The sequence below is a fragment of the Lepidochelys kempii genome, chromosome 2, assembly GCF_965140285.1.
Source record: "Lepidochelys kempii isolate rLepKem1 chromosome 2, rLepKem1.hap1, whole genome shotgun sequence".
Taxonomy (NCBI): Eukaryota; Metazoa; Chordata; order Testudines; family Cheloniidae; genus Lepidochelys; species Lepidochelys kempii.
The window spans coordinates 202,878,884-203,455,599 of record NC_136381.1 but is presented as its reverse complement, the minus strand read 5'-3'; the positions used below and the strand labels follow the sequence as shown (position 1 = coordinate 203,455,599).

The 576,716-nt window shown below is 41.6% G+C and overlaps 1 protein-coding gene across 1 annotated transcript; it reads left to right on the top strand.

The window, feature by feature from the left end:
* The first annotated feature begins 147,116 nt into the window (after window positions 1-147,116).
* KCNH8 (potassium voltage-gated channel subfamily H member 8) lies at window positions 147,117-541,255 on the top strand. Its single transcript, XM_073333523.2, has 16 exons — window positions 147,117-147,452; window positions 274,072-274,305; window positions 295,007-295,138; window positions 331,790-331,917; window positions 352,374-352,614; window positions 395,233-395,390; window positions 406,880-407,087; window positions 449,396-449,593; window positions 474,279-474,478; window positions 476,596-476,845; window positions 480,446-480,660; window positions 512,023-512,061; window positions 513,899-514,257; window positions 523,603-523,709; window positions 524,747-524,823; window positions 539,512-541,255. Exons 1-16 carry the CDS (start codon window positions 147,377-147,379, stop codon window positions 540,217-540,219), a joined length of 3,330 nt encoding a protein of 1,109 aa, XP_073189624.1. The 5' UTR covers window positions 147,117-147,376; the 3' UTR covers window positions 540,220-541,255.
* Window positions 541,256-576,716: the final 35,461 nt, after the last annotated feature.

The window sequence follows — 576,716 nt, the reverse complement described above, 5'->3', positions numbered from 1 at the left end:
GTTACTCTGAAACTTATGAACCCTTGTGAGTTTGGGATCCAGAGCTTCAGACTGGGGCTCAGCCTTATTTATTTTCAGTATAGCAATTTCCTAATATCTGTGTGTTTGCTCAGCAAAGTCAGTTAGCTCCTATACGCAGACTACACACACTGCAAAAATAATGGGGTGTAGTTTGGCAGGTTATTGTTGTGGTGAAGATATGGAAAAAATAACTTTTCCCTGTATCTCTGTGAGAAGGTTCAGAAGCAGATCCCCTTGGGAGACCACTAGCAGCTAACAGTTAAAAGTCTGGATCCAGTGTCCTGGCTGAGTTGTGCTTGGTACAGGGCTGGGAGCGGAGGCAAAGGTGGCTGTTTTTGTGCTTCCCCAACAATGAGAACAATAAGGACTGAAAGACACAGTTTAAAAGCCAAAGTCAGCTCAAGACAATCTGCCACCCTAGGCAAAGCTTGAGAATGCCATCCCCCTCCAAACGCCTAGAACAGAAGTTCTCAATTTGGCAGGGGGGAGGGTTGGCATTGCCTTAGCCTTCTGATGGTTCACACCGGCACTCACACAGGTTTGATGTGGCCAGCCCTCCATCATGGTAAAGGGGGAGGGAGACGGATGGCTGGGCCAAATTTAAGTGGGTGATATTGCGACCTGGCATAGAGCCAGGCAAATCTGCTGCTCTAGGAAGCTGCCTAGTTTGCCGATAGTTAGAGCAGCCTTGAGGCCATTTCAGCTGTCCATTCCCCCTGCACTGGGTGCTTAGGGTGGTTGGTGTAGAGATAGTATAGCCCTACACTACCTAGTGATTGTCTCCAGGTTGAGGGAATGATCAGTGTAATAATTAATCCAACTTCATGGCCTCTTTGCATGGCTAGAGCAAAGGTGCCAAGAATCTGGTCCAATGTCTTCTGCTTGACAAGAAAAGTTATTCAAATGGTTTTCCTCTTATCGTGCAAAACAGCTGTGGATGGGTAAAAGGACACCCCTGCATTGCCCCCGAGTGTTGGGCTCCTCCAGCTCTAGTATGCTTTTGACTGACACCTGGCTGGGCTAGTTATAATGTACTTTTGAGTGACAAGTGAACTCATGTTTGATTAAGGAGTTTGTATGTTTGCAGTGGAGTTGAGAGATCGGGAGAAGTGAGAAGCAGCAGTCAGAGCAAAAGTTTGCTTGGGACTGGAATATGGAACTATATTTTGCTGGAGTCCTGAAATGAAGCTACCCATGTCAGCTTTGCTACTTTTGTTGTTAATGCATTCAACTTTTTCTCTTAGTACCTAGGACACACTGAAAAATGGATTGCAAGCCCTATTCTTCAAAAATTATCATTAGATAGAGAGCTTTCTTGATTTATATATTTATTTGTACATGTGTCCAACATTTAATAGTGAAGTTGATAAATAGAAAAAAAAATTGCAAAGGCAAGCAGGTAAAATGGTCATTTAGGACATACCAACAAATATAGTCCTACATTTTCATAAATGAATTGCAAATCTTAAATGATCAACATAATCACAAAATCTGCTACAATGAGCCATAAATAATTAAATGAAAAATTGTGTACATTGGGTTGCAATGGCATTCACACTCCACAGCTTTTTGTAAACTTTTAAACAGATTACAGAACTGTTTTTCATTCTAAAAAAAAAGGAAAAGAGTAACCATACGCAGATGAGTAGTGCTTCACAGGGGGCAGTGACAAAGCATCAAGTATAAGCATAACATTTTAATATAGTGTTAAAAAATCTTTGTAGAGTAAAAAAAGGTGTTTTTCTGTATACCTTTCTATGTATATTAGGTAATCTTCTCTCTTTATCCCGTAAATGCATCCCCATTTCTGGGTACTGTGTGGTGCAGAATAACGGGTTACAAAATGTTCTTCTGCAAGGACAGAAACCTTTGTGATCTCAGCAAATAAACTGTGGACTAACAGAAAGTACATCATGAGCTACAGGGAAGACAAAGCAGTAACTGTCAAACATTCATTAAATGTCCTTTGGGCAAGATGTACTGAGGGCAAAAGTGTGAGGCAACAACTGTCACAGAAGTTTGCAGTTTTCTCACAGGCCTACTTTTAAAGAGAAAGAATAATATTTTTTGATGGTGAGTGTACTTAACCCATAGTTGCTTATACCTCTGGCTGTCCACCAAACAAATGGGCCAGTCTCCCTCCACTCCCATTGCCAAATCCTTCCTCTACCACTTGGCAAACATCTCAGCCCCCCAACAATAAGTTCCCTAACACCAAATACCAAAGCCATTCTTAGCACCATCACCAGGCATATGCCCTACCCAATTTGACATTTGACACTTTATATACTTACACACATGTGCTCCATTCAACCGGCATGTTACCTCTGTTTTTCCAGACATGCATTCCTATTAACTCTTCCAATTCAACTTCCTTTCCCTGTCCAAAAGGGATTGGCCAACTTGGTCAGATACGATAAGGAAGACGAGGAAGAATGGTCCATTGGTTAGGATGCTCACCTGGGTCTCAAAAGTGCTGAGTTCAGTGCCCTGCTTCACCACAGACTTCCTGTGTGACTACAGGCAAGTCACTTATTCTCTCTGTGCCTCAGTTCCCCATCTGTAAAATGGGGATAATAGCACCTTTGTCCTTCACAGGGTTGTTTTAAGGATAGATACGTTAAAGATTGTGAGGTGCTTAGATTCTACTACTACTACTACTATGTAGCTGGGTCTAAATAATACCTGAGAGAGAGAATAAAAACTCTCCTGTAAATAGTATTCTTAGAGGCTGTTTTGCAGTATTTCCATCTTGAGTAGAAATGGAAAATACTGGAAATCTAGCAAGAAAACTTGTGCTCAGTACTACCAGTGTAATTTTGCAGACTTAAGAGGTTTGAGTAGTTCCACTTAGGTCTGAATAAGTACACAAGTGGCAATTTGTTTTAGTTCATTTAGTTGAGGTTTGCAATCCTTCCACTACCCCTTCATGTTACCACTGAAGCTTTCCCTTGACTTCCAGATGCACCTTTGCCATAGGACAGAATTTCTTGTCCCCATGTGCACATTTGATTTTTGACCCCTGCACCAGAAAATATCCAGTGGGGTTACAATAACTGCCGCCTGATTAGTGAACAGGAGGAAGTGGTCTTCACTAGACTCCTTTGGTGCTTCTTCCCTATCGTTACTGAGACAGTAGTTACTTTCTTTTCTCTTCCCTACCTGGGGGTCTTGGCCCAACCACAAAACTGGGTTTCCATCTATGGGCAAAAAGAAAAGGAGTACTTGTGGCACCTTAGAGACTAACCAATTTATTTGAGCATGAGCTTTCGTGACTCACGAAAGCTCATGCTCAAATAAATTGGTTAGTCTCTAAGGTGCCACAAGTACTCCTTTTCTTTTTGCGAATACAGACTAACACGGCTGTTACCCAGAAACCTGTCATCTATGGACAGTCTCTCTTTTTATATGTCCTCCACATCCACATTGCAAATATACTGTGGCCTGAGCCCCTGACAGAGTTCCTCAGGGCTCTTCCCTCTTCTTCTTGGTGCCCTGCAAACCCCTTCATAAATTTAACTGTGACATCCAGATGAACTGGCTGGTGCTGCCTCACCCATACTTGGGTATTCTCAGGGAGACTTTGAAGAAAGTGTTCCAGAATCACAGAGCCCATAATCATCCCCACAGTTCAAGGATCTGGCCTTACCCAGTGAGAGGTCCAATCTGTTGATTTCTGTGCAAATGCATGGGGCCATATTCCTGCAGGCCATCTTGCTGCTCTAAATTTCTGGCATTATATTTCTGGACAGGCCCATCTGGTCCAGGATGGCTACCTTAACCACAACACTGGGGGCTAGGTCTACACTGGGGGTTAGGTCGGCTTAACTATGCCACTCAGGGGTGTGGATTTTACACATCTCTGAGCAATGTAGTTAAGCCAACTTAATTTTCTAGTGTAGATCAGGCCTTCCTGAGCACTCCTTTCTGTGCCATTTGTACAACACTTCCCCGTTAATGGGCTAATTGGCTCATTGACTCACTAGCCCCAATCTGTCCTAGTAATCAGTTACACCTCTGCCAATTAGGCCTTCTCCTTGGGAACCTAATTAATACTAACAGTGACCTGAATGCTGGCTCAAGTGCTAGCCCTGAGCATTCTGTCACAGATTCCAATATGAGTTGGATCTGGTACATTATTTTCTTTCTTGTATGTGATTTTTCAAATGCTCATAATTTGATGAAATCAAAATCAGTTCCTTCCAGAACAAGGCTATGCATTGCTTCTCTTTGGGGACTATTTCCATGCTAAATTGAAGCTTTCAAACCTTAGCCCTTTTGGCTATAGGACTCTTTGAAGAAGAATCACAAGAATTTTACTAAAATCAGAAAAGCATTTTTAGTCTCTTCTGAAAGGCTGAACTATTTTTACTAAAACTTTAGGCAGAAAATTGCACAAACAATTTCTGTCCAAAAGGTGAATCTTTCACAAAGTTCTGGTGGTCTGCAAATAGGATTTTTTGTGAAATAGTTTCCATCTCAACTAACTACAGTGTTCGCTGCTACTGCTTTTCCACTATAATAATAGTCTTCAGTGAGTTTGTAGCCAGTCTATTTCACCATTATAATAGAGGTTACATCATAACAGACATACTTACAGTCAGCACACTGTTGAGTAGTGCATTCTCTTCATATACAATGGGATTTTTTTTGCCTGGAAGATTTTCTTAACCACCTTTTGAAAAATTGCAATCTAGCTGCAGAAAATGAGTGTTGGAGAAGTTACAAAGCTATTTTGCTGCATTCCTTCTGCCACCTGCTTGTACATGTTTCTCTGAGAGTCTTATTTATCACCTCGTCTGTCTGCCTGGACCTAAATTTTAAGTCCATATATTGCTTTTGTTTTAAACTCAAATTTCAAATTATTTGTTTTGTTTTCATTTCCTAAAAGTGCAATCCATTTTCAGGACATACTATTGCACACTTCAATTTTCTTCAGAACAAAGCACTCTTGGGTCTTTTTTTGTATCACAAACACACAGTAAGAATACCACAAATGAGGCAGCATTGGCTAGGTTTTAAATTTTTTGTTGCCATTGTGAAAACAGTAAATTACTCAATGTCATCTTGGCCTTTTCCATAATGCTGACAACCTACAATTTCCTCTTCCCCTTTTAAGTATCAAATTTTTTTTACAGTAGTCTATAAACTACCTCGTTAATCAGATAGTGTAAAATCCAATTAGAGACATTAGAATCCAGAAATACAGAAGTGTTAAGGAATTTATTTCTTGATTGACAAGAAAGCCAAATAGACTCATCTATTTAGAATCTTAGCAACAATTAGCTGCCTTAGTTTCATTTATTGTGACATAAAAAATCTGGTTTATTGAGAGCTCTATTGAATAAGATTTCTATGATATGCACCATGAGAAAATATCTTCAAACTAAAATGATTGTTTTGCTGTAATAAATTGAACCATATGTACACTATGTTATTCAATCTTTTTTCTTCAAGGCATAAATTGATATTAAAGAACATTTAAGTCATAACACATGGTTATCCAGGCATGAACGAGGCAATAACCCATATAAGTTGTCAAGGTGAAGCCAAAGCATTTATTAGAGGTTTGTGTTGTTTTTGAAAAGTGCACGGTTGGATAAACATGGATTAGTGCTATTATGCTGCTACGATGACTCAAGTGTGTTTTTACAGTGTCAGTAATTTTTATGTTTAAAAATCACTGGTGCAGTATATTAGCTATAATTTATGTTTATCATCTTGTGTACTCTAATAGGTTTCAACAAACCATTTAACACTTCAGCTTGTGCATATACATTACTTAATAGGTATTTATCTTAAAAAAGAGATACTTAAATGGGACTTCCAAGGCTTGCAACTGAATGCTAAGAGCAAATACTGCAGTGAGGCACATTAACTTTTTTTTTTCCAGTCGGCATTTAACTTTGAATAGTGTGACCATGCAATTGCTTTGTACACTTTGTTCCCAAGTGGCGCAAGAAAGATAGATATATCATCTTCAAAGCCTGGCAGCATGAATGACATCAAAATCCCTGACATGGAGTGTCCGTCACACTTACTAAGTAGAGTGGATGTGATAAAGCCAACACAGCTGAAAATATCAATAACTTCCTGTCATCAGAGGTTGCCCTTTGAAGAGGGCGTAGCGCTTCATGTTTTCCTGATGAAGGGATATTATCGATAGCAGCCACAAATATTTATATTTCTTGTCATTATTATTTTTTCAGTGCTTTGGGTCTCCTGTTTTTAATAACCCCTCCCAGCCCCAAACACCCAACACTTTTTTTGAGGAACAAGCTTTCCCACAAACAAAAGAGACAGAAATGGAGAGGAGGGGCAGTCAGGGAAGGAGCTCAATTAGAAGTGCCTAGCCACATTAGCCTTTTTTTGGTAATGTATGAGTAAGGCTTAATTTATTGTGATACTATTGATTCTTTCAAGCAACACATTGCTTACTGAATGGGCTGTGCACATGATATATTTCTGTTCTGGACAGGCTTGGTATATATTACGAGTGTTTAGTACTTTCATAAAGGAGATTGATGCTAATTTAAAAATCATCACAAACTGGTCTCTCTTTCTCTCTCTCTCTCTCTCTCTCTCTCTCTCTCTCTCTCTCTCTCTCTCTTTTAAGCTATTACTCTGGAACTTGGGGGAAACCACTAGACAAATATAAATGTAACTTCTGGTTATCAACCTGAAAAAATACCAGATTCATTTGCCAGTGAGGTCTTTTTGGAGGAGTAAAAAGAGTTTGTTTAGAATCCTAAGATTATGGCCATGCTGATCTCCTCTGTAATAGATTTTTTCACAAAGAAGCTATCAATTCTCTTGACTTGATCAAGCATATCAGTTGGCTGAGTTGGCAAATAGAGAGGATTTATTACTCATAAGGGAAAAATTGACCAAGATGGACTACTTCATATTGCAAACTACCTTTTTCATATAACCTCTTTCTTAAACATAATTAAAGAAACATTGGTATAACTTGGAAATTATTTTTAATTTCCAAACAAAGGTATTTATTTTCTCAAATTTTGTTATTTTTCATATGTGAGCAGGGAAAATATTTTAAGAGTTTGGATTTTGATCAATATACTTATCAAACTATAGATACATACAAATACCCTTTCTTTTATGTTGAGCCACTTCTAACACCTCTATTTCTACAAGATACACCTAAGGCTTCCCTGCAGTAAACACAGCTGGCCAGTTTCAGTGCTTACAGTAAGTCAGTGGATTCAGCTCCAGTAACTTCAGTGGCGTTGTCCTGCTCATACTAGTTCTGAATTTTCCCTTGCTTGGCTCACTGTGCAAAGTACATCCGATTCACACTTGTAACAGTAATAGTGTTCAGTCCTCTTCAGATGTAACATGTTTACTTGGAGTATTAACGGGACCCCAATGTTCAGGAGCTATAAAAACATAGAATAAGAGACAGTCCCTGACCCAGAGAGCTTATAGTCTAAAATTATGCAGCCACTAGATGTCTGTGTGCCATATAGAATTCTAGACGGTCTGTGGTCCTTGGCAAACAAGGATAACAAAGCTGGAACTTGATCTGAGTGGAAGACTATTTTTGTGTCTATATTTCATAGTTGTTTTTGTTAATAAATGCCCCCAGTTTAAGGAGGATTGATTTTACATGTCATGACATCAGGAAAAGGGGGCATTGGAGCAATGCTAGTATCACCACCTTTATGCCAACAGTGCTCTTCAGTTTCTGCAACAGCACTCTGCTGTCCTTGTCCCTTGCTGCCAACAGGCCCTTTCTCCAACGTGCTCCTATTCTCTGAAGCAATACTGAACTCTTTCCCCTGTCTTGAGGCAGGATACCTGAGCCACTTTCTCTGCTTTCAGCCTCACTCTGCTCTCCATGCTTCCCTTGAAATGTATGCTATCACTGTCTATTAATTTTTTCCCTACAAGGACTCAAAGACCTTACAATCCCCTCCATCACTGGGCTGGACACTAAGAAAAATAGGGTTTCTGGTGTCTCCTCTTCCTTCTTTCTTTCTTGATGTTAATATTTGTCACTCAGACTTTCAACATCAGTGAGATTGGTAGAAACCATATTATTGCTATTGGACTTGTTGGCAGCATTCAGTACAATCAGATACAAAGTACTGCTAACTCAGATGCTTTAAGATGCATCCACTTCTTGATATTAACTTGAGTATGGGGAATTAAGATGATTGTGTATTGTAGCCTTGGCTGGGGCACACTGTAGGTTACTTCCTTACTTGAAGTCAGTGGGAGCAGTGGGTACTCAGTATTTTTGAAGATCAGGACCGCTTGAGGAAGATCCCTAACTTTAGTAAAGCCATAGTAAGCCATTAAAAGATTTCTCCATAAGTTACCCTGGTGGCTCTCAATCAGATAGAGCAGACACAGCATGGGCCATGTTTTCAAACAATTTGTGCATATAAATGTGTGCTCATTTAATTTGTGTGTGCTGTTGCCATAATTGTGCATACAAAACTGGTTACTGGATATAGAAATGGCTAATGGGCACATTTTAATGCATAATTATCCAATTTGTGTGCACAATTCTAAGCTTAAATTAGGTGTTTGGAATTGGTATATCCTTTGGGGCATGTTCTTTGTGTCTTTTTACTTCCAAATTTCTCTCCCTCATCTTCTTTGAAGTTCAGTATTAGAAAATGCCCTGTCTGGCAACTACAGGGGTCCAACCCTGCTGAGATTTCTTTCAGGAAAGTTATATTTACCAGTACTTCATCTGGAAAGGTTTTCTCATGCATGGCACTTAAGAGATATTAGCATCTATTGTTTTACTTTAAATCATATCCATACCAGAGAGATCTTTAATAATCCTTAGAGACTAACAAATTTATTTGAGCATAAGCTACAGCTCACAAAAGCTTATGCTCAAATAAATTTGTTTGCCTATAAGGTGCCACAAGTACTCCTTTTCTTTTTGCGGATACAGAATAACACGGCCACTACTCTGAAACGTTTAATAATCCTGAGAGCCTCCATAAAGTTAGCTTGGTTAGGGTGACTAAAATTATTCTAATCTGTTAGTCCTCAAGAAGTATAATGCCACTAAAGTCAATGGGACTGCTCATACGAGCAAGGTGGTTAAGACCTTTCCATTATCAGGATCTTTTTTTTTCCAGGCAATGCCTATATATTTATAAGTAGAACTGGTTGAAAAACGTTGAAAAAGATTAATCAACTATTTTTTTTAACTGAAATTTGAACCAAACATTTCATTGACAAATCAAATTTTAGAACGTTTTGACCAGCTTTAGGTATTTGGATTTATTTATTGTGCCAGTTCTGGGCAGATAGATCCCTGAAAGATTAACAACTTTTCAGTAGGTTATTGGCCCTTATCTTTGAAAACTCATGGCAATCGGGGCAAGTCCTGGACGACTGGAAAAAGGCTAATGTAGTGCCCATCTTTAAAAAAGGGAAGAAGGTGGATCCTGGGAACTACAGGCCAGTCAGCCTCACCTCAGTCCCTGGAAAAATCATAGAGCAGGTCCTCAAGGAATCAATTCTGAAGCACTTAGAGGAGAGGAAAGTGATCAGGAACAGTCAGCATGGATTCACCAAGGGCAAGTCATGCCTGACTAATCTAATTGCCTTCTATGATGAGATAACTGGCTCTGTGGATGAGGGGAAAGGGGTGGACGTGTTGTTCCTTGACCTTAGCAAAGCTTTTGACACAGTCTGCCACAGTATTCTTGCCAGCAAGTTAAAGAGGTATGGGCTGGATGAATGGTCTATAAGGTGGATAGAAAGTTGGCTAGATTGTCAGGCTCAACGGGTAGTGATCAATGGCTCCATATCATGGCCGGTATCAAGTGGTTGGCTCAAGGGTCGGTCCTGGGGCCGGTTTTGTTCAATATCTTCATAAATGATCTGGAGGATGGTGTGGATTGCACCCTCAGGAAGTTTGCAGATGACACTAAACTGGGAGGAGAGATAGATACGCTGGAGGGTAGGGATAGGATACAGAGGGCCCTAGACAAATTAGAGGATTGGGCCAAAAGAAATCTGATGAGGTTCAACAAGGACAAGTGCAGAGTCCTGCACTTAGGACTGAAGACTCCCATGCACCGCTACAGACTAGGGACCGAATGGCTAGGCAGCAGTTCTGCAGAAAAGGACCTAGGGGTTACAGTGGACGAGAAGTTGGATATGAGTCAACAGTGTGCCCTTGTTGCCAAGAAGGCCAATGGCATTTTGGGATGTATATGTAGGGGCATTGCCAGCAGAGGGTCAGGCCTCATCTGGAGTACTGTGTCCAGTTTTGGGCCCCACACGACAAGAAGGATGTGGAAAAATTGGAAAGAGTCCAGCGGAGGGCAACAAAAATGATTAGGGGACTGGAACACATGACTTATGAGGAGAGGCTGAGGGAACTGGGATTGTTTAGTCTGTGGAAGAGAAGAATGAGGGGGGATTTGATATATGCTTTCAACTACCTGAAAGGGGGTTCCAAAGAGGACGGCTCTAGACTGTTCTCAGTGGTAGCAGATGACAGAACAAGGAGTAATGGTCTCAAGTTGCAGTGGGGGAGGTTTAGGTTAGATATTAGGAAAAACTTTTTCACTAGGAGGGTGGTGAAACACTGGAATGCGTTACCTAGGGAGGTGGTGGCATCTCCTTCCTTAGAAGTTTTTAAGGTCAGGCTTGACAAAGCCCTGGCAGGGATGATTTAGTTGCGGATTGGTCCTGCTTTGAGCAGGGGGTTGGACTAGATGACCTCCTGAGGTCCCTTCCAACCCTGATATTCTATGATTCTTCTCATGTGGCAAGAGATTTGTCATCCCTTATCAAAGATTTGTGTGTGTTTGTTCACCACTCTCAGTGAGATAGCAATAATATTTCTACAGAAACAAAATAAAAAACCAATAGAGAGAGTTGTCTCAAGTAAAGCCAGCTTTTTAATAACAATTCTACAAGAAATGAATACCATATTCTGTTACTGTTGATGGGGCAAAAGTGAGAGTTATAAAAGAGGAGACAAAACAGCATTCTAATGAGCAGAACTGCCCAAGGAGAGTACTTTTACACTAAATTTTATCGTCACTAAATGATTATTTATAATTAGTATTTTGGTGGAGGTTTGGGGCACAGGTAAAGATCAGTGGTTCAGGATTGGGGACCCATTGTTTTAGATGCTGTACAAATACACAAGACACTGTCTTTGCCCTGAAGAACTTATTATTGGCCCTGAAACAAGATTAAAAAAATGTGTGACAATGACAGACAAACAAGAAGGGAGAGGGACAAGGTAATGAAGATAAAATTGTGTGCCTATATAGGTTAGCTACATAGTTATAATTTGATAGATCCTGATGGTTCCGAATGATCCTAAAGTTTTTAAGTATCAGCTATTCCTGGCTACATGTATCTGTACACTAGATTATGACAAAAGTCTGTGAAATTGCATTTTTTATATAATAACACAAACATTTTGCTTCAAATAGTTTGGCTTATTTAGCAATTTCTTCTCCAGTTTCTAACACCTGTACTTATTTATCACACTTGGCTATTGTATTTCTCAATAAAGTGAAAATGTAAGCACTTACAATATCTAGTGTAATGTGCCCTGTGGGGCCTAGTTCTGAATTCCTCACTGAGGGCCAGATTCTGACACCCTTACTCTCGTTGAAGAGTACCTTACTCCATGAGGAGTGCCTCTGAAATCAAAGGGCTGGATTCTCCAATCATTTATATTGGTGTAAATCAGGAGCAGCTCCCCTGTGAAATAAGTGTAAGGTTGAAGATTCTCAGTTCAAAAATATTTTGAAAATTGTACATTGGTATTTACATTTCTTATAAAGCAAAAAGTGATAGCCCATTCCCATATATAAAACAATAACTTCAATGTGTTGTACCATGAGCAAATCCTTTCTTATAGGATATTGAAAGGGCAAAATGCTAGGCAGCCAAGGAGAAGATAATAGGTATCAGACAAGGTATATTTGTGTTAATTAAAATTGAAAACAGGCAAATTTTCCCCATGGATCACTTTTGAGGATTGAGGCCTGTGTACAGTCATTCTACATTCAGAATTTAGAATATTTTTTAAACAAACACTTAGAATAAACTCTACTAAGTAAGGAACTATCAGCATTAACAGAAGCAATCCTGACAAACAATTATTTTCATTTTAGCACTGACAATTATGTAAATGTGTCTGGAACAGCAATGGGCACCTAATTATGACACCTAATTATGCCAATTTATTTATACACCACCTTGAACAACATTTTATTTATAACTCTCCCACTCATTCAAAGACAAGATAAAGTAAGGGAGAATTTCGTAGATGATTGCTTCATCATTGAAACACAAAACACAATATGAACTATTTGAACTTGTACATCCATATGCACACCATGTCCACATTGTATTTTGTTTTCTTCCTTTTGCAGGTTGTGAAGGAAGACAATTCATGATGTCTTCACATTTGATATAAATACTACTTTGACTGGCAAATAGCAGGTTCCCCCTTTCAAAATTACCTCTCAAATGTTCTTTTTGTTGAGGGAACACACTGACTGTGGTCCCAAAATTACTTACATTACACTCAAGTTTGATGTCATCTTATTCTTATTGTTGAAAATTATTTACATCAGAAATAAAGAGTCATGAAAGTGAGGTATCAGAGAGAATTACTTATACTAAAGGCACATAGCCCACAGAATTTTAAGTTCTCTGCATGAATACATTTTGTGTCCCTCATCTTGGGTTTTTATCACGTTACGTTCTACATTTGTGCATTGGCAAGTTGAAAGTATGTTTTCACAAACAAAATAGCTGAGGTAATTTCAGCAGCAGACGTTGGTGTAAATGAACTTAATCAAAATGAAGTTTTCTCAAAAAGAGCGTTTCCTCAATGTTTTTCAGGAACATTAACATCACTGTGTAGATGCCAAAATCTGCAAAACTTCAACAAGACTAGATGGATAATAACAGTTTTCATAAAGGGTAACTATTCCTTGGTTTCTTTGTGGAAAAAAAAAGGGGGGATGAATAATGAGTAAATAGCCTTTTAGGCACTGTTCTTCACTATGCAGTTCAGCAAAGAGCTGGGAGAAGGTCAACTATGATTGTAGTGATCACATCAAGGCTAATGATGGGGAAGTCTTAGGCAGTTCAGGGGTTGGGTTTGGTGAATCATTGAAAAATTTGGATGTCATTTCAAAGTTTCTTATCTACTTCTCTGGTTTGGATTAGGTTGGGATTCTAGAATTTTAAATTAAAATTTCTTAGAAAATTCCCAGTATTTCCCTCCTACAGCAGGTTGAAATTTCCAGAATTTTGTGATTTTGAAGAATTTTTTTATCAGAAATTAAATTTTTTACCTCCCCATGAAAATGTTTTATGAAAAATTTCATCAGAAAATTCATAGCTGGATGAAATTTTTCAACAACTAAAAAAATTTAATATTTGATCAAATTTTTGAAAATGTCCTGCAAATGTTTGCTTTCACCAACTCTATTCTTAGCAGTATCCAGGATCCCAACAGACCAGGCATCTCAAACACGCAGGCCACATGCAGCCCGCAGAGTTATTTCCTGCGGACCGGCAGCCAAGCTCCCCTCCCACGCCCCCCCCAAGTGTGCCACGTCCCCACTCCTCCGCCTACCTCCCAGTGCTTCCCACTGCCAAACAGCTGTTTGGCAGTGCTTAGGACTTTCCAGGAGGGAGGGGGAGGAATGGGGGTCTGGCGCGCTCAGGGCAGGAGGAGGAGGAGAAGAGGAAGGGGTTGGAATAGGGGCAGGGAGGGGGCGGAGTTGGGGCGGGGACTTTGGGAAAGGGGTTGGAATGCGGGCAGGGAAGGGGTGGAAGGAGGCTGGGCAGGGGCGGGGCCTCATGGACTAGACGAGCAGTCTGAGGTATGAAGTTCAGCATTTATGATTCTTTGCTGTGAGTAGTTGGGAAGAATGTTTGTTAAAAGTGGCAATGTATTTTGTATGAATAGTTACTTTTAAAAGTTCCTACCATTACAGCTATGTTGATAGACTGTTAGTGTAGATCATCATCAGTGTTACTGACCACATAAGGAATAGTTACAGGTGTTTATATTTTATTAAAATCCCTCTTTGCATTACAGTTTTAAAAAAGTTAATATATTGCCTTTTAATAGCATACTATATTACTCTTCATTTTTTTCATTTTTGACTATACTTTTGTATCATTGTATGAAAATGTTTCAGAGATGTGGCCCTCAGTACTCATGTGGCCCTCGTGGTGATTTGAGTTTGAGATCCCTGGGTTAAAATATGGCTTATACATAAGGAGATGTATAAAAAGAAAGAAGCAAATGACTTCAATACAGTACTGTGATTCTCAACAAAAACTAGAGGGTAATATCCTACAAGTGCCATGCATTCAGAACCCCTCACTGATGTGTCTGAGAGTATACTTACTTTCCAATGGGGAGGTGTATTTCCCAGCTCAGGTGGATGTACATGCACTAGCTTTGCTTGAGCTAGCATGCTAAAAATAGCACTGTGACCCTGGTAGCATGGGTGGAAGCAAAGGCTATCTCCCCCAGGTACATACCTAGGCTCTCTAGTGGTGGTATACTTGGGGCAGCTAGCCTGAGCCACTGCCCATGCTGCTGTGACCACACAGCTATTTTTAGCACCCTAGCCTGATCAACTCAAGCTGGGAAGTGCACATCCCCACAGCAGTGAAGATGTACCCTGATTCCCACACAACAAAGAAATGTAGAATATACCCAATAATTTCTGCTCTAGAGCTGATATTTTCATAGCTGCCTATGGGGATTGGATGCCGGTGGAAATTGGGTAAACATAACAGGCTTTGGAAAATTCAGCCTATTATTCTAGCCTTATATCCTTTGTCTCACTGAAATATTTATTATTCATTTCACTGATCTGAAAAGGAAAAGACAAATAAAAACAAAATCGCTATCTCCGCTTTAGGAATTCCTTCAGCAACAAGGAATTTTTAAATGTGCATTCATTTGGCTGTGGCATTATCTTAAGACGATTATACAGAGTATGAATGTTTATTGTCTGACTTTAAGATGCACAATGTAAGATTAACAATCACTGTTTTTTCTATAAATGCTTTATTTCTGCTATTGTGTTTGTGGAAACAGCTAGATAATAATTGATTCTGTGACAGGGATTGGCTAATTTGCCGACACTATAGTATAAAACACATTTATACAGTCAATTACTCCCAAGTGCATGGCCTATTTGCTTTATAATTTCATAAACTTGCCAGCAATTTAAATAAAAAAGTTCCATTAAATTATCATATCATGTGATGGAATGATATTGCCAAGTATATTAAACCATGTGTGTTCAGCCAGAATTAATTAAATATTATTACTTTTTTCTTATTAACACATTGAACCTACCCTTCCTACTCGCAACTAGAAATAGAAGGCTATTAGTGAACAAAGTAAACTTAAGGGCAAAGTTTAAACATTTTCCTGAGGGTGTTTCATTAAGATCTCTAGTTCTTTTGTTTAAACATTTGCTCATGGTAAATGTACTTGTATTGTGAAAATATTTTATGTTCCTAGATATGAATACTGGAAAAGTTTAAGGAATAGTTTTAATCATATTATTCAGACATTTAAAACAGATCATATTTTATCTCATTTTTAACCCATCTAGACAATGCATTATTGAAATAATCCAAAATATATTCAGATTCAGTGTTTGTTTCAGTCTACAGGTTTATCTGTGATCATGATTTGATAGCCTTGTGTGCCCTTGTAGGAAAAAGTAAATATTGAAGATATTGGTATGGCAGCTATCTTAAATGTTCCCTCCCTCCACTGCCAAATAAAATAAAGCAAAGCAGGGGAAATACTGTATATACTCAATCATAAGCTGGTTCATTTATAGGCTGACCCCCCCAAGATGGATAAGTAAAAATGGAAAAATTTTATGACCCATTCATAAGCCGACCCTATAATTCAGGGGTCGGCAAACTTTGGCTCCTGGGCCATCAGGATAAGCCACTGGTGGGCCAGGATGGTTTGTTTACCTTGAGCGTCTGCAGGCACGGAGGTAAACCTAAGTAAACAAAGTGTCTTGGCGTGCCAGCTGCTTACCCTGATGGGCTGGGACAGCAACTGGTGGGGAAATTTTTTGTGGGGGGAGAAGCTGGGGGTCAGGGGAGTAACCCCTGTGACCACCCCCCACATGACCCCACCACTAGCCTGGGACCCCCACACTCTCCCCATCCCATCCCTTCCCACCTTCTCTGGGGAGCGCCAGGGAAGGATGTCTCTCGCCTGGCTGGAGCTGCGTGGCGACAGCCTGCTCCGGTGGGCCAGACCAGGCAGTACAGCCTCAGCATGTTCCAGTAGGCTGAGCCAGGTGGCACGGCTGCTCTGGGGGTGGGGGGGCGAGCAGCGCGGCTACAGCCTGCCAGCCCCAGAGCTGCAGCTGCTTAGGAGGCTGTGGGGAGAGCAGCGTGGCCAGAAGGGGTGAGACTCTGGCCCTGCCTGTTCCCTTCTGGTTCTGCTGGCTGTGCTGCCTCTCCTTGCCCCCTCCGTTGGTGGGAGGGGCTGTGTCCCACCTCTCCCTCTCTATACCCGTTCATAAGCCAACCCCCTTCTCTGTTGCTTCCCTTTTTTACTAAAAAAATTCGGCTTATGAATGAGTATATACGGTACCTGTTTCATATTGAATAAATTAACAAGATTATCTCATGGGAATTTACTTTAATAATATGGCACTGAACAATAGGCATTAGCCTTTTTTATGGCACCTGTTTCATCTCCTGCAAGGCAGCACATAATGAGGTCAACTGGTTTGCCATCTGCCCACTTATTGAATAACAATATAACAGAAAAAACCCACTACCACACACAAAACTTCTTCTCTTCAGGTGTTATGATTTCACATATTGTCTGCACTCTTGTGGCTTGTAATCACAAGGGATCATTTTAGGGAAAGCTTTATCTTCTCCTTATTTTTGTAAAGACTTTTAGAAAACCCCAAATTTAAAACATGCAGCTTTATAATTCCTAGAGTGCATTTAGTTTAATAAGATAGTGTGTTTGAAAGTGGATAAGCATATCTTTAACAGCAGTCTACCAGGAATCAGCAGAAATAATTACCATCAAGATTTAATTATGTCAGACAAGAGTATCTGTCCTGAATAACAGTGTAGACAGTAGAAATTGGCATTGCTGTACATTCTTAGTTGATCCCTGTATACGTCTTTTGAATATAGCGTTAGTTATTCTGCTGTGACTGACTTTAAATTAATGTAACTGAACACATCAAACCAATGAAGAGAATTATATGTGATAGAGAAAGGAGGAAATATGATGGAACAGAAACTTTTAGACGAATTGGACTTCATTCTTCTCTCAGTACAAAGGTGTAAATCAGGAGAAACTTTCACGGAAGTCAGTGGAGCTATCTTAGTGGAAAAAATGGAGTAAGTGAGATCAGAATAAGGCCCACTTCATCTGGATATAACCATATCTTCCTTCCCTCTTCACCTTTTTAGTTTTCGTCATGAGATCATCTTTGAGAGTCACTTTTTAAACAATTTAGGTTGTGATGAGATTTTCCCCTTTTAGTAAAACTTTCTCCAAAGCATCTCCACACTCTGGGAATCACTCTAGCTTGTGTAGATGCCAAACTGAAAAATGTGAGGTTTTTGATTATTCAAGTGACTGGTGTTTTTGAGAGAGGCAAATCTGTAATCTGAGTAAATATTACACACTATTATTAAAAAGGGGAGGAACAAAACAAAATTGTGCTGGAGTTAATTAAGGCTTCAAGAAAAGCTTGCTTTTATTGGCAATTTTAAATTTATTTACTTTTTTACAACAAGAAAACTAAAAATTAAGAGGATGGTTGGCAGCAATATTGATATGCTAATGGATAAACATGCTAATTTAGAAAAAAAACTAATCAGCAAAGACATTACTAATGGAAATGTACTGGAAAATGGCTAATGCTGTATGCAAACCTGGTATCTGCAGAATTAAGAACTCCTCATTTTGTATTTATAATTGTAACTTGAAAGCTAAGCTTTGATCTTCTCTCTGTTTTGCTTCAGTTAAGCTTTAGAGACATTTCAACTGACCTGGCCTGGTACCATGAAACCTGCTCAGTCACTATATAATTACACAACTTAAATTAGTCAATGTTCTGTTGACTAATATAAGAACTAAAATCTTACATGTTTTCTGTTTAATTTACCAATATCTGCAGACAAAGAAGAGCCCCTTCAAATTAAAAATTGTACATGAGAAAGGCGGAAGTCTACTTACCTAATTTAGGGTGTGGTGGAATTTCTCTGTTAAATTCATGTTCTATATCTCAATATTTGAAAGTATGATGAAGCAACATGTGAGCATTAGGGGAATGATGTTCAGAAACACTCAATATTGGCCTGATTCTGCTCCATTGAAGTCAATGGATTTCATTGGGAGCAGTGTTAGGCCAACACGAAACTTTTGAAAATCATACCCCACAGTTGTATTGCATTCTTTTCTAAGGATGACATGAGACTACCCTGCAAACCCTTGGACATCTGATGAACAACACTGAAGTGCCTCCCCTCCTGTAGTGAGGGTGGGGTTAACCACTATTCTGTTGACACAACATGAATAACTCCATGTCCTCCTTGGTGGTTGTATTTTCCAGGGAAGCTGCTACTTTATCCTCCTTCATCTCTCTCCTTTAGACTCAACTCTGTTACAGTTCCAACAAAGCATTACCAGCTGACAGTTAGTGAGTGAAGATTTATGTATGATAATTTACTTGCTTTACTGTTACACTGTCCTTCCTCTCCTTCCCTTCCACCCCCATTTGTTTGTCTCATCCAGTGGTGGTATCCTGTCACAACCTGCATGGTTAACTCTTCTCTTTTCACTGTATATCTGTACAATACCTATTAGTGGGGACCTGAGCCTTGACTGGTGCCCCTACATTCTAATGCAATAGTAGCAATAATAAATGCTGATTCTCCAGGACTGGAACATCACTCTGGAGATAGCATACTCTGGAATTGTGGGGGGGGGGGGAGGATGTTTCAGCTAGTGAAACTGGTGAAGTAAAGGGCAAAGCTCAAACAATCAAGGTTTAGTTCAAGTAATGCCACCAAAGTCTATATACTTGTATACCAATCTGAAATTCATCTGAGCTTGGAAATCTTTTCTCCTCTTCCCCAGTACTCCTCCAAACCAAACTATTTCTCTTCCCTACCTCAGTTACCTAACTGCACCATCTCTCCCAGTAATCTCCTCTTCTCTACATCCAGTGACACCCATCCTATCCCTTTTCATTCTTTTCTTTCCTCCTTCAATTTCCAGGAGTTCTGCCTTTCTTTGCTGAATGTCCTGCTTTAACTTCATGGAATACTTCATATAAATTCAGTGCTCTATGACTATATAGGTCTTCATGGTTAACACCAGATAGAGAACTCTGGATTTCTTCTCCAAAAGCGGAGTTCACTGCCACTTGAGCTAAAGGAGTTGAAAATTTTAATACTACCTGGATTTCAGAGTTTTAAGGCAAATAGAAGACTATACAGTTGCAAAGTATTTGACTAGGTGTGGTATTATGTCTAGTATGGTACACATACTTATTACAGTACCAAATATCCTGCAGGGTCTCAGTGAGTCTAGGCTGGCTGCTGCCATCTTCTGAACACAACAACCCAAGAAATGAGTAGTAGGTCTTGTCCAACACCAGTTTCTTAAATGATCTTTCAAGAGATTTATAGAACAATATTCAGTGCTTGGAGATGTGCAAACTTGTAGGGCTCTGTTCACAATGATGTTCAAAATGAAACCCTGTGATTTTGTTTGTGAGGTGTTGACATTGAAACAACCTTTATGTTCACTAAAAAGGTCTGATTTCTGTGATCCTCAGACTGCAAGGGAACATCCTAATTCCACTTTCTCTGAACCATCTGGTACTATTACCATCTTTAGTGGTCTCCTCCCTGCTCTTCTGCTTCATCAGCCTTTGGGGGTGGGTGGGTGCCAGGTGGACATTTCCATCTTTCCTTCAGAGTTTTCCAAGCAGTGCAACTGCACTCCTCAATCCAAAGAGCATGAGGAAGGCTACCACTATGCATCCAGGCATGTAACCTCATGAGAAGGAAATCCTTCCTCTCCCATTGCAACCAGCATGTCTCTAAAGGGATGCCTACATGAGAGGTTAAAATTTGCAGCACTCAGGTTAAATGTAGTTAAATTGGTGCATAGCTCTGTGTGGACATTTTTATTTTAGAGTGAATGTGAGATGAAATTCCCATTGTTGTCCCAAAGAGCTATTTCAGCACTAAGAGAGGGTTACAATAGTAATAGACAATTAATATAATAATAATTGACAGTAAAATAATTACAATAATAATCAAATTAAAATAATCATGTATTTGGACATCCCCAAACAAGGTGATTCCTGCCCATCCTGTATTAATTTAACTCAATGTATGATTTATTAAAAGATGAGCAACACATAAAATCTCCCGTAAACACATGTATACTGTAGTAAATCTGTGGACTAAACTGTTCTTTAAGTTTTCTGCTTATCATTTTACCAACACACAACTTTATTCAGTTTAACTTATTCAAACTTTCCTGACTAAAATGGTTTTTGAGACAGACCATTAATCAAACTTGCATCTAGTAGATTAACTGATTTAATATTTTACCAAAGAACATCATATTTCATTTACTGTAATATTATAATAAATTACCCAAATGGTGTGTGGAAAAGTTTTACATTTGGGGGATGAAAACCTCTGCAATGACTATACATAACATTAGAGTTTCTAACTTCTAGATTATTCCTTAACAAGAGCATTTTAAAGAAATCAGTACCTTTTGTCCTTATTATAGAGGGATTACCGTGGTCTAGTTTACAGAGAGCTCTTTTTGTATATTATGTAAATAGACACACAATCACAGTTGTAGCTAATGTAGAAGTAGTTTTAAAGCATTACCTTTTCTTTCAGAAAGTAGTCCTAATTAAGAACTGTATGAGTAGATCTTCAGGTGGTATGGACCTATATTATTTACTCTAGTTGAGGAATTGGTTCTGTGAGTTCTATATAACACCTATTCGTTCCTGACTCAGGTTTTGAAAATTCCCATATTGACCAAATGAACCATGAAAGAGACTAAATGCAATGCTTTAATTCTATAATGCTCTGATTATACTACACCACCTTGGTAAGTGTTTTCCCCATAGAATAGAAGGGAATTGAGGCAGAGAGAGGAAACTTGTTTTTAAAAAATCACCACTTGGTATGGTAAAATTCACCACTCTTCATTGAGGCACAGGAAATCACAACCACTATGACAGTGGATGATGTTACAATAGGAAGACCTTACGCAGGTGAAGGCAAGGGGATGGAACTAGTTGGTGAAAGGATGGTATCAGTAAGTTCTGGTATGGGGAGCTGGTTGAATTTATTGGGCCAGAGTTTCAAATGGTGGAAATTGGCACAGTTCCATTGAAGTGGCACTGTTGCAATTTACACCAGTTGCGGGCCTGGTCCACTAGCTTACAAGAGTTGGATATTGAACTGTGCTTTTAAAAAGAATAGAGTTAGTGAGCCAGTGGGAGGAAAGTAGGCTTCTTCAGCTGGTTTGCCAACAAGTACTGTGAGAGAGGAGAGAAAGTATTTAGAGGAGGTCCTACTGATGCTTGCAGGTGTCTGATGTCATAGTCTGTTATAAGGGAAGGTTAGAGACTGCTGTTTCAACTTGTCCTTTAGCCCTAAAATGTTCCATATTTGATCTCTGCTCAGAGGTGATGTTTTTTTGTTTCCTCTCTCTGCTTCAGTTTCTCATTTTTAAAATGAAGAGGGTCCTTGTTCTAACAGGGAGGTAGAGAGGAATGTGAGGATAAATTCATTAATGTTTGTGGGGTGCTCCTGTGTAACTGTCTCCATTTAACTCTTGGAATAATGGAGTCAGAAAACAATGCACATAATTATCCCTTTGTTTGACCTGCTTTAGGTGTTATGCAGCTTGCTGTGGTTGAACTTGCACAGACTTTCCTAACATTAAAATATTCTAGGAAGCCTGGTACCACACACTGGGGAGAGGAGAACCAACATCCAAAGAGACCACATGATCTAGAGGGTTTAGTTCAAAGAAGGGAGAAATAAACTTCTAATTTTATTGCCATCTCTGCTGGTGACTGGCCTTAATACTTTCCACTTTAGGCAAGTACTCATACAATCCTCAGTTGCCCTTATGGGCAAATACTATCTCAGTGTAATAGAAGGAGGCACTGAAACACAAAGAACTTAACTTAAGACTTGCTCAAGTTCACACAGGAATTAAATCTAACCAGGGTGAGAACCCCTCTGCAAGTCTGTGCATCATCTAGTATCTCACAATTCCACCTTCACCAAAACAACTACTTAACTTCTTTTTATTTTAGTTATCCAGTCTGTAAAATGGGCATATAGTAATGATGTATAAAGTAAGGGTTGCAAATAAAATACTTACAGGGGCAATAATCAGATTTACGCTCACAAATGCTTTTTCCAGGTGAAAAATGTGAGCACAAACTAATGAAAGCCACACTAACTTGTGCTTCATGAGAATGCTGCTCTTCTCCTCTTCACTTCTCACTTCCAGGGTCCCCAGTGTGAGTCTTACTTGTCCCCATGCTCTCCCTATACAATACTACAGTTCCATGATAGTCTCCTCACCCTGTTTTTTTCATGATGGACCAGGGGATCTGAAGAAGGTGAGCAGGGCTATTAGGGAAGTCTGGTGTGAATGGGTCATGAGGAGGAGGCTAGGGGAAGAGGATTTTGGTTGGGAAGGTGCATAGATGGGGAGGGAGCCAGAGCTGTGTAGACAGTGTGGGGTGTTAGAGATACTTGTGTCTCTGCACAAAGGTGTTAGTGCTCTAAGGTCTCTCCTGATGCTGCTGGCTCTGCTGCTGAATGCACTGAGGCAACAGCCCCATGGGGAGGCCTTGATGGACCAGTGCTTCAGTGCAGAGAGACTTGGCTATCCCACTGCTTGTACCTGGTGTGATGGAAAAGCAAGGTTGAGAATCTTTGTGATGAGGCACTAGTGCTTGAAGAACTACATATGGCACTTCTGTTTCAGCACTGGGGAGCCCTTTCAGGCATTAGTGTCTCAGGGCAGAGATGCTGGAGTCCCACCGCCCCTGTCAGGTTTTCCTTCCACAGCTGCAATTCCCACCCCACCATCTGCACACAAGCATCTTCCTCTCCTTGCTACCTTGCTTATCTCCCTGCTCAACCCTAAATCTCCCAGCCATTCTGTTTCCCACCCCCACGCCACCCCCACATCTCTGATCACCACTCCGTGGCATCCCAGAACTCATCTCTTTATTCCTGCTACGACAAGTGTGTGCACAGCATGGTCCTGGGTCAGGAAGGCAGGCAAGCAAAACAGGAATATGGACATAGCTGACAAATCTGAGCAATCCCATCAGCTAATCTTGGCAAAATTCAAAGAGAGTATCCTGAACAGGGGGGAATAATGCTATGTGTTTAATTTTAAAAGTTCAGAAGTGTCCTGTGACTGAGATATTGTAAGAGAGAGAGAGAGTGAGCAAGAATTTGGAATTTGTGGGGACTGTGGTGGTTAAGCTGCAAGAAATGTAATATAAACAGTGCAACATGCCAAAAGAGGATCATTTCAAATGTTTCCTATGCAAAGGTCAGTAAAGATTTCAATGAAAATAATTAAATAGGAAATTTAGTTGTCCTCTAAAGAGTTATTGTGCCAAGTTTGGAGACGAAATTTCTTTAAAATGTGAGACAGAGGGATTTTATTTTAAGTATTAAGTTTTTATTTTATTTTATGTACAAATCTCAGCACAAACTTAACTGTGGAATTACTACTACTGTTTCCATAACAAATTTCAGTGACATTATAAGGAGAATGATTAAAGAATGAATGGCAGCTAAATGATTGTTAAAGGATTGTTTAACCTAATCAGAGAAAATGAGCATTAGTGTAATAAAGAGTGTTTATAAACAAGCAAAATATCACCCACAAAAATGTTTTCTCAACTCCCTGACACATTTCTGAAGGCTGAGATGACATGGGGCCTGCTCTTGCTCCCACCTGAAAACAGATTTTTGCCATTGGCATCTATGGAATCAGTATTGTGCTCCAGGTTCGGAGTTATGAATTATGACATCTTTCAATGGTATGCTTTTTACAAAACTCTGAGGATCATTTCAGCTGAAAAGATGCTTTCGACTTTATCTCATACTTCGTAAGAGCTGGAAAATGATCAAAGTAATGAGTTATATACCACCTCTTTAAAATGTTAAGAGCGCATGGCTCTCTCTCTAGTCGTATGAGTATTTTAAATAAACATTGCTCTACTCCTTTTTTGGGAGGTAGATTTTCATACGTATAGACATATATCGCTAAAATATATGAAGTACAAATAGCTGTAAGATGTTTATGACTTTTACACTATATTAGGTGTTCTAACTTTTTAGAAAATGGATATAATTTGAGGAAAAAGTGTGCATGGAGTGTTTAGTGTTACATTAATTACAGAGAAGGCTCTCTTTCATTCCTCCTTTGGAGACATTCTTTGAAGATTTGTGTGAGATGATGCATATAGTATTGTGGCAATAATGAACTTTATATAACTGGAAACTCTGAGAAGATAGTTTCAGAATTTCAAACACAAACAACACTAGAAAATCATTTGTATGCTTGTTTCTTTGTCTCACATATACTGAAAACATTTTTTCCTTGCCGCTAAGTGGCACTGTGTTATTTGCATTATGCTGTTCAGGTCATATTAAAAGTCCATTGGGCCAAATTTATCCCTAATATAGCTCCAGCAAAGTCAGTGAAGTCGCATGTGAAATAAATTTGTCCCAGAGTTTTACAGGTACCTAAATTCTACAGCATTGTTGTAAATTTCCATTGTGTGGGCCAGCATAAAATAAGAATCAGTTAATGTTTAATCTTGCAAGCAGCTGACCCTTTCATCTTGTATTTAACTGTTTCATTATGATTTTTTCCTACCAAATTAACCTCTATTTAAAAAGGATCATCTTATCTATTTCAGTAGGTCCCTCAGTAAATTCTGATTTAGAAATGGAAGAGCTGTGTGTTCAGCATTTGTTCCCATTATTAAAAGAGAAAAAGGGTGGGGGGGAAGAAGAAAAACAACACTACTGTCTGCAATAAGGAATTTGAATTTAAAAAGAAGTGCAAGACAATTGGTGTTTTAAAAATGTTTGAGTTATTCCGGCAAAAATTGTAGACTTGTAAAAAAAATTTCAAAATGTTCATTTTGTCCGGTATCATTGATCAATTATGCCTCGTTTCCCTGCAGTGATAGGAGTTTAAACAAGCGCAGTAGAACTTTAAAACAGCATTAGTCACTTTTATCTCTGACTCAAACACCTGCAGCCCAAAGCACAGAAATGTTTCTAGTTCTGCAATTACCATGTGCCTTTAAATAGAGCTATCTAGACCAGAGACATAAGGCAACCCTTTCCCTCCTCACATACATATAAAAATGATCACTCAGTTGGATGTTAAAAGAAAACTGCAGCTTGTTTCTGAGCATTTGGAAATTAACGTAGAAAGAAGCATCTTTCAATCCTGTATATGTAAACTGTGAGATTTATCTGAAAATAAAGGGCCAAATTCTGCCTGCAGATCCATGTGCATATCTCTCATTGACTTCTCTGGGATTTAGGCACATGTACATAGGGTCAGAATTAGGCCCAGAAGTTGTTAAGGTAGTTAGGATGACCGTGGCTAAAAGCACTAGCCTGGAAATCAGGAGACCTAAGTCCTATTTTTAGTTATACAAAGGAGGCAAGTCACCTAATCTCTGTTCTTTCCATAAAAACAAAATAACAGCAACCAACACTCAACAATATTCTATAATAATAGGCATTGCCACTGAAGTGTCACAATGATTAGCCATAGTGTTTTGGACCAATATTGTATTTTTTTAAAATACGCATCTGTTTCTATCAGTAAAATGGGGATAACTACTTTCTTGCTGCCCACAGATGTTGTGATGCTTAATTTATTAATGCTTATAAAGTGCTTTGAGATCTTTGGATTATTGATACTGTGGAGATGCAATGTCTTATTATAGTTAGCATCCCTCACTTTCCTGATGATGATTGTTATATTACTAAATAATTAATTTTTCATTAAAGTTTCTAGTCTCCGCCATGGAGTCCTAAATGGCTGATGCCAGAAATGATATCTCCTTAAAAAATAAAAGGTATAATAGTAACTGCTGGAGTCAGTGGATACTGACACTTGTCATGTGATGGGTGTGTATATATTTAGTTTTGTAATACTGACTTAGGTCATGTGATTAACCCACTAACTAATATCTTCCTGGAACTCTGGAATGTTTCCTCTGTGCCAAACACTTATTACAAGTTGCTGCAAACATAAGACTACCAGTTTTAATGATTTTTTCCCAAATATTTTTCAAAACTCACATATGAAATGTACTCCCTATGGAATTAACATTCAGAATGCTCTGATAAAAGAGGGGTCACCATTTTTTAATTATTCAGTTATAACTCCAGTAGGGTGAATGGAGGCTGGAGGTAAATGGTGTTTTTAAAAAAAATTTCTGAATGTAGTGCTTCTGAAGAATGCCAAATTGAATCCCTGAAAATGTCTCTTTTGAGCCATAGAACAGATACAGCATAGACAGTGTGGAGTTTTCACACACTACCCCTCCATTGTACCTTTAACTTGGACACACCAACTTTCGGAATAAGTTCGGTTTCTAGGCCTATTCATACCTGAGCCTCACTGTTGAGAATCACGAAAGAAGTCTTTTAGTATCAATCATGGTGTGGTGTGTTTGGGTTTTTTTTTTTTGGTGATTTATGTATATGTCCATTGGGAACTAGCCTGAGACCACCAAACAAACCACCAACAAAGGATAGTGTTTTTCATTACCAACCTGAGCTGGATTTGAATTGTCAATCAAAATGGGGAAGGCTTTGTAAGTTATTACCATTTCTCTGAGCCCCCAGGCCCCCAAATATTATTATTGCATGTAAGGGTCAAATTCTGCCCAAACATATATACACACAACTCCTATTGATTTCAAACAGAGTTGCATGGTGATATATCATCAAGAAAAAATTGACTGTAGGCATGATAATAGATGAATTAAAGAGTTTCTGAACCAATTTCCAAGAGCCTTGTCTTTTAGTACTATTAGTAGGTAATAATTTTCAGATGTGGATGCCCAGAATTAGGCATCTAAGTCTAAGTTTAAGCATCTGAATGAAAGCAGCCTGAGTTTTAGAAGTACTCTTCAGCCAAGCATGAACATTTTGGCCATAAAATATTAAACTTAATATAATATTGCAAATAGTAAGGGAACAATTAAGTGGCAGGAGCCTAAAGATGACAGTTCACTTTAGAAACACCTTGAAAAAAATTGTTTTTGGTCACTTGGGACATATGGCTTAGCAGCTAAAAGTTGTTCTCAGTTGCATCTGAACAACCCTATGTAAATTTGTTTAGGAGATTTGCTGGTAGAGGGCGAGTTTCATGAAGAATCTTGGTGTCACTTTTGACTGTGCTCTCTCCACGGAAAACCATATGTCAAATGGGGTATGAAAATGTTGTGCTATCTCCAGATGCTGCATCATCATTTACCCCAGGACAACTTTGCAAGAGTAACAGCTCCCTTCATGACCAAGCGGCTCAATTATTGTAATTCTTTCCGCTCAAAGTCTTTCTAGGGTTGCTCCATCACTTACAGCTTGTTCAGAGTGCAGAAGCATATTTGTTCACTGGCTTGAGTTACTGAAATCTTATTATGCCCATCCAGCATTCTTTACATTAGCTGCCTGTATACAGGAACACTGACTCAGAAATTGCACTATAGGGTTTTTAAGTCATTACTAGTGATAGTTGTGCTACATTTTAGACCTGCTCCTTAAGCTTGGAACTGACTGACATCTGTGTTCACACACCACCTGCTATTTAAAGATCCCACCATTGCATATGACATTTTCAGTTGATAACCTGTTTGCTGTGGTGAGCCAAAAAAGTAAGGCTCTCTCTTCCCACTGAAGTCTTTCTCTTTTTTGTGCCTTCCCCCTTGTTAAAACACCTTAAGGTTGGTTGGTCTTAAAGTTGCTGCTAAAATGACCATGATTTATTGCCTTCCCTTCCACTCTCTTTCCCGTTTTAAAATTGTAACCCCTCATTTGTATTTGTGATTAAATTTTAGGAGACTGTATTTGCTCTTATTGTGTAGTACAGAACCCCACACTTGCCTGAAAAAGGAATGAGTGTAAGGACTCCTGGGTTTGGTCCAATAACTTTGTATACTGCTCCCAGCTAAAGACCTTGGGGAGCTGCACAGCAGAACAAAAGTAAATGCAATATAAATAAATGCCATTCTCTTAAAATACTAGCATACAAATGATATAACTTGTCATACATCCCAGCATAGAAATTGTATTATTTTTTCCAGCCTGCCCTCAATATAGCTTCTTAGCTTTGTACTCTCAACTGCAGTGAAAGCAATATCTTTCAGCTTCCATGTGTAAGGACTCTGTAAAAACTGAGAAAGGACCTCTGGATTTGGTCCTTTATTATTATAAATAGTAGCAATAATTGTTAAATAAAAGCAAAATTTGGCTGCTTTACTCCAGACTATACATTTATGCCCATTCACCTAATCACATTTTGCCTTCAGATGCATATATAGGACTGAAGTCATTGGGAGCCATGAGCTTATATCTAGGAGCAAATTTAAATTATTCTAATCAAAAGTCATATAGACAGTACAATGGGGTAAAATGATGGGCCAGATCCTCAGCTTGTGTAAATAAACATAACTCAAAATACTTGAGTTTACACCAGGCGAGGATCTGACCCCATGTGCGAAAAAATAATTCCCATATGTAATTTTTGATAGTTTTTTTAAGAGAAGAAATGTTTCAGCACACAATTGCCGTCATCTTGCAGACAGGAGATGATGCAAGGTATTACTCGAGTTTGTTGAGTGGTAGAGGGTGAACTGGCACACCACACTATCTTCAACATTACATCGTATTTAAAACAAAGAACTTATCCCTCATTGCTTACAGTATTCTGACATGACTGCGTGCCATAGGCATTATCTCACATCTGCGGTACAACATGCACTTATCCCACTGGTTATATGTGGTAACAAGAGTCTTACAGAGAATACATTACTTGTTTGCTGAGATTATATATCTCGGAGTGCAGAACGCTAGGTTGCACCAGGCCTGTGAGGACGCTTGGAGTTATACTCGTGATTTACGCAGACTGCAGCCTACACACACCTACAGCTCACCCATACTTACAGAGATCACAGAAACCTAAGTAGATAGCGTGGTAACCTAAATATGCAACACCTGGGGTTTTTGCAAGTTTTCTCAAGCCTTTTTTAACCGTGCTGCTATACTTTTTTTCTTCACTTGACAGGTTGGCTGACCAACGTATACATACAACTGCTAGACATATGCTTATCATTTGCATCAGGGCCAATACCTCCTACACACCCCTACATAACCAGCAATGACCTACATAAATCCCCACACATGTTGCTTTTGAATAATCTGTGTCAGTCTGCAGGTGCTTGTGCACTAGTCAATAAAGCCTGGGTTCTTGACAAAACTCATTGTGTTTCAGATCCTTTTAATTTACAAAGCTTGATGAAAAACAGATTTCTCTATATATTCTTGCAGGTACTGAGATCCACTTATACTAGGGGCTGCAGAGAATGTGCACGCTCCTGGTCATTAACGGGACTCACTAACTACTTCTGAAACAAAATTAGGGCAGGTCTTTGCTACCAGGAGTGATCCGCTACTAGAGCTTTTCACTACAGTTGGTAGTAGAAAGCTAAGAAGCCATATGCTCGGGTTGTTGAAAAAATAATACATTTCTATACAGAGATGTTTTTCTTTTTTTAAAAAAAACCCCTATTATACAGTTTTGTTAAAATGCTAAGACTTTCTTGCGTACTGAGGATTTTACAGCAATTTTTTAAAAAAATTGTTGTCTAAACTAGTGTTTCACAAAAACATAGGAAGCTATTCACATTGGGCCTGATCCATGTCTGGTGTGAACAGGCATAGCACCACTGATTATCAATGGAGTTGTATCATTTAAACCAAATATCGGACCCAAACAAGACAGAACATTTCTTTCAGTAAAGAAGAAACAACTATCAATGAACCTTTGCAGCTGTTATAACTGCAGCAATTACATTTGGTTATATGATCTAAATTTTCTCTCTCTCTCTCTCTCTCTCTCTGTTTAACCATACTGATTTATCCAGCCCTACTTCTCTAACCACGGTCACTACTAGCGTAGGTCAGATATAATTACTCTGTCACTTCTGGGCCTGTGCTTAGAAGGAAGCCCAGACAGTTTCCACTGCTCTCAGTAGATCCCTCAGTGCTAATGGGCTTAATTTTCAGAGCTGCTGACCGTCCAAAGCTCCACTAACTTCAAGTGGACTTACAGATGAAAAGCACCTATGAAAATCAGGTCTTATACAAATACTTCATCGCTCCGTGTAGAGGAGAACCAACAGGGGGTGAACTGCTGCATGGTTGCAATGGAGATATAGTGTGGCTGGTGGGGCATGCTGAAGCCAGCAACAGTGAGAGAGGTACCTACCGTTTCTTTCAGCAGCAGCCTTTGGAGTTGGTGAAGCGAAATCATGGAGAAGTGAGGGTGCATAGACAAAATGAAGAAACATCTTTCTTAGTGGGAAAATGTCTTCTTTCAGGCAAGAAATTGTACTCACTCTGGCTATACTAGCAGATTAGACATCCTCTGCATGTTTTATTATTTGAACTTTTCTCAGAGGCTAAATGAAAAATGAATAAAAAACAATTGTCCAACAGGAGCATAATTTTCACGTGTGCAGAGCTTCATACACAGAAAAAGTGTCAATGACCAAAATATCCCACCACCCATTGGCAGGGCTGAAAATGTTCTAGCCAACGTTCTTTCAGGTGTGCTAGTTAAAAGTGAAAATACAGCAGACTTCATTGCTGTTCCCTTAGGCTGATCTTGAATATCAATGAATTCATGTGCTGTCGTCAAGTTCACTTTATAAAAAAGATTTTTATGATAGGCTCTAGTGGGATTGAGAAACAGAATACAGTTGCCTGGTGCCAAATAATAAGCAAAGAACTTAAAAATGAAAACATACATTATTTCAAAAAGAACATTGTTAAGCACAAATTCTTAGCTTCCTGCTCAACAAAAATAAAAAAAAACAAAAAACTGACAGCTAGGGCCAAACCCTGCTCCCACTAGAGTTAATGGGAGTTTGGACCCTATCCTGAATTTCAGCTGTCATATTGCATTTTGTATTGTGTAAGAGATATGGTAAAATAATCTCTGAGTAACCACTAGTAAAATGGAATTATTTTTCTTGTGCACTGAATATTCCCTTATTTAAAATATGTGCTCCATTTTTGTGCTTTAAGATGTCACCCCCTTCATTGTTTCTGTGTCAAACTGTATATACTCAGAGAGCCTTCATCTGATGGACTCTGTGCATTACAGGGAACATATAAAAATGTATCACTTGGCTGTAAATTTGCACATTTTCAGTGACCAATCTCCTCTCTCTACAAATATATTGCATTTTCCCTTACAATAAATACGTTTTATAATGGCAATATGGTGCTGTAACTCAAGAAGGTGGTGTTGCTCAGCTTCTCTTTGTCATGCAACTTGCACTGTATTCTAACGGCATATGTTACATCTCTATCATGAATTATTGTTTGAGTATGGCACATTTGTGTCTATATTTAGAAAACAACCCTCTGCTTTTGCACAGACCCAAGAGCCATGCTAGAATGACCATACTGGATAATGGTTTCTGTATTATGAAACAGTTCCTTATGGTGCTTCATACTTGGGTTTTGCTTCCTAAATTCTTAATTACCAATCCTTAACTTATATTGGTGTCTGAGGAATAGTGCCTCGTTGTGTTGAAATAACTCTTCAAGCTGTTTCAGTCCATAAGGAAAATATTTTAGGTTGAAAATATACAATTCCAGAAAAAAGAATATACAATTCCCCAAACTCCACAAATGGGGAACAGGTGTATGTAAGAATAGGGGACTGTGTACATTTTTAGATTGGCTTTATACAAATCCAATAAAAATATTAAATAAGGAGGAATGAAATAATATACTTGGGACAAAGGAACCCTCAATTTTTTTGACTTCGTTATGTGTTGAATATACTTCTGAAACTCTGACACCTTTTTCTGTGTTATGCACTTTTAAAGAACTCTGCCAGTATGCATAGACAGCAGGCATTTTCTTTTCAGAATTGCTGTAGCCTGTGCCAAAAAACAAATGCACTGTGCTCTCTCTCGTGGAGACTTTATTTTTGTTCTTTCCTAATCTAAAATGAGATTGGAAGTAGGTAATTGCTCTTTCTTTGTGGGGTAAAAACCATAATTTATAGCTTAAATCTTGAACGACATCAATGCTACAACTTTATCTAGACTCAAAAAGTTTATATTAATACCTTGTCACCCTCTCAGCAGGACTCTTATCCTTATCCTTGACCAGTGCATATTTTCAGGTTGAAAGTTCTTCTGTGCATTGACTGCATCTTTACTTTTGTGTCTGAATAGTTCTAAGCATTTTGATATGAAGCAAATAATAATTTGAGGTCTCCATAAGCTGGGGTCCCTTAGCCAGCTGCTTGCTGTCTTCAAATATAATAAATTATGGAGCTTCCCTGGACTCTTGGTTAGTGGCATGCATTCTGGAGCATCTCTGATATGGAAGATGTAGAACTCCTGAGAACTGAAGAAACGATGTGCTCAGAACCTAGCGGAGCAAATGAGAGACCGGAGACCTTCCCAATGCAATACTACCAAAAATAAGATTGCCTATTGGCAAAAAGAAATCAAGGATCAGTTTGGATACAGGGAGGTCTGGGACATGTTGGGGTTTGTGAAGTTTGAATTGGATTGGAAGATTGGATCAGGAAAGAGTAAAAACATCCAGTTGGGTTGGAAGGGATTCTGGGGAAACAGGAAATTTTTATAAGACCCAGACTTTATAGGATGTACCAGAACTGAACCTTTGTGAGGTTCAACATTCACTGAGTATTAAATTCTTTTAAAATCATTCTGAAGTTGAATGAGTTCACCACTCATAGCAATTAAAACCAAAGAATGCAAAAGACTTTGAGCAATAATAATTAATTTCTGAGATACATGGCTAGAGAAAAGATTTTACAACTGGCAAGAAAGAAAATGGTTCCCATTCTAAGTATGGAAATTAGCTATAAATGCTCTGTGTACTAATGAAACTCATCAGTGTGTTCAAAGAAAAGGACACACAATACCCAGGTCAATTAAAGGTTGCCTTTGATAACAAAACAGAAATATTTACAGATTCAAAGAAGCTGGAGAAGTTTATTAAGACTCTGGATAAAATCAGAATAAGCAATGAAAAAAATCCGCTGACAGATGAAATCAGGGAATTATGAAAATTAGCTGAAATAACTGATTTTACACAATGTTGAAAAAATGCTGAGGAATCCAACTGGCTGAATTTGGACTTGGCTCAATGGTTGGAAATAAGAAAGCAGAACTAAAATTCAGAAGCTTTAAGTGCACCGATTATCATAAATTTGGATGGTATCTAAAAGGAGCAAGTCTTTATTGTATACATGGAATTCCAGGAACTTTGAGGTACATGTGAAAGGAATGTTCACCCTCATTCTTTCAAGTGATGGGTGAAGAGCAGGTGTTGGGTGAAGAGAAGGTCATTTTGCTTCATGAGCAATACAGTAAGGCTTTAAGAAACATCAGTCTTTGTAAACACAGATACAAAACACAGTGATACAAAAGAAATCCCAGAGACATTGGGTTATGTTTTCAGATATAATATAGTGCAGTGTGTACAATACATGTGAAAAAGATAGTTAAACCTTGATATTTGTTGTTGGGAAGCCCTATACTGAATTATTTATTTCTTCATGGGCTTTTCCATGGCACTCATCATGGCATCATATGAGTGCTTTGGTACATTAATGGATTTATCCTCACAAAACCCCTATGAGCTAAAGTGGTACTGTTATTCCCATTTTAACAGATGAACGACTGAGGCAAAGAGAAGTTAACGTCCAAAGCGAACACTAATTTTGAGTTCCCAATTTGAGATGCCTATAATCTGTTTTTTTTTCAGAGAACTCAACGTTTTATTGCACTTTATTTGTTCAGAGCACAGCTCCTGTTGACTTCAGTTACAGCTGTGAGTGCTTAACACTTTTTAAAATCGGACTCCAGGTGTGTTACCTAGCAGCTCTGTGCTCTTGGGGAACCAGAGCCCAGTACCCAGCCTGTCTGAGTCACAAAAGACTTCCCCCCCCCCAGCCTCTGCTTGAACCAAAGACTTACAAAAAAACAATGAAAAGGCAGAGGGGGAGACACCTAATCCCCTGGGATAAGGGTGACAAAATTAAGGAAACTCCCCTAACTTCATTTGCATTGAAGATGGGACAGTGAGGCATCTCCATTAGCATACAGAATGGAGAACAGAGATTCCAAGGCAAGAACCACACAGAACTCTGGGACCAGAAAAACAGGGAAGCACTGCATGATGGGGGATTTCTGCTCCAGATGTTAGTGAACCCATGCCTGCACACACCCAGCTCAGTAGTTATCAGACCAATTTTAGTAATAAATCCTTTATTGGTATCCAAAATAGTGAAGCTCCCTAATTGCATTGTGAGCTCCCTCCAAGGAACACTGCCCATAGCTGGTCATTCCTGGCTATTGTCTAGCCTGAACAAAACAACTTTGTTATACTCCCTTGAGCCATCACATAAACAAAATCTAATGTTCTCCCTTGAACCATTGTTATTTCTCAAAAAAAACCCTACCCATTCTCAAGTGTTCTGATGACTGGATCCAAAATCTGCATCAATTCCATTGGGACTTCATCTTCCCCTGACTGATCATGCTGGGGGCTCTGCCTGTCTGCAGCACTCTGGATCCTCAGCTACCACCACCACCTGGGACCCCCGATTGATTCAAGCTTCATGAAGTGGTGAGACCCCAGCTCACTCTCTCTCTAGATATAGCTTTCTGACCCTGACTTGTGTGATCAGTTATAGTTTTCTAAACCTGACCTTTATCGTCAAATTTAAGTTAGATTTAATATTATAACTGTTTTGTTTGTTTGGCTCCCCTATGGTTATTACCTGGCAATAAAAAACTTTCATGGTTAAGCTGGTTGCTTCTCTCTCTCTCTCTATCCCTCCTTTCCTCCTCCTCCCAACCCCCCGGTGTGTGTGTGTGTGTGTGTGTTTTGGTTTCCTCATTCGTTCTGCAGCAACGCTCCTTGTACCTAAGATAAAAGATCCCTGCAGTGCCCAAAAATCCAGTGGGGTTTGCTCATCAAGTGGGTTACTACCAGAACAATTGTAATGTGAAAGTGGGGATAGAGATGTGCTGAACCTGGGACATATAAGGGTGACAGATTGAAAGTGCTGCTCAACCCAGCCTGCTCATGCGTATTCTATCCCAGTGTGGTGTCCATGGCATATGAGGGTGACAGCTTGGAAAGGCTGCTCGACCAGCCTACCAAGTCTAGGGACAATATAAGGGGTCAGCTTGGGAGTGCTGAACCCAGCCCTGGGGAACCTCGGTCCTGCAGAACAGTGCCATTGGGAGGAAACTTGCAGCAAGGAGAAGTAGAGCTCTGTATGAGAACACAAGTGACACAAGCAGTACATTGATAGAATTACAGAACCCCTGTCCCCAGAAGAGTAACCCTAATAAATGAGCATACCCCAAAGTAACGGGCAAATCTGGTGACAGGTGTTTCAAGTTGGGTACCCAGAATCACCACATAGGAATGCTGACAGAGGCAGGGGTAGAATCCAGTTCTTCAAGGCAGCATTCAATTACCTTAACCATGAGACTATCCTTTCTCTTCCTGAAATCCTGTGTGTTATTCACTACACACCTTCCAGCTTCTGCAACAAATGCTCCATTAGCTCTGATACAGTCCCTGACTATAGTCCATCCTGTGCCCAGAATGAGGCATGGGTCCTGTGGAAGGAATAATATGTGATTATGATTTAAAGACTGTATCAGAGTGCACAAAGGCAATCTTAATTCTGAACTCAAAGGTTTTGAGTGCTTGCCTTGCAATCTTAATATTCTTTTAATGTAGTTTTTGTAATTTCCTAGTTTGTTTTTTTAAAAAGCAAATTAAAAAAACAAACACAGAGAAATTTCATATTGACTCCCAGGGTTCCTCAGCAGGTTTGGAGCCTTTAGGTCCACTGTACAGACCTCTATCACCTGAGCTAACAGAGTAACAGGAGTAATAGGTTAGCACCGTCTATGTGGAAAAGCCACTAGAAGGATACAAGACAAGCATTTTGCCAGTGGGTTTCCACAGCTATTTGCTGACAGCAGAAGGATGTTGAGACTCAGGAATCCAAGGGTCTATTCTAGGTTCTATGAGGTGGTTGTTCTCGTGGTAACAGACACTCCTGCCCCTGGTGCTTCCAGCTTGTCTTCATCCCAGTCCCAGTCCCTCCTTTCCCCACTCCTCTCCCAGTCTTAGTCTCTGTTCCTCATCCCAGTCGTCTAAAGCCATCCCCATTGACCATAACATACCTATAACATTTTAAGTACATTGTGGCACCCATGTGGTCTTGAATGAGCTTATGGAACTACTGTGCTTTGGGCTGGTCTTCACTACAGGGAGATCGATGCTGCTGCAATTGATGATGCAGTAGGGATCGATTTAGCAAGTCTAGTGAAGACCTGCTAAATCTACTCCAGTTGACCCCTGTACTCCACCTCTCCGAGAAGAATAAGGGAAGTCAACCGGAGAGTGTCTCCCACAACGCAGTGCAGTGAAGACACCGGGCTAAGTCGACCTAAGCTATGTTGACTCCAGCTACATTATTCATGTAACTTAGGTCAATTTACCCCCATAGTGAATACAAGCTCCAAGATTCCAGCCCTTAAAATATGTCACCTTTAGAAGATAAATAGCGGTGAGATGAGAACAGACTTCTTTTTAATATTACATTTACTATTTAGATGGCTTTGGCAGATGACTGCTTCATGACAGTCAAATATAGTTTTTCTTTTGTTTAAGTAACAATGTAACCTTGAATAAATCATTAAAGTGATACTATTTAAAATACAGCCATTTTACAGGGTGTCATTATTAGCTGACAGAACTCCACCTTTTGCGGTGGCCATACCTGCCTTCAGCATGTTTCTTAGGAAACATTTGATATGAGAAAACTGAGGACCACTGATAACCCTCATTTCTCCACAGTGGAGGCCTCAGAAGTCTTAATATCTATATAAAAGGCCTGAATGTCTGTGGGGCACTTGTAAATTTGTAAGCTTTTATATAAAAGTATTTGAGGTCCTTTTGGTGACCTTTGGTAGAGAGGTCACATTTCTAAATTGAGACATTTTTGTACTCAGCAACCCATAGTGAATGAGTATTTTTAGCTATTTCAGAACCAGAACTAAATGTAGTTTAAAGTGCTGTAGTCTTTGTGTGAACATTTACTTTTAATTAACAAAGCAAAGTTGTGTGCTACCAGAAGTTATAGTCTAAGCTAGCAGAAACAGGTAACAATTGTTATTGTATTCTTGTATTCCTAGTTAAGTTTCCAAGACACATGGTAACTTTATACCCTGATGCAGAGACAAATTTATTTTATTTGGTTTCAAATGATAAAAGCTCATAAATTTATGTAAAGTGTAATAAAAAGGAAAAGTTGTTGCCATTATCATTAGAAGTAGATTTAACACATTGAGATGAACTGATTGCTTTTGACAGCCCAGAAGATATTTATACTTTCACTGAACTTTTTATGTCAATTTTTCATCACTAAACTATTTACTCTCTGTGGTTCAGCTAGATTTTGACTCCCTTGATTGTTCATATGGGAAGCAGATGATGATGTTCTATTTAATTTTCACTACTCCTGTGTGTGTGGTATATATTTTTGAGTTGCTTGCCAAGACGTATTCTGCTCATATCATATTATTTTAATTCTCTCTTATCCTTAAGTCTGTATTTATTTTTATTAAAAGTAAGAAGCCTTCCCTGAAATACTAAGAACATGGCAGCACAAAAGAAATTCCCTAAAAAAAATAATAATAATAAAAAAAAAAACCCCACACACACACTGTAAGAAACAAAGACCTGGATAAGTGAAGATTGTCTCTCCTGCACTGCTTAGTGATTTTAAGGCTTGATCCAGCACTCAAAACTCCCACTGTCTTCTGTGGAGTTCCATAGCATACTGAAGCTCAGACTAAGGAATGTCAAATTGCACACACCTGCCAAATAGACCTGGGAGAATACTGCAGTACATTTTTAGCAAATGTTTGAATTTTTAAATTAATCTGTTTCAGACATCCTTGTGTCTCTTTTGTTTGTTTTCCCACAAAATGAAAAATATTGAGTTTTACCAGCACTAATATTTATAGAAAGAAAATTTCAAAGTGGTGTGAATGCATATTTGCAGAAATCAAATTCTAAAATTGCGCACACAAGTATTTGTGCTAGAAGGGCTTTTATATTCATCCAGACAGGGAGTTCAAACAAAACCACATGATTTTACATGACAATCACAACTAAGCTGGTGGAACACAGGGAGCCTAATGGAACCGCAGAGGTATCAGAAGGCTCTGAGAGGGAGTACTGTGTCTTCCAGCTGACCCCACTATTAGCAGTCAGGTGGGATATTTTGAGGATGCTTTGTCCATAACTATTGTTATAGTAGCTCCTAAATACACTCTTCATAAGCATTGTTGTCACAGGTTACTATGATTTACAGATGACTTGCAAAATAATGAAATGAAATGGAAGACAACCTAGAACAGTAGTGGCAGAAGTCCTGATCTGAGTCCAGTTAATAGTCTTGTTGATTGTGTGGCCATCACAGCATCTGCAAAGCCATGCATGGCAGAAATGCTCTAGGTAGCATGTATCTTAGATACTTTGAGCTGTCTCCACTTGGAGATGGAGACTAGTTTTCTTGCTGTGTGTGATTTGTAGGGGGTTACTTTGCAGATAAAATCATTCAGTCAGACAGAGTTTGAGTCTGTTGGTTCAGTTCTATCAAAAAAAATCTGAATAACCAGAGGCATTATTTGTAACAAAAAGGGTTTTTCTGCTTGCCATTTGGCCTGTGTTGTTCGCTGGGGTTCTGGAAGTGCTGTGGATGCTTTGTTCTACTCCTCATGAACTGGACCCAAGTCCATCCTGGCTGAGACTAGCAGAGACAGAGTGAACCCTTTACTGACAGAGATTGACTGCACCGCACCTTTAAGCGGGGTGTGTGTGTGTGGGGGGGAATTTGGCTGGCCTACAGAATGAAGGGAACAGTGCTTTACTGAGGGGAGAGGCCAAACTGCTGCAAAAGGGGACAAGGAGTCAGTGTGGTGTGCTGACTCATCACCTGGGAACTAGAAGGGCAGAAGGGTTTAAAAGGGGCAACCCCATGCGGTGAAGCCACCTTTTACACGAAGCGAGAATGAACTAATTGATAGAACTGGTCAGGAATTTTTCATCTGATTGTTTTTTCACTGAAAAATGCCAACTCACTGAAACCAAAACTGTTTGCAGTAAAGAGTCAATTTGGACAAATTTCCCAACTCAAAAAAAAAAAAAAAGTGAGGAAAAAAAAGTTTCAAAATTGTCAAAAGGGGAAATTTCAACATTTTCAAAACAAAATATTTTGTTTGTTTGAAAAGTCTTATTTCAAAATTTAACTTAATTTATACAAATAAGTTGTTTTTTTTAAATGAAATGTTTCAAGACTATTGAAACAAAATGTTTTGATTGACCTGAACCAATTTTTTTTCTGCTTAGTTAGATTTTGACTTTTTGTCCTGAGTTGGAATGGGGAAAATTTTCCAAATCTCAAAAATCATCGTAACAGGAAAACCATTTCCAGACCAGCCGTCATTGTGACTTTATTGGGGATGGTGCAAAGGTGGTGCACAGTGTCCTTTGGAAATGCAAGAGAACATGGCCACATATGGAGGTGACATAAAATCATCTTCTCTCTGCATCTGGCTAGCTACGTTGGCTGTTTCAGAAGGGATGCAGGACCATAGTCTTACCCTCTTGCCAACTACTGTAGAGATAAGAGTCTTGTGTAGGCCACAGGGGAGTTCCTTTCTCTTCACTCCTCTGCACATTTTATGCTGGGCCAGGCAGTCTTACCCACCCTGAACAGAGATGTGCTGAATTACCCTATTGAAAATAATGAGCCAGATTTTGATCTCAGGTATAACAGCTTCAATGGAATTACTACAGATTTACACTGGTAGAAGTGGTACCAGTATCTGGCTCACTGATGTTTTACGATGTCTGAAGGTATGTCTGAAGTAATAGAAATGCATCAACCGTTGACCAAGGAGTGGTTTATTCAACCTGAATTTTCTTTAGAGTATATCCCCTGTTTCTGTTTAAAGAAAGCAAAGTCTAAACTTATGTCATGCAGAAAGCTTCCAGATTAATGAGAAGAATGACATTTAGATATGATTATATTTAGTAGTGTTTTAGTGTGTAAATGATGTTCCAGTTCGTTTATTTTTCTGCTTGTGAATTTTAACAAAAAATCTGGTGATAGTTTTCGAGTCCATGGTACCTATAGAAATTGGGCACAGGTGATCATAGTATTAGAGGTTTCAGAGTAGCAGCCGTATTAGTCTGTATTCGCAAAAAGAAAAGGGGTACTTGTGGCACCTTAGAGACTAACCAATTTATTTGAGCATAAGCTTTCGTGAGCTACAGCTCACTTCATCGGATGCATTCAGTGAGCTGTAGCTCACGAAAGCTTATGCTCAAATAAATTGGTTAGTCGCTAAGGTGCCACAAGTACTCCTTTTCTTTTTGCATAGTATTAGAGTTTAGTATTTGAGGTAGTGTTTTTCTACTAACATAAAAGTTGCAAATATCACTATAATTTTTCATTAAAATGTGATAGCAAATAACCAGTGAAGAAGAATGCAATTTATTTGTTAGAGCACCACAAATGATAGCTGTTTCCAGTATTACCAACCCCAAACATTCAAAAATCATGATTCCACCTTCCCCCCTCCAAAAAACCCCATGAGATTGGCTTAAAAATCAGTTATGATATTTTTAAAAATATCATAAATGTTGGTACCTTTTTATTTGCTTATGGATTTTGAGCCTTTAGGCTGCACTTCCTTCTCATTTTCAAGCTTTTCTTTATGCATATGAGGGATAGAAACATTTTTATTTTAAAGGATTTTAAAGCTGAGATTTACAAACAATATAATTATTCCAGTGTTTTCCTAAAGCCCCAGATGTTGGAAGTCATGAGACATGCAGTAAAATCACTAGAGTTGTCAGCATTGGTCTCCCTAAACAAAGTCCACTGCACTTCTGGAGCCTGTTGCCGGGCGCAATGTCACTATAAAAACAGACCTGGGCCATTACAGGTCTACTCTGTCATGGCCCCTTTAAAACCTGACTGAGGGAGGTTATGTGATGAAAGGACTATAAAAGAGTTGCCCTGTGGCTCATCTTCCTGAGTCTCTCCTTGGTGGTCCACAGAAGAGGTGTGGGAAGAGACTTATAAGGACAGCTGAAAAGCTGGAGAGAGTACCTCAAGGAATGGTGGTGTTTGGCTAAAAAGACAGCAAGAGTGTATGGAAGAAACCCAAGATAAAAGATTATTTGAGTCTTTAGGGCAAAGGGGAGTGAGCTCCATGTCAAGAGGTCAAGGGTTGTTATTTCAGATATAAGCAGATTCAGGATGAGCTCCACCATGACATCTGGTGGTGAGGTGCGGCAAGTTGTGGAAAAGAACTTCAGGGGCTGATCTCATTTGCATAGACACACCCACCCTGCCTAGAATGAGCCCATAGCTGTCCAAATGGTCACTTTGGCTGCTGTAGGATCCCCAGTGTTTCTGTTATTGGGGCAGGAAGAATAAATTGTTATTATCCTGATTATGGGAATCAAGGACAGTGGAACTGTACTTGGCCTTTTGTTATGATGGAGGGACTCGCCATCAAATAAGTAGCACTCGCTAGGCAAGGGACATGGGTTCCAAAACTCTGAATTGAGAGAGGCTAGAGATGGGTACTAGTATCTGGTGGTGTGGGCCCCTTTGTGAGGGCCTGAAACATCAATTGCACCTCTGTCTCTCTCCACTGTGGAACATCAGAGCTAATTTTGGGTCTATTAGGAGTCTAGCTACAGGTGCTGAGCTGAATTCACTTTGGCCTTTTGGTGCACCAGCACTGAGGCCCCCACTACTACAAGCTGAAATCACAGGGAAATTATGTGTTAAGTAGTGGGGAGCCTGAAGATCTACAGCGGAGTGGAGCAGTTTGTGGGACGGCGGGAGCTGCTTGCGGAGTGGAGCGGAGCAGCTCATGGGGCAGATCGGAGTGAAGCCCTATGGAGCTGCAGGGCTTCAGATTATGTAAGGTGCCCCTTACCTCTACCCCTCCCCCCCACACAAACATTTTCACCCAGACTGGGGAGTAACACTCTGCAGATGAACTTTTGAACTCTGTGGCTGGACTTTTGGTTGTTGGACTTCTTGGACTTTGGGTGATTTTTGGGCTGCTGGACTCAAGAGACGTTTGGGTTGTTGGACTCAAGAACCCGAGGGAAAGGACATGGCCCAATTTTCTGGGGTGGGTCTTTGCTCATGGTTTGGTTGATGAACCCTAGTTGTGGTGTTTTCCCAATTTAATGCTGATGTCGTTTACCTCATGTTATTAAAGACTCTCTGCTACACCGAGACTCTGTGCTTGCGAGAGGGGAAGTATTGCCTCTTTGAGGCGCCCAGGGGTGTGTGTAAGATTTTCCCAGGTTACTGGGTGGGGGCTCGAGCCAGATTTGCATTTGATTTGATGAGAGGGAACCCCTGTGTACTGAACCCAGCCCTTGCTGCTATCAACTCGGCCTGGCAGAAGGGGTACACAGGTAAAGACTTAAGGCTGTGGGGAACAGGAGGAGGACTGTTTGGCCTAGGACTGGTGGCCTAGGACAGGTGGTGTTAGCATTAGACCTGGTGAGTACCACTTCTCAATGTTGCCAACTTTTGAAATTTTAATGAAAGTCATGTGATATCTTGCGTAAAAGTTCAACTTCTGTAGACAAGTGTTTGTGTGAAAAGCTCATCTTTCTTTTTTTAAGTAATTTTCAAACCCTCATAATTGCAGAAAAAAGCTTGAAAATGTGACTGGAGTGTAACCTAAAAATTCAAAAACCAGAAGGCAAATAAAAAATTCCCAAAGATGTTATTTTTATATCTTGTGATGTTTAAGACAATATCTTGATTTTTCAAATTTTATTTAAGGTTCCAAGCTAGAAATTCTTGAAAGTGTGGGAAGCAGCCACCTTTGACTCCCTGTGTCAATGAGGGAAATGAGGTCAGACAAGGGGAGAAAGACAATATTGTCTGGGAAGGCATTGAATCCAGTACCTATGGGGCTGTGTAGGGTTGAAGCAAGTAACCCTTTATAATAGGGAGTAGCCCCAGAGTTGTTTGCCTTTGAAAGCTAATGGAGAATGCAAGGTCCAATAACTATGGAGATAAGCTTGGGTTGGCTAAGGTCCTTAGACTGGGTTTTTAAGGTCAAACTTTTTCCTGACTGGACCCAGTCAGCTGGCATCAGCAGAAGGGGGTGAATATGCAGAAATGAGGCTAAATGTCCTCTACTTATTTACAAAAGAAAAAACTGGTAACAGAATAAAGTAAAATCCTCTTTACTTAATGTGAATCTCTGTCTCTGGTGATCAAGTCCTCTGTGTCCAAAGATAATTAGCACTTTATAATGCTAATTATTATAATTATGTCTGTGAAAAAAATCATTAGGGGGTAGGTCTGTTCAATGATTTTCAATTGCCCCCGCTACTCAGAAATCAGGTCACTTTTCGATTAACTTGCTGTAGGAGCTCAAAGATGAAAACATACTTACAGACAATCGTTGATTGTTTATGCTCTCATTTCTAACATCCTGGAAATTATCTGAAAAGCCAAATAAAGAAAAATAAAATATTAATGTAAGAAAATTACATGAAAACTTTCAGGTTCCAGGGCACTGAGATTAAAGAAATCATTGCATGCTTTGCCATTTCCGCACTTTATGCCAAAATAGTATTAGAAAGCTCCCTTATAGATTTTCTTCTGTCTCGTTTTTATTCATATTACCACAACCAATTGGGAAGGAAGGGTTGAGATAAATTTACAAGCAACTGTAAAAAATATAAATGTGGGCCAGTAATAAAAAATTACAAATGGTGTCACCATACTGACTGGAAATTATCAGTTGTATAGTAATTTCCTTTTTCCTCCATATCACTAGCATGTCTACAAAGGCTGGTTTAGCAGTCCAAATCCTTTCCACATTGACTTGAAATTGTTTTGCAAATTATATTGTGACCAGTTTACAGGTTCTTATATTCTCACATTTGAAATAATTCAGTTTTCACCTGGTCAAATCTTGTGCATTCAGGCTTTAGGGAAACTGAGAAGAGAATCTGGAGTGAGGGAAATTAGATCAGTTTGGTCAGGAACCAGGGAACTGAGGGTAGGGTGTTGCCCCAGGGGTAGAGTTGAGAGGCCATTAGATGAGAAAGTGGGGGAGATTAGAATAGGTGAGCTGGGTTACAGGAGAAGTGGAGGAGAAACTTACTTGGGGAACCCAAGTTTGATCATTTTGGCCTAAATGACCTGCAGAAGGCCACACAAGAAGTTAGAGACATAGCCAGGAGTTCCTCAATGCTCAATCTATTAGACAAAGCTGTCTCTCCAAAATAGACAATTTTTTAAACTATCTGGAGATTTTATTGAAGCCTATATTATGTTACTGCTTACAGTCAGACACATAGGGGTTAGAAGAAATTTTTTTTCCTGACTTTATAAGCTAGATCAGAGAATTCAACTAAAACACAGCTCCTCTTTTAAAGAAACAAAATGAATGTTTCTTTTTAAGCTCAGCTGACTGTCCTGGTCAGATGAGATAGGCGCAGCCAATCAAGGACATAAGAGAAATTCCATAGATTTCTGCCATATGACTTAACTCTTGTTTTATAGTCTCATGAACCAGGCGTGACATAAAATATACCACAAGCAATAGCCTGACAAATAAACATACAGTAAAAAAAGAGCACAGAAAGTTTTTGTTGACAGTTCTCAAGCATGTACACATTGGAGCAAACAAGAACAGGTTTGCAGAAGCAATTTGAATTAAGGCTGATTGAGTACTTTTGCAGCTTGATTCAAAAAGTTCCTACAGCTCAAGAAGCTGGCATAAATAAAGAAAAGTTATTGAAGAAGAAAACATTGCCTTCCCAAGGTTGTGAAGAAAGATCCTCAATGATAAGGTCTCCATATGGAAATTAGCCCTTCACACGAAATTTGACATCTTAAAAGGAAAAGCTTCCCAGGAGAAAGCAAGATCACTGTTACATAGTTTGAGCTCTTCGAAAGGGAAAGACTTTAGTGAATTTTGAGAAGATGGCTATTTCTATGAATTTTCAAAAGATTATATTTCTTTCTCAGAAAGTGTCAATCAAAAATCTTAATGAAATATCTTTGAAGGCCCTCCTTCCAAGAACGTACACCACTGTTTGGTAAAATGTTGTAGTAAAATATGTTGAAACCCAAATATTTATGTTGAAGGGAAAAAAAGTCAGAAGAATGCCAGTCTAGCAGCCATTTCAGAAAACAGTTTAATTGTCTAAGGTCAGGCTAACCAAGACACAGGATTAACATTACTATACTTCCTTCCTTGTGAATTGGAGGAGGTGGACTGATTTAATTTTGTATTGAGGCCTGTAATAGATTGGGCCTATTTTATAGCACCCTCCTCCTATCAGATCAAGCTTTATTATGCCAGTCCGCTCACTCCCTGAGGCAACCCTCATCTGTGCTTCTCAAGGAATCAGGGAAACTATCTTCAGCTGGGGCAGTTTGTTTAATTGCATCTTCTTAACAAACACAATCCTGCCCCCTACAGACTCTTACTTCCAAGTCTGTGCAAGCATATCAGTCCCTTACCCAAGTCAGTCTCACACACCACACCATAACACCATGTAATTCCCATAACAAGATTGCTTGGCTAAGAGCCTCAGTCCCCAAGTGCTCCCCAAACAGTCTCCCCTCATGTATGTTTGGTTTTCTTGAGCAGTTCTTTTCAGCAGTAACTCCAGTAGCAGCTCCTTGGGAGCACCACCAAGGAACTTCTGCTTCCTGGAGGAAGTTGTAGTCCCCTCCTGCTTATTCATTCTGCCGTCTTTTATAAAGGACAGCTAATTAAGTTCCAACTCTTTCCTCAGGTTTCATTGCAGTAAAGCACATTAGTATGTGCTTAATTTTAAACAACATTGATGGCAATGGAATTACTCATCTGCTTAAAGTTAAGCATATATTTAAGTGCTTTGTTGGATCAGAAGCCATTCACCTAGGGCAAGTCAAATGACTCTCCTGCAGTACAAATTAGTTGCAATTCCTCACACTATTATCCTGTCGATATTGAGGTCAGAAAGTGATGTAAGTGCATCAGGCAGTCAGCCATTTAAAATTGCCTTGAGCAACCCTGCGATCCGATTCTGCCTTATTTTTAAACAGCAGAAGGAAGCAAAAGTCAGAGGGCTGCTTTTCTGCTTTTTTAAAAAAATGTCTTTTGTAGCTTTGACTAGAGTGAAGTAGCTTGGCTAAGCTAGTCTCTCAGTACAATGGAGTTGATGAACATGAAAATCATTTGTGTTGTCAATCACAAACATAAATTTGTTAAACATGGTATCACATTTAAGCCATGGAACGGAGAGTGTGATTAAAAGAGTACTATCCCTTTAAAGGACAGGCTGGAGCCTGCAACCTGGGGATAATCAAGGAGTTTTGTTCTACTCTACCCTGGGGGCTAAGTCATATAAACAAGAGCAGAAGTGGAGCGGGAGAGAGGAGTAATAGTCAGGTGATCTGCAGTGGGTGGCAGTTGCTCTCTTGGGGACCTGCAGCTGCAGACAATCCTAAACTGACTTAGAGAGTTGGATATGGACTGTAAATTTAGGAATCCTGAACCAGGGTCACGATGACCTGTTTGTTATAATTATTCCTGTCCTGGAAACCTGATTAAAAAGGGACATGGCATTATGTTAAAAATGTGCTGTCTTCTTCTTATTTATTGTTGGCCTACCTGGAGAAATGAAGTTGTTGGTTGGTGGCCTACCTGGAGAAATGAAGATGGGGTGCAGTGCCACACTGGGCCACAAGGGGAGCACTCAGGGGTGCCTGCATCTTTACAAGTCACCATGGTTTCCAGCTAAAGATGTCTTGGTTCAGCTGGCTCAGCGCCATTTTTGTCTGCTGAAATGATTCTGCTTTTAAGTTCCTGATTCAGAGGAACAAAATGACCAAGACTTCTGTATCTTTCCAATAACTGACAGAAATCTCTATGGCTGTCCTAAGCATAGACAATTTGTTCCTCTATATATAGGTTTTTACTATGTAGTCCCTTACGAAAGCAAATTCTTAACAGACCGAAATCTTCGCATCCTTAAGGAAAATGAGCATTCAAAAGTATACTTTCTGATAATGAAATGTAATAGACTGTGGGATTCTCATCCTAGAGAATTGACAGGAGCTCAACTGTGATGATTTGGGGAATCTATGTATAGCTTATGAATCCTGTCTGATACTGGGGGCCTTTTATGTGTATCTGTGTCCGACTCAGACTCCATTCTGAATGTGGATCTTGGTGCTTTCTCTGACCTTTTATCTCCATGTCAGACTGAAATCAAGGAATGGTGGCATTAGGCTAACAATAGAGTCATTAAACCAGGATGCTGATCTATTCAAATAGAGGCACCCTTGGACAAAGAGTTATCTGCCATCCAGAAGAACCAATCTGTTCAGGTAGGCTGACAGCTAAACAATGGATCAGATGCTGATGGATTTTGATCACCTGATGAGGCTGTACAGAGGTGTCAAGTATCAGGGGGTAGCCGTGTTAGTCTGTATCCCCAAAAACAACAAAGAGTCCGGTGGAAGCTTAAAGATTAACAGATTTATGTGGGTATAAGCTTTTGTGGGTAAAAAACCACTTCTTCAGATGCATGGAGTGAAAATTACAGATGCAGGCATTATATAATGACACATGAAGAGAAGGGAGTTACCTCACAATTGGAGAACCGGTGTTGACTGGGCCAATTCGATCAGGGTGGATGTAGTCCACTTCCAATCTCTGTAGCAAACCTCGTTGCCTACTCTGTCCCCACATCTACTCTAGCGACACCATCAGAGGACCCAACCACATCAGCCACACCATCAGAGGCTCATTCACCTGCATGTCTACTAATGTTATATATGCCATCATGTGCCAGCAGGGCCTCTCTGCTATGTACATTGGCCAAACCTGGACAATCCCTACATAAAAGAATAAATGGACACAAATCGGACATCAGGAATGGTAACTACAAAAGCCAGTAGGAGAACCCTTCAATTTTCTTGGACATTCTATAACAGATTTAAAAGTAGCTACTTGAACAAAAAAAGGCAGTAACAAAATTTAAAGAGAAACAGCAGAACTAAAATTCATTTGCAAATTTAACACTATTAATTTGGGCTTGAATAGGGACTGGGAGTGGCTGGCTCACTACAAAAGCAGCTTTGCCTCTCCTGGAATTGACACCACCTCATCTATTATTGGGAGTGGACTACATCCACCCTGATCAAATTGGCCCTGTCAACACCGGTTCTCCACTTGTGACGTAACTCCCTTCTCTTCATGTGTCATTATATAATGCCTGCATCTGTAATTTTCACTCCATGCACTTGAAGAAGTAGTTTTTTACCCACGAAAGCTTATGCCCACATAAATCTGTTCGTCTTTAAGGTGCCACCGGACTCCTTGTTGTTGCTGCTGTACAGATGGTTACCTGACAAAGGAGATGGAGATGGGAGATTATAAAAGAAAGGGTTTATCTCCAGACATTTGGAGAAGAGACAAGAAGCTTGAGCAGGGGAATAGAAGGGCACTGATTCCAGAGGTCAGAATCCATGAGAGAGTCTACAGTACTACTCAGAGGACTCTGTCCTTGCCCAGAGAACTTTCCAGAGTGGTGAGGAAATGCATATAGGTATATTCATGGAGACCTGGGAGAAGGATTGGAATTTGGGGGGAGCATGGGCTGTTATAGCAGGGATAAAGGAGAGACAAGACAGAACCTACCTAGGGAGGAATCAAATCAATATCTTAGATGTCTGTATACTAATGCAAGAAGGATGGGGAATAAGCGGGAAGAATTAAAAATGCTCGTAAATAAACACAACTGTGACATAATTGGCATCACAGAGACTTGGTGGGATAATACACATGACTGGAATATTGGTATAGAAGGGTACCGCTTGCTCAGGAAAGTCAGGCAGGGAAAAAAGGGAGGAGGTGTTGCCTTATATATTAAAAATATATACACTTGGATTGAGGTTGAGATGGAAATAGGAGACAGATTTGTTGAAAGTCTCTGGGTAAGGATAAAAGGGGGTAAAAAACAAGTGTGATGTCATGGTAGGGGTCTACTACAGACCACCTAACCAGGAAGAAGAGGTCGATGAGGCTTTTTTTAAACCACTAACAAAATCATCCAAAGCACAGGACTTGGTGGTGATGGGGGACTTCAACTACTCAAACATCGGTTGGGAAAATAACACAGCAGGGCACAGACTATCCAATGAGTTCTTGGAATGTATTGGAGACCATTTTTTATTTCAGAAGGTGGAGAAAGCTACTAGGGGAGAGGCTGTTCTAGACATCATTTTGACAAATAGGAAGGAACTAGTTGAGAATTTGAAAGTGGAAGGCAGCTTGGGTGAAAGTGATCATGAAATGCTAGAGTTCATGATTCTCAAGAATGGTAGGAGGGAGAACAGCAAAATAAAGACAATGGATTTCAAGGAGGCAAACTTTAGCAAACTCATGGAGTTGGTAAGATCCCATGGGAAGCAAGTCTAAGGGGAAAAATCATTGAAGACAGTTGGCAGTTTTTCAAAGACACATTATTTAGGGTACAAGAGCAACGTATCCCATTGCGTAGGAAAGATAGGAAGTATGGGAAGAGACCAGTCCCTGGCTTAACCAGGAGATCTTCAATGATCTAAAAATCAAAAAAGAGTCCTACAAAAAGTGGATAAACAAACTAGGGAAATGCAACCTAGATGGAGCTGCTATAAGGTGGGTGCAAAACTGTTTGGAAAACCATTCCCAGAGAGTAGTTATCAGTGGTTCATGGTCATGCTGGAAGGGCATAACGAGTAGGGTCCCGCAAGGGTCAGTTCTGGGTCCAGTTTTTTCAATATCTTCATCGATGATTTAGATAATGGTATAGAGAGTACACTTATAAAGTTTGCAGCTGATACCAAGCTGCAAGGGGTTACAAGTGCTTTGGAGGATAGGATTAAAATTCAAAATGGTCTGGACAAACTGGAGAAATGGTCTGAAGTAAATAGGATGAAATTCAATAAGGACAAATTCAAAGTACTCCATTTAGGAAGGAACAATTAGTTGCACAAATACAAAATGGGAAATGACTCCCTAGGAAGAAGTACTGCGGAAAGGAATCTGGGGGTCATAGTAGACCATAAGCTAAATATGAGTCAACAGTGTAACACTGTTTCAAAAAAAGCGAATATCATTCTGGGATGTATTAGCAGGAGTGTTGCAACTAAGGCATGAGAAGACTGGACTAAATGACCTCTCGAGGTCCCTTCCAGTCCTATCATTCTGTAATTATTTTGCCTAGATCTGTGCATTTTCCATGCTATACAGATAGCATAGAAGTAATTGTGTTTAGAATCCTGTGCAAAGTCTACATGTGTGTCTGTTTGCTTTCACTATGGCATATCCCTGAAGAGTTAAACTATAATCACTGAGCACCTATATGTCTGGAGATCTGGGAAGGGGTGTGCTTAACTTATAATGGAGTCAGCATTAGTCCCCAGGGCTAGGCAGTTGGACCATAGAGTCTCCACTCTCGGAAGGAGGTGCAAGACAGTGGAGCTGCACCCTGAGAGTGTGACTAGAGATCTCAGCCAGGGGAAGAGCCTGGATTCTGTTAAGACTCGAGACTTAAAGCACATCACATCCAGTCAGGTGGGCCCCAAACACAATAGCCTGGGGAGTGTCTGGCCAGGGGGAGCTCTACTAGGGCTGTGTGTGTGTGTGTAACACCATCAGTTCAGATATAGACAAAGCATTAGAAAACATACAGTTGATTCAGAACCAATCTTCCTTTATAAGGAGTGTGAACTAGATAATGTGATAAGTCATTTTCATTTCTAACAGATATGGAGGAGCATGAGGTTTGGACAGAAACATCCCGCAGGAGAGGATCTATTCACTGGGATTCTCTATATCCTAGTAAAGAGGAAAGGATAGAAGTTGATAAAGTATAGGTTGGAACTGAAGAGAAACAGTCAAATGAAAAAGAGTCCCATTCAATTACATCACATGAAGGCAGATAACTAAAAAGTGACAAATTTTATAAGTGCTTGTCTACAAATGTGAGAAGTCTAAATACTATGATGGGTGAACTTGAGTGCCTGGTATTAAATGAGGATATTGATATAATAGGCATCACTGAAACTTGGTTGAATGATGACAATCAATTGGACTCTGTAATACCAAGGTACAAAATATATAGGAATGACAGATCATGCTTGTGTGGGAGTGGCACTATGTGTGAAAGAAAGCATAGAGTCAAACATGGTAAAAATCTTAAAGGAATCAAACTGTACCATAGAATTGCTATGGATAGAAATTCTATGCTTGAACAATAATAGTTTAGCAGTAGGACTATACTACTGACCACCTGGTGGTCAGTGATGGTGATTGTGAAATGCTTAAGGAGATTAGAGAAACTATAAAAATAGAAAAAGAAAAGGAGTACTTGTGGCACCTTAGAGACTAACCAATTTATTTGAGCATAAGCTTTCGTGAGCTACAGCTCACTTCATCGTGAACTGTAGCTCACGGAAGCTTATGCTCAAATAAATTGGTTAGTCTCTAAGGTGCCACAAGTACTCCTTTTCTTTTTGAAAATACAGACTAACACAGCTGTTACTCTGAAACCTATAAAAATAGAAGACTCAATAATAATGGGGGATTTCAAGAATCCCCATGTTAATTGGGTTCATGTCACCTCAGGTTGGGATACAGAAATAAAGTTTCTGTTTACCATTAGTGACTGCTTTTTTGAGCAGCTAATCCTGGAACCCACAAGGGGAGAGGCAATTCTTGCTTTAGACCTAAAGGGAGCACGGGATCTGGCCCAAGAGGTGAATATAGCTGAACCACTCGGAAATAGTGACCATACTGTAATTAAATTTAACATCCTTCTGGAGGAAGGAAATACCAAAGAAACCCAGCACAGTAGCATTTAACTTCAAAAAGGGGGACTACACAATGAGGAAGCTAGTTAAATGGAAATTAAAAGAAACAATCACAAGAGTGAAACACCTGCAAGCTGCATGGAAACTTTTTGAAAAACACTATATTAGAGGCTCAAATTAAATATATTTGATTTAAATTAAAAAGAATTGTAAGAGGACCAAAACAATGCTACCGTGGCTAAACAGAGTAAAAAAAGTGGCTACAGGCAAAAAGGCCTCCTTTAAAAATTGGAAGCAAATACTACTAAGAAGAATAGAAAGTAGCATAAACTCTGGCAAGCCAAGTGTAAAAGTATAATTAGGCAGGCCAAAAAAGAACTTGATAAGAGGGAAGGTCCTCTCGTAGATCTGTAACTGGTTAAAAGACAGGAAACAAAGGGTAGGAATAAATGGTCAGTTTTCAGAATGGTGAGGGGTAAATAGCTGTGTCCCCCAGGGGTCTGTATTAGGACCACTGCTGTTCAACATATTCAAAAATGATCTGGAGAAAGGAGTAAACAGTGAGGAAGCAAAGCTTGCAGATGATATAAAATTACTCAAGATATTTAAATCCAAAGCTGGACTTCTAAGAGTTATAAAGGGATCTCACAAAACTGGGTGACTGGGCAACAAAATGGCAGATGAAATTCAATGTTGATAGATGCATGCATATTGGAAAACATAATCTCAACTACACATATAAAATGATGGGGTCTAAATTAGCTATTACCATTCAAGAAAGACATTTTGGAATAATTGTGGTTAGGTCTCTGAAAATATCCTCTCAACCCACAGCGGCAGTCAGAAAAGCTAACAGAATGTTAGAAACCATTACAAAAGATTAGATAATAAGAGTAAATATCATACTGCCACTATTTAAATCCATGGTATGCCCACACCTTGAATACTGCATGCAGATCTGGTCATCCCATCTCAAAAAAGATCAATTAGAAATGGAAAAGGTACAGAGAATGTCAACAAAAATGATTAAGGGTACAGAACATCTCCCATGTGAGGAGAGATTAAAGAGATTGGACTGTTCAGCTTGGAAAAGAGACAACCAAGGGGGGGCAGTATGATAGAGGTCTATAAAATCATGACTGGTGTGGAGAAAGTAAATAAGGAACTGTTATTTACCCCCTTCACATAACACAAGAACCAGGGGTCATCCAATGAAATTAAGAGGCAGCAGGTTTAAAACAAACAAAAGGAAGTACTTCTTCATACAACACAGTCAACCTGTGGAACTCATTGACGGGGTTGTTGTGAAGGCAAAAAAAAAACTATAAGTGGCTATTAGCCAAGATGGTCAGGAATGCAGTCTATGCTCTGGGTGTCCCTAACTTTTGACTGCCAGATGTTGTGACTGGATGACAGGGGATGGATCACTTAATGATTGCCTGATTCTATTGATTCCCTTTGAAGCATTGGCTTTGGCATTGGCCACTGTCTACTGGGCTAGATGGACCATTGGTCTGACCCAGTATGGCCATTCTTATATTCTTATGTTTTTAAGTTCGGTTGGCCAAATTGGTTCCCATCAACATCAAAAGGATCTATAGTGCTCAGCATCACTTAGCAGCTGGCCCTTAAGTTCTGAGTATGTGGTTCTAAAAGTTATGGCTCTGATGACACACAAACAAATATGACACAAGACTGTGAGCTGTCTTGTGGTAAGCCTTATATTGGTGCACAGTTTAAGACATGGGGAACAAGGAGCAGTGGCTATCCAAAATCTCAGTTCTTGTAGTCACTTCATGCAAGTAGTGGAAACATTTAGCAACTGTAGCAACCCAAGAGGGATTGGTTAAGTGTGGGATAGGAACAGGTCCCCACCTTATTCCACACTCACCAGAATTGCTGAGCCAGCATTGGGGAAGGAGATAGGAAGTGTATACCGCCTCAGTTACTGCAACTCCCTTTGTGTGCTTCCCTTCCACTTTGAAGAATATACATGTGTCAAGGTTCCTTCCCCACTCTGAACTCCAGGGTACAGATGTGGGGACCTGCATGAAAACCTCCTAAGCTTACTTTTACCAGCTTAGGTTAAAACTTCCCCAAGGTACAAATTATTTTACCCTTTGCCCTTGGATTTCCACTGCCACCACCAAACTTTATCTGGGTTTGTGAAAAAAAAAAACGTAGTTTGGACACGTCTTTCCCCCCAAAATCCTCCCAACCCTTGCACTCCACTTCCTGGGGAAGGTTTGGTAAAAATCCTCACCAATTTGCATAGGTGACCACAGACCCAAACCCTTGGATCTTAGGAAAAGCATTCCGTTTTCTTACAAGAAGACTTTTAATAGAAGTAAAAAGAAATCACCTCTGTAAAATCAGGATGGTAGATACCTTGCAGAGTAATTAGATTCAAACATAGAGAATCCCTCCAGGCAAAACCTTAAGTTACAAAAAAGACACACAGACAGGAATATCCATTCTATTCAGCACAGCTATTTTCTCAGCCATTTAAAGAAATCATAATCTAACACATACCTAGCTAGATTACTTACTAAGTTCTAAGACTCCATTCCTGTTCTGTCCCTGGCAAAAGCATCATACAGACAGACACAGACCCTTTGTTTTTCTCCCCCCTCCCAGCTTTTGAAAGTATCTTGTCTCCTCATTGGTCATTTTGGTCAGGTGCCAGCGAGGTTACCTTTAGCTTCTTAACCCTTTACAGGTGAGAGGATTTTTCCTCTGGCCAGGAGGGATTTTAAAGGGGTTTACCCTTCCCTTTATATTTATGACAACATGCATCAGGTACGATGCCTTTGGGAGCAGATGCTGGGAAAACAGAAGCACCCTTGTGCCTTCCACCACAGCATGTGGATAGTGTATCAAAGTAAAATAACTCTAAATGATGAGGTAAAACTTCTAGTGAAGGCAGATTGTAACCAATCTAAAGAAAGAATTGCTTTTTCTATTCTCATTTGCTTCATTGAATGATTCTGCTGTTTCAGACTGGGTGTCCGTAGTTCAGGGAATGGACTCACTGCACATGAAAATAATGAGGTATTTGTTTTGTTTATATTTTCCTTAAAATGGAAGGAAAGTTGAAATTAGGCAATAATGCTCTTGTTGTTGCTCTAACTTCTTAAAACTTCCTTGTACTAATCTGTTAGTTAAATTAATCTCTTGGTTCCAGTGGTGCAAGATGGGTGGTTCCCAGGTGCAAGATGTGAGACTTCTAGCCCAAGAAATTAATAAATCTGCTAATTGTGTCATGCCTGTGATTTAGATTGGAATATATTTTGCAATTTGTTTAATAAACGTGTGTGCCTAAATACCATGTGTTTGTGGGATGGTCCCCTGAGATTCATCTTGAAGGTTGCCCAAATGTATCTCCTCTTCAACAGTGACCTACGTAGGAAGTGACATGAGACGTGTGGTGGTTTAATTAGAAAAATGTTGGCATCAGATTAATAATGTAGAATACCCTTTTCTTCAGCTTCTGTTTCATATAAATATCCCTCTTCAGAGCTCTAGTTCCATATGGCAATTAGAAATACTTGTTCACATGCTGAACCAGTTCTGCAGCTTTGTGAACAGTGAAAATGTTTTTTCTATGAGCCTGTAAGAATTAGCGATGGATAAACTTCTTCAGATAAAATACTACTTGCCCTACCCACCCAAGAATGTTCATCTATTTTTAGACCCAAACTGAGATAAAACTTTTTTGAAGTTCTGACATTTTTGTATAGCTTTGTATTTTTAATTCCAGTTTTTGTGAGCCTGTAAACATCTGGATACATGCCGGGAATGGAAGTGGCAATGGCCTGAAAAATCTCACGGGGTGTGCAGCCAACTTTGGCAGATTCAGTAAATCTAGATAATTTGAATGATAGTATTTAAAAGAATAGCAAATGATTTACAGTAAATTATTTATTCAACAAAATAATCTCTTTTGTCTGCTGTTGGAACATCCACAACCAAATAGTGATTTCCTTGAATTTTCTTATTGTTCAGAGAATTTTTGAGTGAGTTTTTGTTACTCAGTAGATTGATTGCAAACAATTGACAGTATTTGATACTCCAGTATTCAAAATGTTAGCTATATTGATTGGTCATGATTGGTCACATAAATCACACTGAGAACAGGATAGTTAATATGTTGGTGGCCTTTACGTGAGCACTAAGTGTTGCTACGTAAGGCTGGTGAACCTGCAAGGGTGGAAACTTTTTAATTCTACATCAGGATTGCCTACATTGTTAACATGGGGCATCTTTACAGGATCTTCCTGCTTTGCCAAAAACAAGTTATTCAGCCTATTTAAGTGGAAAAAATATATGGATGTCACCTCCCTATACAGCAACATCCCTCACAATGATGGTATAGTTGCCTGCCTCTCGTATTTACAAGACAATGGAAAATCTTCAGATATCCACCCCAAATACATAGCCAAACTCCTCCATTTCATCCTCACCCATAACAACTTTACATTCAATAACATACACTTTGTCCAAACCATGGGAACAGCCAGGGGTAATAGGATGGCTGTCCAATACTCCAACCTCTTCAAGGTGGCAATGAAGAATAATTTCTGGACAAATGCACCATGAAACCAATAACATACCTGAGATACATTGATGATATTTTCATCCTCTGGATAGATGACTTATACTCCCTGTCATGGATCCACAGGGCCAGTGTTCTTGAATAGCTCTGGAACAGTCCAGTGTGTCAACTCCCTTAGGGTCACACTGTTTCAGTGGGGTTGGTTTCACAACCTCCTGGGACCAAACCTCAGTGCCTTCAGCACTTCTGCTTCACACCATGAGCTCCTTTCCAACCAGCTCTAGTTGCAACCTTATCATCTAGCCCAGAACAGTTCAAGGTGTAGCTAATCATAGAATATCAGGGTTAGAAGGGACCTTAGGAGGTCATCTAGTCCAACCCCCTGCTCAAAGCAGAACCAATCCCCAATTTTTGCCCCAGATCCCTAAATGGCCCCTCAAGGATTGAACTCACAATCCTGGGTTTAGCAGGCCAATGCTCAAACCACTGAGCTATCCCTCCTTGAGCAAGTCCACTTGAATTGGACACCTGAGAGACTTACACACCCAAAAGAAGCAATGCACCACCACGTATTCACAGAAGCCACAGCATCTTTTCCATTTCCTTGGCAGTTGTTCTACCAGACACTTCCAAGATTCCTTTAGTACTCTTGCTAATCCATCACACGTACAGTTTACAGTACACAGTTCAGAGCAGTTTCACACACTCCCTTAGGTCTGGGCAGTTCAATTAAACTAGTGGGGTGCACATGGGGCATTCTCGTATGGCTCCCACGCCCTTTTGCCACCCCAAAACTTTTGGTTTTGAAACTGAGATGGGGTCCTACTACTACCTCCTTCTCCTCCTCATCTTCCAGGGAGTGAGGAGGGTAGTGAGCTCACATTTCTCCATGTGTCAACTGTCTTGACTGCAATCTGGGGTTGTGATTTGGGCTGTCTTGGTGAAGAGAACCCACCATGGTCATCCTCTGTCTAGGTGACTCTGATACCAGCAACATCTTTCCAGCTGCTTCCCCTTTCCCGGGGGCCTTTCTCACCTCTGGACAAGTAAGTCATCCTGTCCTGCCTATGTCTACCCATGCTCAGCTGAGTTCTCAGCTACCACCATGCTCAGCTCTGCCTTTGCTTTGCCAGTGAGGGTAGACAGTGAGCTCACTGCTTCGGTCATAGCATCAGGGCCAGTGTGATTCACATCTCACATATGGAGATGTGTGGGGGCCATCCCTCTGTCCCACTCAGCTACAGGGGTCTCATTACAGATAGGCAAGTATCTTGAGCGTAGCAGCTCTTCCTCTGTGTTACTAGTCAGGGAAAATCCCCTCCTTCCTGCTAGCCAAGCTATTGCCTGTTCTCTGACACCTGCATTCTCAGCCTTCTGGCTCCCTGGATTCAAATCTTTGGCCATTACAGAAGCAGGGACTGGATCCTGTCTTAAAGAGATACAGTCATTTCCCAAAAGGACCCCAACTACCAGCCACCCCAATCCCTCCTGTTTCTGCACAGCGATCTGAGTTGTAGGCAGGGTGAATGACTTCATATTCACCCAAGTTACACAGCCCTTCAGCATTTGATGAGGTTGCACCACACAGGGTCTGACAAAGATTCTCTCTGTTCCAGAGTCTCTCCACCACCATAAATGTCTTACCATTAACTACCACCTTCCTCTCCTACTGGGGATCAGATGTGTCTGAGCCCCATAGAATACAAGGGGACATGCACACTGGGGCCTGGAGTGGGAGCCCATCTGCCCCAACCCCATGTTCCCTGGAGGAGCTGGCTGTGTGACTGCTTTCCTCTGAAAAGTCAGTCGCACATTTCACTCTCTGATCCTGAGTTACAGGCTGCCTTCATGGGTGGACAGAGGCTGGGTTAGCTCCCCTGTCCTGGGCATTCACCAAATTAACTCTTCAAGGATTCTATTTGGCCACCCTTTCCTTGATTTTGGGGCATTGTGCTCACTTGTGCCTTTTTTTCCTGCAGGTCTGTGCCCCATCGGCCCCTCCCCCAACTCTGGATATAGCTGAATCCCACTTCTTGGATGCCTCCATGGGTTCCCTTTCCCCAGACCCATACTTAGGCCAGTCCCCTTTGGGTCTCTTTTCATACCCTGTCCACAAACTCATTGACCAACCTGCCTGCACTCCACAGGTCTTTAGGCGTCCGATCCACTAACCACATTTTCAGGTTCTGAGGACAGATCTCATACAGGTGCTCCAACCCAACCAGATTATACATATACTCCAGTGTAGTGACCCCTGCACCCTTACCCCATTTGCAGAGATACTCTCCCATTAGGATGGTGACTTACATGTAGATGACACCTAGGGTCTTTTGTACATCCTGAAATCTTGTCCTATACACCTCAGGGGTCAATTTGAACTTGAGCTCCAAAGTTTTTTTTGAACAGTTCATAGTCATGAGTATCCACTCCATCTGGCTGTATGCCTCTAAGGTTTTGGGTCCAAGTAAGAAGTGATGACACAGTGGAGGCAATCCACAGGATCAACCTGGTTCAAATCACAAGTCTTTTCAAAGTCAGTGAGGTATGCATCAATATTTCTTCCCTCTTTCCTTAAACTGGGGCAATTATTTGGTATCTAGCTTCCCTGTGGAATTGGCATCCCAGGGCCTTTCCCCACTTACCTCCCAGTGAGTCCTCTTTCCCCTCAGCTTCTCTATCTCCAGTTCATGTTTTTGCTGGTTCTCCAGTTGTTCTGACTCATGCTTTTGCTGCTCCACAGTCAGCTCATTCCCTCTCCCAGTCCTCTGTCTATCTCCTTTGCTGTCTATCAATGGGGAACCAGGTCGTAAAGACCCGCTTCTGCATTGTGAACCAGATGTGGTGAACACCCTGCTGCTGCACCATCTGCTGCCTCTGCTATTCCCAGACTCTCTAGAAGCCCCATGTGGGTCTCAAATCTGCTTCCTGGACTGGTCGTCCTTCTCCAGATATGTGATCAACTGCTCCTTGTTGAGCTTCCCAACACCTAACCCTCTCTCTCTGCACAGGTTTGCAATGTTATACACCACTTCCTTGCTGTTTCCTTTATCTTCCCTTGTTTTACCACTGCCAGTCACTTATTGTAAGGCACTTCTGGTACCTTCACTACCCACCCTCTGCTACCACCTATCATGGGCTGCTGCTCCCTAACATAATAGTACCTGGGGGCACCCCTTCAGTGTGCAACCCTCTTTGGGTCAAACTATTTCAGAGGAGTAAGTACCTTGGCTTCACCACCTCCTGGGACTGAAAGTAGGAGCCCTCAGCACCCCTCCTTCATGCCATGAGCTCCCCTCAATGAGTCCACTTGAATTGGACACCTGGGGAAGACTTACACACCCAAAGGGAGCAATGTATCCCCGGCTTCCTGACTCTGGAGTGACTCTCAGCCAGCCTTGTAAAAAGAGAAGGGTTTATTAGATGTCTAGCACACAGTGTAGAAAGTCCTTAGTTAACACAGAGAAATAGAAAGTTACAGCAAAATCCATCTGGGTCGGCCCCGAGCCCAGTCTCTGATGCCAGTCCAGTAGCGTCTCCTCTTCCACGAGCCCACAGTAACAACTTCCAGGGGCCTCTCCTTAGTCCTTTGTCCTTGTTCCCAGGAAATATGGTCACCTGGCCATCTTCCTTAGTCCTTTTGTTTGCCAGCTGGTTTCCTGCAGAGAGTGGGCTCCTTGGTGGTTAGTTGCTAGGTACCCAATGTACAGGCAGTTATCTGGCCCCAGGCCCCAGACATCTAGGCATCAATCATGCCTGGACCTCTAGGTCTCTGCAAAGAATAAACAGCCTTTTCCCACCAGCTAGCTAACCATGCACCACATAGAGGAAACTGAGGCATGCACAATATTCACCTAAAATATTATGAAAAATTCCCACTTTGTCTCACTCCCTCATAGATTTTCACCACAACTTCACCAACCACCACCCACTCATTAACCTCTCTCTGGAACACTTCCAAACCAGCATCAGATTCCTGGACACCACAGTCAGCTTCAACGTTGGAACCCTGCAGACAACTACATACAAGAAACCCATGGATCACCACACCTACCTTCCTAAACCATCCCAAACACACCAAGAAATCTGTTATCGATACCCAGGCACTCAGATACCATGGTATGAGGAGAAAATCCATGATATATCCCTTCACACACTCAAAACCACCTTCACCAAACAAGGACACTCCACTAGAGAAGAAGATTGCACCATGGAATGGGCCGCCCAAATACCCTGATAGAACCTGCTTCAATACAGAAATAAATCCCACTCCGACTGTACTCACTTAGTTATCACATATCCCCTCACACTGGAACCCATATGGGGTATCATCAAACAACTACAACCCATGTTCGATGGGGACGCCATCCTGAAAGAAATCTTTCCTGAACTCACACTGCAGGCCTTCAAACACCGTCCCCCGCATCATCAGGGCCATCCCTAGCTATTTTGGTGCCCTATGCAGCCCCCCAGGGGGAGCAGTGTGGAGTCCCAGGCCTCCATGGGGCGGGGGGGCTGTGTTTGGGGTTGGCCCCAGGCCTCCGTGAGGGATGGGGGCTGGCCACGTGGTGCGGGAAGTGGAATGACTGAGCCCCAGCCTGCTCCACTCCCCTGGCTCCCAGCCGTGCCACCAGTGAGTGCTGGGGGGCTGTTCCCCCCTCCCACCAAGCCTGGGAGCCAGGAGAGCGGAGCAGGCTGCCGGGTCACTCCACTTACCACGCGGTGAGTACAGGGTCAGGCCTGGCTGCAATTTTCAAGGGAGTGGGGTGGGGCTGGGGATGGAGCAGGGTCGGGAAAGACGCAGGGCTGCGGAAGAACCAGAGCAGGGACTGGAGCAGCATGGGGCTGGAGCAGCATGCAGCTGCGCGGGGCATCAGGAAATTTGCTGCCCCAAATTTCCTGGTGCCCTACCTAGCTGCATACTTTGCATATGGGTAAGGACAGCCCTGCCCATCATCTATAAGCTCATCTTCAGAAGTAAGCTCCCCACAGACCAGGACGAACCAGCTCAAAATGGCACCAGACTCTGCCAAAACAACAGTTGCAAAACCTGCAAGGATGTCTCCACTGCTACAATGATCTACACGCCCCACAACAAACTCTTTCAAGATCCAGGCATTCTACATGTCCATATCACAACGTGTAACAAACCTTCCGCCCCTGCTGCTTTTTCCTCCCTATGACTGGAGGTATTAATGGTCCACTTCACCTTGAAGGGTCCCTTGAAATGTGTTAAACAATCTGTTCCACCTTGTATTTAGCAGTGACGCTTTGGGTTAGTTTCCCAGACCTGAAGAAGAGCTCTGTGTAAGCTTGAAAGCTTGTCTTTCTCACCAACAGGAGTTGATCCCCTAAAAGATATTACCTCACCCACTTTGTCTCTGGAAAAATATAGTCATATGCAGTATAACCTTAACAAAATCTGGCAGGGTAAAGGGCAATGAAGGTGAAACTGTGATGACATTCTTCATCTCTCATTAGGCTAGAGGTAAAGTTTGGGAGTATTCCAATTCTCAGTCCATTAAGCTTTAAATTTTCCTTTGCTCTTGCTTTTGTTCAGAATATGCTTTTATCATTTTTTTACTCATTCACATGGGCAAAGAACAGTTCTGAGGTTTCTTCAAGCCTCTTCCAAAGAGGAATGCTCTTGGTAGAATGAATTGTATAGGTTTGTGGAGACACTTCACTGCATTTCGCTGCTGAGGCTGCCATGAATTGGCTTGTCAAGCTCTGCATCCATTAAGAAGTGGGGACATGTATTCCATATCCCTCCTAAAGTCACCTGCTGAGAAATGCTGTGATACCTTCCTCACTCTGTTTGAGAATTTTTAGTGTTCATGAGCAAACTCTTGATTCTTGCATGATTCTCAAGTGAATAAACCTTGCTTAATTTTGCTTTGTATTGCTTCAGGACTTCATTTGAGAATTAAGCTCTATCTTTGAATTTTCAACCTCAGTAACCCTGATTATCGATCAGAACTTATTTAGTTTGAGAGTTTCCCTTCAATTTTTTTGTTAAAGAAGTTAAATGTCTCTTGTAGAGTTTCAGATATGGTTCTCTTGTAGCATTCCACATATGGTTTAACTGCCATTTTGAAATCCATAACTATTGCCTGTAATGAAGCTGTTTCACCCTGCAGGGAGCTGCTCTCAAGAGGGGGAGAAAGATGGCAGCCTGCTGTCAGTGTTTATCAGTGTGCACAATTTAGAGAAAGTACCCCACAAAGGATTTTCTGTAGGTTGTTTGGGCATCTGTAAACACCTTGTAGTATTTGCAGCATCTTGAAAAGTTTGTGCAACAGGATCAGGTCTCATTCTAAAGTAAAAAACCATTAACTCTAACAGCAACAGAGCTGCAGGAATAGATCTTGCAGAAAACAGTCAGTTAGCTGATTCATAATTGTGAGTCCATAAATGGACATTTAAAATATTGTTGTGTACATTTAATATGGGGCATAGTAAAGGGCCACTAGCTCCATATTAATATGGTCAAGCCCGGGGCAGGTTTCCATATGACAGGTTCTGCACCTTAGTCCTGACCTGCTGCATCTTTGTTAAACCAGTGTTGGGCCTCTTGAACAGAGGCTGTCACACATCCTGAACTGTATGTATCAAGTGGCACCAAACCATTGTTGTCATGTGGGAAGAAGAGAACACTAAGAAAGTAGGAAAGTCATTTCTTGTTACCATAAATCCATGCTCAAACCCATCTTTCAGGAGCTGAAAGGTTAGTAACTTGATCCTTTTAATCAGATTTGCATGAGCAGACCTTTGTGCCCAAACTGAGTTCTGTTGACATCGATGGGGCTGGCTATGCACAAGCATGAAGATGTACCTCTATAGATCTGATAGCAGAATCAGGGCCTGGGGGTATTAATGCATTTGTCCCTTTAGTTTCTCTCCTTATATTAAAAATGACAACAGAAAGCACCTTTTCTGCTTTATCCTAGCCACTAGTCTCAAAATCCTGGTACCTTTTTAAATAGATAAAGAGGGAAAAAAACTGGGATTCATTCTAACTCAGCTTTATGACTGAATGAATAGGAATTCAACTAATGTATAATCTTCTTTCTGGAAAGTGAGAAATATTTACAGTATATAATGAGATTTCATGTCAAAATGATGGTGTTGTGTTTTAATAAAGGCAGATTTGAAAATATTAGTTTTATTAAACAAAAAACAACATATTGTTAAAAATATTTCCATTTTCATATTTGCTTTTTCTATGGAGACCTTATATGAAAAGGCAGATTTTGAGCTAACTGTATTACTATGGAAATCAGTTCCAGCAGAGTAGAAATAGTACAAAATAATGAAAACATTAATACATCTTTACACATTGTATTATTCATCTATCAATTACTTTCCTTCTTGTGGTGTTCGCCATCCCAGGCTCACTTGTTATGATAGTCAGAAGGTTCCCTTCCCCCATCTTTACTCACTATTTCTTTTCTTGAGCTGAATGCCCCAGAATTAGGAATGAAAGAACATTTAAAAAGTTGTGTCATGCTTTCCAGAACAAATCTGGAGGTTAACGGTTTTGCTGCTGAACTTTGTCATGTATAAATAAATGTTGCATAAAGTACTATGGTTCTCATCTGGGAAACTTTCTTTATAAATAAGTCTCATTGTCTAGAAAGAGTCTCTGTTCTCCACTTTCAGTGTTCCGTCTGGTCTTCAGTAACTTCCAAACTGACTGACATAACTCCCATTATGGAATCAGCTAAGACTACAAAAGTCATCTTTCTTAGTGCCTTAAGAGAGATTTTACTCAGGATCTCAATATGCAAATGTTAAGTGCTGGAAAACATCTCAGCGGTTCATTCTATTTGTATCAAACATTTGATCACTCAATGCCTTCATTAGAAAAGGAAGTGGGCAGTCAGAGTTGCTTTTAAAAAGGCTAGAAACTCTAGGTGGACTCCAAACAATCCCCATATTTAGCTTCCCCAGGTTTTTGTGACTCTCAGAACCTTTCTGGCTGGCTATTTCGTCCCTTGTTAGGCAACCTTATTCACGATGTTGATGAACAGTTTTTATTTTTTTTAAATTAATAATTAAAAACAAAAAAATTCTGTCAAAGAAAAAAAGGAGAGAGTGAGCTATGAAGTCAGTCAACCTGGCACTCACAAAGTAATAAATAGGTGGTGTGCATATGTATACTATTTTCTTTAGTTCAACATTTTTTTTGCTGCAGGCAGTCAGATAGAAACTGCTTATAGGACCCCTTTCATTGGCATGAAGCCAATCTTGTTCATTTTCTGCAGCTGGCATGAAAATAAACTCATTTTTTCAGAAGTGACCCCCATTATTTCAATTTTGTTAGCTCCCAACTAGTTGATGAGCTATAATACAAAGCAATGTAATTAATTTTTATATGGCATCTTTGTTAGATGGGTAATGGTGATCAGTGGTTGGGGAGGAGGAGTCAGTCATAAGCTAATGATGAAATAAAGATTTTCTGGAGAATAAATGGGGAAAGGAAATGGCTTCTGCTAGAGGGTATGTATCGTGCAGTAGGATACGGGAAAGAAAGAATGGCCCTAAACTGTGGCGAATCATGGGCCAAAATTGGAAGAGCAAAGTGAGTGAGAAAAGGAAGAGGTGTCTATGAAATCTGTGAGGTAGTGTAGCTCAAGCCAGTGGAGAATCTGGAAAAGAGAGAGTTCTTCTAAATGAGATGCAGAAATGTGCAAAAGGTGGTGAAGGGGATGGGTGTGAAAGGGTGCCATTTCTGGAGTGAGAAGGTGAGAAATTTTACTGTAGTATGCTGAATCCCCTGACGCTTAGCACAGGTATTGAGGGAGAAATGATTTAAGGAGACCGTTAAAGAGGAATTTGTAGAAGTCAAGATGAGATGATTAAGGCCTGCATGTTCCTCTCCACTAATGCAAAGAGTGGAAGCTGGCAGAACTAGGCTGTGGTTGTGGAAAATAGTTCCCTGGTTCAGCGGAAACCCCATTGCCTTAAGTCCATAGTTGGGGGTTACCCAGAGGGCATGTGCAGAAAGGGGAGAGCCAGGGGAAGTAGTGATATTTCATTACATAGTCCCCATCTAATATCACAATTCAAACACCTATCTGCATAGGAGTTAACCCTGCTTCAAACAGAACTAACTTCCACTCTGTACTCCTGTGCAGAGGGATTTGTGCAGGGGTGGAAAAAAGGGCCACTTCACTCTTGATGACTTAGAGATCTATGAGTGCTAAGCACTTCTGAAACTCAGGCCATTTATTAACTGCCTAATTTTAGGTGTCCAAGTTTGGAAATGTTGGCTTTATTATTTTTATGAAACACTGAAAATTAACTTAAAATCTGCAAAATTAGGGTTTTTTAAAATAGAAAATGATCTTTCTGTGTCTGCTGATACTTCTGAAAGTTGACAAGTTGACAGACCTAGTGAATAATGTCCTTTCGTTATCTCCGGAACAGGTAGCAATACAAACTTCCCACACTGCCTCACAAATATATCTCAAACTTGATCCAGCTGTAGGAGGGAAGGTCGGTAGTTTGGTCTCTGGGCATGTTCAAGCAGTGGCCTCTCTGAGACTGGTGATTGTTAACAGATATGGCTCTCTATTCTGCTATCAGTTCTCCATGTACTGATGTATGTAACTTGCAGTGCTGCAGAAACAGAAATGATCAAAGCAAGGAGAATTCCAATAACAACACCAAACTTATGAAGGTGAACCATATAAGCATCAAGCGAGTGATCTCCACTCCGTCTTGGGTCCTTATCATAACATAGGAACAAACACTGGTTTGAACTACAGACACAGACAAAAAGACTGACCTGTGACAGAAACAATCATTCAATCAATCATTCATTCTTCCCTGATGTCATAGAGTGCATCAGGGAATGACCTCTAAACAGAATGAAGAGAAGGAGAGAAGAGAAGCAACAGTACTGAAAGCAACAACTATTAGGGAGAATACCCATAACAGATGGAGAGGTAAGCTGGGTGACTGTCCCTTTGATGTGATTCCTCTAGAAATTTTGGCCATGTCCTTCAACCTGAAAGTCAAAAGGAGAAGAACCCCTCTTTAGCGTGCGGTATGAACTCTTAAGAAAAAGAGCACTCATTAGAGTCATTCCATTTAATACTAATATAGCATGATAGAGGTATATGGCACTTCATAAAGTTATTAAAGTCAGAGTTCCTGCCTCAGGGACTTACAATGTAAGGCCCTGATCCTGAAAATATTTATTCAGAAGAGTAACTTCATGCATATGAGTAGTCCCAATGAAATCTTTCACAAGAGTGAAGTTAGCTATATGCTTAAGTGTTTGCAGGCCAGGACCTAAGTTAGAATAGCACAACAAGAGGACATGACAACACAGGGATAAGTGTTGAAGAGGTAGAATTAGGATGAAGGCAGTATCAAATATGGTTGCCAACCTCTAAGATTGTCCTGGAGTCTCCAGGAATTAAAGATTAATCTTTAATTAAAGATTATGTCATGTGATGAAATCTCCACGATTATGTCCAACCAAAATTGCCAACCTTAGTATGAAAATGTGCTCACTTAAGGGAGTGAAGCATGCATCTTGAGGGTTACGCTGTATGTAATATAAGATAAATTAATATCTACTGATCCTTGTGACATCCTGATTGTCACAGTCCTAAAAGAAGACCACATTTTGAAGAGACAACACAGACAAAAACAGCCTAAATAAATTTTTCGTAAACTCTCCAAAATATTTCCACGATAGATTTTCTGTAATTTATATGGCAAATGTATAATGGCATTCATCGGGTGATGTAAAGGTTTATTGAAACTTGTTTGTATATATTACTTTGCTACTCATAAATAATGAATCCATCCCAAACTCAGGTGGAAAAGTTATGAGTGAGTCATGGAAGCAACCCAAATTATAAAGCCTTTACATTACCAATGAGGTAGGTGGCCTAGCCTCCCGTATTATTACAGTGAGTTTTGTTTACCATGTTATCAGTACAAGATTTACCACCAGATTAGATCATTGATCCACCAAGTATATAATCTTTTACCTGTGGGAATAGCTAATACCTGATATATCAGACGTTAAAACCAAACTTACCAAACAAAAATCCATAATGCATTTAGTAATGTTGTATGTGGTGATTCTGTCCTGACCTCTCCTGGTCATCTTATCTTAGTATGGATAGCTACATGGTTTAGGCCTGATTTTGATCTCACGTTGGTGTAAATCATGAGTAAATTCTATTCAAGTCCCTGGAATTACACTGGTGTAAAATTAGTGTGAGTGAGAACAAAATAAGAGCCTAGATAGATATAGATCTAGAACAAAAGTCTCAGCTGATGTAGATAACTATTCATCAGAATCAAACCCCCAAGACAGGAAAAGAGGCAGAAAGTGATGAAAAGAGGGAGGCCAAAATTATGCAGGACAGAAACGCACAAAAATCCCCTTCCCCTATCACTGATTACAAATTATTATACAAGCTGAGTCCCATATTGTATACTTCATTTACAATAATTGTACAACAGCTGTGTAATAGGTGTAGTTTAGGTATGAGTGTTGCTCAGAGTGTAGCTTAAATGTCCACAGTGAGATGTTAATATGAATATGAATAGTCCTGACTGCATGGTAATTGGTAGCATTACCAGAGTGAATGGGAAAGCTACATATGGATGAATGGGTGGGGCGAGGAAAGGGTGCTGCACAAGAGACTAATGGTAGATTTTATTTTCGTATATAGATGCCTTTTTCTTTAAATAATTAGCTAGCGGCAGTAAAAGCAAATGGAAAAGAGGAAAGAGGAAGACCAGTTTCACACAATGAAGCTATATACTCATTGTATTAAATCATTCCAATTTCCCTCTATCCACCCCTATCTATCGATTCACCCCTATTCTATTTATAACATGAACAATAAAAAGTTCCTATCAGAGTTAAAGATAAGGATTAAGGAATATCATAAAAATAAGACATGATTATACAAAATGCAGAGATATCAGTCAGAGATATCCATACTAACTCTTCTTTTGCATGCACATTTCTGGTATGTGTGTTTGCAGTTAAGGTGTAACAAAATAGAAGGTGACAGCTCCCATGAGGAAATAATTTGTTAGGACTCCAGAGTCAGGACAATTGCATCTTAGACTTTCTCTGTTTTATTCTTCAGTTACAGTAATATATGGAAATTTTTCTTTTCTGTTCCTTATTTATCTGACTTTTATATATGCTCACGTACACAATAATCGGTCCATTCTGTAAAGTTGGATGTATAGTTATTAGAAAAATGATGGGGTCTAGATTACTTGTGTGCTTTGTATAATTTGTAAGTGAAAAAGCATGAATCAAACTTCAGGGAAGCAAAATGACTTAAAAAGCATTGAGAATAAATTGTAGAATGTTGTAATCAAACAATTGCATTGACACTTCATGCAGACTAAGAGCCTGATCGTGTAAATTCTTGCGCTTGTGAATAACTTTACTTCAGTAGAATTACTTAGATGAGTAAAGATACCAACATCCATCAGTGTTTGTAAGGTCAGGCCCTAAGTCATGATAATCACCTGATGTTGCTTTACTCCGTGCAGTTTACTTCTCTGCACTAGAAAGTGGCAAAAGATAAAACTGACCACCTACAACATTTAAACAATTATATTTGGTGTGAGTTACTTGGATGTACCTTATTTTATGTGTATCAAAATCTTTGTGTATCATGTTCATTGTCATTTCTTGTTTTACGAGAGATAATTTTCTATAGTACACACTTAAAATAACAAGCAGAATATACCAACATCATGTATCTATTTATAAATTCTAAGGAATAAATGCAGCAAAATCAATTACAATTATTCATGTTCTTGAAAATGACAGTATATGACAAGAAAAAGGGGTCACTACTTACTCACTCTCCTTTTCTAAGACAGTCTTTGTTTACCTAGTCCCCAAGTGTTAAGAGATTGCATGGTACATTTGCATAGGATAACTAACATATACCACACCATTTGCACGTCTGCAAGTACACGTGAGTAACCGTAATTACACGTGACACCAATTACTCTATTACTTTGTATTAAATTATAATGGAAAATTCCACTAGAGAATTGAAGCCTAATTGCATCTTAATTTGCATAATTTTGCATATTAATTACATCTCAGATGAATAATAAATTTCAGCAGATTTTTAATTTATGCATAGACACAAAAACAAGTGAAGAAATAATTTAGAAAAAAAATAGCAACTATTACTTAGGGCATTCAACTAATTTTGCTTAGTTTAGCAAAACAAAACTTGGTTTGTTTAATATAGCATCTTTAGGCTGATTGCTGTTTATTGCACAATATGTCAGTCTTTAAGCAAAGAGAGAAGCCAAGCCTTTTCTTAATAATAATAAAAAAATGTTAATTCACAGCATTTTAAGTTTAGGGATTTTAAATTTTGAACAAAATGTTTCGAGGACAATGCTATTTAGCTAATTTGAGAATGTGTGTGAGAATTGTGGTAGATTTTTTTTTTTTACTTACTAAGCATCTTATTTCAGTTGCAGTTTTAAAATATGAAGGATTAAAAACAATATTAGAGAAAAATCTCGTAGAGGAGGTTTCTCTGTTAATCAAATGCAAAATGTTTTCTTATTTAGAGACCGGGGTTAAGCAACTGCAATTTTTGTGACTATTAATTTGAGACAAAGGGCACAATTAAGGCCAGGAAATGTGTGGGTTTTTAAAACAACATATATTTAAATAATTGTAGCGGCATTGTGTAGATTCTAGAACAGTTTTATTGGCTAGACAAATATCTACATAATCAAGCCTGCAAAACACATGCAAACTATACCCCCAATCCTGGAAAAAATATTACATTCAGTGGGACTACTCATTTGTCAAGTTAAGCATATGAGTAAGTGTTTGTGGAGTCAGTGACTATATGCCCCATTTTTTGGCTATCCGTTTCCACGCCCACATTAGCTTTTTTTTTTTTCTTAAATTAATTTTTAAAATTGTACTGTAGCAGTATAGGTGAAAAAGCCTACATATTTGGTTTACTTAATAAAACCATTACAGTCCATGGATATTTCACACTGACAAAATTGCTCCCATGAACTGAAGTCATAATTATCAGTCCACTTATTGTTCTTCAACCTAGTCTATGAAACTAAAGTCCCATTTCACTGTTAATTCACCTAAAACCCTAATCTAGTATTATTCCTTTTATACCTGCTGCCACAGTCAATCTGAAACTGCCTGCACCAAGGATAATTCTATTGAACACTTGCCAAATTATACAAAAGGAGTGGATATCAACACTCTAATAAATCAGGAGAGTGTCAAGATCAATAAATGTATTCCTCATCTCTATTGCTTAAAAAGGAGGCGGGGGGAACTACAAGAAGCATATATTTACCAACTCGTGTAGTTCTGTCAGTGAAACTGCTGGACAGAATCCAGAAGGAAGCTGTGTAATCTCCAAGAGGCCATTCTATATATCTTTTATCACATTAGTCTGGATTTTGCCAATTGTAATGGTCCAGGAGGTTGTAAACAAGAACACTTCATAGCATATGTTTCTGCTGCTCTTGTTACAGATCATCATTTTTACTTGCTAGGAAACAATTTGATCTGATGACTACTGGGCTGTTTTTATTTTACAGTAAAATGTTTTAAATTGATGTCTCTCTGGAAAGTTCTCCTTGTCTTTAGAAAGTACTAAACACAGTGAATGCTTTCTTTTGTGTTGTCCACTGCTATCGTGTCTGGTTCTGGTATCAGGCTTCTGTCACTTGGCTCCATCCATACATCACACTAAATCCCATTAGTAGCACCGTCTTTAGTACCCTTCTTGTTAAAAGTTGAAACAGTTTAGCTTTCAAAAATAGCATTCTAATGAGGATTGAGACTGTCCTTTTACTTTCTGAACATCCCATTTGGCAGGGTTCAGATAAGCAGGGGGAAATTGCATTGAATGAACTGAATTGTGGAAACAAATCCTCAACTGTGAAACAATGATTCCCTCTCATGGCCGTTGCTAGCTACTGCAATTTGGGGAATTAATCTGACAGTTTTGAGATACTTTAAAAGAAAAATCGTTCATCATTCTTCATACCAAACAATATATAAATATATGCTATGTAATTCTAACTGAAACTTTCCCAAATCCCTTTGCAATGGATTTTAATCATATTGTGGGCATTTCTTGCTTGCTTGCTTGCTCAAAAAAAAGTGTTTAAACTTGAGATTTATTTAATCATACAGTTTTCAGAGCATTGTGTATTGATTAAAATACTCACCTTCACTTCAAGATGCATGTTCCAACTGAAATTCCTAATGTTTTATTAGTTTGGGGGATACATTAAGATAAGTAAATTGGGCAAATAAGATTGACAAGATTCTCCTTTCCTTTGTAGCTTTACTCATTCCTGGCCTTAGGGTTCTAGTGATTGTGTTTGATCCTGCAAGATGGAAAAAGACAACTTAAATTTCTGGGATTTGAAGTGGAAATTAGGCTGCACCCACAGTATAGAAATAGTAATAAATATGGACAATTTTAACAATTTCAATTAATTTAAATAAATTAAAACCTCCATATTTGACAAGCAGTTTTCAAGCTGCTAAAAATCCAGTCTAATAACTACTGCTGGTCACAAAATGTGGAGGGAAAACTCTATTACAATTATTGCAGCATGTTTTTTTTTAATTGTCTGACCATCTGGAAAAAGGAAAAAGTCTGTGAAAGATTTCATGATTTTTTTTTAGGAATTTGTAATGAAAATGTTAAAATGATCCACCCTGCTCTACCAATAAGATTATGGGTAAAATGTTCTTTAAAAATAAAAAAAAAAGTTAAAGTGAAAATTTATTGCATATGGAAAATGTGAAATTAACATTCCAAGACCCCAGTCCTGCAAATTACCTCACTATTGCTCTACACATGTGTGAGGATTTGCATGCTACAACTTACTGGCTCAGAGATCTAGAGAGTATTTTCTACAGTTTGTCCACAGTACACAACAGCAGGTGTAAGTGCTTCTCAGACTGCCCTAGCAGTGTGCCTTATCTTTGTTCTGGAGGTACCACAACAAGGGATGAGTCAGTAGTTAATTCATGGCCCCTGTGCAAAGAGTGACATTACAAGTATCAATTACTATCAGTTCTGACGGTGCTTTTGTGATGAAGATGCCTAGCTACCCAGAAATGGGCTGGCCTGCCAACTCATTTCACATAAGCAAATCATGCTTAGTAGTGGATTATAATTTCCCTCTCTTTATATCGTAGTTCATTGGCTCTATTTCATTGTAGTACAAACCGTTATATCACAAACTATACAAGATAGACAGTCTCCAATATTACAGTAATGTTCTTTTTTACCATATTAAAACCATACTGAGACCATCATGTCTGTTGCCTCCTAGTGAAAAAGCCCCAAGATTAGTCAAAAACTTGATTCGATTATGCTTCAGTTGGGACATGATCTTACTGCCATAAATTGACTTCAGTTAGACTTTTAGTTGGGGATTTGTCTGTTTTGTTTTGTTTTTAAGCTGTTACGTTGCTCTTCTCTCAATACCATTAGACTCCAAAAACAGGGTTAGTCAGTGAGATTTGCCATGCATGTCATAACTTCCCTTGAAAGGTAGTATTTAAATGTATTATTTAAAGCACTGTATAGTGTTTACAACATAGTGTTTCATAAATGCTAGAGAAGCAGTGCGTGAAGTACAGAGACAAGGAGTTAGATGCCCTACAAAACAGTAAACAGTAGTGTAACTACAGGTATGGGGAATGAAAGCCGTGACCTGATATTCAAAAGATGCTAGTTGGCAGTCTGAAGAAAAGGAGTTCGTTTCTTATGTGGCGCTCGTAGAGTTTAGCTGTGCTGTAGTCTTTTTCTGACTTATGTAAAACCATTTTTGTTTCCCTTGTTTTAGCCATTGCACAAGAAATCTTGGAAATAAAAGTGGGCAGAAGAAGAAGAGCTGTTGACTAAAAATGTATTTGTTCATTTTTTCTTACCAGGCCAACTGAACTACTTCTCCAGGTTGCAGATTTGGAGAACCTAATCTATGACTTGAAACAATTAGCATAGTCACCGTATATTTTTCCTTTACTCTGTTTCACTTATTTTGACATTACAACCCTTACCTAACATTTAGTTCTGCCACATTTATTTATAAAATGGAAAGGACATACAATATATCAGTAGGATCATATGCATATCTCTTGGCTGGCTGGATGTTTCTGTATATCTCCAGAGACCCTATAGGGTTAAGTTAACATAGTGAGACAAATTGGTCCACTGCTCTTATTTAAAGCAGTCCATGATTACTAATTCATGAGTGTGCTGTTTTCCAAGCCTATTTCTGCTTTCCAATCTCTGCTTTGGACTGGCAAGATTTGCTGAGTAAGTCAACTGAACTGAACTGAATAGGTATTCTCATTTTTCTTCTACCTTCTTTTTAATATATAGCAACCCTGAATGTCAATCAAGAAGGTAAAGTATTGGGGCGGGAGGGGGAACCCTGGCCTTCATGAGACCAGCAAAGAAGCATTCGCCATAGAAAAGTGAGAACACCACAAGCTGATTCATAACTAGCAAAAATATTGTCTGGGATACTAAGCTGCTCGCTAGACTCTTTGTCTCCCATCTTGTAGAAAAAGAGAGTTTAAAATCTGTGCTAAATTTTCAAAAACACCTTTAAAAGATTCCATTACTTAAAGTGATTTGGATAATTGTGTTCAGTGTTAGCCATTATTTAAAAAATATAATTAGTTGCTGAACTCAGAGAAGGAGGGAAATTTCTGCAGGTGTTTCTCATTATTTGCTATGCATACAAAATATCTGCATAAATTACCATTATTATTCCAATGTATACTAAGAGACAATAAAGCATTAGCAAGCAAAGAAAAATGTTGTTGACCCACAATCTGTGATAGCAGCGTGGATGTACAGTAGTTTTGGCCTTCAGTGCTTTTGATGCACATGTGCAATTGCATTCAAGATTAAAATTATAGTTTTGCACCTGTAACAATATTAAGCATGTAACAAAAGGTGCATCTGAAAGATACTGAAAATGCAGAAGACAATGTGAGAAAGATATCAGTATTTGCCTGAAAATGTTTTATGTGCCTGTATGCATAAATAGTAATGGTAGTCAGAGCTTTCCTTTTTTGTTTGGTGTTTTATCCAAAGTAAGCTTCCCCCTTCACGTCCCAGCCCACTCCCCCATCTGCCTTTTACCGTGATGGAAATATCCAAGTTTCTTCCTTTTAATATCCCTCTGATGTAAGGGAAAGGTCTGGGCACTATTTACATGCATCAGACTCAGAGCCAGAAGTTCCTGAGGTCTAGTTCTGGTTTAGAGAATGAATTGCTCTGGAGCCTTGGGCAATTTTCTATTTCTAAGTCTGTAAGTGGGGATAATAATAATAATCAGAAGTGAGCAAACAGAGGTAAACTCCAATTATCTATATATTTTGCAGGCATTCAGATAATCCATTTCAGATAAATGAATTTTGGTTCCACCATGAATATCAAATATGAGGTTCAGAAACTATTTTCAGACAACCTGAAATTTTCATGAAAACTCAACCAAATAAAAAACTCTGAGGTTGTTCATTGCATTTTAAATTTCTTTTCCCATAAACACTCATACAAATGATAATTTGTTTGCTAGAATATTTGTAGAAAGAGAACTCATAAGAATTCAGCGTATATATTGTGCAATGAGAAATTTCTGTTATGAATCTCTTTGATTTCCCTCCTCAAGTTTGCAAAAGTTTATCAATCAGAGGGGTGAAACAATAGCATGTGACTTATGTAGTGAATAATGAAAAATAAATAGTCAAAGAACAGTTGAACACTAAGCCAGGTGGAAATATGTCTGCATAGGGTGTTCGCACAATTTTAACTAATGAACAAATTATTAAATATCCTAGTTTTTGTGATTAATTTGTGAACAATAAAAGGGCAAGATTTTGCAGATTTTTTTGTAAATACGTGATTTATTTATACAAGCACCTCACCCCTCTCTCTTCATACTTACTTGCTTACTGACTTCACAGGGTGAGGATTAATAAATGTTTGTAAATCAGTTCAAAGTTGCCAAATAGCAAATTAAAAAAGACAAAAGTAGTTGTGTTTATATAAGGGCCAAGAATCAAGACTTTAAAAATTGGAGACTAAGGCTAGGTTCCTAAATCCATATGTGAATATCTAAATAATAATAGTTAATGTCATCATCATCTCTTTTCATCTTTAGACCTGAATGTGCTTCACAAGGGAGGTCAGTATCATTATTCCCATTTTACAGATGGGGAAACTGAGGCATAGGGTGAGGAAGTGACTTGCCAAAAGTCAGCCAGCAGCCTATTGGTGAGCTGGGAATTGAACCCAGGTGTCCTCAGTCCCAGTCCACTATTCCATATGCTTATAATGCCTCCATGGGTGATTGGCATTGTGGTCGGTTGTGGCCACCGAGGGGGCAGACCTCCTTGCAGAGCCCCTGCCACACAACCCCCATCTTTGTGTGCAGGTGGTGGAGTCCCCCTCGGTGCACCGGAGGCTTGTCCTGGTAGAAAGCACAATAACCAGACACCTTCTGGACTATGACAGGGGACTGGGTGGATCCCAAAGCGTTCGGCCAGCACATGGGACTCTCCACCCTTCATACCTCTCTGCGCGTACTCCAGGAGGTGAGGGCAGCCTTGTCGCCCACCCTCTTGGGTTTTCCTTGAGCAGGTCTACAAGAGGTTGTTCCCTGCCCACCCCCCATCCCAAATGCCCCCCCCCTTCAACAACCCGAGCCGGCTGCGTGCTCTGCAGCCGGTTCGCTTCCAAACCGCATCAAGGGAACAACTGTACATGCTCATGCTCCACATATTTCACTTCCTCACCCTCGTGTCCTGCCCCGATACCAAGTGGCGGGACTATCTACCACCAGTAGAGGGTGAGGCACCCCAGTGGGTCTGCCTCTATTCCACCCTGGTCCCACAGCCCACCAAAGATGTTGGTTGGCAGCTCCTTCATAGAGCCATGAGCACGGGCGTGTACCTGGCGTGAGTCACCCCCATCCCTGACACCAGCCTCTTTCACGGCGACTTGGTGCATGCCTATCTCCAATGCGCCAGGTTGCAGTCCCTATTCCGGCTCCTCCAGAATCTCCTGTTGAGGTTCTGGCTGCACTTTTTCCCACACGTGTTTATATGCTCATACCCTGTCCGTGGCCTCACGAAGTCACGAGACCTCCTTGTCAACCTCCTCCTGGCACTGGCCAAAGTGGCCATCTACAACACCAGGAGGAGGAGGATGGACAAGGGGGTGCTCTGCGACTGTGGGGCCTATTTCCGTTCTTCTCTTGTCTCACGCATCTGGGCAGAGTTCCTCTGGGCAGCGTCTTCTGGCTCCCTAGACAGCTTTGAGGAGCAGTGGGTGCTGTCCAGGGTTCTCTGCTTGGTGTCCCTCTCCAGATCCCTAGTTTTGAACCTCTGACCTCCACTCCCGTCCCTGTTATTTCTTAGTTGTCCACTGTGTTTAGTTAGATCCCAGATCCAGTTACTTAGATCCACTGTGCCTGCCCGCCTCCTGGACATTCAATAACGCCCTGGGTGCCTGGCACTTTTGAAATAAAATCACTTATTTAGGCTCCTATAAAGATGAAGACACCCCCTACTTTTTGTCCTACATTTTTGAAAATCCTCGCCAAGATTTTAAAAAAACAAGTGGCTAAACTTAGCTTGGTATATTCTTATTTAGACCTCTAAATAAATGGACTGGTTTTTATAAGTGTTGAGTATCCAGCAGCTTTCATTAACGCAGGCAGGAGGGTACATGTTAGGTGAAAGGACTGAGCAAATCTACACCTAGATTATCCACTTCAAGTTTGTTCATTCTTAAGAGGTTTACAATAACGTGCTTGGCGTTCAAACAATACCATACACTTGATGTTTGTATATTGGGCCAAATCATAGCTGTTGGTAGATAACTTCTGTTACAACCACATGAAAATCACAGAGCTCACAAAAGATCTAAACCTTTCATTCACTGTTCACTAACATCTCCTTTGGCCATTGTGTCCCTTTCTCTTGACTTTAACCTGATAGAAGGGAATGAATAATTATTTCTTGAAAGCAAGCAGTTACTCAGAACAAAGACAGGTTTCAGAGGAACAGCCGTGTTAGTCTGCATTCGCAAAAAGAAAAGGAGTACTTGTGGCACCTTAGAGACTAACCAATTTATTTGAGCATGAGCTTTCGTGAGCTACAGCTCACTTCATCAGATGTTTACCGTGGAAACTGCAGCAGACTTTATATACACACAGAAATCATGAAACAATACCTCCTCCCACCCCACTGTCCTGCTGGTAATAGCTTATCTAAAGTGATCAACAGGTGGGCCATTTCCAGCACAAATCCAGGTTTTCTCACCCTCCACTGGAAAGGAAGATGATGTCTGTCTGTATCTGGATTTGTGCTGGAAATGGCCCACCTGTTGATCACTTTAGATAAGCTATTACCAGCAGGACAGTGGGGTGGGAGGAGGTATTGTTTCATGATTTCTGTGTGTATATAAAGTCTGCTGCAGTTTCCACGGTAAACATCTGATGAAGTGAGCTGTAGCTCACGAAAGCTCATGCTCAAATAAATTGGTTAGTCTCTAAGGTGCCACAAGTACTCCTTTTCTTTTTCAGAACAAAGAGTTACTCATGTCTGTTCACTTCTTATGTTACATTCCTATTCAGTTCATTGTTTCTTACACACACCCACTCACGTAAATGCACAGCTTATGATGTAGGAACAACCCCCTCCCCCCCCCAAATAGAAGGGAGCTCTTTTAGGTCTCAAAATTCAAAATAAGAAGAACAATTGGTTAAATACTGGAATTTATCCTGATTTGACAGTCAGACATGGAAGAGAGCTGCACAGATAGGACAACAGCATTTTAAAATTAGGTATATTTTTGTTTTGTTTTCCAGTTTTTAGCTTTCATGTGTCCGAGACTACTGTGCCTACTAATTGATGCAAAAACACCTCACTCTACTGTTACCTTGACCTCTCTTTTCTCTGCCCCATTTGCCTGTTTATTCACGTGGGTCTTGATCCAAAGCCAACTGATGTAAATGAAAAGACTCCCATTGACTTCAGTATTATATGTGCTATATAATCAAAAGCTGTCTCTTTTTGCAGTGAGTTCAGTCGAAGGTGCTAAATTAGCAGTTCTGGTGACTGAAGTCCTTTATCCACAGAATAGGAATGGCACAGACAAAGGCATACAGTCTTTTTCGTGCTGTAATGTGGCTTAGCCTGGAGATAGAAAGACTGCCTATGGGGGTAGGAAATTAGTTCATTCTCCAAGACCATCCTATTTGCATTGTTACAGTGGCTTTTCACTACTTTACATATGTTCATTGGGAACTGGACTGAGACCAAGAATGTCTTTCATTCAGGTCAGTCATATACTTATCAGATGTAAACATTTTTTATGATTGCTAGTATAGGTCAAATTCAGATCAGTGATCTAAAAGAGAGAGGGTCCATATCAATTTACCAGTACCTGGAGCTATCATAGAATATCAGGGTTGGAAGGGACCTCAGGAGGTCATCTAGTCCACCCCCTGCTCAAAGCAGGACCAATCCCCAACTAAATCATCCCAGCCAGGGCCTTGTCAAGCCTGACCTTGAAAACGTCTAAGGAAGGAGATTCCACCACCTCCCTAGATAACCCATTCCAGTGCCTATCCAAACAAGGCACTTGTGGTTTCCAAGGTTGCTAATTTCCTACAGTTTCCTATTAGAAGAGTACAAAAGTCTACTCACTGTCTTAAAACCAGTATTAAAATAAAAGTAAACATCATAATGAATCTTTATCATAGGAACACAGGAATTGTTATACTGGATCAGAATTAAGATCCACCTAGGTCATCATCCTGCCTCCAACAGTGGCCAGTACCAGATACTTCAGAGGAAGGTGTAAGAACTAGAACTGGGCAAAATGGTTTCACCAGAATTTTTTTCAATGAAACATGCCAATTTACACTGACTGAAACATTTTTCAAATTTGTGTCAAAATGTTTTGACTTTTTCATTCAAAATTTGAAAATTTTCTTTAATTTAATTTTATTTAAAATACTTTTTAAAAGCTTCAAATCTAGATGAAACATTTAGTTTCAGATCAAACCAAATGTTTTGTTCAACCTGAAAATATATACAGCAAAAATTTCTAAAAATTTAGTTTTCAGGCTAACCTGAAATTAAAACCCTCTTTTCTCCACCCCTCCGCCCCCACTATTATTAGCAATCCAAAAATCCATTATTTATATAGACAAATGTGGGATAATCTGCTGACCACATTAGATCTTTGCTCATCTAATAATTACAGATTGGTTTAAGCCCTGAAGCATGAGGTTTAATATCTCTTCCAAAATTGTTATAATTAAGTATAACAGCTCTGGATATTCTTGTTATCCATATAAATGAGAACAGGCAAGAAAGCAAGGAGAAAAGAGTTTATTCAAACTCCAGGGGAAAAAATATATCTTTCTTTCACCAACGCTTTTCCTAGTTCATTTATTTCTGTTTCTACATTTAAGGTAGACATTTGTCTTTCAGCGTTCTCTGACATCACTCTGGTTATCCATTGAAACATAATTTACTCCATTCAAAACCAGGCAAACTTTAGCTAAACACAGTGCTCCTGCTTCTACTCCCAAGTGGGCAAATTTCTTAAAGCATTTAATTTGCATATTTGGGCTTTATGGCCTGAGATACATCCAGAAACATTATAAACTACTTTTCAAATGGAAAATCTGTATTTCATTTTTCATGTCTAGAAAGACAGGGTTCCAATTCTGGACTGAGGAAAATGATATTATAATGAGCTCTCTGATCTGCATTCAGAGGAGTCAGTTCATTTTTAATTTGTCATGTGCATTTAGTTTGTTTAAAGTTTTTTTAATTGACAGTCCTAGTACAGCAAAGGCACTGAAAACATCAGCATACCCATCTCTGGTGGTGAGGGAACAGGTTTGACTCCTTAGCCTTTCAGTCCTTGGTCTCTTTGCTAACAAGGAGTCCAATTAGATGTGTCAACACAGCAATTAAAAGCCCATGGATGGCCTGTGTTAGCTGATTCAGACTCATGGGGCTCAGGCTGCGGGGCTGTTTCATTGTAGTGTAGACTTCCATGCTCAAGCTGCAGCCCAAGCTCTGGAACCCTTCTATCTTGTAGGGTTCTAGAGCCAGGGTTGCAGCCACATAGTTTTATGGAGGTTTAATAGAATGTTAATTAAGTATAATAGAATGTTAAGATACGGTATTCATCTTTAATTTTGTGTTCTGAAATAAATGTGCCGTAGGGATGCGGGGGGCTATAATCTGATTATATGTAGGAACTTCATCTAATCTCAGGAAGTGCTTGATGAGAGAGAACAGTGTGTGTGGAGGAAGGAATAAAGCTTGAATGCTGCACGGTCTTGGCTCTCGCTTTTTATGCTCTTCCATGCAGGGCTACTATCCCATAAAACCTGAAAATATTCTCAGGGAGCCAGCAAGTGACCTGATCTTCCCCTTTTGCAACAGCTCCTGATTAAATTACAAGGTCAGGAAGTGCCCCCAGATACATGGCATAGAAGCTAGAGGTCCCTAGATAGGGGATGCTTAGAGGAGAAGGGTAAGGGCGAAATTTGGTCCCTCCAAGGCAGCAGTGATGTGGGTCTATTGTAATCTGGTCCTGAGGGGTCAGTATGAGACTATTAGTTTAAACCTAATCCTTCAAGGTTCATACTATATTAATTACAAGGTGCCATGATGTAACCTGCCCGGGGACTCCATGTTGCAGCCCAGTGACTCAGCAAGAGGGGAGACCAAGTGGGCTGGTAGTGGTGTTTTACATCTGCATACCAACTACACACTGACAGTCGGGGCTAAAGAAAAGAGGATCAGTTTAGAAATGGAGAGGAAGAAAAGTGTTGGGGAAAGAGCAAAATAAGCTAAACAAAATCCGTATCTCACTCTAGCCCTGAACAATCTTTATCCAACACCACACAAATCTCCCTCAAGCCCCTGGCAGAAATGTGGCAGGTCTGCACTTTTGCCATTCCTATCCTTGCTGACAGAACGAGAAGCGGTCATCAGAACCCTCTTTGCCCGCAGAACTCCTGAGGCTCTGCTTTATTGTTGTACAGCACGTGAAGCAACATGCCAAAAAAGCCTGATCCGGTGCCAGTGAAGTCACTGTCAAAATCTTTCCATTGACATTAATGAGCACTTCTTCAGGACCAAGGTGCGCAGCTACGCACGTCCGCAACATTCTTCTACATTCTAAAATATATGGAATTCCTTTAAAAGGAAATGAGAGAGGGTGACATTTTTTATATTAGTTGAGTAGTGACACTGTTACATTTGATGTGAAAATATTCTGGATGCAGCAGGTTTATGAATGGTACAATTTTCCTACACTTCTAGATCTACTTATGATGTTTAGAATGTAATACTACCAAAGAAGCATGAATGTAATTGCTATATTTTCCCTCTTACTTATTAGTGGAATACCTCAGACCAGTACATGGTATTTGGTATAGGTGACATTTATTTTGAGGGCTTCACTGGGATTTAAGTGATTCATCAGGCTTCTGCTGGCCAACTGCACAGGAGTAAATTTCACCCCAAATTCATCCTTGTGCTACTTATGTATGGACTGATGGGAAGTGACTTGCACCTCTCCAGTTCTGGGTTTGCCAGGGGGCAGTACAAAGTGGCCTCAGCAGGGTGAATTATTGGAGCTGGTACAAAGGCTATTGAAGCTGGTGGAAAGATTCCCTTTGACTTTAATGGGCTTTGTATCCACTCCAAAAGGAATAATGTAAATATTCCACCATGTGATTCAAAGCATTTTGCTTATAAAAAGCTGCATTAGAAAAAGAACAGTTAAGCTATATGAAACTGAGTTAAAAGAATCAGTCATATTAGAAAATAATAAGTCATTTAAATGGTCACCTTTAAATAATTTGGGCCAGATCCTCAGCAGGTGTAAATGACCATAGCTTCACTGACTTCTGTGTCCCCTGGAACTACCCTGATTTATATCAGCTGAGGATCTGGCCCCATGTTTTTTTTCTAACCTGCCTTTATTAAATGTAAAATATTTTCAGTTACGGTTTTGGAGGGTTGAGTTGCCCCCCCCCCCAGAAAACTTTAAGAAGTTTCCTATTATCAAGTAAATTATATACATTTTTTAAAAAGTACAATCTTAGTAGGATTTAAATATGGAGGGCCAGATCTTCAGACTGCAGTGGGGGGTTTGAGCTGCTTTGGCAAAGCCAAGCAGCCATAATGCTGGCTTAACCAGCTGGTGGAAGAATCCTCCTGTGTGGGAGAATCCCAGATGGTATATTACTGCTGTAGCTGAGGGTGCACATAGGAGGACAGTGGGCATAACTCTGTTCCATGGTCCCTCAGTGTTAAAGATAGAATGCACATTGTGCTCTCCAAACTAGTTGTCTAGAAAAGGACTTTGTTTAAAGTATTGTGATTAACAAAAGAAATATTTGTCCTCTTCAAAAGAAAAAAATCCTTATCGTTTAAATTTGTATGTGGTATTTTAATCCTTGAGTAGTTCAAACATCATAGCTTGATGGCAGCATTGAAATCTATAATCTATAAAGAAATCTATAAATCTATAAAGAAATTGTGATCTTCTGAGTATTTTGGTGGCTTATCAGAGAACATAGAAGAACTGGTGTATTTATTCTTTCTTCTGAGATTAAATGTAATTGGTTTAAAAAGATAATCATTCTTTTGTTTGAGTTTTATGCATTTCTTATGAAGAGCTAACATATTTTCCTGTAGGCTGACAAAGTGTACAGTCTTTTATCCTCATTTCCCAGTGGATATATACTTTATTAATTAACAAAGTATTATACTAGCACTTATTGTCTGCATTTAACTGTAGAAGGATTTTCTTCAGATTATGTTAATAGATTGTCTGCTTTATTTTTTTTTTTTGCATTAATTACAAACTTTTCTGTGGTGTTGTCATAAGAGAATTGTTGCTATGAGTACAGGGGCCTTTTCGGGATTATTTTTTGTTTGACTGTTCTGAAATAATGTTGGCAATGTATTGTTACATACTATATATTAGACCTGGACTGAATTATTTACTGAGAATTATATTAGTTGCAAATTCAGTCATTATTCCTGCTTCCTAACTGTTAGCAAACTTAACCTAATATGGATGAATCTACTCATTATTTATAAATACTCACTAAATAGTGCAAATCAGTTATCAGATCATTGCTTGTGAACTGTTCTGAGTTGCTATTTGCTGCTCATTATTTGTGATTTTTAATTGCCCACCTATGCCACAGAGTATCGTTATTGTTCCTGGACAAGATGACTGACTTTTTAAAAAAGAAGGTTGACAAATGGAGAAATAACTGTATATTAATTATGCAAGTCAGATTGCAGAAAATTGCATTTGTGAATTAAATAATTATATTTAACTATACAGTTACGGGTCAATAACTGTACAGCATTACTGAATTATTATTGGCTGAGACAACTCTATTTCAGTGTAACTTCTAGTGAAGTGAGGATTTTTGTTAATTTTCTCATGTAATGATTTATTTGTTATATATCGTCTGGGGTAGAAGGGAGGGTTATGTTCATTATTTTGCTGCAATCCCCCATACTTAGTATCTGGAGAGGTGTATGAAGGTGTTTAATTTTTGGCCAAACTTCCTTTGTAACAGGAAATAACTGACCTTGCCACTTCCTGACAGAGTGCATTCTATTCATTATTATTTTTGTGTACAGATAGATATAGTGAATGATCAGGTACTAATAGAGGCACCAGTCCTGCATGAGGAATCTCATTGGCTTCTATGGGACTCTGGTTGTATCAGTGTGTGCAGATCAGGATCCAGGATTAGAGCTAAAATAATAATGGAATTGAATTTTAAAACAAAACTTGTCTATTGCAACATTTCACTTTTAGGTTCAATTCATATCCACATCCCAATTTTTCCCTTGTCTTTCCTTTACAAAAACATAGCAGAAATGTAAATATTGGAACTGAACAAACAGTTGGGTTTTTTAGACTAACATTCTGAATCCAACATCTTGTGTATTTTCAACTAAAAATGTTATCTAAAAGCACAGGTTTTTTTTTAAACTTATCAAGAGCAGTGGCAGCTATATACCTCATAAAATAGATCTTTGCTTGGATCAAGATATATTAGTAGGCTGTTAAAATAAATCTTTCTTACATACCTCAGAGGGCAAAAAATTACTGAAGGAGTGTTGTTCCACCACCATGGACTGCTATCCTTCCAAATACCTCTCTGTGACCTCTTCTTTTTTTTATTGCTTCAATTTCCATTTTTCCTGAATTATAAACATGCTAACAATGCACTTCAGGGCTGTCAGTCTATACAGAATGAGCTGCTAATGGAGCATTGCTCTGAGTAGCCCTAATTGTGTCACATAATGAAAACATCATAGACCAGTTAGCAATTTCTGATGAAGAGATGTCCAATGCTGGGATAGCTGAGGTGTTGGATGTCAGAATTGAGGTGTACGGGCACAGCTGTCTGGAAAAGCTTGTATAGCACTTGCCCACAGTAGGCCTGGCTCTCGTTGGTGCTATCTGTTTCTCCTTTTTCTATGCATTCATTTAATGCACACAGAAAAATATGGTGAAAATGGGAAAAATATGGATACACTGGCAACCATATGCACTATATAAACCAAAGTATTCCAGCTAAAGTATATTCAAATATAATGGTCCTTATTTGGTTTTTAGTGTCCTCATTCAGGCAAAACTCCCATTGAGTTCAGTGGATGTTGTTCTTCAGTAAAGCCAGTATAAATTAAGTCTCAAAATATCCTCTCTTGTGTGTATGTAAATGATCTCTCTCTCTCTCTCTCTCTCTCTCTGTGTGTGTATGGAGGTGATCTCTCTCCCTCTTTCTTTCTCTCTTTCTCTGTATGGGTGGATTTCACTCAGACCATGTGCCAGTGTGGAAGACAGAGGAAATTATTATATCACTATGTATATAACCATTTTGTATCCTGTTGAATCCTGATACAGTTTGTGTCACCTAAAAAAATTAAATTTATAAAGAAGCTTCCCGAGAGAGCAAACCAAGGGATCCACAAACTTTAAGCATTTTAACTGGTAAGGACACCAACAGTCCAGCCTAATGGAAGGTCAAGATTACAAAATAATCACTTGAGGACAATGAACCCTTCTTCCTCCTGGAGATTAGCAGGCCTTAAGGGAATGGAATATATGATGGATCCCTTGGAATCCAGGAGATGCAGTTTGGCATGTAAGACCACACATTCTCGCCCCGAAGATATCTCTTTAGAGAGTGATGGAAAGAGATGTGCCAAGTCACCAACTGAAAACACCATGTAAGGGAGAAAGTGGGATTGGCCCTACCAGACTGTTCTCTGAAGAAACTAGAAGCGGGGCCTTGCTAGCCCAGAGGACAATGCAGCCTGGGCCTCGGGCAAAGTGATTGTGAAAATGCATTTTTTTAAAGCAAAAATACCTGGGATATTAAAAAAGCACTCATTGTTGGCTTAACTTTTTTCTACTGCATGCATCCGATGAAGTGAGCTATAGCTCACGAAAGCTTATGCTCAAATAAATTTGTTAGTCTCTAAGATGCCACAAGTACTCCTTTTCTTTCTGCTTTCATTGTAAGTCATTGAGAGTTTTACAGTTGACTTCAAAGGAAGGAAAGTTAAGGCAACTTTCAGCACTTTTGCAAATTGCACCCAGAAAAGAGTAATTGTGATTAACTTCTTCAGTCCTGATTTTTTTAATGAGTGGAGAGGAAGAGATAAGTATTAGTTGGACCTTGTTGAAGTTAAGGGTTAGGTGGATACTTTGGGGCGCAGAAGTGTAGGGCAGGACAGGAAATGCAGGCAAGAGAGGATAGGCACTTACAAGAATGGATGTCAAACTCAAGAAACAACTGATCAGAGTTCTTCTACAGGAGGTAATTAGTGTATGAAAGTGGTGAGTAATGGCAACAATTTTCTCAAGTTTGTGTTTTATAAAAGAGATTTGTGTTTAAAGGAAAAATACTAACACTACAAAGAAGGAAAGAACCTAGATAAGGATGCCTGATGGATTTTGGTTTTGTTCTTAAACAAAAACCCAGAAAAAAAATTTTTTTAGTTTGTTTCCCATTCTGAAATTTTAGAGTAAGTAATAGACCACGATTAGCATCTGACCTGCCTCTAAATAACCAGAAACCTTTGTCACACAACATATCTAAAATTTAGTCCAGGCAATCCTTTAATAGGGAAGATTTGACTGTATAAGCCTCTTAGTATTGTGACAGCACACTGTTGTCATTTAGTTAAAGAACGGTGATGTAATGTGACTGGACTTTCTGAGCAAAACTGCAGATACTATTATTATCTATGGATAGCCTTTATAAAAATAGATTTGGAGGCATTCCAGTTCATGTTGTCAGTATAGACATAAGATGGGCAGTACCAGTTGACTGTTTTTGATAATGCAGTTTAATAGTTTGTTTGAAAGGCCCTCGGCAATTTGATTAGTGCCATTTGATGCTGCAGTGTCATCAGCATGAAGTGGAACAGTTCTGCCTGTAAGTGTCTGGCAGGAGATCCGAATTTCTGTGCATCAGATGGGCATAAGCATCAAACAGCATGCTATTGTACATTCCAGTTTAGATTTTTTTTTATAGCTTAAGAAAATTAATAATGCATGAGCATCCAATAGGCTTCCATAAGACTTTGCCTTCAAAATAAAAATACAAAATACAATTTGTAATAGTTTAAAAGTCTCTTCTGCATATTTCCGGGCATGTTTTCTGTTTCTTGAGGTGATAAGAGCCTGGAATGTAATCTTGGCCCCTTTGAAGACAGAACTCCACTTGACTTCTCTGGGGCCCCCATTTCACCTGTTCTTTGTAGGATGAAAAGTTGTAATGATGTTACTAGTCCGGACGTTTCATAAGGTGCTGCTGGTAGATGGCATAGATTGTTGTGGTAAAAGAAGTTCTTTCTCTCCCTCAGGTTTTCTTCTGTTCCAAACATTAGGGATATAGTTCAGGTGGCTGTGGATTTATGAGACTTCAGTATCAGGTACACTGTTTATCATAAATAAAGACTTCTGTTATTCCATGGTCAGATATTATTATTACACTTATTTGTTGCTTCTGAAGAACAAGCTGATTGCGTGCATAAGCAGGATCTGAATGAGCTCTCCTTGGACATCCAGTGATGAGCTAGGGAAGAGGACATCAGGAACTGACCTTGTTTTCATGGGCACACCCACTCTGCATAGGTGCTCAGCATGATGGGACTGCTTTGCCAAAATGATCACTTTTGGCTGGTGTTGGATCACAAGTCTCTTTTATTGGGGCAGAGGTAATAAAGGGTTGTTATCCTTGTTGTATGAATGAAGGGCAGCAGAACTGTGCTTAGCATGCCCTGATTGAGGGACTCACCCTCAACTAAACTGCACTCACTCGGCTGGGGACATGGGTGCCAAAGCCCAGTGAGCTGAAATCACTGAGAGCTGTGTTAAATGGTGGGACTTGAAAGCAGAGCAGTGAGTGGCTGGCAGGGTGGCCAGCAGATAGGAGCAGCGAGTGGACAGCAGGGAAGCTGGCAGAAAGGAGCAGCCAGCGGAGATGAGAAGCAAGCAAGCACCCGGACAGTGGAGCAAGCAAGGTGCCTTCTTGCCTCCCCAGCCTGGGTGGGAGGTGAACTCTCCTTTGCACCTCTGAATTCGGGGTCTGCACTGACCAAGGACAACAACTGTGAGTGGGATGTGGAGAAGGAAGGGGCACATTAAAGGAACTTTTTTTGTTGGATTTAAGAACCTGAGGTAAAAGAACACTGCCCAACATACTCTGGGGTGGGTCTTTTGCTCATGGTTTTATGTTTATCAATCCTGCTTGCGGCATTTTCCCAAATTAATGTTGGGTTACTTCCCTCCTTTTATTACAAATTTCTTTTCTACACTCAGACTCTGTGCTTGTGAGAGGGGAAGTATTGCCTCTTAGAGGTGCCCAGGGGGTGGTATGTAATTGTCCCAGGTTACTGGGTGAGGGCTCGAGCCAGTCTTGTGATGTATTGTTGAAAAGAAACCCCTAGATCTTGAACCATGAACCTCTCCACATTTTCACCTTGCAATCACTATGCTGTGGCTGATCTGGGGTCAGTGCCACAAACCTAACCCTATGAGTGACCAACTTTAAGTTGGGAGCGAGGGAGAAGAAACGATTCCTTCTCATGGATGATCACAGAGCTTTGTTTGAGTATAAAGAGTGAACCTAAAGACTGTGCCTTGAAAAACATATAATAATAGATTCATAGATTTTAAGGCCAGCAGGGGCCATTATGATAATCTAGTCTGATCTCCTTTTTAACACAGGCCATAGCATTTCACCAAGTGTATCATGCATCAAGCCCAAAATGTGTGGCTGAGTGACAGCATATATTTTAAAAAGATGTACAGGCTTGATTTAAAGACTTCAAATGATGGAGAATCTACAGTCCCTTTGTAAGTTAAAATGTTTAATTACCTTCACTGTTAAAAATCTGCACCATATTTCTGGGTTGAATTTGTCTAGCTTCCACTTCCAGACATTGGATAATATTAAATGCAGTAATTGTCCTCCTGGAAGTTTGGACTTCAGAATGGTCCTGTCAGGAGAGGATCTCTCAGGGTAGAGATCATCTTCATATAAGGAGCTGTGTAGGTGGACTTCTTAAACCTGACATAATTACAACAGTGGGTAGGTGGAACTAAGACTCTCTGATAGAGTGAGGGTAGTAGTGCTAGGTTGACATTGTCCCATATAATCAAATTCAGATAAAATATTGCATTAATATTTATGGAAACAGATTCAGTCTATGTGGTTGCACAACCAAGGAAATGTGGGGAGATTGTCTTCTAGTGAGTTAGAGCCCTTCATAGGTAATACACTTATTACCAGCTGTGAGATACCAGGGTACAGTCCACACTAATGAGGAGCTGTGTCACCCCTGCCCTCTAACCTGCTGTGCCCTTTATACTGCTTTGCTGCTGTAGCCTCCAGCCTGAACTGCTCACAAAAAGCCTCCCGTTGTGTCTGTGTGTGTGTGTCAGCCAGCCAGCCCAATCTTGGTCCTTACTAGTCTCAGTTATACTGAAGGGTGACCCCAACACACTTCCAGTCTTACATTCTCCCCCAGAAATGAGTATCCTGTACTGCCCAGAAGTCTCCTGAACAATACAAGTTTCACATAAAGTCTATTATTTCTTTAATAGAAATAATATGCACACAACATGCCATCTTAAATGGAATTTCCCAAACACTTCCATTTAAACACACTGGATTAGACAAAACAATGAAAGAAGTCTATTAACTACACAGAGATAGATTATAAGAGAGTTTAAGCAATGAGGCATAAAAGTCAGAAATGTCTACAAGAAAGATAAAATGTAACCGGTGCCTAACTTAACAAACTACATTAAATTCAAAGCAAAGTTTTCTCACCACATGCTTTCAGAAGTCTTACTGACTGGGTCAAGACGCCTTCCTCCAGAATCCAACTTGTCGTGTTAAGTGCCATGAGAGAGAGAGAGTGGGGTGCCTTGGAGTGTTTGTCCTTCATTTTTATTGTTTCAGTGCCCTTCTGGAAAAGCACTTCTAGCTGGGTACCAAGAGACAAAAAGTCTATGGGGAAAGATGTTCCCTGCTGCTTTTTTTTCACCTATTTGAGCTTCCTTTGTTTCCTTCCTGCTTGATGACTCTGTTTACTACTTAAATGCAAATTTCAGCAGAGCACATATTGCTGTTTGAGATAGACCGGTGTCATAAATATAAAGGGAAGAGTAAACCCCTTTGAAATCCCTCCTGGCCAGGGGAAAGCTCCTCTCACCTGTAAAGGGTTAAGAAGCTAAAGGTAACCTCGCTGGCACCTGACCAAAATGACCAATGAGGAGACAAGATACTTTCAAAAGCTGGGAGGAGGGAGAGAAACAAAGGGTCTCTGTCTGTCTATATGCTGTTTCTGCCGGGGATAGACCAGGAATGGAGTCTTAGAACTTTTAGTAAGTAATCTAGCTAGGTACGTGTTAGATTATGATTTCTTTAAATGGCTGAGAAAAGAATTGTGCTGAATAGAATAACTATTTCTGTCTGTGTATCTTTTTTGTAACTTAAGCTTTTGCCTAGAGGGGTTCTCTATGTTTTGAATCTAATTACCCTGTAAGGTATCTACCATCCTGATTTTACAGAGGTGATTTCTTTACTTCTATTTACTTCTATTTCTATTAAAAGTCTTCTTGTAAGAAAACTGAATGCTTTTTCATTGTTCTCAGATCCAAGGGTTTGGGTCTGTAGTCACCTATGCAAATTGGTGAGGCTTTTTATCCAACATTTCCTAGGAAACGGGGGGTGCAAGTGTTGGGAGGATTGTTCATTGTTCTTAAGATCCAAGGGTCTGGGTCTGTAGTCACCTAGGCAAATTGGTGAGGCTTTTTACCAAACCTTGTCCAGGAAGTGGGGTGCAAGGTTTTGGGAAGTATTTTGGGAGGAAAGACGTTTCCAAACAGCTCTTCCCCAGTAACCAGTATTTGTTTGGTGGTGGTAGCGGCCAATCCAAGGACAAAGGGTGGAATATTTTGTACCTTGGGGAAGTTTTGACCTAAGCTGGTAAAGATAAGCTTAGGAGGTTTTTCATGCAGGTCCCCAAATCTGTACCCTAGCGTTCAGAGTGGGGAAGGAACTTGACAACCTGTTTGCCAACCTCAGTTTGGAACATGTGTTAATAACACCATTCAGTGGAATCTTATAACTTATATGAGGTTGCCACACATTTTATCAGGACAATACTGACCAGCAAATTATGAATTTTCAAATGATACTTTATAAGTGTAGTACTGTATTGTACAAAGATTATTACAATAGTGTGTGGGGTATGGACACAAGGGTACATTCTGTCACACCTGCATACTGTGGGCAGGGAGCTTAGCTAGCACAAGCAGGAAGGGGAGAAATAGAGAATCAGAATAAAACAGTGAGTGTAAAATGTGAGTAATATATTTTCTGGGGAAAGAAGCTGGAAATTTATGTGACTGATAAGGTAGCTAATTCCTAGCTTATAGGTTTATTAGTATCAATACTACTTATAAAATAAAAATATAAAAATATTTTTAATATTAAACATAGTAATTTTATTGCTCTTTTGGATTGTTTTCAAAAATACAGACAGGACACCAGAGTAGCTGGAATTTAGGAATCTATAAATATAACCTGTAGATCTAACCTGGAAGTATTTAGCCAGCAGTTATTCCTCTTGTTTGGCATGTTCCAGTGTAATAGTGAGGAGGAGTTAATAAAGTGATCACTTTGTCCCTAAATTGTAATGTCAGTTTGTGGATTGGGTAAAAGTGTTATGTTGTTCTAGTGGATAATTTATAATTTCTCTCTATAAATAACTGAAGAAGCAGTTTTGAGTCAATATGTAGATCTGCCAGGGTTTCATTGATTTAGATTACTTAAAAAATTAACCCCAAGCAAGATTAAAAATATCAGGGACAATGCAGAGCAGAGTGCCTTACAAAAAGGCTGCCTTTATAGCTCATCAGTGTAAATTTCTTATCAAAAAGCTCCCTGAGCTAAGTAAAGCTTACTTATTCATATGAACACCTGACTTATAAAATCAATCAAGCCCTGATATCAAAGATGTCTGGTTCTTGCATCTATTCAGGTTGATGCTTCCATTAACTGAACTTCATATCCTAAAAAGGTATTTCATTTTTAAATCTGCTATGCATAACTCATTAACATCATAGCCCCTCACAATAATTGCCTGAAACTGAGTCAAGAAAATTGAGAAAGATGAAGAGCTGAATTAGCACTTAATGAAAGGAAAAAAGACAGACTATTTAAATTGGCTCCCTGGCTGCCATGCAGCAGCTATTCCCTGCTTTATGGAAAATGTACATTAAAAGTGTTTCTAGTTTCTAGGTGGTATTTACAGTTTGTAGAGAAGCTTTTATAGTGGGATGTCAAAAAGTGAAAAGCAGTGTTAAACATTTGTTTTAAACTGCAGTGCACAATATGCTACAAGCATAAAGAAAATTATCTAAGAAATATACATGTTGGCAATCATCTAATATCATGCAAGATGTTTTTAAAAGTTTTCAAATATTTCTAGAGGACAGAACAGTAGCTCTTGGTAACTATTATTAACTATAGAGTTAACCTCCCAATTTTCTGAAGGTTTGAGATACCAAAAGACTTCTGAAGGTTTCCTAGAAGCAGAAGTGCAATGCATAGCTTACATTGCCTGACTGGACTTCAGTTAATGTGGAGTGTCAATTAGTTCAAGGTTGGAATAATTAAGATAATATTATATTAACCTTTGTTCTTACTTTTTCTGGATTTCACTTGCAGTATGAGGGTGGGACCAGATCCTCAGCTGATGTAAGTCAGTGTAGCTCCATTGAAAGTAACGGAGCTTTGGAGATATATACCAGGTGAGGATCTGGTCTGGTGTGTTTAGAGAGATCATTTGGGAAACAGACTAATAAAAGCTAAAAATCTTTTAACATTGTCATAAATATAAAGGGAAGGGTAAACCCCTTTGAAATCCCTCCTGGCCAGGGGAAAGCTCCTCTCACCTGTAAAGGGTTAAGAAGCTAAAGGTAACCTCGCTGGCACCTGACCAAAATGACCAATGAGGAGACAAGATACTTTCAAAAGCTGGGAGGAGGGAGAGAAACAAAGGGCCTGTGTGTCTGTCTATATGCTGGTCTTTGTCGGGGATAGACCAGGAATGGAGTCTTAGAACTTTTAGTAAGTAATCTAGCTAGGTATGTGTTAGATTATGATTTCTTTAAATGGCTGAGAAAAGAATTGTGCTGAATAGAATAACTATTTCTGTCTGTGTATCTTTTTTGTAACTTAAGCTTTTGCCTAGAGGGGTTCTCTATGTTTTTGAAGCTAATTACCCTGTAAGATATCTACCATCCTGATTTTACAGGGGGGATTTCTTCATTTCTATTTACTTCTATTTTTACTAAAAGTCTTCTTGTAAGAAACTGAATGCTTTTTCATTGTTCCCAGATCCAAGGGTTTGGGTCGGTGGTCACCTATGCAAATTGGTGAGGCTTTTTATCCAACATTTCCCAGGAAAGGGGGGGTGCAAGTGTTGGGAGGATTGTTCATTGTTCTTAAGATCCAAGGGTCTGGGTCTGTAGTCACCTAGGCAAATTGGTGAGGCTTTTTACCAAACCTTGTCCAGGAAGTGGGGTGCAAGGTTTTGGGAAGTATTTTGGGGGGAAGGACGCGTCCAAACAGCTCTTCCCCAGTAACCAGTATTAGTTTGGTGGTGGTAGCAGCCAGTCCAAGGACAACGGGTGGAATATTTTGTACCTTGGGGAAGTTTTGACCTAAGCTGGTAAAGATAAGCTTAGGAGGTTTTTTCATGCAGGTCCCCACATCTGTACCCTAGAGTTCAGAGTGGGGGAGGAACCTTGACAAACATCGTGGGGAAAAGTGAAGGTGAGGAAAAGTTTTCTTCAGTATTACAAGATAAATGGGCCACTCCACAGGCATGGCTAAGCAAGAGGGTGCCCATTGGGAGCTAGTGGAAACTGTATGTGAAAGGCTTTATGAAAAACATTAGGTCATGTATGAGGTACAGCTACATCAGGATCATAAAGCTGTTTTTTGTCATGTATAATAAAGGCCTGAAAGGTTTTTTATTATTTAGAAGTTCAAGGCTTGTCTAGGCAGGAATACTCCATGATCACTGGAGATCTAGACTGAGATCCTCATCTCTGCTCCAACTCCTGTATAGCCACAAAATGGGCTCAAGTGGCATGAAGGAGGCCCTCCTTTTAGAGCCCCTTTATGCCACTTGGGTACAGGAACTGTGGAAGGCAGACCATAAGCACCCTGGAGCAAAACAAGACCAGAAGGGTGCAAAGGTGATTTAAAACCACGATAGCCTTCCTTCCCTAGGTAGAGGCACATCTTTGAATCTCACTATTCGTCAAATATGATGTCACACTAACAATGGTGATGTCACACTAACAAATTTTGGAAAATTGGAGAAATTCTAAGAGACTGGAGGACTGCCAAGATAGTTCCAATATTTAAAAAGCATGACTCAGGGAGCTAGAGACAGGTTAGCCTGGCATCAGCCCTGGTAAAATAATGGAACGGTTAATTTGATATCCACCAACAAAAAATTTTAGGCTAAAAATATAATTAATGCCAGTCAAAATATCCTATTTCTTTAAGAAGATTGCAGGTCTAGTTGGTATAGTATACTGTACTTGGATTTCTCCAAGGCATGTGACTTAGAACCGTATAACAGCTATGAAGGATTCATGCAGGATTCATGCACTTGGCAACATTCAGGGCACACCCTGAGTGTTGTGGAGGAGCAGTGCACACATGGCTCCTCTCAAGGGCATGAACCTTGGAAACTCGCCCAGAGGACGTGAACCATGGGAAGCCTCCCAGGACTGGGCTCAAGGCCCGAGAGCAAGGAATGTGGTAGATAGAAATTGGTAAATAAGAATATTAAACAAAGCCAGTGTATTCCTTTTATGTGTTAGAGTATGTAATGCGCAGGAGGAGGGAGAGAATAAAAGAGAGGGTGGAAAGCTGACAAGGCAGATCAGCCTGCTTGCTTGCTTAAAGCCTTGTTCTGTCTTGTATTTGGACCGCAACAACTGGCGCCCAACGTGGGGGCCTCAGCACTCACCTCACCCGGCAAGGGTTTCAGACGCGTCACTCATCCGCTTCGCGGATCCCGGTGAGTATTTTTCATCATGGTAAGTATGGGAAGCTCCCTCTCTGCTTTGCAAGTGCAGCACCGCAATGAGCTACAATATTTGCTGCGTAAGGCTCAGCATGATTTCCCCACTCGAGAACTCACTCTCCTGCTACAGGAGGTGAGTGCCCAATGCCCGTGGTACCCTGAAGCCGGAACCCTTAAGTTAGCGGACTGGGAGCAGTTGGGCCAGACATTGCACAAAGAGCCTCAGGCGCCTGTGCAGGCTTTACATGCCTGGCACCTCTGTTGCGACGCGATATAGCATGTCGCCTCGGAAAGACCCTCTCCCGCGCCAATAGAGGGGCTGCCGATCTCGCCACCCCCGTCCGCTCCTACAGCCATCCCTCCCCCTGCTTCGCCCCCAGTGCCTCAATTACTGCCGCCTCCTTTGTCTTCCCCTCTGGAGCCGGTGAATGGTCACCATCCCCCTGTGGGGCCCCATGCTCTGGGGCCCCCCGGCAGGTCATCCGCGTCTGCTCAGGGGCTTTCACTGGTGCAACAAATGGTTCACGCAGTGAAGACTCGCCCAGATCTTACAGCAGAGGAATTAGCTGATCTGGTCTGTTTGCCCGGTGACCTGGCAGGATGATGGCCAGGGCAACCAGCTTGCAAACTGGGTCAGTTTGCCTTACTCGGTGATCAGAGAGGTAAAGAAAGCGATTCGCGAGTTCGGCCTCACTAGCACATATGTACGTGGTCTCCTTGAAGGGCTAGGTACTGGGTACACCCTGGTCCCTGAAGATTGGAAGGTGCTGTTGCGCATGATGCTGACGCCCAGTCAGTATGTTATTTGGCTTAGTGAGTATTGGCAGATGGCGGAACGCCAAGCCCAGGTATATATAGCGCAAGGTGTCACTTATGAGCAGTTAGCAGGGGAGGGCCCATTTGCTACCGTTCAGATGCAGTCTCAACTCCAGCAGGCTGTCTTCCCCATTATTTCTGCCTGCGCCCAGCATGCTTTCCGGAAGGTCCCGGATTCAGGCAAGCCTACCAAAAGCTTTGCCAGTATCCGTCAGGGTGCATCAGAGTCCTTTATGGATTTTACCAACAGATTGCAGGAGGCTATCCTCCGACAGGTGGATAACCCTACGGCAGCTCAGGAGATTCTATTAAAAATGGCGGTTGAAAATGCGAACGAGGATTGCCGCCGTGCTCTCCAGGCGGCACAAGCCTCTGGAATTCTAGAGCTGTCGGACATGCTGCGGGCGTGCCAAAACATCGGCACACAAGCACATAAAGCTGGGGTTCTGGCCGCCGCCCTGCGGAAAAGCGGGAAGGAGGGGAAGCGTTGTTATCGCTGTGGTGAGGAGGGTCACTTTCAGCGGGAGTGCCGCTTATCGACGGCGCCTGTCCGCCCCTCAAAGAAGTGCCCCAAGTGTCGGAAGGGCTATCACTGGGCTAATCAGTGTCGTAGCGGGTCAGGAAATCGCACAACGGGTCCCCCCCGAACCCAAGGCCAAACGGGGGTGTTCCCCACTCAGACAACTGTTCCTCTGCCTTAAAATCCATAGACTCCATGAGGGCGGCGACTGCCGGAAGTGCAGGGCTTGATTTGATTATGCAGGAGGACGCTGATTTTCAGTTGCCGGGGGAGGTTTGTGCCATACCTACACAGGTGACGGGACCTCTCCCTGCCGGATTTGTGGGTCTGGTTCTCCCTCGCTCACACACTGGGAAACAGGGTTTTTTTGTCATCCCAGGGGTCATTGACGCCGATTACACCGACGTTATTAAGGTTCAGGTGTGGACCCATCTTCCGCAGTCGTTCCCGCGTGGATGGTCAATTGCACAATTGATTTTAGTCCCCTATCAGGTGTCAGCTGCAGAGGATCGAGCCCGGGGCAGAGGCGGCTTTGGATCGACGCTGTCTCAGTCGCCGCCTCACGACACGTCCTCTCAATTTGTTGCTCTAACAATGTTGCTCCGCCCCTTGAAACCTCAGTTAACACTTCTCTTAAATAATGTCCCTTTTACAGGGCTGGTGGACACTGGAGCTGACGTTACAGTGATTCGTGATCCGGAGTGGCCGGTCGGTTGGCCAACAGTTCCTTCTAAAGAGTTGTGGGGGATCGGGGGTAGCAAACCCAGGCGCCAAAGTTTGTCTTGGGTCACGGTCTCTAAACCAGGAGGCCATGCCCTTGCTACAATCCGCCCTTTTGTACTCCCTGTCCACCTCAATATTTGGGGCCGTGACTTACTTGTAAAGCTGGACACCACCCTCTATTAATATATAATGGCCCAAAATCCTCCCTCACCCACCTTGCCATCCGCATTACCATTGGTATGGCAATCCTTAGAGCCCGTATGGATTGACCAGTGGCCCCTCCCCCTAGAAAAGCTGAAAGTGCTTCATTCACTTGTACAACAACATTTGCATGCACAGCACTTGGAGAGCTCCACTAGTCCTTGGAACTAGCTGCTGTTATTTTGGCCTTTCAATTTTTTGCTGATTGTCCCTTTAATTTGATTGTGGACATGCGTTATGTTTATCAGGTAATCGATCATTTACCCCTTGCCCTCATTACCCCTCAGATTGATGCGGACCTCCTCCGCCTGTTTTTGTCCTTACAATATCTCCTCACCACTCATAATTTCCCTTATTTTGTTGCTCATATTCGCAGTCATACCCCTCTGCCTGGGCTACTCACTGAAGGCAATGCGCGCGCTGATCGCGCGTTACATGGTCAGGTAAATTCCCTTTTTTCTGACCCCATCGATAGCCATTCCTTTTTTCATCAGTCTGCCTCTGTTTTGGCCCGACAGTTTTACATTCCTGCTGATCATGCACGTTCTATTGTTTGTTCCTGCCCCCACTGTGCCGCTGCTGCCCCTACCTTTTCTTATGCCGTTAACCCCAGAGGTACCGCAGCGAATCAGCTGTGGCAAATGGATGTCACTCACGTGCCACAATTCCACCTCTATTCGTTTTTACATGTTTCCATTGATACCTATTCGGGATTCCTCTGGGCCACCCCACAGCGTGGGGAAGCCACTCCCAAAGTTATTCACCATTTGCTAGCCTGTTTTGCTGTTATGGGTCGCCCGAGCCAGATAAAAACGGATAATGCCCCAGCCTATTGCTCCACAGCCCTCTCCACCTTTTGTGCCCAATGGGACATCCGTCTCAAACACGGGATCCCTTATAATTCCACAGGCCAAGCTATTGTTGAATGTGCAAATCGCACGCTAAAAACTTTGCTTGACACACAATTAAAACAAGGGGAGCTGCATCTCCGAACTTTAGGAGACATTCAGCAATAATTGCATGTCCTTTTGTTTACTTTAAATAATTTAACACTGAATACAGATCAGCAGACCCCCACGGATTGGCATTTTCATAAGTCCGAGGTACTGGAAAGACCGCGTGTCTATTACCGTCAGCTGCCCGATCCGCAATGGTTGGGCCCAGTACCTTCAATTACTTGGGGTCGGGATATGCTGCTGCGTCTCTCCCTGCAGGACCGTTGCGGGTTCCGGCCCGGTGTGTGCGACCGGCACTGAAACAGCATGGCATGGCACCAGGGGCTGTCGAACCCCTTACCGGAGTTTCAGCTGACTTTGGAGGAGAATGCAGTGCCTCCCGGGTCGACAATGGCGGGACGGAGACGGAGGAGACGTAGCGTCCCAAGCCAGCCCGTGACATGGGGAGCAGTGAAAGCATTGGTCGCCGCGGCTCAACGAAGATTGGCAGCAAACCAACAGCCAGAGACTCCTGAGGCTCTGTTTGTGGCCATTGACATATAACCTATGGGAAAGATTGGCTTCAATAGCAAATGTTACCCACTTTTGTTTATCTGATTTTGTAGCAGCTGAAGAATTGTTAGGTACGTGCCTTGTTCCAGTATGTCATCACCCTGAGGAAATAGGGAATGAGACAATGCTCGCTGCTTATGTGAAACTCTCTTCCCAGTACTCTAGCATGGCTAATTGGGGCCCGGCCAACTACACTTTACCTTCTTGGGCTTATTTTTTGCAGTTGCTGTGTGCAATGTATTTCGTTTTTGTTAAGGCTTTGTCGAGACCCACCCTGGCAGGCTCCACGAGTTATGACCTTGTCTGTCCGGGAGTTAATGGCTTGTAAAAGCAAATTGATGGCTACCATGAGATGGCCGAGCACAAATAAACAAAAAAGGAGGGGATGAAGGATTCATACAGGGTTCATGCACTTGGCAACATTCAGGGCACACCCTGAGTGTTGTGGAGGAGCAGTGCACACACAGCTCCTCTCAAGGGCATGAACCTTGGAAACTCGCCCAGAGGACATGAACCATGGGAAGCCTCCCAGGACTGGGCTCAAGGCCCGAGAGCAAGGAATGCGGTAGACATAAATTGGTAAATAAGAATATTAAACAAAGCCAGTGTATTCCTTTTATGTGTTGGAGTATGTAATGCGCAGGAGGAGGGAGAGAATAAAAGAGAGGATGGAAAGCTGACAAGGCAGACCAGCCTGCTTGCTTGCTTAAAGCCTTGTTCTGTCTTGTATTTGGACCGCAACACAGCTAGATTAATATATTTACGTAATATGTAATTCACAGGACACACATTAGATGGATTAAAAACTACGTTACTTACACACAGCTCTCAAAATGTACTTGGCAATGGGGAGATATCAATGGGTGTTTTGAGCAGTATTCCCCATGGATGTTGGTCCAAAGATATTCAATATTTTTATTAAGTTAGATGATGATATAAAATCTTTGCTGGCACAGTGTGCAGATAACACAAAGATTGGTGGGGTAGTAAATAATGAGGAGGACAGGATACAGAAACAGACTAATCTGAATCAGCTGGTTAAATGGTCACAATCCAACAAAAAGAAAAGGAGTACTAGTGGCACCTTAGAGACTAACCAATTTATTTGAGCATAAGCTTTCATGAGCTACAGCTCACTTCATCAGATGTAGCTCATGAAGGCTTATGCTCAAATAAATTGATTAGTCTCTAAGGTGCCACTAGTACTCCTTTTCTTTTTACGAATACAGACTAACATGGCTTCTACTCTGAATCCAACAAAAGACTTTTTTAAGATAGCCAAATGCAAGGTAGTACATCTGGAAACCAAGAATACATGTTATACCTACAGGATGGGAGAGATTGTCTTGGAAAGCAGTGAATCAAAAAAGGATTTAGAGGTCACTGCAGATAACCGCAGTGTAGTACTGTGGCTAAAGGGGCTAATGCGATTCTTGGGTGTTCAAAAAGGGGAGTGCCACATAGAAGTAGGGAAGTAATCTTGCCTCTGTACACAGCATTGGTAAGACTGCTACTAGAATATTGTGTACAGCTGTGGTGTCCACACTTCAAGAAGAATGCAGAAATAATGGAGATAGTTCAAAGGAGAGCCACAAAAATGATCCACCCTCTGAAAAACCAGCCTCATCATATGATGCTGAGGGAACTCAGTCTATTCTGCTTATTGAAGAGAAGGATGAGAGATGACTTGATCACTGTGTCTAGGTACTTACACATGGAAAAGATGCCAGAGGTCCTCAGAGAAAGCCAGGAAAGCACAAACTTGAAATCCTGATGTTTCTAGGGTAGAAAAAAAACAAGCAAAATGTTTATTTAAAAATCATTTCAGACTTCTTTATAATCATAAATGAGGTAAAATGAGCACAAGCTCAATTTTTAAAAAATCCTGTACAGGTCACCTGTAAAGCAGCTGCCATTAAAATCTTTGTAGTGAGAGAGAGCATTTGAAATACTGCCAAACAGCTAAACAAAAAATATGAGGTCCTGAACATACGTGCATATGAGCAAACCCGAGCCCAATTATTTCTCACAAAAAGGGAGAAAATAGCCCTGATTCTGATCTTACTTCATCAATGACTTTCCATTTATTTCAGTGGAATTACTTCTGATTTACACCAGTGTGAAATCCTTTATGTTATGAATTATATAAAAATAATTATATTATTTTCAAGCCAGGTAAGTTTGCTACATTTCTTACTCAGATTGTATTCTTGTGCTGGAAACTAATGTGCTGAGTTAATAAATGGTGTAGATTTGCCAAGGTCTGCTTAAAAACAAATATAATCTAGACCATTGCATAGTCCAGGTAGGTATAATATCTAAATATTTAAAAGTATATGTGTGTAAAGTATTAATGAAGTCTGTGTAGAGGAAAGCTGCTGCAGAAATAATGAAGTGAGCAAACATTCATGTGTGACCTGCGGCTGTAGTTTGGCTTAGGTACAGTGAACTAATAGTATTGGGTTTATTTTAAAATACTTAGTGTTATTTGTGAGCCAGAGAGACTCTGACAAATTTGATCACAAATGTGCCTTATTACATCTGAGTACTAGCAAACAGAAGTCCCATGGCTGAAGTGTTTAAAGAGCTTCTCTTCTCCCTGAATCTTTTGCAGGCTCCCATCCAGTGCTTCCAAAGGCTATTTCAGATAACACTTGATAACGCTTCAGACTTTTTTTTATTTCTCTTAGGTAAACTGAATTATGAGCTTTGGCCATCACTATCACTGACCAGAGCTGTGAAAAGCTCCTGGAAAAATCAGCAACATAAACAATTTTTTAAAAATTTTTGGTGAAAGCTGCCTTCACAACTTAGCAATGAACCATGAGGCCTAGGTATTCTTCTGTTCTATTCAGATTAGTATACTGTACCTATCACCATGGTACCTGAGTGCCTTCCGACAGCAAAATAAGCATCGTGACTAATATTTGTTGCATGTGGTTCTCTCACTCTTATTTTCTCCAGGGCAAATACTGCCTATACATATTTTTTTCTTTAAAAATATGTGTATGCTAACAATATACAATGTACTTTCATAAGGGAAGGCAAGACAAGATCAATGAAGTTCACCTTGCACTTGAAATGGAATGTTGGCTAGGCTTTCTGTGGTTCTTTGATCCTGCAGTTCATTCCACAGTTTTGAATCAGCCCCTGAAAGTGCTCCGTCTCCTGCATGGACATGTTTTACCCTTGTCACAGCCAGTTCCATTGCACACAAGAGCAGTTTTTGGTCATTCTGGAGCTTCAGACAATCTTCTAGGCAATCCTGGACCCAGATAATTAAGTATCTTGAAGACAACTGAGGTCTTGAAGTTGTCACCTTCTGTGAGGAGCCAGTGTAGCGCGCAAAGGATAGGTTGGGTGTGCTTATGGTAACCCATGCTGCTGGGTCTTGGAGTAGTTTCAGTTTTGAGAGCCTATGGTTTCGTGCCTGGGTAGATTGCATTGCTGTAGTTCATTCAGGAGGCAGGTCAGGCCAGGCCATCCTCTGCCAAGATGGGATGCAGTTTCCTAGCCAGACAAAGATGGTAAAATGTGATGCTTGTGGATGGTATGTGGAAGCTCAGTGACATCAAGGAATCCAAGTGCACTCCTAAACTATGTTCCGACTTGACCAGTCCTGAGTATGCATCTTCAACCAGTAAAGATTACACCATGGCTGAGACCTCATCAAAAGTTTTTCCTCTGACAGCCTGCATAACCTCCACCTTACTCAGGTTTAGCTTTAACTGGCTGTTCTTCAGCTATGAACTGATCTCAGACGAGCATCGGGCTAGCTTGGTGATGGTAGGTTGTGAAAGATAAATAGTGCTGTTTGTCTTCTGCATATTTTTGGCAATTCAATCCATGACGTCTGACCAGCTTTCTTAGAGGTTGCATGTAAATGTTAAATATACTAGAGTGACTTGATCATTGTATGATTCCAACAGTATGGTGAGGAAGTCACATTTCCCATCACTAATCATTGGGTGAGTCCCTCCAGGAAAGACTCAAGACATTCTGCTTCATCTGCTGGACTCCTGACACCTTCCTCAGACCGCACAGCAATATTTTTTTTATCATCTATGTTGAGTGCTGTAGAGAGGTTCAGGAATGTAAGGATGGATGTCTGTCCATCATCCATCAGCACCACTCATGCTGTTTCTGTTCCTTGTCCTGGACAGACTCCAGATTGTCCAGAGGTTAGACAATTGGCTTTAGCTAGTTGAACATGAAAGAGGCTTTTTGATAGTGTCCCAGTGAGGAATGGAAGGCTTGATACTGAGTGTCAGTTAGCTAGGTCTGACACACCCAGGATGGGTTTTGTCAGTTTTGGTCTCACTGTGTTTTTGAAGAAGCAAGGGAAGATTACTTCCCTGAGTGAGGCATTTCTTGTCCTGTGGACCTTTTGGAACCCAAGCCCAGAGAAATTACATAAAAATTCCTTAGATTATATTTTGTTCTTCCTTCCTGGACCATATTTGATTTTCTGAAATTCCCAATTCACTTGTTGCCCCACATGTCTTCTCAGCGAGTGATCTGCCAAGATGGAGTTGTAGCATGACTCATAGCAGACATTGAAACCAATTATGACAATTTTTCAAAGGCTGATTCTTAAATTTCACCCATACAATGAATACTTTTCTCTGTAAATACCCATTTTGCAGTTCAGTGAGTAAATTTGTGTCTAAAAATTTTGAGGATGCAACTTAAATGCCTGCTCTGAAAATATGCCCCTTTAATTTTTGTTAAGACACAATGGATTTCTTCATGGAGAAAAAGAAAAGCCCAAACTGAATGTAACTGAACAAACTAAGCAGTTTTTTGGAGTGGATAAAATATTGCCAAATAATTTTAAAAAAATTTGGAGCTTTGATTTCTTGAATCCCATATGAATCTCCATTAATACTAAATAAAATTGTGGACCCCAAATGTAAGTTACGGCTACTGTTTAGGGGGTCCCTGGGTTGGAACCCAGAGTAGTGGGTGGGACTGGATTCTCCCACTGGCAAAGTGGCCTAATCCCCAAGAAGGGGACAAGGCTCCTTTAGAAGCCCAAGCAAAAGGCTTAGATTTAAAGGGCCCCGAGATGGGGCTGAAGACCCTAATGAGGACAGACAGTTTGTTGAACTCTTTGCTACCCTGGAAGGGGTTTATTTTTCCCCTGTGTGACTTGGCTGGAGGGCTAAGCCATTCAAGACCTGCCTAGTGAGGTTGGCAACTACAGGGGGTGCCAGGAGTAGGGGAAATAATTGCAGTGACAGACCCAGCTGCGAGGAGGCACTCAGGAGGTGAGTGCCCCATTGCACTACCTCAGAGAGCTTACAGTTGAAGTATAAGGTGTGACCACATGCAATACAGCAGGCCAAGCTAAGCCTAGCTAATGATGAGACAACGTGGTCAGCATGATAAGCAATGGTCGTAGCACACCAGCTGCTTAACCACTGAGTTTTTTGTAGGCCACACATCAGAAGGAGAGGCTTGAAGGGGACAAAGAGCCTATCCCTAGGCTTGGAGGATATATTTGAGACCTTCTTCCATGCATAATGGCAGAGTGGAAGGAAGCAGTGTCCCAGAAAGGGCCATTGCAGATGAGTGTCAATGAGAACAGGCTGTGGGTCTGCTTTATCTTATACCAGGAACTTCTCTGTTCCCTGACCACCTGCAGATCTGGCAACAGCCTTTGCCCAACACTTCCTGGCTCCTATGTTGAGCTCAGGTCATTTGGCACTGAGAACTGGGGCCATGGTTTTCAGTTTTGCCCATTTTCAGTTTAGAGCAAGATATTAAGGAGGAGATGTCAGAGACAGGCTGAAATATAGGCTTGAAAGGCTCCAGACAAATTAAGATGGGAAAAGCTGACATACAAATCAGCATAAAGATGTTAATTGAAGCCATATTCTAGTTCTGTGTCAAAATTATGCAGCTTTCTCCTGTGTCCTGAACTTGATAAAGCAGGAGATTAAAATAGCTTTCCTTTCCCTGTGTAATCTTTGTTGTCCTCTTTGTAATGATGCATATGTATATGTGGTGTGATATCAGCATATCTTAGATGTATATGGAGGCATGAAAGGTTTTATGAAGAACTGGCTCCTTAACTCAGTCTGATTACCAAACTGAGATTCATTACTCTGAGTGATCCTGAAAGAAGGACTTTCCACAAGGTACCCCTCACCCTCAAAATAGTTAAACCACACTGGTCTTCTGATTGTTTGGACCCTAAGCACACAAGGTTGTGATAAGAGTGGTGTGTACGTGTGCATGCGAAAAGAGAGAATTAAACCTATATGAGTGGCAGCAAAATTAAACTGAAATGCACATGCATTATGAAAACTATTATCATGTCCCCTCTTAGACATCTCTTCTCCAGACTAAACAAAACCAGTTTTTTCTAGTCTTCCCTCATAGGTCATGTTTTCTAGACCTTTAATCATTTTTGTTGCTCTTCTCTGAACTTTCTCCAGTTTGTCCACATCTGTCCTGAAATGTGGCACCCAGAGCTGGACACAATACTCCAGTTGAGGCCTAATCAGCATGGAGTAGAACAGAAGATTTACTTCTCATGTCTTGCTTACGATACTCCTGCTAACACATCCCAGAAAGATGTTCACTTTTTTTGCAACAGTGTTACACTATTGACTCATATTTAGCTTATGGTCCACTGTGACCCCCAGATCCCTTTCTGCAGGACTTTTCCCTACGTAGCCATTTCCCATTTTGTATGTATGCAACTGATTGTTCCTTCCTAAATGGAGTATTTTGCATTTATCCTACTGAATTTCATCCTATTTACTTCAGACCATTTCTCCAGTTTGGTCAGATCATTTTGAATTTTAATCCTATCCTACAAAGCATTTGCAACCCTTCCCAGCTTGGTATCATCCACAAACTTTATTAGTGCAGTGACAGACCCAGACCAGTGGGGTGCAGGAGTCTGGTCGAAGGCAAATATACTGGCCACTAGATGAACAGTTTTCTGTTCCCTGAGTGACCGGAGCAGGGGCTGCACTAGAGCAATCAAGAACCTGCTAGAATCAATTAAGACAGGGAAGTTAATTAAGACCCCTGAACCAATTAAGAACATACTAGAATCAATTATGGCAGGCAGACTAATCAGGACACTTGGTTTAAAAAGGACGTCCCATCAGTTAGGGGTGTGTGTGTGTGCAAGGAGCAGGGAGTGAGAAGGCATGCTGCTGGAGGACTGAGGAGTACAAGTGTGATCAGGCTTCAGGAGGAAGATCCTGCGGTGAGGGTAAAGAAAGTGTTGGGAGGAGGCCCTGGGGAAGTAGCCCAGGGAGTTGTAGCTATCACACAGCTGTTACAAGAGACACTGTAGACAGTTGTAATCCACAAGACCCTGGGCTGGAATGCAGAGTAGAGAGCGGGCCCAGGTTCCCCCCATCCCCCTCAACTCCCTATTTGAGACAAGAGAAGGTGTCCTGGACTGTGGGTCCCACCAGAGGGGAAGGTCCCTTGCCTATCCCCTGACCCACTAGGGGGGTCAGCAGAGACTGTGGGGATTGTTCTCTTCCCTTTCCCCATGCTGGCCAGTGATGAGGTTAGCTGAGTGAATGGCAGGTTTGAGCCACTAGCAAAAGTGGCCAAACTGAGGGCAGCCATGAGTCTCTGAGGCAAGCAAATCCACCAATAAGCGCAGGACCCACCAAGGCAGAGGAGGAACTTCGTCACAGTGCATTCTCTATACCATTATCTACATCATTGAAGAAGATATTAAACAGAACCAGACCCAGAACTGATCCCTGCGGGACCACTGATAACTACTCTCTGGGAATGGTTTTCCAACCAGTTTTGAACCCCCCTGATAGTAGCTTCATTTAGGTTGCATTTCCCTAGTATGTGGGTGTACACATCAGGAAGTGATCACTCCATATCAGATTTCTCAGTTCTTGTCCTCAAAGAAAACCTGTCCAACACCTTCAAAAGACAAGCCTGGGAACTTAAATTAATAACTCTTCTAGACACAAAAAATCATGGGCTCAACTGAGATATTGTTTATGTTTATGGCTTATTACAACAATCTGTAACCTACTAACACTTATCTGCCCTATGACTGCAGAAGTGTTAACCGCCCACTACATTTTTAACTGGACTCCTGCAATACGTGTTAACTCTTTTATGCTTAACCCTCTGTCCCACCTTGTATTTTGTTTTATAACTCTGATTTCCTTTTCCAGACCTGAAGAAGAGCTCTGCGTAGCTCAAAATCTTGTCTCTTTCAGTTCATCCAATAGAAGATATTACCGCTCTTACATATGTGTATGGGATTTAGCAAGGGGAACACACATGCTTCAGTTTTTTTCTAGACTTCACATAGACCATGTCTATACTAGAGAGTTTACAGTAGCACAGCTGTACGGATGCTTTGTAAGTGCCTCTGTAAGATCTCCCATGTAGCTGCTCTATGCTGAGGAGAGAGAGCTCCCCCATTGACATAATTGTTGACTCTCCCCAAAGAGTAGTGGTAGCTATGATGGCAGGAGAGCATCTTCTGCGAACATAGTGCTGTCCACACCGGCACTTCTGTCAGTTTAACTTATGTCACGCAGAGGAGAGTTTTTTCACAGCCCTGAGTGGCATAAATTATACTGACAAAAGTGCTGGTGTAGACATAGTCACAGAAAAAGGGTAGGGAAGCTGGTGTAATGTAGAAATTGGAGTTATTTACCCATGAGAGAGGTTTGCCTTTTTTCACATAAAAGAAAAACCTGTCAGTATGCCAGTTTGTAAAGTGCTGTAGTGAGCTAAGTTTTCAACGTTGATACTACAGGTCCTGGGTGTAATGTAGTATAAGGCACACTAGATGGTGTTCTTGCCACATCAGTGTCCAGCTAAGGAAAATGTTTTATCTAATATGCTGTGGAAAATCCCATTTTGAAAATAGCACTTCATTTTGTTCATGAAAGAAGTATGACAAACATAATGTACTGAAAATCTTCACTGTGGGCTGGAAGAACAATGCATTCCATTTTTGTAATTACAAATCTGCAGTAGGGTTGTCAACACTCCAGGATTGTCCTGGAGTCTCCAGGAATTAAAGATTAATCTTTAATTAAAGATTATGTCATGAGATGAAACCTCCAGGAATACATCCAACCAAAAGTGGCCACCCTAATCTACAAGCAGTTGATTTTCCTGAACCTCATAAATCTTACTTAAATGGCAATCATTACAGCAATTTGTTCTTCTCTGTTTTCCTGTTTTTCTAACAATGTGTTTTAGGTGTGAGAGGCGGAGTTAATAATGGCTTCCTAGTTGAAATACATGACTCGCATTTTTCAGATGGAACATTTACATTTGTATTATATTGAGCAACTCTTGTTTCACATCTTGCCTGTCTTTACTGGTTTGTTTACACTGCACTTTCATTGCCATGATAAGACCATGCAGGGATGCTGCACATTATTCAAAATTTAAAACCAGTTGTGGGCACAGATAATGCCTAGTTAAGACCACTGTTGCATAATCCTTGTTTCAGACATGATGCTTGCACTTTTCCAAATATCAATATTTCTGTAAAGAGTGTGTCTGTGTGTGTACACAGATATGCCCCTTTAAAAAAAGTCTCTACAGGAGTTCCTGGTAATTACAGGCCAGTGAGTCTAACTTCAGTACCAGGCAAATTGGTTGGTTGAAACTATAGCAAAGAACAGGATTATCAGGTGCATAGAATAACACTATTTGTTGGGGAAGTCAGCACAGCGTTTATAAAGGGAAATCATGTCTCACAAATCTATTAGAATTCTTGGGGGCGGGGGGGGGGGGGTTAACAAACCCATGTGGACAAGGGCAATTCAGTGGATACAGTGTTCTTGGACTTTCAAAAGCCTTTGACAAGGTCTCTCACCAAAGACTCTTAAGCAAACTAAGCTGTGATGGGATAAGGGGGAAGGTCCTCTAATGGTCAGTAACTGGTAAATAAATAAAGAGGAAAAAAAGTGTACGAATAGCTGGTCGATTTTCAGAATGGAGAGAGGTAAAAAGTGGCATCCCCATGGATCTATGTGGGACCAGTGCTATTCAACATATTCATAAATGATCTAGAAAAGGAGTAAACAGGGAGGTCGCAAAGTTTGCAGATGATACAAAATTGCTCAAGATAATTAAGTCCAAAGCAGATTGTGAAGAATTACAAAAGGATCTTACAAAACTGAATGGCAGAGCAACCATTCAAAGCAAAATAGCAGAAGAAATTCAATGTTGATAAATTAAAAGTAATGCACATTGGCAAACATAATCACAACTACACATACAAAAAGATGGGGTCTAAATTAGCTGTTCCCCCCTCCAGAAAGAGATCTTGGGGTCATTGTGGATAGTTCTCTGAAAATATCCGCTTAATGTGCAGCAGCAGTCAAAAAAGCTAGCAGAATGTTAGGAACCATTAGGAAATGGGTAAATAAGAAGACAGTCAATATCATAATGCTGCTATATAAATCCATGATATATCTGTACCTTGAATATTGTGTGCAGCTCTGGTTGCCCCATTTCAAAGATATATTAGAATTGGAAAAGGTATAGAGAAGGGCAGCAAAAATGGTTAAGGGTATGCAACAGTTTCCATAGGAAGAGAGATAAATAAGACTGGGACTTTTCAGCTTAGAAAAGAGACAACTAAGGGAGGATATGATAGAAGTCTATAAAATCATGAATGGTTTGGAGAAAGTGAATAAGGACGTGTTATGTACCCATTCACATAACACAAAAAACAGGGGTCACCCAATGAAATGAATAGGCAGCAGGTTTAAAACAAATAAAAGGAAGTACTGCTTCACACAATGCACAGTCAACCTATGGAAGTGGTTGCCAGCGAATGTTGTGAAGGACTGAACTATAACTGGGTTCAAGAAAGAATTAGACAAGTTCATGGAGGATAGGTCCATCAATGGTGACTAGGCCAGATAGTCAAGGACACAACCTCATGATCTGGGTGTCCCTAAGCCTTTGACAGCCAGATGTGGGACTGGACAACAGGGAATGGATCACTTGATAATTGCCCTGTTCTGTTCATTCTCTTTGAAGAATTTGGCACTGCTCACAGTCAAAAGACAAGATACTGGTCTAGATGGACCATTGGTCTGGCCCAGTATGGCCATTTGTATGGGTGTGTATATGTACATAGATAAGAATGGCCGTGTGTGTGTGTGTGTGTGTGTGTTTATGTAAATGCTTATGTAAATACTTGTAGGTATACCATCAGATATATACCCACAAATATTTGAAAGCAAAGAACAAAACAATCATAGCAGCAATCTAGAGATGTTCCTGCTCCAGCAACCTAGCTCCAAGCTTTGCTGTACTTTGGGGAAGTTTAAATTCACACTTCACAGCTGGGCCTTATCTCTAGAATGGTTGAAACCAAAACCCTGGATCTGAATACCCCCATACTTGGGGAAGTTCAGATCCAGATTTAGATATGAAGTCTGGTATATAGGGCCACCTCCATTCCTTCACTGAGAAGCAAACGTGAAACATTTTAATAAGTAAAAATAGAAAAAAAGCAAATGAAAAGAAAAAGAATGGAGGAAAGGATTGATATTTGTCTCAACTGCACACACCTGAGAGACAGGCGGCAAGAGGGTTAAGAGAGAGATTTTTCAAAGGCACAAATGGCAGTTAAGTACCCAACTGCCACTGACAGTCAGTTCCTTTGAAAATCTCTTCCCATACCCCTTATTAAGTGATGATGACCAAGAGAGCTAAAGATCAGAGCCCCACCCCCTGTAAAGGCGGAGATCATGTCGTATCATTGATGGAGATACTGGGAAATATTAACTTAAGTCCATGTGAGTTAGAGACTTTAATGAGAAGAAGGTATGAAGATCCTTCTGTAGAGCAATTCAAGGATGCTTAAACCACTCCAACACCCACTAGAGTATGTGTATATGTGTGTGTCTCTTTGTGTGTTACTGGTTGTTCCCCCAAGTAGACTACACCCTTTAAGTATATTGTTAAAACAGTGAGGGATCCCAGGGTTAAATCAGTGTCGTTCTAAAGCTGCTATAAATTTGGAGTTTTAGAAATCATTTTGTGTTTGTGCCAGACTGTCAGAAAACTACAGGTATTTTGTAAAGTGGGGAGGAAAATATATTTGACAAATCAAGCTTAATGCAATCTTCGTGAACAGCAAAGCTTAATGGGAGAAAGGTAGCCAAAAAGAAGCTCCCAGGAAATTGTACTGGGGGTTGTCTTCCTTAAAATCAAGATGAAGTAATAGCTGTTGCTTTCAGCAGACTTTGAGTTAAATTAGTCAAGTTAATAAAGGAAAAGGGATTCTCCCATCAATCTTTCCATAAAACCTTAGGAAAGATTATTTTTCTTAACTTACTCAATATGATTTAATTTCCAGTTATGGTAATTGGTGATTCAGATAAATCAAACCATTGATTATTGATTTGTATTCCAACTGTAATATTAATTAGATCATTGTAATGTACTCTTGTAAATTAAGTCAAGAGAAAGTTCACCTAGCTAACAGTATATTTCACTTAAACCTATATTCGTTTTATAACTCCTTGCTTAATCTTTTAATACATTTATAAAACACACACTGAACTGGTTTATTTTCCAAATCTTCAATGGAAACAAAGTAACTTATGTAGGAGAAAAAAAGGTATATTCCTTAACAGTCATTTCTGAGCTCATTCTATATTTCAGGACCATAAAATATAGCCCTATTATTCCTATAACGTGTATACAGACCAATGTGAGAACTGCAAACATGTGGGACAGACAAGATTGTCTAGACCTTTGCTGACTGTTGTATCCTTGCTTATGTTTTTTACATAAGGTTTTAAAGTGCTTGGCTTCAAAGTGGCTAACAGTGACAGGACAAATGTGCCACCACCTTGCTCTGTCATGGGCTGTTGCTTCCTAGTTGCTGGAGTCAATCTGATGTGCTTTCAAGTTTGACTTCAGTGCATCTTCATATTGTTTTTACTGGCCAGCATGAGAATGGGTGCCTTGCATTAGCTGACCATAGAATACGGTCTTGGGTATCCCCAAGTTGGTCATATAAAAGAGATGCCCAGACCATTACAGCTGAATTTTTTATTACCATGCTTTAAATGCCAGATATCTGACAATGATTAAGGATTTTGATATGGGGAATCTTGTCCCACCATTTTACCCTGCAAACAGACCACAAACAGTGCATAAGGATCTGATCAAGTTTGCTGCTGTGACAGCAATATTGTCCATGTTTTAGAACCATATAGAAGCCTTGTGAGCACAACTGCCAAATAGATATTGAGCTTAGTGTTTAGTCTGACACCCCTGTCATTCCACAAGCAGTGTGAGAGCTTTCCAAATTTAGAGCTGGCCTTGGCTATCTGATGGGTAATTTGATCATCAATTGTGGCATTGTGTCATAGCATACTCTCTAGGTAGAAAAAATTCTCTCCAGGCTTGAGAGGAACATTGTTGATTTTAATAATTGGGTTGACAGGTGTGTCCCCAGCACAGGTTGGCACAGAGCTTCCCTTTTTTTTTAGGCTGATTGTGAAATCAAAATGATTGACTGCACAGTCAAAGCGAGCAGTTATACACTGAATGTCATCAATCGAGTGAGCAACCAGTGCAGTCATCAGCAAAAAAAAAAAAAAAAAGCTCCTTCCTGAGTAAATCTGCCACTTTCATGCTAGCACTTTCATGCTAGCATGCTAGTTGCTTGTTGAATAACTTCACATCATGCAGAACTGGATAAATGCTACTCTATGAATGCCATGAAATGCATCCATAAGCATATGGAAAATGCAAAAAAGGATGGAAAAGAGTGTTGGGTGCCACTGGAAACAAGAAAGGGGTCTGATATCTCACCATTTTCCACCACTGTGGCCATCATCCTGTCATGGAAGGACTGAATAACAGACCTAACTTTTCAGGGCATTCAAAGATGAACAAAAGTTTCCAGCATCCCTCATGATTTACAGAGTCAAAAGCTTAAACTTAGTTGACAAACACCATATAAAGACTACAGTTTGCTCCTGGCACCTTTCCTGAAGCTGACAGGCTGTGATAATCATGTCTTGAGTGCCCCATCTAGACCAAAATCTACACTGAGACTCAGGGAGGATGGTTTCAATAAGGCAGATGTTAAGTTCAGTGTGACCAGTGCAATAATTTCCCCAGCAATAGAGAGTAGTGAAATGTTGTGGTGATTATCACAGTTTGCCCTCTCACCCTGATGTTTACAAAGGTGGACAATGTTGGCATCACTGAAATTCTGTGGCACTGACTCTTCCTCCCATATGAGGTACCTCGAAGTGTGTGTAGTACACACCCTGCTTATAGCTCTTTGGTGGAATGCCACCTAGTCCAGAAGTTGTCCCTTGTGACGTTTGCTTGCTTGCTGTCATCTCAGGATGAGCATTAGTGCAAGTTCTTCTTTTAATGGGCTTTGTGGAAAAGCATTAATTACTTCCTCAGAAATGTCGGAAGGGTGGTTGAGAAGTGAACTGGAATATTCCATCCATCGGTCAAGTATTTCTTTTTTCAATCAGTTACATTATAAATGGAAGGTAGGTCTATAAATTTTCCAGTACGTGCATTACATTTAGCCATGTACAGAAAGGTGTTAATTAGAGCTATATATCTGTAATGTTTTTTTCAATTAAAATGGTTATTCTGAGGCCATGAAGAGTTCATGCAGAGGAAGCAAATCTTTAAATATTCCAGATTTTTTGAAAAAATCTTGAGGGAAAAAAATCTCTGCTATGAGAAGAAGGCTTCATTTCTTGTTTGAGAGTGAACATTTCACACTGTATAGAGTGTTTTGTATTACAGATCTGAGCGATTGGGATTGGATGCACAAGCCACATGGTTATGTTTCTGTTCCCTTATTAGATGAGCATAACTCTCCAGTGCAAATACTCACAAATTCAGAATTCTTCCTACAATATTCTCTTAAAATTCACCATTTTGGTAAGCACTTCCAATATTCTGCTCACTTGCTAAAGTATTTGTGGAAAGCTAATGCACAGGTGGCATACACAAAGTTGAAGTTAATTTAAAATCTGTAATGAATATTTGCAGAAACATCTTTGCCATTTTTGAGCAGTTCTAACTTACATATATATATAGTTTGTGGCAAGGCTGGTTCACAGTGTTCTTTAACATATAGGATACATCCGCACTGCATAATCCTTATGGAGGTGTGCTGGAGGGGCATAGAGTATATGTACTCTACACGGCCCACTAGCATGCGTATAATTAGCAATGTAGATGTTGATGCCCTGCTTAGATTAGTGGAGAAAAGACATGCCTGAAGCTTTAGGGTACATACCCTAATCCCTGCATGGCTCTCTACATGCCCACTCTGTGCCTCCCATGTCTACACTACACTTTTTAGCAGTGTAGTGTCCTGCTACCTCCCTAGTGCCGGAGACTTTTCCTGCTTCAGTGAAGACTTGGGCAGTGGGGAAAGGCTCCAGCTGCAGGGAACTGCTGGAGCCTTTCTCTGCTGCCTCCCCCCTGCCAGAGCCTTTCATTGAAGCATGTAGCGACACATTGAAGTGTGTACACAACCTGCTTTTCACTGCAGTGTGTAACTACTTATACCCTACACACTGCTGCCAGTGGTGTGCAGTGTAGCCATAGATTGGCTATATCAATACTGGCCTTTATGCATGTTGTTGTTGTTTTGGTTTTGTTTTAAAATAATTAAATTTCCCCTTGAAGTCACATCGCAAGAATAAGTAATACTTTGGATGGACTTCTGAGGAAACTCTGATGGCCTGGTGGGAAATTGGCTGATTTGCGTATCTGTAGCCTGATCTGAAAAACTACTGAGCAATCTGCCCCCATTCTAGCAAAGCACTTAAGCTAGTTCTGAAATTTAAACATGAGTAGTCCCATTGACCTGTGAATAGTCTCATCATGGTTAAAATTAATCATGTGTTTAAATACTGCCTGGGTGCGGGCAGATCGCTCACTCAGCACCTTGCAGGATCAAGTCTTACGTTTTCAACCTCTGATTTGCTTCCCCCCTTCTGGCTGGCCATAATTCTAATTTGAGATCATGCATGTACTTTACTGAAAAATGCAGACCCTGTGGTGGATCCTCTGTCACTGCTGGAAGTAGAACCTGAGTATGGACATTCCAGGCCAGTTACATCCCTACTTGATGTGGTTGGGACAGCAAGAGTGTCTGTTTACACTACATAAATGTGTGTGTGACTTTCTGTTTTAAGTATTGCTCTAACCCTCCTTGTCTCTCTTCCCATTAGTCAGAATTTCAAAAGATGGTTGCTATTACAATATCACTGACATTTGAATATGCAAAATGTGAATTTGTGATATTTTTGAGCCATTCCAGAAGGGAACTCCACAAGCCAATCTGCAGGGAAAAAATGGATCCTTGAAATTTCACAGGAAACAAAATCTTGAGGCGTGGTAAACTACCCAAAATGAACTGGCTAAATATTCTTAATGTGAAATTTGATCAGTTTTCAACCAGTCCTAGTATTACTCCATGTTTCAATGCATGAAATGGCTTCACTTTTCAAAGAATTTAATGTTGATTTTTCAATAAATCTTGGAGCACGGGGGAAGTTCCAGAAGACTGGAAGAAAGCTAATGTTGTGCCAGTTTTTAAAAACGGGTAAACAGGATGACCCAGGTAATTATAGCCTGATGTCAGTGTCAGACAAAATGAAGGAGCAGCTGATAGGGTACTCAATAATAAAGAACTAAAGGAGGGTAATGTAATTAATGCAAATCAACATGGTTTTAAGGGAAATCCTATCAAACTAACTTAATATCTTTTGAAGAGATTACAAGTTTGGTTGATAAAGATAATAGTGTTGACATAATAGACTTCTGTAAGGCATTTGACTTGGCACTACTTGACATTTAAATTATAAAATTAACATGGCACACATTACGTGGATTAAAAACTGACTAACTGATAGGTCTCAAAATTTGATTGTAAACAGGGAATCCTCATTGGACAGGTCTGTTTCCAGTGGGGCCGTACAGGCAGGGGTGAAAGTAAAATGGAGTTCTTACTGGTATGGGGCCACCTCTGTTCCCCCCCCCCCCCGGATGGGGCGGGGCCTCAGGAGGAAGGGGCAGGGCTGGGGTCAGCATCCCCCAGCCAGTCCATCTGTGCTGGCTGACCCGCACCGCCCAGGGTTCCAGCGGCAATTTAAAGGACTCGGTGCTCTGGCTGCTGCTGCCACAGTAGCAGCCCTTTTAAATTGCAGTCCCGGGGCAATTACTTCTTTTGCCCACCCCTCCCCCACCCCCGTCGGCGGCCGGGGGGGCACAAAAGGAGCAACAACATTAAAGTGCTGCTGAGGCAATGCTTTAAGGACCCTGCTTAAAGCGCTGCCACGGCAGCACTTTAACGTTGCTGCCCCTTTTGTGCCTCCCCATCGGCGGCCCTGCTGGTAGGGACCTGGCAGGGCCACTGATGGAGGGCGCAAAAGGGGCAGCGACGTGGCAGTGTTTTAAAGTCAGCAGTATGGGCCGGTACTGGTGGCTACATTTTACCAGTGCACCGTACTGGCCCGTACCGCCTTACTTTCACCCTTGCCTGCAGGGATTGTTTCTTGGCCCTGTGCTATTTAACATCTTTATTAGTGAGCTGGAAGACAACATAAAATCATCACTGATAATTTTTGCAGATGATACAAACATAATGAAGAGAAGAGGCCACTGATTCAGAGCAATCTGGATTGCTGGGTAAACTGGGCATAAGCAAACAATATGTGTTTCAACATGGCTAAATGTAAATGTATACATCCAGGAACAAAGAATGTAGGCCATACTTACAGGATGGAGGACTCTATCCTGGGAAGTAGTGACTCTGAAAAAGATTTAGGAGTCATGGTGGATAATCAACTGATCAGAGCTCCCAGTGTGAGACTATGGCCAAAAGAACCAATGGGATCCTGGGATGCATAAATAGGGGAATCTTAAGTAGGAGTGTAGAGGTTTTTTACCTCTGTGTTTGGCACTGGGATGACTGTTGCTGGAATACTGTGTCCAGTTCTGCAGCCCACGATTTGAGAAGGATACTTATAAATTGGAGACAGTTCAGAGAAGAGCCACTAGAATGATTCAAGGATTTGAAAACATGCCTGATAGTGATAGACTCCAGGAGCTCAATCTATTTAGCATAATAAATAGAAAGGTAAGGGGTGACTTGATTACAGTCTATAAGTACCCACATTTGGTAAACAAATAATGGGCTCTTCAATCTAGTAGAGAAAGGTATAACATGATCCAATGGCTGGAAGTTGAAGCTAGACAAACTGAGACCTCAAATAAGGCATAACTTTATAACGGTGAGGGTAGTTAACCACTGGAACATTTTTTACCAAGGGTCGTGGTGGATTCTCCATCACTGACCATTTTTAAATCAAGATTGGATGTTTTTCTCTGGGAATTATTTCTGGGGACATTCTATGGCCTGTGTTATACAGGTGGTCAAATTAGATGATCACAATGGTCCTTTCTGGATTTATAGTATATGAATCTATGAAAAACTGTTCTCTTATCACTGTGACACTTCCCAGAGGAATGGAGGGTTGTGAAGCACTTTGTTACCCCTGGCCATTAGCGTGAGTGTCTGTGCCAGCTGTGTATCAGCTTCCTGATTCCATCAGTTTCTGGCAACACAGGCGCTATAGAATCATAGAATCATAGAATATCAGGGTTGGAAGGGACCCCAGGAGGTCATCTAGTCCAACCCCCTGCTCGAAGCAGGACCAATTCCCAGTTAAATCATCCCAGCCAGGGCTTTGTCAAGCCTGACCTTAAAAACCTCTAAGGAAGGAGATTCTACCACCTCCCTAGGTAACCCATTCCAGTGTTTCACCACCCTCATAGTGAAAAAGTTTTTCCTAATATCCAACCTAAACCTCCCCCACTGCAACTTGAGACCATTACTCCTTGTCCTGTCCTCTTCTACCACTGAGAACAGTCTAGAACCATCCTCTTTGGAACCCCCTTTCAGGTAGTTGAAAGCAGCTATCAAATCCCCCCTCATTCTTCTCTTCTGCAGACTAAACAATCCCAGTTCCCTCAGCCTCTCCTCATAAGTCATGTGTTCCAGACCCCTAATCATTTTTGTTGCCCTTCGCTGGACTCTCTCCAATTTATCCACATCCTTCTTGTAGTGTGGGGCCCAAAACTGGACACAGTACTCCAGATGAGGCCTCACCACTGTCGAATAGAGGGGAACGATCATGTCCCTCGATCTGCTCGCTATGCCCCTACTTATACATCCCAAAATGCCATTGGCCTTCTTGGCAACAAGGGCACACTGCTGACTCATATCCAGCTTCTCGTCCACTGTCACCCCTAGGTCCTTTTCCGCAGAACTGCTGCCTAGCCATTCGGCCCCTAGTCTGTAGCGGTACATTGGATTCTTTCGTCCTAAGTGCAGGACACTATCTTTCAGGCCTCCACAGACCTCACTTTCTCTGTACAGGTTAGTAATAGGTACACACCAAACCTGAATCCTCCAAGTATCCCTCTGGAGCGCTCAGCCCCTGATCTACTGAACACTCTCACAGAACTCTCTGATCCTCTGTACCCAAAGGACCCCCACCACTCCCACACAAACACCCACAGCAGTTTACAAGAATCATCTCAGGATCACCACTCGACTGAAAACACGGCACACAGGTATATTTATAGTGAAAATGAGAATGTTTATTATCAAAGAACAGAGATTCAAGTGACAGTAAGAAAGAACATTGGAAACAAATAGTTACATATAAAACTAAATCATGACACACTTTCTAAAGCCTAATCCTAACACACAAAATATTCCCCTGTTTCTTACAAGATACCTTACTCCAAGTCCTTTTCCCAGCATTTTCAGATAGGATGGCTGGGATCCCCCTTTCATTAGATCGAGCCTCCTGGTAGCTTTTCTTCACAGATTGAAGGATGCCAGAGCAATTCTCTCCATCCCCAAGTATAGCAGAACAGACATTTGATCAACACGTGAAAAGAGGATTCCTTCCTGCCACTGTTTCCCTCTTTTTGTTAATTTCCTTCTGAAGTCTCCATAAGCTCTTCATTAGCCTCAGTATGATAATAGATTCTATTCTGAGATACACAATGGTCTACCACGGAGAGAAATATCTCCCGCCTGCTGTCTCAAGGCATGCTACCTTTGATTGACCTGGGTTTAGTTACAAGCCCTAGAGAACACAATTTTCTGCATATATACATACATTTTGCAATGATTATGATGTGATTAGAAGTGTGACAGGCTTTCATTAGAGACCTTACATAATATCTTTTGGTGAACCCAGGGGATCCCCTGTGCCCTCTGCTACTTGGCATCCAGAGATCCTTGGTTCACAAGTATCCCTTATAGTTCTTAAACAAATGACATCCTCTCCCTTGGTTAGTGTAAGGTGAATATTTTGTTGATTTATGGCAAGAGATTTTTTTTAAGGTATCTTTACTTTTTCATATTAGAGCTAATATAAAGCAGGTTGTACTCTAAATGTTATTTAATATTTAAGGGAAATTAAGGAAGTGTTCTGACTTTATGATCATTATATTCATCCTATTATGATTATGAATCCAAAGCCCCTTGAAGTCAAAGGCAAAATCCCATTTTTTAAACTCTAATAAAAGGAATGTACGAAATCTTGAAAAGTAGTACCAGAATGATTTAAGATTTCAAGTGGCAGTGTGGACTAGTGGATAGAGCACTGGAATGGGACTCAAAAGACCTGCATTCTATTCCCAGCTCTGTCCCTGGCCTGCTTAGGTAAATCTGTTCAGCTCTCTGTGCCTCAGTTTCCCCATGTGCCGAGTGGAGATAATGCTATTGACTTCTTTTGTAAAGCACTTTGAGCTCTATTGATGAAAAGTGCTATATAAAAGCTAGGTATCATTATTATGATCTCATTTGCCCTTCTAATCTGAACATCCTTTTTTTTTTCTGTAGATGGTCAAGAAACCTGACAAATCATACATATATTGTGCAATAAAACCTACAGAAAAAAATCAGAAATGGAAATATGTCAGTCTAAAATGCATTCCATATGCATTCTGGTTAACTCTGGACTCTCATGTGGCAGACGCAGAGTAATTGTGCCCATGTTCAATTAGGTTCAAAGAGTCTTTGTCTTCCCTTGGAGAAGTGATCAAGTTTAGCTAACATGTGATAGACTACTTTTCCTACAAAACTTTAGACCTTATGCTCACTTTTCATCTGTAGAAAATAGATTTTTTTGCAAGACAATTATTGATGAAAAAGGAAATTTGAAGAGCGAAGTTACAAAGTTAAAGACTGAGGGAATATTGTGCAGTAAGTATGTTTAACGCATGTTCATGCAAACGACCAGAAATACAGTATCACGTAGCTAAGTTTTGAAGCTTACAGAGCAGGTAGTTTAGACTGAGGTGTGAATTTTCCTGGCTTCTTCATCTTAATCGTATGGGATTTATAAACATCATTGACTTTCTGTAAGGGTCTGATATAAAACCTGTTGAAGTCAATGGTTGTGTTTCCACTTGAGTGAGCTTTGGATCTGGCCCTAGATTTGCAATAGTCTCGGGTCTAAACTTTGCTCACTTTGTCACAAGATAAAGATGCTCTCCACCAGGATGATAGGCAAACAAAACATAACTTTTTGGGGACTTGTAGAATTTTAAGAATACATTCATTTCATAATAAAACCCATGAATTTCTCATTTTTAACTTGTTTATACTGGATATTTTTGACCTCCGATGAGGAACTGCGCTAGTGTAACAATATGTTAGATTCTCTAGTCTGGGTTTAATTTTAGATTTATATGCTTAAAGTTCTTTGCTGATCTGATGTGTGTTTTAAACAGTAGGTGGCGCTTACCCTTTACATTAACATTAAATTGTAGGCTTGTTAGCATGTGCTATTGTTCCTGTAGGAAGTTCTTGGAGTTTTTTTCAGCCTGTGTGCATAACAATGATGTGCAATATTATCAAGGAATATTTTTTTCAAATTAGAAAAGTATATGTGAGGAGTACAGAACATTGTTTTTAAAACGTCTGAGTGCTGTATAATAAAAATATTAGAAAGAATCTGTGGGATTTGGAATTTGTCCCATAAGATTGAAAGCAGAACTCATGAATCAGGAAGGTTAAGTGAAATTAAATTATGGAGGCCTTTCCTTCAGAGTTGGATTTGTTCCAGATCTCTCAGACGGTCATTATGTGTTCTGTGTACAGTACCATGGGGAAGCAAAAATAATTAAACCTGAAAATTAGATTTAAATACTGTTAAAGGTATGACTCAAACCAATAAAAGCAGGGAAAGTCAAAGTTAAAATTGACACACCATCCTTAAATTGTCCTGTTCAATATCACAAAGTGTAAGGCTATCCACTTAGTGAGAACAAATGAAAAAATCAGGTACTTGCTTAATGGACTGGAGCTGAAGGAAACTTGAAATAGAAAGCAAGGGAGTGTAACTGATTAATTAATAGTATGAAAGTGGGTGGGAAAAGGACTGCATGGCAGTGCAAGGAGAGCAGAGACAGTATTTTGATTGTATTTATATGTCAAATATGCACAGTAGTTAATTGTGTAACTAAGGAGATACTGATTTGACTGCCAACCAGACTGAATTACTCTTGAAATACACTTTTCACCACTGTATTTGAAAAAGGGGCTTAAAGGGACTATGTGAGCCCCAAGGTTCATTTAGCAGTGCCCTCAGAAGAGGTGAACTTTAAAAGAGGTGACAAACATCTTTTGAATTTGTTGTTAGAATTTTAGTATAGGATTCTTAAAAGCTTTGAAGAGCCTCCTCTGAGGTATTGCTGCCAGCTAGGCCTGGTCTACATTAGAAAATTAGGTCGGTTTAACTACATTCACCTGGGGTGTGAAAAATCCACATCCCTGAGCAGAGTTGGCCCAAGTCCCCATGTACACAGCACTTTGAAATTTTCCATCAACCTAGTTACTGCCTCTCAGGGAGGTGGATTACCTACTCCTGTGGGAGAACCTATGTCAGCATAGGTTGTGTCTACACTGAAGTTCTAGAGTGGTGCAGCTGTGCCACTGTAGCATTTTAAGTGTAGACAAGCCCTTAGAGTTTGAAGTCTACACTTTACTGAGGTGAGTGAAGCTAAAGAGGGGGCAGCGTACAAACCTCAATGACTTGAAGTGGAAGTAGATTTGTTCCAGATATCTCAGACGCTATTTTTGCTAGGAATCAGTTTTGCTGCATGGATGGTTTTACTTAGCAGGAGCACATCTGTTTCCACTGTGATGACTATATCTTGCCAACAGAAAAAGAAAGGGACTAAGGCCTAGATTTTTTTAAAAAGATATTTAGGCACCGAAAGATGAAGATAGGTACTTAAGTGTCTCACTTCGTTAGGTGCTTAAATATATTTAAGAATCTGACTCTTAAGTATGCTGCTGGTTTCAGATGACTGCTTAGATGTTCCACACTAATTAACCAATATATTTAAAAGCAGATTAAAAAAACAGTTTGTTAAATGTAACATGGAAACACAAATGGGTGCTAAGGCTCTGAGGCTCCAGATTCAAAGGATACTTAATCGTGCCTAACTTTAAGCACACAAGTAGTTCCATTAAAGTGAATGGGACTACTTGCATGCTTCAAGTCACCCAAGTGCTTAAATAAACTCCTGAATCAGGGCCAGACACGGTGAGTTTTATTGAAGTATTGGTATGACATTTCCAATTTATTGTAGCATTTATATTTCCAAAAGGAAACCCCTGTGTATTTCACTTACAATTACAGACCTAGTCCAAATTTGATCAAAGTCATTAGGAGTCGTTCTGCAGACCTCAGTGGCCTTTAGATCAGGTTTTCTCTCTTGAACTACTTGTTTTCACCTCGATTGCTTGTGCCTTCTTGATAATACATTATATGCACATTCAACAATAAATAACACCAAATACAATATTACACTGTATTTCAAATGAAGCTTAGCTAATGCCATAAATAGTGGTTGGTGAATGGGAACAGTGCCGCCCAAATGAAATAAAACCTTCCTGTTCATGTTTAGTTTATATTCATTTATCATACATAATATAATCAGGAAATAAGAAAAAATAGTTCAAGAAGGGAGATACTGGAATAACAGCTTGCCAGGGCAGTATAAATATAGACAAAAAACAGATTGTGATAGAGCAAAACAAAAAGCAAATGAAAGAAAAGCAAAAATCGCACATTCAAAGGAATTACTAGGGTAATGCTGCATATTTCATATGAAATGAAAGTATTTGGTACATGATGACAAATATTCTGCTCCAGATTACTAAACTTTTAAGCAAATAAAATGTATTGTGCAACAACTGGTTTAGGTTTTACCCCCAAATATTAAGGGTAGTTACAAAACATCTAAATTAAAAAATGGAAAATATCTGTTAAAATGTTTCATTTTTCTTTAACAGAAACAAATTCCACTACTTTTAAGTGTTATTGATTTGGAGAAGCACCTAAATGACTGACCGATTTAAGTATCACAGTGACTACCTGTTAAAATAAAATGAAATGTTTAGATAGGTTAGTAAAGTTTAAACTTTATGACATGAGCGCACTATCCTAAGCAAGCACTAGACACTTGTATTTTTTTCTCTCCTGGGTTTTCAGAGTCAAAACCAAAAGCTCACTGAGGGTGTGTGTACACTCCAATGTAAACCCAGGATTAGTGGAATTTGATTCAGCTGACCTGTGTCAGGGAGCTCTGGGCTTGAATGTCTACATTGCATTTTAATCCTAGGTTAAAATGTTTTTTGACCCATGCTTGAACCTAGGGCTGTGGCATCCACGCTGCGGTGCACAGACCCGAGTCTAAGTAACCACATCCCAGAGTCTCTACCTCCATCCCTCCCCCTGAAATGTTGCCACTCTAGCCATAGAAACATGGTGCAATATGAGAAAACTCTACTGCCCGCACTGCACATTTCAGGAAGTTTGAACAGCCTGCCAACACAGCCTGCCGAGCAGTCATTTTGTTCTGTGCACTCCCAGCTACAAGAGCCAACAACATGAAGGAGGCAACAATATTTGTTCAATATCTTCATAAATGATCTGGAGGATGGTATAGATTGCACTCTCAGCAAATTTGTGGATGATACTAAACTGGGAGGAGTGGTAGATACGCTGGAGGGGAGGGATAGGATACAGAAAGACCTAGACAAATTGGAGGATTGGGCCAAAAGAAATCTGATGAGGTTCAATAAGGATAAGTGCAGGGTCCTGCACTTAGGACGGAAGAACCCAATGCACCGCTACAGACTAGGGGCCGAATGGCTAGGCAGCAGTTCTGCGGAAAAGGACCTAGGGGTGACAGTGGATGAGAAGCTGGATATGAGTCAGCAGTGTGCCCTTGTTGCCAAGAAGGCCAATGGCATTTTGGGATGTATAAGTAGGGGCATAGCGAGCAGATCAAGGGACGTGATCGTTCCCCTCTATTCGACATTGGTGAGGCCTCCTCTGGAGTACTGTGTCCAGTTTTGGGCCCCACACTACAAGAAGGATGTGGATAAATTGGAGAGAGTCCAGCGAAGGGCAACAAAAATGATTAGGGGTCTAGAACACATGAGGAGAGGCTGAGGGAGCTGGGATTGTTTAGTCTGCAGAAGAGAAGAATGAGGGGGGATTTGATAGCTGCTTTCAACTATCTGAAAGGGGGTTCCAAAGAGGATGGCTCTAGACTGTTCTCAATGGTAGCAGATGACAGAACGAGGAGTAATGGTCTCAAGTTGCAGTGGGGGAGGTTTAGATTGGATATTAGGAAAAAACTTTTTCACTATGAGGGTTGTGAAACACTGGAATGCGTTACCTAGGGAGGTGGTAGAATCTCCTTCCTTAGAGGTTTTTAAGGTCAGGCTTGACAAAGCCGTGGCTGGGATGATTTAATTGGGGATTGGTCCTGCTTTGAGCAGGAGGTTGGACTAGATGACCTTCTGGGATCCCTTCCAACCCTGATATTCTATGATTCTATGAGGCGCCTTTTGATGGATGTCTCTTGCTTGTGCTTCCACTCCTGTATCAGGAAACTGACAGAGCATCCATGAGGTGCTGGTGGACTTTTCAGCAGTATTTTCTGTCTCACCAAAGGTACCTGATAGATTTCCTGATGGATCTGCAGGAGAAGGCAGCAGAGGAGGAGGAGTACCCTGGCACTGCAGACTCTCACTGGCAGATGCTGATGGCATAGCCGCTGATGACCCCTGCGTAGTCTGGTGCTTCTGGTGCAGGGCCACAAGTACAGACAGGTGGGACCATATCATCATGCAGACATATCATCATGTCACTGTATTTGTGACAGTTCTGCCACAGTTCCAAATGGAACTCGGGGAATACTCAGACAAGTAAGTGTTTGTTGCTCAGCAGAAGGGTTGCAGCATCAATTCATATTGTCAAGTAAGCTGATGAATACACCAGCAGGACTGGGTATGAAATGACTTTCCAATCTTTTCTATTTATATTATATTCTGTTGGTGTGAAATTATTCAAGAGGTATACCTGATAATGATCTGCAATTGTTCTGCTTGCATTTTCATGTGGGAGACAGACCGAGTTTGGGGTAGAGCACCTGAGTGGTGTACAGAATGTTTATTTAACAAACCACTCAAATTTAGTTTTTGAACATCATTAATTTCCTGTATCGCTCATTCATCAATAAGATTTTCTGTAGTATTTATTGTGGTATAATGGGTCTTCTCACATTGGTAAATGTCGAAGAACTGGGCCCCAATCAGCTAAGGTCTTGGGACCAGATTTACAAAGATAGTTAGGCACCTACTGATATAGACTGCTGCCTAGTGGGATTTACAAACATATTTAAGTAGGTTAGGCACCTGAGTCCTATTGAAATCAATGGCAGTTAGGCACTTAACCTGCTTAGTCACTTTTGAAAATCCTACTAATCACCTACCTGGATCTTTAGCCACCCAAATACATTTGCAAATCTTGCCCCTAGTCCTTCTCCTGTTGAAGTCAGTGGTAGTTTTGCCATTGACTTCACCGAAAGTGGAATCAGGTTCTTGTACGTTAGTATTTATTGACTGCAATAAAATCTGATTAATGGGAAAAAATAAATTCATTTTCTACTCTGTCATCCACAAAGAGCTGTATTAAATAAAGAAGGTACAAATATCAAGGGCTATCAAGGACTGAAGTTCAATACACAAGTGTTGGCTGCTGAAATTATTGCAGACACTGATTATGTTAAGAAAGGAGGTGGAGTGAAAATTTAACCCCAAATTTACATCAAAACATTTCATGATTTTCTGAGTATTAATATAATGCATCTTAATGCTCAAGCAGAACTCAATGTTTGAGAGGTTGTGTGTCAGTGCTCTATTATGGCTGTGGCTCTTCATTTTTAATAGTTGAATTACTGAACGTACAGCTTATAGAAATATAACAAACCACCCAGGAAAGCATCTTCACCAACTATCACAAAAATGTAAACAAAATAAAAATACTATACAATAAAATACCTGAAAGCCACAGTCATATTGCTTATGAATATCTTCAGGCATATCCAGAACAGTTTGCAATATAGTGCTGTGTGTCTCTAATAATATGTCTTTCGGTACAATCCCAGAGAGTATGCATAGCAATTCAAAATACCAACCCTAATGATTTGCCATTCACTAGTTTGAATTATAAATGCCCCTACCTCCTTTACAGCCATCATAGTCAGATGCACCCAAAATGGTGTTTATAAGCATCAGCACATATTCTACAAATATTTGTGACTATTTTAAAATGAATTGGCTTTAATTGTGTTTTAATTGTGTTTAATTGTAAGTTTTTGGTTGTCACTTTCTATGAATAGTCTAGTAAACAAGCTTTACTAGCACAAATAATCTGCTCAAATTTTGAATTTTAATTTTAAACTCAAATGTATAATATGAAATTTGTGTTCTTGCTAGCTAGTTACACAAGTTAACCAAACAGGGATATGGCACTAAACTATGTGACTTACAGCTAGTCAACACAATGTGATTTTTTTGCATATTCATAGTAAGCTGAGTGTGATCTACCTGCAGGCCGAGAACTACCTCCTGAAGAAATTCAGGAATAATTGAGCATGGGGGTGAAGCATAAATTAGAGAATTCCTTCGTGTGTTCATGGACAATTCATGATCAGAACCCCACACCCAAACTCATTAAAAATCATGTTGTTAATTAATTCACTGAGCTCTACAGTATATAAAATAGGAGCTGAGTTTCAGAATGAGTCCTTTGTTTATTCAGAAGAGCCCTGAGGTTTGACCATCCACCCTTTCTGCACACCTTCAAATTCTTTACAGAGAGGTTCTTGCTTGTTAAATGTATTATGATTCATTGTCTTCATCTCTAGTGATTTTCCTCACAACTACAGTAGCATTCAGCATTACTAACACAAAATGACATGTGGATCTAAGCCTTGACTCTGAAAGGTGCTGAGGACGTTGCCCCTGATCCATCAAGCACTTAAGCAGAAGCCTAACTTTAAACCTGAGTAGTGTCTCATTAACTTCAGTGAAATTACCCACACGCTTACAGTTATACATAGAATATCAAGGTTGGAAGGGACCTCAAGAGGTCATCTCATCCAACCCCCCTGCTCAAAGGAGGTCCAATCCCCAATTTTTTCCCTAGATCCCTAAATGGCCCCCCTCAGGGACTGAACTTATAACCCTGGGTTTAGCAGGCTAATGCCCAAACCACTGAGCTACCCCTTCACCTGTGTGCTTAGCTGCATCAGATCCTGATAGCTCAACACCTTGCAGGATCCAGCTAATGTTGACCATTTTCCCATTAGAACTTAAAATAAAGGCTAAGAGCCAGAATGTCCAGTACAATGCAGTTACTTTGCACTGCAACCCTGGCAACTTTGGAGTGATGTGTCTGACTCTGTGAGGATCACTCCAGTGTAAGGGGGAGCCTCCAATGATATAGATATGGTATGGAGGCTCCTTCACCCCACCCACTCCATGCTGCCAGCATAGATGTTATGGTTGGGACACTCCTATTTTGCACTGTTCCCTGACTGAAGTTTTGGTCCACAGGGGTTGTTTGCAGTTAGGGTATTTTAGAGTAGCTTCAAGGCACACAGTGGCAACAGGTTTGAAGGAGCACAAAGTAAAGCTTTAGGTGGCTTTTGCAGCACACTGCCCCACAGCTGCATAGTATACAGTGCAGCTGGACCTCATGACCTAGGCCTAAAATAACATTGCATTGCCAGAAACTGAGCAATAATACCTCTTCTTTCTATTTACAGGCAGATCATCCAAAGATGACCATGCATTTCTGTCAATTTTTGAAAAACAGATTAGGGTGGGCGTTGAAATCTTTTAAACAGCTCTAGCCCAAGAAAAATGTCAAGCTCTGAATTCCTGGAATATAGTCTCTATAATGGAAATGCTGACAGATTCTTAATTACAAGACAAGGCCACACAAATGATGTGGCAAACTGGCAATGTGCTCTGTGCTATCATTTATTGCTTCTCTGGGAGAAAGCATCAGGATGCTGGCTGCTGGTGTTCTGAGGACAATGGCTTGTATAAAGGCTATTTTATTACTTTAATTTTAGTCTTCCTTTGGACTAGAAATGCTGGAGTACGCACATTTTCTGAAGTAAATTCTGTAGTAACCCCAAAACTGGCTATGTGACAGTAAATGTCATCATAAGTAAGAGATTCTTCTTGAGACCCATACCAAGAATATACAAGCTGATGTGCAATTAATAAAATGAAATAATAAAATACCCCCCGCACACCCCCCACACACACCATTGGTAATTAATGTAACGTGGCTAGGAAGCAGATTGTACATTATAAATAAGAATCTACAAGACTTTGCATTTACTGCAATGTTTGATGAATCATGTAGAATAGACTCTACATATATTGGTCCTGATTCTGCAAGCAGATGCTGGGCTGATACTTTCACGTATATGACACCATATTGTCTTCACTGAGGCTTTGTGTATAGGCAAGGGTCTGCTTGCATAGATCCAATTGTAGAATTGGGGCCATTATCTATAGAAATAATTGGAGAACTATAAAATGAAGGTTTCAGAGTAACAGCCGTGTTAGTCTGTATTCTCAAAAAGAAAAGGAGTACTTGTGGCACCTTAGAGACTAACCAATTTATTTGAGCATGAGCTTTCGTGAGCTACAGCTCACTTCATCCGAAGTGAGCTGTAGCTCACGAAAGCTCATGCTCAAATAAATTGGTTAGTCTCTAAGGTGCCACAAGTACTCCTTTTCTTTTTATAAAATGAAGTGTTTTGTGGAAATAATTCTGCAGTAACTAATATAGTGGTGATACAACTTCATTTCATTTGGAATCCCATGATATTACAATTCATGGAAATAATACAATAGTCAACGTTATAAATAAGAATTAGAAATGTTGTCCTGGTCACAAGCATTCTCTTTTGTGTCATCACATACCAGCAAAGTGAATTGATACATTTCAGTCCTGTGGGCCTGATCCTCAGGTCTTCCTTAGATTTACTCAGCACAGAACCTAAGGAATGGAGGCTAAAACGGCATAAAGTCACCTCTGGGCTCCCTGATCTTAGTGGTAGCCAGAGTGCAAGGCACTCCATGCCCCTTACTGCTGCTGCCAAGCCCCTAGCACACCCTCTTGCCTCTGTACCCTGTGAAGGGTGAGTCCGGAGAGGACTGCATACAGCCTGTTAAAGCCAACAAGAGTTGGATCAGGCTCTAAGTGCTCACCTGTATCCTATTCTTCCCATTTATGTAATGAAAACCATCTTGATGGTTTTTTCCTTATGTAAATAGACTCTTCACATTTTTTGCTTATCTTTGAGCTCCCTGAATCTCCTTTTGTTCCTTATCTTCACCCGTGTGCTTGGTTCACTTTTTTCACCTATGTGCTCTCATTTGTTACCTCTTCCCTTTACACTTTTCTGTCTTTTCCCCCTGACTGTTCCCAAGACCTGGAATGACAGATTCCTGTGCCAAATTCCTCCATTACATCCTCCCTCCAAACTTACTTTTTCCACCTTGCTTTCTTTTGTTGACTTCTCCTCCTGTGATATCTCCTTCTGCATTATTTCTCTACTTAAAAAATCTGAATTCATGTTACTCCCTATATAATATAGCTCATTTTTGTTTCTTTGAAACCTTATCCCTTCTTTCCCCAACACTATCATTTGTGTCTCAGTCTATCCCTGTGTAATTTAGATTGTAAATTCAAGGCGTGTGTGTTTTAATCTTTATAAAGCATCATACAAAATATTGGTGGTATACGATTATTAATAATAATCAGAGTCAGAACAAAAGAGATTTATTTAAGTCACTTGAAAAGTATATTATGCCTACCAAATAGAAGAGTGGTAAGAGGTACGTCTGCTAATGTATCCAAATGAGTTCCTCTATTTTAATAGCCTCATGAGAGAGAGAAACTAATGAAGCTGTTATTAAGAAAGGAAGGTAGTTGAGTTGGAGAAAACTAAGAAGCAGATGAATCAATATTAAGGTGATCTGTTATACTCTTGCTGAGCTCAGGTTACTCTGCAGTTCCTTAATTAACTAGAGTCTATCTTTTCTCTTCTGCAGCACTTGTACCTCAGTTGTATTTGTATTATACACCAAAACTTGTTTGTGACATCTAATAAGTAAGTGTTTGAGAAAAGTATAATGATGAATTAATACAAAAGGGAAACACAAATATCCTAAAATGTGCATTCACACAGCCTGATCCAAAGCCCATGGAAGTCATTGGAAAGAATCCAAATGACTTCCCTGAGTTTTGGATAGGCCCCATCATGCACAATATGCATATTCACATGGTCTGTTGTACTCCACATGTGATGGGTGAAATCGTGGACTGTGACAGGGTGCTTGGCAAGAACTGCTGACTCAGCCCTCTGTCACGCCAACTCCCATTAAGGGAAGTAAATTGGAGCTGGCTAGAGAAAACCTGCACCTAATTGGTGAAAGGGAGACAGCTGCCTGCCCAATTAGCCTGGGAGGAAGGGAATGGAAGCAGAGGGATAGCTCTTCCCCCCTGGGTGCAGACACTACTACCCAAGCTGTGTATGGTGAAAAGGTGGTGGGAGCACAACCTGTAAATAAATAGCACCAGTGGTTACTGAACGCCAGCGTCTCCGAGTGACTTTGTCAGCACAGCAGGGATAGGAGCAGGAGCCAAGAGGGCCCAGCAGCACCACCACCCTGCTACATGGACTCATTGACTTTAGTGGAAGTTTTAACATTGACTTCAATGGAAGCCAGGATGTGATCTCGTAACTTCTGGAGAATAACCTTTGCTTCAGGACATTCAGAAAAGGGTCTCTCTCTTTATTTTACTTCTGTCGACCAGGAGGTATATCTTAGTAACTCCACCTTAAGGCACTGATACTGAGATATTGATATTCCTCTTGACTAACTATTTTTAACTGGTAACCTCTTCTCTTCTTCCTTTCCTATTCTCCCAAGTCCCTAGTTCTCCTTTCTCTAAATGTATTCTTTAAGAAAAAATAAAATCTCGCTCCCTCAGCGCTGATGACAAATTTCATATTTCTAAAATGATTCAAATGAATACTGTACAAATGGTTTCTTTCAAGCAGTTATACATAAGATATAGCCGAATATGTAATACAAGGATCATCATCTACTGGTATATAAGAACATGTTTTACTATTTCTAAATATGTAGGTCCAATAAAGTTGTTGCACATTTTAAATGGCTGTTGGTATACTGCTTTTAACACAGGGTACTTAATCCCTTCTGGAAAGACAGTGTGGTCTGTCTCTTTCTTCATCATATACTCATCACCACAGTTTCTAGGCATTCTGCAATTAATTGATTGTACCCTGTTCTCATTAATCTTAAAGCTGTTCATGAAGATGGTATAAACACATTCTATACTATTCTTTATAATAAGCATATAACTTTTCCCATACTAATGCTAAAAATAATTCAAGGAATTGTTTAAGTAGGGATAACACTGTTTTATTTAAAGCAGGTCGAAAAATGCGGTTTTAAGTCTTAACATTTTTTAAGTTTTTATTTTCTTCAAAATATTTTATGGGAAATTTGATTTTTTTTCAACAAAATTCTACATAAAATGAACATTTTCATTTAATTGACATTTTTGTTTTGATTTTCTAAACCAAAACATAATTTTTTTAATCTAGTACTTCTTGCCCTTTTTCCTTTGCTCAGGAATGTTTAAAATGGAAGAGAAAGAAAGGAGAGGGATTTTTTTTTTCATTTTTGAAAATCAGAACTAAATGAAAGCTTCAGTTAGAAACTAAACACATTTTTGTTTAATTTCTATTGTTTCACTGAGCAGCTGAAAATTTTGTCAAAATTGGTCTGTGAAACATTTTGACAAGGCTTCATTTTTCCATAAAAATATATTTAATAAAATTTCATATTTTTCTACATTTTAGAATCTACCAGATGATGTATTTGTGTTACAATAATCAATATTTTAAAAAGGAAGAGAAAGACATTACATCTGCCAATACCTCATTGACGTGTTTAGGGCTCTGGGAGGTGAAATTTTAATAAGATACCAAGCACAAACCCAACATAGTTTTAAATTTGGTGATCAGCACACATACAGTCCAGTTTGTCAATGATCAAATGCTTCATTACACCTTTTAAGGCATGTACATTTAAGTTAGTGAGATGTAAATTGTGTTTGACATACTGAGAATAATAGTGACAAAAATGTATTTGAAACACAAATGCTTCAAGAGCTAGCATTCACAAGCTTATTTACAGTAGGCAAACAATTTATTTACACAATATGAGTGAAACTAAAGACATTGATTACAAATGTATAATGGAAACAAGCTCAATTTTATGTTGGGAGCTTCCTTCAGTGAGATGTATACTATGTACCAGATCCTCAGCTGGCATAAATCAGTATTTTCACCAGGTATGGATCTGGTTCAACATCTTCTTACTATTAGTTGTGCCTCTCTGGCAAACCATCTCATCAGTTAGGATCTACATGTGTTTTACTGCAATAGTTACATAATTTCAAAATGTGATTTTTTGTTGTTGCTAGTGGTTTTCTTGCAATAGAGAGAAATATTCTATTCAGTTTTTTTGTTAATCATATTATATGCCTATCAAGACATACATGCTTCATGGGACAACACTCATTTCTGTATCTCTACTGTTCATGAATACAAAAAGAAGGAAATATATTAGAAAATATAAATGGAATTGCCAGTGTCACTGCTTTGGATGGATTGCACCTTTGACCCCTCTTGGTCTCTCCAAGTGCACCCCTTCTAGGTCTCAGGCTGTCACAGGAGTCCCTCACTTTCCATCCAGGTGTTGGTTGGCAGTTCCATGTGTCTTAACTATGATCACCTTTGCACATGTGACTTGAGCTCATTTCTGTTTCCTCCAAGACTGACAGTGGTAATTCGTGACCAAACAGCTTCCTTAAAGTAAAGTGTTGTTTATTTAGAACAAAAGCATTTTAGAGAAAGCGTATCTCAAAACCAATAGAACGTACTGTATCTGTATCTATTCTTCCCTAAGGCTTACCATTCCTTGGATGTGGGAGGCCCAATTCTTTCAGATTCCTCAACAGTGCCAGCCTGTGCCTGCTTGTCTGCCTAGACAGCTGCTCACAAGTGAACCCCTTGCTATTCTCCCTCTCCGAGAATCTTTTTAACTCTTTAGTCTTCTTTTGCTTTCTAGTCCCCCACCTGGCAAAACAAGGTTTACAGCTTTTGGAGACAAGATACAGAAAATTTTAATCTAACAGCTGGCTGCTATTGTCTTTCTAAGGTGTACCTACATATTCTTATCTAGGAAGCTTTCCTGTATAGTTCCCATTGAAATCAAGCACTATTGGCATATAAAAAACATCCACTAACTCCCATACAAGTGAGATCAGTACATTCACACTGGAAAATATTATAACCCAGAATAGAATAACTTCCCCTCACTGACCTGGTCACTGTACAATGTACATCCTATTATTGCATATTACTAGCCATAGATTAACCCATAGCAATTCCTACCATATTCATAACCTTATTACATTTCAGCTCCATTTTTTTCACAACCAGTAAATAAATCTGTATGTAACCATGCAAGACTGAAACACATTACAGGGCTTTCATGGGATCAGTTGCTAATCTCATATTTTAATGTGACACCTAAATTTCACATTTACAAATAAAACAAAATCTAAAATAGCAGAAGTAATAAACATTACTAATGTTATCCTGGGTTTCTCTTAATGAGACCTCCAAAGAAGTGATCACATTGCAAACTATGTTGAAGATAGCATCACAGTGGAGGCTAATCTTTTTTATAGCTTTCTCCCCATCTTATAGCCTGCAGTAACTGACATGCCTCTGCTTATCAGAATCAGTCTGGGAAATCTTTAGTGTTCTCTTGATGAGTACAAGAATGGCCATTAAAATGTTAAAACAAATTAGCATTACCATAATATTATAGATATTCCCTATACTTAGTACACTTTTCACACCAGAAATACTGATAAGTGGGCCTTATTCTGCCCTTTTTACACCAGTGGAAATCTGCAGTAATTCCACCAAATTCATCTGAGTTACATTGGTGTCAAACTGGTATACCTGATACAGAATCAGGCCCTGTATCGGTTGTATGCTAAAAATATTAGAAAAAAGAACAAATAATTAGTCCTAGTATTTGTTATCATGTAGCCAACTGAATCACTCAAAAATAGGCTCAGGCAGACTATGTTATGAACTACGATTCGAAGGCTGGTGTTTGGAAAGTGATCACACCTAAAGGTTAAATCCTGTGGTCAGGGAAGTTTTCATGCTTACTTCCCAATGTTCAGTGGATCTCTGCACACAAGCAGGGCAGCACAATTTCTAACAAATTCCTATGGATCTGGCTGTGAGAGGGACAGTTTTACAGATCTGCACTTCAGAAACACGTGTTTAGGGCTTAACAGCTAATCCTGTATCTAGGGGGATACTTAAGTATGATATCTTTGTTCAAGGTGTTTTATTGTGTCTGCTAAATATGGAATATGCTTGATGTCACTACCTGAAGTCATAGTGACAGATTCTGCTCCCCTACTCCCACTGAGTTGTACCTTACTCTGCTACCTCTTCATTTTAATTGGACAACTTCTGGAGAGAGGGTGGCAGAACTAACACATAATAATCTTCCTTATTTGGAACAGCATTTTTAAGCAGATTTTTTTTCCTTTTTGCTGAAATTTCAGGATTCCAGCAGATAACTATAAAGGATTATTCCTTGATCCCAAATAATATATTAAAAATATAGCACAAATAAGACAACATGCAAGATACTTCTCTGGATAGTCATGTTTATGTTCACCAGGTATTAGAAGGAAAGCATTGGGAACACTTCTAGCATTTATTGAACAGAAAGCATGGCATATTTTTAGCTGTGTGGAATGCAACAAGATCCTCCATGTCAGTGCTATCTTGTTGTATGCCACCATAGAACAGGTAAGTGTTGTGTGACATGCCTTTCATGTCAAGGAAATGCATGCCATAGGTCACTAAATGCACCACCCACTTCTGACCCTTCAGAAAAGCATTTTGTATTTTGTTCTTTTCTCTGATATACAGTTTGTTTTTCATAATCTGTTCCCATTTTTGCAACCTACACTTTGACCTCATCATGGCCACTATAAGTGTTTTCTTCTGATCTAAACTGGACCTGATTCTAGCTGAGTGTTGCTTCTTGTCTGTGCATTGCTGTGCTGTTGAAGATTGCTGAGTTCTGGTTTGAGGCACAGAAGTGCAATTTCCCTTTTAAACAGACGGATCCTCATGGGAGCTGTGACAAGTTGTAGGTGGTTGTTTGTTGTTTTTTTTTTTTTTAGAATGATCTCCATTAAGAGGTTGCTCAGAATGATCATCAGATGCTTAGCTGCAGATATTTCATTAAGACATTCGCTTTCAAACATAAACTTATATACAAAAAACTATGTTAAAAGAACATGGAAGAAATAGAATTTGGTCATGTAGTTAAAGACTTTATCAAAATGCATATGCACAAGAGGGCTAACTTAAGGTTGTACAGGCAACTTTAATTCTCGCATTTGCTAACTTTCGAGTGTTTGACTTGCCATCTTAATGATCTTTTAGTGCAGTGAAATTTAATTCTCTTGTGTGTCTAATTTCCTAGGTTTTTAGAAGAGCAAACTGAAAAATCAGAAATTCTATCATGTGGCAGCATATTGACATCCACTTTGTTCATCAGCAGGGTAGAAATCTTTAGGTCCACTGCACAGACCTCTGCAACTGGAGCTAACAGTTACTGATTGCAGCAGTAGGTTGAAATCATCTATGTGGCTCAGCTCTAGAGGGGAATGAGACACAGCCAGAGTGTTTCACAAATATTTGCTGACAGCAGAGGAATGGTGGGACTCTGGAATCTTGGGTTCTATTCCAAGCTGTGGATGGGAGTGTGCTCTCAGGGGCATGGACTCTTCCACCTATTTCCCCCATTCTTATAGTGGGAATTGTCGGGCAAAGGTGGTGGAGTAGCATTGTACATCAATGATGAGGTAGAATGTAAAGAAATAAGAAGCGATAGAATGAATAAGACAGAGTCTGCCTGGGCAAAAATCACATTGGGGAAGAAAACTACTAGAGCCTCCCCTGTGATAGTGCTTGGGGTGTGCTATAGACTGCCAGGATCTAATCTGGATATGGCTAGAGCCCTCTTTAATGTTTTTATTGAAGTAAAAACTAATGGAAACTGCGTGATCATGGTAGACTTTAACTTCCCAGATAAAGACTGGAGGACAAGTGCTAGTAATAATAATAGGGCTCAGATTTTCCTAGATGCAATAGCTGATGGATTCCTTCATCAAATAGTTGCTGAACCGACAAGAGGGGATGCCATTTTAGATTTGGTTTTGGTGAGTAGTGAGGACCTCATAGAAGAAATGGTTGCAGGGGACAACCTTGGTTCAAGTGATCACGAGCTAATTCAGTTCAAATTGAATGGAAGGATAAACAAAAATAAATCTGCAACTAGGGTTTTTTATTTCAAAAGGGCTGACTTTCAAAAATTGAGGAAATTAGTTAGGGAAGTGGATTGGACTGAAGAACTTATGGATCTAAAAAGGTAGAGGAGGCCTGGGATTACTTTAAATCAAAGCTGCAGAAGCTATCGGAAGCCTGCATCCCAAGAAAGTGGAAAAAAAACTCACAGGCAGGGGTTGTAGACCAAGCTGGATGAGCAAGCATCTCAGAGAGGTGATTAAAAAAAGCAGAAAGCATACAGGGAGTGGAAGATAGGAGGGATCAGCAAGGAAAGCTACCTTATTGAAGTCAGAACACGTAGGGATAAAGTGAGACAGGCTAAAAGTCAAGTAGAGTTGGACCTTGCAAAGGGAATTAAAACCAATAGTAAAAGGTTCTAGAGCCATATAAAGAAGAAAACAAAGAAAGAAGAAGTGGGACAGCTAAACACTGAGGATGGAGTGGAGGTCAAGGATAATCTAGGCATGGCCCAATAGCTAAACAAATACTTTGCCTCTGTCTTTAATGAGGATCTTAGAGATAATGGTAGCATGACAAATGGGAATGAGGATATGGAAGTAGATATTATCATATCTGAGGTAGAAGCGAAACTCATACAGCTTAATGGGACTAAATCGGGGCCCCAGATAATCTTCATCCAAGAATATTAAAGGAATTGGCACATGAAATTGCAAGCCCATTAGCAGGAATTTTTAATGAATCTGTAAACTCAGGAGTTGTACCGTATGATTGGAGAATTGCTAACATAGTTCCTATTTTTAAGAAAAGGAAAAAGAAGTGATCCGAGTAGCTACAGACCTGTTAGTTTGACATCTATAGTATGCAAGGTCTTGGAAAAAATTTTGAAGGAGAAAGTAGTTAAGGACATTGAGGTCAATGGGACAAAATACAAGATGGTTTTACAAAAGGTAGATCATTCCAAACCAACCTGATCTCCTCCTTTGAGAAGGTAACAGATTTTTTAGACAAAGGAAACGCAGTGGATCTAATTTACCTAGATTTCAGTAAGGCGTTTGATACCGTGCCACATGGAGAATTATTAGTTAAATTGGAAAAGATGGGGATCAATATGAAAACTGAAAGGTGGATAAGGAATTGGTTAAAGGGGAGACTACAGCGGGTCATACTGAAAGTTGAACTGTCAGGCTGGAGGGAGGTTACCAGTGGAGTTCCTCAGGGATCAGTTTTGGGGCCAATCTTATTTAATCTTTTTATTACTGACCTCGGCACAAAAAGTGGGAATGTGCTAATAAAGTCTGCGGATGATACAAAGCTGGGAGGTATTGCCAATGTAGAGAAGGACCGGGATATCATACAGGAGGATCTGGATGACCTTGTAAAATGGACTAATAGCAATAGGATGAAATTTAATAATGAGAAGTGTAAGGTCATGCATTTAGGGATTAATAACAAGAATTTTAGTTGTAAGCTGGGGACGCATCAATTAGAAGTAACAGAGGAGGAGAAGGACCTTGGAGTATTGGTTGATCATAGGATGACTATGAGCCGCCAATGTGATTTGGCTGTGAAAAAAGCTAATGCGGTCTTGTGATGCATCAGGCGAGGTATTTCCAATAGAGATAAGGAGGTGTTAGTACTGTTATACAAGGCACTGGTGAGACCTCACCTGGAATACTGTGTGCAGTTCTGGTCTCCCATGTTTAAGAAGGATGAATACAAACTGGGACAGATACAGAGAAGGGCTACTAGGATGATCCGAGGAATGGAAAACCTGTCCTATGAAAGGAGACTCAAGGAGCTTGGCTTGTTTAACCTAACCAAAAGAAGGCTGAGGGGAGATATGATTGCTCTCTATAAATATATCAGAGGGATAAATACCAGGGAGGGAGAGGAATTATTTAAGCTCAGTACCAATGTGGACACAAGCACAAATGGATATAAACTGGCCATCAGGAAGTTTAAACTTGAAATTAGACGAAGGTTTCTAAGCACCAGAGGAGTGAAGTACTGGAACAGCCTTCCAAGGAGAGCAGTGGGGGCAAAAGACCTGTCTGGTTTCAAGATTAAACTCGATACGTTTATGAAGGAGATGGTATGATGGGATAACATGATTTTGACAATTAATTGATCTTTAACTATTCATGGTAAATAGGCCCAATGGCCTGTGATGGAATGTTAGATGGGGTGGGATCTGAGTTACTACAGAGAATTCTTTCCTGGGTATCTGGCTGGTGAATCTTGCCCACATGCTCAGGGTTCATCTGTTCGCCATATTTGGGGTCAGGAAGGAATTTTCTTCCAGGGCAGACTGGAGGAGGCCCTGCGGGTTTTTTGCCTTCTTCTGCAGCATGGGGCATGGGTCACTTGCTGGAGGATTCTCTGCACCTTGAAGTCTTTAAACCACGATTTGAGGACTTCAATAGCTCAGACATAGGTGAGAGGTTTATTGCAGGAGTGGGTGGGTGAGATTTGGTGGCCTGCATTGTGCAGGAGTTCAAACTAGATGATCATAATGGTCCCTTCTGACCTTAATATCTGTGAATCTATGAAAACCTTAGTGTTACCAGCCCAGCTTCTAACAAGGATGTGTGAACTCCCCATTATTAAATATGCTACTGAAAGGGGTGTCCTTTAACTACCTGGGCCAAATCTTCAGCTTGTGTAAATTGGCATAACTCCATTAATTTCACTGGAACTACACTGATTTACACCAGTTAAGGATCTTAGTGGATCTAATTCTGCACCAGTTTACAAAATGTGGTTTACATGGGATATAAATCTAGATAAACTTTGGCTCAGATTGTCCCTCATTTGATAGATGTTTAATTGCAAGATGATCAGATGGATAAAATGTAAAGTATATTTATTATTATACATGTTCTATTGACATATTTAATTACAAATAAAAAAGTTCAGTGTTGGTAAAGAGCAGTGGTCACAGAAGTTTGCTTAGTGCTTCCCTGTGATACAGTAATGCTCCTGACAGGCACTATTTCAGATTACATTAGCTATTTCATTGCAGATGAACAGCAGGTTGCCACTTCCTTGGCCTTTTCTAATATTTTCAGATTCTTACCTAGTGTTCTCTCTCCTCTTGGGGGGCCCATGTCAGGAAACAAGTAAGCAGGTGGAAAATTCAAGCACAAAAGGATGATGTAGGCAGACCTTTTCGATGAGTAATTAGATTTTTTTTTGTTAATTATTTTCAGTTGCATGGTTGGAGCAGTAGGTAGAGTCAAATGTTTGTGCTGTGAAAGCAGAAAGCAGCTCCTAAGTTGTTACACTGCAAGATGATTCATAATCATTCACAATATTCGTCAAGGAATTTGAGAAGGAAATATGGTTCATATCCAGCATGGGTTATTTTCTGTGGATCCAGACCTGGAGGAATAAGCAATATACCTGTAAAATTGTTTTGATCTTGTGAAAGTGTGATCAAACATAAGGAAGGTTTCCTTGATCCCACCATGTACTCAGGGACCAGAGCAGCTGCACAGCCAGATTACTGTTTCTGGGTATGGTGATTTATCTCATGTGGCCCTCTGCTACTTCATACCAGTCTTGTGCAAGACTCGCTCATCATACCCCTGTTTCTGGGTAGTCAGTATTGCTTAATAGAAAAATATGTATGCATTAAATATAACACTTGTATTAAATTAGTGAATAGCTTATCTCTAAGCTTACATTTTGTATACCTTTGAACAATCTAAAGCAGTGGTTTTCAACATTTTTTCATCTGTGGACGACTAAAAAATTGCAAAAGGAGGTGCAGACCCCTTTGGAAATCTTAGACATAATTTGGGGACCCCCAGGTGTCCACAGACCACAGGTTGAAAACCACTGTTCTATGGTAATGACAGTCTTTTGCAGACCCCTTAGACATAGGCCACGTCTACACTTTCCAGTAGAATCGCACTGCTGCAATCGATGCAGCAGGTGTCAATTTAGCGGGCCTGGTGAAGACATGCTAAATTGATGGGAGAGCGCTCTCCCATCAATTTGTGTACTCCACCTCCCCAAGAAGAGTAAGGGAAGTTGGCGGGAGAGCGTCTCCCATCAACCCTACACAGTGTAGATGCCGCGGTAAGTGGATCTAGCTACGTCGACTTCAGTTACATTATTCACATAACTGAAGTAGTGTAACTTAGATTGATTTACTGTGGTAGTATAGACCAGCCTATAGTCTACGGACTCTCAGAGGTCTGCGGAGCACAGGTTGAAAACCACTGATCTAAAGCAACAAACTTTGCTTGCTTGAATTATACTTGTAGTCCAAATTGTAAACACCTGGTTAACCTGTGTTTACAGTGGGGAGACACTGATGAACCTAAAGTATAGCAATCTTATCTGACCCCAGTATATTATTTTTGGTGTAATCTTTCTTTAAGTATCTGCTTACACTATGAACTCAGTAAAATGCTCAATGGCACTAATATAAATAAAGAGAGAAAGGAATGGAATGAACTGTTTACCCAAAATAGTGATAGAAGCATATAAACAGAAATGAAAATCAACTCTCTGGTTACTCTTATTTTGCTATCTTTGATAGCAATATAAGTGAATGATCTTGTAAAATCAGCAACTAAGGATGTTTTCTACTCAACTTTAAATTTAATATAACAAAATGTAAAGTGAATTTGCTGATGGATAAGAATAAGATATAAATCCTTTCTTTTGGATTTTGTCTTTTCATGTACCCAGGAAAGTAAACACGAAAAGAGGCTAAATATCTGAATACCTAGTATGTGCAAACAACCAAAGGTTTATATTTTAACTAAAGCAAAAGAGGTAATTCTCCAGGACCTGACAGCGGACTTTCATTTGTCTGCCCATCACATTCAACTCCCTTTTAAATACTCTAGGCCTCTTAGGGGCATGTCCACACTGCAACTGGGATGTATAATTCCCAGTGCGGGTAAACGGACTTGTGCTAGCTCTGCTCAAGCTAGTACACTAAAAATAACAGGGTGCTAGCTCGACATATGGCATAGGTAGTGCCTCAGGCTAGTTGCCTGAGCTTGGACTTGGGGGGGCTTGGGCTACTAGCCACAATGTCCACACTGATGTTTTTAGTATGCTAGCTCAAACAGATCAAGTGTGAGTCTGTCTACCTATGCTGGGAATCACAGTGTAGACATACACTACTCTTTGCTTTCTTGACCTTCCTATTCTCAGCACACTACTGTTTCAAGCTGCTAATTTATCTCATTTGAGCTATTCCATACTTACTGCTTTCCTATCCTTTTGAAACCTTTTGCATTTTAAACTCCCATGTAAGTATCAGATTGACTTCACTGGGATGACTCTTGTTAGTAACGGGTTGTGGAATCAGCCCCAGTTGATTTCAGCCCAATGTGCAAAATAGAATGCCAGTGCCAGCATTAATGCATCTCCACCTCTTACCTGTTCTTTCCTGTATTCTACTACCCTCTAGTAGTTCAATGTCTATTTTTCATGTGTATCTACATTTTTAGCTATTTGATCAGCTCGAGCAGTAACTGAAAGTTCTAATGGCTGTTCTGAGGCACATGAAATGAGTTTGTGGTCTAAGTCCAGTTCCTAGTTGTCCACCCTATAAAAGTCATGGTCATAATTGGCACTATTTTTATTACTGGTATACTACTATTTATATTATGGTAGCATCCACAATGTGCTATGCACTGATCAAGCATAAAGTGTGATACACTATCTGCCTATATTCCCTGTCCTCTGCCCTGAAGGACTCATCATCCAGGAGACCTTTGTCATTTTCAGCTGAGAGGCCAAAGAATGAATGATATTAAAGATTAAATATTCTCTCTCCTTCATATGTAGTCTTTCTAAAACAGGGCAAAGGCACATAGATGATGCAGTTTGCATTGCAACTGCCAATGCTATTCCTCTGGCTAGTTGCTAGAGGGACTTCAGTCACCATGACACTCAGTCCTTCACCTTTCACCAGAAATGAATTTGTGTTTGAAGCATGCAGGAGAGGTTGCCTGGCAGGTGTTAGTAACGTCTGTATTTTCATGTCAATATAGATTTTTTTTTTTAAAGTGACTTGGTCAGGCTTTTCAATGACATGATTTTTTTTCTTTATTTTTTCCCCTCGTTTTCATTATGCAATCATTGTGGATTATTTAGGGATCTCTGCTACCCTTCACTGAACGGGGCTGGTTCAGAAGATGCTGTGAAACCTACAGTTGCCCAGGCCCCACAGGTCATGGAGACCCTAAAACTAGCACAATATTTACTGTTTCAGTGCCATGTGATGTGAAATACCGTATGAGACACTATGAGCTGGAAGTGTACTCTAATTATGACAACTTGACTTTTCTAGATAATCAAGACATCTGCCTGTCATGGTGCTGGCTGGGGCAAAATGTAGGAAACTGCCATTCATTATATTCTAACTCTCTCCACAAACACACACACAAGTTGTGGACAAATTACTTTGTCTCTCTCCTGACACCCCCTCTTCTCCACTGTACGCTGACTTGCCTGATATACGAGTTTGGGGCAGATGGAGGGAGAAAGTGACAGACTGAATCTTTCCTCTTACAAACACAACTTGATGTGAGCTATTTCACAAATTGCAAGGGCCTCAGATTTACCTCTACTTTAGTAAAGGGGCCTTTCTGGTGCCCATGGTAAGTATGTGAAACCTAGTTTGGACTGAGATCTGCACCCGACTTGGGAGACAATATTCAGCGATTAAGAGAAATGAAATGTTACTTACAGTGTAACACCTATTTAAGTTGGAGTATATAGGCATAGTCTATGAGACCTTGGATCCTTTCATCTGAGGGGACAAAGAAACAATTTTGACACAGGGAAGTAACAATGGCTCAAATTTTCAGTTTGCATAGTTTTTAATACTAAGGTACCCTGCTTCTGCCTGGTGCGAATGAAAATCTACACTAATCTACCATCCATCTGAAGTTCAGTCAGTCAACTATTGTAGCTAATGATTCATCAGAATGTTGGAGACTTTTAAGGTGACAGCAGGTAACTGTAGGACAGGAAGTCCCTCTGCTCCCATGTTCCATTTGAAAAATAAGCTGGGAGCTCCCTGTTGCTGAGCCCCAACAGCACAGCTGGGACCCACCAGTGTTTCCCATGGGCTTCCAATACAAGGAGGATTGGACAGCTTAATGTAATCTCTGCAAAATACTGCTGTATTTGCAATGCCAAGGTGAGGTTGCCATGGGCAGGCTTTATGCTGTGCAATAAAATCAATGCATCAGCATCCTCTCACCCCATGAATCTTCCTCATCAATCCTGCTGCAAAGAACATTTTTGACCCTTTTGTGCTCCCACCCATGGTACTTCTCTTAGGGAGTAAGAAACCAGATCTTATCTGCATTGTCAAAAGGAAGGGGAGCCACAAAGAATTAGGAAATGACAGAAATAAAAATAGATGATGCGAGAGAAACACTGAAATGAAAGCCAGGGACCCTCTGTTTAATGCACAGGGATTTGAAAACCTACCCTTGCCTACCTCCTGGTCAACCTCTTTGGGGACTGAAAGAACAGAGAGATGTTTTGCCACCACAGCTGCTACAGTAAATGCAATGACTTTACTCTGGGGAGTAATACTAGGCAACTATCAAACAGCAGCACAGCCTGAGCAAATCACTAGTCTCCACACAAGAGTGGCTTTCATGCATGCCAATATCACTCCCTTCACTCCCCTTTTCTCTGTAGCACATAAACTTGTCTTTCTGTGCTATGACATGCATCTCCACAGTTTCTTTCCTTTTGTTATTAAAAGGGTTTTTTTTTCAGGTTAGGCAGAACTCCTGAATCATGGGTTGGGAGATTTTCAAAAAGAATCTAAAAACACTATATAGGAAAACAAAACCAACCTCTAGGGTCTAGAGTAGTCCCAAAATGCATACAACTCATTTGAGAGTGTACTGCTGTTAGAATGTGGATAAACTCCTGATCCTATGGACCAGGGAGCATCCATAGTTTAATTTATTTATACATAAAAATCTTAAATGTTTATTCTTTCATCTAAACAGGATCCTGTGCTTTGTCTTGCAAAGTTACTTCCCACAAAATTATGGTTCAAACTATTCAGTGTGACACAAACCAAGGAAACAACATTTTTAAAAAAACCTTCACAATTATTTAAAAATGCAGTGTATAGGGAACTAAAATGCATTTCTTACAAGGCAGTAAGTGAGGTGTGCAACAGCAACAAGGAAGTCACTCTCTTTTTAAGAGACTAATAAGGCAAATTAAAGGAGAAGGGGGGTCTTAGTAAAAGGCAGACCTTGCCAAATCTTCCCAGTTTTTGGACCCAGCCCCACAAATTGCACTACCTAAATGGAGAACCAGTCTAGCTTCTCCTATTGGTCTAAAGTGATTCACACCATGAGGCATCTAAGTGCAACAGTCCTGCAAAAGTGACAATCCAGAACCCAGATCCTCCTAGATTCTGCCAATTTTTAGCCCATCTCCCCAACTCTTCTACAGAAAAAGAGAAGAAATGTAGACACCTCTCACGGTGGGGACAGGACAGGGGAGAGAGATTCAAGTGCCCAGTGCATATTGGTTCAATAGAACCACAGTTAGCTGGATCCTGCCAGCTTTTGCCTACGTCACCCAAGTGCCATGGTTATCTATTTCCACTGCACCTGGCTCTGATGTCCTTGGAGCAACAGCACCGCAGAACTCAGATCCAGTGTCCCAGGTGGACCCAGCTGGATTCAATTTCTGGATACACATTTTTGCAACATTGCTATATCACAATACATTGGGATTGAGACTACTCTCGTGGAGTAAGAGAAACTGCATACCCATTAAGTTTAGACAGTAAAACCAGAAGGGATGCAGCAAAAAATAGCTGGATCGAGCAGGTACTGTTGCCAAATTAGAGGTTTTGCAGCTTTCTGTGCTAGACTGTGTACAGGAGGAGGGAGTCAGACCTTTTAGGAGGAATAGTAGCAGCAACACTTACTCTCTCTTTTAATGGTACAATTTGTAGGTTTTGGCCAAAATTTAGCAGGCTCCCGATGCCGGGTTTTTGCAATACTGTTGCTCCGAGGCCCATAAGTGTCTGCGTTTTTAAGGTGTCGTTTGGAATTGGGAGCCAGAAAATGGGAGGATTCAGGTATGTGTAACAATATTGTTTTGGGGGGAAAATCTGGATTTTTGGGGTTGAAATGGAGCCTGTATTCTTGTGTTCTATTTAGGCAACAGAACTAAGAGGATCGAGGCCAAAAAAGCGCCTGGAAGCAGGTTTTTGCAGCTGTATTGTGTTGGGGTTCATTACAGCCTGGATTTTATTGGTGAGCTTGTTCTTTAAGCATTAGATTTTTTTTTTTTTTGGACTGGGGGAGGGGTGTGCCCGGCTGGCTCAGCTGTTACCTTTCCGCTAGAAGGTGGAGTATTGTCAGATGAACGCACACTCAACGTTCACCCCAGTCATTTGCAATCTGGTGCCCTTCGCATCTTCCTTACCCCCAGCCCACCTTTCCTCCTGGGACTACGCCCCCTCTGCCCAGGTGGCCCGCCACACACGCCAGCCCCCGGGGCTCCCCCCTCTGAGGAAGGGCTGAACAAAGCGCCTTGGGGGCAAACAAACAACCCCCGAGCCACGCGGCCGCGGCTCCCACACGTCGTGCCAGGAACGTCCCCCGCCCCCGCGCGCACACACTCACCCCCCCCGCTCCCCGGGTCTCGCTCGCCAGCCAATCACGTGGAGGGGCATGGAGCGCGCGGCGGCTGCTCGCGGGCGCAGCCGGCGGGCGGGAGCTAGGGAGCTCCGGCAGCTGGTGGAAGAGGGGAGCCGCCGAGCGCTCTCGCTAGCCTGCGTGCGGCCGGGGGGGACGGGCGCGTCCCGGGTTCGGCGAAGTCGCAGCGGCCCGCGCTCTCCCACCTCCCCACCCCTCCTTTGCACTTTCTTTGCGAGCCGCCCTCCCGGGACAAAGTTTGATGGAGAATTTCGCACCGCGCTGGAAAGATGCCGGTGATGAAAGGACTGCTGGCCCCGCAGAACACCTTCCTCGACACCATCGCCACCCGCTTCGACGGCACGCGTGAGTCGGGGGCTTGGGCAGCGGGGAGCGCTCCTTGGGCCGGGTGTCGGTCCGGCATTGCACGCACCCCTCTCCCCTGGTTGTGGCTGGTGGGGTGGTCCCTGGTGTGCTGGGGCAGCTCGCCCGTTGTAAGGAGAGCGGGCTGCGCTTGGCGCCTCTGTGGGAACTTGCGGGGTTATTCCCGGACTGCGGTCCCGGCCGCTCCCCGCTCTTCTCTGCATGGAAGTTGTAGGCTCAGGCTGCTGCTTCTTCCCGGGGCTTTCTGCCCCTCGCAGCCGCCCTCGTGCCGGCTGCGTGTTGCCCTGCAGCCGGTGCAGCCCCCCTGAGAGCAGGAGGAGCGCGGAGAGATGCAGGCTTCAGACTCCGGACGTGGTCTTGAAAGTCTCTCTTTTTTTTTTAAATCTCTTTGACAAGATTTAAGCTTTTAATCAGGTTTTGCGTTAGCCAGACAGCTGTGCAGGGGGGTTGTTGAATGAATGTCTGCGGCGGTTTAATGAATGGGTTTGGTGTCGGAGTTGTCATTTCAGGACCCTGGCTAGGTCCTGCTCCTCTCCCTTTGCGCGTAACTGACCCTCCAGCTGTTCCTGACGCAGTCTTTCCACTTAGCACCCAATTTCCTGCCCCCTTCCCTCCCCCTGGCTCTTACTGCTGCTCGGTCAAGCCCCGCTCAGCGGTTCCCTTGCGATGCGCTGCATCAACGTGTGGAGTTTGTTCAGGTGCGCGGAAATAATTTGCGACTGCAGGTGCTAGGCTGTAGTTTCGAGGCTGCCTGTGCCCAATAAGATGTTTAAATACACTATATGGGGGGAGAAAACTTTTCACTCGCGTAATTTCTTTTTATTGGGAGTGGGGGGAAATCCGAAATGATTCATACTGGAGTGAAAATAAACTCTTTAAACTCATTTAACTTAGTTTTTCATTTTCTGTCAAGCATTTTGATATTTATATACCTTTAATCTTGTATCCAATGGCGTATTTTTATTACTATTTTGGTGTTAGTGTGAGATGATATAGTAATTGAGCTCAGTTCTCTTCAATATATTGTAAAATCTCAAGACAGGATATAGTCACGCAGATCAACTGCAGGGAAACATAAAATCGCGTTACAACTGTCTCTGTAGTCTGAGGGTAGCCTGAAAACATGATTAAAGGCTGCCTTAAATCTATATTTCATTATAAAGCAACTCTTAGAGTAGCTGTGCCTTAAAGAGCTATATCTATTTTGTTACTGTATACATCACAATATTCCAAGTTGCTTTTTTTTCAGTTAGAGAGTTTACAATCAACTATCCAGGTGTTGTTTATTGGAGGTTAATTCTTGCAGATTTAATGTTGTAAGGTTTTTGAGATGATACGTTCACTTACTGGAAAAAAATAATTCCCCATTGCTGCCTGCTTAGAAACTCCCTACAATGGCTTCCAGTTCAAAGGACTGAACACACTATGTGGGGAATTTACTAAAAAAAAAACCACTTTAGAGACCATTTATTTTGGGAGGTTCAAGTTGGTTAAACTCCCTACTAGTGATATTTAGGTTTTTAATTATTTAAACATTGCTATAAGAATAATTTTATTGTGTGTTTTTAAGAATGACACCTTAGTGTTTGGGATGTTTATTGGGTTAGTTGAATTTTAAGACTAAGCACAATTTCTCATTAATTTATGTAGATTAAAAGAATTGCTGCTTAAATTTAGCTGTTCTGTTCAATCCCCTATACTCTCTTGCAGCAACATGTAAAACAAAAGCATTTGAAGACTTATATCTGGCAGTTATTTGAGTGTATAAGAGGTTGTTAAGTTTTGTATGAGACCTGAAGAAGAGCTGTGTGTTGCTCCAAAGCTTGTCTTTCTTGCCAACAGAAGTTGGTCCAATAAAAGATATTACCTCACCCTCCTTGTCTCACTAATGTTTTTGGAAGGCTTTTAATAAATAAGTATGACATGTTAGTGAATATCATTATGAAGTTATTATCAAGGGGAAAAATCTACATGACGAACTTATTTTAAAATGTTTAATATTAGCAATTAATAAACTTTCACACACAGTAATACACTTTTGCACAAAGTAATGGGAAACATTTTATTGATGCCTCTATTGAGGAAAATCCCCATTGGTTTCAGTGGAAGTTTTGCCTTGAAACAGGACTTCAGGATTTGGCTTCAATACCTGATAAACGGGCATTATTTAGAAGACATTACCATGGACAAATATATTTCTGTCTTTTAAATGCTCCCAAAAAATCACAACAGAAAGTCTTATAGGCTGTGTATTACTGAGTGGGACTGACTGGGATGGGACTATGTGTGGAGAATGGTACTATTTGGTGTAAGGGGGGCAGCATCTGGCTCTTAATTTACAGATCTGTAGTTCTCAACCTTTCCAGACTACTGTACCCCTTTCCGGAGCCTGATTTGTCTTGTACCCCAAGTTTCACCTCACTTAAAAACTACTTACTTACAAAATCAGGCATAAAAATACAAAAGTGTCAGAGCCACACTATTACTGAAAAATTGCTTGCTTTCTCCCTTTGTCTGTATAAAATTTTAGTTTGTACTGACTTTGCTTGTGCTTTTTATGTAGCCAGTTGTAAAACTAGATAAATATCTAGATGAGTTGATGTACCCCGTGGAAGATCTCTGCATATGCCCAGGGGTGCTCCTGGTTGAGAACCACTGAGGTAGAGAATACATTTTTGTATTATTCAAATATATCAATTAAAACAAATGTCAGTTATTAAACTATATCTTTCCTTGAAGAATGATCATATAGCTCAAGTGCATAACATTATGCAATTTTTAAATCTGCAAAATAATTTTTCTCTTTGAGGCTAATTTGACATGATCTAGTTGGCTTTTTTAAATTTAAAATTAATTTGCAAAATACTTATTTCTGTGGTAGTTTGACATTTTTTTAAGCTATATGGGAAAAAATGCAGTTTTTATAAAGTCTAGTGGAAGCTCTGGGCCCAAATCTGCAAACTCTTAAGCAAGTGAGTAAGAACTCACCTGAGCATTGTAGTAATGTCAATGATACTGCTAGATTAATAAAAGTTACTTATGTGTAACTCTTCACAGGATCAGGCCCTGTGTTTTTAAATATGATTATACATTTTATTTTTGGGGTTGGCATTCAATATTAAACACAGGATATGTTACATAAACTAATTTGATTTCAGAGGTGATGATCTTCTGTTATATTTTCCTGCGTGTTTTGATACAGTAATGTCTGTAGTTAACAGACCTCCTTTTATTTTAAGCCTTTGGGAAGGATATATTTTTGTTGTCATCAATGATAGACTAATCCACCAATGCATCTTTAATCCAGAGGAGAATTAATTCTAATTCTGGGCAACAGTGCAGAAAAGGATTCCAGAAAACACTGGAAAATATGCTTCACTTTGCATAGAACTTTATGAATGAGTTTTCAACACAATATGTCTCTTGATTTTAATGTTGTACCAACTTACCCATATCATGAAATACACTGCGGGGGAAAAAACCAAGAATCTAGAATATCTGTAGATAATGTGCCCCCACAAACATCAATGTTTAGTTTTATTATGTACTTTAGATACTCAGAACTTTCATGGTCATCATAATTTTAGTTGTATTATAATATCTGTGTTAGACTGAAATATAGACAATGATCATCAAACTATTGAATACATGTCAGTCACAGGGAGTCAGGGCAACATAGGAACTGCTTCATCCATGATCCCCTGACAAAACATTTATGCCCTCCTGCTACTTCACACACAAAGCAGGGCTTGCATGCCTGGAGAAATAGGCTGCACCCCTTCATGTGTGTAGTAGCGGGCATGCGCCCGCTGCATGCCAGAAACCTCCTGATGTTTCCAATGTGGTGCTGTCTCTTCACATTGCCACTGTCTTGAGGCTTTGCTGAGTGGGCACATGAAAATGGCCATATTGGATCAGACCAATGGTCCATTTGGCCCAGTATCCTGTCTTCCGACAGTGGCCAATGCCAGGTGCTTCAGAGGCAATGAACAGAACAGGTAATCATCAAGTGATCCATCCTATCACCCATTCCCAGCTTTGGCAAACAGAGGTTAGGGACGTTTCAGAGCATAGTTTTGCATCCCTGCCCACCCTGGCTAATAGCCATTGATGGACCTGTCCTCCATGAACTTATCTAGTTCTTTTTTGAACCCTGTTCAAAACCCACAATTTGAACCCCACAATCTAGTAACGCTCTCGGGAATTTCTCCATAAAATGCTTTTTTAAATTTGAAAATGCTGATTCATCAAAACCAAAACTTTTTGTGGGAAAGAGTGGGTTAGTTTTGACAAATGTTTTTAGGAAAAAAAAATAAGTTGAAAAAGAAAGCTTTGATATTTTCAAAACATGTAATTTTTGATATTTTCAACAAGAAAAATTCCAGTTTTCTGGTTCAAAATCTTTCAAATTTTAAATTTTAAGCTTATTATAGTTTGTTTAGTAATGGTTGACATCAAAACAAAACACTTAGATTTTTTTTTCCAGATTTTTATCTTTGAACTCTTTTCAGATTTTTTTTTTTGTCCCGTCTAGGATGGGATTTCTTCCCCCTCCCTCCCCATTTCAATTTTTCACAAATTTCAAAAACTGTTTCCCAGAAGCTCTACAATCTAGACTATATATTGGGAAAAAATTTCCACATCAGAGTGTGATGTAAACTGCCACTTTCCTGCGGAGCAAGGTTAAACTACATTCTAGTAAGTGGACATGCCTAACTAAATTGTGCAGAAAACACACTGCTATTTCTCAGTGTGATTTTACTCCCTAAAACCTCTCTCTAAAGATGAAAATCTGGAATTTTATAGTTGTTTTTCAGTGCCTTCTATATCCAGTGTTCTCAAATTCCAAATTAAATGATTTCCCCCTGATTGCTAGCCCTGTAAACTGAATCTAGGATCTGAGACAAGCTTGCTCACCATTAACTGTGATAATGACCTCTGTAGGAGAACATACACCTTCAGTTACACTGTTTTCCACTTACAACTTGATTGACACGCATGCAGACTCATTATTGTCAACGTGTTTGTAAAAGTGTTACACATTGGAAATTGATAAACAAGGAAGAATAGGCTCCAAGGAAACAAGGAAATTGGTAAACAAGGTATAGTTTAGGTTTTGAATTGTTAGCAGGAATAAAAAGCAGTAAAAAATTTTTTTTTCACTAAATGAGGCTACTAGGTGTATTATTTTTACAAATCTCCTATGCCACGCAAGAGGCTGTTAAGGGAGAAACCCACAGGCAAATGAAACTATGGCAAATATAAGAATCCTTGTGGAAAGGTGGCTGGGCTGTTAATGAGGAAGAAACTACCTGTCTGCTAGAATGGTTTACTGTTCCCAAGCCTGAAACCTGTTATCAAAGAGGATCTAAACCCTCAAAGATGTTAGAAGGGGCTGCCTAGTCGTGTCTCAGGCTGGCAAAGTCGTATGAAGTGAGATAGAAAATGCAGCTGGGGCAGTCTGTTTCTCTCCCCTAGGTATAGGGTTAGCTGGCTGAGGGGAGCTTGCAAGGGTGTAAATCGTATCCATGTGAGTAGGCTTTTTATTGTGTTAACGCATTTAGGAAAATGGGTTACTTTTGAGGAATTAATAAATGATGCTTTGTTTTGAAGATGCTATTTCTGCATCACTGCAAAGTATACTATAAGAGGCTTCTCAAGGAAAACTATTATGTACCAAAGTTGAGTTGGGCCTGTGTCATTAACATGGCAGGAAACCAGGTCTGTCACTGCAGGAGTGCCCTTGGGAGGGACTAAAAGGGGTCTTTGCCACAGTTCACCCTGTAGCCATGATGTGAAAATCAATACACAGGATTTTGAATATAGAGAAAAGGCCAGATCTTGGCCCCAAGTCTGGCTGCTTGTGCTACTCTGGCACTGATAGCTGAGATGCCAGCTTAACCAGCTACCTGTGCATCCTCACAGTGCAGGTGAGTTGCTTGATGGCATAGGGTTGCTATGTTTGGCTAATTCCTGGCTGCTGTTGTCAGCAAACATAACTTCGAGCAACATTTAGTCTGACCTAAACTGTTGCTTGACACCAGCCTGGATGCTTCAGGATCAAAAGGGTGTAAAGGTGACTTAAAACCACCTTTGCTCCCTTGTTGCTGAGCTGCACCAGCTACAGAAGGGCTAGTCATAGAATCATAGAATCATAGAATATCAGGGTTGGAAGGGACCCCAGAAGGTCATCTAGTCCAACCCCCTGCTCAAAGCAGGACCAATTCCCAGTTAAATCATCCCAGCCAGGGCTTTGTCAAGCCTGACCTTAAAAACCTCTAAGGAAGGAGATTCTACCACCTCCCTAGGTAACGCATTCCAGTGTTTCACCACCCTCTTAGTGAAAAAGTTTTTCCTAATATCCAATCTAAACCTCCCCCACTGCAACTTGAGACCATTACTCCTCGTTCTGTCATCTGCTACCATTGAGAACAGTCTAGAGCCATCCTCTTTGGAACCCCCTTTCAGGTAGTTGAAAGCAGCTATCAAATCCCCCCTCATTCTTCTCTTCTGCAGGCTAAACAATCCCAGCTCCCTCAGCCTCTCCTCATAACTCATGTGTTCCAGTCCCCTAATCATTTTTGTTGCCCTTCGCTGGACTCTCTCCAATTTATCCACATCCTTCTTGAAGTGTGGGGCCCAAAACTGGACACAGTACTCCAGATGAGGCCTCACCAATGTCGAATAGAGGGGAACGATCACGTCCCTCGATCTGCTCGCTATGCCCCTACTTATACATCCCAAAATGCCATTGGCCTTCTTGGCAACAAGGGCACACTGCTGACTCATATCCAGCTTCTCGTCCACTGTCACCCCTAGGTCCTTTTCTGCAGAACTGCTGCCTAGCCATTCGGTCCCTAGTCTGTAGCTGTGCATTGGGTTCTTCCGTCCTAAGTGCAGGACCCTGCACTTATCCTTATTGAACCTCATCAGATTCCTTTTGGCCCAATCTTCCAATTGGTCTAGGTCCTTCTGTATCCTATCCCTCCCCTCCAGCGTATCTACCACTCCTCCCAGTTTAGTATCATCCACAAATTTGCTGAGAGTGCAATCCACACCATCCTCCAGATCATTTATGAAGATATTGAATAAAACCGGCCCCAGGACCGACCCCTGGGGCACTCCACTTGATACCGGCTGCCAACTAGACATGGAGCCATTGATCACTACCCGTTGAGCCCGACAATTTAGCCAGCTTTCTACCCACCTTATGGTGCATTCATCCAGCCCATACTTCCTTAACTTGCTGACAAGAATACTATGGGAGACCGTGTCAAAAGCTTTGCTAAAGTCAAGAAACAATACATCCACTGCTTTCCCTTCATCCACAGAACCAGTAATCTCATCATAAAAGGCGATTAGATTAGTCAGGCATGACCTTCCCTTGGTGAATCCATGCTGGCTGTTCCTGATCACTTTCCTCTCATGCAAGTGCTTCAGGATTGATTCTTTGAGGACCTGCTCCATGATTTTTCCAGGGACTGAGGTGAGGCTGACTGGCCTGTAGTTCCCAGGATCTTCCTTCTTCCCTTTTTTAAAGATTGGCACTACATTAGCCTTTTTCCAGTCATCCGGGACTTCCCCGGTTCGCCACGAGTTTTCAAAGATAATGGCCAGTGGCTCTGCAATCACAGCCGCCAATTCCTTCAGCACTCTCGGATGCAACTCGTCCGGCCCCATGGACTTGTGCACGTCCAGCTTTTCTAAATAGTCCCTAACCGCCTCTATCTCCACAGAGGGCTGGCCATCTCTTCCGCATTTTGTGATGCCCAGCGCAGCAGTCTGGGAGCTGACCTTGTTAGTGAAAACAGAGGCAAAAAAAGCATTGAGTACATTAGCTTTTTCCACATCCTCTCTCACTAGGTTGCCTCCCTCATTCAGTAAGGGGCCCACACATTCCTTGGCTTTCTTCTTGTTGCCAACATACCTGAAGAAACCCTTCTTGTTACTCTTGACATCTCTGGCTAGCTGCAGCTCCAGGTGCGATTTGGCCCTCCTGATAACATTCCTACATGCCCGAGCAATATTTTTATACTCTTCCCTGGTCATATGTCCAACCTTCCACTTCTTGTAAGCTTCTTTTTTATGTTTAAGATCCGCTAGGATTTCACCATTAAGCCAAGTTGGTCGCCTGCCATATTTACTATTCTTTCGACTCATCGGGATGGTTTGTCCCTGTAACCTCAACAGGGATTCCTTGAAATACAGCCAGCTCTCCTGGACTCCTTTCCCCTTCAAGTTAGTCCCCCAGGGGATCCTGGCCATCCGTTCCCTGAGGGAGTCGAAGTCTGCTTTCCTGAAGTCCAGGGTCCGTATCCTGCTGCTTACCTTTGTTCCCTGCGTCAGGATCCTGAACTCAACCAACTCATGGTCACTGCCTCCCAGATTCCCATCCACTTTTGCTTCCCCCACTAATTCTACCCGGTTTGTGAGCAGCAGGTCAAGAAAAGCACCCCCCCTAGTTGGCTCCTCTAGCACTTGCGCCAGGAAATTGTCCCCTACGCTTTCCAAAAACTTCCTGGATTGTCTATGCACCGCTGTATTGCTCTCCCAGCAGATATCAGGAAAATTAAAGTCACCCATGAGAATCAGGGCATGCGATCTAGTAGCTTCCGTGAGCTGCCGGAAGAAAGCCTCATCCACCTCATCCCCCTGGTCCGGTGGTCTATAGCAGACTCCCACCACTACATCACTCTTGTTGCACACACTTCTAAACTTAATCCAGAGACACTCAGGTTTTTCTGCAGTTTCGTACCGGAGCTCTGAGCAGTCATACTGCTCCCTTACATACAGTGCTACTCCCCCACCTTTTCTGCCCTGCCTGTCCTTCCTGAACAGTTTATAACCATCCATGACAGTACTCCAGTCATATGAGTTATCCCACCAAGTCTCTGTTATTCCGATCACGTCATAGTTCCTTGACATCACCAGGACCTCCAGTTCTCCCTGCTTGTTTCCAAGGCTTTGTGCATTTGTATATAAGCACTTGAGATAACCTGTTGATCGCCCCTCATTGCCATTATGAGGCAGGAGCCCTCCCCTCACAGACATTCCTGCCTGTGCTTCCTCCTGGTATCCCGCTTTCCCACTTACCTCAGGGCTTTGGTCTCCTTCCCCCCGTGAACCTAGTTTAAAGCCCTCCTCACTAGGTTAGCCAGCCTGCTGGCAAAGATGCTCTTCCCTCTCTTCGTAAGATGGAGCCCGTCTCTACCCAGCACTCCTCCTTCATGGAACACCATCCCATGGTCAAAGAAACCAAAGCCTTCTCTCCGACACCATCTGCGTAGCCATTCGTTGACTTCCACGATTCGACGCTCCCTACCTAGGCCTTTTCCTTCCACGGGGAGGATGGACGAGAACACCACTTGCGCCTCCAACTCCTTTATTCTTCTTCCTAGAGCCACATAGTCCGCAGTGATCCGCTCAAGGTCATGCTTGGCAGTATCATTGGTGCCCACGTGGAGAAGCAGGAAGGGGTAGCGATCCGAGGGCTTGATGAGTCTCGGCAGTCTCTCCGTCACATCACGAATCTTAGCCCCTGGCAAGCAGCAGACTTCTCGGTTTTCCCGGTCAGGGCGGCAGATAGATGACTCAGTCCCCCGGAGGAGAGAGTCCCCGACCACCACCACCCGCCTTCTCCTCTTGGGAGATGCAAGAGGAGATGCACTTCTAGTCCTGAGGATCTGGTGCAAGAAGCACATCTGTTACATAAAAATCACACTTGTTGCCTTTCAAAATAGAGCTGTGCTTTAAAGAAGGCTCTTTCATTTACATTAGATTCTGAGGTGATTTTTCTTAGAATATTTATTTGAATTAAGTTAATTTTTTTGTCGTGTTTTGTCTGGAACTAGAATTAATTTAGGAGTGGAGGAGAGTCATTCAGCAACTGACTAATTTTGCGGAATTTTATAATTTGGGGCACAATCCTCAGAAGTGACCAGGTGACACCACACAACTGAAGGGATGCCAAAGTGTCTCTAAGGTGGTACCTATCCCAACTCAGTCTAGGAGCATCTCCTTTGATCAGGTTCCCTGGTAGAAGGTACAGCAGCCTCGTGCACCAGGAGCCAATGGTCTCAGGAGGTTATCATGGCAGACAGGGATGATCAGTGTGTACAGAAGCTCCAGCTATAACTATAGGTCTTTGCACTTCTAAAGCATCTCTCAAAGAGTTTTACAAACAATAACAAGTGAAACCTTACAGCATCACAGGGAGGAAGTAAATAATATTGTCCCTATTTAACGGATAATTGGAGAAAAGAAGCAATTTGAGTAAGATCCAGTAAAAAGTGAGTGGGAGAGCTCAGACTAAGAGAGTCCTGACTCCCACTTGTGTACTCGGACTGTTAGTCCACACTAGCATAAGAATGCCCATGCTGGGTCAGAGCAGCAGTCCATCTAGCCCAGTATCCTGTCGTCGGACAGTGGCCAATGCCAGGTGCTTCAGAGAGAATGAAGAGAACAGAGCAATTATTGAGTGATCCATTTCCTGTCATCCAGTCCTGGCTTCTGGAAATCTGAGACTTGGGTATGGGGTTGTGTCCCTGACCATCTTGGCTGATAGCCATTGATGAACCTATCCACCATGAAGTTTTCTTATTCATTCTTGAATCCAAGAATTATATTTTTGGTATTCAAAACATCCTCTGGCTATGAGTTCCACAGGTTGACTGTGCATTATGTGACGAAATTCTTCCTTATATTGGTTTTATACTTGTTGCCTATTATTTTAATTGCGTGATGCTTGGTTCTTGTGTTATGTGAAGGGGTCTCTCTTGAGTGGCAACAGCTAATTTAAACTCCATCATTTTGTATGTATAGTTGGTATTGTTTCCCAATATGCATTACTTTGCATTTATCAACGTTGAATTTCATCTGCCATTTTGTTGCCCAGTCACTCAGTTTTGTGAGATCCCTTTATAACTCTTCATGGTCTGTTTTGGACTTAACTATCTTGAGTAGTTTTGTATCTTCTCCAGACTTTGCTACCTCACTGTTCACCCCCTTTTCCAGATCATTTATGAACATGTTGAAGAGCACTGGTCCCAATTCAGGTCCCTGGGGGACCCCACTAGTTACCTCTTTCCATTTTGAAAACTAACCATTTATTCTACCCTTTATTTCCTATCTTTTAACTAGTTACTGATCCATGAGAAGACCTTCCCTCTTATCCCATGACTGCTTGCTTTGCTTAAGAGCCTTTGGTGAGGGACCTTGTAAAAGGCTTCTGAAAGTCCAAGTATACTATATCAACTGGATCACCTTTTTCCACATACTTGTTTACTCCCTCAAGGAATTCTAATAGATTGGTGAGGCATGATTTCCCTTTACAAAAGCAGTGTTAATGCTTCCCCAAAAAGTCATGTTATTCTATGTATCTGATAATTCTGTTCTTTACTTTAGTTTTAACCAATTTGTCTGGTACTGAAGTTAGGCTTACTGACCTGTAATTGCCAGGATCATCTCTGGAGCTTTTATTAAAAATGGGTGTTGCATTAGCTATTCTCCAGTCATCTATTGCAGAGGCTGATTTGAGTGATAGGTTATATATCACAGGAAGAGTTCTAAAATTTTGTATTTAAGTTCCTTCAGAATTCTTGGGTCCTAGTGATTTATTACCGTTCAGTTTATCCACTTGGTCTAAAACCTCCCCTACTAACACATCAATATAGGACAGTTCCTCAGATTTGGCACTTAAAAAGAATGGCTCAGGTTTGGGAATCTCCTTCATATCCTCTGCAGTGAAGACCCATACCAAAAATTAACTCAGGCCTTGTCTACACTACGGAGTTTTGTTGACAAGTTATGTAGACCCTCAAAAACATGCTATAATAAAGAATTGATATTGCATGTTCATACCTGCTCTCTCTGTCAGCAGAGAATGCCCAGAGTTGGCACCCCATCATCAGCAGTGTGAGCAATGCACTGTGGGTATGTATCACACAGTGCAGCTCAACACCTTCTGCCGCTAGGTCTTGTGGAAGGTGGAGTGGATTGTTGCGCATCTTGGGACCAGGATCAATGTTCCATGATTCATTGTTTTCCATCCCAGCATTCCATGGGCTTCTGGCTTTCTTTCGCTGCATTTTTCAAGGTCCTTGTTTGCTGTGCACCCCAGCATTTTTGTGTGAAGGGATGAATCCCACACTGCTTTCCTATGCTCTGATAACTGTCATTAAAACATTGCAAATGGCATTGCAGTTAATCATGAACTACCTAACTGAACAAGACTCCCAGATGCCTGACATGGTGTGTGTGATATGGATAGGAGCAACTTAGATTTCTTTTGGCATTCACAGAACAGCCACACCTGGTGGACCATCACTTCTGGGCTCGGGAAACAAGCACTAAATGGTGGGAGGATTGTATTGTCCTGCAGGTCTGGGATGACAAGCAGTGGCTACAGAACTTTTGGATGTGGAAAACCACCTTCCTGGAACTGAGTGCGGAGCTTGCCCCTGCACCGTGGTGCAAGGCCACCAGAATGAGACCTGACTTATCAGTAGAGAAACACATGGCAACCACAATATGGAAGTTGGTGACTCCAGACTGCTACTGTCAGCCACAAATCAGTCTGGAGTCGGGAAGTTGACCCTTGGGGCTGTGTTAATGCAAGTGTGCAAGGCAATTAATCACATCCTGCTACAAAGGACCGTGACTCTGGGAAACATGCGTGAAATAGTGGATGGCTTTGCAGAATGGGTTTCCCTAACTGTGAAAGCGCGATAGATGGCACACACGTTCCAATTTTGGCACCAGACCACCTTGCGATGGAGTACATCAGTAGGAAGGGGTACTTGTCCACGGTGTTGCAGGTGCTTGTGGATCACCATGGGTGTTTCACTGACATCAGTCGGGGGTGGTCTGGGAAGGTGCATGACGCATACATCTTCAGAAACACTGGCCTATATAGAAAGATGCAAGCAGGGACTTTCTTTCCAGACCAGAAGATTACAGTAGGGGACGTTGAAATGCCCATCGTGATCCTGGGAGACCCGGCATACCACTTACAGCCATGGCTCATTAAACCTTACACAGGAAACCTGGATAGCAGTAAGGAGTGGTTCAACAGGCAGAGTAGGTGCTGGATGGCAGTGGAATGTGCCTTTGGCAGATTAAAGGCGTGCTGTCAATGCCTTTATGGCAGGTTAGACCTCAATGAGGCTAATATACACATGGTGATAGGCATGTGTTGTACATAGCTTCACAAATAGTATGCAGAGGATGAAAGGTTTGCTCAGGGGTGGAGTGTTGAGGCAGCTAGATACCAGGGCTATCAGAGGGGTGCAGAAGGGGGCAGTTTTAATCAAGGAGGCTTTGAGGCAACACTTTGAAAATGAGAACTAGTAATTGGTACTGCAATGTTACATTACATCTAGTTTTCCGAGGAAGCAATTGTGAAATTTGGGGCCTTAAAATCCAGTAAGCAAATGATGAAACTGCATGTGTATGTCTTGGTAGTGCCTGCTATCTCAATCTGTAGGACAAAAATAAAGATTTGTTATTCAAAAACTTTGCTTTTATTGCACAAAAAACACACGCACGCACACACACATAAGCAGGGTTGGTGGGAAAGGAGGTAGCAGGGAAGGGCAGATTTTCAGAGTTGTGTAGGTCCAGCTAGCATTTTGGAAGTTCTCTGCCGGGGTGGAGTGAACAGGGAAACAGAAGAGTCTGGGAAAGCAGAAAGGAATGTGCGGGTGGAGTTGGGGGAAGGGTGCATGGAAGAAAGTTCTGAATGTGCTGCAGAGGAGGGTGGGCATGCATCTGCTCGGTCTGCAGCATTTTTAAGAACTTCAGCATCTGCGTTCGTGCCTCCATGACTTTAATCATCTGCACAGTAGCGTCCTTAACAAATGCCTGATTTTCTTTTCTGTCCTGTCTTTTGGCTTCCCTCCACTCCCTGCATTCCCTTTTCTGTGCATTGGAGAACTACAGTATCTCCCGGAACATGTTGTCTTGCTCCATCTTGGCCACTTTCTTATCTGGTGGAGACGCTTGGCCAGTGTGCAGGCCACATCTGCAGAGGCACAAGAAACAATGCGCAGAAACATGATTAAGTTCACGCGCAGCATTGAAGCATAATCACTTTTCCTCACTCATCCTTGGCAAGCATGCATCTCGGCAAACACCCAACGCATGGTGAGTGTTTGGCTGTGGGCGAGGGGAACTCTACATAGGGAAAAGAGCACCCTGGAAGGGTTCTGGTGCAGCCAACTAGGGAAAAAAATCTAAATTCTCCCACACTTTTCCACAGGCAGGGGTCATTGTAGCAGGTCTCTCACTCCTGAGGGTAAGCGGGGAAGCAAGGGCACATCTACTACATGCTTGTGTCATCTGCCCTGATCCCTATGCTGCTTGCCTGTGTGCCGCTTTGGTCGCTGCACAAATCCTTGCTGAATGGTGTGGGAAAGCTTCCTACAATAGGGGAAGGAACAAAGCAGCTCTGCCAAGGAACCTTTGGCAAAAGATTGCCGAGTATCTCCAGGAAAGTTTCCAAGAGATCTCTGTGGAAGATTCCTGTGAGATCATGGCATGCATCAACAACCTCTTTCGCCATACTTATTAGTTGCACCAGGAACACAGAAACACAGCTAGCCTTGTACATTTCTGTACTCTGAACCCACCTCCACACTACACAAACTACTTACCAGGCATCTCTTCTCCTGCTTCTTGCTCACTGGAGAGCAACTGTCGAGACCAGCTAGACCCCGCTGGAGTGGTAAACAGATCCTGGCTGCCTGCACTACTGAGCAACCCTGCTCTGGGCTCCACCTCTTCACCAAGGACTTTGTCCTTCAGGTTAGGTCCTCTTTCCACTGCCTCCAGGCCCACTGAAGTATCCACAGGGCTCTTGGGGGTGAGGTGGTGTTGCCACTGAAGATAGTGTCCAGCTACTTATGGAACTGGTAGGTCTTGGGTGCAGCACCAGAGCGACCGTTTGCCTCATCTTATGGTACACCTGCCTCAGCTCTTTTATCTTTGCTCTGCACTGCACTGTCTCCTGGTCATCCCCCTTTTGCACAAGCCTCAAGAAATCTGCCAAAATTCCTATGGGTGAAGCCAAGATGGGACTGTATAGCCGCCTCCCCTCAAATACTGAGCAGATCCCAGCTGCTCTGCAGTGGTCCAAATGGGAGAGCATTTGCTGCATGAAGCCACCTTGGTCACCTGGGAAGATGCAATGAGATCTCTCCACACTGAGCAAACAGGAAATGGAATTTCAAAAATTCCCCAGGGCTTTAAAGGGGGAGGTTGTTTATCTGGCTGCAGGGCAGTGGAGTTCAAACTGCTGACCAGAGCGGTCAGGATGGGCATTGTGGGACACCTCCCGGAGGCCAATTAAGGAGAGAAAATCAAGCACAGTGTCCGCACTGGCACTTTGTCGACAAAACTTTTGCGCAAAGAGCCCTACGTCTTTCATTGGGGTGGTTTTACTTTGTTGCCAAAACAGGGCTTTTTTGCCGCCAGTAGTCGCATCGTAGTATGTATGCATCTACTGTTTTGTCGACCAGAAGCTGCCTTTTGGCGACAAAACTCTGCAGTGTAGACAAAGCTTTAGTTTTTTCCACAATGGTCTTGTTATCCTTGAATGGTCTTTTAGCACCTTGATTGTTCAGTGGCCCCACTGATGGTTTGTTTGGCAGGCTTTTAGCTTCTGATGTACGTAATTTATGCTGTTGTTTTTGTGTCTTTTGCTAGTTGTTGTTAAAACTCTTTTTTTGGCCTGACTAATTGTACCTTTACACTTGCCAGTGTTAATACTCCTTTCTGTTTTCCTAAATAGGATTTGACTTCCAGTTTTTAAAGGATGACTTTTTGCTTTTACCCACTTCTTTTAATATGTTTAGCCATGGTGGAATTTTTTTGATCCTCTGACTTTTTTAAAAAAATTTATTATTTAGTTTGAGCCTCTATTAGGGCTTTTTAAATAGCTTCCATGTAGCTTGCAGGCATTTCACTCTTGTGACTGTTCCTTTTAATTACCTTTGAACTAGCTTCCTCATTTTTGTGTAGTTTCCCTTTTTGAAGTTAAATGCTACCGCAAAAGGATGTTTAAATTTAATTACATTATGATTGCTATTACTGAGTGTTTCCGCTATATTTATCTCTCAGACCAGATCCAGTGCTCTGCTTAGGACTAAATCAAGAACTGCCTATCCTCTTGTGGGTTCAGGAGTAGCTGCTCCAAGAAGCAATCACTGATGGAGTCTAGAAATTTTATCTCTGCATTCCGTCTTGAGGTGATGTGTACCCAGTCAATATGGGGCTAGTTGAAATTCCCCATTAATATTGGATTTTCCATTTACAATCATTAGCATTTCACAATCACTGCCACCATCCTAGTCCGGCTATTCTTATTGTTCAAGCCCGGAATTTCTGTCCATAGTGATTCTATGGTACAGTTTGAGTCATTTAAAATTTTTACTATATTTGACTCTATGCTTTTTCCCGCACTTATAGTGCTACCCCACACCAGCGCAACCTACTCTGTCATTCCTATATATTTTGTATCCTAGTATTACTGTGTGCCATTGACTATCATCATTCCATCAAGTCTCTGTGATGCCTCTTATATCAATATTCCCATTTAATACCAGACACTCAAGTTCTGTGTATTTAGACTTACTTCTTGCATTTGTATACAAGTACTTGTAAGACTTGTCAATATTTAATTGTCTTCCTTAATGTGATGTAATTGAATGGTACCTTTGTTCATTTGACTGTTTCTCTTCAGTTCCTACCTGTACTTTATCAACTTAGATTCTCCCCTCTTTTACTAGGATATGGAGTATTATCTTTAATCCTCTCCTAAGGGATGTGAGTCTTCAAATCATGTGCTCCTCAGCACCTATTCACTTTTCCCCAGTCCTTAGTTATTTTTTTAAAAACTGCCTCTTGTATGTTTTAAATTAAGTTTGCTGTACCTTATTCAGTTGATCACAATAGGAACACTCTATGTAGATATTCTAAATCGAATAGAATGATCAGAGTTCTTTACTACTCATTATGGTTTTGCTGTAGAAGAATAAAGAATGATGTAGATTTCTAAATGGATGATGTCATGTTTGTTCCTGATACAAGTTCACTGAAGTAAATGGAGTTACTGTAGGGGTGGGGCTGGCCCATTATTTGCTTTGGAAGTTCTGGAGCAGATTTAAAAAATAGTTGTATTTCTAAATTACTGTTTTAACCTAACTTTTTGCTGTGAGTACTTGTAATAATTTTATAAATCTCATTCCTTTCACATGCAAAACAGATGTGCTTAGGGTACTGACCAACATAACAAAATGATTAAAATATGATAAAAACATCATAGTGCCTTCAGTACACATTTAAAAAAAATCCATGTTTGTGTGATGTTATGTTGTGCAATTATAACTAATTTGAGACTGAGAGAGCATAATTTAAGTGTGCCCTGCTTTCATTTGCAGTACAACACTACCTTGCCCTGCTGCTGAAAAAGAAAAGGGGGATGGGGAAGAAAAGTCAAATTAAAGTCTCCCTCTGTAAATCTAAAAGCTTGCTCTCAAACTGCAGACAAGGGGGAAAAGTTCCTTAATAGAAGGACAATTTCTGTTTTGTGGAGCTTCTCTACGCCAAGAAACGGTTGGCTGCTTTTGTGTTCCAGGACCTTGTAATATGACTCAAAGGCTTTAGAACAGCTGTTATACTTAAAAAACAAAAAACAAAAAAAAAAAAAACTATTATGTTCAGAGATGGCATTGACTGTCCCTTGAACACTCCTAAAATTTTAATCTAGCCTGTCAATCACTGCACAGAGAGTTAAAACAGATTGCAGTGTGGGAAAACTCCCTGTCTTCTCTTGTTGACCTTACACTCAGGGCTGGTATTTTTAACAAAAATCTAGTGTCTTGTGATCTTGCAATGAAATATGCCTTCTAAAATCTGGCTGATAGTAAGTTTTGCAAGCTGTCTGTCCTATTTTTGGTGGCTGTTCAGGGCTGGAGTTAAGAAATCTTTAGGTCCTTTTATGAGAGTGCCTCCCCCCCCCACCATAAGCCTTTTAAGAAGAGCTAACTATCTGTCTTCAAAACTCTCTTCAGTAGTATTTTCAAGGATTTTCCAGGAATGTTTTCCATCTGACATTCTAAGAATAATAATAGTTCACAATAATCCCCAGGGTATAATTTGAATAGCCGTCTCCTTAATGGAAGCACTATTTCTTTTTTTCTCAACACAAACTGAACCTGATAGGCATATATTTTATATAAAAGAAGAAAACCGCAGATAATAGGGAATGTCAAAAGAGTTGCCTTTATATTACACAACTTCCAGGTAAATTTCTCTCCAGTGGGATAAAAAGGCATAACTATTTCTATAGCTTTTTTTTCTCTTCCTCAGAGGAACTTGGGAAATGTAATGAAAATTATAGGAAGAAAACTACTATCTGTTAATACAAAATGCCACGAAAACCCTGGGTCTTGGTCAATTTCCTAACTTGTTCATTATAATGGCAAATCCAAAAGGATGTGGCCTTCTTTTCGAGTGAGCTCCATCTGGATTGAGCTCTGGCAAGGTGCTTAAAATGGTCTGATTGTATCTTCAGTTTGTCCGTCACTGGCAATCTTGTCACATCATTAAAGCTTTTGGTGCCCATGTGATCATCTGATGTGTAGGAACATTCTCTGGTATACACACGCACTTCAGAATTCATCGCCCTTCCATTTTTATATGTCCATACCAAGAAAGTTTCAGAAACTGAGCCCCTGATAATAGAGGTGCTCGCTGTGTTCAGCTTCGAATGGCTTAATTTCTGATCTTCTCCTGCCACTTGATATGGAGCCAGCTGATGGAGAAGATGAGAACTGAAAATGTCAATCCAGTGTTCTTCAGCCTTCCTTAGTGCCCATGTGTCACGTACATGCAACAGAGTTGGATAACTGGTTCTATAGATCCTCAGTTTTGTAGGAAGCTTGATGTCACAACATCCCTATGAAGGCCGCTGAAGTGCCTGAAACATAGCTGCAGCTTCTGCTATACCAGCGTCCATATCTTTCAAGCATTCTCCAGCACAGCGTATGACGCTGCCCAAATATTCATCAGCTACAACCTGCTGAATATCCCATCTAGACAGGCGAATACTGAGCTGGTTGTAATCTGGAGCTGGAGGCTGTTTGATGGCAATGACTTTGGTCTGCTGATTAATCCTGATAAAACCATGCATGCCACTTCTTGACCAACCAGACTGGCCATCAGCTGCAGTGATGCACCAAACTGAGCCAACCAGAAAATGACAAACAATGGTGGTCAGCTCAATGTTGCTGATAGCTACCTCTTCAAGGTAATCCGTCACCCAAACCATGCCAATATTGATGGTGACCAGTCATGGTCTTGCTAAACTCTCAAGGAGATAGGAAACCATGCTTTAGATCTGCCATTGACTCAACCACCACTTTTAGTTCCATTATAGAGATTTTCTGTCAATGACCCTACTGTCCTATGGATGTCAAGATGCTTCATCAGATCCCAGAAACTTGCTCAATACACTGAGTCAAAGGCCTGAGGGAAGTCTATAAAAGTGCTGTGAGCAACTTATTAAATCCATCCATCTTCTCCAAATATTGTCTGGTCAGTAATGGAACAACCAGGGTCTAAAGCTACACTCAGCATCCCAGCCTTTGCCATAAAGGGTGTTGCTGATTTGAGATAATAATATGGAAGCAAGGACTTTTCCTGGGCCTGATAATAAAGTATAAGCCTTCTGTAGTTGCTACATTTGACTTTGCAAAAAGAAAAGGAGTACTTGTGGCACCTTAGAGACTAACCAATTTATTTGAGCATGAGCTTTTGTGAGCTACAGCTCACTTCATCGGATGCATACCATGGAAACATTTGACTTTATTGCCCTTTTGAACAGAGGCAGAATAACCGCCTTCTTCCAGTCATTGGGGATATTAGTATACCAGATGGCTTGGAAGAACCTATTGCAGCCATGAAATAATACTCACCTGTCTTCAGCAACTCAGGGGTAATGTTACAAACCACTGGTGCCTTTCCAGGCTTCATCTTGTGGACTGAAGTCCAGACCTCTTCTTGGTTGAAGCAAGATGGATCTACTGGAATTTCCTGCCCTTTTTTTCAAGTAGAAGAGGGACTGAAAGTGACAGACAATTGAGGAGCATCTTGAAATGATCTTCCCACTGCTGCAAATGAGCCTGCAGATTATGGCTGATGCTGCCATCCTGATTCTGTACAGGAAAAGCTGATGCCACCTTCTCTGAAAACACCATGATGTTGAGTAAAGGGTGTGGAGATCATGCCTGGCAGCAGCCTGTTCTAAACTGGCTGTCTGGATTCCGTCTCTCCCCCCCCCGCACCCCACCATGACTTGACAATGTTCCCAAGTCAAACCCATTCATCCTTTGCTTTTGTGCTCTACTAACATGTCTTTGAAGACTCAAATTGTAACTTCACTATTTCCTTCACTCCAACTACTGTGAGCATCTCCAGGCTGATCCATGGATGACATTTGAAGGGCAGGCCCTAGCACCGAGCTCACAGCAGTCAGCACTGATGACTTGAAACCGCACCATTTTTCATCAGACTGAGGGAGAGAGACTTCAGTCCCTAATGTTTCAATGTGCTTATGCAATTCAGAACAGCCGTCTGATAGCTTGGTTGTAATAAGAGCTTTTGGTTGAATCAGATTAATTTCAGCCCATTAACTGGCTGTCTTCAAAGTGCACTTCTGTCAGCAGAAGCCAGTGTTAACAGGGCAAATTACAAAGCTGATATGTAGGCAACATTTATTGTCCAAATAGCAAACTTTCTAGGAAAAGGGTTTTCAAATATGCCCAGTATAGACCTAACTCTGCTACCATTTGAAGTTAACAAGAATTTGACTTCCATTAAAGTTGAACTCTAGTAGGCCAATATTGAAGAAATTTGAAAATTCCCTCTGAAAGCATTAACAAAGGAACACTGTGTTTTCTGTTACATTTAGTGTGAATCATCTGGGATTACTCTGAGGTCATTTCTGATTTGCTCCAGACCCACATTGGAGTAAACGAGACCAGAATCTGACCCTAAGAAGTAAGAATGTGCAAAATTATCTGTTAACCTATTCATGTAACTTTTTTTCATTTTGCAAATTCTATGTATTGCTCCATTGTTTTTGGAAAGTTCTTTACCTAGTTCTGAATACAAAGCGATGCCATCTTCAAAAATTAGAATAGTGAAATTTGGTAGCTAAATTAATCTTCCAGTGAACAGTACAATGGGTATTGGTGTCTCTTTTGGTAGCAAAATATGTAATATTCAAACAATGCAAATCTAACACACTTCCAGTACATTCAGAATAGTTGATGTAAGAGGTAAACATAGATTTAATGTAGAAAATAACTTTATCAGGTGTTTTATTTTGGTTTCCCTTCAAGATGAACCTACTGAAATGCACAGATCTCTGAGGCTTGTGTGGCACTGAAATGTCTTATTGCTACATTGTTTTTCTTTTCTTTTTGAGCTTTCTGGAGAGACATCCTTATTCATGTGAAAATGTCCCTTCTTACCCAGTTCAGTGCGTGCGTGCGCGCGCGCTCTCTCTCTCGCGCTCTCTCTCTCAGATCCTTGAGGTATCTTATCATTTTGTTAGATTTCTCCCCCCCCCCCCCCCAAGACAGGTTGATCCATTGAATTGGACTAGAATTTATCTAAATATCTGGTCTGATGAGAGAAACTTGCACTAATAGTGTTTTTTCTCTTCTCTTCTCTTCTCTCTTCCCCTCCCTCCCCCCCCCCACCAAAACCCTGGAATTAACAAAGGTAGAGAACAGAAAGAGTATAATGTATTGACAACTTTATATTTTAAGAGTGAGAAATTCTTAGAAATATGAACTTTTTAGTGAAGGATTCATATCTTCATTGGCTAAAGCACCTTTAGCCAACCATTAATGACCGTATTGTTTCAGAAGTCAGTTTAAATATAATGTCCCAGATTAAAATACAAAAGTATTGTTGATCATAGCTTTTCTTTTGTGGTCATGGACTGGTGCATATACATATGAAGTAATACCTAATGGTTTGAGATAACAGGATATGATGGTTCTAACATTTCTGTATCAACTATTTTCCTTATTCAAGTGTTGTGTAATAAGTCGGCTGAACTGTGATTCTTGAAACAAGTTTATCTGTGGCCAATACGAATAACTAAAAGTTTAGGATGGTTGTTTTTTGTTTTTTGTTCTTTTCACCTGTGAATAGGAGAAAAAAAAATAATAGTTTGAGAGACTAAGGTTATTGACTAGAGTATTGTATGTTTCAATAAATGAAAGTTCCAAGTAGGAAAGGATAGTTAAATATTAAAGTAAGAAAATAAGTTGTATACGTACAAAGATCCAAAAAACCTAACGGGATCACTGATCATTCTTGATCATACTTATTCCTGCCTTGAGTTCAAGGGACTGCCCTAGAAGACCTCTTGAGGTCCCTTCCAGTCCTACAATTCTGTGAACTCGGAAGAAAATGTGTGGAGCCTGATTCTCAGTTACTCTATTCCAGCACTTGGGGCATGGGCAAATGTGGCATGAAGCCACTTCTGTGCTCCACGTATTATGGGGCTGTTCATGGGTCCTATTGTAAGTTAGAGTAGCCCAAAGGCTGCCCTAACTTATGCTCTGACCCCCATGGCCACTTATGCAAACAATATCCATAGTACTTGGTATTCCTGCCGTGCTCCTTCCCTAGCCCTCCCTCAACACTCCCCTCACATGTGGGGCTGAAAGCAGGGTACGTACTGAATAAATGTATCTCTTTAATTTCTTCTTATGCTTTTAAATAAATATCAATTTAAAACATGTTTAAATGACTGAACTTGGAGGAAATACTTGCAAACTATTCAATAGCCTTTGAATATCTTCATTTAGTTCTTATTGCTTACTCTCTTTGTGAAAGTGATTTTTCACTTGCAATTCAGTTACAGGCACAAATAATAGTTTGAACATTTACTACCTGATTTTGTACCCACAATTAAGTAGATGAAAGTGCAACTAGTGGGGGTGTGAATTATGCCTGTAGAAGGGAGGTCACCCTTCTCAAATTAACTACTTACTGTGTTCAAAAGTGAGAGGGATATTTTATTGGAATCTGAGCAAGATGTATTGAAGAATCAGTTCTGTATATATTGGATGATTAGTTAGAGGAATGATTGATTTGCAGAAGAGGGTGCTGTGGTCAGATGTGGTAATGTGTACAAAACATGTTTGTCCAAGTAGCAGAGGAAGGGTGCACCAGCTGGTAACAAGATGTGAATCACTAATCAAATTGCGGAGTGAGCAGTGGGCAGTGGCTTGGAATGAGCTAAAGAGGAATAACAATGTCAGAAGTCTCTCTCATGGAATATTAAGTTATAGTCTTCTAAGAAGTCAATTACAAGTTAGTGGCTGATTTGCTGGAGAAGCCAGCTAATGTTCCACTGTTAACAATTGCAAAGAGAACAAATGATTTTTTTCTCAAACGTGACTAGTAGTGAGTTAGAGAAACAGGGTCCATAGGTATTGACTGATATTTCTATCACTTGTGCTCAAGGTAAATCTTGATTTTGTTTTTTTCACATATTCATGCTTAAGCACTCATCTAATCAGTAAAAAGAAAATTCTTTGCAAAAAAAACTGTGCATTTGATATAATGTCCAACTCCAGTGACTTTGCACCAGTCTCTTGGAAGGACTAGTCTAAAAATGTGTTAATTGAGCACATCTGAATGATATTTCAAATATGCACGTGAAAAGTTCCTTTTAGTCCTGGTCAGGATCTCTGTACAGCCATGTCTCTTCAGTCCAAGACCATATATCCTTCCTGCACTAAAGTAGTGGACTGTGACCTGGGAAACATGGTCTCCTTTCCCAGCTATGTCACAGACTTCCTCTGTGGCTATAAGCAAATTATTTAGTGTTTCTGGGCCTCAGTTCCTCATTTGTAAAAAGAGGATAATAATACTTTGTACTTCCTTGTCTGTGTGTCATATCCATCTGTTCTCTCTCTCTCAACTAAAACTTATGTGAACCCCTTAGGGCAGGGACTGTCCTTTTTGTGTGTATTTTTGTACAATGTCTAATACATTGGAACTGGGACCTCCTAAGTGCTACTGTAATTCAAATTAATAATAATCTTTGCCCTCCAACAATAGGAGAGATCCGAAGGGCAATCAGGGCGTGTGAGAGAGGGTTGTAGGTTGTGGTGATGTTGATGACCTATTGAGACTATTCAGCTGGAATTAAATCCATATCTAGGTGATTCACTTCCTGGTGTCAGGCAAATATTGCAAGCTGTTCTTGTGATATTTGAACCCCCTTTTGAAGGGGAATCAAAATGGGCTCCGGAGGGCTTTGGTTCTGGCTAGAACGCAGTCCCAAGAATTAGTACGCATAACTGAACCACCAACACTTAAGAAATATTCAGAGAGGAAAAACATTCTGATAAGTTTTTTAGTTTTGTCTATTTCTATCATGAACTAGTTGAGTCACTAATTTTTTATTGTGGGTAAACAGAGTTGTTGAAGTAAATGGTTTTTCTTACATAAGCACTAACACAGAGGGAATTTTACTGGGCCTGTGGAGCTGATATTTGAAGCTGACAGTAAATTAGTTTCCTCTTGACCCTAACAGTATCCTAACAAAAAACCCCCTTTGCAATCCATCTGCATTTGGTGCATTTTTATAAAGTGAAAAATGATTTGTTTTAATTATGAAAGAAAACATGCTTTAGTCTAAAAAGGAGAAATTGTTCATATACATTTCTTCCTCCTGAATAGATTCCCCTAATAATGGTTGCACAGACTATATGCTGTATTAGTTACTGTTATCAACAGGAAATCAGGTGGAGCCTTTCTCTTGTGCTTTTGATTCAGAATATTTTGCTAATTTTCTTTTTATTTAATTACCTAAACGAATGTGGTGAGCATTACATCATCCAAAATGGAAGCAACAAATATACTTTTTTCCCTTGTAACATGCTTAACCAATGACAATCATTATACAATTGTGGAAATGAATTTCTTCATGATGAACATCAGGAAAAAAAAGCAACTACTATATACAACAAAATTGTAGATGTACAGAAAAGGTAGGTTTGCCCAACAACCAGCTCTGCAAGTGGCAGGTGAATAGTAAAATTTTATCTTCTCAGTGAAATAGGGTCATTCCTATATCATCACTTCTCACTCCCATTCTGCTTTAAAGCCCATTTTGTCTTTGATTCCTGTGTGGACAGGGTCCTTCCGCTGAAAGGAAGAAAGGGGATGGCAAGACAATTCTCTCTCCGTAGGCTACTGAAGTACTGTGTATGATATATATACCATATTGTATATATCTTGAGCTGAATTTTAAGATTTGTCTGAAACAATTACAAGTAAAACAACAGTTTGGAGATAATTCTGGGGCATTCTTATAGGGATATGTTTGCTAATATGGCTGACGTGATTTTCCATGATCTGCTATTTGGAAAACACTTTCAGGGTTACAGTTAAAAATGTTGAGACATATTTTGGTGCCTTATTGTGTAGGCGCTGACTTCGAGACCTACCAATGATTTCAATAGGACTGTAGGAGAACAGAGTGTGAGTAATGCTGGCAGAACTTAAGCCATATTTGGTTGCTTTCACTTTGGCTTGACTTCTTTCTCTCCCTTACTTGCACAGCAGGTGCCCTCTGTGTGCCAGCTTGGTATGGATCTCCATGGAAGGCACAGGGTTTTCAGCTGGAATGGCAGGGTCTTGTACCCTTCCAGGGGTGCTCTATGGGTCTGAAGAATTGAGGAGGAACCAGAGCTTGGGCTGCTCAGGGAAGGAGTGGATGACCCAGGGCAGGGGAAGGAGGTTGACACATCAACCCCAGATTTGTGGAGATGCCCAAAAATCATATCTTATCATGCTGTATAATTTTTTCCACAAAGTCCCCCTCTCCCTCCACCAGCCTCCATGTGCATTTTCAGGGATTGTGTTTGGCTGCCATGGTGTGATAGGGTGAATTAGCAAGGGTTAACAAGCTATTGTGGACTCAGTTAGCCCCTCCCCGCTATACCTGAGTGCACTTTCAGGCTTGGAGAGGGAAGTTGCAAGGAGAAGGGCCAGCTCAGTAGCTGCCTGGCTGGAAGGAGGAGCAGATTTTCTGTTCTCTTAGGGAGCAAGAAGGACTGGGTGGACACGAGGCCAGGCCAGAGCCTTCCTCAGGGAAGATAGGTCTGGCACAGGACTATTGTGTGCTTTTCTACCAGAGACTGACTGACTGACTTTTGATCTGGGTAAGATTGCTGCAGGTGGCACCCTCTGAGGGGAGCGGCCGCTCTCCCTACCCCAAAAACCCCCCCTCAACCCTGTGGATTTTTGCTCCCCACTGGAGTCCACACTGATTTGTCCCAAGCCCAGAAGTGTCCTGATCAAATGAGGCAGAAAATGTGGGCAGCAAACTAGCCCCTGTAGACAAGAGAGGCCTGAGTGGTATGGGTCTTCAAACATACCGAGGCTGAGTGGTGGAGCAGATGCTAAAATGGATGATAGAAAACCAGCAGCAACTTCTGCAACAGATGGTGGGCAAACAGCAGCAGCTAGTTTGGAAGCTAGGTGCTCAGCATCAGGAGTAGCAGGCACAACAAGGGATGACTGTCTTGCAAACACTGTCCTGGGGTGTAAAATGCCATGCTGGCTTAGCAAGGGTTAATAAGCAGCTGTGGGCTCCATTAGCCCCTCCCTACTAATCCTGCATGTACTGTCAGGCATGGTAGGGGGTGGTTAAAGGGGGCCCCCTGATCTGTTGCTGCTGGGCTGGCAAGAAAAGAAGTCTTCCTATTCCAGCTCCTGGAGATAAGGGCTAGTGGGGACCAGCACCCACTCAGACTGCTAGCGTCTACAACCTCCCTGAGGGAAGGTAGGCTCAGCACAGGATTATTGTATTTGTTTTTCTGCATGGGATTACTGTGTGTGGTTTTTTCTAGCTGGACTGGCTTCTAGTCCAAACAAGACTGCTGAAGGTCGCACCCATATGAGAGGGATGACCTCCCTTAAGAACACTCTGTGGACTTTTGCATGCTGCTGGAGTCCACACCATAATTTGTTCTGGTCCCAGAAATTCCCTGGCCACAAATGGCCATAGGTAGATCCTGACACTAGTGCAGCTCCAACCCCCCATGCAATAAGTTCAATGGTTACTAGATTTCCAGCGATTAAGGTTTAACATTATTGTTGAGCAGAGCATAGTGATTTCCTTTTATTTTCTCCTTTTAATGTTCAAATTATTGCACTAGTTTACATGACACTTCAATTCTTTGTGGTTCATTTATCATGGCTAACTTGTAGCTTCTAGCAACAGTTTGTGAATGGCACAATAAACTAAATACAAGAATAGAATGATTTTCTCTGAGGATTGGCTGTCTGCCGATTGTTACTCAAGCTTGGGAAACAGACAGTGCAAAATACATTGAAGTGAGTTTTTTTCGAAAAGCTTTTTACATCTATGAACAAGCTGAATCCCTACCCCATCTGTAGCAGAGCATGAAGATCCTGATCTAGGGCTAGATTAGAATTCAGAGTAGAGGTAGTCTTTCATGAGCACCGCGGAGAAGCACAATTGTCCCCCTTGTTCCAACAGATGATCTGCTACTGGCCGTTATCAATAGCAGATTGGTTAGTGCATTTTGGGGCAAGGGGAAGAGCCAGATATCTGGCCCCTATTAGTCCCTCACCATCCATCTGCTAAGCATGTGAAGAAGAATATAAAAGGGCTGGGCATTCCCCTTTTGGGTAAGGGAATTGTGGAACTAGGCCACAGGAGGCCCTAGAGGAAAGCCCTAGTTAAAGGATAGGTGCTTAGGCAAAAATTTTATATTTAATATAAAAAATATTTATATGTTTATATTTTATACTGATAAAGCCAAACTGGAGGAGGTTTGTGATGGCCTTCAAATTAGTAGTATTAGTAGGAAAGGGGTGAGATTCCCCAAGGAGGGGGGTTGCAGCATCTGCTTATACATAGGCACCCACAGCAAGGTCCAGGTACTCTGTGCATGGGTTTTCATTTTCCCATATTCCGTGCATGGATATGCAGTCAAAGTCACAGTCTAGCCCGTATTGTTAGTGAGAAAAATATAATGGAATTGAATGAGCTCCTTGTTTTCCGACTCTCTGAAAATCTGGATCAATCTCAGTTTTAGAGTTAAGTTAGTCTAAACTCTTACAAATCTCATTCCGACATCTTTGGCAAAGGTATATGAAAAAGGGCATGAAGTACAAAATAGTAATTGGATCATCTGAATGATTTAGGTGGTCAGGAACTATGGTAATAGATGTGATTATTTTAAAAGAAACATAAAACTAGATAGGACATTTCTCAATTACACAAGTGCAGACTAAATCTTTCATTTACTTATGAAAACACCTGGCAGGGCTTGTGCAATAAAAAACCACAAGTGTCAAAGCCATAAGTTATTTTGCACTAGTCACATTTGTTGGAATTATTATTTATGAGCACTAACAATATAGGACACCACTAGACTTAACTTAATCATATATTCCTTTATTAAATCCAAAGGCCAAATGGTAGTCATACAATTGATCTAAACGTCTGTAAATGCCTAAACATTAAACATTTACAACACTCATGTAGTAACAAGCATTTATAAATATACAATCAACTTATATTCACAAGTGGACCAGACCAGAGACGAGTCCTCTCATCCTGCTTCGCCCCAGCATGATTGGACTGTTAAAAATTGTCAGATTCATAGCTGTCTCTATATACTTCAGCAAACAACTGAGATCACTGCCAATTGCTAGATTCAGTTAAAATCCAGTTTAGGGTAGTTTATCCTTGTTACTTTTCTCTTGCCAAGGCTTTCCCTTCTTATCTCCTTCCCCCTCCTACCTCACCAAGTTTTTTTCGGTTCCTTTGCTCTTGTTTTCACAGGCCTTAGGCATTGTCTAGACTAGAACTTTTGTTGGTCAGGTGTGAAAAAACGCACCCTGACCAATGTTAGTAGGAATCCGTGTTTGCTAAGTATCATGCACTGACTTGCAGTGCCCGTTGCTTTCCTGGGCTACGGTAGCTTTTACTTAATGGAATAATAAAGAAAGTTTTCAAAGCCAAGAAGTTCGTTTATTGAAAAGAAACACAACTGCTTGGGAAACAGAAAGGGCATGACACATCTGTGCTCTGTGGAACGAGGGAAAGGGGTGGGGTGGGGAACGGGACAATCGGAGATTTGCATCATACTCAGCCTTCCTATTTGGAGTGCCGTTCAATGAGTGCTGCACTTCAGGCTAGCTAAAATGCATGGCGATGGGGGTTGAGTGCAGTGGGTAAGGGTTGTAGTTTGCAGGGCTGGGTGGTGAAACTACAGGTGTTGGAAGCAGCTGGTGGTGATAAGAACCCAGATGTTGGGAAAAATGGGTTGGTGGTGACATGGGGGCACAAGGGAAAGCATTTTGGGACGAGGGTTGTGTGGGGGTGGGGCGGGCGTGGAAGTGCTCTGCCTGCATTGCTATGAGCGCCTGTATCAAGTCCGCTTGACGCTCCATGATGCTTAGCAACTGCTCCGTGCTCTGGTGCCGGCAAACCCTCCTTTCACTCTCCCATCACTCCTGCACTTTTTTGATTTTCATTAAGGGACTGCTGCATGACTTCATGCAGCATGTCCTCTTTTTGCTTCTTCGTGGATGTTTCCTGATTCTTTCGGCCATTGTGGCTGGGATCTCAGGGTTTCATCTGTAAAGGCAAAATGCAACACTTAACAGAGGTAGCATTGTTCACACCAGACAGAGCAATGATTCACCTGTACTTAAAGACAAGCACAGTCTATACAATAGCAGAAATTACCCATCCCAAAGTGAGCACACACAACCCACAGGAGCCCCAAAATGGTGAGTAAGCACAGGGACAAGGGGGACTGATTGTTCAAGGCCGTACTGTCCTCTGGGGTTCTGTGCCTTGGGGAGAGCCAACGGCTGCAGGGGGCCCCTATATTGAACACTGTCCCCACATTTTCCACAGGAAGAGTTCATCCTGGAAGATATCTTGCTGCTGAGGGTGACCTGGGAAGCAAGGGAGGGTCTTCTCTTCCCCACATGCAGCTTGCCTGTGTGCAGCAATGGTCCCCCTGCCCGTCACGGCACAGTGGCACAGACATGTTAGCCTTGCTAGGACAAGGAGTACAGTAGCTCTGACAAGGAACCTGCACAAGTGGATTGCCCAGCTTCTGCATGACACCTTTGAAGAGATCACTGAGGCCGATTACCGCGATGAGAGAGAGCACATCAATGCCCTATTCTGCATCTAGATATGCATGCAGCCCTAACCCTCCTCGCCCCAAGAGCCCGAACCGAACTGCCTTCCCAAAATAAGCTGGGTACCTCCTCTGCTGTTTGTTCTTCCACAAGCACTGTCTGCTGCGACTGGCTATCTTCCTCCTGGCTTGAAAACAGTTCCTGGCTGCATGCATCTAGGGCTGCTGGGCTGTCCCCCTCCTCCTCAGCACCCTTGCTCCCGCCTTCCTCCTCCTGCCTTGTTGAACTGGGCTCTGAAGTGTCCATGGTGGACTTTGGAGTGGAGGTGGGGTCGCCCCAAGTATCGCATCCAGCTCTTTGTAGAAATGGCATGTCGCAGGGGCAGCACTGGAACCAGGGCTGGCTCTAGAATTTTTGCCACCCCTGGCTCTGCCCCAAATCCCTGGCCCCTCCTCCTCCCCTGGGCGTGCCACATATCCTCTCTCTCCCCCCCCCATTGCTTCCTGCAGCTCCCTCCCCCCCGCAACCCCTTGCCTTAGCTCACCTCCGCTCCGCCTGCTCCCCTGAACACGCTGCTGCTCCGATTCTCCCCCCGTCCCTCTCAGGCGAGGGAGAGGCAGCGCGTTCAGGGGGGCAGGTGGCGCGGAGGCGAGCTGGGGCGGCAGGGGCACGCTTCTAGGGGTGGCATGGCCAGCACCAGAATGCCGCCCCTAGAAATGTGCCACCCCAACCACCTGCTTGTTTTGCTGGTGCCTAGAGCCGGTCCTGACCGGAGCGGCTGTTTGCCTCCCACACTTTGCGGTAGGCATTCCACAGCTCCTTCACTTTAATCCTGCGCTGCAGTGCGTCCCGGTCATGGCCCCTTTCCATCATGTCCATTGATATCTGCCCGAAGGGATCGTAATTCCTATGGCTGGAGCGCAGCTGGGACTGGACAGCTTCCTCCCCCCAAACACTGATGAGATCCAGCACCTCGCCATTGCTCCATACTGGGGATTGCCTGGCGCATGGAAGCATGGTCACCTGGAAAGATTCGCTGAGAGCACTCCACGCCTGGCTGAGAAAACAGGAAGGGGATTTTCAAAATTCCCAGAGAATTTAAAGGGCGGGTCTGACGGTTGGTCACCTGAGGGCAGGGCAGTAGAGTTCAAAGTGATGACCAGAGTGGCTAGCACAGGCATTGTGGGACACTTCTGGAGGCCGATCAGAGCGCACTATAGGACCAGGGCATCCACACGGGTGCTAGTGTGCTCCAGCCGAGGCGTAGCAAGTGTTCTGGTTCTCACAGAGGTGGATTACAAGGAGTGCTCCAGCCGTGGAGTCTGGGCGCTGTACGTGCCTTGTCAGTGTAGATGCCTCAGGGGTTAGGGTGCCCCGGGCTGCTTTAATGCGCTGTAATTCGCAAGTGTAGGCAAGCCCTTACAGCGGGTACACTAAAGCGCTTACAGCAGCGAAGCTGCATTGGTACAGCTGCGCTGCTGTAGGGTCTCTAGTGTAGCCATAGCCCTAAATCACTATAACTACGTCTCTCAGGGTGGATGTTGCCCCTAAGCAATGCAGTTACACTGACATAACCCCCGCTGTGGACAGCGCTATGTCGATGGGAGAGCTTCTCCCATCGGCGTGGTAGCATCTTCACTGAAGCGCTACAGTGGTGCAGCTGCGCTGTGGCAGCCTTTTAAGTGTAGACCTGCCCTCAGTGTCCCAGTTAAAAACGAGGTGGAGCAGACTGTTTAGCATAAGTAGCTAACACACATTGTAAGAGACAATTCAAGGAGAAGTGGCTGATTAACACCACCTGCCCAAAAAATAAAAAAAGGTGAACACTTTTCACAAAGCAATCACTCTATATCTGACATCTCAGCCCTCATCCACAAAGGAAACCTACACAACATCTTCCCAAGACAAGCCTGGGAGCTTAAATTCATAACTTTTGCTAGCCACTAAATATCACGGACTTAATAAAGACACTTGATTTATAGTCTGTTATAACAATCTTGAGATTTTTACTGTAAATGATACACACTTAATATTAGTTTATAGCAACTATAATGTGAGCCAGAGTTCTCCAGCATTACTTGAACATAACGACTTTGGCAAGAGACATGAACCTTTAGGGCCTAATCTTGCATTGGTAGTTTTGAGCATGCAGCGAAGCTATAGGTGAACTTGGCAAATATCTTTATGTTCTTCTTTGCTTTTTCCTTGGATACAAAATAGCCATCACTTTAAAAATTGAATACATGTCCTTTCTTCAACTTCCCCATGACTCCCACAGCAAATTAAGCACAAGAAAAGTCCCAATGGAACATAGCAGACTGCAGGGGCTTGAATACTGGACACGTATAACTGAAAGCACCCCTGTATTCATACCCGACATGTAATTGTAATAATACTTATGCCTTGTGAGGTATTTGAAAACTAATAATTGCTGGTCATTGAATATCATGGTGAAATGTGTGTAGCAATGCAGTAGTTAAAGTTATGACTCCACCTGTATGATGATAGCCCGTGCTCAAAATTTCATAGCCTTGGTTAGGCAAAAGGTTGTTAAGCAGCTCTATTCTAAACAAAGGCATGTGTATTTACCTCCTTTTTCATATAAGTAGTAAACAGGGTCCTCGAGACAGCATGGGGAGGAGGAGATGGCAAGAGACTCAGCAAATTGGCCTTTCAGTAAAGGCAGGTGAGGAGAAAAGGCATGGAACCTCATACCCCATCAGACTCCATGTTGTCGTCTTCACTCTTTGAATAAACTTTACTTTGAAGAGTAATTCTCAGAAGAATCCACTTAATTTCTAACTTTCTCTTACACTTGAATTCACTGAAAATCCTATCTTTTTTTTTTAATAAATGTGTTTTAATTTTTCATCTAAACTAATCCAGTGCTGTGTTTAAACTGAACTGTTTGGTAACTTCAATTAAAGTAACAAACCACTGAATATTGGTTCTTTAGAGGGCACTGAACGCTAATATTTGAACTGCCCAGGAGAGGGCTGCACAGTGCAGAACACATGCACAATTCAGGACTGGGAGTGTTTTGGGGTCACCCTGCAAGTCATAACCAAGGCCGGCGGAAGTCGGTGTGTGACTGGTATGTTGTTGACAGGCTTTTGGGGTCAGAGCTGCAGCTATCACAGGCCCTCAGGGTGTGACCTGCATGCTGTCAGAAACCCAAGGTTGTGATGCAGGCAGTGACACAGCCCCTCAGTGTTCTGGATTGCACCCTGGAATGTGACAACAGGTCTGAGTGCTCAGTCCATAGGGTGGAGTGTTTCCCTCACAGCGCTCATGAGCAACCACTTTAGCTGATGCCCAGAGCTGGGTTGATTGCCTCTAAACAAGGACATGTGCACACTTCCATGGCTGAAAAGAGAGGTTTTAAGAGTGATTTTGAGAGCGCTGTCAACAGCTGGGAAATGAACATGTCAAAATGGTGGAAAGACGGGAGGTTCTACAGGTTCCTGTGGAAAAATATGAAGCTAATGTTTGAATCGGTGAGTCGTTATTGAAACATCCTATTTGTGTCTCTGGGTCTGTTTAATCTTTACTTTTTTTATTAAGAATTCTTGAAGATCACTCTTTAAAAATTTAACAAACTTGTATGGGAATTTATCACATAGAATTGTAAAGACCTCTCTGACGTTTACTGGTTTGACTACTTTCTGTCAGATATTTCTGAGGGCTGTATGTGCAGAGAATCTGGGAGGATGGTGTATGCTACCCTTTCTCCTAAAGGATGTTCTGAAAGGTTGTGGAAATTTGACAATTAAGGATAGGAAAATAGAGACTGACCCTCTGCTTGAACTGAATAAACTGAACATTGCATAACCCAGGAGTCGGCAGCCTTCGGCATGTGGCCCATCAGGGTAATCCGCTGACGGGCTGTGAGACATTTTTGTCTGCTGACCATCTGCAGGCTTCCAGAGGCCGCGTTTTGCCATTCCTGGGCAACGGGAGCTGTGGAAAGTGCTGCAGGCTGCAGGGATATGCTGCCTGCTGCTTCTTGCATCTCCCATTGGCCGGGAACAGTGAACCGTGGCCGCTGGGGGTGGGAGGGACATGCCTGCGGATGGTCAACATAAACAATATATGTCTCAGCTTGCCAGCGGATTACCCTGATGGGCCACGTGCTGAAGGTTGCTGACCCTTAGCAATACCTGAAACTTCTGGTGATAGGAATCCTATGAGACCCTATCAGATCTGCCTGTATCTCTAAATATTGGAACAAATTGTATTGTCATTCATCAAAAAGGTTGTCTCCATAAGCACATGTATTTTGATCACGTGATTTGTTAATGCTGAAAAAGGGTATAGAGTGGTGAAAAGCTAGCCGCCTTTGTCAAATCCTTAAGTTTTTTGGGTTTTTTTATGCATCTGTCTAAAACAGATGGATTTTGGGCTAATTTCATCAGTATTAATTACTGCTGAATTTAACTGGAATAGTTTATGTGCTTGAGGCTGCTTGCAGATAAATGACACTTAAGGAGTTATCTAGGTAATGAGTTTTTACACAAATTTCAGTTAAATCAGAGATCCACACTCAAAATGAAACAGGTAGGGATAGCATGTAGATTTGTAATACTTGGGTGGGGGCAGGGGGAATTTGCATCCATAAACCAACTTTATCTATCGTCTTCTGTTTTACACAGATATGGATGATAATTTAATCTGTAATATTTGTTTAATTTTAAACAAATTCCTAATATATGGCCGGATTATAATACTCTGACTGTCGTTGAATAATACTTTACACCATAAGTATACTTGCAAAGTAAGAGACCCTCATTTACACTAAGTATTTAAATCAATCCCTTTTTAATTTTATTTAATAGTTTCAGAATATTCCGAGTATACAACTGAAGGGTAGTTAAATGATATGATGCAGTGGTTCTCAACCTTTCCAGACTACTGTACCCCTTTCAGGATTCTGATTTGTCTGGTATACTCCCATGTTTCACCTCACTTAAAAACTACTTGCTTACAAAATCAGACCTAAAAATACAAAAGTGTCACAGTACAGTATTACTGAAAAATTGCTTATTTTCTCATTTTGTCTGTATGAAATATTAGTTTGTACTGACTTTGCTAGTGCTTTTTATGTAGCCTGTTGTAAAACTAGGCAAATATCTAGATGAGTTGACGTATCGCCTGGAAGGCTTCTGTGTATCCCCCAGGGATACACACATTCCTGGTTGAGAACTACTGATATAATGCATTGATCAAGTACATTTTATTGCTTTTATATATTTTATGATTTTATACAGAAATGGAAGAAATTCTGTATGTATAGATATCTTTCCGCCCCCTTAGACATGGAAGAGCTGTCAGAGTTTATCATACATATACAAATGCAATTATTTCAGCACCACCAAACACCATACATTACCCCACTGCTCCTCATACTTGCTTCCCACATGTAAACTGGAACAAGTACTTCAGAGAAGAGAAAGCAGAGCATCCCTGCTGTGTATTGACCTGTCACAACGGTTTTAAAAATGCCAAACACAAGAGAGCCTCACATTTTGCTATATCGCACATTTTGCAATTCTCACCAAAAAAAGGAGTTTTCTCCACTCTGTCAGCAAAGAGTTTTATAGCAGAGTGCTGCAGGGAAGCCTCATATTGCTAGGAATTCATTATTTTTTCCAAAAGATACTACAGTACATTTGCTAGCATACTATGGTGTACTATCCTAAATAATTAAAACTATACTACAAAGTAAATCGTCTCTTTTGTGATTCCTTATGTTTGGTGTTTGTGGGTTCACTTGCTTTCTAAGGTCCTGATGCAAAGCCAATTGTGGAAAGACTCTTATTGTGTACAGCATGTTTTGCATCTGGTCTTAAAGTTAAGTACATGTTTTCAATGCTTTGATGGCTCAAAACCTAATCTGCTAAATTATATAATTCACAATAGGTCTCCCAATCGTTAGTGCAAATTTGCAAGGTACTATTGTAGTAGTGTTGTAGCTATTACACATGTTCCTGTACACACTATAAATATATAACTATAAAGACAAGTAACGTAATACTTAACCTCTGTCACTATAGACTAAAATAGTCAAACCTATAAAGTATGTAGAAATCCAGAGTTCATAGCTGGTCAGGTCTGTTACTTGAGTACCTCTGTGTCAATAACTTATTCTGAAATGATTGTCATTTAGGAAAAAAAAAAAGTTGCTGTAAAATACCTAGACATCTGAGCTACATTTCTTCAGAATTGCCCTAAACTGTTAAAAATATTGTTTAGTTTTAGGTATTAAACTTGTCTTTTGGGCCACACTTTAAAAGAACAGATGCCTAAATTGTACATGCACATATTGGTGCAAACATGAAACTGCATGTAAAATATGCTGCTATTCATGGAAAAGAGCTATTCTCTGAACAACTACCTATTTTTCTGAGTGCAATTACTTGTTCGACCTCTTGTGCGCATAGTGCTCAATCCTGCCGTCTGTGAGGTGCTGAGCGTTGTTAATTTTTTTTTTTACTTCAGAATCTGATCAAACTCATAATTTAAAGGTGAAATGTCATCATTGGGGCCAGGAATTTCAAAGGAGCTTAGAGGAGAGAAGGCATGTACCATTGGACTAACTCCCCTTAGGCTTCTTTGAAAATCCTAGCCTTATTTATGTGACTGACATTCTAGATGGACTATTTTAATAACTTCAGATTTTGTTTATATCCTTGTCCGAAGATATGGGACATTTTTTTTCTTTCAGTTTCTGTATTGAGATCCTTACCTCCCTCTGTATCTCAAATACCCAGAAAGAGGAGTGCATGTTTTCTAGGAGTCTACGCCCTGAAACTTGTGCAAGAGGCATTCTTGTTCCTAATAACCATTTTAAGTGGAGCTTGCAGTGAAGTAGCAAGATACTTGGAATCACATTCCACAGTCTTTGCTCAGGTTTCAGAGTAACAGCCGTGTTAGTCTGTATTCGCAAAAAGAAAAGGAGTACTTGTGGCACCTTAGGGTATGTCTACACTACGAAATTAGGTCGAATTTATAGAAGTCGGTTTTTTTGAAATCGGTTTTATATATTCGAGTGTGTGTGTCCCCACAGAAAATGCTCTAAGTGCATTAAGTGCATTAACTCGGCGGAGCGCTTCCACAGTACCGAGGCAAGCGTCGACTTCCGGAGCGTTGCACTGTGGGTAGCTATCCCACAGTTCCCGCAGTCTCCGCTGCCCATTGGAATTCTGGGTTGATATCCCAATGCCTGATGGGGCTAAAACATTGTCGCGGGTGGTTCTGGGTACATATCATCAGGACCCCGTTCCCACCCTCCCTCCCCCCGTGAAAGCAAGGGCAGACAATCATTTCGCGCCTTTTTTGTCTGCTGCCAGCCAAAGATGTAAAGGATAGATGGAGGTGGTCAGAACAAGAAATAGACCAGATTTGTTTTGTACTCATTTTCCTCCTCCCCTGTCTAGATCACACTGCAGTCAGTCACAGAGAAGGCGCAGCGAGGTTAATCTAGCCATGTATCAATCAGAGGCCAGGCTAACCTCCTTGTTCCAATAACAACGATAACTTTGGTGCACCATTTCTTATTGGAACCCTCCGTGCAGTCCTGCCTGAAATACTCCTTGATGTACAGGCACACCCTTTGTCGATTTTAGCTCCCTGAAGCCAACCCTGTAAGCCGTGTCGTCAGTCGCCCCTCCCTCCGTCAGAGCAACGGCAGACAATCGTTCCGCGCCTTTTTTCTGTGCGGACGCCATACCAAGGCAAGCATGGAGGCCGCTGAGCTCATTTTGGCAATTAGGAGCACATCAACCACCACACGCATTATCCAGCAGTATATGCAGCACCAGAACATGGCAACGCGATACCGGGCGAGGAGGCGACGTCAGCGCGGTCCCGTGAGTGATCAGGACATGGACACAGATTTCTCTGAAAGCATGGGCCCTGCCAATGCATGCATCATGGTGCTAATGGGGCAGGTTCATGCTGTGGAACGCCGATTCTGGGCTCGGGAAACAAGCACAGACTGGTGGGACCGCATAGTGTTGTAGGTCTGGGACGATTCCCAGTGGCTGCGAAACTTTCGCATGCGTAAGGGCACTTTCATGGAACTTTGTGACTTGCTTTCCCCTGCCCTGAAGCGCATGAATACCAGGATGAGAGCAGCCCTCACAGTTGAGAAGCGAGTGGCGATAGCCCTGTGGAAGCTTGCAACGCCAGACAGCTACCGGTCAGTTGGGAATCAATTTGGAGTGGGCAAATCTACTGTGGGGGCTGCTGTGATGCAAGTAGCTCACGCAATCAAAGATCTGCTGATATCAAGGGTAGTGACCCTGGGAAATGTGCAGGTCATAGTGGATGGCTTTGCTGCAATGGGATTCCCTAACTGTGGTGGGGCTATAGACGGAACCCATATCCCTATCTTGGCACCAGAGCACCAAGCCGGCGAGTACATAAACCGCAAGGGGTACTTTTCGATAGTGCTGCAAGCTCTGGTGGATCATAAGGGACGTTTCACCAACATCAACGTGGGATGGCCGGGAAAGGTGCATGACGCTCGCATCTTCAGGAACTCTGGTCTGTTTCAAAAGCTGCAGGAAGGGACTTTCTTCCCAGACCAGAAAATAACTGTTGGGGATGTTGAAATGCCTATATGTATCCTTGGGGACCCAGCCTACCCCTTAATGCCATGGCTCATGAAGCCGTACACAGGCAGCCTGGACAGTGGTCAGGAGCTGTTCAACTACAGGCTGAGCAAGTGCAGAATGGTGGTAGAATGTGCATTTGGACGTTTAAAGGCGCGCTGGCGCAGTTTACTGACTCGCTTAGACCTCAGCGAAACCAATATTCCCACTGTTATTACTGCTTGCTGTGTGCTCCACAATATCTGTGAGAGTAAGGGGGAGACGTTTATGGCGGGGTGGGAGGTTGAGGCAAATCGCCTAGCTGCTGGTTACGCGCAGCCAGACACCAGGGCGGTTAGAAGAGCACAGGAGGGCGCGGTACGCATCAGAGAAGCTTTGAAAACCAGTTTCATGACTGGCCAGGCTACAGTGTGAAAGTTCTGTTTGTTTCTCCTTGATGAAACCCCCCGCCCCTTGGTTCACTCTACTTCCCTGTAAGCTAACCACCCTCCCCTCCTCCCTTTAATCACCGCTTGCAGAGGCAATAAAGTCATTGCTGCTTCACAGTCATGCATTCGTTATTCATTCATCACACAAATAGGGAGATGACTACCAAGGTATCCCAGGAGGGGTGGTGGAGGAGGGAAGGAAAATGCCACACAGCACTTTAAGCACAGCACTTTAAAAGTTTACAACTTTAAAATTTATTGAATGACAGCCTTCTTTTTTTTTGGGCAATCCTCTGTGGTGGAGTGGCTGGTTGGCCGGAGGCCCCCCCACCGTGTTCTTGGGCGTCTGGGTGTGGAGGCTATGGAACTTGGGGAGGAGGGCGGTTGGTTACAGAGGGGCAGCAGTGGCAGTCTGTGCTCCAGCTGCCTTTGCTGCAGCTCAACCATACACTGGAGCATTCTGGTTTGGTCCTGCAGCAGCCTCAGCATTGAATCCTGCCTCCTCTCATCACGCTGCCGCCACATTTGAGCTTCAGCCCTGTCTTCAGCCCGCCACTTACTCTCTTCAGCCCTCCACCTCTCCTCCCGGTCATTTTGTGCTTTCCTGCACTCTGACATTATTTGCCTCCACGCATTCGTCTGTGCTCTGTCAGTGTGGGAGGACAGCATGAGCTCGGAGAACATTTCATCGCGAGTGCGTTTTTTTTTCTTTCTAAGCTTCACTAGCCTCTGGGAAGGAGAAGATCCTGTGATCATTGAAACACATGCAGCTGGTGGAGAAAAAAAAAGGGACAGCGGTATTTAAAAAGACACATTTTATAAAACAGTCGCTACACTCTTTCAGGGTAAACCTTGCTGTTAACATTACATACATAGCACGTGCTTTCGTTACAAGGTCGCATTTTGCCTCCTCCCACCGCGTGACTACCCCCTCAACCTTCCCCCCTCCCTGTGGCTAACAGCGGGGAACATTTCTGTTCAGCCACAGGCAAACAGCCCAGCAGGAATGGGCTATACTGAGTGTCCCTGAAGAAAAGCACCCTATTTCAACCAGGTGACCATGAATTATATCTCACTCTCCTGAGGATAACACAGAGAGAGAAAGAACGGATTTTGGTTGAATGCCAGCAAACATACACTGCAATGCTTTGTTCTACAGTGATTCCCGAGTATGTGTTACTGGCCTGGAGTGATAAAGTGTCCTACCATGAAGGACGAAATAAGGCTGCCCTCCCCAGAAACCTTTTGCAAAGGCTTTAGGACTACATCTAGGAGAACCGCAAATGCCAGGGCAAAGTAATCCTTTCACATGCTTGCTTTTAAACCATGTATAGCATTTTAAAAGGTACACTCACCAGAGGTCCCTTCTCCGCCTGCTGGGTCCAGGAGGCAGCCTTGGGTGGGTTCGGGGGGTACTGGCTCCAGGTCTAGGGTGAGAAACAGTTCCTGGCTGTCGGGAAAACCCGGTTTCTCCGCTTGCTTGCTGTGAGCTATCTACAACCTCCTCCTCATCATCATCTTCTTCGTCCCCAAAACCTGCTTCCGTATTGCCTCCATCTCCATTGAAGGAGTCAAACAACACGGCTGGGGTAGTGGTGGCTGAACCCCCTAAAATGGCATGCAGCTCATCATAGAAGCAGCATGTTTGGGGCTCTGACCCAGAGCGGCTGTTCGCCTCTCTGGTTTTCTGGTAGGCTTGCCTCAGCTCCTTCAGTTTCACGCGGCACTGCTTCGGGTCCCTGTTATGGCCTCTGTCCTTCATGCCCTGGGAGATTTTCACAAAGGTTTTGGCATTTCGAAAACTGGAACGGAGTTCTGATAGCACGGATTCCTCTCCCCAAACAGCGATCAGATCCCGTACCTCCCGTTCGGTTCATGCTGGAGCTCTTTTGCGATTCTGGGACTCCATCCTGGTCACCTGTGCTGATGAGCTCTGCATGGTCACCTGCAGCTTGCCACGCTGGCCAAACAGGAAATGAGATTCAAAAGTTCGCGGTTCTTTTCCTGTCTACCTGGCCAGTGCATCTGAGTTGAGAGTGCTGTCCAGAGCGGTCAGAATGGAGCACTCTGGGATAGCTCCCGGAGGCCAATACCATCGAATTGTGTCCACAGTACCCCAAATTCGAGCTGGGAACGTCAATTTAAGCGCTAATCCACTTGTCAGGGGTGGAGTAAGGAAATCGATTTTAAGAGCCCTTTAAGTCGAAATAAAGGGCTTCACTGTGTGGACGGGTGCAGGTTTAAATCGATTTAACATTGCTAAATTCGACCTAAAGTCCTAGTGTAGACCAGGGCTTAGAGACTAACCAATTTATTTGAGCATAAGCTTTCGTGAGCTTTCACATCCGATGAAGTGAGCTGTAGCTCACGAAAGCTTATGCTCAAATAAATTGGATAGTTTCTAAGGTGCCACAAGTACTCCTAGTCTTTACTCAGTTTTTAATCATATAAAACTCATTGACAACAATGGCAGTTTTGTCTGAATAAACACAATGGGGTTTGTTTTGCAATGGCAGAGTGCTCTCTTCTCATTAGACTCTGTACCATGTGGTATTTAAAGATTTTTGCATATAAACAGTTAGGTTTTTAAAAATAATTATATTTTTATCAATGATTAAAAAGGTGAATGATTGAATGTATTTGTTTTCTAAAAGCTACAGCTGCCTCAGAAGTGACACTCTGTATATACAACAGCTGGGAGCGAATCTCATTAGTAGGGCTTGAGTGAGGGTGCTAAAAATAGCAGTGTGGAAGTTGCAGCATCAGCGAGACACCTGAGTTAGGACCCTCCTTACCTCCAGGGTCCACGCTTGAGTGGCTACCCTGAGCCTCCACAGGTTCCACATTATGCACATCAGTAGTTTTAGCTCACTGGGGTGATCCCCACTAATATAAGCCTGTCTGCTTGGGGTGAAAGGCTCTCTCCCAGCTGCAGTGTAGACATACCCTAGAGATACAAATATAGATATATTTTAGGAATGTAGATTCATATTTTTCTTTCAGAATTAATTATTCATAGAGGAAAATAGAGTTTTTTGGGGTAAGGCTGCATTTGTATTTAGTGCATGTGAAAGTTGAGTAATGAGAAATAAGGCCTCTCATGGCATTTTTCAGTACATTGATAAGAAATTAGATTATAGCTACTGATTCATCATTGATCACATCTTTTTCTATATACAACTTTAGTCTTATGACTAATATGAGAGATTTATTAACATGAATGACTTACTTCTACAGAGCAGAGTATGTAAAGTACTTGGCCAAATTCAAAACTGGGATAAAATTCAGATTTAGGTTAAAAGGAATGGAGCTGACCCATAAGGGAATTGCTGTGGCTCTACCGTGGAGGAGGTATACCATCGGGACTTGGGCTTTCCGAGTTGGGATGGGATATGATAGGTGCAGTAGTGATCTGGGGGAGAGCTGCAGCCTACATCATAGGCCTCCTCAGTCCCATGGGGATCTGGCAATGTGAGATAATCTTGACCCTGTAGTAGTAATAGCAATTTATTTTTCCTTTCCCCTCAACACACTGAAACTGAAGGAGCTACAGGTCAAAACCTGATGAGAGCATAGTTCTTGAGAGAACTCTTCCGCTATAGAGAGCGGAGGGGGAGTATGGCGCATCCACCAAAATGCTCCAGCCCTCTGCAGATTAAGACCTATCCTATCCCAGGTGCTAAATGCTTATTGTGAGCTGCTGAACAACCCCAGTCTGATTGCTTAGACTCTTATGAGCCTGGGCTTTAAGGAATAAGAGTTCTGAAGATGTTATCATACTAACACAGAGATAACAATTTTTCAAATTATGATATTTTAGTGGGAAATGAAAGTCTTTGGTCCCTGGATAAAATCTGTCTACTTCAGGGGTGGGCAAACTACAGCCTGTGGGCCAGATCCGGCCTGGCAGCCATTTTGATCCTGCCCTCGAGCTCCCTCTGGGGAGCGGGGTCTGGGGCTTGCCCCGCTCTGGCGCTCCAACTGGGGAGTAGGGTGGGGGGTGCTCCATGCAGCTCCTGGAAGCAGTTACTGAAGTGAATTAATATTTTTCTGTTAGAGAATTGCAATTAAACCGTCAGAAGCCTGAAAGCTACATTTTTTCCACCCTAATAAAACCTAAGATTTCTGATTTAACTCTTTGATTACCTTCAGTGGCACTAGCCACCCAATTTGTAAAATTGTCACTGGGGCTCTGATTCAGCAATCATCGCCATTCAGCAAAGCACTTGGGCATGTCACTCAAGTCCCAAAGACTTGAAGCGGACTGAAGCTGGTGTTTGCTTTGCTTTACTTTTTATGTTTGCTTCTGAAAGACATGTAGGTCAGAATTTTCAAGCAAATCAGCACCTACAATCAGGACCCTTTCAAAGGAGCACATCAGATGGGGGTGTGAGCACATTTGAAAAATGTAGGTGTGATGTCACAAGGGGAGCTGTTAGGGGCTAAGAACTTCCTGTCAGGAGCATCTCACTCCCTATCTAACACTTGCCAAAGAAATGCATGCAGTAGAAAAGCCTTAGTCAGCTGCTTCGTTCTAGCTAAGATGGTATCTGCAGGAGTCTCCTTGGATTTAAGGTCAGTTGGGTTTGGGTTGAAGGTTACCTGTTTTATTAGGGCTGCCAGATCCTCTTCCTAGGAAAGTCTTGCTTCAGAGAATCTGGGCTGATTTATTTAGGGGAGATAAAAATTGGACCTTTATGCCTGGGTGTAAGAGGATGCAGTCAAATCCAGTCCAAAAAAAAAAAATCCCTCTCCACCCCAATTATGGTGTGGAGGGTTTTTAAGAAGTTGCATTGTTTCTAACATACCCATGTTCTCTTCGATGGGTATTGTCAACATAATTAAAATAAAGGTTTTGAGAGGGAATCCCTTTCACCTGTATTTTTAATCATGTTTCACTCTTGTTTAACTCTTTCTCACCATTTGTTGTTTTGCTTCTTTTTTCTCCATATACTTTGTTTTTCTTCCAAGTGAACATTATTCTATGTTTCTATCTGCAAAAATACAAAATGTATTTTTGAAAAAAACTACTCACAGAAGGAAACATACTGTACTATTGTAATGAAAATACAAAGATACTATTTCCACATATCTCAATGAATGAAAAAAGTGTGTAGGATTGTGCTCTCTCTTGCTCTCATGTGGCCTGTTATATCTTTGAGGGAATCCTCCCCTCTTGAGAGCATTAAGTTTTTCCACTCCCTCTGCTGGAGATGGATAGTGGATTGAGATAATAAAGGCCCTAGTCCTTCAACTATCCCATTTGTTGCTTGGACACATGCTCCTAATTTAAAGCAAATCTATATATCCCATTCTGCCAACTGGGCAATGCAGGGCACTTCCAAAACATAGGACATGGAAGTATGCTGATCTCTGAAATATTAATTTTATTTCTTTCTGTCTCTGCTTTGATTGTTTACCCTTCCTCTTTATCACTTATTCCTCCGTCTGCCCTTCCCTGAGCATTAAGCTTAGCCCTTCTATATAGATTTCAATTGGACTACTCAGAGAGCATAGAGTTAAACTTGTGTGTAAGCTGTTGCACAACTGGGGGTTTTAGTGTCACCCATAAGAGTAAAATTCACTAAAAAAAAGGAGTTCAAAAATCTGTAAACGTTGCATAAAAAGCAAATGTTTATCCACAGTATAGCCACACCTGCAAAAAAGTCCCAAAGGGAATAATTGTTTTACTAAAAGGAACTTCTGCTGTTCATGTTTGTTTACATATAAAACTTTAAACCCTCTGGGGAACCTTAAGTAGCCTCAGAGTATTGCAGCTTAGCAGCAAAGCTAGCTGTTCAAATACAAGTGGGTTCAAAATATTTAACGTGTGCTACCAAAGTTAATACTACAAGTATAATTAAACGTCAGTAGTTGACCGCCACCAAATGAAAAATACAGGTTAAAGCCTGAGCCTCCTGCGATTTTTAACTGTTGGATTCCTGCCCAAGAGCAGCACTTTCCTACTGCCTCACAATTCCCAGTCAGATTTTTCTGTTTAAAATCTTTAATACCATAGAACATGTTTGGCATCCATTTTTAATAATAGGGTTGTGTGGTAAGTGTGCTGATTTCTGCTATTTCTTATGCACTTTGGTCGTGGCTTTTAGAACAAGTGCCATAAATATCAGAATATAAATAATCTATCACTATTCAGCTAATTCATAAATAATACATAAATCATATGTGAAAGTGCACGTCTCAGTAGACTTTCCAATTGTTGACAAACAACCACAACAAAACTTTGTAAATATAGTTCTCAGCTTTGCAATATTTAAAAGCTGTCAAGTAGATAAAACAAACGTTTGTATGGCGCATGAAAACAAAAGTGCACCCACAGGGATTACCTGCTGTAAATGCATGTCATGGTTATTGTGTTGATCTAACACTGCACTGGATCAGCATATTACTGTACTATTAGTAAATTAACTTAAGGAAGAGGCACTTGGAATATGTGCAGCTTCTCATTGTAGGACATGTACAGGTTTGCAGATGCCATTGCTGGTTAGCTTGTGTAAATATGTAACATATTTTAAATGCATTATGCCAGATGATTCATACAAGATTAGCAAAGTAGTATTTAGAAAGAAATATTGTACCATTTTAATATTGGTTGCAAATGTTCTACCCACTTCATTTTATTATACAACAGTTTGATTTATCATATAAGCATTTTTGTTCTGGTGTGGGACTATGGATTTTGATAGCTACTTAGTCAATATGTATTTTGATTCCTATACATGTTTTAAGTTACTTATTCTGAAATTTTCTTAATGAAAACAACCTCTTTGCCTATTTTCTCTTTATAGTACTACTACATTCTGCTTATTCCTGCTGCTGCATAATCGTGAATAATTGCAAAATGCTGTTCCTTTGAAAATAGGATGATGATTTCAAAGAGCATATTTTCATGTTCACATTTGTAACTAAAAGTTTTATAAATATTAACAAGAAGCAGAGAGAAAATGTGCATAACAAACTCAGGGGAGGGATAGCTCAGTGGCTTGAGCACTGTCCTGTTAAACTGAGGGTTGTGAGCTCAATCCTTGAGGAGGCCATTCAGGGATCTGGGGCAAAAATTGGGGATTGGTCCTGCTTTGAGCAGGGGGTTGGACTAGATGACCTCTTGAGGTCCCTTCCAACCCTATGATTCCATGATATCCATGAAATGCAGAAAATATAATAAAAGCAGAAGATGGATCAAATTCTACCAAATCATATTATAGGATTTAGGACAAAATGATATATTACAGAATTATTTAGGGAAAATATACAGATAATGGCTGGGCAGGTATACAGACTATGGGATGAAAATAAAACAGAAACCAAAAGGTAGGATAACCTATAACGAAAAAAAAATCTATTGTTATGGGATTGTTTGGGTTTATCTCCTGATATTGCATTGATCGCTGCATGAAAGGATAGCTTCAAAACAATCCCTTGGTCCCCAGTGCCCCACTCCCCCATGCCCATGTACACACACTTATAATTCCTAATATGTGAATTGGGTTAATGAAAGGTCATAGGCATGGTGGGTGGGACTGCATTTCAGAAACGCCTGATTAGAGTTTAAACAACATCTAACTCATTATTTGGGATGGCACTTCAGTGATGATTCCTGTTGATTTATTCAGTCTGCCAACACAAAACAGGCACCCATCCACATGGCATTTTGTTTCCTAAAATTAGGATAGCCGTTCTAATTTGGAATAACATAATCTGAAGAACATTTATGATTCTGCTGATCAACCAGGGTCCCAACTGATAGTATGAAAGTTGTTGCACAACCCTGGATCATAATTTCCCAAATCATTACATATTACGTATTGGGCTCTCTTAGTTAGCTCTGTTAACTGACATTGAAAAAAATGGTTTCCGCAAGAGAGCAAGAAATGTTGAGTCATCTTGTAGCACACACATAATTAAGCAGGTATATGACATGCCTTTTATTCTGTCAACTGTGATATGCCACCAAATTATGCCATGTCTAATTTATGGTGTGCCACTGCTGAAAACCAGAGCTGTAACATACCTTTCGCTTCAATGACATGCATGCCTCAAAATACTCCTCCTACCTATCACATTTGGGTAATTCTTTCATTTTCACACGTGGTGTTCATAAACTGCTGTGAGAGAGAGCTATATCCATTTTAGATGATCCCTGCATTCTAAAATGTAACAATATGATCCCAAACTATTTTTCATATGTATTTAGAACTTTATTCATGTGAAGTGGTAATTCTTACTGTTTTGAGATCCTAGATTAGATTCATAGATACTAAGGTTAGAAGGGACCATTATGATCATCTAGTCTGACCTCCTGCACAACACAGGCCACAGAATTTCACCCACCCACCCCTGCGAAAAACCTTTCACCTATGTCTGAGTTATTGAAGTCCTCAAATCGTGGTTTAAAGACTTCAAGGAGTAGAGAATCCTCCAGAAAGTGACCCATGCCCCATGCTACAGAGGAAGGTGAAAAACCTCCAGGGCCTCTTCCAATCTGCCCTGGAGGAAAATTCCTTCCCGACCCCAAATATGGCAATCAGCTAAACCCTGAGCATATGGGCAAGATTCACCAGCCAGATACTACAGAAAATTCTTTCCTGGCTACCCCCGCTCTCCTGCTGGTAATAGCTCACCTTAAGTGATCACTCTCTTGTTACAGTGTGTATGATAACACCCATTGTTTCATGTTCTCTATGTATATAAATCTCCCCACTGTATTTTCCACTGAATACATCCGATGAAGTGAGCTGTAGCTCACGAAAGCTTATGCTCAGATAAGTTGGTTAGTCTCTAAGGTGCCACAAGTACTCCTTTTCTTTTTGCGAATACAGATTAACCCGGCTGCTACTCTGAAACCTGTCTTTATGTGGGGTACTGAAAGCTTCTTTAATCAAGTGGAAAAAGGCGTAACAAGAACCAATGACTGAAAACCATCAATGAGACCACAGTTGGACCCCAAACCTTTCACAAAATTGGTAGTACAATTTTAATTTCCCGAATTCATATGAGGTTCTTGAATACAAAAGCATTCTTATGCAGCAGATTTATTGTTATGAGTATTGCAGCTATCAGTATTGTAGTTTCATGCATGTCCAAATGAATGAGGTGAAGCCATGATGTTTTTAATTCAAAATCCTTTAATGCAACCAGATCCATCCAACAGACTTACCTGTCTCCCCTGGGATAGACTACAGGCAGCACACGCTTCAAGACATTTTCTTTAATTTTCCATTTTCCCCAACATCACTCTTTTACCCACCCACAGCCTAGCTAGTTTGCATACCTGTCAACCTGCCAGGGCCCAAATGTGAGACACAATGAGTAATAAGCAAAAAAGGGTGAGGGGTGCAAGAAAAAATTTCCTACAAAAATGTAAACTGTTGTGGGATTCATTCCATTGGTGCAAATAAGTTGTCTTCTCTACCCCCCCCCCATATCAGTTTCAGTATTCTTTTTCTGAAGTAAATAATCTTCAGCAATAGAAGTGGACATCAAATTTGGGTGGAATGTGAATAACTTTGGGACTAAAATGAATAACTTTTTTCTAAATGTGGTGCATGTGAGGGAGATGCTAGCGTTGGAGAAGAACCCCATTACAATATGTTACTAGCTAACTTTCACCACATTAGAAAGACTATTGAGAATATTGTTTTCTCATGTACTTGCACTCTATGTATAGACTGAATTTAAGTGAGTCCAAATTAATGTTGTAAATGGGGCGGGGTGAGGGGGAACTTGAATGCATTGTGCTGTACTAAGAGTGCTTCCTTTTGGCCAAATTGCATCTCTTTCTAGAGCTCCAGCTTCTGAAACATAATAAACATGTGCCTGGAGTCAAACACTCTGTGAAGCATGGAAGAATTTTGAAGAACATATGTTAAGCATTTCAGGCCATGAAGGGATCCAACTCTAATTTTAGGAAAAACATACATGACTCTGATAGAATTTTGTTCAGAAAGCCACAAGTCAAATGTTTATCATTTATTGAAGATATTGCCATTTTAAAATATATTGAGACATAATATTTTAAAATAGAGCAATTTGCTACAAAGATTTTTGCAAAAAAAACCCCACCCCAACCTTTGGTAAAATGCACATAATCTTATTACTTTGATAATGACAAGCTGTTGAAATATTCACTGGAATACAAATCTTATATTGATGGCACTCAAAAAGTCAGCTAATTTAAGAAGTGGTTCTGTTCCTGAAAAGTTTTGAATATTAAAGCTTCTTGTGACTCTTATTAGTAGGTGTCAGGGTTCCCTCCCTACTCTGAACCCTAGGGTACAGACATGGGGACCCGCATGAAAGACCCCCTCAACTTATTTCTACCAGCTTTAGATTAAAAACTCCCCAAGGCACAAATTGTCTCTTGTACCTTGGATTAGGTAACACTGCCACCACCAAGTGATTTAGACAAACACAGGGAAAGGACCACTTGGAGTTCCTACTCCCCCCCCCAATATCCCCCCAAGCCCCCACCCCCCTTTCCTGGGGAGGCTTGAGAATAAACAAGATGAGCACAGACCAACTTTGTTGTTTTTAGGACACACACACACACAAAAACCCAATCAGATTCTAAAAGAAACAGAACTTTATTAGAAAGAAAAAAAGTAAAAGAAGCACCTCTGTAAAATTAGAATGGAAGATAATCTTATAGGGCAATCTGATTCAAAAACAGAGGATTTGTCTCTGGGCCAAACTTTAGTTACAAAAAGAAAACCAGGAATACACCTTCCTCTCAGCACAGAGAAAATCACAAGCCAAAACAAGAATAAGCTAACACATTCCCTTGCTAGTACTGACTAATGGAGTTTGATTGCTTGCTTCCTTGATCTGTGTCCAGCAAACACACAGAACAGACAGACCAAAACCTTCCCTTCTCCCCACCCCAAGATTTGAAAGTATCTTGTCCCCTTATTGGTCCTTTTGGTCAGGTGCCAGCCAGGTTACCTGAGCTTCTTAACCCTTTGCAGGTAAAAGGATTTTGCCATGAGGGGTTTTATAGTACTGTATACAGGAAGGTTGTTAACATAGTGTCATAAATATAAAGGGATGGGTATCAGTCTGAGTGGTTCTTGGATTACCAAATATCACCTATGTTGTCATCAGCGCCCTTCTCCTCCTTGGTCTGCATGCATTCTTCTTTGTGTCTGACTGCAGTCCTCATGACATACCATCTGGGATAGAACCTGATCTCTTTGCTCTGTGCCTTTTTTGATTGAGACCTCTGAGTCCATACTCACTTTATCCTTCACTACCTCTCCTTGGATGTTTGAAGAGTTTTACATATTTTTAGGCTGCATGCATGATATCCATGCAGCAGTCCATAATACAGTTGTGTTTAAAGCAGGATTTATTAAGAGAGAACCATAAAAACAAAACAAATGGTTTTGCATATTAGACCTCATCTGAATGCCTTGCAAAGCAAAATGGGGTAACATGACCTGAGTTTACTTGCCACATAAGCAGGAATTTTCTTTAGTTACATTTAAACACAGTCACTTTCTGACCATTTTTGTCAGAGATCTCTTCCCTTCCCTGTCCTCTGTATCTCAAGAGCTGTTGTTCAAGTTCCTGGTCAGTGTTTTGGTTCCTTTGATAAGTATGCCTTAACATCATCTCTCTCCCCCTTATAGAACAACATATAGTTGTTCTGGTTTATTATCATACCAAGCATTCTCCACTCATCCCTCTGTGGGTATTTTGGTTCATCAGGAAAGGAAGAAGAAAGTATTCAGGAATGCTAATAACCTTTCAAATAGTTAATTTCCTCCTCATAGCCCTGATACAGGAAAGCTCTTCAGCACATGCTTCAAGTCAAGCTGCTGCAGAAGTGTCATCTCTAAGAATTATCCCCTCCCTTAGGTGGTGTGTGGGGGAGAGGAGAGAAGTGGGAGGGGGAGAATTCTAGGGGACAATGGGATTTCAGCATATGTTTATGTGCCCTTTTGAATAGGTATGCTTTTCAAATTTGTGGCCCAAGCTTCTGGTCTGCCATGTGAGAGCCATTCCATTCAACTTTGTCTTTAGAAATGTAGCCTATAGACCTTCGTAACACGTTCTCAACATAATTCTTCATATTATAGATCTCTTATTGACTGATATCAGAGCCTTTGTCACACCAAAATTAAAATGAGTTCACAGTAAGACGATCATTAGAATTCTTTCTACCTTAAACAGTTCAATCAACTAAAATTAGGTTTACTTGTGTTAAACCATACATTTGGAATTGCCCAGAATGAAAATGTGTACACAAGTTAGCCCGATTGTGCAACTGGCTGTGTATTCTACTCTTATGTAGCCACAGCTCTGGATTTTGTATACTGTAAATGTGTACTGTATTTTGTACTAGTATTCTCTAAAGGCAAAATAACACTACTGCAGTTATGGTACTAATAGACTAAAATATCTGCACTCCAGATATTATCAAATGAAATTTTGCAAAATTGCTTTCCTTGCTATTTTCCCATTAATATTTTTTCCTATGTGGACTACATAGATTCCAATTCATCTCAGTGTGGGAGAAAGAGTGAATCTTTCTATTTGGCCTAGAAGGAGTTGGAAGGTAAGGTGGAGGGAAGAGATTTCTGTACGAGTCCCATGGGCTGTTTTGTGGTTGCAGAGGGTTTCTGAAGTACTTTCACAATCATTTTGATTTGGTGTGGTAGGAGGAGAGGTGTGGTCTGAATAGGTTTTAACCAAACTAGTTTTGTTTCTGAGAACTGTTTAGACTTAAACTTAAAGCAGAACAATGTGAAGACTTCTCTATTATGCCAGTTGCCATCTGCCCCATAGTGCTGTTTCAGCAGCTGAGGTTTGGCAGGGTATAGAGCCAAATACAACAAAAGCTTTTTTTCTCAGTCTTATTCCTATAGTAACTGCAGTGGAAAATGGTGCATGAACCACTCTAACATGTCTGCATCACCTGAAAATTTCTTTATACTGGGTGTATTCTCTTTTGGCTAGATAAGTCATTTCCACATAACTTTACATTGCTGGAGAAATGTAAAGATGTCTTCTGCACCATATAATCTGTTCTGATGACTCTTTAGTACCAAAAAAAAGTGAAACAATGGGAGATGATGATTAATACTTCCATTAAAAACACAAGCAAAGAAATCCTCTACCTTACAGATTAGGTGACCAATATGTGATTGGTGTACACAAATGCAGAACAGGTTTTTTTGTTAAGAAATAAGTTATACCTTCAGTAAGAGATCTCCAGAAAAGGAAAAATTAAGTTCTAACAGTTTTTGGTTGGGTGAGATTGGATGTCTTTTGGCATCAGCATTGACAAGAATTACTTAAAGGTTTATCTGTTGGCTATTGGAGAGCACTAAAAGAATATCTTTCATTCATCATAAATTCATGAGTGAATTTTGGTATGTACAGTTAGTCATTAGAAACCTGTCCTAAATTAGATGATTTTCTTGACTACTGTAATACCACACAAAGAGGATATGCACTCATTAAAGTTAGTCTTGTTCAAAAAAGAAAATTGGTAAATGTTTTTAAAAAGTGATTGAGATATAAAAGGTAATTTCATACTTTCGTCTTATCTGAGCTCCGATGTACTTGAAAGTTTGGGGCAAGGTTCTCATCTCCAGTTTTACAAGTGCAAATTCTGAATGACTCATTGACTTGTAAACTTCACTGTTTAGTGGAATTACTCGGGATTTACATTAGCGTAACTGATATAAAGTGTTCCATTCTTACAACGTGGGCATATAAGTATGAATCTAATTAGGAATTTGCCACCGTAGTTTGAAATATACAGGTTTTCACAGCATGGACCACATCCCAGGATTGTCTGGATTATATCTTCTCTCAGTGATAAAGGATAACATCTCTGTGGCAACTACAGCAATTACTTGTGAGGAAAAGTTGTGTTAAGAAAGTGTGCATTCATGCATTCTTAACTATTTTAATGGAGTTTCGCAGGTGGAAACAAGGAGGAAGAGTCTACCATCTGGTTAACCAGCTCTCTGTGGTAACCTGTAAATTCTCCGAAGATCACTGGCGGCTGAGCCACTATATCTATTGGACTCAGTACATGGGGTAACTAGGTGGAATGTAATGGTCTGTGATATACAGGAAGGAGGTCAGACTAGATGATCAAATGGTCCATTCTGGCCTTAAACTCTATGAATCTATGAATACTCTGGAAACTACTGATAAACAAAAACGCACATCTGTGTGAGTTTTTCTGTGTACATTTTTTTAAAATGGTATGTGTGTGTACAAAGATATATTTAGAAAGGTGTATGTACAGTCATGAACCTGTATATTATGTAGCTAGTCTTAAATTGTTGTGTGTGTATATATTTTTTCTGCAAATCTAATATAAAATTTACCTCTGCTGGTAAATTTTTGAGTGCAGGTTCTAGGGGCTATGATTATTAATGATATAACCTAGTTTCAATTCAAACAAATGATAAATTAGCAGAATTGTATGAGTACTGAACACTAGTGGAGACCAACGTACTTTTCTTTACATAAAATGTTAACATAATTGCTATGGCTCTCTATTTTGGAACACATGGAATTCAGTACAAGCAGTTCTCGTCCTCTGTATGACAGGTTATGATATATAAAACATACAGCATAATACTGTATTCACTTAAAGAAAACTGTTACTTAATATAGGAAACACCATTGTTTCCCCCATGGATTTCGTTTTTCAAAGAATGCAGCAGAATTTATTGTAGTGTATTTAATTACTATCTTTTCTCTGCTATGTGTTCTAGACTGTCAGACACTAGATGCCATTGTAATTAATTACTTTGGTATTCAGGCTATTAAATGCTTTCTTATGAACTTTCCTTGGCAGTGTACACAGGCAGGAGCTATCTCAGAATGCAGCCAGTTGCCAGTTAGCGAGTTCAATAATACACTCTAGCCAATAAAGAAACACTTCATTCTCTTGAATTACTGTAAGAACAACACAGATGACTATAGCTGAGGAATAACTTATGGCAAATAATTTATTCAACAGTTTTAGCTCTTTTCTGCATATGAAATGTTCACAGTGAGATCAACAACAAATACATTCAAGGAAATCATGGTGTGTGTTTTTTGTTACAGATAAATATTTTTATACATTGATTTTTTTCCATTGTTTTTCCTCTATGGATTGATAACTAATAGTTTGCTATGAGTATTTCATACTCTGTTAGGCACCAGTCCTGCCATTGTTTATAGACATGACTAGCTTTAGGCATGTAAGTAGTCCCCTGGATTTCAGTAGAACTACTCATGTTTAAAGTTAAATGCATTTGTAAGCATTGGCAGGATTGGGGCCCAACATAGCTAAAATGTTGACCAATCCTAATGTGGAAACGCTTATCTGAGAAACTGCTCATCACTGTGAGTAAGGGATTAACTATCTGGTGCACAGTAATTTATGTGCATGGTACTAGCTATGAAGGCTGCTAAATGAGTTCCTTATCTGACTTCAATGGCATCTGTGCCATTGTTTTAGAAAAGGGTTTTGGGAAGCCTCACCCCTTCTATGTCAAGAAGTGCTCCATCCCATATATAATTCCAAATCTTTTCTAAATTTGTTTTACTTGAACGTTCATCTGAATAAAACTCAGTTACAAAAGGAGTAGGAGCATGGTCAAAACAATTTTGGCCAGATTCTGCCACCCATACTCTCATTCAGTAGTACCTTAGACCATGAATACTTGCATTAATTTCATTGGAACTCCAAGCAGAGCAAGCCACATGCTGGCTCTGCTAGGAGATTAATGATCTGTACGGAGCCCTCTGACTCCCATCCCTAGACTCCTGTATTGTGGGTAAAAACCTGGGGGAAGGAAAGCAATTGTTGCTGGGTTGCTGCTATTTCTCCTGTGCAGGTAGGCTGGTAGTGAGCCAGAAGTAGCAGAGAGTGGGTAGAGCCTTGACTTCACCTCTCTCTCTCCAGCCCCTGCATCTGAGTATCTACAGCCAGGGACATAAGATGTATCAGGAGAAGGACTGACATAGCTTACTTTCCCACCACAGCCCCACCCCATGGGGAAAGCAGAAACCATATTTTGTGTCTGAGGTGCAACTCATTCCACTTACTGCCTGGGGACAGTACAGCTACTGCTGCCTCTTACTCAGGATGGATTGAAGGGGCAAATCATCCTAATATGAATAAGGGTGGCAGAATGTGGGCCACTTGTTTTTAAATTTGAACAAGCTGGTTAAGGAAAACTTGTTGGGTTTTCATCAGTTACAACACAGAAAACTTCAGATGGAATTATTACCACATCTATTTTGTCTATTCAGTGAAAAATAAAATAATCATACTAATTCTCTGTCAAGATATATGTAGAACAATAATAAAGTAGATGAAATACAGTACTGATTTTCTCACTTTAGCTGATATGTTGCCTCCAAATGGCTTGTTATGATCCTAGAATTGATGTTGGAAAATACATAGGTCTGACTTAAGCATTACTTTGATAGTTGTGACTGGTAGGAAGCTAGGTATAATTTTTCTTCATACCTCCATTGGTCTTGAATAGAAATGAACATAATCTGTAAACCATCATTGTGATCAGTAATATTAGAGGCAGCTATTAAAGAAGCTGGGTTTCTCAGAAGGTGATATTCACAGCATATTTCAAGGATATTTCTTTGTCTGAAGTTTCTTTTTATAGAGGCTGCAAAAATGTGAAATTCATGTCTTCATGAGGAACAGCTTCTTTTTAGAAAGATAAGCACAAATAAGTGGAGGAATAACTAAGTTTTCTTTTAACCAGCATGAACAAGATAGGCCAGCAGTGGAGAATATGAATATAGGAAATTACTAGAACAACCAAACAACAACTCCATCCACAGTCTTCACATTATTAAACAAAGTTCATCATTCAATGATAATTAAAAGACAAACGCAAGATAAAATAAAAATAGTTAAGTCAAGGCATTATTAGAAATTAAACTGATGTAATAAAAGCAAAGCCAGTAATCGTATGACATTTTCAATTTAGTAAAGCTCATTCTTTACAGAATTACTCCACCTATTGTTAAACATCCATATTTTCCCATAAGTACAGTTCATTGTAGTTTATTTTTATAGGCTACCCTGATTCATCTTCCTCTGCCCTTACTCCACTCCACCTCCTTTTTAAAAAAAAAATGGATAGTAAGTTTTTCAGAATTGTACATAGTATGATTTTAGAATGAAATTCAGATTCACCCAGCTCTTCTGTCTGTCCTGGAATTGCTTCAAATTGAGATTTTGGATAGAGTGAATTAAGGTTGTTACTGCCTCCTAAAGAATGCTGGGAATAAAGGAAATTGCCACGTATACAAAAATGGTATCAATTAAGTAGATAACTCCTACTGAGATAACCAAAGATGTAACCTTTTTTGGCTTTACACTGGTATAACTTCAATGGAGGTCTGATTTATAAAAGGGTGAGATAAGAATCAGGCCCCATAACTTTAAACTTTCACTTAATCACAATTCAAAAGCCCAGACCTGCAAACTTTTACTAATAAGAGTCAAGTCTGCTCATATGAGTAAGAGTTTGCAGGGTTAGGCTGCAAATGAAGTGACTAAACTAATAGTCTCAATAAAATATCTTTCTAGATATTCTGAGATTTCTGGATTTGTTTTCTGACTTTGATATATAATATCCGCTAAAATTTCAAGTATAATGAATCCGAGCATTGGGCCAGATCCTCATCAGATGTAAATTAATATAATACCATTGATATTAATACCAAACCGCTGTTTTGTGTGCAGTAAGCCTGGAAGGGAGGGGGGAGAAGCAGAGCGGCGGCGGTGCAGACTCCCCCGGCAGCAAGAATCCCTCCATCATTGCCTGCTATTAGATTATGGTTCAAATAGAATTGCCACTTACCTTTGATTTCCCCCGTCCCATCAAATCCCTCTGAAGCTTGCTATGAGGAATTCTTGTCTATTCCTCTGTGACTGTAATATTAAAGATATGGAAGATAAAAGCATAAGCACAAGTTTGATGTATTTGTTAGGCATGGAAGGGAGATTGACTACTGCAAACACCTATGACTCTGTTGTACAAAAACCTCCAGGTTCACTCTGGGAGAATACCATAGGAAGTTGCAACATCACTAGATCTTTGAGTTTACAAAGAATTTAGGTAAATTCTTTGAGTCTTTTCTCTTAGCCATAATGGGCTTTGCTCTGGCCAACGTTCTGTACCGTATACAATAACTTTTGCTTTGGGGATAGATGTAACAAACTTTTGTATTACAATCCCATGGTACATTTTTGTGTTTCCTGCCTACGGGAAAGACTTCTGAATCGAGATATTCTCTCATAGGAGAGTGCATTTAGATTTGCCAAGTTGATGGCTTCTACCTTCCACAATATGTCTCAACTTAATCTGATGTAGACCAGAAGTTCTCAAACTTCATTGCACCATGACCCCCTTCTGACAACAAAAATTACTACATGGCTGCAGGAGAGGAGAACTAAGCCTGAATCTGCCCGAGCTCCGCTGCCCTGGGTGGGGAGGCCAAAGCCCAAGCCCCACCACCCTGGGCAGGGCAAAGCCAAAGCCCAAAGGCTTCAGCCCCAGGCAGTTGGCTTGTAACCTGAGCCCTGCCACCCAGGCCTTCAGCCCTCAGCCTTCAGCTTTGGCCCCGGGTGGTGGGGCTCGAGCTTTGGTTTCGGCCCCAGCAAGTCTAAGCCAGCCTTAGCGAACCCATTAAGATTGAGAACTGCTGATGTAGACTATTCCCACATCTACCATTCTCACTTCCTGAGTCTGTGGGTGTTGATGACAGCTTCACTGTGGGATTATGCTAAAATGTGGATCTACAAGCCTAACTTTAAGCACCCATTTTTGAATATTTTGGCCAAAATGAAGTAAATATTTTAAGAAATTACACAGCAGGTGAAGGAAATTTTTCTCTCCTCCCCCAAACCGAGTTATGTATTCGCTTCCCATTCTTTGTCCTACCTATTTCTCTGTCTTGGGTATCTCACTTTATCTAACTCTGTGTTATTGGCAACTCTAGGCTGTGGGATCCTGATGGTAGACAGGTCAGGAAGACCAACAGACCTGAAGGATGTACCACATTTGTCCAGCTATTGTACATGCATTGATGGCAGAATGTGCTTGTGTGTGTATGGGAAGGGAAGTGGTTGTGTTAAGGTGAGTAACAGTGGTGTGGGGCGTGAAGGAAAGAGGTGGGTGGGAAGAGATTCCTCTTTTCTCAGAGGGAATGAGTCAGTCGACTTTTGTAAGTCAGGTTTTGCTGAAGTTGAGTGTGTGTCAGGAGAGGGAAAATAAAGCATGGACAGATAGCAGTGAATCTTTAAAGTCTGTACTAAAATACAATTAATAGTAATAATGATACTCAAATCACACACACGTAAATAAAATTGCAGAGTCCCTTGCTCCTATAACTGTATAATTATTGGCCTAATTAAACACCTTATGCTATAGATTAAACAATAGTTTTTAAAAGTATTGATTTAGGAAAAAAGAATGGGATTAAGGTGTAATATCTCCTGGTTTTTCATCCTCCAACATAACGGGTTTACACATTTGTTGCCCTTACTTGTCTTTGGTTTCTTATTGTCTCTAAACTTTTAATAATTCTCTTTCTTATGCATTTCTGAACTGACCTCATTGCTGAAATTAGTTTGATATTTTTGTCATCTCCTTCTGCAATAATACATGCTGCAGAACTACAATAAATAGTCCACGAAATTACCTTATTTTCCTTTTCTTTCCTGTAACTGAGTGCCAATAAGGCAAGAATATAAATGCACAGCTGATGCCACATAATCATGAATTCCACCTTTTCCCTGAGGCAGAAACTGCCCAGCTCAAAAGAGGGAGGGGAGAGAGAAGGGAAAGAGGAGTGATAGGAAAAATCTAATCCCTTATTACTGTTTCACTTAGCACTATTCTGCAATTACTTTTTTAAAGTTAAGTATCACAACAGGAGTACCTTGAGGCCCCAACCAAGACTGAGGCACTACTGTGCTAGGCACTGTGTAAGCATCTAGTAAGAGACAAGGCCTATCCTAAGAGGTTTCAGTCTAACTACACTGAACAAAAGGTGGGAGAGGGAACAGAGACAGAGATAAAGTGACTTGTCCATTGTTATTCAGCAAGTTAATAGCAGAGCCAGAAATGGAACCTTGGTCTCTTCAGTTCCAGTTCATTGCCCTGACCACTCTATTCCAGATAATCAATTTCCATGTCCAGAATTTATAGAGTAATTATTTAGAAAATGTGGGATGGGAGTCTACTTCAGATTAGATGCTTCCTTACCCTTTCAAAATTTCTCCTCACATTACCTAAACTCTGCAATTCTATTACTCGGATGAATAAAATGGGATTATTTTCTTTCCAATTCTGCTTCTTAAATGTATTTCTGACCTTTCCAATTATCACACAGATGTTTTGTAGGAAAATGTTATAACATTGAATACCTGTTTCCGCACAGCCCATTTGAAATGGACGGATTAAAAATAATACCTTTTTGAGCATATCCATCTGAATGCATTAGTTTCTTTTCTAAGTTACTCTTTGTTTTTTGAAGTTTTTTCTTTTCAAGATAAAGTTTCCACATTACTTAAATACTATTATGCATGCAAACCTGTCACTTTTGTAAAATGTTTCTTTATTTGCATGACTGCTATCTGAGTTCTCACTAGTCAGTGAAGTGGGACCAAGAAAATTTGTTTAAGGAAAGCTACCTGCAGACTTTTCTCCTAATCAGGAGCAATGTACACGCTCTAATTTAAAACCATAGGGCCTGATGCTGTTCCCACGGAAGTTAGTGGCACAACTCCCACTAGACGCATTTTAATAGTTCACACCAAATGTGCTTTGAGTTTATTCGTCAGGGAAGGAATTGACAGTAATTCAAACATTGTTACAACATTCGTGTGTGACTTTTCTGTACTTTATGTTTATGCAAAATGTTTGATCTCCTGATTTACACTGCCGTTGGGACAGAATGGAAAATTCTACTGAAAGCTTTTTAGTTTCTGAGGCATTTAAGGTTGGGAGTCCCATGATCAGTTTTCAATATGTTGATTCTAGTGCCGTTTGTCCTGGTTTCATAACAGTTTGTGCTAGTTTAATCATAGAACTGGAAGGGTCCTCAAGAGGTCATCTAGTCCGGTCCCCTGCACTCATGGCAGGACAAATTATCTCAACCATTCCCGACAGGTTTTTGTCTAACTTGATCTTAAAAATCTCCAGTGATGGAGATTCCACAACTTCTCTAGGCAATTTATTTCAGTGCTTTAACCACCCTGACAGTTGGGAAGTTTTTTTCCTAATGTCCAACCTAAACCTCCCTTGCTGCAATTTAAGCCCATTGCTTCTTGTCCTGTCCATATTTAGCTTGTGATCCACTATGACCCCCAAATCCCTTTCCATAGTACTGTTTTCTAGGCCAGGGGTGGGCAAACTTTTTGGCCTGAGGTGCACGTCAGGGTGCAAAACTGTATGGAGGGCCGGGTAGGGAAGGCTGTGCCCCCCAAACAGCCTGGCCTCTGCCCCCTGACCACCCCCACCCACTTCCCGCCCCCCTCAGAACCTCCCACTCATCCAACCTCCCCCCCGACCCCCAGCTCCTTGTCCTCCTGACTGCCGTCCCGGGATCCCACTCCCATCTAACCCCCCTGTTCCCTGACCCCTGACTGCCCCACCCCAGAATCTTTGCTTATAGCCCTGCTGCCTTGACGGAGCCAGCCATGCTGCCCGCGTGGTGGCATAACTGCAGGAGAGGGGGGGATAGCAGGGGAGGGACCGGGGACTAGCTTCCTTGGCCAGGAGCTCAAGGACCGGGCAGGATGGTCCCGCAGGTTGGATGGGGCCCACGGGCCGTAGTTTGCCCACCTCTGTTCTAGGCAGTCATTTCCCACTTTGTATGTGTGCAACTGATGGTTCCTTCGTAAGTGGAGTACTTTGCATTTATCCTTATTGAATTTCATCCTATTTACTTCAGTTTGTCCATATCATTTTGAATTTTAATCCTATCCTCCAAAGCAACCTAAATTTCCTCTAGGCTGTGCGGCCACGTAGCTGCCTATTAAGCCCCATGCAGGGGCTCAGGGCTGCAGTGGGGAGAGGCACCTCTTCTCCAGCCCTGAGCTGCTGCAGCGAAAGAGGTCTGGGGAGAGTCCTCTCTCTCCACTGCAGCCCTGGGGCAGCCTGAACCCCAAACCTCTCATCCCTGGCTGCACCCTAGAGTCCACCTTCCCCTGCACCCAACCCTCTGCCCCAGCTCTGAGCTCCCTCCCACACTCCAAAGCTAAAGGAGTAACTCCATTAGATGTGAGTAAGCAGCAGACTCATGTTTGATTCAGGCCAGCATCTGAAGGGAAACGTGTTCCCTGTATTAAGCCAGTGTACTACACTAGCATAATAGGGTTCCTGTTGTTACCTATCCATTGTTGCTCTTTCCTGTGGTTCACTCCAAATTCCACTGAGGTTAATGCCAACTTTGATTGACTTCTGTAGGGGTTGCATTGGGCCCCTCGCTTGCATTGTCTTCATACTTTTTCAAGCTGCTGTAAATCTTGCCGAAACATCTTTTATTAAACTACTTCTTAAAGTGCTCTCTTTGCAATTTGCTCTTTGGGGAAAGTAATAAAATTGAGCCATACAGATCTCGTTTGTTTTTTGTTTGTTTGTTTTTAGTGAACACATTGCCCTTTAATGTTTGCAGAAATCATTTAAAGTGACTGCATCAATGTAAGTGTCTGTTAAAAAGGAAACATATACTCACACTCAAAATCTGTCTTTAAAGTATCAGGCATTCAGCATTCAGTGAATCTAACTGTAAAATCTTCAGTTGTGAATACAGAGAAATTGAGAGGCACATTCTGTACTACTTCAGCAAGATGTAGTCAGCACAGGAGAGAGCAACCAGAGAGCCATTTATAGCTCCCTAATTCTGAAGCTACTGCCATTTGGCCATGGTCTAAATTAGAGCAGCCTAAGGGTTGCTGCGATTTATGCTATCTGGATATGGTCCCTAAGGGTATTTCTATACAGCAATTAAACACCCATGGCTGGTCCAGATCAGCTGACTCAGGCTTGCAGGGTTGTAAAATTGTGGTGTAGACATTTGGGCTTGGGCTAAAGCCAGGGCTCTGGGACTCTCTCCCCCCCGCCACAGGATCACAGAGCACAGGTTCCCACCAAATAGCCCCTTAGCCCAAGCCCAGAGAGCCTGAGTCAGCTGATACGAGCCACAGCAGTGTAGACATTTAATTGCAGTGTAGACATACCCTTAGGAACCACACAAAAGCTGAGAATTAACAGAGTGAAAATATGGGCTGCCCTATTGCTAATGCACCTGTTTTTCCTCTCCACCGTGCTCCCTATGCCCGACTTTATTAAGAAAATAGGAACTGGCTTCCCTGGCTTTACACAAGCTGTGAGGTCACTAAGCCTTGGGGAAGTTTTAACTGGGCAGTTGTGGCCAGATTCGGTATAGCCTGAATGGTGCTAAGAGGTCAGTTCAGGAAGGCGAACTCTAGCCCAAGATCTGACTAGATGAGGTTCTTTTTGTGTAAGTACTTTGCTAAGAAAAGAATGTTTGCAATTCAGTGATTCTGATTTTTAAAACTTAAATCTCTTTCTGTGCAGGGACTTTTCAATTACTCATAGGAATCTTTCCTACAGTTCTTATCTAGTGAGTTCCTCAGTTAAACTATCACTTCTGAGACATGGCAATAAAAGACTAGAATGTTAGTGGTCATGTTTTTAACATTTAGGGCTAACAGGCAAACCCACAACAATACTTTTAACATGGATTTTTGTGTTTAATTTCTTTTGTATATTTTACAATAATATAGCCTACATTGACCTTTAATTTTATTGTAGTGGGTTCTTTAGACTTACACTGGAATGTGCAACTATTGTGTACTCAGATCACAACTGGCATTATCAGAAGTGTAGATTTGCATGTAATTAATTTTCCTATAATAAATCTCATATCATGGTGATGTTGTGGTGTTGGCACATAATGGTCAAGATTTGCACTGGAATTTTCATTGTAATCTCATGTTAACTGTATCTATTGGACTTGCATTGAAATTGATTTCCTATGTGGTCCCAACAGACTTGGAATAGCACATTAATGAAATTGTTGATATAACATGAACTCCCTAATTTAAGTGACTGGGACATTTTATTTTATTTTCAAAACACCAAAAAATGTTTGTCTATATTCCAGATGATGATTGTTTTCTTCATCGTTGTTATACTTTTAGTTACTATATTTAAACTCCACTTGCTCCACAGTTGTTAATCTTACTCATTATTTTCTTGGTCATGGTAAGAGTTTATAGAGGGTGATGAATACAAAATATGGGAATACAGTAGAATTGAGGCAGTATAGCTTGTAAATTATGGTTGATATAATTACATATTTTTAAATTAACTGTTTATAGCCATGGCTCAGCGTTCCACTAGACACACACACATTTTTACCTCTGTCTTAAATATATAGCTAGAATGCCAACAGAAATTTCCAAAAAAAATTCATTTGCTGTTGAGTGCTGGAGGAATGTGGGGTACCTTCCTGCTCCCCCAATAGTTGGGCCATTGAGGTACTGGTCTTATTCTCAATGTAAATCAGAACATCCTTCAGGATACTCTAATTTATGCTGATGGCCAATAGTTACCTGGGACCATTTGGGCAATCCAGCATCAACCAGACTCAAGAGAACTATGATCACAACCTCTTTTCCCTGAATCAGCTGTCTGGAAAATGATGTAAGCTACCCTTCATCCTCCAAAGCTCCCCCCACACTGGAGAAATCCTCTAGTTACTGTGTATGCCAGCTTTAAGACTGGTCTGTGACACTGGAGCATTGGCAGTCTCCCCTCGTGGATAGCAGAATTGAGCCCATAAAGTCTGCTACTGTAAAGGAAAAAGTCAGCTGAAAAATCATTCAAAATAAAATTAGTTATAATATTGAAAATACCATTCATAGAGGTTTTTTATTAGTCTGTTAAGGATCATTAGTGTGTTGAGTGCCCACAGATTCACTGTAGGCATCTGCTTTAAGCTCCCATAACCGGTCCTTACAGTTTTTAAATTATTTCGCTGTTAGCATTTTTAATATTGTATTTAGTGATGGTGAATTTGAGACTTAATCCGCTCACGCACCTCTTGTGTGCTATTGGAATTAAGTGGTGGCAGAAACAGTGAAGGGGCAACCAAGTTAGTAAGTCCTCAGTGGATGCTCTGGGTTCTAGAATGCTGGCATAAGAGAGATGTGGCCAGTGTAGTCTCACATGTGATATAGTACACCCATTGGAACATAGTGAAATGTTAACAAACAAACCTAGACATGTACTACAGGTGGAATGATGCATTACTAAATGCTTCACCATTGCATTAAGTACAACCAGGTTATTATAAATCCTGTCAAATAGTCCATTTTTCTTTTTATTTTGAAGTTTGAAGAAAAAATGTACCATTAATCAAATGATTCCACAGATCAGCAATTACACATGTAATTGCTAAATACACAGATCTATCCATTATACCCTATCTCATTCTCTTTGCTGTATCTAAGATGCCTATGTATCTTTTTCATTTGTACTCCCTTCCCTTTCATCCATGTTGCCGCTTACATTTGGAACAGTCTCTCACTATTTATTTATGAACCAATCAACCTTGCTACGGTTGTTGCCTATATAGGGAGAGTGTAAACAAATTAACGTATTGAAGAGGTGTCTAAGAAATGACTTTCATGTAAAAATCAAATTGAGCAAGAGCAAATTTTCTTTCTGTGGTATGTATTGTCAGAAAATACATGTATCACTAACAGGCACATTTTTCATGGAACTTCATTTTCAAAGTTCTGAAGTTTATAGTAATTTCTAGTGACAAAAATTCATAAGACATATTTGTGGATCCAGGCCTTTATGAAGTTATTGGTGATTAGCTTATTGGTATTGATATCGGATGCTTAAACAAAGTTAGTCTCTTAAATTTGCCCCAACGCTTTTGTCTGTGATTGTCATTGTGAACTCTTTTTTTCTGGATTGAGATCTGATGTCTATCATTCATAGGAAACCTGGACAATGTAGCCAAAGAATAAAAGCAGTGAGTTCAAGGGATAGATTCTGAAAAATTAGATTGCCGTGGTACATGGGAACTAGATTACTCTGGGCCAATGTGACAAATGTACATTTAGGTAAGTATGGTATAAACAATATTCTCAAATGAAGCGTCCAGAAACTGCTTTTTCTTGTGTAAAACCATGGGAGCAATTGTTATCACAATAATAATTTGAACAATTGTCTCAATGTTTTGTCTTTGCTATACGAATCCTGTCAAATCATACTGTGCTGTGAATGGCTAAGTCTTGGAACACTCAAGTTACCATTTCAAGCAGCACTACTTACTTCATAGTGCAGAAGATGGAAATCTGACCATCAGTTTTGAAGTAAATACTTATTGTTTCTGTTTTGGTTCTTGCAACTTGTTTATTTATATCTTCTGCCACTGCTGTCAAGTGTGAAATGGATACATTTCTTAAGAGCTACTTAGTGATTTAGGAGGGTTTAAAGAGGATGGAAAACTTGGTGGGCCAGTCATCAGAGATAGTTGAGCTGACTCAAAATGAAGACTGCATCTTCCAATAAGCTCGTTTTTACTTTCAAGACATGAAATGAAGTAAAAGGTGCCAGAATTTTCCAAAACATGTAATGATTCATTTTCTCTGCCTCGTGACTGAGAGTAATTCTTTTAGACTGCTGAATTTTTACTCCCCAAATCCCTAGCAATTTAATACGCTTCTTTAAAAAATATTTGTGGAATAGGTTGAATATATTTTAGAAACTAGTAATAATTGCTTAAACTTATTTAATCCTAAAGAAGCTATAGAATGCTTTTATGCATAAACATGCTCTGTAATTTGTCTGTTATCTTTGCATAATGATTTATGATGACTAGAGGCAATCTATGATGGTCCAAAAATATGACTTCTGAAAGCTGAGTTGGCAAAATTATTTCTGCTTCCAGATGAAGTAAAGCAATATCTAACTCTGGGGCTCCTTAATATGTAACTGAAGTAGTGGGGATTATATCCTGTCCCCACAGAATGTCTCCATCTGTAGCTGCAAATGAAAATGCACCTTTGAGACAGCATAGCACAATTGGGAATTCAGAAACTGTGACAAAGTTCCTCCTCTGCCTTGGTGGGTCCTGCGCTTATTGGAAGATTTGCTCACCTCAGAGGTTCACGGCGGCCCTCAGTTTGGCCACTTTCGTGGCTCAAATCTGCGGTTCACTCAGTTAGCCTCATCACTGGCCAGCAAGGGGAAAAGGAAGAACAACAATCCCCGCAGTCTCTGCTGATCCACCTAGTGGATCGGGGAACAGGCCAGGGACCTTCCCCTCTGGTGGAACCCACGGTCCAGGTCAACTCCTCTGGTATCAAGTAGGGAGTTTGGGGGATGGAGGGATGGGGGGAACCTGGGCCCGCCCTCTACTCCGGGTTCCAGCCCAGGGCCCTGTGGATTGCAGCTGTCTGCAGTGGCTCCTGTAACAGCTGCGTGACAGTTACAACTCCCTGGTCCTTCTCCTCTTCCGTTACTTCTAATTGATGCGTCCCCAGCTTATAACTAACGTTCTTGTTATTAATCCCTAAATGCATAACCTTACACTATTCACTATTAAATTTCATCCTATTACTATTAGTCCAGTTTACAAGGTCATCCAGATCCTCCTGTATAATATCCCGGTCCTTCTCTAAATTAGCAATACCTCCCAGCTTTGTATCATCTGCAAATTTTATTAGCACACTCCCACTTCTTTTGCCAAGGTCAGTAATAAAAAGATTGGTCCCAAAACTGATCCTTGAGGAACTCCACTGGTAACCACCCTCCAGCCTGACAGTTCAACTTTCAGTATGACCCGCTGTAGTCTCCCCTTTAACCAATTCCTTATCCACCTTTCAGTTTTCATATTGATCCCCATCTTTTCCAATTTAACTAATAATTTCCCATGTGGCACGGTATCAAACGCCTTACTGAAATCTAGGTAAATTAGATCCACTGTGTTTCCTTTGTCTAAAAAATCTGTTACTTTCTCAAAGAAGGAGATCAGGTTGGTTTGGCACCATCTACCTTTTGTAAAACCATGTTGTATTTTGTCCCATTTACCATTGACTTCAATATCCTTAACTACTTCAAAATTTTTTCCAAGACCTTGCATACTACAGATGTCAAACTAACAGGCCTGTAGTTACCCAGATCACGTTTTTTCCCCTTTCTTAAAAATAGGAACTATGTTAGTAATTCTCCAATCTTACAGTACAACTCCTGAGTTTACAGATTAATTAAAAGTTCTTGCTAATGGGCATGCAATTTCGGATGCCAATTCCTTTAATATTCTTGGATGAAGATTATCTGGGCCCCCCGATTTAGTCCCATTAAGCTGTATGAGTTTCGCTTCTACCTCAGATATGGTAACATCTACCTCCCATATCCTCATTCCCATTTGTCCTGCTACCATTATCCCTAAGATCCTCTTTAGCCTTATTAAAGACTGAGTCAAAGTATTTGTTTAGATATTGGGCCATGCCTAGATTATCCTTGACCTCCACTCCATCCTCAGTGTTTAGCTGTCCCACTTCTTCTCTCTTTGTTTTCTTCTTCTTTATATGGCTCTAGAACTTTTTACTATTGGTTTTAATTCCCTTTGCAAGGTCCAACTCTACTTGACTTTTAGCCTGTCTCACTTTATCCCTACATGTTCTGACCTCAATGAGGCAGCTTTCCTTGCTGATCCCTCCCATCTTCCACTCTCTGTACGCTTTCTGCTTTTTTTAATCACCTCTCTGAGATGCTTGCGCATCCAGCTTGGTCTACAACCCCTGCCTGTGAGTTTTTTTTCCCCTTTCTTGGGATGCAGGCTTCCGATAGCTTCTGCAGCTTTGATTTAAAGTAATCCCAGGCCTCCTCTACCTTTCAGATCCATAAGTTCCTCCGTGCAATCCACTTCCCTAACTAATTTCCTCAATTTTTGAAAGTCGGCCCTTTTGAAATCAAAAACCCTAGTTGCAGATTTTTTTGTTTATCCTTCCATTCAATTTGAACTGAATTAGCTCGTGATCACTTGAACCAAGGGTGTCCCCTACAACCATTTCTTCTATGAGGTCCTCACTACTCACCAAAACCAAATCTAAAATGGCATCCCCTCTTGTCGGTTCAGCAACTATTTGATGAAGGAATCCATCAGCTATTGCATCTAGGAAAATCTGAGCCCTATTATTATTATTATTATTAGCACTCGTCCTCCAGTCTATATCTGGGAAGTTAGTCTCCCATGATCACGCCGTTTCCATTAGTATTTACTTTATTAAAAACATTAGAGGGCTCTATCCATATCCAAATTAGATGCCAGCAGTCTATAGCACACCCCAAGCACTATCCCAGGGGAGGCTCTAATAGTTTTCTTCCCCAGTGTAATTTTTGCCAAGACGGACTCTGTCTTATCCATTCCATCGCTTCTTATTTCTTTACATTCTACCTCATCATTGATATACGGTGCTACTTCACCACCTTTACCTTTTATTTCGGTCTTTCCTAAACAGCACATACCCTTCAATACCTGTACTTCGGTCATGACGACTATTCCACCATGTTTCTGTTATCCCTATAATATCTGGTTTCACTTCCGGCACCAGTAGCTGTAGTTCCTCCATTTTGTTACCTAGGCTCCTCGCATTGATGTACAAACATCTTAATTTTTGTTGTATGGCCTTGCTCACATTCTGTACCCGATTAGGCACGGTCATTCTACAGCCAGTATCACCTATTAGACTAGTATCCACACTACCCTTCCTCCTTATATACATTCTGCTACCCACGGCTGTATCCTTTCTTACTTCGTTTTCTTCCCTCTCAATGCTAAAATCCGGCATGGAGATTACCTGGACATCTCCCAACCATCTCCCCCAAATTCCTAGTTTAAAGCTCTCTTGATCAGTTGTGCCAGCCTCCATCCTACAAGTCTATTTCCTTCCCTACTCAGATGAAGTCCATCCCGAGAGAACTGTCCTCTGTCCATGAATGCCTCCCAGTGGCCATACATCCCAAAGCCCTCCTTATAGCACCACTGCCTAAGTCATCTGTTGATAGTCATAATCTTGTCACACATTTGTTGCCCTTCTCTAGGAACAGGCAGAATCCCACTAAAGATCACCTGAGCCTTGATTTCCTTAAGCGTTTTCCCTAGCCTCGCATAGTCTCCCTTAATATTTTCCAGCGAGAATCTAGCCGTATCATTTGTTCCCACATGAAGGATAATTAGGGGATTCTTTCTTGCTCCGTTTAGGATCCTTTTCAACCTCAGGTCTACATCCCGTATCTTAGCACCTGGAAGACAGCACACCGTCTGTTCTCTGGATCAGCTCTGGTTACAGGCCTGTCTAGTCCTCTCAATAAAGAGTCCCCAATCACATAGACCTGCCTTTTCCTGGTGACAGTGCTATTCTCCAGTCTATCCCCTGTTCCCTCTGGCTGCAAGTTCTTTCCATTCCTATTCTCCCTTGTAATCCTCTTCAACCCATCCTGTATCCTCCTGGGGCTCATATTGACTCTTTCCCTTTTCCTATAGGACTAGCCGCTTTTCTCTTCTTCCTTGTCCTTCCACCTTCAGTGACTACCTGCTGAGCCCCTTCTTCATTTTCCAACTCTGCAAACCTGTTCTTGAGCTCTCTTTCCTTCACTAGCCTGTCTTTTCCTCTGCCTGTTTCTTTTAGTCACATGCTTCCACTGACCACTTTCCTCACCCAGTCTCCCCTCAGAATTCCCCAGTCCTGCTTCCATCTGCAAGTCTGAGCTTTTCCCTTCAGATACCTCATGTCTTTGCTCCATAATCTGCTCAAACCCCTTCCTAAACTCAACCAAACTTTCCACCTGCATCTCCAAACCTTGGATCTTTTCCTCGATCAGCTCTATCAGACGGCATTTCATGCAGACAAAACTCTTACCAGGTACCCCCTTCAGGATCATGTACATACCGCAGCTTCCACATCCAGTCATCTTCATTATGTCATATGGTGTCAGAGCTTGGAAGTTACCACTTGTGTGTTTTCCCCCGCAAATGGGAGGTTAGAGATGGGATGGTAGTTGAGGAAATTTTGAGAGCAGGGTGTTAGCCTCTTGAGGATTGGGTGAACTTACTACATTTTTCAAGGAGTTTGATAGGTGTGCCTCTCTGAAAGAGGTTAAACAGGGTGGTCTTTCCCCTTGAAGGGTATGGGCCTGGGGCAAGCCCACCCTATTCTGTTATCAGGCCTATTTGGGAAGGGGTCAGGTGATGATGATGATAAATGAGATTAGAGAGTTAGCAGGAGCTGCAGGAGGGAGGTGTAGGGGGGATTGAAAGGCAGACACACTCTTCCCTTCAGCAGTGAGAGAAATAAGGGGAAATTCATATGAGAGCTGTAGCCCATGGTGGGCTAAGGAAGTGTTTTTGTTTTGATTTTTTTCCCTAAATTTTATCTTTAAAACTGTCCCCTGAATGAAGTATGTGGAGAAAGAGAGTGGGGCATGGTACAGAGTTCTTTTTGGGGTGGAGAGGGATTCCACGAGTCTACAGAAACACTGTTTCCATTAGTAGTGGGCATCATTGTTCTTCCATGCCCCTCCAGGCTGGTAAAACCAGTGATCTGTTTCACAGGTTGTGGCTCTAATGTTTCAGGGCTTCTTGAAATCTGGTAGGTCTGATGAGGCCAAACTCAGTCAGGGATGGTTGGGTGGATAATCCATCCGGTCAAGGAGTTTCTATCACTCCCTAAACTCACTCACTGACTCACTCTCTTGTTTAAAAATATTATTTGCAAAATACATATCTGATTATGATGAACTATATATATATATATATATATAATGGCAAATATTATGATGAACTATATATATATATATATATATATATATATATAGGCAAATATAATATGCAAAGTGTATATCCTCAGCTGGAATAAATTATCAGAGCTCCATGGAAATTAATGGTGCTGTGACCATTAATTCCAGCTGAGGTGCTGTCACCTTGTGAACAATATATTAGATCCCACAGATACACAGTAGAAGGACAGACAGTTGATAGGATAATTAAGAAAATAAGTCTTGGCAATAACTTCTAAGCACTGTTGACTGCTTGATAGTTGTTAGTAGTAATACTGTTGCTAATATTTGGCTCTGATTTAAGGAAAGAACTTAAGCATGTGCATAACTGTAAGCACATTTAAATGAAACGAGCACAGAAACAGTTTCCTTGTCAAATCTCTTTTAAACTTGCCCTTTTATATTTTTAGTAGTTTACATTTAACACAGTACTATACAGTATTTGCCTTTTTGGATGTGTGTGTGGGTCTCCACTGCTGCCTGACTGCCTACTTCCAGTTCCAAATGAAGTGTGTGGTTAACCAGTCAGTTCATAACTCTGGTGTTTATAACTCTGAGGTTCTACTGTATTGCTGTTTTTTTTAAGCCATTGTCTATTAAATCTATAGAGACACTGACCTATAGCTGTGGAAGAAAAGACCTAGAAAATGTAAGCAATAAATCTGCCTACTTTGCTTAAAAAAAAACCAAAACACTCATTCTCTGCAATGCAAACAAGCTCTTGAGAACTACAGTAACATGTCAGGAAATTAACTCCAGACCCTAACAAAGATTTTTTTTTCAATTAACAATTCTTCTTAAAATTAGCATATATATAATGCTTTCTATCTTCAATGCACTGTATAAGCATTAGCTAATTTAATTTAAGAATCTACTATAATTCTCTCCTTGCATTCACAAAACTTGGAGGGGCTTAGACTATGCAGGATACACATGGGCTTAAATATTTATAAATAATAGCCATGATAAAAGTTACAGGGTAGATATTACCAAAAACATTAAGCCTAAACTGATTATTTTATGTACGAAGTGCCTTCTTTCAGAGCCCTTAATGCAACATAATAATATAGTAACATAAGAACCACCTTGTTGAAATTTCCATTCAAAGGATTCAGTATAAAAATGCAGAAAAGGTAAGGTAATAAATATAAAGGTAAAAAACCCACCACCAACAAAATTGTCTCGTGACAAGCCTGAAAAGCAGGAGGAGACAGAGCCTGGGAGAATGACTTTATATCACAACAAAGCAAAAATATGATCACCTGCCAACCTAACTCGCCATGTTTGGATCCATAAAAGGTAAGAGTTGTCCTTGTGGGTATCTGCTTTGTGATAACACTTGCTTTGGTGGTCTTCACCACCAAGGCTTACTTGGAGCTTTGAAACCTCACAGAGACAACATCAGGGCATGATGTAGTGCCTTGTTGTTTGTAAAACCTTTTATTTGTGGGTTTGGCATGGAAGCAATTGAAATTTCATTTGTTTTAAGTGGTAAGAATTTTGTTTGTCAGTTTGGATTTTGGTTATTTAATTGGCTCATTTCAGTTTTGTCGATGTGTTTAAAGGAATGCAATAAGTTCATTTTGTAAGCTTAAGCTAACTTTAGCAAGGGGTTCTGCTTTTGTTGTTCATCTTAAAACTGAGTATGCTGTCGATGTCATCTGAGGTAGCTTGAAGCAGATAATTAATGTAGGTCAGTGTTTTCCATCCTGGGGCATTATTCTGGTGTGGACCTCTCCGGGAGTTCCAGACTAGTTAAGAGGGGTAGAGAAGAGGGTCAGTCTGAGCAGGAAAAACTGTAGGGCCCTAGATTCACCCTGCACATGTGCAAAGCAAACCTCCTATTTTACTGGCAAAAAAAGCACCATTTGGCTTCTAGAAGGCTACTCACATATGCTCCTGTTTTACCACCTGGTATAACTGGCTGCAGTAGCAGCTAACGTATAGTGGAAGCTCACCAGCCCAAGCTTCTCTCCTTTGTCCACGGCCTCCAGCTCCGTTTCAGGTGGCACCAGTAGATGCCCTTCTACTGGTGCTCCTCAGAGCCAGTAATGAGGAGTGGGGTCAGAATTATCAGAGAGTAGAGTGGAGCACAGAGGAGAAGAGTTACAAGAACACTTGTATAAGAGTAACAAAGGAAAAGGATGAAAAAGGGGAGGTGAGGGGAGGAAGGGAATGTCAAGGTGGAGCAGGAAAAAGAGTCCAGAAACAAACACAAAAAAAGTTAGAGAGAATAAAGTAGAGATGGCAGCAACTACTTCACGTCTGAGGGGACCTGAATATGGTGGGAGTCGAGGGTGGGAAAGCACCCATCCATCAGCCCATCCCAAGATGGGCTTTAACAACAACAAGAAGTTGGGAACTTCTGATTTGAGCACTTTAACAGGTTGAGACCCACTGTAATGTGCTTTTATGCTGAAAGCTGATGCAAGATCACCAGGACTAATAACCTCTACTAGGTTATTTTATTTGGTGGAAACTAACAAGGTTGCTTTTTTTAGAGTGTGTGTGTGTGTGTGGCAACATCATGTTAAAATCTTGGAATAATGAAGCAGGACTATCCATCAATACAGTGGACTTCTGTAGGCAGGATGTATATGGGACTTGTCCTCAGAAAAGTGAGCAATGTGGCCACAATTCTGCTTCTTTAATAATCTGGGTCCAGTGATTCTCCTCTAGTGGAGGATGTCAAATCACAGACATCAGAACAAGTTCATCCCAGGGTTTATGCCAAATTCACTGGTGTATACCCAGACATAGGTTTCTAGTGAGGCAAATCTGCCGGGGCGCAGCTGCAACTTTCCCTGTGTTGAGTGCACAGGAAGCTAGCACAGCCTAAGAAGCAACTGAGCTAAGATGTATACATTATTTCCTGCATTACTTCCTCTGTTGGGGTTCCTGTGGATACCAGTGAAACTGATGATCCCCTCCCTGACCCCACACACCTGGTAGAAAACCTAAAGTAGGGCAGCAGAATAACACAACTGTCCTCTATTCTGAGTGAAGGCCACCTGGTGTTAAGAGGGATTACCTGTTACATGGTGGTGCACCAGGTTCAATGAATCTGGTCCAAGGTCTGAACTGATTAAGATGAAATTTGGAACTATATTACATCACATTGCAAAAAGATAGGACTCTCCCCAAAATTAAACACACATGGTTAACAATATTCTTCATCTGCTCAAGAAAAATTGTACATTCTACTTCAGCCTATCCTGATTCTATAGTTGTCTCACAAGTATAGTGTACATGTCATTATCTAATGACTGGAAGATGAAGCTAGACAAATTCAAACAGGAAATAAGGCGCAAATTTTTAACAATGAGGAGCAATTAATTGTTGGAACAATTTAAGGGTTGTGGTGGATTCTCCATCACTGGCAACTTTTAAATGAAGATTGGATGTTTCTCTAATAGGTATACATTCTAGTTCAAATAGGAGTTACTTTGAAAAGTTCTGTGGCCTATGCTAGACAGGAGGTCAGACTAGATGATCACAGTGGTCCCTTCTGGACTTTGCATCTATGAATTATATCTGAGTTGCAGGCACCTTTATACTGAGAACAGATGAAACAGGTGCAGTGGAAGAACTGCTGTGTTATGTGGCTATTGGGCAAAAAAGTTCTCCATTCATTTGAATCTTACGTTCTGTGACAATTCCGTCTCCACCATTGCCTTGCCCTGTGCTGTTACTGATGAATGAAAATGCTGAGTGCTCTCTCAAGTCTTTCTTTATTCTGCTACATACACTTGGCAGGATTTATATAACATGAAGCACGCTAGGTTTGACACTAATAAGAGAGAGGGGAAGAAGAGATGACCGTTTCAGCCATGACCATTTCAAGTCTATTGTTAAAGAATCTTATTGATTTGGTTAATGATGTGTGGTAGGGATCTGTTGTTTTAACAAACTGAACCAAAAGAATAATTATTCAGTAGATGATTGATATTGTGAGATCTGAACAGTTTCAGGTGTTTCAACCTGAAATTCTTCCAGAGCAGAAAGAGAGCACCAGTAATTCCCAATGGATCTTGGTTGCAAAAAAGCTTTTGCCTGCTTTTCCTAGTGTATTGCCATCTCTGTGGTGAAGCACAGAGATGAAGCAAGGAAGTAGGGTTAGCTCAATAACATACAGATTGGAAGAAAAGATGCAAAATTACCTTTTTAAAATAGTCTCAAGTATCTTGTGTTAGAAAATTTACATCTTATTCCTCAACAGTTTAGGAGGTTGGAATTAAAATTTCAAACAACTGTGTGAAATATCTCCTCATTGAAAAGTCTGTTGGCAAATCTCTCAATCTTTTGCTTTGGAGCTACTACTGCTGTGGTTTTATTACTTCTAAACTTTCAAAGCTTATTAACTTAGCAAGCAATTTCCCCACAGAATAATCATGCACTCCCTACAGACACAGATGCACTAGATGACAAGAGACAAACTGTGAAGGAATAGAAACACATTTTTGAGATTGTCAAATATTTTCCAGACTGACATGTTGAAAGTTGTTCTGTGCCATCCTTTGCAGAGGGAAGGAACTAAAAAAACCCAAATTCAGCAAGAGAATAAATAGTGCAACATCTGTTCAAGAAGAAGCTATATGATTATTATAGAAGAGGAGGGGATATAGGAGTCTGGAAACAAACTACATTAGTTGGCACTAAAATCAACAGCAACCTAAAATGCTTACATCCTTATTTACCATTTCACCATGACTTTGTGATTAAAAAAATTATCTTTTAATTAAAATGGTGAAAACCATTATTCCCTCTCCCTTAGTAAATATTTTCTGAAAGGCAGAAGAATATTATTTAAATCAGAGCATAATTTGCCAGCTGCTGGGGGGGAAAGCATCTATTTAACTGAAACATTTTTCAAAAGAAGTGAAATCTAATCTGTATTACCAGATTCCTATCTGTTACATTAAGGTAACTCCATTAAAGTCAATTGAGTTACTTTGGATTTACACTGGTGTAATAGAGAGCATGGAAAATTTTGATGATTTTTATTTGTAAGGAGGGTCACAATAGATCTGTTTCTGAAGATGGAAAAATTATGCTGTGACTAAAATGGCATTCATTCCGCCTCATTAAGAACATAATTCCTAAGGAGTTCAGGGAGAGGAAATTGTGATGAAGTTCAGGGAATATGTTTATTTTCTGCTGCTCCCTACTTTTTCATTACTTTTGCATGATAAGAGAAGAAAGGAAATTATTTAAGTTTTGTTCTTAGGCCTGGATGCACAAAAGGTGTTAGACACCTAAACCCTGGTCTGCACTACAAACTTATGTCTAGGTAGCTGTCACTCAAAGGTGTGAATTTTCGACACCCCTGAGTGACGCAATTATATCCCTCTAACTCCCGATGTGGACAGTGCTATGTTCCCAGGAGAGCTTCTCCCATTGACATAGCTACTGACTCTTGGAGAAGTGGATTAACTGTGCTGACAGGAGAAGCTGCAGTGTTGTAAGTGCAAACAAGCCCTTAGTTCCTCCTGCTGAAGACCCTCTAGGTGCCTAAATTCACTTGGTGCCACGGTTTTTTGCAGTACAGATCTGCTAGGCACCTATGTTTCTGGCTCTGAGCCTGTGCATTGCTGCTTCCCTTTAGGCAGCCAGGTACCTCTATCTCCCACTTAAGGCCCCAAGCAGTTTACAAACCAGGGGAAGATGTGTGTTTGGCCACCTTACTCACACGCATTGCCTTATCTGGTAGGTGTGCTCAGAGAGCACCCACTGAGTCAGGCCCCACAGCCAAGTTCACACAAAACAGATGGAGGTGGAAGGGAGGGTAAAGTAATTCATTTAGGAGTCATTCCCTCATAATTTTTAGCCCAGCGGTCAGGGTACTCCTCCGGTTATGGGAGACCCCCAGTTCAAGTCCTACCCCCACCCCTGAAGTGGAGAAGGGATTTGAACAAGGATCTTCTAACTCTGAATGCAATAACCACTGTTCTGTGGGCTGTTCTGGTGGGAGGGGGGCAGTTCCTCAATCTCTCCTGTCATAACAAGAAAACCAAGCCAGAAAATACCTGAGCATCTTGTCTTTTCAGAAGCTGGATGCTGCTGACTTAAGTCTGTTTTGTACAAAGTGGTTCATAAAAGTTTTGGATCTTCATCTAGCTGGGAAAACAGATCTACCTAATAATTACTTATCAGCAATTATTTGAAGGAAAAAAAAACTGAATTCAATTTCTTTTCCCCCTTCATATTAATTGAGACTGATGCTATGAGAAATTAATCAAGGGGCTGCAGGGTTAATGGCATATTTAGAATGGCATGGCTGTCATTAGGACTCCATTTGAAATGAACAGATGTATTGGTTAAAAGGAGCAAGTGCTTGTTTCCAAATAAGCACAGATGCCAACAACTAGGCATTGAATCTGTTGTAACTAACTGCACTGAATCTGGAATGAGGTACAGGCTGGTGAAGAAAGTCAGCTAGCTCAGCAGTTAAACAAAATCTTTCATCAAGAGAGATATGTATCCAAGACTTTTCTTGAGCCTTAGTTACAGCAAAAGTTATTGCTAAAAATAGAACGGAAGGGACTTTGGGTTGCAACATGCCTGAAGAAGCTTCTTTTGACTTCACTTGTATCAAGTGAGAGACGTAATTTCAAAACTTTGTGGATTTGGCATTTGAACACTTGGGAAAGGATTGAAGTTGATGGACAATGGGTGTCTGATTTTCCACTGCCTTGGACCATATCCTCCTGCGCCTTTGTGATTATCGGAGGATTATCCTGGGGGGGGGGCATAATCAGGTGGTAGAGAACCAGCTGGCTCTGTGCTGCCACCTCTTTCCTGGCACAAGGGACATGGCCAGGAAATAGGGGCTTGACATGGAGCCCTTGGCCTGATGGCTTTGCTGTAGCTGCGGAAATTCTCTCCTGGGGCTATGGGCAGCAGGGCTTGATCTCAAGCAATCCAGTGTAAGTTAGAGGAAAAAATGGGTCCAGTATTCATTTTTAACTGGAAGAAACACAATGTTTGGAACAGCTAAGATGGACAGGTTGATAAAACAAAAATCTAAAGCAAAAGGCATGTTAGTGGCCATACCATATGGATGGGTGTTCTGATGAGTACAATAGCAAACAACAATGTAGGGATGTGTATACTATACACTTACTGAAAATTGCTGTACTGTGGTGAATCAGTAAATACACAATTCCTTCCATCTGATTGGCTAAGATTACTTCATTTTAGCAAAACTGTACAGCAAATTGATTTGTATTAATGGATGTTTCTGTAATGATTGCTACCATGTTACATATTCATAGATATAATTACTGCATAAAATTTAAATCAAGAAAATTCAGTTCACCTAAGAGTTCTGCCATTTTTTGTTGTTGTTAAGCCAGCACTTGTGGGTATTATGCTATACAGCGGTTCTCAAACTGTGGGTCGGGACCCCATTGTAATGGGATCGCCAAGCCAGGGCTGGCTTAGATTTGCTGGGGCCCAAGACCAACCACCCAAAGCTGAAGCCTGAGGCCCACCACCTGAGGCCGAAGCCCGAGAGCTTCAGCCCTGGGTGACCGGGCTCAGCTTACAGGCTTGCTGCTGGGGCTGAGGCCCTTGAGCTTTGGCCTCTTGGCCCGGGTGGTGGGGCTCGGGATTTGGCTTTGGCCTCCCCACCCAGATGGTGGGGCTCAGGCTTCTGTTCCCACTCCTGTGGTCCTGTAGTAATTTTTGTTGTTAGGAGGGGGTCGTGATGCAATGAAGTTTGAGAACCCCTGTGCTATGATAGTTATGTGAGTAGCAGTCAGACAAAGCAGGTTGTTGGTTGCAATTGCTTTTTAAGATGCTGAAACAATGGGTCTGTACAGTAGCTCCTCACTTAGTCGTCCCGGTTAACATTGTTTCATTGCTGATCAATTAGGGAACATGCTTGTTTAAAGTTGCGCAATGCTCCCTTATAACATTGTTTGGCAGCCACCTGCTTTGTCCGCTGCTTGCAGAAAAAGCATCCCATTGGAGCTAGCTGGGGGGGCTTGGAATCAGGGTGGACTGGCAGTTCCCCGCTCCCCTAAGTTCCCTGTGTGGCAGCCGCCTAGCAGGCTATCAATTGCCGGCAGTTCAGCTGTCCCTCCCCCGCACTGCCATGTGCTGCTCCTGCCTTCTGCTTTGGAACTGCTCCTGGAAGCCTCCTGCTTGCTGTGCAGGGGGTGTGTGTCCATCCCCCTCTCCCCACCTCAGCTCCTGCCCCTTACTTACCCCATTTCCATAGAGCAGGAGGGGGACACGACAGGGCTCAGGATGGAGGGAGCGTGCTGGCAGCAGGGACTGTCTCAACTTGCTGATCTGCTTAAAAAAGCAATGTAGAGTGGAGTCAGCATACTTAAAGGGGCAATGCGCATCTCTATCACACACACAGGGTGTGTCTCTGTCTACCATGCTGTCTTCCCCACCTCCATTTGTGCTGCCTTGTAGAGCTTGAGGCTACATTAACAGCAATGTGTTAACCCTTGAGGGCTCAGCCAAGTGCTAGTTCATCATTTAGCAGCAAGGCATTCCCTGGAAATATCCCACCCTTTTCCACCCTCTGACTTCACCTCAACCAAGCTTCGCAATCATTGTTGCTGTGTACAGTATTACATTGTTTAAAACTTATACTCTGTGTGTAATATAATCTTTTGTCTGGTGAAAAAAATTTCCCTGGAACCTAACCACCCCCATTTACATTCATTCTTATGGGAAAATTGGATTTGCTTAACATTGTTTAGCTTAAAGTCGCATTTTTCAGGAACATAACTACAACGTTAAGTGAGGAGTTATTGTATTTAATAAGGGGAAGGCCTTTATACACCATATGATCTTTTCCTGGTTCTGAATGCACTTTATGTTCTTAAACCAAATATAGACTATGCAAATTAGGGCCTTAGGAGGTATTCGCAGTCACCACCAAGACAACAAGCCCAGATGCACTGCACTGTGCTTGACACACTGACAACATCATTGCTTTAGGCAAAAGTATCAGCCAATATGTTGTTAACAAGGTTGCTTAACTACCAACAATCCTGTGTCCTAGGAAATGTGCTGATTAACAAAGTTTAAAACACCAATAGAATGTAGCTGTCACATGGCTGAGGCACAGGTACTTGGCTCTTCTTGGATAACAGAATTCTTGGAATGCTACATAATTTGTATATTCATTCTGTTACAGTCCTGGCTTCTGTTTAACATTTTACAGGGAAAAAAACTCATCCCAGTATGACCTTCTAGCATACAGCATCTTGTAAAAGTATAAATATTCTACCAGAAATATTGTTTTCAAATAAGAAAGCATATTGGATTTGAAGATGAGAAAATAGGTCATTTGACTCCTTCAATCTGATTCCAATTAGAGAAAGCAATTTAAGAAGGAAGATTTAGTCATTTAGCTTTAGAAGCTGTAAATGATTGGATCAATTAATATTGGCTCCCAGTTTTTAAAGTACAACTAGCAGTACTAAGTGTAACAATGAAAGATTAATGTGGAAAATTGGGAAATGTAACAATCATCTATTTACCAAAGTTAACCAGCCCATCTATTTTATAAATAATATAATGAAGAACATAGGCGTGAGTTTGGGGTGTGCCCAGGCACACGCTAATGTCTCAAAGAAAAAAAAAGTAGCTTTGCGTTTTAATTTAATCGCATGATACTTTCTTTTAGTTTTAGAGTATGGATTGTTGTATTATGCAATAAGCGCCGAATTGCATAATATAGATGTTGTAGAAATGTATAGAAAGCCCTCATTCGCTCGCAGCATGCATCCCCACTACTGCTGCACCGCATTACCATTGGTCCTCCCTTCCCCCTCAGACTACTATTCTAGAAAATTCTTTGACCTATATAAGCGGCTTCGTCAGGTGTGCCCAGCGCAGTGTCTACAGTGTTTGTAATCTTTGTCACGTATACTCTACTGAAATAGCATAACCAGCCTGTGGCCTTACGTTTTAATTCAATCTTATGATACCCCCTTTAATTTTAAAATATGGATCTGTCCGTTCTTAAGTTAAGAAAAGGAGCAGACAAACTGAATTATAATAAATGTGCTGATAGTAGTGCAAATACCTTGGACTGCTCGGTTAAGAACTTACATGAAGATAATGTCGCCACCAGTTCCAGTGCGTGCAATAAACTGAGTAATGACCAACAAACAGACTTTGTCTCTTAGTTCAGGTCAGTGTAGTTCCTATTCAAAGCTATCAAAAACATTCCATCTGATGACCTGGTCTGTGATGATCCAAAAAATAGATTAGAACGCCGCTCTCGATTATCTAGAGGTCCTTATCAGCCTAGATTGAGCATGTTTCCTAGAAGTAAAATAGGGAATAAAACAAAGAAGTTTTCTGTGCGATTGGAATGAAAAAGTATAGGTGGTTAGAATATAGCCCATCAAAGGACGCAGCATTTTGCTTTTATTGCCATTTTTTCTCCTAAATATGCAGCAAACAAAGGTCATACTGATCCAGCATTTATTGATAAGGGATTCAGAAACTGGCATAGGGCTAACAAATGTTTTAAAAACCGCCAACTGTCAAAATCTCATGTGTTGAGCTGTTCTTCATGGTCAAGTTTTAATGACGGGAAACCTACTAATGTATTGTTGGATGAGAGCAAGCAGGCTTATCTGTCTAAACAAGAAGAACAGTGCCATAACCGAAGTGTAATGGAGCAACTGATTGATATTCTGTGTTTGGCAAAAGGTAGGAGACCATTCAGGGGTCACAATGAAAAAGCTGACAGTTCTGAGAAAGGTTTATTTCTAAATCTTGTCACTATGCTCCAAAAATATGATCCCATAATGGGAAAGCATGTGCAACAATCTCCTCGAAACACTACCTATCTGAGTGATAACATCCAAAATGATTTAATTGTGGCCTTGCACAATGCTGTGCAACAAAAGACTGTCTTCACGAAATGGAAAAATGATCTCAATAATTGCCGATGACACTACTGACTGTGGACACCATGAACAGATGTCCGTTGTGGTGCGGTATTTTGAAAATGGAAAAACATAGTCCATTTGCACATTTTGTATCTGTTCAGAGACTTTTAACAGTTGATGCTCAGTCTGTTTTTGACCAGTTAAATGACGTCTTTGGCATTCTTAAAATTGACCATCAGTGATGTCTGTCTGTTTTGATGGCGCATCTACTATGTCTGGATGTACTGCGGGAGTTCAAATGAAATGTAAAGCAAGAAACAGTGAAATACTGTATGTACACTGCTATGCGCATTATTTGAACCTTGTCCTAGTAGATGCATGCACTTCAAGTAAACAAAACAGAACTGTCTTTTTTTTTTGGTGTTATTCAGACTCTTTATGCCTGCATGGAGGGGAGTCCTGTGCGACATGCAGTAATGGAGAGGATTTCACAAGAAGTAGGATCCCAGTTGAAGACTTTGAAGTCCCTGTCAAACACAAGATGGGCCTGCAGAGCAGAAGCAATGGCTGCTGTAAAACAAAACTACTCCATCATTTTACAAGCTTTACAAGAGATTATCGAAACAACTCGCCTTGCTGTCACTAAAACAAAAGCCAGGGGCCTTATCCATGAACTAAATTAATTAAAGTTCATCTTTGCCCTTCACATGATGCACCCTATTCTCCAGATGGTGGTAAAAGTGAGTAAGGCTCTTCAAGCTCCAGATCTCAACTTACTTACTGCAATGACAGGGGTGAAAAGCTTGTGCAACTCTTTGGCTGCGATGAGAAGTGGCCCAGAATATTTTCAATCTATTTTCAACGACAGTGTGAAAATGCGTGTAGAGAATGATATATCAATTCCTTCAGTTAAGAAGAGAAAAATGTCCACTCGTATTGATGACACATGGGAGTCCCAGCATCGCTTTGATACAAAAGAGGAGCAGGAGAGAATAACTTCATTTTACCAACTCCTAGACTCAGTGATTACTGGCATTGACCAGCGATTTGAACAGGAGACTTGTGAAAATTGTGACTGCAATGGGAAAACTGCTGAGCTTAGACATTGGCAGAGACAATATGAGAATCATTGCCAAAATTTAAAGTGTCCTTGGATGAGTTGGAAGCTGAAGTCAGATTGCTTCGGGGTTATGACGGATCTGTTCCTAAAGGTAGCACTACGAACACCACCAGAGAGTGGCTTGATTGGCTAAAGGAATCGGATCAGTCTTCCATGTTCCAGGCCTTTTACAAATCTATTCAATGCTTTGCAGTCTTACCTGTTACAAGCTGTTCCTGTGAAAGAGCCTTTTCGAAACTAGCACATGTAAAAGACAAACTAAGAAGTACAATGTCCCAACAGCGTCTCGACTCACTCATGATTTTGTACATTGAACAAGAATTGACTTTGTCAGTTAATTACAATGATTGAGAATTTAAGTCCATAACACCTGATGAGTAACATCTCATCCTCTAGGACAGGAAGATGAAGAAACCTTAATCTGTTTTGGTCAATTTGAGTTGGCTCATTATCTGGTTAAAGATAAAGATCATGAAAATTGACTCTATCTTTGTATACGCCTGGTTATCACTACAGCAAAAATTTGGTATTTTTTGTCTCATTTTTTAAGTTTGTATTTTTAAGTAAAGTTTTTAGTTAACTAAACTAAACTTTATTTTTTTTAAATTAAGTTTTAGTTTCTTTAGTTTGTTTGATGAATAATGTCCTTTATGATTGAGAATTCAATAAATGTTCGCCTTTAAAAAATAAATAAAATTTCCTGGGTGCACACCTTAATGAAATGTGCTTTGCATGCCTGTGATAAAGAATGTGAAAGTTAAATGTGCTTTAATCAAAATTTGCGATTAAATTTGTAGAGAAAAAAGTATGTAACAGAAAATCCTAGGGTCCTCAGTGTAACCAGGACTGTTGGATTTATGCTGTATTTTGCTCTCCACTTTTTATGGAAATTTGAATTTTGCATAGGCTGTTACCTAGGGTTTCAAATCTATGCTATTGGCGCAGATCTGATTGCACTCATGTGCTGATCACATCACCACAAGACTTGTATGGGGGTCATTGGTCCAAACTGAAAGAACCTGCTGCGGGCCACAAGGCCTTTCCCAAGGACAATAGAAGTAAATAAATGGGGGAGGGATCCTTGAGACTTGAGGAGGAAGGATGGCTGCTGGTTGGAGGAAGGCTGTGCTGAGAGGGGGTTGTGTGAACAACCTCAGTCCATGATGAACTTGTATTGACAAACTGAGGTTCAAGAATAGGATGAAGCTCAAAATCATGATGATCTCAATTGGTTCAGGGTTTGGTGCAAATGTTTTACCTTGTCTGCTTAATTAGTTCCCTGTTTACTGAAGCAATCCAAAGATGACTATCATAAATGCACAGCACCCTTTTTCCAAAAATTAATTCTGCTCAAACAAGAGGTGGTTCTGGAAATAATGGCAATTTGGTTCACCACAGACCACTCTGATACATAATCTTTTTAGTTGCTTAAAGACAGTAGAGAATTTGAATGACCTCTACCACCAACAATGATTGCTGAGAAAGAAACCTACATCCCACTCCCAAACCATGCAGTAGTTTGAGTGGTACTTAGGTAATCATTTCTCATTGTAGCAGACATCACAAACTGCCTCTCTTCCAGAGTAAAACGAGAACCTACTAGAGAGCTGACTCCAATTTCAGCTGCTGGTGCCTTGGATCTCTCCCAATCAGATTTCTATGCCAGGATGTGGAGCTGAGACAGAACTGGTTATGCTGATGGATCACCTCCTCTTGTCCATGGACGTGGGGCGGACACACACACACACACACACATATATATGCCCACCTCTGTCTCTGAAGCATTAGAAACTACTCATCAAATATCACTTTCCTCATGTTTGAGAAATGTCCATGGTGACTGGAAATGTGCTGCATTTGGTCCACTCCTTTCTCTTGGGCTGTCTTCCCAAACTTGGAATGAGGCATAATAAGCAAGTGCACCTCCTCATCCAAAGCCCTCAGCTATGGAATTCCTCAAGGCTCTACCTTTCCCCTCATCTAATTCAATATCTTTATGAAGCTACCAGAGGGAGATTGTGTAACATAGGAAACAAGACCAGCAGCATGCCATCAACATGCATCTCTAAATCTTTTTCATCAAACATAAACAGCACCATCACCCAGTTTTCTCAGTGCCTGGCTAAAATAAGCACCTGGATGAAGAGCAGCTGGCTAAAGATGAGCCTAGGCTAGGCTGTTTCCAGGATAAAGTGCCAAACTAATGTGCTTGACTTTAACTTCTGTACAATCATTTATTTTTTGAAAAAATGATTCAAAACAAATTATTACTACCTGTGGGAAGGAAAAGAGAAGGGACAGACACTATTATTGCATATTTTTTTATTTTTTGAGTGATTAGATACCATAGTAATGGGTGTAGTAAAGCACCTAATTAGCATATAAAATATTAAAACAAATTCCTTCCTGTAAAGTCTAAAGTAATGTCAAAAGATACTGAAAGACTTCAAAAATAAATATACGTGACATGATATAGACTCATTCCTTGATCTTACCTAGTCCCATTTCCTGGTGAATAATTATAATTATAGTAACAATTATTATCTTTACAGTATGTCCTCAGTCAGAGGAGATTTAAAGAATAATACTTGGTAACAAACGTCTCACTAGTTGAAAAGCTAGTAAAAACAAAATCTTTATTTTTCCATTCATATTAACTTAGTTCATTCCATTTTCATTTTAAATAATTTTTAAAATACAAATTTTTCTTACCATACTCTGGAATCAACTATGCTCAGTGGATTATCTTAAGATCTCTGTTTCAAATGGTAGTATAAGGAAAACATATGTAAATTATATTAATTTTTGTCTCCTTTTTACATCTGGTAAGATGCAGGTGAAGGAGGAACAATATAGCATATTAAAACGTAGATCTGGAAACCAACATTACTGGAAAATGGTAAAGTACCTCCAAATCAGCCGTATGGTAGATGAATTGATCTCTGCCCCTGTAATGCACAAGTTATTGCAAATTCTGAAGCTCTGGAGAGGAGAGCTGAATCAAGCTCTAGAACTGGATGGAGAAAGAGATTCTTTGATACAGATGAGAAATAAAGATTGGCATAGTCAAATAAGTTTTCAGAAATCAATTATTCTATTTTTGCTACTAGTCAATGTCTTGCAAGATATATTTCTACAAAAAAATCAAATTTGACATTACCTATCTGTGTATATTATAACCATCTTTGAAAAGCTATCTGAAATGTAACCACATAAATCTAAAAAGAGCTTATTTTGGAAACTGGATGGAGAGATACTAATGCAAAGCATGGGACACCTTCAGCTCTGTTATCCCAACTTCCACTAGTATAACTAAGGCCTGGAGTACACTACAAAGTTAGGTGGAGGCACAGCAGCTTACATTGAGCTAACTGTAAGTTTCGACACTAAACTGTCGTTCCCACCAATGTAACTCACCCACTACACCAACTTAACTCCTTCTCTGCGAGAGGCATAACACTTAGGTCAATGTAGTTAGGGTGATGCAGTGTCCGTATAGACACTGCATTACTTACGTTAACTTTAGTGGCCTCTTGTAGGTGTTCCACAATGCCCCACCATGACTGCTCTGGTCACCATTTTAAACTCTGCTGCACACCGGCCAGGTACACATGCCTCCCCTTTTAAACCTGCAATTTTTTGAATTCCATTTCCTGTTTGCTCAGCAAGGAGACCTCGCCTAGCAACTGCCCAGCTGACCACGTCGGCGCCACGCTGCTGACAGACTCCTGCCTGGAGTACACAGGAAGTATTGGATCTCCTGGGTCTGTGGGGAGAAGAGGCTGTGCACGCACAGCTCCAATCCAGCCACAGAAGCAAATTGCGATATCTACAGGCGGATTGCTCAGGGCTTGGGTGAAAAGGGCTAAAGGAGAGACACACAGCAGTGCCACGTGAAAGTCAAGGAGCTTCGCCAGGTGTACCAGATGGCAAGGGAGGCTAACAGTCACTCCAGTGTGGAACAGCAGACATGCTACTTTTACAAAGAGCTGTGTGCCATCCTTGGTGGAGAGCCCACTATCAACCGCATGGATACTTCAGGGGAACTGGACTCAGTGGCCCCCAGAGGAAACATTTTAAGGAGAAGGTGTTGGGACGAGGAGGAGTATAAGGGACGGGTGGGATCTAGTGATGCAGAGAGCCAGGACCTGTTTTTTGACTCCAGAGCAATTGAGCCAGTCCCTACAGTCCAGTACGGGCGAGCCTGATGCAGGGGAAGGAATCTCTAGTAAGTAGGCAGTTTGATATTGCAGGGACACATCTGTTCATTTACTCTCTCTTTAATCATGCTAGAAGAGGTAGTGAAATCATCAGTAGCGGTAGAGTTGTGATCTGCTTCTCATTCCCCTATACAGTTAGACAGAGGAGGCCCTGAAGAACAGCTTATGTGCACTGGGATGTCATGTGAATCCTTCATAGAAATCTTGAGGAAACTTTCCTGAAGATAGTCTGAATCCTCTGCTGAAGGTTTCTGAGGAGGGCTGCCTTATTTCTTCCTCCATGGTAGGACACTTTCCAATGCTACTCCATAGTTACTTCATCAAGCACCATTACGGCACACAAGCTAGCAGCATATAGATCCGGTCCATAGCTAGATGCCTGCAGGAGCTGTTCCCTTTCAGCCTCTATGGAATGAGATTGGCTAAAATCACCACAACCTGTGGAAAACACTGCAAGTATTCAGTTCAGTTGCCCTATCTGCATATACTCATGCCCGAGAGCTGCACCCCCCGCATATTGCCCTGACTGCCCCCTGGGACATACTCACCATGGCTGAGACTGCCACTGTGCTCTATGAATCCCAAGGAGAAGTAAGAATGCAGTGCTTGCAACTTGTGCGGATCAAGGGGAGTGAGTTCAGTTTACCAAATTTCCATTTACCCTGTGAATACATTCACAATAGTACCTCTGTGTAGCTTTTGCAGCTGGAAATGTGGGCTTGAAGGTCTCTCCATCCACACCAGCAGAGCGGCTCAGCCACGTAAGGAGGAGAAGAAAGAGGATGCGGAGTTAACCTGATTTTTAGAGGGCTATATATTATAGGCTTGCCAATGATCTGACTAGAAGATAATCAAGTTCTTGTCCTGGAAATCAGGCTATACAGAATTAAATGTAGAGAGGTCAATACTTTTTGTAAGGACCCTTGGAGTGTGGGGCAAGAACAGTCATGCTAAGAACAAAGCCAAGCTTTAGAGATTTTTACTAAAATAAAGGGAAAAGTTATCAAAGCTCCAAACCACAGAATCAAGCAGAAATAATACAGTTCTGGGGGTACCTATGGTATCATTTGTTACAAAATCTACTTAGACTAGCATACTCACATACTGGTGATAAGAGACAAAGGACCATCCTCATCTCTGGGATGCCAAATGAGTCCAATGGTCCAGGTTCCTCAATATCTGAGATTGATGGTTGGAGAAAAGGGTCAAATGTTGAGTAGTGTGACAGGGTCAGGTCAGATGGCTACCAGGAGAGTGATAGAAGGCAGATATATTAGCCCCAGGTTAAGTAGGTCCCTTTTCCCTGGGTAAGGTAACAGGGAAGGTTCCAGAACAATCAGGAACTTTCTGGAATCAATTAAGGCAGGCTAATCAGGGCACCTGGGTTTTAAAAAGGAGCTCACTTCAGTTTGTGGTGTGAGTGTGAGGAGCTGGGAGCAAGAGGCACTAGGAGCTGAGAGTGAGAACGCATACTGTTGGAGGATTGAGGAGTACAAGCATTATCAGACACCAGGAGGAAAGTCCTATGGTGAGGATAAAGGTGTTGAGAGGAGGCCATGGGGAAGTAGCCCAGGGAGTTGTAGCTGTTGCACAGCTGTTCCAGGAGGCACTCTAGGCAGCTGCATTCCACAGGGCCCAGGGCTGGAACACAGAGTAGAGGGCGGTCCCGGGTTCCCCCCAAACCTCCCAAGTCCTGGTCAGACACAGGAGGAGTTGACTTGGACTGTGGGTTCACAAAAACGGGCAAACTGAGGGGTGCCATGAATCTCCGAGGCGAGCAAATCCACCAATAAGTGCAAGACCCACCAAGGTAGAGGAGGAACTTTGTCACAGTAGCTAATTTGTGATGAAAAGCTAAGCTTAAAATTACAAGGAAGAAAAAAAAAGGGGGGAACTAAAGATTCACTCCACATGGTGGTTTGCCCTCTGATAGGGTCTTGGCGCTATCCTGAATATTCATGTCAGTGCCCAACCTTCCAGGCCCAAATCTGATTTCCTCACCCACATAACCTTACAATACACTTACTCTGTAGGCTAGCATATTCATAAATATTAATCCTAGTTATCTCCTTCTCAAAACCAGTTACCTTTGGTCTGAACCATTACTTCCATATTTTTGCAGTGTACCTTGTGGTTACCAGCAGGTCCCAAAATTCTGGTGAACTTTCAGTTCCGTAAAATCTAAAAGATAAATGGCCTATTAGATACCTATGCCAAAGATTACAGCCACTCATGTTAAGACTAAGGCCTTGTTTTTTGTTAGCATCCTTTTCTCCACAAAAGACTGTGGGAATTGCGGCCTATGATGTAGATGGTTTGCAATGCCTCATGTGACTGGATAGTCCAATCTGAGATTTGCATTATCTTTGGCAGTTGTTGCAAATGTTTGTATCTTGGTTCGGAGCTGCTTGCTTCCTACAGGCTCTTTTCTCTTCAAACTGTAGGAGCCAGCTCCTGTCATGGACTTTGATACCCTCATGGAGACAACGGCGTCACTTGTTACAATCACTTGCTAAGATTTCCTGTTGGTCAGGATCAATTCCAAATTCCTTCATATCTTACATGTGTCTTTATAGTAAAGCTTGGGAGATCCTGTTGTCATGTTCCCTCTGATAGCTCCCCATATAGCATGTCCTTGGGTATGTATCTGTCTTTCAACCTACTCAGGTGGCCCAGCCAGCGCAGTTGTCTTTGCTTGAGCAGGGCTGTCATGCTTAGTGTAAAGAACCTCTACACTGGTGACTTTATCTTGCCATCTTGGTGTTGAGTATGCAGCATAAACAGCACAGATGGAAACTCTTGCTGCTAAGAGAGCAGCGACATCAGTGAATAGAAGTTCCCTGATTGCTTTAGCTAATCATACAGACCTGTAGATTTCTTGCATTACTTTATATTTGGCTGTAATGTCTACTGAAATTATTCAGTACAAAAAATATAAGCCTAATATAACCAATCAAACCAGTAAATAAAGACGGTATGATATAACAAGCTAGCAGGCTAGCCCTATAGGCTAGAGAACATATTCCAAGTGATCCCCAAGCCTTTGGTGTTTAAGATATCGAATACAGGGTTTGGAGGATCACCCTCATGTACAGGGATAAAGCGGAGAAGAGAAAAGCACAGGAAAAGGTGAGAGATGTGCAGCAGGGGATGCCAGTGCTTCTCAAGCAGCAAACAGACATGCTGGAGACTCATGTTGACCTTCAGGTTCAATAGACCCATGCTTGCCTCCCTTTTCAGCCCATAGAGAACTGCATTCTGGGACCTCCCTACACCCCTTCTCTCGATATTACGTAGGTCGCGTCTGGGGCCTCTGCGCTACCTCCCACCACTCTGCCCTTGGGGAGAGTACAGACCATCTCAACCACACATACTCTGATCTGTGAGAGACGCAGTTGATGTATGTTTGTGAAATGAAAATGACTGTTCTTTTCCATGTGTTCATAAAGTGTCATTCAGTTACAAATATGTCTGTGTTCATGGGTTTGGAATAAAAGTCTATTTATGGAAACTTAATTAATCTTTATTAAGTTTATTAGCTGGATGGGGCTGACATCATTCACAGATGATAGCAGTAGGTGCATTTGCAATGTTATATTACTATACTCTCAGCACTCATTACAAGTTCATTCCAGGGTACAAAAAAGATGCCAGGCAGAGCACACTACAGCAACAAACATTACTGTGGCTCACTATTAAAATGGTCTTTCAAAGCCTCCCTGAGCCATATAGCTCCCTGTTGAGCTCTTCTTATAGCCCTGGTATGTGGCTGCTCAAAATCAGCAGACAGCTGTTCCACCTCTGCCCTCCTCCTTCCTCATCCCCTGCGGAAACTTTCCCCCTTTGATTCACAGGTATTATAAAGCACACAGCAGCTAGCTATAACCATTGGGAAATTCTTTTCGCTGTGGTCTAATCTCATGAGTAGACAGCGCTAGCAGTCTTTCAAATGGCCAAAGGCACATTCAACTGTCATTCTGCACCTGCTGCTGTCGAGGTGGCTGGTGTACAACTTCATGAGCCACGATAGTGAGGGGTAGGCTGGGTCTCCCAGGATCACTACTGGCATTTCAACATCCCCAGTGGTAACGAGTGGTTGGACAAACTTGCAGCTTTCTGAACAGGCCTGTGTTCTTAAAGATGCATGTGTCATGCACCTTCCCTAACCATCCTGCGCTGATGTTGGTAAAATGTCCCTAATCATCCACCAGAGCTTGCAATACCTTAGAAAAGTAGACCTTTCTGTTGATGTACTCTGTGGCAAGGTCATCTGGTGCCAAAATAGGGATATGTGTGCCATATATCTCCCCACCGCAGTTAGGAATCCCCATTGCTGCAAAATCATCCACTATGTTCTACAAATTGCCCAGAGTCAGTCCTTCACAGCAGGATGTGACTAATGGCTGTGCACATTTGCATTACAATAGCCCCCACAGTGGATTTCCCAACTCCAAACTGATTCCCGACTGATCGGTAGCAATCTGGCATTGCAAGCTGCCACACAGCGATAGCCACTTACTTCTCCATGGTCAGTGCAGCTCTCATTTTGTTGTCTCTCCGCTGGATGGCTGGACGAGCGCCACACACGCTTCCAGGAATGTGTCTTTGTGCATCATCTGAAAGTTCTGCAGCCACTGCTCATCATCCCTTATCTGCATAAGGATGTGATCCCACCAGTCACTGCTTGTTTCTTGGGCCCAGAACCAGCACTCCACCATTTGCAGCTGCTCCATGAATGCCCATAACAACCTTGAATTGTTTCTTTCTATGTCCCACAGCAAGCTAGCCTACAAAGAATCATCATGTTCCCCATGCCTCTTCTGGTGGGTCTGCAAATACTGCAGGATCAGGTGCATTGTGCTTACAACAGTCATGACAATAATGCAGAGCTGTGCAGGATCCATGCATCTTGCAGAGAGGGTGTACACGTGGGTTTGCGGCACTTTTGAAAAGAGCAATGAAACATGGGATAAAGAAAACTGCATCAAGGCACATTGAAACCATGTTTCCAGTCACCCCTGCATGACTTGTTTGCCCCCATGAGGCATTGCAAACCCTTTCCAATACACCCTGCGCTAGATGGTGGCAAGTTGCACAGTGGGATAGCTATCCAGGGTGCCCTGCTCTCTGCATCCACACAGGCACTGCTAGAGAAGACATGCATCACCGACACAAGGAGTATTGTGTGCACATGCAAAAGCGATTTAATTACTGCGGAGTCAGTATGTCAACATAACTTAGGTCAACTTAATTTTGTAGTTTAGACTTGCCCTTGGGGCACAGGATCCATATTGTGGGAAAGTCTTCCTAAAGTGGTTTGGCAAGACACAGTGCCCCCAGGCCCACTCCACTTTGGGCTATGGAGTCACCACCATCAAATGTCGGTGGCTCTTGCTGAGGATGAGGTGCAACTAAAAAATGGGCTAGTTGAATATATCTCCTGAGCAGTCTATCGAATCCCACCCAAAAGATGCCCTACCCTGCCCCAGTAGTGGTATGAATCCCTAACCAAAGAGAAAAATGATTCTTTAAAGTTTGTCTTTTTTTTCTATGAAGACTGCTTGGTACCAGGAACTGTAGCCCTTTGCCACTGTGAGAGAAGTGGTCTAAATAACAACAGTTACTATCCTCTCATTTAAAAAAAAAAATCTCGGTAGAAAATAAAGATTGAGTACTCTAGAGCTGATTGGAATAGACTTTCTCCAATTTAATGAAGATCGATCTCATGCTTTCACAATAGTTCTTTAGTCCTAAAGGGACCAAGGCATTCACTATTTGGATGTCAAAATCACAGGTATCTGTCTTGCTTTACTCTTGATCTGTTCCTTCTCCTTTTCTACATAAATAGATTAATGATCCATTAGTGCCTAATGTACTTACTTACACAGTAGACTCTGCCTATCTTTCTCAATTTCATTGTAATTCTCTTTATTCCTTGCAATGCTTTATAGAATTGTCCTCCTAAAAGACACAACAGCAACTAAAACGCATCAGAACAGTTTCCCCAAAACTAATCAGGCAAAAATGAATTCTTTTGAACGAAATTGCATTTGATATCTTCTGTATTAGTATTGCTAAATGTAATTATTGAGGTGCCTGGGATGGTGTTTCCAAAACACCAATGGCAGGCACCCAGCTTTGAAAATCCACCCCCCACAATCATTACACTTAGAATGTCAATAGACAGAACTATTGGCTATGTAACTGCTATTTGAAGGCTTCTCCTTTGCTCATTTCAAGATACATTTAAAAAAATCTTTATTGAAATATCATCAGTGTATTACAATGCACACAGCTACATAATTTCTTTTTTCTCATGTGTTGCAACAGCCATTTCATTTCCATTGTTACATTATGGAGAATATATCCCAAGTATAAGATGACTATTGGGAGAACCAGTATCCATCCTCTCCCATGTGCTCCTTTTACACTGTCATGATCTCATATGAAACACAAATTTGTTGTTTGTTAGAGAGAAAATTACATAGCATTGCTGTGTGAGGTTCATCTTTGTAACTGGGTGGTCTGACCCTTAAGGGCCAGCTGAAGCTAGCTGGGCCAGTTAGATTATCAGACCCAGCTAGGAAGGGATCAACTAATTATAAAAGCCAGAAAGTGGCTCAGGGAAGAGAGCGGCAGGAATGAGGATGACTCCTCTGATTGGCTTTTGGAGCAGAGAGAGAGAGGTATAGCGTGAAAGGTGCAGCCTATGTTGGTCAGGGGCATTAGCTTTGTTGAGTGTTACTGCTTGAGTTCTTGACTGAATTAATAAATTGTGGCCTAAGAAAAGGGCCTGAAAGATTCTGGGGAAGACAGGTCAACAACTCTACTTTGGCGTGTCAGTTTACTTCAGTATCAGTTTCATTTCACATATATCTATTGCAGAGCATGCCTATATAGGGACACTCAGGAAAATGAAAGTAAATCAGCTAACGGTGTGAAGTAAATGTGTGTAAGCCAAAGCAAGTTAAATTAGGGTGACCAGATAGCGAGGGTGAAAAATTGGGGCTGGGCAGAGTAATAGGATCCTATAGAAATCCCTAATATCAGGACAATCTCGATTAAAATAGGTCCATCTGGTCACCCTAAATTAAACCCTCATGTGGATGCCTCATTAAAGAGTAAAGAGGCCTTTAACTCATGGACATTAATTTTACACCTAGTTGATTAGCCTTGACTTTCCTCAGCGTGCCCATGAAGACAAGCTCTTCCTGTTGGATTACCATCTTCTTGGAAGATGGATCCTTCTGAAGCCAAAGATGTTTGGTTTTCTAAAGTATCTTTTTCAAACTGAATGAGTTAATTAGCACAGTCATAGTAACAATTAGTGCCTCTTGTAGTTTTGAAATGTCCTTTAGAGTATGGTGGTTGTTGGTATTTTTTGAAAAAATAATGAATCTCTTTCTCTGGGGCAAATTCTATACCAACTTCATGAAGACCAAAACCTAGTTCTTATTGAAGTCACGGAAATTTTTCAATTTACTTACAAAGAACCAGGATTTGGCCTAACCAAGAAAATGGAATTTTGCCATTTTTCTTCGTAAACACTATGTTAGTAGAAAGAGTTACATTTTGCTCAGGTTCATACAACTATCAACTGGGCATTGCAGCCTCTGCAACCCATAAGAATTCAGTTCATCCCAAGAATTCCTCAAATCCTATTTCATAAATTACTGGACTAATACAATTATATTTATGAAGATGCATAAGCTATGTGCTGCTCACTTTCCATGTAATAGTCACACAGGGGTCTTTTTTACAAACTCGACACTGGGCCAGGACAGGAAGCGGTTAATGCTTTGACCTGCAGCAGGGGCTGATGTGATGTGCAACTGACAACACTTCTCAGAAATGGCAAGCTTATTTCATAGATCACAGTAGTCTCTCTGTCCTTGTGTTCACCTCTCCATCTATTTATTGTATTCACCTGTTGTTTCTTGCCCCATACTAAGGGCTGGTCTACACAGTGAGTTACTGCATGGCAAGCCAAGGTGTGAAACTACAACACATCATGAGGATGCTGCAACAGCACAGTGAAGCCCTGCCATGCGGCTTAGCATAACACTACTTGAAAGCAAAATATGAGAAGTTCAGGCTAAGGATTGTTCATCCATCCGTTAAGAGACTGAGAAGGTTGGCCAAGTTTCCCTGAGGCAAGGGAAAGCCTGGGGAACAACAGTATGGGGGAGCGCTTTTCCCTCTGAGTTGAGGTTATAAATTGTTTTGAAATCCTAGTGAATGGGAGAAATGGAGGGAAAAGGAAGTCTGGGAATAGTCTAGAGGTGGTGAATATTTTTTCCCCCTCTTGAAGGAATCCTCATTTATTCCTAGTTAGGATGACCTGTTATTGAGTATTTGGAATAATTATTTTGATTAAAGAGTTGTTCTCCTGTTTTATCCTACAGCATGCTTTCTTTTCCGCTCCTGGTGTGGCGAGTCAGCTTTCTCATGACATGGCTCCCACACTGGCTTACATATTTACCTGAAACACAACACGGTAGCATTCAAGTTCCAGTCTCTTTATGAAACTGTGCAGTTTCATCATCTTGTGTGTGATGAGAGAGTGGATCAAAAGAAACTGATTATAGAAAATTGTTTAACTGAGAGGTATGAAATGCAATTGTGCATTTTCTTTGTTTCAAAATGCTACAGCCATTGTGATACTCAGTTGTTCATATCTATTCTAAAACAAAGTGTCATGCTGAGCATAAAAATAGCTCTTACATCAGTTTTTTTGAAAATGCTCTTATGTAGTTAAGAACTGCAAAACAAGACAGATATAATGTAAGAGCTAAAAATCAAGCAGAATACAGACAAGTATACAGTTATGTCTACCTTATAAAACTACAGGTGAAGAGGATGAATGTAGAAAGGGGGTTAATAAGTGTCACAGAGCAGCTGGCAGTATGCGTGTTACAATGTCAGCAGATTGAACAAAAGCATTTCACTCTTACAAGGCTGAGAGGAACGAAAGAGCTGAGTGACAAGTACAGCAATACCAGTTTTGAAGATTTAAGGTCACGGCCAGAAGGTATCCATCATCACAGAAAACTCTCTGCATAAGCCCTTTTTTAGTTTTCTTTTATTCATACTAAAGCTTAATTGTGTGTAGTTTATTTAATGTACATTTTGGATGCATATGACTTAGTGGAGATGGAATATAATTAGATTTCTTTACTCCTGTCATGTTGAGTTTAGCTTACACTTTCTCTCTTTTCCTTGGGGAGCCAATATTTAATAATGGTCTCTTCAATCCAGTAGAGAAACATATAATGCAACTAAATGGTTGGAGTTTGTAGCTAGCCAAATTTAGACTGGAAATAAGGCGTAAATTTTTAACAGTGTGTAATTAACCATTGGAACAATTTACCAAGGGTCATTGTAGATTCTCCATCACTAACAATTTTAAAGTCAAGATTGGATGTTTTTCTAAATGGTATGTTCTAGGAACTATTTGGGGGAAGACTAAATTATCACAACAGTCCCTTCTGTCTTGGAATCTATTAAACCTCTGAGCTTACTGGTTAACAGAAGATGATTTGCTACTTGGATAGCTTTCCTCGGCATACAATTATCAGCAAAGTTTCAGAGGTGCTCATGTATCTTTTGACCCTGACAAAAGCAAAGGACGAGTGTGAAGCCTGTGGGGGAGAGAAAATTGTACTGTTCTCCAGCCTAATCACTTTAGGATAATATAAAGAGGAGGAGCTGGGATGATTTCCCTTCCAATCTATCTTATTAGGCATTGTTTTCCTTTTTATTTGTGAGCAGTGTACAAATATAGGACCCGATCCTGAAAGGTACTGAACTAAAACTCCAGTTGACTTCAATGTGTGTTGGGGAATCGCAGCACAAGACTCTGTGAACTTTACTGATATACAGTTCATCTCACTTATGCTTGTTTATTAACTGACTTGTTTAATATCACTAAATGTTCTTACATAGAAAGGGTTTGATTGTTGGGTGGCCAATACACTGGCGTGTGGGATGTGGGCAGGGGAGAAGAGGGCAGGAGGAGCCTTCTCTACTCATTACATGGCTAGCATATGTGCCAGTCACAATTGCAATCCTTGCACTCAAGGGAGGAAGGCTTATCTGTGGCATTAGCAGAGGGGCAGGGGTCAGACAGCCTCATCCTATAGGGAGAAAGCAGCAACATTTCCTTGCACACTGGCCTGCTCAGAGAGAATTGTGCCTTCCTGAAGCATAGCTCCACCCAAGGTCTTAATGTGTTAGTCCAGCTCCCTCCTCTCTGCCCCTAACACAGACCAGTGGCTCAATGATACAGTTGTGGCATTGAGTTACTGGCTTGCATTTATTGGGCAGCTCTGCTGGCTGAGGTGTATCGGAGCGATGGGGACAACTCCATTCCAGGAGACAGGAAGTAAATTCTGTAAGCTGATGAGCACTCTTGTCAAATCATGAAGCCCCTCATTCAATCTCATTTCTAAAGAGGAATGTATGAAGTGATGAGAGTGCCACTATGTTCTTGTTCTTTCTACAGCTTTTCATTTTATTGACAAAAACATCTTTTTAAAGGCATACATTGTATGCCTAAGAATGATTTGTTCTGTAGAGTCCTGTCTACAGCTAAGGGCAATATGATGAATGAAAGTAGGTGGAAGTCCCCAGGAATACTGGATCATCCATTCTGTGAAATATGTATCTCCTGCAATATTCATCACAGAGTAGTGAGGTTCTACAGATGGCACAAAGAAGGCTTTGATATAAGCTAAATCACTGAGAACAGGAAGATTACAAGTACTCCCCTCCTAAATATTATCAGCATTTGCAGAGACATATACATGAAAGGACAGAGATAAAGCCTGAGAGCTGTTTGTTAATGTAATGGTATGCAGTGTCTGTGTGGGTGAGAGAGTGGCCTTCCAATTCACCGTAGGACAATGGTTTGCTTCTAAGGGAGACCAAACTTCAGATTGTGATGTCTGGCTCACTAATCAAAAATCCAAATTTACAGCAAAAAACAGACACCCTGATCAGGAGTTCTTTGGATAAACTGGCTAAATCCCAAAATAAATCTGTTCTCAAAACCAGTCAGAATATAGGACACTAAGGGTATGTCTACACTATGAAATTAGGTTGATTTTATAGAAGTTGAACTTTAGAAAGTGATTTTATACAGTCGATTGTGTATGTCCCTACTAAGTGCATTAAGTCGGCTGAGTGCATCCTCAATACTGTGGCTAGCATCAACTCACGGAGCGGTGCACTGTGGGTAGCTATCCCACAGTTTCCACAGGTTCTGCTGTCCATTGGAATTCTGGGTTAAGCTCCCAGAGCCTGATGGGGCAAAAACATTGTCGCAGGTGATTTTGGGTAGATGTCGTCAGTCTCCCCTCCCTCTGTGAAGGCAACGGCAGACAATTGTTTTGTGCCCTTTTTTCCTGGGTTACCCATGCAGGCACCATAGCATGGCAAGCATGGAGCCTGCTCAGCTCACCGCGGCTGTTTGTGAGCATTGTAAACACCTCGTGCATTATCCTGCAGTATGTGCAGAACCACGCTAGGAGACATCAGGACGAGGACAGTTGTGAGGAGGACATGGACACAAACATTCCTGAAAACATGGGCTGTGTCATTTGGGACATCATGGTGGCAGTGGGGCAGGTTGATACAGTGGAACGCCGATTCTGGGCCTGGCAAACAAGCACAGACTGGTGGGACTGCATAGTGTTGCAGGTATGGTATGATTCCCAATGGCTGCAAAACTTTTGCATGCATAAGGCCACTTTCCTGGAACTTTGAGTTGCTTTCCCCCGCCCTGAAGTGCAGGAATGCCAAGATGAGAGCTGCCCTGACAGTTGAGAAGCGAGTGGCAATAGCCCTGTGGAAGCTTGCTTACTGGTCAGTCAGGAATCAGTTTGGAGTGGGCAAATCTACTCTGATCCAAGTCGCCAATGCAATCACTGACCTTCTACTAGCAAGGGTAGTGACTCTGGGAAATGTGCAGGTCATACTGGATGGCTTTGCTGCACTGGAGTTCCCTAACTGTGGTGGGGCAATAGACGGAATGCATATCCCTATCTTGGCACTGGACCACCTTGCCAACCGGTATGTAAACCACAAGTGGTACTTCTCAATGGTGCTGCAAGCACTGGTGGATCACAAGGGATGTTTCACCAACATCAATGTGGCATGGCCGGGAAAGGGCATGATGCTCGCATCTTTAGGAACTCCGGGCTGTTCGAGCAGCTGCAAGAAGGGACTTACTTCCCAGACCAAAAAATTACTGTTGGGGATGTTGAAATGCCAATAGTTATCCTTGGGGATCCAGCCTACCCCTTGCTTCTATGGCTTACAAAGCTGTACGCAGGCAGCCTGGACAGTAGTAAGGAGCAGTTCAACTATAGGCTGGGCAAGTGCAGAATGGTGGTAGAATGTGCCTTTGGACATTTAAAAGCTTGCTGGCACTGTTTGCTGATTAGGTTAGACCTCAACACAACCAACATTCCCATTGTTATTGCTGCTTGCTGTGTGCTCCATAATATCTGTGAGAGTAAGAAGGAGATGTTTATGGCTGGGTGGAAGGTGGAGTCAAATCGCCTGGCAGCTGATTTTGAGCAGCCAGACACCAGGGCAATTAAAAGAGCACAACAGGGTGTGCTGCGCATCAGAGAGGCTTTGAAAACCAATTTAATGACTGGCTAGGCTACGGTGTGACAGTTGTGTGTTTCTCCTTGCTGTAAACCCACCCCCTTTGTTGATTTTAATTACCTATAAGCCAACTACCCTTCCCCCTTTGATCACAGCTGGCAAAGGAAATAAAGTCACTCTTGTTTTGAAACTATGCATTCTTTATTAATGGAAAAAAAGTGAGATAATGGACAAGGTAGTCCTGGTGGGGTGTGGGAGGAGGGAAGGACAAGGCCACATTGCTTATTGTAGCCACCCTATAAATCAAAACTGTTTGAATGACAGCCTTCTGTTGCTTGGGCCATCCTCTGGAGTGGAGTGGCTGGGTGCCTGGAGCCTGCCTCCCCACGTTTTTGGGTGTCTGGTGAGGGGGATATGGAACTTGGGGAGAAGAGCAGGGAGTTATATAGTGGCAGTCTGTGCTCTTGTTTCCTTTCCTGCAGCTCCACCAGACACCTGAGCATGGCCGTTTGCTCCCCCATTAGCCTCAGCATTGCCTTCTGCCTCTTCTCATTGAGCTCACCTAATGCTTTCCTGGCCTCTGACACTGAATACCTCCATGCATTCAGCTGTGCCCTATCAGTGTGGGAGGACTGCATGAGCTTGGAAAACATGTCATCGCCAGTGTGTTTTTGTTCGCCTTCTGATCTGCGATAACCTCACGAACGAAGATGATAGGGGGAGCATAGAAACCTTTGCACCTGCAGGGCGGATAAAAAGGGAGAGTAAAATTTAAGATGCTACATTTCTGAGAACAAAAAGGAGACTTTCACAGAGAATCAAGCAATTCATAGCGGACAGCACATGTGCTTTAGGTACAAGGTCGCATTTTGCCTTTTATATTGAGCGCCTGCCAGTATGGTGACATCACACATGGCTGGGCAACAGAATTCGTTTTCCAGGCAGCCATAGTAAACCAAAGGGTACACGGGGTTGGCTTCTTCCACCTTCAGAACATGTGGGAATGGTTTCAAACTGCAGCGCCCTCCTTTCCCATAGCAAATAATGCTGGTTGGGTTTGCCATTTAAAAAGAGGGGCTGTAGTTTTCAGGTGGATGTGCAGCACACACCTCCCCCCACCCCATGATCCTTTTCAGCCAAGCGCAAAGAGCCCAGCACGAACGGGGTACTTTTACTGTTCCCTTACAAAACTTCCCCTATTTCAACCAGGTGACCATGAATGATATCACTCTCCTGAGGCTAACGCAGAAAAATATGGACTGAATGTTGCTTGAATGCGACCAAAAGCCAGGACCATTCACTGCTTTGTGCTGCAATGATTCCAGACTACGTGGTGCTGGCTTGGGGTAGTAAAGTGTTTTGCCGTGGAGGACTAAATAAGGCAGCCCTCCCCAGAAACCTCCTGCAAAGGCTTTCAGGGTACCTCCAGGAGAGCTTCATAGAGATGTCCCTGGAGGATTCCCGCTCCATTCCCAGACACGTTAAGACTTTTTGAGTAGCTGTACTGGTCGCAAATGCATCCCAATTCTTCAGAGCAAATCAAACATTAAACAATATTGCTTTTAAACCCTATACTGTAGTTACAAATATGCACTCACCAGAGGTGCCTTCTCCAACTTCAGGGTCCAGGATCCTGCCTTGGGAAGGTATTGGGTCCAGGGTGATGAAAAGGTCCTGGCTGCCAGGGAGAACGGATTCACCACTTGTCTGCTGCACATTCTCCACCTCCTTCTCCTCATCCACAAAATCCTCCTCCCTGTTGCATGAGACTCCCCCTCTTGCAGGTGTCCACAGACAGTGGTGGGGTCGTGGTAGGGTCCCCCCACCCTAGAATGCCATACAGCTGATCATAGAAGTGGCATGTATGGGGCTCTGACCCAGAGCAACCATTGGCCTCCTTTGTCTTTTGGTAGGCTTGCCTGAGCTCCTTAACTTTCACACAACACTGCTGTGTGTCCCTGTTGTAGCATCTCTCCACCATGCCCTGTGCAATTTTGTCATATATATTGGCATTTCTTCTTTTTGATTGGAGTTCGGCCTGCACAGATTCTTCTCCCCATACAGCAATCAGATCCAGTGTCTCCCGTTCAGTCCATGCTGGAGCTCGTTTGCGATTCTGGGGGGATTGCATGGTCACCTGTGCTGCTGAGCTCCCACGCTGACCAAACGGGAAATGAAATTCAAAATTTTCCAGGGCTTTTCCTGTGTACCTGGCTAGTGCATTGGAGTTGAAAGCGCTGTCCAGAGCAGTCACATTGGAGCACTCTGGGATAGCTCCCAGAGGCCAATACCGTAGAATTGCATCTGCACTACCCCAATTTCGACCCAGTAGGGTCTATTTTAACACTACTCCCCTCGCTGGGGAGGAGTACAGAAGCCTATTTTAAGAGACCTTAGGTCAACGGAACAGGGTTGGTTGTGGAGACGCATTGCTTATAAATTTGACCTAACCTGATAGTGTAGACGAGGGCTAATACTGAATCAACTTCCATAAAAACCAAAAACTTCTTGGGTGGGAGTAGTATATTGTAATTTAACAATAGAAAATTAATAGTCATGTAGAAAATGAATATTTTGGGCGTACCTCAACATATCGGGCTCAAAAGGATGTGCTAGTTGAGGGAACAGTGGACGAGTATACGCCGGTAGCAGGAGTTCCTTGAGCCAGTGGAACTCAGACCAACACAATGCCTTCCAGAACACAGGAAGAACATAGCTACCACACCAGTTTGAGAGATTGCTTCAGTGGTAGAGGGGTAGATAAACCTCTCTTGGAAACTGTAACAAGGCCATAACGTTGCCCTTTCCCCTTCCTGGCCTCTATGGGGAGACTAGCCCTGGAGTCCCTGTTAGCCTGGAGTAGTCATTGTGCTCCCATTGTGCCTGACTCCTATACAGAGATACAAAGTGGGGAGGACTTCTATGAATGCAAGTATGAACAAATGGGCTTATAGGTAGCAGCAGGAGGCCTTTATTCTTGTAGCATCTTTCTTTTTCCTTGATAAATGCTCCTAATAGAAAGAGCTTCTTTGCTGTCACAAGCTGAAGTAAATGTAGTCCCAGCTCAAAATATTGTTATGGTTCAAATAGGTCTACCTTTTGGCTTATTATTAATCATAGTTTTGGAATATTGCTTACCTACATTTAATTATATCAATTGAAACTATTATTCACAATAGTAATCATCTGTGTCAAATAGTTGATCTACTCTACCTGTTTTGAGAATGTCGGATACTTTTCTGGAAGAGAAAGGAACAAGGATCATTTGTTTTGTAAATTGTTTTAATTTAGCTGTTATTGGACCATTGGAGCCTAATGCTGTACAAATACAGAAGTAGATATGATCCCTGCCTCAAAGCATTCACATTCTACTTATCTATTTGGGGAACTGAAACGCGCTTTCCCCTCTATTTCTGATGGTGGTTAAATTTGAATGAGTAACACAATTACTGACCTTTTCAGAGTAATCTCCTCCTGAGGAAGAGTCAAAGGAATACTGCTGCTAATAGAATTTGAACTTGAAGAATTTACATAATAAGGCATCTGTTATCAAATAAGGTAATTATGGGTGATGCCAGATATGTATTTCACTTTTCTTGGACATTGTACTTTTGATTGACCACAGAGCATGAGTTTTTATTCCCAAAGAATGTTAAATACCTTGTACAAAAAAAAAAACCAAAAACAAAAAAACCCAACCTCCCAGAAACACATAGCAAAATTGTGTAAATTCATTATCACCTATTTTCTCTCCCCCACAGACATCATTCCTTTTTTTTCTTGTCACATATGCATATTACATCTCATCTCAAATTATGCTAATGCTCCTCAAGGTGGGAACTGTATCCATCTGTTGGTCTCTTTCTCATAATTTTGTACTACCACCGATCACTGTAGTATCTGAGCACCTTCCGTGTAAAATAGAGTGGCAATGACAAAGTTGCCAGTGGACTTCATGGAGTTTGACTCTTCTCCCTTTTTGGGTTATAGAAACTTCTGCTGTTGTTTGTTTGTTTGTTTCAAAATTATTTTTAAAGCATAGAAGTAGATGTCATAAATGGGATTTTGGTGAGAAACTTTATTAAATAGGAAGGTTAACAGTGTTTCCTAAAGGTGGCCAGAGTCGGACTTCATCTAATCTCCCTTGGAAGTCCATTCCACTATCAGATCCCCTGAGCTGAAAATGTTTAACTCCTGATGTACTTCATTGTGGACTTTATGCTTTGCATTATCCCAGAGGTCAGCAACTTCCATGCTGTTCATAGAGGGAGATGTGGCTTCCAGTCTACTCATGACCTGATCCGTTAGTGGCTTTGAAGATTGACCAATGTCCTGAACTGGCAGTGGATGAGAAGTGGGAGCCAACTGAGTGACCAGGGCACAAACCCAGTGTGCTTACTTGAGCAAAACTGGGATGGATATAGACAGCTGTCATTTGCTCCAGACTTTTCATTGTCGTCTTATTCGTCTTCAGATACAATGCATTGTAGTGCTCCAATATGGTGGTGACAAATGCATGGATCGCTGTGGCCGGGGCTTCATCTAGCAGAAAGGGATGGTGTTCCTTAGCAAGTTGGAGGTAAAAGGAAGCGTTTCTAGCCAGGCCTGCTCATCCAAGTTCAAGTCCAAGTCCTCTGTTTGTGTAGCATCTAGCACAATATGGAGCTCCAATTTTGAGTGTAGTCTTTAGGCACTACCACACTATAAATACAGTAACTGCTAAAGGCTCATCTAGGATATTAGTTACATGACATGCATTAGTGCATAGTTGGTAAAAATCAGCGCTGTGATACAGCTACACACAATACCTGAGATCAGAGTCAGACCACTAGATGGTGCTAAAGATACTAATGGTGAATTAAATAGTGCAAATTAAAGACAGGGAAGTCCCGTACAAGATTAACCCATTTCTACTAGTATTTTAAAAGTTATATTGGCCAATAATCCCAAACCTGTAATACACCTAATTAATTATTCGATGTTTTATTTGGTAGGTCTGAAGGAAAATTCCATACTAACTTCCACAAAATTACTGTGGCAAAATTACTCAAGGCAAAAGATTTGACTATATAAATTTTGGGCCAACATTTTCAAACACGAGTGCCTAAATTAGGCAGCAAACCCAAATTTGATAGTTTTAGACTTTTTTGTGGGGTGACGGTGTGGAGGGTGGAGAGAGAAGGGGTAGAGGCGGAAAAATATATAGTGCAGACTTTTCTATCGAAAATAAGACTGTACTGAGAAGTGAGATTTTCTTAAAATAAGGAATTGTTTTTAAAATTAGAGCTAAGGGAATAATTCATAATTAATCATTTATTTGATATATTTTGTCTCCACACAGATTGCAATTTTCTCAAGTTTACTCATTATCTTGAGAGAATTATTTGAATGTAAGATCACGTGTGAGCAATTTTATATGAGTATCTGGTATATGAAGTCTGAGATTTGAGCTGTGTAAAATTAGATAAGTCATGAGGTACATTTCTGTTCCTTGATGAGAACTTTTAGAATCAGGTTTTCCAGTGTGTGTGTTCGTGGCAGGTGAATTTTAAATTTGGCATTTGGGGATATTCTCCAGTATGTTCTTAAAAATTGCTGTTTCTGTGAGCATTTAATTCTTAGTCAATATTTGCTAAAAGTATTTTGCAGTGTCTGCCTAACTTTACATAAAAGCAACCCAGTGCCCACCATTCTGCAAACACTACTAGACATCGTACTTACTACAGGAAGTAATCTCATTGAAGGCTCATTAAATTTACTCATGGTAATAACTATTACACTATTTTCAGTATCAGTCCTAGTTTTGTGGCTATTCGAGTGGAAAAGGTATGTTTTCCACCCACGTTTTGGGACTGCAATCCCCAAAACTTCTCCTACCTAGAGTCACATCCTGTGGGGCATCTGAGTCACGTAGCACATGGATTTCAGTGGGAGTTGAGGTAGCTCAGCCTCTCATTAGATGGGCCCCATTGTTGGTTCTAGTTCTGGGTTGTTATAGGGTCCCACACAAGAGCAAGCCACACATTCGCAGAAGCAACTCACCAGGCAACACCCCCTTGTGGCTAGGTGAAGGGCCTTTCCCTTGGTAGGTTCCTCCTGTTGGATCTCTCTCTGGGCCTTCGGTGGCCTCCTCCTCTGGCCAGGTCAGTTAAAAGTTCAGTCCCCTCCAGAGGTATTAAACTTCCCAAACTAAGTACCACTTTCAACTACGGTCCCAAGATCCCACAAACAAAAGGTCCTTCACTCCTCCTAGGCTCAACTCGCTGTTCTCACTCTTATCAGCCTGCTGACTCCCTAGGTGTCAAGGTTCCTCTCCCACTCTGAACTTTAGGGTACAGATGTGGGGACCTGCATGAAAACCTCCTAAGCTTACTTTTACCAGCTTAGGTTAAAACTTTCCCAAGGTACAAATTAATTTTACCCTTTGCCCTTTGAATTTCCACTGCCACCACCAAACTTTAACTGGGTTTACTGGGAAATGTAGTTTGGACATGTCTTTCCCCCCAAAATCCTCCCAACCCTTGCACCCCACTTCCTGGGGAAGGTTTGGTAAAAATCCTCACCAATTTGCATAGGTGACCACAGACGCAAACACTTGGATCTTAGAACAATGAAAAAGCATTCAGTTTTCTTACAAGAAGACTGTTAATAGAAGTAAAGAAATCACCTCTGTAAAATCAGGATGGTAGATACCTTACAGGGTAATTAGATTCAAAACATAGAGAATCCCTCTGGGCAAAACCTTAAGTTACAAAAAAAGACACACAGACAGGGATAGTCATTCTATTCAGCACAGTTCTTTTCTTAGCCATTTAAAGAAATCATAATTAACATAATCTAACATACCTAGCTAGATTACTTACTAAAAGTTCTAAGACTCCATTCCTGGTCTATCCCCGGCAAAAGCAGCATACAGACAGACACTTTGTTTTTCTCCCTCCTCCCAGCTTTTGAAAGTATCTTGTCTCCTCATTGGTCATTTTGGTCAGGTGCCAGCGAGGTTACCTTTAGCTTCTTAACCCTTTACAGGTGAGAGGATTTTCCTCTGGCCAGGAGGGATTTCAAAGGGGTTTACCCTTCCCTTTATATTTGACACGCCCCCCAAATCTCAGCTAGGGCGAAATGCTGGCTGGGATTTCTTCCTGGAGCTCTAGGAAAAACAGTTAATAAGACACATGCATCTCTAAATATACTACCAAGTACATAAAGACTAACAATATTTTCCACATCTCAAGGACAATTTTAACCAGTTGATTCTGGGAAACTTTCACGGGAGAGTGCATCAGCCACTTTGTTAGAAGCTCCTGAGATGTGTTGGATGTCAAAATCAAAATCTTGGAGAGCTAAACTCCACCAAAGAAGTTTTTTGTTGTTTCCCATGGCGGTATGAAGCCACTTCAGTGCAGCATGGTCGGTTTGCAGGTGGAAACGCCGTCCCCAAACATATGGGCGTAGCTTTTCCAGGGCGTAGACAATGGCGTAACATTCTTTTTCACTGACTGACCAGTTGCTTTCCCTCTCAGACAGTTTTTTGCTGAGAAACACTACAGGGTGGAATTCTTGATCCGGTCCTTTCTGCATTAAAACTGCTCCCACACCACACTCTGATGCATCTGTGGTTACTAGGAACGGTTTGTCAAAGTCTGGGGCCCTTAGTACAGGGTCAGACATGAGTGTCGCTTTAAGCTTGTTAAAGGTCTTCTGACACTTTTTGGTCCACTGAACGACATTTGGCCGTTTCTTTTTGGTTAGGTCTGTCAGTGGGGCGGCGATTTGGCTGTATTGCGGTACAAATCATCTAATAACCGGCCAAGCCTAAGCCTGAACCTGTTTCTTTGACTTTGGGACAGGCCACTTTTGGATAGCATCCACTTTGGCCCATAGCGGGCTGATAGTTCCTTGACCCACCTGGTGTCCAAGGTAAGTCACTCTGTTTAGGCCTTCTTAGCTTTAACAGTTAGTTCTGCCTCCCTTATGCGCTCAAGGACTTTTTGTAGATGTTCCAGGTGTTCTGCCCAGGAATCTGAAAATATGGCCACATCGTCAAGGTAGGCGACTGCATATTCTCCTAATCCCGCTAGGAGACCATCTACAAGTCTTTGGAAAGTGGCGGGTGCATTTCGCAGCCCGAAAGGGAGTACATTAAATTCATACAGCCAGAGATGTGTGGTGAAGGCTGACCTTTCCTTGGCGGATTCATCTAGCGGTAACTGCCAGTACCCCTTGGTTAAGTCCAAGGTAGAGATGAACTGGGCTGTCCCAGTTTGTCTAATAGTTCATCTGTGCATGGCATTAGATAGTTGTCTGGGCAAGTTACAGCATTTAGCTTGCGGTAGTCCACGCAAAAACATATCTCCCCATCTGGTTTGGGAACTAGAACCACTGGAGATGCCCATGCACTTCCAGAGGGGTGGATTACACCCATCTGTAACATATCCTGGATCTCCCGGTCTATAGCAGTTTTAGCCTGAGGAGACACCTGATAAGGTTGGACTTTAATTGGGTGAGCATTACCTGTGTCAATGGAGTGGTATGCCCGTTCAGTCAGTCCTGGGGTGGCTGAGAATGTTGGCGCGTAGCTAGTGCACAGCTCCTGGATCTGCTGTCGCTGCATACGCCCAAGGGTCATGGAGAGGTTCACCTCTTCCACACTACCAGCACTTTTCCCTTCGTAGTAGACACCTTCAGGCCACTCAGCGTTGTCTCCTCCCTGTGCTGTAAACTGACAAACCTTTAATTCTCTGGAATAAAAGGGCTTTAGAGAATTAATATGGTACACCTTAGGCTTTCGGTTGGAGGTGGGGAATGCTATGAGATAATTAACAGCTCCCAGGCGCTCCTAGACCGTGAATGGCCCTTCCCACGATGCTTCCATTTTATGGGTCTGGAGCGCCTTTAAGACCATGACCTGGTCCCCTACTTTGAAGGAACGCTCTCTGGCATGTTTATCATACCAGGCTTTTTGCTCTTTTTGAGCTTTCTGTAAGTTTTCTTTAGCAAGGGCTAAAGAGGTTCGGAGGGTGTTTTGTAGGTTGGTTACAAAGTCCAGAATGTTAGTTCCTGGAGAAGGTGTAAATCCCTCCCGTTGCTGCTTCACCAACTGTAATGGCCCCTTAACCTCACAGCCACATACAAGTTCAAATGGGGAAAACCCTAAACTGGGATGTGATACAGCTCTGTAGTCAAAGAGCAACTGCTGCAACACTAGGTCCCAATCATTGGAGTGCTCATTTACAAATTTACGTATCATCGCCCCCAAAGTTCCATTAAACTTCTCCACCATGCCATTTGTTTGATGGTGGTAAGGAGTGGCAACCAAGTGATTTACCCCATTAGCTTCCCAAAGGTTTTCCATAGTTCCTGCCAGGAAATTAGTCCCCGCATCTGTGAGGATGTCAGAGGGCCAACCTACCCTGGCAAAAATGTCGGCTAGTGCCTGGCACACACTTTTAGCCCTGGTGTTGCTTAGAGCTACTGCTTCCGGCCATCGGGTGGCAAAATCCATGAAAGTCAGTATGTACTGCTTTCCTCTGGCTGTCTTTTCCGGAAAAGGACCCAGAATATCCACAGCTACTCGCTGAAATGGAACTTCAATGATGGGGAGTGGCTGGAGAGGGTTTTCAATGATGGGGAGTGGCTGGTCTTGGGGTTTTCCCACTCTTTTTGGCATACCTCACAAGACCGGACATAAGTAGAAACATCCTTGCCCATTCCCTCCCAGTGGAATGACCCCTCCAAACGGTCTTTGGTCCTGTTCACCCCAGCATGGCCACTAGGATGATTGTGGGCTAAGCTCAAGAGCTTGGCCCGGTATTTAGTTGGAACTTCCAACTGTCTCTGAGGATGCCAGTCTTCCTGGTGTCCACCAGAAAGAGTTTACTTGTATAAAATTTCTCTTTCTACAACAAACCTGGATCGATTAGAAGAGCTGAGAGGCGGTGGGTTGCTCTGTGCCGCCGTCCAAGCTCTCTGGAGGCTTCCATCTACTTCCTGTTCGGTCTGGAACTGTTCCCTTGATGCTGGAGACATCAGTTCGTCATTGGATTGTGGACCTATGCTTGGTCCCTCTGGAAAGTGATGTAGGGGATGGGGCTGTTTCCGTTGACTGTGAACCACACTCCGCTGGGAGACACTGTTGGGGTTCAGGCTCAGGCTGAGCCTCTTGTGTAGGGTTATGGGCTGCTGCCGGTTCAGGTTCGGTGGGGCCCTCTGGTGTTGAGGTTGCAAGTACTGGATTCAGTGCTGGCAGTGGGTCTGGTGTTGGTTGTTCCGCTGGTTCCAGTTCTGGGACTGGATCCACTACTGCTGTTGCAGACATTGGCCTGGGGTCCAGGTCCATCACCTCTGACCGGGTCCTGATGGAAATTTCCGGAACAGAGCTAGGCCTCATGGCTTGTTTAGCCTGGCTGCGGGTGACCGTTCCCACCCTCTTGGCCTGCTTCACATGATTGGCCAAGTCTTTCCCCAACAGCATGGGGATGGGATAATCATCATAGACTGCAAAAGTCCACGTTCCTGACCAGCCCTGGTACTGGACAGGCAACTTGGCTGTAGGCAAATTGAAAGAGTTGGACTTGAAGGGTTGAATCGTCACTTGGATCTCTAGGTTGATTAAATTGGGGTCCACTAAGGAAGCATGGATAGCTGACACTTGTGCTCCGGTGTCCCTCCATGCGGTGACCTTCTTCCCGCCCACACTCAGTTTCCCTCCGCTCCAAGGGTATCTGGGAGTTATCTAGGCCTGCGGATCTTTGGTGTGATTCCGGTGCAACGAACTGTAATCTGTTGGAGTTCTTGGGGCAGTTGGCCTTTATATGCCCCAGCTTGTTACATTTAAAACATCGTCCAGCTGACGGGTCACTGGGGCGAGGCGGGTTGCTGGAGAACGGTGTAGTGGAACGATAAGGTGTCTGGAGGGTTCTTCGGGAGGTAGTTGGGGCCTTGGGTGGCCCCCGGTAATAGGGTGTGGTCTGGGGTTGTCCCTTCTGGTCTCCGCTCCAACTGCGACCAGTTTTCTTCTTCTCTGCCACCTCCAACCATCTGGCTCCAATCTCTCCTGCCTCGATTACAGTTTTGGGCTTCCCATCTAGGATGTATCTTTCTATTTCCTCAGGAACACCCTCTAAGAATTGTTCCATTTGCATTAGGAAGGGCAAATTTACTGGAGATTCAACATTTGCTCCTGATATCCAGGCATCACAATGTTTTACAATGTGGTAGGCATGTCGGGTAAATGACACGTCTGGTTTCCACCTTAGGGCTCTGAACCTCCGACGAGACTGCTCGGGTGTTATCCCCATTCTGACTCTCGCCTTTGATTTAAACAGTTCATACTTGTTCATGTGTTCTTTAGGCATTTCAGCTGCCACCTCAGCTAAGGGTCCACTGAGCTGCGGCCTCAGCTCTACCATGTATTGGTTGGTAGAGATGCTGTACCCAAGGCAGGCCCTTTCGAAGTTTTCTAAGAAGGCCTCAGTATCATCACCTGCCTTGTAGGTGTGGAATTTTCTGGGATGGGAAGTGGTACCTGGAGAAGGATTGCTAGGGTTTCTTGGTATATTCTGCTGAGCCTTTATCTTCTCCATCTCCTCCACATACTTTCTCTCTTTTTCCTTTTCCTCCAGTTCTTTGTCCCTTGCTTCCATTTTTGTCCCTTGCTTCCATAGCTCTCCTGTAAGCAGCTGCTTGGTGGTGGTCTGCCTCTTTCGCTGCCTCCATCTCTTTGTCCTTTGCCTCCATCTCTTTGTCCTTTGCCTCCATCTCTTTGTCCTTTGCCTCTATTGCTCTCCTGTGAGCAGCTTGTAGAGCTTTTCTGGTTTCTTTCATTGTCTCCAGTTTGGCTAACTCCAATTGGTGTAGTGCCTTGGTGTCTGTCATCTTTACCTCTCTGTTTTTAACTAACTTTACACCCGAGGGTTAGAAATAAAACAAACAAAACTTGGCTTGTAAAATTTTGCTGTGCTGGAATAGGATACCTATTCTCTGATAGTGATTGTCAGCCTACAGAAAGAGACAATTCCCTTTGTCTCTGCTCTGGCCCCAAATCAAAGCAAAAAACCTCCAACTACTTGGAAACCTGCTTAACAGCAGCCCAAAGGAAAAAAAAATTCCTTTTCAGACCTGTGCTCCTTGTATAAAAAAAAAATAAAATAAAAATCCTAAAAAAAAAAAACCTACCACTTTTGTCTCCAGGGGAAAAAAAAACCTCTGGTTTGCGAAGATTGTGAATTTCCCTGCAGGAGGTTAAGTACCCTGCCTCCAGGCAAAGAAAACCTGCAGTTCACAAAGATAATCCCCTTTTGTCTCTGCTCTGGTCCTAAAGCAGAGAAAAAACTAGCTGCTTTCAGTTGGACCTCCTTTCCAGCAGCCCCAAAGGAAAAAATCATCCTTTTTTAAATCTGTATTTCTGGTTCAAAAAATCTCAAATTGATCTCAGAATGATTTCAGGTTAATCCCACCACTCTGCCACCATGTCAAGGTTCCTCCCCCACTCTGAACTCTAGGGTACAGATGTGGGGACCTGCATGAAAACCTCCTAAGCTTACTTTTACCAGCTTAGGTTAAAACTTTCCCAAGGTACAAATTAATTTTACTCTTTCTCCTTGGAATTTCCACTGCCACCACCAATCTTTAACTGGGTGTACTGGAAAACATAGTTTGGACGCTTCTTTCCCCCCAGAATCCTCCCAACCCTTGCACCCCACTTCCTGGGGAAGGTTTGGTAAAAATCCTCACCAATTTGCATAGGTGACCACAGACGCAAACACTTGGATCTTAGAACAATGAAAAAGCATTCAGTTTTCTTACAAGAAGACTGTTAATAGAAGTAAAGGAATCACCTCTGTAAAATCAGGATGGTAGATACCTTATAGGATAATTAGATTCAAAACACAGAGAATCCCTCTAGGCAAAACCTTAAGTTACAAAAAAGACACACAGACAGGGATAGTCATTCTATTCAGCACAGTTCTTTTCTCAGCCATTTAAAGAAAGCATAATCTAACACATACCTCGCTAGATTACTTACTAAAAGTTCTAAGACTCCATTCCTGTTCTATCCCTGGCAACAGCAGCATACAGACAGACACAGACCCTTTGTTTTTCTCCCTCCTCCCAACTTTTGAAAGTATCTTGTCTCCTCATTGGTCATTTTGGTCAGGTGCCAGCGAGGTTACCTTTAGTTTCTTAACCCTTTACAGGTGAGAGGATTTTTCCTCTGGCCAGGAGGGATTTTAAAGGGGTTTACCCTTCCCTTTATATTTATGACACTAGGCTTTTCACTATTGGGTGTCCAAGTATATCATAAACCAAAATAGTCTCCTTCCCCTATAGCTTCTCTTCAGATGCCTCTTCCTTATGGAATGCTGGCCTCAGAATCACATTCCAGGGGCCTACCACAGGAGTTAATGCTAGTCTCCTTTACAGCTAGCTCCAAGCGAACAGTCTTCCTCCCTACATACACCACAGTTGTTGCAGGGTGGGGCTAATTAAACAGGGATGGTCAGCCCCAGACCCCCTGGCCTATAAAGGGGCTGGTGACCCTGTTTCATGGACACTTTAGAACTACTTGACTGGGTTGAGCAAAGGTATGTTTGTACCCTGCATTTGTAAATGTTGCCTAACTATGAACACATTTATGCAATGAACTAAATCAATGTCAGCCTTCACTTGGAGAGACTTGGCCAATTAATTCAATTGTAGAGTTTACAGTGATGGGTCCTGTATTCATGAGAAAGTACAGACTTGCATTTCGTTATGTAACATTTCTATCTTCTTCAGTGCCACTCGAAATGCATTTAAAGATATAATATTCCCATAACCCAGAATGGGGAGAGGTACTAGTTAACTATCTGCTTTATTGCAGTTCACTTAAGTGTAAGTAAATCCTTGTCTCCTTATTCAAATAAGTAGTCTGATAGCCTTCAATGGGCCATATTCATCCGAGGAAGAGTTGGCCCTCAGAGTGTTTGAGTTATAAAATGCTCCCATCCTCAAGTCCACTATGGAGACAATTTGTTTGTTGAAAATATGTCTGGGATTAAAGCATTTGTTGGGCTTAATATTTTCAGCTGCTATTTTAGTAATTCAATATACTCATATTTATTATTGTTACTTATTAGGACCCATTCTTGCAGCCCTAACTTGGGCAAAACTGCCATTAACTGACTCCCATTGTGAGTTGCCTGAGCAGGAACTGCTGGATTAGGCCTAAATATCATAGCTCCTCTGATTTGGAAGGATTCTGAAGCACCCTCCAATCTATATATTCGCATTATGTAAATTATTTACTCAATTAATTTAGCCTCTTTGTCTTCTCTAGAGGTTTGAGCTATATATTGTTTTTTTCCACTCTGATCATGAACAGTTTGCTGAAAAGTATTTAATACTTAGTATGTGTGGTTAGATGGTGATAGATGTTTAGCTGCATGTGTGTGTTTAAACTTAACACTGTGATAGTCAATGGTGATTGGTCACGTAAGTAATAAGGTATAGTTTCTGTTCCCTGACTGGAAAAAGAGGACAACAGATTGCAGAAACCATTAGAGCTCTGACTCTAAGGGAGAGATACCAAGTTAGACAAAGATAGAAGCACAATTGTGGTATTTTTTTAAAATGGTAGATCATTTTCCTTCTGGGCTTTATCCAGATCCACTGCAGGATTGTTCCTAGAAAAAATTAGGCTACTGTAAGATTTATTGGCTGGGTGCCAAATTTGTTGTGTGTATTTTGTTTGGGTCTAGTTATGAAAGGTATAATTAGAATTATTCTTGTTCAACTTGTTCAATTGACTGAGTCTTTGCCAAGGATCTGGTGAGGGTTTTTGGAATTCCTGTTAGCTTTCTGTGCTTCATAATGCTTTCTGTAGGCATTCATGACAGTAAAACTGAATTAGTTGAAAGTTCACAGAAAAGGAATGCAAAGGAGCATAAACATAGCTGAAACAATTTTACTTTTAAATCTAGGTGAATACTTGTGTAATGTTTTTTATAACATGCACTCAATTCTGCTATATATCTACAGGAATTGCTTCATGAAAAATTTGTTTTTCTAAGTCCACTGCCTTTCCTTTGGCATACAAATTTCCAAAAATGTCCTTCAAACTTGGCCTGCAAATTTGCATTCACAACTAGTTTTTTTCATCCAAAGTTCACACTTGCATGCACTTGGAAATAAATTATGAAGTATCCAGCATGCCTGTTAAGTACCCATCATTTGAGTTGGGATGAATTGGGCTGTTCACACATTGCTCAGAAGTATTGCGGACACAAGGAAGCATCACTTACATGTGGCCCACATTCCAAGGGCTTACGTTCACCACCTTAAGCACTAGAGATTTAAACTTTTTAAAGGAAATCTGGAGCACAGTTGTGCAGCAGGTCCTACCTCTCCCCCCCCCCCCCCCCCCCCGAAGCTGTATTTATGTGGCCATTAGCGGGGGCTCTCATGATTTCTAATCATTCAGTCTTTTAAAGCATTATCAGATTGCCATACTTGAGCACTGTACCCCTTCATCCTTTACTCATGAGCTGTTCAGCAAGTGATACTTGACTTGAGATGGCGCACTGAAGGATTTACATTGAGTGAAACAACTAAATGGGAATTAAGACCTGTGGCCTTTTACCAATTTTATTTTAAGAGAAATATGATCAGTGATTTCTACACACATGCGGAAACAAATGCGCCAGTGAACTGTTTTGTATTGCCCACAGTAACCCTTCTACTGTAAATTACAATATAAACCAGTGGTACCAAAACTTTCCCTGTCATAGTCTTCCCCCCCAACCCCCAGTAATGGAATCTGTCCATAACCTCCCTACGTTACTGCACAGTTGGCACAGCAGAGGAGTTTGGGCTGAAGGTGTAGTTGTGGGCAGATCTGGAGCTAGTGATGAAGGTAGGCTGGGCTGGGCGCGGAGCAGAGCTATGGCTGGAGGAAGAGCGGAGATTGGGATAGGGGTGTAGCTGTACTCCCTCCCTACCCCCTGGGGGGGCTGGCCCAGGCACCACCGCACACCATCCATCCATTCCTCTGCTCCCCCCCCCCCAAGGGTGGTGCACCCCACAGTCTGGGGACCACTGACGTAACTCCTTCTTCCTCAGCTTCCAGCCTACATATTTCTAATTTGTATACTAATTCATTCTTTCTACTTTTGTATTTTACGATATGACTGGTTTTCAGTAAAGCCCATTGAGTTTAATGCCAAAGCTTTTTTTGTGTCACCTTAAACCTGATGGATCTGTTGTTTCTACGGTCCATTTGTGGAATATTGCTGCAGAATGTATGCACAAAACAAGAGTGATTTTATTTCAAGTTTCAAAATTGTGGAAATAAACCACTATTAAATGACTTAGTTGCAAAGAAATGTTATGCCAGTATACATTTAAAATAGTATCTAACAGTATTTGTTTTTTGGAATCTTTTAAATTAATGAAAAGATCAATTTTTGTTTAGAATCCACTGGGCCTACATATAAACTATTTTTTGCACAAGTGTTGAAGCAACTCTTACAACTGTTAATTGCTGAGGCAGTGTTAGCCGACGGCCAAGGATGTTTGGTGAGGTGCCAGCTATGCCCGTTTATACCATCCGTGACTTTAACCGCTAGGACGCACTGTCCCTTCGCGGCGGGCAGCCCGGGCTAGGCTGACGGATGCCCCAAGGTCCTAACTATCCGTGACTTTAACTGCTAGAGCTCAGAGCTCCTTCGCAGCGGGCAGTCAATACTGATTGACAGGTGCCCCAATGGCAGCACTAAGAGCCTCTCCACACCCGTGACTTTAACTGCTAGAGCTCAGAGCTCCTTCGCAGCGGGCAGCCAGGATTGACTGACAGGTGCCCCAAGAGTTTGCCCCGTGGAGGCGGCACAACTCAACGCTAGGCTCTTAGTACTCTCACCTAATGGCCAGGCTTTAGAGCCAAAACGGCTGAGGTTCTTTAATTGTGTTGGCTGCTTTACAGTAAACCAGAGAAAACAAGTCAGGCTTATGCATAAATGGTTACCAAAATTTATTAAGCTAGATTCTAATCATGTGGTTACAAAATTGCTAGTGCCTACTTATTTAAATGTAGAGATGTTACACAGACAAACAAGTTACAAAACTGAAGCCACAATCCCAAAGAAAGAAAACAAAATATAGAGCTCTATTTCAAAATATGTGTACACTAAAGATAGGAGATCAGGTGTGGGTGCTTCTTACCCTCCTTGCATCTCTCGATTCCAGCGGTGCCAAGCCAGGATCGGTCACTCAATTCCGCGGAAAGACGAATAAGGGACAAGGCGTAGGGACCCTCTTAGCTGCAGAAGCCTTGGGAGGCTGTCACTTATCTGACCAGCAGATAGATAGTGAAAAGCACTCAAAAATCATGGTGCTGTAGGTCCCCTACTTATACCTCTGTACTCCTTTATTCTCTTTCTCCTTTCTTATGCCAAATTGAGGCTGGTCTGTCGGGGTGACGCCAGCTTTCACAAGAGTAGTTTACACTTGCAAAGGAGAGAAACAATAAGTTTCGACTACTGGACATTTCTTTTATCAGGGTAAATATTTTCCCACCTAGGATGTTGGTGTGTGTGCATCACGCTATTTAGTTGGGGCTAAGAGCCATGTCTGTCACAGGGCCTCTGCCTGCTGTGAGCTTAATCGTGGTATCTGTTCCCAGAGGCACATTGTAGCAGCACACCTGTGCTTTCACAGCTTCAAAGGCTGTGCTGGAATATATGTTAAGTGCCCTGTTCCTGCTTCCTCCTGTGTTTCCAGCAATGCTGGTCTGAGGGGGGGGGGGGGCTGGCTGTCTGGCTACAGGCAGTGGAATGTTTATTCTCTCTTTTGGTCTTTGTTTATCTCATAGGTAACTATGATTTATACTTTAAGTAGAATTATAACTTCATAATTTGTAGTTAATTTAAGCAGAATTTGCAAATCAGGAAATAGAGACTATGGCCCTGATCCTGCACCATTAAAGTCAGTAGGAGTTTTGCCATTGACTTCAATGAGTGTATGATCGAGCCCTAGAAACCTGATCCAACATATTTTAAAGACAGTGGAAAGACTCTGTAGTGAAGCGAGACTCACTGGCACGGCGCCTCCTGCTGGTAGTCTCAGGAATTAGCCCTTTTCCAGCTTTGGAGTGCCCTCTGCTGGCTGATATCCTGTGTCCCTTCCGGACCCCGGTGCCTCTTTACCTTGGGGTGTTGCCCCATGGCAATGCCCCCACACTCTGGGTCTCCCCTCCCAGGGGAACCCCCAACCTTCTAAACCCACCTTGCCTCAGTGGCTACTGCCAGTCCTCATCCAGCCCCTGCCCAGTGGGGCAGACTGCAGTCTGTAAACCCCTCCTCATCGGCAAGTGGGGGGGTTGGACCTGCTGCCTCTGCCTACCCCGGGGCTGCACCTTTGCAACCCCAATACCTGTTTTGGCCTTTGACCAGGCCTGCAGCCTGGGGATTTGCCAGGCTGGAGCTACCCAACACCTGCTCCTCCTCCTCCTCCTCCCTTTCCCCAGCACTGCTCTGTCTCAAGTACTCTTCTCTCCCAGGTAGCCAGGTCCTACTCTCTCAAGACCTAGAGAGAGACTGACCCAACTTCTCCCTGAGCCCACGTGTGGCCTGATTGGGGCATGGCCCCAGCTGTGACTGCTTTCCCAATCAGCCTGGTCTTTTCTCTAGGAGCGAAGTAACTGCCCCGCTACAGACTCCAATTGAGTTCAGTGGGCTTTGGATCATGCTCTTTGAGCATTTTTTTTGTCTGATTTATGCAGCAGCACTGATGTCAATGGACCAACCCCAATGTACTTACTTCATTGTAACTGCTGGTAGAATTTGCCCCTATTCCATGATTTACAAGTTCTTGGTATATTTATTATTTTCTAATTTATTCCTGTATCTAAAAACACATTCAAGCTCTCCTACAATTAGGTAGCATTCTCTAGAACCCTTTTTGTCCATTCAGTGTTCCAGTCAGCTTCCTGCATCTGATATTGAATTAGATAGAAAGAGATACATGACTTTGCAGTGGATAATTGTAATTTAAACAATAAGAAACCCAGAAATAAATTAAATTTATAACTATAGTTGCTTTTGGGATGTGAGATCCATTACTTTTATATTGTTGCACTGCAACTTAATGATGGTGCTAGCATATGATTTTAATTCTTTTGGCAGTATGGGGATTTGATTTTGTGTTGACAGCAGGAGCAGTATGCCAATGTAGAATTGGTAATATTTATTCCCTAGTTAGGCAAATAAAAATGACAGGCTGAGGAGTTAAACAATACATTGAAATGATGTAGATTTTTTTTAAAAAATAGATATGCGGCGGACAAATAGTATCTATTTGAATTTCATAAACAATTTTGGAAAGATCTTTAATTAGATAGGAGCAAAGAGTGAGTAATTGAACCCAGACATGTGAAGTGTAAACCCCGAAGGCAAACCTATCCTAAGAAAACTCTGCATTGTCCTAAAAATACTGGAGTCCCAGCAAATATCAGCCAACATTTCTCACTATGGTGTAAATAAGGAGTAACTCAGTTGAAGTCAGTGGGGGGAGGGATAGCTCAGTGGTTTGAGCATTGGCCTGGGATCGGGGGCAAAAATTGGGGATTGGTCCTGCTTTGAGCAGGGTGTTGGACTAGATGACCTCTTGAGGTCCCTTCCAACCCTGATACTCTATGATTTCACTGACCTAAAACCTACTTATGAGGAGAATCAAGCCAACTGTTTCTTCCTGTAGGTTTATAAACTGTCTCCCACAACAAACAGCTATGAATACTTTATTGTTTACATATTTAGATTTATACATTGTGCAGACTGACCCAAGCCATTATTGGCTTATGAATATTTATCAAGGGATGCATTTTATTCAGCATCTTCCCCCTCACCACACAAACAGTTCTAAACAATGAAAGATGTCTGCTTTGGGAGAAAGCTGCACCTGAGTCCCCATTAGGATGCTGTAGGGTAAACACACATTAATGAGCAGAGTACAAGAAAAATACTGGCTTTTGGCATTCAGGATGAAGTTTGGACAGATGACGAAAGGCCCCCTACAACACTGAAGCCCTGCATTTTACCTTGATGGTAGGAGAAGCACAGGCAAAAAGGCTGTGTAACTGACCTATACACCATATGGAGGGGGTGCCATACTAGTCCAAAAGAGACCAGAACAGAGGGGGCTGCTGAGTTAGGGTGATTGTGTGGTCCTAGTGAGCCAAAAACCCCAAAAGGAGTTTCAGTTGCTTTCAGATTTGTCCACCGGGGACTGAAGTGAACTGTTGCCTGCAATTTGAAAGGTTTAAACTGGATTCATTTGAACCTCCAATCAAAAACTCCAATAGCCAGCCCCTCTTTATTTCCATGCCACATCAGCAGCTCGCAGGACCACCACCCGCTTCTTCAGTGTCTCTAATGTGATTCCTTTTGCCTATTAAAATGTTTGGAGAGGAGCAGAATTTGCCAGCTTTTCAGATGGACAAACAATTTCAGGCCATGATTCTGAAATTTCACATGAATAGTAGAAGTTTGCAAACACATTGAACTTTGAAACCAAGACTGAGTTTGAGTGGGCTTGTGATTTAATATCACTGTTGAGATTAAACAACAGCTTCAGTCTCTAGATAAGTCATGATTCAGATGTGGTACATAACTAAATGATTGGAAATTTACCTCTATTTCATGTGATTTTTGTCTTTGTTGTAAACTACCATTATATTCTGAACCGTGGTTCACTGTGACATTATACCAAAGATCACTAAACATTAGGAATTATCAAATAAAATTTGATTGTAAGTATCCCCTAACCAGTATCACTGTTATTCTTCAAGTAATGTTATATGGAGCCTACTATGAGTTCTAGGCCCAGCCGCTGCAACAAGAGAACTAAGATACAGATGAATGTATGCAGTGGTTGCAATTCACCTTCCTGTGAGTTCTACAGTATTCCTGTCTCTGCTGATATGGGGCCAAAGCTAAAATCATTAGAATCATATAGAATCATAGAATATCAGGGTTGGAAGGGACCCCAGAAGGTCATCTAGTCCAACCCCCTGCTCAAAGCAGGACCAATTCCCAGTTAAATCATCCCAGCCAGGGCTTTGTCAAGCCTGACCTTAAAAACCTCTAAGGAAGGAGATTCTACCACCTCCCTAGGTAACGCATTCCAGTGTTTCACCACCCTCTTAGTGAAAAAGTTTTTCCTAATATCCAATCTAAACCTCCCCCACTGCAACTTGAGACCATTACTCCTCGTTCTGTCATCTGCTACCATTGAGAACAGTCTAGAGCCATCCTCTTTGGAACCCCCTTTCAGGTAGTTGAAAGCAGCTATCAAATCCCCCCTCATTCTTCTCTTCTGCAGGCTAAACAATCCCAGCTCCCTCAGCCTCTCCTCATAACTCATGTGTTCCAGTCCCCTAATCATTTTTGTTGCCCTTCGCTGGACTCTCTCCAATTTATCCACATCCTTCTTGAAGTGTGGGGCCCAAAACTGGACACAGTACTCCAGATGAGGCCTCACCAATGTCGAATAGAGGGGAACGATCACGTCCCTCGATCTGCTCGCTATGCCCCTACTTATACATCCCAAAATGCCATTGGCCTTCTTGGCAACAAGGGCACACTGCTGACTCATATCCAGCTTCTCGTCCACTGTCACCCCTAGGTCCTTTTCTGCAGAACTGCTGCCTAGCCATTCGGTCCCTAGTCTGTAGCTGTGCATTGGGTTCTTCCGTCCTAAGTGCAGGACCCTGCACTTATCCTTATTGAACCTCATCAGATTCCTTTTGGCCCAATCTTCCAATTTGTCTAGGTCCTTCTGTATCCTATCCCTCCCCTCCAGCGTATCTACCACTCCTCCCAGTTTAGTATCATCCGCAAATTTGCTGAGAGTGCAATCCACACCATCCTCCAGATCATTTATGAAGATATTGAATAAAACCGGCCCCAGGACCGACCCCTGGGGCACTCCACTTGATACCGGCTGCCAACTAGACATGGAGCCATTGATCACTACCCGTTGAGCCCGACAATTTAGCCAGCTTTCTACCCACCTTATGGTGCATTCATCCAGCCCATACTTCCTTAACTTGCTGACAAGAATACTATGGGAGACCGTGTCAAAAGCTTTGCTAAAGTCAAGAAACAATACATCCACTGCTTTCCCTTCATCCACAGAACCAGTAATCTCATCATAAAAGGCGATTAGATTAGTCAGGCATGACCTTCCCTTGGTGAATCCATGCTGGCTGTTCCTGATCACTTTCCTCTCATGCAAGTGCTTCAGGATTGATTCTTTGAGGACCTGCTCCATGATTTTTCCAGGGACTGAGGTGAGGCTGACTGGCCTGTAGTTCCCAGGATCTTCCTTCTTCCCTTTTTTAAAGATTGGCACTACATTAGCCTTTTTCCAGTCATCCGGGACTTCCCCGGTTCGCCACGAGTTTTCAAAGATAATGGCCAGTGGCTCTGCAATCACAGCCGCCAATTCCTTCAGCACTCTCGGATGCAACTCGTCCGGCCCCATGGACTTGTGCACGTCCAGCTTTTCTAAATAGTCCCTAACCGCCTCTATCTCCACAGAGGGCTGGCCATCTCTTCCGCATTTTGTGATGCCCAGCGCAGCAGTCTGGGAGCTGACCTTGTTAGTGAAAACAGAGGCAAAAAAAGCATTGAGTACATTAGCTTTTTCCACATCCTCTGTCACTAGGTTGCCTCCCTCATTCAGTAAGGGGCCCACACATTCCTTGGCTTTCTTCTTGTTGCCAACATACCTGAAGAAACCCTTCTTGTTACTCTTGACATCTCTGGCTAGCTGCAGCTCCAGGTGCGATTTGGCCCTCCTGATAACATTCCTACATGCCCGAGCAATATTTTTATACTCTTCCCTGGTCATATGTCCAACCTTCCACTTCTTGTAAGCTTCTTTTTTATGTTTAAGATCCGCTAGGATTTCACCATTAAGCCAAGTTGGTCGCCTGCCATATTTACTATTCTTTCGACTCATCGGGATGGTTTGTCCCTGTAACCTCAACAGGGATTCCTTGAAATACAGCCAGCTCTCCTGGACTCCTTTCCCCTTCAAGCCATCCGTTCCCTGAGGGAGTCGAAGTCTGCTTTCCTGAAGTCCAGGGTCCGTATCCTGCTGCTTACCTTTGTTCCCTGCGTCAGGATCCTGAACTCAACCAACTCATGGTCACTACCTCCCAGATTCCCATCCACTTTTGCTTCCCCCACTAATTCTACCCGGTTTGTGAGCAGCAGGTCAAGAAAAGCACCCCCCCTAGTTGGCTCCTCTAGCACTTGTGCCAGGAAATTGTCCCCTACGCTTTCCAAAAACTTCCTGGATTGTCTATGCACCGCTGTATTGCTCTCCCAGCAGATATCAGGAAAATTAAAGTCACCCATGAGAATCAGGGCATGCGATCTAGTAGCTTCCATGAGCTGCCGGAAGAAAGCCTCATCCACCTCATCCCCCTGGTCCGGTGGTCTATAGCAGACTCCCACCACTACATCACTCTTGTTGCACACACTTCTAAACTTAATCCAGAGACACTCAGGTTTTTCTGCAGTTTCGTACCGGAGCTCTGAGCAGTCATACTGCTCCCTTACATACAGTGCTACTCCCCCACCTTTTCTGCCCTGCCTGTCCTTCCTGAACAGTTTATAACCATCCATGACAGTACTCCAGTCATATGAGTTATCCCACCAAGTCTCTGTTATTCCGATCACGTCATAGTTCCTTGACATCACCAGGACCTCCAGTTCTCCCTGCTTGTTTCCAAGGCTTTGTGCATTTGTATATAAGCACTTGAGATAACCTGTTGATCGCCCCTCATTGCCAGTATGAGGCAGGAGCCCTCCCCTCACAGACATTCCTGCCTGTGCTTCCTCCCGGTATCCCGCTTTCCCACTTACCTCAGGGCTTTGGTCTCCTTCCCCCGGTGAACCTAGTTTAAAGCCCTCCTCACTAGGTTAGCCAGCCTGCTGGCAAAGATGCTCTTCCCTCTCTTCGTAAGATGGAGCCCGTCTCTACCCAGCACTCCTCCTTCATGGAACACCATCCCATGGTCAAAGAAACCAAAGCCTTCTCTCCGACACCATCTGCGTAGCCATTCGTTGACTTCCACGATTCGACGCTCCCTACCTAGGCCTTTTCCTTCCACGGGGAGGATGGACGAGAACACCACTTGCGCCTCCAACTCCTTTATTCTTCTTCCTAGAGCCACATAGTCCGCAGTGATCCGCTCAAGGTCATTCTTGGCAGTATCATTGGTGCCCACGTGGAGAAGCAGGAAGGGGTAGTGATCCGAGGGCTTGATGAGTCTCGGCAGTCTCTCCGTCACATCACGAATCTTAGCCCCTGGCAAGCAGCAGACTTCTCGGTTTTCCCGGTCAGGGCGGCAGATAGATGACTCAGTCCCCCGGAGGAGAGAGTCCCCGACCACCACCACCCGCCTTCTCCTCTTGGGGGTGGTGGTCGTGGAACCCCCAACCTCAGGACAGCGCATCTCATGCCTTCCAACCAGCAGAGTCTCCTTCTGCTTTCTCGCCCCAGACATATCATCTGGTCCACTCTCCGCAACGATACCTGTGGAGAGAACATGAAAGCGGTTAGTTACCTGTGTCTGTGTTACTGGAACCCGGACATTCCGCTTACCTCTTCTGGAGGTCACATGTTGCCAAGCTTCTTCACTAGCCTCTTGGCTCCTCTGTGCAACCTGCTCTATATCTGTAGAGCTTTGTGCCCCTAGAAGCCTATCCTGAGTTTCGTCCAGGAAATCCTCAGTTTCCCGTATGCAACGCAGGGTTGTTATCTGTTGCTCCAGACCTTCAATCTTCTCTTCCAATATGGAGACCAGCTTGCACTTTGTACAGACAAAGTCGCTTCTGTCCTGTGGAAGAAAGACAAACATGGCACATCCAGTGCAGGTCACAACAGCTGAACCCCCCCCTTCCATATCACCTTCCTCAGAGCAGTTTGCAAGACGTAAGCCTCACTGGGCTCCCTCCAGGCGAACTCCCAGGCAAACTCCTGCTGTGTGCTGCTCTGCTGTCCCCGCTGCTCAGCTGGTTCTCCGCTGCTCAGCTGGTTCGCGAAGCTCTGGCTATTTTTAAACAGCCAGGCTTCCCTGTCGCAAACAAACAGACACCCTACTGCCCGCCCCCTGCAGGCATGATTAGAACATAATTAGAACATAATTAGAACATAATTAGAACATTAGCTCATTAGCATGCACTTTTAAGAAATGTGTTTAGAAAAATGCACTGCTCGTTTCTTACACACGTTCCAAATTAACTTCTTTGTAATGTATATTAAATGCTTCATCAGCTTGGCTGGAGACAAGGCACAAAGTTGCTGTTTTTTAATTAGGTGAGCAGCAGCTTAGACTTCTGGAAACAAGTTTGAAATATTTGAGAAGCAACAATGAGGGATTGAGAAAGATTCAGGAGGAAGGTGATTGAAATTAGGATCTCTCTCTTATGGTGTGGTCTCAAGAATGAAGAAGTTGAAGCACTAATATAGGGCCTGATTTTCAAAGGTATTGGGTTCATGAAGATACAGATGGTCACCAAATGAGATTTTCAAAGGCACCTGCACAGATTAGATATGTTAGGAAACTAGGGTTTCATCATTGGCTAATTTTTCCTTAAAGATTTTTTAGACGCTCTTCTGAGCTACTCCGCTATTAATTTTTAAGTTACCATTGCCTTAGTAACATAAAGGTTAGTCCTTTTGTTTTCCTTCTTAAAATCAATTTGCATGAAATGACTGTTGCTCACATTTTAAAAACACATCGCAAATAAAACTATGCGGTTTAATAAGAATGCTAATATTAAAGGGGGCAAATTCTGTGGTTCTTAATTGAGCAAAACTCTCATTCACTTCAATGGGAGGCTTGCTCGATTAAGAGTTTTGTCCCAGAAGTGTTTTTTTTTAAATCATCATATAATATATGTTATAGACCTTTTTAAATCTGTTTTTTAAGTGAATTTAGTGCTTGTGAAAAGCATTTGTATGACAGCTTTTTAGACTGAAATCTTCTGCATCCCCAAAGAGGAGATACATCCTGAGAAGTAAGAGGGCAGCGTTCTCCAAAATGCTTCACCAGCATGCCTCAATCCCACCTTCAGGCATGCCTCAAGAGATATTGTTAAGGGGTATTTAAGTTCTTCTCATTCAGGCTTCTCTGCTAAGGTGCTCAGTTGTGGTTGTTTTGATATATTGACAGCAGTCCACTAAAAAGTGCTCGGAGATCATTAACTTATTTTAAAAATACCACACTGATCATGAAGAGCCATTTGAATGGTAATGTCTTTTGGCCACTGGACTTAATCTAAATTCAGTCTAGTGAGTGAGAAATGGAAGTTTGTCTGATACCTCTCTCCCACAACCCCTGAGTCATGGGATAGGTAAAGTTGGGAGCATTGGTTTCTTACTATTCTCCTTATTTCAACCCAATAACATACTTCTGTTGTACACAGGCTGGCTTTATGTATTAATGCACAGTTGTGGCTTCCATCATAGCTATACAAAGGACTATGATAGACGTGCTGTAATTCCGTCTGTAATTAATGTTTTACTTCTGTGTTCCTCTACAGATAGTAACTTCATCCTTGCAAATGCTCAGGTGGCTAAGGGATTCCCTATAGTTTACTGTTCAGATGGCTTCTGTGAGCTTGCTGGATTTGCGCGAACTGAAGTCATGCAGAAGAGCTGCAGCTGTAAATTTTTACTTGGTGCTGAAACAAATGAGCAGATGATTCTTCAAATTGAAAAGTCACTGGAAGATAAGGTGGAATTCAAAGGAGAAGTCATGTTTTATAAGAAGAACGGTGAGTTTTATTGCTTTCATCAGTGTTCTATTAGTTCCAGACAAGCTGAAATTTACCATTATTTAGCATAGTAGTTATATGTCCACTGTATTTAACCACACTGCATGTGAATGTTCAGAAGGCTACAGAAATTGATTTGAATGAAGGCAGGGCTGTTATGGTGGTAGAAGTGCAAATATATAGGTAGAAGTGGTAATATCTATGTGATAAGTTGCAGGGTATTGTAAAAAGCTGAAGAAACATTGTGGAGCACTGACTTATTCAGTGTAGAAGGTGCACCATATAAAGTTGTCTACTCATCTTGTAATCAAACATTGATCTGGTCTCGTTGAAACTTTAAAACAAAAATTAAATTAAAACTCACCTATAGACAGAGACTAAGCATGGAAAATTTCAGCCTGATAGAGATGGTTGGAAAATTTACAGTGAAACTCTTTTTCCTTGAGGAAATTCCATTTTGACCAAGAAAAAACCCAAACCCCACGTTTTTTTCACAAAATAGCTTAATTTTGAGAAAATTTCCCACAAAATTTGTTCAGAATTGGAACGAACGAGTTGGAACATCAAAATATTTTGCCAAATGGAGATTCCAAGTTTCAACCAGCTCTACTGATGCTGAAATTTTCAGAAAGTTTTGAATGTCTTATAGAAGCTAGAGAAAGAGAGCACTCTAATACATGTAATAACCAAGGTTTAAAAAAAAAACGACAAAAAAAACAGGTGCCTAGAGTTAGTTCAGTGGGTATTTGATTGGGACCCAAAAGCACAAGCCCCTACTTACTTACAGCTAAAGGAGTTCATATTTGCATGAAGAGGTAGAGGCTTGTGTGTTTTGTGCTGAAGGCCCCAAGTTTGATCCCCATTTATGACTGTGATATCTGTATGTGTTTGCACAGAAGATATATCAGCAATGATACCACAAAGGGGAAAAAAGAGACTTGGGTTTGCAGCAGCATGCCTGTAGCCGAGTGATATAGACCATTCTTCCACCCATTCTATTGATGGCAGGCTCCTTTACTCCACCTCTTAGAACTCCTCTCTCACTCGTTGCTAAGTGTTTTGATTGTGTTGCCTTTGAAGTGAAGTACTGGACATATGTGATGCTCAAGCACAAGGAACCAATGGGAGAGCAAACCTGACATAATGCCGTGCAAATGGTCTGAAACAATTAAAAAATATTTACGGCTTGAGGCTGTATTTCACTGTGTATCAACTTTTGTTTTTATTTTTTAAGCTTAGAATTTGTGAACAAATGTTCTGGCTAGGTGTCGTCTTCACAATTCTTGCTTAATATTTATGTGCTGTTGAAATGTTTTTCTGTAGAATTATATTACTTTGGTATTCTACATTTTTACAGATAAGCATTTTAAAATAATGGATATACTCTGAGGAAAGGAAAGACAATGTATTGAAAATACTAGGAGAAAAATTGTCCCCTTTTCTGACTGCAATATGAGAGGGAAAAGGGTCGTTTAGTCTATAGGCTCACAAACCTCAGGCTAATACACACTCCATGTTTAAAGTGTCATATTATGTAAAAACATTTTGAAGATGCAATAAAATGCTTCCCTCTCCTACTTCGAGCATTTAAAAGAAAACGTTGCAGTGTGTCTGGAGCACATGTTCTATGAATCAGCTTCATAGAAGTTAATTACTGATTTACTAATCTTTCTTGGATATGAAAAATGTTCCAGAAATTTCAAGGGCCACTTTTTTTCCCCGTTGTTGGATGGTGGTGACTAAACAATGTCATAAGAGAGAAGATTTAAGATTAGGTGAATGGAAGAATTAGGGCCAGTTGTACGCACTGGCTTTTACTTGGGATGTAAATTGAATTCTCACTGCACCATCAGGAATGAATATTGCCTGTAGCACTTACGGTGATAACAAAGGCAGAAAGAAATGATCATGGAATTGTAGGTAGAGTTCCTTAGCAATTAAGGAGTTGGATCACAGATTAGTTGGGATGGACAAACTGGTTTGGATAAAAAAATTTCCCACCTACTCTCACCTCTTAAACGTTTGTGTATAATTTGAATCAAACTCATCAAATCATTTTCAAAGTACAAACAAATTCCTCTTACTACCCATTATATTTTATTTTCAAGTTTTTATGCACCATCTGGAAGTGCTGAAATATCATGGGACCGTTTTTGCATTAAAAGCAAAAAAGGCAAGAAATCTCACAAGAAAGGTTATTCTTGTGATTTTTCAATTCAGTGTTGCAGACCCAGAAAATTTGGCAAAGCATCCATAATTTATGTATCTGAACAAAATGGAATTACTGAAACTCTGAGGTTTGCCCAGAAATTGCAGACATAAGACAGTATGTGGATTTTTTAATTTTATTTGAGCTCTTTAAAGGCGTCTACGGAATACAAAAAAAGTGTTCTGTTTTTTTTTTTAATTTAAAAAACAAAAGAAAAATTGAAACCCTTTCATTGAAAGCAGTCCTTTTATCAAGCCCTGTCCTGGCTGTCCCGACTTTTTTGGCAGAACTGTTGGCAAGAGCAAATGGGACAAATCCCCCCCCCCTTTTTTTTTTTGACAAAAGAGGTGCGGAGGAACGTGCTGGGGGGGAAAGGGGGAGAGGGTGAGTGGCGATGCCAGCCCCGTGCAGTGTCCTGTTTTTCCCTTTGGGAAATATGGTCACCCTAATCATCAGTCATATGAATATTCACATGACTATCTGGGTTTAGGACACTGTTCACAGGTGCAGACTCACCGTGGGTGCTAGACCAATTGGGATTCATTGCACATAGTAGTATACATGACTAAGAGTCTGCTTAATTAAGAAAGTGATAGAAAAAGGGAGAGTAATAAGGTTCTGTTGGGAGAAACCCTAAAACAGTCTGCACAGGCTAAACCTCTGCTGGGTAAGATTTATGTTGTAAGAATAGTCAGGCCTCAGGCTTCAGATGCATGACCTAAAAATAAAAATCTAACCCAGGAAGGAGGTGAGTTTAGATCATAAACCCTTGTACGTGTTCCTCGTGGGAAGCAGTGCTTTCTCCCATTTGCAACATGTTTAAGCACAGAAGTTATTAAAAATCATTATAACTTTTCTTTTAAAAGTGATCTTCATGCTGAGAACTTACCAAATTTCTTATTAGATTTGTACAGCTTCAAAAACCACTCTGTTAAAAATCCAGTAGATTTGTCCAGCTCTTCTCAGTGTGACGCTTCACTTTCTTCAGTATGTCCTTTTAGCATGGTTATTTGCTTATTTTTTGGCTCTCCATCTGATACTAGGCATGCATCTCTCCATGTATTGTGGTTCAGCTTTTAGCTTCTACTTCATATTTCTGACAAATATCGTTATTAAGTTATAACTCATAGGGACACAGCATCAGTGTACCCCCTGAACTTAGTTGCTTTATACAGCAATATGATTGGGCTGGAAGTCTGAGAGTTTTGCTCTGGGAATGGGTTGGCTATCGGATAGCTGTATCCCTGATCCAGCTAGTGAGGAATGTACCTCCCTGCAACCTATGTTGCCCAGATGGTTCTTTTGCCTATCCTGCATGAGGAGTCATGTAACATAGAATAAATTCTCAAAGTTCTGACCTGTCATGCAATGGTCTCACTTTAAAACATGAGATAGAACTGTCCCAGATAATCTAAAGTCCTGGTCAGTAATGTGAAGAGATGTCCTCAATCAGGACAGCACAGTAGGAAAAGCTGTTACTGTAATATATTACAGTCGTTTAATTTGCTTGTGTTTTAGAATTGCAGAGAATTGCAATTTTACACATAAGCATAGGCAGAGAATATGGAGTAACTTTGGGACTGAGGTAGCTATCCTGCAAAAGCCAACATGGAAAGTCACGGGGACATACTTTGAAATGTGGGCACCTGCAGTAATTTCAATCTGCAAAAACAGGAATGTACCCATTTGAACCTGCTAACCTAGTGTTTGAATATGTAAGGCATTTCCGACTCATTAAAAGGATATAGAACATCCTAATTGCTGTAGTTAGGTGAACAACAACATTATATCAGTGCTTCAGCTGCAAAGCTCAGTACATCAAATATGGACTTAACTGCTGAGCCACTAACATACTTAAATGCATACACTAGATCTGGCTTCAATGAAATTGTTGTAGTATGGGGGCTTGTTTATTTTAATAAGCCCTTTATATAAAATACACTATCTAGATAAGACACATTAACCAGATAGGAGTGCTGAATTAATGAAGATGTCCACAAAAATTTGTCTGAGCCATGTATTTATTGCACTCAGCGTCAGGTTTTGCATTGTCCTGTGTTCATAAAGTCCTGGGAAACAAACCAGTGGTCAAATTCTTAGGCCTAAATTCTGCACTCAGACACCTAAGTATGGCTCCTGATTTAGTTAACAGAAGTGTTATGTGCGCACTCAATAGACTTATCAGACAAACGGCCAAATTTAAACCTGGTGTGAGCAGGGGAACCCCACTGACTTCACCTACTTGACTTATGGCAACTGCTCACACCAGATCTAAATTTGGCCCATAGCAAGTGTGCAAAGTTATAGAAAGTTGTCTGACTTATAAATGTGAGAACAGGCTTGTTCCCTCTGAGTAGTTATTTTTTGTTTTGGAAGGTACAGAAAGCCTTGATACATACCAGCAAAAAAAAAAAAATGTTGGATTATTCTGTAAGTGGCAGGTCTGACATACCCACTAGGCCGGCTTGTCTTGCTACCTCAAGAGCTGCCCCAGGCACCGTTCTGAGTTCAGAGTACAGACTGGAATGTCCTCTCAGCACTTATTTAAAAGCTTCATAATGAGCCCTGAGCTATGATGATCAGAGGACACCGTTTCTGTGAAAACGCGATATCAGGTATTTTTTGGTTTACTTTCTCTCTGTATTTGATATAAAATGTAGGGCTAGTATTTTGTAACCATTTAGTAGTAATTTATTTTATGCCTTATCATGTTGGTAAGACACAGGCCCAAGCTGTAAAATCTGAATACAAGTTCAGTGTGGGAGTTTTTGAATGTGCACAAACTTGTTCAGTGTTTTTATCTGAGGTTCCAGTTTGGCATATTATGGAGAGAAACTATTATGAAATTTGAAATCAAGATTAGGTTTGGATGTTGAATCCAAACACCCTAAACCGTGTAGTGACTCAAGTTTCTATTTCAATCCCGTCTCTAATGCTAGCCTAAATTTAATGGGTTTGATTCTTGCCCCCAGCACCCTACCCGCTTCATAATTAATTTTTTCCCCCTATCACTTAAACGTTTCAGTGGTAGTTCAGCTCAGGAATATAATTGTCAGCAAAACAAATTACAGGAGCGGTCCTTCTAATTAAAACAACCCCACTAACTCTCAGAACAAGTTCAATGGAAGTTTCAGCGAAAGTCCTGCTTTAAACTGACCTCAGCAGAAAGTAAACCTAGCTCATAGGCATTGAACTGAGAGCTGCATGAAGTGTATGAGCTGTATGTGGAAAGATGTGGCATACCAGAGTTGCACTGTACATCTTTGTCTTTGAAATTATTTTATTCTGGTCCATGATTAGTTAGCAAAAAATTTTTGCCCAAAACTTTATTCTTGCCAAAAGATGCAGTTTGGGTTCACTTACCAAATATATATTGATGTCAGCAAATTGATTTTTTTTCTTTACCAAAATAGTTTCAATATTTCCAACAATGAAAGTTAAATTCACCAGGGATTCACAAAATGGAGGAGGACAAGGTGGTGATGCCCCCTGTCCTTACACTCAATAGCTCAGTGGACAGGGCACTCAGCTCGATGGGGGAGACCCCGGTTTGAATACCCACTCTGGAGGAGGGATTTAAGTGCAGGTCTCACTCCTCCCGGATAAGCGCCCTAGCCATCAGGTTATATGTTCTCTCTCTCTCTCTTTCTCCTGTTGAAGCTGTTCCACTTTGTATACATATTTCTATATTCTTTGGGCTAGGGAGAGTGAATGAGAATGACTCCATAGCCCAGTGGTTAAAGCATTAATTTGGGAGGGCGGCCCCCGTCCCTACATGAGCACCTAAGTGCTTGGGTGCTTTTAAAAATCCCACCCTATATTGAATTTTATCATATATCTCAGTGTTTATGTGGCTCCTGTCAGCTTCTAGCCTCTTATTTCACAACATCTTGAGTAGAAGTATGGTGACACAGAAATAAACAAAGCAATTTATCATGGTGTTTTCTACTTCAGAGGGCTTTACAGAAAGCAGTACTTCGGCAGGATATTTTCATAAATCTTTTCCAAGTAGACCTTTGCTTTACCACAGATGCTGGGCCAAATTCTGATCTCCGTTACAGAAATGTTAATTCAGAGTAACTCCACTGAAGTAAAGGGACTTACTGTGGATTTATACCAGTGCAACTGAGAACAGAACCTCACTGGATCCCCATTGCTCGAATATTCTGCAACCAGAAAAATACAGCATTGATGAACTATATTTAGATAATTCTCATAAAGTTAAAGCAGGTCTTCGGGAGCCCCAGAAGTAGACCAGTAACCAGTAGTAGATTGGACTTTTTCCTACATTTGTGTCTGTCTAAGAAGATGCTACAATGAGCCGTGTAACTGTTGAGGTAGTCAAATGTAACATCTCTACACTGAACTTGAATTGCTAGTGAGGTCACAGACTAATTCCCTAAATCTATCTCAGAACTTGAACAGACTAATCACTTTCTTTCTTACTGAAGAAAATTTTCCCGTTTTTGGCCAGCTACTTTACTTTTCTTGCTAAAATGATGATTACTTAAAACTTTTTGTTTTATTGTGATATTTCTCCATTCAAGACTCAATTAAATAGAACACAGCTGTTCTGAAGAGCTCTTTCCTTCCTCTGTCAGTGTAGGTGAATACACTTTAGCAGTTGTATGATACTGAAGGAGTAAGATATTGCTCAGTGGGAGTAAGGATGCTGGGAGCATTAGCCCTGATAACAAATGAAAACCAAACAAAAAAGAAAGCTAGCAAAACTAAACAGCTTTATTATACGATTACTGAATACCATTTAAGAACTGGCCAAAGTGGGCAGCTGATTAGGAAGTTTAGGGCAGATCCATCTTCTGTGATGATGACCAGACCTGGCAGCACATTTCTGGCTCACTCAGCCCTTGACCCTGGCAGCCAGGCCTAGGCAGGGAGTGAAAGGGGCAGGACCACCCACTTCTCACGCTGGCCACTCCGCTCTGGATCAGCGTGAGAGCCTACCAGTCGGCTGCCTGGGAGAGAGAGAGAGCCTGGTTGCAGGAGGCAGCAGGCAGCAGTGGGTGAAGGACAGAGTCCCACCCACCCCCAGCAGACAACTCTGGGGAGCATTTGCACCTGTATGTCCCTCCTACACATTGCTCCTGCAGGTGACAACCAGACTTTTGATGTCCAATCAGTGTTTCTGACCGGACACCGTCAGGTGTCCTTTTTCAGCGAGACTTTCCAGTCAAAAACCGGACACTTGGCAGCCCTAGCCTCCGTAACAGAAGGAGAAATCTCTTGTTAGCAAATTAACAATAGAAGCTATCAGCATTTTTTAAACATAGAGTGCAATATCTAAACACAGTAACATGAAAAGGGGGTTGAGGGGAAGTAAAAAAGAACAACCAAGTACTAGCAATGAAAGACTGATAATATTGTCCAACTGAAATTACATATCCCATTGACCACAGAGTCCATCTTTTTAATTTATAAAGCTAGCTTTACCATTATTCCCACTGGCCTGTTTTACTTATAGCTCAATAGTTCCAGCTCCCTGGTGCTCTACAAATTACATTTAGCTGTCATTTTAAAAACCTTGTATATTAATGTAAGTAGATAGGGAGGAATGCTTTGAGAGAGGAGTTATATCCTATTAACAGTTACTGATAAGAAACACTTTCATACCTTCAGCGCCTTTTTTCTCTCTTTCCTCCAAATAGTTGACCTTATCAACTTGTGGCCACTGATTATCGTTTGTATTACTGTGGTGCCTGAAGGCCCTATTGAAGGCCTTATTGTGCCAGGTATCACACAAATACATAGTAAGAGAGAACCCCCTCTGCCCTGAAAAGTTTACAGTTTAAAGAGTTTAAAGAGACAAGACACACAAAGGATGGGAAATAGGAAGTAGTGTTGTTCCAGCTTTTATGGTGGGGAACCGAGGCACAGAGACATTAAGGGCCAGATATTCAAAAGAGCTCCACACCCATTTGGCACCTCCATGAAGTGGCCAGGCTGAGCTTAATGAAAGAGATTAAAAAAAAGGGGACAAAGCTAATATTTAAAAATAGAAATGGCAGTAAAATAGCCTGTTAGTAATGTGATCTGAAACATTCATGATCTCTCACTGTAGCTTAATGATATTTAAACAGAAATATTGCTGACTGACTGGAGTTGATACTGTTCTTACATTGTTGGCATTGAAGTTGACACAACCTACTAACTCCTTTGAACAGCAACATGATTTAATTCTGCCATAATCCAGTGAAAATGGATTTGTTCCAATAATTTCAAACTGTGATAGTACTTAACCTAATCCATACATGAGTTTTACTACTGATGGCACTGTTAGAGAGAGAAACAGACTTTTTTCTTATTTATAGCAGTGTTTGCAAGTGACTGATGTTCACACATATATGTTTATAGTTTATAGTTTGCAAGTGACTGTTCACACATATGTGTTTATAGTTTATAGTTTGCAAGTGACTGTTCACACATATAAGTTTATAGATGCATTTGGGGCAATCAGATGTAAGATGTTTCATGCATTTTCTTATTTTTGGTCAGGTTTTTTTACTGCTTTTTTTAAGTACATTGAGATAAGAGTGATGCTCCAGGTCTTTTTCCCCAAGTGGTTACAGTTAAATTCACACTCAGCAGTGTGTATGAGTAGTTCATATAATTAAGTTCCAGTATGCATGACCAGGCATTTTTGAACAATGATTTTCACATTTCACAGGTTGCCCATTGACTTAGCATAGTTAGGTTAGCGTTCCTCATGCTCTTCCCCAGTCCCTATCCTAATGTTATGCCTTCTGTAACTTTTGTCACCTTTCTAATCACCCCTCATTTGGAGTTCATTAATAAATCTATGAAACAACACTGGTCCTTGCACTGATCCTTGGAGCACCCCAGTGTTAAACTGAATGCTGAAAATAGTGACTGAATTTCTGCTCACTGTCTTCCATTTCTTAGCCATTTTCTATTCCATGACAGCACTTTGTCGAGTTCAGACACTTTTCAATATCCTCTGAGTAAGTGGGAGCCTCAGGGAGTCACATTTCAGCCCCTGGTTCCCCTCTTGTCTGTAATCTGCTCCAGCCTTGTACCACTAGGAAATCACTTCTCCCTCCATAGTGGCTTAGCTGTGCTGGCCAGTATGTTGGAGTGTAGTCCAGTCTCCACCTGTTCCCACCCATACCCTACTCTCTCTTCACTGACCTGCACAAGAGGGTGAGTCATGGCCTCCACACTGCTGCTGCCCTTCCCCTCACAGTATGACCTACAATGTGGGTAGCCCACACAAGCAAATAAGGGGGATACCTTCTTGCCCTTTGTGATGACTTAGTTTCTTTACTACCATCTGTAAAGTGTTTTGTTTAAGACTTTTTGAATATCCAAATGAATTATATGAACTGATTATCCACATATTTTTATAGACAGACTTTCGAAGAAGATTAGTTGATTATCGGAGAACAATCTTCCTTAATTAACTTAATAGAAGTGATGCTGTTTTGTCTCTATCCTGTCAAGTTCATCGAGGTGCTTTGTATTTCTATATTTAATCTTCGACTATTGGCTCTTCACATAATGTATTCATTCTGGTTCCTCCTAATTCCCATTTTATGCTATTACCTGCCTTAGTCTGTGTTCCTTGGTATTGGCTTCATGTAGGCTGGATTTCCATATTATGAAGGATTCCTATGTTGGAATAACTTCTTGAACTTTGTCTTCCAATTCCTCTCTTCTAAAGGGGAATGAATAACTGTCTCTCCTGCTTCAGTAGCCTCTATGCTGAATGTAAGTATGCCAGTTTTTCTCATTGTTAACTTTAGAGTCGTCTTTACCAAGGCTTCGTCTTGTGCAGAATGGACCTACTCATCTTATCTATGGGTTAGGCTACCTTAAGCAAATCAGATCTGTGCTTTGGTCCCTCTTCTGGCTCTGTCTGTTTCCATGACCATTGACAGCCTTGGTCCTGACCTTCAAAACCATTAAGGAATCATGCCTCAGCTACATTAGATACTATATCTCTAGCTGTGAATCACCAAGACAGTTGCTCTTCTCTGGAACAATTCAATTCACAAAGCTTGTGGAAGAACATGTGAAAGACAGTGATGAGATGTTCTTAGACAAGGGGATCCTGCTGTTGAATGAACTTCCAGAATAGATTACACAAATCCAGAGTCTGACCACCATTAGCTCATGCTGCAAGACATTGTTCTTTTGATAAAGCTTCCTCCACCTGTCTAGAATGACATTTACAACAACCACTACCCCATTTAGAAAAACCATTCCCCAACATTATCTCAAGAAGCAGTATCTTGTACCTGAGAAGGAAAAAATTCAAAGGAATCTGTGAAGTACACTAGGGGTCTTGTTATACCAATTTAAGTAATGTGGGACATGCTTAGATCCCATGATTGTAGACTGTGGAAGGAAAGGGATGGGGATGAACCATTGCGTCCCTAATATGTAAAGCAGAATCACAGGAGGGACAGCAGTTACTGCAGGCTCTGGGCTGTTCTGGCAGCTGCGACAGCCCGACTGTGGAACTCAACTTTTCTTAGACCTACTTGGAAAATTTCCGACAAAAGTTTTTCATTAGAATTTGCTCATTTGTTCAAATCGAAACCTTCCGCAGAGACTGTTCGAATTTGACAAAGTTCCTCAGGAAACCAGGGCTGATAGTGCTCCATGAAAGAATGTTGAGGCCCTGTGCACTAAGGCAGTTGGGAGACCCCCACCTTCCCTGTCCCTGGGAGAGAGAGGTCCCAGGGCTGTGTATCAGGTCCTGCCTCTGGGGGGCATCAGGGGGAGGCTCCAGGATGAAAGGGAGTTGTGGGGTGGGGGGGTGGGGATTTGTGAGAGGCCCTAGGCATGGGTGTTCTAGACCAGTCCCAACCTGGACTTATCGTGCAGTGGTTCCTGTCCGGTGAGGCTGACCCAGCTTCCCACTCCAGCTCCCATTGGTTCTCATCACATTGTGCAGGCAGGGCCCTCCTGCTGCAATGCCCAGCCACCTTCCTGGCCTTCATGATTTTTGTTGGCGTGTGTGTGTGTGGGGGGGGGTAGTTCTGACCCCCTCAGCCAGTGATTCCCCCCTCCCCCAAGATGCACCAAGTCATCTTGGTTAAACTGAGCCTGCTGATGGAGCTTTCAAAATCACTTCCACAGTCTGTGGCTCTGAGGCAGCCACTGCCCTGGAGGCAGATACCCTGTTTACAGGATTCATGACTCAGGAGCAGCCAGCCAGGCAGACTGCCAATGATTCAGGCATCCCAGGGCTTACAAAGTCAATAGTTGGGGGACAGCTAGCCATGGAGACGCTCTCCTTTTTGCTGTGGATTTCAACGGTTTTGGTTTTCATTCTGAATAGTTCCCTATGGTTTTGTTCCTATCTTTCTCTGCACACCTCTAATTGTGCTAACCCCTGGACTTGGTGTAGGGAGTAGATCTGGCCCAAAACATTATACTACATTGTGTGCTTTTATATAAAATTTCAGCAGTGAAAAGGTTAAACGCTACAATTTTCCAACTCACAGGGTTACTATAATTCTCTTCCGTGAGCAAGCTCACTCTGTGTACAGCATGTGCTCATGCAGATTCAAATGATGAATTGGGAAGACTAATCCGCTGTACAGCCTTGTGTAATTCCACCACATGTGCAGTAAAATCCTATTATGCAACGAACGTAACCTGGCAGAAAGGGCAATGACATCAAGCCCAAATCGTGTCCTCTGTGACATGTGAACTCTGAGAACTCTTTCTCAGGATCCAGCTTTAGGAGCTTTTCCAAAAAAGTGTCAGGCAGCACAACTTCAAATGCAAGTGACAACTCTGTGAGAATGTATGTATATGCTGGACACCTCTTAACTTAGGTTGTAACTCTTGATAGATGTGAAGAGAATTTTTAAAAAATATTAATTAACATAAACTGATGATGATTTGTGGTCCCTCAATTTTGAACATGATCTCTACCACAGGTTTACATATAGGTCCTGAGATGACTCAGGAATCTGATCCTGGAACCACAAATCTGCCTGCAGTAGGTACAGGCATTTTTGTGGCAGGCCAGTGGCCTGCTGGGAGAAAGTTATTTCTTTTTTCTTCCTCCTCTCTGTTTTCATCTTTGAGGGCAAGGCGCTTCTCCTTCTCCTCCTGTCTGATGGAGGATATGGCACCTTTGGGGTAGGTTGGCGGCTTGCTGTTCCCAGCTTGTGATGTCCACATCCTTTTTTCTTAAGATATACTTTGAGTGCGTCTTTGTAGCATTTCCTCTGACCGCCACCGGATCTCTGACCATGGGTGAGCTGAGAGTAGAGGACTTGTTTTGGGAGATGAGTCTGGCATCCGCACACAATGTCCAGCCTAGCAAAGTTGGTGCAGGAGGATCATTGCTTCAATGCTGATGACATTGGCTTCAGCGAGGATGCTGACGTTAGTGCGGTGATTTTACCACTTGATGCGAAGGATCTTCCGGAGGCATCGTTGGTGATACCGCTCCAAACTTTTGAGTTGCTGTTGATAGGTCACCCAGGTTTCGCATCCACAGAGGAGCGTAGGAACAATTGTCTTACAGACCTGGATCTTGGTGTCCTGCTGTAGGTCACGGTCCATGAAAATGTGTCGGAGCAATTTCCCAAAGGAAGCACTTGCGCACTGAATCCTGTGCTGGATCTCACTATTGATTTTTGCATTTTGAGAAAGTTGGCTACCAAGGTAACACAAGTGCTCAACTGTCTCCAAAGTCTGACCCTCGGTGGTGATTTGTGATGGGACATGTGCAAGGCCTGAAGCAGGTTGATAAAGCACTTTAGTCTTCTCAATATTGAGTGAGAGTCCTAGGCTTTGGTAAGCTTGTGCAAGACAATCCCGTATGGACTGAAGGTCATTCTCAGTGTGCCCAAGGATGACACAGTCATCAGCATACTGAAGATCAGTAATGGACGCTTTGAAGACTTCAGAGTTCGGGCAGAGATATTGAAGATTAAAGAGCTGCCCAGCCATTCTGTATTGAATGTCAACTCCATTGGAGAGGTGGTCTTTAACAAGGCCCAAAATGACTGCTAAATAAATGGAAAACAGGGTTGGGGCAATAATGCATCCTTGCTTAACCCCAGTTTTTATTATGAAAGGTTCTGTCTCAAGGCCATTACAGAGAACCATGGCAGTCATCTGATCACTGAGAAGCCTTAGGATCTTAATAAATTTTGGACGGCAGCCAAATCTAGCCAGCACCTTCCACGGGGCTTTGCGATTGACAGAGTCAAAGGCCTTTGTCAAATAGATGAAAGCCATGTAAAGGTACTGATTTTGCTCCTGAGACATTTCCTGGATTTGGCGGGCAATGAAGATCATGTCAGTTGTCTAGCAGGATGATCTAAAACCGTCAGTATTTCCTCAGAAAGGGGAACTAATCGGTTTAAGAGGACACAGGCATGAATTTTCCTTGCTGTAGATAGCGAGGCAATGTCTCAATAGTTTCCACACTCCGACTTACCTCCTTTCTTAAAGATTGTGGAGAGAGCAGTTCTTCTTGCTGCCCGTACATTATCTCTGTTTTCTATCAGGGTGCGAACTTTCCATGTAGCAAAAGTCACTGTCTTTTTATAGGTTTAACCACAGGCAGAGTTATCCCACTGGATGCAGTAATCCAGCCAGGATCGTATGAGACAGCCTAGGTTTAGGGCACCTTTTCTATCCCTCTCCCCATGAAGAGTGAGCAGAGGGGATCCTAAAGAGGACTGCTGAGTCACGATAGTAGCTACCTGTCTCAGTCCAGGTGCCAGATGACCATCTAACTACCACTGCCTACATGCAGATTCATGGCTAGGGACTGCCAGGTTCACTAATCCTGTCCCTGTCACCACTAGTCTGTTGCTGCAGGGCTTGGAAGGATATAAAGATGTTATTTCCCGTGGTAGAATCCAACACATGATTTCTTTTAATATAGGGAAGCTGGTGCACCTACCGTGACCACACTATCATGACAAGCTGGAGGTCTGAGGCCCAATGGTAGGGAAAGTCCTAGATGACTGGAGATCTCCACTTGCTGCAGCCTTCATCCACTTTCACGGCCTTGAAATCTGAGGACCCTCTTCCACTGATCCACAACTGAGGACTCCGGGAATTGGACCGTGCTTTGTCTGGGACCTCCTCTGTATTCTGGTGATGAATACATTAGATAATGTTTTTGGATCAGACAGACAAGGCAACAAGGAACAAACAAAAGACTGAAATAAAACTCATTATATATACTGGATATTTCATTAACTTATAAAAATGAACTGTTTGGGGGGAGGGATAGCTCAGTGGTTTGAGCATTGGCCTTCTAAACCCAGGGTTGTGAGTTCAATCCTTGAGGGGGCCATTTTGGGATCTGGGGCAAAAATTGGGGATTGGCCCAGCTTTGAGCAGAGCGTTGGACTGATGACCTCCTGAGGTCCCTTCCAACCCTGATAGTCTATGATTCCATGATTTTTAAGAGTAAAAATTCCTTTTAGTCCAGTTTTCAGGGACGGCAGTACATTCTCAGTTACCTGAAAAAAGTACATTCACTAGTGTGATTACTTGCTTATTCTGAACTTGGAGCTATTAGCATCCAGCAGCATTAGGCACCAAGTATGTGACTATGGTCCTTAATGATAGGATACAGCAATGCTGGTGATCAAGGGGAAGTAAACATTGCCTGCTGGTTGATGACTGGCAAATAAAGGGAAATAACAGAGGTTGACAGAAGGAAATATGTTGAGAACAAAACAGTGGAGGGGTTGGAATGTTGAGAAGGGGAATGATCTGGAGAGGATCTTTCTCTAACAAATTATTCCACGGAGACAAAAGTTGGAGGACCACCATTGTAAATGATCCAAATACATGTAACTCATTGCGGTGGGTGTTTGTTTTCAATTACAGTATACTAGGGAATAATTATATCACTAGAGTTACAACAGCCACTAAGTACTACAGCTAGAAAAAACCTATTGAACCTGTCTATCGTTAAATAAATGGAGATCTGACACTGAATAGGTAACCAAACCCTTTCTAGATTAGTGTTCTATAAGAGCTGTATAGGTCAACCTGCCACCACTAATGTAATTGGTACATTGTAATGCCCTTGGAAAATAACTGGGGGAACTGCAGACAGCTTTGATCCAAAAACTATTCACGTCAGTGGGAATCTTTCTGTTGACTTCAGTGGTGTTTGGATCAGACCCTAAAAGAATAATTTTGTTGTTTCCCTAACTGTTGGATATGTAATCTGGTAAACTCATGACACTGGGAGGTTACTGTCTTTTTAAATGGAGTCTCCTCTAAATCTGTTGTAGGAGACAGGAAAAAGGAAAATAGAGGAGAGTAAAAGTAAGCAGTGCACATAAGGACAAAGGAAGAAAGTCAAGTGGCTGCAGCAAGGACTGCTTAGCTTTTTAGTTTTTGTTCAGTGAAGTTCAAGGAAGTGTAATTGAAGGATTTCAAAATTGTGAGTTTTATAACTGCAACATCCTTTGCAGTCGGTGAATGGAGAGAGGGGGAAAAGTGTGAGTAAACAAAGAATGTAAATGTGGATATATACTGCTCTATGTATGCTAGAGTCCATAAGTTATCTACTAGTATATGAAAACTACACTCTATATTATGCCTTAAACATACTAATATATTGTATTAAAAATTAAAAGAACATTAAGGTTGCAGAGTCAAACACTCCAAAGTTACGAAATGACAGAATTAAGGTTGCCTGTGCCATCTTAATTCAGCCCCCTCCTACATGTGCATTATATTATTGTGACTTTATATGACACTGAAAGTTTGTGGCAGAGCTAAGAATGGAACTCAGCTCTCTTGGGTACCAGTCCAAAGCCTTAAACACAGAAACATCTCCTTGTTGTTCTTACAACCCTCTGTCTTATTCACTGTCCATTCCATGCATCTACAAGGTCCTGTAGATCATGCAATTATAGACTGCATCATAATGTGTATATACACAAGAGGTCTGAATTTTTTAATAGAAGTTCCGATTTTGCTGCAGCCAGGAACCTGACATTTTGTTTTGTCCTCTTGCCCTGCTAAAATCTACCTGCAGCTGTCTTTAACTCTCCAGCTTTTCCCGTGAACAGAACGGAGTTAAAGCACTGCTGGTCCTGGCTCAAGCATACCCCTGCTCTTATTTGCCATGGCAACTGGGAATGAAGGATATTTAATGCAGATACAATAAGTTAGACTTACCAACTAATTTAGGAGGTGCTTGCTACAGAATTTGGTACTACTATGCAGCAAAATACTCAGAACCCTGATTACACCTTATCAACAAATAGCCAGTATATGTAGCCTCAGTACCATCTCTGTATTCTAATGCCATTATAATACCCTGGAGACGTCCCCTCTAGGTCCCTGTCCAAAATTTTGGACCAGCCAAAGAAGACACTGCCCCCAAGAGAGTCTGTTTGCTGGTTTTACTTTGATCCTTGTGTATGTTGGGACAAGATTTAGAGAGTTTAGCTTGTGCTCTGTGCCCTTTCAATGCTCATGCAGTACAGGTGCTATCAACAAAGCTCATGATTGTATGTCTCACAACTGAGACTTAAGCAGATCTCAGTAGTTGGAGGGGGAAACGCATCATTTGGTCGGAATACTTATCTTTTAAAGTTTCTGGCATTATAAAGGTAGAGTGCTGCTTGAAACCTTAAAGTTGTTTGGTTTTTTGAAGAAAGGTTAGTATCTCAGTTTCCGCACAGACTCCCAGCTGAAGGCAATTTGTGTTTATTTTGATAGAGGGAGTGGAGAATAGGTAGAAGTAGCTGTGAATGAGAGGGTGACCATAAAATAGTCACCTCTGTGTTGCTGAGAACAGCTATTGGGCTAGTTGGATTGCTCTATGATGAGATTTTTCTTTTGTTCTGCCTCTCCCTCCTGTCCTTGATGTGCTATTCTCTGCCTGAAGGATATTAAAATATATTTTGAGACTTTGGATCTTACTGTAAGGGAAAGAAAGGAAGCTTTCTGATAGAGAAGTAGCCAGGGGCAATAAAGAAAGCCCATAAAAATAAAGCTACAAAGGAAATCTTTTTGGTAGACAATGATTTGTTGACAATGGCAATGCCCTTCTAGCTGAAGCTGGAAAGGAATTCTCAGAATCAAATTAATCATTTCAGATAAAGTTACCAATAGAAAATGCAAAGTAATGCACATTGGAAAACATAATTCCAACAACACATATAAAATGATGGGATCTAAATTAGCTGTCACCACTCAAGAAAGAGATCTTGGGGTAAATCTCTGAAAACATCCACTCAATGTGCAGCGGCAGTCAAAAAAGCAAACAGAATGTTGGGAACCATTAGGAAAGGGATAGATTATAAACAGTAAATATCATATTGCCTCTATATAAATCCATGGTACACCCACATCTTGAATAGTGCATGCAGATGTGGTCACCCCATCTGAAAAAAGATATATTGGAATTGGAAAAAGTTCAGAAAAGGGCAACAAAAATTATTAGGGGTATGGAATGGCTTGCATGTAAGGAGCAATTAATAAGACTGGGACTTTTCAGCCTGGAAAAGAGACAACTAAGGGGGGACAGAGGTCTATAAAATCATGACTGGAGTGGAGAAAGTAAATGAGGAAGTGTTATTTACTCCATCATAACACAAGAGCTAGAGGTCACCAAATGATGTTAATCAGCAGAGGTTTTCTTCACACATCACACAGTCAACCTGTGGAACTCCTTGAGCCAGAGGATCTTGTGAAGGCCAAGACTATAACAGGGTTCAAAAAAGAACTAGAGAAGTTCATGGAGGATAGGTCCATCAATGGCTATTAGCTAGGATGAACAGGCATGGTGTCCCTGGCCTCTGTTTGCCAAAAGTTGGGAATTGGTGATAGTGGATGGATCACTTGATGATTACCTGTTCTGTTCATTCCCTCTGGGGCACCTGGCATTGGCCACTGTTGGAAGACAGGATACTGGGCTAGATGGACCTTTGGTCTGACCCAGTATGGCCGTTCTTACACCAAATGTATTTGCTAGAATGTATTAATATATATTTTTTAAAATGCCTGATGCCTGTAACATTATTGCCACTAATTCAGTGCTTTAATGGCTGTTTCTGTATTGTTAATGCTAAAACTATAACAAAACAATAGAAAAGAAAAAAGAAATTCAGCTACTTCTAGAGTGGATAATAGCAGCTGTTTAAAAAAGCATAGCGGCCAGAAACAACAGTTTTGCAGAAGAAGTGAAGAGTAACATTGTATCCAATTGAAACTATAGGAGAAATTTAGCTAGGCAGAATGTAATTTTAAAAAATGGAATTTGGCCAAGTGATATGAGTTATAGTAATATTCTTTAGAGGCTTGCGATTCTCTCTTTCAATCAGAAAACTAAAAAATTTTACTGATGCTCTTCATTTTGGTTACGCCAGTATAGACTGATGTATTGGTTGCTTTTCAACAAATGAGTGACAGGAAGTAGGACCAATCAGATTTTCCCAAAGGTTTTGATAAAGGAGATAACAGTAGTCCTACCCTCTCTCTCTTTGCTTCTTGCTTTGTCTTGCTCAAAGATGCTCACAATAAAATGTGCTTGCTTCATCATGTCTGCATGAAAAGGAATAAGAAATTCAGGATGGGGAAAAAAGAGGGAATAAGCAGGCAGAAATCTCTTGCTTCTGATCTCCCATTTCTACCCTCTTTTATGCTGGTATCTTTGCTTGCACTGTCTTCACAGCTTACAAAATAGGGTGTTGAAAACCCAGGGTAGACCCATTTTGTTTCATCTACCCTATCCTTCTTTCCTCCCTTTCTCACTTTTCTGTTTTCCTTCAAACTGGGAGCCTTGTCCCAGCTGCAGGTTAAATTTACTAACCTACCTAAATGCTGCCCAACTGCCTCCAGAGAGCTGTGACTGAGTTGGGAGAGGAACAATTGGTTTTCCTTTGAAGCATCCTACTGGAACTTCAACTACAATAACACTTCAAGGGTAACAGCTACATCCCCTGCTAGGCTCAGCCCCCGCTCTCAAGAGGCCGTCAAGTTGATTTTACATTAAAATTTAGATTAGACAGCTGAATTGTAAGCAAATTTGCAGTGCCCGGTACCATTTTTTTAACTGCAGAGTTGAGAAGAGAGAAAATAGGGGGACAAGGACAAGAGCGCCAAAAGCAAGCAGCTGTAATCTGCTCTTCCAATCCATCTTTTCTGAGCTCTCCCATATTTATATACGTATTAGCTATGCATTTTTAACGATAGCTAGTGGCCCAGGGACCATGTTTAGTTTTATTTCATGAGAACTGGAAGTAGCCTTTGAGCATTAAATTGTTGCCAAAAGAGCAGTGAGATGGATAGGATATAGGAGTCTCGGGGTCAGGCACTCCCAAAAACAAATTTCAAATGAAAAAGACTTAATCCAATAACAATGATCCATCCCACTGCGAACATTAGTGGTCTGGTGGTATGCTTGAAGTGGCTGAAGGTAATTGTTTTTGCCTTTGTGACTTACAGAGATGGGCCCAAGCTGCATACTACAATTAGAATCTAGACTGATTTACCCCAAAATCGGTGGGGTTTGGATCCAGGGTTTTGGTGTGAGCTCAGCTTTACTCACAATGTGCTTGAACTATGCAGCAGTACAACACCAACACACTGGCAATAATTAGTTCCTATGCTGAATTATCTGGGTGAATTACAACCCCAGTGCTTAAGACCATCAGACTGAATGTCCTATTTTCCAAGGATGGTGTGACTTTAAAAAACAAAAAAACAAAACAAAAAACTTCCTATTTACATAACGTAATTATTAAGTGACAATTTGACACTAAATAGGCAAGTTGAGTTTTACATTAAAAAAAAAGTATTTTTTACCCAGGCTACTAACCGGTATTATCGCAGTTAACATGTAAAAGGGAAGATCTTTATTGTCATTAATTTTCACAGATAAAATGTAAGTATTATAATACTCATCTTATCTGAAATACAAGGACTTAGAGTTTTCACTTGCCTAAGTTTAACACCTCAGATTTGAATAACTGTACTTTAATTTCTATTTTAAGTCACAAGTCTGATTAGTTTAAATATCTTTGAATTAGTGAAGTGATACACTAGCTACTGGGTCTTCTGCTAAGGGATGATGAGAAAGCCAAGTCTGATGATGAATCTAAGGTAAAGATATTTCATAGTAAACATGGAAGCTTCAGATATCAGAGTTAACATAGTGGCAGATACTCCATTAAAATAGGAAGTGCCAGCATCAGTTAAGATTTCAAAGGAAAAGGTGGTTTGAGAGAAGTAAGAAGCTTCATTAAACTCCATTAATGTTCCCAGTAGATAAATTTTGCATCTAAATTAATTCCTTGATTCCACAGAATGCAGCACTACTGAGCTTCGACCAATGATGCAAAGAGATTTACATGAGCTGAACATCTGTGATTTCCTGACTGACCTTCTAAATACAATTTTTTGTTAGAATTACGTTAGTTGCAGCTTTAATAGTTTGGATTTTTTCAATAAAAAGACAGCTGTTTGAATTTAATTCATTCTATATCCTTACAGGGTCTTCATTCTGGTGCCTACTGGACATTGTTCCTATAAAGAACGAGAAAGGAGATGTAGTACTGTTTCTGGCCTCTTTCAAAGATATAACAGATACAAAGGTGAAGATTGCTCCAGAAGATAAAAAAGAAGGTCTGTATAGTTTCCAACAAACACTGATAAATACTATTGATACTTCACGTTTTGAGATATAGTCACCATTAAATAAAGGAGTTGGGGTGGAAATTCTTTTGAAGTTCCCTTTTAAAAGTCAAAAGAATACATTTATGTAGGACTTATGGGGCTAGAAATGTAACCAAAATCAAAGAACTAATGATATGGAAAATGCAATTTTGTTCCGTTTTATATTCGTTTTAATTTAGATCTTGCTCCACATTCTACAAGTTAAGTATCAGGGGATAGCCGTGTTAGTCTGTGTCAAGGTTCCTTCCCCACTCTGAACTCTAGGGTACAGATGTGGGGACCTGCATGAAAAACCCCCTAAGCTTATTTTTACCAACTTACGTTAAAACTTCCCCAAGGTACAAACTATTTTACCTTTTGCCGCTGGACTTTATTGCTGCCACCACCAAGCGTCTAACAAATATATAACAGGGAAAGAGCCCGCTTGGAAATGTCTTTCCCCCCAAAATCCTCCCAAACCCCTTTCCTGGGGAAGGCTTGATAAAAATCCTCACCAATTTGCATAGGTGAACACAGGCCCAAACCTTTGGATCTTAAGAACAATGAAAAATCAATCCGGTTCTTAAAAGAAGAATTTTAATTAAAGAAAAAGTAAAGAAATCACCTCTGTAATCAGGATGGTAAATACCTTACAGGGTAATCAGATTCAAAGCATAGAGAATCCCTCTAGGGAAAATCTTAAATTACAAAAAGACACAAAAACAGGAATATACATCCCATTCAGCACAACTTATTTTATCAGCCATTTAAACAAAACAGAATCTAACGCATATCTAACTAGATTGCTTATTAGCCCTTTACAGGAGTTCTGACCTGCATTACTGCTCTGGTCCCGGCAAAAGCAACACACACCCCACCCGCTCCAGCTTTGATAGTATCACCCCTACCCCACCCGCTCCAGCTTTGAAAGTATCTTGTCTCCTCATTGGTCATTTTGGTCAGGTGCCAGCGAGGTTATCTTTAGCTTCTTAACCCTTTACATGTGAAAGGGTTTTTTCCTCTGGCCAGGAGGGATTTAAAGGTGGTTAGCCTTCCCTTTATATTTATGACAGTCTGTATCCACAAAAACAACAAGGAGTCCGGTGGCACCTTAAAGACTAACAGATTTATTTGGGCATAAGCTTTTGTGGGTAAAAAACCCCACTTCTTTAGATGCATGGAGTGAAAATTACAGATGCAGGCATTATTATTCTGACACATGAAGAGAAGGGAGTTACCTCACAAGTGGCAAACGAGTGTTGACAGGGCCAATTCAATCAGGGTGCATGTAGTCCACTCCCAATAATAGATGAGGAGGTGTCCATTCCAGGAGAGGCAAAGCTGGTTTTGTAATGTGCCAGCCATTCCCAGTCCCTATTCAGGCCCAAATTGATGATAAATTTGCAAATAAATTTTAGTTCTGCTGTTTCTCTTTGACGTCTGGTAAGCTAAAACCTCTCCAGCACATTATCAACGATCTACAACCTATCCTGGAAGATGATCCCTCACTCACAGAGCTTGGGAGGCAGGTCAGTCCTCACTTACAGACAGCCCCCCAACCTGAAGCAAATACTCACTAGCGACTACAGACAACACCACAGAAGCACTAACCCAGGAACCAATCGTTTCCTACTCTGTCCCCATATCTACTTTAGCAACACCATCAGAGGACCAACCACATCAGCCATACCATGAGAGGCTCATTCACCTGCACATCTACTAATGTTATATATGCCATCATGTGCCAGCAATGCCCCTCTGCTATGTACATTGGCCAAACAATATAATGATTGGACATGTCTGCATAAAGATGTTTACTAATAGGATTTTCTTTCAACCTTTGCTGTCTTCTCTCTGTCCTATACAGAAAAGACCTTCCACCAGCTATTCATTGGACATAATCAAAGAGGGCATAGCAAAACTTACTGATTTCTAAACTATTGAGCATGTCATTTGCAACCACTGCCTTGAGTTCCTGTCATCTATTCTATTCTGAATCCCTCAAAACCCCACTGAAACTACTCTTGCCAAGATCCTTAATGATTTCTTAATGGTCACATCTCAGGATATCTATTCCAACCTCATCCTCCTTAACTGCTCTGCTAATTTTGATGCTGTTAATCATGCCTTCTGTCATAAATATAAAGGGAAGGGTAAACCCCTTTGAAATCCCTCCTGGCCAGGGGAAAGCTCCTCTCACCTGTAAAGAGTTAAGAAGCTAAAGGTAACCTCGCTGGCACCTGACCAAAATGACCAATGAGGAGACAAGATACTTTCAAAAGCTGGGAGGAGGGAGAGAAACAAAGGGTTTGTGTGTCTGTCTGTAGTCGTCTTGGCCGGGGACAGAACAGGAATGGAGTCTTAGAACTTTTAGTAAGTAATCTAGCTAGGTATGTGTTAGATTATGATTTCTTTAAATGGCTGAGAAAAGAATTGTGCTGAATAGAATAACTATTTCTGTCTGTGTATCTTTTTTGTAACTTAAGGTTTTGCCTAGAGGGGTTCTCTATGTTTTTGAATCTAATTACCCTGTAAGATATATACCATCCTGATTTTACAGGGGGGATTTCTTTATTTCTATTTACTTCTATTTTTTATTAAAAGTCTTCTTGTAAAACACTGAATGCTTTTTCATTGTTCTCAGATCCAAGGGTTTGGGTTTGTGGTCACCTATGCAAATTGGTGAGGCTTTTTATCCAACATTTCCCAGGAAAGGGGGGGGTGCAAGTGTTGGGAGGATTGTTCATTGTTCTTAAGATCCAAGGGTCTGGGTCTGTAGTCACCTAGGCAAATTGGTGAGGCTTTTTACCAAACCTTGTCCAGGAAGTGGGGTGCAAGGTTTTGGGAAGTATTTTGGGGGGAAGGACGCGTCCAAACAGCTCTTCCCCAGTAACCAGTATTAGTTTGGTGGTGGTAGCAGCCATTCCAAGGATAACGGGGGTAATATTTTGTACCTTGGGGAAGTTTTGACCTAAGCTGGTAAAGATAAGCTTAGGAGGTTTTTCATGCAGGTCCCCACATCTGTACCCTAGAGTTCAGAGTGGGGGAGGAACCTTGACACCTTCCTTCCTGAAATCTTGTCCTCCCTGGGCTTTCATGATGACGTTCTTCCCCTGGTATTCTCCTATCTCTCTGGCTGCTCTTTTGGCATCTCTTCCACTATGTTGTCATTCTGCTTCCATAGGATCCCATTCTTGGCACCCTCCTCTTCTTGCTCTAGACTGTTTATTTGGGTGATCTCATTTGCTTACACAGCTTCAATTACTATATTTATACTAGTTGATTGCCAAACTAACTGCCCATTCTTGACTAATTTCACTTCATCTTGGCTCAAATCTCAGATTCTGTCTCTGACCTTCCCTTCTGAATGTCTCGGCAGCAACTCAAACTTAACATACCCAAAAAAGAACTCCTCATGATGCCATCCTTGAAATTGCCACTCATCTTGTGCTCGCTCAAACAGCTGAGTTTTCTTCCACACTGCTCCTATGTATGTAAAGTTCTCCTTGAATTAATCTGTATGTAAACCACTACCTTCTCCCAAAAATCCACTGCTGCTATGAAGCCGACAAGAAATCATCCAAGCAATGATGGCTAGGTTGTACAATAGCTTACCAATGGAACCACATGATGTTAACTTCATTTCCTAGGTCATCTCTCTACCCTTCAGTCTTGTTGTTTGTCACCCTTGCTTGTTGCTTCTTCTTTCAAATCAGACAGTAAGTTCTTTGGGCCAGGAACCAGATCTACTTGTATGTTTGCACAGATTCTAGCACAATGCATTCCCAATTGCTATATGCTTCCCCAATATAAATAATAGTGACTGGTAGTAATGGAGTCTACAAATCCCATACTGAGCAGAGGCAGAAGGAGGAGGGGAGCTTCTCCTGCCTGCAGGCAAGCAGTTTGACCACACTCCCATGCAGCTGCCACAACTGCCAGTCATGGAGGGAGGCACCTCACCTGCAACCCATGATGGGGGGGAAGGCCTGCTATAAGAGGAGGATGATCAGAGAGGGAGAAAAGGCAGAAAGGCCTGGGACAGGGAAGGGACAACACCCCTGCACCAGGTTGCCTCCAGGAATAAGGTCCAAATTGACACAAGCAGACCCCGGGCCTAATTAGAGGCTACAGTCCAAGAAGTGCCCTGATCGGGGACTAACCAAAGGAAACCAACAGGGAGCAGTAGAGACCCCCTGCAAAATCACACCAAGGACCGGTGACACAGGCGTTAGAGGGCAATGAACAGTTTCAGGCTAAAATGACAGGCTTGAAACGGCCTATATAACATAGCCAGAAATTTGTAATATTTACTCTTTGGCCTGATTCGGATTTATATTAAGATTATTTCACACCGCTCTGGCAGTGTACAGGGGATTGAAAGTGGCTGTAAATATATATAATAAATTCCCACTGACTTTAATGGCTGCATGATCATTAATACTTAAGGATACTTTATAACAGCATGTTATATACTAAAGATCAGTTCCTGCTATTATTCTGCCTAAAAGCTCCCACTGAAGTCAGTCTTGACAGACAATGGCAGGATAAGGCCCTACTGCTTCAATTCTGCACTCATATATGCACATGCATACCACCAAAAGTTGGGAAAAAGTGTATTTAAGGGACTGTAGTAGTCTCTCTGTCAGACAGCTGCTATGGCAATCTGCTACTGTCCTTCAAAAGTAACTGTTATGCATTTAGTGCCGCTGTTTCTTTTTTTTAATTAACAAGCTCTTTTGCTGGATAGTAAGCATGTTGTAACTTTCCACCGTTTACACTGTTAATTTGCCTTTACAAAAATAGATTGTTTTCCCAACCCAGTAATATATCAGAGAAATCCCACCATCCTCCTTGTTTCTTTAAAAATACCTATAATCAAGCACTGTTGTAAAAGATAGCTTTTCAACACCCTCTTTGCCAGATTTGGAATACTGTAACAAAATTGATGGTCTTTTCTTTCCAACGTACAGAAAATCTCTTATTTTAGAAAAGCAATTGTTCCCATCAGAAAGGAGGGGAAAACAGTAGTTGTTTTGCAGGGCAAAAGTTATTTCAGTGCTATGTACTAAATTGGGAAGCCTATTGGCTAAATTCTGATTGTGCTTACATCTTTTTAAATCTGAAAGCAAGCAGATTTAAACTGGAGTTACTGAGATTAGAATCTGGCCCTCAGTGTTGGAAAGTTTAGGCCTCTATTCTGCTTTCATATACACACAGTAATGTTCTTTGACTTCTCTGGCGGTTACAGTTGTGTTTCTTAGAAAATAATTGGCCAAACAAGTAAAACTTGAGTCCTGATTATCAATGCTTAATCTGAAATCCTGTAAAAAAAAATTTATGGTGGAGGAAATTAGGCTTCGGTAAGAGGGGCAATATTCATTGTGACAGTATTCAACCCCCTAAAGTACCTTATGGAGACCATTGTATTACATTTATGAATGTTTTCTGTATGATTGAGTTCTATTCCATGGGGGAGGTATACCATAGCTCCTCCAGGAACTAAAAATAACAGGGGATGATTACCTTTGGTAATCTGATTGGGGTGGGGAGGAGTTAAGGCTGAACAGCCTCCCAGAGAAACTAAATGAATTGTTTGCATTGTTCTTAATGGCTGAGGATGTGAGGGAGATTCCCACACCTGAGCCGTTCTTTTTAGGTGACAAATCTGAGGTATTGTCACACACTGAGGTGTCATTAGAGGAGGTTTTGGAGCAAACTGATAAATTAAACAGTAATAAGTCACCAGGACTAGATGGCATTCACCCAAGAGTTCTAAAGGAACTCAAAAGTGAAATTGCAGAACTACTTACTGTAGTTTGTAACTTATCATTTGAATCAGCTTCTGAACCAGATGACTGGAGGATAGCTAATGTGACCCTAATTTTTAAAGGGCTCCAGAGGTGATCCCGGCAATTACAGACCAGTAGGTCTGTCTTCAATATTGGGCAAATTGGTTGAAACTATAGTTAAAAAACAGAATTGTCAGACACACAGATGAATGTAATTTGTTGGGAAAGAGTCAAAATGATTTTTGTGACAAGAAATCATGTCTCCCCAATCTACTAGAATTCTTTGAGGGGGTCAACAAGCATTTGGACAAGGGGGATCCAGTGGATATAGTGTGCTTAGATATTCAGAAAGCCTTTGACAAGGTCTCTCACCAAAGTCTCTTAAACAAAGTAAACTGTCATGGGATAAGAGGGAAGGTCCTCTCATGGATCGGTGACTGGTTAAAAGATAGGAAACAAAGGGTAGGAATAAATGGTCAGTTTTCAGAATGGAGAGAGGTAAATAGTCATGTCCCTGAGGTTTCTGTACTGGGACCAGTACTATGCAATTTATTCATAAATGATCTGGAAAAAGGGGTAAACAGTGAGGTGGCAAAATTTGCAGATGATACAAAACTTCTCAAGATAGTTAAATCCAAAGCACGCTACAAAGGGATCTCACAAAACCGGGTAACTGGGCAACAAAATGGCAGATGAAATTCAATGTTTTTTAAATGCAAAGTAATGCACGTTAGGAAAACATAATCCCAACTATACATATAAAATGCTGGGGTCTAAATTAGTTCGAGATCTTGGAGTCATTGTGGATAGTTCTCTGAAAACATCCATTCAATTTGTAGCAGCAGTCAAAAAAGCTACCAGAATGTTGGTAATCATTAAGAAAGGGATAGATAATAAACAGTAAATATCCTATTGCCACTATATAAATCCATGGTACCCCCACATCTTGAATAGTGCATGCAGATGGATCGCTCCATCTCAAAAAAGATATATTGGAATCTGAAAAGGTTCAGAAAAGGGAAACAAAAATGATTAGGGGTATGGAACAGCTTCTATCTGAGGGGAGATTAATAAGATTGTGACTTTTCAGCTTGGAAAAGAGATGACTGCGTGGGATATGATAGAGGTCTATAAAATTGACTGGTTTGGAGAAAGTAAATAAGGACGTGGTGTTTACTCATTCTCATAACACAAGAACTAGGGGTCACCAGGCAGCAGGTTTAAAACAAAAGGAAGTATTTTTTCACAATGCACAGTCAATCTGGAACTCTTTGCTAGAGGATGTTGTGAAGACCAAGACTATAACAGAATTCAAAAGAGAACTAGATAAGTTCATGGAGGATAGGTCCATCAATGGCTATAAGAAAGGATGAGCAGGGATGGTGTCCCTAGCCTCTATTTGCCAGAAGCTAGGAATGGGCGATGAGGGGGTGGATCATTTGATGATTACCTGTTCTGTTCATTCCCTGTGGGGCACCTGGCATTGGCCACTGGCAGAAGACTGGATACTAGGCTAGATGGCTGTTCTTATGTTCATACATTGTGATATCCCCAGCAAGCCAGTCTGCCTAATGGCCAGCTCCTGTGCCTTATTTTCTCTTCAAGGACAAGGAGTAGTGCAATGACCAGCAGTTACCACACTGCACTTGGTCAGCACAGTGCATTTATTTTTAAGATAATAGCCATACAGAGAGAACATACAAAAACAATAGAAGTTCCTACCTACTCATTAAACATGCCAGAAATCGCCCATCTTCCACGTGGGGAGTCCGGTAGGCCAGTGACTATTAGTTGACATTAGTACCTGAGGTCTGATCCAGCTCCCACTGAAGAATGGAAAAACTCTGTCACAGGCTGTCTGGCCTTTTAATAAAAGCCAAGCTCAGCCTTTCCTGAAACCTAGCAGCCAGCCCAAAGCTGATGGTGATTTGGCAACTGAAGGCTCATTAGTGACCTTACCTGTGAATGGGTTAGGAAAAGCCTATACAAGTATGCGGTGGTGTGGGGAGACTGCAGAGAAGGCAGGACTCTCCTGCAAGTAGGAGAACCCACAGAGTAAAGCTCCTGTGGGGCGGGAGCCATGAGCTAGATCCTACAAGGACTGAGGAGATCCCATGTGGAAGCTGCCAGAGTTCCTGGGGAAGGGAGGGAAAACCTGCAAAGATAAGAAATTATAAAGAAGAACTCTGCAGGAGCAGGATAGGCTCTTGTGGAGGACGACCCGAGGGAAGGATAGTAAAAGCATTTGAGTGGAGCCTGAGAGGGCCAGAAAACTAATTAGTTCAGCATAGAAGGAAGAAGCCAGAGGCATGAGAACCAAGGGGCGGCTGTGTTGAGCACAGGCTATGGGGAAGCAGCACAGCGGGGCTTGGAGATAGGAAGCCGCCCAGGAAAACAGAAGCAGTCTGAAGAAGCAGTGCTTCATACAGGGTCCATGGGCCAGGACACAGAGTAGAGAATGGGCCTGTGTTCCCCTAGTAGCCCCTGAGGAAGGGGCATGCTAGCTCAACCACAGGAGCGGGTTAGGCTCCTGGGAGGGAGGCCCAGTACAGATCCTCCAGCAAGCAACAGAGAAGGAAATCTGAAAAAACAAATTAGGCTTGTGTGTGGAGAGACCCTGATGAAGGCGACTAAGAACACTTCAGTGGAGACCCAGAGGGGTGGAAGAGTTATTTTGGTCATTTAGCTTGGACTTTCAGTTGGACCTTTAGTAACCCTGAAAGGGTACTGAACTTTAGATTACTTGGCTGGAGGTGAGAGGCAGACAGCCTGCAGGAGATGTTGGAGATGAGGACCCTTTGCAGTATCATGCTCTAACAGAAGGGGGTACTAAAGGTGGTGAGTACACTACCTTACAAACTCCTTCATACTTCAGTGGGAATTGGATTAGCTCCTTAGATACTACACTAATATACATTATATAAAAGCTCTAGGCCCTGATCCAACACCAATGGAAGGTTTCCCAGATTTAAACAGAAGCTGTGAAATGGAACAGAAGCAGTGAAATATGACCACCAAGGTTAACTAAGATCTGAGAATTCTTAGAAAAGGTGTGAACAATAACTTCCTTGAAACTTTTCAGAGTGACAGCCATGTTAGTTTGTATTCGCAAAAAGAAAAGGAGTACTTGTGGCACCTTAGAGACTAACCAATTTATTAGAGCATAAGCTTTCGTGAGCTACAGCTCACTTCATCAGATGCATATCGTGGAAACTGCAGCAGACTTTATATATACACAGAGAATATGAAACAATACCTCCTCCCACCCCACTGTCCTGCTGGTAATAGCTTATCTAAAGTGATCATCAGGTGGGCCATTTCCAGCACAAATCCAGGTTTTCTCACCCTCCACCCCTCCACACAAATTCACTCTCCTGCTGGTGATAGCCCATCCAAAGTGACAACTCTTTACACAATGTGCATGACAATCAAGTTGGGCTATTTCCTGCACAAATCCAGGTTTTCTCAATCCCCCCACCCCCATACACACACAAACTCACTCTCCTGCTGGTAATAGCTCATCCAAACTGACCACTCTTCAAGTTTAAATCCAAGTTAAACCAGAACATCTGGGGGGGGGGGGTAGGAAAAAACAAGAGGAAACAGGCTACCTTGCATAATGACTTAGCCACTCCCAGTCTCTATTTAAGCCTAAATTAATAGTATCCAATTTGCAAATGAATTCCAATTCAGCAGTTTCTCGCTGGAGTCTGGATTTGAAGTTTTTTTGTTTTAAGATAGCGACCTTCATGTCTGTGATTGCGTGACCAGAGAGATTGAAGTGTTCTCCGACTGGTTTATGAATGTTATAATTCTTGACATCTGATTTGTGTCCATTTATTCTTTTACGTAGAGACTGTCCAGTTTGACCAATGTACATGGCAGAGGGGCATTGCTGGCACATGATGGCATATATCACATTGGTGGATGTGCAGGTGAACGAGCCTCTGATAGTGTGGCTGATGTTATTAGGCCCTGTGATGGTGTCCCCTGAATAGATATGTGGGCACAATTGGCAACGGGCTTTGTTGCAAGGATAAGTTCCTGGGTTAGTGGTTCTGTTGTGTGGTATGTGGTTGTTGGTGAGTTTTTGCTTCAGGTTGCGGGGCTGTCTGTAGGCAAGGACTGGCCTGTCTCCCAAGATTTGTGAGAGTGTTGGGTCATCCTTTAGGATAGGTTGTAGATCCTTAATAATGCGTTGGAGGGGTTTTAGTTGGGGGCTGAAGGTGACGGCTAGTGGCGTTCTGTTATTTTCTTTGTTAGGCCTGTCCTGTAGTAGGTAACTTCTGGGAACTCTTCTGGCTCTATCAATCTGTTTCTTTACTTCTGCAGGTGGGTATTGTAGTTGTAAGAAAGCTTGACAGAGATCTTGTAGGTTTTTGTCTCTGTCTGAGGGGTTGGAGCAAATGCGGTTGTATCGCAGAGCTTGGCTGTAGACGATGGATCGTGTGGTGTGGTCAGGGTGAAAGCTGGAGGCATGCAGGTAGGAATAGCGGTCAGTAGGTTTCCGGTATAGGGTGGTGTTTATGTGACCATTGTTTATTAGCACTGTAGTGTCCAGGAAGTGGATCTCTTGTGTGGACTGGACCAGGCTGAGGTTGGTGGTGGTGAAATTGTTGAAATCATGGTGGAATTCCTCAAGGGCTTCTTTTCCATGGGTCCAGATGATGAAGATGTCATCAATATAGCGCAAATAGAGTAGGGGCTTTAGGGGACGAGAGCTGAGGAAGCGTTCTAAATCAGCCATAAAAATGTTGGCATACTGTGGGGCCATGCGGGTACCCATAGCAGTGCCGCTGATCTGAAGGTATACATTGTCCCCAAATGTGAAGTAGTTATGGGTAAGGACAAAGTCACAAAGTTCAGCCACCATGTTAGCCGTGACATTATCGGGGATAGTGTTCTTGACGGCTTAAAACAAAAAAACTTCAAATCCAGACTCCAGCGAGAAACTGCTGAATTGGAATTCATTTGCAAATTGGATACTATTAATTTAGGCTTAAATAGAGACTGGGAGTGGCTAAGTCATTATGCAAGGTAGCCTGTTTCCTCTTGTTTTTTCCTACCCCCCCCCCCGATGTTCTGGTTTAACTTGGATTTAAACTTGAAGAGTGGTCAGTTTGGATGAGCTATTACCAGCAGGAGAGTGAGTTTGTGTGTGTATGGGGGTTGGGGGGATGTGAGAGAACCTGGATTTGTGCAGGAAATAGCCCAACTTGATTGTCATGCACATTGTGTAAAGAGTTGTCACTTTGGATGGGCTATCACCAGCAGGAGAGTGAATTTGTGTGGGGGGGTGGAGGGTGAGAAAACCTGGATTTGTGCTGGAAATGGCCCACCTGATGATCACTTTAGATAAGCTATTACCAGCAGGACAGTGGGGTGGGAGGAGGTATTGGTTCATATTCTCTGTGTATATATAAAGTCTGCTGCAGTTTCCACGATATGCATCTGATGAAGTGAGCTGTAGCTCACGAAAGCTTATGCTCTAATAAATTGGTTAGTCTCTAAGGTGCCACAAGTACTCCTTTTCTTTTTCCTTGAAACTGCCTCCTTTTGCTCATGACCTATGGATAAATACCAAATAAAAGACTTTACCATCTCACAGGGACGGGAGTTCACTGAAGGATATACAAATAGTCTCAGAAAAGAAAGGTCACATAACAAACAGACCAAAACATAAGTGGTAAACTAGCTGTAAATTTAGGCCAGATTCTGGTCTGTAACAGCTCATGCCAAGACTAAGTTCACTTAAGTAAATGTCCTTGCTCCAAATTCATGACAACATAACTGAGAGCAGAATTTGGCCCACAGTGAGGTACCTCACTAAACACAGTGTAAATGGTAACATACAGCTTCCCAAACAAAACACTTCTGTGCAGCTTGCGTTTGATATTATCTTGAAGTCAGAACAGCTTACCTCATTATGGAAGATTGTGTACCTTTTCAAAGTACAGCCTGAGAAAAAACGTCAGGAAGGCGCAATAATTTAAAATCAATCTATTTTCCAAAACTGATTCTTATCCTGGATCTCAACTTTGGTTTTACAAGCAATTTAAGCGATACTGTCAACTTAATGGGTTTTATATATATCTATATGAGAGCTGTTGATTAATCGTCATTAACACGTGATTAACTCAAAAATGAATCGCGATTAAAAAAATTTAATCACGATTAATCGCAGTTTTAATTGCACTGTTAATAGAATACAGATTGACATTTATTAAATATTTTGGATGCTTTTCTATATTTTCAAATGTATTGATTTCTGTTACAGCACAGAATACAAAAGTGTGCAGTGCTTACTTTACATTATTTTTATTACAAATATTTGCATAGTAAAAATGACAGACAAAAGAAACAGTATTTTTCAATTCACCACATACAAGTACTGTAGTGCAATCTCTTTATTGGGAAAGTGCAACTTACAAATGTAGATTTTTTTTTATTTCATAACTGCACTCAAAACAAAACAATGCAGAACTTTAGAGCCTACAAGTCCACTCAGTCTTACTTTTCCTTCAGCCAATAGCTAAAACAAACAAGGTTGTTTACATTTACAGGAGATGATGCTGCCCACTTCTTATTTACAATGTCACCAGAAAGTGAGAACAGGCGTTCACACGGGACTTGTGTAGCTGGCATCGCAAGGTATTTACCTGCCAGATATGCTAGACATTCGTATGCCCCTTCATGCTTCGGCCACCATTCCAGAGGACATACTTCCATGCTGATGATGCTTGTATACAGAAATGCGTTAATTAAATTTGTGACTGAACTCCTTGAGGTAGAATTGTATGTCTCCGGCTCTATTTTACCTACATTCTGCCATACGTTTCATGTATTAGTAGTCTTTGATGATGACTCAACACATCTTCATTTTAAGAACACTTTAGCTGTGGATTTGACAAAATGCAAAGACGGTACCAATATGAGATTTCTAAAGATAGCAACAGCACTCGACTGAAGATTTAAGAATCTGAAGTGCCTTCCAAAATCTGAGAGGGATGAGGTGTGCAGCATGCTTTCAGAAGTCTTAAAAGAGCAACACTCTGATGTGGAAACTACAGAACCTGAACCACTAAAAAGAAAATCAACCTTCTGCTGGTGGCATCTGACTCAGATTATGAAAATGAACATGTATCAGCCCACACTGCTTTGGATTGTTATCTAGCAGAACCCATCATCATCATGGATGCATGTCCTCTAGAATGGTGGTTGTAGCATGAAGGGACATATGAATCTTTAGCGCATCAGACATGTAAATATCTTGCGACACTGGCTACAATGGTGTCATGAGAACACCTGTTCTCACTTTTAGGTGACATTGTGAACAAGAAGTGGGCAACATTATCTCCTGCAAATGTAAACATTTGAGCTCCTCTGAGCGATTGGCTGAACAAGAAGTAGGACTGAGTGGGCTTATAGGCTCTAAAGTTTTATATTGTTTTATTTTTGAATGCAGTTATTTTTGTACATAATTCTACCTTTTGTAAGTTCAACTTTCATGATAGTGATTGCACCATAGTACCTGTATTAGGTGAATTAAAAATACTATTTCTTTTGTTTTTTACAGTGCAAATATTTGTAAAATGTGAGAAAATGTAGAAAATATCCAAAAATATTTAAATGATCTTCTATTATTGTTTAACAGTGTGATTAATCATGTGATTAATTTTTAAAATATCTTGACAGCCCTAATCTGTATCATCTTTATCTATCTATATATCTATGAGAGGTTTTATTTTCCCCTGTTGGCATTTTGTGTGGGTTTTTTCTAATACTGGAGCAAAAAGGGTCACAAAATAACACTACAAAATGTCCATAGAGACGCTGCATCTCCTCTACCAAAGTGTATATGAACTTTTTCCTTTTCCAAGTACTACCAGCAGCAATAGATTCTGCTGCTGCTTTCCCCTGCCTGCTCTGAGCCTCTAGCTACATGCTACTCAGACACAATTTGGAATGACAAAATAAGCAATCAATTTTGGGTGCAAAATTAGTCCAATTAAAAAATAAATCCTTATTGCAGTTTGAATGTGCCATGTGTGAGAGAGAATTTAGCTTCTTATTTAAGTATTTTTATAAGATACAGTAAAAAGAGGTTATAGGGTAGGTAAATCTTTTTTGGATTCACCGTCATGTCAATAGTTCTGTAATGACTTGGCTGAGTTCGATAGAAAGATCGTAATACACGCTCAGAGACTATCAGAATGGCGTCCCCCGAGAGCCCTGCAGCACGTCCATAGTGATACTATCTCTCTTCTGTCATTCACGCACAAGCAGGATCACATCAGTTTTCTCCTTCTTTAATGTGCATATGTATAAAATATATGACATGTTTCAACGATGGTGGCTATAATTAAGCAGCAGGTATGCTCTCCAATGGTCACGATGTCGTTTATTTTTGATAAAATATGGGATATTCCTATGCAAAAAAGATTTGTATTACATAAATATATTCTGCACTACAGCCTTCTTTCCCTTTCAATGAAAATTGAGGGTTTATCAATATTTATACTAGGGGGGAAGACTAATTGCCCTTAAAGGATTAATAGGTGTTTTAGTGAATGGTTAATCAATTGCTGTAACACCCAACAGGCCAGTATTTTGCTTATTATCATGGCTTATAAACATAGTACCTTCTACTGATGATCTGATAACCAAATATAAATCTTCTATTCATGTTACAATGAACATTATACTAGCCCTTTATAAAACATTTTATAAATGGAATCTTAATATAAAATATGGCTGACTATTCTGTACCTTCCTTACTGTCTTTCCTTCCACCATTTTTTGCTCTCCTGTGCTGGTGCTGTGCCAGGCTCCTGGTGGCTATGGCACACTCAGGACTAGGCTCCTCCTGGGCAATGCCCTGTGCAGAAAGATCTTGGGCTTTCTTGGGGCACCAGCCCAGCCAGAGGCAGTGAGGGAGGAAGGAGCCCACCAGCCAGCCTGCAGGTGTGCTGAGTGTTCCCGCCAGGGGTTGGTTCTCCACACAGCCTGGGGGGGGGGATGTTCCCCACCAGGGTTTATGGAGGAGCAGCAGAGTTGGGGCGGGGGGTGAAGGGGTAAAGTGAGGAGAGGAGCTGGGGAAGGAGGCAGCAAAGAGGGGAGCATGCAAAGGGCTGGTGGTTGGGCAGCAGAGGCGATGCATGGGGCGGTCAGGTGCTCCTCCACTATCAAGTTACGTGTTCTCCCTGCAAAAAATTACTCTTCTAGCATGGAGATGTTGAACAGGACCCTCGTTATCCTGCAAAGAGACAGTGGGTGAGTGAAATGAGGTGTGGGTGAGGTTTTTTTCTATTGTATCTGGGGGAGGAAGTATAACAGCTGCCATTTTGGAAAGGTCAGACAAACAAAGGAGTATGGTAGCCGCCATCTTTAGAAAGGCACAACAAGCAAGGAGAAAAGATTTAGATGTCTGAAAAAGGAAATAAATCCTCCAATACAAAAATCTGTTCCCCTGGCCATGAAAGAGAGTAACTCCCACTCCAGCAAAGTATGGAAGCTGATGGAGAAGCACCCATCGTTAAGACTGACTTGAATGACATGCTCGTAGAAATCAGAAAGATTAATAGGAGATGGGGGAAGAGTTCCAGGCTTTCATTAAAAATATAAAAGGATTAATGGGAAAAATCAGATGTGGAAACAGAATTAAATGAGCATTACTAATCTAGATGACCTAATCCAAATAATTGGGGAGAAAAAGAATTAAATCTGGAGGATGTGGAATATAGAGAACATATGAATAATGGAAGCTTTAAAGGTATTCTGGAGGAAACTGAAGGAAGAAATCTGCTGGACACATTGGACGATATTTTCCATGACACACTAAGACTGGGCAATAAAGATCTCATTCATACAGAGAGGGTTCACAGATCCCTTTTCTCCAAGCCCCCAGAAAGCTCTGGACCAATGGGTGTGATTGTCTATCTGCACTGCTATCAAGACAAGAATAAAATACGGAGGGCAATGAGGAAGAGAGGTGAAACACTGATGATTTTTAACCACCCTATACAATTTTTCCTAAATCCGGCAACCTCAATCCTTAGCAAGCAAAGAGAGCAATGCCAGGTGACCTCTATTCCTAGAGAAAACAGTATAAAATACAAATGGGGTTCCCATTTAGACTGTGATTTAAATGTAATGACAGAGGTGCGTCTGTCTGAGATACAGAAGAAGGGAAGCTGGTACTTATAGACCTGGGAATAGGCAAATCCATTCAAGAATAATTTGAATGAGATCATAGGCATCAGTCCTACAGGTCACCAAGAAATCATTAAAAGAAAAGGAGTACTTGTGGCACCTTAGAGACTAACCAATTTCTTTGAGCATAAGCTTTCGTGAGCTACAGCTCACTTCATCGGATGCATACTGTGGAAAGTGTAGAAGATCTTTTTATATACACACAAAGCATGAAAAAATACCTCCCCCCACCCCACTCTCCTGCTGGTACTGGCTTATCTAAAGTGATTACTCTCCTTACAATGTGTATGATAATCAAGTTGGGCCATTTCCAGCACAAATCCAGGTTTTCTCCCCCCTCCCCCCCACACAAACCCACTCTCCTGCTGGTAATAGCATATCTAAAGTGACCACACTAGGTATCCATGAGATCTCAGGGAGCCTGAACATCTCAAAAAGATGCATAATCACAACAACATGGACAGACATGAGAGCAGAAGAAACAGTCCAGATCCAGAAGAACAAGATGAGTGTATAGGCTAAGATACTACAAGAAATAATGAATATAATCATTAGGTTATAATGATAAAGGGATCTAGTTAAATGGAAGCTGAGATGTATAGCATCCAGATGATTTACTCTGTGTGGATACAGTATACTTATGGGTATAGCATAGTTTATTGTTATGATTTATATCAGTGTTACACAATTAGATCTATCCATGGGCCAATTTCAAAATTTTATGACAAGAGGCGGGCCATTTGCACAGAAGGCTGACCAAAAAAAATCCAAACCCAAATCTTCAGCTACCAATAAATAAAGACCTTGATTGCAACATAAGTATTAGTACTTCTATCTTTTAACAAAGTTTATAAATCAACGTTATTACCTTGTGTTTGTGGCAATCTCTAATGGGAGAGGTAACACTCAGAATCTCTGGCAAGCTTTGTGAAGAGTGGTTTGCAGAAGGTCAGGGCATGACACATGCACTGAAGATGCTCATCTGTCAGATGATTGGAGTTTTGGTTTTTTATAACGTTCATGGTAGAAAACCCAGTTTTACAGACGTATGTTGATCTAAACATCATTAAAAGATAAATGGCTATATTATGGCTATTCTGAAACTGGTCAGCATATTGAGTCCAGAAATCAGTGTTCCACATCTCTGAATTTTGCCTTCAAGACATCTGAGCTCTGGAGCCTTACAATTTCTAATTGAAAGACACCTTCATTAACTGAGTCAAGAATATTCTTTGCTTCAGAAGGGCAAGGGCCATTGGTAGAAACAACAAATGTTTCGCAAACAAAAGCAAATCCTTGGAATTCTAAAATTCTCAAATCACGTTTTAAAAGTTTTGATCAGAATGTTTAGGAATTCTTGCATAGATTTTTATCAAAGTTTCATCTGAAGCAACAACATGCAATGTGGGAAAGTGTTACATTATTCCTGTTAAGTCTGTTTGAAAGATTTCAAGATTCCTCTGAAAGACGCATACTTTTTCAAACAGATCCTCAACTCTGCTTGAACAGTCTTGCAGCTGCAATTAAGGAATTCAAGTGACCAGTAATATCACTCAGAGAAGCTACCTATAAGATAAATTCCAGGAACTCGCAAGTCTTGCTGGTCTTGTGGTTTGAAAGAAATTCTAGCATTTCTTTTTGAAGCATACTAAACCTCTCTAACATGTGCCCCCTACTTAACCAGCGAGCATTGTGCTTCAACAAGTCACTGTATTTGGCTGAAACATCTTGTAAAAGAGCTTTAAAAGACCATGTTGCAAGCTAGAGGTAGAGTCTAAGTACTTCACTAATCTCATTACAATACCCATTGTTTTTTTAAGTCCCCAGACAACTTACCCCACAGGATGGTCTGGTGAATGATGCAGTGAAGTGTGTATCACTGCTGTCATAAATATACAGGGAAGGGTAAATACCTTTACATTCCTCCTGGCCAGAGGAAAAACCTTTTCACCTGTAAAGGGTTAAGAAGCTAAGATCACCTCGCTGGCACCTGACCAAAATGACCAATGAGGAGACGAGATGCTTTCAAAGCTGGGAACGGGGGGAGACAAAGGTTTCTCTCTGACTGTGTGATGCTCTTGCCAGGACCAGAGCAGGAATGCAGGTCAGAACTCCTGTAAAAAGTCAGTAAGCAATCTAGTTAGATATGCGTTAGATTCTATTTTGTTTAAATGGTTGATAAAATAAGTTGTGCTGAATGAAATGTATATTTCTGTTTTTGTGTCTTTTTGTAAACTTAAGGTTTTGCCTAGAGGGATTCTCTATGTTTTGAATCTGATTACCCTGTGGGGTATTTACCATCCTGATCTTACAGAGGTGATTCTTTTACTTTTTCTTTAATTAAAATTCTTTTTTAAGAATCTGATTGCTTTTTCATTGTTCTTAAGATCCAAGGGTTTGGGTCTGTGTTCACCTATGCAAATTGGTGAGGATTTTTATCAAGTCTTCCCGAGGAAAGGGGGTGTAGTGCTGGGGGGGGGAGAGACGTTTCCAAGTGGGCACTTCCCCTGTTCTTTGTGTAACACTTTGGTGGTGGCAGCGTTTTACCTAAGAATAAGCTTAGGAGGTCTTCCATGCAGGTCCCCACATCTGTACCCTAGGGTTCAGAGTGGGAAAGGAACTTGACAGCTGCTAAACGTGAAGCAAAGCCCTTCTCTTTCCCTGTCCTGGAGGGACGACAATCAGTACAAAGCAAATTTACTTTCTGGAGAGCTAAACCATTCTCTCCCCCCACCACCACCCAAAAAAGCCTGTTACCTTTTCAAAAATGATCGCTCCTGTGGTGTAGGTATTAGGCACAAAATTGGAGAAGTTTCACCTATGGTGGAAAATTTTAACAATAAATGAATTTAAAGATGGTATATTTTAATATTGCTGGATGTTCTAAAGCTAGTTTGAGATTAGACAAGGCTTGATTCTTAAAGTGTGATTATATAGATATAAAAAGAAAGAAGAAACCCCCCCCCTGCAGCAGAGAACGAACATGCCCATGAAGAAATTAAGGGGAGCCTAGGCTAAAAGGGACACGTGACAATGGTGGAATGTATGGGGAGTGAGAGGATAAGAGAACAAAAACAGATGTTAAATATTATGTTTTAATATTGTTTATTAATTTAAAAGTCAGGGCTCAGAATTTAAAAATCTATGGTAAGTGAGACTCAGGATCAGGATACAACAATATAGGTGTTAAAGAAAGGAAAAGCAACATATGTGGGAGTTTTAAGATTACTCTGTGTGTGATGTGAGCTGTATCTTAAATGTCTTATTTAAAGAGGAGGTGCAAATGTAATGGAGACCTGACAACTTTCTGGTGGGGGTGGAAAGAAGCTGTCTGACTATTTTTAACGATGGGTAATATACTGGGTGAGAGCAGACTTAGTCCTCATGGGTGAGTTTATTAATGTCATGACTGGTAATGTTAAGGGATGAACAATCCAACAAAAAAGAAAAGGATACTGTGTTCACTGAAAAAGGATTTCAGTGAACTGAAACTGTAGAAAAACCTGAGTGTCTCTGGATTAAGTTTAGAAGTGTGTGCAACAAGAGTGATGTAGTGGTGGGAGTCTGCTATAGACCACCGGACCAGGGGGATGAGGTAGATGAGGCTTTCTTCCGGCAGTTCACGGAAGCTACTAGATCGCATGCCCTGATTCTCATGGGTGACTTTAATTTTCCTGATATCTGCTGGGAGAGCAATACAGCGTTGCATAGACAATCCAGGAAGTTTTTGGAAAGCGTAGGGGACAATTTCCTGGCGCAAGTGCTAGAGGAGCCAACTAGGGGGGGGCGCTTTTCTTGACCTGCTGCTCACAAACCGGGTAGAATTAGTGGGGGAAGCAAAAGTGGATGGGAATCTGGGAGGCAGTGACCATGAGTTGGTTGAGTTCAGGATCCTGACGCAGGGCAGAAAGGTAAGCAGCAGGATACGGACCCTGGACTTCAGGAAAGCAGACTTCGACTCCCTCAGGGAACGGATGGCTTGAAGGGGAAAGGAGTCCAGGAGAGCTGGCTGTATTTCAAGGAATCCCTGTTGAGGGACAAACCATCCCAATGAGTCGAAAGAATAGTAAATATGGCAGGCGACCAGCTTGGCTTAATGGTGAAATCCTAGTGGATCTTAAACATAAAAAAGAAGCTTACAAGAAGTGTAAGGTTGGACATATGACCAGGGAAGAGTATAAAAATATTGCTTGGGCATGTAGGAATGATATCAGGAGGGCCAAATCGCACCTGGAGCTGCAGCTAGCAAGAGATGTCAAGAGTAACAAGAAGGGTTTCTTCAGGTATGTTGGCAACAAGAAGAAAGCTAAGGAAAATGTGGGCCCCTTACTGAATGAGGGAGGCAACCTAGTGACAGAGGATGTGGAAAAATCTAATGTACTCAATGCTTTTTTTGCCTCTGTTTTCACTAACAAGGTCAGCTCCCAGACTGCTGCGCTGGGCATCACAAAATGGGGAAAAGATGGCCAGCCCTCTGTGGAGATAGAGGTGGTTCGGGACTATTTAGAAAAGCTGGACGTGCACAAGTCCATGGGGCCGGGCGAGTTGCATCCGAGAGTGCTGAAGGAATTGGCGGCTGTGATTGCAGAGCCATTGGCCATTATCTTTGAAAACTCGTGGCGAACCGGGGAAGTCCCGGATGACTGGAAAAAGGCTAATGTAGTGCCAATCTTTAAAAAAGGGAAGAAGGAGGATCCTGGGAACTACAGGCCAGTCAGCCTCACCTCAGTCCCTGGAAAAATCATGGAGCAGGTCCTCAAAGAATCAATCCTGAAGCACTTGCATGAGAGGAAAGTGATCAGGAACAGCCAGCATGGATTCACCAAGGGAAGGTCATGCCTGACTAATCTAATAGCCTTTTATGATGAGATTACTGGTTCTGTGGATGAAGGGAAAGCAGTGGATGTATTGTTTCTTGACTTTAGCAAAGCTTTTGACACGGTCTCCCACAGTATTCTTGTCAGCAAGTTAAGGAAGTATGGGCTGGATGAATGCACTATAAGGTGGGTAGAAAGCTGGCTAGATTGTCGGGCTCAATGGGTAGTGATCAATGGCTCCATGTCTAGTTGGCAGCCGGTGTCAAGTGGAGTGCCCCAGGGGTCGGTCCTGGGGCCGGTTTTGTTCAATATCTTCATAAATGATCTGGAGGATGGTGTGGACTGCACTCTCAGCAAATTTGCGGATGATACTAAACTGGGAGGAGTGGTAGATACGCTGGAGGGGAGGGATAGGATACAGAAGGACCTAGACCAATTGGAAGATTGGGCCAAAAGAAATCTGATGAGGTTCAATAAGGATAAGTGCAGGGTCCTGCACTTAGGATGGAAGAATCCAATGCACCGCTACAGACTAGGGACCGAATGGCTAGGCAGCAGTTCTGCGGAAAAGGACCTAGGGGTGACAGTGGACGAGAAGCTGGATATGAGTCAGCAGTGTGCCCTTGTTGCCAAGAAGGCCAATGGCATTTTGGGATGTATAAGTAGGGGCATAGCGAGCAGATCGAGGGACGTGATCGTTCCCCTCTATTCGACATTGGTGAGGCCTCATCTGGAGTACTGTGTCCAGTTTTGGGCCCCACACTACAAGAAGGATGTGGATAAATTGGAGAGAGTCCAGCGAAGGGCAACAAAAATGATTAGGGGTCTGGAACACATGACTTATGAGGAGAGGCTGAGGGAGCTGGGATTGTTTAGCCTGCAGAAGAGAAGAATGAGGGGGGATTTGATAGCTGCTTTCAACTACCTGAAAGGGGGTTCCAAAGAGGATGGCTCTAGACTGTTCTCAATGGTAGCAGATGACAGAACGAGGAGTAATGGTCTCAAGTTGCAGTGGGGGAGGTTTAGATTGGATATTAGGAAAAACTTTTTCACTAAGAGGGTGGTGAAACACTGGAATGCGTTACCTAGGGAGGTGGTAGAATCTCCTTCCTTAGAGGTTTTTAAGGTCAGGCTTGACAAAGCCCTGGCTGGGATGATTTAACTGGGAATTGGTCCTGCTTTGAGCAGGGGGTTGGACTAGATGACCTTCAGGGGTCCCTTCCAACCCTGATATTCTATGATTCTATGATTTTCCTAGTCTAATCTAGGTACAGGAAACACTTGAAGGAAAATGATGATAAATATCTCAGTGCTTCTTGGACACAGCTGCCATATCTCTCTCCAGGGCAATCTAATAGAAGAGGGATGGCAATACTGTTTGCTAAACACTTCCTTTTTATTGTTTCAGCAAAATTCATAGATACAGAGGGCAGATATATTTTAATTAAAGGATATTTTTGAAAGGTAAATTTTTCACCTTAGCTAGTGTATATGCTCCCAATCAAGGAGAATCTTATTTTTTTATCAGTTTTTTGGGGATTCAGGAGATTTTAGGGAAGGGAATATTATTCTTAGGGTGATTTTTAATAAGGTGTTTAATCCTATTTTGAATCAATGCAATATACACAGAGGGCATTTAGGAGGAGGAAGTGTAAATTTGGTGCATCATGTAGAAAATGAGGATGTGGTTGATGTCTGGTGGGAGATGAATCTAGATGTCAGGGACTATACATGTTAATCTGCTACTCGTGGATCTTATTTCAGATTGACATGATTTTTGTTTCTATGACCATGGCTAATTTGGTCTAAAAAAGATAATCTGAATTATAACTTGGTCTGATCATGCCTCTGCATAGGTCAGAATAAAAGATTCATACTCAGTGGAAAAACAAAGGGCCTGGCAGTTGAATAGAGCTTTGTTATATGACTCCCTTAGAATTCAAGACCTGGAAGAAATTTTTTCAGAAATATACAGAAGAAAATGAAGGAAGGGATCCATAAGTGTTTTCTGAGATGCTGGAAAGGTGGTAAGGAGGAATCTCTTTATAAATAAAGCATTGTACATGAAAAAGATGAGAGCTCTTGAAGGAAAGAGTTGTTTAACTAACTTTGTGTTTGGAAAGGTAGACATTGATCTACAGGATCTAAAAGTGTATAAGAAAATAGATGAGAGGGAAGATTAACCTATTTAAAAACAGGTAAGATGTGCAGACACTTAGATGTAAAAAATAGTATGAAAAGTGCAATAAGCCCGATAGGCTTTTAGCCATAAAGTTAAAAAAAGAAACAGGAAAATCAGCCATCCCTCTGATTAGAAATAAAAAGGGAGATTTAGTAAGTCGCTCCATATAGTAAGTCGCTTCAGATTTCTGAAACATTTGCTAACTTTCTCCATATTTTGTATGCTTTGAACCATCCAAATCCTGAACTTATAAATAGATATTTGAGAAGTGTGAAAATACCCAGGGGTGAAAGTAAGGCGGTACAGGCCAGAATGGCATACTGGTAAAAAGTGGCCACTTGTACTGGCCCTTACTGCCGACTTTAAACTGCTGGGGCAGCACTTTAAGGACCCTGCTTTAACGTTGTGGTATGCCGCTTTAACGTCGCTGCCCCTTGTGCGTCCCCCGTCGGCAGCTCTTCCGGGTCCCTACCTGCAGGGCCGCCAATGGGGGTTAAGGGGCGTAAAAGGGGCAGCGACAGCTGGAGCCCCAGGCCCTTTAAATCGCTGCCAGAGCCCCAGCAGCACAGGCCAGGTGGTGCAGATGGGCTGGTTGGGGGTTGCTGACCCCTAACCCTGCCCCTTCCACCAGAGCCCCGCCCCGGTAAGAGCTCAATTTTACTTTCACCCCTGAAATTACCTCAGTTCTCAGAGGGTGATGATAGGCCAGTTTCCTCAGAGGAAGTTGAAGTTGTAATTTAAAATCCAGTAAAGCTCCAGGTCCAAATGGGTTATCTGGAAAGTATTATAGAGCTCTAATGCAAGTGTTTGTTCCTATTTTAACTGATTTTTTTAATGGTATATTTCAGGGGTATGAGATTCCAGATTCATGGAAAGAGGCAAAAATTGTGGTCATTCCTAAAGAAGGAAAATATCTTACTAATTGCACATCATACAGACCTATTTATTTAATGTTGATTCTAAAATTTATGCTAAGTGCTAGCAGACAGATTGAGTGTCGTCTTGCTCAAATATGTTCACCCTGACAAATCTGGATTTGTTGCTGGCAGGCATCTATCTGACAATATCCATAGAACTCTGAATATAGTCTATAGTGCTAATTCTAGCAATTCTTCCTTTATACTGCTTGCTTTGGATACTGAAAGAGCCTTCGACTGCCTTGAGTGGGAGTACCTCAGACAGAATTTGGTTAGGTTTTAAAAATCAGTTTTCTAGGGGCATATCAGCCCTTTTCGCTCATCCTCAACTGTCTGCTTTGGTTAATGGTCATCAATCCCCTCCTTTTAATTTGTCTAAGAGTAGGATAGTTGCCTGTTAGTCCTCCTATTTGCTTTGGCAATGGAGTTATTTGCATTAAATGTGAGAAACAACCCCTTGGTAAAAGACATTGAAATGTCTTCTATATTAGAACACAAAATAGCTTTCTATACTGACAATGTCTTGTAATACTTGCAGGATCCAGAAGCCTCATTAAAACTTCTAGAACAATTGACTTTGGAATTTGGGCAGGTATCAGGCTTGAAAATAAACTATGATAAATCTGAACTTTAGGCATTAATATTCCTGAAAGGGTCAAAGCAAAGTGTTGTCAGCTACATACATTTAAACGTGCAAATGAATCTTTGAAATAGGTAGGAATAAATATTGTGGAAAATTGTAAAAAAAAAAAAAAATGTACAGGCAGATTGAAGGGTAATGTGCAGTAAAATAATAGGACTCAGAGGAAACTTCTTGGCCTCAGTAAAGATGAATGTCCTCCCAAAGTTGTTGTTTTTGTTTCAGTGCATCCCTGTTTCTGTCCCTGACATGACATTAAAAATGTGGCAGGATGTTCTATTAGCATTCATATGGAAACATAAAAGACAAAGGGTGAGTTTTAAAGTTCTGTATAAGCGTGGAAATTGGGGTCGGCTAGCTTTCCTTAATTTGGCTTATTATTATGCATCACAATTAAAAGACGTGATCAATTGGGTTATCAATAGATTATTCACACACCGGGTAAAACTCGAACAAGAGTGAAGCCCAGATATCGCTATTGCTAGTAATTGTTGGGGTAAAAAGAAACACGTTCAATAATAACTGGAAATGTATCCCTAGGAAATATCAAAATGACTATTGGTTCTGAATAAGGGCTAAGATTATTTGGACAGCTGTTCCTGGGTCCTGATGTGAAATCATACCAAGAGATATATAGTAATGTAAATTTTGTATAAAGATTCTGTAGTTTCAGTATTTACAAGTCAAACATTTTATTGTGAAATTGGGATACAAAGTAGCTCTCTCTAAAATTTTAACCATCTTTGAACAATTGACCCAGGACAAAGCTGGAACAAAAAGTTAAATTTGTAAGATATATACAATTTTGATTGAAAAAGCTGTTAAGAAACAACAATCCAGATGAAAAGTTGGGAGAGGACTTTTGACAAATAAATTGGCCTGGATAAGTGTAAGGGAAACGGGAATATACATCTTCAATTTGTGTAGCTCATGAAGAATTTTTTATGAATTAACATATAGCTGGCATTTGACAGGCTAACATCTACATCCCAGCATTTGGCCTGAATAACTGGGGCAGGCACTAGACAAATGCACATGTGCAGAATTGTTCTCCATCCTATCTGTGGGTATGTCTACACTACAAAAGTAGGTCAATTTTATAGAAGTCGATTTTTAGAAACCAGTTTTATACAGTTGATTGTGTATGTCCACACTAAGCACATTAAGTTGGTGAAGTGCATCCTCACTACTGTGGCGAGCGTTAACTTACAGAGTGGTGCACTGTAGGTAGCTATCCCACAGTTCCCGCACTCTCCGCTGTCCATTGGAACTCTGAGTTAAGCTCCCAATACCTGATGGGGCAGAAACGTTGTCATGGGTGGTTTTGGGTAAATGTCATCAGGCCCCCTTCCCTTCCTTCCTCCGTGAAAGCAACAGCAGACAATCTTTTTTCCTGGGTTACCCGTGCAGATGCCATACCATGGCAAGCATGGAGCCCACTCAGCTCACCGTCACTGTATGTCTCCTGGGTGTTGCTGGCAGATGCAGTACTGCATTGCTACACAGCAGCAGCTCCTTGCCTTTGTGGCAGACGGTGGAGTAGGACTGATAGCTGTCAAAAGTGTCCTGGGTGCTCCTGGCAGACCTCTGTGAGGTTGATCAGGGTGCCTGGACAAACATGGCTATTCTCCTCTTAGAGCACCGAATGGGAGCCAGAGGCTCAAGGTCATTCTCTTCTTTAAGTTTCATCTCTTGGAGATTCAGTCCTGCCTGGAATATCATGCGAGCTGGAGGCTTCTGCCTCAGGCTTCTCTCCCAGCCAGTAGCACTGTGCGGTCGCACCTACCCCAGCCTACCCCTTGCTCCCATGGCTCATGAAGCCTGGACAGCAGTAAGGAGCAGTTCAACTATAGGCTGGGCAAGTGCAGAATGGTGGTAGAATGCGCCTTTGGACATTTAAAAGCTCGCTGGCGCTGTATGCTGACTAGGTCAGACCTCAGCGCAACCAACATTCCCATTGTTATTCCTGCTTGCTGTGTGCTCCATAATATCTGTGAGAGTAAGGAGGAGATGTTTATGATGGTGTGAGAGGTTGAGGCAAATCGCCTGGCATCCGATTTTGAACAGCCAGACAGCAGAGTGTCCAGAAGAGCACAACAAGGTGCGCTGCGCATCAGAGAGGCTTTGAAAACCAGTTTCATGGCTGGCCAGGCTTCAGCGTGACAGTTGTATGTGTTCCTCCTAGCTGGAAACCCACCCCCTTTGTTGATTTTAATTCCCAGTAAGTCAGCCACCCTCCCCCTTTGAAATAAAGTAACTATTGTTTTGAAACCGTGCATTCTTTCTTTATTAATTTTAAAAAAAAAAGTGAGTTAACGGACAAGATAGTCCAGGTGGGGTGGGGGAGGAAGGAAAGACAAGGCCACATTGTTTATTTTAGTCACACTAAAAATCAAACTGTTTGAATGACAGCCTTCTGTTGCTTGGGCCATCCTCTGGAGTGGAGTGGCTGAGTGCCCGGAGCCTCCCCACCACCTCCCGCCACGTTCTTGGGTGTCTGGGTGAGGAGGCTATGGAACATAGGGAGGAGGGTAGGCAGTCATACAGTGGATGCAGAGGGGGTCTGTGCTCTTGTTGGCTTTCCTGCAGCTCCAACAGACACTTCATCATGTCCATTTGCTCCCCCATTAGCCTCAGCATCACGTCCTCCCTCCATTCTTCACGCTCACTTAATTCTTTCCTGGCCTCTGCCACTGAATGCCTCCATGAATTAAGCTGTGCCCTATCAGTGCGGGAGGACTGCATGAGCTTGCAAAACATATCGTCATGGTTTTTTTCGCTCTACAATTCTGGGGGGACTACATGGTCACCATTGCTGCTGAGTTCGCTACACTGACCAAACAAGAAATGAAATTCAAAAGTTCCCGGGGCTTTTCCTGTGTACCTGGCTAGTGCATCGGAGTTCAAAGAGCTGTCCAGATTGGTCACAATGTAGTACTCTGGGATAGCTGCTGGAGGCCAATACCATTGATTTGCGTCTGCACTACCCCAAATTCGACCCAGCAAGGTCAATTTTAGCGCTACTCCCCTCATTAGGGAGGAGTACAGAAGTCGATTTTAAGAGATTTAGGTTGACAGAACTAGGTTGGTTGTGTGACGCAGTCATTTTTAAATTGACCTAACACTGCTAAATTCGACCTAACCCTGTAGTGTAGACCAGGCCTCAGTCATAAAGCACTAGAGAGCCTATGTGGGCCACTTGCATGTCCCTCTCACTGTTTTTTGGTGGTGATGGAAGGATCCATCCAGATATGGAACCCTAGGTCCTGTACCCACCCTCCCATTGGTGTGTTTATTCCCTATTCCTTCCCACCCTCTTTGGGTTAGCATTGAGGGGTTTGCGGGACTTCCCTATCACATAATAGAAGATGCCACACACAATCCACACATCCAGCCACTCCTTGAGCAGAACGACATTAGTTCTACACTATGGGATTCTCCTCAACCATGGAACAAAGGGCCCAGTCTGACCCACCCAGCTCTCATTTACTTTATTGGGAATCTTACTCATGCATCCAATGGCAGAATTTGTCCTTTAGACAGTCTTTGCTTAGCTATTATTTGACTACTGGAAAATTGCCTTGTATTTTGGCTAACTAACTTTACTGTATAGATTTTTTAAAATAAAAAGAACCTCAGTTAAACTAACCTATTAAGCTATTTGATGCCCCAAGAGAATAATAAAAGAACAGAAATTCATAAAGTGGCGAACATGAAAATGGTAAGACAAATGCTCCGCACTCCCAGGTCCTAATTCATTAATGATTGCATGCATTATTCATGCAAAACTTGAACTAGCTTCTATCAGGAAAAATTGCTTAAAAGTACATATAGTTAGGAAAGCAGGCACTATTGCCATTTTTAAATCATGTTTTTTTTCTCCTGTCTGTTTCTCTCTCCATTAGGCATCAGTGATGCAGGCAAGCAAAATCATAATGCCCCATTGCATTGTGATTAATAAGTGAATTTACAAAGGGGAGCCAAAAGAAGTATTTCAGTTAACTCATTTGGTTCTTGCTCTATGGTATCTCTAAGAGTAGGTCTACACTTATGGCGGTGAGTAGAGTACTCAAGCTACGTGCCCCACTGGCATGGGTATAAATAACGTTGTAGACATTGAGGTACTCCTTAGGAGGGTAGAGTTCCCTATATGCCTGAACATTAGGGTATATACCCTACATGGCTCTTTCCATGCCCAATCAGGGTCTTCCAAGTCTGCACGGCAGTTTTTAGCCGCATAGTTTCCTGCTGTCTCCCTGTCATAGGGAAAGGCTCTGGCAGTCAGGAGGCAGCACAGAGAGTTTGAGTATTTTGAGTAATTTTGAGTATTCTAACTATTTTGAGTAATTTTGTATCATCTGCAAATTTTGCCACCTCACTGTTCACTCCTTTTTCCAGATCATTTATGAATATGTTGAACAGCAGTGGTCCCAGTATATTTCCCTGGGAGATCCTTTCATTTACCTCTCTCTTTTGTGAAAACTGATAATTTATTCCTATCCTTTGTTTCCTATGTTTTAACCAGTTACTGATCCATGAGAGGACCTTCCCTCTTAGCCCCGCTTACTTTGCTTAAAAGACTTTTCTGTGGGACCTTGTCAAAAGCTTTCTTAAAGTCCAAGTACACTGTCAACTGGATTGTCCTTGTCCACGTGTTTGTTGACTCCCTTAAAGAATTGTAATAGATTGGTGAGGCACGATTTCCCTTACAAAAGCCATGTTGACTTTTTCAAACAAATCGTGTTCATCTGAGAGTCTGATTATTCTGTTTTTGGTATAGTTTTAACCAGTTTGGCAGGTACTTAAGTTAGGCTTACTGGCCTGTAATTGCCGAGATTTCCTTTGGAGCCTTTTTTAAAAATAGGTGTTACGTTAGCTGCCTTCAGTCATCTGGTACAGAGGCTGTTTTAAGAGACAGGTTACATACTAGTTAGTTATTCTGCAATGTCTTATGTGAGTTCCTTCAGAACTCTTGAGTGAATATCATCTGGTCCTGATGACAACTTCTTCTTTAGTTTATCAATTTGTTCCAAACCTCCGCTGTAGATACCTGCATCTGGGGCAATGCTTCAGATATCTCACCTAAAAATAATGGCTCAAGTATGGGGATCTCCCTCTTATCCTCTACAGTGAAGACCAATACAAAGAATTCATTTAGCTTCTCCACAATGGCCTTTATCTTCCTTTAGTATTTCGTTAGCACCTTGATTGTACAGTGGCCCCAATGACTGTTTGGAAAGCTCACTGCTTCAGATGTAGCTTTTTATTATTTTATTTGAAATGATGTCTTTTTGTCTCTAACTGCTTCTTTTACTCTGCTGTTTAACCATGGTGGTATTTTTTGGTTCTTTTGCTATCTATTATTTGGGTATACATTTAGTTTGAGCCTCTGTTATGGTTTTTTTTTAAAGTTTCCATGCAATTTGCAAACTTTTCACTCTTGTGACTGTTCCTTTTAATCTGTTTAACTAACTTCCTTATTTTTGTGTAGTTCCCCCTTTTTAAGTTTCTTTGTCTTTTCCTCCTACAAGGATGTTAAATTTAATTATATTATGGTTGCTATTGCTGAGCAGTTCAGCTATATTCACGTCTTGGGCCAGATCCTGTGCTCCACTAAGAACTAAGTCAAGAATTGCTTCTCGCCTTGTGGAGTCCAAGACAAGCTGCTCCAAGAAGCAGTCTTGATGGTGTCTAGAAATGTTATCTCTGCATCCCTCCCTGAGGCCACATATACCCAGTCAATATGAGGATAGTTGAAATCCCCCCCATTATTATTGCATTTTCTGCCTTTGTAGCCTCTCTAATCTCTCTGAGCGTTTCACCATCCTGGTCAGGGGGTCGATAGTATATTCCTTCTGCTGTACTCTTATTGTTCAAGCACAGAATTTGTGGCCATTGAGATTCTGTGGTATAGCTCGATTCATTTAAGATTTTTACGTCATGGTTTTAAGACACAGGCCCACGTCAGAGCTGCACCAACCCAGGAGCTCCCCAGAGTTTGAGGGAGTGTGCACATACTACCACACTTTAGGAGGATAAAACATCTCTCCTCCCTGCTGCCAACCTGTTCCACTGGTATTATAACTTTTTAAACTGGTTTGCACTACATAGTGTACTAGGAGGCAGCAGTCCTATGCTGCAGCTGTGCCTGGCCGTAGGGATGAGTGCCAAACCACAAAACCCTATTTATTCCTTCTCCCTGCTTGCTCACACTCACAAAGGCTGAAAAAAAAAGTCCCGTGTCATTGACACCAGACTTGGCCATTGATATACGATAGTTTAAAATAGGGGTTTGCCAGCAAATGGGCTTTGCAGGTTGAATAGCCATTGTAAGCCAATAATTGTCCAGCTGTAGTCCATCACTTGTCGTCAGAGCTCTTCCTTGTGGTCTGCCGAATTAGACACTTTCAAACCCAAGAAATGGAGGACTGAGGTGTTGCCCATTGTGGTAGAGTCCATAAGGTTTTTCCTTCTGATTAGGGCCATACCAAATTCATGGCCATGAAAAACGTGTCCTGGACCGTGAAATCTGGTCTCCGCCCAGTGAAATCTGGTCTTTTGGGTGCTTTAACCCTATACTATACAGATTTCATGGAGGAGACCAGTGTTTCTCAAATTGGAGGTCCTGACCCAATAGGGAATTACAGGGGGGTCACAAGGTTATTTTAAGGGGGTTGCGGTATTGCCACCCTTAGTGCTGCACTGCCTTCAGAGCCAAGTACCCGGACAGCAGTAGCTGTTAACCGGGCACCCAGCTCTGAAGGCAGCATCCCGCCAGCAACAGCACAGAAGTAAGGATGGCAATATCATACCATGCCACCCTTAGTTCTGCGCAGCTGCCTTCAGAGCTGGGCAGCCGGAGATGGCAGCTGCTGACTGAGGGCCCAGCTCTGCAGGCAGAAGTGCAGAAGTAAAGGTGACAATAGCATAACATACCATCCTTCCTTCTGCGCTGCTGCTGGCGGTGGCTCTGCCTTCAGAGCTGGGCTCCCGGCCCGCAGCTGCTGCTCTCCAGCTGTCCAGCTCTGCCTGCAGTGCCGCTGCCAGCAGCAGCGCAAAAGTAAGGGTAGGAGTACCACAACCCCCCTCAATAACCTTGTGACCCCCCCAACTCCTTTTTGGGTCAGGACTCCTACAATTACAACACTGTAAAATTTCAGATTTAAGTAGCTGAAATCATGAAATTTATGATTTTTTATATCCTATGACTCTGAAATTGACCAAAATGGACCATGAATTTGGTAGGGCCCTACTTATGATAAAGTGGCCCATTGACTAAAAAGAGTTGCATAACTTCTTTTTATGGGCCCTGTGCTGTAGGCACTTACGCACTTGAGTAAGTTTACTCACATAAGTGATTCTGCTGAAGACAGTGGGGTTACTCCCAAGAGTAACTTACCTAATCATTTAAATGTTTGTAGGATTAGACCCTAAAAATTTTATGTATCTTCTCCCTCTGCTCCCACTGTCATTTCTAATTTGTGAAATAAATCATTTTCCTAGTGATTAAAAGGGATGGTTGTATGCACTTCCTGTTTTTCTGCTTTCTGACTTTGTGGCTGCTACATCAATGTGACACAGTATGTGACCTAAATAAAAAATGATTAAATAATCATTGGAATATACTTGATATAGGCAAGTATGGTTATTTTTAAGATAATTAGTATTATTTACCTATGCTTTTAGATTTCTCTGGCACTTGTCAGGGCTGCAGGTACACGTGTGCACACACTGAATGGGTCCTCTGTTTGTTCCTTTTTGTACTCCACCCTGCATTTTGTTCTATATAAATAAGGGTTCTTCTTTCGGTCTCTAAAGCATCCTCTTATGAGTTTATTTGGTTGAAGTGTGTGTCTAGACTACTATTGTATATTGAAATGCCGCTCATGTGATTATTTACATCAAACATAAATCTTCAGGATTTTTCTGTGTACTATGAATGAAAAATACTGTACAAAGGCTGGGTATTAATCTTCTCTCACACATATGCGCATGTGTACACACACACACACACATACGCATGACAGCTTCTGTAATAATTATCCATGAGTAGACCAGGAACATGATGCCATGCAAGGGACTCTGGGGGATCCTAGTGAGAAGAGAAGGTTCTTGTTCGGGAAACTTCAGGGATTTCTAAGTAACACATCCAGTTGGTGGATAATGTTTAATTAGCAGAGGAAGTGAAAGGAGTGTTATAAAGAGACATTATGGCTGTAACCACCACGTAAGGTCAATATTGAATCAGTGGTATAACTTTTATCTCTCACTAGATGAATAAACATTTCATTTTATAGTTCAGATTTTTAAGAATCACACTTCATTTAGGGAATAAGAATATTATAAACAAATAGTGTTCTGTACCATATCCACTGCTTTGCCCTACTCTGATGATGCAATGTATGGCTCAGTCAGCCATATAAGCTGAGCTTATGGGTCTTTTACATTGCGAGAGCAGCACAAAGCCACTGGAGCATGCCAATGAATCTGTCTTCTGATTTATGAATAAGGGGGAGATTTTCAAAGGTACAAAAGGGAATTTAGGCACCCAAAAGCCATTAACTTTCAGTGGGAGTAACAAATGTGGAAGACATTTGGGGCTTGATCTGGCATACACTTTTTCCACTGTCAACTTTGGCAGAAAGGATGCAGGATCATGCCTTTACTTTATATTTGGCAGTTTATTAGCAGGCAGTGCCATAGGCCTAATATTAAGATTTACCATTCTTACCAAATCTTATGTTTCTTGTGACATAATTTTCAATCTTAATACATGTGATTCTGTAGATGACCATGTATAAAAGAAACAGTGTAGAGGGCAGCATGAAGAGATGAAAAATGAATGATTGCTTCTGTCACAGGTGAAGAGGTGGAGTGAAAACTAAACTGGAAAACAGCCTTTCTAAGTGCTATTTTTTAGGTTTTTTATCACACAGGAAGGGGCATCTGAACAGATTTTCAGCCCCAAAATGGAGCTTTTTTTGGACCATTAATCTGTCACAGTACGTGGGGAGATGAGAAATCCTTTCAATTTTAAACACAGGATAAAAATAAAAGGAGTACTTTATTATGCTGCTTTTTATTCCAAACTGGCTATGTAGAAAGGAAGTTTTCTGTGCATTTTTTGTAATTTTTTGAAAACTGGGTAGTAACCAACTCTGTATTTTAAAAATTATGAAGCAAATTCCTTTGTTCTAAGGAGTGATTTGCAGACCTGGTACAATAGGAAATGATCAGGAGTTGCAATACTTCATTAAAAAAATATACAGAGATTTCAAAAACACAATCAGTGAACAAGGAAGCTGAGAAGGAAATCAGGATTGACTCCTTCAGTGGTTGCATATGCAAGTTCACGGGGAGAAAAAGGAGATTTCAGAAACTTCCCTCATCCAGTATATATGTTTCAAGTGATGGTTTAAATGGACCAACAGCCTCATTAACTTAGCTCTTCTTTTTTCACAAGCAGATCCTTTTCATTGTCATCACTAACTTCTACTCTAGGATGGGAATTTTCTGTCTCATTTCTGTAGTATTTTTCCCAAATGTGTTCTATATTCCTTTTCCCTCCTCCTAGTGATCACTGGGACTTCTGTTGCTTGTACTCCTACTGATACAGTCTCTAACAAATAATGGAATCATCAGGCTCTGACTGGAGTCAAGTGCCGTGGGAAAGCTACACAAACATTCAAACTTTGTAATTCTAACTGCCACATCAGCTATAGAGCCTGACTCTGATATTGAAGCACTGAAAAAGATGCTAGAATTGGAGAGGGATGAAGATTCTGCAAAGAAAAAGAGTAGAACAAACCTAAAATAAGTTTTGAAAAAATTCCACAGAAATCACAAGTGCTCTCACACTAGAGCAGCAGTTGGGCCCCGATTCAGCAAAGTACTGAAGCACATGCTAAAGTGCATCCCTGTTTAGCAAAGCACTTAATCACATGCTGAGTGTTTCAGTGAAATGAAGTAAAACAGACTTAAATGAATGCTTAAAATGAAATGTGTTTATGTATTTTGCTGAATCGGAGCCTTTGGCTGTGTCTACGCTACAGGGCTTGCAGCGGTACAGCTGTGCCACTGTAACTGCGCCGCGGTAAGGTCTCCTGTGCAGCCGCTCTATGCCGACGGGAGATTATGCCTATGTCAGCATAATTAAACCACCCCCAATGAGCGGCCCTCCAAACCGCTGCTTTTGTCGGTGAAACTTATGTTGGTCAGGGGTGTGTTTTTCCACACCCCCGACTGACAGAAGTTTTATCGAGAGAAGTGCTAGTGTAGACAAAGCCTTAGTGATGACAAGGAAAAAGAACTACATGTGAAGATGAACACTGAGGTTAGTGGTGCTGTTGGTGTGTTCAAAAGTTCATATGCATCAGTCTTGCCTTGCAACATATCTCACTGTTATAACCTTGGCTTTGCTGAGAAGAGACTGCCATTTGGGCTAAATTATGTTGTGGATTATTTTATGTGAAAAAGTGTTCACTAAGGAATGGATGAAACTGTGACCAGAATGGGATTTGAACTCTGACAACAAAGGTTTGCTACCAAATCTTAGGTTCACATTAGGAAACACATATGGTCTGACTTTCAGAGGTGCTGACTACCAGGAGCTCCTATTGATGTTTGTACAGCTGCTCATCTCCCTTAAATGTCAGGATAATGCAATTGAACAGTTTACAATCCAGTCACCTGGTCCTACAAACATTTTACTTAGTTACATTACTCATATGTAACTTTGTTCAGATCTGCTTAATAATCCATAAGTTTGGAGTCTAAATGGTGGCCATAACTGATATGTGAACATGCCACAAAGGCAAAAGGGCAAGGATGGATATGGGGTACAGAGGTATAATTACCTGGCTATTCAGTGGGTGCAACAGCTTTCTGGGTTTTTTTAACTGAAATATAAATACACTCCTTTTTGGTTGGCTCTGTTGCATGAGATAAATGTAACATTCTTCAGTAAGAGGATGGGGGAGGTTGGCTCCCTCCACATTGCCTCATTAATGGTCTCATTCTGCATATTATGCTTCACATCAGTTCAGTAGATATCAAGGCTTCCTAACTTCTCCTGGGCAGACTTCAAGATGCGCAGCTTTTGGCTATTAATTTCTGACTGTGCTAATTGTACATTCTCAACTGTACATTCTGCATTGATTTTAATTAGACTTGCTTGACAAACAGATTCTTTCTATACTCCCACAATTCCTTTTCTCAATTGTGGTGGTACTGTTATTCTTGACATTTTGTAGAATATGGGGCAAACTCTGCTCTCCTTTACTCCAGCATCAATCCAAGGTAATTCCACTGACTTCAGTGGAGATACTCTTAACTTGCTACATTATAAGTGAGACCTGAATTTGCTTATATAATTGACAGTTGCATATATCTGAATAGGGGTGGCTGGGAGGAATCACAGACATTTCCAAAAACAATGTTTGATCCTTGTCCTTAATGGATTTTATGTCCATTAAAGAATGCATCAAGCGATGACTATGTGATAGGAAAAGTACAATTCTAAAGACATGGAAATGAGAATGGGACATTTGTAACCATCACACTTGCTGACAAGCATATATTGTCATTGTGGAAATCTAATGAGTTACGGCGGGGGTTGGTTTTCTTTTTCATCTTTTGTTTTTTATTACACCTCAACAGGGGGAATTCTAACTTTACATTTCCAACATTTTTTTCTTTTTTTAAACAAAAAGTAGTTGATGGAATTTTGATGAAGTGGTGATTAATCTCAGACACTGTTGCCTTTTGTCAGTGATCAGTTGCAATTTATTTTCTGAAAACGAAAAGGGAGAAAAAAATCTGTATTTTCCTATGTCTGAAGCCATGAGTTATAATGAATTGTTTTTCATTTGAGCAACGGCATTTGCCTTTTTATAGGAAAGTGGGTCTTGCTTCCCTTTCCTCTGAAATGGGGATATTTTGAGGTATACAACACTTACATGTATTCTTATTTGTATCAAACTCTAAAATGTCAGTAGTTCAGCTCTCGCAGGTTAAAGTGACACCAGCTGTTGTTTAATGGGCTCTCACTTTTATTCTACAGAAAAATGCAAAGGAAGAGGAAGAGCAGGTTCACATTTTGATTCAGCTCGGAGACGGAGTAGAGCTGTCCTTTATCATATCTCCGGACACCTGCAAAGAAGAGAAAAGAACAAATTAAAAATTAATAATGTAGGTGTAATGCATATGTTTCATTTTCCCTCCTCTTTTTGGCATATATGTTCCCTTGCTGCTGAAAGAGCAGCAGATGCACTCACTAGCTTTACTAATTATTTTTTGTTTTCTTTGACATACATATTTGCAGTTTCTTTTAACGAATACACTGAAAAAGATCAGCACATACATAAGAGAAATCCCTAATCACAGTGTTGTCATAGCAAGAAGATTAAGGTATATGGCAGTGCAGTGCAGAGCAGCAGGTAGATAGCTTTGGCTGTGGTATTTCATTTGCAGTTTATGAACCAGGACAGTGTGTTTAGTCAGATTATAAGTACAGATATTTTTATCAAAGGAAAAGGCCTTATGAAATTTCTCAAAACTTAATTTTAGCTTCCAGTTTTCCCTATATAATTGCTTTTAATACCTTTTGCTAGAAGATCCATGAATAGATTAAAGTAATAAAAACCTACATGTTACAAGAAATCGAGAAGGCTATTTCTCTGAGAAAACATTTGATTTGAATGTATCAAACTTGGTGCAGTACATAACCTGATGTGCTTGTAATTTAATTGCAGTAGAACTTTCTCTGTATTAAGAAAATCCTGGTGTTTATCTCAAAGTAACAGTAACTGACAAGTAAGTTAATAGAATACTCTGTGGATGTTGTATTTTTTTTAACTTTGTCAGTTTTGTTCAGCATCAGCCTTCTATTGTTATACTCCTGACTCCCCCTCCCAGAAGGTACAAAATAAAATAACTAAGTTCTGGGGAAAGCCCTTAGGCTTTTTTTAATATAAATTTTAACCAGTAAATCTAATAGCTAATTGTTACCATGATGCCCTAAATATCTACAATCTCCTTATCAGTCAATCCCAAAGCATGTCTATATGCTACACTGTGACAGCCGTTTGCCAAAACTCAGAACCTCAAGAGCCAAATCCTCAGCTGCAGTAGACCAGCATCACACCATTGACACTGATGCTATTTACTCCAGCTGAGGCTTTGGACCCAAGTCTCTGACACCTTTTGAACTTTAACCCCATATGAGGGACTCCTTTGTTTCCCCACCTGCAAAGAGGTGAGTATTTAGAATCTTAGAGAGAATAGTCTTTCTGGGAATCTTAAAGCAATAGTACTAGTTATGCTTGTCCCACAACACTCCATGATGCCATATCAGCACATTTAGTCTCTGCTGCCATTAAGCAGGACTCGTGGGCTCTGTCTCTGCCTCCTCAGCCCAGTGAATAAGACTGACTGCCAATTAAACCTTTACAAAGGAATCCAATGTACGTGATCCTAAGGGTATGTCTACACTACAAAATTAGGTCGAATTTATAGAAGGCGATTTTTTAGAAGGCGATTTTATACAGTCGATTCTGTGTGTCCCCACACTAATGCACTAAGCGCATTAAGTCGGCGGCGTGCATCCACAGTACCGAGGCTAGCGTTGCACTGTGGGTAGCTATCCCAAGTTCCCGCAGTCTCTGCTGCCCATTGGAATTCTGGGTTAAGCTCCTAATGCCTGATAGGGCAAAAACATTGTCGCGGGTGGTTTTGGGTGCACGTCATCAGTCACCCCTCCCTCTGTGAAAGCAATGGCAGACAATCGTTTAGCGCCTTTTTTCCATGCAGGCACCATACTGCTTTCAGCAGACGGTACAGTAGGACTGCTAACCGTCGTCATCAAACCACCGCTTCCATTGCCACTCTGCTCTTCTGATGCTATGAATCCACCTCGCAGGTCCTCTGTATGACTGTTGTCATCCACCGCTTAATCTGGCACTCTGCTCTCCTGGTGGTCTCGCAGGGCCGCTTCTGCTGCAACTCTGCTCAGCTGCTCTTGTCTCGCCATACCGCGGCAAGTGTGCAGCCTGCTCAGCTGTTGTGTCCTAGCAGCAGACGATGCAGTGTGTCTGCAACACTGGTCATCCAACCACCGCTTCCTCTGGCACCCTGCTCTCCTGCAGATGCCATACCACAGCAAGCATGGAGCCCGCTCAGATCACTGCGGCAGTTATGAGCATTGTAAACACCTCATGCATTATCATGCAGTATATGCAGAACTTGCAAAAGCAGGAGAGGAGGCGATGGCAGCACGGTGACAAGAGTGATGAGGACATGGACACAGACTTCTCTCAAAGCACGGGCTCCGACAATTTGGCCATCCTGGTGGCAATGGGGCAGGCTTATGCAGTGGGATGCCGATTCTGGGCCCGGGAAACAAACACAGACCGGTGGGAATGCATAATGTTGCTGGTCTGGGATGATTCTCAGTAGCTGTGAAACTTTCGCACGCGTGAGGGCACTTTCATGGAACTTTGTGACTTGCTTTCCCCTGCCCTGAAGCGCAAGAATACCAAGATGAGAGCAGCCCTCACAGTTCACAAGTGAATGGCGATAGCCCTCTGGAAGCTTGCAACACCAGACAGCTACCAGTCAGTCAGGAATCAATTTGGAGTAGGCAAATCTACTGTGGGGGCTGCTGTGATGCAAGTAGTCAACGCAATCACTGAGCTGCTGCTATAAAGGGTAGTGACTCTGGGAAATGTGCAGCTCATAGTGGATGGGTTTGCTGCAATGGGATTCCCTAACTGTGGTGGGGCAATAGATGGAACGCATATCCCTATCTTGGGACCGGACCACCAAGGCAGCCAGTACATAAACTGCAAGGGGTACTTTTCAATGGCGCTGCAAGCACTGGTGGATCATAAGGGACGTTTCACCAACATCCATGTGGGATGGCCGTAAAGGTACATGATGCTCTCGTCTTCAGGAACTCTGGTCTGTTTGAACAGCTGCGGCAAGGGACTTACTTTCCAGACCAGAAAATAACCGTTGGGGATGTTGAAATGCCTATAGTTATCCTTGGGGACCCAGCCTATCCCTTAATGCCATGGCTCATGAAGCCATACACAGGCACCCTGGACAGTAGTCAGGCGCTATTCAACTATAGGCTGAGCAAGTGCAGAATGGTGGTAGAATGTGCATTTGGATGTTTAAAAGCACGCTGGCGCAGTTTACTGACAAGGTTAGACCTCAGCGAAACCAATATTTCCATTGTTGTTACTGCTTGCTGTGTGCTCCACAAGATCTGTGAGAGTAAGGGGGAGACGTTTATGGCAGGGTGGGAAGTTGAGGAAAATCGCCTGGCCGCTGATTACGCTCACCCAGACACCAGGGCGGTTAGAAGAGCACAGCAGGGTGCGCTGTGCATCAGAGAAGCTTTGAAAACCAGTTTCATGGCTGAGCAGGCTGTGGTGTGACAGTTCTGTTTGTTTCTCCTTGATGAAAACCCACCCCCTTGGTTGACTCTACTTCCCTGTAAGCCAACCTCCTTCCCCTTCCCCCTTCGATCACCGCTTGCAGAGGCAATAAAGTCATTTCTGTTTCAAATTCATGCATTCTTTATTAATTCGTCACACAAATAGGGGGATAAATGCCAAGGTAGCCCGGGAAGGTTGGGGTGGTCGATGAGGGGAGGAGGGAAGGGCAAGGCTACACTGCACTTGAAAACTTATTGAATGCCAGCCTTCTGTTGCTTGGGCATTCCTCTGGGGTGGAGTGATTGGGTGCCCAGAGCTGCCCCCCACCCCCACATTCTTGGGCACTTCGGGAGGAGGGCAGTTGGTTACACAGGGGCTGCAGTGTCAGTCTGTGCTTTTCCTGCACCTCAACCATATGCCGGAGCATATCAGTTAGATCCTCCATTCACCTCAGCATTGCATCCTGCTTCCTTTCATCACGCTACTGCCACCTCTCCTGTTGCTCCAGCCATCTATCCTCTCGTGTGTCCCTCCTGTCCTTGTGTTCATTTTGTGGTTTCCTGGACTCTGCCATTGCCTGCCTCCACGCATTCTGTTGGGCTCTTTCAGTTTGGGTGGACTGCATGAACTCAGAGAACGTTTCATCACGAGTGCTTTTTTTTTTTGCCTTCTTATCTGCGCTAGCCTCTGGGATGGAGTTGCTAGTTGCAGCATTGAAACATTTGCAGCTGCCGGAGGGAAAAAGGGAGCTTAAAATTGAAGAAGACACGTTGCCCATTTAAAAGGAGGGGCTGATGTTTTCAGGTTATCATGCAGCACAAACCCAACTAACCCCCCACACACACACCCAATTCTCTGGGATGATCGCTTCACCCCTCCCCACACCGCATGGCTAACAGCGGGGATGATTTCTTTTCAACCACAGGCAAACTGCCCAGCAGGAATGGCCACCTCTGATGTCCCCTTAATAGAATCATAGAATATCAGGGTTGGAAGGGACCCCGGAAGGTCATCTAGTCCAACCCCCTGCTTGAAGCAGGACCAATTCCCAGTTAAATAATCCCAGCCAGGGCTTTGTCAAGCCTGACCTTAAAAACCTCTAAGGAAGGAGATTCTACCACCTCCCTAGGTAACGCATTCCAGTGTTTCACCACCCTCATAGTGAAAAAGTTTTTCCTAATATCCAATCTAAACCTCCCCCACTGCAACTTGAGACCATTACTCCTCGTTCTGTCATCTGCTAGAGCCATCCTCTTTGGAACCCCCTTTCAGGTAGTTGAAAGCAGCTATCAAATCCCCCCTCATTCTTCTCTTCTGCAGGCTAAACAATCCCAACTCCCTCAGCCTCTCCTCATAACTCATGTGTTCCAGACCCCTAATCATTTTTGTTGCCCTTCGCTGGCCTCTCTCCAATTTATCCACATCCTTCTTGTAGTGTGAGGCCCAAAACTGGACACAGTACTCCAGATGAGGCCTCACCAATGTCGAATAGAGGGGAACGATCACGTCCCTCGATCTGCTCGCTATGCCCCTACTTATACATCCCAAAATGCCATTGGCCTTCTTGGCAACAAGGGCACACTGCTGACTCATATCCAGCTTCTCGTCCACTGTCACCCCTAGGTCCTTTTCCGCAGAACTGCTGCCTAGCCATTCGGTCCCTAGTCTGTAGCGGTGCATTGGATTTTTCCATCCTAAGTGCAGGACCCTGCACTTGTCCTTGTTGAACCTCATCAGATTTCTTTTGGCCCAATCCTCCAATTGGTCTAGGTCCTTCTGTATCCTATCCCTCCCCTCCAGCGTATCTACCACTCCTCCCAGTTTAGTATCATCCGCAAATTTGCTGAGAGTGCAATCCACACCATCCTCCAGATCATTTATGAAGATATTGAACAAAACCGGACCCAGGACCGACCCCTGGGGCACTCCACTTGATACCGGCTGCCAACTAGACATGGAGCCATTGATCACTACCCGTTGAGCCTGACAATCTAGCCAGCTTTCTACCCACCTTATAGTGCATTCATCCAGCCCATACTTCCTTAACTTGCTGACAAGAATACTGTGGGAGACTGTGTCAAAAGCTTTGCTAAAGTCAAGAAACAATACATCCACTGCTTTCCCTTCATCCACAGAACCAGTAATCTCATCATAAAAGGCGATTAGATTAGTCAGGCATGACCTTCCCTTGGTGAATCCATGCTGGCTGTTCCTGATCACTTTCTTCTCATGCAAGTGCTTCAGGATTGATTCTTTGAGGACCTGCTCCATGATTTTTCCAGGAACTGAGGTGAGGCTGACTGGCCTGTAGTTCCCAGGATCCTCCTTCTTCCCTTTTTTAAAGATGGGCACTACATTAGCCTTTTTCCAGTCATCCGGGACTTCCCCGGTTCGCCACGAGTTTTCAAAGATAATGGCCAATGGCTCTGCAATCACAGCCGTCAATTCCTTCAGCACTCTCGGATGCAACTCGTCCGGCCCCATGGACTTGTGCATGTCCAGCTTTTCCTAATAGTCCCTAACCACCTCTATCTCCACAGAGGGCTGGACATCTCTTTCCCATTTTGTGATGCCCAGCGCAGCAGTCTGGGAGCTGACCTTGTTAGTGAAAACAGAGGGAAAAAAAGCATTGAGTATATTAGCTTTTTCCACATCCTCTGTCACTAGGTTGCCTCCCTCATTCAGTAAGGGGCCCACATTTTCCTTAGCTTTCTTCTTGTTGCCAACATACCTGAAGAAACCCTTCTTGTTACTCTTGACATCTCTTGCTAGCTGCAGCTCCAGGTGCGATTTGGCCCTCCTGATATCATTCCCCTATTTCAACCAGGTGACCACAAATGATATCACTCTCCTGAGGATAACAGAGGGAGATAAAGAACGAATGTTGCTTGAATGCTAGCAAACACTGGGACCACATGCTGCCATGCTTTCGTATGCAATCATTCCAGACTACGTGCTACTGGCCTGCCGTGGTAAAGTGTCCTACCATGGAGGACTCAATAAGGCTACTCTCCCCAGAAACCTTTTGCAAAGGCTTTGGGAGTACCTCCAGGACAGCTTCATTGAGATGTCCCTGGAGGATTTCCGCCCAATCCCCAGACAGGTTAACAGACTTTTCCAGTAGCTATACTGGCCACGAATGCATCCCAAGTCTTCAGGGCAAATTAATCATTAAACACGCTTGCTTTTAAACTGTGTATTATATTTACAAAGGTACGCTCACCAGAGCTGCCTTCTCCTCCTTCAAGGTCCAGGAGCCTGGGTTGAGAGGGTATTGGATCCTGGGTGATAAACAATTCCTGGCTGTCGGGGAGAACGGTTTCTCTGCTTGCCTGATGTATGCTATCTTCAACCTCCCCCTCCTCATCACCTGTTGTGTGAGATTGTACAGGGGTGGGGCAGTGGTAGGGGCACCGCCTACAATTGCATTCAGCTCATCATAGAAGTGGCATGTCTGGGGCTCTGACCCAGAGTGGGCATTTGCCTCTTGGGTTTTTGGTAGGCTTGCCTAAGCTCCTTAAGTTTCAAGCAGCACTGCTGCGGGTCCCTGTGATAGCTTCTGTCCTTCGTGCCCTTGGAGATTTTTTCAAATATTTGGCATTTCGTCTTTTGGAATGGAGTTCTGATAGCATGGATTCCTTTACCCATACAGCGATCAGATCCCGTACCTCCCATTCGGTTCGATTCTGGGACTCCATGGTCACTTCTGCTGATGAGCTCTGCATGGTCACCTGTGCTGATGAGCTCGCCACACTGGCCAAACAGGAAATGAAATTCAAAAGTTCCCAGGGCTTTTCATGTCTACCTGGTCAGTGCATCCGAGTTGAGAGTGCTGTCCAGAGAGGTCAAATTGGAGCACTGTGGGATAGCTCCCGGAGGCCAATACCATTGAATTGCGTCCACACTAACCCAAATTTGACCCAGCGTTGTCGATTTCAGCGCTAATCCTCTCATTGGGAAGGAGTACAGAAATCGATTTTAAAAGCCCATTAAGTCGACAAAAATGGCTTCCTTGTGTGGACGGGTGCAGGGTTAAATCGATCTAACTCTGCTAAATTCGACCTAAACTGGTAGTGTAGACCAGGGCTAAGAGAAACAGAAACAAGACTAATTACTTAATTTTATGTGTCGAGCCCTGTTATTTCTCATAATTCCTTAAACCTGAGGGGCAATGACATATCACTGACCATAATAATATCACTGACATCTGGGAAATAGATGGATGGCTAAGTGTGAAGATTGCACAGTGTTGTGGGAGGGGAATAAGGAGCTTACATAAACGCTTGACCAAAGTGTGGTCCTTGCACTCATGGAAACTCAGAGACTGCTCCTGTAACAACTCCCTTTGGAGCACCCCAAAGGGCACAGGAAAAGGTGAAGAGTTAATAGAGCCATCCCACCCACCCACCCAAACTTGCTGGGTAGCAAATCTGTCTGGCCATAGAAGGGGGAGTGTGCCTCACCTTTTAAAATGGTTTCTTGATGTATGAGCAAATTCTGAGAGGCATACTCAGAGGCTCTAATGGTGCAATAATAGGTTTCAGAGTAGCAGCCGTGTTAGTCTGTATCCGCAAAAAGAAAAGGAGTACTTGTGGCACCTTAGAGACTAACAAATTTATTTGAGCATAAGCTTTCGGGAGCTACAGCTCACTTCATCGGATGTATGTAGTGGAAAATACAGTGGGGAGATTTTATATACATGGAGAACATGAAACAATGGGTGTTACCATACACACTGTAATAAGAGTGATCAGGTAAGGTGAGCTTTAGGGCCTAATAACATCAGCCACACTATCAGAGGCTCGTTCACTTGCACATCTACCAATGTGATATATGCTATCATGTGCCAGAAATGCCCCTCTGCCATGTGCATTAGCCAAAATGGACAGTCTCTGCGTAAAAGAATAAATGGACACAAATCAGACGTCAAGAATAACAACATTCAAAAACCAGTCGGAGAATGCTTCAATCTCTTTGGTCACTGGATTGCAGACCTAAAAGTGGCAATTCTTCAACAAAGAAACTTCAGAAACAACTCCAACGAGAAACTGCTGAATTGGAATTAATTTGCAAACTGGATACAATTAACTTAGGCTTGAATAAAGATTGGGAGTGGATGGGTCATTACACAAAGTAAAACTATTTCCCCATGTTTATTCCCCCCCCCACACGCACACTGTTCCTCACATGTTCTTGTCAACTGCTGGAAATGGCCCACTCTGATTATCACTACAAAAGGTCCCCCGCGCACCCCCCGCTGTCCTGCTGGTAATAGCTCACCTTACCTGATCACTCTTGTTACATACTCTTGTGTATGGTAACACCCATTGTTTCATGTTCTCTGTGTATATAACATCTCCCCACTGTATTTTCCGTTACATGTATCCGATGAAGTGAGCAGTAGCTCCCAAAAGCTTATGCTCAAATAAATTTTAGTCTCTAAGGTGCCACAAGTACTCCTTTTTCTTTTTGCGGATACAGACTAACACAGCTGCTACTCTGAAACCTATCATTGCACCAGTAGAGCCTCTGAGTATGCCTCTCAGAATTTGCTCAAACATCAGGAAGCCATTTTAAAAGGTGAGGCACACTCCCCCTTCTATGGCCAGACAGATTTGCTACCTAGCAAGTTTGGGTGGGTGGGTGGGATGGCTCTCTGGAGCCAGGGGAGGTGGATGTAGACAGATCAGGCAAGGATGGGTGGAACTTGGACTTGCTGACAAAGAGACTGGGGACAGGAGCTGGGGGGAACTGGGAATGACTGGACAAGTAGACTGGGAGTGGAGGATGCAGCCTGGGACAGAGCAGCCAGAGGTGGAGATTAGGACTGACTGGGTAAGGAGACTGGTGCCAGGCTGAAAAGCCTGAGGATTGGAGACTGGGACTGACTAGATGAGGACAGTAGGACAGGACTGAGGATCAGGATGGTGAAAAGACATAACTGAGAGAGAGTCAAGTAGGAGGGAATGGGACACAAAGAGTCAAGTTTGAGGAGAACAGGCAGAAGAGTCTGTGCCCACAAGAGAATCTCCGCCCTTCTAGAGCCTGGGTTGGAACCCAAGATTCACAAATTTCACCATTCCTCTGCTGTCAGCAAATATCTATGAAACTACTGTCAAAGTGTCTTGTCACCCTCGAGTGCTGGTTCACATCTAGGATGACAACCGCCTACTGCTATCAGTAGGATACTCTGTTAGCTCAAATGACCTTGGTCTGTGTGGAGGATGTAAAGATTTCAACCCTGCTGATTCATGAGTGTCAATATGATTCCACATGATGGAATTTTACTTTTTCTACTTTTTTAAACAAGTAGAAAATTGCATACACTAAAATATGTTAAAAGAATGTTAAGGTTGCAAAGTCGAGCACTAAAATTAGGAAATGTCAGAATTAAGTTGGCTGTTTTACCTTAATTCACTCCCCTTGCGTGTATGCATTATGATCCAGTCTTTAATTACATGATCCTGTGCTGTTTTTTTCTACAGGATCCCTCATTCCATGCATGTGATGATCCTGCTCTGGGAATTGGTGAGGGTGGTGTAGTGAAGGAGGCTGTTGTCTGTAGGACTCTTGCTTCATTTGTTGCAGTAGTTGGAAGGTGTATAGTGAATGAGGAAGAGACTGGAGGGTCTCATGGTTAAAGCAGTGAATGCTGCCCTGGAGAACTGGATTCTATCCCTGCCTCTGCCACAGAGTTGCTCTGATGCTGGGCAAGTGGCTTAAAGCAAACCTCTCACAGGTGGTCACTGATTGTGTTCTATGTTTTCTGCATCCCTGACTTGAGACCTAGGGGTCAGATTTGCAGAACTGTTGGGCACTCACAACAGCAACTGAAGTCAATGGGAACTGATTTGAATATATTGGTGCTATATAATGCTATATACTCTGAAAAATCAGGTCCAAGGTAGCTCAGATTGGGCATGCCAAATTAATGCAGGGGTACTGGAATAATTTGTATAGTGGGCTGCTGAGCCATTGAACCAAAATGTAAACCGTGTATATGGTGGAAACCACTTCAAGCCAGCGGGTGCGGCAGCACCCCCAGCACCACTACTTCCAGCACCTATGAACTAATGGATACTTTTGGCCTTATTTCGTCAGCCTTAGTTCCCCATCTATAAAATGGGGATTATACTATCCCCTCACCTTTACAGAGTGTTATGAAAATAAAGTAATGTTTGTGAAGCACTCATTAATTAGTGACGGTTGACCTAGATAGGCCCATGAGGAAACTAGTAATTCTTTTTTCAGAGCAGGGTACAAATAGTGTGCAAATAATAAATAAAGGCCTGGGATCATAAATTCAATAATAGGGAGGAAAAAATATTGAACAGCAGCTAATTTAAGTGAGCACCGTGCACTGAATGAGGCAGGGGTCATGTGGAAAAAATAGTATGTGACCATTTAATTAAAGACTGTATTGTAATAAATACACACAACTAAAGTTGCACAGGTGAGATTAAGTCTTGCATTTGCTCACTTTGGGGAGCTTGACTGCAACCATAATGTTCTTTTAATGTATTTTTGTGTTTGTAACATAATATTCAATTTGAAAACAGAACAAAACTATTAAAGTTAATTTATAAAAATAATTTAGAAACAGATTTTGAATTTTATCAGCTGTTATTTTGCAGCAACTGAAAGTTCTTGCTGTGGAAGTAAGGTAACATCAAATGAAAAATATGGCTTTGGAAGTGGAGGGAAAAAAATACTTTTTCATCGGACTTGGTCTCTAGAAAACGAAAGATATAGTTCACTTGACTGAAGTCCTAAAATAGCTGTATATTAATGATCTCTAGTTTAATATATGGCCAAAGAGCCAAAATATTCTCATCAAAGCTTTCAGTCTGCACGCTGAGGTTGATTTTTAACATGAACAAAACAATGTTAAAATAACCAAAGTCAATTGTGTATACACTGGGTGCTTAATCCAGCATCTTCTTCACACTCAGAACAGGTATCTAAAAGAATGTACCCAAGGTGTAGATTCATAGGTTATAAAACCAGAAGGGACAACTGTGATCATCTGTTCAGACTTCTTGTGTAGCACAGGCCAAAGAACTTCTCTGAATTAATTTTCTGTTTGAAATAGAGCATATGTTTTAGAAAAACATCTAATCTTGATTTTTAAATATCCAGTGATGGAGAATCTGCCACAAGCCTTCCTATATTGTTACAGTGGTTAATTACCCTCACAATTAAACAAGTTTGCCTTATTTATAGTCTGAATTTGTCTAGCTTCAGCTTCCAGCCATTGCATCAGGTTATACCTTTGCTACATTGAAGAGCTTTCTATTATAATTTTTTTGTTCCCCATGTAGGTATTTATTGACTGTAATCAAATCACCCTTTATCCTTCTCTTTGCTAATCTAAACATGCCAAGTTCCTTGAGTCTTTCACTATGAGATGTTTTTGAATCGTTTAATCATTGCTTTGGTTATTCTCTGAATGCTGCTCCAATTGATCAATATCCTTCTTGAATTGTGTACACGGGCTCTGGTCACATTGTTCCAATAGCAGTTGCACCAGTACCAGATACAAAGACATATAACTTGCCTGCTTCTACTTGATATTCCTTGTTTATCATAGAATCATAGAATATCAGGGTTGGAAGGGACCTCAGGAGGTCATCTAGTCCAACCCCCTGCTCAAAGCAGGACCGATCCCCGACTAAATCATCCCAGCCAGGGCTTTGTCAAGCCTGACCTTAAAAACGTCTAGGGAAGGAGATTCCACCACCTCCCTAGGTAACGCATTCCAGTGTTTCACCACCCTCCTAGTGAAAAAGTTTTTCCTAATATCCAACCTAAATCGCCCCCACTGCAACTTGAGACCATTACTCCTTGTTCTGTCATCTGCTACCACTGAGAACAGTCTACAGCCATCCTCTTTGGAACCCCCTTTCAGGTAATTGAAAGCAGCTATCAAATCCCCTCTCATTCTTCTCTTCTGAAGACTAAACATCCCCAGTTCCCTCAGCCTCTCCTCATAAGTCATGTGTTCCAGTCCCCTAATCATTTTTCTTGCCCTCCGCTGGGCTCTTTCCAATTTTTCCACATCCTTCTTGTAGTGTGGGGCCCAAAACTGGACACAGTACTCCAGATGAGGCCTCACCAATGTCGAATAGAGGGGAACGATCACATCCCTCGATCTGCTGGCAATGCCCCTACTTATACATCCCAAAATGCCATTGGCCTTCTTGGCAACAAGGGCACACTGTTGACTCATATCCAACTTCTCGTCCACTGTAACCCCTAGGTCCTTTTCTGCAGAACTGCTGCCTAGCCATTTGGTCCCTAGTCTGTAGCAGTGCATTGGATTCTTCCATCCTAAGTACAGGACTCTGCACTTGTCCTTGTTGAACCTCATCAGATTTCTTTTGGCGCAATCCTCCAATTTGTCTAAGTCCCTCTGTATCCTATCCCTACCCTCCAGCGTATCTACCACTCCTCCCAGTTTAGTGTCATCTGCAAACTTGCTGAGGGTGCAATCCACACCATCCTACAGATCATTTATGAAGATATTGAACAAAACCGGCCCCAGGCCCGACCCCTGGGGCACTCCACTTGATACCGGCTGCCAACTAGACATGGAGCCATTGATCACTACCCGTTGAGCCCGACAATCTAGCCAGCTGTCTACCCACCTTATAGACCATTCATCCAGCCCATACTTCTTTAACTTGCTGGCAAGAATACTGTGGGAGACTGTGTCAAAAGCTTTGCTAAAGTCAAGGAACAACACGTCCACTGCTTTCTCTTCTTCCACAGAGCCAGTTATCTCGTCATAGAAGGCAACTAGATTAGTCAGGCATAATTTGCCCTTGGTGAATCCATGCTGACTGTTCCTGATCACTTTCCTCTCCTCTAAGTGCTTCAGAATTGATTCCTTGAGGACCTGCTCCATGATTTTTCCAGGGACTGAGGTGAGGCTGACTGGCCTGTAGTTCCCAGGATCCTCCTCCTTCCCTTTTTTAAAGATGGGCACTACATTAGCCTTTTCCCAGTCATCTGGAACCTCCCCCGATCGCCATGAGTTTTCAAAGATAATGGCCAATGGCTCTGCAATCACATCCGCCAACTCCTTTAGCACTCTCGGATGCAACGCATCCGGCCCCATGGACTTGTGCTCATCCAGCTTTTCTAAATAGTCCCGAACCACTTCTCCCTCCACAGAGGGCTGGTCACCTTCTCCCCAGGCTGTGCTGCCCAGTGCAGTAGTCTGGGAGCTGACCTTTTTCGTGAAGACAGAGGCAAAAAAAAGCATTGAGTGCATTAGCTTTTTCCACATCCTCTGTCACTAGGTTGGCTCCCTCATTCAGTAAGGGGCCCACGCTTTCCTTGACTTTCTTCTTGTTGCTAACATACCTGAAGAAGCCCTTCTTGTTACTCTTAACATCTCTTGCTAGCTGCAACTCCAGGTGTGATTTGGCCTTCCTGATTTCACTCCTGCAAGCCCGAGCAATATTTTTATACTCACCCCTGGTCATTTGTCCAATCTTCCACTTCTTGTAAGCTTCTTTTTTGTATTTAAGAGCAGCAAGGATTTCAGTGTTAAGTCAAGCTGGTCGCCTGCCATATTTACTATTCTTTCTACACATCGGGATGGTTTGTCCCTGTAACCTCAATAAGGATTCTTTAAAATACAGCCAGCTCTCCTGGACTCCTTTCCCCCTCATGTTATTCTCCCAGGGGATCTTGCCCATCAGTTCCCTGAGGGAGTCAGTCTGCTTTTCTGAAGTCCAGGGTCTGTATTCTGCTGCTCTCCTTTCTTCCTTGTGTTAGGATCCTGAACTCGACCATTTCATGGTCACTGCCTCCCAGGTTCCCATGCACTTTTGCTTCTCCTACTAATTCTTCCCGGTTTGTGAGCAGCAGGTGAAGAAGAGCTCTGCCCCTACTTGGTTCTTCCAGCACTTGCACCAGGAAATTGTCCCCTACATTTTCCAAAAACTTCCTGGATTGCCTGTGCACCTCTGTATTGCTCTCCCAGCAGATATCAGGGTGATTGAAGTCTCCCCTGAGAACCAGGGCCTGCGATCTAGTAACTTCTGCGAGTTGCCGGAAGAAAGCCTCGTCCACCTCATGCCCTTGGTCTGGTGGTCTATAGTAGACTCCCACCACGACATCACCTTTTATACATCCCAGGATCACAATAGTCATTTAGGCATCACACTGGGAGCTCCCATTCAGATGATTATCCACATGACTTGCAAGTCTTTTTCAGTCCATCATGCTGAAAGTAAGGCCTACATTCTTATGGTTGACGGTAGAAAAGAAGGAAAAGGCACCAATTGTTAAGCCTCTACAGTCTAAAGCATAGTTAGTTCGGTTTGGTATTTTTATACACATGGAAGGACCCAACTACCCTTGTAACCAATCAATTTAAGAAATCAAGTTTCAGAGTAGCAGCCGTGTTAGTTTGCATCCGCAAAAAGAACAGGAGTACGTGTGGCTCCTTGGAGACTAACAAATTTATTTGAGCATAAGCTTTCGTGGGCTAAAACCCACTTCATCGGATGCATGCAGTGGAAAATATAGTAGGAAGATATATACATAGAGAACATGAAACAATGGGTGTTATACACACTATAACATATAACACCCATTGTTTCATGTTCTGTGTGTGTGTGTGTGTATATATATATATATATATCTTCTTACTGTATTTTCCACTGCATGCATCCGATGAAGTGGGTTTTAGCCCACGAAAGCTTATGCTCAAATATATTTATTATTCTCTAAGGTGCCACAAGCCCTTCTGTTCTTTTTAAGAAATCAAGAGGCTGCAGTGAAAACATCAGAAGTGTATGTAGCTAAATGGAAAATTCTAGCGCATATGGATAACGTATTTGAGAAGTAGCAGAATGTCAAATGCCTTAGGATTTATGCTATATTAGCCATTTTTGGACACTGTCCCTCTGTTCAATAGGTTAGTGTTGAGGTTGGTGTTTTAGGCACAGGCAGTGCTTCCGTTCCTCCCACATTATTTTTGACTCACTGAAATTAAATATATTATAGTACCATTTTAATTACAAAGGATCATTACACTGAGCTATGGAGCTGTAAAATTGCAGTGTAGATCCTAGAGCTTGGGCCCGAACATCTACATTGCAAATTTTACAGCCCCAGAGCCCGAGCCCCTCATGTCCAAGTCAGCTGACTTGGGCCAGCCCTGGGTGTTTAATTGCAGTGCAGACTACCCAGTGTGCACTGCAGAGCTTGGGGGAGATATTGTGGTCTGCACTATCCCACGCTCAGGGCTGTGCTTTAAAGGCTCATCCTTGCCCTGAATGAGAAAGCACATTTGTGTATCAATAGAAGGACTTAACTGACTATATTCACAATTAGAATTGTCCTAGAGCGTGACTTGTCAAACCTGTGATTTTCCCCCGCAAGCTACAGTAACTCTGGTGTTCTCAGCAATATTACAATGGTAGCTCTAAGGCACTGCTGATCACATTAGACATGCTGCATTGTCCCTTGTCTTTCCCATTGCTTTGTCAGTTCCTAAGAGAAAAAAATAATAATTCAGGAACTTAAACGTGAACTAAGATTTGTGAAAAGATGAAGATAAGAACTATAGAAGATATAATCAAGAACTTAAAGCAGAGGAACAAACTTAGTTCTTCCTGCTTAGGGAAAATAATTTCAACAGCTGTACTGCAATATAATTAAACTCACCCAGGCCTATGACAAGGACAAACAAAAAACCACCAAGAGCTGTGAAAAAGCATAACAGAAGAAAGATTTTTTTAGAGCAGTATATTTAGGAGAAAGAACAACTCTTTTAGGTTTATGAAACTCTGTCATGAGTATAGGATGACCTAGAGGAGTCTAACAAAGAGACTGCTCTCAAGAATGATATGGAGTATCAACCTGTAAAGAATATTCACTGGAATATTCTTTGAGCGAGAACTTTGAGAAAATGAGAGAGAAAACATGAAGATTCAGTTAGAAAAAAAAAGATTTTGTCTTTGTGTATGTTTGTGTGTGTGTGTGTGTGTGTGTATGTAATTACAATTTTTATTTTGTTAGCATCTAAAGGCCAAAGTGAGATTGGGATCCCAATACACTAGGTGCTATACACACACGTAAAAGATAGTCCCTGCCATGAAGAGCTGATAATCTAAATAAACAAATCAGACAAAAGGTGGAAAGGGAAATGGAGGGATTGATCAAAAGGTCATACAGCAGGTCAGTGGGAAGAGAAACCTAATCCTCTGACTTAGTGGGCTAGTGCACTATCTTAAGGATCATACTGCCTCTCAAGTACAATTACGAATGTTTACTAGTTTTCCCTGGAAATTTCCCTGGGATCGGGCTAGCGCAAAATAATCCAGAAAGAATTGCAGAGATCAAGTATTCCAGGCCAGTGGAAGCAGCTGTGTTAACACATTATTCTGCTGGGGAGGCACTTCAATTACACCTTTTTGCCCACCAGGGGCAGCTGTGGTGCCAGAAGAAAGGGCAGCTGGCTCACCGCGGGATCAGCCAGCTGTGGAGAGGGAGGGGGAATTTTGGCCTTGCCGCCCCACTTCTACAAAGATTCCAGCACCCTTGCTGTGATCCTTTCTCTGAAGCATCAAGAATTACTGCTGTTGGAGATAGGCCACTGGGCATGGGGGGCCAGTACTCTGAGATGATGCTGAGCATTCTCTCTCTCGGGTGCTTGACTGGCTGGTTCTTGCTCACATGCTCAGGAAGATGATTTCCTCCTAGGTCAGACTGGCAGTGACCTTGTTTTTCTGGTTGGTTGTTTGGTTTGTTTGCCTTCCTCTGCAATGGCAGGTGCAGTTCTTATGGGTATATCTCAATCAATTTCCTCACACTACAAGGGCCTTTGGGCATCAGTGCACTTCAGTCCCTCCTCTTTTCTGCCTGTGACAAATAATAGTTTAGTCTTGTGCAGGCTGTAATACCTTTGTCTAATTCAGATTGGTGGGTGTAGCATGAGGGTTGTTGGGCGGTGTTGGTGGCCTGTGATATATCCGAGGTCAGACTGGATGATCTGAAGGTCCCTTCTTTGGACTTAAACTATATTTGGCAAGTGGGGGGAAAAAAAACCCACAGGTTCAGCAGCTGCAAAAATGGATTACTGTTCCAGAGTACAAAGCTAACCTAGCAAGATCTATGAAGTAATTTGAGTAATTGTAGGAAAAAGAGAGAGCCAGTGTTTGCCACTGCAGAAGAGAAGTGGGAGAAAGGTTATGGAAAAATGGTGAATTTTAAGTTCGCTTCAGTAAACATAAAACAAAAGGAGCTGGAAGAGATGATACTTCTCAAAGGAGAACTAGAACTAATACAAAGAGGAACACTTTAAACTGTCTGATTAAAAATTTAACTGACAGCAGCCTGGACTTAGTGGAACTTAGGAAAACAGGATGAATCTGTTGAAAACCAGAACAAAGCAAAAGCTTAGATTAGTGCAACATGAAACAGTCCATGAAATAGATGCTGCTGTTCAGCGGAGAAGACTTTTTTTTTTAAAAACTGAAAGATGAAGGGACCGAAAATGAGGGAATTGGGAGATGTATTTGAATCTGAAATTTGTATTTGCAGGGACCCCTGCAAATTATAAGGATTCAAACAAGTTGTTCCTCTGGGGAACAAGACTATCGAGTGCACCATATGTATTCTCTAATGTCTATTGGGTCATGTTAAGTATATGTGTGAGGCAAGATCTGGTCTTAAAGTAATTATAAATACAGTTAACTTTCATATACCAGGCGTCAAAGGGCAAATAGTTTATCTTAAGATAAAATGAAACAGACTGCTTAAGAGGTAAAAGTGTAGAGGGAACGCTGGGATAAATCCTTAGGAAGAGTCCGTACGGGAGCCTTAAAGTCTACCTGTCCTCCAGAAAAGGAGAGTCCATTAAAAGGAACTCAGTGGCATTTAATGGGATTCACCTAGCAGAAAAGGAAATAGTCAGTTCCTGGCCAATCCTATTCTTTATTAATTCTCATATCTTGTGGATTGATGGGGGGATTAACATTCACAGTTATCAGCACCACCTAGCCACATCCACATGTCTATTAGGGAAAGAGTAATTTTGTAAGAACATTCCCTGTCAATATAGAGGGGAAAATAAAGAATATGATCATTTTCTCAAGATGTATTTCTGCCTTGTTTGGGGAATGTGCTTCATTAAAATAGAGCTCTTTGCCTTGTAGGATATGTCTATGCTACAGCTGGGAGGTGTGATTCCCAGTTCAGGCAGACATATGCACACTAGCTCTGCTCAAGCTAGTGTGCTAAAAATGTCCGTGTTCCCTGAGGTAGCCCAGGCAGCGGCTTGGGCCAGCTGCCTGAGTACATACCCAGGCTCCATACAGGTTTGTACTAAAGCAGCTAGCCAAGGATATTACCTGTGCTATTACTGGCTACACGGCTATTTTTAGCTTGCTAGCTCCAGCAGAGCTAATGCATTTCTGTCTACCTTAACTGGGAAACACACCTCCCAGATGTAGTGTAGACATGTCCATAGATATTATACTGAAAGCGTATGGCTATTTGAGTAATTATTGCTGAATATAAGAGACTTGGATAACATGTCCCTAAACTATGCATGCTGTATATAACCAGGGACAAGCTTAAAATATGGTAGCTTTAAGTGTCAGATGAACGTGGTACTTGAGCAATCCTATTTTTTCATGCTCTTTTTTTTTCAAAACAAATGTGGTGTTTTTGTAGCCGGTTTTCATGATGTCTGTTCCACCTTCATTGTATGTTTAAAAGGAATGCTACTTTCACCCTGGGGATGGGCAGAAGGAGAAAAATTTGGGGACAAAATCTGATCTCGAATACACTGGTGTGAATCCAGAGTAATGTCAGTAGACTGATGTAACTAAGATCAGAGTCTGTCCAGTTCTGAAATGCAAATTGCTTTTTCTGGAAAGGTGAGCTCTGTGCTTTGCTAAATTAACTTAATGAAGATTCTTTGCACTTAGGGTCCAACCATGCCCCCATAGGAGTTTATTGGAAGGGACCATGCATATCTTAGTTCAGTTTCATATATGGTAGAGCCAGCATTAATCAGTTTCGTTCAGCTCTTTTACAGACTGCTTATCTGTGGGCTAAGGCATATCTTCCACCAGAAGCTTTCAATGATTCACATCAATCAAAAGCACAGACCCAAACCTAAATTCAAAATCGGTGTACTTGAGGAACAGGATGTTTCCTGAGTCATGACATTAATGTATACATTCCATAAATGCTGCTTACTGCAGTTAGAATTGATGCTTTTAATTTTTGAACTGTACGTTGTAGTAATAATATCCAGTACTCCAAACTTCTTTGGTGCAAATACGGAATGTGCATTAGTTCTGCTAGCCCCCCCCCACCCCCCCCAGGAAAATATTCACCAGCAAAAGAACTGAAATAAAAAAATATTCATTAGCAAATTATTGCCTTTGTGGTGCAGTTCACTTAAAACTTGTGTAATGATCTTGGAAATCCTTATGTAAGAAATGAGACCACTACAGAAGTCAAGGTTTCTTGGATCAGAACAATTATAAAGTTGGTGTGAAATCCTCTTTTTGTATAATGCAAGAAAAATCTTGGCACTACTTTGTCAGGCCTAAATTTTTATCAGTTTAAACTACTTCATATCATGCTAAAGTGAAATACAATACTTCTTTTTCTCTTTATGAATGATCTGCAAACAGATTTTTTCCCCAAATTTGTTTTTGAAAATTGTTTGCCAGATAAATTCTTCAAATAATTCTGTGTCTGTAGTTTGTTCACAGGTGGTTCATTGTGAAAATTGGTATATTAAGCTGAAGTAGTTTTGATTGGCTGTGTAGGTCATGTTATGTATTTCTGTTCCCCAACTGAATGAATGTAACTCTCAAGGTCAAATTCCAGTGATGTTTGCTATAGCTTATGAATGGAAAATCCACTTTCCTTTGATATTCTGCTATATTTGCTTAACTTTCACTGTTTGGGAAAATATTCTAACAAACAAAATCATTTGCTAGGAGTATTCGTAGAGTGAACACAAAAGGGTTTACAAATACACTCAAAGTGAATCTGTTTGTAAATTTGAATGATTATTTGACAAAAAAACGTTTTGCAGTATTTGCCCAACTGTAAGTGTCACCCATATTTCTTGGCTCTTTTTATAACATGAAAGATCAAATTCATTGAAATATTATCTGAGGTCAGATATTTTTTCCTAACTTTTCCCATTCTTTCTTTCAGAATGTTTTTGTAGATAAACCAGCATTTCCGGAATACAAAGTTTCAGATGCAAAAAAGTCCAAATTCATACTGTTGCATTTTAGCACTTTTAAAGCTGGCTGGGACTGGCTTATTTTACTGGCAACGTTTTATGTTGCTGTGACTGTACCTTATAATGTTTGCTTTATTGGCAATGATGAGCTATCTACAACTCGAAGCACAACTGTCAGTGACATTGCAGTGGAAATTCTTTTTATCATAGGTAAGATATATTGTTCTGCTTTCTGAATTTTATTTTTTATAGAATATCTAAATTTAATGTAAAAAGATGCAGTAATGATCAGACAATTCTATCACTTTTTAAAATATTCAGTTTCTCAGCAGCATGTCCTAACAGGGTTCTTTTTTAACAGATATTTGGTGGTTTCTTTGTTCTGTGATACAGCATGGCCAGAAGGCAGCAGGAGAGTGATATAGGAGAGATATGTAAGTCCCAGGATGAGGAGAAGCCTTATTGCCTGTAGAGGGAAGAAAGGTTTCTTTTGATTAATTAAAAGCACCTGAAGCCAATTAGAGCACCTGAAGCTTAGTCACCTGATAAAACCTCCTTGTGTCAATCAGTCAGGAGAAGGAGTTGGAGCAGAGAGCAGTTTGGAGAAGTGCCATAGCTGGCTAGAAGGCCAAGCCCCTAGGTAAAGAGACACCAGGTTTGTGCAGAGAGAGAGGGCAGGAAGCCCCACAAGCTGAAGAGCAGGAGAGGGAAGTAGCCCAGGGGAAGTTCAAGTGGTTTACCACTATCCCTAGGGCCTCTGGGCTGAGACCCGGAGTAGAGGGCGGGCGTGGGTCCCTCCCTCTCCACTACCCTTCTCTGTGTTACTAGTGGGACAGTAGATACCCTAGTTCAGGGGCAGGAAACCATGCCCTGAACTCCCCCAAGAAGAGGAAGCATGGGACCCATCACAATTGTACCGGCAGTTTGCCACAGTTCTTATATATTAATCATGCCACTTACCAAAATGTGGTTTCTAGTTAGGCTTGTTATTATAGTTTCAGTGGGAGATCTGCTTAAAAAAAGTGGTGCAATATGATTTTCATATTGGAAATTATCTCCCTGTTTCATTACCATACAGGCCACGTTAGTACTGTTGATTATGTTCTGTAATCCACCTGAATGTTGGTATTTGAAGTGTAAATTTTGCTTTTTTGCTCGTCCCCTCTCAGATTCTTAACTGATTTTTGTTTTATGAATCCTCTAGTAATTATATCTCCAAAACACTGAGGTAAAAATATAATATATTGGGAAATAGGATTACTCCTGCTGGCTCTTTAGTGGTGCACAGAATTTCCCTTTTTTAAAGATTCATTCCTTTTCTTTATGAACACAGAAAAACTGATCATAGGCCTTTGAGTATAACAGGAAGGGTCTTTGAACTTTTTGTAGTTCCAATACTGTTCTATATCTATTGTTTAAAAAATATGTAGCTACACTGCATAAAGAGTATAAGTACAATTCTGGTGCCAATACATAGCTGTAAGGCCTTTTTTTTTTTTTTTTTTTTTTTGGAGAAACATGGAAAGTTTAATAGGATTTTATTTAACCCACAGAGACATGGGAATGTGATATGGTAGAAAGGAAAGGATGTGGAGGAGGGAATAAAATTATCAGCAGAGTAGAGGAATCTTTAGATATTTTCTTTTAAGTACAAAATAAAATAGGAATTTTTTTTTAACAGAAAAAGTACGGTGATTTGGAATGAGGGGTTAGCTCATGCATGAGAAATAAGAACAAAATCCAAACTACTTATACACCAAATATAGGCTATTTTTAAAGAAGAAAATGGGGGAAAGGGGGAGTTTTTCTTACGATCATCTTGAAAAATGTTTCTTCGGCTTTAATGATAGAAATTTAACTAAATTTAATATAAGAATAGCTAGCAGAAATGATGCTTAATGGAAGACTTTGAAATATTTGTCTCTTCACCTTTGGAAGTAGAGTTCAAAGGCAGATTTAAGGTAAAATTCTTCTCCCTGATACTCATGGTGGTTCTCCACTGACTATTATTCTTTATTTATTCCCTGTTAATTGCTCACATTATCCACAACCATTGTAGAATATGCAATAGAGATATACGTTCTGTGATGCAAATCAGACAGAATTTTTGTCCTTTGTAAAATGTGTGAGGTTTTCGTTAATCAGTTATGAAGTGACTACAGATTACATTATAAAAAGTGCAAAAACAAATCAATTCCATTAGAGAGAGAGAGAGTGTAAAAATAATGTAGATTTAAGGTTAAAATAACCGGATGATCACGGGTTCCCTTACCATACAGAATGCAGATAACTGGTTGATGTTATGACTGAGTAATTGGAATCTGAGTATGAGAAAACATACACTGCGTCTATCTGATTTATGTGTAGTGTTCTTCATATGTAGCAAGACAGAAGATTTATGGCCCAGCACTCCCTTTTTCTTTCAGTTCCTGGGTAGAAATACACAACTTTGATATCAATACATCAACAATGATGTATCCATGATGCATGTAGCAAATGTTCTTTTTATTTTTCCTGACTTCTCTGATCTTTGCCTGCTATTTTTTGTGCCAGCTTTTGGCTTTGTGATATAGTGAGTAAAGAAAGTAAAATCATGAGTAAACATATATGGGTAAAATATTTTGTGCACTAAAAGGGATTTATTTATCTGTCCAATTTCAATTAACAGTAATGAGAATCACAAGCATCACATTGAAAATGTACCCAATACCACATTTACTCTTTTTTTCACACATTTTCTTTGGTAATTGTTTTATTTATCCCCTTTGCTCTCCTCCCTCTCCCTCTCTCCCTCCCACCCCCCATCGTTTATTTTTTTTAACATAGAGGCTGGATTTTCTAATTTTTTGACCTCTTGTTCTGGAGACAGTTTGTTCAGATCTTTTAGGGTTTCTATTTATTGTGTGTAAGAACTGGTTCTTTCATATTTTTGTGGGAGTGGAAAATGTTAATGTTAATGCTTAATGTTCAGTTCTGCGCCAGTCTAGCAAAACCCTTAAGCGTGGACTTAACTTTCGGAACATGAGTAAGCACACTGAAATCAATGGGATTAGTCATGTACTCAAGGTAAAGCACAAGATTGTGGGCTTTGTTGGCCTTGACAAGGATACTTTTAATGGATAATTTGTGCAATTTTAGGGAAACATTGAAAAAGTTTCAAAAATTTCTCAAGATTTCCAAAGTGAGAGAACTGATTGTAATCAGTTTGTTGTACATGAACTACTGCATCACTGTGTTAGAGAGCTTATTCCTTCACTCTCCCACTTCCCTGGTCCTTCTTGCATGAACAGAGAGCAACAATACCCGAAGTCCGAAGGTGCAAACAATTCAATGTTTGTTGGGGTGAACTTCCAGTAAGCTTAAATACAAGTTCCTTTTTCCTTATTTTCGAATCCCAACTTACTTCCTGTTTGCCCCTAATTTATATAGTAATATTCTTAGCTATACCTTAACCAGTCATTCTACTGAAATTTAACTAACCAATCCTAACATATTGTAACATGATTAGCTAACCAATTATATCCCACCACCTTAATTAGTTTACACTCAGCAAAATTGTTTCTGTCTGCTGTATAATTAATCACAGAACCAGACAGAGACCATGCCAATAAACAATAGCAAAGTGGGAACTATAATGACAAAACAATACAGAAGTGAGGATTTCACAACTACATCCATAAAGACATAAGAGTTTCCCAGCTGTGTCTATTGATAAGAGTTTTCTGTCTGGTAAGAACTCAATCAACCTCAATTTCCTTTTACATCTTCTAGGCACTTCCCTTTCTCTGGAAGTGATAGGCACTATCAGGACAGGACTGTATTCCTAACAGCCCAATAGCACCTTCTTTCAATGTGACTACTTTGGAATGTGAGGATGTGACCGGTCGCTTCCCAGTTTATGACTGCCTCTGTCGCTTAGCCAAAAGCCTTAGCCGAAGAACAGGGCCTCAGACTGTCACAGTAAGAGAAGTACCTTACACTGATAGACAGTGATTTTGATTCTTTCTTTTATACCTCTAACTAGCCAAGTGATAAGAATACACCTAAATTCTTAAAGTACAGGCTTTTGCAGACAGGCCTGAATATCTATATCCTAACACACTGTACTTGCAGATACTGAAAAATCTTGTATCTGTTTTAAATCTCTCTTGGATATCTCAGAATTTTTGATAATTCTTATTCACACATAATTTTGATAAACTGTTTTATTTTGAGGTAAGATACGCTCTCATTTTTAGCAGTATCATTGATCAGGGTAAGGCACTTACAACAAGAGGGAAAAATACCTCTTGAATTTTCTAGAAGCATGTGAAGTTTAATGAGCAAGAACAATAGAATACTGTGCCTGCTGCATACCAGTTACCAAGAAAATTAATAGGATGTGGACTGTTGCTTTCCTCTGAGAAAAGAAATGTCTGTTAAAGTGCTTTGGGTGAATCCTTTTCCTTGAGTGGAAGACAACTGCCAGGCTCATCTGAGCTGCAATTCAGGAAAGCATTCCTAGCAAACTACTTGAGCACATGCCTAAATCCCATTTAAGCACATTGTTAAAATTAAGGGCATGCTTAAGTGCTTTCCTGAATCAGTACCCTGGTGAGTGGAGTGAAGTGTTCAGATTAAATGTCTCTCCTAAAGAGTGAATAGTAGGTCAAGCTGTGGGTTTAACTGCTGTGTCTTTTAAAATTCTCAAAAGCAAAGATGGGGGTGAGAACGCATTTTATTATTTCTAGAGGGGGGCATAGTTATCTTTCACAATTCAACCTAATTTTAATTTGTTAAATCCTGTACATACTAGAATGTTCTTTTAGTAATTTGTTTTCATGTAGCTATTATTTGAAGACTTTTTTCTAGTCTCCTTTCCAGTTTTGTATATACTTCTTTAGTGTTAGGCTCTATAAACAAATATTTATTTTTCATCTGTTTCTCCAGCTTGATGAGGAATGCTTTATTTTAACTAACAGGACTACCTAAAAAGCTGCTTAAAAGTTCTTTTAAAATAATAATAGATGGACCCAGAGAGAAATCCTTAACTCTAGTGAATTTAAACTCTTTCACACACAAGTTTTTAAAGGGTTTCATTGGTGACTAAGAAAAACACATTTATTTTACCATTTATTTCAAAGTTCTTGCAAATGATATTGTACAGGCAGCTAATTGGATAGGATTTGTTATGCAATACATGTGCTAAAGACCTCAATCTATCCCTATGCTGTTCTTTTCCAGTATGCTTGAAGGTTTGACATATCCAGTTGTCTCACAATATATTCTATTTGATACAATCAGCAACCATCTTACACACTTAACCCCAACCCGCACCTCCTGAGCTCGAAGCCACAAAGCCAGGATCAAAATCTGGCCTTGCTTAGGCAGACAAAAACAGCTGAAAGCTGCAGTTTTACTGACTGGGATAGATAAAGTAAAAGGACAGATTAATGAGGAGGGTGGAAATGTGGAAAACTGATCTTGATTCTGATTGTCTGTGTTTAAGTTTTTTGCTGAAGCTGCTTTTCTGATAAGGAAAATAATGCATTGTTATTGGCTGTTGCTAAAGAAATTGTTAACCTGTTAGCATATAACTAAGATTGCTCCTTTGTTTGAAGAAAATTTATAAAAAGTTTAGTTAGCGTGCTTTGAAGCTTTTATTTGGGCAAGGATGTGGCACCTAAGCTCCCTTCCAAGTGGAAGCAAAGAGGGCCCCAGAAGGCTGGTTGCTGATTCCTCATACCAACTCAGACTTTGGGTAAATGTAAATGTTTGGCATGCTCTGAACCTACTGCAACAGCATATGTGTGTGTCTGAGACCTCATAAAAAAATATTTTTAGGGAACAGCACACTTGTTTGTACCAATCATTTATCAGATGGAGGTCCTGTGTCCTCATTGACTTACTCCTGATACTGTCTGGAGAAAAACAGTTAAGTTACCACAGCTTTGTTTTCTGAAAACCCTGGGTAACGTATAGTATAAGGGACTTTGGGTTATTTGGCATGCTCTCCTTTCCTTCTGGATGATCTATTGGACTAATCTATCTGGGGAAATTATTTCTTTTCTCTCTCTCCATTTTGTTGGTCACACCATTGTTGGCATGTGACTTTTACCCTTATATAAATCTCCAGTCTCATGTTTTTGTTTCTACGAATTGCTTCATTCTGACTTTCAGACAAAGAACCATCTCTTTCATTTCTTTATCTAAAAAAGCATTGATCACCTTCCTAATTGTAAGTGGTATTACCTGAAAAATCATTGTTCGATTGTAGAGTCCTATCATTATTACTAAATAAAATAATATGATCAGAATTTATCCTAAAGAGAAGCTGGAAATCTTTTCAGGCACATAACACTTTTTTGGTAGATTAGCCATTGGAACTTTGAAGTTTCAGCAGAATAATGATGATTCTCCATATAAGGCTGTTCAAAGCTACTAAGATGCATCCAATGAAGTGAGCTGTAGCTCACGAAAGCTTATGCTCAAATAAATTGGTTAGTCTCTAAGGTGCCACAAGTACTCCTCTTCTTTTTACTAAGATGGCAGAAGGCCTTGTTGGCAAGCTTTTCTCATGTTGAATACCATTTCACAAACAAAACTGAAATGTTTTGTAGGTAACTTTTTTTTAATGAGCTACAAGGAAATCTAGAGATCGGTGATATTCACATCCCAACAACTCCGGAACCAACACACCCCGTATGTTGCCATGAAATGCAATACATCATTTGTTAATTATTATATCCTAATCTTTTGAGTTCAAAATAAGCGTATCACAGTCATACAACACACTGTACCTAGCACATCAATTAGAACATTTTCATAAGACACTTCCTTTCTGATGTTTTCTGTTGCATGTTATTATAGAACAAGGAAAATAATTGGATCATTAATGTATCTTTCATAAATTAAATACCAGATGAATGGATCTAAGCCATGGACCTCAAATCTTCCAAGCATTGCCATAAATCCACATGAATTCCCTGAGTCTTACATTTTGCATATGAATATATGAATAATTATAGTACAATAATAAAGTACGAGCATGTATCTCACTATTGGTTATGCATAAATGATTCAAATATAAACATTATTCCATAAAAGGTCAATTATAATATACACTTACAAAATTTGGCCTACATCAGCTGTAAAAAGATGGTGGTAGCATTTTAATAACTCACTTCATTATTAACAAAAATGCACGTTGCTTCATATTTTTTCCCAGTGAAAATGATTAGTTATTACTTACATAGCATCATAGGTGCATAGTAGTGCTTTACAAGTAATGTTCTTGCCTGGAAGAGCTAACAATGTAAATAACACAAACACTGACGAGTAGATCAGAAGACTTGTGTATTTGTGAGGGCAACAGAGTTCCTGTGGATAAACAGGGAGGCTTCAAAGCTCCAGTTGCTAAACTTCTTGCAAAAAAACCCAAGAAGGGATATATAGTGATGATCTGATAGCAGAATTTGTCCCTAAGTACTGAATGGTTTCACTTCGTAATGGCAAAATATGAAAAGAATAGAATGTGACTTCTCATAGAATTTATTCCATTGAAGGAATATTGTAATAATAACCATGAGTTGTGGATTAGTTAGTAATGTAAATCAACTACCCAGTAAGTTGTTTTGTGTTAGAAGTTTGAGGTATTTTATCTATAATTTTCATGTCAAAATAACAAAGTGAAACTGGCAAGAGCAAGGAGTTACTTGCTGACAATTTTTCAAATAGATTCCATTAGCATGCCCACAAAACTTACGAGCACAGCCATTTGTCTCTCTCAAATCTCGGTTTGCATTCATAAAGTATATCTGTCTGAAAATAGAGTAGATAGGCATAAAGTATCCGATTTTTCTATGTACACACGCCTGTTTGTGTGGGAGTGTTTCTGTGTGTCTAAATGGGTGCAGGCACATTTTACGTTAATGGAGGCAACTTGAAAATGCCATAGTTCAGGATGCCTCTCCACCTGTTTGTCATCTTGTTTCTGTGTTGCTATTTAAAAGAAGCTCAGAGCAGCTTGTCTTTCAGGGTATAGGCCAGCTGGTGTAAATTGATGTAGCTCTACCCTTGACTTCAGCAGAGCTGTGGTGATGTACAGCAGATGAAGCTTCTAATCCCATATCTGAGGCTTCATTTCTTAAAAGAACAAAAAAAATGTTGTTGACTGTAGAGGCATAAGTGTGTGGATACTGGGTCGGCCCTAAATCATATGGCGCCCCAGTTGAGGAGTGTCTTTGGCACCCCCTCCCCCCATTTTTACCTTATTTGTTTTGTTGCCTCTGTAGCCCATGTCACGACTTTGATACACGATTTGCATGCATGATTTATCCCTGTCATATGATACATTTACATGTTAGGATCTGTAAATCTGTATTTATTCATGTCATATATAAACAAATAAGAAAATCATTTCCTCTAAGCTTATAGAAACTTTTCTTAATTTTAAGAATAACTGAAATGTACTAACATCAGGAAATTGAACTGAGCACCAACCTTAGGTGGACCAGTATTAAATAGTGTTACAGCAGGTGACCACCTTAAAACGTTAACCCTAGTCCTTTAGTTCAAAAGGTCGCTTTTGTCCTTGCAAACTGAAGCACAGTGTCAGAGAATCCAAAGACTGGCCAATGGCATTTTCAAGTGATAAACTAGCAAGCAATGTCAGTCTCTCGTCAGCCATCATCGATCGAAGATATGTTTAATGAGCCTGAGCTTCGAAAATCTGTGCTCACAACTCATGACTGCGACTGGCAATGTGAGCAGAATCCTCAAAGCTATCCAGATATTAGGAAAAGTGCCCTTCGGCTTTGGATCATGAATGAATTGGAAAACATGAAGTAGAGAGTGCCTCCCATGTTGCAAAGTGTGACGGATGTTGTCCAATTTGATATAAAGGTCTTATCATTGGCTTCCAAACATTCCCCATGTTGTCCGGTGAAGGCCCAGTACAATTGTTCAAGTATTTCCTATCTGCCAGCAGCTTACTAAAATCATACAAGAATCCCCAGGTCTTTTTGTGGTGCTTCATTTATCCAAACCTTTCTTCGATGGGCACTTGAGCAGGGTAAATGGGTGAGCAAAAAAGTCCCTCTTAAGTTGATGGGAAGCTTGGAAGAAAAATTCATCTCTGCCCTCGTAACCAAACTGTCTCTTCTTCCGATGAATACATGTTTCCTTGAAGGCAGGCTCAACTCTGAAATTTTCCACCATTTCTTTGGCAGCAACGACAGCATCTTCAAATCTGTTGTCTCTGTAGGCCACAACGAAATCAAGGCAGCTTCTCATCAAAAGTAGTAGTGGTTGTGATGTCTATCAACTGAGTTTGTAATGCCTTTCTTACAGTGTTTACTTGTTTACTTGTCATATCATGCCAAACCACAAGTGAGACCAGAAATTTGAAATCCGTGATCTGGTTTGTCAGGATTTGCACTTTGGTGTAGGATTTTGGCCTTGTCTTTACTTTATTGTGCCAGTTCAATCAGCACATCATAAACCTCAGTCACTTGGTACCTCACTGGCCTTACACTGTCAATGCGGCTCTCCCAGCAAGTGTTACAAATTTGACCATGAAGTCTATGATCTTCCACTTGATGATTCATGCTGAAAACAGGATGTATATCCTTTTCAGCACTCCAAATAGAGATATTGAATCTAAAGAAGATAATGCTAAATTTGACACAACCAGGTTGAGGGAATGGCAGCTACAAGGTGTGAAGAAAGCTCTTGGATTCAGTGCAAGGCCCCTTGCCTGCACACCACTGTTTCTTCCTTTCATGTTTATTCTGTTGTCATAGCTCAGGCCACAGCAGTCTTGAAGCTTTATTTTATTATCATTCAAAATATTCATAAACTGTTCTGTTCGGTCTTTTCCAATAGAGTTGTCTGCAGACCGGAAACAGATAGTGTTCCTTTACTTGGATACAGCCACCCTTGCTATCAACAAATCAGTAAATGACATCTTTTCACCGTGACTGTCAGGAGTGCAGTCCATTATTGTGGCATAGTCCTTTGCTTTGCCAAGTCACATCAATATGTTATTAAGCACCTTCCTTGCCATGAGGACAATCAATTCATTCTGAATTCTTTTGCTGCAGTAATGGTCCATTGCTTCTTTATGAACTATTCAATGTAGGTGCTCACACATGACATTGTCGTATTTCATCTTTTATTTTCTATGGTGGGGAAAGACACCGTACTAGGGAGAGCAAGTCTATGTTCCACAGTCTTAGAAAGTCATCTAACATTACATATTAAGCATGGCACAAGAAGTAACAGTATTTCCTTTATATTGTTGCATAGATAGGGTTTGATATCTCTGACATCTCATTAAATATGTCCTTTATTAGTCGCTACTTACACTCTTCAAGTCTTAAGACACAAGTACATTTTCACAATTACACAATAAAACAAGGTTCACAATATCGCAGTTGGGCTCTCATTTTGTTCTTATATCTCACTGACTGACTGGTGATGCCCCACCCCATATATACCCAAGAGCACATGGCTGACAACATTCTGGGAGTTTCAAGGCAAATGTAGTTCTCAGAAAGTCTGGGAGGCTCCATGAGAGTCTACAAAGGTCCAGAACATTCTAGGAGGTTAGTGAAAAATGAATCCACATATGAAATACCTGAAATGTTTTATTCAAACGTTCTATTTTTTTTCTTGCTAACAACAAAAACAGCACCCCAAGCCTGGTGTCCAAGGAGGTCGCCTGCCCCTAAATCCAGCCCTGTGTGGAGACACACATTGGCATGAAAATTAGAATCTGTCTGCATAAGTGCTACAGCAGAGTTAGGGATGGAATGTTCAAGTTAGAACAATTTAAAATAAATTTTAGTAAATGTAATGTATTTGTTGATGTAAAATAAATTAATCTTCTAGTGTTGTCATAATGATAATTAAATTAAAATCCGCTCCTAACACCTCTTTACAGCCATTATTATTGTGTCAGTTCAAGAGTGTAAAAACCTTTCATTATAAAAATACCCATTGTATCAAAATTGCTGGCCTTTTGGACTGGCCATGATGCAAATGGAGTAGCTGATGACTCCTATGTTATATTTATACTTTTAAAAGACATAGTGAGTACACACATCCTTTGATCCATGATCAGTGGAATCAGATCAGTTCTACTGTGACTTGTTAGTGATGTTCAGCACATTTATTCAAAACATTAAAAAAAGTCATCTGAAGGGCTGTAATGATGTAAATGGACTTCTCGGGATGTTTGCGAAGAAGAAAAAGTAGACAGTAGAAAAGAACAAGAGAACTGGATATAAGAGGCCATCTTCTCTATCTCACACTAAAGTCCATAGAACAAAATTCTGTTTTGTAAGAAAATATTAATTAATATTTAATTAATTGACAAAGTGAACATTGACCATATTTAGCAGAAGCACAGATGCAGATCTGGACATAGTTACAGCTGCCTACACAGTTCTGCCAAAAATAGCAACTCAGTATAAGGTCTATGTTGTGCTGCACTTCTTGCCTGACCCAATCAAACTCCCATTGATTTAAATGCATTTTGGAGCAGGCCTTTTTAACATACCAGCTTTGTTCTAGGTATTCCCATTTCTAACTTTTTTGAAGTTCAGAATTAAGCCCTTTGAAAATTAATATGTAAATAATTGAAATTAGCATAACATAACAATACAAAATCTTTGGCTGAAGCAATTATTTCTTATCCCCTTACTGTGACTTCTACGATCACTAATTTCTTGCACTTTAGCAATTAAGTACATTTGATCAGTATGCATTAGAATCATTTTGCAATCAGAATTGCAGCATTCTAGTAATATGTGACATGGCTCTGGCGGTATGTTTACACTGCAATTCACTAACTAAGGCTTGCGGGGCTTTGGCTAACTGACTGTTTAATTCCAGTATAGATGTTAGGGCTCTGACTAGGAAGTTGGTCCAATAAACGATATTACCTCACCCACCTTGTCACTCTAATACCCTGGGACCAATATGGCTACAATACTGCATATCATAAAAAGACACCGTTTTCTGAACACACTATGCTTTTATAAAGTCTCAACATATTTAAGACATTTTGTTTTTTAAAATGGTTTAAGGTAAAAACAAATGCCAAGCCCAGAGTTGCCAGCTTTCATAGTTTTATCATGAGTTTCAACAACAGACTGGACTTCTACATAGAGTGCTTCCACCAACGTGCACGGGCTGAAATTGTGGAAAAGCAGCATCACTTGCCCCATAACCTCAGCCGTACAGAACACAATGCCATCCACAGCCTCAGAAACAACTCCGACATCATAATCAAAAAGGCTGACAAAGGAGGTGCTGTTGTCGTCATGAATAGGTCGGAATATGAACGAGAGCTGCTAGGCAGCTCTCTAACACCACATTCTACAAGCCATTACCCTCTAATCCCACTGAGGGTTACCAAAAGAAACTACACCATCTGCTTAAGAAACTCCCTGAAAAAGCACAAGAACAAATCTACACAGACACACCCCTAGAACTCCGAGCAGAGGTATTCTGTCTGCTACCCAAGATCCATAAACCTGGAAATCCTGGATGCCCCATCATAAGGCATTGACACCCTTATAGCAGGATTGTCTGGCTATGTAGACTCCTGCCTCAGGCCCTACACTACCAGCACTCCCAGCTATCTTCGAGACACCACTGACTTCCTGAGGAAACTACAGTCCATTCCAGAAAACACCATCCTGGCCACTATGCATGTAGAAGCCCTCTACACACAAGATGTAGATTCCACACAAAGATGGACTACAAGCCATCAGGAACAGTATTCCTGCTAATGTCACAGCAAACCTGGTGGCTGAACTTTGTGACTTTGTCCGCACCCATAACTATTTCACATTTGGGGACAATATATACCTTCAAGTCAGCAGCACTGCTACGGGTACCCGCATGCCCCACAGTATGCCAACATTTTTATGGCTGACTTAGAACAATGCTTCCTCATCTCTCGTCCCCTAATGCCCCTACTCTACTTGAGCTACATTGATGACATCTTCATCATCTGGACCCATGGAAAAGAAGCCATTGAGGAATTCCACCATGATTTCAACAATTTCCATCTCACCATCAACCTCAGCCTGGACCAGTCCACACAAGAGATCCACTTCCTGGACACAAAAAGAAAAGGAGTACTTTTGGCACCTTAGAGACTAACCTATTTATCTGAGCATAAGCTTTCATGAGCTACAGCTCACTTCTACACTTTCCACAGTATGCATCCGATGAAGATCTTTTTATATATACACAAAGCATGAAAAAATTCCTCCTCCCACCCCACTCTCCTTCTGGTAATAGCTTATCTAAAGTGATCACTCTCCTTACAATGTGTATGATAATCAAGGTGAGCCATTTCCAGCACAAATCCAGGGTTTAACAAGAACGTCGGGGGAGGGGGGGTAGGAAAAAACAAGGGGAAATAGGTTACCTTGCATAATGACTTAGCCACTCCCAGTCTCTATTCAAGCCTAAGTTAATTGTATCCAGTTTGCAAATGAATTCCAATTCAACAATTTCTCGCTGGAGTCTGGACTTGAAGTTTTTTTTATTGTAATACAGCAACTTTCATGTCTGTAATCGCGTGACCAGAGAGATTGAAGTGTTCTCCGACTGGCTTATGAATGTTATAATTCTTGACATCTGATTTGTGTCCATTTATTCTTTTACATAGAGACTGTCCAGTTTGACCAATGTACATGGCAGAGGGGAATTGCTGGCACATGATGGCATATATCACATTGGTGGATGTGCAGGTGAACGAGCCTCTGATAGTGTGGCTGATGTTATTAGGCCCTGTGATGGTGTCCCCTGAATAGATATGTGGACACAGTTGTCAACGGGCTTTGTTGCAAGGATAGGTTCCTGGGTTAGTGGTTCTGTTGTGTGGTATGTTGTTGCTGGTGAGTATTTGCTTCAGGTTTGTGGGGCTGTCTGTAGGCAAGGACTAGCCTGTCTCCTAAGATTTGTGAGAGTGTTGGGTCATCCTTCAGGATAGGTTGTAGATCCTTAATAATGCGTTGTAGGGGTTTTAGTTGGGGGCTGAAGGTGACGGCTAGTGGCGTTCTGTTATTTTCTTTGTTAGGCCTGTCCTGTAGTAGGTGACTTCTGGGAACTCTTCTGGCTCTATCAATCTGTTTCTTCACTTCCGCAGGTGGGTATTGTAGTTGTAAGAATGCTTGATAGAGATCTTGTAGGTGTTTGTCTCTGTCTGAGGGGTTGGAGCAAATGAGGTTGTATCGCAGAGCTTGGCTGTAGACGATGGATCGTGTGGTGTGGTCAGGGTGAAAGCTGGAGGCATGTAGGTAGGAATAGCGGTCAGTAGGTTTCTGGTATAGGGTGGTGTTTATGTGACCATCGTTTATTAGCACTGTAGTGTCCAGGAAGTGGATCTCTTGTGTGGACTGGACCAGGCTGAGGTTGATGGTGGGATGGAAATTGTTGAAATCATGGTGGAATTCCTCAAGGGCTTCTTTTCCATGGGTCCAGATGATGAAGATGTAGCTCAAGTAGAGTAGGGGCATTAGGGGATGAGAGCTGAGGAAGCGTTGTTCTAAGTCAGCCATAAAAATGTTGGCATACTGTGGGGCCATGCAGGTACCCATAGCAGTGCTGCTGACTTGAAGGTATATATTGTCCCCAAATGTGAAATAGTTATGGGTGCGGACAAAGTCACAAAGTTCAGCCACCAGGTTTGCTGTGACATTATCGGGAATAGAAAAGGAGTACTTGTGGCACCTTAGAGACTAATCAATTTATTTGAGCATGAGCTTTCGTGAGCTACAGCTCACTTCATCGGATGTAGCTCACGAAAGCTCATGCTCAAATAAATTGGTTAGTCTCTAAGGTGCCACAAGTACTCCTTTTCTTTTTGCGAATACAGACTAACACACTGTTACTCTGAAACCTGTCATTATCGGGAATACTGTTCCTGATGGCTTGTAGTCCATCTTTGTGTGGAATGTTGGTGTAGAAGGCTTCTACATCCATAGTGGCCAGGATGGTGTTATCAGGAAGATCACCGATGGACTGTAGTTTCCTCAGGAAGTCAGTGGTGTCTCGAAGGTAGCTGAGAGTGCTGGTAGCGTAGGGCCTGAGGAGGGAGTCTACATAGCCAGACAATCCTGCTGTTAGGGTGCCAATGCCTGAGATGATGGGGCGCCCAGTGTTTCCAGGTTTATGGATCTTGGGTAGTAGATAGAATATCCTAGGTCGGAGTTCCAGGGGTGTGTCTGTGCGGACACACCTGGACACTACAGTGCTAATAAGCAGTGGTCACATAAACACCAACCTATACCGGAAACCTGTTGACCGCTATACTTACCTACATGCCTCCAGCTTTCATCCAGACCACACCACATGATCCATTGTCTGCAGCCAAACCCTAAGATACAACCGCATTTGCTCCAACCCCTCAGACAGAGACAAACACCTACGAGATCGCTATCAAGCATTGCTACAATTACAATACCCACCTGCTGAAGTGAAGAAACAGATCGACAGAGCCAGAAGAGTACCCAGAAGTCACCTACTACAGGACAGGCCCAACAAAGAAAGTAACAGAATGCCACTAGCCGTCACCGTCAGCCCCCAACTAAAACCTCTCCAGTGCATCATCCAAGATCTACAGCCTATCCTGAAGGACGATCCCTCACTCTCACAGATCTTGGGAGACAGGCCCACAAACCTTGCTTACAGACAGCCCCACAAACCTGAAGCAAATACTCACCAGCAATCACACAACAAAAACACTAACCCAGGAACCTATCCTTGCAACAAAGCCCATTGCCAACTGTGTCCACATATCTATTCAGGGGACACCATCATAGGACCTAATCACATCAGCCACACTATCAGAGGCTCGTTCACCTGCACATCTACCAATGTGATATATGCCGTTATGTGCCAGCAATGCCCCTCTGCCATGTACATTGGCCAAACTGGACAGCCTCTACGTAAAAGAATAAATGGACACAAATCAGACGTCAAGAATTATAACATTCAAAAACCAGTCAGAGAACACTTCAGTCTTCCTGGTCACTCGATTACAGATCTAAAAGTGGCAATACTACAACAAAAAAAACTTCAAAAACAGACTCCAAAGAGAAACTGCTGAACTGGAATTAATTTGCAAACTGGACACCATTACATTAGGCTTGAATAAAGATTGGGAGTGGATGGGTCATTACACAAAGTAAAACTATTTCCCCATGCTTATTTTTCCCCCTACTATTACTCACATGTTCTTGTCAACTGTTGGAAATGGGCCATCCTGATTATCACTACAAAAGGTTGTTTTTTTTCTCCTGCTAATAATAGCTCACTTTAACTGATCACTCTCATTATAGTGGGGATGGGAACACCCATTTTTTCATTTTCTGTTTGTGTGTGTTTATATATATATATATAATCTTCATATTGTATTTTCCCCTGCATGCATCCGATGAAGTGTGTTTTAGCCCATGAAAGCTTATGCTCACATAATTTCGTTAGTCTCTAAGGTGCCACAAGTACTCCTGTTCTTTTTGCTGATACAGACTAACACGGCTACCACAAGTACTCCTTTTCTTTTTGTTTAAAAGCTGATATTTCTAAGTCTTCTAAAATGGAATAGCTTAGTTGGCTTCCTTTGAAATTTGGTGTGCCTTAGAGTGGTGGGTAGGGTCAGTGACCCATATTTGGGGTTATTTGAGCAAGGGGTTGTGGCCACGGAAACCTTGAACAAAATTGCCATTTTCAAAATGTTTCTAAGTGGTGGGGTTTTTTTTATTTGATTGGGTTTTTTTTTTGTGCACAGAACTAGAGATCAAACTATGATGTGATGTAGGTCGATATGGTCTCAATCTGTCAAGTTTTACCCAAGGTGGTGCATGGCACCAATAAATCTTTGGGGCACCCAAATTGAGAATGGTCTTTATAAAAAATGTTCACTTTTCTACATGGATAGATGTGCAGTCTAGAAGGATTATAGTATGCAAGTGCCAATAAAGAAAAAAATCATGAGGGAGTTTCTATGTAGCCCCTCCATGCTAGCTAGTTTGATGGAATATGCTAAAGCCATTGCTTGTGATGAACACCTCACAAGTGACTTTTCTAGTCTTAGCCTTTGTACACCTGTGCAGTAAAGATTTGGTAACTCATGTTGCTTGCTACAAGTTTTATCTGATAATATAACGTGTTTTTATTTTATAGGGAAGTTTACTGTGAGTGCAACAGAATAGTCAGCAGCTGGTCTAACCAAAATTTTTGTTATATCCGGTGGGGAGGAGCCAGACTCAAAGGACATTGTTAGTCTGTAAAGTGGGAGGTAAGGAGTGGGAGGTTAGGGACAGGGAGAGGGGTTGTGTCTGTGGGAGGGGGCAGGAAATGTGAACAGGTAGTAGGCAAGCTGTGAATTGGTTGTTTGAGAGAACCTGTTTAACTAGCCCTTGGGAGGGAAGAGAAGGCGTGTGGTTAATTTCCTGATCTTGGAGCAGGTTAATGTGGTATTTCCAAAGACACCCAGAGCAGAGGTTTTGGAACTGACAGCACAGGTATCTTTACCGTTGGGGGAAAAGAAATAAATGCGCTGATAGGGTTGCCAAGGTGTGGATTCTGGGTGATTTCTGTATCATGAAAAGTTTGCGGGAGAGCAAGGAGAACACCATGGTATGGTAAGGGCTAAATATAGACTGATTTGTGTGGAAAGAGGTGACCTGCATTGGCATCGTGTTTTGCCCAATTTGCAACGCCTAACTGGTAACTTGAGAGGTTGTGATCTATTCTGCTAGACATTGTGGTGATTCACTTGGATGGAAGTGATCTGGGCCTTATTCTTGGTGTTACCTTGGTGTTCACCTCATGTATGAGAGCAGATTTGGACTGCATCAGAGATTGAAGTCTGGAAGTTCTGATAATTTTCTCTGATTTGGCAGAGAATCTGAATAATCACTACGGTAACAATATGAAAATTAATAATGTTGATAGAACATTGATCAGAAAACGTGTTTTGTGCGGTGCAGCATAGAAATGTTGCAAGTTCTGACACTTCACTGTTTTCAGAGATGGGGTACAGATATTGGATGAGGTCATAAGGTCTTTCTCTCAAACATAACACTCTCAATATTTTGGAACAGAAACCCTTCCCCTTATATGTAAGTCTGTGATTTCTCTCAGCAGCCCAGCCACAAACTCCACCCTCCAACCATTCTGAAACACAACCAGGAACACCGTTCCACTATAAAACAGTTCTCCTTTGCTCCAGCAACTGCATGTGAGTAGGGTTATAGTGGGTAGGGAAGTAACAGCAAAAGAAATGTATGTAACAGGAAGTGAATATTCAGGGATTAATTTGAGGTGTGTGACAGAGCTGTGATTGTGCTATGAAGAGAAATATATTTTGCACCCTCTCGTGAGGAAAGGGAAGAGGTGTATGTGTGCCTTGAGGATGCAGTATGCATAATATCTGTGCAGAATTGTGTGGGTTATGTCAGAAGCAAGATATAAGGCTTTTATTACAAAGGACGTTATCAGCCATGAGGTGGAATGTGAAAGGATTATAATGCTTTAGTGATGGTTAAGTGAAAGTGCAGATTGATATTGTATCCTGTGAATATGTGTAAATGAGCTGTAAAAGGCTGTGAAGTGGTTCTTAAATTGTACATGTGTGGTATTCTTTATGGGGAGTTGGCTAAGTGTGTGAAGGTATGCCAGGAGCTGGAACCTCCTTATCGTGCCAAGGGTGATTATGTGATGCATGCTTATTGAGACAGTGCTGAAAGGGGATAGAGGAGAAGTGTCATAGACAACTTCTTTTCCCCCTTTTTGTCCTTTGATAGTGTTTAGATGAAATGGGTGAGAGTGAATAGGTTATAAATGGAGGTGAAGAGCTTGTACATTTCAGCAACTGTGGTTTTGGCAGAGCAAATGTATGTGTGTTAACAGGACACTGCTGAGACAGGGCAAAGTTGAAGTTGCATGGGCAGCCTTAACTTTATTTAATTTCATGGTTTTCAGAAGTTTTGTTTTGCTGAACTCAATATTTTGCAAGAGGATGACAGGCCACCAAGCAACCTTAACTCTGCATTAACACACTTTTTTGCATTGATTTTTTCTGAAAGTCCTAGCTCTTAGACTCATATGATTATGTGAAAATCTTCTTTACCAAATTAAAGCTGTTTCTAGCCCTTATGGTTGCATAGAAAATACTAAAATAATGACTCTTAATCGTTCAAAACACACGACAAATAAGAACCTAGAATTTTTATTTATTTTAAAATCTCCTGTTTTTAAGCCACTTTCATTATACAATATTTGGAGTCTGATTGATTGATTTTTTAGAAGCTTAGGGTTAGCAGCTCTGCAAGCCATAAATCCTTCCCTCAAAATCAAACTCTTTTGTGTAACAGAAATGGCATATTCGTCTTAATATAGGCAATTTTAAGAGTCACAGAATCACTACTGTAATACTTATAGAAATTTAATTATTACATTTGGTATTATATACCGTAATGTTGCATTAAAACTGGTCAGGTCACAGTGCCAGCAGACATTAACCTTTGCTGTCATAGGAGCCCTTTAAGCCACTATATGTCTTTAAATTTGCAGATTGTATTTTATAGAACAATAAAATGCTTTACTCTTGGCTATAATTTTAACATCTCATTAAACTCTATTGAAGAAACAAATAGTGAGACAAAGAAATTCATCTTTTTCACAATGGCCCTTCAGCTAACCTACTGATGTGTTTTTGGAATGTTCTGTCATGGTGCGACTTAAGACTTGAACTTACTCCCACTGAAGTCATTGAGCATTTTGCCATAAACATCGGTGGGAGCAGGATTGAGCCTGTATATTGTAGCACCTCCTTAGGGCAAGGATCATTTCCTCCTGTAGGCACTGTACAATACACAATACTGTCATGCTCAGTAAATAGTAGAAATAAACTGTCTCCTTGGGGAGAATTTAGCTGGCAAATGACCCTGGTGCATGCAATAATTATTTTAAGAAAATCAAGCCTACATATTAAATTAATTCTGCATTCTTAGAAAACATCTTGGGTTTTTTGTTTAAAGTTGTTTCCAACTACATGATATTTCCTTGTGCTGAGGATTTTAAGAATTCATAGAAGAAAATAGCTTACACTGGTGCTTTTCATTATTCATCCGAACATTAAGCACCAAACTAATTCTGTTAAACCATTTGAAATGGGCTCCTTTGAACTAACATGTAATACTTAGCTGAAATGAAGTGCCTAATCTTTGTGCCCAGCCATCCAAACTAGGCTGGAATGTCTCCAGAATATTCTGGAGCGCTGACGCTCTCTTGAAAATGGGATTAAGGATTATGCGAAGGGGAAATAAAAGAGAAAATATGTTTGTTAAAAGGGGTTTTGCCTTTTCTCCTGTTCTGAGATGTCATTTTGCACAGGAACTAATTCTAATCCTTTTAAGTTAATCTTTTCTAAACTATAGTGCTCCCAAGTAAGAGTAATATTTTTTTAAAAAAAAGTGAAATCCGTAAACTCTGAAAGAGAATAAATTTTTCTGTTTGACAAAATGATAGAGCTGTACAGCTCAGTGGTGCAGCAACAGCTTGTAAAGCGGAAGTCTGTTTGGGTAGTGCTTTATTAACAACAAACACACACAAACAAAAATACTGTCAAGATTTTCAGACCCCAGACTTATGTTTAACTTGTGTTTTAACTGTCTTTATGATCCAGTATAAGCCTTCCTTGCAACTGAGAGAGAGTGCCCCATAGCTAACATCTTGACATGCACTGTGTAGCATACAGGCAGGTTGCTGACCCTACTTAAGTTCTTCTTCCAAGAAGAATCATCAGTGTGCCTATGCACTGCTGTCAAGGTTCCTTCCCCACTCTGAACTCTAGGGTACAGATGTGGGGACCTGCATGAAAGACCCCCTAAGCTTATTCTTACCAGCTTAGGTAAAAAACTTCCCCAAGGTACAAACTTTGCCTTGTCCTTGAATAGTATGCTGCCACCACCAACTCTTTTAAACAAAGAACAGGGAAAGTGCCCACTTGGAGACTTCTTCCCCCAAAATATCCCCCCAAACCCTTACACCCCCTTTCCTGGGGAGGGCTTGATAAGAATCCTCACCAATTTGTACAGGTGAACACAGACCTAAACCCTTGGATCTTAAGAACAATGAAAAATCAATCAGGTTCTTAAAAGAAGAGTTTTAATTAAAGAAAAGGTAAAAGAATCACCTCCTTAAAATCAGGATGGTAAATACCTTACAGGGTAATCAGATTCATAACATAGAGAATCCCTCTAGGCAAAACCTTAAGTTACATAAAGACTCAAAAACAGGAATATACATTCCCTCCAGCACAGCTTATTCTACCAGCCATTAAACAAAAGGAAATCTAACACATTTCTAACTAGATTACTTACTAACTTTACAGGACTTGTAAGGCTGCATGCCTGATCTGTTCCTGGCAAAAGCGTCACACAGAGAGACAACCCCTTTGTTTCTCGCATTTGAAAGTATCTTGTCCCCTCATTGGTCGTTTTGGTCAGGTGCCAGCCAGGGTACCAGAGCTTTTTAACCCTTTACAGGTGAAAGGGTTTTGCCTCTGGCCAGGAGGGATCTTATAGCACTATATACAGAAAGGTGGTTACCCTTCCCTTTATTTTTATGACAACTGCACATTGCAGGGTTGGGGCCATAAAGGCCATCATCTTATCAGGTAAGTGACCTGTTGACAATAATCACAGGGGATCGAAATATCTTTGGAAAGTTTGGTGTGCATGGGCATGGATCATCTGTCAGACTTTTCCTTGGGCATAGGCAAGTTATTGAAATAGAGAAGTTGTCTAGTTTATTCTTTATTTATTTAACATGTATATTGTGTTAGTACCTAGAATCTAACAAAATCAAAATGCCATTGTGTCTAAGGATACGATTATGGACTCTTGAAACAAATATATGCATAAAAGAAGAGTTTTGGAATATTTTTGTGCATTCCTAGGACTTTGGGATTTATATTTTGTGTTTTAGGTTTTTTGTTTTTGTCTTTAAGTTGTTGCAGATATAAAAATGTAGGAAGACTTCTTCCTTCATGTTGACAGGTTTGAGTAGCAGCCGTGTTAGTCTGTATTCGCAAAAAGAAAAGGAGGACTTGTGGCAGCTTAGAGACTAACAAATTTATTTGAGCATAAGCTTTCGTGTGCTACAGCTCACTTCATCGGATGCATTCCTTCATGTTGTTGCCTTTGTCAGACAAATATGGCACCCCTCACTTTGTCATCATATGAGCTCCCTCAATTCATAGATTCATAGAGTTTAAGGCTAAAAGAGGATCATTAGATCATAGAGTCTGACCTCCTGTATATTAAGTTTCACCCTGGTACCACTGTATTGGGCCCCAAAAGTTGTGTTTTGCTAAAGACACACCATCCAGAAAGGCATCCAGTCTTGATTTTAAGACATCAAGAGACACAGAATCCACCACTTCCCTTGGTAGTTTGTTCCAATGGTTAATCAACCTCACTGTTAAAAATGTGTGTATAACTTGAATCTCACTGGCTTCAGTTTCCAGCCATTGGTTCTTCTTATGCCTTTCTCATTTAGATTAAAGAGCCCTTTAGTACAAGGTATTTCCTTCCCATGAAGGTACTTACACTCTGCAATCAAGTCAACTCTCAATCTTCTTTTTGATACTTAAAGATCTCAGTCAGTTTAGTTTATCTCCCTGTACAACATTTTCCCAATCCTTCAAATAATTTTTGTGGCTCTTTTCTGCACTCTCTCCAATTTTTGACATCCATTTAAAAATGTGGACACCATGGCTGTACAAAGTATTCCACACTCAATATCACCATTGCCACATGCAGAGGTAAAATCACCTCACTTCTCATACTCACTACTCCCCTGCTTATCAATCTAAGGGTCACATTAGCCATTTTAGTCACAGTATCACTCTGGGAGCTCGTGTTATGTTGTTTGTCCACCAAGACACACAAATCGTTTTTCATGTAGGTATGGCCTCCATTCCTTGTTCCCTAGATGTATAGCTTTTCATTTGGCTGTATTAAAATGCATTTTTTTTCAGAATGGGACAAGCTTACCAAGTAATCAGGTTTGCTCTGCATGACTGTCCTATCCTCATCATTATTGTGATAAATAAAGTGGGGGGATAGTTCCCTTTGATGGACAGCCAGTTAGCTGTAAAATTCCTCTTGGCACCTGTACTTTATTTGCTTTACCTGTAAAGGGTTAAAACGTCCCCCAGGTAAAGGGGGAAAAAAACTGAGCACCTGACTAAAAGAGCCAGTGGGAAGGCTAGAACTTTTAAAATGGGGAAGGAAACTTTCCCTTTGTCTGTCTGTTCTCCAGAGAAGGAGACACAGAGCAGCAATGCTATGTAAGGCTTGAATCAGGTATGAAAATTCATCTTCCATACTTAGAAGAAATTATTTGGATCGGGAATATTTAGTTAGACACAATCAGGATTATTTTTTATTTTGGCTTGTGGATCTCCTCTGTGCTAACCTCTGATGCTTTTATTTGCTTGTAACCTTTAAGCTGAACCCCCGAGAAAGCTAGTTTGGGTGCTTAATTTTTGGAATTGCTCTTTTAAAATCTAGCAAAAGCCTAAGTTCCAAATGTGCATTTTCCTTTTTGTTTTGAATAAAATTTACCTTTTTTAAGAACAGGATTGGATTTTTGGTGTCCTAAGAGGTTTGTGCATATCCTGTTTGATTAGCTGGTGGCAACAACTAATTTCCTTTGTTTTCTTTCTCAGCCCTTCCCTGGAGGGGGAGGGGATGAAAGAGCTTGAGGGTACACCACAGGGAGGAATTCCCAAGTGCTCCTTCCTGTGTTCAAAGGGGTTTTTTTTGCAATTGGGTGGTGGCAGCATTTACCAAGCCAAGGTCAGAAAGAAGCTGTAACCTTGGAAGTGTAATACAAGCCTAGAATGGCCAGTATTAATTTTAAAAATCCTTGCGAGCCCCACCTTCTGGAGTGGGGATTCAGTCTTGATAGTTATTTACCACTCCTGAGTCCCAGACAAGTGTTCTACCCACTAAGCAACACAGCCTCCCCATCTCTGTCTGTTCTGTGTCTCTTGTCTTACCCTATATTGTAAGATCTCTAGGGATCATCTGTTTGTTGTGTTTGTGCTGTGCCTTGGGCAATGGGTCCCTGATCTATGACTGTGGCCCGTAGGCAAGTCCACAATTCAAAGAATGCAGAATAATTGCTGTTAAGCTGTCCTGCAGTGACTCGAGAGTGAGTGCCAACCCCAAAGCAGACTTTTAGGAAGCAAAGCGCAAACGCCAAATTGGCTTTGAGTTCTATACTTACATTTCACCAATCATTTACTGTTAATCTCCTCAGGCACAATAACAGCCTGAACATGGAGTCACAAGCAGTTCCCTTGGGTACTCTAGTCTATCTTGTCACCCAGATAAGTCTGCCTTTGTGGTAGGTGGTCCTTTACACCAAAAATCTCAACAATAGTCAGGTTGCTTCCAGTGACTTAGCCCATGTCAACTGCACCTTAGATTTCACACCAAACACAATGTCTGTAGCCAATCCTATAATAAACAATCTAAAGATTTATCAACTAGGAAAAGAAAACCAAGTTATTTACAAGATTGAAGCAGGTAAACATATACACACACAAATGAGTTGCAGTCTTGAGTTTCAAAGAGTAATAGAAGCTTCTATAATAAGCAAGTTCTATATGTCCCATAGGGCTAACCTAGGCTAACCACTGGGAATATCTTTCTTATGCCTACAAAATCTTGCCCTCAAGAGCCCAAGCAGTACAGAAATATAGTTTCTCCTCCGCGGGGATTTTTATTCCCTTTTCCTTTTTTCTGAGCTTCTATTTCAACTGAAGGGAGGAATTCACTTGCATATCTTCCCTTCATGGGGGTGAAGAGCAATCAACAAAGTCTTGTGCAACATCAGAGGACAAAATAGTTCATCTGGTACTGATGGGCCTTCTCTGTTGGGCAGGAGATAACACCACCTGTAGGAGACTAGTATTTTACACTAGTTAATATTTCTGTCGTGTTTTGGTGTTAATAACAGAGGCTTACAATTCAAATGCTCAGCTATTAACTTATGACATCTGTGTCCCATATTGTAAGGAAGATTAATTCATGCAGCAATTTACAATCATTCAAATCTCTTTATAAAAGCTATTACCTCACCCACCTTGTGTTTCTAATGTTCTCAGACTGATATGGCTACAACTACAGTGCTTATTTTAACAATACGAACACACAGGTGAGCCAGACTAATTCCAGCTATGTATGTGTCAGTATCCAACTGAGGCATGGAAACTTGGGCATAGGCTGGTACCTGGTTGGCCGGCATCACAACTGCTACACAAGTAAACTCAATAAATGTGCTAGTTACACTGGAATGGTGGTATCAGAATCTAGCCCTTAATTTTGCTGATAAATTGGCATGCCCAAAATAAATAGGCTATTTCAAATAGTTTTATTTTGCATCATTGATTGTCAGAAAGACAGATGAATGCCTTGTACATTTTCTCATCTGTGCCATGGGAGATGAAGATCTATGGCACTAATGATATGCAGCCTAACTCCAGATGAGAACAATGGACATGAAACAGTTTAAAATAACTACTTCATCTACATTTATTGGGAAAACCAAAAATCCCTACAGAACATTAAAAAGCGAAATAGTAGGATGCAAATTTCGGTGTAATGAGTTTGAACTGAAAAACTGAAAAGGAAACATAAAGCACAAAAACCTGAGCAACTACAACAGCAAACTTTGGATACAGGTAATGGAGAACAGAAAGCTGCATGCGGACGATGTGGGAAGATACCCTAGCTTTCCTAGAAAGCACACCTAGCTTGAGAAGCTGAATGCCATAAAATTCATTAACGGGATATTATGCTGCATTATGTTGAATTTCAAAGAAAGCTGAAATTGCATATTATGCAGAAGAGGAAGAGGAAATGGTCACAGAACACAGTTACACAGCGAAGACAGAAGACATCCACAGTAGATATGGTTACAAAGCTACTGATGTTTGATCATGACCATGCTGAAGAAGGAGTATCCTATTCCTCTGTTACCACATCCCAGTGAGGAGCAATTTGTCTTTGTAGTTTTCATGTGAGCTAGACTATAGGGGAGTCTGTTTTACCTTGACTAGTTATCTTGTGTGAGAAGTGAACAGCCTTATCTTCATTAGGATGTTTTTACCTTGTTATTAACTTGAGTTATACATGAACCATTTTTTTCCTAGTGAAGACAAGGCCATAGAGAGAAGCCCACCTTAAAACAAAAACATTTTAGAGTTTATGCTGACATTTCAGATGTCTTTGTACAGAGTGTGGTGAATGGACATATTTATGAACCTTAAAAAGGCTATTGTTTGCTCCCGCTGCTGTTTCTGTAGTTTCAGTTAATTTTTTCAGGGCATTGTTCATAACAGAGCCATTATTTATTTATCCTGTTCTGCTTTTCTGAGCATGTGGCATGATTTATGGAACTTGAACTTTGATTTACAATGACGTTGATTCAATTTACACTGATTCCCCAGAGAGAAGTTTCCCAAGGGATATAAAACTGTATCACTGTCAAAGTTTGTCTACAGCTTTTTAGAAATAAAAGGTTTTTTTAGAGTTACCATTAGAATTATTATTCATTATTTACTGAGCTCCAGTACTGTTCTCAGCACTGCAAAAATATATGACAAAAGACAGGCCTTCCCTAGGGGATTATAGTCTCAATCAGTCCCACCCAATACTGCCTGGGCACCCTAGATGCACACACTGAAGGTTCAGTCTTGAAGCAGTGTAGATATGTTTGGATGATTGTGGTTCAGTGTTTTGCCCACGAAATGTGTTTTTAAAATATGGTTATGAATATGCCATATTAACTTGCTAAATAATTACATGTCCTTAACTGTTTTGTAGCTGCAAATCTACTGTAAAACTCCTATCCTTCCTTTTATAGAAAATATATCTAAATATAATTTTTAAACGCCAGTGCAATCGGTACATTTCGGACACAAATTTCCAACCTGTCAGCATTTTTGGCAGTCATAATAAAGAAATAATTACCACTTCTGGAAAGTCCATAAGTCTTGCATTGCTGCCACTGACTTTATATTTGATCAGCTCACACTTTGATATTGAAGATGTAGTATCATTCAGCTTTAATGCCTACTCTCTCCCTTATTAGCAGCAACTTAGTTCCCAGTCTAGCTGCTTTGGATTTTAATCATGGGGAAAATGTTTATTTAAAGAGTCAAAATGCTTAATCTTTCATTTCCCCGAGTAACCATGTCAGTTAGGTTCTGGACCGTGAGGTTGTGATGGGTTGGATCACAGAAACCCCCTGGGAGTTGCCACCTGATGTGTCAAGACTACTTCTGCTCCTGCTTTCCTGCCCTGGCAGCTTAGGACTTCAGTGCCCTGCCTGGTATGAGCCAGACCCACTAGCCTGCTGCAAACCCAAATCCAGGTCTGAACCATGTACCCTAACAGCTGTAGGCTTAACTGAGAACATCTTACAGAAGTGTTCCTGTCTTTGACAATCAGATGCCCAACTCCCAGCTTATAAAGCTTATACAGGGTAAACTCATAAATTGTTCGCCCTCTATAACACTGATAGAGAGACATGCACAGCTGTTCTCTTCTCCTTCCCCCTCCCCCCCCCCCCCGTATCAGTACATACTTTGGGTTAATTAATAAGTAAAAAGTGATTTTATTAAATACAGAAAGTAGGATTTAAGTGGTTCCAAGTGGTAACAGATAGAACAAAGTGAATTACCAAGCAAAATAAAAAACAAAACATGCAAATCTATGTCTAATCAAACTGAATACAGATAAAAACCTCACCCGTTCCAGTAAGCTCTCTTTTACAGACTAGTCTCCTTCTAGTCTGGGTCCAGCAATCACTCACGCCCCCTGTAGTTATTGTCCTTTGTTGCAGTTGCTTTCAGGTATCTTTGGGGGTGGAGAGGCTCTCTTTAGCCAGCTGGATACAAAATGGAGGGGTTTCCCAGGGGTTTAAATAGACTTTCTCTTGTGGGTGGAGACCCCCTTCTCTCTCCTATGCAAAGTCCAGCTACAAAATGGAGTTTTGGAGTCACCTGGGCAAGTCACATGTCCATGCATGACTGAGTTCCTTACCAGCCAAGCCACATTCCTGGCAAAGACCAGATGCGGATTGGCGTCTCCAAATTCATTGTTGGCTTAAGGGCTTTTTGGTTGGGCACTTACAGAGAACAGTCTTTTTTCAGGAAGCTGACCAACTGCTTCACTAAAACCTACTCAGATTCAAACAAGTATGCAGCCAATATTCATAACTTTGAATACAAAAATGATTCATGCATATAAATAGGATTAATAGATTCAACAGATCGTAACCTTTACAGAGATATGTTACGTGGCATATGTAGCATAAAACACGCTCTAGTTATGTCATATATACATTCATAAGTATATTTTCATAAAGCCTTATGGGGCGCAGTGTCACAGAGGTGACTATGTAATTCCTGGAAATAATGAAGTCTCTGAGGAAAATGACTATCTCTTGTTGACAAAATTTTACAAAAAATGTTTGTTGCTTGAGTAGTTCCTGTTTCCTTTTCAGCATTCCCTACAAATTCATTAACATGGTAGTTAGGCTGTAAAAAAAAGTTGCCCAGATGAAGATGTTCTAGGCCCCCCAAAAGTTCAGAAAGCTGTCAAGAAATGAAAGATGGACCACCATCATCCAACTCACTTTGAATTTCTATATACCACGTAGGGTACAAGAAGATGCTGTTGCCAGTATCTCTCCTCCTTTTCACAACTGCTGCTTCCCCTTTGTCACCTTTTCCTAGTCAGTTTAAACAAAAAATCTGTACCTGTTGCCCTAATCTGGTTTGAAGAAATTAGCAAAAGATGGTGAAGTGCTAAAGGAAACTGCCATCTCTGAAATCTTGTATGTGGGATGCTGCATGCAAAATTGTAAGCCTTCGGTGTCCTGGCAGCTCCAGGGAAATTTAGGCCAAGCACCTAACTCCTTTTCAGTTAAGTCTTTAGCTGTCTGTCTGCTATTAATGTGTAGTGAGTGAGCAAATAATTTTTACTTCAATACCTTCTCACCTGAGGCATTCGAGCCAAGTGAGGATGAGCAGTTTTGTCATATTTCAGGTCTCCTATCCAACACACTGGAGAAACGGTGGCATGTTTCTACACTGGGTATTTTGTAAAAATCATAGCCGGAATTGAAATTGTGATTCCCACTGGGAAACTGGTTTACATATGAAAGCAAAAAACTCTCTCTCACCAAAAACTTCTCCACTGATTAGTCTTTACTTGGCTTGTGACCACAGCATAGGAAATTAATGTGAATAGCATCCACTAAGGTCCAGATATTCATGGAGACTGGATGATATTTGTGGTCAGAACAGAACTGCAGAAAACCATGTTGGTTTCAGGTTCTGATGATAAAGGGCTTTATTTTCAATAGTGGTGTCTATTTTATTTATTTATTAGGTACAAGTTGTCCCTACAAATATTGCATCTGCACTTTTTTGTGTCTGCGCTTCTCTGCAAACACAAAACTGTACCCACACAAATAATGTTAGGTTGAAATCTAGTTGAAAATCAAACCTTAAGTGTTATGATGATAATTCGAACTTCCTCATGAAAAACTTTAAAAAACCAAACACATAAACAAAATCAATGATGGGCTGTAAAGTGAAATTATTAGTATTATTTACAGTATAATTCCTGGAGGTTACATCAGAATCATCCCTTATGTGAATTTATGCAAAGAAGATACAAATGGCAATGGAGACCATTAAATATCCAATTGTCCAAAAGTTGAAAAGTAAAGCCTAATTAATCTTTTGTGAAAGTGAATGTATCCAAATAATGACTCCCCATTGACAGTTCAAAAAATGTAAAGGGAAGAACTCTTGGAGAAGAAAAGTTTGAAATTTACTTGGATCACCTCACTGACAGGAAAAGTCAAATGGATGTAGGAAAATGTGCATATTGTTAATGTGTTTCAGGACTTAGATGGCTTTTCATCTTAAACTTCTTTAATGGAAAGAATATGATGCAATAATAGACATTCACAAAGGAACTATGTATATTTATAGGCAATTCAGGTAGTAGAATTGAGCAGAAACAATTATAAAATTGACATCCTTGTGATACAGTGTATTAGTATTAGGTGGTGCTTTTTATACACATTCTTACACCTCCCTCCACAGAAAGCCTTTTGTGGCTATCATCACCATAGTATCTGAGCATCACACCTCAACAAACATTGTCCTCACAATAGCCTCATGAAGTAAAGAAATCTTATTCTAACTTTAAAGAAAGGGATGAATTGAAATTCAGAAAATTAGGGACTTATCCAGGGTTATGAACTAAGTCTGTGCCAGTCAGTACTTGATCTTACTGCCAACCTAGAACTTTATCCTCAAGACAAAATTCAGGAAACAAGACACATTTGAAAGGTGGGTAGAATTCATCTCCGAAGTCCATTGTAAGTATGTAGCAACTTAAGGTTTGTTACAGTCCTTGAACTGAAATATTATCTGTGACAGGAGCCAACACATGCTAATACCATATTTGTATGAAACCACAAACATTTATTTATTCTGTCCAAATAACAAAGAAATAAATTCACTTCTCAGTCTTTCCACGAGTATCCCACATACACTGCAAAGCCATTTTGTCCCAACATAATTCCTTGATGCACCTATCTCATTCTTGAAAGTTTTACTCACTTGTTTCCTGCCCTTCTTGGTTCTCCTTACTCTCCTGCAACAACTTGATCCTTTCCCACTTCCTCTCAATGTTTCCTCCTCTTCTTTCCCACTCCCCTCTACAAAACACACCTCTTGGCTCTTTTCCCCCTTCCGTTGGTCTTCTCTCCATCAGTCTGTGTTCCCTTTCCCCTTTTTACTTTTTCTTCCTGGCTGTCACCACCTCCTGAGTCCTTCTGCCATCTCCAGATCCTTCCCTCATATCTTTGTCCACTCTGTCTCATCCCTTGGATCCTTCTCCCCTCTTGCCCTACAGCTTTCTCCACCACCCCTGGATCCTACCTCCTGCCTGGGGCCTTGAAGTCTGGTGCTTCCTCTGCTTCCCTGGAGCCCACTTTTTCCCCCTTTGAATCCTTCTGCTGATCCTGCTCTGCCACAGCCTAAGTTTCTTTCCACTGGCGGCTGCACTGAGGAGAACAGGGAGCTGGATAGCTAAGCAGAAAAAGGAATGGAAACATCTTAACCCAACAAGTATAAACTTTATCTACAAATATTGGGAAAAGTTTTTCTAAATGTGTAAAATAAATAAATGAATAACCTTAAAAAACTATAAAAACATAACATGTAAGAAACTTCCCCCAAAACATTCTCATTTTCCTATCATGGAAGACTCTTGTGTCTTCTCTGTGAGGTGACTTGAGTAACTCTTCAGCTTCTGTTTTCTTCTGGGTATTCTGGATGCCTTGTGGGGTGCTGCTACTCAGATGAGAGGTGAATCCCAAATAGAGCTCAAATGGGCCCTGTATTCATATCAGATGCATTTAGTTTCTGTGGGTCCCCTGCAAAATTAGTGGGTTTCATGTTCTCATGCCTTCTGCAATTTACAGAGAGGGGATCATGTCATTCAGTTCCCTTCCTTGTAAAATATATTTTTAACAATCTTAATACTTACGCTGGTCTGCAGAGACTGTCTTCAGACTGTCCCTCTGAGATGAATGGGGGAAGAGTTCACACCTCTCTGACAGTTACTGTTTTCAATTCTCCCCCTCTTTCTCTCTCTGTCTCTGGAGCCCACTCAGTACAGGGGCAGTTGGCCTTCAGGTTTGAAAGGATTTCTTCAGAACCATAAAAGCTAGAAACTTCTTTTACTTTAATTTAAACTTTAGATTTTGCAGATGCTGATGAACTTTGGGGGTGGGGAGAGCAGATGACTGTTTTGCCCCATCCCCTTCTAAAACTGGCATTGTACTATATGTTCTTATTTGTGATTGTGGTTCTCCAGAATTAGCAAGTTTTGCTCAACAATTGGCAAAATTATACTGAAATTAATTGTATAGCTTCCGTCTATCCTAAGCCATTGTTGGATACATTTAGGAATTTACAGGTGGCCTTGGAAGGAATAACTTTCCTTTTGAAACTTCTCTGTTGATTAAAAAATAGTCTCCATACATATCTGTTTTTATCCCGTCCTCTTTTGAGGTTTTAGATAGGAGTTAATCAGTCTCCATGTGAAAAATGGTTGTGCATACTGACATCTTATGTAATAGCTTTAAAATGTATTATTCAGTACTCCAATAAATTCAGAGTTTCAGCTGTCGAATAGCTACTCTTGACCATCTAATCTCTTGGTCTCTCTCCCTCAACATAAAAATATATAAATTGCCATACTGGATCAGAGCAGTGGTCCACCTGGTTCGGTGTCCTGTAACTTAGTTATAGTGTGTCTCTGGCAGTATTAACACAGTCTGCAATTAGAAATGGCTTCAGAGATTGTTCTAATACATTTTTGGATCAGGGATATTGCATCACTTACTTTAATTTTTGCTCAAACTGACATGAGAGAAAAGAGTAAAGGAACTTTGCTTGTTTAGCCTTGGAAAATGAAGACAGAGAGGATATGATTGCTTGCTGTAAATGCATCAAGGGGTAAACACCAGGGAGGGAGAAGAGCTATTTAAACTAAAGGCCAACGTTGGCACAAGAATCAGTGGGTTTGAACTGTCTATGAGTAAATTTAGGCTGGAAATTTGAAGGGTTCTAATCAGCAAAAGAATTAGGTTCTAGAACACCCTTCAGTAGTTGAGGGCAAACAATCTGACTAGTTTTAAAATGGAGCTTTATACGTTTATGGAAGGGATTCTATAAGGCAGTTGGCTGTGATAGCAGGGGACTTGACTCGAGGAACAAGGAGATCCTGCACAGTCCTATGTTACCAAAAGAAATAAGAGCACATTTTAATTTTAGCATTTCTAAATGTGTTTAGAAAGTGAGGATTATGTTACAAATGCATGTTCTCCGAGTTCCTTGTAGTGTCACTGAAATATTTCTCATTTAAAGAAATGTGCATACTTGCTATGTTATCTCAGGCAATAAATATTGACTTGCACTCGCATTGACAATGACAATATTGCTAACTGAATCATTGTTTAAACCTAAGTGTCCCAATTGCTAATTTCTTTACTATTACTGGGCAGAGTACTGGATGGAAAACTATGGACTGGATTTACCAGATGTCTGTCTGTGTGTGTGTCTGTCTGTCTGAATTATTTATATTGCTTAAACATGAATTTATTTACTTTATGTAGTTTTTAATTAAATGCAAAATACTACACTAAGGCTTCTCTTTCAATCGGCTTTCTGTGGGCAGGCACCTGTGTCCAGGTGGAGCCTCATTTATTTCAGAGGGGTTCGGTGTAAGCATGGGAGCCAGTTGTAGAATCTGAGCCTACAAATGTACAGTCAGGGATTCAGTCAGGGATTGCAGAATGTCAAACTTAAGGTTGGAATCTCAACCCTAGCTGCTCTTTTTTATAGATTAATTATAATGTCTTTACTATGTGAGCACATCAGAGTGTTCAAATAGTGCATAGTAATAGAAAACAATGTTTACAACCTGACATACAAATGTGTTTCTTAAATTACAAATGATCAAAAAATTAAATACTGTATGCCTGAGGGTGCAGAGTTAATATTGTGTGATGTATTTTAAATTTAAAGCATTTTCTGATTGCATGCTTAGCTTTGTAACCTAAACGTTATCATAATATAGTATTACATTTCATTTCCCACATTTATTTTTTAGGTTTTTTTTAAAAGAACAGATTAAAATATGTATAAAATATTTATGCTGATGTTTCTTCAAAAATTGAAGACTATACATTTTAAACAATTTAAATATATTCACTGCATCTCCCATAAAAACAACGTACAGGACAGCCTCTGATGCCATAGGGTTCAATTCTAAGATGGTGTTCTGGGTACAAGAGGTGACATTTCAATAGACTAAATCCCAGAACATGTACAGCTGAGCTTTTAAAAGAAACACAGATGACAAGCTGCTTTATTCTTTTGAGAGATAATCTGTGCAGGTAAAGGCTGAGATAGTTAATGGTGCCACCTTACATAGCAGCTGTGCACTGGAATGAATTGTTACTGTAATGCATAAAGTTCTGAGGTAATCAGAAAAGTACTGTATCAACTGTTTCTCCTTGTTTTCTTCGACACAAATATTGATTGATTAATTGATTTTTTTTAAAATGTCCACGAGGCAGTAATATATTGAAGGGAAGAGCATTTTGTCTGAAACCACATGATTTGATTACAGTGAAGGAGAAATCAGTTAGAAGCAAGAACCATTTTTCAGAGAGAGAAATGTTATTGAGGTACATGATTAAAAACACGAATGAAGAGGGAGGACAGAGAAATATTTATAATATAAAATCAGCAAAAGCACTTGGCAAAGGAGTGAATAATTTAACACAGGGATGTTTGGAGCTCCATGCTGGGGCCTGTATTTTGAATACTAGGGGCTAGACTGTTCTTTCACTGATTCCAATCTTACATCAGTGTAAGCTCCACTGGAATTCTCCTAATTTTCAGTGATGTGAGTGGAGGCCCAGGATATTTCACAAGAGTCAGTTTCTCCTCGACATAACACAAGCTGCGATGCTGCTCTCAAAAATTCTGTTTTCAAGTGACACTCTTTGGAGTGATGTAATTGTGACTGATGCCTAGAATGGACCATGCTAAGAATACCACACTCTGGGCAGACTGCAAGAAACAAGGCAGGCACACACCCCCAAAACAGGTGTTTTATTCTATAATTAGATTTACCAAACCAGTAACAAAAGAGATTGGGTGGGAGGGGTAGCTCAGTGGTTTGAGCATTGGCCTGCTAAACCCAGGGTTGAGAGTTCAATCCTTGAGGGGGCCATTTAGGAATCTGGGGCAAAAATTGGGGATTGGTCCTGCTTTGAGAAGGGAGTTGGACTAGATGACCTCCTGAGGTCCCTTCCAACCCTGATATTCTATGATTCTAGCTGAATTTAGATTCTGTAGCATCACACTGGTTAACAAGAAGCCAAAATCCAGTCCCCATTAAGCATTCCAGCCCTTGGTTCCCATTCAGACAAACTGGTCTTATATGATAAGTTATTGAAAACCCAATTAGCCATACATGAGGTTCTACCAATCCCAAAGGATCAGACACTTGCCCCAAGGTCGAGCTATATTTCAGATCTTATCCAAATATCATGTTGTCAGCCAATCGGTAAACTAACTAAAGATTTTATTAATAATAAAAAAAGAAAAGAAGAGAGTTATGGAATGTTTAAAAGATCATAAACATTACAAATGATTGCAATGTCCTTAGATAAAATTTGTAGCAGTGATGGATGAGTCTGCTGGCTTGCAAAAGTCTCTCGGGGAAACTTCCAAAAGCCACTTATGGCTGTATGTAAAATACAGACACTGCATGGATCTGTATCAATAGGTATAAATATCAGTGTAGATAGTGAGGCATAGCTTAGGTGAGTAGAGTAGAGTTCCCTACACACCTGAAGTCCCAGAGTATGTATACTCTCATGGCTTTCTACATGCCCAAGCAGTGAGGCAGGGTGAACATGTGTCCCGATTTTATAGGGACAGTCCTGATATTTGGGGCTTTGTTTTATATAGGCACCTATTACACCCCACTCTCTGTCCCGATTTTTCACACTTGCTATCTGGTCACCCTAAAGCAGTGCCTCCTACATCTCCACGGCTATTATTGGCAATGTAGTGTCCTGCTTTCTCCCCATTTTGTAGACTTTCCCTGCCACAGATCAAGGCTTTGGTGGCAAGGAGCTGCTGGATCTTTTCCCCGCTTTTAGAGCCTTTCACTGCTGCATGTAGCTACACACAGCCTGCCTTTCACTGTGGTGTATAGAAACAACTGCAGTGTCTGTACTCTACACACTGGCATTTTGTAGACATAGCCAAAAATTCAGGATGGTTACACTTGCAGCAATCACACCATCTTTAGATCCAGGGGACTGGTTTGCAGCTCTCTACCTCCAAGGTGCATGTTTTCATATTGCAATCTATCCAGCCCACAGATGCGTTTGTATGGTTTATAGTTGGTCAGGACCATTTTCAATATCAAGCCCTCCCCTTTGGACTTTTCACCTCTCCCAGGATCTTCACAAAGGTCATGGTGGCAGTAGGAGCCCAGCTTCACCATTCCAGAGTAGTCATCTTTCCATACCTAGATGTCTGGTTTCTCAAAGGTGGATCTTATGAAGAAATTCACTCTGCAGTATTAAAGCCCTTAAATCTATTCAATAGGATAGACTTACAACTCAATGAAAAAAAAAAAGCCCATTGTCACCCATTCAGAGAATAGATTTTATATGAGCTACCCTGATGTTCAGGGCTTGCTTACCAGAGGACAGATTTGTTACTGTAAACAAATCTAATTTCCTAAGTTCAGATGAGACCACAAACTTCAGCAATAATGTTCCTGGATCTTCTGGGCCAGCTGGAAGCCTGTGCCTTTGGGGCACTGCACTCCTATGTATATCTTGGTTGCTGGGATGGAGTCCCTCTCCACTCATGGTGCCTCCTGCTGATTGCTCTGGGGATTAGCTCAGTCTCTTAGCTGCGCCCTCCTTAGCAGTCCCTCTACTTGTCTTCTCTTTGTATGCGGCCTTCTCTACTCCCTCTTTTCAAGGAGTCTGTGCAGCTTCCTGCAGCCTCAAACACTCCTTCCCCCTTTCCAGGGAGTGACTCTTCGGCCCTAGTTGCTGCCCTCTACTCTGTGGCCAGCTACCTGACTTTCTACAGGCCCTGCCTGTTCCTGCCCAGGGGAGCCTATTCCTCCTCAATTAGCTCCCTGGCTTGCAGCCTAACTAGTAGCTTGGATCCATCTGGCCCCACTTAGTTCTTGCCAGGCCAGTGTGGGGTGCACACACCATCACCATTGCTTCCAGGTGTGATTTAGAACAGTCTACACTCCCAATAGACACAGACTAGACAAAATAGTGTCCATTCCACCAAAGATTTTTGGAATCACTCAACTGGTGGGCAAACCTAGATAAAGTGTGTTCAGGAGTTCCCTTCACGCCAACTCCCTTCGTTGTGATCACAGAAGTATCCCTGATAGGATGGCGAGTTCATTTACTAGATCACACCCTTTTCACAGAAGCTCTAAGCTGTGAATCTGGTGCTTATTCCATTAAGCCCTCAGACCTACCAGGATTTCCAAAGATGATAGCAAATAACCTAAGCAGACACTTCTGCCAGGTTTACAAAGTGGGAGTACAACAATTTGACACTGAAGAAGGTATTTCTTACTGGGATTATCCAAATGTGAACTTCTTCACCACCATCACCAACAGAAAATGCCAGCAGTTCTGTTTGAGGGTAGGTCTGGGTCCTCATTTGTTAGACACCTTCCTTATTCTTTGGTCAAGAAACCTTCTATATGCCTATCGAACTCAGTTACTTCTCAAAACCATTACCAAAATCAGACAAGACACAGTCAGAATCATCCTAATAACACCAGCCTGACTGAGACAAGTTTGGTTCCTTTATTGAGTTTGCTTCTCATCTCACCCATCACTTTGTCTGCTACTAATACACGACCTTCTGACCCAAGACTCGGGGAAGGTCCTTTATCCCAACCTTGTTGCTCTGCATCTCAAGGCTTGGTTCCTAGATGGCTGTCAGGAATAGAATGTACTGTTCAAGTGAAGTGCCAGAAGTATTACTGAATAGCAGGAAGTCACCTACTGGAAAATCATACCTACAAAAATGGAAGCGATTCCACCACCGGTACACACAGCAGGGTCTCTCCCCCATATCACATATTTTGGACTACCTCTTTGCTCTGAAGAACTCTGGACTGTCCTTCAACCCCCACAGTACAAGGATTTTCAGTACTTGCTCACACTGCTATGTCTTGATTCATTAATGGATTAACAAATCTCTTCCCACATGTCAGGGAGGACCTGCACCTTGTCTTCAGCTCCCTCATGAAACTTCTTTTAGAGCCATTAACCTAATTTAAAGACTGAGTCCCCCAATACTGTCTTTTATAGGGAAAGGTATCTCTTAGACCACATCCTTTTTTTCCACCTAACGTAATCCCAGATTTCCATAATAATCAGGAAATTTAACTCCCAGTCTTTTACCCTAACCTCACCAGTCCAGGGGGGGAGCTGCTCTTCATACCTTAGACACCAGGAAAGCTTTGGCTTTCTATCTAAAGAAAACCAAACCCTTTAGGGCTTCCCTCAGATTGTTTCCTTTGTAGACAGAATTAAAGGAGCTCAGAGGACTCTGCAAATGGGTCTCTGGCTGTGTTCTATCTTGTTATGAGATTGCTAAATTCCAAGCTCCCTTGTAGAGTTATGGCCTGTTGTACCCAGTCACAGTATAAATCAGTAGCCCTGCTGAGGAATGTTCCAATAGCAGAAATCTGTAGATAGTGGCTTTGGCTCACATTTTCTCACAGCACTATGCTCTCATTCACACCTCTAGGACAGATTCTGCCTTTGGAATTGCTATTCTTCAAACAGTCTTAGTCCAAGTTTCTAAGGGGATACTGCTTGGGAGTCACCTGAAGTGGAAATTACTCCAGAGAGGTTACTTACCTTGTATAGTAATTGGAGTTCTTTTGAGATGTTTATCCCCAAGAGTGCTCCTGTTCATTCCCTCCTTCCCCTCTGCTTTGGAGTCTTGGCTTGAGGAGACTTTGCAGTAGAGAAGGAACTGAGAACAGCGTATCCAACATTCCCCTATATACCCTTATTATGGCACATGAGGACAGCTACAGTGCATGTGTGGACTGAACAGGCACTTCTACCAAAAATCTCTGATCAAAGGTGCATGGGACACGTGCACCTGAAGTGAAGTATCCATAGGGCAGACATGTGGAAGAACTCCAGTTATTGTACAAAGTGAGCAACCTCTCCTTTTCATATTGCAGGCATAGGTTAGTCACAAATAGGCCTCTGCCACTGGACCACGACTCTTTTCCCTGGTGTAGGATGACATCTAGTTAGTATGTTGTGGCTTCCTCCTCTGTTCTCCTTCGTACTGGAACAAAGCTACTTACACTGTCTCAACCTGTTGTGCTGGTTATAGAAATAACATTATGGAACTACATTTGCAGTATTGTTGTAGCACTATTGGTCACAGGAGATATGAGAGCCTAGTTGCGAGAGGTAATACTTTTTATTGGACCAACTTTTTTGGTGGAAGGGACAAGCTTTTGAGCTTCACAGAGTTTGACCTCATGCCAAAAGAAGTTGGTCTAATAAAAGATATTACCTCACCCATCTTGTCTTTCTTGTTATAGAACTATGTCACTTGCAAAGCTGGCCAAGCTTGGAAACGATTAAACAGAAGACACAGAGACACAAATCAGAAAGAGAGAGAAAATAGGATGGGACGGAAAGACACAGTGGAGGAGGGTAGCAGGAATTGCAAACTTTACATCCTAAAGGTTGCCTAGGATACAGTCAGTCTTGGAGTTATGGTCTGATTTCTCATGGTTCCAGGTCTGATCTTTAGATTCCTTGTGAATTGTTTATGGTCTGGATGTATGAGAAAATTTCCTCAAAGTTCAAATGCTAAAATATTGTCTTCTCAATTATGAGAGAGAGCTTGTGAGTATCTCTAAAATGTCTAGAAAGAGCATGATCAATTGTCACTGTCTCATTAAAGTGTACAGTCAAGATAGTGTCTGGTAGGAATTTCTTACCATTTCAAGAAATGGTAAGTCTATTGCCATTCTAATTTGTAAACTTATAAAAACCCTAGGAGATCATCTAACTGATGCGTATTTGTCTACACAAACTCAATACATACTCTTTGTTTTGGGCTTGCTTTCGTCAACAATTCTTATATGAATTTTGTTTAGGTTAGAACAATCCCCTGCCATTTTTTTTACCCACTTTGGGTCAGCAAAGATATTAAAACTCTGTCAAATATCTTACAGTCTCTGTGGAGGGGCAGCCCCTCACCCAGTCAAGTGGGGGCTAAAGAGCTCCTCTGGACTCAGTGAGCCTCAGCCCACAGCACCTGAAGGGCTTATCAATCCTGAGAAGTGTGGGCACTTAAAAAGTTGGGATCCTGGCTTAGTCTGGGCAGTACTCCTGAGCAAACACAGCTACTGCATGGAGCTCCCTGACTCTAGGCAATGAACTTCCTACTGGGGGAAGCAGCTTGAGAGCACCAGCTGCCTGAGCCCTCTGGAGAAACAGAGGGACTCGCTTTTTTTTTTTTAACTCTTCTTTTTGGAGCCCTGGGACTCAGCCTTGGTTGTCTGGAGATACAAGAGATAAGGAGCCCAGACCTTCCTCGCAAGGACTACTGGCCTTTTATCCTGTATGAGACCATGGAGGCCCAGACTTTTTTGTAGGCTGTGGAAGTGTTTTACCTTTTTCTTTTGGACTACTTTGACCCAACTCCAGTCCCCTCTCCCTAAGAGGTACAGCCAGAGAGCTGTACCCCAAGTCTGGAACCCAGACGACAGTCATGATGCCATCCAGAGAAGAACGTTCAGGGCAAGAGTGTCTTCTACACACATCCCGCACAGGTGACGCCAGAGAGGTACAACCTATATCAGTCCCCCTTAAATTACAGATTTTAATATAATGGTTAGTAGCTGTTTGGCTCAAATATTTCCCTGCTACCTATTGGTTATATTTTGATGTATTTAAATAGAAACCTCTAACACCACATAAATGTTTAATTATTTTGCCTCTGCACAGATTTCTAATTATATTTTGATGTATTTAAAGAAGAAACATTTAAGCTAATATAAATGTTTAATTGTTTCCCCTTTGGCACTCACGTTAGTGAAAAGCAGATCTACCTACTAATTCCTCAGCAGTCAGATATAATCGTTCTTGATTTTCTAATTGCAGAGCTTTCAAATAAATCAAAGCATGGGGGAAAAACTTTTAACTGTCCAGTTTTGCTTTTCTGTTGTCCATGTTATATGAAAGCCCACAGATAAATACATGTTGGGGTAAAGCTCACCTGGTACTCTTTTATAGCTTTGCGGGTAATGCTGCTTTATGCATTGAGCATTGGAAATCTACACTTCAACTTTGATATCTGAGAAGAGCTTGTTTCTGTCTGTTTGCTCAAGCATGCCGGACATTGCATACATCTGTGATGGACTGAATTAAAAAGGCAGAGATAAACAGTTTATCAAGAATTAGGAATTACAAACACCTGATGCTCCATGTGCATGCTGTGGAGGAAAAGTGTTTAATTCCTGAAAGCTCCCTATAAAACAAGAGAGCCAACTACAGAACAATCCTCCAAATGGGAGCTAAGAAAAATAAAAGTTAAAATATTGGGGGAAGAGGGAGTATGAGGTGTGGGAGTGTGTGTGGGGGAGAGTACTGAGTATGTAAGTATGAACCATAAAATTCGAGACATACTTACAGCCTACCTTGTAACTTTTTCATATCATTTATTTGGTTGGTGCAATTTTGTTTCACAACTACCCTACCCAATACACAAGCTACATGTACATAGGGAAAGGAAATATTGATATTTCAGAGCAAAACTGCCTGATAATTCAAGATACTAACCACTGGTATTTTGGTGGGGTTTTTTTTGACTTGACAATAAAAGTGAGCATACCTGTGTAATTTAGTCTGTTCATAGTGGACTGACATATGGACATTGTCTATGGAACCTAAACATCCAAGAAAACCCACTGAGGTCTAGCATACCAGGCCACAGAGATAAGCCACCCTATATCCCTTTGTCTTCACAGGGAGAAAGCCAGCCCTGCCACTGTCCCTTTCTACCTGGGGCCACACACTTCTCTTTTATGGGAGGCTTCTCAGAATTCTTAAAGAACCATGCACATTTCTGGTGCTGTAAAAATAAAATAATAATAATAGTCTAAATCTGTGGCAGTGCTCCTTTGAGATCAGTAGAAGTTATACCAGTAGCTCTCGTTGGCATCAGTAGAAGCTATGTGCATAGCTTAAGGGCAAGATATGGCCTTTGTCTTTTGGGAAGTGAAAATAATTGAGACTGAACTGTCAAGATCTGAACTTTTATTTGAAATGGAACGTGTTTTAGCATGCCATGTCAAAAGAATCTGTGTTGACTAACATGCAGCCTTAAACAATGAAAAGGAAACACACAAAGTGCGCAAGCCATCAAATAATTCATATTTCTTCTGATATCTCTCCAGTGTACCCCACCAGTCAGTTCTTTTCAGATGGCTCAGCACTTTCTATTTTAAACAAGTGTTTACTGTTGAAGAGGATATTTCTTTTGGAATCCTGTGTTGAGCAGTTATAGCAGAAAGTTGTAATAAATTAGTTCTTTTTTAATTAAAAAGAATTGTTTTTCCCCTGTAATTAATAAAAGAATATTTTAAAGTAATTGAATTACATGCATTGTGGCTTCATTTTTCTCAGTGACAGCCTTGTTGTAATAGCTGTGCCTATGTGATTTATTAAAGAAAAATGTTAGGTTTGGTTTCAGAGGCTTTTAAAAAAAATTTATTCAATAAAAGCTCCCTTTGAAATCGATGCAAATAATTCCCTAGGGCCCATTCCTTTATACACTGACACATGAGTAACTTTACACCTGTGACTGGTTCAATGAGACTAGGCAGGTGTGTAAAGTACATAAGTGTTTGTAGGAACAGACCCTTAGTAAGAATTAAAGGAAAACTGAGTAAGGACTTCAAAATATGACCCTATGTCTTTCTTTCCAAGCATTTGGAAAATAGACTTACTGTCCTTTTGACACTGCAGTTCATTTGAAGCAGGAAGTACCTATGTCTAATTCTGTTTCTTCTCTTTGTCAAGCAGATATTATATTAAATTTCCGAACAACCTATGTCAGCAAGTCTGGCCAAGTTATATTTGAAGCAAGATCTATTTGTATCCACTATGTGACTACCTGGTTCATCATTGATTTAATTGCTGCACTTCCCTTTGATCTCCTTTATGCTTTTAATGTCACTGTGGTGAGTACTACACTTGCATTCTATTAACAGTGTTTCTCTCAAGGGCTCATTTTTGCAAATCAGCTTTTTTTTTTGGTGGGGAGGGAGAACTGTTCTGTGAACAAAAAGCAAATAAATTACAATCTCTTTGTTCTTGTATTCTCATAAACAAACTAGGGAAATGTGGTTTAGATTAAATTAATATAAGGAGGGTGCACAACTACTTGAAAGAACTGGTTGAAAGAGTAGTCATCAACAGTTGGCTGTCAAACTTAGTGTGTGTATTTAGTAGGGTCCCTCAAGGGTCAGTCCTGGGTCTGGTACTGTTCAATACTTTCATTAATGACTTGGATAATGGAGTGGAGAGTGTGCTTATAAAATTTGCAGACGTCATCAAGCTGAGAGGGGTTGCAAGCACTTTGGCAGACAGGATTAGAATTCAAAGTAACCTTAACAAATTAGAGAATTGATCTGAAATTGACAAGATGAAATTCAGTAAAGACGTGTAAAATACTTAGAGGTCTGCACGTGTTTTCAAATCCAATTCTTTTTCTTGGAGAGCTTAACTTGTGTGCTAAAAGTGTTGTAAAATTCATTCCACATGGTCAACATGAATACAAACTCTAGTTCTTGCATCTTGTTTGCAACGTTTTCTGCCTCTCAAATAGTTTCTCCCTTTTGTGATTGGTCTTCAGCTATACTTTCTAATGCATCCACAATCTTTGAGTAAGACTCCAGAATTTCACTTGTTGCCACTGCATGTGCCTCCCAGCACAGTATCAGAGATTTCAACACATGATCATTGCCCAAATATGTTTTAAGAACTGCCCATCAGTGTGTTGAGGCAGAGAAAAATGTATAAAGTAACTGGACTGTTGAGAAAAAACTTACTGCCACCGGACAACAATCAACAGCTCTGCGGCCAGCAAGACTGAGAGAGTGTGCAGCACATGGCATGAATATGGCATATTTGTTCTGTTCTAAAAGCTTCTTCTGCAGTCCTTGATAACGCCCTGACATGTTGGCAGCGTTGTCGTAAGACTGACCCCTGCACTTTGAGAAATCTATTTTGCAAACTTGGCACAGATAATGCAGTACTTGATTTGCCATTTCTTCACTAGTGTGGCTTTTCAAATTGAGGAGTGTTATAAATCGTTCAAGTGGTTTTCCATCTGTGGGAGACACATATCTTAGTACAGTACTCAATTGATCAATATGTGAAAGATCAGATGTAGAATTGACAGATAAACTGAAGTACCCAGCAGTACTTATTTCATCCACAACAGCTGAACAAACTTTGTCACTCATTAGACCAATGAGTTGAGGAATAGCTCAGTGGTTTGAGCATTGGCCTGCTAAACCCAAGGTTGTGAGTTCAATCCTTAAGGGGGCCATTTAGGGATCTGGGGCAAAAATTGAGGATTGGTCCTGCTTTGAGCAGGGGGTTAGATAAGATGATCTCTTGAGGTCCCTTCCAACCCTGATTTCTGTGAGTTCATCACATATCGTCTTGGATAAGCATAATGGGTTACCTTTGCCAGCATTCCCATATTTTGAGATATGGCCTGCTAAAAATGGGTCAAACTGAACCACAACACAGGACAGGATCTGATTTCCTTGCATTATTTCAATCTACGTTAGTAAAATGCCCCCCTGGTTTAGGTGGGGATAAGTAATAAAAAAAGAACAGAAAAACGGGGGAAGAGTGTATAGTAGAGTGTAAGGAAGTCTAACAAAGTTCTGATTTTTCCTATGGTGACTACTCCAATGCTTTTTAAAAAAAATATCAAACATCAATTTTTAAAAAAAAAACCCTCATTTTTTTTGGTGCCCTCTGCTTTGCTGGTACCCTAAGCATGTGCTTAGTCTGCCTATTGGGTAATCCAGCCCTGCACAACTACAAAATGGGGACTAACTAGTAGTGCTGAAAACGGTCTGGGTTTATAGACCATAAATTGAATGAGAGTCAACAATCTGATGCAGCTGCAAAAAAGGCTAATATTCTGGGAGTATTAACAGTAGTGTCATCTGTAAGACACAGGAGGTAATTGTTCCACTATACTCAGCACTGGTGAGGCCTCAGCTGGACTACTGTGTCTAGTTCTGGGGCCACGCTTAGGAAAGATGGGGACAAACTGGAGAGGAAAGCAACAATGATAAAAGGTTTAGAAAACCTGACCTATGAGAAAAGGAAAAAAACTGCACGTTTAGTCTTGAGAGAAAAAAAGACCTGAAAACTGTCTTCAAATATCAAGGGATATTAAAAGAGGACAGAGATCAATTGTTCTCCATGGCCACTGAATGTAGAACAAGAAGTAATGGACTGAATTTGCAGCAAGGAAGATTTAGGTTAAATATTAGGAATAACTTTCTGGAATGGGCTTCCAGGGGTGGTTGTGGAATCCACATAACTGGAGGATTTTAAGAACAGGTTGGACAAACACCTCTCAGGATGGTCTATGTTCACTCGGTCCTGCCTCAGCACAGGAGGTGGACTTGATGACCTCTTGAGATCCTTCCCAGTTTTACATTTCTATGATTTCTATTCTTTGAAATTTGTTTTCTCTTTCAGCACTGTGAAATGTTTTGGCCTAAGGTACTAAAGGGAGAAATCAAATACAGTTGTTGAAACGTATTTAACAGCTCAGCCATAGGCATCAAATTGACAAGAAGCCTGTCAGTGGTGCAGTGGCCCTATTGAATTCAGTGGGACTTGTGGGGGAGCAAGGTGCTACTAAAGCAGAGTAAAGAGATCAGAATTTGACCCATAAGAAATTACTAAGCAGAGCGAAAGTGTCCTCTGACAATATAACTGTGAGTTGGACTCTTACCCAAGTGACAAAATGTCAGCTAGATGAAGAAGAATTTTGAACAGTATTAAAGATAGAATGTCAAGACAAAATAAATTGAGCTTGTGCCTTTTTTGCTTCTTTGTAATGTATAAAGAGAGTGTAAAAATGGTCTTTTCTGAGATTTTTTTTTCCTGTTCATTTTTAAATGAGAAATCTCTGTAGCCTTATCAACTTTAGCAAAATTAACCAGAGCTGGCAACTGGGATCAGCAATGGATACGTCTGAACTGGGTGCTGAAAATGCCTTACTTATCAATGTAGCCAAGGGCAAACTGGGTTCATCATCATTTCAGGAGTCCACATGGAAGTTAATGCTCTTCAGATCATCAATTTCTGCTCAGTACCTCTTCCCCCATTTCTTTGAGAAGGTGTGTTCTGTACAGATGGAGAGGCCCAGGGAGGAGAAGAGAGCTTGACAGGATCAGGGAGAGGGCCATATCCTCGGGAGAGGGCCTGGTTTCCATAGAATTTGCCTACACTTCTTGTGGCAGAATTAGACTCTTTCCTTCGTATGTGGTTATAAACTTATGCTTTGAATGGAGCATTCAGCAGAAACTCAATATCTAACTTCGGAAAGATTTTAGCAGAGATTTTCCATTCCTGTGGGTTTTTCACATAAGAGAGCTGGGTGTTTAATGCTTAGTATTTTGTAGTTCTTAGGATTTTGTCCTCCCAGGAATGGGCACACACATCTCTTGTTAGTATTGAGAATTACACATGTAGGTTGAGGGTAGAATAGACCCCCTAGGTTAGAGAGCAAAACTAGCCAAACTCTTGAAATTAATTTAATTTAATTAATGCATATATTTGCATGAACAAAAATTAAAATATAATTATATAATATATTAATTCACATATTAATTCATCAACAAAATTATAATGCACTGAGCATCCTGAGCTACCAGTCCAGTTTAGCTCAGTGCATTGTAATTGTGCCAACCAACATGAATGTCAGTGAATTTTATTTCCAGTCAGAAATTTACATTGCAACTTCTTTATGAATGAGCCATTCCAAAGCCTTTTCTTCAAGGATTATTTTAAAAATAGACTATTTTAGTTTGTACCATAATCTGAATAAAATGTTTCCTTTAAAACTAGTACTGTTGGAATCGGGTCGGGGACAGGGGGAATCTTTATCATAATGAATTCTGTAGGGGAGAACCATTTTCCAACAATTACTTTTTCTGTTAAAGAAGACACAGCAATACAAATGCTATAATAATTTGATTAGTTCAGATCAGTCCTTCCTATCATACCTTTTATCATTGTTCGCTGTGGACAATATTGTAGTAACTAATTACTTAGTAGGCCCCTGAAATAGTGATTCTCCATAAGATACATAGTGAGCCGTAGCTCTGAGCCCTGAGTAAGGGACAGTGTATAGCTGTGTTGCCCCAGGAAGTAATTGTGACTCTGGTCACCCTAGGTATCCCCAGCAGGGGAGTTATGGGAGGTTTCACTCCCTCTGTACCACCTCAGCTGAGCAAAGGGAGCATACCATGGCAGAGGATTGGCCAGCCTTATCTTCTCATTTAAGTCAGTCCATTCACAGCCATAATCATATTTGTGGCTGTTCTCTGAATTCTCTCTATTATGCAGTGGCCTTTCTTGTTTTCAGAGGCCTAGGACTTTTTAATCTTGTGCACTCACTGTCTCCCCAAATACCTACATGTTTTTATCCAAGAGCATAAATGCTGCACTGCTTTGCACTTCGTATTGTTATTTACCTCTCTGCAAAATTGGTGTTAAGTGCTACCAAACCAAAAATCTCAATATTACACCAGTAGTAGTTTTCTACACTCATTTTGCACATGATTTGTTCTAATGTAAATGACTATCTCTGGTGTAAGGCGAACAGCTAACAGAGTTTCTATGGGAGTTTGGCCTGAAAGGAGAGTGGTGGTTTTGTGTTCAGTGCTGGAGGTGCAGTCTTGGTTGGGTTTTTGTTTTGTTTTGTTTTGGGTTTTTTTGGTTTTTTTTTTTTTTTTTTGGAATAGGGTCTAGGAAAAGAATACAATGATGGCTACTGAGGCAGTAAAAAGTGAACAGAGTGAACTAAAAAGTGAACAGTGGAGATACAGAAAATGATTGGATGCAGAAGCTCTATTATGTATGTTATCCTTGAGTGGGTATCTGATGGAAGCTACTTATTGATGAAATATCACCTGATAGAGCTTATGAGAAAAGACCCAAAATAGTTAGTGGTGGTGATATCTAGTTGAGTAAAAGATTTGTTGCACTGGGGAATGAGGAGGGGGAAAAGGCAGAAGATGGGATATCGAGGAAGAAAAGAAGGGAAGCAAGTCCCTGAAGAAGAGAGGAAGAGATGATAGAGACAGCCAAGGACTTCAGTCTAAATGAGCCTGATGTATGGGGGCTGCAAGTTTGGAGAGAACATAAAACAAATTCATACCAGCACCTGAAAGAGACAGGTCTTTGTGATCAGAGACTCCATACTCTGAATTGACTGGCCTGTCCCCAGACCAGATCCACAGAACAGAAGAGTGTGCTGTCTGCCAGGAGCTGGGATTCAAGATATGTGCATGAGGCTGAAGAGGATCCTGATGGGAGTGAGGAAAAAAATCCATCAATTGTGCTGCATGTTAGGATAAATCACACTGCTAGATTCTCACTGGAATGGACCAAGGATGACTACACTTGGTTTGGAAAGACACACAAAGAAGTGGAAGCTCAGGTGATTTTCAGTGGAATACTTACGGTCCCTAGAAAAAGAGGGCAAAAGTGAGTAAGATAATGAAGATCAATAGATGGCTCAAGGCTTGGGGCTATATGAGGAATGTTTGGGGATTATTGACCATTGAGAGACATTTATGGAGAGAGGATTTTTCTCAACTGATGGACTTCACTTAGATGCCTGGGGTATTGAGTCCAGAAGGTTAAGACTGCCATGACTGATAAGAAGGGCTTTAAAGTAGGAGATAAGGGGAGAAGGTTGGGAGAGACTCATGAAATCTCCACTCCTGGCTTTCAATGCATAGGAGCAGGAAAATCAGTTAAATTAAGATATAGTAAGAGATAATGGAATACCACAAAGTAAGAATATGGACAGAAAGGAGAAAGAAAATACAAATATTGATTAGAGTAATAGTCAGGTAGGTATTACATTTACTGAAAGGACTATATTTAATCCAGCTAGAAAACTGAGATGCTTATACTTGAGTGCAGTGAGTCGGGAAAATAAAATAGAAGAATTGGAACTACTGGTGCAGTAGATCAAACCAGATATTCTAAAGCAGTGGTGGGCAACTGTGGGCAAAATGTGGAGGACCCTGGGAATTTTTTAAAATCAACTATACAAAAACTATCTGAAATTTGCATCCAAAGCAAGGGGGGAAAACCTATAGGGAAAGGCTCCACCCCCAGATGGATGAATAACCACCTTAAAAATGTTCTTAGGTGTAAGCAGAGAGTCTGTGTGAAATGGAAAGAGGGATTGAGCACAAAGAAAGCACAATTATGGAGCTTAGAAAATGTAGGAACAAAGTGAGATTTGCTAAAAATCAAGATAAATTAGTTCTTGATAAGAAAATTAAAATAGAGATTTTTTTTAGCTATAGAAATAAAAAGAGAATAAGGAAGGATAAGGTTTGGCCATTAAGCAGTGTGCATGGGAAGGAGATTGATGATACTGTAGGTATGTCCCAAAACCTAAATGAATACTTTACCTTTCAGTAAGGATGATCATATGTCATATGTGCATGAAGGCAGTACTTCTAATGGAAATGAGCATCTAGAAGTGGAAATTACCACATCTGAGGTGTAAGAAAAGCATAAGAAGCTCAATGTGCTCAAACTGGAGGGAATGGATAATTTCAGATAAGAATACTGAAAAAACTGTCACGTGAGATTGCTAGTCTGATAGCAAGGATTTTTAATAGATCTATCTCTATGGGTGTACTACCATATGAGTACTTTCATTTAAGAAAAGCAAAAAGTGATCTGGGCATTATAGACATATTAGTCATTACAGACGTCAGTAGTATGCCGGGCTTTAGAGCAAATTGTGAAGGAAAGAATAATTAAATTCATGGAGGCAAATAGTAAAGGGGATGTAATGTAATGAGTTTACCGATGGTAGATCATACCAGGCTAACCTGATTTCCTTCTTTGAGAAAATAACTGATCTTTTTAGATAAAGGAAGTGCAGTAGATCTAATATATTTGGACTTCAGTAAAGCATTGTACCACATGGGAAATTCTTACTTAAATTAGGGAAGATGTGGATCAGTACAAGAATTGTAAGGTGGCTAAGGAACTGGTTAAGAGGGAGGAGGCAGCAGGTTGTGCTGAAATGTATTATTGGACTTCAGGGAGGTTACTAGCAGAGTTCAAGGATTGGTCTTGAGACCAACCTTGTTCAATATTTTTACTAATGACTAGCACAAAAAGTAGGAGTATGCTCATGAAATTTGCCGGTGATACAAAAGTGGGAGCCATCACCGATATAGAGGAGGATGGAAATATTATACAGTAATGTGTGGGTGACCTTGAAGCCTAGAATGACAGAAATGGGTTGAAATTCAATAATATGAAGTGCAAGGCTATGCAGTTAGGGTCTAATAAGAATTTCTGCTTCAAGTTGGGGGCTTACCAGTTGGCAGCCAGAGAGGGGGAGAGATACCTGAGTGTGTGGGCCAGCCACAGGATGACTGAGTCACCAGTGTGATGTGTATGTGAAAAAGGCAAATACTGTATGATCTGAGGATGTAGCCCATGAGGCATTTCCAGTTGAGATAGAGAAATATTACTGCTATTGTGCAAGACCTCATTTGGAATACTGTGTACAGTTCTGGTCACCTATGTTCAAGAAAGATGATCTTAAACTGGCGCAGATGCAGGTACTAGGATGATCAGAGGAATGGACGGCCTGTCTTAGGACAGGAGACTGGAAGAGCCTAGCTTGCTTAGTCTGTGAAAATGAAGGCTGAGAGGGGATATGATTGCTCTCTACAAATACATTAGGGGGATAAATACCAGAAATGGTGGAGAGCTGTTAAGCTAAAGGACAATGCTGGCACAAATGGGTATAAACTGGCCATGAACAAATTCAGACTGGAAATTAGAAGAAGGTTTCTAACCATCAGAGGGGTTAGGTTCTGAAACAGACTCCCAATAGGAGTTGTGGGGGGAAACAACGTAATTCGTTTTAGAAAGAGCTAGACAAATTTGATTGTGGTTGTCTGAGGGGGTTACTCATGATGGTAGGGAGCAGGGCTCAGCAGCCCTGAGGCTCATTTCTAGTTTGTCCAATGTTCCTAAAAGCTCATGCTTCCGTGTTTCGGCCAGCCACCTGCAGCAGTCAGGAAGAGATCTTCTCCATTGCCAACCCAGTGTATTGTGGGCTGTATTTCTTTTTATAAACCTCCTTCTTCTGAAGCATCAGGGATTGCCACAGTTGAAGACAGGCCATTAGGTGGGATGGGTTGGGACTGTGAAGGCACCCAGCATTCTCTCTGAGGTGCTTGGGTGGCTGGCTTTTGCTCACATGCTCAGGGTCTAACTGATTTTGCTTTATCTGGGGTTGGGAAAGTCTTTTCCACCTGGTCAGATTGGGTAGTGACCACCTTCATCTTCCTCTGCAGCATGTGGGTGTGGGACAGTTGCCAGGACTATTTGGGTATATCTCGCTTAATCATTTCCTTGCCATCATGGGGGGCACTGGTGCAGCTCGGTCCCACCTATTCTCTTCCTGTGGCACATAAGTCTGGTCTTCTGTGGGCTGTAATACTTTGGTTTCATTTCAGATGTTGGGTTTAGTATGCAGGTTCTGTTGGTGGCCTGTGATATACAGGAGGCCAGACTAGATGATCTGGTGTCCCTTCTGGCCTTAAATTCTGTCTCTAAGGCAACAGAGAATCAAGCCCAAAGAGTCAAGAGAATCCTTTCCAACTTCGTATGAAATTTAGCAATTTCATTTCTGATTCCTAACCGCCTCAGTAGTTCAAGGCACTGAAGGCTGCTATTATTTCAGCTTATATTGCCTTTTGCTAAACTCTCATCTTTATGTCATTTCCACAGGAAAGGTTAACCCAGCTAGTCTAAATTGATTAACTGAATGTAGAAATTCAGCTAGCGTTGTATTTATGGACAAAGCAAATCTACACTGGCACAAGTATGAGTGCTGATTCTTCACTTTGTCTTTCTAAATTTATTATAGAGAAAATAAAGCTGCCTGCTTTCATCTGAGATCTTTCAATGACAGATTGAACACAATAGAAGAAAAAACTGGGAATAACTAATGAGAAAATTCAGTGTAATTATCTAAGATTTATTATGCTAATGTGCAAATTTATTTTCACATAATTTCAAGATGTGGGGCTTTTTAGCCCAAGTAGAAAAATGAAATATTTTTCTAGACCTCATAAAAAGAAATGTTGCATTGTTTCAACTATTGTTTAATATCCAGTAGTGTTCTCCCTTTTTTACCAAAACAAATTGGTCAAAGTTCAGAATATAGTCACAATTTACCTATGAATGAACATGGAAATCAGCATTTTTTTTTAGCAACATGACTTATGCCTGGGGATTTTTTTTAATCTTAACAGTACTTTTGCCATGCGGTAGTTATGGCTATATCTGAATTTAAGCATTTATATCTCAGCTATATCTGAATTTAAGCATTTATATGTCATTATTTGCTTGTATTATGGTAGTGCCTACAGGCCCAAATTAGAGGTGAGGATTCTATTGTGCTAGGCACTGTACATACATATAACAAAAAAGATTGCCCCAAAGATTTTTACAGCTGTCAGCCACAGTCCTACAGACTTACTCACATGGTTAACTTTACAAATATGAGTAATCCCCCTGACTCCTTAGCACATGACAAGAGATGGCTAAAACAAGCAAATGCAAGGAAGGGAGGAGGACATGGGGACAGTGAAAGGTTTGTTTGGTATAATAAACAGCACTCTCCGCATGCAGACAGACTGCCTAGCCGTTGTCAGTTATTATTGATTGCAGTGCCGTGTCCTTAAGGAAGGATTTTAAAGGAGAATACTGTAGCGGTTTTGTGGATTTTTTCCTCAATTGTATTGGGGGCAGCATGGGAGAAAGCACAAAGGTTCTTGAGAAATAATTAAAATAATGGGCAATGAAGGCACTGGTGAAAAGTTCAGGGGATAATGAGGCCTGCAGTATAAATCGATATCAAGGATTAGTTGTTAATGTTTTATAGTGGTGTCACATCAGTCTATTGGGCCATATTCTGTTGTCAGTAACACCAGGTAAATTTAAATAGCTTCATTGATGTCAATGGATTTGCACAGGTGTAACTGGGAACAGAATAAAACCCATGGCTGGTTTGGGGTTTCATTCGTCATTCCGAACTCAGCTCAGGTTGTGAACTTTATCAGCCAAACTAGGCCTAGTTTTGAGTGAACAGAGCCATTTTATTTAAACTTTTAGAATGTTAACTTTTGATAATGGAAGCAAAAAGCCTTCAATTCATACTGGGATTAATATAAGAAAACAATGGTCAAAAATGAAAAGATTTGCTCATGTTTTTTATAGCACCCATTGCTGTAATATCCACATGTTCTGGAAGTACTAGAGGGAAATATGCAGTTTGATTTGTGTTTTTCAGCCAACACAAGACAGACAGAGAATGAGTCTTTAAAAATGTATAGATTCCTATGACTATATGAAATGAATGTAAATAGTGATGACAAATGACAGTAAAATGTAAGCAGGAGACCTGGAATAGCCTCTGGGTTTGGCAGGAGATTTAAAAGTTTGAGTCAAATTTTCACAATTTCTGGAAGCTGTTTGGTTTCTGCATCCATTGAAAAATACAAAATCAGATTAATGCACATTGCATTCTCTGTAGCAAGAAGCTGTATCATGTGGAAATACTACAAGGACCTTCTCTGAGGCATAATCCCTTATGGAGCTCTCCTTTGCAATGGAGCAATAACTCCTCCCTTCACTGCTCTCTCCCCCTACAAAATAGTGTGCTTGAATGACATATCAGAACCTGTAATGTTCTATCTGGTCTCTGTCCTGCAAAATATCTGTAGCGTGCTCTTGCTTCCAATGCACAAACTACATGCCATGTTTTTTATCTAATATCCACCTTGGGAGAAACCGCTCACCCCCTTTTTTCCCAGGCTTTAGTTACTGAATCATTTTTATCCCACATGTAACGCTATTGACTTTGGCCCAGTGTGGTTTATTTAATCATACTGTTTGGCCCTTTGTTAGCAGTAATCAAAAACTATTACAAAAATGGGGCAGTTTGTTTCTTCATGTTGGAGCCACGTGAAATTTGGTCAGTTTGGCTCATTTTGTTTTTTGGTTGAGGGGTGTGCCTAAATGCAATACTTAAGTGAAACCCGAGGCCTCGGGCTGCACACAAAGCAAGGCCAAAGATCAAAACTGTCTGTGTTTTGAAATCAGTTTGGCTGCAGTCAAATATATATATACATACTCAGTTTTTTAAAAATGTACTGGCTTTGCCTCTGTTTGAACTTGTGAGTCTAAATCTTAGCTTAATGCAGGCACTGAGTAACTAAGTTGTGTGTGCGTCTGGCAAGGAAATTTTATAGAACTTGAGAGGGGAGAGGACTTTTTCTTTCTTCCACTAAACCAGGACTTTGTTTAGTATATTTCAACAGTGCTGAAAATTCTATTTCCCTAGGTGTCCCTTGTCCACCTCCTAAAGACTGTCCGATTGCTGCGTCTTTTACGTCTTCTTCAGAAGCTGGATCGTTATTCCCAGCACAGCACAATTGTCCTCACACTTCTTATGTCTATGTTTGCATTGCTTGCTCACTGGATGGCATGCATTTGGTATGTCATTGGAAAAAAGGAGATGGAAGAGAATAATCCCGTTACTTGGGATGTAGGTAAGAGTCTGTTTTTTACCATACATAAATCACCCAGTGTTTCCTTTCTTGTTGTTAAAGTTTATAATACTGTACCATATTGCTCTGTGGGATATAAAAGCTAAAACTACACAGTATATTTTATTAACCAGGGCATATTTAATACATGTAAATATTTAAAATGAACTGCCTGATGATTAAGGGATGGGTAATCCCACTGAAATTTGACCCAAATGTCCATTCCTCAACCCCACATTTGTGTACCTACAAGGTGAACATGATTTATATATTAAACAAGGTTTTGCATATTTGATTCTAAGAGGCTAAGTTCTTTTGAGTTTACCTAATTGTAAATTTCTATCTACCTACCTTCAACACAAGAAAAGACTGTCATTCCTTTAACTGTCTCCTTTTCTTTTTAAAACATAGTCTATACTTTAATATGTTTTCCATGTATGATGTTTTAAATAATCAATTTTGTTTAGTTTTTCTAGTAATGTTGATTTAAGCATTTATTATTTTTCTCTAAGTGCATTAAACCAGTGGCAAGGGTTTGTTGCCCAAATCATATATGTCTGCTGATGGTATTTAAAACATTCAGTAAAAGATCAACAGTTTACGGACAATAACATTTTATAGGTACTGGTCCATCTTCATCCCTATAATAACCAGATTGAAATCAGTGAGTCACCAGGGATGATTTGGCCCAGTTTCTGTCATTTAAAGCTGTTATCTTTCCTGAGCTGAAAATGTGAACTCTACTAGCACACAAGAAGGTACAGGAGAGTGTGTGAAGAACTGATCATTTCATCACTAGGATTGGGGAAATGCTTTCTGCCTAAATTTGAACCCACTTGAGGTCAAGCATTTGCAAGTTTGGTGCATATTTCATTGTTTTTGAGTTCCTGTTTCACTTGGAATTGAGAAGAGATCCAATTTTTCAAAAAGGATTAAACTGGAGCACAGAGTAAGAGGAGTGAAAAACAAAGATTTTGAAAAATTAGCAGAGAGGAAGAGTCAATAGAAAAATTCTGATGAAAAGATAAATACCATATACAGGCTTTCCTTTAGTCAGATTTTTTGTCAAAAAAATTGGAGAATGAGGAGGTGAGCAAAGATTTTCAATTATAGATGTGGTGGCAAACTACTTTAGTGAATCTCGCAAACCAAAACAATAGCTCATGAGGTTTGCAAATCATGGAAAGTCAGGAGACACAATTGCTTCACAATGTAATGGGTAGAACCTGAACTGGCTTCTTTTCTAAAATCCTCCAGTGAACGGCCTTGTTTGTTTGGGAAGGTTGTGGAAGGGGGAAAACATGTTAATGGGGAAGGTCTGTACTTTTCAGGTTAAACCTAAGGGCCAGTTTCTTCAACTAAAAGAAAAGGAGTACTTGTGGCACCTTAGAGATGCATCTGATGAAGTGAGCTGCTCACGAAAGCTTATGCTCAAATAAATTTGTTAGTCTCTAAGGTGCCACAAGTACTCCTTTTCTTTTTGCGAATACAGACTAACACGGCTGCTACTCTGAAACGTTTCTTCAGCTAGTTATCTTGTGTTTCTTCTGAGTGATGTTTAAGACTTCTGGAGCTTTCAAAGTTGTATTGGATGGGAACTCCTCCCTCCCTCCCTCCCCCCAATTATATTTAGTTATAAGGGTTTGCATCTATAAACTGGGAGATGAATTGACTGTTATATGTGAACAGGAAGGGGTTTGGTAGTGATTGGGTATTACTGCAACTACATCACTTTTTCTTTAAAAGCAGTAACTATCACCCTGCAGCTTTCAGAGTCATTCTAACTTCACTCTGAATGAAGAACAAAGAAGAATTTCTTCTGTCTTTTTCTTTGCTGGCCAACCATGAGTCACCCCTTTTCTTCACTTTCTTTTTTTTTTCTTCCTAGTTGTCTTTTCCTTTGACCTTACATAAAACCTTTTGTTCTTGTCTAGGTGAATAGAAAGAGGTCAAGGACAATGGTAAAATTTGTTGGGTCTTGTAAACTCTGTTGATTTTCTTTGTTCTGTAAAATACAAAAGGGCTGAATAGAAACATGCGAGTATTTTAGGTGTGTTTTTGTTGTTTTTAAGAAAGGCCTGTTGCCTACTCAACACTGTAATCATACCTGATAGAGGAATATAGGACTCATTCCCTTTCAGATGCCTGCTCAGGAAAATGTTTGGTGAGGGAAGTATACAAACAGCAGGGACTAAGTGTACAGAGAAGTTGGCTCTAGCTAAAACATCAGGTCCTTTTCTTGCCTCCTTGAATCCCCTCCCCCCCAACACACACCCTTCTTTAAAAGTTGCTGCAAGAGGAATGACTGATGGGAAAACTAGTGGGAAGGTTAAAAGTGCCTGACCTGGAACTAACCGAGGAAGTCGGAGGGAGAAAGTCAGGGAGAGGAACACCTAGTCAACGCATCTCTCCAGCTTACCGTGAGGCTACCAAAATCCTGTCTGATTCTCTGTCATGCATGTCTATTGTTCATGTTTTCTTCCTCTTTGTCATGAATTTGTTTGTACAAAATAGCTCCTGGGGCTGGCTGATGAGCTCCTCACAAAGTGCAGTGCAGAAACCTCACAAAGCTGTAGCAGAAGAGGGGGAGATACAAAGAAAGCCCAGTGTTTGAATTGGTCACACGTTCACGAGCAGAAACAAAATAAGGAAAAAAGTTGTGCTCAACAGGCATATTAAACAGCCTTCAAAGGACATTGTCAGTGGGTTTAGGCTCTGAAAGTTAGTTTATTCAAACACACTTAGCACTGTCTCAGTTACCAGGCAAACTGGCCCTCTGATTCCCATTGAGTGCACACACCCCCTACAGTCTCAGGCCATGGGCCATCACATCATATCAATTATGTGATTCTCAGACTCTGACTGGGCCCCAGGTGGCAGTGCCCAGGTACTAACCATGATTGCCTCAGCAGGCCTGACGAAAGGTATATCTACACTTAGGGCGGCATGTGCGCACGCTGCACAGCCAACTCGCGCTGTGATAAATAGACTGTGAGGCACAATGTAGGTGAGTAGAGTGCCCTATACTCCTGTACCCCCAGGGTATATACTCCGTACGGCTCTCTACACACCCAAGCAGTCCCTCCCATGTCTACGCTGTTGCAGTGTAGTGTCCTGCTGTGTCCTCCAGTGAAGAGCTACTGGAGCCTTTCACTGGAGTGTGTAGCAACACACCACAGTAACAAGTGTGGATGCAACCTGTGGCACGCACCTACATGTGTAGCGCCTGTCGTCTACATGCTGCCATAAGTGTAGGCATAGCTTTAGGCTCAGGCCCTGCAGTTCTGTGCTCTCTGGGGGCAATGACCGTGGTAATTAGAGACCAAACAGCCTCCTTAAAGTAAAATAGCATTTATTTAGAACAGAAGCATTTCTAGAAAACATATCATAAAAACAATGTAACACGCTACACATGTGTCTGGCTTAGCAGGTGTTTAACCATCTTCCACGTGGGGACAGAGGAAGAAATAGCTTCCTATACACTGTTCCACAGAGCCTCTTTCTGTCAGCTTGTCTCCTTGTCAAAGCTCACTGATGCTCCCAGGACAGCTCCTGGTGACTCACCACCCTTTGCAGGGATCAAGACAACTTTTTAACTCTTTATAACCCATTTGATCTCTAGACTCCCAGCCTGACAAAAGAGCTGTGTCACTTCCCCCTACAGCCTGGAAGGATGCCACTGTATTTTAAGTGTGTGCTTCCATGTTCTTATCTGGGAAGCTATTTTGTTGTCTTTCTGTACCAATCCCATTGAATTCAAGTATTACAGGCTGCCCTTTTTAGAGCTAGTGAGCCTGGGGCTAGCCAGCACTGTTCTGAGGCAGAGTGCCATTAAGGACCAGTGTTTGGGCCTGGTAGAGAGGATAATCAGACCCAGCAGGGAAGAGGTCAGGTGATACCTGTAAAGGTTGAAAGAGTTGAACTGAGAAGGCTTGCTACAAGGAAGCAGTTTGGCTCAGGGAGTGGGGCAGAGGGGGCGGGGGGAGAGATTTGCAGGCAGACAGCCTCTTCAGGGACTGAGGAAGAGCTGCCAGGGGCATGTAAGCTCTGGCGAAGAAGCCCTGGATCAGGAGAATTGTGCAGCTGTTGGATTAATGTTGAACTGTTTATTTTGGGGATTTTGCTGAAGATTGTAGCACCACCAGTAAATGAAGCCCCGAGGGAAAAAGGCCTGATCCAGACTCTGGGCATAGAGACCGTTCAGCAGCTTACATGTAATAATAAACATTCCATTATCCCTTCTAGACAATAACTTCCCCTTGCAGACCAGGTCACACACAGCGTTTATAACATTATTACATATCAGCTTCACATCTGTCACCAGCAGCATTGCCAACCTTCTCTCCATATGTTATATGTAATAATTTAGTACAGGGGTTTTCAAAAGGAAAACAATTTAAAATATTGAAAGTATTAGAATAGTTGGAAAACAACGGGCTCAGAAAGTCTCAAACAAGGACTAAGTCACCTTCCATAAAATGTACATCAAATTTCTACCTGAGCATATGCACTCTCCATATATTAGAACAGTGGGCTATATTCTGCCCTCAGCCAGATTTGTGTAACCACATTGGTTTTTTTCACATGCAAGTTATTTGCTGGTAAGACATAATGCTAGATTTTGAGCTCCCTGTGAAATCTGATTAGTGCTACTGTGGCAATGTAGTGCGTTAGCGGTGGTCCTCCCCATCTGGTTCAGTGGGAGGCTGCCCTGCCTCACTACATAAATGAACATCACCCACAGTCAGGGAATTAGCAGAGCACTGAACAATCTATGGCTCTGGCCTGTAGTCAGGGCAGCGCAGCAAAAGTGTCTCTGAGCCCAGGCCCTCAGGCAGGGCGAGGCAACAAACAGTCTGGCTCTGGCCTGTAATCAGGATAGAGCAGCAAAGGGTCAGGCGTTCTAGCTCCAGAAGATGGCCAACAAACGTGGGCCTTTTGGCTTAGAGATGGGAGGCTGCCACCCCAGGGGTGGGATGGCAGGGGGTAGATGGACCTGGGCCTACCTGACTCCACCGAGCCCCAGGCCAGAGCCCTAACAGTGGTGGAGTTAGGGGTCAGTGGGGAATCCAGCTGCAATGTGCTAACTGCAGTTTAGGTAGCGATGCAGCCAGACTGAGGTCAGCTACCCCTGGGCCACTTCCTACCCTCCTCTCAGGTTGCACTGGATCCATTGAGTGTCCTCCGACTCCTCAGGATTGGTAGCCAGTGGCCGTTCCAGCAACTCCTCAATGTCTCAGTCTACTGGTGACCCCAGCCACTTTGGCAAGTCCTCAGCTTAGCGTAGCTCCCTTTCGGTCTCCAGGCTCGGGAGTGGGCAGAAGGTGTCTGTTTCCTCTGGCAGCTGCAGCCCAACTGGGCTCCAGGACTTGCCCTTTATACTTCCAAGCATGGCCTGGCTCTGCCCACCTGGGTTCAGAAAGTGGTCCTTCCCCCTGTGCCTCAGTGGGAGGCACTCCACCTCACTACAGACAGTATAAAGCTGATTCAAGCTGGCTAAAATTACCCATAATGCAAGGGAATCCTCAAGTGTGGTAGAAGCAGCGCATCCAGCCTTATGCCAACCCATCTCCCCAGATAAGGGACGTATGTGGAGGAGGTGGAGAGAGTTTGGCTGGTGTGCTGCAGCACACTGGCGATCTCCAGATGCCACTTGGAACCATAACCTGGAACAATCTTGAGGCTGCTTTACTTTACACCTGGGGCAACACTTGCCCCTGGAAGCCCCAAGGATTGGGAGAGGATAAAGATGTCATAGACACACCTTCTTCCTGAGAGTACATCTGAGCTGAACCCAAGGACTGGAACCATAGAATGTCACAAACCAGTAATATTGTATGAATTTCTGTTCATGTTTGTGTAGCCTCTTCTTTGTCATTGAGTTACCCTGTGAATAGTCGGGTAATTATTATAAGCATAGTAGAGTTGGGTCCAAGGTAAATAGGAGTCACTAGTGAAATAAGAGAAGGAGTACTTGTGGCACCTTAGAGACTAACCAATTTATTTGAGCATGAGCTTTCGTGAGCTACAGCTCACTTAAGCTCATGCTCAAATAAATTGGTTAGTCTCTAAGGTGCCACAAGTACTCCTTTTCTTTTTGCGAATACAGACTAACACGGCTGTTACTCTGAAACTAGTGAAATAGAGTTTGTCCTGTTCATTTATACATCTGCATCATATTTTACCTCAAAACATATTAGGATTTAAATACAATCAATGAGACCACTCTCTAAGTAGGATACAACTGAGCATAAGTACAAGTCACAAGAGCAGGTCCTTAATAATGAGGAGCTTCTCCTCCTGTTTTATAAAGGATGAGAGTCCACATTTATTTAGAGCCCAATTCTGACACTTGCTCACATTAACTAATACCGTACTCCATTAAGAGTTCCACTGATTTCAGAAGGACTACTTGCTAAGTAAGGTACCGCTTAATGCAGGTAAGGGTGGCAGAACCTGGCCTTAGTTTTTGTACCTAATCTGCCAATTGCATTTTACCATTACCTTTTTATTCAATATAGTTAAAACCACAACTAGACACTCAGTTTTTAAAGATGGCTGTGATCCAAAGCCCACTGAAGGCAATGAAAGTCTCTCTATGGACTCTAGTGGGCTTTAGATCAGGCCCTAAGCCAGTATTTTGAGAAAGATGTATATGTATCTTTATTCTGCTGTTTGGTTACAAAAGAACATGTCTCCTCCTTAGAAGCAGATTTTTTCTTCTCCTGTTAGTTGTGGTAGTAAGTGCCTTATAGCTGAAAAGCTCTTCTGGATTAACGGTATTGCCACGACAGTGCATCTAGCAGCTGAAAGAAAAAGATGTCTTTGGCTGGAGGAGGGACAAAAATTAGTGATTCTTTGTTTTTATAGATAGACTTGTTTCAGATCCTATTTCTTTTATCAACTTCCTTACCATGTTTAGTGTTTCCTCAGAAAGCTTTCAACACAGAATAAAGTCTGAGGTTTTGCTGATGCTCTAAAATTTTTAGGCTGTAATATTGTAACTATTACTTAGGACTTAGTTGTGCTAACAGATATACATCATAACCCTGATCCCATACCATTGACTTGGGGACATGCATGGGGCCCATGTATCTGTTTCTTTGGCTAATTTAAACAAACCAGGTACTTAGTTTGCATGTGGATTAGGGAGAGGGGAATGATAAAGTGCTTCTAATGAAAATACACAAAGCAGAAAAGTGTGTGTGCTGTGTTCTTATTGAGCCAAATCGTGAAGTTCTTCCTCAGTTCTTTGTCCCACTGTTAAGAATTTAAAATAATAAATTCAAGAATGTTGCCATTCAGTTATGAGAAGAAAAGGAGGTGATTTTTCATTCGGGGGTAAGCTGTGGTTCCTGTCTGCAGACGGGGAAGCAGTTATAGGAGTAGACTGACCTCTGTTGTCGTCAGTGTGAGTAATTGTCACCTGTATTGATTCATATTTAAGTTCAGCTTGTTTCAGATGTATTTAGATAGGTTATTTCTATGTGCAGGCTTGTCTATTTACACACAATGATGTAAACATGACAAAATGCTAATGAATCAGCTGTTGTTATATTGTGTTGAAGCAGGCTGTGGACCTTACGAAATGCTCTGATGGGCCATGTATGGCTCATGGATCATAGGTTGGGCACTCTTGATCTAGACCATCCCTGACAGGTGTTTTGTCTGATGTGTTCTTAAAAATCTCCAGTGGTGGAGATTCCACAAACTCTCTAGGTAACTTGTTCCTAACTGTAATGGTGGTTAAGAACAGGAAGTTTTTTCCTAATGTCTAAGTTAAATTTTCCTTGCTGCAATTTCAGCCCGTTACTGCTTGTCCTGTCCTCAGTGGTTAAGGAGAACGATTTATCACCTTCCTCTTTATAACAACCTTTTACGTACTTGAAGACTGTTATTGTGTCCCCCTTCCATCTTCTCTTCTCTGGACTAAACAAACTCAATTTTTTTCAATCTTTCTATGTCAGTCAAGTTTTCTAGACCTTTAATCATTATGTTGCTCTTCTCTTGACTTTCTCAACATCTTCCCCAAGTGTGGTGCCCAGTACTCCAGTTGAGGCCTTATCAGTGCTGAGTAAAGTGAAGAATTACTTTTAGTGTCTTGCTTACAACGCTCCTGCTAATACATCCCAGAATGATGTTCATTTTTTTGCAACAGCATTATATTGTTGACACACTTGGTTTATGATCTACTGTAACCCCTAGACCATTTTCTGCAGTACTTCTTCCTAGACAGTCATTTCCCATTTTGTATTTGTGCAATTGATTATTCCTTCCTGAGTGTAGTTGTAATTGTCCTTATGGAATTTCATCCTATTTATTTCAGACCATTTCGCCAGTTTGTCACAATCATTTTGAATTCTAATCCTGTCCTCCAAAGCCCTTGCTATCCCTCCCAGCTTGATGTCATCCGCAGAATTTATAAGTGCACTCTCTGCGCCATTATCCAAATGGTTTACGTAGATACTGAATAGAATTGGACCAGGACAGATCCCTGCGGGATCCCACTCAATATGGGATATGAGAAGGTGATGCAACCTGAGCCGCCTTGTCTAGGACTTGAGACCCTCACCTGAGCATGTCTTGCAGCCTTCACCAGCCAAGAAAGCAGTTGTTGTTTAGTCATTGTGCAGTTTGACTTTATTGCCTGATAAAGCATAGCTACTGGGCTGATCATTTACAGTCCAGTTAGCACTTGAGATAGTGTTATGTTCCTTTTTCCTCTTTTCATTCTGACTTTTTAAATTCCTTACTTTTTCCTTTTGTATTGTTCCCATAATTCAATCCCTTTGGTGAGGCAGCCATCTCCGTGAGACATGGCATGATTTTCTGCAAAAATAAGATTTTCAGTTAGCTGGCACAGAATAGAGGCTCTGATTCTGATCTCACTTACACCAGTGTAATTCCACTGACTTCACTGGCATTGCTTCTCATTTCCACAGGTTTAACTGAGATCAGAATAAGGCACAGAGTCTTTATTGCCTGTTTTGAATTAGTCCATGCTGAGTTAGCCCCCTTCATGTTCTTACCAGCTATGAGAAGTGTCTCTTAGATCTGGCTGTACAAGAAACAGACAGTACTGAAAATGTTTCTTGTTGCTAAATGCATTCACCCTATGAGAACTGTATGATCTGTTGAAACTGGACTACCGTGAATATGTAGTGAGCAGATTAGTAGGCAGCCAAGAGTTGGGATGCTGCTTCTCTTAGATAGTCAAAGCTGTCAAGTATAATTTTATGTAACAGTCTTGAGCAGTTCTCCCTCCTGTCAGCCATAACTTCAGCAACAACTTTTTATTAGGTCACCTATAGTAACACTTACAATACTGTAGTTATGGAGGACTTATTATCAGCACCAACTTAGAACACCTATATTTAAATGGAAAAAATGTCAAATTTGCCTCCTTTGGAAAGGATTCAAAAAACCTTTTTCATTTAAACTTATTTAATTATTCACATGTTTCTTTCAAAAAATTATCTTTATTCTCTTTTCTGATTTATACTTGGTAAGTAGTTTTTATTACTTTTGTGACCATTATGTTTGACTCAGTAACAATAAAGCTCTGCAAGCTTTTGGACCATTCTACTTGCACTTATGTTACAAGGTTGCAGTATAAAACTGTCCACGCTGAACTTACTCTTTGCACAGTTTGTCTAAATTCTGTCAGTATATCTGAAGTCAGCTGTGAAGCTGGAATCTTCATCATGATAATTATCAAATATCATATCCAGAGTTTAGTGGCTTAGATAGTTTTTAATGCTAGGAAGGTTTTTCCAGGCTGATGCAAAGAAACTTAAAGCATTCATCATTCTTTTCATTAGTTCTTTTGCAGTCACCAGCAATCTTGTCAGAAGCTCTGGGGATATGTTTTGAATATATCCTTGTGAGTCACTTGCACACCTATCTAGGTTAAACTCAACTTACACTTTTTCAGAGGAAAGGCTATTTTTTAGGTGTTTGCAAAACCGGAGATATTCAAAGCTGCTAGTTTTTCACTTTTATGATGAGTTTTAGCATATTAATTAACATCTCCTAGTAATCTGAGATATGACACAGCAGGCTCAGTGGTAAGATAAAAGCCAAGTTAGAAAAACAGCAGTGCTGTTACTCTCTGTACATGACCAAAGTAATGAGGAAGCTGGGATAACAATTAATACTTAACATTTCTTAAACCTTCACTGTGCTGTACAAATTTTAATTAATCCTCACAACATTGTATAATGAAGTAAATAACATACTTCCCAATGTATGTAACAAAACTGAAGCAGAGAAGTTAAATGGCTTGCCAGAGACCACAGAGGGGAGCATGTACCAGAGCTCAGATTAGATCTCAGGTTTTGTTGGCTCCCATGCTTATCCTTAGGTAGTGCCCTAATGAATAACTATTAATTATTATTCATGCTGATTATTCCAGCTGTGTTTCGGTACAGACTTAGGCCCTCATCCTGCTGTTGGTTACTTATTAAAATTATTTTCCGGAAGTGACATTAGCAGTATTGGTGACTCCAAGCTTTTGAAAAGCATGAGCCAGTCCCCCATCAGGAGATTTTTAAAATACAGTTCTGTGGGAGTGGGGTGGGGGGTTTAATCCTTTAAAATTCCTGTTTTCAAGCTTTTCTTAACAACTATTAGGGCTAGAAACTAACTTTTTTAAAAAGAAAGAAACAAAATACTGAAGCTCTCATGGAATCTTAGGACTCCAGGTAATGGGGTTTTAAGAAAAATACAAACTGTTACAAGACTTGTGATAAAACCAAGATAGTTGACAAAACTACACTTGTTAGACCCTGATCTTGTATGGACAGACCCTTTCACCCAACTCCCATAGACATGGGATCTGCCGTCAGTCTAATTGCAGGATTGGGGCCTATACAAAAATTTAGTTTTAATTTAGTTTTAGTAAGTATCCAATTTATGAAGTGTGTGTGTGTGTATATATATATATATATATAGGATAATGCTTCAGGCTAGATTATGACCAACTCTTACCCCTGAGTATGAGGCAATGCGTAGCTACATCCCCCTAGGAGAAGGCCTAGGAAGAAATTGTGATTGACTCTCAGTCCTACCCTGGTTCTCCACCCTTGCTCCCATGAGGAAGTAAATTACTGTTGCCCTGAAAAGATTGTAACTTACTGCCTCCATCACACTGTCAGGCATGATGGAGAGGCAAAGCCAAGGCGTCACTCATTCCCTGCCTTATCATGATCATTTTACTCTGAGTGGGAATAGAAGCTATGGGGAGCTTGCTCTCCCTAACCCTGTGCCCTGTCACAATCCAGGCAGGCCACACAGGGCATTGTGAGGAGTTTAACACCCCTGCTGTCCTGTCTGACCACATAAGTGTAACTGACAATCTTGCCCTTCATTTGTTTGGTCATAGAAGCAAAACACACACCAAACTAAGTCTGAAGTTGATGAAATATCACACGTGTGGATCAGTCATTGTTCTAGTTTTGCAGCTTCAGGTTTTTTATATTTTTTTCTCTTAAATATTTCTCAAAATATTCTTGATTACATTTATAGAACTAAATGGGTTCTCCCTTATGCCAACAAGAGCAACTTTGAATGCCCAAGACTTTCCACCCATAAATGTGTATTCTAATTAAGATTTGGGGCCAAATCCTTGGCTGTGGGACTCACTGGGCTTGGGCAGGGTGCGAGTCAGTGCAGAATTTGGCCAACTCAGTTTAAATCATGGTGTAGCTATAGTTTTATGGCAACATCTGTAAATGTCTCTTCATACCAGTGTGATTATGGACTGAATGATTTCTAAAAAGAGGGGAAGCATAATCAAGCTCAAACAAAGTTACTGAAGGAGTACTTCAGCCATTTCAAAGTGGGATATTTTGAAAAGCTTGGAAGAGGTCAGCTCTTTAAATACTCAGGTTAAACAAGCCACAATTAGAGCGGACTTGACCCCCCCATGTGCGCACACACACCAATTTAGAGTTAGCATGTGTAGGATTATGACTTCTAACAGGAGAAGAACTACACTGTTGACTAAATATACAGTATGTCATTCATTAGCCATTGTCAGAACTTTAACTCAGTCTATGATCTCTGCCTCTGAATTCTTAATTTAAATCTCTGCTCCAGTGCGTTTATTGTATTTAATTTTAAATTCACCATTATCTTACCAGTGACTATAATACCTGTTACTTTGAAACTGCAGTCTTGTCTAATTTTTGTGAAGCAGCTTTAAGAAGAGGAATAAAAGATATAATTATATCTCACTTGAGCAGTGGCTTCTTCAATTGAAGAAAATGTATCAAGGCTCTAGTAACTTGGGGTGATCCACTGAAGGTCCTTCGTTGTGTGGGATGTACATACATCTCCTTGCTTGTCTATTTCTGATGTCTAGGAAAAGAAAAGGGTGAGTTCATCTGACTGCAAGTTCTTTTCCCAATTAATGTATGAAAGAAACATTTGCCAGTTCCAATTCTTGTGAAATTTTTTGGGACTCCAGTTGCTTACAGATTTAACCAACCAGTTCAGATTATCCTCTTCAGAATTTATAGCAAATTGGTTAGCCCCCATATGCTGATATGTGAATAATTGGTGGTACTTAAATGGTTAGAATAAAAGACAATCATCTCAAAACTTAACCAATCACAAATCATTCTTAAGGATTGTAAGCCTTTGGCAACACCCATTTCAATATTTTTACATTCTGTTTAGTGGGTTTCAAAAATGTTAGGGGGAAAAAAAGAAAGTATCATAATACCATGATAAAGGCTATTTTTGAGACATTTCCGAGATGATTGGAACAGGAAGTGCTGGAAATTTCATAAGAACATCTATTCTGGAGAATTTTCCAGCACAGCTATCAAACAAAGGAAGTTTGGGTAATCATCATCTGAACTGGATCTCCAACCCTGTTGTGTTTCGCCCATAGTAAATAGTTAGTATTTCAATATATTGGATATTGTGCACCTAATGCACTGACTGGAAATACATTGTTAATTCAGGAAAAAATCCACACTCCATTCCCAGTTCTTCAGTCATTGAAATCAGTGCCATGGTAAATAATTTTTTTTTTTTCCACTCAGTCAGTTGCTTTGAAATGTTGTCAAATGTCAGTTCTGGATTACCAAATCATTTTTGCAAAGAAAAGTTCTCACAAAAGAGAAAATTAATTTCTGTTGATATTTCTTCCAAATATCTGCCTAAAAATATAGGGCTTGATTCTGCCACACTTACTCAGGTTGAGAAGTACTGGCTCATATGAATAATTCCATTGAAGTTGACTGGACTACACTTTTTAGTAAATACTGCAAGGAAGGGGAAGTTCCTCTGATTCTTTCATCAACATCCATCCTCTACTTAATTTTACAGAATCTATCACTTATGTGCCACACTGCTAGAATTCACACACAAAAATCTTAATAGAAACAAATGGATTTTACATATGCAGATCCACTCACCAGTGTGTGCAGCTGCTAGTATATAGGTGAGTTTTGAATGCACAAAGTTCTATGTTCTTAAATGCGGGCCATGTTGAAGCCCACTTGAAAGTTTGGATCCAAATCTCTACTTTCCTTGTATCTGACACATCCTACTCATAAAAGGTTTTTAAAAACCATCATCGTTCTCAAAGTGTTGCTGAGAATGAAAAATGGACAGGAATTTTCCATCCATTTTTTTGACAGATAATTCAATTTCTGGAAAATCAAAAATTTCTGTGGAGAAATTTTGATTTTTGCTGAAATTTTTTGTATCTCCATTGGGAAAATTGAAATGAAATATTTCATTGTGGGTGGGGTTGACCTGAATCAAAATATTTCCTTTTGTTGAACCCAGTAGAAACATTTAATTCTGGGTGAGTTCAGTATTTAAGCTATGAAAGTTTGAACTACCCTGGTCCATCATGAGAGTTAAAGTTAAAGTGTTTCATGCTCCCATTCTCTTTTTCTCCTGTCATCTGGCTGGACTGTATCTCCCATTATGCATCATAGTCTCCTCTCTGGTTGAACCACTGCAAGGAATCATGGGAGTTCCATGACTGAGCTACATCCTCTGAGATCTAGTCCACCCAGCTAGCCCAGCCCCTAGAGGAGAAAGGGGACATGAAACATCTGAATTACAGCTCCCATGAGGCACCACTGTGGTTCAAATGGACAGAGTTCAGTGTTAAACCAAGCTGAATTGTTACATTTCCAAACCAAAGAAATTTTAGAGCTTTCCATTATGCAAAATATATAGATATAGATGTTTTGAGTTTTCAAGATGAAAACACATGTTGAAATGTCAGCATTTCCTATGGGATGGAAATTCCAGTTTTGGGCCAGCTCTATTGCTTGCATACATTACACAAAATGTTTTTCTTCACATGTAGGGCTATATAAAAATGCTTATCCCAAAAGTAAAATGAGCAAGTATTCTACTGTTTGTTGTTCCCTGTTAAGTCTGAAAAATTATAGGGTTTTGTGCTAATAGAAAGCAGTTTTCACAGCTGAAAAATGTTTCTTCCTAGTTGTGGAAATGGCCTTTTGTCCAAGGGTTAAAACTACATAGGGTAGGCAAAACTTGGACCATGTTGGCCTTTTTGACACAGGCTGAATCTATGCTAAATATGACAATACGTTGGATGGCAACTGTTGAGGCTGCATCACCAGTTTCTTAAGCAAATTTTAATGCACTTTACTGCCCTACTCACGTCTGGGCAGACAATTCAGATACTGAAATGTTAACGCTCCAGTAGTCCAGCAGGGAGTAAAAGCATGCAAGATAAGTAAAAATAGGACTTGGAAGAAATGAAGACAAGTGAAACCATCTTGGATACTTTTCCTTTTAAATTTTATTTGAGCTAGGCCTATGCATTTTTAGCAGACTCAGGGAACCTGTGATTTCTGCTCTGTGGTAGGAGGACATATATACATAATGTTAACCAAAGCTATTTTATTTTGGGGAAATGTAAAAGAAAATAATGCAGAGTTCTAGTGAGATATAGTGTGATCTATAGATACAGTCTGTAGAATTTCAAAGTTGTTGATCATTTTCCAGAGCTCAATGAATCATTGAAGCTTAGGTTGAGAGTAAAAAGGTCAGTACCGCCAATGCAGAGGGGCTGAGCCGTAAAGAACTTAGAGAAAAGTTTTCAGACTTTTTATGTAGTTGCTAACATTTTTTCAGAAGAAATCATGGTACCTGGATGTAGTCTCTGTCTTTGGTGATATGCATCACAATTAAAAATCATGCGTGATGTGAACTGCAGATGACTTGCATGTTTGTCTGTTCATGCCACAAAGCAATCACTGTTGACATCAGTGGAAATACCTTGTTTGGAACGATTTCTGCACAGGTAATAGAGAGCCTCAGTGCAAACTGGAGTGAAGAATTAAGAACATAAGGACACCCATACAGGGTCAGACCAATGGTCCATCTAGCCCAGGGGTGGGCAAACTTTTTGGACTGAGGGCCGGATAGGGGAGGCTGTGCCTCATCAGACAGCCAGGCGTGGCCTGTCCCCTAACCGACCCCCCCCCCCACTTCTCGCCCCCTGACGGCCCCTCCTGGGACTCCTGCCCCATCCAACCTGCCCTGTTCCCTGTCCCCTGATGGCCCCTGCCCCATCCAACCCGCCCTGTCCCCTGACCGCCCCTGGACCCCCCATCCAACACCCACTCCTTCTTGACTGCCCCCCAGAACCCCTGCCCCCATTCAACCCCCCTGTTCCCCACCCTCTGACCACCCCAACCCCATCCACACTCAAGCCCCTGACCACCGCCCGAACTCCACTGCCCTCTATCCAACCCCCCCGCTCCTTGCCCCTTTGCCGCACTGCCTGGGGCATCAGTGGCTGGCGGCGCTACGCCGCACTACCCAGAGCACTAGGATGGGCAGCCGTGCCACCTGGCTGGAGCCAGCCACGCCAGCATGCAGCACAGAGCACCAGGTCAGGCCTCCGCTCTGCAGCTGTGCTGCCCGGCAAGAGCTCGCCACCCAGAGCATTGCGCTGGTGGCGCAGTGAGCTGAGGCTGCAGGGGAGAGGGAACAGCAGGGGAGGGGCCGGGGTTTAGCCTCCTGGGCCGGGAGCTCAGGGACCAGGCAGGAGGGATGTTGCCTGCAGGCCTTAGATTGCCCACCTCTGATCTAGCCCATTATCCTGTCTTCCGACAGTGGTTTGTGCCAGAAAGGAGTGAACAGAACAGGGCAGTTTATCAAGTGATCCATCCCCTGTCATCCAGGCCCATCTTCAGAGGTTTAGGGCCACCCAGCGCATGGGGCTACATCCCTGGCAATCTTTGCTAATAGCCATTGATGGACCTATCTTCCATGAACTTATCAAATTCTTTTTTGAACCCAGTTATACTTTGGGCCCATCCCCTGGCAATGAGTTCCACAGGTTGTCACTGTACATTGTGTGGGAAGAAGGACTTATATTTGTGTTAAACCTGCTGCCCATGAATTTAATTGTCACCCCAGGTTCTCGTGTTATGAGAAGGCATAAATAGCACTTTCCTATTGACTTCCTCCACACCATTCATGATTTTAGAGATGTCTATCAGATCGTCCCTCCGTCGTCTCTTTTCCAGCTGAACAGTCTCAGTATTTTTTTTAATCTCTCCTCATATGGAAGCTGTTCTGCACCCCTCATCATTTTTGTTGTCCTTCTCTGTACTTTTCCCAATTCTAATATATCTTTTTTTGTGGTGGGGGAACCAAAACTGCATGCGTGCATTCAAGGTGTGGGAGTACCATGGATTTATATAGTGACATTATGACATTTCCTGTCTTATCTGTCCCTTTCCTAATGGTTCCTAACATTCTGTTAACTTGACTGCCATTGCACATTTAGCAGATGTTTTCAGAGAGCTATTCTCAATGATTCCAAAATCTTTCATCAGCTTTCACCTGTCATTTTGGTGCCCCATCACTCAGTTTTGTGAAATCTCTTTGTAATTCTTCACAGTCAGCTTTGGACTTAACTATCTTAAGTAATTTTGTATCATCTGCAAACTTTGAAATCTCATTGTTGAGCTATTTTTCCGGATCACTTATGAATATGTTGAACAGCACTGGTCCCAGCACAGATATTTGAGGGACCCTCACAATTTACCTGTCTTCACTGTGAAAACTGACCATTTATTCCTACCCTATTTCCTGTCTTTTAACCAGTTACTGATCTGCGAGAGGACCTTCCGTCTTACCCCATGACTCCTTACTTTGCTTAAGACCCTTTGGTGTGGGACTTTGTCAAGGCTTTCTCTGAAAGTCCAAGTATACAATATTGACTGGTTTCAGAGTAGCAGCCGTGTTAGTCTGTATTCACAAAAAGAAAAGGAGTACTTGTGGCACTTTAGAGACTAACCAATTTATTTGAGCCCAAATGCTTGTTGACTCCCTTAAAGAATTCTAGTAGATTTGTGAGGGATGATTTCCCTTTACAAAAGCTGTGTTGACTTTTCCCCAATATATTGTATTCCTCTATGTGTCTGATAATTCTGATCTTTACTATAGTTTCAACCAATTTGCCTGGTACTGATGTTAGGCTTACTGGCCTGCAATTGTCAGGATTGCCTCTGCTGGAGCCTTTTTTAAAAAATCAGCATCACATTAGCTATCCTGAAGTCATCTGGTATAGAGGCTGACTTAAGCAATCAGTTACATACCACAGTTAGTAGTTCTGCAATTTAAAATTTGAGTTCCTTCAAAACTCTTGAGTAAATACCATCTGGTCTTGGTAACTTATCTGTTTAATTTATGAATTTGTTCCTAAACGTCCTCTATTGACACCTCTATCTCGGACAGTTCCTCAAATTTGTTACCTAAAAAGAATGGCTCAGGTGTGGGAATTTTTCTCTGCAATGAAGATCAATGCAAAGAATTCATTTAGCTTCTCTGCAATGGTCTTGTCTTTTTTAAATGCTCCTTTAGCCTCTTGATCATCCATTGGCCCCAGTGCCCATTTGACAGGCTTCCTGCTTCTGATGTACTTCAAAGGTTTTTCCTGTTTAGTTTTTGTGTATATTGCTAGTTGCTCTTCAGATTCTTTTTTTGGCCTGTGTAATTTTACACTTGACTCTTACACTTGACTTGCCAGAGTGTGTTGCTTTCTATTTTCCTCAGTAGGCTCTGATTTCCAGTTTTTAAAAAATGTCTTTTTGCCTCAAACCGCCTTTTACTCTGTCTAGTCATGGTGGCATTTTTTTATCCTGTTAGTGTTTTTTTTTATTATTATTATTATTAGAGGTATACATCTAGTTGGAGCCTCTAAATTATATTTTTATTATATTTGACTCTATGCTTTCTTTCGAATGTCGTGCCACTCCCCCACCAGCATGACCTACTCTGTCATTCCTATATATTTCATACACTGGTATTATCGTGTTTCATTGGTTATCTGTTTCTGTGATGCCTATTATATCAATATCCTCATTTAATAACAGGCACTCAAGTTCACCCATTTTAGTATTTAGACTTCTTGCATTTGTATACAAGCACTTATAAAATTTATCAGTATTTAGCTGTCTGCCTTCATGTGATGTAATTGAATGGGATTCTTTTTCATTTGACTGTTTCTCTTCAGTTCCTACTTGTACTTTACCAACCTCTGTCCTCTCCTTTTTACCAGACTATCGAGTATCCCCTTTTAATAAATCATTCCCTAAAGTATGTATCTGTCTGAAACTTGTGCTCCTCCATATGTCCCCACCACCACCACCACCCCAACCCTTAAATTAAAAAGTCCTCTACAACCTTTTTTATTTTACATGCCAGCAATCTGGTTCTGTGATGGTTTAGGTGGAGTCCATCCTTGCTTTATAGGCTTCTCCTTTCCCCAAAGGTTCCCCAGTTACTAATAAATTTAAATCCTTCCTCCAAACACCATTGTCTCATTTATGCGTTGATGCCCTGTGGTTCTGCCTGTCTAACTGGCAAAATACATTTTGCACCATTGGTTGTGTTACGAATTACACCTGGTAGGTCACGCACACAACTGCTGCGAATTACACCTGGTAGGTCACGCACAGTTCAAATCTAGCCTGAGGCACATAAACAAAGTCCACAACTGCAGAGTTCCCAAAAAACACCAAGTTTATTACGCCCGAGCGTGGTGCCCTCCTGCTAGCCAGGAGGGGACCCCGAATACAGATTATACAAAGGTTATATACTTTTTAGCAAAGCATGTTGCCCTCGTGCATCGGAAACCTTAGCCAATAAACAAACCCTTTTCTTATCTACCTCCTATTCCTGCTTGGTGCATTCCTCCTGCTAAACCAGTATGTTAATTACACAGCATGGTCCTAAAGCCATGCATCAGTAACTTTTATTATCAGGATGGGAGGCCTCACATCAAAGGCCAGGAGATAGGGAGTTAGGGACTGACAAAAAAACACATACTGGGAGTCAAGGCAGGCTGGAGACAAGGAGAAGGATTTTCACAGGAATGCAGTACCTAAGGAACACGCCTCCTGGTGCATGATGTGCTTGCTTTTAGACAATGGTGGGCCCCAAACCAAAATGGAGTCACATGTGCTAACTTTTCCTTAACAGTTGGAGAAGGAACAAGAGCTAACATAGCCCTGTGATTTCTCCTGTTCTCTTCTGTAATAGTTACACTGCAGGGGTTTATACTGAACACTTGGGGATTTATTAAAACTTGCAGATAGAGTGCAAAAGGCTGCTCAGTGAGTGAAGAATCACATCAGACACTCTTCACCCCTCAAGCACTGTAGCTTTGAGAATATTGTACAGTTCTAGGAACACCGCAGTGTAATGGAAGGTTGTGCTGGGATTGGGAATTTGCCAACAGTATATTGCCTTAGTTGTCATAACTCTTGGTCTGGCCCCTACATGTTAAAAGGTTTCAAGTCCAGCACAAGTCAGGGAAGACCACAGCATGGGTTTTTTTCTGTATTTTGCAACCTTTTCATATGCTTCTTCAATAGTAGGTTGTATTGTCTCATAGGCCATCTGCTCGCTTGCCTCCTGAGATACCAGTTGGAGTGCCCCTCAGTGGAGCACCTGTTTCTGACCACCTTCCAGTCTCTCTCCTTTCCTACCTCGCTACAGGTAGTCTGCTGCATATGGTATGGACCAGTGCCCATATTCACACATTTTTTTCCTAACTGAATTTTTAGAATAGACATGTGCCTTATACATCTGCTTTCTTGCCATTTATTCATCCTTCTCTCTGCCTCTCTCGTCTCTTATTGTACCAGATACTTGGTAAAGGAAGAAGTGTTCCTGCTGACAAAATGGAAAATCTTTAATGTAGTAAAGTAGAATCAAGTGATATTCTGCAGTATTTTTCAGAAATCTGTTCATTGCCCATAGGCCACAGAAAATGCTCAAGCTTTTTTCTTACATCTATTTTGATTGCTAATAGTTATATCAGGATGTTAATTAGATTTTCTGTTTGCAAAGCTATTATCATTTGTTTCTGTGACAAATTAGATATAGTTAGGGTTGTAATGGTGCGGCACTGCAGAAAACTCCTACGCTACAATAATAACATAACAACAACAACAACAACAATATCTTGCTGTTATAAATCACCATTCATCAGTAGATCTCAAAGCACTCAAATGTCTTACAGAAGTTTGTGCAGTTTGAAACAGTCATGCCTTTATTTTCATTATACTGTACCTTCTAAGTTTTAAAGAACATTGTCAAGCCTGAAAATACAATGGTTATTTTATGCTCAGAATTGCAGCTTTAAACATATACTGTGATTTCTTATGGGCGCTTTAATTTTATTTGTTCTTTTTCTGTTTGTGTGTTTTTCTTGTTTTGTTTTCCTTGAGTTTAAATAAAGTCTTCCTTTACAATGACCGTACCCATTTTACTCTTGGGTTATGAAGATATAACACACCGTGAAAAGTCACGTGCTACTGATTTTCAAAAAAAGGCCAATGTTTTTCAGCCTTGTCTTATTTATTTAAAGCGGCACACACAAAACTACATTATAATAGTTATTTAGGTTGCAAAGTCCAGCACTAAAATGTTAGGAAGTGCAACACTGCATGGGGCAGGAGTCCTGTGGAAAAATAGTATGTGATCATGAAACTAAAGACTGTAACATAATGCACAAACTGGCAGAATGAAGGTTGTGGAGTCAACCATAAATCTGGCATTTGCTAACTTCCAAGTACTTGACTCTGCAATCTAAACAACTTTATTTCATGTAGTCTTTTTAAAAACAAAGTATCTCTACAAATTTACATAAAATAAAAAGGTAAAAACAATCTATTATGCACAGCTGTGAAGACTGCCCACCATCATTAGGGTTTGAACCCTCTCAGCACTGCAGCACAGATTTCTACCATATGATCTATAGGATTAGGTTGACAGCATGAGAAGACTGCTGTCCCACATTGTGGGATTGCCCACCGGCGCCATTTGCATTGGCCATTGTCAGAAGAGAGGATACTGGGCTAGATGGACCTTTGGTCTGACCCAGTATGGCTGTTCTTATGTTATGTTGTACGGGCTTTGCTGATGGTCAAATTCCATGTACCTTTAGGTGGTAATTTATGAATAACAGACCAAACCACTAATATTTGTAATGGAAATGATTTTTGAACATCAGAGAGGAAAATCATTATCCAGTTCATAATCATCATCATCTTTATTATTATTATTATTTCTGTTGGTGCCTAGAAGTCCCAATCATGGAGCCCCAACATATTGTGCTAGGCACTGTACAAAGACACAACAAAAAGTCAGTCCCTGCCCCAAGGAGTTTACAGTCTATGTATAAAACAAGACACAGCAGATCTATACAGACAGAATGAAACAATATTGGTCAGCAATATAGACAGTTGTTTCATCACACCAGTGTCTGTATCATGTCAATAATCTATAAATAAACTATCTATTGCTAATCATCTGTCCATAGTCTCACTTCCTTGATTATTTGTATGATTAGGCCAGTAGCAATGTAAAGCTTGTATGAATTATATGAGGTAACATAAAAATAGTGAACTTTTTAAAGTTAATAATTTCTTCTCATTTATAGAAACAAAACAGAAACAAAACTCCACATGGGCAAAATGGGATAAATAATTTTTAAAAATTTCCAACACCAAAAGGAAACTTGTGCCCATACCAACCAATTATTTATGTTGGAAGCATATATAAACCATTTTTCATTGATAAAACTTTGTAAATATGCTTACTACTTATATAACACTTTACAATAACTAACTACTATATTCCTAGAAAGGTGGCATTATAATTATCCCAATCTTACAGATGCGGGGACAGAGAGAAATCAAGTGACTTGTTAAAGTAAGTGGAAGAGCCAGGACTAGAATCCTGATCTCTTGAGTGTCCTAAATATACATAGCTGACTAATTACTGTTGAAAAGAGTCATGTATTCCCCTTAGAGAGAGGAAGACTTTCTGGTACATCTCTCTTCTATATTTATCTACTTCTTGATAAATGAGACTGATAGGACTTGTGGACTAGTTTTGCAAGGATGCGTATGCACTTGTCATTTATACTGTAGCTGCTACCGGTAAGCATAGGTGTGCAAAGAATTACTACATTTAAAATATCAATAGAAAAGTATTTCATAGACCTGCTGAGATGGCTTTTAGGACGCATGAAATCCATACATTATAGACTGTCTCCCCATTATGGGACAGCCCCCAATTTAGTGTGGAGCTCTGTTGTTGGACAATTGAGAGGATGTTTTGCTTCTTTGTCTTTAATATAACCAAAAGAGCTAGAAGGCTGTTTGGATTCCTTGTGTTTAATATTGAAAATTAGTTGTGTGCCTGTCAACAGACTCCCCCTTCAGCTCTTGGAAACTCTGATAAGCCCTCTGGGTGAATTAACCAGTATACACAGTCCACCGGAGTACCTTCATCAAGTATCTTTATTGTTATTTCTGCCCCAGGTACATCAGAAACATAGCAGCAATTATGTAGATCTCCCTCCTTGCTCCCTAGTTTAACCTTTTATACTGCCTGCTTTCCTTCCTGGGTTCTCCAGCTGGTGAGCTAATTACCTCATTAGCCTTGTCAGGCTACCGGCAGGCGTAAGTGATCTCTTCTACCTTAACCACACGCAGTGCCCTGGGTGTTCTAAGTGACCAGAGTGCTGGCTTCCATAGGGCCCAAGTTGAAGCTTATTAGGGTTCCCTCCCCAATCTGAACTCTGGGGTACAGATGTGGGGACCTGCATGAAAGACCCTCTAAGCTTATATTCCACCAGCTTAGGTTAAAAACTTCCCCAAGGCACAAATTCCTTTCTTTGTCCTTGGACGGTATTGCTGCCACCACCAAGTGATTTAAACATTCAGGGAGGGGCCACTTGGAGCCCTATCCCCCCAAGTCCCTTCACCCCTTTCCTGAGGAAGCTTGAGAATAATACACTAACCAATTGGTTACAATGTGAGCACAGACCACATCCCTGGGTTTTAGGACACTGAAAATCAAACAGGTTCTTAAAAGAAGAATGTTGTTTAAAAAAAAATCACACCTGCAAAATCAGGATGGAAGGTAACTTTACAGGGTAAATAAAAAGATTTAAAACACAGAGGATTCCCCTCTGACTCTGCTTCCCAGTTACAAAACGGGAATAAAATTACCTCTTATCATAGAGAAAATACACAAGCTAAAACAAAAGATAATCTAACGCATTTTCTTGCTTTACTTACAATTTTTGTAATCTTAGATGCTCATTTCAGTTATGTTTTTAGGAGATGTTTTTCCTGTCCTGGTCTCTCTCTCTGTACAAGAGGAATCAAACAAAGAGAGCACAAACAAAACCTCCTGCCTCCACAGATTTGGAAGTATCTTATTTTCCCATTGGTCCTTCTGGTCAGGTGCCAACTAGGTTAATTGAACTGATTAACCCCTTCCAGGTAAGGGGATTCTGTACCTCTGGCCAGGAGGGATTTTATGTTACTACATACATAAGGGTTGTTACCCTTCCCTTTATATTTGTGACAAAACTGATAACAGCACTCTCACTGTGCCATAACACTGCATTTTCAGTCCTATATGTCAGTGTGGGAGTGACTCCTCAAAGGAGATGGAATGAGCAAAACAACCCACAGCTTGTACAGCTGGTCCATAGTCCCAAAAAGCAGCTGTCCGCCAAGATGGGCCCATCTAGGCCTGAGCTCCTCTACCACAGAGTAATGGTGAGGGGAAGGAACCAAAGTGACATTAGAGACTTTGAGCCCTGTGGTCAAGGGTCAAGCTCCTGAGACTGCCACAAATCTCCACTCTTAAGGGATATTTTCCTCCCAACCCAATTTCCTCCTCTTCCCCATGGCAAATTCATGAGGATAAAGATAGCCTTGTGGGAGAAAGAGAGAGGATCTGTGCCAGGTAGAGAGAGGGCAAAATCTGTGAGTATCTCATTTACATAAACTCTCCATCACCTCCAGAAGCATTACAGGTCCAGACCTTGGAGCAACTGCAGAGCCAGCCCTCATAAGATTGGTCAAGCTGGTGCAAAGTCACCATACACACAAGTAAGGTACAAAACTTCCCCTTATGCCCAAGCACAAGAGGGTCAGGATTTAGACTAATAATAATAATAAAGTTCACCAGCTGGGAATGTGATCCTAATGATGAAAGAAGCAAAATGATTAGTCCTGACATAAATCTTCTTGGACTTGCCCTCACAGGAAATAAGGGCAGCAGTTGGTAATTCCTTTGCCTTGTTGCTATAATCCGTTGGGTTAGGTGGAGAAGTAGCAAAACTCCATCTTGACTAATCAGATGTTCAAACAAATTTCTCTTTTTTCATTCTTTTTCTAGTGAAATGTTACTGTGTTAACAGAAACATATCAGACTAGCACAACTGCTTTGACTCTCCTTAGAAGCACCTAACATACCACTACCCAACATAAAGGAATTACTATTGCACCTCGTTGACTTCACTCATGAGGATTCCAGGTCTCTTACATGATAAACAGTAGCTCTCCCTATGGATGAATCATTTGTCCTTCCAAAGTAAACACCTCAATTATTATCAAGCCCCCATCCTGTTAAATACAGGAAGTGAAATCCAGGCTCCATTGAAATTGATGGGAGTTTTGCCATTAACTTCAATAGGACTTGGGGATTTAGAAACTGTTTGTTTCTTACAGTCAGTGATATTTGCAAACTTCTTAGTGTCCTTCGAGAGTTCAGTTTTGTGCCTGTAAGGCTTAACTGTTATCAGGTTTTTGGCATTGTTGTAGATTCAGCTGTCTTTGTTATCACCAACATTAGAATAGGAGCTTAGAATTTTTCCTGTTTTAAGATTCCCTTGAGCACCTCTTTTTTTTTTAAACCAATATGATGATTAAATATTTGTTTGCCAGGAAATCTGCATTTCCAGTCAGCACATAGAATCAATAATTTTGTTATGACTTGGTCTATCTGTGAGCTTACAGAATTATTTTTATAATGGTTTTAAGACTATATTTATTTCCAAGAGATAATGTTAATGCTCAGAGAGTAAAGGTACCTTCTCTCAGAAGAATTCTCCTTATTCCAACCAGTTACTTTTCTCTGTCTTTATGACCACTTGCTAACCTTTCTTTTATTATGCGTTGTGTAAAATTCTTCATTGTCTCTAATTGGTACCTGGATTACAAAGATAGCTTAATTCATTACTGAATTACTTCTATTGTCTACTTAAATGTTGCTAACTAGGATCTTGCCCTTGGGATCAAACTGTAACTAATTTTATTCTCTGAAAATAAATGGCTCTTTGCTGATGTAGTGGGAGCATCTTCCTTTGAAGATGTGGTTTAAAGCCTATTGCAACCTTTGCATAGCATTTTCATTTCTATATTTCAGTACAGTTGAATGGTTCTCAAATTCTTCACAAATATGTTGTATTGATACAAACCTACTTGATAGTTTAGATTGTTTAGCCTTCATATAGCTGCGTGTAGGTGTAATATATACATGTTGGGCCAGTACTATGCTGTTTCAGGAACCATACTTGTGGGGGACAGGTGAACTGAGAGACAGAGAGGCAGTTTGGGAAAACTGCTGGTTCTGTTTTTAGGGCCAAAAACCTAAATTCCATGAAGCGGATGCACGGGAACTCCACTGTGCCTTTAATAGTGAGGGACAAAGCTGGATCCAGTTAGTTCCCAGTCAAGTCTCTCATGGAGGTGCAGGAGAGTAGGGTTTGTGTAGTCTGTGGCAAAGTATGCTGGGATTTAAGGGGTTATATAAGCAGCACCCCTCCAACACACTACAGAAAGTCTTGGAAGAGGCCAAGAAGTTATGGGCAAGTAACCCAGTTTTGTTTTGCTTTTGTTTCTTATGCAACTGTGTTTTACTTACTACTGAGACACAGGGGCTGAGCCAGTTTCAAAAGATGGAGAAATAAAGCTCCAGCCAAAGGTAGGTGTGTGGGTGTTTTTTTGGAAAACACCCTGAGAAATTGGATTTTTTTAAATCTGGCCTACCACCCATGCAAGCTGTAAAGTTCAGATATGAATAAAGAGCCACATTTCCTCAAGTCTGAGGATGAAATCATGGCCCCATTGAAGTCAATGGCAAAACTCTCATTGACTTCAGTGGGGCCCAGTTTTGATTTGGCACATCATAGAGAAATGAGCTGGAAGCAAAGTTTGGGTCCAGATATCTGCAGCATTAGTAGCTGCTTGAACTTTGAGTTTTGGCTCAGGCCCACCTCTTGTTTCAGTTGCTACTTTGGGAAGAAAGTCAATAAAAATTCTATCCAACTTCTGTACTGTGGAAGCCAAATGGCACTATTATTGAATCTAGTCCTTTGTAGGGTACAATTAACTTCCATTATAACAATAATAATTGTAGCATTTGCTGCTGATAAATCCTCATTTGTAATTTTGGAAAGAAGGCATTCTCATCGAACTCTGTTTCTGACAAGTTTGTTCTGAACCAATAACTACAGAGCCTCCATTTTTAATTTTTAATTTAAAAAATGTTGTTAAATGATGGCAGTGACAAGATCCATAACAACTCCCTGAAGCATGCTGTTTGTAATGTCAGATAGAGTTGGTAATGACATATGGCGTTTGTAGTTCAGATGATTTGAGGTTTTATTTTAGTGTATGCACTGGCATTTAAATGCACATCTTAAATCTAAAATATCAAACTTCTTGTGATTTGCTGGTTTTTTTTCAGAATTTTAGCTACTTAATAGAAAAGTAACACAAAATATTTACATGTAGGAAAAAAGATCATATTCCGTTCTTCATTCCATAACAAAGGATTTGTGTGTTGCTTTTATTTACAATATGGAGACCCATCCAGCAAATTTGTACAGTGTTAGTTTTCTGAATCATCCTTCACATTGGTATCTAAGTGCTGCACTTACAACTGCACTTGAAATGTCTAGTGAAAGCCCTTTGTGCAGGGTAGAGGATCTGGGCAAGAGTGGGATTCCTTTTCTACACCCCACTTTTTTCTGGGCCATCCCCACCACTCCCTCCGTGGCTTCCTTATATTGAGTCTTCTCCTTCGTTGGCTCCACTTCTTGACAGACATCTGTATCCATGGAGTGCATTTGCATAGTTGTGTATATTTAGAATTTATGGAATGTATATGGTTGAAAGCCCTAGAGAGGCGAAGCAAGTTTTCCCATAGCGCCAGACCAGTGTGCCTCAACGTTTGAGCGGGGAGGAGTACTTCTAGGAATGATACAGGGTGTGTGTGTGTGTGTGTGTGTGTGTGTGTGTGGTAGGTTGTTTTGCTGAAATGTCAACAAGGTGCCAATTAACGTTTATTGTAATGGTAACTTTTGGTGATGTGGACACATATCATTGAGAACTGGGCCACTCATTCCACATAGGGCTGCCAAAATTTTACACCCGAACTGGTCTGAGTGCCATTGACTATGTAAGTATAAAAGGCTCATATCCATTTCTTAAAGTCATCACCAGTCCCCTAAGTCATCAGCTGCCTCCTGTATGACATATTTTGAATGTACACTTTAAGCTATTTACATGTCTCTAAAATACACACAACTGTGAATAAGCCTATTGTTATCATAAACTCTATTATAAATGGATTTAATATACTTTAACAGGATTTTTTTTAATACTTAAAGAAAACTGAGGGCTTGTCTACACCAGTAATGCGTTCTTCAGGGATGTGATTTCTAAAGCACTAATGTGTTGTACATTAACTCATACCACAGCACTATAGTAAAGTGCACAAGCGAATCTTTAGCATGCACCTGCAAAGTCTACATGGACTGATTTATGCAAACCACATTAGAGTGGTTTAGAATCACACCCCCACAGTGTGCATTACCCCGCCACATAGACAAGCCCTTCAGATGTCTTCCCTTTTTCAGTTTTTTTTCTGTAGTTAAAAAATTGTGTCTAGAAAGTGGGTTAGCAGAATAAAGACTGATGGGAATAGATTAATTCTAACCCTACTTTGTTGCAATGAAGCCTTTACAGATGTGTCTGCTACATTTATACTAAAGTTTCTCCAGTTTAACTTTCCCTCTAAATCATCCTTGCACTATGTAGTGATTGAAAAAGGAACTGCCATGTACCTTTTATTTATTATGCATGCCAACTGACTCCTTGCCTCATGTTCAGTCCTTTTAAATTACTCTCTCCCAGTTCATCCATTTGTGATGTAATTATATAAATGATGTGCCTGATCTGCAATACAATGTTCAGTTCTGGTCACCCCACCTCAAACTAGATATAGCACAAGTAAAGGTGAGAGTTATAAACAAATGGTTTATGGTAATGATGGGGACATAGAATGTCCCAATCATTACCATATGACAAGAGATTGAAAAGATTGGAACTGTTTATCTTGCTAAGAGCTGACTGTTACAGAAGTGGAGCCCAGCTGGGTATTCCTTTCCATCTTAGCAAATGTTTTGCATTGGAGTTTATTTTTTCAAGGCAAACTTTGCACAGAAAGAGGCTAAAGATATAGGGTGAAATTTTGGCCCCATAAAAGTGAATGGGAGTTTTGCCCTTGATTTCAGTTGGACCAGGATTTCATCCACACTCTCTTTTTAAATAATGAAAGCTGTGGTGGTTCTTTACAGGGCCCAGCAGGCAGCTCTGTTAACAAGAGGATCCTACAAGCCCCAGTGAGCTCCCTTCAGCTCATCAGTGTCCTTCAGTAGATCTAAATTGGAGGTAGGAAGCAGGCCTACAACAGTGATCATAGGTTGTGACAGCACAGCACTGCTCTCAGGAATTAAATTTAATTCCATTAAAAAACGCAGTCCGGTTCTGCAGGGTCCATTTTCTCTCAGCTAGTCTTATTTTGTCCTGATGACCTCAAACTGTCTGCTTCTTACACGTCAGCAGACATACAGCACCTTCTGTATTACTACTGTAAAGTATTTTTATGAGGTGACTAACACTTAATTCCTATTTTTCTAGTATTTTTGCTTTGGGGTTTTTTTAGGGTTTTTTGTTTTTGTTTGCCATTAGTTCTCCATAATTTCCAGTTGTATAATATTAATTGATGTTTCATAACCTAAACTACTAAGATTTGTGACTGATCCATGGGAGAGTGAGAGGTTAAAGAGAAGTAGAAGGGAAGGGTTGAGACAGAGTGTGAGGGAGATCAGGAGATGGATGGGGTCATCTGAGCAAGTGGAGGTGTTAGAGAAGGACAGCGTATGAGAAACTTCTGCATCTGTAACATGGGAGAAAGAGGCAAGAGTTGTAAGAGAGGAAGGGTAACTGAGTGTTCAGAAAAAGGGACTGCTGAGGCTGGGAACTTGTAGAGGAGAGCTGGTCAGGAATTTTTTGATGAAACAGCTTTTCATCAGAACATGCTGATTCATCAAAACCAAAACTTTTTGCAGGAATGTCCCAGTTTTGATGAAACTTTTGTCAGGAAATATTTCTTGGGCCCAGGATGTAATTGCTAGTCAAAGTGAGTCCAAAAGTGATCTTGCATATTGGAGATATGGATTGAAGTCCCTGCTCTGCCTGATGTGAAGATGGGCCTCAAACCAGGGTGACAGCATGCGCTCGCTCTCTCTCTCTCACTGTCTCATTTTTTTATGAAATATTTTCAAACATCTTGATTTTGTCCCAATGCAAAATGGTATTTATTTATTTATTTTAAATCTCAAATGCTCGTGGACTGGGAAACCTGTTTTCCAGCTAGTTTTGCTGTACAGTTTATAATATTCTCAGGAAAGAGATTTTTCTCCTACAGCATTATCCCTGATTGTATTTGCATATATGATTATGGGGAAGTACTGTTTTTTAGATAAACTTGCCACAGCATATGTGGAATAGTCACTCTGTTATTCAGTGTGTGTATGTACAATGTAACTATTATTATCCACATATATAAAATCATACATAGATTCACAGATTACAACGCCAGAAGGTGTCATTGTGATCATCTATGACACAGGTCATAGAACTTCCCCCAGATAATTCCTAGAATGTATCTTTTAGAAAAACACCTAATCTTGATTTTAAATTGCCAATGATGGAGACTCCACTATGAGCGTAAATTTTTCCAATGGTTAACTACTCTCACTGTTAAAAATGTGCACCTGATTTTCACTCTAAATTTGTCTAGTTTCAGCTTCCAGCCAGTGGATCATAGTTTTCACTGCTAGACTGAAGAGCCCATTATCAAATATTTGTTCCTGATATAGGTACTTACAGACTGTAATCAAGTCAGCCCTTAACTTTCTCTTTAAAATAGATAGACTGAGATTCGTGAGTCAGTCAATATGTCATGTTTTCTAATCCATTAATCATTCTCATGGCTCCAATTTATCAACATCCTTCTTGAATTGTGGACACCAGAACTGGAAGCAGTATTCCAGCATTCGTCACGCCAGTGCATAATACTTAGGTAAAATAACCTCTCTACTCCTGCTAGAGATTCTCATGTTTAAGCATCCCAGGACTGTATTAACTCTTTTGACCACAGCATTGCACTGGAAACTCATTCTCCTGATTATACACGACAACCCCCAGTATTTTTTCAGTCACTGCTTTTCAGAATAGAGTGCATCTTCCTATAAGTATGGCCTACATTATTTGTTCCTAGATGTGTACATTTACATTAAGCCATATTAAAAACACATATTGCTTGATTGTGCCAGTTTATCAAGAGATCCACATCTCTCTGTATCATCCTCTTTACCATTCTCCCAATTTTTGTCATCTGCAAATTTGTATCAGTGATGATTTTATGTTTTCTCCCAGGTCATTGATACAAGTGTTACATAGCATAGGACCAAGAAACAATTTCTGCGGGATCCCAATAGAAACATACCCACTCAGTGTTGATTCCCCATTTACAATTAAACGTTTCCCTGTTTACAATTTTGAGACCTATCATTTAGCCAGCTTTTAATCTATTTAATGTGTGCCATGTTAATTTTATATTGTTCTAGTTTTTTAATCAAAATGTTGTGTTGTACTAAGTCAAATGCTTTAAAGAAGTCTAAGTATATTACATCAATCCTTTTACCTTTATCAACCAAACTTGCAATTTCACCAAACAGAGATATCAAGTTAGTCTGTCAGGATCTATGTTTCCATAAACCCATGTTGATTGGCATTAATTGTATTACCCTCCTTTAATTCTTTATTAATCAAGTCCGCTCCATTATCTTGCCTGGAATCAACGTCAGACTGACATGCCTATAATTACCCACATCATTACATGATGATGATGTGAAAGAGAGAGAGAGAGAGACATCCACATTGATGCAAAAATAAGATAAATAAAATTACTATAACTTTTATTATTGTTCTTAGGTTGTTACATATTTTTGTCTTTTCTGAATATTAAGATATAGCTTCAAGTATGTTTTCTCCAGGATGCTGGAAAATGTAACAATGCATATCATGTTTAGCTAATTACGTTACAAAATGTTCAAACTCATCAAAGAAATACCAAAGGCTCTGCTTTTTGTCTCCCAAGGACAAGCAAATATCAGAAAGACAACCTCTTTTTAGTTATAGATCCAAGTTTATTACTTCCAAGTGTGTTTATATAGTCTATGGAGTGCAACTTTATAATTTCTATTTTGCTTTAACATTCTATACTATTTTCTTTAATATTACGTTTTGAAAGTTGTATATAAGAGATATTCTGTTTCATGCTTTGCATAGAATATTTGATAAGTCTGGAATTAGAAATTGTGAATATACTGCAAATGGTAGGTTGTAAATCTAGAAACCATTTGTTCAAAACAAACAAACAAATCCATCAGAGTGCCTCATTAAAGAACAGGACAAATCCCTCTTGTATAAGATATCAATATGATCTTTTTTTCAAGAAAACGGACTTTGTAAGATATTTTATGTTTGAGAGAGAGTACTGGTTGTGTAAAAGATGGGAGGGTGTTTTCATTCAGAAATTCCAAAAAGAAGTAATGCTTAGGATGTGTTATCAGAACTATAAATCAAGTAGTAAAAGTAAGTAAAAAGTAAACGTGGATCTTTTAGCCCTCTTTTTTGGAAAGAACCACCTTAGGTTAAACCCACACAATGAATTTTAGAAATATGCTTATTGAAATGATTTCTTTGTAAATACACTAAGAATCCGTTCTTTCAATCTGGAGAACATTTCTGGTGGGATATGTTTTACAGATTATATTGGTTACTTAAAGGTGAAAACCTCTGTTGTTTCTCAAATGCATAAGATGGCATGAGTTTCTTTTCAGTTGTATATTTGCAAATATTTTGTTTCTAAACAGAAACCTTCATATGATAACTGCCTGATATTGTTATATGAATAGTAAGATGTTTTATGTATAAATATATCAAAGCCATATGATGCTATAATGGATTACAGATATAAGTAGCCATTTGACTATATATTTATATTAATTAGGAAATTAGTTCAGCAACCCCTCACCAAACTCATGAAGATAAGAAAAACCTCTCTAAAGATTGGTAAAAAGAAAAGACAATACCTTTTTTGATGACCATTCAAGCTTAACAACTCTTTTTAAGAATTTAATTTCAAAAAGGTTATTTTGACAGCTGACTTTTAAAGAGAGTATGACGGGTCCCCCCTGGGGTGCCACTGAGCCTGCCTGACCCACCAGCCTGGGCTCCCTTTCACGCTGTGGTGCTGTGATAAGTTGCCAAGCTCTCCAGACTTGCTCTTTCACCAGCATACACACAAATAGTGACACACCCAGCTGCAGCTTCACACACATGCTGAGATCAGCTGTGCATGGGAAAGCTCAGCTAAAGACCTGCTCAGTTACTCAAGTGCACACATCCCTCTGGAGTGTAAACCCAGAAATTATACCATCTTGTGCTGCACAGGGAACTGTATGGCATAAGCTCATAAAATTTGCCCCCTCCCTCAATGTGGAGAGAGAGATGCAACTGCTTTCCGCCCGAAGTTATAATTTTCATACACTGGTTTTAGACAAAATAAAAACAAGTTCATTAACTACAAAAGATAGATTTTAAGTGATTATACATGATAGCAAACATATCGAAGCAGATTCTCTTAGTAAATAAACACCGCAAACTGAGCTTAACACGCTAGATACGTAAGATATAAATTAGCAAATTTTCACCCTGAGTGATAAACAGGCTGGCAGATTCTTAAGGCACAAGTTGCCTTGGCTTTCCCACGTTTTAATACACAGTATAAAAATCCCTCTAGCCTGGGATCATCTCTTCCCACAGTTCAGTCCTTGCCCCTCTGGTGTTTCCAGGTGTGCTGTTGTACAGAGAGTGAGGTACCATCATGCTGTCATTGTTCCCCTTTTAGATCTTCTCCCCACTTGCTGGAAAGCTCTTTTTCTGTGACCTGGGTCAAACAGTTCCCATTGTGTGGTGTTATCTCTGAGAGGTTTCTATTGTACACAGTTCCTGGGGTAATCCTTGTGCTTGTGTGAATTCCTTCAATAAACTATTAACATTGTATGGCCTTTTTACTGTTGTACCTGAAAGGCTGCTTGTGGGTGTTTTTCAACCTCACAACATGTTTCAATAACACAGACACAGCCAAACTTCAAAGCTTCCCATACAACAATAGCACATACAATCCAATGAGATATTAATGTCTAGCAGATGAAGACTTTTAGAATGATACCTCACAAGGCATACTTCGTACAAAACATATCCTAATTACATGGCAGTGATGAATATTGGGGTGCCAAAGTGTCACAGAGAACAGGATTGTTTGGATTCATATGAAACATCATTTCAGCTCCTCTTAAACCCTGAAGGAATGAAAGGGATATCTCAGAAAATTAACTGAATCAAAGAGTTAAAACTTTAAATGTAAAGATGTTCTGAGAATCACCCTTCACAAAGACAAAGGAAATGCAACTGTCAAGAAAGAATTACAACCCTAATACATATATGCATTAACACTGTGGCTCTGAAACTTTGTAGACTACTGTATCCCTGCCAGGAGTCTGATTTGTCTTGCGTACCCCCAAGTTTCACCTCACTTAAAAAATACTTGCTTACAAAATCAGACATAAAATAAGTGTCACAGCCACACTATTACTGAAAAATTGCTTATGTTCTCATTTTTACCATATAATTGTAAAATAAATCAATTGGAATATAAATATTGTACTTACATTTCAGTGTATAGTATACAGAGCAATATAAACAAATCATTGTACTGACTTCACTAGTGGTTTTATGTAGCCTGTTGTAAAACCAGGCAAATATGTAGGTGAGTTGATGTACTCCTTGGAAGACCTCTGAGTACCCCCAGGGGTACACGTAATCCTGGTTGAGAACCACTGCATTAACGGACTAAACATTCATAAGATGAAGAGGCTCCTAAGGATTTCCTGTGAAGCCATAGAGCCAGTGAAAGAATAACAGCATCCAGCTTTGAATCTAAACAAGCCTGAAGAGGTGTGTTTTCCTATGATTTCATGGAAACAGGAAGGAGAAAAGTATAAAACTATGAAGTGAGCACCCCCCTTTCTCTCACATATGCCCTCTGCTTAGATAGCAAGCACTCCACAATTCATCCTGTCCATCTCCACAAGTAAGCTGCCACAGACAGCTAAGAAAAACACAAAGACTCAAGAAGAAACAAATCCAAGGAACATCTTCCAAAGACTTCAACATGGATTGGTGAGAGGAAGTTAATGAAGACACTGCCCAGAGATTAGATTTTCAAACTCTTGTAATGGTTTTATTGGGATATGAGACTGTGGTAACCTAAAATGCTAACAGTTTCTTCTGTTAATCTCCAGATGGCTAAATCGTGTATTCCTGGAGACCAGGGCAAAACACTGGTAAACAGAGAAATAATTGGATTTAAGATTCTTAATATTTGTAACTGACTTGTGTTAAGTCAGATCTTTAAATGGCTTCTTCTAAGTAACGGATTAAAATATTTTGTTTCAATTTCATAGGATTTAGTTAAGATTGCTACTTTTGCCAACTATAAACTGTCTGGTTATTTATTAACCCCTGGCTCTTAAACAAATTCTTTTGCCCAATCATAAATAGTGTTAAAATACCTAAGAAGATACTGGATTCAAAATAATTCTGGGAAACAATATACTTTGGTCTTAACTTACCAAATGAAGAACATCCCCAAAAGCAGTCCACTCTCCAAAGTATAATCTCTATTAAATGCTCTCCATATAGAGACACACAGAAGAGCTTGTAACAGAAGTAATCAGTTTATCATGTGTTCTGTCATTTGTGGTGTTTTGTTTAATGTTTTAGTTTGCCTTTTTTTTTCTTTTTGGCTAATCTAGTGGCCATGGTTAATAATTGTGACTATTTTGCTTGGTCTTGCTCCTGGTCTCCCCTAAGGTAAAAGAATTCCTATGACTAAAATAATGGAAATTACATCCTCTGAGATAGTCTAATTAATAGCCTGTATCAATAATTCCATCTTTTAATTTTGGTTTCCCCTGATTTGGCAGTAAAAGAAACAAGTACCAAGAGTTGGCCTACCATTTCTTGTTTCTAGTCACTAAATGTTGCTCTGCATATTTGTTTGAGTTCACAAGGATCTAGGAAGTGGGAAGTGACTTTGATAGATCTCCTTTCTACATGCCAAATTTCTTAGCTGAACAGCAAGATTTCCTTCTCAAGACACCTTTTTGGTTTTTGTGAGGTGCTACATTTCTCTCCACTGCCTTGCTTTCTAAATCTGCAAAAGGTTATGAATTTAAGCTCTGAGGCTCGGGTATTGGAAGCGTTGTGTAGCTAAGGACTGATAGGTCAGATATCGAGTGACTGCTCATCCTCCATGGAAGCCCACAAAGCACTTTCAAAAGACGAATCAGGGAGTTTAAATTCATAACTTTGTTAGACACCAAAAATCATGGACTGAATAGACACACTGGATTTATGGCTTATAACAACAATGTATAACCCACTAACTACCTCCCCCAGTTGCCTTTCCCTCCTCCCCTATCTCCCCCCCTTCACCCCCAAGACTGGCGGGGAGTAAACAGGCCACTTCACCTTGAATGGTCCCTGGAAATGTGTGTGAACTACTCATGCTAAACAATCTGTTCCACCTTGTACTTAACTGTGACAATTCTGAGTACATTTCCCAGACCTGAAGAAGAGCTCTGTGTAAACTCAACAGCTTGTCTCTCTCATCCACAGAAGTTGTCCAATAAAAGATATTACTTCACCTACATTGTATCTCTAATATCCTGGGACCAACAGCTACAACAACACTGCATATTTCATTAGTATATCATTTACTATTATTATTTTATTATTAGCAGCAACATTAGGCCAATGGATGGTTGGACTGAGTAAGGGCTGCAAGATTTAACATATGAGTTTCGTTACTGTGCTGCTTCTGGCATCTTTGACTTTCTTTGGCCTTCCTAGATCCTCCATCCAACTCACCCGAATGCTCCCTGTAGTGCAGTGTACAAAACCCTTGAACCAGGAAAGGATTAATGGGCTGCTGGGGGCCCAATCAGCCCCACCCTGCAACATCTGAAACTGTGTTTGACTTCAATGGAGAAGCTAAAAAAGGAGAGACCAGCTCAGTTGCTGCTTGGCCTGGAGGGAGAGCAGCCCCTGAGTTCTCCTTGTGAGAGAAAAGGCTCACTGGGGTCAGGAACTGAGGAAGATTGTTGCCTGTCCCTGTGGAAAGAGAAAAGTTTGTTTTTTTGTGTTTATTTTGGACTTTGGGTACCCTGGAAGGGGGGTGGCTTATATGTGATCTAGCCAGAGGACGAAGTCTCCTCAACCTGGAAGATGTTGGAGGCTGGATTATCAGCTGAAAGTCCAGAAAAAAACTGAGACAGAGCCACTGCCCTATCGATCCATGCCATGGGGGAGGGAGGGTGCATGCTGGGAGAACACATGGTCACACTCTTCTACCACCCTGATTGCTTCTCACTCCTTTGCTGATGTTGCCACTTTTTGACGCTTCTCACTTCTGCAGTAATTACTTGGCTGCACCTAGCCCTCTCAGTGCTGTCTTATACTCCTCAAGGCCAATATTGCAACCTCCCCAAGCCTTATTTGTCACCTAAAGATCTTTATATGATTTTTGTGCACACTCTCTGTACTTACTATATTTCACACCCAATCAAGCTATCAGATAAAGTTAGTTAAGTGTTTTTAAAAAGCACGACTTAGATGAATCAGAGTAAGCTATTTTAAGGGACAAATGCTGACTCCCCAAAGTCTATGTTTAATTCAATGACTGTTACATTCACAGTTAACTTGAGTTACTGCACATTAATATAGCCCCATAAACTGCTGGATGCTGAATAAAACTAAGACCACGCACAAAATATTTTATCTGATGTCCTACTAATATTAATTACTAATGGCACTGATAACTTACATTTGTTGTAATAGGACAATGTAGAGATTTTATTATTTAACTTACTTTAATGTGTTAATGTGAAAAAGTAAGTAAATATACTTTTGCAATTTTTTTGTTTCTACAACCACACAGTTTATTTGCTATATGAACTTAATGTATCCATATCTCCTTTGTGCACTTATTAAGGGACTGATACTGTTCCTGCAAGTCAGGGCTCCAGGATCTGATCCTAAGTGTGATACAAAAGTTCACTATAATGAATGTGATTTTCTAAGATTCTGTTCTATCAGTTTCATTAAGTAACTTGTATAGCACTGATAAAGCACACTATCTAACGTACACACATGATAGTATTGCTTTTGGAGATCGGAGTGTGATTTAGGAAACATCCAGCTGGGTCCGCTAGAGCCTGGGAAGATGCCTCAGAGATGTCATTTTGGCGGTGATGCACTTTCTCAGTATTATTTTTTATTTTCTGGGCTAGCTAATCATAGATTCACTGGAAGGCAGGATAGTGGGGATGAGAGGTGTTTGATGTGCTTTGACTTTTTGGATTCTGGAAGGAGTATTTGGAGAAATCTAGGGAAGCCTGAATAGCAGTGTTTGAAAAGGTTTGGCATTCTACGGCCTTCGCCAAGCATGAGTCCTAATAATGACAAGGTGGATGTGCTGAAAGTTGCTCACCAAAGAATACGAAGGACATGTCTACAGTATACAATTACGTCAACCTAAGTTACATCGCCATACAGCCACTGCAGTTGTTACAGCGCTTGTGCATGTGCACACCATGCTCCTTTTGTCAGCGGTGCGTGTCCTCACCAGCAGTGCTTGTATCAGTGCAGAGTGCAATGCATCCAGTGCAGGATGTTTTGGAAAGTTTTTGCAATGCCTCATGGGGCTGAAATGAGTCCTGCTGGCATGACCGGGATCCTGGGGTCAACTTCCATAATGCAGTGCTTTCTATCCCATAATTTCATCTGCATCTCATAATAGTTTGCACCTCTTTTCAAAATCCCTGCAAACTCCTGCATCCCTTCTTGCTGTCCACCATCTGTGACAGACACATGGAGCCTGCACAGCTCTGTACTACTGTCGTGAGCATTGCAAGCCTGGGGTGCCTGATCCTGAAGCATTTGCAGAGGTGCAAGAGGAGCCACAGGGAATATGACAATTCCTTGGAGGCTAGATCGCTGTGGGACAGAGAGAAACAATTCAAGGTTGCTGGTGGCACTCAAGGAGCAGCTGGAGATGGTGGAGCGCCAGTTCTGGGCCCAAGAAACAGGCATCAGCTGGTGGGACCGCATTGCCATGCGGGTATGGGGTGATGAGCAGTGGCTGCAGAACTTTTCGATGTGCAAGGGCACATTCCTGGATCTGTGTGCAGAACCCGCCCCAGCCCTCCAGCCCAGGGACACCAAAATGAGAGCCTCAATGGCAGTGGAGAAGTGAATGGATTGCTACCGGTCAGTCAGGAATCAATTTGGAGTTGGGAAATCCAACATGGGAGCCATTTTCATGCAAGTGTGCAGAGCCGTTAATCACTTCCTGCTATGCAGCACTGTGACTCTGAGCAATGTGCAGAACATCGTGGATGGTTTTGCAGCAATGGGCTTCCTGATCATGACATCACCCAGAAAGTCCTCTTTAGTTTTTCGTAGCCGCTTTCTAATTCTGTGCAGCTGTTCAGCCGGCAATAACAAAGGAGGAGGCTGGGCTCCCAAGGTCCTATCTGTGAAGCCAAAATGCAACATTTTACAGAAGCAGTATTGTTTGCAACACACAGACCACTGATTCAGTGATTTAAAATACAGCCACTATTCACATACCTGTCACTAACTGGCTGACCCAGGCAAGCACAAGACCCCCAAAATGGTGAGAAACCACAGGGGCAGGGGAAATCAGTGTTCCAGGACTGTACTGTCCACTGGGCACGTGGCTCTTAGGGAGAGCCAGCACTGTAGGGGGTTCCTTAAAATCATTGCTGTCCTGACATTTTCCACAGGCTGTGTTCATTATGGAAGATATCTTGCTGCTGAGAGTGAGCAGAGAATCAAGGGAGGGTCTTCCTCAAGCCTGCAGCTTCTACCCTGGTCCTTATGTGGCTCACCTGTGTGCAGCAATGGTCGTCCCCCTGCCAGTGACGGCAGAGTGGTGTGGGAAAGTTACCCTTAATAGGGAAAGAAACAAAGCAGTTCTACCAAAGAACCTGCAGCAGCAGATTGTCCTGTATCTGCATGAGAGTTTCGTGGAGATCGCTGAGGCAGATTCACATGAAGTGAGGGAGTCGATCAACACCCTGTTCTGGCGCTCAGACTAGGCATGTGGTGGTACGCACATCATACAGACACAAGCCTGCTTTCTGCAACCCTCCTGCCCACAAAAACTCGCTTCAGTAATTCCCAAAATCAAAGCCACTTCCAAATTCCTCTCCTGTTTGTCCTTCGCCAACCTCTGACAGCTGTGACTGGCTAGCCTCCTCTGGGGTAGAGAAGAGCTCCTGGCTGCATGCATCTCTGACCTCCAATTCATCCTCTGCCTCTGGGTCCCCTCCCCCTTCACATCCTTGTCCAAGATTTCCTCCTCCTGGCTCAGGCCACTCTCAACTGGCATGCGAGCCACTGAAGTATCCACAGTGGCCTTTGCAGTGGAGGTGGGGTCGCCACCAAGTATTGCATCCAGCTCTTTGTAGAACTGGCAGCTCATGGGCGCAGCATCAGAGCGGTGATTTGCCTCCCGCACCTTCTGGTAGGCGTTCCATAGCTCCTTCACTTTGACCTGCACTGCAGTGTGTCCCAGTCATGGCCCCTTTCTGTCATGCATTGTGAAATCTGTCCATAGGTATCATAATTCCTATGGCTGGCGCACAGCTGGGACTGCACAGCCTCCTCTCCCCAAATGCTGATGAGGTCCAGCAGCTCGGCATTGCTCCAAGTGGGGGATCGTCTGGTTCATGGAGCAGACATGGTCACCTGGAAAGATGCACTGAGACCATTGCACACATCACCGAGCACACAGGAAGGGGACTTTCAAAATTCCCAAGGAATGTAAGGGGTAGGGGCTCCTTAAATTTAAGTTTGGTCACCTGAGGGCAATTCAGTACAGCTCAAACCGATGACCAGAGACGCAAGAATACGCATTGTGGGACACCTCCTGGAGGCCAATTGCCGGGCTGTAATCGATCAGGGTGTCTACACTGGCCTATCGTGGTGCTGTAAGGCCAGCGCAGAAAGCTCTACACCTCTCGTCAGGGTGCTTTTTTAACTGTACTGCAACTGTGCAGTTTTTGCACACTAAGTGGCTTGGCAGTGTGTGCACCTCGGGAGTTACAGCGCAGAAAGCTGCTTCACTGCCCAGAAACTTGCCCGTGTAGACAAGGCTTAAGTCGTTCTGCACTGCCACCTTATGAAGGTGCAGCATGCTTTCCACCTATGCATCCTGATAATCCTGCTAGGTTATGTAGAGGTGGTAGCAGGGCCGAAAGTAAGTCTAGGGACTTACTGGTACGGGCCTGGGCTGGGGCCGGCTCTGGCCCCCGGAAGGGGCGGGGCCTTGGGCAGAAGGGGTGGGGCTGGGGGAGGTCAGAGCCAGCCCCGGCCCACCCTGTACCGGCAAGTGCTTCCTTCCCCCTCCCCAAGGTAACAGCGGCAGCCAGGGGCTCTGGCAGCGGGCTAAAAGGCCCTGGGCAGTAGCAGTGGCCAGAGCCCTGGGCCCTTTAAATTGTCCCCGGAGCCCCGCCACTGCTTCCCCATTGTTCCGGGGACAGGGCTCCGGGGACAGGGCTCCGGCCGCTACTACCACACCAGGCCCTTTAAATCGTCCCCGGAGCCTGCCAGAGCCCTGGGGAAGTGGTGGCAGGGCTCCGGGGACGATTTAAAGGGCTATGGGCTCGGCCATCGCTACCACCCCAGGCCCTTTAAATCGCCGCCCCAGCCCTGCTACCGCTACCCCAGGGCTCTGGCAGGGGGCTCCCTTTAAATTGCGCCTGGGGAAGCCGATCCACCCCGGTAGGGTGCACCGGCTCTTGCCGGTACACCGTACTGGGGCATACCGGCTTACTTTCACCTCTGTGTGGTGGCAAGGCTACACGTATGCTTCTCCCTGCCTCTCCCCTCCCTCTATTTGGAGTAGCTAGCATCCTACAGGCAATGAGGAGGCAGTAGCACAAGAAAACAGAGACTGCAGTTGTGGCTGGTCCAGTGTATGAGTGGTAATGACCCTCAACAGTCTGTTTTCAGAGACTTGATTGAATTGTTTCGCAAGATACCAATACAAAGTCACAAAACAGTCACAAAATGTTATCACAAGTGTTAGAATTCATGCTTAAAGCTTATTGCCTATTTTGTAATTTTTCAGCCTAAAGGAATTTCTCCAGATCCTAATTTTACTGATCTGTATGGAGTGGAGCAGATAGATGTTTCCGTCTTTCAAACAGTCAGTACGTGCATAGAACATAATTATCTAAACACCTTGTAAGTGTTTGCAGTATTGGAGCTTTAATCTTCATTTTATTCTCGGAATCATATCTAGAATCCAGTGCCCTAAATCTTAAAAAGTATGACATTTATCTCACAGAATCTGTGGCTTTCGTTATGCTGTTTCTCATTGGACTTTTTTTCTTTACTTTTCAGGTTGGCTTCATGAGCTGGGGAAACGTATAGAGTCTCCTTACTATGGCAATAATACATTAGGAGGCCCGTCAATCAGAAGTGCCTATATAGCTGCCCTCTATTTCACTCTCAGCAGTCTCACCAGTGTTGGGTTTGGAAATGTTTCGGCCAATACTGATGCAGAAAAGATTTTCTCCATTTGCACAATGCTGATTGGGGGTAAGTAAAAATGTTTTGCAAAAAGTCAAATTTGAACGGGGAAAAAAGGCAATTTTAAACTATAATTTGAAATGAATTCAAGTAAAACACTCATCCTAAAATGCCATGTCCTTGATTAAATTTGAAATTTGTGAGCCATGATGTGGTACATTTTCATTAGCACAATAGCAAATTCAATGAATCTGAAACCTTTTTTTGGTATAGTAAACCAACAAACAATTGTCTGCAGGTCTCAATTTTTAATTGCAAGGGCAACAATAATATTGAATAAAATATGCCTGATCACTGTTGTAGATTAATATAAAAGCTGGAAGGGTTTTTGTTATATTTGGTCTTCTTATTGTTACCTGCTTTTGATTTATCTTGATAAAGGTTTGTTACTGTTGAAAAAATATTTGCTCATCGCAGCGGCTTTATTTCTGTTGAGTCAAACTCCCGCATCTCGCTCCAAGATTCCAAACTGGTTTCATCTTCAAAATGTGGTATACCTGGATCAGGATAAGTAACAGTAATAGAGAAAAGTGGAGAGAGAGTTCTGCAGGTTTTTATACATTTACTTTCATCTCTTCTCCAAAAATATTGGCATTAAAGCATAATACATATTTCACACAAATCAAAGGCAATGTTTGGCATGTGTGGAGGGAAGCAAAGTGAGTCACCATTAGACCTCTGTGCACCACATTGTTTTTCTGGCTGCTTAATTGTCCCGGATTTAGTGGTAAGTATTTTCACCAGTGAAGTTTCACTCCAAGCCTAGTCTTCATGACTCTTCTTGTCAGTTCAGCAATGTAAATTTCCACAGTATAAACTTGACAACTTGACACCAGAGACTATGGTACATGCTGAATACCACTGTAAATTATGAATTCACAGCATTCAGCAATGACATATAAAAATATAAAAAGCCTGATGAATTATCAGCTCTTTTTCATTGGCCTGGCAATAAGTAGCTGTAATTATAATGAGTCAGACAAGGAACAGTGTCTTATTAATTCCAGCAGTTTCATGAATGCTACAGTTAGTACAGTAATTAATTTGATTGATAACATACAATTTCAATGCTGAATAATAGTGAAAAGGTTAAATATTTAACCTTCAAGTGTTCCACATGCATTCAAGGTAGTCAAACAAAACTTTTTGTCGTGGAATACGTGGGGGGGGGGTTGTTTTTATTGAGGTAATCAAGAAATATCCATGAAGGGATGATGAAGATGGCAAGACTTCCAAAAACGTACCTTGGTAAAACATAAAGGAACCCTGTAACTGCCATATATTTCCTAGATAAAAGAATATTACTTATTTTCATTTCAAATATCAGTTCAGATGCTGGGGGGCAGTAGAGGGGGGGGTGTTTGTGTGTGTGTGTGTGTGTGTTTGTTTGTTTTTGGTTTAATTTGCAGACTTTATAATAATCAGAAGTTTATTTTTCATGTTAAGAGAAAAAGAGACTTAATTCTAGTCTTGGGAGACAGGCCAGTCCTTGCCTACAGACAGCCCCGCAACCTGAAGCAAATACTCACCAACAACCACATACCACACAACAGAACCACTAACCCAGGAACTTATCCTTGCAACAAAGCCCGTTGCCAATTGTGCCCACATATCTATTCAGGGGACACCATCACAGGGCCTAATAACATCAGCCACACTATCAGAGGCTCGTTCACCTGCACATCCACCAATGTGATCTATGCCATCATGTGCCAGCAATGCCCCTCTGCCATGTACATTGGTCAAACTGGACAGTCTCTACGTAAAAGAATAAATGGACACAAATCAGATGTCAAGAATTATAACATTCATAAACCAGTCGGAGAACACTTCAATCTCTCTGGTCACGCAATCACAGACATGAAGGTCGCTATCTTAAAACAAAAAAACTTCAAATCCAGACTCCAGCGAGAAACTGCTGAATTGGAATTCATTTGCAAATTGGATACTATTAATTTAGGCTTAAATAGAGACTGGGAGTGGCTAAGTCATTATGCAAGGTAGCCTGTTTCCTCTTGTTTTTTCCTACCCCCCCCCCCAGATGTTCTGGTTTAACTTGGATTTAAACCTGGAGAATGGTCAGTTTAGATGAGCTATTACCAGCAGGAGAGTGAGTTTGTGTGTGTATGGGGGTGGGGGGGATGTGAGAAAACCTTGATCTATGCAGGAAATAGCCCGACTTGATTATGTAAAGAGTTGTCACTTTGGATGGGCTAGCACCAGCAGGAGAGTGAATTTGTGTGGGGGGGTGGAGGGTGAGAAAACCTGGATTTGTGCTGGAAATGGCCCACCTGTTGATCACTTTAGATAAGCTATTACCAGCAGGACAGTGGGGTGGGAGGAGGTATTGTTTCATGATTTCTGTGTGTATATAAAGTCTGCTGCAGTTTCCACGGTAAACATCTGATGAAGTGAGCTGTAGCTCACGAAAGCTTATGCTCAAATAAATTGGTTAGTCTCTAAGGTGCCACAAGTACTCCTTTTCTTTAATTCTCCCTGCAGCTCATGGCTGTCTTTCGCTGAAGTCAGAGAGATTCATTTGAACTCTGTATGGTGCGGCACAAGGAATCAGGCCTCCAAACAGTTATTAGCTCTCAGAACACTACAACGAGTTAGTAACTAATTGGTGTGAGATGCAGATCTTGGGTTTAACTTTGAGAGATGTTTTCTTACACCTGGGTAGTGGGTCCACTGTGTGCATGTGGAGGGGGGAGTGTTGAGGAAATGCAGAGGGACTGTCAGATTCTATCAGGACTGTAATGCAGATGCAACAGAAGAAAACTGGTAGCTGAAACACAGATTGAGTCAAGGGTATGTTGGAAGAATAGGGAATGAGCTTAAATTCAGGAAGGGGCTGGATGGCAGCATATGTCAAGAAGAGAAGGAAGAAGAGGTTGATTTAGAGCACTTTTGACTGAAGGTTTGTGGAAATTTAAGTATGTGGGACATTATTTAGGGGACTCAGCAGAGAGGGTAAAGGGGGCAGTGGAGTTGTCATGGGGCAGTGGGAGGTAACAAACATGGTAGACAAAGGAACTTATCTTCACCTCAGTAGAATTTGTTGGGGACAAGAATATTCATCTACACTGTTTCAAGGCTTAAGGTATTTTTGTCTGACAAATGCGGTTCTTAGTGTGCCTTTGGTGTATATTTTTCCCAGATCTTATATTTTACTATACATTAATATGACTAAAGTCTTGAAAATTAATACTTTATTTATTTTGCAAGATACTTACCCTGGTGAGGCATTAATTAATACATCTGTTGGCTTCATATGGAGTGGATAGTATTTTTTTTAAAGTAGAAGGAATAATGTTTTCTGGGTGTCACTGCAGGGTAGGTCAGTTGGAAAAGTATATATCATTGACTAAAGTGTGAATTTATTACATCATTAAGAAAAGAATGATCTAGCCTTTATTAATAAAGTTCTGTAGGCTGGCAGATAAAGGAAAGGAGTACATTCAGGACAGAAAGAGCCTGTAATTTTTTCCTCTAAGAACTTTTCAAGCATGACCTCAAGAATTGGGGAGAAAAAATATTTATTGATTAAATGAGATGCTTCCTTATCTTAGGTTTATGAAACTTTGGTTGATGCTTATGAATTTTAAGTAATGTCTGTACTTCAAAAGTAGCCCTTATTTGCTGTGTATTGATTTTTATTTTATTGTACTATGAAGTGGTATTCTTGTTTTATTATATCTGTTTGCTAGTTTTGATGTACTGATTTTGTATGAATTTTTCAATTATGGTGTAAGACAGATAAATAATCCTAGGAAAGAGAAAAATATCTTACTCCGTGCAATACGTGGTCCCAGAGTTGGGGGAGAAAGTAAGTGGATCATGCACAGATAGAATTTTCAAGATAAGTAAGATTGTTAGACTTTAGTAGATCCATCTTTCTGCTCTTGACAGGTGAACTTGCTTTCAGCAGCTGAGTCCATATATATTACAGATTGCATTGTGATATTACTGTATTTGTTCAGCAGAACACTGCAATAGAGCAGCCAATATTACTGGACACTTTTGGCAACTGTGGGCTTAATCTTTCTGCCTCTGTTGCTCGTGTAAAATTGGGATAATACCACCCTCTCACTTCACAGGGGTGGTGTGAAGGTAAATTGATTCATATTTGGGAAGCTTTCCAATACTATACTGATAGTCCATTAGTCACATAGAAAAGTCCATTAAAAAATTAGTCATTCTGAATTCAGAGAAGGGTTTGAATAGCATGCAGCAAATAAGGCCTGAGGCCACACATTGAATGACGATAAAAAAAAATGTTTAAATAACTACCCAGTTAGAGAACATCGTAGCCACTGGAGATGGCCATGGTGGGGAAAGTGTCATTGCCCCCCCCACACTTTTTAAATAGGGGAGCATGTCCCCCCCACTTTTGAAAACCTGAACTCAACAGGGATGCAACAAGGGGGACAGCCTCCTGACCAGAGCAGGGTGGCATAACAGTGGATCACCTACCCAGCTGGCAAGGTGGAGGGGCAGCTGGGCCATATTTGAGTGAGTGGCATTGCAACCTGGTGTACAAGGTTGCAACACCACTGAAATTTGGCCCATTTTGATTGATTGCCCATTCCCACTTTTCCCAATGCCCATGGTGAACATTGTCCATCCTGTGCACTGAATGAGGGTCCCGTGGAAATAAATATTATGTGATCATGGAATTAAAGACACCCAGAAGGCATACACACGACTGTATGCATGGACAATCTGAGTCTGGCATTTCCTAACTGTTAGCTGCTTGACTTTGCAACAGCCATGTTCTTTTACCATAGGTTTTTTTTAATGGGGGGTGTGTGTGTGTGTGTTTAGATATTATGTATACACACACACACCATGTTCTCTCACTGTGCAGTCTCTCTCTTTCCATTGCAACATACTCATCCCATTTTACTGATTTGCTTGTATTGCCCTGATTTCAGCTCAGATCACCTCTGAAACATTTCAAATTTTATTGTCATAAATATAAAGGGAAGGGTAACCACCTTTCTGTATACAGTGCTATAAAATCCCTCTTGGCCAGAGGCAAAATCCTTTCACCTGTACAGGGTCAAGAAGCTAAGGTAACCCCCCTGGCACCTGACCCAAAATGGCCAATGAGGGGACAAGATTCTTTCAAATCTGGAGCGGGGACAAAAGGTTTTGTGTCTGTGCTATACCTTTGCCAGGAACAGATTAAGGATGCAATCCTTCCAACTCCTGTAAAGTTAGTAAGTAATCTAGCTAGAAAATGCATTAGATTTTCTTTTGTTTAATGGCTTGTAAAATTCACTGTGCTGGAGGAATGTGTATTCCTGTTTTTGTGTCTTAAGGTTTTGCCTAGAGGGATTCTCTGTTTTGAATCTGCCTGCCTGTGAGATTATCTTCCATTCTAATCTTACAGAGTTTTTCTTTTATCTTTGTTTTGTTCTTCTAATAAAGTTCTGTTTTTTAAGAATCTGATTGGGTTCTTAGGGTCCTAAGAAACCCAAGTTGGTCTGTGTTCAACTTGTTTATTCTCAAGCCTCTCCAGGAAAGGGGGTGTGTTGGGCTTGGGGGGATATTTTGCGGGAAGACGTCTCCAACTGGTCTCTTTCCCTGTTTTTTGTTTAAATCGCTTGGTGGTGGGAGCATAGGGTTCAAGGACAAGGCAAAGTTTGTACCTTGGGGAAGTGTTTAACCCAAGCTGGTAAGAATAAGTTAAGGGGGTCTTTCATGCAGGTCCCCACATCTGTACCCTAGAGTTCAGAGTGGGGAAGGAACCTTGACAGGTACTGTGCTTTGTTTAATTCTCTAATCTCCTTTCACAACAAAGGAGCTACTGGTTCCTTTATTGTGCTCTTCTGAACTTATAACAGTTTTCAAAACTTTTCTAAACTAGAGAATGTGTTGTCTGTCTCTAGCTTGTGACCAACAGGAAACATCCCTTCTTTCTCACATTCCCCTTGTCTTTCTCTTTACCCATGGAATCTGTTTACGTTGCCACTTAAGGTCATTACCATGTTAGTCTTGTTTATAAACTGACATGTTCAGTATTCTGGGGAGCCTTTCTCTGCTTCCTTTCAAGTGCTATGAAGACAGATACCCTATAAGAGTCTATTCTTAAGGTATATGTCTACACTACGAAATTAGGTCGATTTTATAGAAGTCAATTTTTAGAAACCGATTTTATATAGTCGATTGTGTATGTCCCCACTAAGTGCATTAAGTCGGCAGAGTGTGTCCTCACTACCGTGCTAGCATCAGCTACCCCCACAGTGCACCACTCCGTAAGTCATCCAACAGTTCCCGCAGTTTCTGCTGCCCATTGGAATGCTGGGTTAAGCTCCCAATGCCTGATGGGGCAAAAACATTGTTGAGGGTGGTTCTGGGTACACGTGATCATGTTATACCAATAAAATAAAAACCAGCAGGATCTTATTAAAGGGGAAAAGGCAAAATGCCACATTTATTGTGAATACAGAAAGAATCATAGTAAGCAGTTAGTTATAGCTGTAACATTCCATTCAATTTCACATTCATTCACACACACACACACACAGGTTCTGAAAGGTTGTTGTCATAGTTACCGGCCTTAGAGTTGCTCATGCCAAGCCACTGGCCAGGTGGCCTGGACATGAGGAAGGAGCAGGGCCTTGTCAGATGCACATCTGATGCTCCTGGAAGTTGGTTTGCAGAATCAGACCCCAAAGTTCTCACTTTCTAGAGTCCATTTTTATAGGAATTTCTTCCTATGCCAGTCTATGGGAATTGCTTCATCATGCTGTTGCTTAATCAAGTAGCAGATGGCACATTCCTGACGGCTCCGTGCTGCCAGATGTTATCTTGTTCTTTGGTTCTCCCATCCTTGAGGCTATTGGGTGGATTCCAGTCTGCCCTCCGGGGGTCCTCTGGTTATTTCCACTTGACGCCTTCTTCAGCTGATGGACACTGGATTCTTATGCTGGCACCTCCCTGATCATTCAATTATTATCCACACCAAGCATCCATCCACATACATCCTCTATCTCTATTTTAATCACAATTGTTAACAAAGCGAGATGAATATAACAAAAGGGCGGGGAGTCTCTGGGTGCTGTTTCTGTTGTTACAGAGTGTTGCTTTGAATCTCTCTCTTTGTGAGTAGTTGTTGTTACAAAGAATTGCTTTGAGAACAGACTCTGTCTTAGAATGTACTAACATAATTAGCAGCTTGCAAGTTTCACACAGAGAGAGAGAGAAACAGTACCAAAAACCAAGAGACCTCTTAATACCCTGGAATTTAAACTATGGGGAATCGAACTCATTTGTGATTTTAATACAGAACTTCTTTAATATGATCCAACAATCAGTCGCCCCTCCCTCCATGAAAGGAACGGCAGACAATCGTTTCGCACCTTTTTTCCGTGCAGATGCCATACCACGGCAAGCATGGAGCCCGCTCAGCTTAGCTCACAGTCACTGCTGCTGTTGTGTCCTGGGTGCTGCCGTCAGCAGACGGTGCAGTACGACTGCTAACCGTCGTCATCCACTGCAACTCTGCTCTCTTGGTGCCATGACTCCACCTCTCAGGTCCTCTCGTTCTGTATAAATATTTATTCTCGTGGCATCCATCGTCATCCACTGCTTCCGCTGCAACTCTGCTCTCCTGCTGTCCTGCAGATGCCATACCACAGCAAGCATGGAGCCCACTCATCTCACCACTGCTCTTGTGAGCATTGTAAACACCTCGCGCATTATCCTGTAGTATGTGCAGAACCTGCAAAAGCAGGCGAGGGGGCGACAACAGCATGATCATGATTGTGATGAGGACATGGACACAGACTTCTCTCAAAGCACAGGCCCTGGCAATTTGGACATCATGGTGGTAATGGGGCAGGTTCCTGCTGTGGAACGCTGATTCTGGGCCTGGGAAACAAGCACAGACTGGTGGGACCACATAGTGTTGCAGGTCTGGGATGATTCCCAGTGGCTGTGAAACTTTCGCATGCATGAGGGCACTTTCATGGAACTTTGTGACTTGCTTTCCCTGCCCTGAAGCACAAGAATACCAAGATGAGAGCAGCCCTCACAGTTGAGAAGCGAGTGGTGATAGCTCTGTGGAAGCTTGCAATGCCAGACAGCTACCGGTCAGGAATCAATTTGGAGTGGACAAATCTACTGTGGGGGCTGCTGTGATCCAAGTAGCCAACGCAATCACTGAGCTGCTGCTATCAAGGGTCGTGACTCTGGGAAATGTGCAGGTCATAGTGGATAGCTTTGCTGCAACGGGGTTCCCTAACTGTGGTGGGGCGATAGACGGAACGCATATCCCTATCTTGGGACTGGACCACCTTGGCAGACAGTACGTAAACTGCAAGGGGTATTTTTCAATGGTGCTGCACTGGTGGATCACAAGGGACGTTTCGCCGACATCAACGTGGAATGGCCGGGAAAGGTGCATGACGCTTGCATCTTCAGGAACTCTGGTCTGTTTGAACAGCTGCAGGAAGGAACTTACTTCCCAGACCATAAAATTACAGTTGGGGATGTTGAAATGCCCATAGTTATCCTTGGAGACCCAGCCTACCCCTTAATGCCATGGCTCATGAAGCCATACACAGGCACCCTGGATAATAGTAAGGAGCTGTTCAACTATAGGCTGAGCAAGTGCAGAATGGTGGTAGAATGTGCATTTGGACATTTAAAAGCTTGCTGGCGCAGTTTACTGACTAGGTTAGAACTCAGCGAAACCAATATTCCCATTGTTATTGGTGCTTGCTATGTGCTTCACAATATCTCTGAGAGTAAGGGGGGAGACATTTATGGCGGGGTGGGAGGTTGAGGCAAATCACCTGGTGGCCGATCACGCGCAGTCAGACACCAGGGCAATTAGAAGAGTACAGCTGGGTGCCCTACGCATCGGAAAAGCTTTGAAAAACAGTTTCATGACTGGCCAGGCTACGGTGTGACACTTCTGTTTGTTTCTCCTTGATGAAAACCCACCCCCTTGGTTGACTCTACTTCCCTGTAAGCCAACTGACCTCCCACCCCTTTGATCACCACTTTCAGAGGCAATAAAGTCATTATTGTTTCAAAATCATGCATTCTTTATTAATTCATCACACAAATAGGGGGAAAACTCGCAAGGTAGCCCAGGAGGGGTGGGTGAGGAGGGAAGCACCGGGTGGGGTGGTGGAGGAGGGAAGGACAAGGCCACACTACAGTTCAAAACTTATTGAATGCCAGCCTTCTGTTGCTGGGCAATCCTTAGTGGTGGAGTAGCTAGGTGCCTGTAGCCTCTCCCCTCACCCCCAGCCATTCTTGGGTGTCTGGGTGAGGAGGATATAGAACTTGGGGGAGCAGGTGGTTATACAGGGGCTGCAGCAGCAGTCTGTGCTCCTCTGCCTTTCCTGCAGCTTTGCCAGATGCCTGAGCATCTCAGTTTGCTCCCACATTAGCCTCAGCATTGCATCCTGTCTCCTCTCATGGGGCTCCTCCCTCCTCTCATCTCATTCATTTAACGCTTTTCTGGACTCTGCCATTGTTTACCTCCCTGCATTCTGCTGTGCTCTTTCAGTGCTGGAGGACTGCATGAGCTCTGAGAACATGTCATCACGAGTGCATTTTTTTCACCTTCTAATCTGCGCTAGCCTCTGGAACGGAGATGATAGAGGGAGTGTAGAAACATTTGCAGCTGCAGGAGGAAAAAAAGGGAGAGTAGTATTTAAAAAGATACATTTTAGAGAATAAAGGGAAGACTATTTCACACTGAATCAAGCGATTCACATTACATAGCACATGTGCTTTTGGTACAATTTTGAAGTAGAGTCAACCAAGGGGGTGGGTTTTTGGTCACATTTTGCCTCTTATATTGAGTGCCTGCCGGTTTGGTGTGAGACATCACACACGCTCGGCTGGACAACAGAATTTGGCTTGCAGGCAGCCATGGTAAGGCAAAGGGTTTCGGCTTCGTCAACCTTCATAACATGTGGGAATGGTTTCAAATAGCAGCGCCCTCCTTTCCCATACCAAGTGTCATAAATATAAAGGGAAGGGTAAACCCCTTTGAAATCCCTCCTGGCCAGGGGAAAGCTCCTCTCACCTGTAAAGGGTTAAGAAGCTAAAGGTAACCTCGCTGGCACCTGACCAAAATGACCAATGAGGAGACAAGATACTTTCAAAAGCTGGGAGGAGGGAGAGAAACAAAGGGTCTGTGTCTGTCTGTCTATGCTGCTTTTGCCAGGGACAGACCAGGAATGGAGTCTTAGAACTTTTAGTAAGTAATCTAGCTAGGTATGTGTTAGATTATGATTTCTTTAAATGGCTGAGAAAAGAATTGTGCTGAATAGAATAACTATTTCTGTCTGTGTATCTTTTTTGTAACTTAAGGTTTTGCCTAGAGGGGTTCTCTATGTTTTTGAATCTAATTACCCTGTAAGATATCTACCATCCTGATTTTACAGGGGGGATTTCTTTATTTCTATTTACTTCTATTTTTATTAAAAGTCTTCTTGTAAGAAACTGAATGCTTTTTCATTGTTCTAAGATCCAAGGGTTTGGATCTGTGGTCACCTATGCTAATTGGTGAGGCTTTTTATCCAACATTTCCCAGGAAAGGGGGGGTGCAAGTGTTGGGAGGATTGTTCATTGTTCTTAAGATCCAAGGGTCTGGGTCTGTAGTCACCTAGGCAAATTGGTGAGGCTTTTTACCAAACCTTGTCCAGGAAGTGGGGTGCAAGGTTTTGGGAAGTATTTTGGGGGGAAGGACGCGTCCAAACAGCTCTTCCCCAGTAACCAGTATTAGTTTGGTGGTGGTAGCGGCCAGTCCAAGGACAACGGGTGGAATATTTTGTACCTTGGGGAAGTTTTGACCTAAGCTGGTAAAGATAAGCTTAGGAGGTTTTTCATGCAGGTCCCCACATCTGTACCCTAGAGTTCAGAGTGGGGGAGGAACCTTGACACCAAGCAAAGCCCGTTGGGTTGGCCATTTAAAAGGAGGAGCTGCGGTTTTAGGGTGAATGTGCAGCACAACCCAACCCCCCTCTCTCCAATGCTCTGGGATGATCGCTTCACACACACACCACCGCATGGCTAGTATCAGGGAAGATCCCTGTCAGCCAAATGCAAATGACTCAGCATGAATGGGCCTCCCCACACTGCGTGGCTAACAGCAGGGATGGTTTCTTTTCATCCAAAGGCAAACAGCCCAGCAGGAACGGGCACCTCTGAATGTCCCCTTCAACAAATTTCCCATATTTCAACGAGGTGACCATGAATGATATCACTCTCCTGAGGCTAACACAGAGAGATAAAGAACAGCTGTTGCTTGAATGCCACCAAAGCCTGGGCCCATTCACTGCAATCCTTTGTTCTGAAATGATTCCAGACTACTTGGTACTGGCTTGGCATGGTAAAGTGTCCTATCATGGAGGACGGAATAAGGCTGCCCTCCCCAGAAACCTTCTGCAAAGGCTTTTAGAGTACCTCCAGGAGTGCTTCATGGAGATGTCCCTGGAGGATTTCTGCTCCATCCCCAGACACGTTAACAGACTTTTCCAGTAGCTATACTGGCTGCGAATGCATCCCAAGTCTTCAGGGAAAATTAATCATTAAACACGCTGCTTTTAAACCCTTTATTATATTTACAAAGGTACACTCACCAGAGGTGCCTTCTGCGGCTTCATGGTCCGGGAGCCCGCCTTGGGAAGGTTGGGAGGGTTTTGGCTCCAGGGTAATGAACAGTTCCTGGCTGCCAGGGAGAAGGGATTCTCCACTTGCCTGCTGTGCACTATCCTCAACTACCTCCTCCTCCTGCTCCTCATCTTCCTCATCCCTGTTGTGTGAGGCTCCCCCCTTGCAGGTGTCCATGAACAGTGGTGGGGTAGCAGTAGGGCCCCTCCCCCCCCCCGAACTGCATGCAGCTCATCATAGAAGTGGCATGTATGGGTTTCTGACCCAAAGCGATTGTTTGCCTCCTTTGTTTTTTGATAGGCTTGCTTGAGCTCCTTAAGTTTCACACGGCACTGCTGTGTCCCCCCATTGTAGCCTCTGTCCATCATGCCCTTGGAGATTTTGGCATATATATATATATTGGCATTTCGTCTTTTGGAACGGAGTTCTGCCTGCACGGATTCTTCTCCCCATACAGCAATCAGATCTAGTACCTCACGTTCGGTCCATGCTGGAGCTCTTTTGCAATTCTGGGACTGCATGGTCACCTGTGTTGATGAGCTCTGCGTGGTCACCTGTGCTGATCAGCTCACCATTCTGACCAAACAGGAAATGAAATTCAAAAGTTCCCGGGGCTTTTCCTATCTACTTGGCCAGTGCATCTAAGTTGAGAGCGCTGTCCAGAGCGGTCACAATGTAGCACTCTGGGATAGCTCCCAGAGGCCAATACTGTCGAATTGTGTCCACACTACCCGAAATTCGACCCATCAAGGTCGATTTTAACACTAAATCCCTTGCTGGGGAGGAGAACAGAAAACGATTTTAAGAGCCCTTTAATTCGACAAAACAGGCTTGTTCGTGTGGATGGATCAACCTAATGCTGCTAAATTTGACCTAAACTCATCATGTAGACCAGGGCATAGAGTAATGAAACTCTTAAATAGTTTTTTCAATAAACAATTTATAAATAGGTACATTTTGTATCACACTGTAGATGCAATCTAGAACTAAATACTTCCACTCACAACAGACAAGCACGCTGCACACCTAAACATGGACAGATTATGTCTGTGGGCATGCCTTCAGTTTTGCCTCAGGTCTTTTTATTCCCAAGCCACTTTCTAATTGCAAGTAAAACTCTGTGTCAGACCTGTTGGGATAATTGGGCCTACACATTTTCCGTAATTGTGAGTGCAACTGTAAAAAGTGAATGAAAATGTATAAAAGGTCACAATAACCAATAATAAATCTTGATGGGAAAAAGACACAAAAGAGACTCAGACTGAGTTCATCCAAACAAAGGTTATGTTTAACTGGCAGGCCTACTTGGTTACTGGACCATGTATGTGTTCATATGTGCTTCCCATACAAGCACCGAGTGTCCACATAAGCTGTGCTGGACACAGGTCTAATGCTGTGTACACACGTATACATATATCCATGCTGTCAACGTCAGTGATACCATTTTAGGGGTGGTATCCCAAGTTCTGTGCAGATAGGGAGACACCCTGGGAATCTCTTTGCTTTGTGTTCTGGGTGTTTGTCCCCTGCCTTCACACATTTGTCAATAGCAGTTCATGATCACATCTCCCCTCACTCTTATTCCTTGCAACACTGGGGTGGGAGACATGGAGCAATGGGATGATGATGTGGCTCTGCTCCTGCTCCTTATCACAGGAAAATGTTTATGCAGTGGAGTAAGCAATCAGTGAGATGCTGGATGGAATTTGGGCAGAACTTTCTGACACGTCGAAGACAGCTGACCTTCAGTGTCTGACAATTCACTCCCGTGGAATAAGATGTGGTGAATGCCTCTATTGCCATGGATGCCCCTGAATGGACTGTCGGTTCTGGTGCAGGAGAACCAGCCCAGTGTGGTGGGATCACATTGTTTTAGAAACCTGGGAGGACCAGCAGTGATTTCAGAACTTCGAATGAGAAAACAGACCTCCATGGAACTGTGTGAGGATCTTGCACCAACCCTCCAGTGCCAGAACACTCAATTCAGGAAAGCCATACCAGTGCAGCAGTGGGTATTGCCCTGTGGAAGCTGGCAACACCAGACACCTATAAGTCCCCTGCAAACCACTTTGGGGATGGAAAGTCCATTGTTGGGGTGATGGTTCTGCAGATTTGTGAGGCAACTAACACTGTAATCTACCTACGGAAGGTTGCCATAAGAAGCGTTCCAGAAATAGCTGGATTTGAGAGAATGGGGTTTCCAAACTCTGCCAAATGGGCCATTGGCGGTATCCATATTCCAAAAGGGGCGCATGAGTATGTGAACCCAAAATGTTACTCTTCATTTGTTCTTCAAAGCTTAGTGGACAACAGAAGCAGATACAAATGTGGGAAACCCGGGAAAGGTATATAATGCCAGGATGCTGTGGAGATTGGGAATTGTACGTGAAGAGGAAAGAAGGGACTATTTCCAAGAAATGGTATGGCTGTCTATGTTGTGTCTGTGCTTTGATGCTGGCAGACCAGATGCCAGCTCATGTCAAGGCCCCAGGTCTCACTGAACACTAACAAATGCATAGCTAAAAAACAGTCTTGCTTACTTGTGTGTTAGTGTTATCAAAATAAATATTAGATGTTAAATTGATAAGAATGTGTTTAGTGTTTTATAAAATGCTTGTGGGATGCTGCATGTATTGTTCTCACTTAGCTATCCCCCATATTATACATAGCAAGCATTTGTATTGTAAACCTCTGTGACTGTGACTCGTCAAACAGAAATAAGCCTTGTATAATGCAAATGATGGTCTCTGACAAGAAGTTATTAAATCATGTTCATTACATGCAAATGAACTGTTATGTGAGATTAAAGATCAAATGCTCTTAAGTGCATTCCCTCCCACCCCCACCCCTCGATGAAGAAGGGACCTGCATGGAAACTGTTGCTATCAGCTTGATTTCTGAGGGAAGAAGATACAAAAATGCCTCACAAGAAAAATTATCATCTTTTTGCTGTTTGAACTTTCACAGAGACAAAGACACTAAACTAAAGGAGAGAATTCCCAGGGTCAGTCCAGGTCTGCCCTAAAAGACCTTTTGAATGGACAGATTACTATATCTCTGTCATCTTTAGGAGTCATAAATGGCAACTCATTTGTGTGTATATGTTTTCCTGCTTTAACCTGTAAATAACTCTTGTTTCTTTTGCCTAGTTAATAAACCTTTAGATAGTTTATGACAAGTATTGTATTTGGTGTAAGATCTAGGGTACCAATTGACCTAGGGTAATTGACTGGTCTCTTGGGTCTGGAAGCAACCTGAATATATATATTCCACCAGTTTGGGGTGTCTACCCTGTTTTTAACAGTCTGCCCTGAGGTAGTTTTTAACAGTCTGCCCTGCATTCACAGTCATGAGCCGCTGCAGACAGCATAACATGTGCCAACTGTTATACTGGGGGGACACTGCATACCTGCTTCTAACTTGATTCATGAAATCATACCATGACATCAGTGATTCTGGAAAAAGGGAAATCTGTTACAAACTCAGTAGCTGCAGAGTGATCATGGAGTGCACGTTTGAGAGGCTGAAATCTCATTGGTGCTATACACCTGTCTGGAGGCCAATATGGTGAACATTGTTGATAAAACTGTCACCCGTTGCACACGCCATAACATTTGTGAGGGTAAAGAGAAGTGCTTCCATCCTGAGTATGCTCAGGACAAGTCTGCTTTACCGACTGTGTACAAGCAGCTGGATCCCACCCACATGCACACTGGTCCTGTTTCCCAGCAGATGAGGAAAATTAGGGATGTGCACATACCTTGGAACAGGAGGCACAGGATGACATCTGCTTTTGCTGAAGGACACCTTCACACCCAGTGCAGTTGTTGGAAAAGCATAGGAGGGAATAGTGGCACATACTTGTGGGGCTGCATATCTTTGTGAGGGTTTGTTCCCCTACAGTCAAAGATCATTAGTCATTTGTTCCTGTGACAATTCACACATTACAAACCATTATAACAGCAGTGTGATGGGGTGTTCGCCCCACACTGGCAGGGACAAGATTAATAAAGCCCTAAGGAGGCTGGCCAAGAAGGAGCCAATAGGAGAGACCCAGCACAGAGCAGCCAATCAGGCCCAGTGGACTCACTGAAAAGGAGCTGTGGGGCCAGAGTCGGTCACTGCTGGGAGCTTGAGGAGATAAGAGTGTATCCCGAATAGGCTGCAACCCTGTAGCACCTTGGACAGTGCAGGCCAGGGACCTGGGGAGTAAAGATGGAGCTCTGTTTGTTGAGATTGAGTAGGGGAAGTGGCCCAGAGAAATGCAGTGGTAGTCGAAACAAAGGAATGCAGTAGGTGACTGTGGTTTAGGGGTTCCCAGGTCTGGGATCTGGAGCAGTGGGTGGTCCCTGGTTCCCCACCACACACACACTCACCCTGGGGGAAGTGGCTGGACAGTTGGACTGCAGTACTATCCCCCAGAAGAATGAGAAGGCCAGAGGGCTGTGTTGTGAAGCAGATGCCTTGCAGTGATGTGGGTCCAAGAGCAGATGTGACAGCGGGCAAGCCACCATCAGGAGAGGGCATACCGACCTGCAGAGCTAATCCCCAGGACAGCCAGCAGGAGGCGCCACTGTGATGAGTCACGCCCTGTCATAGTCACCTCCACTGGTTTTCACCTTAGGGTATGTCTACACTATAGAATTATGTCGACCTAAATTACATTGATGTACAGCCACCACAGTAATTAAATCACTTTTGCATGTCCACACTATTCTCCTTGTGTCAGTGGTGTACATCTTCACCAGGAGCACTTGCACCGATTTAATTGTCAGTGTGGGGCATTGTGGCAAGGCTTCTGAAAGGCAGCAATATTCGATGTAAACAATGCAGTGTCTATACTGACACTTGTGTCAACCTAACTACATCGAAATTGACTCTACACCTCTTGTGGAGATCATAGAATCATAGAATATCAGGGTTGGAAGGGACCTCAGGAGATCATCTAGTCCAACCCCCTGCTCAAAGCAGGACCAATCCTCTGCTAGATGGATGCCTGCTAGATGATGCCACTGTGGACAGAGGAGATCTAGGAGCCTCTCTGTGCCTACTAGCTTGGAAACACCCCCTGGGGCTTTAAATGGCATGACTGTTTGCTGCCCACCATATACATTAATAGCCCACTGGGCTGCCCCCCCGCCACCACCACTATGGTCTCCTTTCACATTCCAGATTCCTCAACCGCTATGCCTTAGCCCTCCCCCTGTCATAGAATCATAGAATATCAGGGTTGGAAGGGACCCCAGAAGGTCATCTAATCCAACCCCCTGCTCAAAGCAGGACTAATTCCCAGTTAAATCATCCCAGCCAGGGCTTTGTCAAGCCTGACCTTAAAAACCTCTAAGGAAGGAGATTCTACCACCTCCCTAGGTAACGCATTCCAGTGTTTCACCACCCTCTTAGTGAAAAAGTTTTTCCTAATATCCAAACTAAACCTCCCCCACTGCAACTTGAGACCATTACTCCTCGTTCTGTCATCTGCTACCATTGAGAACAGTCTAGAGCCATCCTCTTTGGAACCCCCTTTCAGGTAGTTGAAAGCAGCTATCAAATCCCCCCTCATTCTTCTCTTCTGCAGGCTAAACAATCCCAGCTCCCTCAGCCTCTCCTCATAACTCATGTGTTCCAGTCCCCTAATCATTTTTGTTGCCCTTCGCTGGACTCTCTCCAATTTATCCACATCCTTCTTGAAGTGTGGGGCCCAAAACTGGACACAGTACTCCAGATGAGGCCTCACCAATGTCGAATAGAGGGGAACGATCATGTCCCTCGATCTGCTCGCTATGCCCCTACTTATACATCCCAAAATGCCATTGGCCTTCTTGGCAACAAGGGCACACTGCTGACTCATATCCAGCTTCTTGTCCACTGTCACCCCTAGGTCCTTTTCTGCAGAACTGCTGCCTAGCCATTCGGTCCCTAGTCTGTAGCTGTGCATTGGGTTCTTCCGTCCTAAGTGCAGGACCCTGCACTTATCCTTATTGAACCTCATCAGATTTCTTTTGGCCCAATCTTCCAATTGGTCTAGGTCCTTCTGTATCCTATCCCTCCCCTCCAGCGTATCTACCACTCCTCCCAGTTTAGTATCATCCGCAAATTTGCTGAGAGTGCAATCCACACCATCCTCCAGATCATTTATGAAGATATTGAATAAAACCGGCCCCAGGACCGACCCTTGGGGCACTCCACTTGATACCGGCTGCCAACTAGACATGGAGCCATTGATCACTACCCGTTGAGCCCGACAATTTAGCCAGCTTTCTACCCACCTTATAGTGCATTCATCCAGCCCATACTTCCTTAACTTGCTGACAAGAATACTATGGGAGACCGTGTCAAAAGCTTTGCTAAAGTCAAGAAACAATACATCCACTGCTTTCCCTTCATCCACAGAACCAGTAATCTCATCATAAAAGGCGATTAGATTAGTCAGGCATGACCTTCCCTTGGTGAATCCATGCTGGCTGTTCCTGATCACTTTCCTCTCATGCAAGTGCTTCAGGATTGATTCTTTGAGGACCTGCTCCATGATTTTTCCAGGGACTGAGGTGAGGCTGACTGGCCTGTAGTTCCCAGGATCTTCCTTCTTCCCTTTTTTAAAGATTGGCACTACATTAGCCTTTTTCCAGTCATCCGGGACTTCCCTGGTTCGCCACGAGTTTTCAAAGATAATGGCCAGTGGCTCTGCAATCACAGCCGCCAATTCCTTCAGCACTCTCGGATGCAACTCGTCCAGCCCCATGGACTTGTGCACGTCCAGCTTTTCTAAATAGTCCCTAACCGCCTCTATCTCCACAGAGGGCTGGCCATCTCTTCCCCATTTTGTGATGCCCAGCGCAGCAGTCTGGGAGCTGACCTTGTTAGTGAAAACAGAGGCAAAAAAAGCATTGAGATGGAGTTAAGTCAGTGTAGTGTGCAAGTTACATTGACGGGAGAGACATTTTAGCATAGATGCTTGCAGAGTTAGGTCGATTTAAGCTGCCTTACCTCGACCTAACTCTGTACCATAGACCAGGCCTGAGCATTGGGTTTGTGCTGTAGAGGGTGGCTGCTGAGTTGTAATGCTTCTGAATTCACTATTCACACTTGTTTACAAACCTCTGTTTGGAGCCGTGAATCTCTCTTAATGACCTCATTAACATTTGCTTTGTGGGTGTGCAAGCATTCTTTTTTCCTTTAACCATTCTTTGTCAGCATTGCTACCTGCATATAGCAGTTGTTTATGGAGCTACTAAGGTTAAAAATGCTCAAGGCTGGGGGGAGGTGGTCAGAGAAGAGGTCATTTAAGCATTGGGTAATGGCAGATGCTTGAGTTGTGTTTTGATTTTCTGCATGTGAACCAAGCCCTAAAGACGTTTATCTATCCATTTTCTGTGTTGTGAGTTCTGTTGCGTTTAGAAGAAGTAGTGCTTTCTGTAAGCACATAACACTGACGGCACTTTCCCCATCCCTCGTGTGTATCCTCAGGATTTGGATTTTTCTGAACCTGGTGGGGGGAGTGGTTGTGGCTGATGGCTCTGCACAAGTCTCCTTGCCCTCCCTTTGAAAAGAGGTAACAACAGGGAAAAGCTGTTGGTGGGGCAATTGGTGGAATCCAGGGAGTCCTACAGATTCATCTTTCCCCTCCTGGATGCTCAGGGGACCCCCTGTGAGGGGTTTCAGGAGCCAGTGGGGAGGGTATGGTCCTAGGAGTTCTGCAGGCTCCTCCTGGTTACTCAGGGAATGGGGGAAAGGGTTGGGTCCTATGCCTCGGTAGCATCCGGAGTGGTAGTCAGAGGAAGCAATGATTCAAGGACAGATGCAGTGGCCATGGAGACAGGCAGACCACAAACTCATTTGGCCACCAGTTCTATGAACCTCACCATTAGGGAATGCTCCCATCCTCTAATGCAGAGGAAGCCAACTGTGAAATCTTTTTAGTTAGTTATTATTAACATTATTATTATTTTTGTATTTTCTTCTCTGAAGTCCAGACCTTGACTATACCTGGACCAAGAAATGTGGATCTTGACAAAAAAAAAATAATTGGTTACCCCTACCGTAATACATGCTTCCTGTTCCGTGACTCAGTTAATTAATGCAACTTCCTACAGAAGAGCCTGATCCTCCCCTGCCCTAAGGAACTCAATCTGCCCCTCGTTCCTCCCATCCAGGCTAATAAAGCAGTCCTCCAGCATCCTCCTCCATTTGCCTTTGATGTCTCTGGGGTGCTGCTCCTGCCTCCTAGTGCAATGGTTTTCCTCTCAGGAGTTGAAGGTCATGCCAGTTCAAAGACAAGGATAGCATTATATTTGTTTCCTTTGGAAGATGCCAAGAAATCTCCCCAGATAACATAACTTAGCTGTAGAAAGCCACAACTTTGATACTTTTCAGCATTCCAGTAATGTGACTGTTAGACTGTCCTTGGTTCTCAGACAACTTTTGCAGCCCATAAGAATATAGCAGAGGCTCCGAATGGTAAGATACATCTTCTAATGTTTTTTTTAAATGATAAAATTTTCATAGTATCTCAAGGAGAGGTGGATGGCAGTTCATTTTGAGGGCTATGTTACCAGTTTGAAATTTCTTCTTTAAAGGCTGGCCAACGTTTGGAGAACATAGCAGTTTTCAAGGTAACAGAATGGAAAAGAGAGGTGGCTTTCTAGTCCTGTGGAGGAAATCCAACAGTTTATGCAAGCGAGATGTTTCTGCTAATGGTCACTCCCTACATATTGCTGAATGGATGGGCTTGGTTAACTACAAAGGTTGACCAAGCAGATTTACACTGCCATTGAACCTCAAACTCCAGCTGGAGTTTCTGCTACACCAGAAATTTGCTGAAATGCGATTAAAAGACTCAGAGGCAGTTCAACTGGAAATTCATTATATATTCAGCTAACATACAGAGGTTCCATGCAAAAGGAGATGTGAACCACAAACACTGCCCCTCCCCTGCCAGCATCACCAGAAAATCCTGCCCCTGTGCCTGCCAAACAACAAAGACATGAACAGGGAAAGAGAGCGCACCTCAATCCCCTTGCTTCTCCACTGCGGAGGGACACCTCACTGCATTTATGCAAGCGTCAGACTAGATCTTTCAGCGGGGAAGGACAGCTCAGTGGTTTGAGCATTGGCCTGCTAAACCCAGGGTTATGAGTTCAATCCTTAAGGCATCCATTTAGGGATCTTGGGCAAAAATTGGGGATTGGTCCTGCTTTGAGCAGGGGGTTGGACTAGATGGCCTCCTGACATCTCTTCCAAGCTGTATATTCTATGATTCTCCCATTCCCATTTCCCTGGCTTGTGCAACATGACTCAGTGCGAGGAGAGGGCAGACGCCATAGACAGGGACGGTGAAAATTTTGTAATCTTCCAAATGTAAGGGGACTGTTGTCCTCTTACTAAAACTCAGTGGGGGTGTTTTGGTTAGCTAGCTCCCAGTACCAAAAGAAAGGGGAAGGGTTCGATGGGAAATCAGGACCCTGAGACTGAGAGTCCCCAGGAACAATGGGAAGAGGCCAATGCTCCTAGTCAGCCTGATTGACAGGGCAGGCAGGCTAATCAGGGAGTCAAGAGGCCAGGGGGGTCCCGTCCTCCATGTAACCTGGAATTGCCTGGGTCAGACAGAGTGGGGCTGACCTGAGGCGAAAGCAGGGGCTCACACTGAGCTGGGGAGCAGAGCCGTGCCAGTCAGAGGGGCCAGAAAAGCAGCTCGGGAAGCAGGTCAGTGCTGGGATTAGAGTCACAGACGCAGCTCACAAAGCAGACCTGTGCTAGGAGCAGAGCTGTAGCAACCAGAGCCAGAGGGGCCAGAGAGACAGCCCAGGGAGCTGGGGGCAGGGCAGCAGCAGCAGCCGTGCTGAGGCAGAGTGGTAGAGCCGGAGCTGAGGCTGAAGCAGTCCGGAGCCAAGTGCGGTGAGCAGCTGGGGAGAACGAGGGGGACCCTGGGCCACGGGCCCAGTGCAGTGAGATGCCTCCAGCCAAGAGGCCCTGCAGGCTATTACTTGGAGTGGGATTGTAACCCCGACGGGGCGGGGGCGACACTGGGGAAAAAGGGTCCTGCCACGTAGAGCCTGAGAGCGTGTGGCCCTGCCAGAGCAAGTGTCCGACCCGCAGCATTCCTGCAGCACACCCAGGGCCTGAGAAGGGGCCTGAAATTTGTGAGGAACAGACTGAACTTCCCTTACAGTCCAGAGACACTGGTTGTGATGTCCCCGTGCCACAGAGCAGGGTGACATGTTTCCCTTTAATCTTTCCCATTTTTTCCTTATTATTTTAAATCGATTGCTGTTTGAGAAATTGTATTTGCTTTGAACTCTATGTAATGATCAGTGGGTCAGGGAAGCATCCAGTGCAGAGAGAGTACCCCAGAGTGGGGACACCCTCGCCCCTGTCCGAAGTTACCACAACAAGGTTGGGGGTCAAGTCCCCTAGGAATCCTGGGCCCAGCCTTGCTGGGGTTACGAGGACTCTGCGACACAGGAGTGTGGAAGGGGAGTCCTTGAGGTCAGGCAGGCCTCCGGTTAAAGGAAGTGGGAGCGAGGCCTCAGATCCTTTCGCTAGCCCACTTCACCGGGGTAGTGTATAAGCCAGGAAAGTTCCCCATAATAGCGGGACCATTCCCCTGCTTACACAAAGAAGAAAGGGCTACTGTGATTACTTTTTCCACAGATAGCAAGAATGTTCCCTTCCTGGACCTAACACTTTCTCTACCACCAGTCCCCTGTCCTCTGTTCCACACAGCTCCTGTTTCTAAGGGAAAGATAAGATCAGGCGGAGAGAGGTGATAAAAACACTAAAACAGTTATCTTCCAAGGGATGAAAGACAGCTGTTACTAACTTCAGACAAACAACTATAGGTTTTCTATAGTTGTTGTCACATCCCCAACCAGGACCTTTATAAACTGCCCCCTCCCTTCTCCAGGTCTGCATCCTTAGGACCATCACTGCCTGTGTGCCGGCCAAGAAATGCACAGACAACGGGTACAATGATTTTTCTTTAATAATCTGTTTTTTTTTTCAGATATAGCTTCTGTCAAATGTACAATAGTGGTTTATCGGAAATCAATAAAACCAGTTATTTGTAGATTTTCCATGCTTGAGAACCATGTAAGTGTCAAAGCAGAGTGGGGGCCAGGCTTAAAATCAGGAATTTAGCACCAGAGCAAGAGGAGATATTGATGGGGAGGACTCGTTACTTGTCAGCCTCGGGTTCTGGTTCCTGCTGCAGCTCGAGGCCTTCCTCAGAATCATTGCCGGGGGGGACCTTCCTTAATTGGCTACTCCCGGTAGAGGTGCAAAACCACATGCACCTCATCCTCTGGTTCTTCCAGAGCATCCTCTGTGTTCCCTGCTGCCTCCTCACCCTGGCCTCCTGTTGAATGATAAGGCTGATGGAGTTGAGGAGGGGGTCTTGAGCCACTGAAGCTTTGTACTGGGAACCCTTGACAACGCCTGGGCCAGTTTGTCGTAGAAAGAGCATGTACAAGTCCATCTGGAGCAATTACTGGAGGAGTTTGCCTTCTTGTACAGGATCCTTAAGTGTTTGATGCATTCCCGTTACTAGGACAGAGCCCGCTCAATGCCCACCTGCTCCAGCCTCTTTGAAACTTAACCAATAAAGTTGTATGTTCCTACTGCTCCAGGAAGTCATGGAGGATGGTGTACTCTGACCACACATTGGTCAGCATGCAGGTGTGGTTGGCAGGGTAGGCAGCTGCTCTCAGAGCAGGATCCATATTCACTTATACTGGTCAAAACAGTGCAGCTGAAAGCTGTTCTGATGTGGTCAGTGCAGCTCACTATTACCCAAGAAAATGGGGGGACTGGGATCTTTGTAGTTTGGGTAAAGGTGAGGACTAAAAGAGTTCAGTGCATTGTGGGAATGGGGGTGGAGGATTACTGAAACTGGAGACCTAGTACATGCCCCTTACTCCTGACCACAGCGCAGACTGGCATGGATATGAGGCCATGTCACAGCCTGAAGTGTGTACTTTACCCACACCCCACAGGCATGGTAGCTTATTCATCCTCCACTTGCCTTCAGACATGTGGTTCTGAAGTTTAGATATGAACAATACAGAGGTTATTGCACAACCATGTGCATGGACATGTGCAGACATAGCTAGAATGGCCTACTGATAAAACTCAATGACTGTGTTGAGAGCATGCCTGGTAAAGAAGAGAAGTGTGGGACCAGAAATCAATGAGCCAAAAAGTGGTGTGTTGGAAATTAGACCTAACTGGTGGACAACATAATGAGGAGCTGGTCAGTCCACTTTGAGGTCCTTAAAGAATGAGAAAAATTGGCTACTGACATCAGCTTCACCATCATGTCTGCTACTTCCACCATCTCCTGGGACCCCAAACCTTCTTTGTCCTAGTCTTGCGAGATGTCCCAGCCAGAGAGGGACCCAGATGACATTGCCACCTCCACCAGCTCCAGTTGAATCACGAACACCACAGGCGTTCACACCAAAGATTTCACACCAAGTAGCTACACAAGGGAAGTGCCAAAAAGAGGATAGATACAAAGAAATTTGGTCACCCTTTTAAATCATACTCAGAGTAGAAGGGCTCCACACCCAACAAGCCAGAGTCTTTAGCCCACGTTCTTTTAATATTAATGTGATCCTGATTAAGTAATGTACAATGTAATATGGTAATATTTTATTGCAACTTTGCCTTAATAGAAATTTTCAAAATGGCTTTCAAAACAAATTTATTTCCTGAGTTTGGTTTTAATCTCTAGTCAGATAACAGCACATGTCAGCATTCATTCTGACATAATTTTATATTTTTTTTGTACAAAAGTTCTGATATGCCATGTCTATCTCCTCTCTGGTTTGGTTAACGTGCCATCAGAGTAGCCATATTTACTTAAGAGTTTTATTATTAAAGTGCTGCTCTATATTTCAGAAGGTGTTGCGTTCTCTAAAACTTCATTTTGCCTATTTATAAGTGAAAGTTTGGATTCTGGGGAAATTATCATAATATTTTCTATATTGTATTTTAACCATAATCTGCAAAGTCACTGCATCCCGTTGTACATAATTTCTGTTCTCCCCAGCTTTGATGCATGCCTTGGTGTTCGGAAATGTGACTGCTATAATTCAGAGGATGTACTCCAGATGGTCCCTTTATCACACAAGAACCAAGGATCTAAAGGACTTTATACGGGTCCATCACCTGCCCCAGCAGTTAAAGCAGAGGATGCTTGAATATTTCCAAACCACCTGGTCTGTCAATAATGGAATCGATTCCAATGAGGTAATAATCAAAGAGTGGCTTTCATTGGTTTCTTAGATTTGTTCTAATTGTGTTTTTTTTTTTTTGTGAAGATGGTTTTATTCTGAAATTTTATGTGAAGTCACACATCAGAAAGAATGTGCATAAGGAATAAAGTTGAGTTTGTTATCCCAGAGGGAATATGTAGGTTGTTTAACTATCTGTTTGGGAATATCAGACTCCCTGAAACTACAAATTCAAATTTCAGCAGGGCCACCTATGCCCACCATTATTTGGAAGCATTGAAGTACCATTCAGCAGGGGTCTTTTTGATGATGCCCTGAAACAGAGGTGTTTCTGTCCTGCACCAAATGTTAAAGTATCCATGGCACTTTTCCTAAGAGTAGGGATTTCTTCCCTGTTCTTGCCCAGAATTACTACTTCCTTCATCCTTACCCTCTCTTCACTGTTTGCAACCTTTTGTACATAGGTGCCTGCATTTCATGGATGTTGTCTGTACAGAGGTTATGAAACATGGTTGGATCCTTTAGGCTGAAAGGAACTATTTGAATCTAAAATATACTTACATATTTTTGAATGTTAACTAATTACTGAAGAAGAGTAATATGAGTGTGAAAGTTAGAGAGAGAATTCTGGTGGTTTCTTTAAATATGACTTAACTAAATTGTTTATTATTTTACTCCATAGGATATAATGACTTTCCTTGGCCTAATGCTTGTTTGAACAAACCATTCCTGTTGGACATTTCATTGTCATTAGAACATGTGTCCTTACAAAACTCAATAGCCTCCAAAAACAATATAGAAATAAATGTGAAGATTTTGGTTTCAGAACATTCCTTATGAAGTTTTCTTCAAAACACAAGGGGTGGGATTTTCACCAATGCTGAGTGACTTAGGTAAATACTGGGAGATTTTCAGAGGAACAAATGCTAGTTACTTCTTCCTGTTGACTTTCAAAAAGTTACTTAAGCACTTTTTCGAAGTCTCTTCATTCCCTCCCCTTCCCCCACCCACAAAAAAAATATCTTGTGGTACGTTGGTAGAAGAAAGGAGAACATTTCATCAATTTTTATGCCACCCCTATATGAAAAAAAACATCTGAGCAGAAACATGTACTAATTAATTTTCCTCTGCTACACTAGATCTGTTGAGAAACTGATGTAAGTGACGACAGAACCAGACTCAAAACTACAGTGGGAGCTTGCCTAAATTAGGACTGAGGAAAAACTAGGAAGAAGTATCCACCCTTTGTCTTCACCAGGGTTTTGCACCTCATTCCACCTCATCACTATCCCCCTTTCCACCTAACGCCCAATATAACATCATAGAGGGAACTCTGCAAGCGGGAACCTTATGGAAGTTTGATCCCTCATAACCACTGCCATGGGTTTTACCACAGAAGTGGGCAATATAGGCCTGAATAAGGGTTAATTAAGGATCTCAGGATCTGGACCACAGTAACACTTTTTGCAGTTAGGGTTCCTTGGGCGGGGTGGGTGTGATATTCAGGGTAAAACTCCATGATTAAAACAGCAAACACAGTTTAAATGGAAATACATTAATCGACCTTTCCCTTCCTTTGCAGCTATGATTTGCAGCTTCCTATTTAAAATGCCTATCTCCCATTCACACGATACATGATATGAACATTTTAAGAGGACTCCATTGCAGCTCAACAAAATTATCACTTTTTTCTGCTCATGCCATATAGGCCTGGCATGAATTATTTGTTTTATTTCTAGTTGGAGTCATTGTGCCTGGCATTGTTGCCACGAAGAACATACAAGCTCTACAAAATAGCCTATTTTCTTCTATCAAAAAGCTGCAAGAATTGTGTGTGGGTTTTGTGCACAAGATAAACTTGTAGTACAAATATATTTTTAATTACCAAAAAAGCCCTTGATATATTATAAATTATCCCTGAAATCAATGGGTGTAAAGACTCAGTGAGAGCTAACTAAGGACTGCAAGATTTGGCCCTCCATAATGTGTATTTTACTTTAAACATATATACATAAGAGAAAACCTAAGAATAAAGGCATTGTGTATATTGCCAGTAACTCAGATCATTTATGCAAAAAGGTAAAATAAATTATTTTACACTTAACATCAATCTCATTTTCCCTTTTTGGACAGCTTTTAAAAGACTTTCCAGATGAGCTGCGCTCAGACATCACCATGCACTTGAACAAGGAGATTCTGCAGCTGTCCCTTTTTGAGTGTGCCAGCCGTGGTTGCCTCAGGTCTCTGTCTCTGCATATCAAAACCTCCTTTTGTGCTCCTGGGGAGTACCTCCTCCGGCAGGGAGATGCCTTGCAGGCTATCTATTTTGTGTGCTCAGGTTCCATGGAAGTACTGAAAGATAGCATGGTGCTGGCAATTCTTGGTAGGTTGATGTTTAACATCTTCAAAGAAAATGAATGGTCCTCTAATGCAGACAATACTGTAAAGTTAAATGTTAACAAAGATAAACAAACATCTCCAGATAACACTTAGACCACTGCTAACTGATAAATGAGTGTGTCCTAGCAATATTGATGAGAGATGAGGCAAAACCAGGTCCCTAGATCTGCTGTACATGCAACACAAATATCCCTAAGGTTTTCATTCTGAGTTAGATTCAAGACTAGAAGGAACCTATTTTTGGTTCAGAAGAGGCCCAAGTCGCATGAGTGGTGATCTTACAATAATTCATTATTCGAGGCAAAAATCTCAAGAAAATAGCTCTCAAGATGTTGGCGCCATTAAATCTAATCCCAACCCACAGGCATAATTCAGCTTTAAACCCAAACCTAAAGTCATGGCCTAACCCTAACCCAAATCAATGTAGCACTATATACCCTGATCCATCTCTAGTAAGGCTATGGAGTTAAAAACAGTCTTATTTTTTAAGCTTATCTTTGCTATCAGCTTTCAAGGGAGCTAATAGCTAGAGCAGAGAGTGGAAATAGGTTCTATTATGGGATCAGCCACTGGTTTGCTGTATTTTCATGGACAAGTCACCTGTTAACTTCCCCATGTCTCAAGTAATTACAGTAATAGGGCCCAATCCAATACCCATTAAAGTCAATGAAAAGACTCCCATTGACTCGTGTGGATTTTGGATCAGACCCATCAGACTTATATAGTTCAGTGTTTGTAAAGCACTTTGATATCTCCAGATGAAAAGTGCTATAAGTGCAAAGTATTATTTAATGTGAGTTGTTAAACCCCTTTTGTAATTTTAGAATGTATTTAGAATGTAAGTGTCACAGCCTTGAATAGTCATACAATATAGAGACAAAACAAATATTTACTTTCTGCTTTACTTCCTATTTTTGTAGGCCTGTGTTAGACCCTTGACATTACTGATCTCTAGTCTTTATAATTGAATTTCCTTTATTTTTTTTATTATTGTATATTTAGGGGTTAGTTTTTTTTAAGAAAATAACTATAATACATCTTTTGTTTGTTTTATAACCCTTTAATTCCATTAAATTGACAATCCAAGCCACTCCAGACCATTACTCATTTGTAATTAGGAAGTTTAAAAATGGCTAGCATTTATTGGATCAGCTAAACCAATGCTATAAAATAGGGTGTAGAGAAATGATAAGGTTAAATATAACAAAAGGTCAGGAGTTGCCCAGAGTGGAATTAAGGTTTCATTAATGCTTCCATTCTTAGGAATTTCTGAAAACGTTAATCAAAACATTGCACAATAGAGACAACAACAAAGGATTAGAGGATTTCTGCATGAAATTAATGAAATCATAATTAGAAAACAGAGTTATAACAGTGCGGATGAAAGTTTTATCACAGTGAATGGGAACTTCCTCAATTAAGTCTGATTAACACTTATAGCAGATGTATATACATCAAACCTAGACTGCCCTCATGAGACTATACTGTCAATGTGAAGTAATCCAGGAGATAAATTCATCATTAAAACAGTGGATTATTGTCTGGTCTAATTTATAAATTATGGCCTATAATTTTATAATTTATATTCTACTTGTAATTCCAATAGAGTGGTCTTTGAGTTTGTTGATATGTTTTCATTAGCAATACAGTACAATACAGCTAATACAACATTAGATAATTTAATACAATATAGCTATTTATTTTGGTTCCGCTTGATATAATCAGTTTGATTTATAGTTTGAATATGGGGTCTTTAAGTAAAGAAATATATTTTAATGCTGAAAGGACATGCTATATAAATATACATATTCGATTTATGTTTTAAAAGGTTAGCCAGAAATGTTTGGGGAATCATTCCATCAACCAAATGAATTTGTGAATAAGGCTGCAATGACAGAGAGATACTATCAAACAGATGTCTCCACATAAATCCACACAAGCAATTCTGTTCTCCAATCAGAAAAGAGAAGAGCTGCTTAGAGTGACTTACATGATGACATCTGTTTAAATGGCAAATGTTGGTGTACCCTGCACTTGCTCATTTTATTTTTGTGATAGTTGTGTCTTCCGCATTCTATCTACAATGTTTACTCTTTAAGGTTTCACTTGAAAAGGAATATACGGTAATCTTGTAACATAAATTGTATTTTTTTCCCAGCTGGTATTATTGAATTTAAAAGTCCTAAACTTTGAGATCTAGTCCAGATGGTTTACAGATTCATCATAGTAAATGTTCACACACCTGAGGAATTTCTGATTAGTATATTTGAAAGCAGTTTTGGTAAATTCAGAATAGCTTTTTAACTAGCGTCCTTGTTTATATATACTGGGACAACTTTGCCTGCCCTCTCAGGAATATAATCAGGAAAATCTAGTCTAAAAAGCTGGTGATATCAGTCACAAAGTCAACATATCATTTTGCTTAGTTTTATATTGCTTTTGATTGAGTTGCCATTAGAACATAATGCAGTGAAATCATAGCAAAATATTTGTGTTGGTGTGGTGTTGTATCTTCTATTATGTTTACCATTCGGATCATAAACACAATTGGTCCTGATTACCATTTACACTAAGGGCACTTTACTCCATTCTTAAAATACATTTAGGGTCCTTTTATGCTGTCAGAGCAGTGTAATGTAATCTTATGTAAATGTGGATCAGTCCCTACTGGGTTTACTGTAGGAACTTGTGAAAACAGAATGTTGTAACATCTTGATCTTTATAGCAAATATGCAGGAGCAATAGAAAGCAAAACTGATCTGCTTTAAGCAACTTCTGGTTGGGGGTTGTTGTTTTTTTAAACTCTTTTAAGTTAAGTGTTCCAGTGCAATATCCATTTGGAATTACCAACTAAATGGAATTTCATATTTGAAATACTGTCTTTTACTTATATGTACAAATATTTCTGAACATTTCACCATAAAATTTCCATGCTCTCAGGATCAGTTGTGTCCTTTAATATGTGTGTGACTCAAAGGCAGTTGTGCCTATATCTGAAGGTATAATGGCTTGAGAATCAATTCGTTTTTTTTATTGACAGTCAGGAATTTTGTTCAACTAAATTCCTTGTTTTGCAACAGTACACTGGTAAGGTATACAATGACACATAGTACATTGCAAATCATTCACCAGGCAAATTCTCTAAGTAAAAAAAAATTACTTAAAAGAGCCCCTTCCTTTTTGATTATAAATACCTTTGTCAATTTTCCTCCTTTCTGACAGAGGGTCTATGAATGAGCCTCTGCTTTTGCAGACACAAAATTGCACCTGTCACTAATTGCTGCAAACACTTATATTTGTATAGCTAATTACTATATTGCTCCCTTCAAGAAGGTAGTTACACATCTGGAGATTAGCATTTGTACCTTCCACCAATTGTAGATGCAGATGTAATATTGCACCTGCAAAAATCGAGAAAGCTTTTAAATATCAGATCATGGATGTCTTTAAAATGTTAGGAATGAAATTGTGTAGTAGCAGCAGCAGGCTTTTAAGTTTTAGCAGTTAATGTTAAATGGCCCTCTGTTTCAACAGAAGAGTCAAGTATTTATTCTTTTGAAATAACTTGCATATTTTCCTTTAGGTAAAGGAGATTTAATTGGAGCAAACCTCTCAATTAAGGACCAAGTTATTAAAACAAACGCAGATGTTAAAGCTCTAACCTACTGTGACCTCCAATGCATTATCCTCAAAGGACTCTTTGAAGTGCTCGATCTTTACCCGGAGTATGCTCACAAATTTGTAGAAGACATTCAGCATGATCTCACATACAATCTGCGAGAAGGCCATGAAAGTGATGTAAGTATCGTTAAGCTATCTGCAGTGTTGGTTAGCTTTAAAGATGATTCTCGTACTTAGGTGGTTTAGATTATTACAGTAAAATAAGGGTTTATTGTTCATTTTAAAATGACTACTCGTTATGCTTGACGTGATAATTCAGTCATTAACCACATGAATTATTGATTGGGTAATCCCAACATGACCTCTTTTCCTCACTTGTCTTTGTGAAAACATTATTTATGAATGATTCCTTTTGAGTGGATTTTGTCCTCTTCTGCTTACATTTAACACTTATTTGCTATCGTATAAAATATGTATCCAAAGATGTACTCGAGTTACAGCTCCTATAGATCCTGAAATGCCAGGTTAATGAACATTAAATTCATAGCTCACTGAATTCTCCATTTCACATTTAAAAATTTTCAGTGCTACCCAGGCTTGAAATGAGCTCTTATGTGAACGACTATTTTTCAAAGCAGTGCAAATAAATATATTTTGCTGTTTAATCCAGGACTTCATAGGTATGTGACTATGCAGAAAATCAGTATGTTGTACAACCTGTGCTTGCAATGAAGAAGCTAAGGACATTGCTAAGGACCACAAAATGGATTGACCAAAACCCTTTATAGTTTGCTACACAATTTCAGTTATACTAACAGTTTAATAATTAAAACATTTGGAGACAACTCGCCTTTTGTGGTTCAACATATAAGTGTATAAAATCTCCTAGGTAAGAGGAAGTGTTTATCTGAGTCTAAATAACCACAAAACCAAGTACACTAGGTAGAAAATAGTGATGGACAAAGTTCAAGAGATTCAAAGGTTTTGTTCACTTAAGCGTTCATAAAGTTAGGTGTTTATCTGAATTTCTCTGATTTTGTGAGGCTTCACAGTGACTCCATAGAATGAAGCCTGAGGTAACCTAAAGCACGTGACTCGGGATCAGGAGATCTGGGTCTTAGTCCAAATATTTCCATAGATATCTGCATGAACTATACTATGTGGACAAACAGACTCATCCACCCAATCCCATAGCAGCTCTCAGGCATGTGGATTGTGGCAGCTATTGCACAGTACAGGGGAAGAAGGGGATGTGGCCTACTGCTCAACTATTTCATGGGGCCAGGGACCAATGGATGCACAGTGTATGGACCCAAACAGTATCATGTCCTCATCCTGCCCATATCCACTGCCTGCACAGAAAGTCCCTGTGGAGCTCAGTTCTGCAGCATGTTAGCCTGTGCATGGCATAGCCTGCGATAAGACAGCTTTATGCCCTAAAGCAAGGGAGAACTTTGGACCAGGGTTTCTCTCTAGCAGTGCTGATTGTCAATGTTGTATTTTGACAATATTTAAACTTCATATCTAGGCATGCCCAAGAACTTGTGCCCTAAAATGCATTGTGCTCTCTCATCCCTGCAGCTCCTGGGAAGCCCCAGAACTCATTGTGACTAAGACAGCAACTGAGCCAGCATATTATGGCCAAATGTTTGCTGCAAACGGTAGAAGAATGTTAGCAAAGTGAAGCCAACAGGCCTCTTGAGGGTTGGGGAGGAGTTTGAGATACCATCTCAATCTAGAAAAGGGAATTGGGTTCACTTCAAGATTGTGGCTGAAATTTGGGCTTTCCTCTTCTTTCGTGTACGGGTTCACACATCCCTATATAAAAATATTTCACACTTTTCAGTATACTGGCAAGTTTGTAAATTATTATACATATTGTATCCATATAACCCTATTAAAGCCCTATCAAATTAGGCACAATCCATTTCTCCTTTGAGGTGATGGGGTGGTAGACAGGTTCTTCTTCCCACCCCCGTCCTCACCTGGCCCCCACTGAAAGCCAGCACACCCTCTCACCCCCTTCTGGGTGATGTGTTTCCCTCAGTATTCTCAGAAGGAGCATCCAAAAGCAGTGCTTATAGGCATGATCTCACAGCCTCAACCAATTGGTGTTTTCTGTGCTACAATGTCATTGCAAGAGTAATGCTTATGATAATGGAATTCAACGCATTGTTGGATGTATCAAGATTTCTTTTCCGTCCTTCTAAATAAATACTGTTTTCCAAGCAGGTTTAAAATGTAATGATACCTCCAGAACTTTATGGGAAATTTTAGTTTTGTAGGATTTTCTCCTTCTTCGTTTAGAGGATCCTTAATTTATTTGAACCAGTCACTTCTTTTGTTACCTTATTATTTTCTCTTTCTCTCTCTTCCCCTATGTTTTACATGATGGAAAATTTGGTACTCATAAAAACTGAGTTTGATGCTCATGAAAGTGGATTAATAGCAGTACTCAGAGCCAGGCATACTGCTGGCAAGAGTAGCCTGACTTTTCCCATGATGACTTGCCAGTGTATCTCAATCCTGACTGACAACATATGCACCATCATGAAGCACACCTGAAGAAAAGTCCACCAATTCTCTCAGATGACTGAACTTACTTTTACTTATAACTAGAATTGGGTGAATTTTTTTTGAGCACTGTAAATTTGCCATAAATGTATTTTTTAGGAATTTGGGTTAAATTTGGCAAAGACTTTCAGCTGGGGGAAAAAAAGTCAGAAATGCCGGGATGGGTTTGGTTTTTTTCAACATTTTCAGGATAAACCGTTTCGACACATCCTTTCAAAATGACATTTTGCAAATGAAATGTCAATTTGAAACATTTGTTCAGAAAATGTCCATTTGAAACAACTTTTGAAATGTTTCGTTCACTCGAACAAATTTTTTTTTGTCATTTTGGCAGGAAAAAACAAAACAAATTCAGTTCCAGTTTGCAAGGAACCAGGTTTTTTTTTTTTTTTTCTGGTTTGGCCACTGAAAAATCTGTTAGTTTGATCCCTTAGGGAATTAGACCTGTGGGGAAATCTTTCAGTCTGTACCAGGAAGCCAGGTGGGATGGATCCCAAGAGGAGGAGATGGGTGGTGGTGGTCGGGGACTCCCTCCTAAGGGGGATGGAGTCATCCATCTGCCATCCAGACCAGGAAACTCGAGAAGTGTGCTGTTTGCCTGAAGCTACAATTCAGGATGTGACGGAGTTTCTGCTGAGACTCATCAAGCCCTTCCAAGAATGACCTGGAGCAGGTCACTGCAGACTACGTGGCTCTGGGAAGAAGGATAAAGAAGTTTGAGGCGCAAGTCGTGTTCTCATCCATCCTCCCCTTGAAGGAAAAGGTCCAGGTAGGGACCATCAAATTGTGGAGATAAATGCGTAGTTGCACAGGTAGTGTTGGAGACCGGGCTTTGGATTCTTCAATCAGGTGATGCTGTTCCAGGAAGGAGGATTGCTAGGAAGACATGGAATCCACCTAACAAAGAGCGGGAAGAGCATCTTCGCAGGCAGGCTTGCTAACCTAGTGAGGAGGGCTTTAAACTAGTTTCGCCGGGGGATGGAGACCTAAGCCCAGAGGTAAGTGGGGAAGTGGGATACTAGGAGGAAACAGAAGGAGGAGGGTGCAACTGGGAAGGCCTCCTGATTCATACTGAGAAATTAGGGCAATCGGCTAGTTATCTTAGGTGCCTGTACAGAAACACAGGAACAAGCAGGAAGAATTGGAGGTCCTGGCACAGTTGAGGAACTATGATGTGATTGAAATAACAGACTTGGTGGGGTAACTCACATGACTGGAGCACTGTCATGGATGGGTATAAACTGTTCAGGAAGGACAAGTGGGAGAGAAAAGGTGGAGGAGTTGCACTGTACGTAAGAGAGCAGTATGATTGCTCAGAGCTCCAGTATGAAACTGTTGAGTGTCTTCGGGTTAAGTTTAAAGGCGAAAGCAATGAGGGTGTTATTGTGGTGGGCGTCTGCTGTAGACCACCAGACCAGGAGGATGAGGTAGACTAGGCTTTCTTCAGACAGCTAACAGAAGTTTCCAGATTACAGGCCCTGGTTCTCATGGGGGACTTCAATCACCCTGACGTCTGCTGGGAGAGCAATACAGCAGACAATCCAGGAAGTTTTTGGAGAGTGTTGGGGACAAATTCCTGGTGCAAGTGCTGGAGGAACCAACTAAGGGCCATGCTTCTCTTGGCCACCTGCTCACAAACAGGGAATAATTGGTAGGGGACATAGAAGTGGGTGGCAACCTGGGCAGCAGTGACCATGAGATGGACGAGTTCAGGATTGTGACAAAAGGAAGAAAGGAGAGCAGCAGAATACAGACCCTGGACTTCAGAAAAGCAGACTTTGACTCCCTCAGGGAACTGATGGGCAGGATCCCCTGGGAGGCTAATATGAGGGGGAAAGGAGTCCAGGAGAGCTGGCTCTATTTTAAAGAAGCCTTATTGAGGGTGCAGGAACAAACTTTCCCGATGTGCAGAAAGAATAGCAAATATGGTAGGCAACTAGCTTAGCTTAACAGAGAAATCTTCGGTGAGCTTAAACACAAAAAGGAAACTTACAAGAAATGGAAACTTGGACAGATGACTAGGGAGGAGTATAAAAATATTGCTTGAGTATGCAGGGGTGTAATCAGGAAGGCCAAAGGACAATCGGAGTTGCAGCTAGCAAGAGATGTGAAGGGCAACAAGAAGGGTTTCTACAGGTATGTTAGCAACCAGAAGGAGGTCAGAGAAAGTGTGGGACCCTTAGTGAATGGGGGAGGCAACCTAGTGACAAATGATGTGGAAAAAGCTGAAGTACTCAATGCTCTTTTTTGCCTCGGTCTTCACAGACAAGGTCAGTTCCCAGACTGCTGCACTGGGCAGCACAGTATGGGGAGGAGGTGAGAAGCCCTCAGTGGTGAAAGAACAGGTTAATGACTATTTAGAAAAGCTGGACATACACAAGTCTATGGGGCCGGATGCAATGCATCCGAGGGTCCTGAGGGAGTTAGCTGATGTGATTGCAGAGCCATTAGCCATTATCTTTGTAAACCCATGGCGATCAGGGAAGGTCCTGGATGATTGGAAAAGGGCAAATCTAGTGCCCATCTTTAAAAAAGAGAAGAAGGAGAATCTCAGCTTCACCTCAGTCCCTGGAAAAATCATGGAGCAGGTATTCAAGAAAGCATTTGGAGGAGAGGAAGGTGATCGAGAACAGGCAACGTGGATTCACCAAGGGAAAGTCATGCCTGACCAACCTGATCGCCTTCTATGATGAGATAACTGGCTCTGTGGATATGGGAAAAGCGGTGAACGTGATATACCTTGACTTTAGTAAAGCTTTTGATATGGTCTCCCACAGTATTCTTGCAGCAAGTTAAATTAGTATGGGTTGGATGAATGGAGTGTAAGGTGGATAGAAAGCTGGCTAGGTTGTCAGGCTCAACAGGTAATGATTAATGGCTTGATGTCTAGTTGGCAGCTAGTATCAAGCGGAGTGCCCCAGGAGTTGGTTCTGGGGCCGGTTTTGTTCAACATCTTCATTAATGGATGATGGAATGGATTGCACCCTCAGCAAGATCATGGATGACACTAAGCTGGAGGAGAGGTAGCTTTGCTGCAGGGTAAGGATAGGGTCCAGACTTACCTAGACAAATTGGAGGATTGGGCCAAAAGAAATCTGATGAGGTTCAACAAGGATAAGTGCAGAGTCCTGCACTTACGACGGAAGAATCCCATGCACTGCTACAGGCTCGGGACTGACTGGCTAAATGCCCGTTCTTCAGAAAAGAACCTGGGGATTACAGTGGACGAGAAGCTGGATATGAGTCAACAGTGTGCCCCTGTTGCCAAGAAGGCTAATGGCATATTGGGCTGCATTAGTAGGAGTGTTGCCAGTAGATAGAGGGAAGTGATTATTCCAATTTTATTTGGCACTGGTGAGGCCACATCTGGAGTACTGCGTCCAGTTTTGGGCCCCCCACTAGAGAAAGTATGTGGACAAATTGGAGAGAGTCCAGTGGAGGGCAACAAAAATTATTAGGGGGCTGGGGCACATGACTTACGAGGAGAGGCTGAGGGAAATGGGCTTATGTAGTCTACAGAAAAGAAGGGTGAGGAGGGATTTGATAGCAGTCTTCAACTACCTGAAGGGGGGTTACAAAGAGAATGGAGCTAGGCTGTTCTCAGTGGTGGCACATGACAGAACAAGGAGCAATGGTCTCAAGTTGTAGTGGGGGAGGTCTAGGTTGGATATTGGGAAAAATTATTTCACTAGGAGGGTGGTGAAGCACTGGAATGGATTACCTAGGGAGGTGGTGGAATCTCCATCCTTAGAGGTTTTTAAGGCCCAGCTTGACAAAGCCCTGGGTGGAATGATTTAGTTAGGGTTAGTCCTGCTTTGAGCAGGGGGTTGGACTAGATGATCTCCTGAGGTCTCTTCCAACCCTAATCTTCTATGATTCTGTGGGTCTACAGAAAGTCCTAGCCAGATGCTCTTCAGTGAGGCAGAGAGAAAGTAGCATTAGGGGTAATTCTGCTTATTTAGAATTAGAAGAAAGTGACTCTCCTTGTCATGTAACAGTGATTAAAAAAAATTTTGAGACAAAGCAGCACCAGTATGACCCTCTAAATGATTCGTACTGCATGGAGATATTTTAATTATGCTTAAGTTTTGTGTAGTGCAATAGGTACCATGGAAAACTTCTTACCCTCTGACTGTGCACAATATGTTTGTTTAAAGGGGATCATCTAAATTTGGATCCACATCTCCTGAGATAGAAAGCTAGTGCATTAAACGAGTACCTTGAAGATTAACAGGTTGTAGATATTTTTTGGATGTAACTATGAGCTGTGATAATCAATAAGGAGTGCTGCCAGGAAACCTTTAAAATTAGCCAGGAGTAATAATTCCCAAGAAATGTTAATTTATCAGAAACTAATTTGCTTTTTAAAAAAAGGCTTGATATACTGTAAATATTTAGATAAGCAGAGTCAAACCAGTTGCAGTCTTGAATCTCATGTGGAAATTGATAAGAATGGGCAAAATATTTTTGCAACTCTGAAGATAAATCAGTCATCACTCTGACTCTGTAATAATTCTGCGCTTTCAGCAAATTATCACATTTAATAACACTTTATGCTTGCTTAGTGCTCCTGGGTGGCCCTACTAAGAAAATGATTACGCTCTACCCATTTAGGCTACTTGAAATCAAAGTGTTGTTTCACTGTGTACCTAAGTAAATAAGCTTTCCAGGGTTACTTTTACTCATCCAATGTTGGTCTTGCTGTCCATCTGTTTTTCTTGCACCCGATATCAGATGTAGCAAGAGAGAGCAGATGAGAACTCCGGAGCAATCTCAGTGCATATAGAAGAGAATTTGGTTTCAAAGACTGCCTTTAATACTCAAGGCTGAATGATGTTCTCACAGAAAATCTGAGGCTAGGGAGTACCAGTGGATTGTCGAAATGACCAGTCAGGCTTTTAACTGGCTCAATTTAGGTACCATACATCCCATCTCACTAGTGGGATACATAAGGGCAAACCATTGCCCTTGTACACAGCCCCATTGACTTTGGTGGGATTCCACAAAGGTATAAGCAGTTGCAGGGTTGTGGTCCAAGCGAGGCGTTTACCTGAGCATACCTCTATGGTGGAATGGACCAGACTACCAAGTAGTGAATATCTCTATTAGAGAAGACCAGTAAACAGGAAAGATAAATTTGTCCTGTTCATGGTATTCTGTAGACTGAGTGTTCCATGTTAGGTTTGTTTGGCCATTCTCATCTTAATGGTGTATTTTTATCCTGTGTAAATCTCCTATATAATTTTAACTGTATTCTTTATCATTCCAAATTTCCCAAGCACTGCTTTTGATCCTGGCAAAGAGGAGTGTATGTGCTTCTGTTCATAAGTTTTTATCATTACAAATAGACCCAATCCAATCCTCAGTTTTACATGTGAAGCCCTTTGGTGTGATTGCTGAAACTAAGGGCTGAATTTGGTCTAGTAAGTGAAGAGCAGTTTTAATGCATCTCATAACTATTTTATTGTTAATGACTCTTCACTGGTCTTGCTTTATCACATAATTCCATATATCTGCATACAACCGAAATCATGAACTAAGGGAATTATTTATTTAGTAAAACCTGCCCTATTAAATTTGGTTAAAAATGACTTTGGGCAAGATTTCCAAAAGGGACTGGTGATTTTTGGTGCCTTGGTTTCTACCTGAGACACTTTTTAAGTAGGTTTAATTTTCAGAGGGTGGGTGATTGGCACGTTCAGAAAACCAGGCCATTTTAAAGTCACTCTAGCCCAGGGATCAGCAGCCTTTGGCATGCGGCCTGCCAGGGTAAGCCCCTGGTGGGCTGGGCCAGTTTGTTTACCTGCCATGTCTGCAGGTTCAGCAGATCGCGGCTCCCACTGGCTCCAGGCCAATGGGGGCTGCAGGAAGTGGCTCGGGCTGAGGGATGTGCTGGCTGCTGCTTCCTGCAGCCCCATTGGCCTGGGACGGTGAACCACAGCCAGTCGGAGCTGCGATCGGCCGAACCTGCAAACGCAGCAGGTAAACAAACATTCCTGGACTTCCAGTGGCTTTCCCTGGCAGGCCGCGTGCCAAAGGTTGCCGATCCCTGCTCTAGCCGGGTCATAAAAATTAAGGGAAGAGTAACCAGCTTTCTGTATACAGTGCTATAAAATCCCTCCTGGCCAGAGGCAAAACCCTTTCACCTGTAAAGGGTTAAGAAGCTAAGATAACCTTGCTGGCACCTGACCAAAATGACCAATGAGGAGACAAGATACTTTCAGATCGGAAGCGGGGGGAAACAAAGGGTCTGTCTGTCTGTGTGATGCTTTTGCCAGGAACAGATCAGGAGTGCAGTCTCAGAAACTCTGTTAAGTTAGGAAGTAATCTAGCTAGAAATGTGTTAGAATTCCTTTTGTTTAATGGCTGGTAAAATACTCTGTGCTGAATGGAATGTATATTCCTGTTTCTGTGTCTTTTTGTAACTTAAGGTTTTGCCTAGCGGGATTCTCTATGTTTTGAATCTGCCTGCCTGTGAGATTATCTTCCGTTCTAATCTTAGAGTGTTTCTTTTATCTTTGTTTTGTTCTTCTAATAAAGTTCTGTTTTTTAAGAATCTGATCGGGTTCTTAGGGTCCTAAGAAACCCAAGTTGGTCTGTGCTCAACTTGTTTATTCTCAAGCCTTCCCAGGAAAGGGGGTGTAAGGGCTTCGGGGGATATTTTGGGGAAGACGTCTCCCAGTGGGCTCTTTCCCTGTTCTTTGTTTAACACGCTTGGTGGTGGGAGCATAGGGTTCAAGGAAAAGGCAAGTTGGGGAAGTTTTTAACCTAAGCTGGTAAGAATAAGCTTAGGGGGTCTTTCGTGCAGGTCCCCACATCTGTACCCTAGAGTTCAGAATGGGGAAGGAACTTTGACAAGCTGGATAACCAAAAATTGGAGGCACCCAACACCATTAGTCTATTATGAAAATCTTGGTCTTTTTACCTGTCAGAACTATCCTCCATGTATTATAATATATGTGGCTGACAGTCTTATGGACAAAATAACTCTTAATCCATGAGAGTGATTTTCATGATTTTAGGATATTTAGAATGGGGAACAATAAAGCTAAGCATCCCGTTCTCCCCCTCCCCCCATGCCCATTCCCTCACAGAACCACACTAGATGAAAATATAATCAAGAAAAGAGGATGGCTGAGATAAAAACAGAAAATAATCTGAAAACCAAGTGTACCAACCAGCATGAAATAAAATTCAGCAAAGAAACTTCTACAACACCCTTTTCCCCCAAGCAGCTGGTGCTAATGACCAAGAGATTATTTCCTTCTATGGAAGATAAAAGAGCAGTCATTGAGGAAGCAGCAGAGGATTGTCTCTGAGAAATGAAAGATGTATAATAGGATCTCCCACATTTTCAAGTAGAAAGTGTAGCCTTCCCATTATGGAAGGGCTGAAAACGTAGCTTGAACAATCCAGGAAGAAAATCCAAAAAAACTCCTAAATATAAGAAATAGAAACCACAACACTATCTCAGCCTCTAAGGAGAGAGAGAGAAATGGAGAGCTATAGAAATGGGGAGATAAAGGCCTCAATGGGTTCTGCTGATATTGCTAGAAACAACAATCCTCAAGTGGCTTGCGATGTTATCAGAACCCAGCCTGTTCTAGCAGGGTCATTGTGTCCTCCTTTTATGTATTCTTGGCAAAGCAAAATTTTAACTAAAAAAGTGTCTTTACAAAAATGGTATATATTCTGCCCCTCTGTTTTCTTTGCTATTTTATTAGGTATTTGCTAGTGAAAGAGAAACTTGTAAATGTTTTTAAGCATATGTAATAATTTTAAGACAGCTAGGAACTTCTCATTGGTTAGCGGGAACTGTGGCATTAGACATAAATCAGGCCATCATTCACTTCAGTTAAATTATTTCATAGCTAAAATCAAATTGTCATGTGACAGAGATTTTCTGTGTCTTCTATGTACTGTCCATAGACTTTATATAGAGCAGAGTACTATCTAAGTCAGATACTTGGCCATTTCTCAAGCTTTAATGAAGTCCCAAAGGAAAATAAGAACCAGTTTGGAAAGCATGTGTTCTCTGTCTTTGATTCAGCAGGGCATTATCAATATGTGTCACATTGTGAAGGGAAAGATGGCTTGCTTGAGAACTTAGAAATCTATTTTTGCAGACAGGATATTTAATTAATATGAATCCATTTCTTTTGTAGCACTAAAAATACCATCCTGTCTTTCATGGAGAGCTTTTTCCTCAAGATTGGCAGAGTTTACTGTTTAAAACGAAAATTCTGGGTCTGTGAAAAAGAGAGAAGGATTGGGGCTGTACAGTGTTACCACAAAATATATTATACACAATAATAAAGATTGTAGATTCAGAACAGAAAAGCAGTAGATTCCTTCTCTGTCAGGAACATCACATCTCAGTGTAGTAAAGTTAGTAAAGTTTGCCAGTGGCATAAATAAATCTGAATCTGAGGAGTAAAGCAACGTATTTATGCAGAAAAGAAAAATAACTATAAGATGTGCATAGCCAGTGCTCTTAGAAAGAATGCCTAATTCTCTGCTTTCTGAGAAACTGGCATCTTATTTGTAGGGTACGTTAACCTTTAACGGTTAGTTTCCCCAAAGTATCAAGTTCCAGTGGTATTCTTTTGTCATAAACTTCAACCTCCTGAAAATTTAAAAGCTCTTTCAGAACTGAGAGCGGTGGACGGGTAGGCAGGCAGTCATTTTATTTATCATGTAACCAAACATGTTGGTCAAACTATTGTTCTTTGAAAATCAGTATGGCAAAGGATCTGCTTTGTGCTACTGTTGTGTTCTTCCAACACAATTATCCACCATAGTAGTTGAAGATTGTGCAGCTCTTCCCACTTTCTGATATTTCAGTTTCACTTAATAAGCTTAATAGAATGATTGTCATCAGAGTCATTAGTGTTTCTGTTCACTTGATCTACTGATCTCCCTGCCCTTGTGATCAATATGGAAGAAGTTAGATGGGATAACATTGCTTTTCTGGAAGAACTGAAAACATCAAAACCTACAGTTCAAAATAAAACTGCTTATGAGCCACATCTCTGTAGTGTAAAACAGATGTCTTATCTTGGAAATTAAAGCCTCTGAGGTCTCTCCTCTCGAACACACCAGTCCAATCCAGCAAAGCACTTGAGCACGTATTTAAATTTAAGCACAAGTGGTACCTGCTGGCCACCAATGCCTTATCCATATGCCAGGTCGCCTCCTTGGGATACTCCTCGTTCCTTGAGGTCTCACTCCTTGACCTGCTGTGGGGCAAGATCACCAATCCCAACAATGGCTCCCACTCCCAAACCATCTCAACTGCAAGCAACCACTGAACTCGTTTGTCCTGGACCTCCAGGGCCGTTCTGACTAGATCCTGTGGTGCAAGAACGGGACCCATTGTTGGTGCAGCAAACTGCCTCCTCATCCTGCCAATTGATTCTACTGTACTGGAATCTCCCTCTCCTTTAGAGGCCTTTAAGGCTTACCGAGACCTCTTAAGGCATATGGCTGCTACCTTGGGTATCCAGGCAGAATTCCCGCAGAAGAATACACATAAGCTGTTGGACATTCTCCACTTATCAGCTCCAGGGACAGAAGGCCTCCCACATAAAAGCCCTCCAGCAGATTCAGTCTCTACTAGTTCTGGAGGTTGTAGAGGAGGTCCCCGGGCAGCGTCAGGGACAGCGGTTCTACTCCCAGTATTTCCTGGTTCCCAAGCCCAAGGGAGAGATGGTGCTTTTCTGGAGCATGCAAAGGCCCTCTGGAATACTCCAGCTTAATTGCCTCCCACATAAGTGTTCAGAGAAACAGTACTTCATTCCCAAGCAAGGTACTGAGGACTTCTGCTCCCACCCGGCCCCTAATTCTCTGGTGGTTACTGCAGCAAATGACAGGGCATGGCAGGGAAAGTATCAGACCACCTCTATGGACAAAGAGTCCAAGAAAATTGACTTTATGGGGAGAAGGTTTATACCTCTTCTTCCCTGCCAATGTGCATGTTAAACTAGCAGGTGTTGCGCTCTACATATGACTTTTTGTTAATTGGGTGGCCATGTCAGAGTTCGCAAACAAGCTGCCAGAACACTCCAAGGAAGAGTTTTTGGCATTCATTGTGGAAGGCCATAAGGTGGCCAAGATTTCATTGCAGTTAGCTTTGGACATGGTGGATGCTATGTCCAGAATAATGGCATCTGCTGTGACCATGAGGAGGGGCCTCAGGGCTGCAGAATTAAGGGATTGTACCAGCTGTGCAGCAGATCATTGAGGATTTACTGTTTGATAGATGGGTTTTGTTTTCAGAAAAAAATGATGAAAACCAGCACATTTTAAGAGACTCCTGATTTACATTACATTCTTTGGGAGTGTGTACTCCGGCTGCGAAGAGATTCCACTACAGCAGTCAGCAGCAATACTGCCCACGGCATTTTTTTTGTACAGTTCTCCTGTCCTGTAAGGCAATGGTACTACTCACAGAAGCCACACAGTTCCTAGAGAAGAAGGTCCTCTGGTTCTGGGTTTAACCTATCAGCTTCCCCCTTTCCCTCTCCCCGCCTCCCCCGGCATCCAGCAAGCACCCATTTTAACTTATGTTTCCAGGACAGTGGCCAGTGATGACCTCTCCTTCCCTATCCCCTCTGTTTGGGGGACAGGCTGGCTCCTTTTTACAGTGTTTGGGACTCAATTACCATGGACAACAGTGTCCTAAGCACCATCAGATTTGGTTATGCCATACAGTCCCTCTCCATCCCTGCTCCCCACCCCTTTACTCCCCCCCCACACTTCAGGGATCCCTCTCATGAGACACTGATCTTTAAGTAGATTCGGTCTCTACTGGTTGTGGAAGCTGTAGAGGAGATCCCCCTGCAGCATGAGGGGCAGGGGTTCAACTCCCAGTACTTCCTGGTTCCCAAGCCCAAGGGAGGGATGAGATCTATTCTACACCTCCGTGATCTCAACAAATACTTCAGATACTTGAGATTCCATATGGTTGCCCTAGCAACCATCCTCCCTGACTTAAATCACAATGACTGGTTTCTGCCCTGGACCTGTAGGATACTTATATCCATGTAGTAATCCTCCTGAGCCACAGGAGGTTCCTCAGGCTTGTTGTAGCTGGCCACCACTACCAGTACACCATGGTGCCTTCAGCCTGTCTTCCATTCCCCAACTCTCTACCAAATTCATGACGATGGTAATAGTGTATCTCAGGAAGAGAGAACTTCATATCTTCCCATATCTGAATGATTGGTTACTGAGGGGAAAGTCCAGAGAAGAAGTCCTCTCTCATGTCCATTTCACACTACACCTACTTGGTCATCTAGGTCTCATCCTAGACAGCTCAAAGAATCAAGTTCATTGGGGTCCTGATAGACTCTGTCAGTTCAAGAGTGTTTCAGTTGACTGAGCAATTCCAGGTGATTAGCCCCCTATGTCTGGAGCTGCAATCTCAACACTCAGCCACAGCCTGAGTATGCCTAAGGTTGCTAGGCCATATGGCTGCATACACAGAGGTAGTCCAACATGCCAGGCTGGGTCTATGTCCTCTTCAGATGTGGCTGAAATTAGTCCATTATCTGAATTGTCATCCCTTGTACAGACTGGTCCGAATTCATCTGCCAATTATGGGCTCCATATGTTGGTGGATGGTTCCGGGCAAGGTGTGTCAGGGTGTTCCCTTCACTCGGTTCCTGTTGTCGCTGATGCCACCTTAATAGGTTGGGGAGAGATGAACTGAAAGATCAAGCCTGTGGTCAGAACAAGAAGCTTCTCTATATATCAATATCCTGGAGCTTCGTGCCATTTACAATGCTTGTCAGGCCTTTCAAGATCACATCAGGCACTTGGCAATGCTCACCCTTACTGACGATACCACTATGATGTATTATGTGAACAGACCGGGGATCACGCTCCGATGTGCTATGTCAGGAAGCGATCAGGCTCTGGCAGTTTTTCATTGAGGAAAATATTAATCCCGTGGCCCATCACTTACCTGGGATCCAGAATCACCTGGTGGATTACCGCAACAAAAATTACTCCCTGAATCATGAATGCTCCCTGAACCCCAGCATCTTGCGGTCTATTTTTGCAGTTTGGGGCATCCTGACAATCAACTTGTTCACCCATGAGAGACCACAAGAAATGCCAGCTGTTTTGCCCCTGAAAGGATCTCAGTCTGGGCTCCATGACTAATGCTTTTCACCTGAGCTGGAAATCGGCACTTTTCCTCCAATTCCAATCATCCCAGGAACAAATTTTGAAAAAGAAAGTAGGTACAGAGAGAAAAGTAAATGGAAATTGGGATAAAATACGACATGGTTTTTCAAACGGAAGATCATGCCAGACCAACCTGATTTCCTTCTTTGAGAAGTTAACTGATTTTTTTTTAGACAAAGGAAATGCAGTAGATCTACTCTACCTGGATTTCAGTAAGACATTTGATACAGTTTTGCAGGGGAAAGTATTAATTAAATTGGAGAAGATGGGGATTAATATGAGAATTGAAAGGTGGATAAGGAACTGGTTAAAGGGGAGACTACAGCAGGTCATACTGAAAGGTGAACTGTCAAGCTGGAGTGAGGTTAATAGAGTTCCTCAGGGGTTGATTTTGGGATTGATCTTTAACTTTTTTATTAATGATCTTGGCACAAAAAGTGGGAGTGTGCTGATAAAATTTGCATATGACACAGAATTAAGAGGTATTGTCAATACAGAGGAGCACTGGAATACCATACAAGAAGATCTGGACAATCTTGAAAACTGGAGTAATAGAAATGGGATGAAATTTAATAGTGCAAAGTATAAGGTCATGCATTTAGGGATTAATAAAATGAATTTTTGCTATTTGCTGGGGACGTATCAATTAGATGTGACAGAGGAGGAAAAAGACCTGGGTGTATAGGTTGATCACAGAATGACTATGAGCCACCAATGTGATGCAGCCGTAAAAAAGGCCAATGCGATCCTAGGATGCATCAGGCAAGGTATTGCAAGTAGAGATAGGAAAGCTTATGCCCAAATAAATCTGTTGGTCTTTGAGGTGCCACCAGACTCCTTGTTGTTTTTGTGAATCTATGAGGTCATTCTCAAGCTGAAACTGGACTGTGCCAAGCTCATTCTCATTGCTCCAGTGTTGCTAAGGGAATGTTAGTTCTATGACCTCCTCACGTTACAGGTTTGGTCTCCCAGATCCTTTTCTCTTCATCCTGACTTCCTGACTCAGCATCGTAGTTAGGTTTTGCATCCACTGCTCAAGTCACTGCATCTCACAGCGTGGATGCTGCATGGTTAGATGAGGAGGAGGAACAATGTTTGGAAGTGGTGTGGCAACTCCTGCCCAATAGTAGAAAGACATCCACCAGAGTGACCTATTGGGCCAACTGGAAATGGTTCTTCATATTGGTGTTAGCCTGGGAACTTCATCCAAAGCTGCCTTGTATCCAGGACATATTGGAGTACCTGTTACATCTTCAGTCTTCTGATCTTGTGTTTTGTTCATTGAGAGTCCACCTGGTAGCAAGCATTTCATCCACCCATCCATGAGAAGTCAGTGTTTTCAAGCCCCATGGTAGTGAGGTTCTTGAAAGGAGTCACTTGTCTCCCCCCGTAGGATAAAGAGCTGATTGCTTTGTGGGACCTTAATACTGTCCTAGTGGCTCTTATGAGGCATCCGTTCAAGCTTCTGGCAACTTCTTCTGTCTTCCTTCTGTGTCAGAAAATGACCTTCCTTGTGGTGATAACGTCTGCAAGGACAGTGGGTGAATTTCAGGCTTTGCTGGTGGAGCCCCCTTACATTCAGTTTTCTAAAGAGTTAGTAACCCTGTGGCCACACACTAAGTTTTTATCCAAAGTGGTTTTCAAGTTTTACTTGAACAAAGCTACATGTTGATGAGTGTTCTTCACCTAAGGAACAGCATCTTCACCAACTGGATGTCGGATGATACTTAGTTTTTTATCTAGATAGGACCAAACCTTTCCTCATTTGTTTGTCTCATATGCAGCCCAAATGAAGGGTCAAGTAGTCTTTCTCACAGATAATCTCCAGGTGGATAACCTTCTGTATCATGACAGCATATGTCATAACCCAGGCTACACCTTCTCAAAAGGTGCGAACCCATTCCACAAGAGCCTAGGCAACATCAACAGCATTCCTAAGTGACATTCCTATATTGAACATTGGCAGGGCTGCCACTTGGTTCTCAGTGCATAGTTTTACAAACCATTATGCCATTACAGCTGCTTCCAGATCAAATGTGGACTTTGGGATCAGATGCAGTCTTTGTTTAAATAGTCTCTGAGCCCTGCCGCCTGTGAGTACTACTTCTGAATCACCTAAGTAGAATACATGGCTGCATCTACTCCAAAAAAAAAAAAAAAAAAACCTTTACCTGCCTGTAACTGTTGTTCTTCAAGATCTGATGCAGACATGTATTCCACGGCCCACCCTGTATCCCAGTGGTGGGCAACCTGCACCCCATGCCACTTCCCGCAGCTCCCATGGGCTGGGAGCGGCGAACCATGGCCACTGGGAGCTGCGGGTGTCTGTGCCTGCAGCCGGTCAATGTAAACACTGTCTCGTGGATTACCCTGATGGGCCACATGCAGCTTGCAGGCCACTGGTTGCCCACCACTGATCTGCATCAGAGTCTGTACCTCTGACGTTTAGTGCGAAGGAGCTGAGGAGGTCAAATAGACACTACCCTTATATGGCCGGGGGGGGGGCTAGTGCCACAGGAGGTGAGTACCACCCTAGGGGTACTGCCACCCTCTGGCTCCAGTGTGCTGGGTGTGCGCACACCTAAGTAGAATACACATCTGCATTGCATTTCAAAGAACAGTTACAGGTAGGTAACCATTTTTTCCAGATTAAATTTTCACCTATCAGTTTATATGCATTTAGCAGCACCATAGAATGGCTCACCATTGCTCTGATAAGAGATCCCAAGCAGCTGATGGTGTGTGCCTTCTGCTTGCCAGATACAGTATTACCAGTCTTTCCTCTTCACATCTTACATGTGAGGTCTGTCCACATCTGAACTTCCTGGTTGCTATCCTGTAATAATGAGCATGCACCAAAAACACCTTTTAAGCATAAAAACACATCAATGGATTTGAATTGTGACTTGCACTGTGGTTCACCACTGAATCAATAAACCCATAACCAGCATAACTCCTGTATTCGAATAGCACTACTCAACAAAATAGGATTCCTCCAGCTATTCCTGAGCGCTCTGGCTCAATCCAGCAAAGCACTTGAATAGTCCTGTTGGACTTCAAGTTAAGCCTATACTTAAATACTTTGCTGGATCAGACTGAGAGCGCCCAGCATATGGCAGTATCAAGCCCATAGCAAAGGTGGGTTTGGCAGATTTTCTGGGAGCAAATTTCTTAGCTGCTTGTGTGCATGGCCTATTTAGCAGCCACTGCTACTGTGAAGTACTGCTCAGTGCTCCCTTGCATAGCTTTTTTACAAGCCTTTTTCAGGTTTAATTTTTCTTACACACTTCTGGGGCTGTCTGGCTCCTGTTTTCAGATTAAATAACCCTGCTGCTGAACGAGACACCACCCACACAACCACCCACATAGACTCCCTGTGCTTCTATTTAATGGCTAGCAACAGGGGTGGTTGTTCTTCTGTAAAACTGCATAACCATATTGGCAAAATATAGTCAGAGAACAGTCTCTCTCTCAGGTGCTTTCTATGACACTTTTAATTTTAAACCAGAGAGAAACACTGTGAGAATAGCGTCTGTCCTACATTTCCTTGCAGGATATTTCATAGACATCTCCTGTCTATTCGAGGCATCCATGCATCAACGAAGCAAATTGTGATGAAGCTCCAGCCATGAATTTTTGGAACCACTTTTGGATAATTGATTCCACTACCACTGCTGCCCGCAAACTCAATATTACTTCCTTCACATATGTGCAACCAACCCTTCCCCTCCCCCCACCCCACCCCACACACACTTCAGCTTCCTCTGCCTGGTGAGTATTCACCTTGCCAGGAATGGTGGAAGGGAGAGATCTGGAGGAGTAGTTCTTCCCCAAAACCCAAGGAGGGTCTCTCCCTCTGATTTTAGCAGAGCCATGGCAGCTGCTTTTCCTCATACTCCCCTATTCCCTTAACTCTGATTAAGGCTGACTTCTTTTCTACTTGGAATATGAGCTGCAGAGTTTATAAATATTGTTTAGTTAAAATCTCTCCCGAGCATGGTGCCCTGCAGCTTTGAAAACACTGCCTTGACCAACCCTTGGGTATCCATCTATCTGTTGTGTTTCTAACCTTGGTATGTAGGCGCCACATAACATTGCGAAGTAATACAAAGTTCAGAAATGATAAAATGGGTGTCTTTTCTCTGTCAGACATGGTATGCTATAGCAGATGTTCATTGTTTGTTCTTTGGTTTTCATGCCTTGTATCTTTACCTAAAGAATCTCATCCTGACACTCCTCACTGTTGTGTGTTAGTTCCTGGGCACTGTAAACACTTTTGGAAAAATAGTGACCTATTTTTCCTTCTCTTCTTGATATAGATTATTATATCCATCAATACCGACATTCATCCCACCATGTTTCACTAACCACCATTAGATCATAATCTCCACTCTTTAGGATCATTTCCAATTCTTTTTACTTGTTTCCCAAGATCCTTGCATTTTACTACATTTACACATTATTTTTAATAATGAGATGCCCTATCACAAGGGGTCCTGCAGTGACACCCCAAGGGACCAAAACAGAAGAAATCTGATGTCTTTAAAAATCACTTTAATTTGCGGCACCACAAATACTAATATTCATTAATCATAATTGTGCAGTTATTGTATGGTGTCACTACAGATCAGAAATAAGGTGGTTTGGGTACCTTAACTTGCATTTCCATATCTTAAAAAGTTTGGATTTCTTTTCAATTTAATTCTGAATTTTCTGAATTATAATGCTTGTTATGGGGATAATTGCAAAATATCTGTTGTCTTTTATCCTAAATTACTTGAATGTAACTTTAACTCCATCTTAATGTAGTTTTTTAAAATCTGGGATTATCTATACATAAAATAGGACCCCATTATGCAACCCTCACTCCTGTGAGTAGCCCCATGGACTGGGTTTCCACAATTGAACCCATAATACTTTTTGATAAACCGTCCTATACAAAGGCAAACTGTTTTTATTGTTATTAATTATTATTATTGTAATTACAATGCTGAGATTGAATAAGTGACCATGCTTAACTACTAATTTTAGCTTTGAATCATTTTGAACTCTTGCCATCCTCATTCACCTCACTTCCCAGGATTATTGCATTCTGCAGAAGATTATAAAGCTTAACCAGAAGGTTACATGTAGAAAAATCCAGAGTCTAGAAAAGCAGCTTATCTATGTTTTTAAAATGTGTACGAGAAGGGTATAAAACACAGTTTCACCCAGGAAAAACTCTTGGCTCTCAGTGGAGTATTTGCCTAGTAATCTAACCATATTTCTGTTGCAGGTATATTAGGGATGTTATGTAATCTTTTTCCAGTATGTATCATTGTGCCAGGGAACATTGTGCATATATTGATTTGCAAATATTAACATGTTGTTTGTGTGTCTGCAACAGAAAAGCAGAAAAATATAATATAAAGGCCAAATTCTGTTCTCAGTTACACTGATATAAGTTCAGACTGATTTATTTTGATCTACTTTAAATTTACACTGGTGTAATGGAGAGTAAAATTTGGCCCTAAATTTGGAAGAATTCTTACACTAAACAGTGCTATTATTCAGTGTGAAGTAAAATTGAATTATGTGGATTTATTTAAAAATTGTTGTACAGGTACAGTAGTAGTGAAATCTTAAAATACTTCTGAATCTTCACTGTCATCTTAAATACATGTTTATACTTGTTAGAAATCATACATATCAAGATGTATATTGAAACACAGGAATGCAGTAATATGTAAGAATATTTGTATAAACTGCATATAATCAATAATTCATGCACTCAATAGATAGGCATTATTTCTATATTTCAGCTTTCAGTTTCATTAGGTATTGAGTAGATAACATAACATTTTTGTTAAGCATATAAAGAAACTAAAGAGGTATTCCATGAGCAAACAAAAAATGCTCTGTGGAACCCCTAGAGAAAGAGAAATAAATAAAATGTAATGTGTTCAACAAAGAAAACACATGGATTATTTTCTAGATTTAAAATTTCTGTAAGTAGATTTCTACATTAATCCGTTAGAACAGTTCCCTTAGTGTACATCTAGATCTCCATTTTGGGGAGAATAGACTCAGCAACCAACCCACACGAGTGCCACGAGAATCTTTATGAATTATTAGTTGTTACCTGATATGTGTGGGTTATGTACTGGGTACCACAAGAAATTACAAAAAAGACTGCACCGACTAATGGCGCAGACATAGGATGAAGTGGAGATCAGAGTGGGGAGAAAAGAGAAAAAAAAAAGACTAGTGGAAAGGAAAATAAGTTTAATTTTTTAAAACTATGCTTTGGACTCTCCCTCCCTCTTTCTTTACTGCATACCCTCCCAAAAATCCATATGTTAAACAACTGGCATGCAGCATGCCCTATAAATAGAGCAAAAACATCACCTGCATGGATGTGTTTTTCAGTGGAAAATTGTGAGCTGGCTAATCAACATGTCTGTCAGATTTTTTTGGTGGGAGTGAGGAAAAGAGAGAGGCAAGACACCAGCTATGTAGAAATAGGCTTTCTTACTGTGTCTCTGGTCACCTGCAACCTGTGAAGCATGTATTAAAGAAGCAACTTTGTAGTATGATGTAAGGCGTTTTCTAGTTTATTTATTTACTTTTTAGCTGATGGTTCGAACATTTCCTGCCTAAAAAAAGAGACTAAAATGCCACCTTGCATAGGATTGTAGCACACTGATGGGGCAGGGCATATGCAGTAGCTAGCTCTACTGCTAGCTCATTGCTCAAAATCAAACTTAGATGTCTGTGACTAGTGTTTGGGAGTCAGAGAGGTCTTAAATGAGAGAGAGCTTTCTCTGGAAAGGGAATACTTTTCTTGTATGTTAAATTGTTCCAGGGTCAGTTTAGAAGAGGGATCAAGACTACCAGACCCATCCTGGACAAGCACAATATTTGGTGTGAAGGACCTTGAACCTTATGTGAGGAACAGGTGGCAAACCCTGTTGCTGGCGTGATCAGAATCCCATCTCTAGCTCATACAGTGCATAAGTTGATATTTTAGGGAGGGACAAGCTTTCAGCTAAACTGTTGTCTGGAGCAGTGAAATATATAGCCACAGGTTAGTTAATTTAATAATGGTAGCAAGCCTGTGTTTTAAAAATAGTTACACTGATATTTTAATGGATGATTGTACTGTGGTCTCATCAGATAAGTAGGGCTGGCCAAGACTGTGATGGGAGCCCTCCAAGCAAAGCCAGATGTAAGAAATGGATTGGATGCTCAGTTTGTGGCATTCTTCCTTCCAAGTAAGTACTGAACTAATATCCCACATGATATCAGGTGGAACTGTGCTGCTGCAGGTAGGCTGTGATATGAAACAGCGATAATCTCTGCTTATAGCATCATAGAAATGCAGGGCTGGAAGGTCCTGAAGAATGGTCATCTAGTCCATGTCCCTGATGTTGAGGAAAGATTAAATATACTTGGACTGTCCCTGAGAGGTGTTTGTCTAAGCTGTACTTAAAAACCTCCAATGATGGTCATTGCAAAATACAGGGGTGCTAACCTGAGGGGTGTTTTTTTTTTTTAACCAAATTCCAAATTGAGTGCTGGGGAGGGGAGAAGAGGGAGTGAACTTTGCCAATTTAAACATCAGAATGAATTTAGATATGCAAACACTAATCACTCAGGGTGAAATTTGGTTAATATAATATCCCTCCTGAAAGCTATCACTTATAGAATAGCTATAGGATGCTGGCATAGAATGGCTGCAATTTATCATTTCTGAGTCATGTAAGCTCTGTATAGTATGTATAGTCTGAAAGGCACTGTGAGACACTTGCTATGAATTAGGGATTATTATTTTCAACTAATCATTTTCTGTTCTGCTTTCCCTTTCTGAATTTATTGTTTTTGTTATGTTTGCTTTGGCATTCATGTTTGCTGGTCCAGGGCCACATGGTGTTTTTGGTTATTAACCAAACTGCTCCTTGCACAGACAGTACAATCCATTAAACATACTCAAGACCTATTGCTGGATCATTCCCTGATTTTTTTGGCTTTGGAAACCTTCTGAAGAAGCTTTGTCATGAAATAACTAATCTGGGGCAGTGCCAGCACTAATAGTATTGTAATGACTCCTGTTTGGATCACATTTCTCTTGCCTTTTCTTTCAGTCTTTTCTAAGCTGTTCACATCCGTGTCTTTATTATGATCACATACAGTGATAGGCAAGATAAGCTTAGCATCTGTTCCCGAACTCTTTCCCCTGCTTCCCATTTGTTTCAGACAAAATTAACAGGCACCCCAGCCAGCTGAAAGTAAAGAGTGGCATTCTGTTGAGTCGGCAGAAGTCCCAAGGCAGATATGAATTGAGGTGTATGTAGGATAAGACATAATCTGGGGGCAATGGAATCATACAAGCCTACAGGGATCAAACAGTTAATGGCGTGGGACCCAGAGGATAACAGAATTCAGGGCTGGGAGAAGTGCCATGTAGATTTTAAAAAGGAGTGAGGGGTTTCTAAAGCCTAAATAATTTTGGACCACAGACATTTTTGTGTCTCATCAAAAGGACTAAAAAGTTTCTGGAAAATTTAGTATTTTCTAGTATTTGTAAATTTGATAGTGGGTTTTTTTTTTGTTTTGTTTTTGTTTGGTTGGATGGTTGGGTTTTTTTGCAAAGGTGCAAACACATGGCCCTTTTAAGGCTAAGGGCTGTACTCTGCCAGTGTGCAAAGCTTCTATTAATACAAATCATAGCACCCATTCTTGTCTCAAATATTTCTCCAACTTTCACTAACCTGTTGCAAATCCTCTTCAATGATGTGCAGCTGCAGGACTCAACATTCTTTTGCTGGTCCTGCTCCTACTTTCTTCATGTGGTTATCTTTAGAGTTCAGTATAAAATTTAGCCCTGTATGCATACTGGTTCACATCATGGTTGTCTTAGTGCAGTTGATTATGTAAATATTGAGTTGGTTTTCATTTTTGTATTACTTTGAGAATACTTTACTGATTCAGATTCCAAGCTACACAGGAGATCATGAAATAACCAAGCGCTTAAGAATTAAAAAATGGTACAGGTAGATTCATAGAGTTTAAAGTCAGAATGGAGCATTAGATCATCTAGTCTGAGCTTCTGTATATCCCAGGCCATTAAATTTCACTCAGTTAGCTTGTATTTGACCCACTTAGAGTGAAATTATGTACTGTACCTCTAAGAGGCATAACACAGAACTTATACTCCCAGAGAAAAGGGGCTATGGTGGCTGTCCCAAGCTAATGGTATTTATGACCCCTTCTGGTCTTTGTTGGGATTCCCTCCAAGATCTTTTTCCACTTGGCTTCCCAAGAACTCAGTTAGACTCCAGCCTTCGTCACTCAGGTATCTTTCTTTGGCATACGGCAGTGCTACGCTGAGTTGATCAGACTCAAAGGCAGCGGGGATGGATGCAGGATACATCACAACTTCAAAGTTACACAGAAACCTTCTCCCTTTATATACATGATAGTAAATGCAATGAGATGTGTACATTGCATCACACATTTTTGGATTGGCTTGGTTACTTTGCAGGAACCAATCCCTGTGCAAAATATGCCGTCCAAGCACTGTCCATGGTTTGATTTCCTCTTTACCTCATCTCTACATTCCTAACTTATTTTGTCCCTCGTTATCTAGTTCATAGCAAATAGTTCCCTGTGTATTCTCCCTCTTATCTTAGTTGGCTCAAACATTCCCTTTTCTTAGCCTACTCACCTATTTACTTATCTTATTTAGCACAAACATTCTGTTTTCAACCTGATGATTCGTTTATGTCCCTAATTCTATCTTCCAGAAAATGAGGCCTCCCTCCATGTGATAATTACTCATGTCAGGCTAGGCCAGTGCTACAGTCTTATCAAGTGTATTTCCCTCTCAGGTCTTAGGCAGTCACCATTCTCGTGTGGAATCACATGATTCTCCCACTCTCAGACCAGACTTTGAGTGCCTTCCCTAGTTGATAACCATGATTCCCGCAGCAGGCCTGACATGTGTCCAGTACCTGCAGTTCTGTGCCCTCTAGAGCAGTGACCAAATAGCCTTTGAAAGAAAAGTATTATTTATTTAGAACAAAAGCATTTCAGAACAAATATCTTCAAACAAGAAAATGGATTATATACATACTGCCTCTTTCTAAGGCTACACAGTCTCTGGAAGTCAGGGATGGCCCAACTTCCTCAGACATTTCTGCAGGACCTGTCCCTGTCAGAGCTCACTGACAACTCTCCCCACACCTATCTCTCCAGAGAGCCCTTTTATCTGTTTTGTGTCCCTTTGATCCCTAGGTTCCCAGAAATGGCAAAACAGCTGTGTAACTTCAGGCTGGAGCTTAGAAATAGGCACTGTCCTATAATTGCCCCCCAAATGTTTGTTGGGGCATTATTTATCAAGATCTATTGTGATGCTTTCCTGCAAAAACTCCTTATTAAGCTAGATCATACATTCGTATAGGAAAGTCTAATAAACCCATGTAGTTAGACAGTAACTTTGCCTCACTGACTAAGTTGCCTGCAGTATTCATAAATTACATTGCAGCATTCCTAGATTATTACATAGAAACTCCACATCCACCACAGCAGCTTTAAATCATCTCTGCACCCTCCTGATCCTAGGCTGCTTTGGGGGCTGGAGACAGCTCCAGCTTAACTAGACAGCCCTGAGAGTCTGTCTGAACTACGGCAGGCTCACTGGGCTGCTCTATGGGCTGCACCACTTCCTGGAGTCACTGCAGCCCTGTGTATAGTAGCCCTGCCCCTGACACACATACATACAGACCTATCCTTTACCTGCCCCCTGCAGCAGGGCTTATGACAGAGTTCTCGAACAACCATATTGCAGCTGACTTCCATAGTTCCAGGGGAATCCTGCCCCAGGTAGACATGAGGCTTTTAGGGCCCTTTTCCCATGGCATAAAGAAGCTGGAGCAGGGCTGGTGATCTCATCCTTAAATTCCTCTCTTACCCAAGATTGCTCATATAGGCACTGAACATTTCTAATCAGATTTCCTCCTGTTCAGGGCCCCAGTCTGGCAAATACTTATGCATATACTTCACTGTACTCACCTCAGGAAAATTAAGGGTGTTCATAAGTGTTTGCAGGACCAGGGCTTTGGAGTGTTACTGTTCTTAAGGCTTTCAGTGTTAGCTGTAATGTTTACAAACATACCGTAAATCTGCATCAAAATGTCCCCTCTACAATTACTGTAACTAAGTAGGAAAGATATCTAAAGTGTTCTTTCCATTATATCTTTTTGTTTGTAATAACCTGGAAGCCACCTCAAAAGTATTATCCGCTAGAGCAGCATGCTGTAGGTGCAAAGGTCTATTGCCATCTCTTTTAACAATTGCTTCTTCTGTCTCATTTTGACCTAATTGACTGCCTCTTTTCTTGTGATGGTGTTCTTTTCACTGGTGTAGGATTTACTACATAAATAAAAGGTGTCTTTCTTAATTCATGATTTCGAAGTTGCACAAAATCCTCAGGAATAGTGTTTTGTTTGTTTTAATGAAAGAGAAGAGTGCACACAGAAACAGAATTAAAAAATGAAACTAGCCCTTTTTTTGTTGTTATTGTTGCCATTATTATGGTTCCTGTATTTCTACCTTTTAAGCAGAAGTACTATAAGTTCTGTGTTAAGGTGTACAACCATCACAGTCTAGATGGAAGGTGAGTGAATACTTCACTACTAATAATTTATTCATTGAACTTAGCGTCTCTTTTCTGCGTGTTCACTTTATAGAATATTTATGGAAAGTGAATTTCAAACTTGTAAACGTGAGTGTTGGCACCAGAAATCTAAATCTAAACATTATATGCATCCAATCAGAGAAAAGAAACTCTGTGACCTACATGTCCAATAAAAACTAACCAACACAACTCACATTTTAAATACTCACACAAAATCAATAGAATTACAATTATTATGAAATGAATTAATGGGAGAAAGTTATATGTTGCTTGTGGACAATTCACAATCAGAAGCTAAACTCCAGAATAAGGTACTCAATACAGATTATTCACTCAGCTCTTGCTGCTTACACAGCATACTGTACAAACCCAGAGTGCTGAAGACATCAGTTTCTAGGGAATTTATTTATTCTCCATTCAGCCAGAGGCAGTGTGAAAGGTGTGTGTGTGTGAGAGAAAGAGAGCGGATAAACCAAAAAGTTAAAATGCAGAAGATATTGGGACAGGAGACATTTCCAAATGCCCATGAAAATAGGCTTTTAAATTATGGAGTGTAGTTACAGTAACAATTATAGCTAACCTAAGACCTCCTGTAGAATGTATTTCTGTCAATCGGCTGTGATTTAAGGGATTTATTATATTTCATTGAGGAACTTCCTGATTAAGGAAAACTGAGGGGATGAAACTGAGCTTTTCAGTGATATGGTAATCCCTTGTTATGTGCTCCTATATTTTCCATTAACAGTCAGTAAAATCCATACGAATTGAGCATATGGCATTTGATCTATATTTTTACATATTGCCAACATCCTTAAACAGTTTTGTGTACTTCTTAATACTAACTAAGCATTTCAATATTCCAGTTTGTGCTCCCAAATCTTTTTCTGACAGTGTTTTAGCCTTTTGTTCCCTAAAATACAAAACGTTATTAACATATTCTAGGAACCCAAACTTACAAAGAACTCAGTAATCTATATGCATGCTTTGTTCCTAAAGCTCAGACTCAAGCCCTGCTATGAAGAATATTGAACCTTCAAAGCCAGAACAAGACAACATGATCCATCAAACCCTATCCTTTCAAGCCCAGCAATTATTAGCAATGCAAATCTACATACTCTACTGTTTAGCTCATTATCCCTAAAATTTGAATAGTGGCTGTACCTCTACATTCATTCTTTTTCCAAAATATGACTTAAAATCTCTCTTGAACAGATTGTGTATATATATTATTTACATTTTCACTGGCTTACCCCTGAAAATCCCCATAGATGATCTAACAGATATCTATACCACTGGGGGGTTACCATTTTATAACCTCAGTCCAGAAAAAAATCATCTCCAGATGATTAAAATATGTGGATTGACTTCCTGCATTGAATAATCAGCTTTTTCTGATGTGGAAGTACCATTCTTAGCCTTATAATTAAGGATAGGAGTTCGTCATGGAGGTCACAGATTCTGTGATTTTTGGTGACTTCAGCCCCGGGCGGGGGGGCTTGGGCTGTCAGCCCTGGGTGGCAGGGTAAGCCCTGGGTTGTGAGGCTTGGGCTCTCAACCCTGGACAGCGAGTCAGTCACCCCGCCCCCCTGGGTAGGGGACTCGGGCTGTCAGCCTTCCCCCCACCCCAGCTCCTGGGCAGCAGGACTTGGGCTTCTGTGAATTATTGCTTATTGACTGTGACCAGTCCGTGACTTTTATTAAAAATAACCGTGACAAAATCTTAACCTTAATTACAATGAACATCGATAGAAGAGAATACAACTGTTGCACCGTCTGTACCAAATTCCAAAATGTATATGTTAAGATACTATACAATCCTAGGGAAACATCATACTGAGACTTTGAGCTTGATTCTGATCTTGGTACTTAGTCTATTACCACAGTATCTTGTGAAATCAGTTACTGCGTTGTGTACAAGGTTTTACAAGATACAAAAGGATACATGTACTGTATTTGAAATCTGAATCAGATCATCTGAGTATCTTCAGCATGACTCACATTAACATTAGTGACATTTTCCTAATGTGTCTATTTGGGAAATACCTCTTCAACTTTGTTTTCAAAATGTGTTTATAACCTTAACCTTATTTCTCTTTTAAATCCAGTATACAGTTTGTACAATTGTGTCCTCTTTCTTTTCATGGAAGCCACACAACACTTTAAAGAAATCTGTGTATTGTCCTAAAGCAAAAAAATGTTTTAGTAGATTGGAAATTGGGACAGTTCCTTGGTTCCTGTGATAATTCCTCTGATACTAAAGTTTATGCAGTCAGAGACAGAAAGTGAAACCCTGGGTATGTGGATACTGCAGTTTTTAAATTTCCTGCTCTTAGTTCATGCCCTTGTACATTTTTATTCTTTTTCTCTTTGAGAATTATAGTTTTGGAGAGGAGAGAGAGTCAGAAGAGACTTAGAATGCCTCTTTTTCAGAGAACTCTGCCCACTTTAAGGTTGATCTATTATGTGTAAAAAGAAAAGGAGTACTTGTGGCACCTTAGAGACTAACCAATTTATTTGAGCATAAGCTTTAGCTCACGAAAGCTTATGCTCAAATAAATTTGTTAGTTTCTAAGGTGCCACAAGTACTCCTTTTCTTTTTGCGAATACAGATTAACATGGCTGCTACTCTGAAACCTGTCTATTATGTGTGTGGGTTTCAAAAACGTTTACCATCGAGCATTATTTCTGTCAAAGCAAATGAGCTCAGGCACCACCTGTATGTGAAATGGATACAATATTTATCTTTGTCCACTATTAATGAAGTATTAGAATACTAGAGATATGCAATTATAATGTTCTTTACTTTGGCATGCTTCAGTGAAATGGATAAGCTTGTTCCTGGGCACATAGCTTATCCAAATGTGTTGATTCCGACTGAAACTGCCCACCTATGGGGCCAGGGACAAAAGAGAGAACAGGCTGTATGGACAGAATAAGGGGAACCAATGGGAGGAGAGGATGGGGGACAGGCTCTCAACAGGGAACCTGTCACCACCGATCTGCTCCCTCTTGAACCGCTGTCCCTCCCTTTAGCTACCTTTCACCAGCCTGTACCTCCATAAATCTTCTGATCCCCCATTATTTTCCTTTCCCGATTAGCAATGCTCTGAGGCAGCTGGTTGCTCTCTCCTCCTCCTCCTCCCTCAGGCAAATCTACAGTAGCTGGGTTACCAGCAGCATACAGTGAGAATGGTGAGGAAAGGTTCAGTGCACTCATTGCTGGCACAGCATTAATCCCTGGCAGTCAGGTAGAGTCCCTGCAGGGGAAATGCTGTTCAGCCCCTATAGCCCAGCTGAATGCATGCATAAAATCTCTAATAAATGTGTTAGTCTCTAAGGTGCCATAAGTACTCCTGTTCTTTTTGTAGATACAGACTAACACGGCTGCTACTCTGAAATAAAATCTAAAGCCATTCCATGCAGAAATTTTTGGATTTCCTTATTTTCAAGGCTGCACATATAACTCTCCTTTATACTCCAGGAAGAAAGTTCAAAAGAGAAGATTTTTGCTCACATTTAACAATGCGCGCCCACACACAAGTCCTTTCTTGGTAAAACCCAAACAAGATTCTGGCAGGCAAATTAATATTTTCATATTTCTGTTTGTTAAACTGCTAATTCATGTGGCTGGTTTTGTAGATCTTAATTAATATTATATCAATATATATTTAACCCTTATACTGCAGTGGTGTCTAGAGGCCCCAAAGTGCTAGGCACTATACACACCTATATTAAATGAATCTAATTAATACCAGGTGTGTCTGGGTGCAGGTGTGCATGCAAGTCAGGCCTTTAGTATCACATTAAACTGATCTTTTATAAACTGTAGTATTTAGCACACTGAATGTTTCTATTGCTCCAAACTATCTAGGGCCCAGGTGCCGAGTTCCTTCCGCTGACATTGATTACAATCAGAGCTGAAAGGGCTTGACATCTGACCATATCAGAGCTTTTACTGCTTAGACAAAATTAAACATTGGGGAAGCATACATTTGTGTGGCAATAATATGACTTCATTTTTATGAGTAATTACAAAACTATTCACCTAATAGCCTTATAAACTGCAAGAGCTCTGATCTGATGACAAAACAACCAAGATTTTAAGAAATGGGTTACCAAAATTAATCTGCTGAAGTAAAATATTCAAAAGCACTTAAGTTATTTATGCTCTGAAGATCCCTTGACTTTCAATGTGACTTAGGCTCCTAAGTTACTTTTGAATTGGTGACTTAGGCCCAAATCCTCTATTTAGGTGCTTAAATCCCATTGAAGTCAAATAATTTTGAGGATCTGGGCTTGAGGGCTAGATTTACAAAGATTAAAAGTAAATGGGCCTTAGGTGCCTACCTCACGTAGGCGCTTCTGTAAATCCTACTAGCCTCCTATCTGCATTTTTAGACACAGTAAATATCTTTGTAAATCTGGCCCTTAAGCTTTGAAAATGTTACCTAGAGTTTGTATGTAGACATCTACGTAAATAGTATAATTTTTCAGAAGTGCTGAGCATCTCTCAGATCCCTCTGATTTCGAAGGGAGATGCTGGGTAGTCAGCACTTTTGAAAATCAGGACACTTATTTTGGAGCCTAAGGGGAGATTTTCAAAGGCACAGATGGTAGTTTGACTTTCTGTGGGAGTTAGGAGCCTAACTTTAGGGATCCATTTTTGAAAATTGTTGGCCTACCTGTCACTGTTCTAGATTCCTACATTATTTAAGGACCGATCATACAACGAACTCTGTGCCTACGTGGAGACCTATCAAAGTCATTGGAGCTCCCTGTACAGAGATCCATCCATGTATGTCCAGTGCAGGTTCATGTCCCTAGTCTTGTTTTACTTTGGAGTAAAATGTTAATTTTACAGGAACTCCCTATTTCTTTAAAATGGAAGGTACGTTTTCTGGTCAACAACTTGGTCCTGACAGAGTCTATTTCAAAGATGTTTCACTATCAGTGGCCTTTTGAATTTAATTTGTGGAATATACATTTGTTTTATTATGAGATTTCCTTGCTGTTCCATCATATAAAATTGCCCTTGGAAGCCAAAACTGTGCAGATTCACTTATTTTCTGCTACTACTACATTTTTTCCCTCCTCAGGTAATATCAAGATTATCAAACAAGTCTACGCCATCTCAGGTATGATTGTCTGCTTTTAAATATGATGAGCTTAACTCTGAAACGTAAGTGCCTAGGGCCTGATCCAAAGCCCTTTTAAGTCAATGGAAAGGCTCCCACTGACGTCGGTGGGTTTTGAATCAGGCCCTTAAATAGGATCCTGCATTTGAATGCTGAAAACTGCTGTTAGGTGTACCTTATAAATGACAATTTTCTATGCCTAAATGCTCAGGCATCTTAGCATCCAGATGCTGGATTTGGATGTTCCATTAATGCATATTCATTTTAAAGCTGATCCTGGAATGTTTACTCAACCCAAATGATAGACATGGAAAGTTCAATTTACATAAAATTCTTTCTCATATCAGAGTTCTGTATAGTTTGCTCATCAGACTTCTATATAGCAGGGAGGCCATTATTATCTTCTTGACAGACAGGCCTTTGCTATTACATTTTATATTCTTGACTTTTTAGACATATCAGATTGAAAAGATCTGGCTCAGTGTATCTGCATTAACAATAATAATTGTATAATGTTTACTCAGTAAACTGATAGTACAAGTAGAATAGCAAAGTTAAACTCCTGCTTCAAAATATGAGGACAAGGAGTGATGGGCAAATCTCAAAAGATTGTTCACCCAAAATTTGTATCTTTACCCAAACTATCCAAACTGATATGATTGTGGACAATTGGACAGGAAATCTCTTCAGAACAGACTCCCACGTTTTTAATCACGCTGAAAATGCTCCAGAAAAGGTTTCTTTTGGGCTCAGTTGAATTTGGCTGTCCCATTTATTTGAGATGTGTGGAGTTTGTAAGAATGACTTAGGACCTGATTCTGCTACTCATAGTGATAATATCTTGCCTCACAAGTTGTAGCATGGGACTACTTGTGAAGCAAGGCCCTGACTCGGAAATAAGCTCCATGTGGGCAGACCTCTGCAACTCACTGCACTGGTATTTTGTTTCCAAGAAATAATAATAATAATAATAAATTAATAATGCATAACTCTTATATAGCCATTTTCATTAGCAGATATTAAAGTGATTTACAAAGGCATACCATTATTCCTATTTTACAATTGGGGAGCTGAGGCACAGAGACATGATTTCCCCAAGGTCACCCAGCAGTAGAGTGGCAGGTCTTCGAAGTCTATTAGGCCCCTCTGCCTCCTAAAATAAGCACCTACAGACCATCCTACAATCTGTATTCTTTAATAAATTCATCTCTATATTTTGATGAGTTAGTTCTTCAGAAGGTAATCCTGTTACACTGTTTTGCATTAATAGGGCTCTGTGGGAGGTCAGGGGTCTGGCTATAAGGTAGTAAGATCAGAGTGTAAGGTCCCACTCAGTGTGACTAAGAGGAGGAACCAGGATGCATTGAGGTCCTAAGTGAACTGTATCACTCCTTATAACTGACTGTACTGGCCATATACTGGACTGTGGGTATATATGTCACTTACTTAAAACTCATTCCTTAACGCATCAACAGTCTGACAGCATTAACTTCAGAAGAACTAACTCCTCAAAAGACAGAGAGAAACCTATTAAAGTATATGTATTCTGGGTGGCTTGTAAGAACTAAAGTCAAGCAACATTTTTCAGTAACAAAATATATTTGCAGTGAGTTCACTGGCTATGTTCCTAGAGGGCTTTTCTATATTTACGTGAGGGTCTAAAGAGAGAGAGAGCGAGATAAACAACAGGTGGGTCCCAAAATAACATTTGTTCTAATGAAAAATAAAAGCTCTAAAGGATTTGGTTTTATTCAAGTATGAACATCAGAGCAAATCACCTGTCCCTGCAGTGCTGGGCTTTGAAGTTTATATTAATATGAATTATCCACTATTTTAGACAGAGCCCAAGGGAAATGGCAGCATAAACAAGAGACTCCCATCAATTGTGGAAGACGAAGAAGACGAGGATGAAGGAGAAGAAGAGGAGAATGCTATCCTTTCTCCAATTTACACTAGGAGCACAACCTCATCCCAAGAGAAGAAGGCTGGAAGTAATAAAAGCTATCTAGGGATAAACTTGAAACAGTTGGCCTCAGGAACGGTGCCCTTTCACTCCCCTATCCGAGTTTGCAGTTCAAACCCTGCAAGAACGAGACATGAAACTGAACTCCACTACTACTCCAGAAAGAGAGAGAAAAACCTAAAACTGCACCTTTCAACACTGAACACCATTGGTCCCCCTGACCTCAGCCCAAGGTAATAGCTCTAAACATTTATCTTTATTTATTCCCCATCACATAAGTCTGCTTTTAAGTATCCGGTCATGAATTTTTTTCTTAATGCTGTAAAATTCTTGTTTTTCTTTAATGTTAGCATCTAACCTTCCTGGAGTCTTCCTATCCCAGCCATCCTGCATGAACAGGGGGAATCCTTTATTAACAAGAACAAGAATGTTATTTAGCCCCTGACAGGGGAAATTTTAGGACTTCACGGCTGTATTACAAGATAAAGATGATGATACAACAGTGGAAGTTACATGTGCTCAGCATATATGAAAATGAGATGAAATATTTAGATGAGGAGCTACTGATTTCAGTGCCTAACTTGAGGCACCCAGATTTTAAATGTTGGCCTTAACCCCTCTATGCATCAATATACCCTCTGTAGAACAAGTATGAAAATACATACCTTGCAGGAGCACTATGAGGCTTAATTTTGTAAACCATTTTGAGTCCCTCAGAGGAAAGGCTATATCCAGAGTGATCACTGTCAGTGCATAGCCACGTATACACAAAGTGACTGGAGTAGGTTATAGTTTACAGTTTTCAAAAATTTGACAGATTGTATAATGGCAACCTGGCTTTACATGTTGGATGGGAAGTAACTATGAAGTTTTTAAGATCAGCTTTTCTCTAAAAATGTGTGGCGAAACAAAATACATGATGGTGTGTGGTTGTATAAAAGTATGATTAGTACAAGTGTGGAATGACCTCATTAATGGCAACGCTGCTTATGTAGGTTATTCAGAAATCATAAGCTTTTACTAGCAAAAACTATAGCCTTGAGGACAGATCCTCAGCTCATGTAAGTCACCATAGGGAGCTGTACCAGTTGAGTATTTGGCCCTTCATATGTCTTGGTTTGGGCGTTTTAATTCACATCCTCCAACAGTTTTGAAGTATTGTATATTTTCAAAAGTTTTCTCTGTTCACTAGTGATAGACAAGCTAATGTAAAAATCTCTTTCTCCTCTCAGAGTTATGGTAGTGGTAAAGTAAACATGAAAACCACCGACTCAGCATCACAAATATACAATAGGTCTAGCTGGGTCAAAATTTATTGAGGAAATCATGCAATAAACTCAGTATAGCCAAAATTCACATAGTTACATGCAGCAAACCAACCCCTTGTGGTGTTAGTATATCTGTGGAAGCATGTGATAGGTCAGCTTCAGTGTTAGAAAAAGTCTTTCATCTCTACGATAGGTCACACATTTGATTTGGTTCAAGTAAGTTATGACTGAAAGTCATTACCATTTGATGGCCTGTGGAAAATGAGTAGTAGTTCAGTAAATCCTTGGTTCATGGTGCCTATTAAAAATTGTCCATTACAATCAGACATGGCTAGACACTGGCCTCCAATTTTGTGGGAGCAAACTGCAGGTGTATTGTTACACACTATTATTTCCATACATACTTTTGCATATGCAAAATTAGAGTCCTGTTTATAGTTAGGCTGGAAATGTAGCCCATAACATACACGATTTGAGACTTCTTATCCTGCCAGCCAAAATCCCTTTCTCTGTAATTTCCCAACTACATTTGCAATATCAGAACATGTTGAACAAAATAAAAAAGAAAGTCAGAAACCTGGAGCAAGTGTTTTTTCCAGTTAGTATTAAAATGCAAATAGGACCCTAACCAATGGCTAAATGTTGGCCTACTTTTGGGCAGGAGTGTAAGAATGAGGGGGAGATGTGCAAGAAACCACCTCAACTTGTGATCCCTCTAGAAGGAGCAGCCACAGTGTTGCTGAGGAAATGTATGCCGTCCTCTCTCCCAGCATTCTGCATTGATATTATCCACCTGAAGAAAGGCAGAATGAGGGCAGGGCCATGACCCCAACCTGCCAGGGTGGCTCCAGTGTACATTCTCAAGGAATCCCTAGGGGAAATTCTGGCTGGACCAACCAGAATTCCACCTGGGGACTGCAGCTGTATCTCCAGTGCAGGCCTCTGCAGCCCTGAGACTACAGTAGTGGCCACATTACAGATTAGAGGAAAGGGGTACAATTCCCCTTTACCTCAAACAGATGATCAAGCACGCCACCTGAGTAGTTAGGCACTGCACATGTTTCAGACTTTGGGCCATAGTCATATCATTTTGTGGAGAATAAACACTTCCCTGTCAGATGGCTCCACTGTATAGATAATTGAGGTAGTGTTATATATTTTTCCCCTGTAAATCAATATCAGTATTTTTTGAACATAGGGCAATAGCCTCAGCTAATGTTAACTGGTGTAGCTCTATTGACTTCAATGGAGCTAGGTAGATTTACTCTACATGAGAGTTTTACCCATAGTCTGTGAATTGTGTTTCCTTATGTGTTTGCACAGCACCTAGCAAAATTAGCGCCCCAACCCAGACTGGAACCGAAGGGCACTACTGCAATAGTGTTAATATGTATTAATAATAATCAAATAACTCTCCTCGGTCCTACAACCTATTAAATAGGTGTCCAACTCATAGGAAGCCACTTACATTTGGAGCACTATCCATTCAGCCTTCATCAGAACAGCCTTACCTTATTTCTGAAAATATTTTGCTTTGCTGCTATCACAGCAACTATCAACCAAGACTGTTTGTTTGTTTGTTTGTAGGAAATGCTTCCAAGACCATATCTATTCTAGTATTTACAATACTCACAGCTGGCATGGCCAGTATATTCATATAAAAATGGCATTCATCCTCCTCTACACTTAATAGGAAAAGCACATTGGTAAAATCCTATATGAGACAGAAATGGGTGCACTGATTACACTACCAGACTCTGGGAGTCTTAATTTTCCTTAAAAGAAAATCAATCTCCTTCTGGGTTCACTAAAGGACCCAAGAAGTCTGCAATATCATCGATACTAGAAGAGACAATGGTTGTAAAGGATTTCTGGTTGTACTCTGGGGAAATTCCTTCCACAACTTCATCAGAAGGAACAATTAAGGCCTGATTCCAAGCCGGTTAATGTCAGTGGGAGTCTTTCCACTCACTTAATGGGCTGTTAGTCAGGCCCTTGATGTCTACATGTAAGTCTATACATACCTCACTTTTGACATTACCTTTCAGTTCACCTTTAATCCTGAAGTAACACTACAACCCCTCCATATATTAGTAAGGTCTCTTGTTAGTTTAAACTATGGATCTGCTGTAATTTTCAGTGCATATCTAATAGTTTTTTTACCATGCTTATTTCCCATATGGGTTTTAAATGCAATGAAGATATTAATGTTTTAATCCATGAATAACCTCTACAAAGTGGATATTTAATGTGAGTTAAATCTTATTCTTTGAAGGCGTGAGACCAAATCGTATCACTCGGCTTTTGTACTGAATTTCCAAACAAATTAATCATCTGAATTTCCAGCTGCAGGAAACACCATAGTCCTGAGTAGGTCATCTTTTCATGAGTCCCATCTTCTTCTCTGTCACCCTTACACAAGTTTTCTAGTGACGATAATTTTTTGTATGCACCTAATACAGTAAAGTGTAATCACTTCCAATTGAAATCCTGATCCTGCCAACAGATGCACTAGTACAGAGTCTTGCGCTCACTGAGTCCAGTAACACTCTGCATGTGCACAGTGAATTAGGAGGATCAAGACTATAATACATATTTTGCTGCAAGCACATCTCTCAACTCAAACCCACCACCAATCCCACTGTGTTCTCTGTTTTCCAGATTTGCCCAGCCATGAGGTTTTTGCATTTGAGGAGAAGAATAAGTACATCCTTATTTCATGTAAAGTTTAGTTCCTGTTGTACAGGTGTCCCCTTATCACAAAAACCACCTCACAATTAGCTGTGTAAGAAGAGAGGCCAAGAACTGGCTGAGCATAAAACTGACTTCTCTTCTAGAAGTCACCCCTCTGTGTCAGTGTTGAGGCAATGTTAGCGAAGACTGTACCAGTTCCCATGCTGTGCCTGTTGTGTGGACAAAGTGAGGATTTCATTGTCCACTGTTGTCAGCTGAGCACCTTTTACAAGCACTTGGGTTCGCTTTAAAACATTATGGGATAAAGACTTATATTCATATTACAAAACATGAATACATCAAAATAAGAAATAGGCCATTAATATATGTTTGACTATGCGTCTAATTTTTCCATTCTTCATCTTCATGGGCTTGATTCAGATATTACTTATACGGAAGTGAAACAGGGGAGTAGCTTCATGGGACTCAAATGGTGCAAAACTGGTGCAAGTGAAAGAAAAATCTGCCCTTTTGTCTCAAATGCTTTTCTACAAAGTGAGCGTTTATATGTTAACATGTGTTTCTGTATACACAAATGGATGGTTCTGTAGACACAGTGTCTGGAGGCCACGTTGAAAAGGTCTGTTTCATAGATCAATCTTTTATTTGTTGGTTTGGTTGATTGGTTTAAGGTTTTTGATATGATGTGCACTCTCCCCTTTCTCTCTGTCTGACGAACACATAAGTACAGCTTTGAGCTATGCTTGCATACCACAATAAAAACCCATCCGATTCAAAATAAGGTTCTGATACAGTGATCTTATTCTCAATAGTATTTTGCATCTCAGGAGCTCCATTGACTGTGATTCTTAGAGCAGCTTGAGTTTCACCTTAGCTTAGTGAAGCAATTTTAACCCTGTGTTTAGCCGTATGTATGCAAACTCAAAAGAAAGAACAATCCCATAGGAGGACTGAACAGCTGAAGAGCTTGGGGAAGTTTTCCTGAATTTGGTATGGTATTTGTTACTCTGATTAGATGTTTGCCCATGTGTTGGGAAGATCTAAGGAACCACAAGTGGAATTGCTGCCTGATCATTGCAATGCATTGAAACAATCTGGATTTCCATTCTACTTCCTTATAAACAAGAGTTTCACCAGAGCCAAGTTTGCTGTGGGTCAAATTACTGTTTCTACTTTCAGGGTTGCAAAAGATGGGTTTGTAACGTGGCTTGAGTTGGGGTGAGTCAGGGCAGGATCTATACTGATCTTTTAGTTACAGTCTTCTACACCCCCATGGAGGGGGGCATGCTAGGGCTACTGTCAGCCATGCCTGAGTAAGAACTAAGTACAGACTTCAGGATTTGGCTCTTAATACAGCTTATATAGGTACACCTATAAAGAGCATGCAGTGTAATTCATGTCACCAATAATAAAGCACCTTGAAGTCACTGGGAGCCCTTCTTGGGACTTCAGTGGGCATTGGTTTAGGCCCAGTATCAGTACTGGCAAGCAGCAAACCTTATTTGCAGGAAAGATGGTAGACTGATATTGGCAGGGCTGGATAAACAGAACAGTGGAACTGTCAAAGCTAGCTGTTACTATTGTGTTTGCCTGCACAGAGTAGACAGAGCTTTTGACCTGGCACTGCTAACTCCGTGGCCGGCACCATGTTACCCGTGGAACTCCTGGGGGTTCACACAACCTTCCCAGGTTGCCCAATCAGTGCCGGGAGCCTCACAGAGGCCAGTGGCCTCAGTATCCCATCCTTCTCCGGTGCTTGAGGCTTCTAGGGGTCAGACCCCACAGGTCCAGGAGAACCCAGGGGAGCAAGCTGCTGAACCACCAATGGAAGTGGAGGTTCTCACGGCACCGGCATCATCTTCCTCATCACCAGACGAGGCTATCACGGGGCCCCCTCACCCATTCCTCAGAATGACGCCAAGGCACACCAGGAACTTTTGAAGAGGGTCGCTTCTAACCTGGGGCTTCAGGCGGAGGAACTGGAAGAGCCCTTGGATCTCTGATGTCCTCTGCTCCTTGGCTCCTGCCAGGGGGGCTCTACCCCTTCATGAAGGGATCTCCAAAATCACTAATGCCCTGTGTCAGACCCCCTCTTCCCTGGCCCTATCTCTAAAAGGGCCCAATGCAAGTACTTTGTGCCAACCAAGGGGCATGAATACTTATACTCCCACCCAGCCCCCAATTCCCTTGTGGTCGAGGTGGTTAACCACAAGGAGAGGCAGGGACAACCTGGGGCCACCCCCAAAAATAAAGACTCAAGGAGGCAGGATCTTTCTGGACGTAAAGTTTATTTGTCTTCCAGCCTTCAGCTGAGAGTAGCCAACCACCAAGACCTCCTTGGCCAATAAGACTTCAATATGTGGCAAGCCATGTCCAAGTTCGAAGGGTCACTCCCTGAGGCTTCCGAGAGATCCTCGACGAGGGCGGCGTCAGACATTGCTGATGCTGTTGCCCACGCTATGGCTTCCGCTATCTCCAGGCAGTGAGTCTCTTGGCTGCTTCTCTCTGGGTTGTCCACCGAGGCCCAGCAGTCATTGCAGGACCTGCCCTTCGATGGTGGGGCCCTAGGCAAACAGCCTCAAGGACTCCTGCACCACCCTGAAAACCCTGGGTCTCTCCGTCCCAGCCCCGGTGCATAAGCAGTTCAAACCACAGCAGCCTCAGGGCCAGGGGAGTCAGCCTCGGCAGGACCAGCCCCATAAATGAGCTAACAGTTACAAGCGCCACCTGAGCCACCCACCTCCACCCTCTGCCAGTTGGGCTTGACCCGTAATAAGCAGGGGGCCAAACGGTCATTTTGAGGGTGCGCCTGAGGGCAACCTACCAGATTATTCTCTGGACCCATCTTTCCCGGTGCTCTGACCACCTTTCCCCTTTCCTCCCGACTAGGACTGCTATAACTTCGGACCACTGGGTCCTCAGCACAGTGGAATGGGGTTATACCTTCCAGTTCCTTTCTACCCCCCTTCCCACCCACCTTCCCCATCCCTCTTCAGGGACCCCTCTCATGAGAGTCTCCTCATGCACGAAGTACTAATACAGCTGGGTGCGGTGGATGAAGAGTACGGGAACAAGAGGTTCTATTCCCGGTACTTTTTAATCCCAAACGCCAAGGGCAGTTTACGGCCCATCCTGGATCTGCAAGATCTCAACAAGTACCTACAGAAGCTAAAGTTCCACGTGGTCTCTCTGGCTTCTATTATCCCCTCCCTGGATCCAGGAGACTGGTATGCTGCTCTCGACTTGAAGGACACATACTTCCACACAACGATCTTTCAAGGACACAGACACTTTCTCCAGTTTACGGTGGGTCCCCATCACTACCACTTTATGGTCCTCCCGTTCGGCCTGGTGACAGCACCACAGGTGTTTACCAAGTGCATGTCGGTGGTAGCAGGTTACCTCAGGTGCCAGGGTATCCAGATCTACCCGTACCTTGGTGAGTGGCTCATCACGGGTGGTTCCAGATCTCAAGTCCGAAGGGATGTCGCGGTGCTTCAAGCCACGTGCCACTCTCTGGGCCTACTGGTAAACAACAAAATGTTGATGTTAGTGCCGGTGCAAAGGACAAAGTTCTTCAGCGCGGTCCGCAACTCTGTCCGCGCCAGAGTGTTCCTGCCTCTGGAAAGGCTCTACACGTTGGCAAACCTCATTGAAGAAGTCTCCACATTTCCTCTGACTACAACCAGGGTCTGTCTGTGCCTGCTGGGCTGCATGGCAGCATGAACTTATGTGGTCCACCATGCCAGGCTCCGAATGCAGCCCCTGCAACAATGACTGGCGATGGTCTATTCCCAGTCCCGAGACCCCCCTGGAGAAGATAGTTACCATTCCCCAGGTAATACTTACCTCGCTGAGATGGTGCACTGACCGCAGGACAGTCCTGGAAGGGGTTACATTCAACAACCCTCCTCACTCCATCAAGTTGGTGTTGGACGCCTCGGACCTCAGCTGGGGGGCACATCTCGGCAACCTCCAGACACAGGGAATGTGGTCCCCAGAGGAGGTGCGGTTACACATAAACGTCAAAGAGCTCTGAGCAGTCCGGCTGCCATGTGGAGTCGTCTTGCCCCACCTGTCAGGCAAGGTGATCCGAGTCCTGATGGACAACACAGCCTCAATGTTCTACATCAACCAGCAATGGGGAGCGTGCTCGTCAGCTCTCTGTCAGGAGGCGCTCCGTCTGTGGGATTTCTGCATCAGCCACAAAATCCACCTGGAAGCTTTTCACCTTCCCGGCATCAGGAATATGCTGGCAAACCAGCTCAGCAGGGACTTCTCCTCTCACCACAAGTGGTTGCTCCATACAGAGGTAGCCTGCATGACCTTCCAAAGGTGGGGAACTCCCCAAGTGGACTGTTCACTACCAGACAGAACAGGAAATGCCACCGGTTTTGTTCTCGACAGGGTCTGAGCAAGGATTCTCTCTCCAATGCCTTCTCTCCTATTATGGTCAGGGAGCCTGATTTACCTGTTCTCTTCTATTCAACTCATCAGCAGGGCCCTGGCAAAGAGCAAGAGAGACAAGGCACAGGTTATCATGATCGCCCTGGCGTGGCCTTGCCAGCCTTGGTTCGGCACACTCATGAGCCTGTCAGTGGCCCCTCCCTGGCCCGTGCCCAACCGACCGGACCCGCTGTTGCAAGACCACGGTTGGCTCTCACACCCCAACCTCAGGTCCCTCCATCTCTTGGCATGGATGCTGCGCGGCTGAATCTGGAGGAGCAGACCTGTTTGGAGGATTCGAACAGGTCCTCCTGGAAAGTAGGAATCCCTCAACTAGACTGACTTATGTGGCCAAGTGGACGAGGTTTTCCCACTGTGCGTCCAAACAGGGCATCTTTCCCTCGTGTTCCTCCATATAGGCTGTCCTGGACTACCTGCTCTATTTGAGGAACCAGGGCCGTGAACTCCTACCCATCTCCAAGGTACTGCTTTGGAGTCACCTAATATGGAATGGACAAGAGCAAGCGCTCAAAGAAGAAAAGACAGTTATCTTTTCCATAACTGGTGTTCTTCTTCTTCTGATGTGTTGCTCATGTCTATTCCCCACTGTCGGAGTTTCCGGCAAGAAGGAACTTAGGGTGCGGGGGAGCCGGCGGTGCCCCTTATACCGTGCCATGCAGGCACCACTCCAGGAGGTGCCAGAGCCAGTCCCCTATGGATACTGCTGAGGGAAAAACTTCCAACACTGCTGCATGTGGTGATCACACACACCTAATATGGAATGAACATGAGCAACACATCTCAAAGAATACCAGTTACGGGAAAGTTAACTGTCTTTTTCACTGATGGTCCTAACAGTTTATAATTATTACAAATGGCATAGGGAATGCAAGTAGACTAGACTAAAGGCCCTATCACAGCCTCTAAAAGTAATGATAGTTTCAAAATGATCAGTTAAGATGAAGGGCCTGATTCTCCTCTCTTTACTCAAGGTTTAAACAAGTGGCAACTCAGTTGGTCACACCTGTGTAATGGCCTTTATATTTCTCTAAGATTAGTGTTATTCAGAATTCACCATTGCTTAAGACGGTGCCTTTCAGTAATATTAATAATTACATTATGAAGTGTGAGGTCTATACACTCTATATTCAAATACAATGTTTTTAACAGGATTGTCGATGGGATTGAAGATGGAAACCATAATGAGGGAAGCCAGACTTTTGACTTTGGCTCTGATCAACTCAGGCAGGAATCCCGGGTATCTCCTACAATTGTGGGTAAGTGCTATATCTAGCCACTCATTGTAGTAGACACTTTGATGACTTGTCTTTTGTGCATCTATACTTGCATGTTTCTTAATAAAATAAACCTTTGAGTTACATGAATGGGTTTAACATGCAGCTAAAGTTAGCGTCATTTGCATTGACCAGAAATCATGACAGAAAGGTACAACTGGATACCATCAGTGTGTCTGGGCCAGTTGTCCTGCTCCTTCCTATTACAAGTCAAGATAAATGGCTTGTCAGGAGTTTGATTTCCACTACATTTTTACTAATATAAGGGCTGATTCTATGAGGAGCTGAGTGCCCTGCTGAACACAGCACACTTCAAGATTGGGTCCCACGGGGACATACCTGGAAAAATAATTTAAGAACCACCATTCTGGAACTTTGCTGCTATTTTACTATTAACCCTTGGCTTTTTAGGGAGTTAAGAGTGTGTCAGAAATGAACAGGGTGAAAGCCGTGAGTAGCATGAAATGCTGGGCAGTCTTCTGAAAGGACTAATGAAATAAAGCAGCAGGCAGGAACACAAATATAAGAGCCCAGCCATTATTGCAAAAGCAATGGGCTAGTGTTGAAATGTCATAACCAGTTGAACTCAGATGGTTTCCCATTTTCCCCTCCTAGATGAGGAAACTGTTCCCACATAATTATGTATCTCTTGCCTAAATGCCACTGTGAAACTAATGCTTTTTGAAGGCAAAAACAACTGCATAATAGGGGTGTGGCAGTTACATACATGATTTTTTTAAATTGCTGAATTAACAGATCTAAAGCCTTGACAGAAGTTCTGTGTCTTCCCACAGAGTAGGCAGACAGAGCAGTGCAATCTTCCCATAATACTTCATTTACATCCTTACTATACATTTTTACACTGACCATAGAAAGCCATTAAATGCTAATTTCATTAGCTCCCAAGCAAACCTGGGGTCAGATTTAAAGCAGAGAACAAGTGAGAGAGTCACCTTACTAACTCCCTAAACGACCTGATAATGTATTTCTATAATTTACATATATGCATGGATTTACAGACTCTGAAGTTGGTGCTGCAGTGCTAGTTATCAAAGCAGAAGAAACCAAACAACAGATCAGCAGGCTTAACCATGAGGTACGGAGATTTGTTTTATTCTGATTAACAACACTATGATTAACAGTAACATGAGAAGAGATGGGCAAAACCCATGATGTTTGGGAATTTCACAAAGTTTTGAATTTGCTAAATTAGGAAGAGGTTCCCAAACCACCTTACCTGTAATTTAAATGCATTGTTTAATTCCTTTCAAGAGTAATTGAAACAAACAAACATACTTTATCTAGTCTGTGCTATGTATTAGAATTAGGCTTCTATCACCAGGAAGCAGCCTCTATATGGGGGGGGAGGGTGTGTGTGTGTGTGTGTGTGTGTGTATAATATATATATATAATACACACACACACACACACACACAGATTTTTTTCCATAATAGCTCTCTCCCTTCCCATGCTTCTTTTGTTTGTCTCTCTGTTTCACTATGCGTACTCTTATTACACGCATCTCTATGCTTTTTTTATTACAATCTTCTTTGAGCAAAATGCAAATCTAGTAATATTTAAATTCATATAAAAATGTAACCCATATTATCTGAGTAGATTCAAAATTAGGCAGGAAGCATTTGCCCATCCCTGCTCAAGCCATTAGTCCTGTGGAATGTAGGAATTATATAACATTTTGCTTTTTCAGATTATGACTTCGTATTAAAGAAAGTAGTTCCTTATATCTGCCTGGCTTCCACCTATTCTGAATGCTCCACTAATACTGATATGTCTTCACTTGGTTATAGGGAAAAATGAAAAGCGTTAGAAAAATGATTCCCAGCATATATGATACTGTGTCTTCACTGTGGTGTTTTTAAAAATTCATGTCCATTATGTTTTCAGTCAAATAAAGTACTTCAGGTCATACGATGGAGGCATCAGTAGCAATTCCACGGTTTAAGTTGCACTGAGATTTGCACTTAAAGCAAGACTGTTTTACAATGAAATGGTTGCTTTTAGTTTCCCATTTACAGTTGAATTTTCTGTAATATCTTTTTTTCTGAAAGATGTTATAACATTTGGTAAAGGAAACATTTAAGAATGAGCCCTTTTTTGAAATTTGGCCATAAACTGTGCCTTTCTCTTCTTTTCTCTCTCTCTCTCTCTCTCTCTGACTAACCAACCACTGTCACCACACATGGTAAATTTCTCTCTGACCCCACCCCTCTAATCTCACTGATTGGCCACTTCTCAAATTTTCAGGCTTAAACCTCATATCCAGCTCAGCTGAATTCAGTTTAGGACCAGCAAAAGGGGACAAAAGGGGCTTTATACACCTTTATCACCACCCCTAGGCCCTGTTTTGAGACAGCTGGATGCAATTATGATGGAGATCTACATTTAAGCAGCTTCAGGAAAATGACAAGATATACCACAACTGGGACTGTGAAGAGGGGCCTAGAAACAGTTGAGTTCCAAATGTGCCTTACAAGTTCCTAGAGCCTCCTCCATGAACAGACTGGAGAATCCCATGGCTTAAGACAAGGCTGGCATGACCATCACTGGTCAGAGCTTTCTAGAAAGCTTGATGCAGAGAGCTCATACGTATCCCAAGAGTGAGCATATATACTGACAATACTCAAAGGAGAAATGTCGCTTACTAGCATATTAGCAATGCTTTTGAAACTTTACCATCGCAGAAGTTAGGAAAGTAGTATTGACTCATTCGTTAACCTTGAGGAGCACAGATATTTTTCAGATCTGAGGCTATAAATAAGTATTGTATGATTATCATCAACAAGCAATTGAAAATATAGTACTATGTCAAGAACCTTTCAAGCAGAAACCTAGTGGAATAAACAAACATTTTATCTGCAGTGGCTTTGTGCTTATTGCTTTTCCAGTGTAGTTATAGAAATCTTTTAGCACTATGATACATTTAAACAGTAGAAAAGATATTTTTTTCTAACACAAAATTAGTTTTCCCTGTTAGCACCATGAAAAAAAACAACAGTTTTGGTGCTGATCCTCTTCTCACACTGCTGTGAAAAGGGAGAGAGTCCCTTAAAGTCAATGGGGTTACAGAGTGGGGAGAGAATTGTAACTAAACAAGGAATCCTTTACGCCTAATCCAGTTTCTAATTCTATATTATTAAAATACAGATTAAATAAGTCTCCCAAATGGTCTGAAGTTAAATAGGATGAAATTCAATAAGGACAAATGCAAAGTACTTCATTTAGGAAGGGACAATCAGTTGCACACACAAAAAATGGGAAATGACTGCCTAGGAAGGAGTACTGCGGAAAGGGATCTGGGGGTCATAATGAACCATAAACTGAATATGAGTCAACAGTGTAACACTGTTACAAAAAAAAGCGAACGTCATTCTGGGATGTATTAGCAGGAGTATTTTAAGTAAGACACGAGAAGTAATTCTTCTGCTCTATTCCGCGCTGATTAGGCCTCAACGGGAATACTGTGTCCAGTTCTGGATGCCACATTTTAGGAAGGATATGGACAAATTGGAGAAAGTCCAGAGACAAGCAACAAAAATTATTAAAAGTCTAGAAAACACGACCTATGAGGGAAGATTGAAAAACTTGGGTTTGTTTAGTCTGGAAAAGAGAAGACTGAAATAACATAAGTTTTCAAGTATGTAAAAGGTTGTTACAGGAGGAGGGAGAAAAATTGTTCTCCTTAAACTCTGAGGATAGGACAAGAAGAGATTGCACCAAGGAAGGTTTAGGTTGGACATTAGGAAAAACTTTCTAACTGTCAGGGTGGTTAAGCACTGAAATAACTTGCCTAGGGAGGTTGTGGAATCTCCATCATTGCAGATTTTTAAGAGCAGGTTAAACAAACACCTGTCAGGAATGGTCTAGATAATACTTAGTCCTACCATGAGTGCAAGTGACTGGACTTGATGACCACTTGAGGTACCTTCCAGTTCTATGTTTCAAAGATGTTGTTGCCCATAGCAATACCCTGTGCCATGATCCTGTCAGAACTCACCATTTCGGCACATCAGTAGGAGACCTTTTAAGGTGTTGCAGCAGTGTTCTAGGTGATTCAGAAAGTCGAGGAATTCTTTCCTTTCAGTCACTACTGAGCTAATGACATCATGTTGTCAAGGGACAATCTATGACAACCGGTGCCCGCTTTTGGGAAGAGATGTAAAACCAACAATCTGAACGTATGTCATTAAAAAGTGACATAGGATTTGTCGGAGAAGGGATGTTAAAACCACTGTAGCCAAATTCCAGTTTAGTTCATTATATTCTGCCTCTCCAGTTCATTTTAATTGGATATGGAATTCTTCTTCACTTCCTGTCCTATTGTGCAGTGCTCTTACATCTTTGCTTATTACTGGAGATGACTGAATTTGAATGATAACTGTTAGTTACAAATATATGTACTACTATCGATTTGATTTTACTACAGATGAAAGGCACAAATTAATAAATTGAGTGTGACCTTGCATTAACTTAATTTTTTAAATATATCTATACACACAAAAATATATTTAATACAAACATTTTACATGTAGAAAAATAAATTTGTTAATGCAAGGTCATTCTCATCACTTATCAAGAGCTGCTCAGACAGCAGTAGAAAGGCAGAATTAAGAGAAACCTAGAAAACTGCAGGAGTAAGAGACAGTGATGTGGGAGGAATGGTCTAAAAGCTGGGTAGAGGAAAAGCTTTTTAGTAGAGAAAGGTTACAGATACACAGAAAGTAGCCAAAAAAGGCAAATTAGTATGGATAGAAAATGTCCTGGAGCTAGTAACAAGGTAAGAAAAAACTGTGAATTTGGAAAAATAGGAGACAGGAAATAAAAGGAAAAAGCACTAAAAACTTTGAGATGAAACTTGATAGTTATTAAAAATAACTACAGGCAAGGGGCACAGAGATAGAAAGCAATCTGTGGTAATAAAAGAGCAGGTTTATTGTTTAATCTATTTTGCAAATAAGTGCCAAAATTCATATTATAATTTTACTTCAGTATTTTGAAAACATAATTGTCTCAAGTCTCCTGTAATCCAGTTATACCCTACCTGGACATGCTAAGAACACAGAGACAGTCTAGTATCTGGTTTCAGAGTAGCAGCCGTGTTCATCTGTATCCACAAAAAGAAAAGGAGTACTAGTGGCACCTTAGAGACTAACAAATTTATCTGAGCATAAGCTTTCGTGAGCTACAGCTGTAGCTCACGAAAGCTTATGCTCAGATAAATTTGTTAGTCTCTAAGGTGCCACAAGTACTCCTAGTCTAGTATCTGTTTCTTCTCTAGGGTCCCCACCTTGCAGAGCCATGCGTAATTTTATTCACATGGGTAATCCCACTGGCTCAATGTTGCAAAGATTTATGCACATAGATAAATTTTGGAACCAAATGAAAGACATTAAAAACAAATTAAGTATATATCAACAGCTACTGTAGATATTAACATTAACAATGAAGATGAAAGTTTCCTAATACAGTCAAGAAAATATTACAGCACCATTCTTCATTCTTTGCTTCCCAACATCATACATATGTAGTAGGGGTGTTTTTTTCTGAGCAGCTACCTAAGAAAAAACTGTTCTGTGCCCAAATTGATCAAAGTACCTAAGGACAAGCCTAACCTTTATGCCTGTGAGCAGGCAGACTGAAGTCAACAAGATTGACGACATGCTTAAAATTATGCACATACTTAAGAACCTTGTTGAATACTGCATAAGAGAATATTTTAAGGTGGCACAATTTAGATTTAGTTAAGCAGGTAACGTTCTGAGACGTATATATTCACTAACAGTAGATCCTTGCTATAACGCCCTTTGCAGTAGTGAACCTTGGGCTATAGCAAATGTGGTCCCTGGATTCCACCTCCAGCCCTGCGCGCTGTGGTTGGGGGCTGAGAGTTCCTTCGGCCCCAAGACTACAAGGGTTTGGGGGACTTGACAGCTCCTCCAGCCTGGGGCCATGGAGGGAGGCTGACAGGTCCTCCGGCCCCGGGGCCACCACTGGGGCAGAGACGCTCACCGCTCATGGAGCTGGTTTTATTATGTCAATGGGAGAGCTCTCTCCCCTGTCAACATAACACGGCTACATGAGCGCTGTTACAGTGGCACAGCTCTATTGGTACAGATATGCCACTGTAAGCTTTAGTGTAGACATGGCCTAAGGCAGGGTGACAACTCCCTTCTGCTGAATGGGCCATCACTGAGACGTATGATTTCATGATGACTAAATTTTATTCCAAGTCCATAAAGCAGCCTTTCACCATAAATACATGATTCCTTAAAACATATATCTCACAGTGATTATGAATCCTGACAAGTTACATGCTTTCTTTTGAAACCATAACAGGGTTCAAAAAAGAACTAGATAAATTCATGGAGGATAGGTCCATCAATGGCTATTAGCCAGGATGGGCAGGAATGGTGTCCTTAGCCTCTGTTTGCCAGAAGCTGGGAATGGGCAACAGGGGATGGATCACTTGATGATTACCTGTTCTGTTCATTCCCTCTGGGGCACCTGGCATTGGCCACTGTCGGAAGACAGGATACTGGGCTAGATGGACCTTTGGTCTGACCCAGTAGGGCCATTCTTATGTACCTTCCATGTTAAAATATCCTGTAAGACATGTGTCTGGTGTTGTGAGTTTGTCAGGTCTGAGGTGAAAGTAGTTTGCAAAGAACAGAGGACCCTTTGGCAAGGCACCTACATGTCATAACACTTCACCCCAATTAAAATATAAATACACACACACACACTGCTGCTGGCTACCAGTAACCCTTTACCATCAGCATAAAATATGTATTTTTGAGTCAAGATCAAAAGTAAGTCAGCAACTAAAAATAACTGCTTTTATAGAAGGTAATTGCATTACAACAGTTCACTAGTGAAATTAAACTACTCTTACTTTTTGTATGAGGAATAGAGAAAAAAAATCCCTCATGCAAATGTTCACTACAGCCAGCTGTTAGTGAAGAAAAAAAGCAGTCGTACAGTGATAGATGAGTTCTATTTTTTGTCTAGGTTACAAGTTGGAAAGAGAATGGAAGTATTTTAATTTAGATCTCCACAAAATGAAACCCGCTTTAGCAGAATGGATAAAACTGGAGCATACAGAGGTTATTCCTCAATTAGTTGTTGCTTTTGTATGCCATTTATGTAGATCCCGCCGTTTTAATGTAAAGTACAAAAACTACTGAAAATCTCCATTTAATGATCTTGCCCCATTTAAAATTTAAGGGCCTGATTATTTTATTAACACTTGGCCTTTTTATATTCATAATTTGAGGAAGAAAATACTTGCAGAAGTTTGTCATTTAGATGTCTCAGTACATGGTTCACAGGCGCAGATATTTAGATGCCAAATGACCTCAAGTATCTTGTATTCGTAACTGCAAGTGCAAAGAGTAAGGGCCTGCTGAAAACCAGGCCCCAAATGCCCACTTCAATTTACAAGAGATAGATACATCACCTCTTCTGTATGTCATGTAAGTAAAGTACCTAACCAATATCATCACTTCCAAGCGCACACTTCTCTCACTGAACTGAAAGACAACTAAAGGACAATAACCAGGATGATGTGTTGCAGTCTAAAAAGTATTATCTATCTGCTTAAGGAGCACTTACTAGAAGTATTCCTAGCTGTTTTTAATTTTCAGTTTTCTTGCTATACAAGTTTAAAATATTCTAGCCAGTCATGCATTTTGAGTTCACATCATGAAAATACATTCACAGGACTATGTCACTGCTTTGTTTACTCCGGACATTGAATTAAGATTGTTCATTGCATCAGATGAATCATGTTTGGAGTTTAAAACAAACATGTTTACATCTGGCGGCAACATTATACATGTATCAATAAATAAATAAATAATGGGGGGCAGTGAGAATGTACATTTTAAAACAAAACAAACGGATATCAGGCTGAAAAAATGTATATACTTGGTGTGTTAAATCAGGGATTGGCAACCTTTGGCATGTGGCTGGTCAGAGAAATCCGCTGGTGGGCTGGGATGGTTTATTTACCTGCAGCATCCACAGGTTCAGCCGATTGCAGCTCCCACTGGCCCCGGTTTGCCATTCCAGGCCAATGGGGGCTGCAGGAAGCGGCAGCCAGCACATCCCTCGGCCCGCACCGCTTCCCGCAGCCCCCATTGGCCGGGGACAGCGAACTGCGGCCAGTGGGAGCTGCGATAGGCTGAACCTGCAGATGCTGCAGGCAAATAAACCATCTGGGCCTGCCACCAGATTTTCCTGAAAGGCCACATGCCAAAGGTTGCCAATCCCGGTGTTAAATCTTTGTAAATTGGAATGTTCTGACTGGAACCCATGAAGATAAAAATGGTAAACCAATACTTTGTTTCTAATAACTTCTGTACTTCTGCAAGCAGTATGTAGTGTACTGTGAAAGTTCAATTTGTAGCTTGAAAACTCATCTGGTTTAAAACAAAATCTCTTCAATGAGCCAGACAAAAAGAAAAGTTATTTAGCACCATGATAGACACCCAAACAGTTTAGTTTTGGCATCCCTTATCCTTGAATTAAAATGTTTTCTAAAACAAATTACGATTTTTTAAATTAATAATGGGAATTATTCAGTGCAAAAAAGTTACAGGAATGCAATACTAAGTTTGCATAATTAAAGTCACAAAGTCAAGAAATACAAAACCTTAAATTTTGTAGAGCATTAACTTTGTGCATAATGGGACAGATTATCAGCAGGTGTAACATTGGCATAAATCTATTTGAAGTCTCAGAATCTCTCCTTGTGTTATGGTGTACATTTTACAACAGAAATATATTTTAACCAGCATACCAACAATAGAAATACTACTATTTATCTGAAGGGCAGTCAAGTTCATAACAATCTTGGGGTTCATTAAACAACAAATCTGTGAATGAGAAAGGAATAAAACTTTAATAAAACAAACTGGAGAGTGTGTCTGGTGAACTGCTGCACACTGCCATGCAGTGTTCTCAACCCCCTGCCTCCAGGGCACATCTCCAAATTCCTATGTCCATTATACTGTCCCTTATGTGAGGGAGTCTCCCTAAATTATAATCTTTTATAAACATTTCTCTACAAAGTTAACGTTTTTATAACCTTAAATGCTGCATTTCAGTGATGCAACCACTTTTGGGGAATTTAATCATAAAACCCTAGGTTACTTAAATTTTTGTTTTGCCTTTAGTTTCCTTGGTTTTTAAACAAAAAAGGAAAAACAGAGGTACTTGTGCTAAATAAATATTAGTATTTATATATATGAAGTTGACATCTCACTTATGAAAATGAAGTGTTTCTACCCTTGCTGCTGTTGGTCTGGAGATGGTTTTCTACCATTTCCCATTTTGATAGGCATAGACTACTGTCACAAAGACATTTGTTCTTTAACCGTAGCTTAGTATTTGCAGGATATTAGAGAATGCAACAAAAGTAGCAAACACTCTAAAATCTCAGCCCCTTTCCATGCTGATTTCCTGTGAAGCCAGGCAGGGGAGACGTGGCAAAATCTGGACATGAGGGCCTGGATGCCACAGGAAAAATGGGGTTCTTTTGCATCATGGAAGAGGATTCCTGGACTTCATGCAGAGAGTCCCCACGGGTATTCACAGAGAAGTAAAGCCACAGGAGTGAGTCTGACTATAACTGGATCTGCGGGCCAGTCCCTCCACACACAGTTTTCTCTCTTTTGAAAAAGTAGAAATACAGGAGAACAGCAGCAAATTTCCGCTATCAAATTTGCTTCAGAAAGAGAGAACGCAGTGATATGCAGACCTGAGTGGAATGAAGCCTGAGGGAGACAATTGGGCTAAATGTGAGTTTGGCACTGAACGGGGGGGCACTCAATGGTGAGGGGAATACAGGTATAAGGATAGTGTGGTTGGAAATGGCTCTGAACTGGCTGCCCCAATCCTCTGGCTCAGCACTGGTGGAGACCAGAGTGGAATAGAGGGACATAGTCCCCTCAGCTGGGAGTCCCCTTCCTGTCAGAGGAAGCTGATTGTACCTCATGCATCCATGAGTTGTAGGACATAGGGGTGAGACAGGCTATAGTGACAGTTTTAATGAATGAATCACCTGTCAATAGCTGGGTATTTGATGACCATTTGGCAATTTACCTATCAAGTGTGAATGAGGTAGATCTCACGAGACATCTCACCAAACCTTTAGGTAAGTCGGGGTGGAGTTCATGGTCACAGGACATGCTGGTAGCTAGCATAGGGAAGTGTGGGAAAGAGGTCCTGGAAGCTAAACTTAGAATAATGGGGAGGGGAGCATAAGTCCAGGACATCTCTAGTAGATTCCTCTGATGTGATTTGGCTCCATATGCAGAGCCAACTCTATAGGGAACCTCAAGCTCTCAATTATAGATGACAAGATGGTTGAGCAAGGAAAAGGGTGTTAAATTTATTAGAAACTGAAGAGTTTTGAGTGGGCTGGGGGGGCAGGTGAAGCTGAGCCAAAAGAGATTAGCTCAATCTTAACCAAAGAGGAATAAGACCGTTGCATTGAGATTTCAAGTTTCATGACTTATTTCATCTAAGAGCTGGCACAAAATTGCCAGATGAGGAGGAGTACACAGGTCATCTACAGACATTGGCTAGAGAGGTCAGTGATGCAAAGGTCACTCTGTATTTGGTAAAAAGTTAGGATAGAAATTACAGCTGATCTTGAGGAGGGACAGATTGAGATCTTATAGGTACATTCTAGGAAAATACCTGTAAGTAATTAAAAACCATCAGGATTATGGTTTGGTAAACAGGGTGCTCATGAAAGGGCCAGACAGGCAGATAGCCACTGAACAGGCATAGCAGAGGCAGGATCAATGACAGCATTCCCACACTGAACTGCCACTATGCTTTATTCTAAGTTGGAGTAGCCACTAGTTCCGTTTACACCTCATTCAACCATTGCCTTAGCAGCTGAAACTACTAAAAGGGGAGACAATTAACACTACGTGCGGTTTTGTTTTTTGTGATGGATACACATCGACCATAAGAGGAAAAGAACTGAAATGAGATGACAGTTTCAGGTGGGCTACTCCACAGAACTGTATGGTGAAAGTCTTCCATGAAAGGGAATTATCTAGGTATTTGGATTTGTTCTGACTCAGAACAAAAAGCAAATATTTCAAAAATTTTCAAAAGGGACATTCCAGGGGCCCTGACTCAGAGACAGTCTGCCTGGCTAGCTGCCCTGGCAGCCCCAGTCTTGGAGCCAGTCCACTTAGTTGACTACCCTGGGACCATGGACCCTAGAAGCCAAGGCTTGTGAGTGGGCAAGAAATGAGGCAAATTTCAGAATATTCTGTCAGAACCCAGCCTGGTTTCCAGAGACGACAGGGGCTGCATTTCTGGAACGGTGCCGCCAACTTCTCTGCTTTGTCAAACGCTAAGCTAACTTCTTTATTTTCTTTGGTGTTCAGAAGGGAGGAATGGGAGACAGATGCTAGGGCGAGATATACATCTCACAAGGGTGATAAAATACTGAAGGGAAATCAGAATTATACCAGAACATTTGATCAAGAAATTGGAAGCTAACAAGACTCAAGGGCCAGACAGGAATGTACCCCGGGCCCCTCAAGGAAGTGCTAATAGAGACAGGGAGTTTTAGCAGAGAAATTTAAAACTTTAAAGCTTTAAATTTCTCTACTAAAAATTCCTCTCTAAAGTTTCAGAGTAGCAGCCGTATTAGTCTGTATTCGCAAAAAGAAAAGGAGTACTTGTGGCACCTTAGAGACTAACAAATTTATTTGAACATGAGCTTTCGTGAGCTACAGCTCACTTCATCTCTCTAGGGACTTCCTTGACAGATCCTTTATTGCCCTTAAGTCTTGTCTGATTTTCTGATCAAATCCACTCACGTGCTTTGTGTGTGTGTGAGAGAGAGAGAATGAGCAAGGGCATTACTCATGAACTAGAAAAGCTAATTTGGCTATTAACATTTAAAAGTGATAGTAATAATCGTCAGCTGACATTTATATAGAGCTGTTCAACAAAAGTGCATTTGAATTTTCCATAACGAAATGAATTCACTTGCTGTTGAAGTGCAGGGTCAAACAAGCCATTGTTACCCCCAAAATCAGACCTAAGGCACCCCACTTTCCTTGCTGCAGATAATGATGATGGATCAGCACTACTGATGCTGGACAGCGCCTAGTGCTGAACAGCTTTTTCAACACATAGAACAGCTGGAAAACCTTTTGTGTCAGCATAGAACAGTACACACATCGACAGTTTAGTACTAGCAGTAGTGAAAAGCTCTCTAGCCGGTTGCAGGAGCAATTTGGATAATTACACTCTGCCCCATCCAAACTTGAGGTTGGCCATGACACCAGAAACACTCATGGAATCTATAAAAGCCACAAATGGCCAAAGCCTCGTGTATTACATCTCATCTGAAAGACAGGAAACACTGTTATGTTGGCAGATACTAATGCCATGCGAGAGCATTGCTGCAGAACTGTCTCAAACAGAAAGTTGCCACTCATTCACACCATTTCTGCTGCACTCTTGTGTTCCTCTTGGTGATTCCCCATATCAGAAAACATTGCAGAATTCTGCAGTAACTATTCCAAATTCTGCATCTTATAGTAGATTTACAGCTTTTAGGTAGTTTGTTGCTGTAGATGCTCTTTTTATAAAGGTCTCCCATCCAAACTCTGATCAGGCCCAACCTTCTGTAGTTTGTGGAATCCAATAATTTTAGCAGCCCAGTATTACATGACAACAGGGAAGATCCAAAAAATGACAGACCTACCATGTAAACTTGATGTCAGCAGTGAGCAAATTACAAATTCCTAATTTACTCAAGGAGTGTCTGCTCAGATTTTACCAAAGGGAGATTATGCCTAACGAAATTTGTTGCAGAAGTAATACCCAAAAGCTCTGAAACTACTTATGCTACAGAGACCTATTTAGAAGCACATACAAGGCTAATCTATCAATGAATGTTGCAGTATAGGGAACAAGCTACTTACCAATAAATGTAGAAAGAAGTGGCTCATATATCAAAGATACTTGTGTTCCGGAACAGCTTGTTATGCTAGGTCAGACCTGTCACAAGGATTAATATTAGGACTGACTTTTTTCCCCCTTTATTTCAATGAACTGGAAGGAGGGACATGCTAGAGAATAATAAAATAAAAAATGCTGTTGGAAGGGGAAGAGGAAAAGTTGAAACCAAGATTAAGAAGAAATATAATTCTAGATGTTGTCTTACAGCCTCTGAAGTTCAAGCAACCTATGTTCACATAAGGGGAAATTAATCTTACCCTTAGCCGTGAACTGGGAACTCCGCAGAGTAAAAGGAGCAAAATCCACCCCTGAAGAGGGAAGAGAGTAGGTGCTGACCCTACCTCCCCCTCAATGGCTGCTACCACTACCCACCAGCTAAAGTAGAGGACCCATGACCCCCTTACCCACCACTTCCCAGTATTCCCTGCCATGCCCACATATTTGGAAGCAGGTTGTGTACCAGCTCATGGTTGCAAAAGAAGTGCAGGAGCCACTGAATGGCTGCTTTGTTCCAATTCTACAGAAAACCCAGACACCCCTTTGGAGTTCTGCAGCACAAAGGGGCTTTCCATGGATGAGCTTTTCACAGGTGAATGTGACTCATTAAGTTAGTTCAACCACATTTCCTGTGGGCTTTCATCCCTCACATTATCTCTGAAATTCAAGCAAATCTGCTTTATACCTGAGCATCCTGTCAACTGTCTGTTGAACCTTGTTATAAGCTGATATAAAGCTGACAGAGAAGCCATTTGCAGTGCATGCTAAGTTTTTAATTGGTTGTACAAAACTCAATTAGACTACATATCCTTGAGTTTTAGCTACTAGTACCTTATTTAACTACATATATTATATATATATATATATATACATACATATATATACATACACACACACACACAGACATACAATTAGATCATTCATTTAACAAATCTGACAGCTGTCAGACTTGACTCTCCTCTACTTCTGACCAGTTCCTCCTACTTCCTATTAAGCAGAATCATAAAAGCAAAGAGCCTCCCTTTTAAAAGGGAAATGTGATCACTATAAAAAAAATACAAAATGCAGAGGAAGGAATGAACCTAAATGTGCTTTGTACTTTCCTTCCAAATTTCCTCTGCTCCTGCTCTTATAGCTGTAGAAAAAAATACAGTGGATGATCCTAATACTGCCAAACCCAGGCTCCAGTGCCCTCTTCAATGGATTTCCTGTAACTGTCTTCACAATAGTGAAGATTGTATTTCTGGTTATAAAAAAGTTAAGTTACATAAGTCACCTAACTATTCCTGGTCTCTTTAGTTTGGGGCAAAGCAAGTACTGCTAGGTTATCCTTTTCTATTTTTGAAGGTGGATGTATCCTTCTGAAAAGAAATGTGCAGTCATGTCTTGCTTTTGACAGATTACTTCCACTAACATCATCATATTTGCCAAAAGAAGCTTATTAACCTGTAGGCTTGATTCTGCTCACAATGGGAGTTTTGGAGGGATGCGGCCTATATTTCTATTACAGGTTATCTAGTAATATTAATTTGTTGTTAACTTCAGTAATGTGCATAACCTCTTAATGAATGGAAAAGAAACGTTACATTGAAAACATGATTAACACTTGGTGATGCCCTAGAATAATCTCTCATCAGTTGCCATCTCTGGCAAAGGCCCCCTTTGCATCAACATTTCCCAAACAAAAGCTGTGACTACAGCTGTGCAAACATTTCCAGTGAAACATGCAGCTACACTAAACCCACTTTTGGAGTTTGGATTCCAATTTGTAACTCAGGCTTAACTTCATTTAAAAAAATGTTAAACTTCCTGAACCTTTATCTCAAATTTGGGCACAGTCTATAGCAAACCTAGGCCTGATATATATAGCAAGTCACTTCTTAGAGACAGGCCTAATTTTTTTTTAGAAGTAACTAGTGGTTTTCAATGCCTCTATTTTTTGGTTACCAATTTGAGCTACCTTAAAGAAGAGGTCTGATTTTCAGAGATCCAAGTACTCAGCCTTTTCTAAAGCTCAAGGAACCTTTAAGGCATCTGAAATTGGGGATGAAATAACTGACACTTAAAATCATTAGTCACTGCTTAAAATTTACATGGATTTCTTTACTATTAACACCATTTCTTGCATAGGTCTTTGTATACATTTTCAAAAGGATGCATCCTTCATCAGTATTAATATTTCCATATCATTCATGTCTATCTTTCAGACTTTTTCTCTTCCTTTTTTTTAAAAAAATGTAACCAGGAATGTTTTAATCTTTGTTGTTAGAAGAATATTGTTGCCATAGGAAATCCCCTCCTCCCCCTTCCGGGTTTGAACCTGCAGCCATTTTTATGTGTGGAACTTGTTTTAAAAGCAATTGGAGTTATCAGTGTGATAGGTTTCCAGAACCTGCTTTTATTGGGTTTGTCTATTTTAAGCTAGGTCTGTTTTTCACCTGATCTCACTGTTACATGTTATGTTTCAGTATTAGTGAAGGAAGTAAGCAACACACATGATTAAATGTATGTGTATAATGTAAGGAGATACAAACGTAAATGGCAGGACTGTTTCTGATACATCACTTCTCTGCTTAGTTAAATGATATTTCTTTCTAAGCAAAGATACTGTATGATACTAGGCTGATACCTTTATAAAAAAAGGTGCCTTTCATCAAGCAAGAAAAGGAAATTACAGTGTATTTCGGATGTGTCTGTAAACCATTTATCTCTACATACTATATACTTTATTTCATGTAACTGTTGCTTTTTTGCCTTGCCTTGGCAGGTCACTACTTTAACTCAAGAGGTCTCACAATTAAGAAAGGACATGAAGAACGTGATGCATCTTCTGGAAAACTTATTGACATCACAGAAGCCTCCAAGGTTCTGTGCAGTGCATGGCACATCTATGAGTCCTACGTTGGAAAGCTTACAGACTAGAATGACTTGGACTACACATCAACCGTGTATGTATATGCAAGCTGGGAATATTACTTGCACCAAAGCACAACTTTGCCATGGTAACACGACTCCTGACATTTGGAACAGGGCTCCATCTTCTGTAGGGAGCAGTCCCCAAAGTACTGAATCCCATGTTCAAAATTCTATGGACAGTGAATTTTATTACACTTCAGGCCTTGAATATTCACCTTCCTGCTATCAGGTAAATCAGAAAGATAATTTGCAGTTTTTAAGATGCACCTCTCCATATTCGGATACTACCTTGACTCCTCTTCAGTCTATTTCAGCAACTCTTTCTTCCTCAGCGTCCTCCTCCTCAGAGACTTCATTGCACCTTGTGCTCCCCAGCAGATCCGAGGAAAGTAGCTTTAGCCCAGGAGCAGTCAGTTCACTAAGCTTTGAGAACTTGCCAGGATCTTGGAACCTTGAAGGAACAACAGGAGCAGTTTCTGCACAAACTTCTGAAGATTTCCCACTAGATGTTGTGACAAGCACAATGGATATTAAAGATAAGCAAGCCATAAATGTATAATGATAGACCAATAAGTGGTATTCAAAGCATGTTCCACAGCTGCCAGTTTAAAACTTAACCAGTACTGCATGAGTGCTTTGTATTGCCTTTTCTCTGGTCATCATGGAGACTTGCTAACGTGAAAAATCGGATTTTTAGAAAGCAAGTGGCTATGATAAGATATAACCAGTTCATACAGTAAGAAACAATTTCTAGATTCTAGAAGCATGTCGAAAAGCATTTTGTATACACAGATATAAACTTACGGTCTGTTTGGCAGACTTTTGTGATCGTCCAAAAGACCCTGAGGGTCAGAGCAGCTGGAAGTCTAGGACAAAAGAACTGTCAGGAGGTTTTTGTTGCTTGAAGCAAAGGCTTTTCCTGAGTGCCTGATTGTTGTTCTCAAACAATATCCGTGGCACTGTTTGCTTCAGGTGATCATGGCTCCTGCTGGTTTATTTGTCAGTTCCGTGAAGGCAAAGGGGCAATTATCGCTGCATGTCATCTCCTAGACAATCAACCAAATAGAATTGATAGAGAGTGGTTAGTTGTCGCACATTATTTGTCATGTAAATGAAACCTCTTTATTTATCAAAAAATACTATTTTTATATACTTATATGAAATCTGTACCTAAAACTATTTAAAATATTTATAAGAATAAGGGTTTCTTTTCATTTGGTAAAAGCTTGCAGTTTTAACAAGAAATGCACTATCATCATGTAGTAGCTCAAACTATTTATTGTTAAGACTATGTAGTTTAAAACTGGATCCCCTTTTATCTGCATGCTGTTTGCAATGAATGTATCCATGCTGGAGGAATACAAATAAAAGGTCGTATTTTATTTAAAAAAATAAAAACCTGGCATGTCAAGTCAGATATTAGTATTTTAGCATGTGAACTGTGCTATGCTAATGATATTCGAAGCCCTAGTTTTGTCCTATAGTATTGTATTACCGCCTCTCTTGTTAAAGCTGGTCCAGTGCTTCAATAGAATTTCTGTTTTCAGGGGGCTAATACCTTTTGGTCAACAAAATTCAATGAGAACTGAAAATTCGCAGGTAAAATTGTAAATTAAAAGCAATATTTTTAAACAAATTAAAAAAATATTTAAACTATTTTAATCAGCAAGAAAAGAAGGAATAATTAATCTTGAACTGTTTGTTTATCTATTGGTTTGTATTTGTACACCGAAAAATAGCTTTGATCTTTAGAAAAAGTTAAATTTGTCTAGTGATTTTTGTTCACAAAATTGTTTAATTGCTTTTGGTATTTTCAAACCATATTTTTTTAATGCTCTATATATTAACACTTTGAATAGTGACCGTGCATGCATAGCAACTCCTTTCCAGGGAGATTTTATATGAAATTTTAAGATGAATAGCGTAGATCATAAATACACGTTCATAGCAAATCTACATAATTATACACCCTTTATAACCTTTGATTATTTTAAATAAGGAAAAAAATCCTGTGAAATTATGTTTAAATGATGCATCAAATCCAGCAATGAAACTCCCACTGACTTCATGTGTAATCACTATTTTGATTTCACTGGGATTTTTATTTGAGTAAGAACCTCAGGACTGAGTCTAGTGTTATGGTTCTGATGCACTAGAGAGCACAAATTCATGCCGATACTGTGTTTAACTCACATCATTCCACATTATTATTCTCACTGGTGCAAATTCAGAACAAAATGTCAGCATTTAATTTTGAACAGCTTGATTTTTGTCAGTGTGTCAGATCTTTAACATGATTCTTTCTAAGTAGTTTTTTTCTATTGAAATATGTTAATTTGAAGTTAAATACAAAAGCAAGTATGAAATGAGCTACATATAGAAGAGATTAGAGAGAGAGAGAGAATAAGGTAATTGGTAGAATGTATAACAATGTATGTCTACAGCATTTTATAGGACTAGATTATCCCATTCTTTGACAATGCCCACGGAAAGGTAACTTACTTTAAAAATTCTTTGAGGCTTTTGTGCAGAGGAAGGAAAGGGGAGAGATTGAGACTGCAATCCCACAACAGACTGATAGTAGCATGGGCCAGTGCTATTTAGATCAGCTTTTAACATCAGCAGAAATTTGCTACTACTTTAATTCACCCCCGCCTCCCTCCAGCCAGCCATACATTTGATTTGTAGCAGAGTCTTTAGCATACACTGTTCATACAGAGCAGCTATCACTGACTTAAGATGTGGGGCAGCTATGCTGCGAGCTCCTAATTCTTCACTCCTTTGTTCCCCTTCATGGTGCATAAGGAGAACAGAGCAGTAGGCCCACTGTTCAGAATAGGCACATTTCATTTCTACAATAGTTCGTCCAGTATTTGGAAAATTCCGTTCATCTTGTACTCTGGTCACTGATTCATGGCGTAGATACATTGCTTTTGCAGTTCCTATCAGCATCACCTGAGTCCAATTACAGATTCAAGACAGTCTTGCCTCTTTCATTTTATAAGCATAAATATATATATTATGTAGAATACAATGTCGAGGAGCTCTGTATAATTAGCCATGGTTTCACTGTGCATTGGACTCCAGCAAAATAAGGGAATGCAAGTGCAACAACTTCTACCTTAAGGAGTTCAGATGATGGCATTTGCTCCATTTTTGCCAAAGATTTTAATTTTTTGTCTGCCACCATATCTTTAAAAAATGCAGTAAACAACTGGTGTTTTCTTTCTTTCTGCCTTGCGGAGAGAAGGTCACATAGTAGAGGTCACTGACTGCAGCAGCTATGGTCACACTCACTTTAAACTCAATTTCCCCTCTCAAACAAAGTCCCCCAACACAGGAAGTGATCTACCCCAAACAAATCAAACAATCCCTCCTAATTAGATCTCCCCTAAAAGAAGCAAGTGCCCCCAAAACAAAGGATCACTCCCAAATTAAGTGAACAATCCCTCAAACAAACCAAAATATCAGTCTAATCCCACCAAAGCAAAACAATTTAAAAAATCCTGAAACAAAAATCATTCTCTCCTCCCCTGCAATCAACTACTTCGACTTCCTCTGTACTTTGTTGCAGACTTCTCTTCACAGTCCGCTTGCATTCTGCCTACCAGACAGCCCTCCAACCAGCCTTGTTTGCTAATGAAGAGGTGTGCTGGTTAGAGCTGTGCCAGGACCAGATGTTTCAGGTTGCTCTCCAATCCAGGGGGGAGGGGGACATGTTTTGGATCGAACAAAATGTTTTATTCAACCCAAAACAAATTCTTTCATTTAGTTTAAGCTTTATGCTTTTTCAATAAAATTGAAGCAGATTTACAAACAGTCATTTTGAATTGAAAAAGAAAATCAAAACATTTGGTTTTGAAAAATGTCAGAACACAATATTTTGGTTGTTTTGGAATCTGTGGGTTTGTTTTTCCAACTGAAACAATTTGGCAAATCCCAGAAGTTTTGCTTCACCTGAATCTGCATTTTTCAGCAAAAGAAAGTTTTGTCCAAAACAATTTCACCCATCTCTAATGCTGGTGGCTGCCCTCCTCCTAAATCCTTCAGATCAGAGGAGTCCTCTGTCCCACTACTGTGACCTCAGATGCGAGCCAATGACAGCACCACTCTGTAGTGAAAAGAGGGCGGCAGCTTTCTGCTTCAAAGACACAGAGATAGCTGCAAGGGAGCACCAAGCAGAGGGGAGAGCCTGTCCGTTTCAAGGGCGTAGGGTTGCCAGTTTTGCTTGGATGTATTCCTGGAGGTTTCCTCACCTGACAATCTCTAACTCCTGGAGACTGCAGGACAACCCTAGGCACATGCCATTCATCAACAGTACAAGAGGATTTTATTTTGGTAACTTTAACCTGTGCTTCGGTTGGCCAGGGATCTCCCAGGAGACTTCCCAGTATCTCTACAGGCCAGTCTGATTATTTAAAATAGCCAGAAGACTGGTTTCAATCAGAAGTAACCACCATTTAGGACAATGGTGGTTAAACTGCTGTCAAACTGGTGTGAGAGGAGAATCAGGCGTTTGTGCTTAAGGCATTTTGCTGTTTAAGATTTAGAGCCTAATCTGACTCTAGCCTGTATAGCTGAGGGTATACACAACAGCATGCCACTTAAGTGGGCCGTCCTCTCACACAGGATCCTAACATTTGTGAATTCTACATCGGAGAGTCACACCGGTTACTTAAGATAGGTGGAAAGCTTAGCACAGCAGGGTGGGTTAACAAAGGAAAAAGGAGCAAATAAATTATTTCTTTGGTACCCTCTAGCTGTACAAGTTGCCCTTTGAAACAGCCAGTTGCTAGTATTAAAAGTAAACTAGCTGTGGCCATACGTGCTGAATGTTCCCAGTAACTAGGCTGTGAGGAACATTTGGAGAGAGATAAGTTTTCATTTACAAATTTCAGAGTAACAGCCGTGTTAGTCTGTATTCGCAAAAAGAAAAGGAGTACTTGTGGCACCTTAGAGACTAACCAATTTATTTGAGCATGAGCTTTCGTGAGCTACAGCTCACTTCATCAGCTTTCCACCTATCTTAAGTAACCGCTGTGACTCTCCAATGTAGAATTCACAAACGTTAGGATCCTGTGTGAGAGGATGGCCCACTTAAGTGGCATGCTGTTGTGTATACCCTCAGCTATACAGGCTAGAGTCAGATTAGGCTCTAAATCTTAAACAGCAAAATGCCTTAAGCACAAAGGCCTGATTCTCCTCTCACACCAGTTTGACAGCAGTTTAATTCCATTGTCCTAAATGGTGGTTACTTCTGATTGAAAAGTGAGCTGTAGCTCACGAAAGCTCATGCTCAAATAAATTGGTTAGTCTCTAAGGTGCCACAAGTACTCCTTTTCTGTTTTCATTTACGTGTCTTTCCAATTCTTTTCTTGCCGTCTGTTAAATCCTCTGACGCTACCTTGATCGGATTGTGCATAGATTCAGTAGTAACAACCCCATCCATTCAAAGATTGCAAGGCAAGCCCCCAGAAGTGCTGACTGGCTTAAAAATCAGCAAATTTAAAAAACAACAATGAATAGTTTCTTGTGATTTGTGTTTTGGTTTTTGAGCATTTAGGTGTCGTGTTTCTAAGCTTTTCTCCCCAACCATGAAGGCTCTAAAAGGGGAGAATCTGATGTAAACACAGCTTCAGGAGCTGGGGCTTTAAGACAAAACACCCAGTCTTATTACAGATTTCAGAGTGGCAGCTGTGTTAGTGTCTATCCGCAAAAAGAACAGAAGTACTTTTGGCACCTTAGAGACGAACACATTTATTTGGGCATAAGCTTTCGTGGGCTAGAACCCACTTCATCCGATGCGTGGAGTGGAAAATACAGGAGCAGGTATAAATACATGAAAAGATGTGACTTGCCTTACCAAGTGTGAGGTCAGTCTAACAAGACAAATTCAATTGACAGCAGGATACCAAGGGAGGAAAAATAACTTTTGAAGTGGCAATGAGAGTGACCCATTTGAAAAGTTATTTTTCCTCCCTTGGTATCCTGCTGTCAATTGAATTTGTCTTGTTAGACTGACCTCACACTTGGTAAGGCAAGTCACATCTTTTCATGTATTTATACCTGCTCCTGTATTTTCCACTCCACGCATCGGATGAAGTGGGTTCTAGCCCACGAAAGCTTATGCCCAAATAAATGTGTTCTTCTCTAAGGTGCCACAAGGACTCCTTGTTGCTTTTCCAATCTTATGAGACTCACAGGGGAACGCTCTAGTTCATGCAGACTGGAATGCTAAGATGTTACCAATTAATGTGGCGTGTTTTAAGTGAGTTAAGGAGTGCCAGAAAATTTCCCAGAGAGAGGGGGCATAGAGGGAACACATGGGAACTTTTTTCCTCTGCTTGAATGGCCCACACTTCCTGATTAGTGGGAGCATTCAGTACATATTATCAAATATAACTCTAATTTGACCTTAAACTTCAGCTATAATCACACCAAAGGCAGCACACATTTGAACTTCAGTCCTTTATTTCAAATATGACTTTAAAAAAACAAAACCAACCCACAACCTTTCTGTACATTGTGTTTTATTTCAGCCCTAATAAATTAGGAAAATAGAAGCTCATGGCTGCTGAAAATCCTTGAGTTACAGAATTGAGAAAGCCTTTACCAGGTATCCAACAGATTCTGCTTTGTGCCATAAAATCTAAGCTTTCATTTAGAAAAAGACAAAAACAAAAGAAGTTTCTAGCTCTTCTGTTTACAAACAATCAAACCCTATGCACCATTTTCCTTTTAAGTCTGCATACAACAAAAAACAAAAGACAAACTGCTACATTGGATTAGTAGTCAGGGCTAACTTTGTACACTGTAGGTCTACTTAAAGGCCAGCATTGTCAGACATTTCAGCTTAACATATTCATCTCATTTGTCAGGATCTGTTTTGCACAGTTTGATGTTACGTTTGGGTAGATGGTCCCTAGAAATCAAGGTGCACATTTTTAATATGCAAATAGTTGAACATTATTTGATACAGTGCTTAAAAATCAGAGTAAACAGCAGGTGAACAAAAACATATTACATTACTTACAGGAAGTGGAAGGGATAAAGTTTACCTCCAGTCTAAAATTCTCTTCAAGTGGCAAAGCTCCCTTTTATCGCTTTACTTGTTACCAGTATTTGATGCCATTGAAGACAGCTGTCGAATGACAAGCCTTTCTCCCTTTAAAGGCAATTAAAACTGTTGTTGTTGGACCATGTTTGCCAAATAGTTATCAATGTCATTGCCTGCTTATATTTTCCCGAAGGAAAACCATAAGCTTGCACTATACATTATTCAACAGAATCTTAGTTAACTGTAGACCGGGGGTGGGCAAACGTTTTGGCCTGAAGGCCACATCTGGGTATGGAAATTGTACGGCGAGTCATGAATGCTCATGAAATTGGGGGTTGGGATGTGGGAGGGGGTGAGGGCTCTGGGGTGGGTCCAGAAATTAGGAGTTCAGGGTGTGGGACAGGGCTCCAGGCTGGGGAAGGGGTTTGGGGGCAGGGTGGAGGGGGAGCTCCGGCTGGGGATGCGGGCTCTGGGGTGGGGCTGGGTATGAAGGGTTGGGGGTGCGGGAGGATGCTCAAGGCTGGGACCAAGGGGTTTGTAAGGCAGGAGGGGGATCTGGGCTGGGGCAGGGGGTTGGGGTGCGGGAGGGGGTCAGGTGTGCAGACTCTGGGTAGCGCTTACCTCAAGCAGCTCCTGGAAGCAGTGGCATGTCCCTCCTCCGGCTCCTCTGCAGAGGCGCAGCCAGGCGAAACTGCGCGCTCCCCTGTCCGCAGGTGCCGTACCTGCAGCTCCCATTGGCCTTGGTTCCCAGGCAATGGGAGCTGCAGGGGCAGCATGCAGAACCCCCTGGCTGCCTCAACATGTAGGAGCCAAAGGGGGGACATGCTGCTGCTTCTGGGAGCCATGGCACACAAAGAGTGGGGCAAGCCCCCTACCCCACTCTCTGGCTGAAGTGCTAGACAGGGGCAAGCCCTGGACCTCATTCCCTGGTGGGAGCTCGGGGCTGGATTAAAACCTCTGAAGGGCCGGATGCAGCCCCTGGGCCGTAGTTTGCCCACCCCTGCTGTAGACAGAATAAGAGCTAAGGAATTCCAGTTTGACAGCTTCATCGTGCCAAATGCTGGAGCATCTGGTTTCCTATTCCAAAGCCTTTGCACAGTGGGCTTAGGTTTATTACAAACCCCCCAATAATTCTTGTGTAAAAGAAATTACCATGGCTATTTAAAAGAAGGTGCGATGTAAGCCATTTTAGGATTAAACTAGCTTTTTTCCCCCCACTTGCAGAGCAGCCAGTGAGAAAAGCAATGAACTGGGCTGCAAACATTGATCATTTATGTAAACATATCGATATTCTTCTGACTGAAGGAAGCGTAAAAACAGACCATAAGAGCGCATGCGTGCACGCACACACAAAGCGGGCTGCGATCACAGGAACCGGGCATGTTTCATTTTCAGTAAAAATGAAATGTAAGAATTTAAAAGACTATTGCAGAGTCCAGTGCCTCATTGTGTTATGTGCTGCACAAATGCATCATAAACAGTCCCTGGCCCAAAGCGCTTTCAGTCAAATTAGACAAGACACAGAGGACTGAAGAAGAGAGGTACAGAGAGGTGACGTGACTTGCCCAGAGTCACACAGCAGGTCAGAGGCAGAAATAGTGCCCTTGACTCCCAGTCCAGTGCTCGATCCACTAGCCCACAGTGCCTCTCCTTAGCATTGTTGGCACCCTATGCTGCTATATACCATGCTGGTTAAAATTAAAGCCAGCTGGGTGCCTAGCTTTTAAAACGTTGGGCCTAAGATTTGCAAATGTGGACTGACCAACAAGCCTTTTGATGAAGTGGAGCACTTGGCTTTACAGTTGGCACCTTTATTTGCCCGTGGGTGTTTCTGTACTGGTGAGTGAGCTATTTCTCAGCTCAGCAGGCGGGCTGGCCTTGGCTGCAGTTAGGGAATGGGTTCAAAATTCAGGTGAAAAACATCTGGCATGGCCTATGGAACATGCAGCAGGCGGATTTTCTGCTGTCCACAGCAATACGACCAACTTGCCAGAAGACATGCAGCTGAGGCAAGGCCCTGCGTTCTAGAGAAACAGAAAGTGACTCTCAGCCATTAATATCCACCGAGCCCAATGCTGTCCTTTGTGCAAAATAGGCTATTTGTAAGCCAGCCATACAGGAAGATTAGCCCTGCTCAGAACAGTAGCAGCAACACCTGTTCAGTGACTGTCTGTGGCGGAAAGCAGGTGCCTGCTAATATGCCTGGAAGCGTGACTATTAATTAACCTTTTCAAGATGCCGTCTGAAGCTGGGAAGCTCCGAGGCGGTTTGTACAGGCGGTTCATCGCAGCTGCATGCTGAACGTTAGGCAGGCCCATCCAACCCCCACAGAGACCTAACGACTTGCCTTCTTCAGACGAAACACACAAAGCTGCCCAATGCCTGTGAAACGGCCTCTAACGTTGCCACGGTCGGGCTTAGCAGCAGCAGCATGACGTGGGCAGCCTCTTCTCGGCAGAGGCTCAGCATTTATTCGCACTTGAAATGTGCTGTGCAATCTGTGGGTCAAACAGCTGTAATTGCCACTGCTCCACACCAGTGGCACAGAAAGGTGAGGCCCGGGTGGCTCCCCCAGGCCATGGAGTCGCGGGGGGGGGAGGGGGCAACCTAAGCCACGGCTCAAACACTTTTTGGCCTAGCCAAACCTGAGTAGCGCTGTGCCCCCACCCGCGAGGTCGCAATGCCATTCACTCAACCTTGGAGGGGGATAAATATAGGGGCTCCTGGCCACAGGGTTCAGCCTGCTGCTGGGGCACCTAAGAGGGGAAGACAGGGCAGATGTGGGGCAAATCTATGCCCCCCACACACTTTGTATGCTGTACATACAAGTCAGTGCTGTGCAACTAAGATTTTTAACAATTGGCTTCCTCAAAACTGTGCTGTCTATTAAATAAATTTTCTATGTTCATTGCTGGAGGCTCTTATTAATAGTTTGAACTGTCACTCTGTATGAATGGTCTCTTCTACCATCTTTTAAAAAAAACCAGTATTCCAAAAGTTTGCTCCAGCAACCAGAAGGAAATGCTCAGCTGATCTACTCTAATACCACATGCAGAAAGCTGTAGAAAAAGAGACAAACAGAACTGGAACTAGCAATCTTGCAGGAGGACAAAGTTGCAGAGTAATTACTGCTCACTAATCCCGCAAGGTGGATCTGGTTAGATGCAACCAGTGTGTAAAAAAGAGACAGGCACATCTCTCCGAGGCAGAGGGAACTAGGGATTAGGAAACTGGATGGCCTGGCCCAGAAACCCTACAAATAGAATCATAGAATATCAGGGTTGGAAGGGACCCCAGAAGGTCATCTAGTCCAACCCCCTGCTCAAAGCAGGACCAATTCCCAGTTAAATCATCCCAGCCAGGGCTTTGTCAAGCCTGACCTTAAAAACCTCTAAGGAAGGAGATTCTACCACCTCCCTAGGTAACGCATTCCAGTGTTTCACCACCCTCTTAGTGAAAAAGTTTTTCCTAATATCCAATCTAAACCTCCCCCACTGCAACTTGAGACCATTACTCCTCGTTCTGTCATCTGCTACCATTGAGAACAGTCTAGAGCCATCCTCTTTGGAACCCCCTTTCAGGTAGTTGAAAGCAGCTATCAAATCCCCCTTCATTCTTCTCTTCTGCAGGCTAAACAATCCCAGCTCCCTCAGCCTCTCCTCATAACTCATGTGTTCCAGACCCCTAATCATTTTTGTTGCCCTTCGCTGGACTCTCTCCAATTTATCCACATCCTTCTTGAAGTGTGGGGCCCAAAACTGGACACAGTACACCAGATGAGGCCTCACCAATGTCGAATAGAGGGGAACGATCACGTCCCTCGATCTGCTCGCTATGCCCCTACTTATACATCCCAAAATGCCATTGGCCTTCTTGGCAACAAGGGCACACTGCTGACTCATATCCAGCTTCTCGTCCACTGTCACCCCTAGGTCCTTTTCCGCAGAACTGCTGCCTAGCCATTCGGTCCCTAGTCTGTAGCTGTGCATTGGGTTCTTCCGTATTGAACCTCATCAGATTTCTTTTGGCCCAAACCTCCAATTTGTCTAGGTCCTTCTGTATCCTATCCCTCCCCTCCAGCGTATCTACCACTCCTCCCAGTTTAGTATCATCCGCAAATTTGCTGAGAGTGCAATCCACACCATCCTCCAGATCATTTATGAAGATATTGAACAAAACCGGCCCCAGGACCGACCCGTGGGGCACTCCACTTGACACCGGCTGCCAACTAGACATGGAGCCATTGATCACTACCCGTTGAGCCCGACAATCTAGCCAGCTTTCTACCCACCTTATAGTGCATTCATCCAGCCCATACTTCCTTAACTTGCTGACAAGAATACTGTGGGAGACCGTGTCAAAAGCTTTGCTAAAGTCAAGAAACAATACATCCACTGCTTTCCCTTCATCCACAGAACCAGTAATCTCATCATAAAAGGCGATTAGATTAGTCAGGCATGACCTTCCCTTGATGAATCCATGCTGGCTGTTCCTGATCACTTTCCTCTCATGCAAGTGCTTCAGGATAGTTAAGATTGGGCAGAAAGCTTAGGAGGAGGTTTTGGTTCTGCCTTTGCTAACTGATTTAACAATAAAGCCGAACCCAGGGGTAAGCCTGGGCTACCTACAATAAGTGTATGGATGGTGTTTGGAGGAGGGTGGGAACTTCCAAGTCTGATGCTGACAGACCAGGAGCCAGCTAGTAATGCCAAGGCCCCAGGCCTCACTGAACGCTGACAAATGCAAAGCTGGAAACCAGTCTGACTCACCAGTATGTTAGTATTGTTAAGCTAGATATTAAATTGTAGAAGTGTGTTTAGACCTTAGGATGCTGCATGTATTAGACTCACTTATCTGTTCCCCAAGTTATAAAGCGATAGCAAATGTTTGCGTTGTAAACCTCTGTAACTGCATACCTCATCTAACAGGAAAGAAGCCGTTTCTAATGCAATGCTGGCTTCCTCCACAAGGGGTTAGGACCTGCCCAACAAGAAGGCCTTTGAAACTTGAAGGTGCCATTGTAAATCCTTAAAAGACTTTGTTAACTGCATTCCTCTCCCCCTCCATGAGGAGGAGCCTGTGCAAGAACTCATCCCATCAGCTTGGGCTCTGGGGAGAAGGAGCTGAAAATCCCTGACAAGGAGAAACTTGGTTATTTTTGCTGCTTGGACTCTAAAGGGACGAGAATCACTAAGCATAAGCAAAAGCCCCCCAGCTGTTTTGCCTGGGTTAGCCCTAAAGGACATATGGAATTTGCTTATTATAGAAGTTTGTTATCTTTTGTGTGTCTATGTTACCTGTTTTAACCTTGGAAATAACTCATTTCTTTTTTCCAGTGAATAAACCTTTAGTTAACCATAGAATTAGCTATAGGTGTTGTATTTGGCTTGATAGCTAGGGTGCAACTGACTTGGGTAAGTGACTGGTCCTTTGCAACTGGAAGTAAGCTGGAGAATCTCATAAAAAACAAGCCTTCCACACAAACTTCCTTGTGGCTGAACTTTACAAAAACTAGACAAGCCATTTACAACACACACTTTGCTTCTCTACAGAAGAAAAAGAACACTATCTGAACTTCTACATGCCACAAGGGGCCACAACTGTGGTACCCTTAACTCACCCAACAATATTGTTAATCTATACAGCTATACTCTTAGGCCAGCAGAAGAGTAGGTCCTATCTTGGGGCTTCTACTTCTGTCTCACCACACCCACGAACATGATACAGTTCTGTGGTGACCTGGAATCCTACTTTCACTGTCTCCAACTCAAGGACTATTTCCACCACATGACTGAACAGCACACTAACCCAGAGAAACCTTCCTACCAAAGCTAGAAGGAGGAGGATTCTGCATGGACTCCTCCTGATGGTCGAAACAACAGACTGGACTTCTACATAGAGTGCTTCCACTGACGTGCACAGGCTGAAATTGTGGAAAAGCAGCATCACTTGCCCCATAACCTCAGCTGTGCAGAACAGAATGCCATCCACAGCCTCAGAAACAACTCTGACATTATAATCAAAAAGGCTAACAAAGAAGGTGCTGTCGTCATCATGAATAGGTCGGAGTATGAATGAGAGGCCACTAGGCAACTCTCTGACACCACATTCTACAGGCCATTACCCTCTGATCCCACCGAGGGGTACCAAAGGAAACGGCACCATCTGCTCAAGAAACTCACTGAAGCAGCACAGGAACAAGTCTACACAGACACACCCCTAGAGCCCCGACCAGGGGTATTCTATCTGCTACCCAAGATCCATAAACCTGGGAATTCTGGATGCCCCATCATCTCAGGCATTGACACCCTGACAGCAGAACTGTATGGCTACGTGGACGCTCTCCTCAGGCCCTACGCTACCAGCACTACCAGCTAACTTCAAGACACCACTGACTTCCTGAGGAAACTACAATCCATTGGTGATCTTCCAGAAAACACCATCCTACCCACTATGGATGTAGAAGCCCTCTACACCAACATTCCACACAAAGATGGACTACAAGCCATCAGGAACAGTATCCCCGATAATATCACGGCAAACCTGGTGGCTGAGCTTTGTGACTTTGTCCTCACCCACAACTATTTCAGATTTGGGGACAATTTATACCTTTAATTCAGTGGCACTGGTGTGGATGCCCGCATGGCCCGTGTGACGGGATTGGGACTCACCACCGTGGCACCTCCTGTTGGTAACTCTGGGAATTAACTCAGTCCATGTGGAGTGCAGTGGCATCCCATCCATCTCTTGCCCTCTGTTGGCGCCCAGACCCGCATTGCTCCCTTCTCGCAGCATCCTCTTCAGGACACTGCCCTTTGGCAGTGCCCCCTAATCCATGCTCATCCCTTTCCGGGGGGGGGGGGTTGTTATCAGCAGTTCTTCTCTTCACCCCAGCCACAATGGCCAACCACACCCCCTAAGTCTAACTCCTTTTGGCAGGGGTCTGGTGCAGTACATGATGGCCACTCCTAATGGCCAGGTGTAAGTACAAGGGGGGGACCCAGGCCCGCCCTCTACTCTGGGTCCTGACCCAGGGACCCTTTGGCAGCATCCTTCCTGCCTGCCCTCTTTCTCTCCCTTTGTCCATCTCTCTCCCTGGGCCGTTTCCCCTTCAACCCCTTTGCACTGGCTAGGCCCTTTCCTCAGGGCCTGCAGCCTGGCAGGTACCACGCTGGAGTTCCCTTCTGCTCCCACAGCCTGCCCAGTACTGCGCTGTCCATGGTGCTAGTCTCCTCACGCAGGAGACAGACCTTCACCTTTTGAAGGCCCAAAAGAGACTCCCTGCCACTCGCCTGCGTAGCCTTTATGTAGGGCCTAGCCTGGCCCTGATTGGCTGCCTCTTGCTCAGCCCTGATTGGCTCCCCGCAGGCCCTCTCTGATTGGCTGCCTGTCTGCGCAGCCGCTCTGTCCTGCTGTAGCCCAATCTGGCCTGGGGGTGGGGCACTGCCCCACCACAGCCCCACAGTATGCCAACATTTTTATGGCTGACTTAGAACAAAGCTTCCGTGTCCCGGGCTGCAGCATTTTTGACAACCTATTTCTAGTCCAAGACCTTTTGGAACTCGGACGTAGAGACAGTCTGTCGTTCACCCTCCTGTCTCTTGATCAGGAGAAGGCGTTCGATAGAGTGGACCATGGGTACCTCCTGGGCACTCTGCAGGCATTTGGATTCGGACCTCAGTTTGTGAGTTTTCTCCAGGTGCTGTACGCTTCTGCGGAGCGTCTGGTTAGGCTCAACTGGACCCTGACCGAACCAGTCAGCTTCGGGCGAGGAGTACAGCAGGGGTGCCCCCTCTCGGGCCATCTGTATACTCTGGCGATCGAGCCCTTCCTCTGTCTCCTCCGCAGGAGGTTGACAAGGTTGGTGCTGCGGGAGCCGGAACTGCGGCTGGTCCTGTTGGCGTACACCGATGACGTACTCCTCGTGGTCCAGGACCCGGGCAACTTGGTGCGGGTGGAGGCTTGCCAGGCCATCTATTCGGCAGCCTCCTCCACCTGAGTCAACTGGGTCAAGAGCTCTGGCTTGGCGGTGGGGGACTAGCGGCAGGTGAGCTCCCTCCCACCCGCGCTTCAGACAATCCGGTGGAGCGCAGGTCCACTGCTCTACCTAGGCATTTACCTTTCTGCCACGCACCCTTCTCCGCCTTGACGCCCGCTGCTCGGGCTTATCTCAACCGAGCCCTCTGTGAACACCCCGCCCACCCTCTACCCCAGGCCCGCCGGACCTTTCAATTGGGCCCCTACCATGTAGATCCCAACAAACCCCTCACCCTTTCACTGCGAGCCGGCTGCATGAACTGCAGCCGGTCAGCTTCCAAATCGCGCCACGGAAATATCTATACACACTCACGCTTCACACCCTTCGCGCCCACACCCTGGTGTCCCGCCCCCGATAAAAAGTGGCAGGACCTCCTGCCACCTTTGGAGGGTGAGCAAGCCCGGTGGGCCAGCCTGTATTCCACCTTGGTCCCGAGGCCCGTCGGGGACATTAGTTGGCGGCTCCTTCACGGAGCTGTGGGCACGGGCATGTTTTTGATGCGGTTCACCCCCATCCAAGACTCCCTTGATGCCTTCGAGGAGTGGTGGGCGCTGTCCAAGGTTCTCTGCTCGGTGACCCCGTCCGGTTCCCTCCGTCTGACCCTTTGATTGAGGGGAAGAGCAAGAGACCCCAGCCCCAGTCGTTGCCGCTGTGGATACCATCATCACTGTCACCTAGGAGGGGTCCTATAACACGTGGGTGTATGTCCCCCCCCCACCTCCAAACCACCCACCCCGCAGCCATGCCCATCTTGTTGGGCACTCTCAGGAGAGGAATAATCGGTGACACTGGGCATGCCACTAGGTAACTCGGGGGTGGAAGACTATGAGTGTCGAGGAAGCCCCCCGCTCTAGCCACCAGGTAACTTAGGAGGGTGGAAGACCACGAGTGTCGAGGAAGCCCCCCCACTCTGGGCCCAGGCTAGCCTGAACACTTCTCCCTTCTGAAGGCTGCTGTGTTATACCTTCTGTTTGCTTTTGTTTTGTTGCATAGTTTTGCTTTATCCTTTCTGGTGATTTCTTGTAAGTGTTACACAAATAAAATTCTTTTCTGCTTTAAAAAAAAAAAAAAAAGACTCTTCCCGGGTGCACTTTTCATTACCAGAGACAATCTCCACCTGCTTTATAGACTAGCAAAAACCAGGTTTGCTTCTGGTCCATTGTACTTGTGCAGTTAGGCCTGACTTCTCATCATTAAATTGTTAAGCATTTTTGGATGGCAGTAGCAACTGTGAAATAAAGTAGTATGACACAACGACAAGGAACTGGTTTTATAAAAGCATTTTGCTTACTCAGAGCGGCCTAGATTCAGTTTGAAAAGAAGAGTCCCATTTCCATGTCACAGAACTCCTGAAAAATTGTTCTTTTGTGGGCTTTTGCAAACTGGAAGAGAAGCAATTTATTTTTCTGACATGCTGTCCCAAATTGGAGTTCCACGCAGGCAGTCGCCTTTTGCGAGAATTGCAGTATTAATGGGGCTCTCCAGATAAATGGTGACGCTGCCTCGCTTAAACTTCCCTGGGTGAAATATTAATTTTTAATACCAACACAAATCTGCTCTCACATTGTGCACGCAAGATATTATGTAGCTCAGATCAGACCCCGGTTACTTATAAAGGCTGACACTATGGAAAAAAGCCTTTTTTATCTCCGTTTTTTGCAAATTCTGCCATGTAAGTAACATCAGCATAAAATGGATGGCTTAAAAGTGAGACAAATCATTTTCAATATCCTGTTCAGAACCTCAGCCAAACATTGGTGGTGTTGACCCACAAAGAGAGTGTAAATATATTAATTTTTAAATTGATGCCAAGCAAACACTGGGGTTTTATTATTTATTTTATTCATGCTAAATGTTTTCCGGAGACCTGATTTATGACACAAGTGCAAGCTAGCCCAAAACAACATATGCTGCGAACAGTGATAATGAAAAGGTAGTGTATTTGGGTTTATTACCCTTATTAATAAATGATCGGGCCCACAGAACAGCAGAAAGCAGATCAAAGTAGTGCACGGTGATTCATTGCAAAGAGTTGTTAAGAGAAAACTTTAAAACAGTAAAAGACTAGCTGCAGTTAGGATAGCAAGGGAGGCTGAAAACTCACCACCTCCGGAGACAGAGTTATGCAAGGGCAGAGGAACTACAAGGATGCATTAAGAAGCTATATGTTATCCTGGAGCAATTATAAGGGCTTCAAGAGGTACCCATGAGCAACAAAATGATCCTTAAAATTTACCTTTTACATGTTCCTCCTGGATCTAGTTGCTTTCCATTCAATAGAATAATGCAAATTAAAGACCTCTTAGCTTTTTTAGAGCTGAATCCTGTTCCCATTGAAGTAATGACAAAAAAACCTTTGGCTTCAATATTACAAGCATTCCACAGGAAGTGAGGAACACAGGATTGAGTCCAATAGTAGATTTCCTAGCTGTTTGTCTTACATCTGAATTCCCCATACAATGGCACTTCTATCACTTCCCCAGGGATTATTCCACAGTCTAATACAGCTCACTGTCAAGATTCTTTTTCCATGATGCAGCCTATATTTTCTTGATTTAATTTCAGCCAATTCCTATTTACACCAATTTGGGCCACCCTACATAAATTCTCTCTCTTCCTTATGTTTGCAGCTTTACAGATTTGCAGAATTATGTCCATCTGTACCTGTTAAACTTTTAATCTTTCTTCAGAAACTTCCATACACTGATCAATTTTGCTATTGAAAATCCCATCTATCATGTTTCACCCCCCACCACATTTCTGATTATTTCCCCCCCAGATGGGCTAGCTTGCATTTTTCTAAACTGAGTTTCATTTTGTTGTTTTCTACCTGTCTTTAAAACTCGCTCAGTCCTTTTGTTTTTGTTCTCTGCCATCAACGTATTCACACCATCTCCCAGATCTCCCCTGCCCCATGAAGGAAGAAGAGATCATCTGTCTCTGTTGCATATATTCCACCCTACTACAGATCCATACAGGAGAAAGGTTTAGGCCCACGTTGGTTGGGGGCAGGATAGGGATGGAACCAATGGAACTATATCATCTATTAGCAGTCCACATGGGTACCTTAGCAAAGCTAACACAGCCCCTGGCTTATAGATAGATGTGGCTGGTGGTCCCATCCTAGTTTCTGCTTGCACTTCTTCATGGGATGCCCATGCTTAAGCTAGCATGGGAATCAGGAATGAGTTGTATTGACATGGTCACATGGGAGAGGCATCAGTGCACTACTTTTTCATGAGTAAAACAGCAATGGGGCTCAACCTCTGCTATTGAACTGGGGGCCTAAAGGTTGTATACCAATACCCCAATAAGAAACATCTACATCAGAATCTTTCAGATAATATGACTTACCATAAAAATATTGGGCAGAATCCTGAGGCAAACAGAAATGTTCTAATACTACGATGATGAACGCTATATAAGTTCCCAGATGCCTACACAGGCCCTTACTCAGGTTGCTTGATTTTTTTTAAATGTCTTTTGGCATTTTCCTGGTAATGACCTTTTCAATTAACACTGGAGTAAGACAAGAAATCTTCCTTAGCATTTATACATCCACTTGATCCCTCATAAAAGGGAGTTTATTTAACCCTTTTCCTCCTATGGATAAAGGGGCTTTACTCTGTGTGTTCAATTAATCAGATGTTCAAAGATTCGGAACAAGTTCAATTTGCAAGTGACTTCAGTCTGAAATAAAATTTATTTTTCTTTCCTGTTCAGTTTCCTCTCCAATGTGGAGGATGCACATATCTCTCACAAAAGTTATCTCTAGGTCAATCCACAGCTTTTTCAAAAGACCTGAAAAAGAAATAGTAGCCTATGTAGAGAAATTGACCGTTCTGTCAGTTCTAACTAAAATATAAGGACTTTCTGCCTCACTCTTAGGCCTCAGAGTGCTATCAATTACAGCTCTGTAATGAATCTTACCTCATTCCTCCATGCACAAGGTCAACACTCTGCCAGTGCTGATGGGCCTATCCATGCTCACGGAACATTTCTAGGTAGACTTCTAACATTTTGGGATCCTATTAGCAGCTTCATGTTTTCTGTCTACAGGCATGAGCAGTTTTTCTTTGATATCTCCTCATATTTGATTTCTGAGGTAGTGTGGCCAGGGGCTAGGAGCATATATTTAAGTTTTGCAGTTGTTTGTTTCTTTTTCCAATTTATACAGTACTTGTGTCATCAGATGTAATTCCCCCATGAGCTCTGAACCATCAGAGTGTAGGATTTTTATTTGATATAAAGGAGACAGATTGTTCCTTAGGCAGCCCCATAAATAACAATATAAGCTATACCAGCTTTTATCCCTAAATCCCCCAATGCAATTTACACACTACTCTATGGAGAAGGGAGTTATTTTAACATGAACTGCAGCCACATTCTTGGAGACTTAAAGTTCCTGATGTCCTGCATAGCAGGGTGAATTCCACTGAACAAGACTGAGTTCCCGTAAAGAAGTGACACTCCTTTCCTGCAAGGCAGAGGGGATTTTCAAGATTGGGCCCTATTTACATTTGCGATTGTTAGCTCCTATTAAAGTAGCCAGCATACTCAAAAAGATACCTGTATAATAAAGCAAAGTCAACGGGGCTAATTCAAAAATTTCTGTCAACCTTTTTCAGGGGGAAAAACTGGGTTAGAGACTAACATGTGCATGTGAAAAGGGCCTGCTTTGTGCAGAAAATGAGTTTTTCTGCGAGAAACCTCCACACCCAAAAGCAAAATATTTTGATTTGGAAATTCCGCCATAGTATCTCATCAGAGTTGTAGTTTAGTTAGCTAAAGTCCCCATTTTCCTCTATGAGCCAGGCTCCCTGGTCTGATTACATTTATCAAAATGGTTTTCAACCATTTCTCATTTGCAGACCCTGCAACCATTTCAAATGAAGGTGCAGACCCCTTTGGAAATCTTACACATAGTCTGCAGACCCTTAGGGTTGAAATTGACTGATCTATCAAATGCACTATGGCCAAAAATCTCAATACAAATCTCTGTAAGTTACACTGAAAGAGAATTGTGTCAGAGTACAGAGATGATGTACAGTTAAAGAGGCTAATATTTAACTTGTAGAGATTAAAATGGGGAAAGAACAAGTTAAAAATTACTTAGACGAGTTAGATGTCTTCATGTCACCAGCGCCTGATGAAATACATTCTAGAATATTAAAGGAGCTGATTGAGAAGATATCTGAGTTATTAACAATTATCTTCTAAAAGTCATGAAAGACAGGAGAGATTCCAGAGGACTGGAAAAGGGCAAATATAGTGCCCATCTATAAAAAGGGAAATAAGGACAACCCAGGGAATTACAAACCAGTCAGCTTAATTTCAGTATCAGGAAAGATAATGGAGCAAATAATTGAGCAATCAATTTGCAAACACCTCAAAGATAAGGTGATAAGTAACAGTCAGCATGGATTTGTCAAGAACAAATCGTGTCAAACCAATCTAATAGTTTTTTTTTTAATAGGGTAACAAGCCTTGTGGATAGGGGAGAAGCAGTAGATGTAATTTATCTTGACTTTAGTAAGGCTTTTGATACTGTCTCAGACAAACTTCTCATAACCAAACCAGAGAAATACAATCTAGATAGAGCTACTATAAGGTGGATGCAATACTGGTTGGAAAACTGTTCCCAGAGAGTAGTTATCAGTGGTTCACAGTCAAGCTAGAAGGGCATAACGAGTGGGGTCCTGCAGGGATCAGTTCTGGGTCCGGTTCTGTTCAATATCAATGATTTAGGTAATGGCATAGAGCGTACACTTATAAAGTTTGCAAACGATATCAAGCTGGGAGGGGTTGCAAGTGCTTTGGAGGATAGCATTAGAATTTAAAATGATCTGGACAAACTGGAGAATGGTCTGAAGTAAATAGGATGAAATTCAATAAGGACAAATGCAAAGTACTCCACTTAGGAAGGAATAATCAGTTGCACACATACAAAATGGGAAATGACTGCCTAGGAAGAAGTACTGTGGAAAGGGATCTCTGGGTCATAGTGGATCACAAGCTAAACATGAATCAATAGTATAAACACTCTTGCAAAAAAAGCAAATGTCATTCTGGCATGTATTAGCAGGAGTGTTGTAAGCAAGACACGAGCAGTAATTATTCCACTCTACTCCATGCTGACTAGGCCTCAACTGGAATATTGTGTCCAGTTCTGGGTGCCACATTTCAGGAAAGATGCGGACAAACTGGAGACGGTCCAGAGAAGAGCAACAAAAATGATTAAAGGTCTAGAAAACATGACCTATGAGGGAAGATTGAAAAAACTGGGTTTGTTTAGTCTGGAGAAGAGTAAGAGGGGACATAACAACAATTTTCAAGTTCATAAAAGGTTGTTACAAGAAGAAGGGAGAAAAATTATTCTCCTGAACCTCTGAGGATAGGACAAGAAGCAATGGGCTTTAAATTGCAGCAAGGGAGGTTTAGGTTGGACATTAGAAAAAACTTTCCATCAGGGTGGTTAAGAACTGGAATAAATTGCCCAGGGAGGTTGTGGAATCTCCATCATTGGGATTTTTTAAGAGAGGTTAGTGTAGTGGGGGCTACTGCCCCACTCCCACAGAACAGGGTTTGTTTTTTTTTTGTAAAGCAGAAAAGAATTTTATTTGTGTAACACTTACAAAGAATCACCAAAGAGGATAGAGCAAAACTATGCAACAAAACAAAAGCAAACAGAAGCTATGACACAGCAACCTTCAGGAGGGAGAAGTGTTCAGGCTAGCCTGGGCCCAGAGCAGGGGGGCTTCCTCGACACTCGTGGTCTTCCACCCTCCTGAGTTACCTGGTGGCCTAGAGCGGGGGGGCTTCCTCGACACTTGTGGTCTTCCACCCCCTCGAGTTACCTAGTGCCACGCCCAGCGTCACCGATTATTCCTCTCCTGAGAGTACCTGACAAAATGGGCACGGCTGTGGGGTGGGCGGTTTGGGGTGGGGGGGGATTACACCCACGTGTTATAGGACCCCTCCTAGGTGACAGTGATGATGGTATCCACAGTGGCGACGGCTGGGGCTAGGGTCTCTTGCTCTTCCCCTCAATTAAAGGGTCAGACGGAGGGAACCGGATGGGGTCACCGAGCAGAGAACCTTGGACAGCGTCCACCACTCCTCGAAGGCGTCAAGGGAGTCGGTGGATGCCGCCCAGAGGAACTCTGCCCGGATACGGGAATGTACTGAGGATCGGAAAACGGCCCTACAATTGCAGGACGCTTCATTAGCCAACCTCCCCTCTCTGGTTTTATAAATGGCTGTTTTAGCTAGGGCTAGGAGGAGGTTAACCAGGAGCTCTCGCGATTTTGTGGGGCCACGGATGGGGAGTGTGTAGATAAAAAGATGAGGGGAAAAGTGGAGCCAAAAGCGTAATAAAATATTCGTTAGGAGCCAGAAAAGGGGCTGCAATCTGGCACATGCTAAATATACGTGCGCCAGGGTTTCCCTCACACTGCAAAAAGGGCAAGTATCCGGGATGGGCACAGAACAGGGGATAAAAGCAGCCCTGGAGAGAGCTGTGGCTGGGAAAAGGAGTGAAAGCAGCTGAGGGAGTAGCTGACCACAGGTGTGGCCAACTCAATCAGAGCCCAGCTGGCCCTGATAAGAGGGCTGGGGTGACAGGAGCTGAGGAGAGTCTCACTCTAGCCCTGGAGTGGGAAGGGCTAGCTGTCTGAGAGCAAGGTACCTGAAGCAGAGTAGTACTGGGGAAGGGCAAAGGGAGCTGCAGCCTAGCAACCCCCAGGCTGCAGGCCTTGATGAAGGCATACAAAGGTACTGGGGCTACAGAGGTGCAGCCAGGGAATAGGCAGAGGCAGCTGGTCCTAACCCCTTGCCAATGATGAGTAGCCATTACAGACTACAATGTGCCCCTGGGAGCTAGATGATGATTGGCAGTAGCCATGGAGGCAAGGTGGGTTTAGAGGGTGGGGGGTCCCCTGGGAAGGGAAAACCTGAGTAAGGGGGTACTGCTGGGGGCAGAATCCTGAGGTAAAAGGCCATTGGGGTCTGGGAGGGACATGGGGCCTGAAGCAGGCGAGACACCAGCCATCAGAGGTGCTCTGAGGCTGGAAAAGAGGTAATTCGTAGACAACCAGCAGGAGGCACTGCACCGGAGAGTCGTTGATCTGCTACAGTTAGACAAACACCTGTCAGGGATGGTCTAGATAATACTTAGTCCTGCCATGAGTGCAGGGGACTGGACTAGATGACCTCTTGAGGTCCCTTCCAGTTCTGATCGTACAGTTGCTGACTCACAGCCGTCCATTTGGGGTTTTTTCTGTTATGATTCTCTGAGCTGAAGTAGTGGATGTCTGATTTGCATAATCCCTGTATAGATTATTGATCAATAATCTATATAGTGAATATGGCAGTCCCTGTGCTCTGATTGGCTGCTGTGCTCAGAATTTCAAATTGTTGGTTAGAAACAAAGATTCTGCGTTAGCTTCTCCAAAATGTACCCAATAAAGGAAAAGAAAAAAAATCCCAGAGGAAGGCTCCTAGCCTCCAAAATAACTGCTGTACATTTCTGACTGTGACAAGGAAACTGGGTGGATTTTCCTTAAGAATTTCTGACTCTAAGCTAAGGGCTCCTGTCCCAAGTTGCTTTTAAATTTAGTTATGACTTTCAGAGGAAAACTTTGCACTCTGGGAAGTCCCTGTCATGAGAGATTTCATACAGCCCTCTTAGGCTATACTAGAGCTGGAAAGCCTGATTCCCAGCTTGGGCAGACGTACCCACACTGGCTCTGATGGATCTACCATGCTAAACATAAAAGTGAAGTCATGGGGGTATCAGTGGCGGGACGAGCCAGCCACTGGAGTATGTACCTAGGGTTTCAGATGGGATCGGACTTGGGGAAGCTAACCCCTCTCACTGCGTACGCCACCCCAGCTGCACTCTGTTTTCAGAGCTAGCATGGGTCTGACAGACTGACAATATCCTGAATGAACTTTATTGAATAAGATTGAATCTTATTGAAATAAGGTTAACAACTTTGACGTACACAGTATTAGATATGTGAATGTTTATGTACCATTGTGAGATTGTACAGCACTTCCTTAGCAGGAAGACAGGATTAATGCAATCTCTAGAAGGCATGAGGAAGTTCAAAGGTCTTTTTGGAACAGTGTGTGTGAAGTACATTTCCTAGGCAGTACCTTGAGGTGAGGGGAATGCAAATTCTTCCCTTGGAAGCCAAGCTTTTGAAGATACACCCTGGGACAAGAGGCTCATTGTATACTAATTTGTGCTTCTGGAAACTCCAGACCCCATATCAGTATAAAAGTGTGGACTAAACTTGTCATGAGTCTGCTTGTTCTGAGCTGAAGCTGTGCTGAACTTGTAACTACAATGAACATGCTAGGTTGGGGTGCTGAAAGATTGCTCTTGCCAGAGCCCATGTTAGAGTTAGGATTAACTCTGGTAAGCTTATTAGAATCATAGAATCATAGAATATCAGGGTTGGAAGGGACCCCAGAAGGTCATCTAGTCCAACCCCCTGCTCGAAGCAGGACCAATTCCCAGTTAAATCATCCCAGCCAGGGCTTTGTCAAGCCTGACCTTAAAAACCTCTAAGGAAGGAGATTCTACCACCTCCCTAGGTAACGCATTCCAGTGTTTCACCACCCTCTTAGTGAAAAAGTTTTTCCTAATATCCAATCTAAACCTCCCCCACTGCAACTTGAGACCATTACTCCTCGTTCTGTCATCTGCTACCATTGAGAACAGTCTAGAGCCATCCTCTTTGGAACCCCCTTTCAGGTAGTTGAAAGCAGCTATCAAATCCCCCCTCATTCTTCTCTTCTGCAGGCTAAACAATCCCAGCTCCCTCAGCCTCTCCTCATAACTCTCCTCAAAACTCATTAACATGCAAGTAGATTCTTTAATTATTTTTAAATGTTTTCTCTCTAATGCTTTTACCTTGAGAATAAAGTAGGATTGCTTAGAAAACTGTGTATGGTAACTTATATCTGTAGCAATCACTCTGTTATCAGTCTCTGAAGAGAAAGCAAGCAGGTCAGTTTACGGAGACTCTCTTTGCTGGGAGTAACACAGTGAAGGCAGAGAACTGTTCAGTCTGGAGAGACACTGGTCAGAAGGGAGTGAGATATAGGTCCCACACTGAACAGAGGCAACAGCTAGGAAGCTAGAGGCCTGAGAGTGGGTGCCCTTGCTGGAACACTCAGGGGCAGTACAGGTGCAATTGCCCTGAACTGTGATAGTAGGGCTGTCTACCCAAGCTGGAAATCACACCTTCCTGCTCCAATGTAGACACAGCCTTAGACAAGCCCCATAACTTTGGCAAGCACAAGAAAAAGTCCCTAGGGGGGAGAAAGCTGGCAGTTTCTTGAGCGGTTTGCAGAGGTGGCTTTGGGAGGCACGGGAGGGCAGGCATTTGTCAGGGAACTGTGTGATAAGTGGTAAGCGGCCCAGGGAAAGTGAGACATTTTGGGATGGATGGCTGTAAGCAGCCAGCAGCCTGTGGATGGCAGTGGCTGCAGTGAAAGAATCAAAGTTGGGAATTGTGAAAGAAATTTCAAAGGTTAAGAGTCAGAAAAGCTCATGAAATTTCAGTAATTATTGAAGTAGTATGGTAAAATCTAATGGCCCCATCTGAGAATGGGACCCCATGGAGCTAGGCACTGTTCATTCATATAGTAAGTAACAACCCATGGCCTGAAGAGTTTACAACCTAAACAGACCAGACAGGAAAATGATTCAAGGAGAAAGTGAGATGAAGAGATTTTCCCAAGAGCCAGAAATAGAAACCAGGCCTCCTAAATCATAGGCCAGTTTTCCATCCACTAAATCCCACTGCCCCTCAAGCTTTGATAAGTATTTAAATGATTGGTGCTTACCCAACCTGAATCTCTGAATCTTTCACTTATTAATATTTGTACTATTATATACATGTTTTACTGCATGATTTGTAGATCCCTGCACACACAATTCCCCTGTACTTTGCACAAGTTCATTGCACTTTTCGGCTTGATGGCACAGCCCTGGAAAATTCATCACCACAGGTTGTTGTGTTCCAAGTACATCTCAGGACAGATGCTGTGACCTGATGAGTTAAACTCAAGTACAGTAGAACCTCAGAGTTACGAAAACCTCTGGAATGGAGGTTGTTCATAACTTTGAAATGTTCGCAACTCTGAACAAAACGTTGTCGTGGTTCTTTCAAAAGTTTACAACTGAACATTTACTTAATTCATCTTTGAAACTTTACTATACAGAAGAAAAATGCTGCTTTCCCTTTATTTTCAGTAGTTTACATTTAACCCAGTACTGTACTGTATTTGCTCTGTGTGTGTCGTCTGCTGCCTGATTGTGTACTTCTGGTTCCAAATGAGGTCTGTGATTGACCAGTCAGTTCGTAACTCTGGTGTTTGTAACTCTGAGGTTCTACGGTAAATTAAGAAATGAATGTGATAGCTTCTACTTCTCTCCAACCAATTTCCACATTTCCCAAAGACTCTTCTGAATGCTATTATCACCCAAAACACATGCCGCCAATGTGCAAGCAGCAAAACAAGGAAAAAGGCGAACACAGTACAAAAACGTGCTGACTAAAATGCGAACAAATCAGCTTTAGTTTTTCTTTCGAAACAAAATAGAGCAAGCATACAGGTAAAATCAAACAAGATATATGGTTACATAGCAATGACTATCTGTTCAAATAAACAATGAAACTTCACTTCAATGAGTTTCAATCTAAATAGCGCACAGCTTTTTTTAAAATAGCTGATTAACTTCTAAGATGACATGATAGGCTCTGAGGCGAGGCATCTGGTTCAGGGCAAAGGCAGTAAGAAAAGCTCACTCTAGTTGCTCTTGTTACAGACTGTGGCTGGAACCAATTCAAACTACAGCCAAGGCACAGCACCTGGTGACCACATGCTGGTCCCCTAGCTCATTACAACATGGTTTCAATTTGTAATGTAGACTGAACCTTCAGCATGCTGCATAACCAGTATAAAGCCTCTTACTACTTCTTTGGAAGCTATCATTTACCTGTATTACAGGTAACATCCATTCAGATACACGCATGATACAGTCTTTAATTACATGATCATACACTATTTTCCACAAGATCCCTGCCTCATTATGTTACTGGAGGGAACTGGAAGGAACAAGCCAGCTGTATGTGTCTGTCATGTCTCATGAAGGGTTTAAAGACTAATAATAAAACGTAATACTCTTAGTTCTCCTGTTTTCTGCCTATTCTTGGGTACTACTCTGCCATAAATATAAAGGGAAGGGTAAACATCTTTCACCTGTAAAGGGTTAAGAAGCTAAGACAACCTCGCTGGCACCTGAACAAAATGACCAACGAGGAGACAAGGTACTTTCAAAGCTGGAGGGGGGGAAACAAAAGGTTCTCTCTGTCTGTGTATTGCTTTTGCTGGGACCAGAGTAGGAATGCAGGTCAGAACTCCTGTAAAGGGGTAATAAGCAATCTAGTTAGATATGCATTAGATTCTGTTTTGTTTAAATGGCTGATAAAAATAAGTTGTGCTGAATGGAATGTGTATTCCTGTTTTTGTGTCTTTTTGTAACTTAAGGTTTTGCCTAGAGGGATTCTCTGTTTTGAATCTGATTACCCTGTAAAGTATTTACCATCCTGATTTTACAGAGGTGATTCTTTTACTTTTTCTTTAATTAAAATTCTTCTTTTAAGAACCTGATTATTTTTTCATTGTTCTTAAGATCCAAGGGTTTGTGTCTGTGTTCACCTATGCAAACTGGTAAGGATTTTTATCAAACCTTCCACAGGAAAGTGGCTGTAGGGCTTTGGGGGATTTGGAGGGGGAGGGAAGACGTTTCCAAGTGGGCTCTTTCCCTGTTATATTTGTTAGACGCTTGGTGGTGGCAACAAAAAAATCCGGGGCAAAAGGTAAAATAGTTTGTACCTTGCGGAAGTTTTAACCTAAGCTGGTAAAAATAAGCTTAGGGGGTTTTCATGCAGGTCCCCACATCTGTACCCTAGAGTTCAGAGTGGGGAAGGAACCTTGACATACTCCTACCCTCATTTTTGCCAATTGCAGATTAATTTTATATCTTTTTAAGTTTTTCAAATCCAAATACCTCTGAATGTTTTTTTGAATAATAAGAGCTACAAATAGGAATAGGCTAAATGTGAATTACACTTTTAGCCCATTTCCCCCATCCCTACTAAGTGATTTGTAATTATATTGTTTACTGAATCATTTTTCTAAGTTGCTTTCAAAGGAACTTGCTGGTTTGCATCTTTCAGTCTCACTAGGAAATCCTGGATAAGGACTGCCACCTCTCTGAAGCCCTTTGAGGAACAAAGCGATTATTGCATATACCTTTGACAATTTTAGTCCCCTTTAGTCTGTATCTGAAGATCAACTAAGACTTATCAAGTGGCAAGAGAAAACCCGGGTCCCATCCAATCAATATGCTGAACCAATAATGCAGAGCAGACTGAACATGCATGACATAGTGAAAATAGAGTGGCCAAAGGTGCAGTCAGGTTCCTAAGCATTGGAATGAAATACTCCTGAGACAGCGTTATGTCCTCTCCTTCTCTTGTGGCCTACTGTAATTACCTGGGGATGTTCTCAAGTTGAGAAACCCAAGCAGCATCCCCCACAACCCCCTGCCAAGCAATATTGGGGGAAATTACTATTATTGACACCTATAGCTAAGTCCTTTATGAAACACTCCCAGCAGTGAGTCACTTAGGGAACCTGGAGAATTTGGGAAGAAATGTCATGACTATTACAACATTGTACCATCGTTATTTAAACAAACAGCTAAGGGATTCTGTCCAGAGTGACTGATTCCTTTAATGGGAGATAGGTCCAGCCTCACATGTGACTATTAGCTGCCATCCAGCTGAGGCTGTGTAGCTATAGGTCAGGTGATCGCCTGAAGAATACTTAAGATTAGATTCAGAAAGGAGAATTAGGCATTGCAATGCTGGGCATTGCAACGCCTCACTCCTAGGCACCCTTCCATCCTGTGGAATGCACAGCCCTGAGTTAGGGGCCCATGATCCCGGTGTGATGCATTCACAAAGATATGTGCTTCAGGAAGATTTTCAGAAGCTAGCTGGCTGAGTGAGGAGCCACCTAAGCAAGCTAGAAGTGAAATACAGAGGGGAGGGGAGGGGCTTAGGGCCCAGAGCCACAAAGGTACTTAAGCACCTAGCTCCTATAAATCTGGGCCTTGGATGCCTCCCTCTGGCCTATCAGGTGTCTATCTCCGCTTGGGTTTCTTGGCCATGAGCCCTTGCCTGGAAATAGGTGTGTAAATTAGGTGTCTAAAACTCCTTTTTCATGAAAAATGAAGGAGGGAGACACAATACATCCATTATACAAATAGCCTAGCAATTAAGACACTCCTCTGGCATATAGGAGACCTGTTTTCAAACCCCTGCTCAGCCTGATTTGGAGCCCAGCCCTGACTTTCAGGTCTCACACCTCTTAGGTGAGTTCCCTGACCACCAGGCTGTTGGGGATTCTGGGGCAGGTCTCACTCCAGTTGAAGCTGTTCTACTTTGTATAAATAATTAACTCATCATTGAGCCAGACTTTATAGCTCAGTGGCCAGGGCACCCATCTAGGAGTCAGCTTTGACTCCCTGCTCCAAATCAGGCACAGTGAAGATTCAAACCTGGATCTCCCACCTCCCAGAAAAGTGCTATTGGGTGTCTGGTACATGGATAGACACAAACCTTCTCACCCCGGCTGTCTTTCATACAGGTTAGGCCTGCTCTGAGCACCTCTCCTGGACTGGACCCTGCAGGTGAGCTAGGCAGGGGGATGCCTCATTTGAGATTCCCATCACACCTTAGGTGTGAACTAGGGCTCTAGGCAGCATCACAACTTGTACACGTCCACTGGCAGAAACTCAGGCGCTTATGGGGATTTAGGTGCCTAGGGGGTAGGCAGCTGCTGAACAGGGGTTTTGTGAATATTAGTCGTGCCTCAGTGTTGGATTTAAGTGTCTAAAGAGGTAGTTAAGCACCAAAGTCCCTTTATGACTCTAACCCTGATCTCTATACAAGCCATCAAATGATCATTTGAGCTAAAGAACTGCAGAGCTACAAGCTCCTGTAGGTGACTCCGAGGCAGCTATCCCAGGGAGTGATAACTGCAGGGAGCAGGTAGATTCCTGCAGGAATCCCTGTATCAAAGGAAGGACCCCAGGGGGCTGAGAGAGGTAGGGAAAAGCTGCTGGGAACTGTAGCCCATATTAGGCAGAGAACTACTTTATTTTGGTATTTTGCCTAAGTTTTTGTTTAGCCAACAAATTATGTTCTGAGGCTGGCATGGCAGCAATCCTTCCCTGGATCACCACTTAATTTGAAAAAAAAAAAAACAGGAATACTTGTGGCACCTTAGAAACTAACACATTTATTTGAGCATAAGCTTTCGTGGGCTGCAGCCCACTTCATCGGATGCACTGAATGGAACATATAGTAAGAAGATATAGATATATATATACATACAGAGAAGGTGGAATTTGCCATACAAACTGTAAGAGGCTAATTAATTAAGATGAGCTATTATCAGCAGGAGAAAAACAACTTTTGTAGTGATAATCAAGATGGCCCATTTAGACAGTTGACAAGAAGCTGTGAGGATACTTAACATGTGGAAAGAGATTCAATATGTGTAATGACCCAGCCACTCCCAGTCTCTATTCAAACCCAAGTTAATGGTATCTAGTCTGCATATTAATTCAAGCTCAGTAGTTTCTCGCTGGAGTCTGTTTTTGAAGCTTTTCTGTTGCAGAATTGCCACCCTTAAATCTTTTACTGAGTGGCCAGAGAGGTTGAAGTGTTCTAACAGTTTTTGAATGTTATGGTTCCTGATGTCAGATTTGTGTCCATTTATTCTTTTGCGGTGAGACTGTCCAGTTTGGCCAATGTACATGGCAGAGCAGCATTGCTGGCACATGATGGCATATATCACACTGGTAGATGTGCAGGTGAACAAGCCCCCGATGGCATGGCTAATGTGACTAGGTCCTATGATGGTGTCCCTTGAATAAATATGTGGACAGAGTTGGCATCGGGCTTTGTTGCAAACGAGATACCATTAACTTGGGTTTGAATAGAGACTGGGAGTGGCTGGATCATTACACATATTGAATCTATTTCCACATGTTAAGTATCCTCACACCTTCTTGTCAACTGTCTAAATGGGCCATCTTGATTATCACTACAAAAGGTTTTTTTTCTCTTGCTGATAATAGCTCATCTTAATTAATTAGCCTCTTACAGTTTGTATGGTAAATTCCACTTCTCTGTATGTACTGTGACAGGGTTGGGCCAGATGGCTACAGGAGAGTAATAGAAGGCAGATGTATTAGCCCCAGGTTAAGTAGGTCCCTTTTCCCTGGGTAAGGTAACAGGGAAGGTTCCAGAACAATCAGGAACCTTCTGGAGACAATTAAGACAGACAGGCTGATTAGAACATCTGCAGCCAATCAAGAAGCTGCTAGAATCAATTAAGGCAGGCTAATCAGAGCACCTGGGTTTTAAAAAGAGCTAACTTCAGTTTGTGGTGCACGTGTAAGGAGCTGGGAGCAAGAGGCGCTAGGAGTTGAGAGTGAGAATGCGGACTGTTGGAGGACTGAGGAGTACAAGCATTATCAGACACCAGAAGGAAGGTCCTATGGTGAGGATAAAGAAGGTGTTGGGAGGAGGCCGTGGGGAAGTAGCCCAGGGAGTTGTAGCTGTCGCACAGCTGTCCCAGGAGGCACTCTAGACAGCTGCAATCCACAGGGCCCTGGGCTGGAACCCGGAGTAGAGGGAGGGCCCAGGTTCCCCCCAAATCCTCCCAACTCCTGGTCAGACACCTGGACTGTGGGTTCAAGAAAACAGCCAAACTGAGGGCTGCTGTGAAGTCCAAGGCAAGCAAATCCGCCAATAAGCGCAAGACCCACCAAGGTAGAGGAAGAACTTTGTCACAGTATATATATATATATATAATCTTCTTACTATATGTTCCATTCAATGCATCCGATGAAGTGGGCTGTAGCCCATGAAAGCTTATGCTCAAATAAACGTGTTAGTCTCTAAGGTGCCACAAGGACTCCTGTTCTTTTTGCAGATACAGACTAACACGGCTGCTACTCTGAAACACTTCATTTGTGTCTATTTTGAAAAATAAATACATTCCGCAAGCTGCCTCTTTCTCACGGCTGGGCCAATGCCATCCCTAAGGCTATGGCTACACTATGAGGCTTTTAGCGACACGGCTGTGCCCACTACATCCGTCCCAGCAGCATGTAGTGTAGCTGCTGTTTGTCAGTAGGAGAGAGCTCTCCTGCCAACAAAAAACTTCCACCCCCCACAAGTGGTAGCGTCAGCAGGAGAGCACTCCTGCCAGCAAAGCACTGTTCACACCAGTGCTTTTTATCAGTAAAACTTTTGTCGTTGGGGGGGCGTGCTTTTTAACACCCCTGAATGACAAAAGTTTTGCAGATGAAGGACCAGTGTAGACAAACCCTAAAATAATTTCACTTACTTCAGTTGAATTACGTGAAGGATGAGTTAAAGCTGTGAATCCAGATTTTTGGGAATCCTCCAACCACATTCACAGGCTTTGTGGGTTACTTGAAGGCATCAGAGCAGTACAAAGCAGCCAGAGATGGGCCAAGAAACTGGTCCATATATGTTAGAACATCCCAGTATAATCCCAGTTGTCCTAGGGAAATCCTAATAAAATAATCTCTGCAAGGTATGGTCCTGAATGGCCTGAGCACAGGATTGAGTGAGCAACACCTTCATTTCAATCCCCCTTCTGACATCTGAACTTGTTACTGAGCTTCAACTGGCCCCATCCTTACAAAGATGTAGTGAAGATTAGTTAATTAAAATTTAGAAATCGCTTCTCAAGGCCCTGCCTATATCACAGGCCTGGTCTCTCTTCACATCCTCTTCCATTCCTCTCCCCATTGTCAGTGATGCTGCCTTGATTCCCCTCCTGTGTTCTTCTCTCACAAACACCCCTATCTCCTCATGCTGGGAATGTCCCATCCAAACCTACCTGCCAAACTATCTCCCTCTCCTTCCTCAAACCTTGCCTGGGCCAGCTCAGCTGTGGTAAATGACGGAGTGGAAACGTAAGGAGAGAGACATAATCCCTCAAGATGTGCATGCTTCTTAATGTGTCTTAATGTGTCCTGATCTTATCGTGACATTTGTCCTCCTCCTGTTAGAGTATATTCCTCTAGCATATAAGCACCCCACCAGTGATTGAAGCCCCCCCTGTGCTAGACATGGTACAAATATAGATATACAGTAGTCCCTCCCCATAGACCATATACTGTAAATAGAAAAAACAAAATGAAGGAGGGAGAAAGGAAACCAGTAAAGGCACTTGCCCAAGGTCCCACAGCAGGTCTGTGGTAGGCAGGAATAGAACCCGATTCTCCTTAGTCCTCTGTTCTAGCTACTGGTCCACACTCCCTTTTGGTTAATTTAGACCTTTCTTTGTTACACCAAGTCAAAGCTAGATTGTGTACTCTTCAGCACCTCTTAATTATTTTGAGCAGTGGCTAGCTAGGATTCTTCAAAACACCTAGAAGGACAGAGGTGTTGATCAGCCACTCTCAGCAATATATTCATTTAAATGCAGGAGATTACAGAATGAAAAGCCACATATACTGATAGATTAGCAAGGCTTTGCCACATGGAGAATTCAAAAAATTTCATTTCAACAGAGCCGAGGGCTGATGTCACTGGAAGGAGATTCCAATGCCATGGCTCTTCATTGCATTTTAATGTATCAGACACAGCTATGTGATTTTGAACACTTCTGTCTTCATGACCCAGAATCTTGTTTTGTGTAATAATCTCTGAAGCACCTGCTCTTTTCTTTGCACTGGTTTATCATAAATTATGGCACTGGGATACTTAAAAGCATTAGATTTGCTCCATCTAATTACTGTTTGTGGTAGTAGTTGAACAAAGCTCTTTTCCAGTATTTACAGACTATGCAGCAGATACTCAGATCTCAATTACATCCCATGCACAGAACAAAGGAGCACCATTTATGCTAGTATTTTACCATCTGCATTTAAGCTTAATTCCAGGAAGTTTATCAATGAAGGGGCTCTGAATGGAGTAACTTGTCTTTTACTACACTTGACAGTGTTTACTGTGAAAGGATTATTTGTTGTTATTAATTATGTGTTCGTTATTTCCTGTCTCTGTACAGCCTTTGTACATCGTTAGTGCTTTATTTTAGAGTAAACATCACAGAAAGTATATTTAGCATCCTTCTGAGGAGATAAGTAGGCAGATGAAATGTGATTTGCAAGTAGAACAGAGTGAAAACATATCCTCCTCGGCACCAGTCTTGGGGGTGGGAAGGTTATTTTTAACTTTAGCAGTACTGTAAGCTAGTGCCATATGGTGGTTGTAATACATCACTCTGCTACACTGAAACTTTCTGATGGGAGAGAAAAAGCTCACTGACTGTGGTATTCCCCATAGCTACTGCCTGACACGCAACTAATCTAAGGGCTTGGCTACACTTGCGAGTTACAGCGCAATAAAGAAGCCCCGGGCGGGTAGTGAGCTATCACTACCCGTCCACACTGGCTAGAGCGCTCATGGTACTCCACCTCAGTGAGTGGAATAACGTTTTGTGCGCCCCCGCTGCAGTGCTGCGGCGCCAGTGTGGACACCTTGGTCGGTTAGTGCGCTCTGATCGGCCTCCAGAAGTGTCCCACAATGCCTGTGCTAGCCTCTCTGGTCATCACTTTGAACTCTACTGCCCTGCCCTCAGGTGACCAACCGTCAGACCCGCCCTTTAAATTCTCTGGGAATTTTGAAAATCCCCTTCCTGTTTTCTCAGCCGGGCGTGGAGTGCTCTCAGCGAATCTTTCCAGGTGACCATGCTTCCATGCGCCAGGCAATCCCCAGCATGGAGAAATGGTGAGGTGCTGGACCTCATCAGTGTTTGGGGGGAGGAAGCTGTCCAGTCCCAGCTGCGCTCCAGCCGTAGGAATTACGATACCTTCAAGCAGATATCAAGGGACATGATGGAAAAGGGCCATGACCGGGATGCACTGCAGTGCCGGGTTAAAGTGAAGAAGCTGTGGAATGCCTACTGCAAAGCTCACGAGGCAAACAGCCACTCCGGTGCTGCCCCTGCAACTGCCGTTTCTACAAAGAGCTGGACACGATACTTGGGGCGACCCCACCTCCACTGCGAGTACCACCATGGACACTTCAGAGCCCAGTTCAACAAGGTGGGGGGAGTGGGAGGGGGAGGAGGAGCAAAGCGGGAGCGAGGGTGCTGCGGCTGAGGAAGACACCCCAGAATCCCTAGATGCATGCACCCAGGAGCTGTTCTCAAGCCAGGAGGAAAGTAGCCAGTCACGGCGGCCGGTGCTTGGGGAAGGACAAACACCAGAGGAGGTTCCCGGTAAGCGACTTTTATTTTGGGAAGAAAGTTGGGATGGTTATGGCTGCATGCATGCCTAGATGCAGAATAGGGCATTGATGTGCTCTCTCACATCGTGGTAATCGGCCTCAGTGATCTCTTCAAAGGTCTCATCCAGAACTTGGGCAATGCTCTTGTGCAGGTTTCTCAGAAGAGCCACTGTGTGTTTCTTGTCCCAGGAAGGCTAATTTGTCCACGCCACTGTGCGGTGGGGGCAGGGGGACCATTGCTGCACACAGGCAAGCTGCATAGGGACCAGGGTGGAATCCACATTGCAGGAGAAGACCCTCCCTTGCTTCCCAGGTCACCCTCAGCAGCGAGATATCTTCCAGGACGAACTCTTGTTGAAAATGTGGGGATAGTGTTCAGTATAGGGCCCCCCTGATGCTGTTGGCTCTCCCCAAGGCACAGAAACCCAGAGGACAGTATAGCACAGCTGTGAAACAATCAGTCCCGCTTGACGCTGTGCTTACTCACCATTTTGGGGCTCCTGTGGGTTATGTGTGCTCGCTTTGGGAAGGGCAAATTATGCGATTGTGTAGACTGTGCTTGCCCTTAAGTACGGGGCAATCATTGCTCTGTTTGGGTGAACAATGCTGCCTCTGCTAAGCGTTGCATTTCACCTTTACAGATGCAACCTTGAGATCTCAGCCGTCTGTGTTATCACCGGCTGAAAGACTCCAAAGAATCAGAAAGAAGTCACATAGAAGCAAGGAAAACATGTTGCATGAAGTCATGCAGCATTCAAGTAATGAAAATCAAAAAGTGCAGGAGTGGCGGGACAGTGAAAGGAGGATCTGCCAGCAGAATGAGGAGCCCCAGCACAAAAGCGCGGTGCTCTGGCAGAAAAGCACGGATCGGCTAATAAGCATAATGGAGCGCCAGGCGGACTCAATCCAGGCGCTCGTAGCCATGCAGGCAGAACACTATCAAGCCCAACCCCCGCTGCAGCCCTTGTCCCAAAACTCTTTCCCTTGTGCCCCTATGTCACCTCCAACCCACTTTCCACAACATCCGGGTTCTTATCTCCACCAGCTGCCTCCAACTTCTGTAGCTTCACCACCCAGCCCTGAAAAAGACGACCCTTAGCCACTGCACTCAACCCCCATCACCATGCGGTATAGCCATCCTGAAGTGCAGCACTCATTGCACAGCACTCCAGACAGAAAAGCTGAATATGATAACAGGACATACACAAATCTGTGATTGTACCGTTCCCCACCCCCTGGCCCTTTCTGTTTCCCAAGCAGTTGTGTTTCTTTTCAATAAATGGATTTTTGGCTTTGAAAACATTCTTTATTACTGCATAAAGTAAAAGATACCATAGCCCAGGAAAGAAACAGACACTGCAAGTCAGCGTAGTAAACACAGATTCCTACTAACAGTGGAACCTCTGCACTTCACTCCCGTGTAGGGCACCAGACATTACTGGTGGCTTTCAGCCTCAAATTGCTCCCTCAAGGAATCCCTAATCCTTGCAGCCCCGCGCTGGGCCCCTCTAATAGCCCTGCTCTCTGGCTGT

What these genes read in the sequence shown, in the direction of transcription:
- KCNH8 (XM_073333523.2), top strand. Translation starts at nt 147,377, where the DNA reads ATGCCGGTGATGAAAGGACTGCTGGCCCCGCAGAACACCTTCCTCGAC. An exon ending in CACCCGCTTCGACGGCACGC is followed by an intron (nt 147,453 to 274,071) that starts GTGAGTCGGGGG and finishes GTTCCTCTACAG; the next exon opens with ATAGTAACTTCATCCTTGCA. An exon ending in CATGTTTTATAAGAAGAACG is followed by an intron (nt 274,306 to 295,006) that starts GTGAGTTTTATT and finishes ATATCCTTACAG; the next exon opens with GGTCTTCATTCTGGTGCCTA.